Source organism: Zalophus californianus, chromosome 4 (assembly GCF_009762305.2).
Source record: "Zalophus californianus isolate mZalCal1 chromosome 4, mZalCal1.pri.v2, whole genome shotgun sequence".
Lineage (NCBI taxonomy): Eukaryota > Metazoa > Chordata > Mammalia > Carnivora > Otariidae > Zalophus > Zalophus californianus.
Window position 1 is genome coordinate 162,060,184 of NC_045598.1, and position 516,200 is coordinate 162,576,383.

Sequence of the window (516,200 nt, forward strand, 5' to 3'; positions counted from 1 at the left end):
GTGAAGACACACAAAATGGAAAAGTCTGGGATTACAACTTGTGTAAGGCAGGTTTCTTGGCGACCGAATAAACTCAATTTTGTGGATTTAAGTGTGTACTGATTAATGTCAGGGGTCACAGGCACAGACACAGAGTTGATTACTTCCTACATGATTTCACTTTAATAGTATTATTGAAAGACTTCTTTGAAATTTACATTTTGACAAAAAAAAAAAGCCAATGGTGCTCTTGGTTTCCAGTGAAATTCAAATTGACTCAGCTTTTTTTTTTTTTTTTAAGATTTATTTTTTTATTGGGGGTGGGGGAGCGTGGGAAAGGGGCAGAGGGAGGGAAAGAATCCTGAAGCAGACTCCCTGCTGAGCACAGAGCCTGATGCAGGGGCCCATCCCAGGACCCTGAGATCATGACCTGAGCCAAAATCAAGAGTTGGCTGCTTAAACGACTGAGCCACCCAGGTGTGCCCAAGTTGACTCAGCTTCGGTGGGTGACATACCATGAAGTAGACACTGTACCAGATGCTAACTGTGTAGCACCTCATTTAATCTTCACAATAACTCCTTGGAGTAAAGACTATATTTTTCATTAGTCAAAAATGAAGCACAAATCCGAGGTCACTCACTTCGTAGGTGATGGTTATGAATTCTACCTTACGTAGCTCCATAAGCTTTGCTTTTTCTGATAGACCATTTTGTTTGCTTGCTTTCTTAATAATTCCTAAGCGCTTACACCAGCTGCAGTTTGCCCCAACTTAAATCTCACAACACAAGTCTGGTGAACATATGGTTTGCTTACATTTTATAAGTTAAGAAACTGAGATTCTAATGTTAAGTATGTTTCCAAGGTCATGCAATGGATATATGATAGATCCAATCAAGAATTTAAAACTCAGTATTTTAGATCCGACTTCAGTTCTACTTCTTCACAGCTTCCTTTCTCAAGATGTTCTGTCCTAAACGCATCAAAACTCATGCTGCTTAAAATAAAATTGGCTCCCTGTCACTTTTAAAACTTACCTGTCTATTGATCTCTTCCTCAAAACTATGCTCTCTCTACACTGGTTGAAAAATAATCTTATATATTAATTCAAGCCAGGACATTGACAGCAGATTAGTGAGTTTGTGTAGTATAGCTGATCCTTGCATGTTTCCTAGGAGACAGCAAAAGACAGAGTTTCAACCCACTGAAGTGACCCTCTCTTGTTGGAACATTAGATACTGAGGTACAGATGGCAAGGGAGATATACATTTGAACAAACAAATTTACAGCCTCTAAAATCATATGGTAAGTAAATAAACCCAAGACATGCATAGAGGGTAGGGTGGAAGATTCCTGTGCTGTATGCTCATATGCCTACATTAGTAATAAATATATAATTATGGATTAAAACAACACAACAAAGCAAGGTCTCATGAACCCCCAACAGATTTGGAACATTCTTTGGCTCTAAATTTCTTCTCTTTATCATAAGAGGGTGGAGACTCTGTGTTACAGTCAGGAAGATCTCACACACAGGTGATAACCTGAGAAAAAAGATACAAATATAATGTTGAGCAGGGTGGGAGTCCTCAATTGTGGTATTTTTCTATTTCACATATTTGAAAACATAACACTGAAGACTATTTATAAGAGGTGTAATGATTTCCCTATTAAATTAAAATGACTATAGACAATCAGCATTAAAAATTGAAAGCAAAAAAAAGCACTACAGTTCTTTGGTAGAACTATACCTACTCAATTTCTTAGTTTGCCTTTCTAATAAAGTTAATGATATTCTCTTCATGTCTACTAACTTAATAAAATATTGACTTACAAAAATGGGGATGGGGTGATATGGCTCAAGCTTAGCTGAAATGTGGCCCCAAATTATTTCCTTAAGTTTCTGCTCCCTCTGCATCTTCCCTCTCTGCTCTTCTGTATGTGAGGCTAATTCCGAGGTTGACCACATGGCATGGCTAAGATAATGAACAGAAGCTACCAGCTTACAAACACCAATTGGAAGAGTGCTGCTTTCCCTAGAAACTCAAGCAAATTCCTCAGATTTACACTGATTTGCTTGGCTTTTGTCATCTGCCTATCCCTGAGCCAGTCACTGTGGCTAACAGAAATCTGATGCCCTGATGGCCAAGCCGGGGGCAAAACTGCTGAGGGTGTTGTCAACCTGAGTAGAACCAAAGGGACTGAGAGAGGGAGAAAGTAGACAGATGGAAAGAAAAAATAAGCTACTGCTAGGGTTCTTTCAAAATAGTGGATAAATTGATTCATTGAAGAATCCTTTTAGTGCAAAGGAAAAATAAAAGATAAAGTGGATTCGAAAACGTTAAAGAAACATTGTATATCAAAGACATAGCTGTTTGTCTTTCTCTGACTGCCTTATTTCACTTAGCAGAATATCCTCTAGGTCCATCCATGTTGTCGCAAATGGTGAGAGCTCATTTTTTTTTATGCCTGAGTAATATTCCGTTGTGCATATATACAATATTATTTCACTTATATGTAGAATCTATAAAACAAAACAAATAAATAAAAAAAAGCAGAATCAGACCTGAAAATACAGAGAACAAACTGATGGTTGCCAAAGGAGGAGGGGGTGCGAGGGAGGGGCAAAATAGGTGAAAGGGAGTGGGAGATACAGGCTTTTACTTATGGAATGAGTCATGAGAATAAAAGATAACAGCATAGGGAATATAGTGAATGGATTTGTAATAGCATTGCATGGTGACAGATGTACCTACACTTGTGGTGAGCATAGCATAACATATAGAGTTGTTGAATCACTATGTTGTATACCTGAAACTAATATAATATTGTATGTCAATTATACTAAAAAATTCTATTTATAAATAATGCCAAAAAACCCCCAAAGACATAGCTGTTGATTGAAATATTAAGTTTTCTTTGATAGTGTGCAAAGAAAAATTAAGCAAGGAACACCTTTGTCTTTGAAGTACATTTGATAAGTGTCAGATTCCACTGGAACCAAGGTTGGCAGAAGAGTTGTTGATTAAGCAATTTTTAATTAATAATGTAGTCACAGCGTAGCCATGGGTAGGAAGGAATAAGCTGAGTGATATTCCCCAGGTCTGTGTGATCCCTGTGGTTCTTACTTCAGAGCCCATAGTGCCAGAAGAGAAGCATGTATCCAGAGACATTTTAAAACAGGAAAAAGATGATTCAACATATGGAACTCATCCAATAGGGTAAATCTTAAATCCAGAATGTGCCCCTATTCACTCCTAACTGACTAGCTCCTTCTTTTTCAGCTGTAATCTGTGCTAACAACCTATCTTGAAAAAGCAAGGGACTCGAGGATAGGCTAGCCTGGCTGATGCACTCGTCATTAACATTGACTTTTGGCTGTGGAGCATTGAGAAAATGCGAACCGCAGTCATATTGCGGATCAGAACAAGCTTACAAGGAGGACTATGAAGAGTTCAATGCACGAGGCAAGTAGAGAGCAGTGACTGGCCCTGAAGCAGTGGCTCACCAACAAAGGGCAGACAAGAAAGGCAGGCTGGATACAGGGAGAAGATCCTGACAAGGTCTCTGAGCCCATGGAACCTGGGGAGAGAAATCCTTTTATAGAGATCCTCTCACCCTATGCTGACCAGCTTTCAAGAACTGAGTCATTTGTCTTCTCCAGGAAGCCCCCAAACCTGATGGCAACATGGAGACACTGGAGTCCTTGATTGAAGTGTCACCCACACTGTAAGTAATCAGAAGAGAAAGATCACCAAAGCAAAATTACAGTGTTGTCCCCATAAGAAGAACACATACTGGGGGGAAAAAACCCCACAAGAACAGATGTCACTTACACTGTTTTGCTAACGACAAGCAGAAAATGAATTGCATTTTGAAAAAATGAAATTTCTCAGCATCTTGATATTCTAAATATTTAGGAAACCCCATATAATATGCAGTGGGTAGTGTGTAGTGATGGAACTTTTGTCATCTTACCCTTTGATGTACTGTTAAGCCATTTCCAAAAAAATTTACAGAAGCCTCAAGTGCCATCAAGAGATATTTTGCTTTGTTTCCCAAGCAACTCTCTCCCTTTGGGGGCACTACCTGTAAATCCAAGTATTAATGTCCAAATCAGAGGAATCTAAACTCAACCCACCAGGAACAGAGCCAGAAAATAAGGCAAGAATAGAAAACCAAAATAATTAGTGTGAGGGCATCTTAGCCAAATCAAGGGCAGTGGGAGGTGTAACAGTGAAGAGGGAAGCAGTGTCAATATCTTGGTTTTAAAAGAGAAAATTGAGAAAACATTAGGTGCTTTACTAAGTGCAACAAACCCAGCTAGTGATAGCAAACGCTGGTTTTTATGGCGCTCAAGGAGAGACTTGACAAGCTTTCTCTAAAATATATACAAGACATGGCCAAAGAGATGATAAGCAGGTATAAAACCAGCATCAATAGCGAGAAAAATGGTACACATGGAGAAGAGAACAAAAAATTAAAACCCAAAGGATTGTAAGACAGTGTGAGAAAGAACCTAGTTCTCTAGACCACTGAACAATGTAACTGCCCTGGGAGAAATAACCAGTGAATAAACTTGAACCCCCCAAAAATGTGTTTATTTTTAAAGGTCTTTGTAATTAAAGGTACATCTTTGAGTGAACAATAAATCTAAATGTTATGAGCATTTTGTCCATTTTGTTTTCCTCCTGTTATTCTTAACTGGATTATTTCCTTAGAAGTTCCAAATTAAGAACTGTGAGTTTGTATTCTCTGAGGCAGAAATACCTGACTGATGCAGGACCTGATTGTAGGTGAACCTTACTCTCTACCTGGTTATTATGTGGTCCTCAGGTAGGGAGAAACCGTAGCTTCCATTTAGTTCATTCACTCTTAACGTGCTGTAGAGAGAGAGAGAGGGAAAGGGGAACCACATTATATTATTACGGGATAACAGAGTGGGCTGAAGTTGTCAGACTGTGGACATAGGAGACTACCCAGACTGTTTTCTACTTAATTGAAAACTCATGCCAAGAAATCATTAGCAAATGGGTAACTCTCAAACTCTGTCACTATCTACAGATATCAGTCCTGATGTCTACAAATTCCCTTTCCAAATGGGTTTTGTCTCCCTTGCCAAAGGCAAATGGTATGAGTGTGAAGAAAAGAGTAAGCAGATCAATGAAGAACCATAGGGGAAAGAATGTTTCACTGTCCTAGAAACTTCTTCCTGGGACCCCGTGGTGTAAATTTTCTTGGCCTTTGTCTATGGAGAGGTTCCCACTGCTTAGCTGGTGTGGAAGGTAGGCAGATTGATAAGTGTAGAGGTGTGCTGTTTTACAAGGTAAATGCATCAGGAACACAAGCATCGTGCCCTGGAATTCCTCTTCTGCTTCCAAGGGAGATATGAAAACTCAATCACTCTACATTTCTCCTTTTACAAAAAAGGAGTATTTACCTCCCATCTACCTCAAAGGTGTCTTCTGAGCAATAGCCAATAAATCTCACATTTTGCCTTTCTCAAATTAAATGTGATAAAAACACAAACTTTTTCTTTTAAAAATGTTTTGCTGTGTTATTGAAAAACAGAGTAACAGCTAGTCCTACATCAAACTTAATTATTAAACTTTAAACAAGTTCCATCATCTAAATAAATGAATAAAGTTTAGTAACTTTAAAATATTTAAAATCTGACATTTAATATGCAATTCTACATGGTAAAGCATTTCATATTTTTGTGCTCCTTAGCCTTTTATTAATGTGAATTGTAGAAACAAACTGTAAGCAGCATACTGAAACTTATTTATTAGCTTAGGATAATAGCATTGCGTAATCATGAACAACATATTGTGGACCTAGTGAAAAGTGAATGATGACTACCAAGACAATTTATGTCCTGTGGTTAGCAGAGTGAAATCATAGGGTAATAAGAAAACACACACACACCATTTGCCTTCAGATGAAATTCACCACTTCTCCCCCCATCATAACGTCAATCCTAGCTACTAAAGTTTAAAATGGGGGCGCCTGGGTGGCTCAGTCGCTAAGTGTCTGCTCAGGTCACGATCCCGGGATCCTGGGATTGAGCCCTGCATCGGGCTCTCTGCTCAGTGGGAAGCCTGCTTCTCCCTCTCCCACTCCCCCTGCTTGTGTTCCCTCTCTCGCTGTGTCTCTCTCTGTCAAATAAATAAATAAAATCTTAAAAAAAATTAATGTTTAAAATGTATGCAAGTACTTTATGAAGAGCTTGTGACATATTTAGCTTTTAGAGAATATTTGCTATTTTCAACTCATGTATTTTCTAAACAAAAATAATCTCTTCACTCTTCAAAAATTAGAACTTGTTGGGGCTCCTGGGTGGCTCAGTCGGTCAATTGTCAGACTCTTGGTTTTGGCTCAGGTCGTTATCTCATGGGTCGTGGGATCCAGCCCCGCGAGACGGGCTCTGTGCTTAGCGAGGAGTCTGCTCGAAGATTCTCTCCCTCTGCCCCTCCCCGCACGCATGATCTCTCTCTCTGTCTCTCAAATAAGTAAATAAATCTCTAAAAAAAATTAGAACTTATTTTGTCTATCCACACTACCATGAGCAAAAGGAAGATACTTGCATTTTAACAAAATCTTGATTTCAAAGTACAGTATTAAAATAAAGAGGAACATGACATGTTGATGCTTTGTTTCCCTCAAAGCTTCTTTTTTGTACTTGTTTTCTGTATCTGCAAAATCAGTTTATACAAATAACACTGACAAAGTATGTTCTCAAAAACCAAATTATACCCTGCTAGTATCTGCAGTAGAATTTTAATCCTTAAATAAGATAAGCTTAATAAATCAATATATTTAAAGAAAATAATTATTGATATAAGTGGGTTTCTCTGCTGAGGGACAGTTTGAGACTCAGTGAGCAACTAATTATGTTAGATCTTAGTTGTAAGTCCTAAAAAAGAGAAATATGAAGCACATTGTTAATTTTTAATAACCTATTTTATGACTAAGGTTGTGTAGACAAACCTTTTGAGTTGGAACAGTGATACACATAGACACAGTATAAATCATACCTCAATCTTGGTTTCCTGAAAGTCTTCTAAAGTAATGGAACTTGCTGCAATAATAATGAATATTTGTATTTTCTACCATCTAGACTGGAACAAAAATGGCCAGATAACTATTGACACTTTCATATAGTTTATCATTTGCAATATATTTTATTGTTTTGTTGTTGAACAAAGTATAGACTTTGAAATATGGAATTATATTTTATGCTTTAACACTTACTTTGCACAAGGTCAAAATGGATTTATCACTGATGGGAGACATCTCAAACTCTATAGACCACTGGGACCAAGAAAAATAACTTTTAAAACAACTCGGCCAACTATGATATGCTCATAAAAATCAGACTGGGATCTGGGTAATGCCAGGCAGTTCTTTTTCCGTATTGATGGAGTCTTATTCTTTAAAAGACCAGAGTTACATTCAACAATAGTTAACAGATATCCAGACACAACTATTGTGATCCACAGTTTAAATTTTAGGTGATTATCCCAAATCACATCATCAGCTAGAAAATGAAAAGATAGTTAAGAAGCTTTTCTATGAGCGCTGGAACATTTCTACCAAAAAAGGAATATTTATGGTATATTTTCTCATAGTGTAAATCTGGTTTACAAAAGAGTTAATACAATAGTAGTCTTTCTCTCTCTCCCCCCCCGCCTCTTCCCTTCTGACATTTAGTTCATGGATTTTCTACTGGCATTTTAATAGCAGTCCACAAATCAATGAGCCAGCACTGATAAATGTGCCATGTCCCAGACTGTACCCAGGCCTGGGCTGGATTCCTCCATAATCCTACAAATGCAATGGACAATCTCCACCAAAGCTGCCACTCGAACTGCCCTGATGCAGCAGTAAGCCAGACATGCAGGATCCTACAGCAGGCAAGGAAAAACTCATGCTGTGAAATCAATGAGGGTTTTGCCCTGTTTTCAGGAATGCCTTATCATAGAACGAAGAGTAATGGAAGGAGACTAAAATTAGGAAGCCACTAGGGTGCAGTGCAGAAAGTGAACACCAAAATCCTGTATCTTATTGGACACATTCTGCAAAACAAGCACCTGCCACTCTCCTCCCTACAACTCTGAGCCTGTTAGGCTGTTTTTCAATTTAAAACATTTGACAGTCAAAAGTCAAACAATTTCCTGACAAACAGAGATTCTCAGATATTCTACTCACTCTTCCTGTTAAATTGTGTGTGTTTTTTTTTAAATTTCTGTTTTAGAAGCTTAATTACTGCACAACTAAGACCTTAATGAATAAGCACACAATAAAGGTTTACCACAAATGGTTGTTGGAAATGACTAGATTTTTAAGGGTTTTGATAGAAAATGTGGTGCTCTTGATTTCAGCATCTCTAGCAGAGAGCCCTCTATTCTTACTGTACGTTTTTAAAAAAAAGTTACTATACTATTAAAACAAAATTTAAGATAGAACAATTAAGTGAAAATTTCCCAGTACCACATTATTTTAAAGAAAATGCATGTAACAGATCTCTATGAGTTCAAATATGTTTTTTTAAGATTTTATTTATTTATTTGACAGAGAGAGACAGCGAGAGAGGGAACACAAGCTGGGGGAGTGGGAGAGGGAGAAGCAGGCTTCCTGCCGAGCAGGGAGTCTGATGCGGGACTTGATCTCAGGACCCTGAGATCATGACCTGAGCCAAAGGCAGACGCTTAACCGACTGAGCCACCCAGGCACCCCGAGTTCAAATATTTTGAAGCTAGCAAAAGCTTTGCTTCTTCTGCAAACTGGATTGAGAAGTCCTAGAATAAGCAAAATACTATGAGATTTTAGGGGTAAGGAATCGCAACAATACAAAGAGGTTCCTGGGGCACCTGGGTGGCTCAGTCGGTTAAGCGTCTGCCTTCAGCTCAGGTCATGATCCCAGGGTCCTGGGATCGAGCCCCACGTCATGGAGCCCCGTGTTGGGCTCCTTGCTCAGCGGGGAGTCTTGCTTCTCCCTCTCCCTCCATCTGCTGCTTCCCCTGCTTGTGCTCGCTCTCTCTCTTTCTCCCTCTCTGTCTGTCAAATAAATAAAAGTTTAAAAAAAATACAAAGAAGTTCCTGAAGGTTCAATTCAAATTCTATCTAACTGAAAGAGAAGAAAGGAAGCATCAATTTGAATCTAAGTGTATATGTTCCTTGATCTTTCCATTTTTCCTCATTCAAGCCTTCTTGGTTCTTTTTTGTTTTGTTTCATTGATCCCTTTGGGTAAAGCTTATGTTCTCCTCAGAATAATATTTCTAGAAAAATAAAATAAAATACATAGGGTTTATAACAAAAAAATCATATATAAAAATATATATAATACATATTTGTTATATATTATAACAAAAATTATATATCTAATTGTATATTTAATATATATTGTATATCTTACATATTGTCATATATAATTGTATATCATATATATGTATGTGTACACACACACACACACACATCTATAAAAGATCCATGGCAAGAGGCCACATACACATCCCACTTTAAGTGAGATAAAATTCCCAATTCCCAATAAAACAAAATTTCCAAAGGACTTACTAGCAACAAAGTGGCCCCTGGAAGCAGGGGCAGATAGAGCCTCTACTGTATAGGTTCCCTTAGCAGCTAACGACGTCAGCCCAGAGTCAGGCGTTGCTGAAACTGAGAAACTCAGTTCTTGATGTGCCACAACCCTTTTATATGAGTGACTTTCACTACAATTTAAGGAGAATGTAAACAACCTATACCCTTAATGGAAAACATTTACAGACATCTGTGTCCCTCTTGATTCTAAAACCAAACTCAGGTTCAGCAAAATGACACCTTATTTTTAAAATATCAATATCAGAGACTCTGAACAATATCTCCACCTTCAGCATCCTTGAAAGGCCATTTCTCACAAGTGTACTTGAGAAGTGTTGTTCTGATCTTCAAGGAAAGAGTTCATTGTCAGGGAGTCAACTATGGTTTTTCTTTAAGCATCCCATCACACAGCAGGGGGAACAAACCTGACCTCTGTGAGGACACTGCTAGCAGTCCAGTCCACCAAAATCTAATCTTCTTACCTTCCACAGGAATATGGTCAGGCCCGGCCAAGGGCTGCCCAGCTATATGACATTTCCCAGCCTCACTTATGGTTAGGTAGAGTCTCCAACATAAGCAAAAGTGGTGAGTGCGATTTCCTGGCTATTTCCCTCAATGTGTGAGTGTATATCCCACATGCTGTATTTGCCCTTCACATTGTCTGAAACCCAAATGTATCAGTGACTCTATTCTGACTATACATGCAATGAATACCCTAGAAGATGGTGAAAGAAACTGTTTCCTGAATGATTGGGTGGTGCTTGGTCACCTGTGGATACCCTATCCCACTCTAGCTGCATGACAGGAAGATAAACTAATAACTTGTCGGAACCACTGAATATGGAGGTCTCTCTGTTGTAACGGTTTGGCCCCCTCTAATCGGTATACCCCCTGTATATATTATACCTCATCTCGACGCACCATTCTGGGCCATACACCAGAATTGTATAGTGGACAAAGTTGATTTAATTCTATTGCTGGAACAGCAGATAGCACTTACCCAGCACCACTCAAGATAGGCAGGGCCTTAAAATATGGGACAATCTTATACTTACATGATGATTATGACACTAATTCTATGTGTATGATAGAACAGGAAGATAGGATGAGCCTAATTCATTGCTAAATATCCTCCAGGCATGGCAGCATTCCTGAGGCACTGTTTCTATATTTCATGTTACACAAAATAAGCTCTTTGGGGTGCCTGAGTGGCTCAGTTGGTTAAGCATCCGACTCTTGATTCTGCTCAGGTCATGATCTCAGGGTTGTGAGATCAAGCCCCACATTGGGCTCCACAGTGGTCAGGGAGGCTGCGTAGGATTCTCTCTCTCTCTCTCTCTCTCTCTCTGTCCCTCCCTCCTAAAAAAAAAAAAAAAAAAAGAATCTCCTAACTTATTTTTTCTCTAGAAGCTTAAACTTGCATCTGAACACATTTCTAACTCATCCAGGCAGTCACTTTGAAGAGATTATTGATTGTGTAAAAAGCAACAAACATGTTACAATTTTTCGGTATTTGAACTCAGCTCAGCCTCTTTCCAGTTGTGAGAACCTCGTTTTTCATTAGTTTATCTGTTAAATGAGAATAATGATATCATCTTACAGGGTAAATATGAGTATTAAAAGCCAACAACTGTAAAGATTTTAGCTCATGGTCTGATATAGTAGTTGCTCAATGAAACAAGAAATTTCACTGCCTTCTGAGAAAAAAAAATGTATACAGGATTTATAGCCAAATAGAGCTTCTACCAATTATCTACTCTGTAAGTCCATTAGACTTTTTGGAGCCTCAGTGTCATGGTTGTAAAATGAGGAGAATGTTATCTACCCTAGAGAGATTTATGAGGATTAGAGATAAAACATTTAAAGTAATAGATATTTAATGAGTGGCAGTTACCATTTAATAGAAATGCACAATAATGTATCATCCTAGACTATAGCAACTAGATTAACATATTTGAATCTACACAGCACCTTTTCCATAACAAATTTTTTTAAAGATTTTTTATTTATTTATTTGAGAGAGAGAGAATGAGAGATAGTGCGAGAGGGAAGAGGGTCAGAGGGAGAAGCAGACTCCCTGCTGAGCAGGGAGCCCGATGCGGGACTCGATCCCGGGACTCCAGGATCATGACCTGAGCCGAAGGCAGTCGCTTAACCAACTGAGCCACCCAGGCGCCCCTCCATAACAAATTTTTTAAAAATTGATAACGTATTTAGTTTTCCTCAATAGCATTAATTCTCCATTGGAGGTTAGAGAGGAGGCCACAGGCCCCTTTGAAAGTTTCAAGAACTCTATGGACCTTATCTACAGAAAAACACATATACAGAAACTCTTTCATTCAATTTTAGGGAATTATGGATTTTCTTAAGTTCTATGGGTCTCAAGATTGCATTACACACCCTAATCAAGAGTTCATGGAATTCCAAGGGGCCATCCTCATATGATAATTACATATATATAGCTGTCCTGTGGAATAAACTCTAGGACATTTATCTTTATCTCATTGTTTTATCTGCATATCTACTCCAATACATAGTAATCACATTATTTGAGAAGGAGCCCTTTCAGCAAATTTGCATTTAGAAGTTTGCTTTGTACAGATTTATGCTTGGAAGTGTTAAGTTTCATTTAAACTTTATTAAAGGGGAAAAGAACAGAAGACATCTAGACCACAAGGGAAACTAAAAATCAATAAGCTATAATGCAGCTATCTACAACGTGATCCAGTGTTCCACTCAGAAAAAGGACAAATAAAACTCTGAGTGATATCTCCTCAAGAAAGAATTGTATTTCTGCCAAAATATTGCCGAGATTACACATGGGACTGCCAGTAGTTGTAGTTTATAAAGAATCTAGTGTTACTTTGTGGTTAGGGCACAAGGTAGTGCTGGACAAAAAAAATGTTATTTTGGATTCTGCAAGGCACAGAATTTCACTATGACCTTGACCAAGTTATACAACCTTTGCTTCTTCCCCCCCCACCAAAAAATGAAATGTTTTTAATCTGCTCTATTCTGACCTAATACTTAATAGACAATAAATATGTGATGCTTCAGATATATGTTAAGCATTCCTTAGGTTTCAAAAAACAGTTGTACTGCATGAACTCACTATGGTAGTAAAGTCCTGGGAAGGAGGCAAGATTCAGATGAGTCATCTGGTTTAATTCAATAGGCTTGTCCTATCTAGATGGTGTCAAGTCCCAGCCCTGCACAACTATGTCAGTCTCCCTGAGCTGTCTTTCCATCTTCTCTTTATCTTTGCCTTGTGGATGATGTTTATGATGACTTACACGGTCACCAGAACTAAGAAAAGACAAATGGCTTCTTTGTCATAGTCCTGTGTGTCTCAGCCTTTCCTACCTGTTTCGATGTATTTTTGCATTCACTCAATATGTAGGAATCATTCAGCTAGTTTCTCTCAATAGCAATAGCAGGATTTAGTAAAGGGCATAAATACTCTAAGGAAAAGCAAACCTATCCTTTTGCGATTCAAGCTTTCTAGGAAAGCTTTGTTCAATCATGAGTTAAAAGTGAGTTGAGAGACATAAAAGACAATGGAAATTCCTCCTATGTATACTGGTAAAAATATTAGAACAAATTTAATAGGAACACATAAGAAAAAAATAATAGAAGAAAACTCTCCTAAGCTGAAGAAAGACCTGAATTTGAAAAATATAAATTATTTTTGTAAAATCCACTCTCAGTTATACACTAGAGATCACAATGAAAGTTTAAAAATGCAAAATGTGGTGTTCTGTGAAAAAAGCAAAGTAAATAAAAGTGTATATAGAGTACCATTATCTAAGCAAGGTGGTGGGGAGACACTCCAGACATGCACTTGCATGTACACACATATAAATGTATGTTATATACACATATATGTTATACACACACACTTGATTTTATTTTTAAAAATGGAAGAATAATAATCTTTTAATGTTTATCTATTGTAGGAGAAAGCAACTAATTTCAACAAGGAGATAAACTAACCTGTTTTGTTGATTTTAGCAATTAACACCGTTTAACATCATTTTAAAAAATTAAATATCTTTTTAAATACCTAAAAATAAAATGGAAATTAAACAAATGAACCTAATTGTCTTAACCATTTGGTGGCATAACTGCACAGAGATGAACAATTACAAATGACTTTGTAGTTTACACACTGGATTGTGTATCCCTAGTAGGATATAAACAAAGGACAAAAACAATTGAGAAAAGTATTCAAGCTTTTCTTCAGTGGTCATATTCTTGGGGGTTATGTTGTTATTGTTATTCTGAGATTTTTGCTTGTGTATTTTGGGGTAAATCAAGTGAATAATTATATTGTCACAAATTTTTGGCATTGGACAAAGAAGATAGATGACATTGTTACCAAAACTGATGAGATTAAAGAAAAACCTTCTGGTCCTGAATTTGAATAGAAAGTGTCACTATAAGCTGAAAATGATTTTTAAAAATTTCTTGATTTATTTTAAAAATTTGTGAATAGCTTTATTTAGCTAGAATTGATATACAAAGAACTGCAATGTGTACAATTTGATGAGTATAAACATATACAAACACCTGTGATACCATCACACAATCAAGGGACTAGACGTATCCAATACCTCCCAAAGTTTCTTTGTGTGATTTTGGTTTTTGTTTTTCTTTGTTTATTTGTTTTGTGGTAAGACCACTTAATGCGATCTACCTATTGGTACAAAGTTTCCCTTATGCTAGATGAATAAATTCTACAGAACTGTTTTAAAACATAGTGCCTCTAGTTAACAATATGATATTGTATGCTTCAAAAGATTATTTTCTTTTAATGATATGAACGTATTTCCTAGATCAGTTTACCAAAAAGGCCTAGAAGACGTAACTGGTATAATAGCAATGGCATCCTAGCATCAAATTGCAATCTTGAAATGACGATTTCTAGTTAAAAGAAACCAGGGTTCCTTCAAAAAATGACTGACACCAAGTCTCATACAAAAAGTACATATGAGAAGCCTGCAATTTCTTGTCATACTACGTATCAGTGATGCTGTCAACCCCTACAAGGGTCATATGTCAAAAAGACACGGGAGCCAACTTGAAGAGATTCCTGCTAGCCATATAAGAGATAATTGAGCATCAATAAAAAAATAAATGCAATCCATTAAAAACATCAAACATGTTTAAATCTATGGGTTCCCATTATCTCTCTCTCTCACACACACACACACACACACACACACACGCATGCACACACACAGTCTCACACTTGTCACTTTTGAAGGATGTTAAGATACCAAGTGTACAACTACCTTGATGCCCCACCTCACACTCCCACGGACACACCTCTGATGTACTGAAAGGACAATCCCATGTGGGGTTATGTCTCACATTATGTTGACAGCAGCTTGCCTCAAGCTTGCAATGTGTCATTGCTTTCTGCCTCTTGTTCATGCACAACTCAGAAACTTGAGGGAGTTCACATTCCTTAGGACACCACCAATGGGGGAATGAGAACTAATAGATTAATGCTAAGTACTACTGCCTTCTGTTTTTCTGACACAACTCTGAGAAGTGGTCTGCATTTTCCAGTTGTCCTCAACAGTGACTTTGATAGGGGACCTTGCTTGTCTGTTGTCTTTCCTCCTTTCTTCATTTCCACATTCCATTCACACCTGCTCCAAGGGATTAATTCCGAAATAAACCACCTCTACAAAAGTCTTGGCCCCAAATTTGAATACCGCAATTTTACAAGTACTAATGATGACCGGATTGGAATGAGCACCGATGGCTGATAGCAAAAAGAAGGAGAAACAAGAAGATGCTAAAATGATGGAGGTGTACAGCACCACAGTAAGGATGATGGAAGTGTACAGCACCACAGTAAGGATGATGGAAGTGTACAGCACCACAGTAAGGATGATGGAAGTGTAAGCACCACAGTAAGGATGACGGAAGTGTTCAGCACCACAGTAAGGATGATGGAAGGTGTACAGCACCACAGTAAGGATGATGGAGGTGTATAGCACCACAGTAAGGATGATGCAGGTGTACAGCACCACAGTAAGATGATGGAAGGTGTACAGCACCACAGTAAGGATGATGGAAGTGTACAAAACTACAGTAAGGATGATGGAGGTGTACAGCACCACAGTAAGGATGATGGAAGTATACAGCACCACAGTAACATGATTGAGGTGTACAGCACCACAGTAAGGATGATGGACGTGTACAGCACCACAGTAAGGATGATTGAGGTGTACAGCACCACAGTAAGGATGATGGAAGGTGTACAGCACCACAGTAAGGATGATGCAGGTGTACAGCACCACAGTAAGGATGATGGAGGTGTACAGCACCACAGTAAGGATGATGGAAGTGTACAGCACCACAGTAAGGGGGTCTTGTCACTCAAACAACTCAGTCCAACCGTGGTCTCTAGGTCTAATTACCAATTTGCGAAAATATAAAGGACAGAGGAATATATTTAAGTACAGTGTGACACCACAAGTGCAATCCACAAAACCTAAAATGTAGGAAACTCTACAGAACTGATGACCTATTTTGCTTAATAAAAATGTGTAAGAAAGGGGTGCCTGGGTGGCTCAGTCGTTAAGCGTCTGCCTTCGGCTCAGATCATGATCCCAGGGTCCTGGGATCAAGCCCCGCATTGGGCTCCCTGCTCAGCGGGAAGCCTGCTTCTCCCTCTCCCTCTCCCCCTGCTTGTGTTCCCTCTCTCGCTGTGTCTTTCTCTGTCAAATAAATAAAATCTTTAAAAAAATGTGTAAGAAAATGATAGAAATTAATAGCTCAAGAGATTTAGTAGACACATTAAGTCAATAAATGCACCTTACTTAGATACTAAACATTAAAACTGCATGAATATGTGTGTGAATATATATACATATCAACACCTATTTAAAAGATAAGGAGAAATTTTTATGACACACAAGTGTTAAATTTCATATTATTTCTTAGGCTTTAACCAATTAAGTAGACAACTAACTATTGATAGATGAATATAATAAATACTGTGAATAATATTAACTTAACTAATATCTAACTTTGACCACATAAAGACTGTATTTTCTTTTTTTTTTTTTAAGATTTATTTATTTGAGAGAGCGAGAATGAGAGAGAGTACATGAGAGGGGAGAGGGTCAGAGGGAGAAGCAGGCTCCTTGCCGAGCAGGGAGCCCAATGCGGGACTCGATCCTGGGACTCCAGGATCATGACCTGAGCCGAAGGCAGTCGCTTAACCAACTGAGCCACCCAGGCACCCAAGACTGTATTTTCTTTCCTAACAAAAGGATGATAGTTACAATAATTAACCATACACTAGGCCATAAAGGTAACCTTAATTTCAGAAGTAAAATATGTACAAAGCACATCCTATAATCACAAAGCAATAAAATTTAATGTATTATAAAATGTTGCATAAAAAATTTAAAACACTATTCCAAATTATTCTTGGCTCAATCTATCATAAATCACTTAGACTATGTCACTAATGGACACTTCATAAAAAAATAGTATGGAATGTGGTCAAAGCAACAATGTTTAAGATGGAACCTATGCCCTTAAATTCACAGATTGTTGAAGAAGAAGAAACTATGTGAACTTAGACTTTCTTTTCCTCTTTTTGTGAATAATATAATATATCCTTAATTTAAAAAATTTCACTAGGCAACCTTACATATGAATAAAGGTTAAGCCAGAATCTTAAAATTAGATCTAGCAGAACAATATAATGAAAATGATAAATCAAGAAATTAATGCTAATTTAAATCTGAGAAATTTATTGATGTAATTTATTACAGAAATAGGTAAGTGAGAATCATGAGAGCATTGATATAATTTCAATAGAGACTAAAATGTCACTTTGTAAAATTGAATATCTCAAAAACAATTCAGTAATGTTATAGTCCAATGATAGTCCCATAATAGAATTTTTTAAAAAATCCTCTTTCAAGCAAATAGACAAAATCAGGTTGTAATGGTAAAGCATTTTAAATACCTTATTAAGATTATAAATCATAGCAAAGATGCTATCAGTACTATCTTATGAATATTTACCAATTTAATATGTAATTTAAAAAGACAAAATTATCTATCAATTCAAGATAGATTGTAGATCTTAGTGTAAACTTTTCTCAAGAAAGCAGAGGAGACCATCTTCATGACTTTTTCTTAATTTTTTTTTAATTTTATTTATTTATCTGACAGAGAGAGACAGCGAGAGAGGGAACACAAGCAGGGGGAGTGGGAGAGGGAGAAGCAGACTCCCCGCCAAGCAGGGAGCCCGATGTGGGGCTCGATCCCAGGACCCTGGGACCATTACCTGAGCTGAAGGCAGACGCTTAACGACTGAGCCACCCAGGTGCCCCCTTCATGACTTTTAGTATGTGTAGTAGTCACGGTTCTCCAGAGAAACAGAACCAGCAGGAGATATATAGATATATTTATGTATATGTTTATAGATATACACATATATGTAAAACATAAAATCATGGTAAATGAGAAAAAACAAAAGGAAATTTTATGTCTGATCTCTGGAGAAAAACTTTGGTTAAGCATAAAAATAAGTAAGTTCTAAAAGAACTTTGATATGTCTACACAAAAAAAGTGTTCTGTAAAAATTCTATAAAACTTCAATATCAAAGGCAACATAAAAGAAAACAGCAGAATCACTGAGAGAAAATATTTGCAATATATATGGAACAAATAGTGAATCTTCTGCTCTATATAGAGCTCCAACATTAAATGAGAAAGTGGGCATAACATATGAACATAATTCAAAGAAGGAGAAATGTAAACAGATGTTAAACTTGAAACCATGTTCAACTTTACTAATAATCAAAAAGTGCTAAGTTTAAAACTCTGTCTAGAAAAATGTTGCTAAGGCCAATGTCAGAGAAGTTACTGCCTGTGTTCTCTTCTAGGATTTTTATGGTTTCAAAAAAGGTCTCACTTTTGGTCTTCAATCCATTTTGAGTTTATTTTTTGTGTATGGTGTTAGAAAGTGGTCTAGTTTCACTCTTTTACATGTGGCCGTCCAATTTTTCCAGTGCCAGTTACTAAAGAGACTGTCTTTTCCCCCATTGCATTCTTGCTTCCTTTGTGATAGTTTAACTGACCAAGTAATTGTAGACTTACGTCTGGAGTCTCTATTCTGCCCCATCGTTCTATGTGCCTACTTTTGCGGCAGTTACCATATTGTTTTGCAGTATACTATAGAGCTTTGTAGTATATCTTAAAATCTGTCTTTGTACTTCTTTCTCAAGATTGCTTTGGCTATTTGAGGTCTTCTGTGGTTCCTTAAAAGTTTTAGGATTGTTTGTTCTAGTCCTGTAAAAAATGCTGTTGGTATTTTTCTAGGTATGTCTCCTCAGGCAAGAAAAAAGCAAAATTAAATTATTGGGACTACATCAAAATAAAAAGCTTTTGCACAGTGAAGGAAACCATCAACAGAACAAAAAGACACCCTACTGAATGGGAGAAGGTATTTGCAAATGACATATCCAATAAGGGGTTAATATCCAAATATATAAAGAATTTATACAACTCAACACCAAAAAGAAACAATTGAATTAAAGCAATGCACAGAGGACCTGAAGAGACATTTTTCCAAAGAAGACATACAGAGGGCCAATAGACACATGAAAAGATGCTCAACATCACTAATCATCTGGGAAATGTAAATCAAAACCACAATGAGATATCACCTTACACATGTCAAGAATGGCTAAAGTCAAAATGACAAGAAATAACAAGTGTTGGTGAGGATGTAAAGAAAAAGGAACTCTCGTGCACTGTTGGTGGGAATGTAAATTGGTACAGCCGCTATAGAAAAAAAAATATGGAGGTTCCTCAAAAAATAAAAAATAGGTCCAGTAATTCCACTACTGAGTATTTACCCAAAGAAAATTAAAACATTAATTTTTTAAAGATATATGCACTCCTATGTTTATTGCAGCATTATTTATAATAGCTGAGATATGGAAGTAGCCAAAGTGTCCATCAATATATAAGGAAGATTTCAATGGATGGATAAGGAAGATGTGGTATATACATATATGGGAATATTATGCAACCATAAAAAAGGATGAGGTCCTGCCATTTCAAACAACATGGACAGATCTGGAGACCATTATGTTAAGTGAAATAAGTCATACTGAGAAAGACAAATATAATATGACTCCACTCATAAGTGGAATCTAAAAAACAAAACAAAACAAATGAATAAATAAAAAGCAGAATGAGACCTATACATACAGAGAACAAACTGATGATTGTTGGTAGGGTCAGGGGAAGGGGAGTGTGGGGCAAAATGGGTGAAAGGGAATGGGAGATACAGGCCTTCAGTTATGGAATGAATAAGTCATAGGAATAAAAGTCACAGCACAAGGAATACAGTGAATGATATTATAATAGAGATATAATGGGACAGATGGTTAGGTACACTTATGATGAACATAGCATAATGTATAAACTTATTAAATCACAAACTTGTACACCTGAAACTAATGTAACATTGTGTTTCAACTATACTCAGATAAAAAATTATAACTAGTTTTTTTAAAAAGATTTGATTTATTCATTTGAGACACAGAGATACAAAGAGAGAGAGAGAAAAAGCATGAGCAGGGAGAGAGGCAGAGGAGGAGGGAGAAGCAGGCTCCCGGCTAAGCCAGGAGCCTGATGTGGGGCTCGATCCCAGGACCCTGGGATCATGCCCTGAGCCAAAGGCAGGTGCTTAACCATCTGAGCTACCCAGGCATCCCATAACTAAATAGTTTTAAAAGATAAGGGTGCCTGGCTGGCTTAGGTGGTAGACTCTTGATTTACGGATTTTGAGTTTGAGCCCCATGTTAGGTGTAGAGATTACTTTAAAAATTAAAAAAAAAAAAAAAGGCCTTCAGAAAATGGCCTTTTCTGAATTTTATAAAAAATTAAAACAAAACAAAAACAAAAAGATATTGACACATACAGAGAGAAAAAAATATTGAAAGGATATACACTAAAATGTTAAGTTTCATTGTTGGAAGTACATAATGTTAACCTTCTTTGTCTTTAATTTTATATGACAGCTATTTTTAATTTTGGAAATAGAAACAAGTTAAAAATTTTAGAAAAGTGAGTGAAAATTGTGGTCATTCGAAAATTAAGAAATAGAATACAAATTTATAAAGCAAGAATATGGAAATCCTAAAAATAAAATATGAATAAATGAATATAAAAGCAGATGAAGCAAAATTCCCCCAGATTAATAAGTCCAAGAACTAAGTCCTAGAAATATTGAAAAAAATAGGATGTGTAATCAAGTACAACTGAAAGAAACGCAATGAGAAGAGGAAAAGTCTAGATACAGATATTTTAAATTAGAATAGTACCTGGAACATAAAATCCTCTAAGTGTTTGATGAATGTGTTGAATGAGAACTATATACAGCACATGCTTACATACTTGAATATCTCTATTTAAATGGACATTTTTGAAAGAAAAACATAAATGTCAAATTTGACCCACAATGAAATTGAAAAACAGAAGAAAATAACAATAACACAAATTGTGAAACATTTCTAAAATTACTTCCAAAAAGTACTCAGTCCAGATATTTGAATCAATTACTTCTTTCAAAGTTCCAAAAAGCAAATACTTTTCACGGTAAAATTCGTATGTTACTCAAGTTCCTAGAAAAGCATGAAAGCTTTCTAATGCATTTTTATTAAATTAGCCATAACCTTGACACCAAAACCTGACAGATAAAGCACCCTACACAGCTGTGTCTTCTATTTCTGTTAAGAATGTTCTCTGTCTACCCCACCCCATGACACTAACTCCCTGCCCGATTCCACTGCATCATTTGGGGTCCCAGCAGGTAACAGACAGCACAGCTGAGAACCTGGATCTTGAAGGAGGCTTTCTAATGAAGGAGCTGTTTACTGAGGTGTGGCAGGGGTAAGGGAAGAACACGTGATTTTGAGGCACATAGGAACTAGCAATATTTGGAAGCATTTATGGCTCACAGGCCTGGGAAGGGGCAGATGAGGAAAAAGTGTTCGAGCTCTTTTAAGAGCTGAGGTCATGGAATAGGGGCCGATTGACAGAAACTAGAATTTTGGGGAGATGGAGGCACGAACGGAGCTCCAGCAACACAAAGGAGGAAATGGAGGAGGGAATCTACTACACGAAATTCTTTGCCCTCTCCTGTCTTCCAGACTTCAGTGAGTGCTCCTCACTGGCTGGCTCCACAAGAAGGCTGAAGGCCAAGGAGCCCAGGTGATGTGCTGGGCACAGAGCAGAGCGGATGAGGGCCAAGAAGCAATGAGGGAGCGCTTCAAAGAGAACAACGGGACCTTCCCCCTGACCACTCCCACCACTGGCTTTAAGAGCTGGGGCAAGGAGAAATCATCCAGGGACCTGGCATGGGAAGTTTACGGTCAAAGCCTGAACACCTTCCTTGCTCTGAGACATTCTCAGAAATGTTCCCCAAACTCTTTTTTCACCCACCCTGAGCCACTTACCCGGACCTTCTTGCCTCCAGCAACTGTGCCACCTCGGAAAGACTGATTTCAAGCATGACTTGCATTTATAATATATCATCTCTACCCAAAGATGACACAACCAAACAATTCTTCCAACAAATGAAGCTCTGCCACACATAGCCCCCTCCGCACCCCCCGGCACACACACACACATGCTCCCTCGCAAACAGATTTACTATTCACCACTGTTTCTCTGTCCTCACTTGCCTATTTTTTCGGGTTAGAGTCTATGATCCCAGATTTTAATCCCTCTCTTAAAAACACCTTCAACTCTGGCTTCTTGCTTCCTTTGGAGCTCATTGGCAAGAACCGTAAAGGGTCTAACTCTGTTCACTACTTGCAAGTTAACCAGTTAAGCTGCCACGATTTTATGGATACTGGCAGAAGACACAGCCTCCTGGATCAGAGGTAAAGAAGAGTTTTATTCCTCAGCAATAGTGGTAGCCAGATTCTCAGCATTTTTCCTCTGGTTCCCTGAGCCCCAGTTCACACAGGGCGACACCAAGAAGGTTGAATGACACCTGCACATTCAGTGGGCTGCGTTACAGGAGAGGAGCCCTAATCTCAGGGAACCTGAATTGGGTGTAATGAGCAGGAAACATGCCCATTATATTCAAGACATTATCTTTATTATGCTGGAGAGTAAGCACGCCAGCCTTTTACTCTGGAGGGAGAAAGTCTATTATTTCTATTTTCTGAGCCCTTTTACTACACAAGCATCCCTGGAAAGATAGTCCAGGATGAATTATAGTCAGTGCTGCCACTCACAATCTGTGTAGAAATGCGATAGTGGTATGGAGAATTTCCCCCCAAAACACATCTGTCCCTGTATCCAAGCAGTCAGAGAAACTGCTAGAGAAGTCAGCCAGTTAAATTGAGAGGTCTCTTTCTCTTGCATTACCACTGCCTCCCTTTTTACTGGATTCTGACCATCAGCCTACAAACTCTTCCATTTTTCACTTTAAAAATAAAAACCCAACTTCCCCTCCGTCGATCACTTAATCTCTCTGCTTTTCTTCAGAGCAAAACTTCCTCAAACAGATTGATTATACTCATTCTTCCTGCTTCTTTACCTTTGCTTTATTCTATTGGTCTCTCTACCCAATATTCTTTTTTTTCTTTAAGATTATTTATTTATTTATTTATTTATCTGAGAGCGAGCAAGCGAGGGTGGGGGCTAATTTAATTTAATTTAATTTCTCTGAATGTTCCCTTTCAATATTCTTTACTGGAACTTCCTTCTTTGTGTACAGGGCTGGGGAGTCACATAGGGCTGCCTGCCCCCGCTTAGATGGGCCTCAAACTTGGTTTAATGCTCTGTTGTCACCATATTGAAATTTTTAATAATTTTTGAACAAAGGGCTCTGCATTTCTATTTTGCACTGAACCCCATAAATGACAGGGCAGGTCCTATGTATCTACTCTGAAATATGGCAGGGCTTCAAAGCTGTCTTCTCCCTCCACATTCACTTCCGAGGTAATTTTATCCAGTTCGATGGTTTTAAATACCATCTTTATTTTGGCCACCCCCATAAGTTTCATTCCAGCACAAAATTCTCCCCCGAGTTGCTCATGTATGTCACATATCTCCACTTGGATGACTAATGCCCATCTCAAATTTTTATGTCCAAGTAAAAGTTCTCGATTTCCCCTTCTCTGCAAAATTTCCCTCTTCAGGTTCTCCTCCCTGTGAGTGACACTACTATTCATCGAATTACTGAAGCCGCAAACCCCGGAGTCCTCCTTTAAGCATCGCTTTTCTCAGCCCTTATAGACCCCATAGCCAAGTCCAGTCAGTTCTACCTCTACTTTGTATCTTGAGTCTGTTCACAACCCAATATATCTACTGCTCCCACTGCCTGGTCCATGTCATGGCCATTTGTCCTCAGACAAGTGTAATAGCTTCCTTTCTTGGATTCTTTTCTCCATTTTTCTTTCCAGACGATTTATTCTCCCTAGAAAGGCATGATCTTTTTGTTTGTTTGCTTGCTTATTTTCTTAAATTTTGTATTTTAACACAATTCAGAATTATAGACAAATAGCAAACGCAGTATAAAAAATTCCATATATCCAAGATTTCCCAAATGGTAACATTTGGCCACATTTATTTTATCGATCTCCCTCACGGGAGAGATGTGTTACAAATACGTTACATATATACAAAAACATGCATATATACATATATATATATAATTGTCTATTGTTAGTTTTTCCAAAATATCATTTGAGAGGTCGCAGATACGATACCCATTTACCCCTAAACACAGTAGTGTGGATTTCCCTAAAACAAGAATATGCTCTCAGTTAAAATCAAGAAATTCACTTTGATACAATACTATTATCTAATCTACAGGCCTAACCAAACCTGGCCAATTGTTCTAGTAATAACTTACAGAAAAACATTATTTTCTGGTCCAGGAACTAGGCCAGAATTCATTTTGCATTCAGTTGTCATGTTTCTTCGTTTTCTTTAATCCAGAACACTTTGTTCTGCCAAAAGAATAAGAAAGTGCTCAAAGAATAATGGAGACATGTCAAAGGACATGGATGCCAGCTTAAAGAGGCTACTCTCGGTCAAATCTGGGACAACTAGAGCATTAAAATAACTCATTTTAAGATATGCTTGTGTAAAACTTTGTCTCAGAAACAAGCAATGGAAGCCATAGGTGAGGTTCTAAATATTTGTTCTCATGGCTTAAGTGGCAGGAGAGGCAGTAAGGATATGGGGTGGGTTGTAGCAATAGTCCCTGTACCAAGCAAGTACTGTGGTATCCTGAGACGTGACCATTAGCCTAATTACTGCTCCTCCTACTGTCCCAGTGACTCCGAGATTTTCTGCTTCCCTTAATAAATCTCTCTTTCAGCCAGTTGGAGTGGATTCTGTTGTCTGCAACAGGGAAAGAACATATATCATGAAAGAGGACTATTATGTATAAAACGTTTGTTTAGATGAGCAGAGGGTACACCTGATTTTGTCCTAAATGGTGAGTAGTATTTGAGTTTGATAAAATGCAGAAAAAGCAGTCCAGGTGAAGCAAGGACACATAAGTGGGAACATGCAAAACGCACGTGGGAATAATGAGTAGTTTCATTCGTCCAGAGTAGCACAGAGGAGAAAAAGCTGGAGAAGAAAATTAAAAGATGGTTTTGGACCAGATTTGTAAGGTATCGAGTGGCAGAATAAGAACTTCATTCTGAAATAAATTAATCAATTAGTTCACTGTGTGTTAACTGGAAGCCAGCTATTTCTCAGTTGCTTAGGATTACTCTGTTTCCATATCACGTAAAGGAGGATGTAAAGCTTAGCCATTCCTGGTTTCTGCTATAAATATCTCTCTACCTGACCATATAACAGAGAACCATAAACTCAGAACCACCAGGCCAAATGCAGCCTGCCACCATCTTTTATTTGAGAAGTTCAGTTTATTTCTTTTTTCTTTTTTTTTTTTCCTCAGTTCAAGTTTAATAGAAACAACAAAAGACAAAAAGGGATGCCCTGCTACTGTACATAACAGCTGGCCTGCCCCACAACAGCTCAGGCCCTTCTCTCCAGAGGAAGGAAGGCTGGCCTCCCCCTCCCCTGCAGGAAAGGCCTGTTGTGTCCCCATACCACAACTGCACAGAGTCTAAAGTCTTATGTTCTAAGCATGACAGTAGTACAAAAGAGATTTTATTTTCATGGCTACCCACTGCAGCCCAGCCCTAAAATGACCCAGCGCTCACTTCTGCTCAGAGAAATATTCTTTGCTCTTCTGATGGTATCACTGCCAGGCTTCCAGCCAGCTGGGCACACTTCCCCATGCTTGTCAGTAAACTGGAAGGCCTGAACCAGTCTCAGCGTCTCATCCACAGAGCGGCCGACAGGAAGGTCTTTTACTGTGATCTGCCTGAGGATACCTTTATCATCCATGATAAAGAGGCCCCTGAACGAGATGCCTTCATCAAGCCTTTAAGACTCCATAGTCCTGAGCAATGGTGCGCTTGGGGTCTGATACCAAGGGAATGTTCATGGGTCCCAGTCCTCCTTGGTTCTTGGGTGTGTTGCTCCACGCCAGGTGACAGAAATGAGAATCCACAGAAGCACCAATCACTTGACAGTTGAGTTTCTTAAATTCTTCTGCCCTGTCACTGAAAGCAATGATCTCCGTGGGGCACACAAAGGTGAAGTCAAGAGGGTAAAAGAACACAGTGTGTTTTCCTTTGTAGTCAGATAGGCTGAGGTCATCTGGCATAACAGCCGTGGCTTTGAAGTTGGGGGCAGGATGCCCAATTTTGGCATTTCCTGAAGACATCTTGCTATCGGCAGCTCTGAGAACAAAAACGCCGAAGCCAAGGCAGGAAGAAGACGCCAGTTTGGTTTATTTCTAATGAATCTGAATTTGTCTTTAGGAGGGATTTGGGCTCTCCAGTGTAGCATTCCCGACATTCCCGTTTGACTATTGAGTAGCCTTTGGGTCTGGATGAACTTCCTTTGAGGCAGCCAGATTTGCACAGGAGAACCTGGTCTGCTGATGGTTAAGATGCTCCTAATATGTTTGATGGATATTCCATCCGGACATCCTGATCTTTGAAACTTACACTGTATCTTTTATATTGAAGAAACCTCCTGTGTAATGAGGACAATAACATGTAATGTGTCCAAATGTTCACTCTTGGTCTGAAAATTTGTATTACATATTATCTTACTGAATTTTAGCAAAAACCCTGTTTAGTATGTATTAATGCATCCATTTTATACTGGAAGAAATTGAAGTTCAGGGATACTGAACTGATTTTCTCAGCTCACATAATCACTAAGCAGCCAAAATCGGGCTTCAAACACAATTCTTTTGTTTTACCCCCAAGGATAGTTTTGCTCCTCTCGTTTTCTGATTAATTAGGATAGATGTATTCAGCCGTTTACAAGAGGATGCATCCAAAGTGTGACCTGACCTGTTGAGATGGACTTGAGCATATAAGGAAAACTAGATCTATCCAGCCATTCACCCTCCAACTTACCCTTCTCTGTGTCTACCACACGAACAAGATAGCTGAGAATCCCTCTCTGAACTTCTACTTCTCTCAGCCTTCATGTCTTCTGACTTCTTTTCCTATTTTCAGATTCCAAAGATATTTCTAAGCACTTCCTACTGTCCCAGACAAGTTTATATGCCAAATATTATGTGGAGGGGCGGGAGAGGGAGCAGAGTAGTTTCTTCTAGGCTCTGTCTCTTCTAGGACTATCTCTGGGCCTCTCATAGAAGAGAGCTAATGTAAAAAGAAAATACAAAAAAAAAAAAAAACCCCACAGAAATGTCTTCCCTACTTGGTTTTAAATACCCTACGGGGATTAGTATTCAACCATATTCTAGAACAAGCCAGTGTTGCAATAGTCACCCAAAAACCTGAATCACATACATGAATGTGAATGTAAATGTAAAATGTGAATTCAGTCCCATAGTTGTCCGCATCATTAGGGTTTCGTTTTTAGAACACTGATGTTGCCCATTAAGAAAATCCCGTTCATCAACAGGAATGCAGGAACTCAAAATATGTCTGTTTAAAAAAATATTTTGGACCAATATTACTATGTTAATGCTTTTGTCATGATTACAATAATATACATTAAGTTGAACTCAGCATTTCCACTCTCAAAGAATTGACTTGAATCCATCGGCCTGTTCTAATCTTTTAGCCGTATAATTTCTCCTGAATTGGGTCACAGGTGGGTGCCTAAATACTTCTTCAGGTCTAATGAATGTTCTTTTAGACCATTCTTAAATGCAACTGGTTTCCATATATTTAAACTACTACCTCAAAAAACAGAGCGTAAAAACACTAAATGCTGGGAACTGGATTCTTAAAAGAACTTGAAAGTCCATGCTGGGTTACTTTAGATATACCTGCTGAAAATAGAGGAGAGGGTACAGAGAGGCTTGTTGGGCAAGGTGGCTCTCCTAAAATGGAGCTTATTAAACCACATTCATGACTATTAAAGTTAAGGTTACAGGTTTTATAGATGGAGCCTTTTCAGAAATACTATCTGTGAAACTTGGCAGAATATTTAGCAAAATCTCATAGAATATTCTTGAAGATGAGATGAAGACTGAATCTGAAGAAAAAAATTCATAGTTGGTAGAACAACTGTGCTCGAAATGTGAACACTGGAGCTTTCTTCTATCTCTTAACTCAGAAATATCTCACACAGGCCATGTTTTACCAGGATAATTTCCTACTCAATCCCAAAGGGCAGATTTATACTTAGTTATCATTGTTTCACTTTATCATATATAAAGAGACAAGATTTGATCCTTCAAAAACTAAATATATATAAAGCAGACTGATCTGTCAAAATATCTCTGGTTTATTTTGCCTTTTCACCAAAACATTCTATGTGGGCCATGCATATGTCAATGGGACCTTGCTTCCGCCCTGCTACAGAAGGGTGCTCTTGAACCAAAACCTCAAGTACGCAGAATGAACCCTGCTTTACTTCTCCCCAGAGCTTCACAAAAAGTCTTCCTTCAAACAGGCTGATCCATCTCACAAAGACAACTTCTTTTATCTTTTTTTTTTTTTTAAGTAAACCCTATGCCCACTGTGGGGCTTGACCTCATCACCCTGAGATTAAGTCATATGTGCTTCTGACTGAGCCAGCCAGGTGTCCCAAAGACAACTCTTTTAAGCCACCCTTTACCAAGTGCCTCCTATAGACCGGGTACTGGGGTCAGTACTGCACAAATGGGCTTTCATTTAATCTTTACACAATCCGGTGAGTTAAGTATTATGTCTTCAAAAATACTGAAAGCGTGGCACAGAGAGATTTAAATTGTTTATATTAGATAACTCAGGAACTGAGTGGCGGAGTTTATTAGCCGAACACAGTGAACCATGAAGCTGTAATGACTTCCCAGGAGAAGAAATGGAGCCTGGGCTCAAGAAGCCATCGGCCACCTTGAGGATTCCCCCAGGGAAATGCAAGAGCAGCAGCTAATGCTGTGGCAGCACGGACAGGTGCTTTAGAGAGGCTGCGAGTTGGGTCACCTGATGTTAGATAGGACTCTTTTGGTGATTTGCAATGTTGGTCAAGCTCCAAAGGCCATAAGCAGTCAGCTCCAGACCATCTATGCGGAACCGGGCAAGAAACCCTGACTCCAGTTTTGTGATGCTCAGTGCATTGCTTGTGTCCAGGCTACATGAAGCAGATGAGTCTGATGAGGTTGAGGTGAAGCTCTATAGGGACGATTCTTTAGAGGACAGCTGCGAGATTGTTGCCAGACTTCGCTGCCACTGCGCTGTTCAAGCCCTGTGAAGGTGACTTCAAAGGAACCAGTTTAAAATTTTGTCATGGTTCTTAGAAAAATCAAAGCCTAAAGGTCAGACGCTGGCCAGGGATACCCAGTCCACAGTGAAATGGGCTTTCTGGAGCTGTCTACACTCTCCCCACAGTGGGGCTGCTGTGGACTTGAACTCCTGGGAACTCCCTGAGGAGTGTGCTGATCCCAGCCAAGGCGCAGAGCCATCAACCTGCGGAGCAATTGCCTACATCAAGGGAACTGCTGGGGGGAGGTCTTGAGGGGGGAGAAGGCCACCTCCAAATACCCACAAAAGCACAAACCAATAAAGAATGATTAGGTGTTGGGGCGCCTGGGGGCTTAGTTGGTTAAGCATCCAACTCTTGGTTTCAGCTCAGGTATGATCTCAGCGTCATGAGATCCAGCCCCTCCTCTGTGCTCAGTGGGGAGTCTGCCCCCCCTCTCCGTCTGCCTCCCCCCTCCCATGCACCCATGCACACTCTTTCTAAAATCAATCAATAAATCTTAAAAAAAAAAAAAAAGAATGATTAGATGCCTGACATCCCAGAGGGCAAAGAGATGGGTGAAACTGTACCCATCACATATCCCCTCCCCCGCCATGCCAGAGCCCTTCCCCTTCCCTTCTAGCCTCTGATGCAGATTTATAAATGGGGAGAAAAAGCAGCCGGGCGGTTTGGGGTAAAGGAGGAGAAGCAGCTAATCATGCCCTTTCCTCCATTGCAGGTTGCTAGCCTGGCTTGAGCCCAAGGAGTGGGATGGGGTGGAGTATAGAAGTTTTAAATGGAAGGAGGGTTTGGAGTTCTAACATTAGTTTAGACTGGATAGTTTATTGTCCTAAAAATTAAGACTTTTTGTGTTACTATTTAGAGTGTGCACAGAAGCTCTGGGATCTAGGTAAAACTTCATGCAAGAACAGAGTAGAAACAAGCCAACAGAGTAGGTTGGCAGATGCAGTGGTGTGGAAAAAGGAAATAATGATAAAATGCACCCCTAAAAATTATAACTTATTTTAGAAACTGGCTAGAATTGGAACAAACCCTTGATCAATTCTTCACATACCAAGACCCCAGTTCTGCTCTGAGTTATCTGACCAGTCCGCATATCCACTAGATTTAACTCTGCCTTACTCCATTCCTTGTATTTTATATTCTCTTACATTTTCTTGATTTCCACCTTTGGTTTTCTGGCTCTTTCTCTGACCCTGCTGCTTCAGTTATCTGATTCTATTCATCTCAGAGTTCACGGTGGAATCCAAAACCAAATCCATTGTTCTCATTATTGACCCATACGTGGGGGTGAATCTAGTTCCTGGTCTTAACTCCTTCAGTTTCTTCCCCCAAAATTTGTTAATTGGATTAGTCTCAGACATGATCAGGGAAATGGCATTCAAGTGATAAAATATAAGCTGGCCAAACCAGCACAATGACCTGTTCAACCTCCCATCAATGAGGGATGTGAGTAATTCCTGAAGAATCATTTTCTATATATTTTCCCACTTGGTTTTTCTTTTTACTAATGCGTTATTGCATTTTTACCATGAAAAGAGTTACCTCTGTGCCTTCAAATAAACAAATGTTTACCATTTACTTAGCTTCTGTGATCGGCTGATACTTTCATGTAATCATTTCTAACCTCACAATACCATCTGTTCAAGCAGGCATGATTTTGCTTGTCATACAGATAAGGAAATTGACTCAGAGGGTTTTCATGACTGGCCTAGTTCATGACAGAACTAGATTCCAATTCCATATTTTACTGATCCAGAAGGAACTAGAATTTGATAAAATGTTGATTTAGAAGTAATACATAACAGAGGTTGGGAGGATCGTGGTGAAATTCCAAAAGGCATATTTTGGGATTCATGAAGAATACTTCAAAATATTAACTGAGAAATGAGTTGGATAAAGACAGAGGGAGAGAACTTGTCTTTGGCTAAGATCCCAGCCATAGAAACTGCCAGACACTATAAATTAAAGCCAGCACTTGGACTCATCCCTGGTTATAGACAAATACCCGTTGTGGAGCACCACCAGAGGGACGGACCCCCCTTAACTTTCTGCCTGTGTTGCTCCGGCTGGCACCAGTTGGAATTTCAAGATTCATTCTCTAACTGAACATGGCAGGGTACACAGTCAAAGGCTCCCTCTCCAAACTCAAACTGAGTGCTTGTAGCTGATAACTGAAGGGAGCTTTGAAGGCAGATAAGAGGCAGGGTTTTGCTTTCTTGTCACAGAGTGCTTGCTGTTTCAACTGTGTGACTGCACTCCACTTCAGGGCCTGGCTGGGGGAACCATGATGGCCATTTTGTGTTAACAGAGAATTTCATGGGATACACAAGCCTTCTCACTGTTACATGTGATGTTTCTCTGTGACACCCATAGTGGGAGTTCACTGAAGAGTAGCATTTTCTCCTCCGGCTCTGATTATGGTATAGTGTGTGTGGTGTGGGTGGGAAAGGACATTCAGGAGTCCAGTGATAAATCTGCAAGTTGTTTCCCTGGCTACCAAACTTTTGTGATCCTGGATATAAATCCTGCAGCAACAAATCTGTTTACCCATGATCTTTATAATCAATGACACTTTTAACTCAATACTATATTTCAGATATTAATTCAGGAAGTATTTACAAGGCACATAACATGAGCCAAGAACCAGGCTCTGAGAGTACAGAGGTGAGCAGAATAGACACAATTCCTGAACCTCACAGTCACCTTTCTGACTCTTGAATAGAATTTAGCAGAATACTAGTCCACTGTGGATTCTGCCTGGTAAGGTTATTAATAGTAAAATTAATAATTACATTTGAGTAACAAAATAAAATAGTACTGGATCATAGCCCAAAGTATAAAATAAATATCTATAGTCCATACGGATATGAATAAATGATTGAATAGCTAAACAGGTGGGGAGAATTGACAAATATCCCATGAAGAAGAATTCCAAATAAATTATGTAGTTACTCCACCCCCAAGGAGATGGAACATAACACCCCCTCTACTTAAGTATGGACTGCTCATAGTGACTTCCTTCCGAAGAATACCGTATGGAAAGGGGGTAAAAAAGAGAAAAAAGTAACTTTACAGGGATGAATCCTGACAAACACTACATTAGCCAGGTGATCAAGGATAACACCAACAAGGATAAGTCATATTGATCGTGTGTACCTTTGATATGATGTGAGGAAGATGGTACTTTATCTCTGTGGTCTTCCTCCCCCAACCATATAACCCCAATCTAATCACAAAAAATGCCCAAATTCCAATGGAGAGACAGTCTACAAAATACTCAGTACTGCCTAAAACTGTTTCGAGGTCATCAAAAACAAGCAAAGTCTGAGAAATTGTCACTGTCAAAAGGAACCTAAAGACTCTTGATGGCTCAGTGTTATGTGGAACTATGGATGAGATCCTAGAACAAGGAACAAGAAAAAGGGCATTATATAAAGACCAGAAAATATGAATGAAGTATGGACTTTATGAATTAATAATAATGTATTGATACTGGTTCATTAATTGTAACAAATGTACCATACTGACGTAAAATGTTAGTAATAGGAGAAACTGGGAACTCTTATGTATTACCTTCACAATTTTTAAATCTAAAACTGTTCTAAAATAAAATGTTTATTTTTTTAAGAAAAATAATTAGTTCAGTTCCTTTTATAGTTTCCAAGTTACTTTCCTATCCATCAGCATATTTTAACTTCATCAGTTGAATAAAGAATGGACCCTCTGTTGTGCTAAGTACTCTTCAAGACACACAGAAATTGGCCCGAATCCAAAGAGTATATAACCTAGCATTGAACATGGATAGGAGTTTTGGTCTGGCTAGTAGTATAATGCCCATTTTATAGGTAACTGGGCAGTAGCTTAGAGAGATTGAGATTTGCCAAATCTACGTAACTTTAGAGAGTCAGAGCAGGAACTCAATAGTATGTTTATAAATACAGATTTATTTCTTTTTCCATTAAATTAAATTTACAACTGGAAGTAATACTATTTTACCTGAGAGACTCCATCATAACATGGATTTCCAAGACCATGTTAGCATGGGTGCCAGTTTATAAAGATAAGAAAATGTCCTTTATTTCATGCCCTTGTCCCCTAGGAACTGAGCATGCTCTGCAGGTTCAGATCTCCTAGAGTTCTTATCCCTGAAACTCCTTAATTGATATAAAACAAAACAACTTGATTTTAGTACTCTACTCTATGGTCTGTATATCCAAATCCTTTAATCAAATGACATTCTACCAAGTTGAATTCAGATAGCATAATATATGCTCTGGAATTCCTTTGTTTCAAAAGTACATATGTTTAAATTCCAAGTGCTTACTTACAATGATAGCAAAGCAGAGTAACACAATGGAAATATCACTGGTTTGGTTTTAGAAGACATAGATTCAAATTCTAGCTTGGACACAGTCTAGTTTCATTATTTTGATCAAGTTATATTCATATCCTTTCTGAGTAATAATTTCTTCATCTGTAAAATGGGAATAATGTCACTTACTTAGGGGTGTTTGAAGCATTAAATAAATGTGTGTGTGAGCACCAAGTACAAAACCTGATGCAGAGTAGGGGTTCAATAAACATTATTGCTGGAAATTTGCTAGGGGATGAGGTACATGGGGGAGAGCAGAGAAAGAACAGCAATGAGATAAAGATGAGAAAGTTCTTATTATAGAATTGTCCAGAGAAATGGTCATCAGACATATAGAATATAAACAAATTTTCACAAAAAGGGAATAGTAGGGTAATTTGAATTGATGTGGATCTCTTGACCCATTGGGTCAAGAGGGGTTGAGATTCTCTGAACATTTGAGTCCTGAAAGGTAATCCTAAGTGCTTGAGCATATTTCTGTCAAAACAAGAGCAAATAATTTCTTCTTCATGTCTGACAACTTGGAAAATCACATAATCCAATGTGCTAATCTAGAGGATGAGCCTTTTTATTAATAGCTCTTGTTCACATGCCAGCTCATTATTCACAACTATGCCCAAAAGTAGCGCCAGAAGGTTGTACAAGCTCTTTCATTAAATTAAATGTAATTAAATCCCAGACTTTTTACGTTATAAATGGTGTCTCCTTGTGTTCCTTAAAACTAAAGTGTACAAAGAGGATAAAATCCCACGTATCTGGTCCTGTAGCGAAGGTCCTCTAAACATTGGCTCTGCAGCCTCCTGCTGGATCCTGCGTGTGAGGGAGATGGTGAGCAATGACACATGACTTGTAGGGCATCCTTCTCCTTGCAGAGGATGGAAGAGAAAGCTTCCAAAGGCTGTTTCCTCACCTCTGATTCCCCAGTACTTTTCCCTCTAAAACATTCTTCTGACCTTCAGCATTTACAGCATAATGTTTGGAATATGAAATTCACCACCCATTTTTCTGTTTGGAAGTTGCTGTTTTTCATTTAAATGTTGAATTTATTTTCTGTATGCAAGTTTTAGAGCCCTAGGCCATGAACATTTTCAAAATAAATCAGCTCAATAATAAACATGCATAATTCCCATTATAGGTAATGATCTGTATGGCTTAGGGTCGCCAAGTTGAGCCCCAGATCAACCCCCAGAACTGTTTTGAAGGCCTAATATGTATAGAGGCATTACTGGTGCTGATCCCAGCCGTATGAGGTCAGTGTTTCAATTTCCCTGACAGCAGCTTCATTGGCAGGACAAAGTGTACAAGGGTTGCCAAAGCTAACACATCAGGTAGCTGGGCCTTCAAACAGATGTGTTCCCATTTCCTGTTTTTCTCCTTCTGTCTTTCATTGGCAATTTCTATATGTGTACCAAGCCAAATTGTGATGCTGGCTTGGATGTGCTCAAAGCCCCTTATAGTCCTTGGCCATACGTGGCTGAACTTGAGAGTGGAATCTGACCCATAGTTTGAAGTAGTTGGAAATGTTTAAGGCTCCTTATTCAATACATGGCTGAATTATCAGTTTAATCTTGTCTAGTGTTATCAGAGGAGCTGAGAGTTGGGGTGGGGAGTAGTGGAAATGAACATTACCTGTCATTTGCCTCTCCTTAACTCGATTTTTGCCAAGTCCTAGACTGAGATTTTAGTCAGTTCATGCACCAGCTAACTGGCTACATCAAAATTACCTGAGATATATGCTAACAATACTGATTTCCTGACCCTACAGCAAACCTACAAAATCAGACTTTCCAGTAGTGGGATCCTGGAATCTACATATTTTTAATCTTCAGATCAGCAATCAGGTTTGGGGATTCCCCAAGAAGGTTCTCTTTTACCCAACACGTTCTTAGGGTGTCTGAACTTGGCTCAGGTTATCATTGATCTGGCTCTTTCCCACGGCTCAGTTTTGATCTACAGCACAGTTATAGTACCACAGTACTTTAAATCTTTCCAGTTTACCCCGGAACTAATATCGACTCCTGGAGAAGGCACAGGGCTAAATGGGAAATGGAGGAACCCAGCATCGAACCCCTGTTACACAGTAGTTTATTTGTGATTTAAAATTCTCTTCTACCGTCTAAAGAAGATATACCCCAGTGACTGGAGGGTCTCTTGTGAACTGAAAAGAATGATATGTGGGGAATGACTTTTGGAAGGGATGGATAAAAGTTAAATTGAGCTGCACAAGAAGGGGAACAAGAGGGAGTGAATGGAGACATTAGGTGCAGGAAGGGGGAGACTAGCCTGGAAAAGCAGGCCCTGGGGACAAGGAGGAAAAAGATCTGAAACTGAGAACTGGTCTGTGCATGATGAGAGTGCAGATCATGCTGCTCTAACAAAAACATCTCACTATGTAGTGGCTTAAATGAGATCGCTTATTTTGCTAGCACTTAACAGTTCAAGGATGACTAGCTGGGAACTCTAAACTTCTAATGTTGTTCGTCAGTATTCATTAGACCACAGTAAATGGAAAAGAGTGCAAGATGAGCAGCTTTAGCTCTGAGAAGATGACGGGACAATTGCACACATCACTGTTCATTACCATGGGCCTGACTTGGTTCCTTGGTCACACCTGGATGCAAGAGAAGCTGGAATATGTCATCTCTAGCTGTGCAGCCATGTTCTCAGCTAAAACTTGGAGGCTTCTGTTGCTAAAAGGAAGAAAGGCCAAATGGATATAGTGACACACTTAGCAGTCTCTGCCTACTTGGCAAGAGATAGCTAGTTGCAAGTCTGGGCGGGGAAATGCTATATCCTATGCTGTGTGAATGACTGCCTCTAACATTCCCCCAATATATTTAGTAAAATACACATTGTTCACCAGTGTTTTGGAGTAGTTTCTTTCTACTAAAGGTAAGCAGCCAAGTTCTGCTTCGAAGTTGGCACACTGGTGAACACAAAATCTCCGTCCAGGGATAGCGACAAATGGGTTGCATTATGTGTTGTCTTGTTTTGTCTTCACAATAGCTCCATTAAGGAGTTATCACCATCTCCTTATTAAAAGAGAAAATGGAGGCTCAAAATGTAAACAACAACTGGTAGCCACACATCTAGGAACTGAAAAAGTTGGGATTCCAGCCAAAGAGTGCCTGTTTCCAAAGCCCTTGCCCTATAGCCTGGTGCCCACTTCATGTGCTCCCTACTGGAACCTCCTGTCCTAAGGAAAGGAGCCTCACTGGGCCCGAGGATGTGGGTTATTTCACTCTATCCTGTTGTACATCTATTCTCCCCTTTTTTTCTCAAGTGACCAAACCTTCTACAAAGCAAACCCAAAACCACCTTAAGCAAATGGTTTTAGATAGGATAAAGACTCATTATTTAGTTTGGAAACTCAACCTTTTGAAAGCTCCTCCCACCCATAGATTTGACAGTTAACCTTTAAAACATTTTAATTTAGAAAAGTTACAGGGAAATTTGGTAGAAATTTTTCAAGTATCTTTTCAGAGACGTTCAAATGTGATGAATCATGACACAGTTATGTGTCGAATTTATTTCCATAGATAATTAAGAGACACACATACCATGTCCCGGAGGTAAGAAAAATCTAAGTTTTCCATGACTTGCTGTTTCCATTAGTTAAAGAACTACTTTTAAAATAATGAGCATGCTTCCTAGCATGAATAACTTTGTTTCCGGGTTAACAGCCTACCCAAAAGGGTATAACATTTCTCTTGACAAATCCAGGGTTCTCCTGCCCATTAAAAACTAGCCATTCCATAAGAAGGCAGACTTGTCTTTCCACTGATGTACAAGAATCCTCTATGCACTATTTCCTCTGGTGGAGAAACGTGGGTATTTAATCAAAAGCTGGACACCAAAAGGCATAAGACTCGGACTATAGGGATTTAGAATTATACTCAGTGCCCTGATTCTCAACACAGAATTCTGAAAAAATCTACTCTCACAATGCCTTGCTAAAAAACAGGAAACAATCTCACTAGGGTCAGGAATTAAGGTCGCAGAAGAAATTATGAGGCACTCTGATAGCTTCCTTCTCAGCTCTGAAAGTGTTTATGTTTCTCAAAAGACAGATGAGGGCGCCTGGGTGGCTCAGTCATTAGGCGGCTGCCTTTGGCTCAGGTCATGATCCCGGAGTCCTGGGATCCAGTCCCACATCGGGCTCCCTGCTCAGCGGGAAGCCTGCTTCCCCCTCTCCCACTCCCCCTGCCTGTGTCTCTGCTCTCGCTGTCTCTGCCTCTATCAAATAAATAAATAAAATCTTTAAAAAAAATGATTTATTTAGGTGGTGTTGGCATCAGCAATACCCTCCATGAGGTCTGTGAACACTAATCTCTGAAGAGGGTCCCTAAAAATAATGTTTTCGTGGTGAAAGTTGGGAATTCCATATTCCATCACACTGTTTGAGATACACAAGATATATCAACATATTAAGGCTCTACAAAAAAAAAAATCCCTTAATACTTACCTTTGTTTAATAAAGTGTTTCCAAAACTTGTTTGACCATAGAATCCTAAGGAAAAAAATACTGTAATATCCTACCTCCCCTCCCAACCTGCCACACATTTTTCCACTTAGCAATCAAAATGATCTTTTGTAAAGCACAAATCAAATAGGTCACCCTCCTTTTGCTCAGCAATGTCCAATGGCTTCACATCAACTCAGCATGGAAATCGCAGTTCTGACCAAGGTCCATAAAGTCCTACATGATCTGGTCTCTCACTTCTATCAATATCCGCGTCACATATGCCTCCCTGGGCCACACTGACTGCCTTGCCATGTCTGGAATATGCCAAGCACTCTTTTGCTCTTTCAGGTTCTTCCCACTGCTATTGTTTTGCCTGGACCATTTTTCCCCCAGATATCTCTCTGCCTTTCTCACTGACCCTGTTCTGATCTCTGTTCAGATATCACACTATCAGGATGTTTTTACCATTTTATGTAACACAACATTTCTAAAATAGTACTTTCCTCTATTCTTTAGCCCTTTACCTTACCTTATTTTTCTTCAGAGTACTATTTACTACATGATATTACAGAATTAGCAGTTTATTAGCTCATTTCTCCTCTCCTTCACTAGAATGTAAACTGTGTGAGCAGAGATCTTGTCTGTTTTATTTGCCTCTTTATCCCCAACAACTATCTCTGACATATAGCAGGTACTCAATAAATAAGCCCTGAATGAATGAATGAATGAATGAATATCTCACAGGACCAGCATCATCCCATGAAATACATTCAGGAATTATTGATTCTCAAAATACCAAAACAAAAGGTAGATTTGATTAATTCAAACAATCAGCTAAATTTAAATAAGCAGGAAAAGAAAAAACATAAAACAAACAAAAAAATTATTTGGTTGATAAAACCAATCCAGAAAAAAAAATGTTTGGGCTAAACGTTTTTACTACATGAAGTTCCAGAACCATTCCACAAAAATAGCTTTTAATCTCTTTTTGCTGAAATATATGAGGTTCTAATTCCTTGGAGGAGCTTTCCTACTTTTTTTATAGATGGGAATTTTTCTGCTCACAAAACTGACCTAAAGTTGTGTGAATTATAACCTGGCTTGATCTCCACTGGAATATTCAAAAATTCCATGACCTTCAGTGAGAAAAACTGCAAAGTACTTTTCTGGCACCCAAATTCTACTAAGTAGGTAAAATACTGAATTTGGTTACTTTGCAATTCCAGAGGTCTTGCATCAAGAAATCAAGAAATCTTGCATCAAGTGGTCCAGTTTCACATTGTTTGAATTATGATTTTAATGATCTTATTGTGAACTTAGAGTTCAACTATTATAACCCTTGAAAAATCAGAGAAAAGCAATGAAATAGAGGTGTGTTTCCTCGAATATGTCACAAATTGAGACTGGGATATTATTTCCAACCATCATTAACATCATAAAAAATTACTGCCTTAACTTCTTTAAAAGAGTCACTCACTCTTACTGAAGAATTACCTGCTTGAAAGACAAAATAAAGAAACCAGCGTTGAAAGTTACCACTAAATTCCTTCTACAGAAAGCTCTAATTTCTAGCTGCCACTAAAAAAAGAAAAATGATTACTATACCTCTCTTCCTTGCTTGGTAATAGCTTAGAAGTTGCTTTTTCAAAAACAAGCTTAGGAAAATTTGATGAAGTGGCTCATTTTTCATAATTATGTAAACTGTACATAGTGAACAGGAAAGAGAAAAAACCTCTTATGTGGGAGGATGTCATCACCAGCAGAAGCCTAGGTATGAGTGAGTGCCTTGGATGGACTTGAATCCCAATCATTCTAAGGACAGAAAGATAAAAGAGGTTAAAAGGAAACAGAATAAAGCAATAGGATACTGATTTAGAAGTTTCAACCGAGGCACAGAAAAAGGCTACAAAATAACAATGGCTTACAATGGTCCAAGCCTTACTCTAAGAGCTGTTCATACTTTGACTGTCATGATAAAGACATGAGGCAGGACCTTCTGTAAACCTCATTCTATAAATGAGGACACCGACGCACAGACAGGTTAAGTAACTTGTCCAGTGTCTCACAGCTCTTGTCATGGGTCTCAGATTCCAATTTCAGCCCAGGCATTCTGATTGAGAGCGCAGGCTGAAAATACTGCATTCAAGACAGAGGTAGCTCAAAGGACTGACTACATGCAGAAATGGAAAAATTGCAGCTGAGAGGTGATTTTATAACACTAAGAACAAGATCTTGTCCACAAAGGGGCGATGAGGGAGAGTGCCAAAGAGGAGGAGAACAAAGGCAAGAGAAATGTAGATAAAATTAAATTTCCTTACAATTTGCTGCCCATTGATAAATACCCAAGACAGGCAGAATGGGACATTCCTTGAGGAACTCACAGCTGCCTTCTTCATGTTACTGCTCTGCTAGAGACCTAAAGCACCCTTCTCTTGACAATAGGCAGACCTCCAGGCTCCTGTAAGTCATCTTTAACATACAGAAATCGCCTTAGAGATTTCCGTTATCTCTACCCCTCCACTCCCCCCGCCAACTGATTCATACAAATATATCAACAGTCGCACCTCACAGTAACAAGTGCAACTCTTTCTGCCCATGGGTCATGTCCGTGTACTATAACAAAAGCAACTTTTTGTAGCATAAAACATCTCAAGAATTCTTTCTTGACCACTGCCCTCAATGACCCTGCATCACCAAGTGAATGCCAGTGAGGAAGAGGATTTTGTGAGGAAGTTTCTTTGGCAAAATTCTACCCTTTGCACCCCAAGCCCTCTTCCTTGAGAAGGGGTGACAGTCCCTTCAAAACAAGTGACTCCAGTCCCTTCAAAACAATTCTAATGATTGAGAGGGCTGGAGAGGGGGGTTTCCACAAGACCACTCAGAGAACCTTCGTTATTAGGGACACAGCAGACTGGGGTCTGACTTTTGTCCCTGGAAATCTGGAAGGCAGCAGACAGGAGCGCAGGAGCTGCTTTGATGCTGGGCTGAGGCAGGTTTCCACAGCTTGCCCAAAGTGACTACACTCCCCTCTTAATTAAGGCAAGTCAAAGAATATGTGATTTTTTTTTTCTGTGAAACAGGATGGAAAGAGAATTGATTTGGAAAATACAGATATTTGTGTCTCTTTTACTCATGTTGTTTTCCTAGTACTTAAAGCAGTGCTTGGTCTAGTTGCGAGAACAGATGTTCAATGAATATTTAGCCATATTTTGTACATTACTATGTTATTATAAGCTATTTATTAGAAAATATTATTGTTTTGTAAATCATTAATATTTGATATAAATATATTAAATAAGCAACACATTTAATATTTAGTTAATATTTAATAAACAAATATTTATTACTGTAGTTAATTAGTTAACTAGTTAATCAGTTAATTGTTAACTAGTGAGAAAACACTGAGGAAGGAGTGATCAGCCAAAGGAGAGCCATTGCTACATCACAGGAGATCCAGCCGGAGATCCAGCAAGACCCTTCCAAAATACCCACTCAATATCTTGTGCAGAGAAAACCCCAGCATTTTAATATAATTTACCTTGAAGTCTCCTTATAGATGAAGACATTTGTGGGTGTCATGTGATCCACTAATTCCACTCCCTGTCCTCCCATTTTATCCTGGATGAGTGACCCCACTCCCACAGTCACCCTTGCAGGTAAGAGGTCTGAGGAGGGAGGCCAAGATGCACAGGTCATTTTCCCAGCACACATGGCAGGCTGGGAGAGCAGTGTGAGGAGAGGTTGGACGTCAAATCATCATCCAGGGTTTGATTACCCTTAGAGCCCCTGACTCCAATTTCTGAGGCATCAAGACCGCCTTTGCACTCAGAGTGACTGCAGGGCAAAAGCAGAAATTATGGGTCATGCTGGAGCCTTGCAAGAGCCATCTCCAGCCTTTTTCAGTGATGTCACACTGATATCAGTAGCTTGAAATCAGTCATGGTGGGAGAATTTACACCAAGGAAATCGTCAGGCACAACAGATTAGCCACTCTGCCTCTCACCCCAACCAACAACCAAAAGCTAAATACTAAACATTTAGCAGCATTCTCCCTGTACCACTAGGCACATAGAGTTTCACAGGCAAGTACGGTTAATTTTTTCTAAGACACTGATCAACTCCATCTCCTTCAAACATTTTAGAGGATAGAAAGAGGAAGTATTCTTAAATTCATTCTGTGAAGGCAGCAACTGAGAGAGCCAAGCCAGACAAAGGAGGAAAAGCAAGCCCATTTCTCTCCTGATCATCAATGCAAACTATCCTAAACCAAATACTAATAGTTTTAATTCAGTAATACATAAAAGTGATAATATTCAATGAATAACTTGGGTACATCCCAAGAATGTACAGCTGGTTCAGGGTTATAAAATCTGCCAATGTAATTCACCATGTTAACAGATTAAAGGAGAAAAGCCAAAGGACCTTTTTCATAGACGCAGAAAAAGAGTTAATGAAACCCTCAGTAAATTACAATAATAAAGTGTATCTAAAGAATAGCAACATACCATACCTTGAACACCACACTAAATTGGGAAAAACAGAAAACAGATGAAGATGCCCTTTATCCCCACTTCTACTATCAAAATAAGACAAGAAATAGAAACTAAGACTATAAGAACTGAGAATAAAAAAATAAATATTATTTGAAGGCAATATTATCATTAACATAGAAAGCCCAAAAGAATCTACAGACAATTTATTAGAAATAATGAAAGAAGTTACCAAGGAGGATACTCATTCTTATACACCAGGAACAGTTTAGGAAATTTAATGAAAAAGAGGCTTCTCTTTGAAATAGCAACAACAACAAAAATCAAAGATACAGAATTAAGCCTGACAAAAGATGTGAGAGACATCTTGGGAAATCTATAGACATCACTGAAATGCATTATAAAACTAAATAGATAAAGAGATATACATGTTCATGAGAGGAAGAGCAGATTCTAAAATTATTATGGAAGGCCAAAGTGTCCAAGATATGTCAGACACTACCAAATATCCAAGCTTGCTTTAAAGCTATAGCAATTATATCTTGGTGGAGGGACAGAAAAATCGATCAGTGAAATACAGATTGCAAGAAACACCCACAAATATGTGGAACTTTGATATATAAAAGAGGTAGCACACCAAATCATTTGGGGAAAAAAGGCTTTTAAACAAATGGAGTTAGACAAAGGCTGTACATAAGGAAACAGATGAAAAACTGAGCACCTCCTTATACCATACCAAAAATCGACTGCAAATGCCTCTGTGTTTTGGAAATCAGTTTGGTTTTATCTTGTAAAGTGGAACATATGCATAGACTACCACCCAACAATCCTTCTAGGTATGTGCCTAAGAGAATGTCCTATATACCTCCACCTGGAAACCTGTACAAAGATGTTTAGAGCTGCCCTGTTGCATAGCAGCAAAAACTTGGAAATAATGAAATTGAAAGAAGAAACAGAAAATAAATTGTGTTATTTTGGTATGCTCCTATAATAAAGTATTCTGCACCAGTCAAAACAAACGAACGATATCTAGACACAAAAATACAGATGAATCTCAGCAATATAATTTTAGGTGAAAAAAAAAACAAGTCACAGAAGTTTATATACAGTTCTGGTATTTTCATTTTATAAATTTAAAAGTAACTAAAACTTTTTGGTGAAGAGATATAATAGAAGTGTGCTGCCAGGATGAGGGACAATGGTAAGCACCACATCTGGGATAGTAGCTGCCATAGACAAGAGACAAAGAAAGAGGTAGGAGATAGAATCAGCTATTATCAGTGTCCTAGTTTTCATAAGGGTCACCCTAGAGAGATGGTTAAAAAAATCACCTTGAATGGAGCAATAATGAGAGTTGGTCATAAATCAACAACCATATTCATCCAGTTTTATGATTCTGAGACCCAGTTAAAATAAGAACCCTATTAAAATAATAATCCCATTAAATTTGTTACAGGAGGGGGCCACTGAGGCACAGAATGGTCTCATAGCTTGATAACAAGTGGTGGAGCCAAGATTTTTAATCCAGATGGTCTGACCCAAGAGCCCAAGAGCCCAAAAGCCCATGATCTAGTCATATGCTCCAAAATGGGTGGAATTGCTTCCTGTTCACAGTAGTATCAGCACCATGTGGAATGTGCAGATATAAAAGAGAAAGTTAGAGAAATAAAATAGAGAGTATGAATAGTAGCAGTAATAGGTGGGAGCATATATTATCTTTCCATTAACTTAGAAAGCCCTTGTACCATAATTACTAGACTCCAGCTAAACACAGAGGGCAACAAAGAATCTCTGCAGCTTACAAGACAGCGGGAGGCTTAAGGGAGCCTGGGTGGCTCAGTCGGTTAAGCATCTGCCTTCGGCTCAGGTCATGATCCCATGGTCCTGGGATGGAGCCCAGCATAGGGGCATAGGGCTCCCTGCTCAGCGGGGAGCCTGCTTCTTCCACATCCTTTGCCCCTCCCCACTGCTCATGTTCTCTCTCTCTCTCTCTCTCTCAAATAAATAAGAGAGAGACAAGATTTGAGCAACACAAGATTTGTGATGAAAAGAATGACACAAGAGAAGACACTGGGAACAAGGAACAGGACTGAGACAGAGTCAGCCACTGCTGACAACCGAGACATTAACAATCCTTAGAAAGAACTTGTGGTTGATATAAAAGATACAACTGCATAATATAAATTATCCATCTAGGTCATATTTACGATTCAAATGTCAACTGGAGTCACCCTGTACTCTGATATTTAATTAAATTTTTATAAAATGCTAGATCCCCCCTCCCACCATACACACGAAATTCAAAGGGATTCTTCACAGCTCACACTTCCTATGGTGCCCACGTTCTGTATTTCTGCATCCATGAGTTCTCAAACTCACTCACACCCCACTTCCCATGACTGTTCTCTTCCCTCCTGTCTGTACTGACCCACATGCAGAACATACCTCCTTTTCTATGATTTCATACCAAACTACCTCATAAGGCATTTGTATGCCACTTTAGCACAAAAACCAATTTAAATTTTAATATTAAACATTATCATTTGAAAGTCCTTTAGCTACCATGCCTCCAGGCCTTCCTCAATGACCATCCTTCGCAGACCCCAGCCAGGGGCTGTGAGCATCCTCACATTGCTGCTTCTTCATCTACTCTCCAGTTTCTTCCTTGGCACAGATTCAACTTCATGTTAACTTCTCACAGAATATTTTAGGGTTCTCTTCCTCCATTATTTCATAGCAGCACCCAAACTCTGTCAAAACGCCCCATCAAGGAATTTGCTAAACAAAGACAATCACTTTCCTGTGCCATCTAATACTGTATATTGAGCAATAAACAGCTGCTAACAAGAGCACCTAGTGCCTCTCCAGCACTTTCTTGAATCCTCCACTGGGACCACAGACCTCCTGCCCACAATCCAGCCACTGAACAGATAACATGCAGCACAGAAAAGAACCTGGATCCAGACTTATCAACATTAAAAAATATTTTTAGTATCACCCTATTAAGTGTGTATGTAGAAAGACAATAATGAACCCATATATACGGATGACTGAGAGATACAGAGAATGATCCATTTTGACATCCTCACATTCCTTACCTTTTCCTGTGGTTGAAGACCCCAATTTTCTTTCAGAAGTCTATCTCTCTGCATTACTCACAGTGTTCCTAGATGGTTCATTCAGGGGACTAAGGATAGACGTGTGGCCCAAATTAAGGAACTCAGACTCTGACTCCTAGTAATTAGAATAGTTAAAATAAAAGTTGCATGGGGCATACTTATACTAAAAAAATTATTGGTTGTTTATCTGAAGTTCAAATTTAACTGTGTGTCCAGTATTGTGACTTGCTACCTCTGGCAACCATACCAGCAATGAAAGTCATAGCTGCTTGACACAGACGGAAGCCTGCTGGAATCTAGCTATTCCTCTGTCCATGACTTCCGGTCTCCAAGATTCACTATCACTCCCCAGGCTCTGACCTGCTTCAAACCTGGTTATTCAGCTATTTCTCCAATTCTTTGACTATCCCTCGTCCTGTATCCTTCCACTATATTTCTTTTTCTTTTCTTCTGTTTGCTGTCTTGTTGTTTTGTCTCAGATATCGAGGGTTGTTTCTTGTAGCTCATAGCAAAAAAAAAAAAAAAAAAAAAAAAAAATCCCTTGTTGAAATATCACAGCAGAGACACCACTGGCACACCCCTGCTGGAAACAGCCAGGTTTTCTTGGCCCAAAGAGAATCTTTAAAACTGGATGTATTGCCACTAACATCTAAGATAGAAATATTTACTTAAAACATTGACCCTTCTGACTTCTCCAAAACCTCAGCTCTGGCAATATGGGGCTGCAATCCCACTCAGTAACAAACATCTGGATTAGAGTAGCTGTTCTCCTTATACAGAACATGCCCTTGTTTACTTATACTACCTGTCAGGCCTGGCAGGTTAACTCAATACATCTTTTCTTAGCACCTAAAGTAGTTGGCACTGAGGAGAATGAAGTAAGGTACGGTTTACACCATCAAAGAACCTCTTAGTCTAATGAGTGTGGCAGACACTTCAAAGGAGAATTTCATATGTAATATGATGAAAGAAATAATGGAGGTAGTTCCAGGATAGTATGAGAACCAATAAAGATCCTTTCATTCAATCTGGGTTACAGGGGAATGTTCTGGAGAAGATGAAGCCTCACTGAGTTTAGAAGGGTAAGGGAGAGAAGAATTGTTGACAGGCGAGCAGGTTGAATAAAGGGAAGAAAGCATGAAACAGTAGATGGAGCGTGAATAAGTACAAGGTTGTTTTTTGGTTTTTTGTTTTTAACAATCAGGCAATTTCGGACACCACCGTTCTATTGTAACCTTCGACAATCTAGATTTTTGCCCCAAGTTCTGTTTTCACTCTGCTTTATAGCTGTTCCCTCAATCTTGGCCCACTCCAGGATGTACCTGTTTGACCAGTGTTAATTTTCCATTCTCTGTCTCTCTTGTCACCGTCCACAGAAGTGGGAGCCCTCCACTTAAAGAAAAACTTAATGGTACCACCTCCAGGCCAATGACATCTCAGGGATCCAAGCCCACAGTTGAGTCATATTCGTCTTCTCTTTGATCTACCTGCCCCTGGATCTTCAAATTCAGATGAGGATTTTATGATTTCTAGGTAGGTAACACATCCCTTAAAAAGTATCATACACTTTCAGCATTAAGCCTCACAGATCAGAATCAATAAGATAACATTACTATAAATTTGTTCCATGTTTCTCAACTCTTAGAACCCCCTACTGTGACCTAGCTATTCTTAAAAAGTATCATGAGGGAAGAGTTTTGTCTTGTTCAGTGCTATATCCTCAGTTCTGCAAACATATTTGAAATATAGACATTGCTCAACAAATACCTACTTGGTTTAATTAATGATACATGATTTGTCATGTATTAAATATATATATACTTTTTATAGTTCCACTTGCATAGCCTTTTAAAATGCAACCAATTCCAATAATCTTTATCAAGCAAATAAAATTAGTGTGACTGGACAGTTTGAGTATAGACCATAAGCATTCCTTCTTTTGATATTTCAATGAAAATTTGGTATTTAAATCACAGGCTTACCTTAGAAAAGACAGTGGGTTTGTTGCAGCCAAAATTATTTCAATCTCTTTGTATGGTATAAGGAGCCAAATGACTAGTGTAACTAAATATTTCTCTTTATTTATTTACTTATTTATTTTTGCCTCACACTACTTTTCATTTGCAACATAATTCACACAATTCTTCTAAACAATGGCATAAAAGAGACTTCCTTGTGTATAAATAACTTACCTTCCATAAAGGAAATGCTCAAAGATGCTAGAACTGATCTCGTGCTGCTGCAGTGTTCTCATATCCCACAGAATTGATGCACAATATATAAATACTCAAGTCCAATATTAAAAACTCAAGCACTTGACTAACTTTAATGAAGTTTCTCAAACTATAACAATATATTTAAAGTGCATATATATTTTTTTAAGAAAGATTATTGTTGATAACTTCTCTATAAAAATAAGTTTGATGGTTTGGTCCATCTAACTTTACTACTATGAGTATGAACATTTAGCTTTTAATATGTGGTCAGTCTTGTTCTACCTTCTCTCAACACTGACACCAACAGAGAAGCAAAAGGAGCTAGCAGAGTGTTAATATGTGAGGATCAGCCGGTGATTCTGGACACAATGCATTCCAGGAGGAGGTACCCATGTAACCAGATCTGGGTGATATGGTTTATTCTTCCTTCCCTGATTTGGACAACCAGGAATAGGAGGAGAGTAGTGGTTCTGATGGGCATTCCCTCAGAACATTCCTGGCTTCTTTCTGGGCAAAGGGTGCCACCTTGGAGGAGGCGGGAATATCAATTCTGAAATCTGGTACACAGAGCTTGGGGCTGCCCTCACCCAACTGGGTTTCACTTCTACTTCCTTACTTGTTTCTTCGTCTGAAGAAGAGGATCCTGAATGAACATCAGAGGTAACTAACTTTCATGGAGATTTCCTCCTGGTTCTCATCCTCATTTTCTTTTTTAAAGATTTTATTTATTTATCTGACAGAGAGAAAGAGAGAGCACAAGCAGTGGGAGCAGCAGAGGGAGAGGGAGAAGCAGGCTCCCCGCTGAGCGGGGAGCCCGACTTGGGGCTCGATCCCAAGATCCTGGAATCATGATCTGAGCCAAAGGCAGATGCTTAACCGACTGAGCCACCCAGGCGCCCCTCTCATCGTCATTTTCAAAGCTGACACCAGTGAACGCATTGTTTTTCTCTCCGTCCCCACCCCACACCCGACAGCCCACCTCCCACGGCGCCCCACACAGAGTGAGCTCCTTTGGCAAACCTAGGTCCATGTACAAGGTGCCCCTGTTCGCACAGGCTTCCAGGACGCCGGGATCAACTGTGAAACTTACAGGAATGCATCTGTAGGCCTGTCCTTCTGACGGTTTTTCTGTATACCACTGATTTTTCTATTTTTCTGGAAGTATGAGTGAATTTCTCAACAAATCTCTCAACGGCCTCTTTTTTCAAGTTACCATGTTTTCGAACTCGCCTTGTGAGAAAGAAGGCAACAGCATCAATTTCCTTCTTCACCTTTCCCTCCGCCGGGGCTCCGGGGGGCGGGGGGGGGGGGGGGGCGCTGGGGCTGCACACTTGGCAGCCGCCTCCGCACAGTCCGGGGTAGGAACCCCAGCGCCGCCTCTGCGCAGTGAGCCTGATCCCAGCCTGGGGCTCCCGCCTCGTCTAAATACTTCTCTTTAAATTATAAGATTTATCAAGTGGTAAGCTGGGAGTTATTTTGTTGTGTTATTCATAAAGTATTTCAAGGAGAGAACCAAAAGACATAGTAGCACTTTACTGGAAATTACCTATCCACTTCCCTATTGCCTATTTATACCCCATCTTATTCCAGAAAAGATTGAATGTGGCTTGCAAAATGACATAAAATACTTAGATAGCATAAATAAAAGCAGAGCAAAAGAAAGAAACAAAGGACATAAAACGGAACTAGGAACGATGGTAAAATGTACATCATAAAGATCCATATAGTTGCTACAACGGAGTCATAAATTTGGCCCTGAGCATTCTACCAAGTTCACTGGCAAAGGGAAACCTGATCAGTTCCTCAACGCACAGGGTTTATAACACAGAAACAGCAATTTATCAGGATGAACATGATTATTGTCCTAAGATCAGACAGGATGTGCTTACTAATGTTCTTATATTTTACCTCAGTAAAGGCTGATGATCACAGTAGAGAGCAATTTAATAAAAGCAGTTCTGCAAGGAGGAAATAGCTCCTGGTAACTTGCCCCTCCTTATTTACCTACTTGCTGTATTCAGCATGACTAGCTAAGAATTACAGTATACACAGCATGCAGTTGCCAGAACAGTCCCTTATGCAGAATACCCATGTTTCTTTCCAAATTATCATTTTATTTTCCATGCAATATATTTCTAATAAAACACTGAAGCAAAAAATAATCCTGTATCTTTAACAATGTCATTCAAGAAAAAACAACCAATAATCTTGACTTCTATTATAGGCTTTTTTGTTTGCTGCTGTATAAAGAAAATTATGACCTTTAGCCTTTAAAAACTCAGAAATATTCTCTCTCATTTCTATTTGCATAAAGTCTGTGGAGTTCAGCACTGCATCAGCTACATTATTTCAACTCTCCTCTCGTTATTTTAATTATCACAAAGATGTATAAAGATTATATTGTTTGACAAAGTCATGAGGACAAGCAAATAACAGTGTTTTTAAAAAGGAAAAGGTGAAATTTTACTCTTTGACACATAATTGTCTCACCTTCTAAACATAAGGTTAAAAAGAAAATAGTTTTAAATCAACCACTGGGTGGTGGGTGGGAATTTTAGATTCCAACTGAACAAGCATTACTTTCACAATGGCTATATGTTAAGCACCGTACCAAAGGTTTTCACACGAATATCCCAAAGTAAGTGTCCTGGCAACAGCCGAGTGGGGGCTATCATTCCTATTTTACAGAAAAAGAAGCTGGGGCAGTAACGCTATGGTCAGGAAAATTTTTCTATAAAGGGACAGAGAATAATTATTTTAGATTGTGGAGCATTAAGTCTTTGTCACAACCACTCAGCTCTGTGGCTGTCATGGGAAAAGCATAAACCATACTTAAAGGAATGGGTGTGGCTCTGTTCCAATAAATTCTTAATCTCAGGAAACAAACTGAGGGTTGCTGGAGTGGTGGGGGGTGGGAGGGATGGGGCAGCTGGGGAAGGTATGTGCTATGGTGAGCGCTGGGAATTGTGCAAGACTGTTGAATCACAGATCTGTACTTCTGAAACAAATAATACATTATATGTTAAAAAAAGAAGAAGAAGAAGAAGATAGCAGGAGGGGAAGAATGAAGGGGGGGAAATCAGAGGGGGAGACGAACCATGAGAGACGATGGACTCTGAGAAACAAACTGAGGGTTCTAGAGGGGAGGGGGTTGGGGGGATGGGTTAGCCTGGTGATGGGTATTAAGGAAGGCACGTACTGCATGGAGCACTGGGTGTTATATGCAAACAATGAATCATGGAACACTACATCAAAAACTAATGATGTAATGTATGGTGATTAACATAACAATAAAGAAAAAAAAAGAAAAGGGGGGATAAAAAACTATCCACAAAAGAGATGGCAGATCCACAAAACTGATCCTTGGGCCATAATTTGCACACCTCTGAATCTCAATGTTTTTTCCAGTCCCTCATAATTTCTTTAGTACCTAGACTCCCATTTTAAAATAATGAGTTATTGGGGCACCTGGGTGGCTCAGTTGTTAAGCATCTGCCTTTGGCTCAGGTCATGATCCCAGGGTCCTGGGATTGAGCTCCGTGTCTGGCTCCCTGCTCAGCAGGAAGCCTGCTTCTTCCTCTCCCACTCCTCTGCTTGTGTTCCTTCTTTTGCTGTGTCTCTCTCTATCAAATAAATAAGTAAATCTAAAATAATGAGTTATTTGTTGACAAATTTTGGCTAGTTATTTTTAATCTAGCCAAAATAATATCCCAGCAAACTTGTTAGAAAAATGTTTTAAAATATTCAATCAATTATCTACTAACGGTTTTATGCGTATGTTGACAGATACACTTCAAAAATGTTTTTGTTGAGTTCAAAGGTACCCTCTTCTTTTTATTACTGAGAAGAAGAATGGTCTAAAGCCAATGATCTATTTCTACATTTAAAAAAAATAGAAAAAGAAGAGCAAATCAAACCCAAATCACACATAAGGAAGGAGATCATAAAGATAAGAGTAGGGGCGCCTGGGTGGCTCAATCGGTTAAATGTCTTGACTTCAACTCGGGTCATGATCGCAAGGTCCTGGGATTGGGCCCAGTAGGAGTCTGCTTCTCCCTCTACCCCTCTCCCTACTCATGCTCTCTCTCTCTCAAATAAATAAATAAAATCTTTAAATGGGAAAGAAAGATAAGAGTAGAAATCAATGAAATAGAAAACAGAAAAATCATTGCAGAATATCAGTAAAACCAAAATCTGAATGTAGAGAACAATAAAGTGGATAGACCTCTAGAGGGCAAGGAGGAGAGCTAGATATTTTTACCCTGGTATCACAAATGAAGACACTGAGACTCAGAAATGACAGGATCTTAACTCAAACCCATGACTGTTGTGTCTAAATTCCATTTTATTTTCAATATGCCAGCAGTGAATAGACTATACTGTATATTGTGGGGTGTTATGCACAATCAAGTTTTCCCATCTATTTTCCCTCAGCCTTAAATGTATGACCAAGCGCCAAAAATGGAATTGGAATACTTTGAGCACCTGAAGTTAGACACACTACTGTATTACCATTTATCAGACAGTAACATTATAGTTTATTTCCAGAGTCACAGCCTATGCCTGTACAACAGAGAACTCTCATCAATACTATTCACACGATGGTGTGAGTGAGTGGTTCCCCTGAAGGTCACTTTCACTACCATAGCTGGTGGTTGTTCTGGTTCATTCGTTCATTAAACAAATATCTACTGAGTGTCTGCTATGTACTAAGCTCTGGGATAGACTCTGAGGACACAAAGATTAGGGGGGATCTTAGAGTTTAGTGGGGAAAATGAGCAAAGGGACAGGTAATTATAATAGATTATAGTGAGAGCAGAATGACCTGGTAACTCTTACGAGAGACTTCTTAGAGAACAAATGAATATCGGGATTTGCCTCTATTCTCTTATCATACGGGCTTTTTACTCCTTTGCCACTAGGATTCCTAGGATTCCTGCTCCACAGAGGTAGTGCTGCCCTGAAGGTCAAAGCAGGAATGGCTGGTTCCTGGCTCCTTTATGGGAAGATTATGGTGGATTCTTGGTGTTGGTTCATTATAGATCTCTTAGGTAAGTTCATCTATAAAGTAAACAAACTCGTGTCTGTGACAATTGATTGTCTTTCTTTTTAATGTCAAAGTTATTAGGCTAACAGACTCTCCCCATCAGTGACAAAACTGAGATGAAACATGGGAAGGGAAGGAAATGGACAAACCTCCTTCTGCCAGAGCTACAAATCCCTCAAGCAGAGAATCCATGAGTGTCTTGCTCATGATGAAATTCCTCTCCCACCCGACCCTGCATGTGAACTATCCACTGCTGGATTGCACTTGACCATCCAATGTATAAATGGATGACTGAATGATAGATGCATGGAAGTACTAGCCAGGGAATGTGGACGTTTCAGTGGATAGGAAAGAATGTTCTAAGCAGAGTGAACAGCATATGCCAAAAAAAAAAAAAAAATCCAGGGACAGTATCAGAAGTTCCAGCAACGGAAAATGGACCAGACTAGCAAGAGTTGAGTATAAAGTGGTTTATAAGATATGAAAGCTAGAAATGTAATTCTGAGTCCAATCATTGCTCAATTCAATCATTTGGCATCATGACCTTGTTCAATAAACTGTTTCCCTGTCTATAGACTGGGCAAACATTCCCAAGGATATCGTAATATCTAGTTAATAAAACATCAAATCACCTTCTCTGTGTCCATCTGCTTTTATGGGGGTATCAATAAACAATCTATCATTGTGAGTATAAGCACATGTAAGATTTAAAACACGTAATGCTTTTATAATTTTCCCCAATTCTAGTAACTTTATCTGCGTTTTCATGGTTGGGACATTTGGAAAATCATTCTATAATTTAAAAATACTATTAATCAATCTGAAAATTAACACTTTCTTTCTTGTGCTTGCAGCAATAGCTTCTGAGAACTTTATCTCAATTAGAAATGTCCAATTATAATAAATGCCTCTAATGAAGATGTAAAAGGACAAGAATAAAAGTGGAGAAATGGGAACACTGAAGAGATAGGTTCTAAAGGGCAACCATTATTTAGTTTCTTCTAATTGCCTTCAGAACTCACTATCTCCCGTAAAAGGAGGAGATCTGAATTATATATAATGTATTAGTAACAACTGTACTCTGGGAGTTTCTCCAGGCAGTTCACATAAATGGGAAACAAATGCATGTGAGGTCCTGCATATCCATCTGAGTACTTAAAGGATAATAATACTAATTTTAAAGTATACTAGGAAATAAAAGGTTAATCCTTACCTATTGTTCTTAGATCCCTATTGTCTTGTTCAGATCCACTTGTGAAAAAGGTAGGAGAAAATAAATTGTCAAGTGCCAACATCTATTCATTTTAACCTATGAGCTCATATTTTAACTGTAAGAAATTTTTAAATGCCTCAGCCTTATTTCTTAATTACTAGAACATTAATTCTACCAGCTCTGGGTTCATGTGGCACACATGTGGGAATAATTCTTGACCAGCTCGTAAGAAGCGATTAAAATTTGAGGGTTCTGGCTAGACTTGCAGTCACACTTAATGTAGCATTAGAATCAAAGCCTATTTGAATGAAATCGATAAGCACAACATTGTCTTTTGCAAATCAGCATCTGTCTAAGGATGGAACAGCACATTCAAATTGATGTCTGTGTAAGCAGATAGATTTAAGTCCAGAGATGGGGGAAACTCTGACAAACTTGTCCCTACTACTAATAATCAATTTTTGCTCTATTTTTGCCCATAAGGAAGCCTAAAGCTTTTAGGAAACTACACAGGAGGTCTACATAATAAATATATGTCTATTATTTATCTATCGTCTATTAAGGTTATAGCTCCATGATTTAGTTTAATTCTCACATTCCTATGAGTTAGAGAAGTTGGTTTTAGCACCTCTGTTTTCCTGATATGGAAAGTGAGGATGACAAACTTGACCCATGACACAGCTCAGAAGAGGAGCAACCAGGATTTGAATCGAAGTCTAACGCCAAAGCCTCTGTTTTTTCTTCACTACCCACAAAGTGCCAATCCTACATAAGCCTTTTGAAACATGCAAATAGGGACTTGGGATATGTAGCAACTTTACTTTTAGTGCTCATACATCAGTACTTGTCTTTCCTTCAGAATAAAGGGGATGCTTCATAGTCATGGGGGAAAGTATGAAATAACCTATCCCTGTAGAAAAGCTCATGTAAAGTACGCTAAACAGAAGAGACCCAAAATGAATATATTCTGTTTACTATGGTTCACATTTAAATATTATTCTATAGACAAAATAATGACATCTATGGCTGTTAATATAATCACAGAGGCAGAGAACATTCTCTCACCTCCACCTTGAATGTGAAATATTTCTACAAGAAACATTCTCCAAGAATATTGCTATTGCTATAACAAATTAACCATAACCCCCTCCCAGATTCCAATTATGGAAAATCTGCCTCAACAAAATTCCACTTAAAAAAGAAATAAGGTACAGAATGAACCACAGATTTCCTCAGGGAAACTGGGGTAAGGGCAGGACCAGTGATGAGATTGTTTCCTGGATTTCCTTTTCTGATAGTCTTGGTTAGGTAGTTGAACAACATAAGAGCTAAGGCCACTGAAGGGAAGTCCGCTTGATGAGAACACGAGGAGAAAGGGAGAATGGGGCCTCCAAGACTCCTGTTCGTAATGCATCTGTCGGTAATTCCTCCCAGCTATACCCTAATCCTCCAATAGCTCCTCTTCCTCCTATGACCCTTCCCAGATACTTTACCTCTCAGACATTCAGAAATGATTTCAAAGTGAGAGCTCTAAGTAAACAGAAGTATCACTTCCTGTCATGCCCTTAACTAGATGCAGCATAGATGTTAGAAACATGGACTCCGGAGCCATTCGGCTTGGATTTGTATCATAGCTTTGCCATAGACTTGGGCATGTTGAATATGCTTCACTTCTCCATATATATAATAGGGTAATAACAGTGTCTCCTTCACAGAGTTGGGATAAGGATTAAATGTGGAACACCAGTGCCTGGAACAGAGTAGGTTTTCAATAAATGTTAGCTACTGTTAATATTTTGAAGAAGTTGAGTTCTCCACTTCCATACCCTTATACAGTTGATCCTTAAACAACATGGATTTGAACTGCATGGGTCCACTTACACACAGATTTTTTTTACAGTACAGTTCTATAAATGGATTTTCCTTATGGCTTTCTTATTAGCATTTTCTTTTCTCCAGCTTGCTTTATGGTAAGAATACCGTGTTTAATAGATATGACATACAAAATAGGTATTAACTGCCTGATTGTGTTATTAGCAAGGCTTCTGGTCAACAATACAGTATTGGTAGTTAAGTTTGGGGGGAGTCAAAAGTTATACATGGATTCTTCCAGTGAAGGGCTCAAGGGTTGGCACCCCTAACTCCCATGTTGTTCAAGAGTCAACTATAATTATAAAAATTCCATTGACAATTTCAATTTAATTGTGAAAAACAGGGGTTTTTTTTCCAGCCTTCATCAGATTCTCATAAAATACTCAGAGAAAAATGTCCCATCTGTCCATAAGTAATATTTCAAACATCACTGGTCACTAACTTCCCTCCACTCAATGCTTTTCCTTGTTCCTACACTTTATGATTACAAGTTTTTAATGAGTTCAAAGAGGAGAATTCACACTTTGCCGTGTTTATTTCCTTCAGCTTTTAATGTGAGTAATACATATTTTCATTTATTTTTTAATTCACTCTTGGTGACAATCCACCCAATGGCATACTGATATTCTCATGTATTTTCCCCCTATATAAATACATAGCCATTAAAACCAACAACTGTTGTTTTGCTTTCTTTTAAATCATATAAGCGATTAGAATTACAGATGGTGACCCACTAGTCCCAATTTTCTGGGAACTTTCTAGATTTAAGCACTGAAAGTCCTAGGTCCAGAGATCTCCTTTGATCCTGGACAAACCAGGACACTTGATTCATATTGGACAAATATATTGCAGTTGTCTTTAAAATATCCCAAACCATGGGGTTCTTGGGTGGCTCAGTCAGTTTAACGTCCAACTCTTGATTTCGGCTCAGGTCATGATCTCAGGGTCCTGGGATCGAGTCCAGTGTTGGGCTTCGCACTCAGCAGGGAGTCTGCTTGAGCATTTTCTCCCTCTCCCTCTCCCTCTGCCCCTCCCCGCAGCTCATGTTCTCTCTCTCTGTCTCTCAAAAATAAAAATAAATAAATCTTTAAAAAAAATTATCCCAAATCATTATATAACAAAGCATAGTGAAAATAGCAATGGACTTGGGACTCAGAATTGCTGGCATCAAGTAAGTCCTGGTTTTGCCTTCCACTCTCTCTGTGACTTCAGCAAGGCAGTCCAACATTCAAGGTTCTCATTAATAAAATGAAATTGGAATATTGGTCTTTGTTACACTCTGTTGTCAAGGCTATCATAATAATGATCAAGCACACAGAGTCTTGATGAAGAAAAACATGTTTTCTCATCTGATCTTAAAATTTAGTACAAAAGTTGCTAAATGGTATTCTTTTCTGTTCATGGTGGTTACTAAAATTTAGAAGTTAAAGCGAAGTATTATACCTGAAGTTTTAGTTCTTTTGCATAGACATTTCATGTTCAAACATATCCATAAGTAACTTAATTTTATGTTTAATCAATAATAAAAATTCATATCTCTTCTGGTATTCCAATATTTTCTGTCGTTAAGAGAGTTTCCAAACCCTCCCTTTAATTTTTGTAGTTCAAATGTCTTCTTAGTTCAAAAAGAGTTAGTAAGAAAGATCATTTTAAGTACTGCTTTCGTCAGTGAGCATTTTCACATCTAGGTCTACAGATCCTGTTTTTCTAGGATAACCCATTTCTTCATAACTACATAATATGCTTGTGTACACCTAGCTTCAGAAAATAGACTTCTGCTCATCCTTTTACAAGCTTTGTGACCTTGAGCCAGTTTTGTGGCCTCACTGTGCCTATATTTGTGAATTTGTAGAATGCAAATAATAACAGCATCTACCATATTGGATACTTGTTGTTGTTTTAAAGATTTTATTTATTTGTGAGTGAGAGAGAAAGAGCAGGAGAGTGGGGACTGGGGGAATGAGGGGCAGAGGGAGAGAGAATCTTAAGCAGGCTCTGCACTGAGGGCTTGAGCTCACGACCCTGAGATCATGACCTGAGCCAAAACCAAGAGTTGGATGCTTAACGGATTGAACCACCCAGGTGCCCCACCACATTGGCTTGTTATGAGGACTACGTGAAGGGATATAGGATAAAAGTCTAGAACAATACCTGACACAATCCAAGTATTCTAAAAAGTATTTTATCATGTTATTACTTTGGACCAATCACTGCCCTCAGTGAGAGGAGAAGATATTGACTAAATTTGACTACGGCCCTCAAGGAGCATTATAAATGCTTTGGGGGAAGAGATCCTGGGTCATGGGTCAAGCAAGGCTTGTTCTCTGCCTTTGATTTAGGAAGGGGGCCTAACCTTTCTACACGTTCATTTCCTTATAAGCTTCATAGAATCTACTGTTGAAAACCTTAATCCCAAATCATTTCCAGGTTTCAGTATGTTTAGTCTTCAATAACTTCTCTTCCCAAATAGGACATCAGGACTTTTAATGTTTCAGGCACATACCAGGGTCAACAAAAATAGCCTTTGTCTCTGTCTCAGTGCCTTCTACTTTGAATATTTGTGTTAATAATGTGCTTCCGGTGCTCTAACCAAAAGATTATTTTTATCCTAACCTTTTCATAGGTTGTCTTCAAAGAAATGTTGCCAAAACATCAATATTTTTTCCACTAGAAAACTGAAGAATTGTTTCCCACGTAATTCAGTAAAAATGTGGGTATAATTGAGGATATCTCACTCAACCAGCTAAGGTGAGTCAGGTGAGGTCACGGCGATCATTTGGCACAGACTCCCCCCCTCCCCAACCCCACCCTGTCCCACTGCCCCTGCTTTCCCACCCTCTCTTTGGTCCCTCCCTAATTCTGTAGTGTGAGTCACCTTTCACCCACAGGGGAGATGATTAGTGATGTGCTGCTGGGTACAATTATTAAAAGTGTAATTGTTATTTACACTCCTTCTGCTGAAACGAAGCCCATCATATCTCATTTGGTTTTATTAATTGCCAAACTGTTCCTTTAACTCTCTCAACAACATGGTACCTACTACTCAGTGTTCTTCATTGGAGAAACAGAAGTGTCTTAAAGAAGGTAACGAGATCTTTTCACTTTCTTCTACCTTATGTACTTAATCATCAAGGGCAGATGGGGATGGCGTCTAAGGAGTGAGCAGTGGCTGCAGGGAAGCTGGCAAGGCATTTGCCAGGCTTGGAACCCAGCAGATATACCATTAGCCACAGTGGCCCATGATTCAGTGAGTCCCATCACAATCCAGGCTACCTTCCTGATCTCCTTCATAGTCCAGTCCAGGAACCCAAAGAAACATCATCCTGGAATCAGAAGATTATGAAGTTATACAGGCTTGGAGTTGAGTCCCTCCAAACAGAAGTGACCCAATCAGTCAATTTTCACCTGTTTAAATTTCCCGTTGGGGCTCTTCAGAGATTCAAGTTCAGCAGTGTACCCAGGGCTTTGTTTTATGGACAGAATTAGTGTCTGTTTAATATGAGAGCACGTGAGCCTGAACTACCCACCATTCCTTGCAGGTATTACTTTAAAGGTAGTTATTCAGTCACCTGATTGTACTATTGTTGAAACACTTTCCTGTCTTCGTCATTAAGAGTGGTATGCCAGGCAAAGTGTCTTTGCTTGTACTGCCTTCCCCCTTAGTATTAAAAAAAAAAAAAAAAAAAAGCATTTGGTTTGTCAAAATTTGCTTGTCACTTAGCCATGTTGATTTTATGTATGAAATACGACCGCAGTCTAATGAGACTACTATCTTACAAATGCAGTGGCATTTATGCATCCTAGTGAATGCCAATTACTTCAGAGTTATGGGGGAAGAAAACACAGTTACAGTGGCTTCTATAGTTGCAAACATTTTGGGAGCTCCCGTGCTAGAATTCAGCAGACAGTGTGGCATTTTTGGGGTGGGGGGCACTCTCATGTATGCTTCTTATTTTCCATCCTGCTTGGGTAAACGAGGACCCAAAGAATGGGTCTGTTCAAATGGTAGGCACTGCAGAGGCCCAGAGCATGTGGTTAAGGGCACAGGCTCCAGGGACAGAGCACCCAAGTTCAAATCCTAGCTCTGCTCCACATGAGCTGGGCAACCCTGGGTGAGTTTCTTACCACCTTTCTATCTCTGTTTCTCACCTGCAAAGTGGGGATACTAAAATTAGTTCTACATCAAAGCGTCTGGGGCAGACCTGGGGCTTCAGGTCAAGTTCAAATTATTTTAGCTGTGAGGATAAGGTCCCTGGGAAAAATCAGAAGAGGAATATGGTTTTGCTGAACAAATAAGTATGAACATTAAACTTCTATTTTTTCCTCAACAAAATATCCTTAAGCAATTAAGTTAAATATGAACAGCCAAGTACCTGCTGTTTAAAAAAAAAATGGAGCACTTTTTATAATGTCTTAAATCTTTAAAAAATAACAGATTCTCCAGAATGTAAAGAAAGAGCAGAACAAGGCGTTTCTAAATTAGCATTCCTGTTTTGAAGACAAATTAGAAGGTACTGAGAAATGAAAGGGCAGACTCTATTTCCTCATTTAGCTTGCCTTCAAGAATGTGGAGTCTAAGCTCTAGGCTCTGGAACGATTTTACCGCCTCCCCTCAGTAATCCATGTACCTGGAGTTGGGTCAGCTTGACAGGTCAAATTTAGTTTGAGGGAACAAATTGGAAAAGTAAAATCAGTTATTGGTTAGTTTTAAAGACCTTCAAGTTGCTTAATTACAGTCTTTACTGAATTTTTCAAATCTATTTTTATTCCTCATTAAGAACTGAGTGGCTGGAACCACACACAGAAAGGGGGCTGCCATCTGTGTAGTTAGAAGGCCCTAGTGCAGATGGACCCACTGAGCTCCATGACTCGCTCAGAGCGCAGGACAGCAGAACAATCAAGCATGCCTGCCAGCATTGAGTGGGTCTTGCCGTGAAACTGTTCACATGCTCTAGAAATCTTCATGTGCATTTGGGGTTTTGCATGAGTATGTAAATTCAGACGTGTGGATGACTATGGAAACAACAGTTTTGGCCAAAAGTTTGTTTCTTTTTTCCCAGATAGACCCAGACTTGAAGAAGTCACATGCGTACTTGATTGTGTGTTTAGGTACTTTGCAACTCATGGCCATGGGTAGAATATTCTAGTTCTTGGCCATAGCTGTTTCCTTCATTCATCTTCAAAGGGATACATTTATTTTCAGGCAGTGTATCCCTATTAATGCAACATGTATAGGCTTTCTTTCTGGTTGTGAACATTGTACAAGCAGTACCTGAAAGTAATTTATACAGTGAGCTTGAATCAGATGGAGGGGAAAACTTTATTAATGCACAAAAGAGAATTCTTTCAAATCGAGATGAAAGACTGTTTTCGGAGTACACATTTGCAATGGATTTCAACTATCACTCTTCCTCTTTTCCTATTATTTGCTTCCCTCCCCCTCATTTCAAAGAGTTAATCTGATGCTTTGAGAAAGTTTCCTTTAAAAACATTTTAAGATGCTCATTATGAACTCACTGTAAGCCCTTCAAAGGAAAAATCTCTAGGACTCCTATAAGTTTCAGGAGACGTGAAGAACACTGTTGTGTCTGGCATAATATTATATTTTGACCTTCAGAACACCAGCAAGAATGTCAGTAGGAGGCAGCAGACATATATGAGTGTTATATGGGTGTATAAAAAATGAGTTCTGCTGGACTTGGGCATGAAATACACACACACACACACACACACACACGGCAGGGGAGAGGGGAGAAGAGGGAATTCCACTGGGGAAATCCTACACGCTCCATCCCTTCTTAGAGACATCCAATACACTTTCTTATCTTAAAAGGTATGAAGTGCTCTGTAGAGAAGAAATCTGTTTAACCTAGAATTTCTCTACATGTTTGAACCACAGAATCCTTATCACTTGGGATTAGCAGGACTTGAATTTTCGGGAAAACACTTTGGGAATCATTCTCTCAATAATCACTAGTTAAGGCCTGTATTAACAATTAGCCAATGCATTCATTTTTAAATAATTCTCCTGGAAAATTTTAATCGTATTTTTCCAGTGAGCTAAATTATTTTATCTCTACAACAGTCATTTGTGTTGTTTGAACCTCTATGCGTTCAGAACACTGGAATGTTGAAGTTTTGTCTGTAGAAGTCAAGAGATGAGGCCTTATTTAAATCAAAAGATAATTACTTTTCTAACCTGAATACTAGTTTGGTGATGGTCTTGTCCTCTTCCGCTCCCAGCTAATAATTACAGTAGTTTCCATATGACTCCCACGGGCCCAATGGGGAGCAAAATAATACTTCCCAGGAAGCAGACAGGTAGGTAAGATCAGCCCCATTTCACAAAGAAGAAAATGGAGCTTCTCAGATGCTGAGGAACTTCACTTGGAAGAGCAAGGAGAAAGCCCAAACCCAGGTCTGTTGGGCTCCATCAGTCTCCTCCCGAGCACACAGCCTGCCCCCACTGTGAGTTTACCTGCCTTCCTGAGAGCTGTTACTTTTTTTTTTTATGTTATGTTAATCACCATACATTACATCATCAGTTTTTGATGTAGTGTTCCATGATTCATTGTTTGTGCATAACACCCAGTACTCCATGCAGAATGTGCCTTCCTTAATACGCATCACCAGGCTAACCCATCCCCCCACCCCCTTCCCCTTCAGAACCCTCAGTTTGTTTCTCAGAGTCCATAGTCTCTCATGGTTCGTCTCCCCCTCTGATTTCCCCCCCCTTCATTTCTCCCTTCCTACTATCTTCTTCTTTTTTTTTTTTTTTTTTTACATATAATGTATTATTTGTTTCAGAGGTACAGGTCTGTGAGGGCTGTTGCCTTAAGCTAAACACCACCGCCTAGGCACACCTCTGCGGTCACCACTGTCACACCGTGTCACAAGCAATGGCTTACTCATTCCCTTTACCAGTCTGTGGGCCCGCTGTGCTGCCTCCTAGCGACAGTGTCTTTTGTCTCAAAACACCCAGAATTTACCACAGGAACTTGGCAAATTACAGAAGTATAATAATAGCTAACACTGATTACGTAGTTACTTCGTGTCAGGACTTGATTTAGATGCTTTGAATGTATTAACTCATCTTCTCAAGAACTGTTAGGAACTTTGTGTTACAGATGAGAAACCTGAGCTTCAGACATGGGAAGCAACGTGCCCAAGGAAACAGACCTAGTAAACGAAAGGGCCCCAGGTCTGAGCACAGGAGGGACGAACGAACTCCCTGCTGAATAATAAATGAATAATAATAATAAAAAAAGCTATAGCATCTTTTGAATTCTTATTCTGTGCTAGGCACCATTCTAAAAGCTTTATATGAATTATGACTTTTATTCCTTACAATTCCACAATTCTTTTACAAGGTGGGTGATTATTAGGCCCTCTATTTTTTTTTTTTCTACAGAGAAGGAAATTGAGCAGAGAGAGCTTAAATAACTTATTCAAAGCCACAAAGCCACAAAGCCTACTAAGTGATGGGATCGGGATTAGAACTGACTCCAGAACCAAGGTTTTATGAATGAATAATTAAGTTTTAAACACTGCGCTAATTACAACACAAGTCAATAGAGAATCACATGCCTAAAAATTTTTCATTTTTAAGAAACAATAAAAAGTGTTGTCAGTGGCTTCCACTATGAAATTCTCCAAAATGACACCTGGCCTCCCCTAAGTGAGAGGGATATTTTAGTACAGCATTCCTTCTTGTGGCTCGTACTTTAAAACAAAATTAATTAAGATTCTGATTTGGCATCTCTTAAGAGAAAGATTTTAAACCAATTATTGAGAAAGAAGGCAAATCATCAGGAGGATAGCCTTTAGATATTTCCAAAATTCATTCACATACACATGCCTGTTCTCTATCCTTTATGCTCTCCCTCAAAACAAGTATTCCTCAGCTCTAAGCTGCCCTAAAGGACCAGGACCCAGAAATAAATGGAAACAGTTAAATGAGGAGAGAAAAGAAGCATCATAAAAAAAACTTTGTATTTTCATATACAGCTCTGGGAGGGCAGTTGTCGGCTGCCCAACAGCTGTGTAATGTTCAGCAAAAATTTGCCTCTCTGGATTTATGAAATATAAAAAACAGCCATCATAAGATTTGAAAATGATGAGACCAGTCCTGAAATCACCGTGTCAACATTTAGAAAGTACAGTGGAAGGGAAATAAAAATGATAAATAATGGGTGGCAGAAGGTGCAGGCTCGCCGCAGCCCTTTCCACAGGGAAACAGTCTTCATAAGTGGGCTGGAGGTGGCCAGGAGGACGTGGCCAGGAGGTGGTGGCCAGGGGCAGGCGGCCAGGGGCAGGTGGCCAGGGCAGGTGGACGAAAGGAGGCCTCTAATACTTTGGTGACTGCTGAAGAAAGTCAGGAATGGTCACATTCTCTTTCTAAGTCACCTGGCTCTTTGGTGACATCAGATCTGGCTACTTCAGTCCCGTCCCAATGATGACAGAGCCACTCCCACAGTGCCCTGAGCCTCTCGGTGAGATGATAATGACTCCTATTAGTGAGCACTTCTTATGTTAAAAACACTCTTTATCTGTCCTCTTATTGATTTTTGTTGTTTGTTTATTTACTTATTTATTTGGCTTAAAGGACATTTATTGTCTCATGGTTCTGGTGGCTGGAAGTGTGAAATCAAGGTGTTGGCGGATTGGCTTCTTCTGGTTTGTTTCTTTCCTTTATGTAAACCTTAAAAAAAAAAAACAACAACCCATGAGTGGGTACCATCACCAACTTTGCTCTACACATGACTAAACCAAACCATGGAGAAATTAATTGTCCAAGGAAAAAAGGGGTAAAAAGGAAGAGTGCAGAATTCAAAGAGCGACGATCTCACCCAAGATTCCATCTTCTTAACATTCTGTGCGGGGGTTCAGCAAACAGAGCCTGCTGGCCGAACAGGCCCCCTGCCTGTTATTTCAGTGGCCCATGAGCTAAGAAGAGTTTTTCCATTTTTAAATGGTTCGGTTAAAAAAAAAAATCTAAAGAAGAATAGTACTGTTGAAAATCACAAGAGATTCAAATGTCATTGATCATCAAGCTTGACTGGAACACAGCCACAGGTATTCGGGTATGTATCACCTATGCCTGCTTTTGTACCTACAGCGGCAGAAGTGAGCAGTGACAGCAGAGGTGGTGCGGACTGCAAGGCCAAAACTATTTATCCTCCGGCCTAGTACAGAAAGTTTCCCACTCAAAAAACAAACAAACAAACAAACAACAAACGTTTAAAAAAGTTCCCAGTGCCTGGTCTATGCAATGCTGCTCCCAAGTGATGATCTGCCCCACTGCGGGACTAGCCCACCTCCCATTCCATCCACCCCCCATCTCTTCATTCTCACATCTTTGCTCCTGTGTGTGAACGTGACAACACAGTGCCAAATTTCTGACCTACCACCAATAGGCTAGCTTATCGTGTCTCAAAGTGGATGCAGGGAAATATAAGCCTAGCCCACCAGCAAAACCCGATGACGGCATTCGACAAAACGTAGCCAGACACAAAACCAAGTTTCCAGAGTACAGTTACTGTGAGCTTAAAAATATTGGCGCCAGCGTTCAAGTGGGTGGGGAAAGAAACATTTAAAATCTCTTTTTAAGCAGAATCAGACCTAGAACTATAAAGAACAAACTGATGGTGGCCGGAGAACAGGGGTGTGGGGAAGATGGGCAAAATCGGCGAAGTGCGGTGGGAGCTACGGGCTTCCGGTTATGGAGTGAGCAGGTCCCGGGGAAGAAAGGTCCGGCACGGGGACTACAGTCGAGGGTACCGTGGTAGCTGCTTGGTGACAAATGGTAGCTATGCTTGTGGCGAGCACAGCATAACGTATGGAGTTGCTGAATCACTGTGTTGTACGCCTGAAAGTAATGTAACAGTGTGTGTCTACTATACTCAAATGAAAAAACAAAATATAGCCTTTTTTAAATTAGAAGGCTCCCATCAAAGAATAGGTTAACCTGTTGCCAGTCCCTCAGCTGCCTTCATGGTGGCTCAGCAGTTCTCACCTGAGAACAGGAACCGGCCAGTGCGGCGCTCGCTTTAGCCCAAGGTGCCTCTGCGCATAAGGCAGCAATCAGGGGCGCCTGGGTGGCTCCGTCGTTAAGCGTCTGCCTTCAGCTCGGGTCGAGATCCCAGGGTCCTAGGATTGAGCCCCGCATCAGGAGCAGCGTCAGGCTCTCCGCTCCGCAGGCAGCCTGCTTCTCCCACTCCCCCTGCTTGTGTTCCCTCGCTCACTGTGTCTTACTCTGTCAAATAAATAAAATCTTAAAAAAAAAAAAAGACAGCAGTCAGAGGAAGTGGCAAAGATAATTGGAAGAGTAGTGCTTCAGCCTTCCTGATCACTGGATATCAAATGTTTTAATAAATAAAATCCACGTTTAATTTAAACAGTAGTTGGGTAAAAATTTCACCTGAATACTTCATGCCTGGCTTCTCTTTCTCAAGAATCACTATAGCAACAGCAGGGGAGCAGGATTTGGCATTTCCTTAACCACAGTTAAGGGAGTAACCCATAAAAGAGCTGAACTTACCACATAACAACCACAAAATATGCATCGTTAGACCAGTAGAGCTCTGGGTTTCTCTTGCATTAATATGCATTCCATAAGAACAAAAAGCAGGAAGGTAAATAACAGTATTATCTCCAAAGAGGAGATCGCACCCTGTATTCTTCAGGGGCCTTATCTGCATATGTACAGTGGGTTTAAAAGTCCCCAAGGGCCTGATTCTTTGACATCATGTGTGTTTTCTGCTCTGTTCCCTTATGCAGCTCTCAGTCTCCGCAGACGCTAGAAGCCAATGGCATTAAATCTATGATGCAGAAGAGCTTTGGGCCGTTTCCACCCTGGAGGTAAACCAATACAGGAGAGCCAAAGCAGGCAGTGCGGTTTTAGAGATGGGATGAAATTCCAGAGGCACAACCAGAGGGTTCAGCTTCCCCGGGCTCGGTTCAGAAGGCAGCTTTGTTCAACTTCAGAGAGGAAACGGACTTCTTGCACTTTGGTTCCCTTGAGCCGATGGGGTAAGGGAGATGCGATAGTCGGACTCTGAGCTACCTGAACTGTAAACATCTCTTGGTTCTCAAGAATAGCCTAAAATACTCTTAAAATCAGACACTTAAAATCAGAATATGTCAATTATTCGACACCCTTAATTTTTTAAAGATTTTATTATTTATTTATTTATTTATTTGCGAGAGAAAGAGAGAGAGAGAGCAGGAGGGAGATTCTGAAACATGCAGGGCTTGATCCCACTTGAGATCGTGATCTGAGCCAAAACCAAGAGTCGGAGGCTTAACTGACTGAGCCACCCAGGCGCCCCTCCAACACCCTTATTTTATAGGCCAGGAAATTGAGGCTCAGAGAAGTGAAGCAAATTGCTGAAGGTCATCCAGCTGATTTATGGGATACTCAAATCCTTTAAGGGACACTCAAGGCTTTCATTTCCATGGCACATACCACCCTGCCTCCTTGTTCTTCCAACGATGGACTGATTCTTTTTAAAAATGGCACTGGATCACTACATAGTATACTGAACTCTGGGTTGCCAAAAGCTCATGTTGCCTGTTGAAACATGTTGTTAGAAGCATGTGTCTAGAATGAGGAGAAAATATTCTCATGGCTTGTTGTGCCCTGGAGAGGTGGTGAACACTTGCCATCATCTAACTGACACAATAAGCAAGGAGAGTTTAAAGTTGCTGCCTGCAGCATCTCCCTTGAAAGGCAGACAATCAATCAACAAAGTGTTTTGACCTTTGAAGTACACTCAACCCTTAGGTAAGCCAATTCAGCCAGAATTTATCAGGGACAGGCATAATATTGTAGAAACCAGCTGCACTAGTATTCAATTACACATACTCAGTAGAACCAGGAGAATGCCACTCTCTGGGCAAGGTCTGGCATTTCTTCAGTTATTAGGATGTTGTAGAAAAATATAAATGTTTCTCTCCAAAGACATTCTCGTGGTAGTGAGTCAGATGAAACAACCCCTCATTCTATAGACATGCTCCACCCATCATTCCTCTGCTTTATTACACACCTTCTCCCCGCAACCCGAAATACCCCCCTCTTTCTACTCTCAAGAATCAGGACAGTGATTAGTTCCTCCTGGAGTTTTTTGGATCCTCTAGGCCAGGTTGGTGGCCACTCTTCCATACAACTGAAGAGCTCACTGCATTTCTTCACATTCTCTTCTTGAACTTACAAGGTAATATTGTAACTCATATTTTGTGTTTGTTTGTCTCCCGCATTGGACATTGGACCATAACCTACTTGAGAACAAGGGACCTTGTTTTATTTATCTTTGCTCCCCACAGTACTTGGAATAGGTTGGTGCACAGTAAGCGTTTATTTTCTGAAACACAATTTCATGAATGATACTAACTGAATTTTTTATGACCTGCCCAATCTACTAGTTCATCATTTTCTCTCTCTGAAACTATGCCCTTGAAGATTTGGACATCTTACTCGTTTGCATACACTTCCGTTCCTCTTTCAATCTTAAGTTGATTAAATCATCAGAAGTCACATGAGCATTAACATGACTTTCAAGCCAGTGGAAGTTCTGAGAAGACGGCACTTGCCTAGGGCTGTTGGGAGGTGGAAGGTGCGCATCTCTTCATCATACTGGCTTCGAGACTCTTTTGGGCCAGACCCACAGTTAAGATGTACATTTTATATTATACTCATGTACCTCATAGCTTCTAGAGCCAGACTTCCAGGTCTGCCCCCTAGCTCTGGAATATATCAGCTCTGTCCTTATAAAGTTGTTTAACCCCTTGGTTTCCTCATCTGCAAAATGGAGTTGATAGTAAGATCTATCTGATAGGATTGTTATGAAAGTTAACTGAGTAGACTTCAAGTTCTTACTATCATATATATAGTGTTCTATGTCGGGTGTCAACCATGATGTTATTACTTATATGAATAAGAAGTTTATGAAATAATACTTATCCATATTATCTGTAACCTAAAAAAATTTTTTCAAGAAACTTTAAATTGATTTCACAACCAAATATTGGGTCTCAACTGCAGTTTGAAAATAACAATGCTTAGCAATTTCATTTTCTTTTTAGATATTCATTTGCTGGAGTTTGGTAAACACCAGTTGCTTTTAAAAAATCCCTTGAGGGTGCCTGGGTGGCTCAGTTGGTTAAGCAGCTGCCTCCGGTTCAGGTCATGATCCCAGGGTCCTGGGATTGAGCCCCACATTGGGGTCCCTGCTCAGAGAGGAGTCTGCTTCTCGCTCTCCCTCTGCCTGCCAATCCCCCTGCTTGTGTGCATGCTCTCCCTCTCTGTCAAATAAATAAATAAAATCTTTAAAAAAATAAAAATAATAAAAATCCCTTGAGAACAGGCAGAAAAACCATAAACCATCTGTCAGGAGTCATAAGAATGGACACTCCAGCCTCCCTGACTTATTTCAACATTTTATTCCGCACAGAAGGACCTACACTCTCCATTCCGTTCATCATTAAGTAGAGTTGAGTCCTGTTTTTTTCTGTCATTACTCTGCATATATAGATAAACATTCAGCTTCATAGCTGGTTCTGCCACTTCTTGAAACCGATAAGCAGTTAGCGGGGTACAACTTCAGAAGCCCGTGCCCCAAAATCAGCAGAATTAGAAGACAATCTTTTTCTTCTACTTTAAGTATACGATCTGTTAACGTTTACTCAGTACACTCTTTGTGTGGGCATAATTCTAATAATGTTAACTCCTATTATTTCATGTAATCCTTAAAAAGAACACAAGACCCTATGAGAGAGCTACTATTGTTATCCCTACTTGACAAAGGAAAATATTGAGACACAGAAAAGTTCAAGGATTTGCCAAAGTCACACAGACAGTAAGTGAGCTGGGACTGAAGACCAGTTGGTCTGAGTAAAGAACCCTGGGCTCAGCATTTGCCTTTGCAATAGGGCTCCACGTTCAAGGGTGGGGGAGTCAGGCACTGCGTGTTAACGGGGTAGCTTTTCACTGTGGGACATCCTCAGAGACCAGGTACTTGCTGCTCTCCAACTGAGAATTTTCTATGCTTCCTACCTTCTCCATTCCCCAGGTGGCTGGCCAGGGGCTATTTGTCCAACTCTTTATTGCTTGTTGTTGTTTTTTTTTTTCTCCTGGCCCTGAGTCCTTTTGATCTTCTCCCTGGTCTTTGAAATTGCTCCATACCTTTTCACATGGAATTAGTCTCTCCTAACCCTGTACATCTTTAAAAATGTGTACACACCTCGATTATAGCAGCTAACACACTGCAATATAATTAGCAGTTTATGGAAGTCATCCCTGCCAGGCTGGGAGCTGCTCTGTTCTTTTCATATTTATATTTCTATCTACAGTGTCTGGCACAGAGCCTGTCAAACAGTTGGCACATACTAAGTACACATTTAACAAGTATGAATGGAAGAACAGGTGGACAGACAAATGAAACTTTCCTCCTGAAGGTGAGAAATGGCTCTGTAATGTCATGTCCTGACTCATCCACCATACTGCTTCCCTGCTATACTTCTTTGCAAACGATTTCCCCATGGACTGGAAAGTTTAAAAAAATATATAATAAAATATTTCAGAAATATCTTGCCCTAGTAGAGATTACTCTGATGATTTCACAAACTGAAAATTTGTTCCACATTAATGCCTCTTTTTAATTTTTTTGGTTTTTAATCATTTCCAATATTACAGTGGCCTTTGATTCTCAAAGATGCTATACTTCTAATTTTGGCAGATCTTTCTTAACTCCTTCAAACAAACCTGCATTCCTATTCTATTCTATTCTATTCTATTAACTCCACCCACCTTCCTATAGCTTCAGCCACCGTGGGACTGTCACAAATCTTTTCTTCATGAAGACCCCTTCTGCACCTCAGTGCTAAGATGATCTTGTCAGTGACATCAAATATCCCGCTGCAACTAACAACCTGATAATTAAGTGACCCAATCATTAAATAATAACTATTATATACAACTTCAATAATCTGTGCTCTTCTTTCTGTCTTAGAAAACTCTTTAAGCCAACAATTCCTAACAATGAAAACAAATCACGTTTTCAGAGTTTTCTATATTACCATCCTAATTTCAAAGGTATCAGTAAGAATTTCAATTCTACAAATTCCCTAACTTGCTATGAATGTAATTATGATGAATGAACAAATGCTTGCATTTTTGTTGATTAGTTAATAAAATTACTGAGGCATAAAAACATTCAATGTTATATTTTACATTAACTCAGTTTTAAAGAATAAAAATAATATGGCACTAGGATCTCCACAGAGACATAAGTTAGTTAAACCGCTAAAACAACCCCATTGGATACAGCAAGACACACTTTATAACTTAGATATTATAAAGGTGCTATGTGGTGTTTTATCGAGTTTAATACTAGTTTTATATTCTACAAACAAGTTTCTACTTGTTTTATATTCTACTACAAGTTCAGTGTAGTAAATACACTAAACTTTAACTCTGTGCCAAGGGCTGGAGTGAGTGTTTGATAGGTATCATGTCATTTACTCAATCCCATCTATTCTATGAATTGTATTTTAAGTCAATAATTTGAGAAAATTAACTCACTCATGTATACACGAATTTGTCTTGTACACAAACTGCCTTCTCTGTGGACTCTGTATGTTCTGTCCGCTGCATGCTGCCAGGCACATAAATGCATAAAACAGAGTTCACCCTTAACGTGTATGGTTACTTTCTGCTTTGAATTCTTTACATCTAGCCATTATGTAGATTTGTATGAAAACAAAATATTATGTAGCTTTGTGTGAAATGGTGCAATCATTTTGGAAAACATTTTGGCAGTTTCTTAGAAAACATAAACATATACTAAATTTATGTCCCAACAATTTCACTCTTGGGGAATTTGGTTACTCTTATCTAAGAAAAATGACAAAATATGTCCACAAACATTGTATTTGCATGGATATTAATAAAAGTTTTATTCATAATGACCCAAACCTAAAAACAATCAAATTGTCCACAGATAGGTGAATGTATAAACAAAATATGATATCTCCATATATCCGTACAATGAAATAGGATGCATCAATAAAAGGGAATAAACTACTGATTCATGCAACAAATGGATATTTATTTAAAAAAATTATGCTGATTTAAAGAAGCCAGACACAAAAGAGTACATATCGTATAATTCCACTTACATGAAATTCTTCAAAAGATGAATATAATCTTGACATAGAAAGCTGAGCAACATTTGCCTGAACACAGAATTGTTCAGGGAATACAGAATTGGCTGGGTGATTTTAGGTTGAGTTCTACTGTATTTTGTTTTTAAATCTAAGGTCCTATTTTCTCCCCAAATGTGGACATTAGGTAATATAAAGTATATATAATAGAGAAACAAAAAGGAAGGGCAGTTTGTGCCCAAAAGACCCATTACCATCTAGCCTACTTTATTTACTGTTTAGGGCACAAAGATTCCATGCCTTTTCCAATTAGCACAAACACAACTTCATAAATCCATTACGTAAAGTATTTTCTTTTGTTGATCAACAGCCAACAATTTTCTTTAGCTAATATTTAAATTTCAGTGAAAATGGATTTTGACATTTTTCTGGAGTTTGCCAAATGCCTTCTCCTACTCCAGGCTCTTTGCTGAAGCTTATACTGCACAGAGGAAACCAGAGGATTCTTAGTTCAGTATTTAGGTGGACTCAGCATCAAATCCTCTTTTGACTTTGTTTTCTACTTCCAGAACCCAGACCTTATATCTCAGTTCCAGTGAGTAAGTCTTTGCCTTGGTTTTGTGTCTGAATCTTAACTTGATAGACTGTAACAGGTTCAGCAACTCTAAACCTAGAAACCCGCATAGTTCTATAATTTCCCTCAGGAACTCGAGTCCTTTGTTCTGTTGCCAAAATGTTCTGATGCTGTCACCTTTCTGAATCATTGCACATTCTCTGCATCCCGTTTATTTCATCCTCCAACAGCCTGGACCACCAAGGACCACCAATCCTTCATCCCCAGAGACCAATGTCTGTTGGTCTAGCTCAGTGATTCTTGACCAGTGTTTAACTAACCAAGCTTAGGCTTTGCTTCCTGACTGATTAAATAAGAATATCTGGGAGAGAGACCTAAGTATCTGCATTTTTAAAAGCCCTCCAGATGGTTCTGAAATTCAGACAGGGAAGAGAAGGCTGAGAATGGGGTGAGGCAAGGGAGAGTGCAAAATTTAAGGGGGCTCCAAAAAACAGGAATCAAGATATAACTTTAATGTACTATTTTTAAAAATTAAAAGGAGGGGCTTCTGGGTGGCTCAGTCGCTTAAGCATTCTACTCTTGATTTTGGTTCAGGTCAGGATCACGGGGTCATGAGATTGAGCCCCCCATCAGCTCCGGGCTTGGGGCTCCATGCAGAGTCTGCTTGTCCCTCTCCCTCTGCTCCTCCCCCTGCTTGCACTCTCTCTCTCTCTCAAATAAATAAACAAATACACAAATAAATAAATAAAATCTTTTAAAAAATAAATGCAAAGTAATCCATAATAAGCAAAATATTAAAATTTTTAAAAAGGCTCAGTACTTGGAGCCTGAGGTGGAAGGGAAAAATTCGTAATATTGATAGTGTTCTTTATTTAAAATTTTGATATGTTATTCATCATAGACTTGTTTGCAATTATCTTAATTTAAAAAATAGTCCATGAAAATATTGATTCTATTAATCACTGAGGTTTTGGGTACTCCTTGAAATGTTGCCTTCTCCTCACCCTGGTCTGCGTCCTACAAACCACTGACCTAGTCACATGCTCTGCATTACCTCTGACCCTAGTGCCAGTTGACTGAAGTGAGCACAGATATTCTCTTTCCCAACAATTTTCCACCTGCCAAGCCAAGCTCCAGTTATGACAGTATAAGATAGAGAAACATATATAATATACACATATATATGGCATATAATATATACATAATATATAACATATATAACATATACATATATATTGCATATAATATATACATAATATATAACATATATAATATATACATATATATTATATATAATGTGCACATTATATATATAATATATATCTATATATACAAGTCAATGGCTTTTGTTCAAAGTTCCAATCTCTTTCTCAAGCCTGAGTCCAATTGTAGGAATACACCTATACCCAAAACACATAGGAGGACTAAGCTAGTATGTACATTTTTAAAATTCTGTCTAGGTGACTTTGATTCATCATTGCTCCCCACCTCCCACATTAGAACAACTGAGCTAGGTCAGTGTTGCTCCAAGTTTGGTCCACAGACCAACAGCATGTGCATCACCTGGAAGTTTATAAGAAATGTTTATAAGGGGGGAGCAGAGCAAGATGGCGGAGGAGTAGGAGACCTGGATTTCGTCTCGTCTCAGGAATTCAGCTGGATAGGGATCAAACCATTCTGAACACATATGAACTCAACAGGAGATCGAAGAGAAGAATAGCAACAACTAAACTCTCTGAACAGAAAAGCGACCACTTACTGGAAAGTAGGACGTGCGGAGAAGTGAATCTGAGGCGATATTTGGGAGGACAGATGGCGGGGGAGGGGGTCTCTGTCGGCCGCTTCTGGCAAGTGATAGAGCCGCGGAGCACAAAACCGAAAATTTTAGAAGCTGGCTCCGCTGAGGGACGTCGCTCCAGTGGCTAAGCGGAGGGTGGAACCCTCGTGGGACACTGTGGTCTCAGGACCCTCGGGGTCACAGAAAGACCGGGGGTGCCTGAATGCGGCAGAGCTCCCGGGTATCGGAGCGGGGAAGCCGGCTGCAGAGACGGAGCCGAGGCGCGGGCTCTCAGCTCGGGGTTGCCATAAACTGTGATCTGCGACACAGTCGGGCCACTGCTCCTCCAGCAGGGACCCAACAAGCAGCAGATTCGGGGAGACTCCCCTTCCTCCCCCAGGAGGAGCGGCGTGGGAGCACACTGCAGGGATCTGCTGGGTTTGGAGACTCCACACCAAGTCGGGTGCCAGAGATAGAAATGCTCCTCACAGGCCGGGTGAGCACGGAGTGCGGTCAGAGACCAGGGAGATGGGAATGACTGCTTTTCTCTGGGGGCGTACTGAGGAGCGGGGCCCCAAGTTCTCGGCTCCTCTGGGCAGAGATTGGGAGGCCACCATTTTCACTCTCGTCCTCCAAAGCTGTACCGAGAGCTTGCAGGGAACAAAAGCTCCCGAGAGCAAACCCGAGCAGATTCCTTACCCCGGACCGACAAGGGCGGGGCAATTCCGCCTCCGGCAAAGACCTTTGGGAACCATGGCAACAGGCCCCTCCCCCAGAAGATCAGCACGAACAGCCAGCCAAGACCAAGTTTACCCATCAAGGAGAATGGGAGAACTCCAGCGCTAGGGGAATACTGCAAACAGAATTCATGGCTTTTTTACCATGATTCATTAGTTTTTCAAAGTTAATTTTTTTAACTGTTTTTTTTTTTTAATTTTTCTTTTTCCCCTTTTCAACCAACATCTTATCAATCCCTTTTTGAAAAAAAAAATTTTTATTTTTCATTTTTAGAGTCATATTCTATCCCTTCATAGTAGATATCCTTCTTTTTGGCATATATATATATAAGTTCTTCCCTCTTTAAAATTTTGAGATGCAGTTTCTTCTAACAGATCAAAATATACCCTAAATCACTAGTGTATGGCTTTGTTCTAGTCTCCTGCCTGATCACATTCTCTCCCTTTTTTTTCTTTTTTTTTTTAAATCTTCTTCTTTCTTTTTTCAAACAACTTCTTATCTCATCAATTCCTTTTATAAAATCTTTTATAATTATCATCTTTACAGTCATCTTCCATCCCTTCATTTTATCAACCTTTATTTTGTACATATATAAGTCTTTCTTTCTTTAAAATTTTAGGAGGCACTTTCTTCTCACAGACCAAAATACACCCAAAATCTTGTGTGTGGCACTGATCACTAGCCTGATCATATTTGATCATATTCTTTTTGTTTTGTTTTGTTCTGTTTTTGTTTGCTTTTATCTTTTTCTTTTTCTTTTTCTTTTTTTCTCTCTTTCTTTTTTCATTCTTTCCCTTTCTTTTCCCCTGGTTTCAGGTCTTTTCTGATTTGTTTAGAGTATATTTGCAGGGGACGTTGTTAACCTGTTAGCATTTTGTTCTCTCATTCATCTGTTCTCCTCTGGACAAAATGACAAGACGGAAAAAATCACCACAGCAAAAAGAACAAGAGGTAGTACCATCTGCCAGGGACCTACTCAATATGGACATTAGTACAATGTCGGACCTAGAGTTCAGAATCATGATCTTAAAGATACTAGCTGGGCTTGAAAAAAGCATGGAAGTTATTAGAGAAACCCTTCCTGGAGAAATAAAAGAACTAAAATCTAAACAAATCGAAATCAAAAAGGCTATTAATGAAGGGCAATCAAAAATGGGGGAACTAACTGCTAGGATAAATGAGGCAGAAGAGAGAATCAGCGATATAGAAGACCAAATGATGGAAAATAAAGAAGCTGAGAAAAAGAGAGATAAACAACTACTGGATCACAAGGGCAGAATTTGAGAGATGAGCGATACGATAAGACGAAACAACATTAGAATAATTGGGATCCCAGAAGAAGAAGAAAGAGAGAGAGGGGCAGAAGGTATATTGGAGCAAATTATAGCAGAGAACTGCCCTAATGTGGGGAAGGAAACAGGCATCAAAATCCAGGAGGCACAGAGAACCCCTCTCAAAATCAATAAAAATATGTCAACACCCCGACATCTAATAGTAAAACTTACAAGTCTCAAAGACAAAGAGAAAATCTTGAAAGCAGCTCAGGAGAAGAGATATGTAACCTACAATGGTAGAAACATTAGATTGGCAACAGACCTATCCACAGAGACCTGGCAGGCCAGAAAGGACTGGCATGATCTCTTCAGAGCACTAAACGAGAAAAATATGCAGCCAAGAATACCATATCCAGCTAGGCTGTCATTGAAAATTGAAGGAGAGATAAAAAGCTTCCAGGATAAACAAAAACTAAAGGAATTTGCAAACACGAAACCAGCCCTCCAAGAAATCGTGAAAGGGGTCCTCTAAGCAAAGAGAGAGCCTAAAAGCAGCATAGACCAGAAAGGAATACAGACAATATACAGTAACAGTCACCTTACAGGCAATACAATGGCACTAAATTCATACCTTTCAATAGTTACCCTGAATGTAAATGGGCTAAATGCCCCAATCAAGACACAGGCTATCAGATTGGATTGAAAAACAAGACCCATCGATATGCTGTCTACAAGAGACTCATTTTAGACCCAGAGTCACCCCAAGATTGAATGTGAGGGGGTGGGAAACCATTTACCATACTAATGGACACCAAAAGAAAGCTGGGGTGGCAATCCTTCTATCAGACAAATTAGATTTTAAAACAAAGACTGTAATAAGAGATGAGGAAGGACACTATATCCTACTTAAAGGGTCTATCCAACAAGAAGATCTAACAATTGTAAATATCTATGCCCCTAACATGGGAGCAGCCAATTATATAAGGCAATTAATAACAAAAGTGAAGAAACACATTGACAACAGTACAAAATAGTGGGGGACTTTAACACCCCCCTGACTGAAATGGACAGATCATCTAAGCAAAAGATCAACAAGGAAATAAAGACTTTAAATGACACAGTGGACCAAATGGACTTCACAGACATATTCAGAACATTCCATCCCAAAGCAACGGAACACACATTCTTCTCTAGTGCCCATGGAACATTCTCCAGAATTGATCACATCCTAGGTCACAAATCAGGTCTCAACTGGTACCAAAAGATTGGGATTATTTCCTGGATATTTTCAGACCACAATGCTTTGAAACTAGAACTCAATCACAAGAGGAAAGTCGGAAAGAACTCAAATACATGGAGGCTAAAGAGCATCCTACTAAAGAATGAATGGGTCAACCAGGAAATTAAAGAAGAATTAAAAAAATTCATGGAAACCAATGAAAATGAAAACACAACTGTTCAAAATCTTTGGGATACAGCAAAGGCAGTCCTGAGAGGAAAGTATATAGCAATACAAGCCTTTCTCAAGAAACAAGAAAGGTCTCAAATACACAAACTAACCCTACACCTAAAGGAGCTAGAGAAAAAACAGCAAATAAAGCCTAAACCCAGCAGGAGAAGAGAAATCATAAAGATCAGAGCAGAAATCAATGAAATAGAAACCAAAAGAACAGTAGAACAGATCCACGAAACTAGGAGCTGGTTCTTTGAAGGAATTAACAAGATTGATAAACCCCTGGCCAGACTTATCAAAAAGAAAAGAGAAATGACCCAAATCAACAAAATCATGAATGAAAGAGGAGAGATCACAACCAACACCAAAGACATACAAACAATTATAAGAACATATTCTGAGCACCTCTATGCCAGCAAATTAGATAACCTGGTGCATTCCTAGAGATCTATCAACTACCAAAATTGAACCAGGAAGAAATAGAAAACCTGAACAGACCTATAACCAATAAGGAAATTGAAGCAGTCATCAAAAATCTCCCAACAAACAAAAGCCCAGGGCCAGGTGGCTTCCCAGGGGAATTCTACCAAACATTTCAAGAAGAATTAATACCTATTCTCCTGAAACTGTTCCAAAATAGCAATGGAAGGAAAACTTCCAAACTCATTTTATGAGGCCACCATTACCTTGATCCCAAAACCAGACAAAGACCCCATCAAAAAGGAGAATTACAGACCAATATCCTTGATGAACATGGATGCAAAAATTCTCACCAAAATACTAGCCAATAGGATCCAACAGTACATTAAAAGGATTATTCACCATAACCAAGTGGGATTTATCCCTGGGCTGCAAGGTTGGTTCAACATCCCCAAATCAATCAACGTGATAAATATATTAACAAAAGAAAGAACAAGAATCATATGATCCTCTCAATAGATACAGAAGAAGCATTCGACAAAGTACAGCATCCCTTCTTGATCAAAACTCTTCAGAGTATAGGGATAGAGGGTACATACCTCGATATCATAAAAGCCATCTATGAAAAACCTACAGCAAATATCATTCTCAATGGACAAAAGCTGAGAGCTTTCCCCCTAAGGTCAGGAACGTGGCAGGGATGTCCACTATCACCACTGCTATTCAACACAGTATTAGAATTCCTAGCCACAGCAATCAGACAACAAAAAGAAATCAAAGGCATCCAAATCGGTAAAGAGGAAGTCAAACTCTCACTCTTTGCAGATAATATGATACTTTATGTGGAAAACCCAAGAGACTCCACCCCAAAACTGCTAGAACTCATACAGGAATTCAGTCAAGTGGCAGGATATAAAATCAATGCACAGAAATCAGTGGCATTCCTATACACCAACAACAAGACAGAAGAGAGACAAATTAAGGAGACGATCCCATTTACAATTGCACCCAAAACCATAAGATACCTAGGAATAAATCTAACCAAAGAGGCAAAGGATCTGTACCCAGAAAACTATAAAATACTCATGAAAGAAATTGAGGAAGACACAAAGAAATGGAAAAACGTTCCATGCTCATGGATTGGAAGAATAAACATTGTGAAGATGTCAATGCTACCTAGAGCAATCTACACATTCAAAGCAATCCCCATCAAAATACCATCCACTTTTTTCAACGAAATGGAACAAATAATCCGTAAATTTGTATGGAACCAAAAGAGACCCCGAATAGCCAGAGGAATGTTGAAAAAGAAAAGCAAAGCTGGCGGCATCACAATTCCGGACTTCCAGCTCTATTACAAAGCTGTCATCATCAAGACAGTATGGTACTGGCACAAAAACAGACACATAGATCAATGGAACAGAATCGAGAGCCCAAAAATGGGCCCTCAACTCTATGGTCAACTCATCTTCGACAAAGCAGGAAAGAATGTCCAACGGAAAAAAGACAGCCTCTCCAACAAATGGTGTCGGGAAAATTGGACAGCCACATGCAGAAGAATGAAACTGGACCATTTCCTTATACCACACACAAAAATAGACTCCAAATGGTTGAAAGACCTAAACGTGAGACAGGAGTCCATCAAAATCCTAAAGGAGAACACAGGCAGCAACCTCTTCGACCTCAGCCGCAGCAACTTCTTCCTAGAAACATCGCCAAAGGCAAGGGAAGCAAGGGCAAAAATGAACTATTGGGATTTCATCAAGATAAAAAGCTTTTGCACAGCGAAAGAAACAGTCCACAAAACCAAAAGACAACCGACAGAATGGGAGAAAATATTTGCAAATGACATATCAGATAAAGTAGCCAAAATCTATAAAGAACTTACAAAACTCAACACCCAAAGAACAAATAATCCAATCAAGAAATGGGCAGAAGACATGAACAGACATTTTTCCAAAGAAGACATCCAAATGGCCAACAGACGCATGAAAAAGTGCTCAACATTGCTCAGCATCAGGGAAATCCAAATCAAAACCTCAATGAGATACCACCTCATACCAATCAGAATGGCTAAAATTAACAAGCCAGGAAAGGACAGATGTTGCTGGGGATGCCGAGAAAGGGGAACCCTCCTACACTCTTGGTGGGAATGCAAGCTGGTGCAGCCACTCTGGAAAACAGTATGGAGGTTCCTCAAAAAGTTGAAAATAGAGCTACCATACAATCCAGCAATTGCACTACTGGGTATTTATCACAAAGATACAAATGTAGGGATCCGAAGGGGTACGTGCACCCCAATGTTTATAGCAGCAATGTCCACAATAGCCAAACTGTGGAAAGAGCCAAGATGTCCACTGACAGATGAATGGATAAAGAAGAAAAGGGGAGGGGGTGGGGGGATGGGTTAGCCTGGTGATGGGTATTAAAGAGGGCACGTTCTGCATGGAGCACTGGGTGTTATGCACAAACAATGAATCATAGAACACTATATCCAAAACTAATGATGTAATGTAGGGTGATTAACATAACAATAAAAAATTTAAAAAAAGAATGAAGAGAGACAGGGCAAGAGGAAAGGCAAGAAGGAAAAAATAAAACAGAAATGTGAGCTGCAAAAAAAAAAAAATATTTATAAGAAAGGCTCAGGTCCCATCCTTGAGCTACTAAACAGCAATTCGGGAATGGAACCAGGAATCTAGATTTTAATAAGCTCTCCAGGAGATTCAGATGCATGCTAAAGTTTAAGAAAGGCTGATGGTATAAATAATCATCTATCTACTCGTGGATTCATGACAGACAACCTGTGGACAGCCACTTCCTCCCTAGATAGCTAAGATCACCTCCAGAAATAAGGGTGGGGCTTGCCCTAATTCTTCCTGCGTAGACACAGGCAGGCCCGGCAGGTGTGATATCACGTCAGCCAATGTGTCCCAGGAATGGAGACTTGCCAAGCGAATGGTTTCCTGGGGTACCCAGGAAAGGGCAAGCCAGATTCTGAGAATAAGCTGTTTGACTGGAAATGCCAGAGGTCAGAAGCAGAAGTGCTAGATCTCTCCTCAAGCTCAAGGGGCAAGTCTGAGTCCAGACCAAAAACAAAGTCCCAGCTAGAAGTCCAGGGACATTCTTACGAAGGAAGCTGTGAAGTTTCATGCTCGTTGTTACTGATGCTGAGTGGCACGTGAGTGAGAAGGCCTAACAGCATAAGGTCAGAGAAAACGGACTGAAATGGCCATGAGCAATGTGTGTGGTGTGTGGGTTTGCCATCTACATGGCTGTACTCAGGACTCACCAGTCTTTTCCAAACAGATGCCACTAGACTGTTTTCAAACTTCTCTCTAGTCAGAAGTACTCAAAAGATATAAAAGCCATGGTTGGTTATAATGTGGCCTCTACCACCGACAGATGCCTTTCCCTTCACACCTGAACCCTCTCAACATAAGCTATTAGTGCATTTCTCCCTGTAACTGTTTATAAGTCTGCTTCTCCCAATAGACCATGACCTATGCAAAGATAAAAACAAAATTTTACATACTAGGTGCCTGGTACATAGTCGGAGTGTAACAATTATGTGCTCAAAAATGAGGGGCGCCTGGGTGGCTCAGTCGGTTAAGCATCTGCCCTAGGCTCAGGTCATGATCCCAGGGTCCTGGGATTGAGCCCCGCATCAGGCTCCCTGCTCAGCGGGGGGTCTGCTTCTCCTTCTCCCTCCACCCCACTCGTGTTCTCTCTCTCGCTCTCTCTCTGATAAATAAATAAATAAAATCTTTAAAAAAATGAATAGAGATACAAAATAGAGACTCAAAATGATGACATCATATAGAAACAGTGAGGAATATGGTAAGATTTGGCATGGAGTTGGAGTTGCCAGAGCTGAGACCATTATGGCTGCTCTCTCCCCTCACCTACACTACCCAAGAGTAAGATTTGCAGTCAAGTCTTCCCAGGAGTCCTGAAAGCTCAAATCTTGGGGAGGAGTGGGAAGATGGGCTATATGAATTCTGACTTTTCAAAAGATATTCTGGGTTGGAGTGGTGGGTTGGGGTGGAAAAGGAAGGCAATGCCTTCTCTCGGTAAGGCATTTTTTATTCCAAAATGTAAAGGGCTAAGCAAGTAATGGGGTGTTCAGAGTAACCTCTGTCCTCTGGTCCAGAGAGAGAGGCAGGAAGGGGATCTGCCACCCAGTGTGCTAAGGCAGTTGGGGAAGGAAAGTAGAGTGCCAGCAGAAATCCTACTCGGGGTGAGAGACTGCGCATTTAGCTGGTACCCTCCACTGTCTCTGAGGAACTTGCATGCGTTACGGAACCAAGCTTCAAATGGCTACAGAGGCCAGGAATGTGTGATGACTGAGTGAAGTTAGCACGCGTGACAGAGAAAAAGGGAGGAAGTGAGGGGTGAGGAAAATCCCAGAAGGCGCATCCTGTATGAAGGACCCCCCACACACTGCTGCTCACCGCCACAACTCAACTTCAACTGATTATTTCTATTCAGGAATAGAGGCCCAGGATTGCCCGATCTTTCTAATTTTATGAGAGGCAGAAATTCAGAGTTAGTATACAATCTCCCAATTTTGAAAAGGAGACAACAGTCAAATCCTTTTAAATCACACTTGAGCCTGCACTGTACACACCAAACAATAAATGTCTCAAAGCTGAATCTGGGTTGTGGGTCATTCATTTGTGATATGATGCTTTGAAAAGAGAAGTAGATAGTCAAGGAGCCCTCGGTGGTTCAGAGGGTGGGATTACCCAATAGGACCCAGAGCTTTACCTTCATCTTGTTGGTACCTAGCCTTGCACATGGTTTTGGTATCCCCATGGTTCTGTATACTCTAAATCTACACTTCCATCGACATCTAGAAGGAAGAACAACTAAACTTCTTAAAATGGAGAATCAAACTATTCGCCATATAGGGAATTTGGTTCAGGGCTGGTTTTTGGTGTCAGTTCATAAAATAAAAGTGGACAAACATTAACATTCAGTATATTCGGTTGGTGCCTGTGGAAGGGAGACACGTTTTCTGAGCCTCTATAAAAAACGGTAAGGATTTGCCCATGGGTTACTTCAGAGCAATAAAAATCAAGCTGAAGTACACTTTTCTAAAAAAGAAGCATCTATGAAGTTTCCTTTCGGAGCTGTTTTGTGTACACACAAAACATTGCTGGGTGGGACCCTGGCGGGTATACCAGAGGGGGGTGAAGAGGGGAGAGGCAGCTGGAACAGGTAGAGAGATTCTAATAAGTGATGCAGAGCCAGAGTTGAAAAACAAACTGAACAGATAATATGTAGGTTTAAGTCCGTGTTCTTAGCTCAAAGAGTTTTTAGAAAAATAATTTTATAAGCCTCGGCAGAGTGCAGCTGAAATGGTTTAAAATCAATTTCAACTCATCTTCCATTCATATAACATGAGAGGAGGGGGCCATCATCACTGGCTCACTGGAGAAACGGTTTAAGGGTTTCCATCGTAGAGAAAGCAGCTGATTTCAGTTCAGACAGATATTTCAAGCTTCAAGGGCTGTGTCTGGACTGAGAAGAATTTGCTCTCCCCAAAGTCCTATCACACAGGGTGTGTAAATATATTTCAGGGCTGCTCGGGTCCTGGAGTTCCTGCAGGACTTAGACTAGAAGCAAGTGCAGTCCCCGCTGCTCCTGGACCCGTTGCTTAGGATTTCAGCCTTCCAGATGGAGGACGGTGTCATCAGCACATTTAAAAGGAGATTCTTCAAGGGGAGAAGATAATGAATCAGTGAGAACGGACGGGCAGTTGCGGGGGACCGGGGGTAGGGGGAGGGAGATAGGGCGAGGGAGAGCGGGCGGGAGAGAGGCAGAGAGCGTGTGTGCTCATTAGGGGACGCTCTCTGATTTGACAGGCTCGCCGCGCGGCTCTCCAGGCAGCTCCGGCAGCTGCGGCCGTGGTCGGGCCACGCTCGCAAAGGGCCCAGAGGGTTCAGAGGAACTGCGATGCTGAGGACTGAGCGCTGCAAAGCGGTCTGCCAGTCCGCAAAGTAGACCAGACCTCCTGCGGGATTGGAAACTTGCACTTACTACTTACTGCTTCATCCACCCGGAAAAAAGGCAGGCAGCGCTCCAGAGGGAAAGGTAAGGGAAGAAATTGGTCGCTCTGGGGAAGGTAGGGCGGGGAGCGGGGGGAAATGCAGGCTCAAAGACTTGGGGTTTTGTAGCCCAGCGATCCCACCCTCTGAGAGCCAAGTAGGCAAACGCTAAATTCCTACCAAGCTTCATCATTGAGCCTCTCGGCTTTCCCCCCACGCCTGGCCCCTTTTTCCTCTTTACACTTTTCCCAAGCACCTGAGAGGTTTCTTTGTATTTCTTTTTCAGCTAGCAGATACCACTTAGCTTTTCCTTCTGGGCACCCTTTCAAAGTAGGGAGCTTCCTCTGTTTCTCTTCCGCATTTTTTCTCCATTAAGAGGAAACAGGTGCCTCTTATTAAGCTGGTTAAAGACAGTTCCTCCATCCTACACTGGAGTTGCGATAAAGGGAGTTTTCAGAAATACATGTGAGCCCTGTTACTGGAGAAACCCGGGAGGTGAAAGCAGAGGGAGAGAGAGCTACCTGCCCGTGACTGGCTCCATTCCAAACGGGGAAGCTGTGAATGAATTTGGACTCTAACTCTTCACAGGGGGAGAGAACCACGGAGATAAAGGAAGGCCACTTGGCAGAGGATGTTTTGAGAAGTGTTTCAGAGAAACTTCAAACCTGTGAAGATGGAAAACGAGACAGTAAGTGAACTGAACCAAACACAGCTTCAGCCAAGAGCGGCGGTGGCCCTAGAGTACCAAGTGGTCACCATCTTACTTGTGCTCATAATCTGTGGTTTGGGCATCGTGGGCAACATCATGGTAGTGCTGGTGGTCATGAGAACCAAGCACATGAGGACCCCCACAAACTGCTACCTGGTGAGTCTGGCAGTAGCCGATCTCATGGTCTTGGTGGCTGCAGGCCTCCCCAACATAACAGACAGTATCTATGGTTCCTGGGTCTATGGCTACGTTGGATGCCTCTGCATCACTTACCTCCAGTACTTGGGCATTAATGCATCCTCTTGTTCGATCACAGCCTTTACCATCGAGAGGTACATAGCGATCTGTCACCCCATCAAAGCCCAGTTTCTCTGCACATTTTCCAGAGCCAAAAAGATCATCATCTTTGTCTGGGCCTTCACATCCATTTACTGTATGCTCTGGTTCTTCTTGCTGGATCTCAATATTAGCACCTACAAAGATGCTATTGTGGTGTCCTGTGGCTACAAGATCTCCAGGAATTACTACTCACCTATTTACCTAATGGACTTCGGTATCTTTTATGTTGTGCCAATGATACTGGCCACCGTCCTCTATGGATTCATAGCTAGGATCCTCTTCTTAAATCCCATTCCTTCAGATCCTAAAGAAAACTCTAAGGCATGGAAAAATGACTCAACCCATCAGAACAAGAATTTGAATTCAAAGACCTCTAATAGATGTTTCAACAGCACAGTATCTTCGAGGAAGCAGGTAAGCAAACCTGAGCCAGCAAGTCCACGGAAACAATGTGGGATAGAGTTCCTTGCAGGATGGGATCAACTTTGCCCTCCTTAGCTGACGGCAAAATCAAAATACAATCATGCCAATGTTTCACAGTGTAAGCATCTGCTTTACATGTGAAATCCATCTCTAAAGCAACCGAAGATCTAAAAATGGGTGGGGAAAATGTGATAGCACACCAGCAGGTATCAGTGTAGGTGCTGGGAAGATATAAGGAAATATAAACAGCAACTCTAGAAATCCACTTTGCGATTCTCTGGGAAATGTAATCGAAATACCTGCACCATTTGTGGCTTCTCTGGCGAGCAGCTGGGTAGCTTTAAGAATTCTATGGCATGACAGGGATTTGATAAGATAGTTGGAGAAAAGATGAGTCAGAGCAAAAATGAAACTTTCCTACCGTTCTACAGCTTCTCACTGAGATATAATAACTGAGAGGGCTTCCCGGTCCTGGACTTACTAGTTTTAGTGGGGCAAGAGCCTATCACCTTCTCCCCCAGCTCCCTACAAAGGGTCCTAGCACGCAAAAAAGGAAAATGCACTCTGCTCAGGAAATGTTCTGGTAAAAAGGCTAACGCCAAGCTCAATTCATTGGTTAGAAAGAATGATTACATTTTTTTAAATGTGTTTCTCCTGGTAAGCGTAACTAAAAATCCCTTTATGCTTTCAGATCACCAAATGTGGATGTGGTTACAGCTAAATAGTGGTTTTACTAGTGGATGAAGTGCAACTTTGTTATAGTAGATACAGTTTATAAGACAATATAAGAATAAAATACTTGTATGTCATATACATTTTCAGCTATATTTACACAATTGTTCTAAGTTACTTAATGAACTTAGCTTTCAGTTCCTTTTTCTTCTTTGCTGAACAGAATAAACACATAGAAAACATTTATTCTCATAGCTGAAAAAGAAAACTTGAAATCAGCAATACCGGCTCTTTCTCTCTCTTTTTTCCCCCTGCAGGGAATACAGTTCTTCCTGTGTGCATAGATAGAAACAGCATACTTTTTAAAGTACGCATATGGATTATATACATGCTATTACTTCCAAAACTTGAGATTAGCTGATATATGAAAAATTTTAATTGGACATATGGGCACACACTGAAATGAGCTGCTAATAAATGTGGGTGTTGTAGATATGCATGAAATGAATAAGGAACTATAACTTAAAGGGAGTATATACACCATTTTAAATGATACTGTGAGATCTAATAGAACGTTTTTTGTTAAGGATACCAGATAGGGAGGACCTGAGAACTTTTGCTGGCTCTTAGATTCCTATTGCTTTGGGTCTAGCAATGCTACCTAATACAAGGCATGTTTGGCCATCAGTTACCCAAAACCTGATTAAGGGAAACTTAGAGAGGGCTGTTGACCATCTGCCAAGACAAACATTAACAAATACAGTAAGAAAGTAAAGAATATGTACATCTCAATTAGAGATCAAACATGGGTTAATGTCTGTAGCAAAGAAGGTCAGTGAGTAAATTTGTTCATTAGACTCCAATCTATATTGTTATAAATTCTAAAAAAAATTGGTCTAACGTCCTTCTTCTCAATTATAGTCATTAGTACCTATTAGCATTAATAATGTGCTTTCAATTGCTAATTATGTTACATGTTCACACTCCCATTTCAAAGCTGTTACAGATAGGCTGCCTTTATAGAGGCTGGTGGTAGAAGAAAAAGTCAAAGATTTGGCTCCAAACAATCCTGGGCTTACATGCCAGGGTTCCAATCGAATAGTATGACCTTGAATAGGCAGAACTCTCTGAGCCTCAGTTTCCTAATCTAGAAAAGGAGGATCCGTAGCAGCATCCGGGGTTGCTATGAGGGTTCAGTGGAACATCTTATGAAATGGAGTGGTGATTAACACCTGACAATTAGCCTCCTTCCTAGTTTTATAGTGTGTTGGCAACTGTAAGAGAAATACAGATTCATTCTTTAAAATACTATATACATTCACCATTTAAACAGATTAGCTATTGAACAGATGTGTGTATGTTCTAGTAACTTCTCTAAGGGACTTTTTATTTATTAAGGCATTTGGAAATGTATTTGGAGCATTTGGGTTTTTCACAATCGCATCACTGTCAGCCTTCAAGAGGGAGGGGCGCCAAGTGTCCCAAAATGTGCCAGTCAGTCCTGCCCTTTGAAGAAGTGCCCTGGTACAAATGGCAATAACACCCCCGCTGAGAGACACAGGACGGCATATGAATCCATAGATGTGCGTTGAAGTAATATGTCATGAAATTCAGTCTTGATGACAGATGAGATGGGTGTTCAGAGAAGAGAAAGAAAACTATGGGGCTAAAGTGATCAGGGAAGGCTCCCTGGAAGAGGTGGCATTTGAGAAGGCTCCATTAGGATGGAGCTAATTTGGAAAGTAAAAGTCAAGAGGGACAGCACGCCACACACAAAGGACCTGGCTGGGATGAGAATGTTATGGGTTTGGAGAGGAGGCAAGGAAGGGCCCACGGGTGGGATTTTTATGGTGTCAAGTGATCTGGTTGACTAAAATGAGTGACGTATTTGGGGGAGCAGGAAAAAGGAAGATTGGATTAATTAGGAGTGTGTGTGTGGTGTGTGTGTTTAAGAGACAGCAAAGGGGTTGTGAAGGATCCCAACTATCAGGCAGAGAAAGGAGTTTTAACTTGGTATAGGGGCAACCAGCAAGGAGGGTGGTGAGCAGGAAGCAACAGGAGCAAACTGGTTTGGAGGGGATGATCAATATGGGGATGAGATGGATTTGGAGGGCAGGAGACAGGTGACAGAAAGGCCGCTTTGGAAATTGTTGGTGGTGATTCAGGCATGAGGTAGTGAGATTCTCCATCAGCAGAAAATTAAGGGAAGGTGTGAACCAGAGACATGTTTCAAAGAAAGAATGGGTGGGGTGTGAACAAAACAGAAGCACCAGCTGAAGATAGCCCTGCACCAGGGCTCAGAGCCTAGGAGACACGAGTGCCCTGACTGATGAGTGGGGGTGAGAGCCATGCCAGGGAACCAGTTTTGTCCAAAATCAATGGGCCTTTCCTTTGGCCTTTTTCTCTTCTAAAATTTTTCTTTTCTCAAATCTGCAAAAGGTTCAAGCCTCCACCTCCTGTAACCGAGAGTCTTTTGTTTCAGTATTTTCTCTGCATTTTTTTTCTTTCAGGCAAGTTTAATTTACATTTTAATAAATATTCTGTCTGGGACAGGTCTCTCTAACCAATTTATTAAAGTCAAATGTGCATAGCCCAAGAGAACTCCATTTAAAAAGGAAATAAAAGAGCATTTATACGTAAGGGACAAATGTGCATTCTTATTTGTTTTTAACTTTTATCTCCCATGCAGAAAATCCAGATCAGAGATTTTTTTCCCCTATTATTTAGAGATTTGATTATATTTTAGCAAACTGGCTAAATATTTGGTAAATTGAATCAAAGGAATTACTCAAAACAATGGCTTGGAACTTGGAACTTAGACAAAGGATTATCTGATTGACTAAATCTTTGGCTTTACCATTGGTTGTTTTGATATTGAGGAGATACAGTTTAAATGAACCCATTTGTCATATTTCAGCTCTATCCACACAGTACCAGAAGAGCCTGTCAGTTTGGTCAATTCTGGTGTGGAGCATTGGGTAGATAAAATATCTGAATTACTGACTGTATATTCCAAAGGAATTGATTGGTTCCTTTGGTATTTTGGAGGCACAAGTAATCTTGGTAACGGACTATACTACGGATGCAAATATTTGCTTTCCACGGGATGCAGGGGTGTGCAGAATATCATATGGAGCAGACTACCAGTTTTCTTTTGCACTGAGTCTCCCTAATTAGTTCTTTTCTTCTCTGGTGGGGGAACTGTGGGACAGAGTCCAAATACAAACTCCACGAGTTTATGGCAAATTTTTCATTATAGGTTTTATTTGACTAAAGAAGCCTTTAAAATACCGGTCTTTGTTTCCATATATTTCTTACAAGACTTCTACCTTACCAGAGGAACATTGCTCACCCAAGAAGCAAAAGATGCTATCCTTTTTAAAGCAATCCATGCCTTTTGTTGCTGTTGCTATTGTTATTGCTGATGATGATATAAAAGCAATCATGCATATTATGGAAAACCACAGAAAACGAGGGATAAGAAAAAAGGCATCCTTTACCCCACCTCCCAAAAGCACAGTTTATTAGCATTTGCTTATATTCTTTTTCTTATGTTTTCGCTTGGTCCTTTTAATATAATTACAGTAATATATATGTGTGTGTGTATATATACATATATATAAAATATATAATTTATACCCTGCCTTTACATAAAATGTTGAAATTAATATTCTCAAGGAAAATAGCAGGGTAAAAGAACATGGGTAAGATTGAGTCAGTTTTTCTTAGCCCTGATTTTCTCATTAATAAAAGAGGAATAACAATTACTCATAGACTTTTTGTTCAAATCCAGTGAGATGCATGGGACCAAATTCATGTTTGCTCTCCTCCCGCCAGCCCCCTCTGCTACCCTCCCCTCTGGCCTGTCCTTCTCACTGCTCTGCGGCCCCCTCGGCACGCTCCACTAGTGCAATAGGCTCCTGGAAAATGAAGAACCGAGATAAAGAAAGGGCTTAAATATGTCTTTTCTCTTCTTCCCCGCCTCCCTCCAACTCCTGCCTCCAGTGCTACTTGCTTTTTCAAGAAATCTTGAACAAGGAAAACCCTCCAAGACAGGAGGGAAAGGAGGTCTAAGAGTGTAATAGCAGGCAGTAGGGCTGGTATTTGGGAGGATAAAGTCCCTTAGGGTGTGTGGGGAGATTCATCAGTGGTTCATCTTACCAGGCAAATTAATGATACTAAACTCTTCAGCATCAGGCCTAAATCAGAGGTTTCTCAAGTTTACCGAGACTGTTTTCACAAATCCATTTCTCATTTCTAATTGTTTTATTTGTCGCATTTGTCTGGGTTCAACTGTATCCTTCATAGTATAAAGGTCACTAAGATATGAAAAAAAAGTGTGATTTTTTTCACTTAGCACACAGGTATCTAAGTGAGCCATCTTATTTTTATCATCAACGAATAGATTTCCATTTTCGCATTCCCATCCTGTATAAGGAAAGACTTTGTACATACCCCATAAACTGCCTCAGTGAAAATCCCCTGCAGTTATGTGCATTGTGTCCCTTGGTTAGATGAACATTGTTTATTCCCAGTTTTATATTTGTAGCTTTGAGACATAATTTCACCAGGAGAGAAAAATACATTTTCCTCTATGCCTACAAAAAAGGAGAAACCTGTACTCCTGCAGCATTCTTAATTTGGACGGACGGACACACACACACACACACACACACACACACACACACACACACACACACACACACACACACACACACACACACACACACACACACACACACACACACACACACACACACACACACACACACACACACACACACACACACACACACACACACCCCTTTTAAAATCAGCTAACCATGAGGTGCACCTGGATGGCTCAGTAAGCTAAGCCTCAGGCTTTTGGTCATGATCTCAGGATTGTGAGATCGAGCCCTTTGTCGGGCTCTGCACTCAGCAGGGAATCTGCTTGAGATTCTTTCCCTCTCCCTCTGCCCCCCACCCTGCTCAAGCTGTCTCTCAAATAAACAAATAAAACTTTTTTAAAAATCAGCTAACCTTGAAAATGACAAACTATATTTCTTTACATAGCCTTTTGTGCATTCTTCAAACAACAAGCAGATATCCCAAGTTCCAGACAGAAGACGGCTCGGTTGGTGCCCTGTCTTTAGGCTCCTTTATGAGTTGGGGGAAGGGTGAGAAATATAAAGCTAGAGTGAGGTCAACATTAAGCAAAATTGTGGAGTAGGCACGTTATATTCAGTATCCTCTTCAGTTTAATGAAATGTCCTCTCACAATCCAAAAAAAGCACCTAGCACTGGCCTAAGTGTGGAGGACACAGGGACATGTAGAGATGAGCTCTTCATCTTCCAAGGAGCTCACTGTTGGCAACGTGCACAAATAATCCTGAGCAGCCCACTGTGTTCTGGATAGAGGACACGGCATCCGGAAGGGAGGAGCAAAATGGGGGAGAAAGGAAGGAGGCTTTGTGGGGTCCATGACGCTGAGTTGGGCCTGTAAAGATCGACAGAACATCTCAAAGCAGCACTGAAAAGACAGGGAGAGAAGGAAGAAGCAGAGCTCCACAGAGGAGAGGCCGGGAGATGACCAGGCAGGTTCAGGGACAGAGCAGTCTGGTATCATTGCAGTGGGCCCACAAAAGACGGCTGTCCAGTGAAGGAGGTCTGCGCCTGCAGCATCTGACCCCCTTCCTGCTTCTACAGCCTCGCCCTTTGTCATTCCACCTGCTCTCGTCCCTACCCGCTTGAGTCTCTAGCACAGAGCTCTAGCAAACACCTCATTGCTTTTTGGACATCATGTGAGTGCATCAAATCCAATGTGTCTAAAACTAAATCCATTATTTTTCTTCATAAGTCCCGACTTTCCTCTTTCTTATCTGATAGTCCCAAGCCAGAAATCTGGGAGTCCTTCTAAGGTGCCTTCCACCCTATATAGCCATGTCTGCATGATTCTAGCTCATAACTCTCCTGTTTGTGGTACCCCATGCACACCACCATTGTCCTCGCTCCCTGCTTCTCCCATGCTCTCATCCAGCACATACCTCAGCACCCTCTTGGGCTCCAATTCCAATCTCCCCCAGATCATTCTGTACATTGCTCACTAGGGGATCTCGCTAACAGAGATATGTTAGCCAAGTGATTTGTATAGTTCCCTGAGGCCTACAGTTTAAGCATCTTAGCATTAACAATTAAGATCCTGGCTTCCTTCTTCCTATGTGTTCAGCTTATTTTCTTGTGGCTCTCCTAACTTACACTTTAGCTGCAGTGATCCTGAATTATTTGTAGTTCTCTGAACTTGTTGTGTTCTCTCAGTCAGAATGCCCTTCATCTGGCCAACGACCCATGATCTTCCAAGTCTCAGATCAAATGATGCCCCATGCACCCCACCAAGCCTTCCCTGAATTTCTCAGGCAGACTTATATAACTAAATGCCTAGCTGTAACTATGTATGTTAGGTGTTCTACCTATGTTTCCATAATACCTTGCATGTACTGCTAGTTTAGTAATTCTTAAGTATCATCATTGTTAGTCTGTTCACCTTCCTACTGCCATTAATATCTTTAAGAGTAGGGCTTTGTATTCTCAGTGACCTCAGCACTCTGTCTTGTGTATAGCAGGCTTCCAAAAATGTGTATACACAGTTATGTTGAAACCCAAAAGCATAGGCTTTGGAAGAGCAGGTTGTTAGCATCTCTTCCCAATTCCATGTTCAGTGATGTCACACTAGTTGCTTAAAATGGGCCATGGGTGGAGTTTTGTAATCTACAGAAATCAGCAAGTATGACAATTCAGTGTCTTTTTTTTTTGTGGAGATCCAATGGTTAAATATTTATCAGCACACTTCTGTGTGTATGTGTGTGTGTGTATGATATAATTTTACATATATAATGAATGAAAGTATAAGAGAGTACATGCATGCTTACTTTGGGGCTCAGTCAATTCCAACACTATTTTGCTCCATGGAGAATTGCTGTTGATTTATGACACATACTTCTCTGATTCTAACTGAAATTCTCTTGTCTTTTATTGAATCCCTTTTAAAAAAAATATTTTAAGTAATCTCCACACAGCGTAGGGTTTGAACCCACAACCCCGAGATCAAGAGTCACATGCTCCACTGACTGAGCCAGCCAGGTGCCCCTATTGAATCCCTTTTTTATTCCAAAGTAGCCAAACTAGCAACTATCTAGTATAATGGTGACTATGTGAGTAGAAAAGACTTTTTATGGAGATTTCCCCCTCCCAGACAGGACAGGCTAACTTAGAAATATGGCAGACTCAAATAATAATTTACTTTTTATACAAAATCCTATTGTCTTTCCAGTGAGCCTTTAAAATACACTCTGTAATGAGAGAGCTACACTGGACAGGATGGGGAGAGAGGGAGAGCGATAGCAACTCAGAGAAGGAAAACAATGTGAGCAGAGGTATAAAAATGAGAATAAATCTGAGTACCTTTATGTGACTCATTTTCCTAAAACAATTTGCACACATCATCTTCTTTCAAAAAGAATATCCCCAATCTCCTCTGACTAGCTTTTAAAACTCTCTAACATCTGACCATTTCATTGTTATTTTTGCCTTTGTTTATCCATTGTTTCTTTAATACAATAAACATTTATTGAGCGCCAATTTCAAGCCAGGCATTGCTCTGGAAAACCAGTGATAGTCACTTTCTTAAGGAACTTTCAGTGCAATATGAAAGATTGCCATTAAAAACAATTGGAGGGGAGCCCGGGTGGCTCAGTCAGTGGAGCTGACTGGTTAAGCGTCTGCCTTCACTCAGGTCATGATCTCAGGGTCCTGGGATCAAGCCCCACATCATGCTCCCTGCTCAGTGGAGAGCCTGCTTCTCCCTCTGCCTCTGCCCCTACCCCCACTTGTGTGCTCTTTCTCTCTCTTTCTCAAATAAATAAAATCTTAAAAAAAAAAAATTGAAAAAAAGGTTGGGCCGTACAGTGTGTAGAAGAGGCAACAGAGAGGGGCAAACACTGTACTTAAAGCCCCCAACAGAATAAGAGTCACTTCCACTCTAGAATGATGAGGGGGCATTCACCAGGCCACCATGAAGAACAAGAAGACCTTAAGACCAGCAGAAACAGTCATTTATGTAACCAAGCTGAGCCCAGGACGAGACCACAGAAGGCCCTGTGTGTCATCTGAAGGTGTCTGAACTTGATTCTGTGGCACTGGGGAACCACTAAAGGCCTTGACTTTTGGGAACTTTGCTCATAAAATTGTACAACCGAGCCATCCGAGGTAAGGGAGAGAGAGATGAAGCTTTTGCCATCCAGACAAGAATAAAAGAAGGCTTCGGTTAGGGGGTAACAGTAGGGATGGGTGGGAAGAAATGTATATGAGAAATATTTAGGAGGTAAAGTCAGTAGGATTTAACAACCAGTTCAGTAGATGAAGGAGAGAGAAGCTCCTAAGTGGAGTTCCAGATCCTCAGCTGGGGTGACTGGACAGGAAGCGGTGTTATTAAGCATGGCACAGAGCAAAGAGGAAGAGAGGACTTATCTGTATTTATTCCTTCCCCATAGATTCAGACGTGTCACACCAGATTCTCACACACCTACCAGGCTCATTCATATTTTGCGACCTTGGTCATGTAATTTTTTTCCCCACCTGCAAAGCCCTCCCCACTCCCGTGCTTCCATACCTATCTGTGAATCTGAAGTTCCCAGCTCAGGCTACAGCTGGATCAAGAGGTCCCATATATTGGACATGTATCAGAAGGCAGGTGAGCTCCATCCCCCTTGGCGTTCCCATTCCAGCGGGCCTTGGTGACCTCTGTCTGTCCCGTTACAGGACTGTAAGCAGTTCCCACTTTTTGTGCTTTAAATGCTTATTTCAAAGCTCCCAGCTCTCCTCAAGCCTTTATACTGGGAATGTTTTGCAGTGAAAGTTCTCCCGTGTCCGACCTCTCCTTTCCAGCCCTCCTTCCTCAGCGCCTGTGTCCCCTCGACCCACCCGCCCCTCTGCACTGCAGACCGGCCGGCCCCTGCTTTGCCCACCTATTGCCCAGCCTTTTCGGGGCCCTTAATCGCCCTCCTCCCGTTCACCCCCCAAAGTGCTGCCAGGATCCTCTAAAATGCACACTTGACAACAGGGTTAAGATGTCTGGAATCGCCAATATCCATCTGTCTTCCAGGCATAAACACAACACCATGATCATGGCATACTGGGCCGTCTCCGATCTGCTCCCTGCTTGTTCCCCCAAACGCATCTTCTCCCTGTCCCCGGCCCACCGTTCCACAAACAGTTTCCTAAACTGACCCCGCTGTGTACTGCGTCCAGCCTGCCGGCATTCTGCTGCCGCTCCTTGGACCTGTTACTTACAACCGGCCCGTCCAGGTTCACGCCTGCTGCGCGGGCTTTCCTGAGCCCACGGGCAGCGGCGGCTGGGGCTTCCCCTCCCCTGGGCAGCACCTTGCCCTGCATCCGTGCAGCACACTGTGTTGCTGTAATACTTTGTCCAAGTGTCTCTCCCACCACATCGTGCATCCCCCAGCGGCCAGCAACGTCACCCCGCTTGTTTCTGCGTCCACAGCGCCTGCCAAGGTGCCTAGGGGCATATTGATAAATGACTAGTAAAGACTGGGTGTAAGGAATGAGGAGGATGGAAGGGTCAAATAATGACCTGGCAGTTCTTCCGAGGAGACCGCAAGTGGTGGAATTGCTGAGAGAAATGTGGAGGGAGAGAAGTTAAAAGCACCATCAGAAACCTTCAGTTTAAGAAGAGGATTTGGACATTTTAGATTATAAGTCTTTAGGATTTGGAAAAATTTACATTGTAAGTTGAGTGGTCAAGCTCAAATATGGGACTTTGGGGCTCATCAAAATAATGGAAAGGAGATATAATTAGGGTTGAATCTAAAGAGAGGAAAGGAGAGGCTGACAAAAATTGAGCTCTGGAGGAATCTTTATAATTAGGGGGCTGGAAGAGGACTGCAGTCTTTGCCGGAAACAGAAAGACCTATTTTTCCCTCTTGGAACACGGCCAGCGGGCCAAAGACAGAGTTTTAGTGGATGCTTTCCCTCCAGTTGGGAGGGAAAATAAAGAAGGAAGAATGAGCCAAGGAGAGAGAGAAGGTTCAAGGAGAGAGAAGTTTCAGTTAAAAGAGCAAGTGGATTTATCTAAAACTGGGAAGTCATGGCCTCACGAACTAGAATTAAACACAGCTCTTCATAGATGCATGCAAGGTGCACGAGAAGAACTTAAACTACAAATTAAATTTGCTCTGAAAATTAAACAAGGCTAAATGTGCACACGAAATAGAATGAATAATGCAAAAACACCTGATGGCCCTATTTCGTTGCAATAAAAATAGATACAGTCATTTTGGAAAAGAAAATCCTGCCAACCTTTCATAAACAGCCCTGGTGACTTTTGGCTGTCCCTCTAGGATAGCTTGCCTGGGCATAATCATCTAGTACTTGCAAGTAGCTAAAGCGCCCTGTGCCTCTCCATCCTGGGCCTTCATCGTTGTGAGTTTTCACGGGATTTATGGCTCTGGGAGAACTCAGCAGATTTTCTGCAGGCAGCAGCTCTTCGCTTAGAGAAGGAGGCCGTGACTCTAAGAGAGGCGGCCCATTGTGAGGGTGAGAGGGAACAGAGGCAGGGTAAACACAGAACACCCCATGAATTTTTAAAGATCATTTGTAAAGTCAAGTAACGGGAGCCTCCAGCAATGTGCGGGACTGATACCCTGCCACACTTCTCTGACAGGAGTTCGGCTTGGTGACTGATTCTACTTGGCAAATATTTGAAAGATTAGGCATATAGAAAATGAGGGTGGGGGAGAGCAGGAGAAAAAAATGTGCACTGATATATTTTCTGCTCTACAAAGAAAGCTAGGAATAGGCTCTGCTTCAGGGTGAATTTACAGGAGAAATATTTAACTAGAGAGTATCAAGTGCTAGGATGGATCTCCAGCTATTTCTCTATTAATCAATTAGGAGCAATCAAGTCAATACTTTTGTATAAACCAACTGTAGTGCACAGTGGAGGTATTATCCTTGTTAAATTATTACAATCCCTTCCAGTGTGTTATTAAATAGAATGGGAAAATAGTGCAGGTAAGGACAAATTTGCACCCACTCATCTATGATTTAATTGAAAACCTACTATGTATCAGGCACTGTGTTAGGTATGAGGATACAAACATGAGCAAGTTAGAATTCCTGCTCACAAAAGGTTCACAGTCTAATAGGGAACACAGGAAAGTAAACTGACAATTCCAGCCATAAAGGATTGTTATCAGAAAAAGCACAGAGTGGTGTACTTACAGTTCTCCTGACCTAGATGGCTCGGGGGCAGATGGGCATCAGAAAGTCTTTCTGGAAGAGGACTCCTGAGCTGCACCTTGCAAATTAATTGGTGGAGGAGCACAGTTCAGGGCAGTGAGCATATTAAGTTCAGCTTTGCCCATGTTGCATTTGAAGTGTCTGGAGAATACAGTTTATAAGGTTACAGTTTGAAATACAGAGTTAGAGCTCGGAAGAGACACCTGGCCTGGAGATAGAGATTTGCAGCAGTCAGTGTCCAGATGGTTCGTTGGGGACTCTGGGGTAGATACAATTATTGGGGGAAATTTCGTGGAATAGAAAAGAAACCCTGGAGTAGCCATAATTCTGGGGAGAATGGGATGAAGAGCCCATGAAATAAACAAATAAAAGGAATAAATAAATAAAACAAATAAAAGGAATTACCAGAGAGGGAGGAAGACAGCCAGGAGAATGTAGAGTCACAAAAACGAAAGGAGGAGACTTTCCATGGAGGTCAACAAAAAGAGGTAAAGATAACCAAAAAAGCACTCCAGACAGGCACTGGCAGCCTTTGTGAGTCATTCCCATAAAGTGTTAGGGGAACTACACTAGCTTTCATGAAGTTGTAAATGAATGGATTGGGGCAGGCAGCAGGAAACTGGACAGGGAGTTAAGAGTAGACAAGTTTTAACACATTTGTGAGAGAGAGGGGCAGCTGGGGAGTGCACAGTAATGACAGGGAGAAAAAAGGCAGAGTATTTTTGTTTCCTTTGTTTTGTTTCCTGCCTAAGACAGGAGAAACCTGAAGCCTTTATTTATTTATTTTGAAAGATTTTATTTATTTACTTGAGAGAGAGTGAGGGAGAGCACGAGCAGGGGGAGGGGCAGAGGGAGAAGCAGACTCCCAGCTGAGCAGGGAGCCTGACGTGGGACTTGATCTCTGGACCCCGGGATCATGACCTGAGCTGAAGGCAGATGCTTAACCGACTGAGCCACCTGTGCGCCCCAGCCTGAAGCCTTTAAATCCTGATGGGAAAGAGCTAAGCAGGGTGGGAGGAACTGCTGGCAGAGACATGAGCCAGACTCACTGTTGATAGGGCTTGGTCCCTGCAGAGGCACAAAGGGGTACCAGCAAGGGCACAGGCAAATCCATAACCTTGGAGAGGGCAAGGTAATGGTAACCCTGTCAGCAGGATTGCATCCGACTCCCTGGCCCGTCTGTGGCACCTGGCACAGCATGTGGCACGTAGAAGTATCAATGAGTGTCAAACAAATGGATAAATGTGTGACTTAAAGAGAATGAATGATACAGGAAAAGAGATCGGGATGACCATGGTTGCAGATTATTTTTAGGTTAGGGGGTAGGATGTGGCTTATTCTCATAGTCTGGTCTCTCTTTCCTTGGTGACATGGAATGGAAACTCATGGACTAATAAGCATGGAGATACAGTGGTGGAGCGAGGGGCCTTGAGCAGAGGCATGGCAGTCCATTGTGGGAAGTGGGAGAGGGAGACGACAGCGGGAATGATGGCAGGATGAAGTCACATTCACATTTAGAAACAAGGAGCTGGTGTGATAGTAAATGACAGGCAATCTGAATTTCTTAGTGACGGCTAAACACTTTGCAGTGGGCCTGTTCTGGGACTCATTCCCAATAAATATCTTAAGCAAATTAGGAAAACCCATCCCTTTGTTTGGGCAACCAAAGGCACTAATCCTGAAGGTTTTTAGGTGTGTGGTGCCATATTTAGATGAGCCATTTCATTGTCCTCAAGGTTGTTTCCTTTTCTGTGACAAAGAATGACACCCCCACGACCAGTACAATGTACACTTAGCACTTCCTTCCCTTTCACTGGGGCAAGGATCTTACCATAAAGATAGATAGGATTTGATGCAACACCGAGGGCAGAGATTTCTACATTTGCCACAAAGTTCCATCTAAAGCCCTGCCTCCAAACTGATGGAAGTCAGGTGCCTCAATAAATCCCTTCCTCAAAAATATTGTGAACAGGACCAGTTCATGGGCTATACCTCCTTCCTCGCAATCTTGAGCCGGGTCTCTGCTTTATGAGCATCCTCAGCTGACTTGTCTGGTGTTCACAGTCTTTTGCCTTCTCCTCAAACATCCCGGCTATTTCCAATTTATCAGTGAAGGACACCGGGAACATACTTAAAAGCAATTAGCCTTTTGATAAAAGGAACACTACTCCATTTGCAGACAGTTCTTGACTTTACTTTGCTAGTGACTTTATCTCCTAGGAAGAGGGCAATATGAAGTGCAAATACTCTTAATAAAAACAGGGATGGGCGGAATCGACGGTGCTTGACCCTTCTCCTGTGGATGCGAGCACACTGAGTCTCTGTGCCTCGCAAGACCCTTGAGATACTAAAGGCAAAAGCCAGAGAGGGTTTCCACATAATAACCCTTTCCGTATCGGTTCTCCACATCACACATGATGTTTGTTTATTCCTGAGGGGAGCTCTCCCAACTCAAGGAGTCAGTGCCAGCCACTCAAAATCCAGTGCAGGCCCAAACTTAGACAGGTAGGAAACTGCCGTTATGGACTGTGGCTTTTAAGCTAAAGAACGGTTTCTGTTACTGGCTCCTTCCCAACTCTGCTCATTTCCTCAGAATAATTAAGAATGGTTATTAAATTGCATCAGGCTCATTGTACCCATCCTAAACATGTTTTGATATAGACAGTTATCCATGCATATACCACAGGTAGAAAATGCCGTCTTGGATTTGTTTTTTAATCACAAACATTGAGGTACTGAAAGAAAACTCAGGTTCCCATGATACCCAGTGAGTCAAAAGACAGAAAATTCTGGGCTGGGACAGTGCGAATTATCTTCTCAAATAATTTTTAATGGTCATTAAGAAGTTCTTGGTAGCACTGAAGAAAGGTACTCTAATTTTTGCAAACGGATATCTAAATTTGAGTGCACTTTCAGACAATCCTGCTATCTTTCATAAAGAGTGAAAGTAAAGCTATTGTAATTAGAATTCTATTTATTCAAGGTTATCTTTCTGCCTCAGCTAAACTGACCCAATACAATCTCAGTATTAAGGATAGAGTCAAGTTCTTTAGAAACACTGGAGAATATAAAGAATTCTTTCAAAAACAATAATTTATCATAAAGATGACTTGAATTGCGATAATTCGCAATGGTAAAATTCACGAAACCATTTTCCCCTAAAGAGCAATAGAAATGTCTTCATTCAGAAGGAAAACATCTCGGGAAGCTGTTACACAGTCATGCTAGGGAAATGCTGTGCACGAAAGCCTCTGTGGTGAGCAATGATTCATTCCCTTGTGTACTAACTAGCCAATATTTCATACATATGCCATTTTTGCAGTCATCAGAAAGATTTGAACATATTATACCTTAGTAATGTACTGTAAATTGCTATCCACTTTTATTTTACTCCCAAACCCCTGAAGAATAGGGCATGTTCCCTTCAGTCCAGAAGCACATCCCCACACAAATTGTAAAGGGAGGCTGTGTTGCCAACTCCCTGGAAGCAGGGAGAGTTTTGAAAATTTCCCCCAAGTGATCCTCAAAACCTCTGCATCCCAGTTTGAGTCACTGCCTAAATATTCTAGGTTAGATTCTTTGGTTAATGTCATGCACCAGGTTACTTGTCTGCTCCCCCTCCCACCAATGTAACCTGGAAAAGGTGTGTCCCACTTACATGGCAGTCAGTCATTTACTTGCCTTTCAGATGGCCAGTATTCCTGAGCTCGGACCGTATGGTGCTCGGGGATGGTGCTCGGGGTATGGTGCTCGGGGGTGCCTGCACAGCATCACATCTGCACCTAAGACATAGGTATAATTCATCATGTCAGTTTTAAAGATGAGGAGTCTGAGATTCAGCAACATTAACCTCAAGGTCATCCAATCAAGAGATGGAAGAACCAGGTGCCTAAGAAAAAGGGCACTTCTTATATAGGTGACAATTGCATTGATTCACGTGTTCCACAAAATGTGCTGAACACCTTCTTGAGTGTTCCTGGCACTGTGTGAGACCTTGGGAACACAGCAGTGAACAAATAAGACAAAAACCCTTGTCCTCTGGAACTTACAGCCTAAGGAGGATGGGGGAAACAGTATATAAACATATATACAGTATATAAATATATACACATAGTGTATAAGATATTGGAGAAAATGAAGCAGATGAGGAGGATATGAAATGCTGAAGTAGGAGGGAGACGATTTTCAATAAGGTAGTCAGAGATATAAAGTAAATAGTCCATTTTCAGAGTGCAGTGTTATTTTGACTCTATATGCAGACACGAGCAAATGTCGCTTACAAATCAATGCCTGAAACAACAGGATTTTTCCCATTAATGAAATGTTAAAATACCATGCTGTCCTACATAAGTCATTTAGCTTTTATGCACAGGAAGTATAGCATGATACTCTTCAGTTGTCTTTCATAAGCTTTTAAAACACTTATTCTAGAAGAAAAGGCATTCTCCATTCTAATTCAGACCGAAACATTTTTCCACCAGTGGGGATGGAGACCTCTAGGTAGGTCAGAGATTGAGAGAGGTTTGTGATCAGCATTCCTTTACCCACACACAGCGCTAGTTCTCTTCATTCTTGTAAGACGAAATATGTCTACCTAGTTCCACCTGAGCAATAAGAAACAGTTGCCTTTTTAGGGACAGATAGTTCAAGAGGCCTTCTTGGCGGCAGCCAGAGTGGTTCCAGCACAGACAGGGGCAAACTGTTTGGATCAAATCCCAGCTTTGCCACTTGTAAGTATAGATGGGTTCCCTCGCTGGTAACATGGAAGTCATGGTAGCACCTTCCTCACGATGCTATTGTGGAGACTCGATGAGCTGATTTGTAAATGAAACACTCAGAATGGTGTCTGATGCACAGTAAGTAATGAGTGATTTCTAACGTTAGTTTTAAAATTAGCTTTGCTTTTCTAGCATTTACTATGTTCCAAACACTACATAAGCCCTTGATCAACATCATCTCATTTATCCACACAACCTGGGAGATAGGTAAAATTTCTCTCACTTTTACTGAAGAGAAAATGGAGACTCAGAAATTAGAGATGGGCGCCAAGTCCAACAACTGGTGAGTGCTGGAGCCAGGATTCCGGCACAGATGAGGAGAGTCTGATAGCAGAACCAACGGACTGGCTTGCTCTGGGCCAGCACGGCCCACGGCCATCAGTCTGGAAGTGCATCCCCTCCAGCTGATTCTGGTACTGGTTTCTACACGAACTCCTGAATCCAGCGTCTGTAGGAGCACACATCTTCTGGGAAAATATCTCCCAGGATTATTAAAAGTACTGTATCAGCAGGATATTTTTTTAGGTGACATTTGTTTCGAGTAGTAATGCTCATGATGATTCTGTCATAGAGAAGTCAAATTTTCAATCAAAACTTTGGTCCCCACGCTGACAGCCAGCATTATTCGGTCTGTATTTTTCATAGGATCTGTTGATAATTAGATGAATAATTAGAAAAATTTCACCGAAAATCACAAGAGTGGTTTGAAATAAGTTATGCGCCATTTACCTTGCTTTACCAGAAGCATTGGACTATTCCATTGGTTGGCAAACTACAGTCATGGGCCAAATCCAGCTCTATGGCTTGTTTTTCTAAATAACACTCACAGCCACGCCCATTCACCCATGTGTCTTTCGTGGCTTCTCTCACAGGGGCAGAGCTGAATAGTTATGACAGGGACTCAAAAAGGCTAAAATACTTACTGTCTGGCTCCTTATAATAAAGGCTTGCTGACCCTTGAACGATTCCTATTTAAAAGTTTATTTGTGAAAATGTTATATACTTTGTACAGGTATGTGAAGGGTGCTCAAGAAATAAATTATAAATACATATTAAACAAATATTATCCAAACAAGAATTACCACAAAATTGCCCAAAACAAGAAAGTTCAAGCTTATCGCAGGCAGCCTAAGTTAGCAGCTAGTGTATCCCCTACCGTCATCTTGACTCTGTATCCCCTAAATATTATATTTTTTGCTTTGCCCATTATATGGGAGAATCCTTGAGTTCAATGGGCTCTAAAGTACAAATTTAAGATGCAGAGTGACATCCCGAGAAATAGTTGTCTACAGCTTCATGAGGGACAGAAAAACCACGGATGATTAGATGTGACAGCAGACAGAGAAGACAGTACAAGAATGACTGTCAAATGACTGGGGTTTGTATCTTTTGTAGGCAAACCCCACCCTGGTATATATTAATACAGTATCAGTCAACGTTGATAATGGGAAGTGACCTCAGCGTAAATCATATTGACTTAGCATCTCTTTTGTTGTTCACATTTCCTGAGTTCTTTGTAACATTATATCCAACAATTGTTTATTTCTACAGAATAACAGGTTGTTCCCTGAAAATTTTCTTCACCATAATTCCAGTCTGATCTATCATGGCCCCTTTTTGAGACTGAATCTTTACACATTGATTTTAATTGTTGACTCTAAGCATTTTTTAATACCAAACCTTGATTCAAGGGCAAGAGATAAAAATACGCAGTATACCCTATTCTTGCCCTCGAGATCTTACATATTAGAAAAGAAATCAGACCCCAAATAATAATGACATTTGTGATTAGGGCTGGAAGTACCAAACAACCACATGGAACTCCATGGAAGAAGCAATACTTAGAGTAGCATTAGTGAATTGTTCATTCATTCATTTCTTGAATATTTTTGGCACCTACTAGGTGTCAGACCTTCATGTTGCTCCTTGCGTGTAGGGTAGGTAGAAGCCATCATTCTAGAGACGAAAAAAAGACAAGAAACAAATAAACAAATGAAGAAACAGGATCCTCTCAGAATGGGACTGTTAGTACACAGAAATAAGCGGGGAGAGGGGCACCTGGGTGGCTCAGTCAGTTAAGCATCTGCCTTCAGCTCAGGTCATGATCCCAGGGTCCTGGGATCGAGCCCCACATCAGGCTCCCTGCTCCGCCGGAAGCCTGCTTCTCCCTCTCCCACTCCCCCCGCTTGTGTTCCCTCTCTCACTGTGTCTCTCTGTGTCAAATAAATAAATAAAATCTTTTTTAAAAAAAAGAAGTAAGCAGGGAGATAAGAGAGAAAGCAACCTAGGAAAAGGTTAGTACCTGCCACTGTCTCTAGAAAGTTAATATTCTCTTCTCTGGATCTCTTTCTCTTCATCTATAAAATGAAAAGAATACCTACTTCATAAATACTGCAACAATTAAGTAATTCAATAAAATCCCTGGTGTTATGTTTAAGATATATTGAGTATAGTAAGGAATTATTATTGTGGTGGTGGTGGTTGTCAGTCTTCTCGGCTCTTTAGTTAAATCCTCCACATTTTCCCAGAGATAGTTTAAATGATGTGTTGTTTATGGAAGCCCATACTCTATGTGGATGCTTTACATAAATTACATCATGTATTCTTTACACTTACTCCTATTTCACAGATGAGTATACTGAGGCTTACAGGCGTGAGATATCCTGCCCAACTTTATACAGCTAGAGAGAGGCAGAACTAGAATTAGAATCCAGCCTGTTCCCTCAACCACTATATTAGTACCACCTGGACAATACCATTGCAAAGAAACTCTAATGACTTAATAATCTGTGGTAAAAGCTTGGACTTCATAGCACAGGCCCAGCATGCTGTGGTTTGCATCAGACACCTTATAGACTCATGGAGGTTTTTGAGTCAAACCGCTAAAAGCAGATAAATGCAAAGTAGCTCCATTCAATCTGTTAGGCGAACAAGGGGTGATAAAGCTGGCACCCCTTGCCAAGGACGCAGATTTCAAGACAGGATAAGGAATATAACAGCACCTCATATTAGAAAGTTATACTATATGCTTCAATGTGTTTTCACATCCTCCTTGGAATTAATCCTCAATTATATTGTATTCACATTTTAACTGGGGTAGCAAGGTTCAGAAAGCTTTGAGGGGTAATGATTGGCAAAGCTGACATTTCAAACCAAGTCTTCTGATTCTGAGTCCCATGGTTAGCCATCAGAGAGCTAAAAATCAGTGAAAAGTGCTGAGTTTATGACTTGCTGAAGGAAAGAAACATACTTTCCCCATTTGGCTGTTGTTGTGAGTTCTTTGGGGACAGCTAGAACATTCTCTCTGTAACTCCAGATAGGCCCAAGCATGGTGCAGGTAGTCTCTCCTGGGATAGACCCAGATAGAGAAGGAGTTGGCTGCCTTCCAGGTGCTCTTGGCCACCATGATAAGGTACTTTGTCCAAGATCTTTAGGAGCAAGACCACTAAATGCCCACTAAAACTTTGGCAGCCCTGAGAGCTTTACTTCTATTTAGAGATTACCTCTCTTCCCCTCCATCATTCACATTTTACATTTTAAAATATTCTCATTGATTTCCCATCCCCTGCTGGGTGAGCTGAGGGATTGTGTGTCTAGATCACTGTCTACAGTGTTACCCTCACCAGGCTGTAGGGCCAGAGAAGCACAAGGGAGAGATGAGATCTGGAAATATCTCCCTCAGAAAGGATCAATATCTTCAGAGAAGTGTTAGAGCCAGCAACTGGATGCCCAGCTCACAGCCAGCCAAGATGCCTCATTCAGAAGTTTTAAGGTGTGGTTCCAAAGAGAAAAATGATCAGGAGAAGTAAACACATCCTAGAGAACAGGGGTAAGAAAACCCACGCAAGGTGGTAGGGCAGGGTTTTCTGCATGCTTAGTCATTCACTAGTGATTTACCTGGAAGAGAACATTTAGAAAAGGCTAAGTAGCACACTCAACCCACAGCAGACGCACTGTAGCCTTGTTCCAGGGCGGCTCATGAAAGAATTTAGAATGACATTTTATTTTCTACAGCTGAGATGTTATTATAATTTGGATCCCAATTCTACTGGCTGAGTTTTCTCCTTCCCAGCATGTTTCCAAACGTTGGCATCCTGTGAACAAGAAAACATCAAAGCAACAGGAAGGGAGACAGCCTTTCATCTCCCACAACTATCAGACTGTAACCAACCCTCAAACCCCCACACTGCAATAGCTGCTAGTGTTGCAGGAAGTCTGGTAGCGAATCCGAAAGTCCAGCTGCAAACTTTATCTTTAGTTCTCCACTGTTAACAGGAAGGCCCACAAAATGGAAACGTTCAAAAAACATGTTCCCTCAGAACTTAGTGGAGGGAACAGGATAGCTCTGGTAGGTGCTGAGGTGTAACCCTTGGGCGAACTAGGAATTCATTTTTCATTCTCCTGTTCCACTCTGGCAGTCTTTACCACATCTAAACTTTCAATCCACCTGTTTTTTGGTTTTGCAAACTTCAAAAGAAATTTTTTTTTGCCCCCAATTCAAGGTATTATGGTGAAGAGAAGAGGGAGACTTTGCAGTGAAATACCCATGCCCTTAAATTGTGGCTTTCATTCATCAGCATAGGACTTCCTTGGCATCGGTTTTATCCTCGGTAGAATGCAGATAAAGTAGGGGCTGATATGAAGAAAATGCCAAGCGCACTGCCCAGCACGCAGGAGACATTGCGTATATCTGAACGCTCTTACTCCCTCTCATCTGCTAATTTCTATTGCTAGATTAGACTGTCTTCCATTTTCATCCCGTTTTCCTCATTCTATACTGAAACATTTTAAGAAATACTGCACAGTCTGTCCTCTAACACAGACTCAGATATTCTCAGAAAGTGAGGCTCACAGCCACTCAGGCTCTCTCTCACCCTGAGAGGTTTGGGTATAATTTAGCCCTGAACTCTAGTTCCACAAACCAGAATAGCTCAGGGTCCCATCACTTTTTCCACTCTTTGTGTGTTTGTACCTCGCTCTAACTTGGCTTTTGAAAGAAAGAATGGGCTTTGAGGGTTCATCCCGTATCAGACCTGGGTGCAGAGCTCTCTCTGTTTCCCATAAGCATCCTTACACTTGGTATTTGGTGATGCTCAGTAAAGCATCTGGGGGTGTCACAGAGGACGGGTCACATGGTGTTCTATATGAAAACATGTCCTTCTGCAGCTCCACCTCTCAACTATGCTCATGTGTCCTACCAAGGGCAGGGCCAGCGCATGGCCCCCCGGGAGATAGAGCTCAATTTCCTGTCCCCACAAATGTCTCACTCAGAGAACAGCTCTGCTTGACAAGTCTGCTTTCTCAGCACACTTACAATTGTGGAGACATTTTTTTTTTCAATTTCACTGGATGCACCACACTTACAAATTTATATTTAAAAAGCTTGTATCACTATTTATTTCTGTAATCCCTACTTCTCCCTTAATCCCCACTTCTTCCCCAAGCATCACCAAATACTACCAAAATTTCTCTACTGTGAATCTCTTCTACTATTTTCATGGACATCTTTAATCAGAATAGAGTCCAGAAAATACTCTATAATTCTATCCAGAATGGCTCTAAGTTCTTAATGGAATATTTAGATATAGTACTTGACAGGTGGAGTCAAGAACCGAACCCATGCATTAGCATCCATAAGTGGCTCCTTGCCAAGAAATTTGTAAGTAATCCACAAGGCAGGATTTGACAGTCCATGATCTCCCCACCATAAATCACCACTCTGACCTTATTCACTTTTATTATACTTTAACTGACTAATTATACTTTAACTGAGTTGATTCTAAGCCCGTTGGTGGTCCCATCATTCAATTTTTAAACCCCACCAATTATCTCACTCCATAGTACAAAGCACCCCACATTGATTACAACTGTCTTTTACAAACCACATTGCCAGACTCTAAGTCAAAACAAAGCAGAACACCTCTGGAAGAGGAAAATCCCAGAACTCACAATCAGTGTAGAAGCTTACCTAAATTCAGATTTATATAACTGTCTCAAGTTTATTCTTCAACTGGCTCAATTTATGTAACAAAATGCAAAGGGTCATTGATCACTTTGCTGAAGGCCATCTGAGAGCAAAATATTCCCAGTAACAGAACACTTTGTTAAAATGTAGCAATACAGGAGAACATGGACAGGAGCCAAACATAAAACGTATTGTTACTCTTCAAAGAATGGCATTAGAATATTAAAGCTAACTGTTTTGTATTCATTAACCAAGAGAATGTTTCCAGAAGGAAATACACTTTTGAAATTGGGTATATTCCAGCCAGAAGTACAAGAACTAGAACACTTTGCTAATTTAAAGAGTCCTAAACCTACACATACCTCCACAATTATATTTTAACATTTGTGAAAAATAAATATTTACTCAGGAATAATTCAACTGTGCATTGAGCACTTATTATGTGGCAGGCATATTTACTAAGGACTTCTCCCAAACTTTTGTGTACTAGGGATCCAATAAAAGTTTGTTGTTGATTTACTCTGGTCATGAAGCCAAAAACAGAACTTTGGTGTTATAGAATGTGGGAGATTCAAAACAAATAAAGAGACAATGATCCACAAATTAGAGTTACCTGTTCTGACGCTCTTGAAGATCATTCATTATAAGAGTGGTAGTCTTCCAACACCAGTTATTGATATGGTTGTCATCTCCTCTTACATAGCTTTGCCTTTTTAGTTTTAAGAAAGCTTTTCCACAGTATTTAATATTGCCCTGAAATCTTTATATTCTGCCACTGAATTTCAACCAAATGTTTGAATGGACCCTGGTACCTGTTATTAAATAATTTTTATTTCAGCATTCCTTTTATAACTTCTACAGATTCAGTCTTTAAATTGACAGTATTCCTAAAAGAGGATTCAATTATTTGCTTTCTTCTCAAGGTGATGCTCCAATACATCTCAATGACTCAAGTTCTTCAACCATATTTCAGTTATAATAAACTTTAAAAGGGAAAATAATAGAAGGCTAGGAAGCCAGGGTTCTGGGTCTAGAGATGCACCATGTTCTTAATTAGCTACAGGAAGTTAAAATGAATTCTAGTAATTTTTTCAGCACTTCAGGGAACTGCATCTTCCTGTGAACACAGCAATTAAGATGATTACTGACAATCTCTATTATTAGGAATTGAATTTATTCCTATAGTTTATCAGTACCTTGAGGAATATTTATGCTCCAGGTACTATTTCCCTTTGCCTGGCCTTACAACCCCCAAATAACAAAACCCAATTATGTGAAAATGATCACAAGCATGTCTAAATATTTTGTTACCATGAGTAACATAAGTTAGATTTTCTTAGAATGTTGGAACTGGAGAGACTTTTGGGAGAAATATAGATTTTACATTTACTGACTCTGGAAAATGAGGTTCAAACATAAGTCGTGTGATCTGCCCAATCTCTTCAGGGTCAGAGAGGGATTGTGCAACCAAGGTGTTACACGCCAATTCCAACTCTTTCTTCCATACCCACTAGACTTGGCCATTCACTGACATACAGCAGTATGCCGCAGCTTTTCTCTCCTAAGGAAGAATGTCTAGATGATAGCAAGACCCATGATCATGCACAGAATCTTTTCTGAATCATACATAAAATCAAAAGTCAGAATTTTTTTCTGAATCAATGCAAGAATTCCAACTAAATCTTCCAGAGAACTGAGATGTCAATCAACTCCCTATAACTTCCTGGACAGATTAATAAACTAATTGCTGATAATTAAAGTGTCCCCAAATCCCATGTAATCAGATCCTCACAAATAACATGCTACTAATTGGACTGTGGCCCCAGAAATAAAAGTTCCCATTTTATTTTTGATTCCATTTTATTACTTTTGCATTTTAAATTTTACTGTTTATTTTTTTTTCCCTAGGAGATAGATTGGTGTGAAGGATCCTTATTCTGCCTTGTTATGACAACTTTCTTCTCTCTAATCAGTACTTTCTAAATGTAGCAAAAAAACACATGTAATCCCAGGACTACTGATGATTCCTGCCAACAATATTGGCCTTTCCAAGTATTTCATAAACATTATTTACAACAATTGGAAGTCTTCAGCTCTGTATATATGTTGATTTCTGTAATTATCTAGAAAAAAATCTAGGGGTAGTATCAAAAGACTATCTGATAACTAGCTTTGCTACTTATATGTATATATGAGTTGTATGACCTTTCTCTGCTTCTCTGAGCTCAGTTTCCATCCCTCATCAATAAAATGCAAACAATAACACCTGCCCTACAGATTTCATAGGGATATAAACACAAAATGGCTTGATGACAATGAAAGTACTTTTTTAATACAAGGAATTAAACAATTAGCTGCTGTTAGGACTCCATTCAGGATTCAGGGTATTGACAAGAAAGGTAGAATTTTCTCCTGCATTATCTTGATATCTTAGATCAAGTGTGGCTAAGAAAAAGGGGAAGATATTGAAAAAGTGTTTTTTTTTGTGTATATGACTGAGAGGAGGCCAACCTCACCACTTGTGCACCCCATTCTGTTCCCTATTCAAGAGCACAGTTCTTCCAGTTGTCTTTCTTTCTCTCTCTCCTGGATCACAAATTTTCCCCTCTCTGTGGGATTGCTCCCCAAGAAAACAAAGATATAATATCTTCCATTTTTGAGAAAAATAAATCGACTCTGCATCTCCCTCTTGCAACCCTTCTTTTTTACCAGTCCCTTTTCCAACAAATAGTAAAATATTATACAGCAATAAAAAGAAATGAAGTACTAATACATACTCCAACATGGATGAACCTTAAAACATTATGCCAAGTGAAAGAAGCCAGTCATACCACAAAAGATTAATTCCATTCAAATGAGATGTTCAGTATAGGCAAATCTATGGGGCCATGAATATATTAGCAGTTGCCTAGGGCAATCTAGAGCTGGGGAAGGTGGGAGTGACCTATAATGGGTATGGGGTTTCTTTTCAGGATGATGAAGATGTTCTAAAATTAGAGTGTGGTAATGGTTGTACAACTCTGGGAATATACTAAAAACTCTTGAATTACACACTTTAAGTGGGTGAATTTAATTATATGTATATTATATCTCAATAAAGCAAGATATGAGGTTAACATTAGTCATAAGTCAAGTTGATAACATGCACTCAAATATTGTGTTGAGAATGGCAGTTCGCCTCTGTGGCCTTCCTCCCCCAAATCTCTAACTTCATTCTAAGTGTGAGAAAACATCAGCCAAGCTCAAATTGATGGATATTCTATAAAACACCTAACTGGTACTCCTCAAAATTATCAAGACCATCAAAATTATGGAAAGTTAGAGAAACTGCCACTTCCCAGAAGAACCTAAGGAGATGAGATGACTAAATATAACACAGTATGCTGGATGAGATCCTGGAACAGAAAAAGTGCACCAGGAAAAAACTAATGAAATTTAAATAAAGTATGAAGTTAACTAACTCCATAGAAAAAGTATCAATATTGGTTTGTTAATTGTGACAAATGCACCATACCTATAAAAGGTGTTAATAATAGGGGGACTTTGATGTAAAATAGATGGAAACTCTGTATTATCTTTGCAACTTTCCCATAAATCTAACACTTTTTTTTAAAAGCAATATACAAACATTAGTTAATAGTTTTAGAACTTGTAGTAAAAGTCATAGTACTAGTAATAGGGATAGTAGTTAGTAATACAAGGATCCTTAGCAGGCTGAAATAGAGAACTTAATTAGCCTGGTTTTTCATATGCAGCACATATATGCCAAGTTGAACTAGTGTCCCCTGAAGGAACCATAATCTCAACCTTAAAAATCAGAAGCTAGAAATCTGTCCAGTTCACATTAAAAAAAGAGAGAGAGAGAGAAAGGGAAGAGGAAGAGGAAGGAGAAGGAGAAGAAGAAAGAAGAAGAAGAAGGAAGAAAAGAAGAAAAAGAAGGAGGAGGAGGAGGAGGAGGAGAAAGGAGAAAGAAGAAAGAAGAAAGAAGAAGAAGAAAGAAGAAGAAGAAGAAAAGAAATCCCTAGTAGGATCATTATCTAGAGGTTTTATAAAGATTACTAAAGGATGTGTTGAGAAGGACTGAATCCAAACTCTTTTATGAGAGCTATATGCCACTATTCCACATAATTAAATATAATGAAAAGTAAAATATATATAGTAGGGCTTGACTTAAAATTTTCAAGCTGATCCTCGTGAGAAAGATAACCCTTCACCATGGTGGCCAAGGACAAAGGCCCTTACTTAGCAACTCCTGTTCCCTCCCTGCTCTTCTCCTCAACCATCAATGTCTGCAATCTCTCTCTCTCTCTCAATACTATGTTTTAATCAATCGATTAAATTTAATCAACTTAATCAGCCTCCTTTCTTGTCCTCACTATACTGTGCAAAAGTGGCTGCCTCCCTCCTCATTACTAAAAGGCTTCATGGAGCTGACATTTTCAGAACTCGACACTGTATCTCCTTTGACAGCTGCATCTCTCCTTCTTGTCGTAGCAATGGAAGGCCAAGCACCCCACAGAGTGTGACATCACCTCATCAGGTAAAAATGATGACTTTTGTAATGGCTTCCACAAGCTTCCTAGAGAAAGATGGAGTTCCACTTATTCACATGACCTGCAATTGGAACTTGCATACTAAAATTTTTTTTAAAGATTTATTTATGAGAGAGAGAGAGAGAGAGAGAGAGAGGGTATGAACAGGAGGGGCAGAGGGTGAGAGAATCTGAAGCAGACTCAGTGCTGAGCACGGAGCCCAACATAGGGTTCCATCTCATGACCCTGAGATCAGACCCAAGCTGAAACCAAGAGTTGTTCACTCAATGGACTGTGCCACTCAGGCACCCCAGAACTTGCATACTAAATTACTTCTGGTCCCCATGATAGACCTCACTATCTCATGCCTCCAGACTGCTACACACATCCAGTCTCTGCAGAAACACTCTTCCTGCCTCTCTTTACCTCCAGATTTTGGCTTAGATGTCACTGAGACCAGAGAGCCCTTACAAACCACCCGTTGACCTCAACTCCAGATCAGGTGCTCTCATAGAACCCAAAATTTCTCTGTCTTTGGATTCGTCACAATGTATTATAACTACTCATCAGATTATAAGTTACATGAAGCCATTAGCAATGTCTCTCTGGATCGTTATCAAATCAAGAGCCAGGACATTGACTGGAACATAGGACAGATGCAAATGAATCTCCTAAATGAATGGATAAATTCTTTCCCCATCCAAATATATTGTAAAATCATTTTCCCCTGAAGATTGTGTCATACTGTTTCTCAAGGAATTTTACATACTGGTACAGAGGTTTGTAAAGAAGCAATCTTTCATCTCATCACATATCTCATGCATTGTCCTAGCAAAATTGTCAAGGCTTAAAACAATGGTCCAAAGATATTTTCAGATTTGCATCTTTGCCCCTTTATTTGGGATAAGGAATAGCAATAGAAATAAAACTCCAACAACAGTGTATGAAAACTGATCTCCAGAACATTTTTTTCTAGGTGTTTACATCTGTAATGAATAAGAGCTGTTAAAATCCAAGCTATGGATACACTAAAAACTTGTGAATATTTTAGAAAGTGATTAGGGTCAATCAAAGGTATTGGGAATTAACTAAAAATAATTATGAGTGGGATTAAATGTATTCTCTATTATCCCACTGGAGATGTATTTTCCATTTGATTAATTTTAGAAACATCATTATATTTATTTTACTCCACACTTACTTAAAATTTTTAAATATATTTATTTCAACAAAAAGCTGAAATGTATTAAGGACTCATTTTATTAATTAGCCAATCTCCACTTAAAAGAGATTTTTTAATATTAAAAAATAAAATGTTTGCAAAAATCCTCCAACAAAATTTTGGAGTATTAAAATCCAATAAAGGATCATGTCTACAATTCTGAAATAATTCTTTCCATGCCTGAATTTATTCAACATTTACTGGGGGCTTTCTTATGTCACACACTGTACTAAATCCCTGAGGACAAAGAAATTAATAAACTTACCCAGTCCCTGAAGAAGCTTACCATGTATTAGAGAGGTGGACAAATATAGATCATTGCAATAAAAAGTTTTGGTAGTGTTGTCAAAGTTTGCCCGGGGGGGCTATGGAAGCACGTGGCAGAGATATTAACCTTGAAACTGTGGCTTTTCTTAAAGACAATGCTCCCTCACTGACATTAAGTGAAAAGGGGTAGGTAGATATTAAATGTGGGTTCAATGTTTCACCTGACAATTGGAGAGAAAAACACAAAGACAGATGAAATTCAAACTTTAAGTTTGGAAATCTAGCAGCAATATGTATGTTGGATTTATGCTTAGAAGAAGTTAAGTGTTTAAGTGACCACAACGGGGATAACACAGTAGAAATCTCATCATTGGAAATGCAAAAGACTTTCAAAGAGAGAAAGAGCAAACTATAAAGGAAAGAGCATGGGCTTTGGCTTAAGTAGACTTAGGTTGAATCACAGCTTTGTCACTTACTACTCATGTGTCTTTAGACAAATCACATACATTCTGTAAACCCCAATTTCCCCATATGCAAAATAGAGCTAATACTAGCTTACACATAGAGTTATTTTAAGCATTAAATAAGATAATGTTTACATATCTTTACCATGAGCCATCATAAAGAACTCAAATGTGATAGTAGCAACCTCATTGTGTAGCAAGCAGAGATTCAAATACAGGATGCTTAGTCCTTGGCAAGGAGTGGGAGGATTTTGGCAGGTATGAAGTAGTGACCTGATGTCAGAGAACCTGGAGTACTAGACAGGAGACAAAGACAGGGATGTGAGTGATGATGATGATAAAGATGATAATTACTATAGCTTCTTCTAAAGCTCAGAATATTTATCACTGAATTAAGTCTGATTTCCTAGGACCAATTAAAGTACTTACTCATAATCTTAAAAGTCTGCTCAGAAAAAAATTAGGCTTCAGTTAACCTCTTGACTGAGTAAATCCTTCTTAATCTCTGAAAGAAGTCAGAATCTCTGGAATAATATTTTATCTGGTATTATATGAACCGATGTGAAAATTACACCTTCTCACACAGAACAACTTCTCTACCCCCCAGTGAGCAAAATATGAAGTGTAACTACCCTCCATGCACTGAGTCTGAAGAGAAGCTCAGGGAACAGTGAGCGAGGCAGAACAGGGGACTTGGGGCACATTCTTGGAGGTCAGGGAGAGCTTCAGGAAAGTGACAAAATGGCCCTAGAAGGGAGGGAAACAGTAACTTGAGAGCAAGAACAGTTCTTTGCTCAGGACAAGATGATAGAGAATAAGCAGTATAGAGATAGGTTTAATTTAACACTTTACACACAGCAGATGTTCCAAATGTTGGCTGTTGAGTGAATGAATTGAAATATTTTAAATAGATGTGGTTTTGACATGAAGATCAAGAGTTAAACACAACTTTCAACTTCATTTATCTTATATAGAGGAAATATAAATGTAAAAGAATGACCTCAATAGTCTGAAGGACATGGACTCAAATCCTGAGAATATCACTAGTATTTTTCAAGTTTCCTCAATCATAAAATAAATTTTATAATCTACAAGAAGTTTGTGAAGATCAAATCAGATATTTATAAAGAGCTATTCCTAGGGCACCTGAGTGGCTCAGTCAGTTAAGCGACTGCCTTTGACTCAGGTCATGATCCCTGAGTCCCAGGATCGAGTCCCACATCAGGCTTCCTGCTCAGCGGGAAGTCTGCTTCTCTTTCTGACTCTTCCCCCTTCTTGCTCTCTCTCTCTCTCTCAAATAAATAAATAAAATCTTTAAAAAAAGAGTTATACCTAACTCATAGTAGGTGCTCAATAAGTATTGGTTCTCTCTCCCCAGTTCTTTTAACCCTCTTCTTTTTTTTTTTTAAAGATTTTATTTATTTATTTGAGAGAGAGAATGAGATAGAGAGAGAGCATGAGAGGGGAGAGGGTCAGAGGGAGAAGCAGACTCCCTGCCGAGCAGGGAGCCCGATGAGGGACTCGATCCCAGGACTCCAGGATCATGACCTGAGCCGAAGGCAGTCGCTTAACCAACTGAGCCACCCAGGCGCCCTTTAACCCTCTTCTTAAACATGACTTTAATTCCAGTCTTAAATGCTTAGCATGCAAAGGAATAAAAGGAAAATTCTAAGATATATCTTTTGGAGATTCAATTCTAGTGATCTCCATATTTATCTTCTATGATTATGTCACTGGATGGATTATACAGCAATGAGCAATGCATTCAGAGGAGTACTGGCAATAATTGATCAATTTATGGTGATTAGTATACTTTATAAAGATTTTAGCTAGTTCATCAAAACACATGGGATATTTATGTGGTATTACAAGATCTACCTATGAAGTTTTTTTGGGAAAATAATTGCACAATGGGATTGATCTTATTCCATGAAAGGAATTCCAGAGAACTAATGTTATGGCTAACCCAAGAAACTATAGCATTTGGAGAATTCACCAGTCTACCTAAAAATCCTATGAAGCTGTCTCTGTTATCCTCAAACACAAATCAAAGTAAGCCTCTTCTGTCATACTCAGTACCTATCTCTTAGAATCAGTGGACACTAGGAGTACTTAATATCTACTGGAAATACTAGTTCCTGCCTTGAGAGTAGATGGATAGCTCATAGGTGGCACTGCAAGGAAGTAGTAGGAGTTGTTCAAAAAGAGATAGTAATGGTTAAAAAAGAAAAAAAAAAAAAAAGACAAAGTCTATTTGTGCCCATAGATGAAAAGTCTTACAGCAAATATTTGGATAGCCAAGGAAAGAGGCAATTACTACAGATCCAGGAAGAATAACAGCAAGAGAGTAGCCTCACTCCCACAATGTAGGATACAAGGGGTTTCCTAGCTAAGGTAGAAGAGATATGGCTAAGAGTAAAACAGAGCCCCAGGATCAGAAGACTAAATGTGCTAGGGAGACAAGGGAGATTTGCCAACACAGATCAAGATGGATTCTATTACCAGGATTAAGTACAAGGTTGGGAGATGAATTTATAGTAGATACTGATGACAGAGTACGTGTCTAGATGTAGAATCTTTATTTCTAAAGACCTTTAAAAAGCCCTCTCTCAAAACAGGATCCCCCTCAATGCCAGAACAAGATAGAGGCTGCTAGTACTAGCTTTAGTAAAACAGCCGGAAGGTCAAAAGGGATGGGGGGGGGGGGGGGGATGAATCTGTTCCTTCCATTTTGGGTAGTTTCCAAGTTCAGAACATCTAGAAAGTCTGGGCTGAGGAAGCTGGAATTTCTCAAAGTCTGTGAGAGACTAAAGGTAACTGAAAATTTTATTTATTTATTTAAAAAAAATTTTATTATATGTTAATCACCATACATTACATCATTAGTTTTTTGAAGTAATCTCCACACTCCACGTGGGGCTCGTCATTAGTTTTTGATGTAGTGTTCCCTGATTCATTGTTTGTGTATAACACCCAAGTGCTCCATGCAGTACGTGTCCTCTTTAATACCCATCACTAGACTAACCCATCCCCCCACCCCCTCCCCTCTAGAACCCTCAGGTTGTTTCTCAGAGTCCATAGTCTCTCATGGTTCGTCTCCCCCTCCAATATCCCCCCCTTCATTTTTCCCTTTCTGCTATTTTCTTTTTTTTTAACATATAATGTATTATTTGTTTCAGAGGTAAAAGATTTTTTTATTTTTAAAGTAATCTCTACACCCAACATGGGGCTTGAATTTATGACCCCAAGATCAAGCGTTGCATGCTTCACTGACTAAGCCAGCCAGGTGCCACTGAAAACTTATTTTAAAATGTATAAAGTGTTGCTTTTGAAGAAAAGCAATCAATTATTATCTTCTCTACCCAAAGGTAACCCCTGCTACAATTTTAATATGTCCTCCATAGAACTGAAATATTATGGTCTCTTTATATTGTCATTAATCAAAGGTAATATTTCCATAGTGCTTTAGAGTTTCAAAGCCCTTATCACGTTCATTATTTTTAAATTTTACTTTCTCAGTATCTCTATGAAGTAAATGAACAATATAATCAGGCATATTTTCAGATGTAGACATGGAAGTACAGGTGAATGACTTCATTAAGGTCTTAAAACCACTTAACTTAACATGGACAAAACCAAATGATTTATCTCAGTCCAGGTCAGTCTCCAGAATCTGCTAAATTATGCTCTTTGATAATCTTGTCCCTGGGCAATCTTGGATATTAATATCATCCTACCTACTGTCCTAGCTCCTGTGCATGGCTTATTCTTAGGAGTAGGGTCAACTCTATGTAAAATTTCAAAGTTTGTTTACTCTGTCCTGCATCTCCCTTTACCCTGAAGGAGAGCTGTATGGTGGGAAGGGCAAAACTTTGGATCCAGGCTGACTTGGCTTCCAATCCCGGCTCTAAGACTCCACCACTTCCGCCAAAGTACTTACCAGCACCTGCACTTCATTTTCTAATTTGAAAAATGGAAGATGCAATACCTATTTTGGAGGATTTTCAGCCTTTGAAATGTGATAACATATGTAAAGCAGCTAGTCTAGCATCTGGAGCATAGTAGACATTCAACAACCATTGGCTTTTTTAAAAGATATTTTATCCTTTTCAAACTATTATGTTACCTCATTTGATTTAGGGGAGCAATATTGGCTCCATTTTACAGATGAGCTATAACGTTAAGATCATTTCTCAGGGCCACATATAAGGTAAGTAAAGACGGGATTAGATCTAGGTCTCCTAACACTTGTCGTAGACATTTTTGGTGGCCTGAGTCACATTCTCTTAGCTGGCCCCTGATTGCAGCCATTGCTACAGTGGATGGTTCCTGCTTGCAGAAAACATCCTGATTCTGGGATCCATTGTCCCCTGTCTATCTTCTCTGCCTCAAGTTTCTCTTTAAAGCCCCCATAAGCTTCCATGCAGGAGAATCAAGGAAGTGTGGGCCAGTTAAAGCCCCCAAGGGCACTCCTCAACAAAGCAGAGATTGGCAGCCAGTGGATAAATGCCCCAGCCTCTCTTTCCCTGGACAGATAATCCTGAAATGCATTACTTGATCCACAGTTGCCCACAAGGAGAGTCATTGCAATAATACATCCTGTTTTAGCTTTTCTTCTTCTATCACACTCTCTCTTTTACCCTTAATCCTGCTTCCTGGGATGATCTCACAAATAAACTGCCTGCATTTAAGCCCTTGTCTCAGACTACCTCTTGGGAACTAATGGTTGGCGGGGGTTGGGAGGGGAAGGGAGGTGTTTTATTTTAATTTGTTTGTTTTGTTTTCATTTGTGTTTGCACTGCATTTCTCTTTATTTCTCCATAGGTCACCAAGATGCTGGCAGTGGTTGTAATTCTGTTTGCCCTTTTATGGATGCCCTACAGGACTCTTGTGGTTGTCAACTCATTTCTCTCCAGCCCTTTCCAAGAAAATTGGTTCTTGCTCTTTTGCAGAATTTGCATTTATCTCAACAGTGCCATCAACCCGGTGATTTACAATCTCATGTCCCAGAAATTCCGTGCAGCCTTCAGCAAGCTCTGCAAATGCAAGCAGAAACCAGTGGAGAAACCCACTAACTACAGTGTGGCCCTAAATTACAGTGTCATCAAGGAGTCAGATCCCTTCAGCACAGAGCTTGATGATATCACTGTCACTGACACTTATTTATCTGCCACAAAAGTATCTTTTGATGATACCTGCTTGGCTTCTGAAATAACCTTTAGCCAAAGCTGATTCATGAATGAGAAGAAAATGGACCAGAGAGTAAATGAGAATCTGTGCCGTTATCAGCCCAAGAGGAAACAGCCAATACTTGTACATGAAGAGAGAGCAGATAAAGTCTTGGCCAAGGCTCTAATAAATCCTGGCCCAAGATACTTTAACCCATAAGAATGATTCATATTTTCCTTCTAGTATCACAAAAATGTTTCCCCCAAAATGGAGATTTGTGAAAAAGCCAAATGATAGAGACAAAGTGTAGCTCTTTCCATTGAATCTGAGAAATTCACTGCATTTTCTGGGGCTGTGAAGTTTAGATAAAATCTAGACATTGATTTAACATTATTCATAATAAATGTAACTTCTCAAACTCCCCCAAATTATTGGTACAATTAGGAATTGGGCAACGTGTAAATGTTTAAATGTTTGCATTTAGCATTTCATTTTAACACAGTATAGTGCTATTTCATGAATATCTGAAACTACAGGGAAAAATGGAAAAAAATTATTTATTGAGTGAAAATGAGATTTCAAATAGAGTCCCTGTAAGAAAAACAAAAACACATGCCATAATCCTTATAAAATTCTGAGATGATTTTTTTTTAATTCCAGCGTGTTTGGCACACAGTGTTACATCAGTTTCAGGTGTACGACACGGTGAGCTGACAGCTGTATACATTATGCTGCGCTCACTGCAAGTAGAGCTGCCATCTGTCACTGTGCAACGCTGCTACCCTATCAGAGACTATATTTTCTCAGCGGCACCTTTCATCCCCTGAGATAATCTTTATGTCTTATAAAGTAGATGTCACCATTCCACTCTACTGTAAAATAAACCTTAAAATAGCCAGAATTACAAGTTGAGAAGACATGTAGCTGTGATTTTTAGGTGAATCCAGTTCTTAACCAGCTCTTTGAGCCTCCAAAATGATGCGTGAGACAAAAGAATAGAGCAGCTTAAAGAACTTGATGATTCAAACTAACAATGTAAGTAATTATTGAAAAGTGGAACCAAGACAAGACCCAGTATTTAAGATAAGGCTTTACTTTTTCTCTGAAATTTTTAAGAAAGAAAATCCTTTCTGAGCATTCTTGCGTAAAAAGTACTGAGCCATGTCAAGTGAATCCTTCAAGTGAATCTAGCTTTAAAAGTCTGAAACATTCTCAAAAGCTTAGTTGCTATTCTCAGTCAGCCAAAGTCTATCACACTTCCAAATGAAGACTCCCCACGGAGCATTGTAGTCTATGGATTTTTAACTTGTCTGCAATCGTCTTTTCTTCCTGCCTGCTTGTCATTTGTAGGTTTCTGGTTTGTTTTGTTTTTTTTTTTTTTATACTAGTGATAGTTTGTTTACAGATTCTAAGTCAAAGCAATGCAGAATTCTGTTGGCTTTACTTTTAATAGAGCTAAAACTGATTTCATCTCATCATTAATATCTTTATTATGTATGACTTATACCTGCTATTCTATTGCAGTGATTATGAGAAGGGTGTGAATGTGAATTTGCCCAAGACATAGGGTCAGGGTCCAATTTAATCCCTTCCAGATGGCTCACCTACTAGGATTTGGCCAATCAGTATCTCCAAGTGTATCTCCTTGGTGATGGTTCAATAATAGCTCATTTTTAATGGTGAAGTCAGAAAGTACTGGGTACTGGCAATTGCCCTTTCCAGCCTATATTCCTGTTTCATGGATTTTTTGTAAACCTAATCACTAATGACAATTACCCCTCCCCACCTTCTTTATGAAGAATATACATCATTTCTATTTTGGAAACTTCGGTTTTAAAATTCTGCTATGTGGAGACTCTGCCATCCAGAATATCAGACCAGAATATGCTTTTGAGAAAATTGCCTCATCTACTCCAGGAAGACACTCTTATCCTGTCACTGTATTAGTCAACAAATGCAAGCAAATGTTTATGGGAAATACACTAAAAGTCTATCTGCATGACACCAAGAAATCTATTTTAACTGACTTTTCATCTTGGATTAAATATTAACATTGGAATCATATGGATAGAAGCACCAGAGTGACCCCACCCCAAATCACACAGGCACGTGTGCAGCTGCATACAAACATACACACACCTGTGCCTAAGTTGTTTAACAGATGGTGTTGGAATATATTCGCTTTTTTGTTAGGGAAAGGAGCTGATATCATAACAAGCTATGTCTCAGGCTTGCTGGTAGGTACTTAAACCACGGTATCTTCATCACAGTCTCACTACAGCTGTGGTCTCTCTGATGATAAAACCAGGGATCAGGGATCAGGGATCAATGCAGCTTCTCTAAATTGTATAGATACCGAAGAGAGAAAATTCGTCTTTCTTGTTTGTTCTGATGACAGCTTGTGACCCGATGGGCTAAATAACTAAAAAACATAAATATTTTGCTGAGTGGTAATATTAGCTGTTGAAAGAAATTATAATTAGTTTTACATGTTACACACAGAACACAATGTACTCTTCTCACCATTGGAAATTTAATTTAGGGGCTCAGTTTTTCCATTTCCACTTTTAAAGAATTATTTGCTAATAACCTGTTAGTTTTAGACCACATGGGAAGTTCAAGAGAACATAGTTCATAGTGTTTCAACTCTAAAGCAAATGCCACTATGAAATTAAATGTTCCCATGCGATGTCCAACAGGTTGGGTTTACACAGAAGAGTTAGGACTTTCTAAAGTATTCTTTATCACAGTGTACTAAATCATCAAAAAGTATTCCCTTAAATCATCAAAACTTAAATACACCATCAAATGAAAAATAAAGAACTTGAAAAACACTGCTGATGGAGTAGAGCAATATTATTAAAGGCCTCCCTTAATAAAACCCCTTGGGTTACTTTATTACTTCCAATTTCACTAATTGCTGAGTGTCTTTGGTTAGATCTTGCACCTGAAGTAATTAGCTAAAGGTCACAGATCACAAATAAAACAAGTAAACGTAAATTACCTCTTAAGACTTCTTCCATCAGTATTGTGAGTATATTTCTAGAGCTTCACTCCAACGCAAATATGCTGAAGAGAAAAGAGAAAAGTCCAAACCATGTTCATTCTTAAACAAGCGAAGTGCACAAAACAATACACTTTGAAAAGATTTCAAAACAAATGGCTGGTTTGAGCTAAACAACTAGTAAAGTAAAAGGAAAACTTTAACCATAAGGTTTAGCGTAACTGAATCTTAAACTTGAATTGTCTCATTTTCAGAAGAATGTGTTAGAATACCAGGGACAGTATGTCTTAGTAAAAGTGGGTCCATACAATTTTGGTCTGCTCTTAAAGATTAAAAGAGTTACATCATTCTAAACTATGTTAAATCTGTAAACTTGGTAGAAGAGAGACAATATTAACTTTTGGAGGAAAAGGAGGTTTTAGACAGTCTACCCATGATTCTGTGAATTGTATAAATACTATATTTACCATTATTTTGCCTCTCAACTAAAACTCACGAAGGAGTTGGAATATTGGTACATAGAGTAAGGAAACCAGGTGTGAAAGAGCAACCAGAAACAACTGGTCAGTCCCAGATTCAAAGAAAACTTTTTCAAATGTTTGGAATCACTCATTTCTCTTGGAAGAAGCAGAAGATGAAAAGCTCTAGCCATTTGTTTTCTGTTTATCTTTAGTTGTCTACAGTAAATAGCCATCAAAACCAAGATTTGGCTGAGGGAATGTACGTGTTCAGAATAATACTCATGAAGAAGTCTTACAGAGCTCTATAATAACAAATACATTCTCTCCTCCCTCCTCCCCTCCCCCCCCTTCCTCCCAATCAAACTCCTATCTCTCCTAAAACATGGTTTTCCTTAGAGCAGGCAATTTCATCTGACTTCATTCAAGATTAAACCTGGACATGAACTAGCTTAAGGAAAAGTGCAAATATTCTTTCAAATATATTTATATGTAAGAGAATATTTTGTTGTTCTGAATACTTTCATGTTTTCATAAAATCATGTTCCAAGTATGGAAAAACGGATGCTTTTGACATTTCTATTTAACTTAAGTCCCCATTTTCATGGTGGGGCTCAGGTGTAGCGTTGAGCAGCTCGATGTGGCTTCTTCCTCACAGAACCAAGCAGAGGTTTTGCATCTCAGAGCTTCAGTGAGAAGCCAATGGAAGAACACTTGATATGTGAAAAGCCACTGCAGAAACGTGTTTAAGGGAACAAAAGGCTCTGCCCATTCTTAAGGATCTCATAGTCCAATGAGGAAAAACAAAACCAACGTGATACCATTTCAAGATATAACAGCTGGCAATATTTAGAATACAAATAGAGGTGTCAGAAATGTTTTAAAGAAGCAATTGTTAAGATAATTTATGTATTGTGATTCTTTTTTGTGAACTATAATTAGAAATATCAATTTAATTGTTAATTTCATTGATTATACAGGGGAAAAAAGGTCAGATAAGGCCCTGTAATATTTTTGTTTATATGTTCGGTCTGTAAGTATAATCTCAAATCACTTAACAGAAAATCTCATTTACAAATTTGCACACTAGGGAATAGTTTTGTTGCTGAGATGGTTAGCACCAAATGGGCTCTCCTGACGTAAATAAATCTTGGTGGTTCTAATTTTGATATTCAAATAATCTCTCTTGAAAAGAGTTGCCATGAATGTTTGTATACAATATTGTTAGGCCTGTTTACATTCTTCTACACCAAACACATTCATGGAAAATCCAACCTGGGGTGATTGATTTATGCTGTGAAAATCCGGTCTGGAAAATTAAAGGGGCTCAGGGAAATGGTACAGCTGGAACAGCACATTGTTGGAACTGTCAAATCTGGATTCAGCAAGAAAACAAAAGACAGTTTTGTGGCCAATAAAAAGCCAATTCGCGTAATGTTCACCTGTATGTCCTCATGGAGGAGCATCTGGGTCAAGTCCATACTGCAGGCTCTCTACTAGAATAATGGAAATGAAAGCACTTTGAAAATTATAAAAGAAGGATGGGATAAGCGGTGGAGTTGGCTAGAGCTCCTGCAGCTCATTTGAGCCCCGAAGCAACACTCTTAAGTGATTATTTTGTTCCTCTCGGAATAATGGACTTAACTTTTGTGCATGTGACTGTTCTTTGACTTGCAACAAAGAGGAAGTATGAACTTTCTCAAGAATGTTATGGACTGTTACTGATAAAGATGGAAACTTTCCAAAAAAGAGAAAGAGATACAACATGGTATCAGAATAAGAATCCACCTAACCAGAGGTCTGAATTCAGAAGTCAATAAGCATATTCTCTAGATTCCTGGAATGGCATTAGATGCTCCAGTAAAGAGGCCAAGTGTTCACTCCTTAGCTAGCAATAATAAACCACTCCCACTTTGATACATATAAGAATGACCTGGAAGCTTATCTTAAAACGCACTTTATTTGGCCCTTCCCTCCAAGAGATTCTCCCTTTTTAGGTGATTTTGATGCCTGTAGTCCCCTGACCACACCTTGAAAACTACTGAGTCCTGGTCCCTCACGTAGAGCCTTTAAGGCTCTTATTTATTGCACAATTCTTGATAAGCAACTACACGGAAAACCTCTCGTGAGTAAGCGTATTTCATCTTTGTATTCCACAAATTATTTAAACTTGGATGATGTCCCTAAGTATCTGTTAAATTAATGAACAAATCAATCCCAAACTAAAGCATATATTCTAAAATTTTCTGGTGATGCCCAATTTGCCGGTAGATTTAGCCTCACAATAAGATAGCTAGTTCTATTTGGGGTTTTGTTTGTTTGTTTTTAAACAGTTTTCAGCTCAGGGAAAGGCACTGTATTAAGTGTACTGGATCATGGTCAGAACTATCCCTTATATATACATAATGCTTTAAATTTCAGTAACACTTTCGTGTCCTAATTAATAATTCTCCTAATTTAATAATGAAAAATAAAATAGACTAACACATTGTTTCAGGAGATTATAATTTAGTGACAACATATTAACAGAGAAACATATAAGAAATGCAGAATACATAATTGGAAGCCAAGTTGTATGATTTCAGACTACAAAAAACTGAGTGCTTCAGAGCAAAAGGGGCATTAGTGGGACATGGAGTAATTAAGGAAGACTTTGCAGAGAAGGTAGAACTTCTTTCAAGGATACATTCGATTTAATATTTAAAGGAAAAACAATACATGTGGGAGAAATAAGATGAGTGGAGACAGACGCAACAGATCTTAGGGAAGGCCTCTGGACATTAAGGATAGATATCCAAGTCATGTCCATATCATGAGGGATTAATTAAGGAAGGCAGCTAGTCCTTTAATATTTGCCACTACCAATAAAGCTCCAACTAAGGGAAAAGTGAATGAAGTCCACTTATATTTGGTGAGAAAATATTCCACCCATACGCTATGAGTATGAATATGAAGGGGAATAAAAGCTTCTAGGTCAGCATGTTTGTTTTCTAAACTTTGCGAATCTCATTTATTATTTATAGAAAATACAGTACCCGATTTGTCTTATAGGTGTTATAATTCTAAAAGTGTTCTTATAGTCTTGATTTTCCAAGGGAAAATATATACTTGTATACATATATATATATCTTTGTTTCTATATTATATTATTACAATATATTTAAAAGTATTTATACCTGTGTATATTATTCAGGGGTCCTTAACAACTCTGGACTTATCAAGTTATCCTAACCATAGAAATCAGAGCTAGCTCAGGGACCTAGGCCCTTCATGAGCTTAAGCTTCAAGATTAAATATAAAATTGAAAAGCATGTTAGTGCTCAGCTTCAGATTACTTCTGACAACATCATAGACTCGCATGTTGCTTATGATGTGCTTCTGAATGTATTGGCTTCCTTCTATCAGTTTTAGAAAGTTGTATGCTGACTCGCTTCATTACTTGGGAATTAACTGTTGTGTCCTTCTATAGTCAAAGTCTCTTCTATAAGAAAGGGCAGTATTACGTGTGCTGCTGTGGGAAACTGTGTGTCTGTCCCAATATGTGTACTGTGAGCAATAAAGAATCAAACTGAGAGATCCGGCTCTTCAGCTTTCTTTTTCTTCACGATTACTTAATTGTTGGTGTTACTTAACCCTAAACCACTTGCCTAGAAGACTTCATTTTAATCCAGTGGCACTCAACATGATCCACTTTAGGTTTGTTTGTTGGTTGGTTGAGATGATTATAAGTAATACACAGATAGACATTTCCCTTTTTAATAATAAATTTAATGTGTACTGGATGGAACAAATATAACTACCTCATCAAATTCATGATGTCATTGCTATTAATGAATTCACTTAATGTTGACATTAGGTAAGACAAAAACCATGAGGGTTAAATAAGCTGAAGTTTGGGCAAGACTGAAGTAAGTCTTTCAAATGTCTCTAGCTGTCCCTTTTTTAACAATAGTAAAGTAAACTCAAATACTTGTGTGTTATTGTAAAGCAGATTGCTCCATTACCTTTGTAATTCCAAGTAATCTTCAATATACCCAGAATAAACAGGCAAAAATATACAGACTATAAAGTTCGGCTCTGTGTGAAACTGGATTTAGTTAGTCCCTGGGGCCACCGCTCTAGTAAACAGATGCCATTTGATAAAGTTCATTTTGGCATGTAAAAGGGAGTGCTCGCTTAAGCAAATCTCAAGCTTTGCTTGAATGACATCATTCTTTCATACTTGGAAAACATGGGGGAAATAAAATAAAAAATATACTTGAAGCACTGTAACTTTCAGTGAACAAGAGAGGATTCTTTGAATTCTTTTTATTCAAGAATAAAGCAACCTTGCCACCACTAACACTATCTACCTTTCAAACTATTCTTATATTATGATGTATAACACTGCCAGCCTATGTAAATTTTTTGCAATTCCCCCAGGTAATTAGTTTAGTGTGATTATACCAAATAGCATATTCCTCAGTCCCAGAACTCCTGAAAATGCTGTAAAAATCAATGAGGACATGTTTTTTGCTCACTGTGGTTAGCAAAGCACAGTGACTAGCACAGTGCCTGGCATAAAATGGATCCTCCACAAATATCTATTAATGGATGTAAATGAATGTGTTTATTAAAGGATTAAATTTAATGAAAAGAAAGAATTTCATACCACAGATAATAACTATTAAGAGTATAAATTGCATATAGACACTGAAAAGTCCTAGACCTCCTAAATCTCAAAAACCATCTACCTTTTCATATTAACCTTAAAATATGTTCAGCCTCATGATTAAATACTGTTCCCTCTGACCTGAAAATCCACTCAGTGCTCAATCTGCCCACTCCATCCACTCCACAAACCTGCCAACTCTGCTGCTAGATTTGTCATAAAAGCTGAGGTAATGTAGATGAATCTGTGCAAATAGATTTGCATGGTGGTAGCAAGCCACTTGTGGAGCCTCATGCTCCATCTGCTCTTTAGCCCCCAAGATTTCAGCACAGCTGTGGTGGACAGTTCCTCACCCACAGCCACTCTCCCATCTCCAGGAAAACCAAAGTGACTGCTTTCTTCCTCACACCTTTCTCCAGAGCTGTGGAAACTACTCAGCTTGAGCATAGGTAGCCAAGAATTAGATAGGGGTTAAGCACCCCTTCGGTGAGAGACAGGAACTGAGGAGGGAAAAGGGAGGGAAACAGTGAGGGACAAATACTCCACCCTCTCTTTTGGTGGAATATTTCTGAATCATCTTCAAAATGGTTCTTTAGGTTCAGCATGATTGAGACGCCATTCTCCACATTGGTAGCCAACTCAAAAACATACTCTTCATTCACTTTTCTTCCTTCTTTGTCCCACTCTCCCAGCTTTCTCACTTCTGTTTCCTGAATTTACCTCCAACATGTAATATGTCCACCCAAATCCTTGTCTGAGGCTTTGCTTTAGGTACCATTCTGTGCTACAATTTTTCTAATGAGTGGTGAATTAGATGCCATCATCAGATAATGACACCAAGAATAGATCTCATTGTATTTCTAATCAGATTGCCTTCTAAAATCTCAAAAAGCTGACATTGTATGCATTTATATATTTATATATATATATATATATCAGTTATTACACCCCTCATATGGTACAGTTTTATGATTCACCAAAAAGTTGCTTCTCTATACTAGTGAACCATAATGGATCTTGTCAATTCATTTTTGTCTCCTCATTCTCTCTTATGTAATTCATAAGTACTTAACATATAATCATTGCATCTGTAAAACAGAGATAGAAACACCTAATTTATGCATGCACTGTGGAGATTAAATTAAATGATATATAAAAGTAGTTATAAGATACACGGCCAAGGATATGTTCTCAACATTAACGATTACTAATCAGACTCAAAACTAATCAGAATTCCAACCATATCAAGTTACAAATATTCATTGAGAAATGTTGTGTGCAAAGCGCTTTCCTACAAGCTAGGATAAGACAAAAAGGCAATAATAATCGTCCTCAATAATTTATGATCTTACTAAAAAATACAAATGCAAACCTTAAGATTTAGGTAACAGCACAATATTTAACTAGCAGTTCAAGATGCCAAGAGAAGCAAAAAGGAAGTACGTGGTAAATCCCCCAATTATTAACATAGAGAATAGTTGCCAAGAAAATTGAGAAGAGAGAGAAATCCTTCCAGGCTAAGCCAGCAAGAGGAGGCAGTGGAATTTCAGTTGAATGTTCATAGTAAGATATGAAAGAGCAGAGAAGGTATCAGTTGGAATAGACAGGAAGGGAGGCATTTGAAGCACACCTCAGCAACTGAGAAGGCATAAGATGGTGTGGAGACAGAGGAATGTGATAAGAACTATGGAAAATTAACTTGCTTACAATAGGATATCAAGAGCCGAATAACAGTCTAAATCAGGTAGTGCTCATCTGAAAAAGGAATTTTGCTGGGCTGTTTTCTTTCAAACTAAGACATTCTGAAAATATCAGGCATGAAAATAATAACACTATTATGGACCAAATATTTGTGTCCCCCTGAAATTCATATGTTGAAATTCTACCATGAGAGGTGATGGTATTTGGGGGTAGGGCTTTTGGAAGTGATTAGGTCATGAGAATAGAGCCTTCATGAATGGGATTGGCACCCTAATAAAAGGACCACAGAAGCTCCCTTGATCCTTCTGCCATGTTAGGTAGGACACAGCAAGGCTACCATCTATTTATGAGACACCAAATCTATCAGTGCCTTGATCTTGGACTTCCCAGACTCCAGAATTATGAGAAATTTCTCTTGTTTATAAGCCGTCTAGTCTATAGTATTCTGTGATAGCAGCCCAAATGAGCTAAGACAAATACTATCTTGCTTAACTTGTCTCTGGTTTAGAATAAATAGAAAGTAAACAGAATGATAGTACTATCTTTGAACCTGTCTATAAATCTAAATTATTCCAAAATAATATGTTTACTAAAACAAAATTTAAATGTTGATCATGGAAGTCAAGGAGGAAAGCAGTTTGATCTAGAATGTTTTCCTGATGAGTCCCAAAATTATTTTGACATTTACAGTTTTTTAAAATTAGTCAAATGGCAAAATTAGGACAATCCTCTTATCAGAATCACTAACACAATTTATAACTGTCAAACTATAATTCAAGTGCAACAGGGATTTTTTTTTTTAGAGAGCTTTTTAAATGGCTCTCACCTGAGTCAGTTAGCTTCACATTTTGTTATATAGCAGTGTAAGCCAGAAAAGCTCCCACTTAACCCCAAACACGCACACACACACACTCCCAGATAACAGAGTTTATAGAAGTATAAAATAATAGGAAACTCAGAATAACCATAGACATATTTTTTCTTCACTTTATCCACACGTTTATTCATCACCTAAAATATATTATGTATCTAGTACGACTTTGGTCATTCTCAGGTATTAGAGAACAGACTCTGGTTGGGGCGCCTGGGTGGCTCAGTCGTTAAGCATCTGCCTTCGGCTCAGGTCACGATCTCAGGGTCCTGGGATGGAGCCCCGCATCGGGCTCCCTGCTTGGCAGGAAGCCTGCTTCTCCATCTCCCACTCCCCCTGCTTGTGTTCCCTCTCTCGCTGTCTCTCTCTCTCTGTCAAATAAATAAATAAAATCTTAAAACAAAACAAAACAAAACAGACTCTGTTTGACTCCAGCTTGTTTCTAATGACCGCCTTTACCAACTTATTCTCAGAGAAACTCCAGCATTGATGATTAAAATGACGTTTCAACTTTTACCTCACACTAAATCTTGAATGTCACATGTCTTATTATGGTAGGTGACATCGTTGTGTCAACTTCCAAGTTCTGAGAAAGACTAAGTCTTGAATTGAAAAAAAAAATTGGTGACAATAATAACAATTAGAATATTTGTTTGTTTGTTTAGCTTCTTAGTCCTATCAGCTGTGACTGGATAGAGGTTTACAGAAATATCTTGAGACACCGCCCCAACAGTCAGATGAAGGCAAGAAACGCAAGAACAACAACAACAAAAAATTCAGGATCAATGAAGATAATTCTTCCAAATAACGTACTCTGTGTTAGATCTATTGGAGAAAGAGTTCTTTTAGTGTTTAATAGTCAATATTTAATGTAAGCACCCTTATTTCATACACAATCAGTCATTTTCTCTGGGAAGAATGTAATTAGTTACCAGAAGGACTTGAGACAGCTGAAAGAATCAGTGCCCTGGCTTGGAACATTGAACACATTCTTTTTAATGCCAAGATGTGAAGGATGTGGAAACACTGATTTTTACAGCTAAATGGTGAACTGCAGCTTATTTCAAATCAGACATTTGCTAAGTTTACCCACATCACACACTGTTCATCTAGGCTATAATTCACACTGTCCTGCTTGCTGATAAGAGAGTGATGGACATTATTAGTATGAATTAGTATGAATTGCTACCCTTTAATTTCTTTTTTAAGACTTTATTTTTTTTAAGATTATATTTACTTATTTGAAAGAGAGAACATGAGTGGTGGGGGGTGGGCAGGAGGGCAGAGGGAGAGGGAGAAGCAGACTCCCTGTTGAGCAGGGAACTGCTGTGGGGCTCCATCCCAGGACCCTGAGATCAAGACCTGAACCGAAGGCAGACGCTTAACCCATCAAGCCACCTAGGCTCCCCTCTTTTTTTTATTTTAAGATTTATTTATTTCAGAGAGAGAGTGAATGCATGCTCTCGAGTGAGGGCAGGGGCAGAGGGAGAGGAAGAGAAGCCGACTGCCCATCTGAGTGTGGAGGCTGAGGCAGGGCTCCATCCAAGGACCCTGAGACACTGACCTGAGCTGAAACCAAGAGCCAGTGGCCCAACCAACAGAACCATCCACGTGTCCCTCTGTCCTTTAATTTCATATGTCAGTTACATATATTTGGATTTTTATAAAAATGAATATTGTTGTATCTTATGACTGGAATGATATAGTCAAATAGAGTGATACTTAGAAAATCCAGAGGGATTGAGACCCAGCATCAAAACTGCTACTTCCATGAAGCAAGCATGAGAGGGAAGTTGAGGTGAAGGCCATCTATCTACAGAATCAGAGAGGGAATCCGGTCCATTAGGAAAAATGGCATCCACATAATTCAAGACAACAAGTGGGGACTGAGCATCTACAATGCGCCAACACTATGACTGGTGGTATACAAAATGCACTATGTATACTAGATGGGCAGCTATGGGAATACTTAAGTTGCTAAAGGGTAACAGATTCTTTCTTTAAATATTTGAAGGGTTACTCTTAGTACCTCCTCTTCTTACTGTTCACATTCTAGAAGTCTCAATGAAACTCCCTTCCTACACCAGCATCCTCCATTCTCACCCCTCTGTCAAAGGACAGTGAACACAGCCCACAAACCACCCAGACTGCCGAAAGGCAGCTTTTACATTTGTCGGTGTCACTCCAGGGAGGATACCACAGGATACTGCATTCTATAGTCTCCTATTGTTGAAATGACACAAAGCAAATAAAAAAACCTTTCTTATCAGATTTTAGAAAAAGATATCAAATGCAAATATACCAAAATAATGGAAATGCAACAAAAAGGGTGATGTTCTCTGCTAATAATTTGACATTAACTCAAACTGCCCCAAGGCAAGAGTGCAATGTCTCTATTTCCAAGTGAATTGAAATCTGGGGTCCCAAATAGGTGTTTGTACTATCTAAAATAGAAGCAAATATATTCTGAATTTTCCTGGGTGTCACCAGTCCACAAACACAAATGAAGTCACATTAATACTCAATTTCACTGGCTGGTCAACCCGCCTGCCTAACCAGGGGGCATCAGCATCCTGTTCAGTTATTAGGTGCGGACCTGAGGGTGTATCACATGGCTCAGATCCTGTGTCATCTTGTTCTTCAACCTCAGCCTCCTCATTCATCCAAACCACCAACGGTTATCATCATCGCCCAGCTGCCATACTGCCATTTCTCACCATGATAATGTAGTTTTGCGTACAGAACCATCACTTTTGACTTCAAAAGATACAAAGCCTCTGAGTTGCCAGGAAGGACTGCACTTCTTTTCTGCTCCACATAAAATGCTTCTCTCCCCTACTTCATATCGTCTTTTGTAATAAACCTGGTTCTGTATACCACTGTTTATGTTCTGTGTATAACAATGATTCCTATGAAAATGGGCTGCAAATGTTCTCTTGCTAGAAGATCAAATCCAACCTAGGTGCAAGGCTGAGGAAAAACACCACATTGTCCTTTGCCTCCCTCCAATCTCTGCTTGACTCAGATACTTTTCAGAAGACTTCTGCCTCAGGTCTTTTTCTCCTTTAATATAAATCAACTCACTAATGTAAATGATGAAGCTCCCTGGCCCAGCAGAGCAGCAGACTGAATCCCAGTTTCAATTCAGCGAAAATTAGTTTTACTGAAGACAGATTAAGTACGAGGGACAAAGTAGGTGTTGCTGGTTTACTACTTCTTTTGGGGACTTGAAAGAGCAACTATTAAAGGAAAGAAAAATTCAAGGGTTCCTTGGCTTGCTGCAAATCTGAGGTCAGCCCTACCCGAACAAGAAGGGTTTTTTTGTTTGTTTGTTTGTTTGTTTTTCTTTTCAAACAAGAACTTTTGATACCAACTTTAGACCTGATCATTCATGACCTCAGACTGTCTCTGCATAAGCAGGTCCCTCAAGTATTCAGGTGGCATGAATGAGGAAGGGCCAGAATGAGACATATTTGGCTCTCATTAGCCTATAAGTGAACAGAAAGAAAAAAAAACCTGCAAACTGCTTAGTTTAACCAAAACTGACATCTGATAAAAATGGAATTTTGAAACCCCACAGGGAAATGTAGCTGTTAAGATGCTAAAAGCAAATATATTCAGTGGTATTCATTCTGCTCTCCAGCCGTTCCTCTGAAATCCCACAGGCCAGACTGAGAGGACAGCATTCCAACCAACAACCTAGACCCGCTGATTTTATTCAGTGCATTTGGAGGGAGGCCACAGAATCTGCTACACTCTACTTTCTCTACAATCTGTAACCGTTTAGTGATGGCTTCACAAAATTCAATTTTATGGTGAAAAGCTGCAGCATTTCTCTCTCCACGTGCTAGAGACTATCCAATTGTTCATTCCTTCCATTCACAGCGGTCTCAGGAGAGAGAGGTCTACATCTTCAGTTGCTGGTAAATACAGAACAGAATTCTGTTAGCAAATGAAGGATGCAAATCAGAAGCTTAATTTGGGTTTGTACATGCCAATCACAAAGCAGCAGCTCAGCCAGGCCCCCTGAACCCTGTAGGACCGGAGTCAAAGAAGCATTCTTTAAATGGAATCCTGTTTCTCTTCTTGCATATTCCCTCTCCTGGAGCACGTTGCCCAGCAATTAAAGATGTTGAATTCAGGCAGAGTGCCTGTTACACAGATGAAACCACACACAGAAAATTGGGAGACACACTGCAGCATCAAGTACTGTAATTAAGAAAATTGTCTTTATGCTTTTCTATGAATATGAATGACTGCATAAATGGCAGAGCAACGCGGCCTCTTCATTAGGAAGAGAACCTGATGCAGGAAAGGCGCCCGGTCTCCAGGAGATCCAAGAAGGCTTAGGAGAAATAGAGTCAGAAGCCAGTGCATCTCAGTAAAATGTAGGAGCCCAGGTACTTGCAAATAGAAAAATAAAAATGGATGAAACTTGCAACTCGGGTGCAGGTGCTGACACATTAGCCTGGGTCAGAAAGAGGACAGAAAGCACCAGGGCAGAATGTCATGGCTGAAAGACCCCTGGGGAAAGTGCCAAATTGTGCTCTAAAAGTGGGTTTTCCTGAATTTTTGACTACCTGGCTTCAGCACTGCTCTTTATACTTTCCATAACTCCTGCCCAACCCAGAACACACGTGTTCGCCCCATTGTGCTTCGCCTGACAGTGGGGCTGGTACAAGCTGTCAGTTATAAAAAGAGCTGAGGACAAGTGCAGAGAGGCATTGGTCTGGGCTTGCAGAAGCACCCCGTGCCTGGCTGGGAAAATGGAGCAAGGCCTTGGTCAAGGGTGATGGGAGAAAAACTCTCTCTCTAAAGGGTTGATATGTAAGGGAAGCCATTTTAGATTGATTTCAAAGTCAGCATGACTGTACATAAACTTTGTTTAAACCCAAAGCCTCATTTATGGCCCACCAAGCATGCATTGTGCACCTGCTGTATGAGTGAGTAGCCTCAAGGAAAACCATCTTGTCCATCAAAGTTCCTCCTACCTGCATTCCTTGACGTTAAAAACTGGTAACTCCTGCCTATATGTTTTTCTATAATCTTTTGAGCTTTTACAAGAAGTAAAAAAGTCTATAACTGTAAAAACCATTCATCCTCCATAGTACTCTGTTGTTTGTGAAGATTGGGTTTCTTGGGCAGCTGTTCTCACTTGGGCTCAAAGATAATTCTTTCTTTCAGAGATTTAAAAGATTTGTTCATTTGCATCAGGAAGGGTCACCTTGAGGAAAGCAATGAGGTGACACTGAAGACTGGGGAAGTAGATCTGAGGGACAAATGGAGTCCAACATGACAGGGGCAAAGGAACAGTCAAGAACAAGGAAATAAGGGCCCATTGCTTGGACAGTGTTTGCACTGAAAAGGAACAGTTATGTGGTTCTAGCTCAATCTCTCTAGTAGACTTAGTGACATATTCTAAAGCAGTCCCCAAATTCATTTTACAATGATCTTGGATTTCCTTGAGTTCAGTCTTTCAGTTTGGGAAAAGGCTTTTTAAAATATTACAGAAATGGGACACCTGGGTGGCTCACTCAGTTGGGCATCTGACTCTTGATCTCAGCTCAGGTCTTGATTTCAGGGTCATGAGTTTGAGCCCTGTGAGTTTGAGCCCTTACCTCGTGCTGGACATGGAGCCTACTTTTTAAAAATGTTACAGGAGCATTTAAACTCATGCATCTGTTGTTCATTGCAAAGAAATATTTATAATAGAGAAAAATTAGAAACAATTTAAAAACTCAACATTAGAAGATTAAGTAAATTATGGTATTCTTGTAGATGGAATTTCATGGGACCATTAAAAAGATACAGCATTTGTGTAATCTGATTTTCCATGCTTATTTATGTTTATAATTTGAATATGTGATTTTTATGTAAGTGTTTAAAATCCTTTACCCAAGGAAGAATTACTTGGACAGCCCCCTTATTTTTGTTTGTTTGTTTGTTTTTTTTCCTAGTATAAGAAAGTGAGCACTCTCAGATTCGTGTAGCTGGATCAGGTCCATGATCTCAGAAGAGTTACCTAGGAATCCAGAGAGCTTCTGGGAGACAATGGGTCACAGCCCCAGCACTCCCCACCCTGAGACAAGAACTCAGGGAGGCCTGATGGAGCTTTCTGGGATTGTGCTGACCAGGTTTCATTGGCAAGACTAGCAAGGGGGCACCTGAAATAAATTTACCTGAATGAAAAGAGTCGCTATCTAGGCTTTCGGCTGAGCCTTAACACTGGAGCCTAACAGTTTGTGTGGCAGAGCTGATTCGAATACTTCACATGGCTGGTGCTGGACATTCCTCTGGAGCTAGGCCCTTGGAGCATAGTAGTTGGGCACTGGAAACAGTGACTTTGCTAAGAGAACAGTCACCTTGGGAATCCAAGCGTGGAATGTGGATGAAGCAGAGGGAAGATACGCAGCCCCTCTGTTCTTTCGATTCAAAACTGGCCCGCTCGGGCACACATGCCCATGGAACGAGTTCTACAGGACTCCATATCCACTGCTCTTCATGCCTGCTTGAATCCAACTGTGTAAAAAGCACCCAGGACAGTGCCCGGCTTCCGGGAAGTACTCGATAAACAGCAGGCCCTTTCCAGTTGGGAGCTGATCACAAATTTATGAGCAGCTTCTTTTCTTAGAAATTAGCAGAATAGAAGATTTCTACCCACAATTCTGAATAAGGTATGCTTTGTATTGTTCCACAGCACCTTCCCTGGAAAATTAGTCCTTCATGTGCATTATTTATAATTTATATCTAATTGTTATGTGGTATGATAACAATTATGCAAATCACTAAATGAGTCAGGCGAACTTTAAGTTTTGTTTGAGTCTAACACAAAATTTGGGGTTCTCAGTCTTCATAATTAGATGTTTCTATAATATATTGTTTGGTATGGTTTCAACTGCAGTAACAGAAGCCATGACTCATCTAGGCTTAAACAATAAGGAACTTTATTCAAATAGCAGGAATTACAGTAGTCAACTGCAGAGTGATTTGATTCAGTGGCTGAAGCTATCACGTCAGGCATCCAGATTTTTCTAACTTTCTGCTCTGCTGTCTAGACTGTTTGCTCTAACCTAAGGGTCCTTCTTGTTTTGTCATCAGATGCTTGTCAGCAGCAACTATAACAACATGGTTTCTTGTTGACATCTAGAAAGAAAGAGCGAGAGAGAGAAGAATCCCTGCCCAAGGATGGAATATGTCTTTAGTCTGAGCCAAAAACATCAGAAGGCCACTTCTGCATCAGAAACAGTTGTGGAGGGAATGCCACGTGCTGGTTGCGTTAGGTTAATTACCCACCTTGGCTCAGGGGGTTGTGTCAGTTTCCTCTTAATTAGCTGCGAGGGGCAGGAATGGATACCTGGGCAAAATCAGGATTTCGGTAGGAAAGAGGAAAGGGCGATGGATGTCAGATAGCTAGCCAGCCGTCCCTGGCTTAGTAGCTGTGTGGGATGATTATTTTTCTGAGGAAATGATTGTAGGAAAAAGAGGAGCTATGACCAAAAATCTCCTGGGAATAGCTTATGCAGAAAATTGCAAGCACACCTCTATATTTTGAGCAACTTGAGAGAGCAATTTTCTAAAAGTATTTCTGTCATCAGTTTGCGAGTAGTGTGAAAACGAAAAATGGTTATGGTCATTTTCCTTCAATGATGCCAGTAGTGTTGTGTTAGAAGTCATACTCTTGCTAAATTCAAAATGCCCCATTGTTTTCACACAAGATTTCATTCCTTAACTCTTCCTTCACTGGGGATGAGCTTCTTACAATGAGGCTTTTTGATCACCTCCAGGAAATCGATTGCTGGTGACTTCACCCTGTCAGCCATTCAGACACAGCTGGATATGCTTGAACCTGAACCCCCCTGTGGGTACTCAGCCTGGCTTTCCATCTGGTAGCCCTAGCATTCTCTCGCATTAAAAATAGAACTAAACCAGAATGATCAAATAGCCTGCATATATTCAAATCTAAGCTGTGCTCTGCAGAAATTGAATAAATGATTTTGTTCAAGCTAAAATCCATTGATGATGAATTGATGTGATCTGATTAAAGCTTAGTCTGTTGGACTCTAAAAACCAGCTTTTTTTTTTAATCAGACTTTGTGATCTAAGGCAGTTATTTGAATTCATGAATCCTTCAGAGATCAGCTGCCTATAAGAATTAGCTTCTGAGAGTTTGCTTAGATTATACCTTCTTCAATTCATAAACCCATGCCAACTGGAGGTAAAATCTTGAGATAGAGAAAAGAGCTGAAAAACGCATTTTGAGAAAAAGGTAATTTTATGGGCAAAAGCACAAGACATGAATAAGCATGACAATGTCAAAGAATGTTAATGTGCTGAAAAACGTTGCAGATGATTTCAGGAAAAGAATAGATAGGTTGAAAAGGAATTTATAAATAACAAGATTGAGATTCTAGAGACACAGGTTTTAATCTTTTTTCTGCCACTTTATATTCTAGCTCTCTTTCTTCATCTGTCGATTACCGACGTTAATCTCCCCTAAATGCTTCGTGCGATGAACTCCGGCCATACTGTGGCAGGTACAGGCGCTGCCCCAGACCTGTTCCATTTCTACCAGCCCCAGCCTCCCCTCCATCACCTCTGAGGGGGATCCTGGCCTCTGTTACCGTGTTACTAGCACCAATACACAGCAGATAGAGGGCAGAACTATTTTTTGAACAGTTAATTAACTACTGAGAATAAAATAGATAAAGGTAATGCTTGCTTGAATCCTAGACTGTGGTAGAAAATAGCTGTGAAGGAAACTTTGAGGTCAAATGAAAAATTTGAGTATGGACTCTGGATTCCGTAATGATACTGTATCAGTGGTAACTTTTCTGATTTTTGACCAGTGCATTGTGGCTATTTAAGATGACATCTCTTTTGTTATAAATAGAATTATAAATGAATTATTTAGAGGCAAAGTGGTATGATGTCTCCAATTTACTCTCAAATGAGTTGGAAAAATTATAAATAAATGTAAATATAAATGTGTATACAGGAGTTCCTTATTGCAATTTTTTACTAAAGTATAGTTGACATACAATATTATATTAGTTTCAGGTGTACAACATAGTGATTCAACAATTCTACACATCATGCCATGCTCACCACTGTAAGTGTAGTTACCATCTGTCATCCTACAACATTATTACAATATTATTGACTATCTCCCTTATGCTCTACTTTTCATCCCTATAACTTGACTTTTTAACTGGAAGATTATACCTCTCAATCTTCTTCACCTGTTTTGCCCATCCACCTAACCACCTCTCCTCTGGCAACCATGTTTGTTCTCTGTATTTATGATTCTGATTTGTTTTTTATTTATTTGCTTTGTTTTTTAGATAAATTTAACATAAAATATATGTTTTTCTTTTTCTTTTTTCTTTTCCTTTTTTTTTTTTTTTTTTTTTTAGAGAGAGAGAGAGGTGGGAAAGGACAGAGGGAGAGGAAAAGAATTTTAAGCAGGCTCCATGCCCAGTGAGGAGCCTGACATGGGGCTTGATCTCACAATCCTGAAATTATGACCTGAGTTGAAATCAAGAGTCGGACACTTAATGGACTGAGTCACCCAGGTGCCCCTAAAATATATATTTGAGATGTCTAAATATAGATAAATAATATAACTATGTATACAGGAGTTCTTGCTTGCAATTTTTATGTAAGTTTTGAATCAGAGAAAAATAAAATATCATTTTATAAAGGACATTAAGGCACCATACCATCCAATGAGCTATGAATTCATTCCCCCCTCCCATCATAGCACGTTGATAGCCACCCACCCCATCACTACCAGCGCTAACCCCACCTGCCCTGAAAAATTGATGAAATTCTTATTACCTAATTCCTACTATGTGAATTGTTATTCACTTAACTTGACCTTAATTTTTTTCAGAGCAGCATTCTTCTTCAGAACATTTCACTCCGTCCCCTGATTCCTAGTGTTTTGGTAAAAGTCTTATAACCAGTAAGAAACCATAAATGAATATGCTATTTGGCAGGAGAAGCTACTAAGACTTTTCATTCACTGCAGTCCTCTAAATTTCGGTTTCGTATGCAAAGTGGAGATATTAATTCCTGCCCTCCAAGTTAGGAATTTACATATTTTAATTTTTACAGCTGAACAAAAGATAGGCTTGCATGGTATCAGCCTTCTTGTCTTCTCTGACTTGTTCCTTAGCCCTAAACTGTAGTGAGGCTCGAGGTCCCTTGGCTCATACTATTGTACTCTCTCCTGGAGCACTTTTCATACATAGCAAAATGAATGCTGAACTTTGTCTGCAGCACTCTATGGAATGAAGCAGATAACGGAATACTTCAGAGCAAGCTAGAGTGACAAATGATACTTCAAAAAGCTAACAAAGAATGTTTGACTTTCTTACACATCTCATGATTTGAGTACTTGGTTTCAGAGATCACTAATGAAAAATTCATTTTACAATGATGTATTTGAAGGAAGTGTGGCTCAGTTTGCTTCTGAAATCTCATAACTCCCATCCCAGAGTGAATTTTTTAAGATTAAAAGAAATCCTAGAAAAATAGTTTTTGTTTCCTTTTTCTAAAATTATTATTTTTTAGATTTTTTTAAAATTATTTTTATTTTTAAAAATTCAATAAGGAACACAATTTTGTTGAAACATAAATTTCAAAAAGCAGACTCATAGAGAGTAAAAAAAGAGAGAGAGAAAGTACATTTCCTCATCTCAGTTCAAGCCCTAAAGGTAACCACTAATAACACTTTAATATGATTTTTAGTCTTTTCTGTGCATTCAGAGAGAGAAAGAGAATAGATAGCTTGAGTTTGTTGTCTTAAAAAGTATTGCATTGGGGCGCCTGGGTGGCTCAGTTGGTTAAGCGACTGCCTTCGGCTCAGGTCATGATCCCGGGGTCCTGGGATCGAGCCCAGCATCGAGCCCCACATCAGGCTCCCTGCTCGGCGGGAAGCCTGCTTCTCCCTTTCCCACTCCCCCTGCTTGTGTTCCCTCTCTCGCTGTCTCTCCCTCTCTCTGTCAATTAAATAAATAAATAAAAAATCTTAAAAAAAAAAAAAGTATTGCATTAAGCACGTAGTTTTGTAAACTTATTTTTTTCATTTAAGATAACTTTCTATCTTTAAAGTCTGTTCTTGTAGATATTCCTCCATGCTACCTTGGGAATTAGCTTAAAAATCTCTTTAGAAAAGATCCATACATTATTCAAGTTGGAGGACACTGATTAACCACATACTATTCCACTGGATGGCTGTACTGTGATCTAATTTCATTTCTCTCCCAATGACTTCTGGCTTGTTCCTAGCAATTTAATGTCACAAACAATGCTTCAGTGAGCATCATTATGAAGATGTTTTTACATACATTTCCCAGCAATTTTATAGGATATCTGCTTAAAGATGAATTACTGAGTCAAAGGGGAAACACATTATAAATTTTGGTACATACTGCTGAATTGACCTCCAAAAAGACTATACCTATTCACACTCCAACCAGCAATATATGAGAGTGATCATGACACACTTTCCCCCACACCGAATATATCAGTCTTTTAAGGTTTTCCTAAACTGATGGACCAAAACAAAACAAAACAAAAACACATTATTTTAAATTGTAATTTCCTTATTACTAATATAGGTGAGCATTCTGGCTGTCTCTGTATTTCTCTCTCCCCCCTCCACCAAATTATCTTTTTTTCTGTAAGTTGCTTTTTCACGGTCTTTGTCCATTTTTTTGGACTGAACTTTCTCACTGATCTATAGAAGTTCTTTATGTACTTTGAATATTCTTTGTTATATTTATAGCAAAAATTTTCTCCCATTTGGTCATTTTTTTTCCCTTTTAGTCATTTGTGCTTTATGGTATCTTTTACTATACAAATTTAATTCTTTAGTTGCAAAACTTGTTAATCTTTTCCTTTATAATTTCTGTGCTTTCTACCTTGCGTGGGAAAGTCTTGCCCATGTCAAAGCACTAAAAATTTCACTAGTGTTTTTTACTAGTGCTATTTTTTTATATTTTGAAATATCTAAAATATGAGAAATAAAATTTAATAATCTTTCCAACAGAAAGTCAACAGTTGTAACACATTAATTAAAGAATTTATTTCCTCGAGGATTGAAAGTGCCCATTTGTCATATGCACTATTCATACTCTTGGTCACATCTCCTAGGTGAGGTCATCTGGAATCAGCCTTCAGAAAATCAGACAACTCCTCTTCTTCAGTTGTTTGGTGGAGAATTCATTCAGGCTGACACCCTAATATTTAATATATATATAATTTTTTCTGATTCTGGATTCCTCAACTAAATTAACCAATTCATCTCTTTCTTGCCCAGTACCACTTTTATCTTAATTAACTTAGCTTTATGCCTTAATTTGAAATTTGAGGGTGCCAGTTCCCTCTTATTTTTCTTCTACCAAATTCGTGTGTATGTTTCTCCTAGAGATATCAAATTCCATGAAAACTTCTGTTATGATTTTAGTTCAAAACAAATCAAATTATGAATTTGTGAATTTTTGCCACACTGAATCTTCCCATGCAGAAATATGGCATTTATCTACTTATTCAAGTCTCCCTTTTTGTCTCTCATTAAAGTAGTAGTTTTCTTTTCCTTTTCCTTTTTTTTTTTTTTTTTAAGAGAGAGAGAACATGGCAGAGAGGCAGAGGGAGGGGGGAGAGAAAATCTTAAAACAGGCTCCACACCCAACACAGAGCCCAACGCAGGGCTCTATCTCACAACCCTGAGATCACGACCTGAGCCAAAATCAAGACTCGGATGCTTACACAACTGAGCCACCCAGGTGCCCCTAATTTTCTGCAGATAGGAGTTGAACACCTACTGTTTGGTTTTTTTCCTGAGAGCTTTATAGATTTTTGGTGTTAGTATAAATGGGATCCTTTTCTACTGACTTCTTAAATTGGTTATTCTGGATGTATAGAAAATTATGCCAATTTTGTATGTTGACTTTGAATTTAGACAACTAACATCTTTTTTTTTTTTTGCTTTTACAATCTTATCATCTTCAAGTAAATACACAGTTGTGTCTTCTGTGTTGTGGTCTAACAGCCTTTAGATGTATATGTGTATATGCCCATGTGTTGTTCTTACCTGATTTTGGTATCAGTGTTCAAATCATGTTCTCATTTTTGTTTGTTTATAGTATAAATTTTAATTTTTCTTGATTTCCTTTTCAACCCACAATTTATTTAGAAATGATTAAATGTCTAAGTGATTAGATTTTTTGCTATAAATTTATTTTTTAATTTCTTTATTAATTTGATTGCATTATGATCAAATAACATACTCCTTATTACATACATTTTTTAAATAATTTTTATATTTTGTGGACTAATATGTAGAGTCTTTTCTTAGTGAGACTTTCCTTATCCATATACATGTAAAAAATGGCTGCATATTTTCAGTTCATGGATACAAAGTTCTCTATATGTTTATTAGATATAGTTTGGTAAGTATATTATTTAAATCTGCCCATATCCTTTTTATGCTTTATCAATTAATTTCTGAGAAAGGTGTGTTAAATTTTTCTGCAACAATTGTGTGTACATTTCTTCTTGTATTTCTAATATTTTTGCCTTACATATTTTATAGCTGTGCATTTAGATTTATATAGGCCATATCTCCTAGTTTGATATAAAATCTTTGTCCTCTAACATTTGCAACATCTCTTTGTCTCATTTAATACTCTCATCCCAGAAAAATACATTATAGTAATTCATAGAAATGCACTTTTCCTCTATTAAGATTGCCACACTCTCTTTTATTTTGTTAATATCTTCCTAACATTTTGTCATCTTACTATTTCCAGTCTTTCTGTGTCCTGATTTTCTTTCCCTTGGGTGGGTCTCTTGGAAACAGGAAATTGTTGCATATTGTTGTGGGGTTTTTTTGGTTTATTTGTTATTCTATTCATGTGTACTTTGATAGTATTTCCCAACCCAAAACTTGAGACATGTGCCATAACATGTATGTGGCATCTGATATGGTAGCAGGAGATATCAAAATAAGGACTGTTTTTGAAATATGAGGCATATAACTATGGCATATATGTCATGGTGCTTGAGGATTTTACTCTGGTAATATATGTGACCTCCATCATTTTTAGGTTAAGTTGGTTCTACCAACTAAAGCATCATCCTTAACATATACCTATCCTTTATTATGCATATTCTTTAATATATTCTTTCAGGTATATACTTTTGTAGCATACATATTCTTTAGCAGGTATTTTTAGGATTTCAGCAGCATAAAGGAGCTCAAATGTGATTGATTATTCTCCATAACCTCATTAAATTATTACATAGGTGATATTTTTGTGAATGAAGGATGTCTAACCAAATGCAAATAAAAAATCAGAGGCCTTGGAAACAGTAACCCAGCTAAATCACTTTAGGCAGACATTTTCACAGAAAAAAGCAAGAGAAAATTTCTTTTAACTAATATCTTAATTTTATAAAGTTTTTCTATAAAAGTTCACTTAATTATTTATCATGTAAGGGGTTATTTTCCTTTTTTCTAAAAGCAGTTCAAAACCAGATCACAAATATCCATGGGAATGTGTTTTTACTGAAATTCATTTCATTTCACTTTATTGCAGTTCATTTGTATATATGTTGACCCTCATTCTTTCCCATTCTGCAATTCTCTCTACCTTTGTGCCTTTTCTAGTGATTTAAACCAGGGTATTTCCAACTCCTCGTGTGGTGTATCATGAATAAACACTAAAAACTCTAGTTAAATGGCTAATGAAATGTTTCCAAATAGAAGAAAATTATATAAAATCTGCGTCTACAGAAGGAAAAGGAGTAAAAAGTCAACTTGTTAAATATTGTTTCATTCATTTAGGGATTGTTCATCTAAAATTAGAAGGGCTTTGGACTCTTGGCCTGGACCAGACATGTCCCAACCATGGAGAAAACATGGAAGAAGTGTTAGTCCAGGCTGCCGTAGTTCTGAGATGCATGACTATATATTACAAGGTGAGTGGTACCCTAGCAAGAGCTAATAGCAGACACAACTGGGAAGGAGCCACACCTGTCTCAGCATTATTTCTTGACTGGATATGGAGTTCTTTGATACATTTCTTTTTTTTTTTTTTTTTTAGATCTTATTTATTTATTTATTTATTTAGGAAAGAGAGGGAAAGAGCAAACAAGTTGGGGGGGAGCAGAGGGAGAGGGAGAAGCAGACTCCCCACTAAGAGAGGAGCCTGATGTGGGGCTCGATCCCAGGACCCTGAGATCAGGACCTGAGCCAAAGGCAGATGCTTAACCTACTGAGCCACCCAGGCACCCCATTTGATACATTTCTATATGTGCATATGTATACATTTATATGTAATATTTAATGGTCTGGAATGACCAAATGCAGGAAAGGAGAAGGGAGAAGGCAAGGAGAGTGGTGGGGATGGAAGGAGGAATACAATTTAGAAGGAGGAGTTTGGATTATTTGGACATCAAGTTGGAATCAAAATTTTAAAGTAATAAAAGGCAACGTGGAGGTGTTAGAACGATCATAGAAGGGAGCGAAGGAAAGCAACTTTTTTTTTAAGATTTTATTTATTTATTTGACAGAGAGAGATAGCGAGAGCAGGAACACAAGCAGGGGAAGTGGGAGAGGGAGAAGCAGGCTTCCCGCTGAGCAGGGAGCCCGATGTGGGGCTCGATCCCAGGACCCTGGGACGATGACCTGAGCTGAAGGCAGACGCTTAACGACTGAGCCCCCCAGGCGTCCCAGAAAGCAACTTCCTAAAATCATAGTAAGAATATACTGATTAGGGCTGTTACATAATCCTGTAGCCTCCAAACACAGCTTTCAGAAGGCATGATATGGGAAGGCAGAGTGCTGAAGCAAAAGTGCCCAGCTTTAGATTCAGACAGGCCTGGGTTTAAACACTGGATCTGCCACTGACTTTCAGTAAGCAAAACTGCATCTCAGGGTTTCCCTCTGTATGCGAGCAGTGATAAAAATGCAAGCTACATCTGGTGGTTTTGAGGCTTAAATGAAATATTGTATAAAACATACCTGAATCATAGAAGTCAGTCAATAAATAATTGGCGTATTTGTGCCTAATTATTATTTGTATGCAAAATCAAATCTCAAACAAAAATCTAATAAACTTTGTTCTTCTAAGCTGATCATCAAGTACGCTAGATCCCTTCTGAACACCATTTATCAGAAAACAAAATTTGACAGTGACTACCTACAGGGTCCAAGGACCCTGCAAGATGCATTTCCATCCGTAACACCTCTTGTCCCTGTCCCGCCTTCCCAGGAGCCAGTGTTAGAGTTGGCCTGGAGTTTGTGAAGCCACAAGAGAAAACATTTAGAGCTACTCTGTAATAAGCACATCAAATACTCACTTATCCTTTACAACAAATCTATGAGGTAGATACTATGTTTCCCCTGTTATATGTGGCAACTCCATTTGATGAAAGGGAAATAATCCCAAATTCCCACATCTTATCAGTGGCAGAGACAAAAATTCACACTAGACTTGACTGCAAAGCCTACTATCTTTTCATCACCTTATCATGCTACTGAGAGTCTATTTTGGAAAAGGTGGTCTTCTAATTTTCAGTGTAATCACTGTTCAGAAAAACAAATGCACATGCATGCTGAGTAGAGAGAACAGAGTTTTGGGTGACCTTGACATTCAGAATTCCATTCTGATTATTTCTCTTGGGAATTTTCAAGATCGGAGCTCATAATAGAACAAAAACAGTAAAATTGGCATGATGCAACAGAACATTGGTAACCATGAGAGCTAAATCTAATACTCTTTATTTTAGTCTTAGAAACTATTTGTGAAACTGCCTGTGACATAGGTTCAAATTCTCTGTTTGCCAGTGAATGTTTTTGCTCCCAATAGCCCATTTCTAGATGCAACAGATGTTCCTTCTAAATGACTCATTACTTGAAACTTTGAGAGAAAGCCTTTTGGGAAGTCAAAAGAAGGGAGCTTCTTTGCTCTCTCTCTCTCTCTTGCTGCGCTCCAGAAAATTCAATACACATTTTCTGTGGACAGTTGTGGAGGTTTTTTTCCAGTTTTCTCAATAGGGTTTTGTCCAGCTCTTTCCAATTTTCTCAAAATGTTCCAGTTTTCAGCCATCAGTCATACACAGTACATTCACCAGTCATCCCTAAACACTCATCTTCTGTAGTAGTGTCCAAAGATACCCACCTGACCCTCCCACCCCAACACAAGTTTTAATCTGTAACTTACATTAAAATAACTACAACTCACACCATAAAACACCCAGTATTGAAAATTTAAAGACTATCTCCATTAGAAACATCTCCATAGAGGTTCTCTAGTTCTCTTTCCAGAATATTTTGATATCTTTGTATTTTGTTGGCTAGGAATATTGTAGATAAGCAAAGCCTAGACTAGAATAAGGCCACAGGATTAGAGAGAAACGTATATATTTCATAGATAGAAATAGATACAGTCTACAGGGACTGATACGTGATTTGATGTACAAGGTGAAGAATAAGGAGAAGTCAAGATTGACTCCCAGGTTTATGGTTGGGCTGGAGGGTGGGAGAGGGTTCGGTTTTGCCCATTCGTTCAACAGATACATGTTGAATACAGGCTATACCCCTTCACTAACTTGGGTGCTGAAGAGAAATTGGTGAACAAGACAATAGAGTCCCTGCTCTGCTGTGACTTATAATCTGTTAACATGCTAAGACATTCAGGCGGAAATGTCAGACAGCTGTCCTTAGCATTCCAGAGAGAAATCTCTGCTAAGAGGTGCCATCTGAAAGATCCCTCCACACATGTTCTGAAACTTTACTGGAGACCGATGTAGATTTAATAATCACTGATCTAGGTACTGGAAAATCAGCCACAGGAAACATAAAGCCTCTGCTGTAATATAGGTTGCGTCCTAGTGGGAGAAAACAGACAATAAACCAAGGACTTTATGATGTGTCAGGCAGGGTCAGCTTGTCTCTCCCATAAGGAAGGGGGAAGAGCCTGGCAGACCCAGGAAATGGCAGTTAAAACTGAGGTGTGTGGTGTGTCCCAGAAACCACCCAGAGGCCAAAGCTTGTGAAGCTCAGTGGGCAGCAAGAGCCAGAGATGCGGTGTCCATGGCCTGCTGATCCCACAGAGATTCGCGGGCCCTGATAAGAACTTTGGACTTTCTTCTTAGTGAGTTAAAAGACGACTGGAGATTTCTAAGAAGAGGGGTGACATGATCTGACTTATATAAGTAAGGATCGCTGGCTCATAAGTGAAGAAGAGACTTCCCACAGGGTTAATCCAGATAATTTGTATTGCAGCTCAGTCTAAGTGGTTATTAACTAATTAAATGCTTTCTGCTTCTGTCCTTTTCTCTTCCCGCTCTCTCTTTATAGAGTTGCTTCCTGTATACAGTTGGCCTAGGAGAACTGCCTGAGTAGTTTAGGGGGCTATTTTGTTTCATAATCTAACAGGGGCCAGGAAGGCACACCTAGGGGAAGCAAGCAAATTCTAGACTGATGTGAGCTTTTAGGACTTAGAGTAAAGGAGACATTTGCAATTCTTCTACACGGTACAGGCAGTTCTGTAAAGGTAGAGGTTCAAGGCAGACGTCTCTTCCAGAAACAGACATTCATTTCTGTGGGGGCAATACTGGGTCCCTCAGGAACCTGAAGGCAGCAGTGAGTAGGGGGTGGGTTGCATTGCAGAGACAATAGTGAAGAAAAACTCCCCATATTCAGCTGGAAATGAAGGAAGGCTAATGTGGCTGCCTCTCAGGGGAACTCAGGTCTGACAGAGGTGCGCAAGGGGAACTCCAAACAGCTGAACTGAGTGGGGAAAGCCTAAAAGAGAGACAACTGGGGAAAAGAACCCACCCTGTGTTTTGCATTGAACTTGCTCATGCCCAGGGAGCTAGGAGCTTTGAAGTTGTTTTTAGCATGAGAAAGTTCTACCAACAAATAGTTTACTTGTGGCTACATGGTTGAAGGTATGTTTGTGTGTACTTTTTAAACCAAGCATCAACATTATTGTTTGCCTATACAGTTCAACCAGAATCAAATAGGGCTTTAAAAAAAAAAACTGCTTTTGCATTTTCTCAAACCCTTAAAGCATGTAGCCCTTGAGAGTTCTACAAGGATCCCTCTCATTTCTAGCAGGGGCTCTGTGTTCTCAACCGTGCTACATGTTAGAATCATCTGGGGAAATTTATCATTATTATTATTATTATTATTATTATTTGATGCCCCATCACAAGAAAGAGAAGACAAGCCACAGACTGGGAGAAAATATTTGCAAAAGACATATCTGATAAAAGATTGTTATCTAAAATATACAAAAAAATCTTAACAACCCAACAATAAAAAAGATGAACAACTGGTTAAAAAATAGGCAGAAGACTTGAATGGACACATCACCAGAAAAAGATACGCAAATGGAAAATAAGTATACGGACAGATGCTCCACATCATATGTCACCAGGGAAATGCAAATGAAAACAATAATGAGATACCATTACACACCTGTTAGAATGGCCAAAATCTAGAACAGTGACAATGCCAAATGTTGGTGTGGAGAACCAGGTGCCCTCATTCATTGCTGGAAGACGGTCTGGCAGGTTCTTTCAAAACTCAACATATTCTGTTATTGAACACTACATCTGAAATGAATGATGTACTATGTGTTGGCTAATTGAATTTAAATTAAAAAAAAAACTAAACATATTCTTACATATGATCCAGCAATTGTGCTCCTTGGTATTTACCCAAATGAGTTGAAAACTCACATCCACACAAAAACCCGCACGTGGGTATTTACAGCAGTTTTATTTGTAATTGCCAAAACCTGGAAGCATTCAAAATGTCCTTCAATAGATGAATGGATAAATAAACTGTGGCACTTCCAGACAATGGCATATTATTTGGTGCTAAAAGGAAAAAAGCTATCAAAACATGAAAAGACATGAAGGAATCTCAAATACAAATTACTAAATGAAAGAAGCCAATCTGAGAAGACCACACACTGTATGAGTCTTAACAATATGACATTTGGAAAAGGCAAATCTATGGAGATAGTAAAAAGATCAGTGGTTACCGGGGGTTAATAGGGAGAGAGGTATGAACAGGCAGAGCCCAGAGGACCTTTAGGGCAGTGAAAATGTATGATCCTACATTGTTGGAGACTTGTCATTGTACATCTGTGCAAATCATAGAATGTGCACCAAGCATGATCTGTCATGTACACCGCAGACTTTGAGTGATAATTATGTGTTCATTCCAGTTCATCAAGTGTAACAAATATACTACTCTGGTGATGGATGTTGAGAGTAGCGGAGGCTGTAAGCATGTCAAGGCAGGAGGTATGGGAACTCTGTATGGTTGACCCTTAAACAGCTCATGGATTAAGGGCACCAAGGCATTGTGTAGTCAAAAATCTGCATATAACTTTTGAGTCCCCAAAAACTTACCTACTACCATCTAGACCTACTGTTGACCAGAAGCCTTACAGATAACATAAATAGTTGACTAGCACATAGTTTGTGTGTCACATGTATTATAGACTGTATTCTTGCAATAAAGTAAACTAGAGAAAAGATATTAGTCAAAAAATCATAAAGAAAAGAAAATTCATTTATAGAACTGTACTATATTTATCCAAAAAAAAGACCATGTATAAGTGGACCTGTGCTGTTCAAATCTATGGTTATTCAAGGGTTGACTGTACTTTCTGTTCAATTTTTCTGTGAACCTGAAACTTCTCTTAAAAAGTGTTTAACTCAAAGGGGAAAAAAATGAAGTCCCAGGTCCCAACCCCAAAGATTCTAATTCAACCAGCCAACGGTAGGGCCAAGGCTTCAGTGCGATTTGCTTTAAGCTCACCGAGAGATCCTGAAGTGCTTCCAGGTTAAGAACCACCATGCCAAGGAAACATGATAACCAGGTGTCAGGCAGATAAATGATTTCTGGCTTTTGGCTTTCTTGCTGAATTCTAATTAAATTAGTATTTACACAGTTTGTAATTCTCTACCAAAGGGCATTCATAACTTTTTCCCACTGTGGTACTAGCAAAATGCCAAACGATCTCTTTAATGGAGGAAAATAGGAAATTAAAAATTTTAAATGAAGGCTGTAACTTTATGGTTTGTTGACGCCTTTAAACAACTTCTATCGTTCTCTTTGTCCTCATTCCTAAGGCTTAAAACCTATCTTTCTGCATCATTGCAGCATTTGAGGCTCTAAATACAGTGAACTGTGGTTTCCATTCTGTCATTTTACTATGAAAAATGCCGGACATCAGAATAAACAAATAATGATCATGGAACAAACCTAAGTACATCAACTGACGATGGCGGGACTGTGTTGGCCGGGGTAGTGACTAGGAGGAGAGCAGTGACAGATGGCACCTTCTGATGTGCACAGAACATGAGTACTGAGTACAGATTTCCCTTCCAATTAGCCACGTCTTCCTTAAAAGAGGAGGGTCTGAAAAACCTGGTCAGATGCTGCTTTGGAAAATCCCAATAATTTGAAAGCTTGGCTGTATGAGTAAATTATCCACAACTTGCTTCTTGTGATGGGGCTTGCCTCAAGCCACTGTACTTCTTCCTCTGACTAAATGCCTTCTATCCTTCTTTCTCTAAAGAAGAGATAATTATGCACTTTGAAATGAGTACCTTGCTGTTCCTGTGATAGGAGTCATTTAAGTCATCAAAGGATCCCATCACTAATCAAACCAAAAACAACCTGTAGAAATTATAACATTAATAATAGTTTGCATTTACTGAACACTTGTTATGTGTCAGGCTTTCTGTTAAGCATCTAATATAAATGATCTCATTTATGTCTAACAACAACCATATGATGTAGGTGTTATTTTAAGCCCCATTTTACAGATTAAAGAGAGTAAGTTCCTATGGTCTGACTGCAGGGCCAGTCATCGTGCAGTCGGATTGGCAGACATCCCAGCGTGTGCAGCCTAGTTCTAGACCTGACTCAAAGTTGGAGAATCTATGTTAATTCTCCTGCAATAGAAATTCATACCTAAAAACAAGGTTGCCTCACCAAGGTCATATAGACCACTGATGCAAAAAAAACTCCCTAGACTGCTAGCATCAACCAGAAAACCAAGGCCCTGGTTCTTAACTTTGTTACCTATAAGACTCATCTATGGAACTTATAAAAAGAAAAAGAATCTCTGGTCCCAGCCTCAGAGATTCTGATGGAGTTGATATAGGTTGAAACTTAGGCACTGGGATTTTTAAATACTCCCCAGGCAGGATCAGCTACATAATTTGCAGGGCTCATTTTTCAAAATAAAAATACACAACTATTATTTAAAAATTAAGAGGGTGGGGCACCTGGGTGGCTCAGTCGTTAAGCGTCTGCCTTCGGCTCCGGTCATGATCCCAGGACCCTGGGATAGAGCCCCGCTTTGGGCTCCCTGCTCAGTGGGAAGCCTGCTTCTCCCTCTCCCACTCCCCCTGCTTGTGATCCCTCTTTTGCTGTGTCTCTCTCTGTCAAATTAAAAAAAAATGCTTAACAGAAAGCCTGACACATAACAATCTTTAAAAAAAAATAAAAATTAAGAAGGTTAAGATGGCAACAGTGGAACATGAAACCAAGTGTGAAGCCCTTCTTTGGATGAGGCCCCATTTGACTACACGGGTCACACACCCATGAAACTGGCCCTGCGCCACGTGATGCTAATATGCTAACAATTTGAAAGCCACTGGATCAAGGGGTTCCCCAGCTAGGCCTCAGTCCTGTAGCTTGGGTGGCTCTTCATCATCATCACTGTCCTCACACACATTAAGCTGTTTGTGAGCATTGCGTAACCCTTGCATTAAATAACATTATGAAGGGAAAATTGCAAATATGTTCCCATTTTTCAGATAAGCAAACTAAGCCTTTACTAAATTAAGTATTGTTCTGGTATCTTTGAGGGATAGGCAGTCGCCCTACCTAGATTGAGACCTGCCACCCAGATTCTGGATCCTACACTGCTCATCATTGCCCTAACTACAGCTCCATGAGTAAGTAGTCTTTTTTTTTTTTTTTTTTAATTCTCTGTGTAACCCCAGCACTAAACAAAAAGGAAGATACTATGTATGGAAACAGACTCATGTCCAAAACTTCATGTGATTTTATTTATTCTTTTGATACATCTTATTGTACCTTCATTTCTTGTTTTTGCTTTGCTTATCTTTTTATTTTGCCGTTATATTGCATATACACCGGCTAGAATATACATAGATGGGAATATAATTTGTATAAAATTCCACTTTTAAAGCTCAGAAAGGGATTCAGAAGCCCCTAGACCTATGTCTTCTGCAGCCACTCCCCTTCCCAAAGTCTCTGGGTGGATGGTGTCTACAGAGCACGCAGGACCACTCCGAGGAAGACGATGGCTTCTTAACCTCCACTCAGGATTGTGCAATAGCTTTGTTCACTGACTCGGTGCAGTTCCCCTGTGCACCCCACTCCAAAGATGAAGATGGTAGAAATAAGCAGAGGTTTACCCCTCGTTTCATTCGGTCCTCAGGGACACTCTTGAGTGTGGCTCTGTTTCATCACTTCATAGTGCACACTTAAACATATTTGTTGAGAGGAAGCTCAAGAGTTCATGCAGCTCTTTCAAATAAAAAGGTAATATACTTCCCTCCCCACCCTCCTTCCTGGGCTGTGTATGTCACGGCTATTTCTTATCAGAACCTTGAGCTCACAGTCTTACAATCATGTGTAACATGAAGGCCTTACCTTGGACCATGAACTCTGGAAATGTAGGGAACGAGTTCTATTCAGTTTTGTATCTTTGGCTTTTGACTCAGCCACATACTTGGCTTTCAGTGTTTATTAAGTGAAACAATGCAAGCGTGAATGAATTAACAGCTTTCAAAAAGAGTGAACTGTGAAATTCATACATTCAGCTGCAATATGAAAATCCTTCAAAGACTTTATTCTTCTCCCCACCCTTTTAGTGACTTATTTCTGCAGCTACCTTCTATAATTTTTGACAGCATTTCACTTATTTTCGTTTCTGTTCCTCTGTGGGTTTTAAATACCTCCTTACTTCTCCAGTCATCATTTGTATTTTATGGAAATTCTTCAAAGGGTTTGCTTGTACAGCCTCAGAGAGCTGTCTCGGGAGCTACTATTTATCTTAGCTTTTGGAAGGATTTTGATTCCTAGCAAAAGGCTGCAGCATGGAAAGTACAAATTCATTATTATCCAAGCTCTTGACAGTGACTGGGGACTAGAATTATTAGGTTAGTCTTAGCTCACCTTTCCAATTTTCATTTCCTCCTACTTATATTCTCTCATATCTTCTAGTTCCTATACTTGCCAATATAATTTCAAAAGCAATGACTATCCTATAAGACAGAAATTTGAATATATATTCATAATCAATCCCATAGCATTTTTATTTTATGTGGATTGCCTGCATACTTAGGCAGTCCTACTTTTTTTTGCAAAGAGATTTGCATATAAGGATAATCTCTAGTATACGTCTTCTGCTTTTAACAGCATTTTTCAGTTTGTGAGTATTGTCTAACATGGAGTCACGTGCCCCAAACTTAGTCTTTCTGCCCAGTGGTCATGGATACCTTCAATTCTGGGTTAAAACGACTTTTTAGCCCCAGGGTAGCATCAGCTTCCATGTCTGTGTTCATCTCTTTCTGTGATCTCAGCATTCTCCTGTTTTCTGGCCCTTCAAGATTTCCCATACTTTCTTGTGAGCCAAACACATCATTTTGAAAGTATTTTGTTATGGCAGAGAGCAAATAGTCCCTAAGTCCACAGTACTGCGGGAAGTAGAAGATCTCATTCTGTGGTTTTATTTATGAACAGGAGCCTGATCTTAACTCCTTCTCCTGCCCCTGAATCTTCCCTTTGTTTAGACAACTCTTCTTCATTCTTCAAAACCCCATTTGGAAATAACTTCATATTGAAGCTTTTCTGTATAGAGAATTAATGACTTCTGTGGCGCCTGGGTGCCTTAGTCGTTAAGCATCTGCCTTCAGCTCAAGTCATGATCCCAGGGTCCTGGGAGCCCCACATTGGGCTCCCTGCTCAATGGGAAGCCCGCTTCTCCCTCTCCCACTCCCCCTGCTTGTGTTCCCTCTCTCACTGTCTCTCTCTCTCTGTCAAATAAATAAATAAAATCTTTAAAAAAATAAATAAATATTAAAAAAGAATTAATAACTTCTGCTGTTTATATAATTATACAACATTCCCTTTTTGTACCTATCACACTGTAATCTGTTTATAAGCCTGTTTTTCTCACTAAAGTATAAGTTCCTTGAGGACAGAGGTCAGATCATACCCATCTCTTCCCCACCAGGTTCCTAGTACAGTATCTAGCAGAAAAGAAAGAAAGAAAAATATTACAGAAAGGATTTAAGTCCTGTTGCTTTCTTTTTTTTTTTTAAGATTTATTTATTTATTTTGAGAGAGTGAGAATGAGAGAGAGAGAGTACATGAGAGGGGGGAGGGTTAGAGGGAGAAGCAGGCTCCTCGCTGAGCAGGGAGCCCGATGCGGGACTCAATCCCGGGACTCCAGGATCATGACCTGAGCCGAAGGCAGTCGCTTAACCAACTGAGCCACCCAGGCGCCCATGTCCTGTTGCTTTCTTAACGTACATTGCAACTCAACTGATTGGTCCTTCCGCTGCTGACTGGTCAGCTTACACTAGGAAGACAGCAGAAGGGTCTTCACTGTGACAAGAAGAGCAGCTCTTCTTGTACTTGATCAACCCCATTCTGGTGCCGGAAATATCAAAGATGGGACAAGAACAGCTAGCAGAATCAAGAACAGTGCTTAGTCCTCTATTTTCTCTCTCTCTCTCACACACACATACACACCCAACACAATATAACATCTATGAAGCTGCTTTTCCAACTGACCAGAGGAAAATTATTTGCTGCTGACACAGAGGCAACACTTCTTTTCTTTGAGACATAAACTCCCTCTTTTAAATAAGAGTTATTAAGATACAAAATCATAGAATTACCCCTGATTGCTGACATCATCCAAGTAAGATCAAAATCCGGCTTCCTTAAACCCTCCCCAAATCACTTAACACAGCCCAAATCCTATAAGTTTTCCCAACACCCTTTTACTGCGACATCCCCATGGAGCATGCTCTCCATCATGTCGTAAGTCATAAATCCACCTTGATGAACTACAGGTGTGTTCTTGGTGGCATTTGGCTCTCTGACCCCCACTCTTTCCTGGCTCAGTTTGATCTTCATACTTCAAGTCCCCCATCTTCCAGTCTTAGAATTGCCTTGTTTTAGTTTTACTACTGCCCTCATGGTGCTTAAAACTTGTAAGAGCTCTACCCCACTCTGTAGTTAAGATTTCATACTATTATTTAAATGATTCATGCCATATACATCAAGTCACATGCATATTTTAGAACACACCCAGCAATATTACCCTACTTTCATTTTCTATCCTGGACAAATGGCATTTCTTCAGAGTCTAAGACAGTGCTTCTCAAACTTTCATGTATATGAGAATCACCTGAGAATCAAAAACACAGATTTCTAGGCTCCACTTCCAAAACTGCTGATTCAGTAAGTTCAGGATGAGGCCCATGAATTGCATTTCTGACAATTTCTCAGGTGATGCAGAAGCTAATTGTTCTGGGGACAAACTTTGAGAGTTACTGGTCTAAGAATTCAAGGGGGAGCCTATGATTTCTCAAACTACTATATGCAATCTCTGGAGACCAAAAAACAATCTCAAGGGTCCAGGAGCTCTCCATAAAATTTTTAAATTTTGTGTATCTATTTAATAGGTATCTGAAAAAAATTAAACATCTGGATGACTGCCTCCTTGCTGATTATTGCCATATAATTTCAGTGCCCATATTTGCATTTATTTTTATTTTCTATTTTTTTAAGATTTTATTTATATGTCAGAGAGAGACTGAGAAAGAGAGAGAGCACAAGCAGAGGGAGAAGCAGGCTCCCTGCTGAGCAAGGAGCTTGATGAGGGCTGGACTCAATCCCAGGACCCCGGGATCATGACCTGAGCCAAAGGCAGACACTTAACCTCCTGAGCCACCCAGGCGCCCCCATATTTGCATTTATGATTATAATTATGCTGACACCAAGAGTAGAAGTTCAGTTCCCACTAATAAGACTGGCTAATGGGATGAGAACAGAGGTGGACTGAACATATAAATGATGTGTTTTTAGTGAAGACCAAATGAGATTATAAGTGCTATTTGGATAGACTTAGCAGTAATTTGAATAGAGAAATGTGCAGGAGAAAAAGGACTGGCACCATGGACAATTCCATGGCACAAGAAAGCATGAGCATGTCAAATTCAAAAGAACTCCTGTAATAGCAATCAGAACCATCTTCTCTTCATGAAGGGTGCTTTAGTTTCAGAAAAATGTCATCTGTCACATAAACTCAATATTATTATTATGAATTGTATTAGAGTGAGGTATGGTTTGAACCCAGATAAATAAGTGAATAGATCTCTTTTCATTGAGATGTTTTGGCATAATTTAGAAAGAGCAGAGCCCATAATCCTTTCAGTCTTATCAGTCTTCTCATAATCTAATCTGTCAACTTCATGGATAAACTGAAGGTCAGCCATATGGAACAAAGGTAGATCTAAACCAGCAGTTACAGAAACAAGAACCTGGCTATTTCAATCTGAAATTCAAATGCCCGGGGGATGGGCTAGATGGGTGATGGGTATTGAGGAGGGCACTTGTTATGATGAGCACTGGGTGTTGTATGTTAGTAATGAATCACCGAATTCTACTCCTGAAACCAATATTGCACTGTATGTTTATTACCTAAAATTAAAAAAAAAAAAAATGCCAGGGAAATCTAATTTTTAAAATCTTCTCCACAAAGTGACAAAAACTAAGGAAAGGGAATGGATTTTAAAGAAACACATAAAGGAAATGTAAAACGCAAAAAGACGTAGGTGGAAAATAGGACAGAAATGGAGAAGACTGAGAAAATGACCCCCAACCCCCAAAAAGACAATGAAATAAAGAAAGTCAATGGAAATATGTCTGGGAATCAAAGATCTCTGGAAAGGTCAAAGGCATATTATGCCTTATATTCGATGAGAATATGAAATCTAATTATTATGACAAGGTTTATACAAGAAACCCATGAATCTTTTTCTTCTTGCTGTGCTAGAATCATTCATCAAAGTTAACTATATATAAACTTGATTCAAACAAGCTGAAAAACCAGCAATGTCATACCGACTAAACAAATGACTTTATTTTAAAGGAGTAGATAGATTTGAGCAATTCAACAATTCACAGATATTGAGTCCTTACTATGCCCCAGGAATGGTGCTAGGCATCAGACATACAATGGTAAATAAAATATATATAATCCCCATCTTAATGGCATTTGTACAAGATTGAAGGGGCTATAGGATACAACCAAGAAGTTCTAGAACATCAAAAATCACTCAGAGGGAAGAAACGTGAAACTATGAAAATATTAACAGAGACACCTGAACCGGGTTTAGAAGGTCAGAAATGTTTACACTGAGGAAGTTGGAAATGAAAGGATGAGCAACGAATCTGAACTCTATTTTCTTCCTCTGGGGGATGCTTAGAAAGAGATGCCACAGTTAAATCCCTTCATAAACATGAGACCTAATGGTATATTTTCGGGGGGCAGAAGGGGAGTCCTTTTTATGAAACTGTCTGAGGTCTACCTAGTTTGCTTAGGATAACTAAACTTGGAATTTACAGCTCACTAGAGAATGCCGTGTAAGCTCTGCGATTTATGTGGTGTGTAAAGGAGATGCTCTATAACTGAAATAGCTCCTTCGTACATCTCATTCAAGCTTCGTTTACAACCTCACATCTTCTAATATACATCCCAATATGGGAAAAACAGACTTTTGGTAACTTTGTCAATGGGTCAGACATTTCCATGTTTCACTTGAGTGTTGCAATTGCCCACATGCTCTGAATTTGACAATTCCACCTTCAGTGTCATCTCTGAAATGACAAACTGTGACCTAAGAAGTAAGCAGGAGTTAGCCAGATAAAATCATGGTGAGGGGCGGAAAGGGAGATGCACAAGGAGTGACAGAAAACTGAGTTAATAGCAGAAGAAACAGTTTGTGAAAGAGCACACTTCAGAGGGGTGAAAGAATGAAAAATGCAGCAAGCAGAAGCCAATCATGCAAGGCTCTGGGGCCCCTGTAAAAAGTTTGCAATTCATTCCCAAGAGGATTAGAACACAATTAAAATGGTTGAAGAATAGAAATGATCTGGTTTGAATTTTAGAAAGAGTGTTCTAGAGTGTAGAAAAAGGCATTTGAGAAAAGCAGGAAGACAAGATAGGAAGCTATTAAAAATACCAATAGTGTATCTACACTGAACACTGCAATTAAAAGATGGAGATTGTCACTTGAAAGAATTTCCCCAATGGAAATGCATACTGTATGTGCCAAATGAAATTTACAAGTGTAATTTTAGGAGTATTGTGTACAATAGCCCCAAACTGGAAACAACCTAAATGTCTATCAACAATGAAATGGGTAAAAAAATATATTGTGGAATATTCATGAAATGGAATATACAGCAAGGGAACTGAAGAAACTTCTGCTATTCACAACAACAGGAGTGACTCACAAATGTAATATTGAGCTAAACAAGTCAGACACAGATAATGCATCTTCCATGATTTCATTTATATAAAATATTAAAAACAGGCAGAATTAATGATAGTATTAGAAGTTAGATCAGTGGTTAACTTTGAAGGTGGAACAGTCCCTGGGAGGGGGCTGAGGAGCTCCTGGGGTGCTGGCAATGTTCTCTTTCTGGTGGTGGCCTCACTGGTGTTCACTTTGTAGTAAGCAGATCAGTTGTAGGCTTTTTCTTCTGTATGTATGTTATGTTTCAATGTCAAAATTACTTAGAAACAGACCAGAAAGCTGAGGTTTATTGCCCTAGAAGAGAGAGTATAAAGCAATTCAGTAAGAAAAAAATAAAGGTGTCAAATTTTGTGAAATTTGTTCCAAAATAGTCTTGAAAGCAGTGGGTTTTCCATTACAAGAGCCAGACATTTGAAGGAGAAAATAATTTGTATGTGGCTTGGTTTTTCTGTGGGAAGCTTCTGATGGACTTAGGGGAATTCTAAAAGCTTGGCTTTATTGATTGAGCGCAAAGCCTAGGGAAGCCTGGGTGGTTAAGCCTCTGCCTTCCGCTCAGGTCATGATCCCAGGGTCCTGTGACTAGAATCCAATCCGGTACCCCAGGCTCCTCAGGAAGCCTGCTTCTCCCTCTCCCTTTCCCCTGTCCCTCCCCTATCCCTCCCCCCAGCTCGTGCTCTCGCGCTCTCTCTCTCAAATAAATAAATAAATAAATAAATAAATAAATAAATAAAATCTTTTAAAAAATAATAAAAATAAAAAAATAAAAGCAAAGCCTAGAAGACCCAAAACATAGAGCAGGGAAGAGCACGTCATGGCACAAGAGTAGCTTTGTTAACACCCAGACAGGTGATCAAAACCTCTTATGGGCTGTGGGGGAAGAGGGAATTCGGCAAGAACTCAAAAAGAAAAGCAAAAGTACGTGTGGAGTGCCCGAGCCTCTGCCCCGCCCCCTCTCCCTGTTAGAATCCCAGGGGGCGGATCAGTGCGGAGGAAGCCTGGGGCACCGGAGGCGAGGGCCTTTCTTCCCAGGCATTAGCCCAGAGAAACCGCAAAGCCCTGGGAGAAGCCCTGCATCCGCACAACACCAGAGAGTGGAGGAGCAATGGGCGTGGAACAGGCAGAGAGAGAAGGTGGGCCTGATGCATCCCGCCAGGTCTTCTCCAGATGTTAAGCCTGTGGGCAGAGCATCTGCCGGCTCTTAGGTCCCAAGAGAGGCATAGAAATTAACAGTAGACCAAAAGAAAGCTGATGGATGACAAAAGGTGAATTGAGACCCTGGTGCCCAGAAAACTGGAGAATATGGTGGAAATGTCGGTGGGCCGAGTAGCAGACGCTGACCCCATGGGACTGCCTAGGGCCAGGCACCCATCTGGACAGGCGAGCAAGGTCAGAGATGACCATGGAATCCCCACATCACCTACCCCCAACACTGGATGCCGCCCAAGGAGAGAAGGGGAAGAAAAGGGAGGATGGGCACAGTGACTGAGCTCTAAGTGGAAATGCCTGAATTTCCTTAGCTTAGCCAAAATCTGCTTTTCACCACCAAGCAGAAATGAGGAATAAAGTTTTACTTTTGCAGACCCCTCAGTCTGTGACTGTAAACCATTTAACTGCTGCACATAAAAAGATTTACAAGCAATTTGGAGGCCCCAGTTGGTATTCCCTTCACATCCAAAAAGATGCGTCTTCCAAGGTTTGGGGAAAGAAATGAAGGAAAAGACGTGTCTGTTATGGATAAAGCAGGAATAATTATCCAAGCTCCTAGGGTTACTGTGAGGGTTCTGGAAAATGATGAAAGCGTGACAGAGAGATGGAAAAGGAAAGAAGCCTCTGTTCCTTTGGCGGCCACAGTAAAGAATTACAGGAAGCAAAATGGAAGTAAGGCCCGCAAAATAGTCCTCAAAGCATCACTTCCTCTTCTTTTTATATAAGCTAAATAACTTCAACTCATTTAACCTTTCCTCACTGGTCCTGTTGAAGATCATATTATTTTCGATTCTTAGCACTAAAATTTTTCTTTTTTAAATGTGAAGATCAAAAAACAATGGATCGTGGATCACCACATCAAAAACTAATGATTTATTGTATGGTGACTAACATAACATAATAAAATTAAAAAAAAGAAATACAATAAATGTTTTAAAAAATCATAAAAAAAGTGAAGATCAAAATAGAACATGATGTTTTTGTGAGCAGGAAAATTACTTCTCAGTTTTTATGACGTAAATGCTATTTGTTGAAACAATACTCAAACATTGCGTATTTGTAGAAATTTATTTTTTAGAATTTATAGGAAATTGTAGAATTTTCTACAAATGTAGACAATCTACAAACTTGATTTGTAGAAAAATATTATTAAAGAGATAACTATGCATTGGATTTTGCCCTGATTGTCACATCTTTAACAAGAGAGGAAATTAAGAGGCAGGAAGGTCAAAGACTTTCTCGTGTTCGAATTGCTAGTCAGAGCTAGTTAGCCTTAGAGCTGGAATTCTAACTCCCTCTCCTCTCTAACCTGTTCCCCATGTCTGGGCTCACCATCACCTCTCACCTGGACTCTTGTATTTGCCCCCCAACTGTTCTGGCCCACATGCATTCTTGCCCCCTTTAATCTACACTGTATACTTTACCTAGAGATCTTTTCAAAAAGACGATGTCAATGCCTTGGTTAAAATACTTCATTGATTTTCCAGTGTATGTTTGTGAGGTGGAGAGGACTGTTTCTGTTTTTGTTTATTTTTGGCACTCTTCTTTCATGCACTACAAGGTGCTTGATGCTTATGTGTATTTCCTGCCCAGTCCTAGAATCAGCCATTTCTCCAAGGAGCTCTACTTCCTTTTATTGGAAAATGGTATTAGACAACAAGATCTGGATGCTAGGTGTGCTTATCGCCATTTGGGTATCGTCACTTCTGGGCCCTCTTAACTGACAGAATAAGAAAATATGTGTGTCTCCTAGCCTATGTGCATGCACACATGTACCGATACATATACATAGCCGTCTGTGTCTACATTCAACTAACCAGAGTTCACACTGGTGTCTCTAGCTCTAACCCATTACCATGTAGGTATCTCTGGTTTCCTCCCCTCGCTTATCTATAATCTCCCACTCCAACAGTGAGAAACCTTGATCCTACCATCTGCCATTCATTTATGTAATTGTTTGATTCTAGTATATACATAGAGTGGTATCAGAATTATTAATTCATACCCTGGTAAGATATAACTGTCAACTACAGTACTGTACTTTTGTATGGCTCTTTTTCGCTTTGACTCTTGCAGGTTCCAATTATTTCCAGTGCTCCTTAGGCCAACATCCCCCCCACCCCCGCAATCCCTTCAGTGAGGTTGTTTTATACATTTGTCATACAGTTACAGTTTGCATTTATCCTATGATCCACTGACCTCCTAGATGATTTCTTGAAGATTTATAAGTGTTAAGGTTATCAAAATCACCATTTAAATGTTGCTGCCAGTTTAACTTCTGCATCTGGCAAGCAGGTTTCAGCAGCAGCTCTCCGGATTCACCCATCTCTCCAGGTTTCGGCATGACACCAAGCCCCGTGACCTCTGCTCTCTGATGAGTCCAAGAAAAGTCATTGATGTTCAAGTTGTTTCGCTTTTTCTTGTTGTAAGGATGGGAGTGAAGTCTTCCAAGCTCATTACATGTTGGAGCTAAAAACATATTTACTTTTTATTGTCCATTTTCTCCCTAATTCTAAGCCCTGTGAGGACAAGATCATGACAGTTTTGCTCACCATTATATTCAAGCACCTAGTTGAAGTTCTAGCACATAGTAAATCCTGAATAAATATTTGTTAAATGGATGGAAAAATGAATAACTCAAGTCCAAATGCAAATCTAGTGATTGATTTTTTTTCCTATGACACAAGTTTGTCTGGTATTATTCTATCTTTAGACAATCATTTTACCAATCCATATTTTGTGTTTCATAATCCTCCTTTCAGTCATACTTATAGCTGTGGAAGAAAATAACTCTGCATTAATGACAATTCTTCATTCAATTCCTTTTAAAGAAAAGAAATGTCACAACCTCTCTCAATACGCCATTTCTATCATCAATGCTAGACTTTTTTTTAAGATTTTATTTATTTATTTGTCAGAGAGAGAGAGCACAAGCAGGGGGAGCAGCAGGCAGAGGGAGAAGCAGGCTCCCCACTAAGCAAGGAGCCCGATGTGGGGCTCGATCCCAGGACCCTGGGATCATGACCTGAGCTGAAGGCAGATGCTTAACCAACTGAGCCATCCAGGCATCCCAATACTAGACATTTTTTAAAGCAATAACTATTTATTGGACTCCCTGGGAACACTTTTCATGCTGTAATGATTTTAAATAAAGAATAGAAAACCAGTTTTTCCTCCACATTTTGTAAGTATTTAGTCCCTCTAACTCTGACTTTGTTGCTTCCTGAAATTCAAGTTAACAAACTTAGTTCAAATGAGAGTAAGCCAAACTTCAGGGTCCTGCAGGTTAGGTAGCTAATCAAAGCTTCAAACTATCTAGATGCTGAGAGCAAGACATGCTTTTCTATGTGCCAGAATAATTATCTTGCCTGGTTTGCCTCAAATCTGTAGATATTTAAAGATCTATTTATAAAGCTTATAAATACAGGCACCATGAAGAGATTAAGCAAGGCAGAAAATCCAAAGGTTTCTATAATTTTTCATCTTGAAAAAGATTATTTGCATGAACATGAATCAGTATATAATTTACACATTCTCTTACCTCTAACACACACTCCTTACCAAAGCTAGGTTTGTTAACTTTCCTCAAGTGAAGTGCATAATCTCCTAAGGAGATTCTCATACGTTGCTTGTGGGAGTGTACATTGATACGATCTTTCTGGAGATTATATATCAAAAACTTAAATATTGACACAAAATTCTCTCTTCCAGATATAATTTCCAAGGAAATAACTAAGGGAATATGAGAAGATTTAGCTACAAAGATGTTAATCACATAGTGTTTGAAGTTGTAAAAAAATTAAAACAACTTAAATATCCAACTATACTGGATTGATTGATTAAATTGTGATTCAATCATACAGTGGAACATTCTGCAGCCATTAAAGATTATATTATAAAGGTGCATTTATTAAAAAATATGTACTTGAGCTGGAGAGTTAAAGCTTTAACTTCAAAACAGTTTGCATTGTATAATTTCAGAGATAGATTTACTGATGTAGATAGATGATAGATGGTAGATAGGTGGGTAGATAGGCATAGAGCTAAAGATATGCTTCAAAATATTCACAGCAGTTGTTTCTGGGTGGCAATATTTCTCTTCTTGCTTACTATATTTTCTAATATGTGCATGTATTTTAGGACTTCTTAAAAAACAAGATGTACTCAGTCCATAGTTATTATCTTAGCACTCTGATTTGGTCATATTGTAATTTCCAGTTGCTACGAGAGTGCCCTTGAAGAGCCAGGGTTGACACAACTAGAAAGAATAACCATGTTGCTAGAGACCCTGGATATAAGATCATGGGCTTTATCTGTTGAGGAAAGATATGACTGGAACGGGCTTTTTTGTTGTTCCCTGTTTTTCAAAGATAGAGCTGAAATATACAAAGCAGGAAATAGAACAGGGTTAGAATATCATGCTTAACCATGTCAAGATAACACAATTTCTGTGGCAGTAACAAAGCTGGGATTCGAACAGGATAGATATAAGATGTAGTCTTCATATTGGGGTGTAATTTTAAGGGAATCCATTTCATATCCTCAATTTTCATAGGCACTCTTTCATATCATCAGAGAGATTCCCTCCCCGCCCGTCCCCTTTTAAAGTTGGTCTTCTCCCATTTTATTGAAGAAAGACATCTTCGTGACTCATCCTGAATCTAACTATGTCATTGTTCTAGGGTGTAAAAACATCTAGGACACCAGCGAAAGACTAGTTTGTATGCAGGAGAGTCTCTTGGTTGATTAATCAAGATTCTGTCTTCCTATCTTCCTTACACAGATTTCTGATAACAGTGAAGTACATGGCATTAGAAATGTGGTATGTTGGTCCTTGTAAGAATATTCCAAAATTACATGTATTACAGAGAGGGCAGTCACCACCTCTTGCCTTTCTCAGACTCTTTTCAAAAAATAAATTGCTCCCTGTGAGAGAAACTAAGGAGAACAAAATGAAGAGAGCATTGTTAAGAAACACTGAAAGCTATAAAAATTGCTCTTATAAAATGAGAAACTTTTTTGGATTCATAATATTCATAAAAGGAAAGCACCTTTTTGCCAAGTAGTAAAGTTTGGTGATGGTGAGGCTTTTAAGAATATTTTCTAAGACTATTCAATTTTTTTTTTTTAGTTATAATGGGAAGTACATTCACAGATAAAAATTTTATGATTTCTTTTAGATTCATGTGCATTTAGTGAGGTTATTAAAGTGTAGCTTATCAAATTAGACTATAAAATACTTGTATTCTAATGATATATTAGTTCCTCTTATTAAGTGGTCAATATTTTCTATCCCCTATTAAGTAATATACAATTATAGGCTAGTTGCCGGCTAAGTATAACAATAAGAATATTGTTCTTTTGGAAAGTACATAGAAAAACGTTATCATTATATGAAAAAATTAAGGGTTCTGAATATTTATATGTGATTATTTAACATTTCCCAGAAACTGATATTAGAGATCAATACATATTTAAAAACCCATTTAAGAAAGGCACACTGTGTTTGATTTATTATGCTTTTCACCACTACTTGTTTTACCTATCCATCACATTACATTAACACAAATTAGATAATAAAACATAACACATAGCTTTCAGTTTCTAGTTCTACATGTAAGGAGCTTGCAGGTCGCATGCCTTCCTAACAAGTAAAAATCACAGGGCAAGCTAGTGCCTGCGAAACCAGAGAAAATGACAGAAGAACACAGAGAATCACAACTCACCAGAGCAGAAACACATGTGCTAAAACCTCCACGGCGGAGCCAGTGCCGGAGCAGGAAAACCTGAACTGCAATTGACAAACTGGTAGAATTTCAGAGTAGACACATCTGAGAGTTAAAGTCTCCAAGTCCTAGAGGGGGGTCTCCCAAACTTTTGCCAGTTTTACCTGAAAGAGCTTGACCAGGTTCTCACAGTAAATACGGAGAAAAATCTCCTTCATACTGCTGTCGTGGTGAGAGGAAAATGAACCATTTTGAAGTAAAGCAGAGTACTCTGTTCTTCATAAAATGTCTGCCCTCAGGACAAGCTATTTAACCAGATCCTAATTTAAGGTTGTTTCAGAGCTAATTGACTAGGGGAAGGAAATAGCCAATGCTAGTTGGCTCTAGCCATCGTGTCTGATCCACCTAAGGGGGTGGGAGAAGCATTTGTGAAATTCACAGTCCAGAGGCATAAGGTCACTAAAAGACTGAGGTCTAATCATAAGACCATAGAACATTTCCCTTCCCCCACACCACCACATCACTAACGGCCTATTCACAGCAGTTGCTTTTCCCCAGTTCATCATGTACAGCTATCAAGAAAAATTGACAAGACATTCTACAAGGCAAAAGCACAATTTGAAAACACAGAGCAAGCATCAGAACCAGACATAGCAGGGATGTTGGACTTATCAGACTAGGAATTCCAAATAACTATGATTAATATGCTGAGGTCTCTAATGGATGAAGTTGACAACATGCAAGAACAGAGGAACAATGTAAGAAGAGAGAGGGAAATCCCAAGAAGAGAAACAGAAAGAAAGGCTGGAAATCAAAAACTGTAACAGAAATGAAGAATGCCTTTGATGGACTTATTAGTAGAAAGGAAGCAACTGAAGAAAGAATTTCTGAGCTTGAGGATATCAAAATAGAAATCTCCAAAATTAAAAAAGCAATGAGAACAAAACCTGAAAAAAGAAAAAACAAAAAACAAAAACAAAAAACACAGAACAGTATATCCAAGAACTGTGGGACAACTACAAAAAGTGTAACAAGTGCATAAGAATAACAGGAGAAGAAAGAAAGGAAATATCTGGAAGAATAATGACTGAGAATTTCCTCCAAATTAATGTCAGACACCAAACCACAGATTTAAGAAACTCAGGGAACACCAACCAAGAAGATGCCAGAGAAAAAAAATATATCTAGGCATATCATATTCAAACTACAGAACATCAAAGATAAAGAAAAAAATCCTTAGAGACAGAGAAATAAAAAACACCTCATTTATAGAAGAGAAAAAAATTACATCCAACTTCTCTTCAGAAACCAAGGAAGAAGAGAGTGGAATGAAATATGGTGTTGAGAAAAGAAAACCACCAGCCTAGAATTCTGTGCCCTGTGAAATTATCCTTCAAAAATGAAGGAGAAATAAAGACTTCCTCAAACAAACAAAAATTGAGAGAATTTGTTGCCAGGAGACGTGACTTAAAAGAAATGTTAAAAAAAGTTTTTTTGAGGGGTGCCTGAGTGGCTCAGTCTGTTAAATGTCTGCCTTTGGCTCAAGTCATGATCTCATCCTGGGATTGAGCCCCACATTGGACTTCCTGCTCAGTGGGGAGTCTGCTTTTCCCTCTCCCTCTGCTGTTCTCCCTGCTTGTTCTCTCTTTCTCTCTCAAATAAATAAATAAAATCTTTAAAAAAAGAAGTCTTTTAGAGAGAAGGAAAATAAAATAGATCAGAAATTCAGACCTATATATCATATATATGTGTATATATATATGTTTTTGTATGCTTATATATAAGTGAATTGAATGACAGCAATGATACAAGGGATGGGAGGAAAGAACTAGAATTATTTTATTATAAGTTACTCTCACCACCTGTAAAGTAGTATAGTATTATTTGAAACAATCTTGGATTAGTTGTGAGTATATATTATAAACTCTAGAGCAACCACTAAATAATAATAATAACAATAATAATGAAAATGATAACTGATGTACTAAGAACGGAAATGTTCAATTAAAACTAAAAAAAAAAGGCAGAAAGAGTGGAAGGCAAATTAGGAGCAAAGAACAATGGCTAGAAGGAGAAAACAATGACAATTATGGCAGATATTAATCCATCCATATCAACAACAAATTTGAACATCACTGGTCTAAATATACCAGTCAAAAGACACAAGTTGTCAGAGTGGATCAAGAAACAAAAACAAAAACAGAAACCTATATGTTGTCTACAAGAAACTCACTTTAAATGTAGTGACCATATAGATTAAAAGTAATTGAATGGAGAAAGATATACCGCACTAATACTAATCAAAAGAAAGCCAAAGTAGCTATATTAATTTCAGACACAGCAGACTTCAAAACAAGGAAAGTTATCAAGGATAAAGAGTGGCATTACATAATAATAAAGGAGTCATGTCTCCAAGAAGATCTAACAGTCCTTAACATGTATGTTTATAACAATGGTGTCAAAATACATAAGGCAAAAACTGATAGAACCGCCAAGAGAAATGGAAGAATCCACTATTATATTTGGAGGCTTCAACATGCCTCTATCAGAAATGGAAAGATCCAGTAGGCGGAAAATCAGTAAGAACATAGCTGAATTCAAGAACATTAATCAACTGGATATCAAGGACATATATAGACTACTTCGTCCAACAGCAGAATACGCATTCTTCTCAAGCTCACATGGAACATGCACCAAAATAGACCATTCTAGGCCATAAAGCACATCTTTTTTTTTATGTTATGTTAATCACCATACATTACATCATTAGTTTTTGATGTAGTGTTCCATGATTCATTGTTTATGCATAACACCCAGTGCTCCATGCAGAGCATGCCCTCTTTAATACCCAACACCAGGCTAACCCATCCCCCCACCCCCCTCCCCTCTAGAACCCTCAGTTTGTTTCTCAGAGTCCATAGTCTCTCATGGTTTGTCTCCCCCTCCAATTTCCCCCCTTCATTCTTCCCCTCCTGCTATCTTCTTGTTCTTTTTTTTTTTTAACATATAATATATTATTTGTTTCAGAGATACAGATCTGTGATTCAACAGTCTTACACAATTCACAGTGCTCAACATAGCACATACCCTCCCCAGTGTCTATCACCCACATAAAGCACATCTTAACAAATTTAAAAGAATAGGAATCGCATGATGTTTGCTTTTAGACCACAGTGGAATTAAAGTAAAAATCCATAATAGAAAAACAACTGGAAAATCCTAAAGTACATGGAGAGTAAATAACACACATTTAAATAACTCATGTGTCAGAGGAGAAACTTCAAGACAAATTGAAAATATTTTGAACTAGATAAAAATGAAAATATGACTTATGTAAATATGTGAAATACAGTGAAAGTGCTTAGAGGAAATTTATAGCAGTGATTGAATATATTAAAGCAGACAAAGATCTAAAATGAATCATCTAAACTTCCATCTTAGGAAACTAGAAAAAGAAAAGCAAATTAAATCAAAAGTAAGCAAAAAATAATAAATATTAAAGCAGAAATTAATGCAATTGGGGGCACCCAGGTGGTTCAGTCAGTTAAAGTCAGACTCTTGATTTGGCTCAGGTCATGATCTCAGGATTGTGAGATTGAGCCCCATGTCAGGCTCTGTGCTGAGCATGGAGCCTGCTTGGGATTCTCTCTCTCCCTCTGCCCTTTCCCCCTCCCAACCCCCACCCCCGCTTGCAGTCTCTCTCTAAAAAAAAAAAAAAGAAAGAAAAGAAAAGAAATTAATGCATTTGAAAACAAAATCAATAAAGAAAATCAACACAACAAAATGCTGGACCATTGAAAAGATCAGCAAAATTGATAAGCCTCTAGCCAGACTAACTTAGCAAAAGAGAAAGAGAGAAAACACAAATTACTAATAGTAAAAATGACAGAGGGCACATCACTGCAGATCCCATGAATGTTAAAAGGATAATAAAGGAATACTGTGAACAACTCTATGCCCACAAGTTTGAAAACCTTGATGAAAAGGACCAAGTCCCTGAAAGACACAATCTGCTAAAACTCACACAAAATGAAATCGACCATTTGAGTAGGCCTATAACTATTAAAGAAATTTAATCAACAATTAATAAGCTTCCAAAACAGAAAGCACCAAACCCAGATGGTCTCACTGGTGAATTCTATCAAATATTTAAGGAAGAAATCATACATATAGAATTCTCTATAATCTCTTTCAGAAAATAGAAATATAGAGAATAATTATTAATGTATTCTGTGAGGCCAGTATTACCCTAGTACCAAAAGCAGATAAAGACATTACAAGAAAAAAGAACTAGAGACCAATCCCTCTCGTGAAAATAAATGCAAAAATTCTCAATAAAATATTAGCAAATAAAACCCAAAAAATGTATTAAAAGAATTATACACCATGACCAAGTGGAATTTATTCCAGGTATGCAAGGCTAGTTCAACATTCAAAACTCAGTTAGTGAAACACATCACATAAACAAGCTAAAGAAGAAAAAAAAAATCACATGATTGCATTAACAGATGCAGAAAAATCATTTGACAAAATCCAGCACCCATTCATGATAAAAACTCTCAGTTAACTAAGAACAGAGGGCTATTTCCTCAACTTGAAAGAGGATATCTATAAAAAACCCACAGTTACCATCATACTTAATGGTGAAAACCTAGGAGCTTTTGGGCACCTGGGTGGCTTAGTCGGTTAAGCATCTGCCTTCGGCTCAGGTCATGATCTCAGGGTCCTGGGATCAAGCCCTGCAATAGGCTCCCTGCTCAGTGGGGTGTCTGCTTCTCCCTCTCCCTCTGCTCATTCTCCCCCCCACCACCCCTCACTCATGCTCTTTCTCTTAAATAAATAAAATCTTTAAAAAAGAAAAGAAAAGAAAAATTAGGAGCTTTCCCACTAAGATATGGAAAAAAATCAAGGATGTCCCTTCTCACCACTCCCAAAATCACACTATAAGTTCTACCTAATGTAATAAGACAAGAAAAGGAAATAAAATGTATATGTACTAGGAGGGAAGAAATGAAACTGTTTTTGTTCACAAATGGCCTGATTATCTATGTAGAAAATCCAAAAGAATTGACAAAAAAAAATTTCTTGGAATTAATAAGCAGTAAAGCAAGGGTTCAGGATACAGGGTTAGTATGCAACACAAAAGTCAATCACTTTCCTATATACTAGCAATGAACAAGCAGAATTTGAAATTACAAAACACAATACCATTTACATTAACACCCTAAACATATTAAATATTTGGGTATAAACCTAACAAAATATGTACAAGATACATATGAGGAAAACTATAAAAGTGATAAAAGGATTTAAAGAGGAAATAAATAAAAAAGAAGATATTCCATGTTCATGAGTAGGAAGACACAATACTTCCAAGATGTTAGTTCTTCCCAAAATGATCTAGAGATTCAATTCAATCCCAATCAAAATCCCAGCAAGTTATTTTGTGGATATTGACAAATATTGTGGATATCCTGAAGTTCGTATAAGAAGCTAAAGATTCAGAATAGAGATCACAACCTCGAAGAAGACACAAAGTTGAAAGACTGATACTACCTGACTTCAAGACTTACTATAAATCTACCCAGTTTTATAAATATTATAAATAATTACTAGTGAAAGAATAGACAAGTATATCAATAGCCTAGGAATAGATGCACATAAATATAGTCCCCAGTCCTCGACAATGGAGCAAAGACAATGATGAAAAGGTAATCTTTTAACAAATGGTGCTGGAACAGTTGGATGCCCGTGTGCAAAGAAATGAATCAAGACATAGACCTCACAGCCTTCAGAAAAATTAACTCAAAATGTATCAAAGACCTAAATGTAAAGTGCAAAACTATAAAGCTCCTGGAAGATAACATAGGAGAAAATCTAGACGACCTTGTGTTTGGCAATAAATTTTTAAATACAACACCCAAGACATGATCCATGAAAGAAAGATTGGACTTCATTAAAATTAAAAATGTTGTTCTACAAAAGACACTGCCAAGAGAATAAGAGAACTAACCACAAACTGGGAGAAAATATTTGCAAAAGAAATATCTGATAAGGGACTGTTATCCAAAGCATACAAACTCAACATTAAGAAAACAAACAACTCTATTAAAAAATGGGCCAAAGGCCTTAACAAACATCTCCCTACAGAGGATGTACAGTTAGCGAATAAGCATATGAAAAGATGTTCCACATCATATCTCATCAGAGAAATGCAAATTGAAAGAACAATAAGATATCGGTACACATCTATTAGAATAGCCAAAATCCAGAATATTGACAACACAAATGTTTGTGAGGTTGTGGAGCAACAGGAACTCTCATTCACTGCTGGTGGGAATGCAAAATAGTACAGCCGTTTTGGAAGACAATTGAAAACATATTCTTACTGTGCCATTCAGCTATTGTAATTCTTTGTATTTACCCAAAGGGGTTGAAAACATTTCCACACAAAAACCTATACATGTATGTTTCTAGCAGCTTTATTCATAATTGCCAAAACTTGGAAGCAAACAAGATATCCTTCAAAAGGTAAATAGATAAACTGTGGTACACCAAGATAATGGAATATTATTCAGCACTGAAAAGAAAAGAGCTCTCAAGCCACAAAAAGACATGGAGGAAACTGAAAGTTTATTATTAAGTGAAAGAAGCCAATATGAAAAGGCTATCTAGTGTATGAGTCCAACTATATGACATTTTGAAAAGGCAAAACTGTGGAGCCAGTAAACTGATCAGTGGTTGACCGGGGTTAATAGGGAGGGAAGGATGAATAGGCACAGAGGATATTTTTTTAGGGCAGTGAGGTATGATACTACAATAATGGATACACATCATTATACATTTGTAAAATGTATACACCAAGAATGAACCCAAATGTAAACTATGGACTTTGGGTGATGATGTGTTGATGTAGGTTCATCAATTATAACTAATGCACCACTATGGTGGAGAATATTGATAATGGGGGAGGCTCTGTGTACAAAGGGGAAGGGATTATATGGGAAATCTCTGCACCTTCTTCTTAATTTTGCAAAACTGCTCTAAAAATAAAATCTATTAAAAAACAATAACATATAGGTGTATTTTATTTTATGATTTGTAAAAATGTGTTATATTAAATCCTGCATAATTTTAAATAAGACTTGACTATTTTTGGTGATCTATCTTATAAGATGCATTCCATAATTTATTTTTCAGTGTTTTTATAATAGTTGTTGAAGCACATATATTGACCCAATTAGTTGAATTAAAAAATAAAGCCATACATTTTCTAACAATGAGTGAGCTTAATTTGATTAATTGGTTTGTCAATGAGGACAGGATTTGCTAATTAGTTTACGGAGTAGAAATTTTCAATTAATTGAATGAACTAAACTTGAAGCTTCAAGGTTTTAACAAATTATATTTAAAGCATATGGAATATGAAAGATACAAGCATTTTATGGAACTATTATATTGACAGGGCACCTGGGTGGCTCAGTCGTTATGCATCTGCCTTCAGCTCAGGTCATGATCCCAGGGTCCTGGGATGGAGCCCTGCATCAGGCTGCCTGCTCAACGGGAAGTCTGCTTCTCCCTCTCCCACTCCCCCTGCTTGTGTTCCCTCTCTCGCTGTCTCTTTCTCTGTCAAATAAATAAATAAAATCTAAAAAAAAAAAAACTATTATATTGACAACATATATTGAAATTATTATTTCATGGCTCAGTTCTTCCTGAGTATATTGAGTTAAACTATATGCCTCTATGGGCAAAAGTAACAGATGTAATAAATAGCCATTTGAAAGGTATTGGTAAAGCATTTTTGGTACAGTTCCTGGAAACCGAGAAAATGAATGACTCCAACAATTGGGTAACAAATCTTGGCAAGTAAACTGATTTTCAATTATTTGCTCTCAACAAAATTGAAGGCAGACTTAACAGAATTTTCAGCTAATATATCATTCAGAATGATTTTTGATGCTAGACAGTTCAAGATGTTTGGCATGTTACTCAGAAAGTGTTCAAAAAATTAAAGGACATCACTATAACAAAATCCTTTCCCTTCTCATCTACTTATCTATGTGAATTGATGCTGAACTCTCCCAATGACACTCAGACAAAACAATTCATCTAGGGGTACATTAATTGGTGAGAAAAAGTACAATTTATCACATAAGTGCTTAATTAAATTATCTGTTAAATATCAAAATTATAATAAGCATATATTAGATCAAATTGCATACTCATAATTCAGTGATAACATGATCCAGATCATATGTTTTAATACAATAAAACATTTTAATTTAACTGTATAAACATACTTTTGTTAAAAATAAATGTGATAATGGGTGAATAAAAGAATGTTAAGCATAAAAATATGTTTTCTTAACATAAAACTCTGGGGGAAGTGGAATAAAATTTAGGCTAAGGGAGAAAATGATGTTCAATTTCCTACAATTAAAAAAGAGCTTCTTGTATTTTTAAACTGAATGATGATGGCTATGACATTGCCAGGGTATTTAGATTATATTGGGTACATTTAGAAGAGCACTTTCAGTTTTGTTTAAAATATGAACATTGAAATATTTCAGAAATTACATCCTTTATATTTCTTTAATGATCAAAAATTAAATTAAAATGATTAAAAATTAATTACTTCCAGTCTAATCCTGACAACAGACATATCCCAATAGAGGACCATCCTGCAAGATACCTGACCAGTCTAGTCAAAACTGTGAAGGTCATCAAAAACAAGGAAAGTCTAAGAAACTATCACAACCGAGGGGAGATATGATGTCTAAATGTGATGTGGTATCCATAATGGGATCACCCAAACAGAAAAAGGACATTAGGTAAAAATTAAGGAAATCTGAATAAACTACTTTAGTTTATAATACTGCAACAATATTTGTTCATTAATTGTAAAAATATATATATATATATACCCTAATAATGGAAAGCTTTTAATAATAAGAGAAACTAGCTGCAGGAGTAGGGGAATTCTCTGTATGATCTTTGTAAGTTTCCTGTATATACAAAATCATTCTTAAAAATAATCTTTGTTTAGGGGTGCCTGGGTGGCTCAGTCCATTAAGCGTCTGCCTTTGGCTTAGGTCATGATCTCAGGGTCCTGGGATCGGGCCCCGCATCAGGCTCCCTGCTCAGCGGGAAGCCTGCTTCTCCCTCTCCTGCTCCCCCTGCTTGTGTTCCCTCTCTCTCTGTAAAATAAATAAATAAGATCTTAAAAAAATAAATAATCTTTGTTTAAAAATTAATTGCTAAATTAAAAACAGATGTAAACCTAACAACGTACAAGAAGGTACATAGTTTTTCAACAACGACTTAGCAAGTATCCATGAGAAAACATTTTAAAGCACTCAAGTTCTTGTTTCTGCTACTTTCTAACTGTATGACCTGGGACAAATGACTTAATTTTTCTCTGCCTTGGTTTTCCCATCTAAAAAATTACTTCTTTATAGCATTTTTGGGAGGATTAAAATAATATATATAAACTACCAGGCTTGTAGTAAGCACATAGAAGAGGTTGCAATTGCTGTTATTTTTGTCATAAACAGACACGTCAAATCCAGGAGTTGCAAGTAAAAGTTTATGAGTAAATTTGCGATTATAGCTGAAAGTTACAAGTTGGTAAGAGCAACAACCCAAAGTGAAATGTTAATAATGCAGAAGCATCATGCATACAAATGTTCTCAAGTTCTGAGCACCACCTTTGCAATATTCTTCTGCTGTTCGTGGATCTCCTCTCTGGATCTCCTCTCCTGACAAGCCTTGGAGGGTCCCCAGATGGGAGATAAAAGTCCAACCTCACCGAGGGCCACGATGTCAACCTCTAACAACCTTTCCTTCTTAAAACCATCCACTAAGAACTGAAAATTAAATTGATAATGCCAAAGAAACAAGTAATCAAAATATTGAGAAAAAAGGCATAGTGAGGGCAGGGCAAATTTGCCCAGACATTCACAGTGCTGAAAGAGGCTTGCAGAAACTTTTGAAACACTGAAATTTCATCTGCAAGACTCCACGTCCGCCTCCCTTTCCAGAATGTAAACCCTTCGAGGGTAGAAACTGTGGCTTCTTAAGCTCTTTCTCTGCAACAAGCACAATGCCTGGTTGGCATTTAGCAAATATTTGTTTAGTGAACAACTTTTCACCAAAATAATATTTATCCCAATATAGTTTATGAAGATAATGAAATGATATTTATATTCTCTTTATGATAAAAACTGATGGTGATAACTGACAGCTCTTATGCTGGACACTAAAGTTTTCAATTCACAGTTGCATCTGATATCTCATTTTTATCTTTGCAAATCCTCTGTAGAACATGTATCATTTATTTTCATTTGTTGAAATCATTTTTTCCATTTTATGCAGAAGAATGAAAACCTTTAAACATCCGCCCGCTTACAGGAGGTCAAGGAATTGTTGGCTGTGTGAGAAAAGGAATTGAAATTCCATCCTGCTTTCACTTCACCATCTTTTTAGTACTTTGGACGATAACTTTGAACCATAGTTTCATTCAATCCTTAATTCATTCATCAATTCAATAAATGTGTATCAAACATCTAGTTTGAACTAGAGTCCGTCAGTAAACAAGGCAGAGTTCTGTCTATTGGCAATCACCAAAAGATTTTGTGCCAATAGATGAGATGTTACGTGCAAAAAGCTCTGAGTTTCTAAGGAATAAAAACGATGTGCTTGGAAACAGGGCTACTACTATTTTATTAAGTGCCTAGAGCAGCAAGCGCTCTAGGCCCTTTATGTGCACCATCACATGGACTGTTCGCTATAAATGTACAAGGTAGATATTATCCTTAGGCTGTTATGGTTTGCATTTTAAGGGGCTAGTATACCCATTTTATAGAAGGGGAAACTGATCCAAGAGAGGTAAAGTTAGCTCAGGTCCCATTTGGTGAAGGGACATCTGTTAAATACTCAAACGCATTTTCTTTTTCCCATCTTATCTGTGACTTAGATGCAGTGATGACACTTTGAAAATTCAGAATAGGAGAGAGCTTCAGATGTGCATCTCAGCTTTGCCTGTCCCGGCCAAGAGAACCTATAAAGGTTTCCTGTGAGTGCACCACCATACTGCCTCTCTGCAACCATCTACCACTCCCCGTGCGTTGAGGTCCTTGAGCCTATTCTTTTTTCAGGGTAGGACACTTGCCTTGAATCCCAGACCGACTCTTTACTACTGTCTTCCCTTCTATCCTCTCGCTGGGCCCAAATGGTGCTTTTAAAAAGGGCAGAAGACATCTGAGCCAAAATATTGGGGAAGTAGGCATCAAGAATGGTGATGGAAGTCTTGGGAGGCAGCTGTAGCAAGGAGGCCAGAGGGAAGGAGAAACAGTGTCAAGGGCAAAGTTCTCAGAGCATAACAACACACAATTTGGTTTTGGTGGGAGTGGAAGACTTTACAAATTTACAAAAAGGGTTTTCCTTGAGCAACTTCCCTTGACGATCATCCTCCAAAATAATAATAATAACAATAATAATCTATTGAATTAGTTTTTGCTGTATAACAACACAAAAATTTAGTGGTTTAAAACAATAACCATTTATTTAGTTCACCAGTCTGTGGAATGGCGAATTTAGGTGAGATTCAGTTGAGTGGCTCTTCTCGTCACAGAGACGCTTGTTCATGTGTCAGCTGCAGAGTTGACTGGGGGCCAGTGTGAGGGGCTTCAACTTCAACTCCCTCTCTCTGCTCCAGAGGCTCGCATTCCCATGGCAGTGGGGCAGGCTTCCAAGGGAGCATGTGGAGGTACTCAAGGCCTCTGGAGAATGGGTACGACATCATTTCAGCTACATCCTATTAGTATATACAAGGCATGAAGCCAGCCCAGATTTAAGGTGGGAACAGAGAGAGTCTGCTTCCTGATGGGAAGACCCTCAAAATCATGTTGCAAAAGAATGTGGCTATGATACAGATAAAGTTTACATTGTTACACCAAGCAGAGAAGCTGATTCCAAAGAAAGTGTGTCTTATACAAAGAATTTTCCATTTCCAGGGATTCCATTAGAACTTAGAAATAATACCAAGGTTTTAAACTTAATTTTAACCTTAAACATTCTTCTTTGTTCATTAAAACAACGGCAGTAATTGTTTATTGAACACTCATAATATGCCAGAAGTTTTACATTTAATCCTCTATATAAACTGCAAGATAAGGTTTATGATCTCTGTTTTATAGATGGGAAAAGTCGGGGAGATTCAATGGCTTGCCCTGGGTCACAAAGATAATGAGTCTCGGGGCGGTCTTATTCCAAGGCGCATGCATTTCCCTCTCTATTACACTCTAAATTGCCATCTGAACACCTCTTTGGAAATTTATTTTGCATCCTGTGTGTAATAACATCTGCACCAAATAGGAAGACCAGAAATTGAAATACTATGGTGGATATAGTGATTGGTTTTACCTATCATCACAGCCTCCTGTTCACATACCTGCCTTTGTTTCCTACAGAAGCTGGAAAGCTAAAGTCTGCACTTCCCACAATCCCTTGAGTGTAGGATTCTAAAGGTGATTTAGTTGTTTTGTTGGCTTAGTTTGTTTTAATAGCAACTGTAAGATTTTATTTGGTTGACTTTTGAATTTTTATTTTTAAATAAAAATTGTATATATTAAAGGTGTACAACATGATTTGAGATATATATATACAGAGTGAAATGATTACTACCATCAAGCTAATTAGAATATCATCTCCTCACATATTTACCGTGTGTGTGTGTGTGTGTGTGTGTGTGTGTGTGTGTGTGTGTGGTGAGAGCACCTGAAATGTACTCTCTTGGCAAATTTCCAGTATTCGATATAATATTATTTATTGGAGTCATCATGCTGTACATTAGATCTCTAGAATTTTTCATCCTCTGTAACTGCTCTTTTTTTAAATCTTTTTCTTTTTCTTTTTCTTTTTAATATATTTTTTTAAAGATTTTATTTATTTATTTGAGAGAGAGAGAATGAGAGATAGAGAGCACGAGAGGGAAGAGGGTCAGAGGGAGAAGCAGACTCCCTGCTGAGCAGAGAGCCCGATGTGGGACTCGATCCCGGGACTCCAGGATCATGACCTGAGCCGAAGGCAGTCGCTTAACCAACTGAGCCACCCAGGCACCCTTAAATCTTTTTCTACTAGACAGTAAGAATCCTGCAAGGGCTGGTAGCATATTTTTGTTTTCGTTTGTTTTCCCTTTGGTTATCTATCACCTAGCACACTGTACTTAGCACATAGAATATGTTTAATAAATGTATTTTTTATTGTGGTAAAAAATGCATAAGATCTGATCAATTCTCTTGATAAATTTTTAAATGAACAGTACAGTATTGTTAAGATAGTATAATCACAGTGTATGAACAATGTTGTAAAGCAGATCTCTAGAAATTTTTCACTCGGCATGACTGAAACTTTATAACCATTGAACAGCAACTCCTTATTTCCCTCTCCCTCTAGTCTCTAGTAGCCACCAGTCTACTTTCTGCTTCAACTGAACTAAGTAGTTAATTCAATTACTTTAGATCCCTCATGCAAGGGGAGATCATGGATTAGTTGTCCTTGTGTGACAGGCTTATTTCACTTAGCATGATGTCCTCAAGATTCATCAGTGTTGTAGCAAATGACAAGATTTCCTTCTTTTTATGGCTGAGAAATATTCCATTGTATATAGAATCATATTTTCTTTATCCACTCATCCTTGAAGGATATCTAGGTGGTTTCCACCTTGTGACTATTGTGAATAATGCTGCAGTGAACACAGGAATGCAAATACCTCTTTGAGCACCTGATTTCAATTCTCTGGGATAAATAACCAGAAGTGGGATTGCAAGGTCATATTTTTAACTTTTAATTATTTTTAATTTCTTGAGGAACCTCTATACTATTTTATATAGCAGCTACACCATTTTACATTCTCATCCACAGTGTTACAAGGGTTCCAGTGTCTACACATCCGACCCTTACTATTTTCTGGGTTGTTTATTTTTTTTATAATGGTCATCTTAACAGATGTGTGAGGTAATATCTGGCTGTGGTTTTAATTTGCCCATTTCTCTGATGATTCGTGATATTGATTACTTTTTGACATACCTGTTGGCCATTTGTATGTCTTCTTTGGAGAAATATCCATTCAAGTCCTTTGTCCATTTTTTAACTGGGTTATTTGAAGGGTTTTGTTTGGGTTTTTTGTTTTGTTTTGCTTTGCTTTGCTTTTTTGTTACTGAGTTGTAGAAGTTCCTTATATATTTTGAATATTAACCCCTTATCATATACATGGTTTGAAATCAATCTCCCACTCTGTAGATTGCCTTTTTACTCTATTGATTGTTTTCTTAACTACGCAGCAGCTTTCTGGTTTGATGTAATTCCACTTGTCTATTTTTGCTTTTGTTATCTGTGCTTTTCATGTCCTATCAGAGAAATTACTGCCAAGACCTAACAGTGACTGAGTTCTGGAAGTGAGATTAACTTGCCTAAAATTAAGAGCCCAACGTGAGGAATATGCCACTCTTCTTCTCTGTTTCTGCTGTTGCTTTCGTTCTTGCTGTCAACCAAAATGGTGGAGAAGTTAGTTTTCCATTGTCTATATTAGCAAAGATCCCAATTTCTAGTCATTACCCACATGAGTGCTGCATCCTGGGCATCCATTTTACAGGTACAGGTACACATTGTAAGAGGTGGTGTGGTTCTAGCTCTGGGAGCAGTAGCAAGAGCTTCCAAACTGTAGACTATCCCAACTGTGGCAATGTTGGTTTGAGCTGAAACCAACAGCTTCCTGATCACAGGAAAGGCAGCAACCATCTTTAAAAGTCCACTTTTGCATGTGGCTTTAGGATTCATTCCTGAAAGCACAACATAGAATTTGTTGCTTCATCTCACCCCCCAATTCTTTGAGCCATTTGATACACTAGAATAAACTCTTTTCTACATAAATTCACTAGAGTGGATTCCAAATATATAGCTAAAGTCATTTTTATTCATAGCTGATTGCTGAGCAATGCAGCCATTAACATTGTTACCTGGATTGTAAATATCCTTTTGCTTTAATTTTCTATGGGGGAAAAAAGAGGGAGAAGGGGAAAAAATATCCCTCCCTGGTCCATAGGAGTTCAAGTTATAGATGACTTTCATACCTGCATGATTTTCTACTCCCATATTTACCGAATATACTTCTCCACAGGGTGCCCAGGGGAGACAGCTGGTAGCATGGACTCATGGAGACAAACCTACACTTAATAACTTAGAAGCTATGGAACAGATATGCTGACTATATTTAGACCTTACAAAGCACAGCAGGAGCATTTAAATTGAAGCTATGAAACCAAAATTGAAAGGCTATTAGTTCTAACTTAGTCATTTCATCTAGCTATACCACCTGAGTGCACCCAAGAGTTTCTTGTTCCGTTAAGGATTTCATGTGTTTGTGGGATGGGTTTGAATGTAATCCAACATCTAATATCTGGTTCTCTTCTCTTCTGCTTCATTTTTATATCTAAAAAATGACCCAAATGAAAGTTAAAAAAAACATAAATAAGGCAAAGTAGTATTTAAATGCTCTCTACTACTTGCCATAATAACTGAATAAGAATACTTGTATTATTATTATTATTATTATTATTATTATTATTATTATTCAAAGTCAACTTAGGACCATTTAGCAAGCACTTATTCCATTCCTACTCTATGTTCACCCTTACTGTGGGTTAAGAACTGGATAAAACATGATAAATAAGATTCAGTTCCTACCCTCAATCAGCTAGTAGGAGAAATATATTCATGCAATTATGAAAAAATGTGATCAGTTAGTACTCCAGTTTGGGCCAGAAATCTCAGCATCATCTTTAATACTTCTCTGGAAGGAGCTGGACCACCCTGCTTTACCACATGGGCTAACACACCTCCTAATAAATTGTTATTGGATGTTTCATGCCTCCAACCCTAGCATGCCCAATCTAACAACCACCCCCCCCCCCCTGCCCCGAGAGCCTGTTTGCTATGGGATGTCTAGGGAGCATATTTCAGATCTTAGCTTACTCAGAATCTTCCCTAGCTACTCTTATTCATGTTTCATAGTAAAACAGTGTTGATTAAACATAGTTGCCTCCCCCTGAGGATGCCTTTGTTCTCTCAGCTCAAGGGTAGGAGACCCAAGTTAGTTGTGATGGAGCAGCTAAGGTTCCTGGTGGTGGTGTCCAGCAGCAGTGGGAGGCAACAATGTATGATGTCATGGATAAAACACTGGTTTTGGACTTTGTTATAGCCCTGGCTGAGGATTTAATCTAGAAAGGTCAGCTTCTTAAGATGTAGAGCAGAGGGTAGGCAGTGTAGATTCAGAAGAACAAATAGATGCTACCCATCAAAGTCTACTGGTTTTGCTCGTCAGCATCTACTCTTGCCCTTCATCCAGTTGAAAAGTTCATACCTTCAACCTAGGGGACTAAACTTCTATCATAAGCTGATAATTTCACTGCACTACCACATTTCAAAAATTAGATATCACCAGTATTTTCCATACCAGGTTTAGTAAGACAAAAAGAGGGATCACAAAGTTATCAATTAATGTAAGACATAGCTGCTTCAGTCCCCACTCCTGTAGCTGGTTAAGAGGCTTAAATTGCCTTCTTCTCCTACACAGTTCATGTTTCTTTTACCCTCTGCAAGCACCTTGGCTGCAAAAGGATTTTTATGTGGAAGGGTGACCTATGGGATCTAAGCATTTGGTGGTCTTATCATTTTGGGGTTGTTGTTGTTTTCCATTAAGCAGAACTATTAGACAAGGTAGTGTAAAGAGAAGCCCCTGAGTTCTAAACACAGTCCTTCTGAAAGATGAGGAATCATGTGAATGGATGACTGGGTAGCTCAGTCATTAAGCGTCTGCCTCCGGCTCAGGTCATGATCCTGGGGTTCTGGGATCAAGCCCCACATCAGGCTCCCTGCTCAGTGGGGAGTCTGCTTCTCCCTCTCCTACTCCCACCTGCTTGTGTTCCCTCTCTCACTGTCTCTCTCTCTGTGTCAAATAAACAAAATCTTAAAAAAAAAAAGTCATGTGAAGTTCATGGGGAAGAATATTCCTGAAAGAGGAAGAAACCCTTCTAAGGGGTCCATAAACATATCTTCTCTTATCTTCAATTTTCCATTTATGTCTCCAAATGCCTGATCACCTGGCCAGCCCACTAGTCTCTGCCCACAAATCAGTTTTGGTCTATAACTAAGGCTCTCTTTTTCCATACAGAGTAAGGAACCAGTCTCACCTAAAGTTCTGCCTGCTGAGATTATATAAGGGTGCCTGGGTGGACTGGTTAAATATCTGCCTTCTACTCAGGTCACAATCCCAGGGTCCTAGGATTGAGCCCCATATCCTGGGATCGAGCTTGCTTCTCCCTCTCCCTCTGCCCCTCCCCCCTGTTTGTGCATGTTCTCTCTCTCTCTCTCTCTCTCTCTCTCTCTCTCTCGTGCTCTCTCTCAAATAAATAAAATCTTTAAAAAGAAAAGAAATTATATATATCCGCTTTCACCACTGTCTTTTGGAACCTCCATTAAGTAAGGCTTTGGTGCAAGAGCATCTACTCCTGCCTGGTGCCAGTATACCATACAGATACACCAGTAAGCCAAGCCCACATTTTTTTCCCTCCTCCAGAAATCAGTCACAGGAATTTTCTGTGAGGCTAAAGGTGTGAGTTGAGAGAGAGGCAGCAAAGCAATGGAAGCCAATAACATGAATCTGAACCACCTGCTTATGCAGTTTCCTTATGCCTCTGGACCTCCTCAGACCCAATATCCATTAGCCATTCCCATTTTAAAGATTTATTTTATTTTATTTGAGAGAGAGAGAGAACAAGTAGTAGGAGGAGCAGAGGGAGAGAACCCCCAAGCAGACTCCCCACTGAGGGTTGAGCCAGACATGGGCTTGATCTCAGGACCCATGAGATTCATGACCTGAACTGAAACCAAGAGTCGGATGCTCAACTGAGGCACCCCTAGCCATTCCCTTTTTATAACAGAATGTTGCTGATCCTGTCCAATTTATGATTCAGCAGCTCAAAACTCAACAACATGCAGTTTGAACAACACAGTCACATCACGTTTCATAGTCAGATGTTAGCCTCTATGGGAGCCTAGTAACAACCTCATGAAGAATGAAGGTTGTTATTACCATTTGCAGAGGTGAGGAAATTTGCACAAAATTACATGGCTAGTTTAAGTGGCAAAGCTAGGAAACAAATCCAGAACCCACACCCTTAATCAGCACAGTATGTTATCTCATTGTATTTGATTTGGACTTTGAAAGATGAATGAGTTTGGGGCAATACTATCAACTTAACATTTTATTACTTACATTATCACTAAGTCTCAGGAAGTGTAATAAATGCTTTTCATTTGTTATCTCATTTAATCCATATAAAATCCTTATGAAGTAGGTACCATTATCATTATTTTCTTACACAGGAGGAAATTACAACCTAGACAGGTTAAGTAATTTTCCTCACATCACAAAGCTAGTTAATGGTAAAGGGAAAATTTCATCCCATGCAGTCTGACTCCAGATCACCATGATAAAGCTTGAACAACAGTGTCGAGTAGAAAAGCATTTAGACAGAAATAGTAGATGATAGCAGGATAGAGAATTAGGTTGGATTCAGTTTCTGAAGAGCCTTGAATACCAAGATAAAGAGTTTGAACTTCATCTGGTTGATGATAGGCAACTACTAAAAGGTGTTAATTAGGAATTACCACTTATAGGGGGGTACCTTCTAGGTAAAAGTAGGAGAGTTAATCTTTTTAAGGGTAAAAACATGCCCAATCCTATTACTGCTTCTGGTTATGGTTGTCAACCAACAGGTCCAGGGTAATCTAGAAGCAGTGGAAAGAAGTAAACAGAGCTGAGACCAAAACCTGCTATGGGGTAACAGCCCCATGGATTAAGAGAGGACAGTGCCAAGATCTTTAGCAAATAGTTCCAGCCTGGAGGGAGCTAACCACCTATTTGGGATGCAATAGCTCATCTTCCTGGTCACTTATACTATTTCTGACCCTGAGGCTCCAGATTCTCCTTGTCTAGAACTTTAACCGTGCCTGACCATCTGATCCTTTCTGACTCAACAGAATCTTTTGAGCTTCTACTTCTTCCCTGCTTAGCCTATAATAACCACTGCTCTGTCCATCCAGTCTGTGCCACTTTGAATTTGACCTCTCATCTGGCTGTCCTATAGCATTGATCAGCTAGATTCTTTCTGGTCCTGTTTTCTCGTGGTTGGTCTCAAACTGTCTGTATTCCCTCTAATTATTTGAAAATATTAATTATGGGGGCACCTGGGTGGCTCAGTCGATTAAGCATCTGCCTTTGACTCAGGTCATGATCTCGGGGTCCTGGGATCAAGCCCCACATCGGGCTCCCTGCTCAGTGTGGAGTCTGCTTCTCCCTCTCCCTATACCTCTCCCCTCCACTCATGTTCTCTCTCTCTCTTAACTAAATAAAAATCTTTAAGAAAATAAAAATATATATTAATTATGGTGGAAGAATCAGAGGATCATGAGAATGTAAGTATCCTGAGAAACTGCGGAAATGTACAGCAAGCTAGGAAACTTTCCACAGGGCCTGTGATGGGCATGCAAACTAATCTTCCTAGAGCTTAATGGGAAGAACAGTATTCTCTGAAATATGGATGACATGGAGGTTAGGTTTGCTGTAGGCCTTCCATAACTCAATTAGCTTGAACACAAACTCGTTCACAGAATTTCTGTTTCAGTCCCTTTCATTCAGAAGGTCCTACCTTTGGGCCCCACTCCCAGCGTAATTACACCTTCCTATTGGTTCTCTCTACTTCCAAGCCCAAATTAAACTCTCTCTCAGCAAGCTAAGTCTTTCGGGAAGTAGGGCTCTTCCTTTTCTGAGCTCCAGACCTAGTGCTTGAATTTAGATCAACTGTTCCCTCACAGTCAATTGACCCACTACTTAGCCCTATTTCCTGAACTCCAGGATCTGAAATTCCATGACTAGCCTTTCTTCAGGTCTACAGTCACTGTGCCTGAGTCTTACTTGATCTGCTTCGATTTCTCTGATGTAAAGCTCTCACTTCTAAATCCACAGATATTTTAAAAGTTCCTCATTTTTTAGAACCCTGCTCCACAGCGTTACTGTCATGGTACATAACTCTCATTCCCTAAGCATAACATAAAAAACCCTCCAGGTGGAGGCAGGACACCAGAGGACGATGTCTGCTGGGAACAGGAATCCAAAGACCAGAAAAGGACAAATGTCTATCAAAGCTATGGGATATTCACGCCTCGAGATCTTTCAAATATGCCTAGAGTTCGTATTCACCAGGCACAATAGGGAAGTCATGGTGAATGGAGAAAAGACCTAGATGTTAATAAATAGGATCTGTTATAATGGGCCCTTGTCCTTCAAAAGCTGGAAGAGACTTCTTGTATGGAACTAACTAGGTAGACTCTACTGCTTTCTGATGAATAAGGTTACATCTTTGTGATGGGGTGACTAATTGTCCTTAGAGTTACTTGAAGTACTAATAGAGGGTGGCCTCATACTCATTCCAATGTTAGGAACACAAAGGGGAAGAAATATTTGTCTATAAGTTGGAAGGAATGAAGCAAGGCTAAATATGTATTAATAAACTAGTATTCATTCATATTAGGCTAGGGGAATGTTTGATCATTTAGCTTAGACAATTGGTTTGTCTATTTTCAGATATGATTACAGAGTTGTGTTTTTTTCTTGATCCAACCTGGTCACAAAATGGCCTTGTAACACCTGCTATTCCTCCTCAGTAATGGATATACCAGTGTCCCGGTTTTTACTCCTCCCCATCCTACGAAGGCTTCAGCTCACTAGTGGCTTCAGCTCACTTGTGGCAAACTGGAAGTCTGTGGGCCAAATCAGATCTGAAAATATGTTTTGTCTGGGCTGCCCAGAATTTTCATTTTTTCATTTTATTTTTTATTTTTATTTTTATTTATTTTTTAGAGAGAGAGTGTGTGTGTGCATGCATAGGGGTGGGGAGAAGGGGGCAGAAGGAGAGGGAGAGAGAGAATCCCAAGCAGGCTCCACACTGGGTGGATCTCAGGATCTCAAGACCCTGAGATCCTGACCTGAGCTGAAACCAAGAGTTGGATGTTTTAACCAACTGAGCTACCTAGGCACCACTGGGCTGCCCAGAATTTTTAATTAAATGAATTGCCAACAATTAAAATTGGGAAAATTTACATGAATTAAATCTAAATGTGTGGCTTGTCTGGAAAAAATCATAATCTCTGGCAATATTGAGTCCATATTCCTGCCTGGCAACATTCAGCTGGAGCTGAGGAACATGTGGCCTGTTTCCTCATTTATGTGGGTGTGATAGATACTTAAGTCTGAGGTTCTGGTTCCCTTCCTCCTCTTCTACTTCTGCCCCTATCATCCTTGCCAGTGGTTTCAGTAGCCTCTGGGTGACCCATCTAACACCTTGGGGCCAAGTTTCCTGACTTTCTCATAAAATGATCTCTGCTCCCCTTTATCTCAGTTTCACACTTCCATATTGCCCCCTAGCACCTTATCACCAGCAAATGCACCACCTTCAAAATCTTCAAGTAGTCCTTTGTGACTACGATCTCCATTCCTCCAACTGCCTCACTCTATAACTCCTCCTGAAACTCTTCACTTACCTCATCTAAACTGAACTTTTGAATCTCATCATTTTTCCCTGTCCAATACCCTCTCTTATTTTCACTGCTGCCTATCAAGCTTGGATTCCATGACTCATCATATCATTCATGTGCATGTCATCTGTTCAAAATCCAACCAAACCCTGTTTGAACTCAGCCATTACCTTCTCTGTGTCTGCACCAGGCAGCTGAATGCTGCTAGAGAAATCATACAACTGGACTACATTAGTTATACTTTAAATTCATTTAACACTCATATATTCAACATAACGTCAGAAATTTATTTTATTTCCCTAGAGTGTTCTGGGTGGTTTTTTTCCATTTTTTACTCTCTCATCAAGGCTTTCCCATCTCCTCCCTCACCCATCTACCTCATTAACAGCTTCATTTCAAACTCTCTAGCAGAGACTCCAAGAGAGTAGAGATTTTGTATGGTTGGGTGCTGTTGTTTAGGCCAGGAGGGGTAATTTAATGCCTGGCACACAGTAAGAACGTAATAAATATTTGCTGAAAGGTTATTTCAAGGTGAATACTTTCCCACCATCAAACCTACTTATCTATATATGTACCCATTCTTCTCTGCATTCCCTACTGTTCAATGGAAGAAGTACCCCTACTAACATTTGTGTGTTCTGCAATTTAGCACTTCCTCATTATTTTGAGATGCTTAATAAGTTTGATTTAATTTAAAAATTCATCCATGTTTTCACTAGATACTTCAACATTACAGTTGTCAAAGAGTGGTTATGGACAAGCCTTATATGGAACATTTTATTATGCTAATTATAATCATCGCAAACAATCGCTAACAATTATGGAGCACCCAAATTTGCTAAGTACTGTTCCAACAGCCCTTTATATACCAACACATGTAACCTTCACAATAACATGAGATAGAGATAGACACTATTTTTTTCATCCTCATTTAACAGAAGTACAGAGAGACCAAGTAGCATGCCCACATTCTTGCCACCTAAAAAAACAGCAGAACATCACTCTAATCTGCCATGCTCTACTGCCCTGTTTTAAAAAATAAAATTAAAAAGGTGAAAAATTGGTCCAAACTTACACAGAGAATGGAAAGTAGGGGGAGAAGGAAGGAGGGGGACCTTGATGCTTCTCCCTCTAAAGTCATCCCAAATCTATCTTCTTCTTTTCCTCTCCATAGCCACTAACCTACCCCAAGCCACCACCATTTTTCACCTGGGCAATTAGCAGTAGCCACCCAACTGTTCTCCAAGAGGCTTTCCTCTCCTCAGAGCAGCCACAGTCACCTGTTTAAAACATGAACCAAATCATCAAAGGAGTTCCACTGCATTTAGCATAAAACCCAGACTTGTCACCATGGTCCATCAAATGCTACACATTCTGGCCCCTGCCCGACTTTCCATCTACATCTTATCTAAATATCCCAAATGCCACACTGAGGAAGGAGCCTGCTTTCAGTTCCTGGAGCACATCACATTCTTTCCTGAGTCAGGACCTTGGCCTGGAATATTCTTCCTCTTGGCTGGTTTTTTTGGCTCTCAGCCGAAAATGTCACATACGCCAAGAGACATTCCCCAAGCATCCTATACATATACTCCCTCAAGTTACTGCTTGTCATGTGACTCTTTATTAACTCCATAATATTTAGAGTTACCTGTTTTTCTGTCTCTGTATTCTAGGCATCCAGAACAGTGTCTAGAGTGTGATTGGTGCTCAGTAAATATATACTGAATAATAAATGAAATGAGATATTTTATGTATAACTCAGCACTCTAAGGTTCTTACATGTGTGACACTGGCCAACAATCGACCAATTATTGATGTCCTAAAATAAGCCAAACTAATTTCTCGGTATATCTTTTATTTGTAAATAGCTCTCATTAAACCCAAATCTTCAAGTCTTATTGCTCTTAATTTTTTGGTGGTTTATGAAAGGAAGTTGCCCAATTCCCTTAATCATGAGCCTTGTCTTCTCCAGCTACCCATTTCTTTTATTATTGTTCTTGCTGTTTATAATTTACAGCAATCTACTCTCAGGAGATGGAGTTTTCCTGTGACCATCTCTGCAAATACCTAGAAATGATGGTGAGGAATAGATCTCTTAATTGGTCATTTCCAAAACATTTGCTTCAATTCAGGAGCAGTTCACATGGCAATATCCTTTCTTTCAAAATGCTTTTATATTTGAGAAATAAAACCAGAAATAATCATTTCCATTCTGAATAATTTTGGTTTTCCATAAATGGGTACTTGGGCACTGAGAGAGTATCTGTAGAGAATGAGTAATGTTTTACTTGAAGTCCCTTCATTAACTAGTACATTTTTTTTTAAGATTTTATTTATTTGACAGAGAGAGACACAGTGAGAGAGGGAACACAAGCAGAGGGAGTGGGAAAGGGAGAAGCAGGCTTCCCATGGAGCAGGGAGCCCGATGCGGGGCTCAATCCCAGGACTCTGGGATCATGACCTGAGCCGAAGGCAGACGCTTAACGACTGAGCCACCCAGGCGCCCCAGTAACTAGTACATTTTAAAAAATGAAATTATAATCTCCTTCAGTTTAGGGTTAAAGTAAACAACAGAGTTCCCCTAATTGTCCAAGATTGTATACCCTGAGTCTTTATTCATTCCCCCAATTCTTATTTACCCAAATGTTTTATGATTTGAGGGAAACACCATCAGTTTTTCAAGTGTTATATCTATGAACTCAAAGTTTACATAAAATTTACACTATAAAGTAGATAGGATGCTTTAGTGGTCTATTTCATCAAGTATATTGGTTTTTATGTGCAGGATAATTAAGTATGTAGGAATTTGTCCCACATGTTAAATTCATGAAAGTTAAGTGATTACACCGACTTTCTTTGGGGTCATCACCATTCAGCTTGTAGCTAATAGGAACTTCGGGAAGAGCTCATCATCTTGCACAAAGTCACTTTTTTATATGTCTGTTATACAGATTAAATAACCTAAATCCTTTTCTCATTCACTCAGTTTTTTAATCACCCAATTATTACCCTGGGTCCCTTTTAGGCTTTTGAGTAATGCCGAGCTACACAATACCAAAATTATCCTTCCTGTACTTTCTATTCAAGGATGATGTCTCTGATGGTGTAAGCTAAATCCAGATTCAGTTCTTTCCCTTCTTGTTTCCTTTATAGACACTTGTTGGCTTTGGAGCAATAATCAATATTGGAAATACTTTGTCACCCACTACCATGCTAAGTCAAGAAGTAAATAAACTTTTATTGTTAAAACAAAAGAATGAGACAGAGAGAAAATAGAAAAAAAAATTTGTTTTTGGCTTTCATAGGTTGGATGTATCGCTCTGGAGAAAAAAATGTCCGATGATGCTTGTAGCGTCTCTAAAACTAGAAAAAGTATGGCATGAAAGAATTCTCTGCATTGGAACACAGTTTCTTGCAGAATTGGAGTTGTGTTGCTGCATTTCTGTTTTTGATAATCAGAGTATCCTTAGCAAATCAGCTTCCTCCTAGAAGGGTCGAGGAAACTAATGGAACCCACACTATAAACAACACTGAGAAGAGCAGAAGAAAGAAACAAGAAGAACATGCACAATGTGCAGTTGCTATTATTAAGAGGTGTTGGGAGAAAGAAAGTCTCTGCCTGGTTGTAGGTCTGTTTGGTGTTCTAAAGAGTGTAATGACCACCAGGCACTTGGCAGGGGGTGAGAGTAGCCGCCCACTTTTGATTAATGAGCTCAGACAGGGAAGCGGTTTTTACCCATGTCCTGCAGTGTGTACGGGGGGACATTCAAGGGGTTACCTTTAATTTTCAAAGCCTTAACTACCTCTTGTTCTATTTGTGTGGTAACAGCAGATCAAAATTAATGGAGAATTTTTGTTTTCAAGCAACAGCTCTGGGGATTTGGGCTTCTCAAAGACCTATTTGTGGCCTTACACAACTAGGACATTAGTTGTCTAGATATTTGCAGTCCATTCTGATTTTCCAAGATGAAACTCTAGTCATGAGAGGAAACAAATACAAATGGTTATTTGGAAATGTATTTTTGACAAAGTCTAGAAATCACATGCTTTTCAAATGATACGCTTCTTCACCAGATGCTTCATTCATTTCTTCCCTTCTAATAAGCCAAGATTCAAGAAACTGTGGACCTCACTTATTAACTTCATTGCCTTGCTTTTTTGCTTCCTTCATTCCATAATCCATTAATTTTTTTCTGCTTTCACCAAGACACTGAAACTGGCAAATGTCACCAGTGACATTTCAGTCATTATCTCGCTAGGCGGCTATTTTGCTGCTTTTGCTCATGTGCATTTTTCCCCTCTTAAAACTCTCTACTCCTTAGACTTCTCTCACCCATTCTGGATTTCCTCCTACCTTTTTAACTATTCCTTTCTAATCTCTGTTAGTTTCCCATTTCTGTCTAGCCTCTGAAATACTTCTGTTCTTCTTAACTTCTTTAGTCAATCACTCTAGACCATTTTTACTGCTTTAAACACCACTTCTGCAAAACAATTCACAGGTTGCATTTCGAGGTCTGTCCCTTTCTCTGAGCTCAGACCTTAATACCCAATTGCTTTATGGTTTGAAGATACCCCTACAAGGTTGTGCTTGTCCCACAGGCCTCTCATCCTCTGCAGATGAAAAAACAAGTCCATCACTTTCTGTCCTCTTTTATATCCAATTTCAATAAATGATACCAAAATTGACCCAGTTATTCAAGCCAGAGGCCTTGGAATTTTGTTGAGGCTATGTGTTATTTCTTTCCTCACCCTCTCCGTCCTTGCTTCATGCATACCTCTGATGAAGTACAAACAAAACCATCAAGACTTGCTGATTTTACCTGCAAAACAGTTCTACTCTCCCCTACATCCCGTGAGGAAAAGACAATCAATAAATAGATGCCAATGACAGGTAACACAGATGTTGGAATTATTTGAAAAAGATTTCAAAGCAACTGTTATAAAAATACTTCAATGAGCAATCATTACTAAATTTTTTTGTGATCTATCAATTACTGAAAGATACGTGTCAAAATCTGTTATGAATGGAGATTTGTTAACACTTTGAAAAATGCCAGTATAAAAAACTGTAAAGCTATAAAATCTGTGACAGTTCCTCAGTCTTCTCTTGTTTGTTATGACCTTGACAGTTCTGAAGAGCACTGGTCGGTTATTCTATACTTTATTCCTTAAGTTTTTCTGATGTTTTCTCATTTGTTTCTCATTTGTTTGAAGTTGTACATTTTTGGCAAGAATACCACCAAAATAGTGTACCTTTATTTTTCCCTTTGTAATTAATATCTTGGGGGGGGGGTGGTAAATGCTGTGCAAATACCCTGTTTCTCCTCAAACATTAAACCACAAATTTTAGCATTGATGGATGGTTCTTGGCTGCAATAATTATTACTGTGGTGTTCTCCTGGTTTTTTTTCTTCCCATTTCTTCAACATTTATTCATTGGAATTCTGTAAAGAAGAGCTGCCCCTTCTCCCTTATTTATTTATTGAATAATGTATTTATAGCAGTATCAACTCATGCATTTTAATTTTATTCTAGAGTTATAACCTAATACTGTTATTATTTTGTTGTTGTTCAAAGTATTTCAGCTTTGGCCAGTAGGGGCTCTTTCAGACTGACTCCATTGTTTTTCAACATGACTTTCCCCTCCATCCTTTTTTGAGTATTTCTTTACTGTCTGTCATCCTAAGATACTCCAGGATCATCTTGCACTTTCCATGCCTCGGGCCTGGAATCAAGCACTACTTCCAGGAGCCCTGCTTCCTTCTATTGGAGAATGACATATAGAAACCAAGATCTGGGTGCTAGGTGCAATTATTAGTATTGGGGTGTCATTGGTCATAGACCTTCTCAGCAGACAAGGCTTAGTTACATGTACAAACATACACACACACACACACACACACACACACACACACACACACACACACGAACCTATGGATACACACAGAGCAAATTTATTTCTGTATCTATGTATTTGAATGCATATATTAAAAAACAATGAGTTCATACCAATGCCTCAAATTTCAAAGTATTTATTCCAGCCTGCCTCCTTTCCTTATTTGTACCTTTATTCCCCAGCAGTGAGAAATCTGGCTCACATTAGTTAAAATATATTTACTTATTTAATGAACCTCATCATATAAAGTAGATTTGCTAATCCACACTCTGAGAGAAACATTTACTAACTACAATATTGGACTTTTGTACAATTCTTCTTGTCTTTACCCAGTCAAAACACTGTCTTACAAAATAACTGAAGGTTGATTCTTTACTCTTCCACCTCTCTCAGTGTGACCATGTTCATTTGCAATTCAGTTAGGTTTATTTGTTATAGTTTGTATTTCCCTTTGAGTTCTTTTCACATTCTGGTGGGGTTTTTTTGTGTTTGTGTTTGTTCACTTTTTGGGATTTTATTTTGTTTTAGCTTACATACAGGAAAATTTACTCTTTATACAGTTTCTGGGTTTGTTTGAGAGAGAGAAAGCACCCAAGGCGGGGGGCGGGGGGCGGCGGCGGGGGAGGGGACAGAGAGAGAATCTTAAGCAGGCTCCACACTCAGCAGTACCGAACCATGAGCCTAAGGTCGTGACCTGGGCCAAAATCAAGAGTTGGATGCTTAACTGACTAAGCCACCCAGGGGCCCCATTTTCGGGGCTTTGACAAGATACAGGCTTTTGAGTTCACCACTACAGTCATGATACAAAAGTTTATCACCCCAAAAATTCCCTCAAAGAAAGCAGTTTTAAAAGCATCAAATTTTATTATTTTTTATTTTTTTTAAGATTTTATTTATTTCTTTGAGAGAGCGAGAGAGAGTGCAAAAGCAGGGGGAGGGGCAGGAGAGGGAGAAGCCGACTCCCCGCCAAGTACCAGGACCCTGGGAACATGATCCGAGCTGAAGGTAGACGCTTAACCGACTAAGCCACCAAGGCGCCCCTAATTTTAGCATCAAATTTTAAAAAGTAAAAAGACTAACCATAAATAAGACCCATTGAAAATTTGACTTCCTAAATATTTTTTCAAGTACTTGAATTTTTTTTATTGGTTTATTTTGTTTTCTTACTGTGTTCCTCAAATATCATATTTAGTCTTACAGTTTCATAAGATTTTACTGAGATGAATTTTAAATTAGCTTTTTTGAGGTATCATTTATTTAAAAAATAAGCTACACCTATTTATTTACTTTTTAATTTTTTATTTGAGTATAGCTGACACACAATGTTACATTAGTTTTAGGTGTACAATATAGTGATTTGACAAGTTTATACATCATGTTCTGCTCAACACAGGGGTAGCTACGACCTGTCACCATACAACACTGTTATAGTATCATTGACTATGTTCCTTATACTATGCCTTTTATTCCCATGACTTATTTATTCCTATAACTGGAAGCCTGGGTCTCCCACACCCCTTCACATTTTGCCCATGTCTGCATCCCCATCCCCTCTGGCAACCGTCAGTTTGTTCTCTGTAGATCTGATTCAGTTTCTTGTTTGTTTATTCATTCATTTTTAGATTCCACATATAAATGAGATCATACAGTATTTGTCTTTCTCTGTCTGACTTATTTCATTTAGGTAATACCCTCTAGATCCATCCATGTTGTCACAAATGGCACAATCTTCTCTTTTTTATGACTGTGTAATATTGTATCACTCACTCACACACACACGTTTATGCACACATATATCTTCCTTATCGTATCTTCTTCCATCTATTGATGGACTCTTAAGTAGCTTCCATATCTTGGCAATCGTAAATAATGCTGCAGTAAACCTAGCGGTATATATATCCTTGTGAATTAGTGTTTTCATTTTTGGGGGGGTAAATACCCAGTAGTAGAATTATTGGATCATATGATATTTCTATTTTTAATTCTTTGAGGAACCTTCATAGTGTTGTCCATAGTGGCTAAACTGATTTTCATTCCCACCAACAGTTCCTTTCTTTCCACAGCCTCACCAACACTTGTTATTCGTTGTCTTTTTTATTTTAGCCATTCTGACAGGTGTATAGTGATATCTCATTGTGGTTTTGATTTGCATTTCCCTGATGATTAGTGATGTTGAACATTTTTTCATGTGTTTGTTGGCCATCTGTACATCTTCTTTGGAAAAATGTCTATTCAAGTCCTCTGCCCATATTTTAATCAGATTGGCTTTTTTGGTGTTGCGTTGTAAGTGCTTTATATATTTTGGATATTAACCCCTTATCAGATGTATCATTTGCATATATCTTTTCCAATTCAGTGGGATGCCTTATTTTGTCAGTGGTTTCCTTCACTATGCAAAAGGTTTTTAGTTTGATGTGGTCCCAATAGTTTATATTTACTTTTGTTTCCCTCGCCTCAGGAGGCATATCTAGAAAAATGTTTCTATAGCCAATGGCAAAGAAATTACTGCCTATGTTCTCTTCTAGAACTTTTATGGTTTCAGGTTTCACATTAAGGTCTTTAATCCATTTTGAGTTTATTTTTGAACATAGTGTAAGAAAGTGGTCCAGTTAGATTCTCTTGCATGTGGCTGTCATCCAGTTCTCCCAGCATCATTTATTGAAGAGACTATCTTTTCCTCATTTTATATTCTTGCCTCCTTTGTCATAGATTAATTGGCCATATAATTGTGGGTTTATTTCTGGAGTCTCTATTCTGTTCTATTGATCTATGTGTCTATTTTTGTGCCAGTACCATTCTGTTTTGATTCCTATAGCTTTGTAGTAAATCTTGAAACCTGGAATTGTGATACTTCCAGCTTTGTTTTTCTTTCTCAAAATGGCTTTGGCTATTCAGGGTCTCTTGTGGTTCCATGCAAATTTTAGTATTATTTGTTCTAGTTTGGTGAAAAATGCTGTTGGTATTCTGATAGGGATTGCATTGAATCTGTAGATTGCTTTAGGTAGTATGGACATTTTACCAATACTCATTCTTCCAATCCTTAAGTATGGAATATCTTTCCATTTGTTTGTGTTACCTTCAATATCTTTCATTAGTGTTTTATAGTTTTCACAGTACAGGTATTTCACCTCTTTGATTAAGTTTATTCCTAGGTATATTATTCTTTTTGGAACTGCTCCTATTTAAAGTATAAAATTCTATAAGGAATAGGCAGAAGAGATGAGGCAGAAAGGGAGATCAGAGAGATCTGAAGTGAGAGAAGGATTCAACCAGGCATGGCTAGGCTTGAATATGGAGAAATGGGCTACAGCTCAGGAATGCAAGTGTCCTCTAGGAACTGAAAATGACCCCTGGGCAACAACCAGCAAGGAATGAGGCTGAGGAAATCCTTTCTCAAATGTAAAGAATTAAGTATACATCACATAAAGGTAATGTATGTTTTCTTTCCCTTTTCTGTCCTTTTAAAATGTTTATACACTGTTACTGGTTTATAATAAAAAGTAAACAAGTAATTGCAAAATAAGTGGACAATGTGACTTAAGTCACTGCCTACTTAAATTCTCTAAGTTTGGCTATTTCACAGTCTCAGAAAGTTTCATTGAATTTGTTCTGTGTTTTTATTTTTTTTCTATATTTACATTTTTTAAGGAAAACTTTAAAAAACTCTTAGGATAAGCAACTCTAGCCCAGTATTTTTTTTAGTTATAACCAAGACATAGAAATAAAATAAATGATAATTTCCAAAGCCAGATCACATATGCATACATATTCCTCCAGTGAGCTAAATCAATTATACAAACAGTTGTCAGAATGAAGCAAAGCAGGATTATGAGAGTGTGTCTCTTGAAGATCTGTTTTAATGTTGTGAGTCCCACCTTTACCCCTGAGGGATAGCTGGGTTGCAGGGGTGGGGGGGCAGGTATTATAAGGGTATCTCCTCCCTCATCTTAAGTCTAGTGAGAAGTTAGTTTTTAGTGTCAACAGGCAGAAACTTTTCCAATTACCCTTTATCCTAGCTTTTTCCCCCTGGGAATTTTATCTGGAGGTTAGGGAAGAGAAATTGTTTTTTTTTTTTTTTTTTTCACTTCATCAAGATGACAGTTGGAAAAGAAAAATGATATTGAACAGAAATGATAATGAAAGGGTATCAGAATGAAACCAGCCACCTCAGGAGTGACAGCCTGTGAGCCGAAGGCTCATAAAATCACTCCCAGGAATTAAAGAGCAGAAGAGTATTGACATCCAATCATAGAGGTGTTACCAATTGCTGTTCTGGGGGTGCTTATATATTGCTTAGAGTCCAAGGGGTGAAAGTTGTCATTGGTGATTCAGAGAACCTCACTGAAGAGAACATAAGAGCCTGGGCAGAGGACTTCCTGAACTAGCAGAACAATGTGACGAGGACAGGGAGATGTTATTCTCTTACTCTTGTCTGAGGGAATAATATTCATCGTTATTGCAAAGTTTGATAATTAGATGTCAGTCATGCCATTCCAACTGAAAGATACTTCTCCACATGTCCCTCTCAAGTGAAGGCTTTAATCAATTAACACGTATTTAATGAACACCAAGTGATGGGCTAGATTCCCTGAGAGACTATAAGAAAAAGATAATGCATGGTTCAGTTGCAAATGGAGGAAATAAAAGGCCAGGGAGGGATTCTATGATTTACCCAAAGTGTCGAAGGGCCAGGACTAAAGTCCTACAGCCTGCTCTTCAGTTTAGGTCCTTTCATGTCTGCTGATGATCTGCTAGAGATGACCTCAGGGCCTCCACATTACCAGGCCCCAACTCATTGGTGGAGGTGTTTTATTATTGAGGTTGAGGAAGCCCTTTTCTCCTACAAAGACTGGAATACATTCAGAGAGAGCCCACTAATCTGAGCTTACATGAAGACCCCAAACAGTGCCCGTCAGCCCATGCTTCAGGATGGCCAAGCATCTCTCCTTGGATTGGACTTAGCCCTACATTTTTAACAGATCCCTTGCATATACCTCAAATAGTCCTAAAAAGACCAAGACAAAAAATTTGATACATATTTCTATAAATTTAAATCATTCAAAATGATTATTTTAAATTTCTTCAGATATTCATTTGTTTTCCTGATAGTAAGCACAAAAATCAGCATCTGAAATGAATATAAAAGATTCTTCAAATCTGTTTCCTATAAATCCTCTAATAAAGAAGCTTTCTTCCCTCATTCACTTTACTTCTCTGGGCCTTGGTTTTCTTATTATAAAATGGTAGAGATTAGATTAACAAGTTTCCAGTGATTTTTTTTAGCAATAAAAATGTAATGATTATAAAATGAAATATTTCTTCATCCCACTTGATCCTCATGTTTTCATACATTTTCTATCTTGGCTTACTTAGAAACCTCTGTTGTTGTTATTTTTCTCTTATTTAAGTCACGGGCGCGATAGATACTCCTTTATCATGATCTTTTCCCCAGTTGAGCTCATTAAGATCAAAGAATCTCACATTTTTAAAAAAGCTGTAAGTATTATCCGTTTGCCAGATTAAAGAAACAAAAAAACCTGCAGCCAAAAAATGAAGTAATCTTTTCAAGATTGTACAACTAAAATTGGAGGGACAGATCTAGAATTTGAACATAACACTTGGGATTCAGGACACTTTCCACTCATACCAAATTTTCCCTCTTTCTTGAAGAAAACCCCATTCCTCCTTTCTCAAAATATTTATTTGGCGTATGCTTTTCTCCCAGGATGGCAACAACAACAACCACCACTGCATATGTTCTTTGTGATATCATCCTGACACCCCTCCTAACCCATCTTGAGGTGGAATCACTCTCTGCTTGAGGCAGGCAAGCTTGTGACCGCCTCAACCAACAGAATACAGAGAAGTGATGCTGTGTGCTACAGGGCTCGGTCATAACAGTGATATAACTTCTTCTGGGCTCACAGGAACACTTGAGCTTCAAGACTTACACCACCATTTATAAAGGTTGACCACCCTGAGAACACCATACTCAGAGGAAGCCAGGCCACATGGAGAGACCATATGTGGTACGTGGTGGTCTGGTCAGCTGCCCTAGTCTTCCATCAACCCAGCGCATGGATGTAAGTAAGGGAGCCTCCTGGTGATGCCAGCCTCCAGCCATCAAGTCTTCCCAGCTAAGGTCCAGATATCATGTCATCCCACTGTGTCTGAACTAAAGTTCTAACCCTCAGAATCTATAAGGTTATAAAATGTCATTGTTTTAAGCCACTGTGTTTGGGAGAAGTTTATTAAACAGCAATAGGAACCAGAAAACCGGGAATAACAGAGTCACAGAACTCTTTGGCTATGGGATCTAACATCTTTAGAGTGCTGACCAAGATGTTAACCTCGTCATCTCCCTGGATCAGCAATAACAATGGCCTCTCCTTATACATCGGCTATAGCTTTACAGAGGATGTCTGCTTTTCACCTTGAGGAGCCCCCACAAGGATTCAAAGTGAATTGCATGTACACCACTTAAGCTATTTTTCAAGTCAGATCATATCAAATATATCCTTCATGTTTTAACCACTATGCCATGTAACTAAACACTGGGAAAATCTCAAACCATTTATATTTGCTTTTTAAAATTAATCACATTTCTTCTCTTTTCCCACACATTTTATTTGATTCATGGACATTCACACCCTCTCTGTATTCAGGAATGAGATTTTCCCAGGCAGATGATTATGCCAATCATTTATTTATTGTCTCTGAGATCTAAATCTACTCTTTAATGCTCCACTCTGATATTGTGGGTCTGGGACTCTGCAAAATTCACTTCCAAACTGACTTCTCATCTGCCTTCATTTGGGTTATGCTAAAGTAAGTTTTCTTAACTTCAGCAATATTGACATTTTAGTTTGAATGATTCTTTTTTCCAGTTTTATTGAGATGTAATTGATATACAGTCTCATATAAGTTTAAGGTGTACAGCATAATGAGTTGACTTACTTATATTGTGAAATGATTACCAAAATAGAATTTAGTTAATATCCATCATCTCTATATATAGACACAAAAAGGAAAAAAATGTTTTTTTTCTTGTGATGAGAGCTTAGGACCTACTATCTTAATGATTTTTAAATATACCATACAATGGTGTTAACTGTAGTCATCCTGTTGTAAATTACATTCCTAGTACTTATTTATTTTATTTATCTTATTTACAACCCTAATACTTATTTATCTTACTTATTTGGAAGTTTGTAGCATTCTCCCATCCCACCCCCACCTCTGGTCTCTTTTTGTATGAGTTTGGGGTTTTTTTTTTTGTTTTTGTTTGATTATTTGTCTGTTTAGATTCCACATGTAAGTGAAATAGTACAGTATTTGTCTTTGACTATTTAGCATAATGTCCTCAAAGTCCATCTATCTTGTCACAAAGATAGGATTTCCTTCTTTTTTATAGTGAATAATATTCCATTTTTTTTTGTGTGTGTGTGTGTATATATATATATATATATATATATATATATATATATATATATATATACCACAACTTCTTTATTCATTGATACCTCAGTGGACATTTAGGTTGTTTTCAGGTCTTGGCTATTAAAAATAATACTTGCTATAAACATGGGGGTGCAGATATCTCTTCAACATAGTATTTTCATTTTCTTCAGATATACTCCTAGAAGTAGACTTGGTAGGTCTTACGGTATTTCTAATTTTAATTTTTTTGAGGAATGTTCATACTGTTTTCCATAGTGGCTGTAACAATTTACACTTCCTCCAACAGTGGACAAGGGTTCCCTTTTCTCCACATCCTCACCAGGATTTGTTATCTATTATCTTATTGATGATGGCCATTCTAAGAGATGTGAAGTGATATCTCATTGTGGTTTAATTTGCATTTCTCTGGAAATTAATGATGTTGAGCACCTTTTCATGTACCTGTTGGTAATTCATAAATCTCCTTTTGACAAATGCCTATTCAGGTCATTAGCCCATTTTAATTGGATTATTATTATTATTGCTATTGAGTAGTATAATTTCTTTATATATTTTGGATATCAAATATACAATTTATAAATGTTTTTTCCATTCCATTAATTGTAATTTCATTTGGTTGTTTTGCTGTACAGACGCTTTTAAGTTTAACGTAGTCCCACTTATTGATTTTCAGTGTTGTTGCTTGTGCTTTAGGTGTCATACCTAAAAAATCATTGCCATCACCCATGTCAAGGAGATTTTTCTTATGTTTTATGATTTCCAGTCTTACATTGAAGTCTTAATCCATTTTGAGTTAATTTTTGTGAGTGGTATAGAGGTTTAGTTTCCTTATTTTACATAACAATATCCAATTTTTCCAGTACCATTTAGACTGCCCTTCTCCATTGAGTATTCTTGGCTTCCTTGTGAAATATTAGCTAACCATATCTTCATGGGCTTATTTCTGGGCTCTCAATTCTGTTCCATTGGTCTGTGTGTCAATTTTTATGCCAGTACCACAGTATTAGATTAGCATAGCTTTATGATATCACTTGAAATCAGGAAGTGATACCTCCCACTTTGTTCTTCTTTCTCAGGATTGCCTTAGCTATTTGTATCTTTTGTGATTCCACATAAGTTTTAGGGGTTTTTTTTCTTCTATTAAAAATACCATTGGACCTTTGATAGGAACTGCATTGAATCTATAGATGGCTTTTGGTAGTATGGATATTTGAACAATATTAATTCTTCCAATCCATGAAAATAGGATGTCTTTCCATTTATTTATGTCTTCTTTGATTTCTTTTACCAATGTCTTATAGTTTTCAATGTAGAGATTTTCACCTCTTCGGTTAAGTTTATTCCTAAGGATTTTACTATTTTTGGTGCTATTGTAAATGAGATCATTTTCTTTATTCTTTTTCAGATGATTCATTGTTAGTTATAGAAACACTACCGATTTTTGTCTGTTAGTTTTGTATCCTGCAACTTAACTGAATTTATTGATTAGATCTAACAGGTTTTTGGTGGAGTCCAGGATTTCCTATATGTAGTATCATGTCATCTGCAAATAGTGACAGTTTTATTTCTTCCTTTCCAATTCTGATGCCTTTTATTTCTTTTTCTTGCCTGATTGCTCTAGCTAGCACTTCAGGTGCTATGTTAAATAGGAGCGGTGAGAGTGGACATGCTTGTCTTGTTCCTGATCTTAGAGAAAAAGCTTTCAACCTTTCACTACTGACTATAGTGTTAGCTGTGGACTCATCATATATCGCCTTTATTATGTCAGTGTACATTCCCTCTATACCTAATTTGTTAAGAGTTTTTATCATGAACAGATGTTGAATTTTGTCAAATGCTTTTTCTGTGTTTAGTGAGCTGATCATGATTTTTTCTTTCATTCTATTAATGTGATATATCATATTTATTGATTTATTTAAGTTGACCATCCTTGCATCCCAGGGATAAATCCACTTGACTATAGTGAATGACTCTTTTAAATGCACTGCTGAATTCAGTTTGTTAGTATTTTATTGAGAATTTTTGCATCTATACTAATCAGGGGTATTGGCCTGTAGTTTTCTTTTCTTGTAGTATCCTTTTCTGGCTTTAGTATCAAAGTAATGCTGGCCTGGTAATGTGAGCTTGGGAGTATTCCTTCCTCTTTGATTTTTTTGAGACTTTTGAGAAGAATTGTTGTTAATTCTTCTTTAAATGTTTGGTGAATTTCACTACTGGAATCATCTGGTCCTGAGTTTTTCTTCTTTGAGAGATTTTTGATTACTGATTCAATCAGTAATTGGTCTGGTCATATTTTCTATTTCTTCCCAATTCAGTCTTGATAGGTTGTAGGTTTTTAAGAATTTTTCTGTGTCTTCTAGCTTGTCCAATCTGATGGCATATAGTGATTCATAGTAGCTCCTATGATCCTTTGTTTTTATGTGATATCAGTTGTAATGTCTTCTTTTTCATTTATAATTTTGCTGATTTGTGTCCTCTTTTTTTTCCTTGGTTAGTCTAGCTAAAAGTTTGTCAATTTTAAGAAATCTTTTCAAAAAGCCAACTCTTTAGTTTTGTTAATATTTTCTATTATTTTCCTATTCTTTCAGTTATTTCTGCTCTAATCTTTATTACTTCTTTCCTTCTGCTAATTTTGGGCCCAGTTTGTTCTTTTGCTAGTTCCTTTAGTCATAGAGTTAGGTTGTTTATTCAAGATTTTTTGGTTCTTTTTTTTAAAGATTTTATTTATTTATTTGACACAGAGAGGGAGGGAGAGCGAGAGCACAAGCAGGGGGAGTAGCAGGCGGAGGGTGAGGGAGAAGCAGGCTCCCTGCTGAGCACGGATTCCCGCCGACGTGGGGCTCAATCCCAGGACTCTGGGATCATGACCTGAGCTGAAGGCAGACGATTAACTGATTGAGCCACCCGGGTGCCCCAAGATTTTTTTGATTCTTAATGTAGATGTTTATTGCTATGAACCTCCCTCTTAAAACTGCTTTTGCTGCATTCCATAAGTTTTGGTATGTTGTGTTTTCATTTTTGTTTGTTTCAAAATACTTTTTTATTTCCCCATCCAGCTGTCCAGGCCAGACTTTCTGGTCAGGAGCTATACTGGGGGGTGGGTGTGGCTATTAATGAACTCTTCTGCCTGAGCAGAATGGAAGGGCCAGCCCCAGCAGCCTCTCAGAGGTTCTCAATCAAGTTTTCTGGTTAAAGGAGCCCAGGAGCTGCATGCTGCAGTGTGGGACTATGAATTAGCTCTCTTAACTGAGTGAAATATGATCAGCTTCAAACAGCCTCCCAGGTACTCCTAATCAGGCTTTCTGGTTTGGAGGGCCTAGGAGCTGCACTCAGCAGAGCGTGGGGCTAAGAATTAACTTTTCTGCCTGGGTAGAACATGAGGGCCAATTCCAAGCACCTTCCTGAATGCTTCTAATCAGGCGTTCTGGCTGGGAATGGCCAGGAGCTGCACTCAGTAGTGGGTAGGGCTATAAATTAGTCCTTCTGCCTGGACAGAGCAGGATTGCTGATTCAAAGTTTCGAAAGGTTGTTTGTGGTCTTAACTCAAGCCAACCTGCTCCTTAAGTTCCTTAAGTGTGACTGGCTCTGCTCTGGGGACCATCAGCTCTACTTGTCCAACTCTCTACCCAAGTGTTGCTGGGCCGTGCAGCTTCTAGGTGTTCCTACCAGGCTTTCTGGTCAGATAGGTCTGGGGCTTATACTCAGCAGCAGGCCCGACTGTGACTCTGCAGTTGGCTCTACAGCTACCCGCAGCTGTGTGCCTAGGATGCTTACTCAGCTCCCCTACTTGGGCAGCAACAGTCCAAGCTCCAGGGCTATCAAGACTATTCATTCCAAGATCCAAATCAGGCAGACCTGCACCCACCAAGTTTCCTAGTTGGACTACACCACCATCTTGTCTCTGCTGAAAAACAAAACTACTGATTGGGACAACTACTTGAACATTGCAGGTAGGAACTCTGTCTGCCATGATCCAAGTGCTGGTTGTTGCAAACCCCTCTCCCAGTCTCCATCACAGTGAAATTCCCAGTGGTCAAGCCCTACAGATTCCCCCACAACCCCTGTCTGGCAGGACCAGAGTTGGGGCTCCTAAGAAGTGACCCATAATGCTGAGGAAGCTGGATGTCCACACTGGACTCTTTTTTTTCCCACTGGAGGAACATAGGCTCAGGGGAGACTTATTCTACTGAGGGAGGGGCAATGTCTCTTATCCTTATAATTCAGTTTGTCTTTGCCTCTGTGGTGCTGCGAGTGTGTGTGTGTGTGTGTGTATATGTGTGCATGGGGGCGAGGTTCCTCAGCCTCACCCCTGTGTTCTAGGATTTTCTGTGGTGTCTTGTTCATTTTTTTTAATGAGGTGGAGCAAAGTCAGGAATGATCTATGTCACCATCTTGGGGACGTTACTCTCATGGGCTGGGTAATTCTTTGTTGTGGGGGACTTCCACTGTCTGGCCAGAGCAGGGGAATTGTAGGATGCTTACCAGGATCCCTGGACTCTACCCCTAGATGCCAATAATTTTTCTACCCCAGTGTAACAGCCAAAAATGTCTCCAGACATTGCAAATGTCTCCTAGGAAACAAAATTATCCCTAATTGAGAAACACAATGCTCTACAGAAACTTGGAAGGAGGGCAAATGGGGAACTCCTGTTAGCATTGCTTTAGTGGTAGCAGTTGCCCTCATTTCTAGCTTCCTTTAGAACTACCTGAGTCAGAGACATTAGTGGCTGCTGCATGGGGTAGTACCCCTCTTCAGTCTCTTCTGGTCATCAGCTCCTCAGGGACTCTGCTCTGAGCTACAAGGTAACCCCAACTGTGCCCACTATTTCCTCAGCTCAAGGGGGCAATGGTGAAGTGGTCACTTCCTGAAAGTGGTTTCTTCCTCCAGCTTACCTCGGTAACCCCTTGCTGTGCTTTCACCTTCCGTCACTCATGTAACTATTCCTCTGTATTAAAACCTCTGTTTGAAATGCCTAATGTAGTTTCTGTTTTCTGAACTGGCCTCTGACTAATAGAATGATAATGACTGTAACTTTGACATAGACCAAAAGTATAGGTTCAGGAACCTAGAATGTTTTTCTTCAACAGACATTTATTAAACATCTATGAATAGACAGGCACTGTACTAGCCTTTGAGAATAAAAGGTAAACAATATGTAGTCTCTGCTCTCTGCACAATAAATAAAAGGCCTATCAAGAGCCAACTATAGATGAACTAAGTACCTGCAAAATTGTTTTTTAATCCAATACCTCATTTGGCAACCCACAGATCAGTGTCAAGAGGAGCATTGTATTTTCTTTTCTTTACTAGTTTTAATTATTTTGAGTACATGTCCTATTTCTTTAGTGTGGCTTTTCAATTGAAAATAAACTCCTGAAACATGCATGTTTATCTTTACTAAAGATGAAAGTAATTCAAATATTTTATAGTTACCAAATCATCCACAAAAGTGGGAGGAGGTTAAAAAATATGTATTCTTTGTTCAAACATCTTTGTTGCAACTTGGCGAAATTGGCCAGATTTATTTAGAAAAATGAAGAGTAAAAGATACAAGCTGGAAACCAGTAATGTTAAATGTTTAAAATTTTACAAACTCCTCCAAGATTGATTTGAGACTTCATATGTTGAATAGTGAAGAATTTGAAAAAACAAATTTAAGACTCCTAATTTTATAAGGATGAGTATCTGAAGGAAAATTTCAAATTCTCTCCTTTGCCTGAATATGCCCAGTGAGACAAGAAAAGGACCTTATTTAGACACTGTCTTAAATTCTGATCTTGATGATTGTTTTGAGACCAGTAACAAATGGTCTTTTTTTCCTTCTGTGATGGAGTAGGCCTGCCAGTGTCTTAAATAGGACACTTGCTAGCAAGTGATAGAAGCTGAACTCAAGCTAACAAAAGCCTAAAGGAGAACGTAAGGATGTTGGGGGATCTCACCACCATGTTGGTTTTCAAGAATATTGGAACCAGGGTCCTGAATTTCATTAGGACTTGATATTTTCTCTCTTTCCTTTCTTCTTTACCATTTTTTTTCTCTCCTTGTAGGTCAGTTTTCTAACAAAAATTTCCAAGTTGTGTAGGGTCCAGCCTCAGCCACCAGAGAGAAACTTAATATGATGTGTTCCATTCCCAAGTCCAAAACTATGAGGGAAGAATCTCTCAGGTTTTAACCCAGCTTGTGACCCATCAAATGTCACCTGAACTGAGGGTTATTTAAGAATAATTATTTTTAAAAAGAACAGTTATAGAGTTCAGTTAATAGAGACAGTAATTGTACCTAAGGACATCAGGAAATGGTAACAGAGCATTTCACCCAAGCATTTAGGGATGAGCAGGAGTTTTCCAAAAGAAAGATACACCATGTATACCTGACTGAAGGAACCACCTCTGCAAAAATGTTGAGGCCTAGAAGAATCTGGAGTATTGATAGAGCAGTTTTTAGTGTGATTGGAGCATAAGATGCCTGGTATATAGGAGCAGGAGATTAAGCTGCAGAGAGCTAGGAGCTAGTTCGCAACAGGTTTTATATGCTGTCAAATTCCTCATATGCTATTGCAGAAATTAAACGAGATCATACAAACAAAAAGGAGATAAGAGAGGTCTCAGATAAAAGGCTACCATAATAGTCTTCAGGCTCTAGTCTAAGACAGTGACTCTTAACTGGGGACAACATTGCCCTCCCCCCAACCCCCCCAGACGTTTTGTAACCTAACTAACATGAGTTTGCACCTTGGTGAGTTACAGGTAGAGACTACGCCAGGTGGAGTTGTCGCACAAAGGAAACTTTATTTTCAGCAAGTAAGACGATCATAGGGAATAACTTCCAAAGCTGCAAGTACCCCAGTAGGGGTGAGTGGGTTCCTTTTATTTAGGGTTACAATGAATATTCAGAAAGGGAGGTTTTGTCATCATATGTGGAAGTGGGTATAAGATCATGCATGTGTGCTTAGGAAACATGCCTATACATGCATCATATGTTAATGAGGCTTGTGCTCCTTCTTGGGCAGAGATTTTAACATTATAATGAGGTAGAGGTAACTGTTGGACACTCCATGGTCCAACCTGTGCAGGTCCATACCTGTGCAGGTATGAGTTGGTGGTGGAGCTCAAACTGGCCGGGTGGAGCTTTTTCTGTTATTTGCCTCTAAAAGATAAGGTTAACATACTTGTGAAGAAGAAGAGGGTTCAGGGGTGGGAGTCGTGCTGGTGACAAAATGGCAATATCCAGAAACACTGATTTACACAATGTGGGGAGTGATACTGACATCCAGTGGGTAGAGACCAGGGATGCTTTAATGCACGGGACAGCCCCCACAACAAAGAACCATCCAGTCCAGAATGTCAATAGTGTAGAGGTTGAGATCATGTCTATGGAGACTCAATGGCTTTTGTAGAGATGCTTCAAAAATGGGTTGAATGTGGGAGTAAAATAATGAGAAAAGTCCACAGTGACTCTGCAGTAGCTGTCTGAGGAGCTTGGGTGGTCATTGATGCCATTAATCGAGAACAAGTTAAGTGGGCTTTTGTGGGATGATAATGAAGCATTCTGACAGGTTTCTGTCCCATTGCTATGATACTGCTACCAGGAAGGTGGAGATGGATAATTAGCCGAAGGGGAAATTGGGTGTTATTTGATCATATATCCTCTCTGCTACAGTAATCCAGGGCATAGTTTTTCAGCCTCTACATCAGCATACTAGCAGTGAATGAAGCCCATAGTGTATTGGTCATTTTATGGCCAAATGAAATACTCTTATTGTTGCATTCAGGGAGATGATATTTAATGGCACTAATGTATATTAAAAGAAATAGTGTTTATGCTGTTTTTGCTCATCTGGTTATTATTCCTTGGTTTCCAGACATTTTGAATAAAGGTATAATAAGCAGGAATTTGAAATTATTTTATTAACAAGCTACCATGTCCTTTATAACATCATACATATTACTTCTTTCTATTGATTAGCAAAATACATTTAGATATTGACAAAGACTCTCTTCCTGACTAACTTTAGGCTCCTCTAAGCCCTGTAGGCCTTGCTCTTGATGTCCATCTTTGTCACACCTGCATCACCCAGTTGTAGCAAGCATCTTGCTAAGGCAGTTTAGAGAGCCCCTCCCCCATTCTTGATATCTGATCAAATTCCTCACCCCTGACCCTTGATGTCTGATTACCCTGAAATCCTATGAAACAGAATTTCAGCAAAAATCCTATTACAGCTCCCTCTCTCACCCCTCTTAATAACTTCCCATCCACTCATGCCCACCCTGCTCCTTGGCTATAAATCCTCACTTGTCCAGGCTGTATTTGGAACTGACCCCAGTTTTATGCTGAGGTCTCTTTTCCCCTATTGCAGTAGTCCCTGAATGGAATCTGTTTTTACTGTTTGACCTACTGTCCACCCCTGGGTTTCTTTAACAATCTCATCCTTAAGTAGGAGTTTAAGAAATTTCAACAAAGCCAAACAAATACCTACTAGGTACCATTACTATGCTAGGGGGTCATATCAGTTAGGGACTAAGCAGGAAACAGAGCCACTTGAACTTATAGAACATTTAACACAGGGAATCGGTCACATGGGTGATGAAAGAGCTGAGAAGCTAAACAAGGCACGCTAAGGCAGGGCAGAGGTTCCTAAAGCAGGAACCTAGGATTAATATTCCTGGGGTGGGGCATGAGGGGGGATGGCAGGGAGGTAGAATTACCCAATCCCAGGGAACAGGGTTACATGGCAGAAGTTAACACCATGGTGCACCTAACCAACAGGAACGGGGGCCATGAAGAAGACAGGCTGCGCCAGAAACCTCACCCAAGGCAGAAAAGACAGGGGAGGGGAAAGACTTTGGCTACTCTCACTCCTACATGTCTAATGAGCAATCAGTGTTCCCCATTGGCCAACTCCCACTGGAACCCCAGAAATGTAGTCTGCAGAGGTCCCCTCACTTGCAATGCAGAGCAAAGCAGGGGAAAGGCAAGAAATGGATCTGAGGCTGGAGACACTACAGCTGGCAGAGTGGTTCATTTAGTATTTATTTAATGTGTGCAACACTCAGTAAGGTACCGTTACCCACTTTACAGTTGAGGAAACCTTAGTTCATCAAGTAACCCAAAGTCACAAGGCCCATAAGGGTGGAGCTGGAAGTTTTACAAGGTCTCTCCTGATCCAAAGCCCCTACAGCTTCCTCAGCAAAGACTTGAAGATCACTGCTGGGCTTTCCATGCTTCTTATCCTGAAGAACAGTTCCCAGGAGGACTCATATGCTTCTGGAAAACAAAATAGGGAGATCTTCTAAGTCACAGAGAGACACTCCTGTAATGCAAGGCTACAGGACCTAAGAACCCAGTTACAGACCTTGAACCTTTTTATTAAACAAAACAAAGATTCTGGCTTAACTGCTTACATAAATCATTATTGTTCTGCTTAATGGGGCTGCCATAAACCTAATAACCTGAAGGATTTGAAAGCATTTTAATGAAAAATACTCTGGCATTTTAGAGGAAAGTAATTTGGCCCTGGGGGACAGTTTGGATACAAGAGAGATTTAGCCTTTGTAGTCAACAATAAGCTCCGTTTCCTGGGCAATGTAACACATTAGCACAGATGAGTTTATCTGATAAGGTGCTGCCAGCAAAGAGCAAAACCTGAAGACAAGAAGAAGGGCACAGAAGAAGTGGTTTTTATAGTCTCACAAGAGGTAAGGGGCGGGGGGGAAGATGAGCTATCTTACAGAGATATAAAGGCATCAAGAATAATGGAATTGCTAGGGAAGTTTATTTGGTTTATTTGTTTTTTTGTTTGTTTAGCAGATTTTCTATGTTCTTATTAAGTGTGTTACATGATCCTGTGGTTGTCAGGCCATATTAGAAAGTGATCTTATATAGATTTAAAGATTAAGTAATGTGGAAAACTCTTCTTGGATGCTTGTACAACAGGTGTCCACATATTCTGATCTCTATAGCCTGATGGGTTCACAGGCCTCAGATAATCCATGGTTATAGCTATTTCCCTTGGAGCCATGTGGCAGTGTTTAAAATTCCTGATTTACAATTTTTTGAACTTGGATGTTTTATGGCTTGCTTGATGTGTTGTAGAGACAAGCTAGGCTCAGAATCTTCCCCTGGGCTCTGTGTGGCCTCCTGTAATCCAGTATCAAGCCTAATCCCCACTCTGCAATTGAGCCATTAGAGAAACTTCCTCATTTGGCCCCAGTGATGAAAAAGAGATGAGCACACAAAGTCAAACCCATTTGAGGCCATTGCTGGTTTTTTCCAAATGAAGCTAATCATAAAGCTGTTAGGATATAATACTCTAAGATGTTGCCAGTCACATTATAGCAGGTAAAAAAATCTTTGAGCATCAGGAGATAATGAAGCTGATAAACAAACGAGAGAGAACCGAGAGGATGTGTGTCAGTAGTGTTTAAGTTCTAGTTCCAACCCCCTGGTTCATGCAGCTCAAACCCTTCCAAGTGCTTCTGTCACTTGCAAAGTCCTTGCTTAAAATAGTTTTTAATGTAGGTATAATGCTGGTGATTCAAATATAAGTGAAACTTCCTGAAGCCCCACTTCTGAACCCATCACTTGTGGAAATCAAAACTATACACAACCCCTCCAAAGACATTAGCTAATTCCTGGGAAATTTACATTATTCCCACCACTCTTGCGATGGGGACCCAGCATCCTTGCATATTACCTGTACCATACCATGAACAAAGCACACAACAGGACAGGCTCTTCTATGAACAGCCTCCATAAAAATCACATTCGTGAGTTTAGAGGACTGCACTAAAGATTTAATGGAGGCTAGGTCCTGACGCACAGCCATGTTGCATACTTCATGGCCTTTTACCATCATTTCATTCTCTCCCATCTCCTACCCCTTTTGTTCTCTCTTCTCTTCTCAGTAGCAGTACCAAAAAAAATTAAATGCATTTTCCCCATACATGGAGATTTATTCATCATAATCTGTTGCCTTTACATCTCAATTATTCAACTTCACTCCAAATGTCTTATTACGATAATTTCCTAATAAAATTCTTTCACAGTCTGATGCCAGCTAGAATTTTACCATATTACATAACATTTTCTGTGAATTTCTTTTGTCTTTTTTAAAAAGTAAAGTTTTAGATATTTGAAGTAGTAAATCGTATCTAATTTTATATTCTGCCTTCTTCATCTCACTTGAGACCATAAGCATCTTTCCGTGTAAATAAAAGCTCTTCAAAAATCATGATGTTTAATGTCTTCATAGTATTTTTATTATATAAATGTATGCTAATGTACTTATAATTCTCCTAATCTTGAGTATTTTTTTTTAGTTTTCACTACTGTAAATAACAATTCAATGAACATCTTTATGGGTAAATGTTTGCATTTTTTATTCCTCTTCTAGAATTGTTTCCCAAAAAATGAAATTATAGAAGGTATGAGAAATATTAAGTCTCTTAACCAAATCTCTAAATTGGTTTTTCAGGATGCTTATGTAAGTTTACAATCTCTCTGGCAGTGTATGAAAATGTGCTTATTTCACTTCATCTTTGTTATCTTGTGCGTGTTTCACTTCACCTTCTATAAAAAAGTGCTTATTTCACTTCACTCTTGTTACCTATGTAAACCTGGTTGTCAAGTTTTTAAATTTCCTAATTGGTAAGTGAAAAAAGATTCATCATTATATCTCTTTAATTACTAGGGAGGCTGAGAAAGTTTTATACAAGTTTAGCCTTTTATAAATAGTCTGTTCATGTCCTTTGCCACTTACATAATAAAAGCAAGTCTGACATCCCACCTAACCCTCCATCGGAAACAAACTCTTAATATTTCTGTTTGAATTTGTTTTGGTGGTTTTCACCGTAATCCAATAGCACGTTCAAACTGCCATTTCTCATTTTACCAAATTTAGACAATATAAATTAATTCCTCGGTGTGGGGTGATAAAAAAAGATTTGACTCACATTTTATAGCTTAGATTCCCACCAAAAACAGACCCTGAGACAAGGATTTATGTACAAGTAGTTTATTTGGGAAGGCAGTTCTGGGAAGCACAGTGAGGGAGGGAGGAAGTATAACACAGAAGAGAGAAAAGCCAATGAATAGCAGGTTAATGAGTGAATTATCTCCGTGGGCAACTGGGCTAAATGTTTCTGGGGACCCTGTAAAAAGACAACTCAAAGTTGTCTGCCTGATTGCAAACACTCATCCTTATTGTTTGAAGGTTATTTCTAAACCATCTTCTTAGCACTTATGGCCTGTCCACCTTACAGGTCAAGCCCATTCTAGCAGAGAGAAAAAGACACAGGAGGCCATCAGGCCAATCAGTGCAGGAATTGGCTCTGGTGGTCTCTGGGGTAGGCTGTAGGGATATGGGTAGTAAACCAACAACCTCTGTTACACTCTTCCTCCCTAAGTGTGATATTCTTGTTTTTATTATTTTTTATTGTTCTCTTGGTTGCCTTGATAATGTAAATAGCATACTCTAGATACTTTTTTTTTTTAAAGATTTTATTTATTTATTTGACAGAGAGAGAGACAGCGAGAGAGGGAACACAAGCAGGGGGAGTGGGAGAGGGAGAAGCAGGCTTCCCGCTGAGCAGGGAGCCCGATGCAGGGCTCGATCCTAGGACCCTGGGATCATGACCTGAGCCAAAGGCAGATGCTTAACTACTGAGCCATCCAGGTGCCCCTAGATACTTTTAACATTCTCTCTTTTTGAATCCCACTTTGTGAGACAAGAAGATTGACACTCATGCTCTTTCTCAGCTCTTGCCTTCTATATGTCACCCTCTGCAGCTACAAATATTTACATTATTTCTGGCTATCATTGCAGGGCTTCTTTGTTGTGTCTTTAGGTTGACTCTAAAAACTGAGACCCAATACAAAACATTTCCATATTTATGATTATATAAGCAGTGCTCATTAAAGACCCAAGTAATCTGTTTGGATTGCATTTCCTCCTCTGTGTGTACAATAGCTTGACGCAATGCCACCTGAAGAGAAAATTAAGGTTAACACGCTTAACTTCATGCCATGTATCACTTAGCATCATATTCAAACCGTGACTTCTCCAACTTTTTATTTTCCTCAGGGATTCTATTTGCAATTTTTCTCTTGGTTTATTTGTATTTAGCATACTCTGAGTTTTTTCTAAGCTCAAAAACTGGTTTTATTCTATAGAGCTCTCCCTCTCAGAGCCGTCTGTCCTTTTCTTCCTAACTGGATGAGGTACTAACTGCTCAAGAGCTAACTGTTTTTTAAGTCCTCATGCGTCCCTTCTTATCATTTTATTTGTTTGATCCCACTGTTTTTAGTATTTCATATTCTTGGTTTATTCTCTCATTTTATTGGACTATATCCTTAATAAGAACACTTTCAACTTTCCTAGAACTTACATACAGGAAAAATATATATATTCTGCCCTCACACTAAATTGATAATTTGTTAGATACAAATTTCTGGATTGAAAATAACTTTGTGACAGAATTTTAAATTTATTGTGCCATTATTTTCTACTCTCCAGGACAGTTGGAAAAAAAAAAAGAATCTGATGTCAGCATGATTCCTTGTGATTTGGTTTTTTGTATTTGAAGATTTTAAGATCATCGATTAATTTCAGTATTGTGAAAGTTCATGATACTGTCTAGGTGTGTCCTTCTACAGTTGTTTTCCTGGACAGGAGGTGGGTCCTTTTAGCCTGAAAACTTTTTTCTTTAGTTCTGGAAAATCCTATAAATGGTGAAACCCCACCGTAGGTTATCAGTTGTTGTTTAAAACAAATGGGCAGATTGCCACTGTGGATATTCTGTGATACTGAGTATCTTGCCCTCTTTCCTGAATAGGTCCCTCTCCAGTATAAAAAAATTTGAGAACTCTAGTGAGGAAATTCAGGGTATGCCAATAAATATAATATACTTCACTGTGAGCTAACAGAACTATTTGTGAGGCTACACATCTGCCCAAATTCTAAAATAAGAAAAACTTTTTTGGAAGCTCCAAAATCTTCACCAGAAGTCTTAATTATTTCTAAATAATCAGATTTGTGTTTTGTTTTTCCTTTAAAAAAAAGTTGGGGGGGGCAATTGCAGGGAGGACAACAAATGTTTTGCCTTGGAAAATGCCATCTGCTTCTCCATGAGCAGGGCAGAAGAGACTAAACCTACAGGTACAGTTGGCCCATACAGAGTCATTTAATTAATCTCTCTGATTTCAGCCTCATTCACTTTCCCACCTGATCAAATCTGAGGCCAGAACCTCCATGGGGTTCTATTTTGGTAAGCTGCTAGATTCTCACTAACCCCTCCTCGTAGTGTTATAGGTATCATTTTCTCTACCTGCTGAAACAATCCACTAATTTCTTTCTTCCAGAAATTGTTTTAAAATGTGCTTAATCTATCTTCCTATTTAAGCATAACCTTAGGTTTTTATTACTCATTTGTATGAGCATTTCACATATGAATTTATGTGTTTATATATTTTCTTATTTCAAACAGGACTTAAGATAGAGATTGCTTTCAGGATATATATACAAGGATGTGTGTGTGTGTGTGTGTGTGTGTGTGTGTGTGTGTGTGTGTGTATGTATATATATATATAGTAATAAACCCTTTTAGGCCTAATAGATATATATGCATATGTATCTTGATAACAACAATATATAATAAAATAAAAATTAAGGCTTCAAACTATATTGATATAAAAATCTATATGTTCTAGATAACAAGCTATTAGATAGCTATAGTAGGTAGAAAAATGCCCCCCCCACAGGATGTCCTACCTCCTAATCCCCAGAATCTGAATATGTTACATTACAAGGCAAAGAAATGTTGTGGTTGCAGATAGAAATAAGGTTATTAATTAACTGACTTTAAGATAGGGAGATTATTCTGTATTATCTGGGTGGATCCAATATAATCAAAAATATCCCCAAAATAGAAGGAGACACAAATATAATAGTGTCAGAGTAATGCAACTTGAGAAATTAGACCACCATTGCTGGCTTTGAAGATGGAAAAGGACCATATGCCAAGGGAAGCAGGCAGCTTCTAGAAGCTGGAAGCCAAGGAAACAAATCTTCCCATACACATTGGTTTTAGCCCAGTGAGACAAGTTTGGGACTTGTGATTTCCAGAACTGCTAAGATAAATTTGGGTTGTTTTAAGCCACCAAATTTGTGATAGTTTAGTAATTTGTTATATTAGGATACTAATCTACCAAGTTAATCTCTCTAGGATTCCTATTGTAATTAAGATTCTGGACTCCAGAATGGGCAAAAGCAGCTTAGCAGCACTATCTAGAAAATGCTATCATTTAGCACATGATTTCCATCTGGGTGAAGGTGAAAGCAGAATAATGATATTAATATATAATAGTTTTTTAATGTGGTTTTAAATATAATTCTTGGACAAAATTAAGGAGTACAATTGCAAAAGCTTCTCTTTGAATTGCTTAAAATGCATATGGCAATGTTGAATTTCCTTATTTATTAAAAGCAACATTTCCAACTCAACCCAATATATTTAGTTTTTGATGACTGTGAGTTGACTGCAGTTTCTAATTTCACATCAGTTTGAAAAGTTGGTACTACTTGCCTTCAGATCTAGGATCAATACTGGTTAACAGCAAAGTGAGAATATTTGCTAAGGGACAGATGGCTTGTATCACTCCTTTAACTCTACAATGAGTCAATTCTTATGAGTCATCATTCCAGAGTCCTACCAGGAATGCAGTAGAAACCACTAGTTAATTTCCTACAAAGAAGTTCACTCCTTTCAAAAATCTGTCATTGTATCTGATTCCACAGTGGACAGACTTGGCAAATAGGTCAACAGGCTTTCCTGCTTTGTTATAATGATTCATGGACACTGGGTAAATCAGGAAGCTTAGCCAGCTGCTATCTTTGTAAAACATGGTCTCTGGGCAAGTAAACAAATACGTTTAGCCCAGGATTCAGCACAGGTTGAAATGATCCCTTGAGAACTAAACACTCAAGGAAGTTTAAAAAAGGGAGAGGGGGAGAGCCAAAACTTGGAAAAAAGAGTCAAAAAGACTGTGCAAGAAGCATTGCTTAAGGAAGGTTGTTCAGAAACAGTTGAATAGTAGTTTTTCTTCTCATCATACTAAACTGTAATAAAACCTTTTATGCCTAATTAGGAATTATTATACAGCTGGGGTCAGCCATTTGATAGATCACTGGGGAAACCATTAAAAAGCATGCACTTGGAAGAAATTCAAAAGCAGTGCTATGGAAACCACAACTGAAATTATCTAGACCCACCCCAACAAGCATGGGGTGAAATCATGAGTTTCTAAAATCATAAACCAAATTTTTCCATTGACTTAAATATTTTTAATTACTTTCCCAAAGCCTCTGTCTCTGAAGATAAAAAATACTGACAACCACAGGAAAAGTTAGCCAAGCAGTAAAATAAAAGCAATGATTGAGAAATATAATTGTGCCCAAAACTCCATCTGCTTAAAATCTTAGAGACTTGGGACCTATATGACAAGAAATTGCTACCACAATCATCAAGGAGTATGTGGACAAGTCACTACCTACATATGCAAAGCAGATTTTTAAAAGTGGTTAAGAACTCCCTAGAGTCCATACTGTCTTGGTTCAAATCCAGGCTCTGACATTGTTGTATAACTAAGGCAGGTTACTTAAATTCTGTGTCCTGGTTTCCTCTTCAGTAGAAAAAATAATAGAATTGTTATGAGAAAGTTAATATGTAAAGTACTAGAACAGTGGCCGGTACATAGGAGTGCTATTTACATATCAGCTGTAATATTGTTGTTACCTTTAAGAAATAGGATTTTGAAATGCCTGTGGTTTCTATGTACTTTAAGGCAAAGATTCCAACCTGTCATTTAGATAAATGTATAAATTTAAGACAGTGTTGTTAGTCTGTTTTCTATTTCAGGATCCCAAGGGGTTTTGTTTGTTGTTTTTCAAAGAATTTCCTGTCCTTGCACAAAGTTTTCAAAGAAAAGTAAAAGGTTGGACTTTTAACACAGGATTTCCCAAATTAAAGACCATGTATTCCTTCCACAACTTGCCCCTAATCCTGAATATATGCATCTAAGCAGTCTGGTTGTAGTAGCCAGATGCTGAACCACCATATCACAGTCTACTGCTATTATTAACCTGCCAATGTCTAGCCAACTTCATTCTGCCTCCCCTCACCCCTGAGACTTTCAGAATTAAGCTTTCTGGTTTTAACTGTTAACCCTGTGAGACCCAGTTACATAGTCTACTTTACTTCCATATAGTTGCACCCACTTTGCAGCTGCCCTCAGACATAATGCTTCATTGTCACAGACTGTGTCTGTCCTTGGAGAATCTCTGGCTTCCAATCTTGTTGATTCCCTTCACTCCTAACACTGGTACCTGCAGCCATCCCTGTACGTTTCAGGCATCAGGAACTCTGTTCAGGTTCCTTGTACCTTTCCCTTGCTGGTATCCCTCTACCAAACCACCTGTCCACACTGTTCTTCACCCTACTCCAATACCAAAGGGCAGGTGGAAAAGCCTGCTAGCTAAGCAGAAATTTGACTTTGATTTGTCCTTCTTTGACACCTACATGCTTTAGAAGAAATTTTCAGCATCTCTTTGGGGAGGAAAACTAGTCAGGCGCTCCATCTCTCTCCATCCCAGCCCTCTAAAATTACCTGAAGGTAGTAGAACTGTGAATGCTGGCAGTAAAAGTTCTGTGAACACTGGCCTCTCAGCATGCCCTGGTGCCCTCCACAACAGCTGGTTCTCCAAGCCTAGAAGTAGCATGCTTAGCAACCTTCGTTCTCTTTCTGCAAGCTTTAGAAGCCAATTATGGGGGGGGGGGGGCGGACTCATTTAACACCTAATATCATGCTGTTACAATTCTTATTTATCAGTTGTGTATTCTTTAAGACACTATAAAGCCTTTTGAGGAAATTAGCATGTATGGATAATTAGGCACTCTCTATACCTATAACCCTTACAACTCTGTGGGGAATGTATTATTTTCCCCATTTACAGAGTAGGTATTGAGGAAAATCTGACTCCCTAAATCATGCTCATTTTACTAAATGAAACTTGAAGATCTGTGTTTACATTTTGATTAATCTTGGCACTTAGCAAAGTTACATAGAAACCTAGCATATTTTCAAAGTTCATACATGCTGTAGTATGTATTAGTTCTTCATTCTTTATTGACAAATAATATCCCATTGGGCTATAGCACATATTTATCTACCCATCCATTTCTTTATACTTTTGGCTATTGTGAGTAACGCTACTATGAAAATTCATGTACTAGTGTTTCTTTCTCTTGCGTACATACCCAAGCTTGGGATTAGTGGGTCCTATGGTAATTCTATGTTTAACCTTTTGAGGAACTGCCAGGCTGTTTTCCAAAGCAGCTTTCCATTTTGTTTGACATTCTTGATTTCTCAGTTGTTTTTCCTCCTATCTGATTCCAGCTGGGTTTCTGAAGTGCCAGTAACAAACCCCCAACAGAATTGATTATACCAACATTAGAGAATACACTTCATACTGTTATTACCCTGTACTTCCATTAAGATAGCCTCATCCTTCTCTTTTTTCCTCTAGTAAGGTATGTATTTACAGACAAAGAAAAACCCTGAATACACACATGCTATTGAGGTAAAAGACCGCAGAAGAACAGTATTTCTTTGAGAGTTCTTCATTTCATAATTTCAGTGACTGGATTAATGTTGCATGTCAAACCATCTTTTTCCTGGGGTAAATACACATGGCAGGCAAGGGAGCAATATTTGTTTAATGTCAAGAATATACTCAGTCTTCTTCAACATTCCCCTGGTACCATTTTTCCAGAAATAAGAGAAGTAAATATCTGTGTTGGATATTTTAGCAAGCATTAAAATGAATCTCAAACTTAAAAAAATTAATTATAGAAGTAGAAAAAATGTAAATGGCTTAAAAATACAATATGCTACAGGTTTTCCCCCCATTTTTAGTAGAATATCTACAGCATGGGCACATGGAAAAATGACAAAATCAGAAAATAGAGTTTCAGAATTGAAACATCTCCTAAATCTTTTATCTTCCCTCCATGGCACCAAAGAAGTTGTTTTCTGAATTTATTTTCATAAATACACATTTTTGAGGAGGGTAGCAAAACTATTTTGAAATGGAAAAAATTACCCCTTCTAAAAGGCACTGTACTTTATTTATAAACCCCTATTTACTGCTGCTCTTGATAAAAACATAATTTAACTATCATCTATAAACTCAGGTGTAAATGTCTAACATAAAGTCTCAATGTGAAGAGCATAGTTATGCATTAAAAGAATTTTTCATCACGGAATCAGGCTTCTCTTGACCAAAAGGCTCAGGCAAAAAGATAATGACTCACGTTACCCAAACATACAAGAATAGATCTAACTTTAAGCACTGCGAGGTAGACTAGATGATATAATGAAGATCTGTTTTCTCTCTTACAGCCTCTTAGCTCCATCCCTCCATTGGGTCCATATTTTGAGAGGTTCTCACCTTACTACAGTCACAAATTTGGTTTTGTTTATATTCCTTCATTCTCACATCCAGTAGCATGTCTTTGTCCCAGAAATCACAGCAAATACTCATTGTGAATCATTAGTTCTAAATGGGTCAGGTTCCCATTTATAAACCAATCACCATAACCAGAGCAATGCAAAGTGCTGACTGGCTTAGTTTTAAGTGATGGTCCCAAGGATGGAGTCAGTAAAACACAAATATATGGTTTCAGAAAGAATTTATGGTATAGCTACCAAAATAAAGGGGAATGGAGGCTCATGCCCAAAATATATAGGAAATGTGTACTAAAATGCTTAATATGTTATTAATAAAAGAAATATAGTAAAAAAATGATTACACAATAGAAAAAAATTGATAAAATTCAAAACTTAATCCTTAGATAAAAATTTTAATAGCATTATGGAGTGATCATTGACATAAACTGCACATTTAAAGCATACTGTTGAATAGTTTGACTTATGTATACACTCATAAAACGATCACAGTTAAGACAATGAACACAACCATTACCTCAAAATGTTTCCTTATGCCCCTTTATAATCACCCTTCAACCCCTCCCACTCAGCAACCACTGATCTGTTTCCTATCAATATAAATTTGTTGACACTTTCTAGAATTTTATCTGAATTAAATAGTTTAGTTCACACTTCGGCTTGTTTCACTCAGCATAATTATTTTGTGATTCATCCATGTTGATTATATCAATAGCTTATTTTTTATTGTCCTGTCCATTGCATAGATATCTCCCAGTGGATGTTTTCATCTGTGATGGACATTTGGCTTGTTCTCAGGTTAACTTACAAATAATGTGGCTATGTATAAGTCTTTGCATGGGCATATATTTTCATTTCTCTTGGGTAAGTGAAATGTTTTGATCATAAGGTAGATCTATATCTAACATTCTAGAAATTTGCCTATTTTCCAAAGAAGTTTCTAAATTCTACCATTTCATAATTCTAATCAGCAGTGCATGAGAGTTCCAGTTTTCTAGATCCTTGCCAACACTAGGTATGGTCAGTCTTAAATTTGAAGCATTTCAATACCTTATTGTCATATCTTATGCTTTCATTTTTTGATATCCTAATGACTAATAATGTTGAGCATCTTTTCCATGTGCTTACTTACCACTCATTATCTCCTTTGATGTGATGTCTGTTTAATACTTTGGCTCATTTAAAGACATTTTATTCATTTGATTATTTTCTTGCTGAGTTTTGATGAGTTTGAGTTCTTTATATATATATTTTGGATACTAATCCTTTATCAGATAAGTGATTTGCAAAAGTTTCTTCCAGTCTGTGGCTTGTCTTTAATTCTAAGACTGTCTTACCAAGAACATAATTTCTTGAAGTTCAGTTCATCAATTTTCTCTTCAATGGATCTTGCTTTTGCTTTTTGGTGTCCTAAACAAGAAATCTTTGCCTAGTCCCGGGTTACAAAGATTTTCTTTTAGGTTATCTTCTAGAAGTTTCAAGGTTTCTTTTCATTTCCATTTGCATGATAAATACTTTTTCATCCCTTCACTTTCAATCTGCATGTGTCTTTAGGCCTGAAATGAGTCTCTTATAGGCAGCATATAGATAGACGGGTCTTGGTTTTTAATCCATTCCATCACCCTATGTCTTTTGATTGGAGCATTTCATCCATTTACATACAAAGTGATTTTCAATAGGTAGGTACTTACTGTCATTTTGTTATTTTACTATTGTTTTGTACTTCTTCTGTTTCATCTCTTGCTCCCCTCTCTCACAGTTTGTTGGCTTTCTTTAGTGATCTACTTGGATTCCTTTCTGTTTATTTTTTGCATATCTATTACTGGTTTTTGATTTGTGGTTACCATTATGTTTATATATAACATCTTATGCACATAACGGTCTATAAGTTGATGGTCACTTAAGTTTAAGCCATTCTAAAAGCACTAAATTTTTACTCTTCTCACCAACCCCCCACCCTCAGTATATGGTGTTATACTCTACATCCTTTTATTTTGTGAATCACTTGACATTTTTATAGATATAATTTTACTGCTTTTGTGCTTCCTAATTTTCTTTCTCCTGCTTATGGTCTTTCCTTTCCACTCAGAGTCCCATTTAAATTTTTCTTGTAAGACTGCTTTACTGGTGATGAATTACTTCAACTTCTGTCTGTCTGAGAAACCTCTCCTATTTTGAATGATAGCCTTGCTGGATAGAGTATTCTTGGTTGCAGTTTTTTCTTTCAGCACTTGAAATATATCATGCCACTCTCTTCTGGCCTGCAAAGTTTCTGCTGAAAAATCAGCTGGTAGCCTTAGGGGGTTTCCCTTGTATATAACTGTTCTTGCTGCTTTTAAAATTCTCTCTTTATCACTACTTTTTGCCATTTTTAATTACTATGTGTCTTGGTATGGACCTCCTTCAGTTGATTTTGTTGGGGGCTTTCTGTGCCTTCAGGATCTGGATTTCTGTTTCCTTCCCCCAATTCGGGAAATTTTCAGCTAGTACTTCTTCAAATAAATTTTCTACCCCTCTTTTCTCTTTCTTCTGCTTCTAGAATCTCTATATGGCTAAAGTTATTAAACTTAATGATGTCACTGAATTCCCTTAATATATTTTCATTTTTTTATTCTTGTTTTCTCTCTCCTATTCAGCTTGATAGCTTTCTATTACTCTGTTCTCCAGGTTGCTGATCTTTCTGCTTCCTCTAGTATTCAATGAGTTCTTCATCTCTAATTGGTTCTTTATTTTCTATCTCCTTGTTGAGGGTCTCACTGAGGTCCTCCACTCTTTTTCCCAGTCCAGTGAATATCTGTAATCATTACTTTAAATTCTCTATCAGTTATATTACTTATATCCATTTCATTTAGCTCTCTTGCTATGATTTTTTTTTTCCTATTCCTTCATTTGGGACATATTCCTCTAATTTTGTCTTACTTTGTGTCTGTTTCTATGTGTTAGAAAAGTCATCTATGTCTCCCGCTCTTGAAAGTAGTGGCCTTATAAAGAAGAGGTCCTGGAGTGCCCTACAGTGCAATTGCTCCTGTTCACCAGAACCTGGAAGCTCAGGGGTGTCTCCTGTGTGTTGAATGCACCCTACTATTGTGGCTGAGCTTCATTTGCTTTCAGTCCAGTCATCTGCAATGGTTCTCTTTGCCTTTTGTGGCAGGGTTTGGTCCCTGTGTTAGGGGTCCAGTCTGGGGCTGCCTTGGGCTTGAATTGGGTCAGACCAGGTGTTTGCCAGAGCTGCAGTAGCACAACTGTAGGGAACTTCCCTGTGTTGTCCCAAGAAGTTTTCATTGTTGGGTGAGGCCTGCAGTCAGACCAGATGTCTGCCCCTACCCTACTGCTGGGACTGCTGTGTGTGGTGGTTTTCTCCCCCTCTCCCTGGGCAGGAGTCACTTAGGGGTGGTGCTGACCCAACACGGCTGCTTGCACACTGCCATGTTTGTGGCACCTGTTTGGTGTGTTGCAAATAGGTTACAGGTTTCCCAGATACTTAATTCCTTGGTCCTTGGATGGCCAAGGTCACTTCTGGCCAAGAGCAGCCCTGGTGTGCCATAAGTATAATTTTCTGTGTGTCATGAAGTGGGGGGTGGGGGAAGGGTTAGAAGTCTATATTGGTTGGACATAGTATAGGTACATGTGATAGATTTCAAAAATGGTTCCAATTCTTCACCCTCCCCATAGCCATGTCCTCTGCCATGGAACTTTGCAGGGCACTCTATTCTAACTCTGGGAAAAGCTATATGATTTGCTTTGGCCAATATGATATGAGAAAATGTGACACAAATGGAGTCTTGAAAAATGGTTGTACAATTGATCTTGCCCTGTCACATTCTGACACATAGTCATAATACATGCCTGGGTTAGTCTGCTGCTGGAAAAGACAGATGGAACAGAATCTCAAGATGGATGTGGCTGGTAATGGATGAATACAAGTTACCTCTCTTGAACATGGCTTACCTGCTTTTAAACCCAAAATACTTCTTCAAAGCAAAGACAAGGGGTTGGCTCTTTTTATTTCCTTCCCATGGCAGAAACTTAGGAACCAGGGAAACACACAATCTTAATTTTCTTATTTCCTCTGAGGCACTAAGGGGGTATTTCCCGCCTTAATATATACATTAAATATTAGAAAAATACATTTTTTATTAACAAGAGTTTTCACAGCTGTATCTCTTCTCTTGGAAAAGACACAAATCCTATTGTAAACTGCCCATGTGTTATAATTTAACTGCATCTTTCTCTTATGAGAAAGAGGGAAAATATTACTTACATAATGAGTGTCAGGGAGTTTTCGGGCCCATAAAGAGGGATTTAACTTAAAGCTTCTTATAAACACTAATAATACATATATTATTCTAATATAAAAACACTACAATTTAGTTATTCCCCTAATGACGGACAGATTCCTCCAAACTTTTATTATAAACATCACTACAATGTATATTCTTATATATATATTGCTCTGTGCACATGCTGAGTGTTTTCTAGTATTTCTGGAATTCTAGAAAATGCACTGTTTATATGTATTCAAATAATATTTAATCCTTTGGTACCAACTGACACTCCCATCAACAGTATAGGCGAGTTTCCATTTTCCCTACCTTGGCCAATATGAAATGTTATAAAACTTTACATTTTTTGCCAATTTCCCTGATTACCTGGGAGACAGCATCTTTTATAAAAGTATTGGCCATCTTTATTTATTTTTCTATTACTTGACTGTTAATATCTTTTGTTTCCTTCTCTTCTGTATAATTTCTTTGCTTTTTATTATGAAATAATCTTTTGACATTCTAGATTTTGCACTGACAAATATCTTCTCTCAGCCTGTTGTTTTTACAACTATTAATAGAATCAGGTCATAAAGAAATTTTACATTTTGTAATAAATCTATTAATCTTTTATATTCTTGCTTTCTGGGTCTTCAGAAGCCCTCTCAATCTTGATTATACACATTTTCGTCTAGTAAGTAAATAAAAAATGTCTCTACTGATCCAATTATACCATCTCATTTAATTACCACTTCATAAATATCTTGATATCTGATTGGTTACCTTTTATCTTGGCTGTTTTTGCTCATTAAAATGGTATATGAAATAAACAATTTTCCAGGTAAATGCAAGCCTAAAAAATCCAAGGAAATAGTAAGAAACTAAAATTCATGACACAAAATATTTAATGTATTAAGCAGGGTTTTTTTTTTTTTTAATGTAGAAGTTCAAGAAGAACTACAAGGATAAATCATAATTTGTGTGTGATAGATTTACATTAATGGCTCCTAAGAATTGTACCTCCTGTTATCTGTGTTCTGTGCAGTCTCCTCTCACTCTGACTTTAAACTTGGCCAAGTGACTTGCTTTGTTCAATGCAAGAAGAGCAAAATGATGCAAACACAGGCTTGACAAGCTCTTGTATACCAAGGCTTGCCCTCTTGCAAGGTTTTCTCTATCACAGGAATAAGACGAGTCTAGCCTGCTGGAGAATGAGATGCCATGTAGAAAGAAGAGAAATGGCCCAATCAGTGAATCATAGATTTTCAAATGTCCTTGTTTTAAATCACTGAGTTTTGAGGTGGTCTGTTGTATAGCAATACATAAGAGCTACACTTTGTGGAATCTTATCATCTCTCTATGTGGAAGAACAAATGGATAAAAATTAAATGGAAAAGATTAAATAATTTGAAAAGAAATCTTAGTCTTTCAGCAAACTGTAAGAATACTGGACCTGTTGTACTTCTGTTGTATTCCCCCTCTACCTCATCTATTTTGTCCACTTAAGTATTTACAAGAATCAACAGTTTATCTGTTATCCAAAAATTCTATAGGTACAGAATGAGGAAACTATATCAATGAACAAAGAGTACATGATAAATATTTTTATTTTTAAACACTGAATTGTACATCTTTCATATAAAAGATGAAATTCCAGCCTGTCTTTTAAAAATAATTATACTTACTAGTACTTTTACATTTTTTTAATAGAAGCCAATTTCCTCTAAATTTTCAGCTTCCTTCCATAACTTTTACAGAATCATAATCTCTTGAATATATTTCCAATATCCTTTAAAAAATAAAAAATTCATACAAGATAATTTTATTAACATAGTAAAACTTAATAGGTTACAGTATAACTACCAACCTTCTGGCTATCACTGAATCCTTTTCCACTACAGAAAAGCCAACACGTTGGAGTAATCAATTCTCTGTATTTACTTTTATTAAAAAGAGATTTTTGGTAGTGAGAACAAATAATCTCTCATTTGTTGCTTGAAAGCCTAAAATAGGATCATTGGTTTCCAGGCTTGCTACTTGCTGCTTAGCAACCTGTCCTACTTGCCTGCCTTCCTTTCTGTTGTAAAGTACAGTGGACACGGGAGTAGGCTGACGGTAGATGAATACTCGACGAAGGCATTCGCACAGGGCTGCATAGGAGTAATTGGGAGCACAGGCAAAAAATTTTTTGTCTCTCTTTGATGCTTGGACGTAGCCTGACAAGAAATAAGAGACAAATAAAAACCCCGTATTTTAAAAAGAAGAAAAATGTGATTAAACATTTAATATTTTATAGTTTTTATTACAAATTAAAATGCCTCAGTAAAATATACACCATAAGTATTCAACAGTGGTTGAATTCTGAACCATTAATGATTAGCCATAACCAGTTTCTCCCAACTGGTGCAAAAATAGCTTTAATTCCTAAGGAACAAAATAGGTAGGGTTTTATCTCTTTAAGAAAAACAAAACATGGTTCCTTATTATTTCCATGAACAATTAAAACACTAAAAATCTAAAATTAGTAAAACTGAAAACATGTCGAACTATCTTTAAATGCCAATTTAATAATCAGTTAAGCATCAGACTCCTGATTTCAGCTGAGGTCATGATCTCAGCATTGTGGGATCAAGCTGAGTGACTGGCTCTGAGCTGGGTGTGGAGCCTGCTTGAGATTCTCTCCCCCCTTTCCCTCTGCCCCTCCCCCTGCTTGTGCTTGCTCGCACGCATGCTCTCTCTCTCAAATAAATCTTCAAAAAAAAAAAATTAGGCTCATCAATCACAGATGTAGCATTACAGAATCTTTTTTATCAAATAAATGAGAAAAAATTATAGAATACTACTGTAGAGTTATTTCAGGAGTGTGTCCATAATATAGGCCCCAAGTCTGAAAATGCTAATATGACAATGCATTCTCATTATTTCTGTAATGTTAGTGGTGTTTTTATACACCAATACCAACAATGTAATAGGATTTTGTTGTACTTCAGCTTCCAGAAGTAGAACCTTGAGATCACTACAAGCTGGAATGAAAATTCAAGTGTCTAATTTTAAAAACTCAATTAGGACATCCCTTGAAAACTAATTAAACTTTGAAAAATTCTTGTCTTTTAAAAAATTTTTACAGGTTAAAAGGGCATTTATGTTCTGAAATATAAATTAGGATTTTCAGATTGGACATGGTTACAAATGTCATAACATGTAAAAGAAAAAATAGGACACTAATTTAAATTGAGATCTTACCAAATAATGAGCAAAGGAAGGACTGAGCACAGGAAGGCCACTACTTTTTTTTTTAAGATTTTATTTATTTGAGAGAGAGAGCGTGTCGTGCAAGTGGGGGAAGGGGCAGAGCAAAAGGGAGAGAATCTCAAGCAGACTCTGCGCTGAGCCCCACATGGGGCTCGATCCCATGACTCTGAGATCATGACTTGAGCTGAAATCGAGTTGGACACTTAACCAACTGAGCCACCCAGGTGCATTTCAATACTGGTTTTCAATATTAAGCAGTTTGAGGAGGAAAAAGTGAAGGGGATGGAGGTAGATACCTATTTGAGTATTTTAGAATTAGCTCTCCAGGCTAACCTTGAGAAAATTAATAATGTATATAATATCTCAAGACTAAATATCTAACACAATGTTGAGTTAACTTAAATTCAAGTGTAGTAGAATTTGTCTATGATAACGGATTTAGGGATACAAATGAAGAATCTGAGCATATAAAAATTATGATAGCACTTTCTTTACTGAAAAAAGATTCAGAATTGTGAATTCTAGTACAGAGGCTAGAAATTGTGTTTAAATTTTTCAACAAAACTTTGTATTCCACATCAGAAAAATCCCATTTGGTGTCTGAATTAACCAATTTAAGCTGCCTATATTATTAACTATAAAGGATAACTGACAAATGTCTATAATTAAGGTTGTATTCAGAATGTATGATTTTACTTCCTGTTGTCAGTTTAAAATCACTCAATAAAGCAGTAACTGTGCCTAATCTACATAGAAAACTTCTCCCACACAATATTATTTAGACATAAAATCAATTATTGCATAAGTCTACAATTATGTAGATTAATATTTTGAGACATAATTTTAAAACCATTTTCCCTTTTATCCTACAGAATAAATTTGATTTCTGCTTAGCACCATTTCCCTGTTTTCATTACAATGGCTCTTTTGCACAGAAGTTCCATGAAAGATGTCTCCTCATATGCATTATCTTAGAGCAATTTTATCATGTTTTTAAAGATTACTCTAAAGAAACCTGAATACAAGTTCCATGTAGGGTATTATGAAACCCACTGTTCATGTTCTAATTCAGTATAGTTTACTTGGAATAAACAAATGACTGATTAAAATGATTCAAGGGGTTAGATAACCACTTTGATTTCTAGTCTGTGTTAACCTTCTGTACAAGCATAAAAACAGATTAATTCTACTGTTCCAAAGGTACTAACGTTTATCAGCTATAGTAAAAGCAACCAAATTATAGTACAAATCAATCCAAATATAATTAGGACAGCTCAAATTAAAAAAAAAAAATGACCATAATTTTTGACATAATGGAAAATGCTTGCAAAGAGTTTGCTTTATACCTAAAGCATTGAAAGTTGCAATATGTTCCCACATATCATCTTGTTTGCTGGAGTGTGGTTGCCAGAGTAGGGCATCAACATCATGGCGCAAACAGAAGCAGGGCATTTCTTTAGGATCCACTATGACAGAGAAAAGGTACTGGTTGCTTCCAAGATTCACCTAAAATAAAAAGTGACAAAGAATAATTAACAAATAACCATGATGCCAATAACTGATACACAGTGCTATGTCAGCAGCTTTTCTAAACTTTCTAAATGCATAATCTGATTACCTCTTCAGAAATGCGCCTGGGAGAAATGTGTTAGTGCCATGTCTATTTTATAGTTGAGGAAAATGGTACACAGGGCCTTTAAGTTACTTGCCCAGGGGCAGCCTGGTAATAGTGGAGCTGAGATTTGAACCCAGAATCTATGTTCTGTTCTTTTTTTAAGATTTTATCCATTTATTTGACAGAGAGAGCACACCCACAGGAGCGGCAGAGGGAGCAGGAGAAGCAGGCTCCCTGTGGGAGCCTGACGCAGGGCTCAATCCCAGGACCCTGGGATCATGACCTGAGCCAAAGGCAGACACTTAACCGACTGAGCCACCCAGGTGCCCCTGGAATCTATGTTCTTAACCACTATACTATACTGACTCTCAACTATTAGTAACTTAGTTTAAAACATGATATAAAGCATTAATTTATAGACACAATATTTTTTAAACCATAGAATACAAATATGAAGTTTACAAATGGTTAACTTCTAATAGTTACCAAGAACAATTATAGCTACTAGGATTTATGAGCATGTGCTTATATGCCAGGCATGTTATAAATATTAATCTCAACCTATAAGGCTATTATTACTTTCATTTAACAGATAAAAGAACATACTTGGAAAGTTTGAGAACTTGTTTTAGGCTACAAAGAAAAACCACAATGCTGGGATTCAAGTTCAAATCTGTCTTTACAAATTGACTCTGATGTACTATTTAATTATAGTATCAGTGTTAAGAATGTTTATTATGTTAATTTTTATTGCAATACTGATGACTAAAGGAATTCATTTTAATACAAAACCATCAGGCTGAGACTCATATTTGGATTCTACTTACAAGAATACTTCTTTTAATGAAAATAAGTTGAAATGATATTCTTTATAGAAATATTATTAGAGTTAAAAATGTCTAAATACCATACCAACAAAATCACATCAAATTCGGAGAAAACATAAAATATGCACAGTACTTGATAAATACTGAATTGCTCTCTTGAGTTTCAGGGTTAAAATGAGAGGTAGAGACTTGACCTGTATTCAATAGGGAAAACTGTGAAGTGGCTCTCCAGCAAGAGGGTTTGTTGGTACAGCGGTGCCAGCAGAGGCTCCTGGTCACAGGAGAATCCTGTGACAGAGCAACCCAATTTCTGTTGCCCCAGCAATGCCTGGGGATAGGGCTTTTGTTTGTTCTCTACAGAGGGGAGAGAGGCTGGCAGACAGTGTTCATAGATTATACCTGTGTATATGTATACATACTTACAAGGATGTTTACTGCAGCTTTGTTTATATAACAGTGAAACACTTAAAACTGGTACATTTATTCTTGGAAAAAAAAAAAAGGGCCCCTTATTCTGACTTAGATGTTCCTTCTCTTCCACTCTCACTTTATATGTATCTCCATTACAGTGGAATCAAAGTACTATTAATTACAAAAACAGCAATTTCACATGGTTTCGTTTTGCTCTGGCTAATCACTGGCTAAGTGAGGTTCATTTTCAAAACCACCAACTGCCTGGCCTTTTATAGTAAGTTTGATGGATCCAACACTGCTTCAAGCTCTCTTCTCTGCATGTCCTTCTAATATTCTCATTTATTTATTTACCAAGGGCTTTCACAGAAGAAAAAAATAGTTGAAATACAAATAGGGGTTATTTTCATAAAAATGCATTTACTTTTAACCAACTGAGCCACCCAGGCGCCCCTTTTTTTTAAAGATTTTATTTATTAATTTGAGAGAGAGAGAGAATGAGAGATCGAAAGCACGATAGGGAAGAGGGTCAGAGGGAGAAGCAGACTCCCTGCTGAGCAGGAAGTCCAATGTGGGACTCGATCCCGGGACTCCAGGATCATGACCTGAGCCGAAGGCAGTCGCTTAACCAACTGAGCCACCCAAAAATGCATTTACTTTTATGAGCCAAGTGCCTTAAGAATGTATTGGGTATTAACAATGAAAATGATGTACCTCTGATCCTCGCATATACGAATGGACAACACTAAGAGAACAGAGGACCCTGAATCATCAAGTAATAAGGCTAACCACTGAGGGAGATCAGTCATGAAATAAGGGGATGGGGGTGTAGGTCTCTTGCTATGTGCTCCTTTTTCCAACTTAGATGTTCCTTTTCTTCCACTCCCACTTTATACATAGCTCCATTACAGTGAAGTCCAAGTACTCCTAATTACAGAAACCGCAATCTCACATGGTTTGCTTTTGCCATATCTTTCATACTGCATTCTGCCTAGACTCTTGCCCTTTCTTGCCTGATGGATTCCTTCTCAACCTCCAAGATTCCATTCAACATCAGTTGCTCTGAAAACTTCCTCTATTCCCATGGTTATATGAGCTGCTTGAACTCTTGAGAACCCTCAGCATCAAGTCTATCATTCCAAACGAATTTTCATATTTGTGTGAGATTCTTAATATGCATGTATACCATCCATGGTACACTGACTAATGTACCCCCCCCAATGTCCACATCTTAATCCCATGGAACCTATGAATATGTTACCTTTCAAGGCAAAAGGGGCTTTGTAGATATGACTAAGTTAAGGATCCTGAACTGGAAAGCTAATCCTGGATTACCTGGATGGGCCCAATGTATTAACAAGTTTTTTTTTTTTTTTTTAGATTTTATTTATTTATTTGTCAGAAAGAGAGCAGGCACAGGCAGGGGGAGAAGGAGAAGAAGGAGAAGCAGACTCCCCGCTGAGCAAGAAGCCCAGTGTGAGGCCTGATCCCAGACCCTGGGATTATGACCTGAGCAGAAGGCAGACGCTTAATCGACTGAGCCACCCAGGGGACCCTGAGTTATAATCTTTTTGATGGTGGAGGGTCTTGCCTTGATGTGAATGACCGCTGAGTCATCAGGGTGGTTATTGCTGAGGATAGGGGTGGCTGTGGCAATTTCTTAGAATAAAACAACATGGAGTTTTCTACATTGATTGAGTCTTCCTTTCATGAATGACTTTTCTATAGTATGTGATTCTGTCTGAAACATTTTACCCATAGCAGAGCTTCTTTGAAAATTGAGAGTCCTTTCAAACCCTGCCTCTGCTTTATCAACTAAGTTCATGTAATATTCTAAATCCTCTGTTGTCAATTTCAATAATCTTCATAGCATCTTCACCAGGAGTAGATTCCAATTCAAGAAACCACTTTCTTTGTTCATTTCGTAGGAAGCAACTGTTCACAGTTCAAGTTTTATCATGAGATTGCAGGAATTCAATCACATCTTCAGACTCTCCTAATTCTAGTTCTCTTGCTATTTCCATATCTGCAGTTATTTCTCCACTGAAGTCTTGAACCCCTCAAAATCATCAACAACTTCCAAACTCCTATTAATATTGGTATTTGGACCTCTTCCCAAGAATCAAGAATGTTCTCACTGGTACCTTAAATGGCAAATTTTTCCAGAAGGTTTTCAACTGATTTTGCCCAGATCCATCAGAGGAATCACAATCTATGGCGGCTATAGCCTTATAAAATGTGTTTCTTAAATAAGACTTAAAAGTTGAAATTATTGCTTGATTCATGAACTGTAGAATGGATGTTGTATTACCAGGGATGAAAACATTAATCTCATTGTACATCTCCATCAGAGCTCTTGGATGATGAGATGCATTGTCAATGAACAGTAATATTTTGAAAGGAATCCTTTTGCTAAGCAGCAGGTCTTAATAGTGGGCTTCAAATATTTAGTAAAGCATGTTGTTAAAAAAAAATGCTGTCAACCAGCTTTGTTGTTCCATTTATATAGCAAAAGCAGGTAGATTTAGCATAATTTTATTTTTAAGATTTTATTTATTGGGCGCCTGGGTAGCTCAGTTGGTTAAGTGACTGCCTTCAGCTCAGGTCATGATCCTGGAGTCCCTGGATCAAGTCCTGCGTCAGGCTCCCTGCTCAGTAGGGGGTCTGCTTCTCCCTCTGACCCTCCCCCCTCTCATGTGCTCGCTCTCTCTCTCAAATAAATAAAATCTTTTAAAAAAGAAGATTTTATTTATTTATTTGACAGAGAGAGACACAATCAGAGAGGGAATGCAAGCAGGGGGAGTGGGAGAGGGAGAAGCAGGCTTCCCGCCAAGCAGGGAGTGTGGGGCTCCATCCCAGGACCCTGGGATCATGACCTGAGCCGAAGGCAGATGCTTAACGACTGAGCCATCCAGGCGCCCCTAGTATAATTTTTAAGGGCTCTAGGATTTTCAGAATGGTAAATGAGCACTGGCTTCAACTTAAAAACACCAGTTGAATTCACCCCCAACAAAATAGTCAAGCCTGTCCTTTGCAGCTTTGAAACCAGGCACTGACTTTTCCTTTCCAGCTATGAAAAGTCCTAGGTGGCATCTTCTTCCAATATAAAGCTGTTTTGTCTACATTGAAAATCTGTTGCTTAGTGTAGCCACCATCATTAATGATCTTAGCTAGACTTTCTGGATAACTTGCTGTGCCTCACCTTGCACTTTCATGTTTTGGAGATGGCTTCTTTCCTTAAACCTCATGAACCAAGCTCTGCTACCTTCAAACTTTTCTTCCACAGCTCTTTACCTCTTCCAGGCCTTCACAAAATTGAAGAGAATTGGGGTCTTGCCCTGGGTTCTTCTTTGGCTTCAGAGAATGTTGTGCTTGGTTTTATCTTCTATCCAGACCACTAAAACTTTCTCTGTATCAGCTAAGGCTGTTTTGCTTTCTTATCACTGGTGTGTTCACTGGAGTAGCACTTTTAATTTCTTTCAAGAACTTTTCTGGAGCACCTGGGTGGCTCAGTCATTAAGCGTCTGCCTTTGGCTCAGGTCATGATCCCAGGGTCCAGGGATGGAGCCCCGCATTGGGCTCCCTGCTCTGCGGGAAGCCTGCTTCTCCCTCTCCCTCTGCCCCTGCTTGTGTTCCCTCGCTCGCTGTGTCTCTCTCTGTCAAATAAATAAATACAATCTTAAAAAAAAAAAAAAAAAAGAACTTTTCCTTTGCATTCACAATATGGCTAACCATTTGGGGCAAGAAGCCTAACTTTTGATTTTAAAATGACAGACATGTGACGTTTCCTTTCACTTTAATGCTTAGAAGCCACTGTAGGGTTATTAATTGGACTAATTTCAATATTGATGTGTCTTAGGGAATAGGGAGGGTTGGAGAGGGAGAGAAGGGAATGGCAAGGTTGGTCAAGCAGTCAGAATACATACATTTATAGATTAAGTTTGCCATCTTATATGAGCAAGGTTTGTGGCACCCCAAAACAATTACAATAGTTAACATTAAAGATCACTGATCATAGATGACTGTAACAAATACAATTTTTCAAACTTTTTTTATTATAAGAATTACCAAAATGTGGCAAGGAGACACAGTGAGCAAATGCTGTTGGAAAAATGGCTCACTAGACTTGCTCAGCACAGGGTTGCCAGAAACCTTTAATTGTGAAAAACCAAACCAAACCAAACCAAACCAAAACCAAAACAACAAATTAAAACACTGCATCTATGAAGCACAATAAAAGGAGGTATGCCTGAACTTTATGCCATACTCAAATAGTACCTTCTCTTCTGAGTTTTCTCCAACGTTAAAAGAAATAAGGCAACGATAGTTCATACCTTTCCTATAAAACTTATCTCATTTCCTTTATATGCTCTAGGACTATGATTCTAGGTGGGCTACTTAGCCCCTATTTCATTCTCCTGTAAATATATGATAATAATAGTACTTATTTCACAATTGTTATAATCAGTAAAATATATTTCAAGCACCTGCATAGTGCTTGGCACTTAGAAAGACCTTAGTTAACCAAATATTCTTTACTGCCATTCTAGGCATCTTCTATAGATTCTTCCTTAAATATTATTGGCATTCCAAATTAAACAAAGGAGATGAACAACATTAATGGGGAAAGCATAGCAACTTAGCAATGATCTTCATGGAATCATATAGCACTTAATTTTATGCCTAAGAAATGTGTAAATAGCTATTAAAAAGAAAACCCTTACTCTGTGTTAATCAGCATATTTCATTTAGACAAATTTCTAAACTCTTGCACCATTTCAAAACTAAGAAACGCAAAATTCATTATTCTGCTTGTCATTTTATTGTCAAATAAATTCTATTTTATCTACAGTTCCACCTGTATGCCCATCAGTTTTAATTTTATACCTTCCTATAATGCATAAGTTTCAGTAGTTTGCAGATCTGCCCAGAAAAAAGTGAACAAATTATTCTTGAAATAAGATTTGGATGCTTTAAATATACTCTCAAAACCAAGTCAATCAGAGAAAGACATGTATCATATGACCTCACTGATAGGAGGAATTCTTAATCTCAGGAAACAAACTGAGAGTTGCTGGAGTGGCGGGGGGTGGGAGGGATTGGGTGGCTGGGTGATAGACACTGGGGGGGGGGTATGTGCTATGGTAAGCGCTGTGAATTGTACAAGACTGCTGAATCACAGATCTGTACTTCTGAAACAAATAATGCAATATATGTTAAGAAAAAAAAGAAGATAGCAGGAGGGGAAGAATGAAGGGGAGTAAGTCGGAGGGGGAAACGAACCATTAGAGACAATGGACTCTGAAAAACAAACTGAGGGTTCTAGAGGGGAGGGGGGTGGGGGGATGGGTTAGCCTGGTGATGGGTATTAAAGAGGGCACATTCTGTGTGGAGCACTGGGTGTTATGCACAAACAATGAATCATGGAACACTACATCAAAAACTAATGATGTATGGTGATTAACATAACAATAAAAAAATAAAAAAAACAAGTTTCTGGAAGTTTAAATAAAACAAATTAACTAGTCTGATGATACTAACTGCAAATAATTTAATGTGAGAAAAAACATATGGTTTAATGAGGTAAACAATTTAGAATTCTTCTATGTGTAGTAAGAGACTGTGTAATATTCATTTTACCTAATAAATTCCAGCCTTCCTTGTCTTCATTTTAAACCAAGTATTCTACACAGCTAAATAAACAAGATTATGTCTTGTTTTATTTATATTTATATAATAAATATATAGCTTCAATTCCTAGTTTGCCAAGCATTTTTATCATAAATGGCATAAATGTGGCTAAAATATTTTTAGTCTGTTGATAATGCTGAATTTCACTGATATTTGAATGCTGAATCAGCCTGGAAATTCCCAAGATAAACTATAATTGGTCATGATGTATTATCATTTTACTTATTACTGGATTTCATTTACTAATATTTTACTGAGAACTTTTACAACATTTTATTCATGACAATATTGGCTTCCCCTTTTTCATACGTTTCTTTTTTTTTGTCATATCTTTGGCTATCAGAGTACTGTGGCCTCCTAAAGTAAGTTTAGAGGTATTCCTTTTATTTCCTGGGACAGTTTGTAGATGAATGATACTGTTTCTTTGTTTGGTAAAACACCAGTGAAGCAACCTAAGTCTGGAGATTTGTTAGAAGGTTTTTAACGATAAATTCAATCTTGTTAACAGATAAAGGACTACTAAGGTTATCTATTTCTTCTTGAGTGAACTGTGCTTGTCTTTTAAGGAATTTGCTGCACTTAAATTGTCAAATATATGAAAAGAGAGTTGCTCATAATATTCCATTACTACACCTTAGTGTCTTTGGACCTTTATGCACCTTTTTATTCCCAATATTGGTAATTTGTGTCTTCTTTTTCCTTGGTTATTCTGGCTAGAGACTTACCAAGTTTGATCTTTTCAAAGGATGAGCTTTTGGTTTCATTGCTTTTATTATTTTCCACTGATTTCTGCTCTTACCTTTATTAAGTTCCTTTCTCCTCTTTGCTTTAGATTTGGTTTGCTCTTTTCCTAAATTTAAGGTGCAAGCTTAAACTATTAAGTTGATACATTTTTCTTATATAACCTGTAATGCTATAAAAATTCCCTCTAAGCATTGCTTTAGGGGCATCCTACATGTACTATGCTTCATTTTCATTCAATACAAAATTTCTTAACTTCCTTTGTGAGGTCCACTATGGCTCATGGATTATTTAGAAATGTGTTTCTTAATTTCCAAATTATTTGCGGGTTTTCCAGATTTTTCTGTTTTACTTATATCTAATTTAATTGTTATGGTCAGAAAACATTCCATTTGTGATTATTTTTAAAAAATTGTTGAGGATTATTTTATGGGCCAGAATATGGTCTATTTTGGTGAATATTCTGTCTCTTCTGGGCTTCCAATCAGATGTAAATGCTCCTAAATGCTGTTTTTTGTTTTTAATCCCTACCCCACCCCCCACTTTGGTTTAGGTTCTACTAATTTTTAATAACCTATTTTCAAGGTCGCTAATTCTTTTTCCACAGATGTACTGAATATACTGATGAGTTTGTTAAGGCATTGTTGTTGTGATTTTTTTTTCTAGAATATTCATTTTATTCTCTTACAGTCTCTCTCTGCTATAATTCTGCATTTATTTATGTATGTATGTAATTCATCTTTTCTACTAAACTCTTTAACATCACACAGTTATTTTAAGTTCCTTGTCTGGTAGTTCCAAAATACATAACATTTGAGTCTGGTTACCTGGTCTGCTTTGTCTCTTGACAGTGGGATGTTTTTCTTTCTTCTTTTTGTGTGCCTTGTATTATTGTTTTTTTTTTTTTTTGCCTTGTAATTTTTGATTAAATACAGGATGTGAAAAACATCCTTCAACTTCCCCTGGTGTTAAGTTATTTCAGGGTTTGGGCCTTTTCAGTGACATGGTCCTTCCTCCAGCGGTAGAAAACGTCTAATAGTCTGGGCTTCGGATGATCTGATTTCTCTCCCAGGCCCAGAGATGGTGTTTTTTAAAGTTTTTATTTTTATTCCCCTTAGCAGCAATAGGTCTTCTTCTGAGCCCTTGGGATGCTAAGATTTGATGCTCTTCTCCCAGCAGCTTAAGACTTCTGTTACTTATGGAAAATAATCTAAGAAGGATATCATACACTGCACTGAAGTATAGAGCAAGGGACATTTGGTTCTCAAGAGATAGATTACCTGTTCATCAAAACTATGTGCTGTTTTCTAAACACTATTCCGCTTCTCCGTTAAACCTGACTTGCCAATGCATTTGTTTATAGGATGACCTTCTAGTTCTTCATGAGATCTGAAAGAGATTGTTTCTACCGCTCCCTATAATCTCCACATATGTTCACACTAAACATCCATCTCAAGATAATTCCAAAGGTTTTTCTCTCATCCCTGCAAACTCTAAAAATCCACACAACATAATCTTGTCCAAAAGAAAAATCAAAATTAAGATTACAAATGAAGTAACTAGTTTGCTAAGTGAATTAAGTAAATGAAAATGAAGTGTGGTAATTAAATAGAATTAAAATTAATTAAAATTAATTAATTAAAATTAAAAGATGCTCCTCCTGGTCTTACCATTTAGGAAATTACAAGGGTTTCAGGAACTCGGTGCCAGGAACTGGAGGCAGAGTATATATACATATTTTCTATTATTTTACAACTACCTTATTTAATCTTCACTACTTGAGAATTAAGAACATGATGCCACTTTGTAAAAGAGGAAACTCAAAAACAAGATGTTAAGAGACTTAAGAAGCTAATAAATGGCAACTGGATTTCAGTTCAGATATGCTTCCAAACCCATGTTCTTAATTATCACCACTGCATGCTCTCCAAAGCCCATTTTATAGTAACTATTGTTTTTAATTGAAGCATAGCTGACATGTAATACAGCATTAGTTGGCGTATGACCTAGTGATCCAACAATCATATACGTAACAAAATGCTCACCATGACAAGTATAGTTACCATAAGTCACCAAGGTTGTTAAATTACTGACTATATTCTCTATGCTATACTTTTGATCCCTGACTTTATATAACTCCAAATATGTACTTTTTAATCCCCTTCACCTATTTTGTCTGTCTTCTTACCCCCTTCCCTCTGGCAACCACCAGTTCTCTGTATTTATGGGTGTTTTTGTTGTTTGTTCACTTGCTTTGTTTTTAGAGATTCCACATATAAGTGAGATCATATATTTGTCTTTGACTTATTTCACTTGGCATAATGCCATCAAAGTGCATCCATGTTGTCACAAGTGGCAAAATTACATTCTTTTTTATAGCTAAAAAATATTATATTGTGTGTATACACACATTTTCTTTACCCATTAATCAATGGACACATACTGTTTCCCTGTGTTGGTTCTTGGCTATCATAAACAATGCTACCATAAACAATGGGGATTAGTGCTTTTTTGAGTTAGTTTTTATTTCCTTTCAATAAATACCCAGGAGTGGAATTACTGGATCATGTGGTTATTTCTAATTTTTTGAGGAAACTCCATGTTTTCCATAATGGTTGCACCAATGTACATTCCCACCAAAAGTGCACAAGGGTTCCCTTTTCTCTCATCCTCACCATTTGTTACTTCTTATCTTTTTTGATACTAGCCATTCTCACTGGTGTGAGATGGTGATTCACTGTGGTTTTGATTTGCATTTCCCTGATGATTAGTAATGTGGAGCATATTTTCACAGGTAACTTGGTCATCTGTTGTGTCTTCTTTGGAAAAATGTCTATTCAGGTCCTTTGCCCATTTTTAAAACTTTTTTTTTTTTTGGTGTTGAGTTGTAGGAGTTCTTTATATATTTTGGATATTAATCCCTTATTGGATATGTCATTTGCAAATCTCTTCTCCAAATTGGTAAGTGACCTTTCATTTTGTTAATGGTTTCCTTTGCCCCGCAAAAAGATTTTTAGCTTGATGTAATCCAAATTGTTTATTTTTGCTATTGTTTCCCTTGCCTGAGGAAAGAGATTTAGAAAAATACTGCTAAGGCTGAGGTATAAGCCTTTACTGCCTATGTGTTCTATTGGGAGTTACATGGCTTTCCAGGTCTTACATTCAGGTTTTTCATCCATTTTGAAATTATTTTTGTGTATGGTGTAAAGAAATGGTCCAGTTTCATTCTTTTCCCAGCATTATTTGTTGAAGAAACTATCTCTTCCCCATTGTATATTCTTTAAAGAAAAAAAAAAGATGTATTTGAGAGAGAGCAGGGTGGAAGGGGCAGAGAGGGGCAGAAGGAGAGGGAAAGAATCCCAAGCAGAGTCCCTGCTGAATGCGGAGCCCTACATGAGGCTCGATCCCACGTCCCTGATGTCATGACGTGAGCCAAAACCAAGAGTTGGACCCTCAACTGATTGATCTACCCAGGTGCCCCATCCCCATCATATATTCTTGCCTCTTTTGTCATATATTAATTGACCATATCAGCATCGGTTTATTTCTGGGCTCTCTCTTGTGTTTCACTAATTTATGGGTCTGTTTTTGTGTATCATTCTGTTTTAATTACTACGGCTTGTAGTATAGTTTCAAATCTGGGACTGTGACACTTCTAGCTTTGTTCATTCTCAAGAATACCTTGGATATTAGTGGTCTTTTGTGGTTCATACAAATTTCAGGATGTTTTGTTCTAGTTCTGTGAAAAATGTTATTGGTATTTTGATAGGCATTTCACTGAATATCTAGATTGCTTTGAGTGTTATGGACATTTTAACAATATAAGTTCTTCCAATCCATAAGCATGGTATATATTTCCATTTCTTGTGTTTTGTTTGATTTCTTTCATCAAATATAGTTTTCAGAGTACAGATTTTTCACCTCCTTGGTTAAATTTATTGCTAGGTATTTTAATTGCTTTTGATGCAACTGTCAATGAAATGTCCTTAATTCCTCTTTATGATAGTAATTAGTGTACAGAAACACAACAGATTTCTGTATGTTGATTTTCTATCCTGCAACATTAGTAAATACATTTATTAGTTCCAACAAATTTGGGGTCTTTAGGATTTTCTATATACAGCATTACATTATCTGCAAACAATTTTACTTTTTTTAATTAATTGAAATACAGTTTAACATCTAATGTTCTGTTAGTTTCAAATGAACAACATAGTGATTTGGTAAATCTCTATGTCATGCTATGCTAATCAGAAGTGTGGCTACCAAGAGTCACTATACAGTGTTATTACAATACCACGGACTATATTCCTTATACTTGTATCCTCCATCCCCATGACTTATAACTACAGGCCTGTTTCTTCCACTCCCCCTCACCTGCTTTGGCCATTCCCTCCCCTTTGGCAACAGTTGTTCTCTGTATTTATGGGTCTGTTTCTGCTTTTTGTCTGTTTTATTAGATTCTACATATAAATGAAATCATATGGTATTTGTCTTTCTCTGACTTATTTCACTTAGTGTAATACTTTCTTTCTATGTCCATCCATACTGTCACAAATGGCAAGATTACATCCTTTTTTATAGCTGAGTAATATTCCTGTGTGTGTGTGTGTGTGTGTGTGTGTGTGTGTGTGTGTAAACACATACCACATCATCTTTATCCATTCTTCTATTGATGGACACTTGGGTTGCTTCCACATCTTGGCTATTGTAAATAATACTGCAATGAACATAGGGGTGCATACACCTTTTGGGCTTCCCCCCCCCCCCGTTTTTAGAGAGGAAGAGAGAGGGAAGGGGAGGGGTAGAGGGGGAGAGAGAATCTTGAGCAGCCTTCACACCCAGGTGGAGCCCGACAAGGGGCTCAATCTCACGCCCCGGAGATCATGACCTGAGCCTAAATCAAGAGTGGGATGCTTAACCGACTGCACAACCCAGCGCCCCATGTTTATCTTTTTGAATTGTTTTTGTTTTCTTTGGGTAAATACCCAGTGGTGGAACTACTCAGTTTTACTTCTTCCCTACTAATTTGGATGCCTTTTTCTTTTTCTTGTCTGCTGCAGCTAGGACTCCCAGTACTGTGTTAAATAAAAGTGGCAAGAGTAGGCATCCTTGTCTTGTTCCTGATCTTAAGAGGAAAATTTTCAGTTTGAGTATAATGTTAGCTGTGGCCCTGTCATATATGGCATTTACTATGTTGAGGTATGTTCCCTCTATACCTGACTTTATTCAAAGTTTTTATCATAAATCGATGTTAAATTTTGTCAAATGCTGTTTCTGCATGTATTAAGATGATCTTATGATTTTTATTCATTTTGTTGATGTGGTTTATCATGCTGGTAGATTTGTGGATAATGAACCCATTATCCATTTTTACATTTCTGGAATAAATCCCACTTGGTTATGGTGAATGATCCTTTTAATGTATTGTTGAATTTGGTTTGCTTATATTTTGTTGAGGAGTTTTACATCCATATTCATCAGAAATATTGGTCTGTAGTTTTTTTTTTAAAGTGTCTTTGCCTGGTTTTGGTATCAGGGTAATGCTAGCCTTGTAGAATAAATCTGTAAGCATTCTATTATTTGGAACAGTTTGAGAAGAATAGGTATTACTTTTTCTTTAAATTTTAGAATTCACCTTTGAAGCCATCTGTTCCTGGACTTTGTTTTTTGGGAGTTTTTTGATTAATGATTCAGTTTCACTACTAGTTATCAGTCTGTTCAGATTTTTTCTTTCTTTCTGATTCAATCTTGGAAGACTGTATATTTCTAGGAATTTACCCATTTTCTAGGTTATTCAATTTGTTGGCATATAATTTTTTACCATAGTCTCTTATAATCCTTTGTATTTCTGTGGTATCAGTTTTAACTTCTTTCATTTCTGATTCTATTTGAGTTTTTTTCTTGATGAAAGGTTTATCAATTTTGTTTATCTTTGCAAAGAACCAACTTTCAGTTTCACTGGTCTTTTCTATTGTTTGTTTAGTCTCTATTTCCCTTACTACTGTTTTCTTCTTTATTACCTTCCTTATACTAACTTTGGGCTTTTTTCTTTTTCTCATTCCTTTAGTTAAAAAGTAAGACTGATATTTTTCTTCTTTCTTAAGATAGGCCCATTTGGGGGGGCGCCTGGGTGGCTCAGTCGTTAAGCATCTGTCTTTGGCTCAGGTCATGATCCCGGGGTCCTGGGATTGAGCACCGCATCGGGCTCCCTGCTTGGCGGGAAGCCTGCTTCTCCTTCTCCCACTCCCCCTGCTTGCATTCCCTCTCTCGCTGTGTCTCTCTCTGTCAAATAAATAAATAAAATCTTAAAAAAAAAAAAAAGGAAATACTCCACCCATTTAAAAAAAAAAAAAGGCCCATTTGGCTATAAATGTCCTTCTCAGAACTGCTTTTGCTGCATCCCAAAGATTTTGAACCATTGTGTTTCTATTTTCATTTGTCTCCAGGTAATTTCTGATTTCCTCATTGACCCACTGGTTGTTGAGCAGAATATTGTTTAGCCTCTATGTGTCTGTGTTTTATCCAGTTTTGTTCTTGTAATTGATTTCCAGTTTCATACACTATGATTGGAAAATATGCTTGATATGATTCCAAACTTTCTGAATTTGTTGAGACTTGTTTTGCGGCCTAATGTGATCTACCCTGGAGAATGTTCCATGTGCACTTGAATGTGTATTCTGCTATTTGGGGATGGAATGATCTATATCTACCTATGTGTGTGTGTGTGTGTGTGTCTGTGTGTATGTATTAAGTTCATCTAGTCTAATGTATTATTCAAAGCTACTGTTTCCTTACTAATCTAATTTTCTGTCTTTTTTTTTTTAAGATTTTTATTTATTTATTTGAGAAAGAGAGAATGAGAGACAGAGAGCATGAGAGGGAAGAGGGCCAGAGGGAGAAGCAGACTCCCGGCTGAGCAGGGAGCCCGATGTGGGACTCGATCCCAGGACTCCAGGATCATGACCTGAGCTGAAGGCAGTCGCTTAACCAACTGAGCCACCCAGGCGCCCCTCTAATTTTCTGTCTTGATGGTCTATCCACTGATGTAAGTGGGTTGATAGTCTCTTACTGTATTACTGTCAATTTCTCCCTTTGTCTTTTAATATTTGCTTTTACATATGTAGGTGCTCCTGTGTTGGTTGCATAAATATTTACAATTGGTATATACTCTTGTTGTATTGATCCCTTTAGCATTATTTGAATGTATCATTATACATTCTTTGTCTCTAGTTATAGTCTTTGTTTTAAAGTCTATTTTATCTGATTTTTTTTTCCACTTCCATTTGCATGGGATCATTTTCCATTTCTGCACTTTCAGTCTCTGTATCTTCAGGTCTGAAATGAGTCTCACATAGGCTGAATACATATGGGGTTTTTTTTGTTTTTTTGTTTTTTTAATCCATTCAGTCACCCTATATCTTTTGTTTGGAGTATTTAGTACATTTACATTTGAAGTAATCAATAGGTATGTACTTATTGCCATTTGTTGTTTTCTGGTTATTTTGGTAGTTTTCTGTTCCATTCTTCTCTTGCTCTCTTTGTGACTTAACTTTCTTTAGTGTTATATTCCTTTCTCTTTATTATTATCTACTGAAGGCTTAGTTTGTGGTTACCATCAGGTTCATATATAATATCCCATGTGTACAGCAGTCTACATTGTTGATGGTCACTTAAGTTAGAACACAACCTAAAAGGACCACATATATACATATATACTTCCTCTTCCATGTTTATGTATGTCTTTTTTTTTTTTTTAAGATTTTTTCATTTATTTGACAGAGAGACACAGCGAGAGAGGGAACACAAGCAGGACGAGTGGGGGAGGGAGAAGCACGCTTCCCGCAGAGTGGGGAGCCCGATGTGGGGCTTGATCCCAGGACTCTGGGATCATGACCTGAGCCGAAGGCAGACGCCTAATGACTGAGCCACCCAGGTGCCCCTGTCTTTACATCTTTTATTTTGTGTATCTCTTAATTTTTAAAGATATATTTGATTTTACTGCTTTTGTCTTTCAACATACATACTAGCTTTATAAGTGACTGACCTTCTACTTTTACCTGTATATTTCCTTTTTTTCCTTCACAATTTTCTCAATTTTAGTCATGGCCTTTTCTCTTCCAGTTAAGGAAGTCTCTTTAACATTTGTTGTGTAAGGCCAGTTTAGTGGTGATGAACTCCTTTAACTTTTGTCTGGTAAACTCTTTATCTCTCCTTCAATTGTGAATGATAATCTTGCCAGGTAGAGTATTCTTGGTTATAGGTTTCTTCCTTTTAGCACTTTGAATATATCATGCCACTCCCTTCTGGCCTGCAAAGTTTCTGCTGAAAAATCAGTCATTAGCCTTATGGAGTTTCCCTTGTATGTAACTGTTTCCTTTTCTCTTATGGCTTTTAAGAGTCCCTCTGTATCTTTAATTTTTGCCAACTTAATTGTGTCTTCGTATGGACCTCTTTGAGTTCATCTTGTTTGAGGCTTTTAAATATGTATGTGTGTTTCCTTCCCCAGGACAGGAAAATTTTCAGCTGTTATTTCTTCAAATAGGTTTTCTCTTGCTTTCTCTTTCTTCTCCTAAAAACACTGTAACACAAATGTTATTACACTTGATGTTTCAGAGGTCTCTTAACGTATCCTCATTTAAAAAAAATTCTTTTTCCTGTTCAGCTTGGTTGCTTTCCACTACCCTGTCTTCTAGATTCCTAATCCATTCTTCTACATTCTCTAATCTATTAATTCCTTGTAGTGTATTTTTCAATTATTGTATTCTTCAGCCTGATGGGTTCTTTTTATATTTTCTTTCCCTTTGTTGAAGTTCTGTTATCCACTCTTCTCCCAAGCCCAAACATTACTTTGAACTCTATCAGGTAGATTGCTTATCTCCATTTGGTTTAGCTTACTAAGTTTTGTCGTGTTCTTTTGTTTGGAGCATATTCCTCTGTCTCATTTTGTCTGTTTGTTTCTATGTATTAGGTAGGTCAGCTGTGTCTTCTGGTCTTGAAAGTAGTGGCCTGATGTAGAAGGCATCCTGTGATGCCTAGAAGTGCAACTGCCCCCAGAACACTAGAACCAGGTGCTCCAGGGATGTCCTTTGTGTGGGTTGCATGCACCCTCCTGCTGTGTCTGGGGTTGCCTGTGGTCAGGGTTGGCCCTCCAGCCGTCAACAATGAACTGCCATGACTACTGTGGGCACATTGGTGGGAAGAAATTGCCACCAGCATGACCAGCTAGAGGCCCAGCTGGAGCAGCTTTGGATATACTGGTGGGCAGAACTGGCCCTTACCCTGGCTGTCTGTAATGAATGGCTATGACTGCTGCAGGTACACTGGTGGGCAGGGCTTGCCCCTGGTGCAACTGGCTGAGAGGCCTGGCTGTAGCTACAGTGGGGATACTGGTAGGGGGGCTAGCTCCCCCTTTCTTGGGCAGTTGTTGTTTTAGAGGGGCACTAGTCCTGGCCAGGGCTGCCCACCAGATGGTCCAGGCTATAGCCACTTTGGAGGAGCATGTGCTGGGGTGGACAGATTGGGAGTGATGGTGGATGAAGGGCAAGAAAAATGGTACTTGCCAGCACCTCTGTTCCCAGTGAAAGTTCCTACAGACCCCTGCCCCTCTGGCATATGTCCTGAAATTAAGCAATACATTTCCATGTATAACCTATGTGCTTTTCAAATTGCTGCTTCTGTGCTGGGTCTCAGACCAAGTAATATAGCACATTCGCCTTTAAGAGCATACACTTGCTTTCCTCTTGTCTTCTGGCTCCCCCAGTTAAGCCCCACTGATTTTCAAAGACAGACGTTATGGGGACTCACCTTCCTTGTACACTTCCCCAGGGCCGGAGTATCCAGTGTGGGGATTGATCCCCTAACTCATTTAAGCCCATGATATCCCTCTTGCTTATGGGTCACCAAGCTGGGGGTTTGGTTCAGTTCATGACCATGTGTTTCTGCCCTTCCTACTCTTCTCAATGTGGCCTTCTCTTTATGCTTTTAGCTGTGGAAGATCTGTTTTGACAGTCTTTAGGTCGTTTTCAGACTGAGTTTCCTTACATGAAATTGTTGGCTCAGTGTATCCATGGGAAAGGTGAGCTCAGTGTCCTCTTCACTATCTTCCCCCATTCTTTTTTTATAGTAATTATTAAGCAACAAGCGAGGATGTCCCTGGCTGAGCACTATTTCAGATATGGTAACCCACATACTGTAAAATATGTGTGTATTCTGCTTGGACAGTTAAATTTTGTTGATAAGTTGTGCATGTGTGGCATATCCAAAACTGATGTTTGAAAACAACAGAAAAGAAGCCTTACAAAATCCCGAGTTGCATTTTTTGTTTGAACATCCATTTGTAAGTTAATTATGTAATGATGTTTTAACATTGACTAGACATTGGAACATAGGAAGATGCCAGATCTTAGCTTAAGTGGCATAAAATACAATCAGGGGAAATACACTTAAGTTTTTAATTGACTAAAACCTGTAGACAACAGCCATTTTTTAAGAAGTATAAGAAAAAACTTTTTTTCACTTTTGAAAATTATCAGATTGGATCTTCAGCTGTATCATAATGTATCAAACAACATAAATATGTAAATATATCAAGAAACAGAAAAGTGCCATGAGAAAAAAAAGCAGGTGAATAGAAATGCAGTTTTGTTTAATACAGGTTATTAAGAGATGGAAGGTAACATGTGAAGAGAGGTCTCAATAAAGGGACAAATGAGACAAGGCAGAACACTTCAGGTATAAAAAGTATTAACAGAAACATGTTTTTAGTATGAGGAATGGTATGAAGGCCACCATGGCTAAAGAAAAGTGAGCTAGGAAAAAATGGTAGAGTATGAGAGACAATCAGCACTGGAGGGCAGTGTTTTCTAAACTATGGGTCTCAACATTTTTGGTAAAATTAACTAAGTAGATCAAAAAAGAACTTATTATATAAGACATTCTTCATTCCATACTATTTTTAATGAGATAAAACAGTAAGGATAGTACTGTTTTGTGAAATTTTTGTTTCACATGTGCATGCTGAGTCTCGATTTTAAAATACATACAGTGAGTTACAGAAGAGGGCTTATAGATCATGGTAAAAATCCCAGACATTATTCTAAATGTGACAGATAGGAAGCCACTAGAGGGAGGGAAGCAGAAGGAAATGACAAAACCTACCAAACCCTTCACAGAGATTACTTTGACCTTCACACGAAGTACTTATTAATTCAAAGGGGAAGATTGTAACTTAGGAGCAGAGAAACCTGGTGAATACCATCCAATTAAATTTCATACCACAATGGTAAGGAAAACTGCCATGAAGCTCTTCTTCATGGGATACACTAAAAAAGAAGTATTCCTGGCAAAAATGCATCAATTGAATCTGATCTTGAGGAAATATTGGATACAGTTCATAAAAGGTACAAAATAAAGTCAAGGTCATAAAAGCTGGGTAACTGGGTGTTCCAAATTAAAGAAGACTAAAGAGACATCACAACTAATTGCAGTATGTTTCCAAATCAGGAAAAAAAAATTGCCATTTAGTACATTATTTGAGCAATTGGTAGAATTTGATATGAACTATATTAGATAAAAGTATTGTATCGATGTTAAACTTCCTGACTTGTATTGTGGTTATCTAGGAAAATGCCTTCATTTTTAGTGTGTATGTGAGGTACTGGGGGTAAAGGGACATGCTTGTGCAACTCATTCCTCAATGTTTTAGCAAATAGGAGTAAGAAAAAAAATGTGGCAAAATGTTAGTAACTGCTAGAATCTAAGGGAAGGATATTGTTATGGGCTAAGCTGTAGCCCTCCCAAAGTCATCTGTTTAAGTCATCCTAACCTCACAGTACCTTAGAATGTGACCTTATTTGGACAGAGAACCTTTAAAAGGGTGGTTAAGTTAAATTGAGGTCATTAGGGTGGGTCCTAATCCAATACAACTGGTGTCCTTATAAAAGATTAGGAAACAAACACAAGTAGAAGAAAGACCATGTGATTACTAAAAAGAGAAGACAGCCATCTATCTACATGCCAAGGGGAGAGGCTTCAGAAGAATCTAACCATGCTAACACCTAGATCTTTGACTTCTAGCCTCTAAAACTGTGAGAAAACAAATTTCCATTGTTTAAGTCACCTAGTCTGTGGTACTTTGTTATGGAGGCCATATTAGGGAAATTATTATATAGCTTAATTTATTTTTAAAAAAAAAGGTTTATTTATTTATATTAGGGTGCACGTGCATGGGGGTGCGTGGAGAGGGAGACTCTCAAGCAGACTCCTTGCTGAGCCCAGAGCCTGATGTGGGGCTTGATCCCATGACCCTGAGATCATGACCTGAGCCAAAATCGAGTTGGATGCTTAACCAACTGAACCATCCAGACGCCCCAATATAAGATTAATTTCTAATACTTGGTCAAATTTGATACTCCAAGGAATATAAGAATGTAAAGGGTCCTGAGACTAAAAAGCTTGAGGACCACTGGTTTAGATCCTTTCTAAACATATTTCCTTCCTCTATAACTTCTGATCTTATCCTTAATATCTTCTTAAAACAATCAGTATATTGGACACATGACTTTTCTACTAGCTTTCATAATGACATTAACCTAAAAGAATTATTTCTTCTTTGTAACTCCTCTGCTTCTTGTCTTGATGGCTTTATTTATAAGTTGCAAGTACTTTTTTCAGGTATTTCAGTCTCATGTTTTAAGCAGTATATGATGAATATCATTTGCTCTTGGGGCACCTGGGTGGCTCAGTTGGTTAAGTGTCTGCCTTCAGCTCAGGTCATGATCTCAGGGTCCTGGGAGCAAGCCCCATGCTGGGCTCCCTCCTCAGCGGAGAGGCTGCCTCTCCCTCTCCCTGCTGCTTCCTCTGCTTGTGCTCTCTCTCCCTGTCAAATGAATACATAAAAATCTTAAAAAAAAAAAAAAAATTCTGATCTGAAACTCACTGTAATTTTTAAAAATATCCTATCACCTTTTGATTGTTCAAGTCTATATTTAATTTGATCACTACAGATTGGTGTTATTCAACAGAAACTGCAAACCACATATATAATTTTGAATTTTCTAGTAGTCACATTAAAAGGTAATAAAAACAGGAAAAAACAGTAATATATTTAACCAAACATATCTAAACTATTATCTCAACATAAAAATTCAAATAAAAGTTATTAATGTATTTTATATTCTTTTTTATTCTAAGATTTCAAAAGGTGGTTATTTCACACTTATGTGAAAGCTACATTTCAAATAGTCATTAACTACTATGTGGCCAGTGGCTACTATTTTGTAAAGTACAGCTCTAGACAGAAACAAAAATAATTCCTCTTTATTTGTATTTGAATTCTGATTTGTGCTTTATATCCCAGTGACCACATCTTATTACCTTTCTTTCCCAGATATACTATTTAATATTTCTTTTACTGTGCTGCTGCATATATTCATTTAACATTTTATTTTCCAAATGTCAAATTCTAACCCTGATTTCCATTTCTTTCAAGGAATTTTATATTTTGAAAAATCTGTCATTTATAATATAGAATTCTGACCTTTTTGTTATAGTATTTTCTTAAAACCGTAAGGACATATACTGACCTTTCCATGTACAGGTAATTTCAAATTGTCCAAAGTCATGACAAATGAAATCAAGAAGAGAGAACTTGAAGAGAACACTGAAGAAGTACAGATTGTCAATGAAGTACTATTTCATTCCTAAAGTGGATGTAGCAGTGAACATCTAAAATAACATAGCTTTCTTTGTTCTCTTCCTCCAATGACAAGCCAACTGGTACCCTCTTGGGTATATCAAGAAACTACACCATTTGACGAAGTAGACCTTGACTTTCACACAGTACACTGACAAGCCAATTCTGCCTCTGGAAAGAAGATGTACTTACTACTTATTTGTTGGAGCTGTTCCATTTATACCCATTCTACTTATACCCAAACAGTAATGGTTATGCATTTTTACTTCACAGAATCTTTTCTTATTTATATAAAATGTCTAATAATAGAAAAATCAAAGTGCTCAATTATAAAAAAGAAACTCTGGTCTCAAATTTAACCCAACTGAAACAAAGACAAGATATTTAGGAGATTCAGTTCAAGATGGCAACATAGAAAGATCCTGAACTTACCTCCTCACATGGACACACTGAACCTACAGCTACATATGGGGGAAAAAAAAAACCATATCCAAGCAGGTAGAGGGGCTGAGATATAATCTCACCATAAACTGCACATGAACTCTGGTACAGTCACCTATAATCAAGAGGAACTTGAAAAACCGAGCTACTCCCTGCAGAATGATGGGTTTAACACCATATCAGGCACCCCACCTTTTATGACCTGCACTTGAGAGATGAGTCTCCAAAACATCTATGTCTGAAAGCCAAGGGAGCTTGAACTGAGAAACTGTTATTAAAGAGCCATGGGACACAGACTTGACAGTCGTAGAGGCAGCTGACTGCAAAGTACTCAGACTTTCCGTGAAAGATGTTCATCTGCTTATCTTATTATAAAGCATCTAATTTACCACTCTCTTAAGAGACAGAGACAGCAGGTGTCAACTTTGCATTCTCCCTCTGCCTCACTCCAGAGCACTGGTACCTCTCAGAAAGGAGTCTGTACCCTCAAACGGTGCCCCAGTTTTTGTGGCTGCCACCCAAGAGGGGCCTCTAGATCACCTGGCTCTGGTAGCCAGAGGGGTTTAGGACTGCAGGTCCCACAAGCCTATATAAGACAGAGAAAGCATTCTTAACCAGCTACCACCCCTAGGGCAAAGCACAGAGGCAAAAATCTGAAGTACGCAGTCTTTCTTTCCATAAAAGGGGACTATTAGCTTATTTTCATAGCTGCAGCCTGAGGGAGAGACCCTCTCCAGAGACCTCAGATGGTTGGCACTACCTTTGCACTCTCCCTCTGCTATGCTCCAGGGCACAGCATCTCCAGAGGGAAGCTTGTTGTATACACATCAAGAACCCCAGGTTTTAATCTGGTAGTCTGTTTTTATGGCTGCTACCCAGCGGATGTCCCCTAACTGCCTATCTCTGGGGGCCAGGGGGTTTTTATTCCTGGGTCCATGGGACAGTAACAACTAGAGATGCAGTTCTTGGCCAGCTACCACCACCAGGGCACAGCACTAGCATAATGAAACATATCCCAAGATTTCTGTGAAAAAGGCCTATTTACTTGGCCTGGAACTTCAGCCCGAGGGACAGGCTTCTTTTGGTTTGACACACATACAGAGACTTCTGCGATACTTTCCAGGGATGGAGACCATCAGGTACTATTATTGTGCTATCCCTCTGCCTTGTTCCAGAATGCCAGTAACTCCTAGAAAGGAGCTTGTACACTTCTCTGGCATCCTGACTTTTGTGGCTGCCATCCAGGGACACCTCTAGTTTACCTGGTTCTGGTAGACAGTGGGACTTCTGTTTATGGTCCCACATGACTATATGTTTTGCATACTTTAAAAGCCATTGCCTGAGGGACAGGATTCCAATCAGCCTGAATGTAGCTGCTGACTGGGATCGTCCACTTAGGGACACTGACAGGTGTTGGTACACCCTCAAATACTGGGAGCTACTAAGAGTAAAAATAGGCTGCTTGGGCAATCAAAAAAGTTTGAGACAACCAAGAGCTAGGGTAGAGCTGAACAATAAGGTTCATCTCCTGTAAGAGACCATTCCTGCAAGACTGGGAGAGTTGGTGGTTTTATCTAATGCATAGAAACCAACACAGAAAGTCAGGAAAATTAAGAAACAGAATACGTTCCAAAGAAAGGACAAGACAAGACCTCAGAAAGATATCTTAATGAAATGGAGGTAAGTGGTTTGTTTACCCAATGGAGAATTCAAAATAAGTCATAAAGATACTCACCAAGCATGGAAGAATGGATAAACAAAGTGAAAACTTCAAAAAAGAGATAGAAAATAAAAGTATCAAATAGAAGTCACAGAGCTGAAGAATACAATCACTGAAAAATATACTAGAAGGGTTCAACAGCAGACTAGATGAAGCAGAGAAAAGGATCAGTGAACTCAAATACAAGGCAGTAGAACTTACCAAATCAGAGCAGCAAAAAGAAAAAAAAAAAAAAAAAACCAGCGAAGATAGCTTAAGGACCTTATGTAACAACATCAAGCAGAACATTTGCATTATAGGGGTCCCAGAATAAAGAGAAAGGGGCAGAAAATTTCCCTAACCTAGGGCAGGAAAGACACTGAGATTCAGGAAGCCCAGAAAGTTTCAAGTAAGATGAACTCAGAGACCCACATCAAAACATACCACATTTAAAGTGTCAAAAGTTAAAGATGAGAGAACTTTTTTTTTTTTTGAGAGAGAGAGTACACGGGGGAGGGAGAGAATCCCAAGCAGATTCCACGCTCAGCATGGAGCCCAACATGAAGTTCAATCTCACTACCGTGAGATCATGACCTGAGCTGAAATCAAGAGTCCAATGCTTAACCAACTGAGCCACCCAGATGCCCTGACAAAGAGAGAATCTCAAAAGCAGGAAAAGAAAAACAACTTGTTTTATTCAAGGGACCACCACCATCCCACCAAGACTCATGACAGTTTTTTCAGCAGAAATTTTGCAGGCCAGAAGGTTGCAGTATGATACACTCAGAGTGTTGAAAGAAAAAGATCTTCCAACCAAGAATACTGTACCTGGCAAGGAAATCATTCAGAATGGCAAGAGAAACAGTTTTCTAGACAAGCAAAAGCTGAAGGAGTTGACCACCACTAGACTGGCCTTGTAAGAAATGTTAAAGGGACTTCTTTAAGCTGAACAAAAAGGATGCCAAATAGTAACAGTAAAACACATGAAAATATAAATCTCACTGGTAAAGGTAAATACATACTCTAATGTAAAGATGGTGGGTTAATCACTTACAATGTTATAGGAAGGTTAAAAGACAAAAGTAGTAAAAATAAAGTATGTTAAGGGATACACAAGATTAGAAAAATGTTAATTGTGACATCAAAAACATAAAATGTTGCAGGGAGTAAAAATGTAGAGCTTTAAAATGCATTCAGACTTAAGCTGTTACCAATATAAAACAAATTTAGCTGTTAAATGTAAACCTCATGGTAACCATTAAGCAAAAACCTACAGTAGATATACAAAAGAGAAAGGAATCTAAGCATACCACTATGGAAAATCATCAAATCACAAAGGAAGACAAAAAGAGAAGAACAGAGAAACTGCAAAATAGCAATAAGTACATACCTATCAATAACTAGTTTAAATGTAAATAAACTCTCCAATAAAAATACAGAGTGGCTGAAAGAAAAAAACAACACCCATCTATATGCTGCCTAGAAGAGACTCACTTCAGATGTAAGGACACATGTAGACTGAAAGTGAAGGGCTGGAAAAAATACTTCATTCAGTGGAAACCAAAAAAAAGTTGGGGTAGTTATACTTATATCAGACAAAACAGACTTTAAGACAAGAAAAATCACAACCAACCAACCTAATGTTATACTTCAAGGAGCTAGAAAAAGAACAAAGCCCTAAGTTAGTAAAAAGAAGGAAATAAAGATCAGAGCGGAAATAAATGACAGTGTCACTGATCTTTTCTATTGTCTTTTTAGTCTCTAAGAGCTGGTTCTTTAGAAAAGATAAACAAAATTGACAAACCCAGCTAGACTTAGACTTGCTAGGGAAAAAAGAATGAACTCAAAAAATCAGAAATGAAAAAGTTACACCTGATACCATAGACATACAAAGGATCATGAGACTACCATGAACAAATAGGACAACTTAAAGAAATGGATAAAGTGATCATTTATCAAAAACCTCCCTACAAAGTCCAGGACAAGACAGCTTCACTGGTGAATTCTATCATACATTTAGATTAATACCAATCTTTTTCAAAGTCTTCCAAAAATAGAAGAGGAGGGTATACTTCCAAACTCATTTTACAAGGCCAGCATTACCCTGATAACCAAAACCAGACAAAAAATGCCACAAGAAAAGAAAATTACAGGCCAATACTGATGATAAAAACAGATGTTAAAATCCTCAATAAAATATTAGCAAAATGAATTAAACACAATACATAAAAAGGGTCATACAATATGACCAAGTGAGGTTTATTCCAGAAATGTGAGAAGAGTTCAATATCTGTAAATTAGCATGATACTCCACATTAATAAAATGAAGAATAAAAATCATATGATCATAATATACATGGAGAAAAAGCATCTGACAAAATTCAACATTTATAAAAACTCTCAAAAAATGGGTATAGAGGGAACATACCTCAACATAAAAGGCCACATATGATAAGCCCACAGCTAATATCAAATCCAACAGTGGAAAGCTAAAAGCTTTTCTTCAAAGATCAGGAACAAGAAAAGGATACCCACTCTTACCACCTTTATTCAACATAGTATTAGAAGTCCTAGGCAGGGCAATTAGGCAAGAAAAGAAAAGGCATCCAAGTCAGAAAGGAATAAGTAAAGCCATCACTATTTGCAGATGACGTGATATTACACAGAAAATCCTAAAGACTCTAGCAAAAACTATTAAAACTAATAAATTTAGTAAAGTTGCAGGATACAAAGTCAAAATACAAAAAGCTGTTGTTTCTATATGCCAGTTACATACTGCTGGAAAGAGAAATTAAGAAAATAATCTCACTAACAATTGCATTGAAAAGAGTAAATTACGAATAAATTTAACCAAGGAGGTCAACAACCTGTACACTGAAAACTATAAGACACCAAGGAAAGAAACTGAAGAAAACAAAAATAAATGGAAAGATATTCCATGCTCAGGGATTGGAAAAATTGTTAAAATGTCTATATTAAGCAATCTACAGATTCAATAAAATTCCTATCAAAATTCCCAATGGCATTTTTCCCAGAAATAGGACAAAATCCAAAAATTCGTATGGAACCACAAAGATCCCAAATAGCCAATGTAATCTTAAAAAATGCTTCCTGATTTCAAACTATATTACAAAGCTGTAGTAATTAAAACAGTACGGTATTGGCGTAAAAATAGAGTCCAATGGAACAGAGTCCAGAAGTAAAACCACCCATATATGGTCAATTTATGATAAAGGAGCCAAGAATACACAATGGAGAAAGGAGAGTCTCTTCAACAGTGTTGGGAAACTGAATAGCCACATGCAAAAGAACAAAACTGGACCACTATCTTCACATCATATACAAAAACTAACTCAAATGGATTAAAAAGGTTAACATAAGACCTGAAATCATAAAACTCCTAAAAGAAAACAGAAGCAGTAAGCTTCTTGACATTGGTCCTGACAATGATTTTTTGAAGCAAAGACAACAAAAGCAAAAATAACAGGTGGGACTATTTTGAACCAAAAAGCTTCTGAACAGCAAAGGAAATGATCAACAAAATGAAAAGGCAACCTCCTGAATAGGAAAAATAATTTGTAAATCATATCTGATAAGGGGTTAACATCCAAAATTTATAAAGAACTTCTATAATTACATAGCAAAAATAAACAATGCAATTAAAATATGATTGAAAGAACTAGACATTTTTTCCAAAGAAGATCTACAGGTGGCCAACTTGTACATAAAAAGGTGCTCAACATTAAGCATCAAGAAATGTAAATCAAAATCACCATGAGATATGCCCTCACACCTCACACCTGATGGTGGCTGGGGGATGGATTAAGGGTGTCAATGGGTATAAACTTCCAGTTATAAATAAGTATTGGGTATTGTGAGGTATAGCACAGTGACTACAGTTAATAATACTGTAATTCATATTTGAAATTATTAACAGAGCAGACCTTAAAAGTTCTCATTATAAGAGAAAAATTTCTAACTATGGTGACAAATGTTTAACTAGACTTATTGGGGTGATCATTTTGCAATATACACAAATAGCATATCATTGGAGTTAAACCAGCAATTAACACTAAACTGTGATTAAACAGTTTTAGAGTATGTGCAAATGCTGAAAATGTTTTATCAAATATCATCTCTAAAGAGGAATCATATGTACATTTCTTAACTTTCTGAAGAAGAACTTACTTATAATGGAAGTCTATCATACATGCTCTTTAAGAACACATTTTATAAAAAAGGTCACACAAGTCAGTCAGAAACACCAAAACAAGTGAAAAAATTTTTCACAAGAGTCAAAAGTAGTATTATGAAACAGTCAACAGTAAAAAAATCAGACTAAAAATCCTGTATCTTGCAAACCAAATAGTAAAGATCAAACAAAAACTGAAGGGGGCGGTAAAGATGCAATGAAATAGGTAATAACTGCTAATATTATTAATGAGACTATCGAGTGGAAATCAATTTGTCAGTCAGAGCCTTAGTCTATGACTTATTAATTTGACTTCTGTAACTGTTTAAGATAAAATACCTGAATACAGAAAAAGGCTTCATGTAAAGAAGGGATTTTAAAAAAAATAGCATCATCATAAATAATGCAATTGAAAAAAATGTATTAAAGATGTATACTATAATCTGTAGGACAATCACTACGTACACACATGAACTCCAACAGTAACATTATATAGTGTCACCCAGCCATTATGCCAGATTGAAATGAGAACATGAAGAAATATTTGTCATAATTTCAAATGAAAAAAAATATGAGGTTATTATAGATTAGTTGTAACTATATATAAAAACCTGAACAGAAAAAACCCAATCACAAGATATCAAATATGCAATAGTACCAAAACAACAAAACATTGTTTTATTAGGGATGGTGGTATAAAACTGCCACTTCATGGAGTGATGAGTTTCAAATCATAGCCAGTAACTGCCAATCAAGCCAGCTTTGCAAATTATACATTTGGTCAATTAATTATCATCTCACGGTAACTTGTATTTATTCATAAATTTTTAGAAATACAATGATCAAGAACTTACCACATGAGTAGTTTTTAATGTACTGCCATCAAATCTGCATAAACTGGAGCTCTCTTCAAAGAAAATGTCACATTCTTCTAACTCTTGAGCATTACAAGGAGGTTTTTCTTTTTCTGGATTTGGATTCTTAGACCAGAAAATAAAATAAATAAACTTTCAACAATAAGAGAATGGATTTCTTCATTCTTAAAAAGATCAAAATTGTAGCAGTAATGAAAAACTGAATTTCAGACCCATGACCAATAAATCCTAATCAACAAAAACAGAAATAACAGAATGATGAAATCACCAGAAAAAGATATTAAAACAGGTATTATAAACATGTTCTATATACTCAAAGAGGTAAAGAAAAAGATGTATATGTTGACAGAGGTATGGAAGACATAAAAAAATAACCAAATTGAACTTCTAAATATGAAAATATAGTATCTGAGATGGAAAGTAAAAAAGATAGGACTGGCAACTAATCAGACATGGCAGACCTGTGAGCTTAAAACAAAGCAATACAGAGAGGAAAAAAAAAAAAAACAACACAGAACTGCAGTGACCTGTGGAATAATATCAAATGGTCTAACACATGAGTAACCAGAAGAGGGCAGGAAGAATGAAAAAAAAATGAGAAGAAATGGTCAATAAATGATGAAAACTATCATCCTACAGATTCAAAAAGGTCAAAGAAACATTAAAAAACTCACTGCAAATTACATTATAATCAACTTGTTGAAAAGTCGTAATAAAGAGAGTATCTTAAAAGTAGTCAGAAGAGAACAAAAAAACACATTATGAACAGAGGAACAAAGATACAAATGACAGCCAACTTCTCATCTGAAACTATGCAAGCCAGAAGACAATGGAGTATAACTCAAGTGATGGGGAAAACCCCTATCAACATTGACTCATGTACTTAACAAAGATACTTAAAAAGGAAGACAACCTAAGTACTTTTGCAGCAAACAGAAACAGAGAATTTACCCAGCAAACCTACACTATAAAAAATGCTAAAGGAAGTTCTTCAGCCAGGAGAAAAATGACAACAGATGGAAATGTGAATCAACACAAAGAAATGTAGAACAGAGAAAATGACAGGTATGAGGGTCAATGTAAGATTTCCCCTCTAATCTCTTTAAAAGAGAACTGAATAAAATTAAAACAATAATGTATTATTGATATGATAATACAGAGGATGAAGAAATGGAAATATATTATGAACTTCTTATGAGTGAACTATATTTTGACAGTAGATGGTGATGAGTTAAAGATGCTGTGTAAACTCCAGAACAACCACTAAGCACACACACATGCACATACACACACAAATGCACACAAATATCCACCCAAACAAAAACACAGAGGTATAGCTAATAATAAGCCAAAAGGGAAGATAAATGGAATCATTAATTTTAATATGTTCCATTGCTTAAATGCAAGAATCACTGCCTGGTCTTATATCCCTCATAGAGTAAAAATCACAATGTTCAAGTGATAAATTTTACACACACACACACACACACACACACACACACAAACAGAAATGTAATTCAAGTGATAAATTTTACACACACACACACACACACACACACACACACACACACACACACACACACACACAAACAGAAATGTAATTCTACAACTGACCAAATGTCCACACACTCAGTTTGCCAAAATGCTGTCATGTTATTGAGAACTTAATGAAATGGCTTGAGAAAGCCTCTGAAAGTAAATGGTTGGGAGTTATAGATCTATATTATCAAACCTGCCCATGTCCCACCTGGGATATGGAGCCACCTAGTTGTGGTTGTCTGCTCCAGCCTATATATCAATGCAAACAATTCTGGTTGCTATACTTGGCTGGGAAGGCAATATCCACAATTAGCTGGGACCATTTTTTCAGTGATTCAACAACATATATATGCCCAACAGCACACAGAATACCCTCTGCACTTCTCCTTCCTTTCCCTTTTCCATTACCTGTATGTTGAAGAGGGCAAAATTATAAGGTCAGGACTATCAACGCAGCCAGACTTTAACAGGACAAGACTACAGAGAACGGGGAATAACAGAGAAGAGAACCCAAGACTCTGATGCTTTGCTATAGCCATTTACTGATTTTCAAGCTGAGCTGAAAAAGACAAGTGGAAAGAAGAAGCAGGCAAGGGGCTCAAAAGCTGAGTGCCAATACTATTAAAGTGTTTGGGAGACAAAAATTAGAGGACAGGGCCCACACAGGAGAAGCCCTGGTAAATATCCTGGACTTTCACTTGAGATTCATGAAAAGTTCTGCCTTAGGAGTAAGAACAAACAAGGAATAAATATCAGCCATGTAAAAAAACATGGAGATACAGCACAAAATCAAATCAATCCTTAATGGGGTTAAGAAGATAGGATGAAATTTTGCAGGATGCAGGTCAAATATTGTTTAGAATGAAGTATATAGCTTTTCAATAGAAAAGTAGGTTAAAAAGTCATCTAAACTTTCACTTTTAAAAATAGATCAAAATAAATCCAAAGTAAGCAAAAAGAAGAAAATAATGTAATAACAGAAATGAAATTGGAAACTGAAACAACAAAAGACAATGGAAATAGATAACCCCAAATAATCCTTATATAATAAAGAAATTAAATTCATGGCTAAAAACTTCAAAACACAAAACTCCAATCTAGATGGTCTCACTGGTAAATTCTATATTTAAAGAAATAATGTCAATTCTACACAATCTCTTCCAGAAATAGAACAAGCAGGAAACACTTCCCCACTCATTTTATGACATCAGCATTACCTATGTATCAAAACTGGATAGCAACAGTAAAAAGACAAAACAAAAACTACAGACCAATATTCCTCCTAAATATAGATGCAAAAACTCCTCAATAACATTTAGGAAACCCAAATCAGTAATATGCAAATAGGATAATACATCATGACCAAGTGGGTTTTATCCCACAAATGAAGAAAATGTATTTGACAGAATTCTATAGTCTTTCATGATTCAAAACACTGTTTAACAGAAATAGAAGAAAATTTCCAGAACATGACAAAAATAATCCATAATACTTAACAGTAAAATATTCAATTATTTCTCCAAGATTACAAATGAGGCAAGAATGTCTGCTTTCACTATTCACCATTTCTATTTTACAGTGGATTAAAGGTTCTAACCAATACAGAAAAGCAAGAAAAAGTATAAAGATTTGAAACACATAAGACAGCCTTCAGTTGCAGATAACAAGATTCTATGTTTTTTTTTTCCAAAATGTAACAAACACATTGGTGTTCAGCCATAAATAACTTACTCATACAGACCCAATATTCATTTGAAATAATCAAGTTTAAAAGGCAATTAACAGCAATAAAATATAATATCAAAACAAACCTCCACTATTATAACTACTATTATATCCCAGAGCACACCACAATAAATAGATGCTGAATGAAGGAACATAATAGGACAATGCAGTCTACATGGCTTGTTTTAACACTAGGACTATGAAATCAAAGTTTCATGCTCTTACATATGAATTGTAGTGATTTCTGAAATTTTTAATTATTGCTGACAGACATGAAACTTGGTTTCTCCATTTTGGCCATGCTTTCTTTTGACGGAGACACTTATTTTCAATATTCTAATTTCCTTCCTACTTTAAGATGCAATTAACCGTATAGTATAACTACAACTTTATACAGTGTTTTCCTCATCGTTCTAACTCCAGGTGGCAATAAGTCAGACATTTTACATGTGCTAATTTTTGGTGAATAAACATATAAATGAAATTCTGGTATGCTTTATTCAAATTTTTAACATTATCTTAAAAGTTATCAGATTAGAACATTTCAACAAAACCTCATAGTTGAACGAGTACTGTATTACTGTACTCACTATACAATGAATTACTTTGTCAATCAAAATTAATTATAGTATGTATGTATACCCCTAGTGATATTCTAAGATAACCTAGAAAATTTCAATGATGACAAGTAGATTATTAGCATAGACAGAGAGTAAAATCTTAATTTTTTTGTCCCTACCAGTATTGGTCTATTGATTCTTCTAAAGGAGAATATATATATTTATGTGCATATATGTGTGAATATGTGTGTATACAGACATATGTATACATATATATGTACATACATAGATACGTACATATGTGAACACCCATCTTATACAACAATCCCACACACATATATGTATTCATGTGGTGTAAAGAATATTAGAATTTTAAGCTATATTCGAACACCAGTCTGTAGTGCCTAATCTGTGTCTCTAACATTAGCAAATGTAAAATAATGTTTGAAAAACATTGCATAATCCTCACATAACATACTTCTGGGCCTTTGGAAAATGACCCTACTACTGCAATTGCTTACCAGTTCTTCAGAGGTCAAATGCATTAAGCGTTCAGCTATTGCAGCACACTGGGCTGAGTCTCTTATAAACTCTCCTTGCTTATCACCGACCACTAGCTCTGGCCATGTTAGTCCTTCATTCTTTTTAATCAAGAAAATCTCCAAGCTAGAAGTTAAACAAGAAAAGTAATGTTACATTAAGCAACTATATAAATTATATAATCAACACCAAACAGAAGAATCTTCCATTGAATTTATCCCTCCCTTGGTGTCCAGCCAGAGATGTGTTTTACCAAAACTTGTGTTAATTTTAGTACTGCATACTGGAATACAGATGGATGGAAAATCTGTAATCCAAGAGTAAATAATTTATACTTAATAAACAAAAAAATAACGCTGGAAATAGTATGTCAAATGGCCTGATGAGAAGAGTGACTGGCAAGAGTAAGACCACCTAGAAAGTACTGTTGTAGTCCAGGTACGCAGTGTGTTACTGAACTTAAGTGACAAATGCAAGCAGCGTGGATCCATGAGATCTTTTACCAGGTAATGGTGGTGGTGGTGAGGGTGGTGACTGGGGTGGGCACATAAAGTTAACTGGACAGGAACTATAACTAAAGGTGCCTCTTTGTGCATGGAACCAAAAAGTAGCTTCATTTCCCTAACGTAAACAACAGGCAATTAGATCAATACAAATGTTAATTTTTAAAATATATATTTTAAAGAATTGAAAATAAAGTAGAAATTAGAAAATAATTAACTCTGGTAACTCCTTAGGGGGAAAAAAGTTGTTATGTGGCCTCTATCAACTGAAAATCTAATTCCGTACATTTAAGCCATTAAACACAAATTCCAAATACACTAAAAAGGGCCTATCAATGTAATCCTGAGATTAAGGTTTGATGCAGCAGGAAGGGGAAAGAGAGCTGAGTCAGGGCAGACTGTGGACACAGCAGTTACCCAAGTGCCTCTTGAACAGGAAGGGAAATTCACGTAAGCTGCTTTAGGAGTAGTTGGTACTGTAACACAGAGAAAAGTGGGGGTGGTGGTAGCTGTTCCATAGGAAAGCAACCTTTCCCATGTGCCATCTCTGGTACACGTGTGCCACTAACCTGTGCCCTGGAACACAACTGCAAGGAAAAATTGCAAGGACACAATAATTATCATAATTATCAAATAAAACATGTAAACCCATCAGTTATTCTTTTTCAAGGTTGTTATTATCACCACCTCACGAATTAATTACAGCATTTTAAATTTTTCTGAAACTACTTCTTTTAAGAGACTATACAAAATATCTTTTCTATGTAATGAGTTCCTATCATTAGCATTAAAAATTACTACCATAATATATTCTCTAAGAGAAAGGTCATCTTGAAAATGATGATGATGAAGAATCATGACAGCAACTCATACTTAATCTTCCCATATGTCAGGTGCTGTCAAGCATTTTATGTGTTTTTAACTCATTGATTGCTCATGACAACCAAATAAAGTAAGTAATATTTTGTCTTCATTTTGCAAGTAAGAAAAAAAAAAAAGCACCGAGAGGTTAAGTAACTTGCCAAAGTCACAAGCTAGGAAAGCAGTCTGGCTCCAAGTCCATGTTCCTTACTACTTTACTATTCTGCCTCTTTGAACAAATATATGTAAATGACTACTAAAGAAAGTTTACTGTGACCAGAATGTATAAGTACTGTTTTTCATCAGTTGCTACCTAGAGTTCATACAATCTCATCTATTAAGAATTTCTGAACCATCATTAAATTTGCACACCTAGTCAATGCAATCCTTTTAGTACAACTACATTTCTACTTTTTTTTTTTAAGTTTTTTTTTTTATTCATTCAAGATACAGAGATAGAGAGAGAGAGAGCAGGGGGAGAAGCAGAGGAAGGGGAAGAAGCAGGCCCCCCGCTGAGCAGGGAGCCCGACGCGGGGCTCGATTCCAGGACCCTGGGATCATGACCCAAGCCGAAGGCAGACGCTTAACCATCTGAGCCACCCAGGTGCCCCTGCACTTCTACATTTTAAAGCTATTATCAGATCCTATCATCCAAGCAAAAAAGAACATATAACATAATAACCTAGACTAGTTAACAAATCCTTCCAAAGTGAGAGGGAACATGAACTATTAAAAAATGAGAGATATGAATAATTTAACCAGGTACAGAAAATCATGTTTTAAACCAATGACACCACCAACAGTCACTGTGATTAATCTTTGTAACATAAAATTGTAATCAAGTACCTCAAATTTAATGGGAAAACAATACCGGTTTATGCTCATGTATTAAATGCTGAAGCTATCTGTGTGAGGTCCAGCCATTCTAGAGCTTTGCTGGGTTACTGCTTCATGACTTATATTAACAATATGTTATAGCTGGTTTGCCAATTTATAAATGCTACCTTCAAATCTCTCTCATAAAATATGTTAAAACAGAATGTGCAGATATATTTCCTTAAAGAACCTTTTAGATAATTAAGTTTTTAAAATATGTTAAAAAGTATAAAGGAATTAAGGGTATACTTCTCATGATAACCACTAAGTACAGAATTGTTGAATCATTATGTTATAAAACTGAAACTAATATAACACTATATATTAAATAAAATTAGGAAAGAGTAATTTTATGAGATTCTGTTAGGAATTCAGTGAGTTAGCATGTCAAAGTTCACAAAGAACGAGGCAAAAAGCCAATGTGCTTGATTGTGGTGACCTAACCATAGTCAGATGGGTGATTACCAGAAACATTAGATTCCAGGGTTCTTTTCATCTTAGTGTCCTTTTCTACATCTTTATTATCCAGGTAAATGAGGTATCTATTCAATTGGTGTAATTGGATGTGTTAGTAAGTATGATATTCCTAAAGAAAGAAGTAGTAAGACTGTTGGTCAGGACTCTAAATGACTTTTATCACCTTGAAGGTGGGATTTTTGCAAACTATCATGTCCATGAGATTGAGTTTAATCTAGCTCAGATCAACTTTTCACTCTCCCTCTAAAAGAGTAATACTTTTCTGAGAATTACAATAAAAGTACTTTCATAAACTTTTGCAGGAGTAATTATGAAAGATGTTGGAAGAACTACACTGATTACTTAAATATACCATGATTAAAACTGGTTAGCAAGAATTACTACAACAGTTAAAAAAAAAAAAAAAATCCATGTCCCAAAACAGAAAGACAAGGGATCAGATTCACAGAAATCATTCTTTTTTGTTGAACTCACTGAATACTGAACACTGAATAGTTCAATAATTCTCAATAAATTATAAATGACATCATTTACTTATGAATCTATTTTTCTTACTGCATTAAAAAAGAAAGTATAAGCAAGTCACTAAATTTCCACTTTAATAAAATGAATTCAGGATCTAAAAGCATAAAGCCTAAAATTTTTTTGAAGTAGATAACTATTTCTTAGACTCTCAGGATTTAGACTCATATCAAAGACTCATCTGGGTCTTTTATTACAAATTGAAAATTATATTTAAGGTAAAAATATCTAATTTTAACCCACTTCTGACCAAATTTGACCCTTTTTATCACAGAATGCAGTAATTACTGACAATCTATAATGAAAGAGTAATTTTATTAATCAAAATAACTGGGGAGTAAGTAAAGTATCTGGGACAACAGATTTGCAAAGGGGAATAAAAGCAGAAGCAAAGGTTATAGTTTTATAAGACACTTGACCTTTACCTATTTGTTTTACATATTCCTTTTACTGAGGTTTTTATAGATAAAATTCAGATTTTAAATGTAGAATTCATTGACTTTGACACCTGTGTCACTCAGTGAAGCTACTGACTCATCCAGAAAGTCATTCACTGTAGCAAAAGATGCAGTCAAAATATCCAATAAAGGACCATTTTTTAAAAATGATTGTGAAAATAAATAAATAAATAAATAAATAAATAAAATGTGCAGTTAGTTGATAGAGTAAAATACCATAAATAAAGGAGAATAAAATAAATCATTATGTATACATTATCCAAGATTTATTGTTGAAAGTCAACAAAAGCAAACTATAAAAAACTGTATAGTTGTGTTGAAATCTTTTTTGTTAAAAAAAAATATTTATCTGCTTGGATATGCATAAAATGCCTGTAAGAGAAAACTAATAATAGTGGTTATGGAGAGGGGAAGGGTGACTGGAGGGCCTGGGCTAGAGGAAGACTTCATACAGCTTAAAATCTAAAGAACAGTAATTAGGGGCGCCTGGGTGGCTCAGTCGTTAAGCGTCTGCCTTCGGCTCAGGTCATGATCCCAGCGTCCTGGGATCGAGCCCCACTCATCAGGCTCCCTGCTCCACAGGAGGCCTGCTTCTCCCTCTGCCACTCCCCCTGCTTGTGTTCCCTCTCTCGCTGTGTCTCTCTCGGTCAAATAAATAAAATCTTTAAAAAAAAAAATAAAGAACAGGAATTATTATCTAGTTGGCAAACTGAAATTAATAAGAGAAAATTAGTTAAAAAATTTTTAAAGTACTAAAATAAATAACCATTTTTCGGGGCACCTGGGCAGCTCAGTTGGTTAAGCGACTGCCACTGGCTCAGGTCATGATCCTGGGATCCTGGATTTGAGCCCTGCATAGGGTTCCCTGCTCAGTGGGTGGTTGGCTTCTCCCTCTCCCTCTGCCCTACCCCAACTTTTGTGTAGGCTCTCTCATTAAAAAACAAAAACATTTTTATCTATTAATTATTACTGTTAATATTGTTACGATTTTATTCAGAGATGGTAATGAAAAGCTCTACCACAGAATGCAAACAATGACTATAGTAGCATCTTTAATCTTAACGATAATTATACTTTTTGATACAGTAACTCCATTTTTAATCTATATTAAGAAAAAGAATCAGCAATACAGACAGACCTATTGTAGTATTCAACTTTGGTGTAACCACTGTGGAAAGGATAAAAAAAAAAAGAAAAAGAAAAAAATTTAAATATAAATACAACTGTCTATATATACCAATTATTCTCTTTAATTATCCATGTACTGCTTTCTTGATCAATAGACGAATAGAGATTTCCTTCCAGAAACTTCTGATCCTTCAGCACAATGTTGATGTGATCAGGCACAAACTGTACTTGAATGTCCTCCTTAGAACTGCCTTCTGGAAGCCGTATTGTTACTGTCAAATCATCTTCAGTCTGCTGCCAGTAATACAGAGGTTCTGTTGGGAAAAGAAAAATACTTTATGTAATAAAAAAGTGCAAACAGAATACACAAAATCAGAGACTAGAGCATACAAAAGAACACCTATCTAAAAGAATCTTAGCATAATTTCTAGTGATCTTACAAAAAAAAAGTAATTATAAACAAACACATTCAGATCTCTTTGGGGAATTTTCAGAGTTATAACAATTTCACCTAACATTCCTCTTCTGGGCTTACCTAATACTCCAGGACATAAACACTCATAAAATACTAATGACAGCAATCCTTTATCCCCATTCTCTTCCTGATTCCCAGTTACCCTCTCTTTTCCTCCTTCTTGCTCTTCTCTTTACACACATACACACACAGAGCAGATTTCTAGTTCAAAAGAATGACAAGTATGTCATAAACTACTGTCTGAAACTTTCACCATTGCCTTGATTTGTCCCAACAATGTAACTCTGTGATATAGGAGGCCACTATTATTTGGTGAGATACACATCCACACAAAAATAAAAGATTTATTTGTTTACAAAGGAACTAGCTTTTCTCCCCCACAACTTTGTTGCATGAAAGCAATTTCATAGGAAATTCAAGGGCTGTCAGTGTATTTTGTTAAGTTTCCAATGAAAGAATCCTCCCTTCACCTCATCTCCCTGGTTTGTCTTCTAAAAAGCCAGCTACTGAAGAAATACCTTAAAACCCATCATACTACATACAACCATGAAATAAAATAGGGCTTACGTACAAAAATAAACATTTGCTTAATGATATCCATAAATATTAATCTGTCCACGTGCTCATTAGAAAGGAATATGATATAGTGGTTAGAACTAGTACTCCAGAGTTTACTAGTCATAGGTCTGAATCTTGGCTCAACCATTTATTAATTTTGGTATACAACTTCATCTCTGACCCTCTTTTTTCTAATTAGTAAAAGAAGATAACAAAATATTACATACCTCACAGAACTATTAAAATTAAATGAGTTAATACATATAGAATATTTAATATCAATCCTGTTATTAAATATACCATAAATCCTCACTAAATGTGGGTTATTATTCTTGTTTGGGGGTTATTATTCTTTTTATTTTTGCGCAGTTTTGTGTAAACGCTTTGTGAGTACTAGATATGCTTGAAGATTTAACACTAAGTATGATGTATCTTCTTCAAGGGTCACTTCTACTTGATGTTAAATAAAATTTAACAAGCATATTATAGAAATACAAAAATGAATAAATTTTCAATATAAAATTGTTACTTTGGATTAATTTCTAACTTGTATCACATTCCTTTAAGCAGGCACTCAGAGCCTCTCTTATCTTTTTAGAAGTACTTTTAATATAAACTCACTGAAAAAGTTTCAACTGTAGCTTAAAAGATTGATAACTATAAGCTCCATAAGGCAAGTAATTTGTTTCACTCAATTTTCTGTCTACCACAAAAGTTAACAAGGCAATTAATATGTAACAATGACTCAATGGATAACTTCTGGCAGATATGGAAAGGGGAAGAGTCTACAAAATCACAGGAGCTTTTAGTAAAAATTAAAGGCCATAGAAGTAGAATAAAAGGAAAGCCAGAATTTTTTAAACCCCTCTCCACTAAAAATTATACAAACAACTAAATAATTTCCTCAACTGCTGGTTGCCTAATGCCTTTCTATGTTTTTGGAAATCATGTTTTAAGTCTTTTTTTTTTTTTAAGATTTTATTTATTTATTTGACAGAGAGATAGAGAGAGCCAGAGCGTACAAATGGGGGGAAAAGAAGAGGGCGAAGGAGACCAGGCTCCCCGCTGAGCAGGGAGCCCGACATGGGGCTCGACCCCAGGACCCTGAGATCATAACCTGAGCTGAAGGCAGATGCTTAACTGACTGAGCCAGCCAGGCGCCCCACGTTTTAAGTCTTTCAAAGAAAATGCTATTACGTATGTCATTATGACAACACCAAATAGGCAACAGACAGTATCAGTCTTCTTGAGATTTACAGAAAATGAAACCAGTACATATACTCAGAAGATTATTTACAAGAAAGCATGCTATAATTAACAAATTATCCATAATTTTTTTAAAAATTAATTTTTCCTTTACAAGTAAAGGCTGTTTATTAGAAGGAAAACAAAAATACAGGGGATCTGAGGTTCACACTAAAAGGGAAGAAATGACATAATGATGTATTCAGGAGGAATTCAGTATTAGTGAGATGTCAACAAGAAAAACACCTGGACTGGTAGTTAGTGATTTAAAAAAGATGTGTCTCTCCCAGACTATGATCTGTCTTGGAACCACATGGGTCTCAACTACTAGGCAGAATGGTTCCAAAGATTAGGGCATTCTTTCACTCCTTTGCAATTGCTCACCAAGAGTTCTAAAGGGCATGTGGTCTAGAGACATGAATAACTGTTTTGGCTAAGCTCTAGAAAACTTTAACATTATAATTTAGGCAGAATTTATTTGGAAAGGGATCTTAGAGATAATCTAACAAAAAACGCATTACGTATGAGGAAACCAATTTTTTGAGAGGCTAAATAAAAGGCCATTAAGCACAATTCTCATATTCAAAGGTGCATATGTCTATAAACCCGGGAAAAATATTTTTAAAACATTTATTACATTATTATTTTCAAAGGATTTTTGTTTAGAAAGCTCTAACTAGATAAAAATAGTGAAACTAATTTTTATTTCATATAATCAAGTAACAAAAAGGTACAAAGACTAATATGTATAATTGTTAAATGTTGTGAAAATCTCTGTTAAGTAAAATATACTATTCTCTGGCTATAAACATCAGAAATATGAACAGTACTGATTACAGAGTGATGTTCTCTTGAATATAAGAGTACATATTCTTTGTATGGAAATATAATTTATTTATGTGAGAGAGAGCGAGAGAATGCACACACCAGCAGGGGGAAGGGGAGAGGGAGAGAACCCTCAACCAAACTTCCTGATGAGTGCAGAGCCAAAGCAGGGCTCGATCCCAGCACCCTGAGATCATGACCTGAGCGAAAACCAAGAGTTGACACTCAACTGACTGAGCCACCCAGGTGCTCCAGTAAATATAAATTTCTTTTGGAAGACCTTATTACTGTCTTTGTTCTAAAACATTATCTTCATCCATTTATTCATTTAACATTGGGAAAACTTGGTGATTTTGCCCTCAAGAACTTTTTTTCAGGTTAGCACTAAAAGTTAAGTAAAAGTACATTAGTATACACCTATAATCAACAGAGTTTAGTTTATTTTAAAAGATTAATATCTTCAATACTAATGTGCTAGCTTCTCGAACACCAATAACAGAGACATCATTTATTCATTTAATAGGTATTTATTAAACATCTAATCAGGTAAGCTAATGTACAGATTTTTTTTTTAAAGATTTTATTTATTTTTATTTATTTGACACAGAAACAGAGATAGAGAGAGAGAGCATAAGCAGGGGGAGTGGCAGGCAGAGGGAGAGGGAGAAGCAGGCTCTCTACTGAGCAAGGAGCCCGATGTGGGGCTTGATCCCAGGACCATGGCCTGAGCCGAAGGCAGACGCTTAACCGACTGAGCCACCCAGGCGCCCCTAATGTACAGATTTTTTAAAACATTTTGGTAATTACTAATTAAAACAGTTCATACTATTTAGGTAGTACATTTTACAAAAGACCATCCTGACGAATATAAAGGGAAATAAAGAAAAATTAAAAACCCGTCTGGTCCTAGTAGAAGCCAAAACCTAACCAAGACAAACCAGCCATAAATGTGTGTGTGCATAAATACACATGAGCTCTGTGAAGGTGAATAGTAAAATTACCTTTGATTTTCTCTGACATGTTCTCATTCTTATTTTCAAGATCTTGACCGACATGAACAAATGTGAAGGACTTGTAGGAGACAATCATCAGACCCTTCCCATCAGGTTCAATAGCAGCATAATGTGGCACTGACTTTCCACGGAGAATATCACATTTAATAATTTCATATTTGTCATTATCTGTAAGAAAACAAAGTATTTTAGAACAAAAAAATTACAAATAAAACACTATATTATAAAAATATCCTGAAAATATTTGTATATTGGTTTTAATTTAAATTAAGTATTTTAAGTGCAGTGCTCACTTCGGCAGCACATAAACTAAGTATTTTAAGTGTACTGTTAAAAGGCATGCTACTAAGAGTCTTTTCATAGGGATAAAAAGATTTATAACCTAATTTTCTGTAAATACACTCCTACTTTAAAATACTAGGTCTAGGGGTGCCTGGGTGGCTCAGTTGGTTAAGCAACTGCCTTCGGCTCAGGTCATGATCCTGGAGTCCTGGGATCGAGTCCCGCATCGGGCTCCCTGCTCAGCAGGGAGTCTGCTTCTCCCTCTGACCCTCTTCCCTCTTGTGCTCTCTATCTCTCATTCTCTCTCTCTCAAATAAATAAATAAAATCTTTAAAAAAAAAATACTAGGTCTGATGAAATTTGCTCTAAGTTATGCTTTCCAGTGTGGAAAGTAGCACACTACTGGCCATAGGGGCTATTTAATCAAAATTAAGCAAAATTTAAAATTCAATTCTTCAGGCACCTAGTCACATTTCCAATGCTCAGTAGCCACACATGGCTAGCTGCTATTGTATTGGCACACAAATAAATGACACACATAAATGGCATACATATAAACATGTCCACTTGGCAGAAATTTTCATCAGACAGCAGTGCTCTAGACTTTGAAAGTCACTAACTTATCTGAAATATCAGCTTCTGATCGATCTACCTTTTCCTTTACTGTAGCCTGTCTACTTTCCCCGCAGGTACATGATAGGCATCTTCTGAAAAGAGCCACACTAAGGATAAAGGAAAGGTATGGTGTGGACTATTTTTCTGCCTATTCTAGCTATTGATAAGGGGTTTCCATAAAATGAAATGTTTATGGTAGAAATGATTTTTATACAGATACAGATCTACATGCCAACTGTAATCAAGCAAAAAAATGAAGGGGAGGAATCGGAGGGGGAGACGAACCATGAGAGACTATGGACTCTGAGAAACAAACTGCGGGTTCTAGAGGGGAGGGGTGTGGGGGGATGGGCTAGCCTGGTGATGGGTATTAAAAGAGGGCACGTATTGAATAGAGCACTGGGTGTTATATGCAAACAATGAATCATGGAACACTACGTCAAAAACTAATGATGTAATGTATGGTGATTAACACAATAAAATTAAATTAAAAAAGACAATTTTAAGACATAAATTTTACGAATGAAATATAAAAAAACTGAATTTTTTCTTGAAAATAGGTGGGCTTTTTTTTTTTTTTTTTTTGCTTTAAAACATACTCAAACATTACAGTTGAGTCCATACCTTTACTTACACTGTTACTCTATTAAAATGGGTTGTACTTTAACAAGTAAGCTTCACAATGATTGCAACTCAATGTCACATATTCTACATAATGATACAATCTGTTCTAAAGTATGTCATTTTTTCCCCTCTAAATCTTCACCTACATTCACATTCATTTCATACATATTTAAGAAGAGACTTGTAAACTTATGAATGAGCTAATATACTTCCTGCACAGTACATGCAAGGCAGAGTTCTACCTGACTCCAAAGACTCAGACTTAGATACTTCATATTTTATAGGATTGCTTTTCCCAATATGTGTGCAAGAGAAAATAACAGGTGAATTTCAAGTGAACTCCATGATTAAATAAGTTGGGAAATGCTTGATTAAAATTAAATTGTCCTTTTTCTAGAACTTTTAACATGTTTAATGTGTAACAGGGATATTATACACCCACATTTTCAAATTTATTTGACCACAAAACATAATTTATCAGATGTTCCACTTAACACAGTTTAGAAAAGCACTGTTATGTTCATTAAAAAAGAAAAAGGAAAAAAGTAACAATTATATTAATAATACTTGGGAGGGCTGAAAGGAATGAGACATTAAGAAGAGTAATGAGAAAAAAAGTGAACCATGGGGAGAATTAATATTCCTAAATTACAACCTTGGGAGATAAAAAGAAAAGTGAGTCTAATTCTATCTGTCCAGTAGAGGCAAAGGCACAAAGCGAAGGAAATGCAGCTGGTGAAGCTTGAGCAGAGTGCCACTACATTCTGATAAGTTATCGTGAACTGAGCCACAGCTGTCACAGAACCAGAGAACAGTAGGAAAAATATGCATCATGATTTCTCTGTAAGTTGTCAAGTTACGTACCTTAATAAAAAAATTAAAGTTTCTCTTATCTAAAGTACAGACGGGCAAAGTATGGCCAGTGGAGACAAAGCTGAGTTTATGCATATTTTCATACTGTCTGTGGGCTAAGAATGAATTTTATACTTCTTTAAATGACTAAAAATAATCAAAATAATATTTAAATACATGTTAAAGTTATATAAAATTCAAATGTCCATAAACAAGATATTATTGGAATACAGCTATACTCATCTATTTATGTATCATCTATGGCTGCTTTTGGACCACAGTGGCATAACTGAGTAGTTGTGATATACACTGTATGGTTATCATCTAGTCCTATACAGAAAGTTTTCCAATACCTGAAGTTTTAAGTTACTGTGTGTCTCCAGAGATGAAACTACAACACTGGGAAAAACAACAAATTATATTAAACAGTTCACAGAACAAATCTAGGAAATTTACTCAGCTTACTTACAAACTATTCTGTTACATATATATGTATATACACACACTCATACATGTACATATACACATATTCATTTTAAAATAAAAAAACCCTCTTAGAAATCAAACACTCATAGCCTTTATCAGATTATAAATTTAACAGTTAACTCTTGAACAACATGAAGGTTAGGGACACCAATCCCCTGTGCAGTCAAAAATCTGTGTATAACTTTTGACTCCCTCAAAAAACTTAACTACTGATAGCCTACTATTGATTGGAAGCTTTACTGATAACAAAAACAGTCGATTAACATATTTTGTATATGTATTAAATACTATATTCTTATAATAAAATAAGGTAGAGAAAAGAAAGTGTTATTCAGGATATCACAAATACATTTACAGTACTGTCCTGTATTTATCAAAAAATATTCGTGGACCTGCACAGTTCAAACCTGTGTTGTTCAAGGGTCAGCTATAATTTAAGGCTCATAAGTTAAATGAGTAAGTTAATAAAAACTGAGAAAAAGGGCAGAAAGTCAAAATGGAAACAAGCTCCCTCAGTTCTCAACTACAGAAAAATCCACTTAGTTCTCAATTAAAGTAAGAATAAGAACTGGCGAAGAACAAGGACACACCATTAAAGGAATCCTAATTAATAAATGAAAAAATAACTTCTAATGTCCAAGTTAGAAGCCTGACAGATTCGAATAGACCAAAGATTGAGACTTTTCTACACATGGAAGCATTCTAGGTAAGAAAAACCAGCAGTTTTCCTGAAGGTAGAAACAAACAGCAAAGTTCAATTAGATTCAAAAGAAATCACAGTTATGATTTAAGGAAATAAAGGTATTTGTTTCCATCTAGGTATTTATATTTAACTGATACTTAAATTACACTGTAATTTATAATTTACATTCAACAATATATATATTACACACACACAAGAATATATGTATGTAGTCTTGTATATACTGAAAATATACACTTAAAATTCTTCTAAAATTATGTAAGAATGTCTTCTTTTATACAAAAAGGCATAATGGACTGTGGAAGCACATTGTTATTTTTTCAATAATCCATACCTGAAGAGAAACTATCTATAGGAATTCATTCCACTAGGTGTTGGGTATTAGATCACAGCAACACCACCCAAGAAAAAGTCAACAGCATTTACAGGAACAGCTCTGCATTTCACAATCTACCAAATGGTGCCAACCACTATGGATTCACAATGTTGTTATATTTTACCTTTGTTTTTTCTGATAGTGACCCACTCCAAAGAAACATAGAATCCACTTCCTTTCATATCCAATTCCTCTTTCTCTATTCGAAGAAGTAAGGTAGTTACTGAATGTTTTTCAGCATTCAGCAGTGAGACACTATGAATTATGATAAAAGGATTCCCAAGCTCTTCATTAAACATAATCTACCAAAAAAAAAAGATTACACATATAAAAATGTACATATTACACAAATGCAGGTAGCACAGAGGGAATGCACAGAATTCTGACAATACAACAACTAATTTGTATACTCTTTATTACAAGGAATAGAAAAATGAAAAAAGCCTTTAAATAAAGGTTACAAGGTCAAATAACATTCTTTGAATAAATAACTTTTTAAAAATGCCTATTTGATAGAGAAAAGCGATCAGTACTCTTGGCTTAAAAACAAGGAAAACAATATAGCATCCAAGCAGCATAAAAAGAAAACAGAGAACTAGAAGCAACCTCCTAGAGAAGAATTATATAAAAGAGGGCATGGGTCAGTCCACGTTGACTCCTTATCTCTTCTCCTATCTTGTATAGGATTTATTTCTGCTTTTTCCCTCTTAGTTTCTGAATATTGTTCATGCTTATGCACATGTGTGAGCATGTGTGTACATATGGTTTTTCCTGTTGTTTTTGTTTTGTTCTCTATTTGTTTCTTAGAAGTCTGCAAAGGTCAGAGTCAAAGGAATTGGAGACACCACTAAAACTTCCTTATTTCTCAAAAATAAAAGAGCCCCTTTATATTTAAAAGTTATAATTCAACAAACTATTTAAATATACTACTGAAGTGTCTTTTTAAAAAGCAAATCTAAGCACTATACAGAAACACAAAATCTTAAATTCTTTTTTCTATCACAAACACAAAATCTAAAGGACTATTATACTTATTTAAGAGTAAATAATAAAGAACAGATATTTTAAGACTGTTCACTAAACAAGATATTTGAATAAAAAAATAAATGGTTGAAGAAAATATACAAATGACAAAAGTTAGCTTTAAAAAAACAAAAACAAAAAACCCTTTATCTGGAATCCCATCCTATCTGCTCCTACTTGAAAGCCTTATAAAGAAAAGTGTGCTTTAATGTCAATTTCCCTAAGTGTTTGAGCCCTCTGTCAAAATTATTCAAATAGTAGACCTTTGGAATCCATTCTGTGGCGTTCCACAAAGAGAAAATAGCAAGAACAGCAAAAAATACCTCGAATACTCAAAACTGAGATGACAGACAGGTTCTAGTTGTTTGACTGGGTTTTGCTTTCATTTGGGGGACAACAGGAGACCAAAGGGAGAAAAGAAAGATAGTAAATTTTGTCAGGTACAAGTAGCTAGTTTATTGCTTCCTTCCTCTTCTTTCTATTTCGTGTGAGTGAAAGGGACTGGAATGAGACCAGGGAGTAGATGTCTAAACTTTTATAAACCGCTGGGCTGAAGTTTCCTGTCTCCCGAACAAGCCCAGCAACTCAAGTGTGATACGGCTGATAGCAACACCCCCATCATATTAGAGGCAACACACTTGCAAAGCAGGCAGTCTTCCTGTCTCCCTTTATTTCTCTTTCTACACTGCAGTCATCACCACCCTTACTTGGCCCCCTTATGCCCTCCTGTATCCTCCAACCATTCCCACCTTCAGCTCCCTCTCTGTTCTCCACCAACTGGAGAAATCTTAGAGAAATCTAAGCTGTTTCTCTTAAAGAGACCAGTATTCCACAGTATCCCTCCCACCTCAGTTAATGCCCAAGTCCCACCCCTGTCCCATTCCCCCTCCCCCCAATCAAAACTATTATTAATTGCAAACATCTCTGAGGGTGATTTCATTACAGCAGTGTACACTGAAGAGGGCATGAAGTAAATTTAAATTTAAAAGAACTTTTAAATGATTTAAAAAATATTACTAAAGGCTTAATATGCACCAAGGGGATATAGATAGCACAAACCAAATGATTTATAAATCTGTATGAATTTCCTTATGGCAGAGTATGCAGTGTTATTTTTAAGCTGAAGGTGAGCCGGGTCAGTGTGTCTCTTTCTGCTCAAAACCAAGAGAATCCATAGCTTGATAATACATAAATTCTCATTCTCCTGCCCCTCACTCTCCAAGCTCCTTCCAAATGTTTCAGATAGCTATGCTAGTTATGTATCACATTGCCTCAGTAATACAAAAAGAAAAAAGATAAAAATTATTACTGGAGGCCACAGCAGAAAAATGTCACAATGTCCAATGAATATTTAAATCTGTGACTACAAAGGCCTGCAAAGGCCCCCTACAAACAGGCTACAGTTGTTTTGGTTATTTATCGTTTTTTTTGTTTAGTTTTTTGAATTACTATAATTTGGTAGTATACCATTTAATATAACTTAGTAAAAAAGGCAAGCCATGGGCGCCTGAGTGGCTCAGTTGGTTAAGCGACTGCCTTCGGCTCAGGTCATGATCCTGGAGACCCCGGATCGAGTCCCGCATCGGGCTCCCTGCTCAGCAGGGAGTCTGCCTCTCCCTCTGACCTTCTTCCCTCTCATGCTCTCTCTCTACCATTCTCTCTCTCTCAATAAATAAATAAAAAATCTTTAAAAAAAAAAAAAGGCAAGCCATTTGGTTCTAAGGCCTTCTTAATTTTTCTCAAAGAATTAAAGCCTGATCTTTGTTAGGCATTTGATGGTCTGATAAAAATAGTTTATAAGATCTAAATAAATTAAGTTCACATTTCTTTATCTACACAGAACTAAAAGGCCACCTGCTGAGATTTAGACAATAGCAGTATCACAATATACTTATTAGTATTAACTCAGTGTCATTCTTTCCCACCTTCAAAAATTGTGGCTCTAGAGAAATTAATTCCTTATTTATTATTATTAAAATCCTAATCTGCCCCTCAGATTTAAAAATGTTACTCTGTTTTAAGAAAACAAATAAAAATAGCATCTTAGAGATTGGCACATTACTATATTTATGTTATAGTGTATTCTTCTAAGTAGGGAATACTCTGGTAAACTCAGCATTTGAATAATGGCAACTTACCAGATAGCTAGCAGAGTGGTGCCTCAGAAGTGTGCTGGGTCCATAAAGATACCAGCAAATATAACATGAGTAGAGGAGAAAAGATATCCCAATGTAATTCTTGGCTAACTCTTCATCAAGAAGGAGGCGATGTTAATACTTTAGTGTACTGCTTTACATATAATATAAAGCATTCAATAAACATTTGCTGAACAAATGAATGCAATTCTTGACAACTGCAATAACCCCAAATCAAACCAGAAATGGTTAAGATACCAGTTTTGTAAAAGGTATATATTTTATAATTTAATTAAAAATTTCCAAAACATTATATATTATAAAAATGAAGAGGTCACACATAAACCATGCCCAGAAAGAGTTATTTCAAAATCACTAAGGTCTAATTTATACATACTTTCCAGACTTTACTTAAATCTAAAAAACAAAAAACAAAATCGCACCTCCCATTTTTCAGAAGCACTATTTCCACGTTCACCTGTACCAATGAGATATAATCGTCCAGTTCCATCTGACAAGGTAACCCAGGTCGAAGATGTGAAATGGATAGATGCACAAAGACGACTGTCGTATGCTGTCAAATCTGTGGGAAGTCGAAACACTTCTCGTGGTTTTCCTAAAGCAGTGTCCTAAAAAGAGGCGAAACATTATAAATTAATCTTTCCCTCTCCTTGATCCATATGCACACAGAATAAATATCTGCAGTGTAGTGGTTACTCTCTTATTCAAGAGAAGATGCCTAATTCCCCTCCCTTTGAGTATGAGCTGTACAACTCACTTCTAACAAAAAAGTATGGCAGAAGTGACAGTTTGTGACTTCTCAAACTCAGTCATAGTTTCTGTTACATCTTCTATCTTGCTCTCTCTTGGACTGCACATGATAGACCCACATGGGGAGGACATAGGGGCTCCTCACAATAACCAGCACCCTGTGAGCTATCTGAAAGCCCTAGTTGAGCCTTCAGATCACTGCTCTCTGGGCTGACATCTTGGCTACAACTTCATGAGAAACCTTGACACAGAAACCACCTCGCTAAGTCACTTTGATTTCTGAACCACAAACACTGAGATGACAAATATTTATTGTTTCAAGTCATTAAGCGTTGAAGTAGGATATTACACAGCAAGAGATAACTAATACCCTGCAGTAATCTGGTCTTCATTCTTAAGTTTAGAGTTAATGATCAGTATTTTTAACTAATTGGAAATACTACATCATGTCCTAAATGCCTCCAAAGACATCAGCCTGTGGTATGAAAACACTACACTTAGACTATTAACAATTTAGGTTTCTATTAGCACATTTTTATTGTATCGATGTCCTTAAAATTTAAAGCTGTAAGACGGATTGCAACATTAAACTGTTTTATAAGAAAATATATAAAAAGGTCTATATTTCAGGAAATAAACATCTTATACATCAGATGTACTCAATTCAATAATTTGTTGTTGTTGCTAAAGTTTTAGGTTTCAGTTAAGAGATTTTCCTGCAGGCCAAAAGTAATTCTTGATTCATGTATTTCATTCTCTGTTCCTAGAATTACTTAGATAAATGCATATATTAACAAAATTTAAGTAAGCAAAATGTCCTTACCAGCCACAAGTTTTTTAGTGACCCACATCTCTTTCTAAAGCATCCAGTTTAGTTTTCTTTGAAATGGCACCTTTCCTTCTTTTTGTATTCATATTTTAATGATTTACATAATACTGACTAAATAATGAAAATACAATGACAAGCCCAGCTGGCATAAAGTTTTTAGAATGCCCATATCTGAGTAAAACTCAACTAGCAGAAACAGAATTGTTATCAGCATAGTACTGAGTAGCCTACTAGCAGTAAACATTAAGCTTACTGTGGTCTCCAGTCAGTATATTATATGAAGGGAAGAGAGAACACCAGTTATTCCAGTCACTCAATTAAATGGAGGTCAATTAAGAGATATTTTACTGCAGGATGATGTCTATGTAGGCGTTTAGAACATGATGTGGTATTTCCAATTAGTGAGAAATAAATAGGAATGGTCAACAAATGCTATTGGGATACTAGAGATCTGGAAAAAATTGCTCTTTCCCTCACAGCACACACAAAAATCCCACATTCCAGAGAGATTAATAATCTAAATGTTTTAAAGGAAAAGTAAAATAAATTTGTTAGAAGATTAATCACATTTTAATCTCAGGGTGGAGAAAGTCTTCCTGTGAAAAATAAAAAGACATGTATGAGACAGGGAGAAAAATATTTGCCACAAGAATAACACAGGACCAGCACTCACAGCATATAAAGAACCCTAGCAACTCAACAAGAAATACATGACTATCCAAAATGTTTAAATGGGTAAAGACATGTATAGGAAAACTATGGTTAAAAAAAAATTAACCAGAAAAAAAAATCACCTAATACAAGCCCAATCCTGTAATAAATCTTTTCCAACATCCTCTTACTGAAACACTTGGTTCCCCACGGTGTAGACTCTCCTCTGCTGTAAAACGTAATAAATACAACTTGTTCAACTCTAGATGAGTACCTGGCATCTTTGTCTGAAGAGCACTGGTGGAGGAATGGTTAATTGTGAAATATCCATCCTTTGAAATACCAAATAATTGTTAAATATGCAGAAGTGGATTTATAATACTGACATAAGATCTCCAAAATAATAACTGAAAAAAAAAGTTGCAGAATATATACAGTGTGAATCCATATATATTGAAACAACAAAATGTTGCAATAGTAAGGTGTTCACAGACACATGCTGGTCTGTTAAGTGTTTACTACTAGAAAGGAAAAAAAGATCGTAGTGCAACTGGCACTAGCGAAGACTGAGGTAAGGGGAAACTTTCCATTTTTGCTTCAATACTTTGCTTGACTTTTTTTTTTTTTTACACCAAGCAATTTATGTGTAATATACATAGTTTAAAAGATATTAATAGGATAAAATAAAATGGGACTCCTTCCTCACAACAGTTGTTTCAAAGTAAAGGTTTCTAGTGGTCTCCCCCACTACATGCCCTTCACTGCATCTGATCTAGTGAACCACTTGTTAGGACAAATGCACGGCTTAAACCTGTTAAATCACTACTTCATCGCATCATTTCATATACAGTTACTAAGGTTGTTTTAAGCTATTTTCTTTTAAATACAAGGTTACACATAACTGAGATTGCTGGAAGTCTAATTATTAGATAGATGATTTTGATATCCAATGGAATGATTAAAATATTCAAGTACATAGATGTAAAGCTAAAAATTAAATTAAAATACAAAAGAAAATAGTGTCTCTATTACATAAGTCAAATGATAGTTTAAGTGAAAGCAACCTGAATGTTCCTAATTTTTGAAATCTAATTCTCAAAGGGTACATTCAATTTTAAATGGACTGTGTGTAATAAAATATTTTCTTCTGTAAATCTTAAATTAGAGTATTGAATTATTTCTGAATAACCTCCACTGACAGTTTTATGGTGTCCTCATAATAATGCTTTATGATATTGGCATCTATAATGTCTTTGTCCCACCCAATCATTTTCTTCCAGACAAAAAAAAAGGTTAATGTAACTATGTTCAAAGCTGTTGAAAATAATTCTGCAGTAACATTTCACAGCTGAATTGCAAAAGAAGTAAAATTTCAATGATGAATGGAACATTTACTGAATAACTACAATGTATAAGCATTATATTAAATAAGTGCTTTGATTTTTTGCCATCTCATTTAATGATTACAAAATCCTATGAAGTTGAAATTATGCACACTTTGAGAGATAAAGAGCTCTGTTCAAAAAGATTAAATCATTTGCCTAGAACTCCAATGATAAGAAAATGGCAGGGCTAAGATTCAAATCCTGATTGACCCCACTCCAAAAGTTGATGGTCTCTCGTGGATTCCACACTTCGAGAGGAAACCACTACCCAAGTTTTTCTAAACAAATGATACCTCAGATCTCATTGCAATTTCTAGAATACTCCCTGCAAAAACAGTAAGAATTGTGAATGCATCTACCATATTGTTTTTCTTTAGACTAACACCTTATATAAAATTAAGTAATTAAATTCCTGGGTCAACAAAATGTAATACAAAAATTATAATGTCAATATATTGTATATATGCGACACAGTAAATAATATATGAACTATATTTATGAAAAATAACTCTAAATGGGAGTTTGAGGGCCTCTTGTCACAGCTACAAGAAGACAAGGTTTGAACTGACAAGGCATTTTTCTAATACATATATGTTTATAGAAAGCACTATACCCAAGTTTAAAGAAAAATGGCCAAGAAAAATTAAGTAAGGATGCCATTTACTAGTATTATTACACATTGACATTTAAAATTTTGTCCTTTTAAAAGGAAGTGATCTTTTACTGGAGAAAGACTTTCATCACTAATAACTGTTAAGTTTATTTGAAAGAAAAGAAAACTTCCTTTTTCCTTTCTCTTTTTTTGCTAAAGCTATAAGAAATGATATTTTATTAAGTGGAATTTGAGTAATGTTTCTATATAACATAAAACTTTTAATAATTCATTAATAACATACAGTTCAAAGAACTTACTCCTCTATTTTTTTTTTCTTTAACTAGGTAAATAATTGGCTCCTTATTAATAAATGCAACTATAGAAAATAAGGTAAGATTCAGGTCTAGAGATGCTACTTTTGAGATACTGGCATGCAACTGAGCTAGACTAATAAGCAGTTACAGTGTTACTCCAAGACAAAGCCTCGCAAATGTGGGCTTCACATGGAATCCAGTAACTCTCCTCCGATCTTTAAGTGCAATTTAAAGAGGCACCACAAGATGACACACTTCTTTAGGAGAAACAAACTAGTTTTTCAGCTAAATGGAAAAATAAGTTATAAAAGAATTCCCTAAATATTAAGAAACAAAACATACTACTTTAAAAAGAAGCCCTAATACCCTAATAAAATGACAACATAAGAATTAAATTTTAAAAACACTTTTTTTTTTTGCTTTCCTAAGGCATTTTCTACTTTCTAAAAGCACTTCCTCCCAACTGATGTTTCTCTAAAATTAAGGATTGTAAACTGATAAAATAAACTGACTTGGAAGTATAATGCCTCTATAAACCTGTGTGTTGAACTGCTGCCATCTGCTGGCTCCTGACAAAACCTCAAGGTCAGACAATTGTGTGGATTTCCTTTCTTGGGCCCTACAGCCTTCTCTTTGACCACAATAGTGTTTAGCATGGATTTAACAGGGTGGAAGTATTTGTAAACCAGCCACTCCAAAAGAATCTCTCTGAGATTTGTTCATGTGTGCCTCCGACGGAAAAAAAAAAAAAAAAAAAATATATATATATATATATATCAGACAATAAAATGGGTATTAGAACAACTTTTCTGCTTAAATAAAAAGCCAACGTGTAACCAGTGGCCAACAATCTTCACCTGCCCCCAACACAGAAGTTCAAACAACAGGTCAGTTTCCTTTTTTGCTGATCAGAAAAATAGTAAGAAATAAGTGTGGCATTCTTCTGCACCGCAGGTGAAGAGTTTCTCAAAACTTGGTCACTGGACCACAAGCAAAATCATATGAGGTCCTTGATAAAATGCAGATTCCCAGACCACAAACAAGCCTGACATACTGAATCTGAATTTTTAAGAACCATAACCTGAAATTAGCTATCAATTACTCCAAGTGATTCTGATGTGCAATACAGTTTGAAAACCAAAGACAAAAGCTGAATTAAACAGAAAACAAACTAAAATAACCCCAGATATGGTTCTTTAAAAATAAAATAAAAATACCCTTCTAAAATTTGATTAAGGAAAAAGAGAAAAAATAGAGAAAGGAAAAACTTGAAAGAAGATAATCTTAAGAGCATAAAACATGCAAATTTACAGCAACAAATCTGAAAAGAATAAGAAGAAATGAACAATTTTCACTAGCAAAAAAGTACATTATTAAATTACCAAAGAAACAGTTTGACTAAACCAGTTACCACAGAATCAACTGGTAAGGTAATTAGAAGACTATCACTGAAAAGGAAAAAAGGATATATAATAAAATAGGTCCAAAGAGGATCTTTATTTAACATAAGGAAAGGGTCATTCCAGTCCTAAACTGTTCCAATTCCAGAAAGCTCTCCAATTCCTTTAAGTGAGCAAAACGTTAATGAAAATCTGACAGATATCACAAAAACAAAATTTAAGAAACTATTAATTTGTGAAAATAAATACAAAAATACTATACATATATAAAGTATGTGTTAATCAACTTTATGTTATCAGTAAGGCTTCTGGTCAACAGTAAGCTATTAGTTAGGTTTTGGGGAATCCAAAGTTGTACTTTTCTACTGCAAATTTTTGATTGTGCAATGGGGGGGAGGGGTTTAGCACTAAAATTCCCAGTATTGTTCAAGGGTCAACTGTCAATTCATAGTCTGCTGTGAATTAATAAACTAGAAGAAACTTTATTTTGTATGCTGCAGCATTCCCAGTGCCTACGACAATGTGTAACATATAGTAGGTATTCAATAAATATTTTGAAGGTCAAGTGAAGAGTATAAATTAGATTATGTGACTTAGTTAGGCTCTGTAAGTCAGTATTAAGAGAATTTCCAGATTTTAGATTTGTCTTCCCAAACAAAACATAAAAGAATCTAAAAAATATAAGTCCTTAAATTTAAAAGACACAGTAAAATACAAATTATGCATATGCAGAGTATGGACATGTATAATCATGTATAGATAATACACTGCCTATGTATGCATACAGGGCATTTCTTTTGAATGTACACACTACCCAAGTAGATAGGGCATATAGAGTGTATGTATATATTGTGTCTTTAATGAGTCCATAGGTAAAGAGACTAAACTAAATAAGGAACTCTAACTAGTTATTCTAAGATGTCCATAGAAGCCAGAGAATAGGTCAGAAAAAAGGAATCAAAAACATTAGTCTTTGCCCTGATTCCACATCAAGTAAGTTATCTTAATAAAATTACGGTATTTGATTTCCTGTGAAATCTTCCCAATGGGAGAAGAAAACTATATTGACCAGTCCACACTGCTTATAGTATTTCAAATGCTATCATTAAACTTTCATTCCACATTTCCAATCAATTTTGTGACTTAAAATGGTTTTAGTATTCTAAATCATGATTACCAATGAGTGAATTGATAAAACCAAGTTTCTGGCCCAAAACTGTGACCCTATCCACACCCGTCTCCCGGCCAAGCATAGTTAGAACTAAAATGAATCAATCTTTCTTTTTAACATTTCTCTTTGCTTACCACAGAATAACATGACTGTTCCTCCCTCCCTTCAAAACCTGGCCTCTGCCCACCTTGCCATCCTCCTCTCCAACCATAGCCCGCATACTATTTAGGTCCTTCTATACATACTCTTGTGTTTCAGCAAATCAAGCTAGAGTACCTATAGTGCACACACATGCCTGTGGAAGTTTGCTGAATGTGCCTCTTAAGTCAGGTGCAGACACAGCTGCCTCAATCTGCATGGCAAATTAACTGATCCTTCAAAATTCTGTTAAGGGGCGTGACATCTCTTCTGAAACTTCTCTGAACGCTTCATCTTTCGACATTTTCTCATTTCCTTCTCCATACTATGTCTGCATCTTATCCCTACTTCCACTGTTACATGTTATCAATTTATTTGTATATGTGGTTACAAAGCACATAACAGCATTCAATAAATGTTTGCTGAAGAAAAATAAATACTTATTATTCACTAAAATTATTTATCTCAGTAAACCAAAGACTCATACCTGAGCCTGAAGAAGAAATAAGAGAAAAATCCTATCAAGAAACCAAGCCTGGGTAGCTCAGTTGGTTAAGTGGCCAGCTCTTGATTTCTACTAAGGTCATGATCTCAGGGTCCTGGGATCAGGCCCTGTATAGGGCTCTGTGCTCAGCAGGGAGTCCGCTTGAGGATTCTTTCTCCCTCTGCCCCTCCCCCCCACACGTGCTCGCTCTCTTTCAAATAAATAAATAAATCTAAAAAAAAGAGAAAGAATGCGAAAAAGAATGCAAAGCCAACTCCAAAGGATAAGAACAAGCTTTAAACAGCTGTTATTATTTCAACAAACATATTGACTAAGCCTCCTGCTGGGTGGCAGGATTATAGAAATATAAGAAAAACCCAGGGCCTAGACTAAGGGTTGGCAAGCTATAGTCAATGACCTAAATCTGGGCAATGTCATTTTTAAAAATAAAGTTTTATTGGAATTCAGTCACATTCATTTTCATAGTCTAATGCTGTTTTCATACCACTATAGCAAAACTGAGTAGTTGTGACATAAGATTGTCTAGCCTACAAACCCTAAAATATTAATTATCTGGCCCTGTGCAGGAAAGGTCTGCCAACCCCTGGTCTAGAAGGAATTCAAAGTCCACACAGAGCTGAGGGCCAATTGTTTGAATATTCCCAGAGGTGCAAAGGGAGGATGTCAGGGAAAGCTTAATAGATGAGATGGTTTGCTGGGACTTAAGTAAAGATTGGGAAGCAACCTGACACAGAACTAAGGAAGAATGTTCCAGGTGGAGTTAATCACATGGGAAATGGGCTGAAGGCAACAGGATACAGAGCATATCTCGGGAACTGCAAGAGTTTGGTATTGTTAGGGTATAGTGAACAAAATGGTAAAACACAAGGTTGGAGAGAAGGGCACCATAAACTGCATATACCAAGATGAAGAGTTTGTATTTTAAAAATATATATCACGGGGCACCTGGGTGACTCAGTTGGTTAGGTGTCCAACTCTTGGTTTCAGCTCAGGTCATGGTCTCAAGGTTGTGAGATCAAGCCCCACCTCTCTCTCTCTCTCTAAAATAAATAAATAAAATCTTTAAAATACATATATATGTGTGTGTGTGTGTATATGTATACACACATTTTGTGCTTACACTTGCCAAAAAAATCAAAAACAAACAGAAAAAACAAACCACTTCTGAAAGGACACACAGGAAACGAAAAGAATTTACAAGAAAACACAAATAAATGGGAAAATATTCCATTCTCATGGATTGGAAGAATTGATATTGTTAAAATGTCCATACTACCCAAAGCAATCTACAGATTCAATTCAATCCCTATTAAAACTCCAATGGCATTTTCACAGAAATACAACCATCCTCAAATTTGTATGGAACCACAAAAGACCCCAAAAAGCTAAATCCCAGTCTTGAGAAAGAACAAAGCTGGAGGCATCATGCTCCCTGATTTCAAACTATTTTACAAAACTATGGTCATCAAAACAGTATGAAATTCAAGACAATGGAACAAAATAGAATCAGAAATCAAATCACACATATATGATCAACTGATTTCCAAAAGGAGCCAAGAATATACAATAGGAAAAGGACAGTCTCTTCAATAAACAGTATTGGGAAAACCTGACAGTCACATGAAAAAGAGTGAAACTAGACTACTATATATAAATACACACACACACACAAATACAATATTTTATTTAGCCATAAAAAGGAATGAAATCCTGCCATTTGCAACAACATGGATGCACCTTGAGGGCATTATGCTATGTGAAGTAAGTCAGAGAAAAACAAATAGCATATGATCTCACTTATATATCAAATCTTAAAAAAAAATCAGATTGATGATTCTGTAGATGCAATGTAGAACTATGCTAGAAGGAGGGAGTAGTCAGGAAGCTATTACTATTCTACTGACTGTTTAAAGCAAATACACTAATAACACATGAAGTAAAATATAGGACGAAAATAGCTTGAAGGATATAAGAGAAGTAAAAGGAAATATATTATTGTAAAATATTAAGTAGAGGAAGACTATGATAAGTTAAGGATGAATACTATAAACTCTATATTAACCATTAAAAAAATGATAATACAAATGGGTTTAGATAAAAGCGAAAAGAGAAAATTAAACGGAATTTTAAGAAAATTTGCTTAATCCAAAAACAGGTAGGAACAGAGAGATAAAGAAAAAAAGAACAGACAAGACAAACTGAAAAGAGCAAAATGGGAACATAAACCAACCATATCACTAATTACATTAAATATAAATGTACTAAGCCCTTCAAATTAAAGGACAGATTGTCATGCTAGATACAAAACAAGACCCAACTACATGCTCTTTACAAGAGATGTACTTTAAAAATAACAACACTGTCATGTCAGGATGGCTGAGTGGTCTAAGATGTCAGTCAGACTAAAAACAACACTGATAAACTGAAAGAAAAAGGATAGAAAAAGATGAATATTACTAATAAAAAAAGCCAGCACAACTGTATTAATATCAGAAGATTTCAAGACAAAAATCACTCCCAGAGTCTAGATATGAAGAGGGGCATTTCATAATGCTAAAAGGACAAATCCATAGCAGACAAAATGTTTGTGCCCCAATTAACACAATTAAAAATACAAAAAGCAAGAATTAAAAGGAAAAATAGACAAATCGACTGTTATAGTCAGGGTTAACACTTCACGTTAGAAAAAGCAGACATGAACAGTTACATCAATATTGATCTATAAAACCCATTAGAGTAGTTGCTCATTGGTGGGAGTGGAGGAGGATACTTAAGTGTAACAGGAACAAAGGGAAAATTTAAAACTGAATTAAACAGATTAAAGCCTTATATAGACTAATGATAGGAATGATTCCATATATTAAAGATATGTGTACCTCAATTATCTGGACATCAGATTAAAAAGGAAAATTAAGAATCAAATTTATTGGAAAATGCTAGTATTACAGATATTTTTCTTACCAGCATCACCGTTAAATTCATAACTCTTCCAAGGTTATCAATGTAGTAGACACTGTCTTGATACCATGAATCACAGTGTAGGTAATTATACATTCCAAAAGCATGCATGTGTTCCAGTGTATATTGATCATCTCGAAGTTTTACTTCTGCCACGGCTGAAATATAAGAAAAATAAACATACACATCACAAATTTGTCTCAGATTATTTCTTTCTGCAGAATGCTTACAGGGTGAAGAAACTGCAGAAAGCTAATCACAAAGGTCTTTGGGACAAATTCACTATATTATTTATTCTAAAACAATTTCTAGGCACTGTGTATAGAGGATAAACAGTAAGTAAAACTGAAAAATCCCTGACAGTAGTCATAAGAGAGGGCCTTTCATGCCATTACCATCTTTTCTTTTAGGCACCTCTTCCTTGTAATTCTGAATAAAAAGAACAGGGAAATTCTAAAATTGAAGATCTTCTGTCTTTTGGGCAAATATTAAGTATTTTATAGGGAATTTTTGTAGTTTTTAAAATGCTTTTACCTCTATTATATCTCATTCCTTTTTTTTAACACATTAAGAAATAATGTTTTTATTATTTCATTATACAATTATGGAAACAAATGTAAGCACAAATGGTGATTTCTCCAATGTTTTATCACATCTTTCAAGAGTACAGAACAAAATATTCTACCTGTAATAGAAACAAGGTTTCCTAGTTAAAGAACAGTGTTTTCCACTAGGGCATTAGCGATTTCATAATTTTATTTTTACTTTTTTCCACCTTTATTGTGATGTAATTGACATATAACATTGTATAAGTTTAAGGTGTACAATATAATGACTTGATATATGAACATATTGTGAAATGGTTACCACAGTAAGTTACTGAACATATCCATCACCTCACAGTTATTTTTTTTGTGATGAGAACTTTTAAGATCTACTCTCTTAGCTACTTCCATAATTTTTTTTAAAGATTTCATTTATTTATTTGACAGAAAGAGCACGTGAGCACATGCACAAGTAGGCAGAGCAGCAGGCAGAGGGAAAGGGAGAAGCAGGCTCCCCGCTGAGCAGGGAGCCCGATGTGGGACTGGATCCCAGGACCCTGGGATCACGACCTGAGCCGAAGGCAGCCACTCAACTGACTGAGCCACACAGGCGCACCTACTTCCATAATTTTAATCTATTAAATGTGATCTCTGCTTCCTCTCTTTCTTCCCTCATATGCAGATAAGAACACTTACAGCTCAGGGCTGGCCATGACTTAGAATTAATTTCTGCTCTGACAGGAAATATTTAAGTAAACTATGCTGGGCCTATACCTTACCTTAATATAAAACTCAACTTACTGTAAATAAAAAATTTAAAAAACAAAAACTCAACTTACTGTATTCTAATTGCAATTTTTTTTCCATAATGTTCATCAGTTCCTATTTCTATTACCTGCCTTGAGTCCTTCCTGACTTATATTCATTCACTGATTTATTCAGCAATATTTTAATAAGCACCATTGATACAATGATGAGCAAAAAGCAGAGAATCTGGGCGCCTGGGTGGCTCAGTTGTTAAGCGTCTGCCTTCGGCTCAGGTCATGATCCCAGGGTCCTGGGATTGAGTCCCACATCAGGCTCCCTGCTCAGCGGAAAGCCTGCTTCTCCCTCTCCCACTCCGCCTGCCTGTGTTCCTGCTCTCTCTCTGTCTCTCTGTCAAATAAATAAATAAAATCTTTAAAAAAAAAAAAAGCAGAGAATCTACCTTCTTAGCACTTATGATTCAGTGAGGAAATGGACATTAGTTAAATAATCACATAGGTAAATATATAATGAAAACTGTAACAAATGTTGGGAAGAAAAATTACCGGGTACCATGAGAACAAATAACACTGCACACTGATCTATGGAGGAGGGGAACTGATGAAAGCTTTCAGAAATACAAGCCAAGCTAGAAAGAATAAAGTTAATTTATGAAGAAATATATCTCTATGCACACGCGCACACACACACACACATGCAGAAGGAAAAGCAGGCAAAGCCGGAGGTAAAACTTGCGTTCAAAGAACCAAAAGAAGGCCAAACTGGCTGAAATACAAAGCACAATGGAGATCTGTACAAGAAAAGGCTACAGATAAACAAAGCTAGAGAACTGGGCAGGAGTTGGGTCATGAAAGGCCTTGTCTTTATCAATAAAGTTAATGTAGTTCATTTAAGTTTTTAAGCAGGAGAGTAAAGTTCAGATTTGAATTTATAAAAGATTACTTATAACTACAATATGTAAAACGGACTGAAGGAAAGCAAGGTAAAATCCAGTGTAAATATTAATAAACTGAAACCTCACTAAAAATACAGTGGAGAAGCTAGCAGGGGGAACCCAACCATTCAACATCAATTACAGGAAGTATTGTTAATTACAGACCCCAACAGCAGAATATTCAATAGGAAAGAATCACCAATTACAGGCCCCAAAAGGGAAAAGATGTACACTGCATCTCCTACAAGAAATGGCACTACCCCTGCAACTCAATTAATGAGAAATCAACATTACCCTGTACTCTAGCTTTTCAGTGGACTTTCATTCAAAACAGCCCCTCTCAACTTCCTCCTTCTTCTCCATAAAATAACTTCCCTCTTCTTTGTTTGCTGAGCTTGCCTATGGTTTTGCTGTAGCTTGCATGTGCCAAATTGCAATTCTCTAATATTCCCAAATAAATCCATTGTTGACAAAATAACTTGGCTGTTTTATTTTTATGGTTAACACCAGGAAGATCCATTAGAAAGTTATTGCAGTCATCTTGGTAAACGATGAGTGACTAAAGTTTGGAGGCATTTCAAGGGTAAAATCGTAACTTTATTATGGATCTGATGTAGGTTGAGGAAACTGCTATTTATAATTCAAGGAAATACTTATTTTATAAGGAACACTTAGAAATATATATTCCACTGATTAGGAGGGAAACAACCAATTCTTGGTTTTCTAGCACCACAGTGTGGATGAAACTCAATACTGCAAGAAATGTGCAAGGTAATATAATAGCCCAAATAATAATGATATGACAAATACATTTTCTTCATATTTGTACCAAAGACCCTGAGCAATCCCAAACAAGCCAGAGACTTCTTAGCCCTCTGCCTTATTATAATATCCCATCTGTGAACATTAGGGTTCTGGAAAACCATTATTGGGTGACTATAATACAGCCTAAGTCTTCTGTTATTGCATTTGGACAAAATAATTTACTAAGTTATTAGGACACAGAAATGAGCATAGGGTATATTACATACTTAATAATTTGTAAAAGCTTATTAGTGTATAGAAAAAGCCGCATCTCTGGCCTCAAATGAGAAAGGAAAAGTTATCATTGCATTTTTCATGTAAACCATCTTGAGTTTATAAAAGGAGAGGCAGAACACCTGAAAGGAAAAAGCAGTGTCCACAATGTAACGAACTTAATCACTGGCAGCTCTCTTTCATAGAACCTCCTAAGAAAGGAGGAGGAGAGTATGGAGTCTCAAATCTCTGCTGGGATCTTGGAAATGGTGGAAGAAGGTGAACCTCTTTAACAGAAGGCTAAGAGGCCAGAGTAGTAAATATTTTATTATTTAATATTATCTTGCATCAGAAATAAAAGAGCTTTGCTAAAAAAAATCCTTCTCTTTTTAGTCTTTTAAAAAGAACTTAGGGCCCGACAAGAAGAAAATCTCCTTAATCTTTACCTAGATTTCTCATAAAACATGTATGAAACCTCAAAAACCTATAGTTTCTCATTCACAAATTATTTATTGAATGTCTACTACATGTACTGTGCCTGGCACGGGGCATACACTGGTAAGTATAAAACAGACATGATCCTTGTAATAGTGTCAAAAATGGTTACAATTACTGCTTCTTGGCCTTTCAAAATATACTGTTATGTTGAACCATGTGCAATTGCCAATATTCAACTCTTCTGACACCAATTAAATATGATTCATTCTAAAACCTATATAAGCAGAGTAGTTTTTAAAAAAAGTGGGCAGAGAAACAAAGAACATTAAAACGTTGACTTACAAAGCCTACTTCTTAGGCTATTTATCTTCTAATCATACCCAATAAATTAAGTCTTTTCGCCTAGTTACTCAGTTTGCTATTTGTGTATAAAGATGTAAAAAAAAGTACAGTAACCTCCTGCCCCATTATCTGCAAGGGATATGTCCTAAGATCCCCAGCGGATGCCTGAAAGCACAGATAGTACTAACCCCTATATATACTTTTTTTCTTATACATACATACATACATACCAATAATAAGTTTAATTTAGAAATTACGCCTCGTAAGAAATTAACAATAACTAATAATAAAATAGAACAATTATGGCAATAACCTGTCATAAAAGTTACATGAATGTGGACTCTCTCTCAAATATTGTATTCACCCTACTTCTGGTGATGCTGTGAGATGATAAAATGCCTATGTGTGAGCTAAAGTGAGGGGAATGACATAGGCATTGTGATGTAGTGTTAGTTACTACCGATCTTCTGACATAAATACATCAGGAGGAGGATCACCAGCTTCTGCACCACAGGTGACATGGGTAACTAAAACTGCAGACAGTGAAACTAAAACTGTGGGTAAGATGTAACTACTATGTGCAAGTCCATGTTATGAATTCTGAAGTAAGATTTATGGAATATAACAGAACTAGAACTCGGAGCATTGCTCCCACTAACCTATTTTATATAATGCTTCTGCACAAATTAACATAATCATCTACCCCTCTTCCCCATATTTTCTACCCCAAGAGCAGATATGAATTTTACAGTAAACTCTACATAAATTCAATGGGTACCTAGCTCTCTTCTCCCTTTACTCCAATTATAGCCTAAATCTTCACCAGCTTTTACTCTCCCTCCACTGAAGAAGAGTCCAGAGACCACACACATTAGAAAAAAGCATGAGCTTTGACACTGTCAAGTAGTTTAAGTTACTAGCCTTTCTACCCTATCTCCTCATCTGTAATGAAATTTAATTAATACTTGTCCTATAAAATTACTGACAAGCTTAGCCTTAAACCATGTAAAGTATTTGCTATATGACACGTAAGAAGAAAAAGAAGTGTTGATTTCCCTGTTTCTCTTCTCCGGTCCATGGTTAATTGTCACATAGTTCTTTATTATTCCATTCTCTTCTACCTCTTCTAGAGTAAGAGGGAAGTATTAGGCACTCACACAAGGCTGGGAACTATGACTGTTCCCAAAAGGCAGAATGGAGAAAACGCCTAATTCACGGGATAATGGGTAGAGTACACAGAAAACTTTTGTCTCAGTAGTGTGCAATATTAGCCCTAAACTGAACACTGCTCCAGACCAGTCTAACAAATCATAAAACACTAAATGAAATTAGTCTGTTTCCAGTAACTCAGTTGCATCCCAGAATAAAGTTGACCAAGTTTGTAAGAATACAAATCTATCCTCCAGCCAACAATGTAAAATTCACCATTTCTAGCATCCAGTCAAATATTACTACACATGCAAACAGGGAAAAAAACCAAAACCCATAATGAAGAGAATAATCAATCTACAGCTCAACATAACTGACAGAGAAGTTATAATTAGCAGAACAGAACACTGGAAGTTATTAAAGTACATCCCTATGTTCAAAACAATAGACACGAAAAATGTAAAAAAGACGAAAACTGTATCTATGACGAAAAATACAAATAATGGGATTAACAACAGGTTAGACATTGCAAAAGAAAAGATTAGTGAATGTAAAGGCATGAAAATAGAAATTATCCAAAATGAAACACAGGAAAAAAGAACAGAAAAACACACACAAATCAAGAGCACTGATGAGCTGGGATCAATTTCCAGCAATCTAAAAATGGGCAACTGGATTCCTCAAAAAAAAAAAAAAAAAAAGGAAAGAAATAATGGCTGAACACTTTCCAAATTTGAAAACTATAAACCCAAGGATCTAGATAGACCAACAAAGCACAAAACTCATGAAGAAAACCACCGCAAGGCACAACATAATCAAACTGCTCAAAACCAATGTAAAAGAGAAAAAAGACATGTCATGTATAAAAGAATAAAGATTGGAAAACACCACATTTCCATCAGAAACAAAAGCGAGAAGACAGTGGGGTAACATCTTTAAAATACAGCTGACCTTAGAACAACACAATGGTTAGGAGCACTGACTGGCACACATTCAAAGATTCACCTATATCTTTTGACTCTCCATAAACTAAACTACTAATAGCCTACTGTTGACCAGAAATTTCACCAATAACAAAGTCAATTAACACATATTCTGTATATGTATTATATAGTGTTTTCTTAAAATAAGATAGAAAAAAGAAAGTGCTATTAAGATAATCATAAAGAAGAGAAAACACATTTATGGTCTGCACTATATTTATTGAAAAAATCCAAGTATAAGTGGACCTGCATATTTCAAACCCACATTATTCAAGGATCAAATGTATTGAAAACGAAAAGGTATCAATCTAGAATTCTACATATGACAAAAGTGTTTTTTGAAAACACAAATACAACAGCGTAAAGGCCAGGAGGAAAGAAACAGAAGTATACTATTGTAGGGTCTTATATTACAAGTTAAGTAGTGTAACATTATTTGAACGTATCATGTAATAAGTTAAAGATGTATACTCCAAAGCAACTAGTAAAATAACAAAGAGCTATAGCTAATAAACCAAAAAATGTGATAAAAATGATTTCATAAGAAAATACTCAATCCAAAAGAATATAAGAAAAATGGAAATGGAAAAATGGAAAAATGAAAAAAAGAAGAAAATTTTGTCTTCCCAAAGACTAGAGAGGACAAACAAGATCAAAGACCCAAACTAACAAAATCAATAATCACATCAAATGGAAACAGTCTAATTAAAAGGTAGAGATTTGGGGGTGCCTGGGTGGCTCAGTCGTTGGGCGTCTGCCTTCGGCTCAGGTCTTGATCCCAGAGTCTTGGGATGGAGCCCCACGTCAGGCTCCCTGCTCTGCGGGAAGCCTGCTTCTCCCTCTCCCACTCCCCCTGCTTGTGTTCCCTCTCTCACTGTGTCTCTCTCTGTCAAATAAATAAAAATCTTTAAAAAAAAAAAAGGTAGATTGTCAACTTGAATAAAAAAGCAAGACTCAACTACTTCTGCCAATAAGAAATACATGTTAAATACTAAAACACAAACAGGTTAAAGGTTAAAAGATAGAAATAAATACACACACTATGGTAACATTTAGCAAAAGAAAGCTTGAGTGACTATTTTAGTATCAGACAGGTTTCAGAGCAGAGTATCACCAAGAATAAAGGCTATTTTTTAATGACAAAGGTGGCAATTTATTAAGAGGACATAATAATAGTATTTATGCAACATAACAGAGCTTTATTTTTTTAAAGATTTTATTTATTTATTTATTTATTTGAAAGACAGAGAGAGAGAGCACATGCGAGAGAACAAGTGGGGTGAGGGGCAGGGGAGAAGCAGGCTCTCTGCTGAGCAAGGAGCCTGATGTGGGGTTAGATCCTGGAACTCGGGGATCATGACCTGAGCCGAAGGCAGACGCTTAACCGACTGAGCCACCTAGGCGCCCCCATAACAGAGCTTTAAAATATATGAAGCAAAAACTGACAGAACTGCAAGGAAAAAGGGAAAAATCCACAATGGAAGAGATTTCAATATCCTCCTCCCACACAAGCATGAACTAAAAGTAATTATGCTGAGTAAAAGCAAGACAAAAAAGAGTACATACTGTATAATTCCATGTATATAAAACTCCAGGAAATGCAAACTAATTTATCGTGACAGAAAGCACAGCAGTAGTTGCTTAGGGACTGAAGGGGGTACGTGGAGGAACAGAGGGCTAATTACAAAGGGCACAGGAAGTTTTGAGGATGATAGTTAAGTTTAATATCTTGATTATGGTGAGAATTTCATGAGTGTGCATATATGTCAAAATTTGCCAACCTGTACACTTAAATACGTGCAGTTTATTGTCAATTATCCCAATAAACCTATTTAATGTGCGTATGTGATATAAAATCATGTTATTCACCAGGCACACTCTGGCCTAGAAGTAAAGCACTGAAAGATGGACACTGGAACCACTGATAACCAAACCAATAGTCTTAAAAGAGAAACCAGACACCAAATGCTACAAAGTACGATAAAGTCTATGACCAGGTACAGTAGGAGAGCAGATTACAGATTCTAATTTGTACAGATTCTGTAGTATAGATTCTAACTAGGTAGTCAAGAAAGGAATCTCTGAGTAACTAACATGTAAACCAAGATGAACAAATGGAGTATGAGTTAGCTAGGTGAAATATAGGGGAAAACATATACAAAGACAGTTACACAATGAGGAGTTTAGGAAAAAAATATGTACAGACTGTCCCCAACTTAAAATGGTTCAACTTGGGATTTTTCGACTTTGCAATGATGCAAAAGCAATATATTCAGTAGAAACTGCACTGTGAATTTTGATTTTTTTTCCCAGGCTAGTGATATGCAGCAGGATATTACTGGTGATGCTGGGCCATGGCAGCAAGGTACAGCTCTCAGTAAGGCACGTGACTGATCATGAAGGTAAACAACACTTACAACCATTCTGTACCCACATAACCATTCTGTTTTTTACTTTGTATTCAATAAGTTACATGAGACTCAACAATTTATTATAAACTAAACTTTGTGTTAGATGATTTTGCCCAACTCTAGGCTACTGCAAGTATTCTGAGCACACTTAAGGTAGGCTATGTTAAGCTATGGTGTTAGGTAGATTAGGTGTATTGAATGCATTTTTAATTTAACATGTGTTTGTCTGGACATAACCCCATCGTAAGTCAAGGAAGACCTGTATAAGGTAAATGCCCAGAAATGGAATTGCTGGGTCAAAGGGCAATCACAGTTTTATAAAAAAGGGAGTTTTTTGCTTAATTCTTTGGAATACATAACCTGACAGTTATTGTTTATGCAGCAAAGGGAACTTTAGAACAATTTACTAACATTATTTAAAACAAGAGAATAAAAATAAACCAGTATTCCAAGCTCTTTGAAACCAGAGCACATCTTCACCCTCACATCCTAAATGCAGTTTCACACACCATCCACTAACATTTTGCTGAATTAATGTATACTCCTTGGGTAGCAAAGAAGAAATCAAGTTGCCAAGAGGAACTCCTCAATCATACCTCACTATCTCTAGAAATGACAGTTTTTAAAAGAATTAACCTCTCCATCCTCCTCCTCACGTAGCAATTCTTAATGAAAACCCCTCACATGAACTATTGCAAAAGCCTCCAAACTGGTCTCCCTGTCTCTATTCCTCCAATCTTCCAAATTCAACCTCAACAGAACCTAAGATTAAACCACTCAATCTCTAAATCTGTTTCTTCTCTATACCTAAAACCCTAAATGGCATCTCATCACCTCCAACTGTGTATCCCAAACACAGTCTCCAAAACCAACAATGGTGAAAAGAGGAGAAAACAATGACAACTTAGCGAATTATTAATAAAGTTAACGTATTTGATTTAGAGGACTATTGGGAAAGTTTGCTTCCTGCTTTTTTGATGTTAAAATATCCTTTTGCTTATGAAAGAATGGGTGAGGACATCAGTTTTTAAGAAACATCTCCCATAAGGAGCTAGAGTTTATCAAGCTAAGCCAAACAAGTCAGTCATAGCAAGACAAATACCGTTTGATTTCAGTCATACGTGGAATTGAAAAACCAAAACAGATGCACATGGGGAAGGGGGAAAAAAGAGGGAGGCAAACCATAAGAGACTCTTAACCATAAAGAACAAACTGAGGGTTACTGGAGGGGAGGTGGGCAGGGCATGGCTAAATGGGTGATGGACTTTAAGGAGGGCACTTGTGATGAGCAATGGGTGTGACACGTTAAGTGAAGAATCCCTAAATTCTACTCCTGAAACCGATATTACACTATATGTTAGCTAACTAGAATTTAAATATAAACTTGAAACAACAACAAAAAAAGAAACATCTCCATTTAGCAAATTAAAAAGTTGGCAAATCTTTGACAGCTGAGCTTTATTTTTCATTTTAAGGGCTGGAGAAAATGTCTGGGAAACACTGACTTACACACACCAGAGGTGTGGATAAAGTCCACAAGGCAAACAGTGCCCTCACCTATTTTTCTAAGTTGTCTCTATTTCCCCAGGAGAGTTTTTGCTCCAGCTATAGGAGGACTGCATCATTGTCCTACACACAACCTACTCACTCTCTCCCATTGCTCAGGCTTCTTCAGGATTGGAATGGCCTCAATACCAATTCCTCCTTTTCTTCATGCACTCTATTTATTGAGCACCTACAATGCTAAGCACTAGGGACAGAGTAGTGAACAAAAGAAAACATTACTGTCTCCATGGAGCTCACAGTCTAGTGGAGGAAACAGGATATCAATATAAAATTAAAAACTAAGATGATACTGCTTTACAGAGAATGGAAGGAAGGAGACTGGAATGGCGGGAAAGCTAGTCAATAAACTACTACAGTTCAGGTAAGAGATAACTGTGATTTGGAGAAGGGTGGAGGCAAAGAGAAGTCAAATTTTGAGCTGACTGTGTTGCTGACAGACTGAACAGAGGGACTAAAAGAAGAAATACTCCATGACTCCAACATAGAAACTATATAGACTTGCACAATAGTCCCAATTTTTTATGCCTCCCTGGATCTATGCCCTTTGCTATGAGCTTGCTACACTGACCTTAAGGCTTGTTTATACGTCTTGTTTGGACCAATGGGACAAGAGCAAACTTATTCCAGGCAGTAGCCTGAAAAAAGTGCCTGTGCACTGCTACTTTTCTCTTGGATTAAGCCTGGGCTAGCCTGCTAAAAATGAGAGACCACATGGAGTAGAGCTAAGCAAAGACCATTTGAAATAATCTTATACCAGTCTATAGCCAGAGAATCCCCAAACATATGGGGAAGTCCAGCCAAGATGAGCAGAGCCACCAAACCACCATAACTGAACAAAGATGCAGGAATGAGTCCAACCACTACTAGAAGAACCACCTACCTAACTTGTCGACTTGTGAGCAACAATTAATTGCTTACTCTTCTGGCCACTGAGTTTAATGCACAAGCTAAACACAGGGATACCAATTACTGATATGGGGTAGAAGAAGGAAAGGAAGGGAATTAAAAGAAAAGCTAAGCTCATTTTATCTTACCCCAGTCAATGCTTACCTCTCCTTCAAAACTCAACTTAGATATCAACTCCTCCAGGAAGCCTTCCCAGATCCCCAGGCTGGTTTGGAAAGATATTTAAGTACTTCCATTACGTTCTGTGCATAACCCAATCACTGCCTTACCACACTGTTTTGTAATTATGTTTATACTTTTCTTCCCAAGAAGCCAACTACACTTTTATGTTACAGACTGTATCATATTCATCCTGATACCAGCTTGTAACATAAAACAGGCTCTCTCAATAAATATTTCCAAATTTTATAAATCAATTAATAAACACTTATTTGACAACAGTCCTTTAACTCTAGATCAGTATTTCTCAATGTGTGACCCACTGACAACATGCACCAGAACCAGTAGAGGTATGTACTAAAAATGCAAATCTCTGTGCTCTTTAATGAAAATGCCATTCATTACCTCGTAAGAAAGAACAAGGATGAATTTTTTGGCCAGCCTCAGATACACAAAACAAATAGCAGAAGTGTAGGTACTAAATCAACTTTTACTCAAAATTTTCTAGAGATGTTCCCTAAGATAATGTCCTTAGTCTGACAACACCTCTGTTAACTGAAAACGCTCTGAACCGCAACGGAGTCTCTTCTACGAAACGGGTCTCCGCCAGAGGAAACAGGAACTGGGGGTCCTCTCAGGAGGTGTGGCTTCCCAATGCACAAGGTTACACACGGTTACAGGGGATGCTCGAAAGCGAAACAAGTCCTGAGTTTTCTCCGCAGCAGGGCCCAGCCAGAGACGGACAGGCGACCGAAGCCCAGGCAGCAGCCGCGTGCCGCTTGACGAACCTCGGAGCCCGGGCGCCTGAGCCAGCGCCGGCCCAGGGTCTCGCTAATTAAGAGCCGCGCCAAAGAGGCTCCCACTGGGTTCCGGGATGGGCGTCCGTCTCCAGGGCGGCCACCCTCGGTCCACCCCAGCCCGACGGGCCGTGCAGAAGGCCCCGGTCGCCTGCCCAAGTCAGAATGGAAGAAAATGAGGGAAGGGTCCGGCCGCTGGCAGCCGACAGGGGAAAGGACTAGAGTGCCAGGGGGCGCCGCCGCTTCCCACCTGCGTCAAGCTCCAGCTGGTAACAGGGCAGCGGCTCGAGGGAGAGCTTGTAACCCTCGAAACGCGGGTCCAACAGAGGTCTCTTCACGCGCAGAGAGCAATTAGCAGCCACCTCCATAGCCTTCCTGGGCCGTAGCGTGAGAATTAATAAAGCTCTTGTTGAAAGGTCCGCGCTTCGCTCGTAGCGCCGAGGATCCCAGGCGGCGTGGTTCCCATCCCAGAAAACGCTGCGGTGCAGGATGCCTTCTGGGAAATGTAGTGTCCATGAGAAAGTTGCATGACGGGCTGGGTAGTTTTTCGGAGACTTAACGCCCGCACGACAGCATGGTCTGGACTCTCTTACCCAGAAGGCTGAGCTACCAGGAGGCGGCCCGCGCTGGTTAAATTCTCACATTTATAGGCAGGGTGGCGAGACCCCGCCCCGGAAATGCGTGTTTTAGCTTTCTGTGTGCTTAGGTGCCCGAGCTACTGAGGGTCTAGGTCCGGGCAGCCGAAGAGTGTGGTAGGTAACGGTCGTCAGCGCAAGGGTCATTTCGTCGCTGGGAAGGGACGGCCCTCGCCCGCGGTGATGGTGGTGAGCTATGCCCGTGGTCCTCAGGGCCGGGACCCGGGCCCAGCCCAGGCTCCTTTCGATGTGCTGTCTTTCGTTAGCTTTCCCGACCCGCGCTCGCGGGCCTGTAGGGCTCTCCGACAGGGCGTGCAACCGGAGTTGGCCTGAAGCCAGTCCACGCTTTGTTTTCTGGCTCCTCCCCTCCCGCCTCTCCCGCTGTCTCCGCCCTATTCTATTTTCCCAAAGAATGTCTGAACTGGGAGGGATCCCCTAGCGCCCTCGTTTTACCAGTGAGAAAACTGAGGCCTTTAAGAATTGACTTGTCCAAGGTCACTATCCGTATTTTAGGGGCCAAGGCGAGATCAAGTTCAATATTCTAGGAATGGTACCGACTATACCTTAGAATTATTTTGGAAAATATTAGCCTCCAACTACACAAGCAAACATTTCCTTGTCTTTTCTCAGCCCTTCCTTCTTCCTGTTCCACTCAAAAAATTTTTTTTTCCCAACTCGAAACTCAGTTGCCAGCCTTACTTTTCATATAGGCTAGATGGGACACAGGAAAAGTGGTCCCAAGTTAGTGACAGATTATGTGCAGTAATGTTAGCTTTTCCCAAGTGTTACATTCTAACCTCCCTCTCCTTTCTAAATCACTTTGGTTTGGGTTGTCTTTTTTCACTGAAAATTGAGAATTTTCTAAGTTAGGAATTAGTTTGAGATTTGTTTTTCCCTTATCCTACCAGCAAGCTTTGATGAAGACCACACACAAACACATACTTGGAGCTAGTTTGGCAGTTGTAATTCTGGGTACATTCTACTGAAAAGTAAAGCACTTAGAGCCTAATCTGTAACTTTGATTTTTCACCAACAGTGCTTAATCTTTTATTAGTATTTAGGTTATGTGGCTTCCCCGAAATTTTGAATGCGGTTAAGGTGCAGAAATGATTAGCAGTCAGTTATCATGTGCTGTTAAAGTGTTTTGGGGGCTGCTGGGCTCAAAGTGCATGAGTTCAAATCCTGCCTTCACCACTTTCTATCCTGGTGCCTCAGTTTTCTCAACTGTAAAATACAAATTATGTTACTAATTCTTACATAAAAGAATAAGTTTTGGGAATTAAATGAGGTTAAAGAAAATCAATGTGTTAACCCAGTACTTAGCACACAAGTGTTGCATAAAAGTTAAAATAACTATTATTATCCAAAGATTGATTAATAAAGAGTATATGGGGGAAGAAAAATTGTAAAGTGCATTAATCAATATGACCTCTTGGGATGCAGTAAATAATATTAAGAGTAATGACATTGTTAACACATTGTTGAAATTTATCACCCCTTCAGGTGATAGAATGTTAAGTGTGTTGGGATGCTTACCTAGAGGATTTAGAAGAAAATGCTTTGTGTGTGTTCTGTATCTGAAAATACATGTTGATGTTCAGGTTAGCAAGATGAACAAAGATGCGCAGATGAGAGCAGCGATTAACCAAAAGTTGATAGAAACTGGAGAAAGAGAACGGTAAGCAATAGATTGTGTTAGTAAATTACATTTAACGTCTTTAAATTATAATTACGTTATATGTAAAAATCTAAATATCAAGGAACAAAGCTGATGTCAGTGGAATGAATAACAGAAAATTGAGATTATCAAAAGTTTCGATTCCTAACATCTGTAAAAAATAGGTGTGTTCAGTATTGCATGCTTAAGGGAAAGTGAGTCATCTAGAAAGATGAATAAGAAATGACTCAAAGTATGTATAATCTAATGGAAAAAAAAATCCCAAATAACTACAATTAAAAACATAATGTTACCCAATTTTTAACAGGGAGATAATGTGGTAGAACCAGTTTTCAGTTTCTACACTCTCAACTTCAGAGCAGCATGTGCTGTTCCTACTCTGAAATATTCTTCTTCCCCTGATCTTTAATTCTAGCTCATCTTTCAGGTCTTAATTTAAACATCACCTCTTATTGTTAAGTCCCAGATCCCTTGTTCTAGCCTAGCATTTAATCACATATTATAACCACCTGCTTTGATTGTTTGTGTCCTCCAATATAATCTAAGTTCCTTGACAGTAGAAATACCATTGTATCCCTAGCATCATCCCTAGCACATAATTGGCCAAGGTAAATATTTGAAGAATGAACAGGTTTGGAAGTACTAAACAGAGACTCAGGAATCAAGAAAGGCTTCCAGAAACAGGGTGAAAAGTTGCATAAGAGAAATATATAAGGAACAGGAGGGATCTTTCAACTCTACCTGGGGGTTAAGGTAATCAGTTACAAAATAGTAAAAGAGTTCCTTCAACTCGGGAAAAAGATTAGCCATTCTTCCAGCCAATAAAGAGCAGAAGACATTCTAGGCAGATAGAACAGAATGTGCAAAGTCACAGGGATTTGTTACAACATGATCATGTTCTGAGGAGCTACAAAATTAAAGCTAGCAGGTAAAGTGTGAAAGTGATGTTGCTGTAACAGTGGACAAGAGGAGTGGATTTTGTATAAGTCAGAATTCCTTATTTGTAAATGTTAGAACTCAGAAACCGGCTTAACAGTGAAATATATAAGCTCATCTAAGTACAAAGGTTAGAGCTCGAAGTTGCTTCAGTCTCCACTGGGTCCAAGCATTCAAAAATTGTTACCAAGAATGTCTTTCTTTTTCTTTCTCAGCTCTGTTTTCCTCTGTGTTCGCTTTATTCTCAAGCAGACTCTACCCACAAGGTGGCAGAGATTAGCAGTTCAGAGTTCATACCCTCTGGCTCAGACTACCTTTCTCCTAGTAGTTCCAGCAAAGTACCTGGCGTGATTACCGTCTTACTTAGGTACATAGGCCAGTTATGGTCAACCTTGCTTAGGTCTCATTTCCAATGTTGGAACCCTATTTAGATTTCTTACACTAAGAGTGGTGTCAAAGAAAGGTCAGGAAAATGGGTGATGGGTGTGCAGAAACAACTGTTGTTGACTTTATCCTTGGGTGGTGGAAGTCATTAAAAGATCCTAAGAAGGGGCATGACTACACCACATTTGCTCTTTAGGAATATTAGCCTGGCAATGTAGAGGATAGACTTGAAGGGCTAGACATAGATTACAGAATAACATGTTAGCAGATTATATCAGATTAAAAATGAAAAAACAGCAAAAATAGAAAGAAGAACTTCTAATTTTTTAAAGTAAAAGCAGCCCTCAATATGAAAAATGAGGAAGAAGACATCCAGAACAATGCCTTGGGGAACTGAGAGGATAGTATTAGCAGTAATGAGGCAAGGGGGTTATTTATGTTTGTTTGTTTTAGGATAGTATTAGCAGGATGAGGAAAGGAGGTTATTTATGTTTGTTTTTTTTCATTCATGCAGCTTAAAATTATTGAGTTTTTACCATATGCTATGTCCTCTTAAGGTGCCGAAGATACAGTAGTGAACAAAATAAAGTCTGTTCTTCCATGGAGCTTACATGGGAGAAGACAGAAAATAAGTCTATATTATGTAGATGGTGATAAGTTCTAGAGGAAAAATAAAACTGAGAATAATGAGGTGTGTATTTGAGACAAAAAGATAAAGAAGGCTTCACTGATAAGAGGTCAGAAGGATATGAAGGAATGAGGGGACTCCCAAGAGCCAAGGACCCAATACAGGAGCTTGCCTGGTATTTTGATCACCACATGGAAGCTCATGAGCCTGAATAAATTGGATGAGGAGAAGAAGAGATTAAGTCAGAGGCATAGCTGGGGAGGGGGGCAAGATCATGGACGATTATTTAGGTTGTAGCATAGATTTGGAATTTTAAGTAAATTGGGAAGCCACTGGACCCCTTTGAGCAGAGGAAGGAGAGCAAAGTATATAAGGGAGGAAGCAGGGGAACAAGTTAGGGGCTTTGGTAACAGTCCAGTCAAGAAAAGAAGATGGCTTGGACTAGGGGAGTAATGGCAAAGATGGTGAAAAACATTTGAATTGAAGTATTTACTTAAAACCGGAACCAATAGGAATTGCTCCTCTGGATTATATGTATAGTGTTAACAGAGTTGCTGAGTGAAGGATGCCAAGTTTTCTAGCCTGGGGAACCAGGATGGACAATGGCATTCTGACAGAATCGGGAGTGGGAGAGAAGCAGGAGTTGGGTTTTGGCCCTATTAAGATGGAAAGACCTAATTAAATACCAAGATGGAAATGTCACATAGTGAATGGTTAGAAATATTGAAAGAGAAGTGGTTTGGTTTGGGACATGACATGTTCAAGCTCTGAGAAATTATTTAGGTTGAAGATTGAAGATTTGTAAGAGTGGGTATGGCAGAAGGATAAATAAATATTGGTAAGAAAATATTTTATTACACCCATGATGCCATTAGTTGCTATATATACCATTATTATTATTATTTTTTTTACCAGTAGGGTAAAAGAAGATACTGCCAATTAAATTATGATATGCATACCAATTACTGAATTGTTGAAATGTGGGGAAAAAACAGTCTTAGAATCAATGAAATACCACACTTAGTATATAATTTAGAAGGTTATTGGAAAAAATTGAGAGGAAAGTTTTTGAGGTTAGAGAGGGATATGATGGGGAAGTAAGAGAGCTCAAGGATAAGAGTCTGTGGTCAGAGAATAGATTTTGGAGTTTTAAGATTTTGAGGTGCAGCAGCTTCAAGCTCAAGTAATACCATTTAGAAGTTGTACAAGATCCACAATATTCCTGTTGGTGGAGATAAGTAGAAAGTGTATGAGAAGGGCAGAGAGTAGAGTTTCTTGAGAATTAATTTTACTGATGATGAAAATGAAGTCCAGAGTTCAAATGACTTGCATAAGGTCAAAGAATTATTTAGTAATAAAACCAAGATTAGGTCACAGTTAAGGTAAAGTTTTGGGGTTAAAAGGCAGGGAATTTTTCATTGAACATTTGAACTTTTGCTTCAAACATTCCTACCTCAAATATTGTACCTTGTTATAATTTAATAGGAAAAATTTTCTTTCTCAACAGCCTCAAAGAGTTGCTGAGAGCTAAATTAATTGAATGTGGCTGGAAGGACCAGTTGAAGGCACACTGTAAAGGTAATCAGTTTCATTTACAAGATAAGCTAATTTCATTCTTCTTGTTGGCTTGGGGTTCACTAGAAAAATAGTAGGCAGTATTTTAAGATCTGTCGAGTGCTGAACATAATTTTAAACAAATAGAAAATTGAATCTTCTAGTAGTGATTTCCCCCTGTCTCCTATTGGTAGAAATAATTCCTGAATCTTAAGAAATTTTCATTTTTCTTTCTTAAAACAAGTGAGGCAAGATTTTTTCTGGCATCAAAGTATGCATTCCATCCTTTTTCAGTGTGCCTACTCAATGTGAAACATTAATTATTCCTATGTTTTAACTTTGTAACAAATTGAACACTTTATGATTGTCAGACTCCATAGGAATTATATCGCCTGGCTTTAACAGTGTTATTTTTGAAAATTTACCTATAAAAGATCTTAGGTAATTACACTTATTTTTTTAAAATGTAGAGTGGAAGCTTATAAAATTGCTAGGTATTGATGATAATGATGCCACTAGATAGATGATACATGTCATGAAGATGAGCCTCTTCTGGCTCAGCTTTGGTATACTGGAATCCTGGATATTTTCAGTGAACTCCTATTATATTGTAATGGTTTCTACAATTAATAATAGAGACTATTTGTATTACTAACCCTAGGAAGGCAATGTGGCACATTAGAAAAAGCATAGTTTTGGGGGTCATACGGACCTTCACTGGAAGAGACGAGCTGGATTTCACCTCATGTTTGGATGAGTTATTTAATCTTTAAGCCTCAGTTGGGTCACTTGTAAGTGGAAAAATGTCCAGCCCATTAGATTGTTATGAATATCAAATGCCATAAATCATCCAGCATATAAGAGTGTTCCAGTAAATATTAACTCCTTGCCCTCTTCTCTTTCCTTTGGCCCAGCCTAGAGAAGAGAAAGGAACAAAGGAGTTGTTCTATTCTTTAAATTTGGGCAATGAAATTACAAGTTAGACTCAAATAATAGCTTTTGACCCCTTCCATACGTTCAAGAGCTGGTATGATTTTGGCGAAATAAGATCTGTACAGTTATATGTTTCCAGCTTTTTACACATAATTAGATTTGACTTTATAGTTCAAATTCATTCTAAGTATTATAATAATTGTTAAGTTACAGGTTATTTAGCTGAGAGATGAACAGGCTTTTAAGATTTTGATCTGGTGAATACTTAATGTGTTTAAGGTTGAACTAAATCTTCATTAGAAAAGAAAAAAAAGTGTCCTCTTTTTTTTTTTAAAGACCAGTCTGCACTCTAAAAACATGATCTTAACCCTTCCTCTATGAAAATCTTTCTTACAGATAATGATTTTAAATGATATGATTTGTTTTTTGCTTTTGCATAAGAGGTAATTAAAGAAAAAGGACTAGAACACGTTACTGTTGATGACTTGGTGGCTGAAATCACACCAAAAGGCAGAGGTAAGGAATACAAATTGTGTGAAAGGAAAGGTGTGCTGAAGACATGATTTCTCTCTCTCTCTCTCTCTCTCGCTGGTTCAGCTTTTCTTTCTTTTTATAGGGAAAAACAACCTTTCCAGAATTATTTGGGCACTTGCATTTCCTCATTGGGAAAGATTATAATTGCCTTCCTGCCTCTCTAGCATAGTCTTGAGTAATAGATGAGACGGGAGGTATAAAATGTTTTTGCACTCTAAAACAGTATACAGATATAAGTTGATAATGGTTGTTAAGACAGATAATTTTTAAAATGTGGGGTTTTTGTAGAGGCAAGTATTAGCTGAAGCTAATTTTATAAATTATAAATTTTTTTATTTATAAATTTTATATATTTATAAATTTTATTAGATATGGCCCAATTTCACTTAAATATTTAATAATTCAAAGTTTTACTCCAGCCCCAGAGTCAATGCTCTTCTCTTGTTTTTCTTCTTTTAAAAATAAGTAAAGCTCTGTCTTCTTAAGTGTCTAAATTAAGAATTTGGTAGCTCTAAAACTTTGTGTTCTGGGTAATCTGTATTTAAAATTCATACTACCATCATCTTCATTTCCTTACAGAAGGCAAAGGAAAGAGAGGAAATAGTATATTAACATTTATGATACATAATAAATATTAAGAACTACATTACATTGTTAGCTCAGAAGTGGCTACATTATTTTCATTTATTTTGTGAAAGTGTTTCTTTTGGTAATTTTAAGTGAAAGCAGATAAATTAGATAATCCATTATCTATTTTGTCACACAGAAGTAGTAAAAAGAATTTAAGTGTAAAAAGTAAAAAAGTTTGAAAATTATTACTAGAGAATACTAATTCTCTTGACTACCTGCTGGGACAGAGCTACAGAATCCTATAGCCCTTTCCAGCCATCTGTAGGCCTGTTTACAGCCAAAAAAAAAAAAAACTTTTTCATCAAGTATGTCTCAGGGAAAGAAAAACAAAACATATTTATTGTTTTTTTATTTCTTTATTTATTGTTCCCCGCATGGATTTACATTTTAAATATTCTCCAATTTCTTTTTCTATTTTCCTTCTGTAATTTATGCTTAAGCTATTAACATTTTGGAGCTGGTTTTACAGGGTAGAAATTTTCTTTGCTTCTCCTTCAACACTTGTATCTCAGACATTTCAATCCCTTATAGCTCCACTGCTAGAAAATGAGCAAATACAGAACAGAGAAATAAAAATAAATCTTTTGTTTTATGTTCTTAGTCTTCTTCATAGCCAAGAGAAGTATTTTCTTTTTTTAACTAAAATACAGTAGAATTGACCAGTTTTTAGTGTGTGGTTCCATGAATTTTATACACATGTACAGATTCATGTAACTACCTACCCTCCTCCCTGCAAAAAAACTCTCTCAAGCTATCCTTTTATAGTCATACCTTATCCGTAACTCCAAGGCAACTGATCTATACTCCCATCACCATAATTTTTATTATAAGTGTGTTTAATATATGTACTGATCATGTTTCCAGTGGTCTTGAATTAATTATGTAGCTTATATTTCTAGCAGGCTTAAACTAAACAATCTGTAACGAGGAGTATGTGTCCTATTTAGTTTGTATACTTATTTTTGGACTACTGAACTGTATTTGAAATATTTCATTTCCTTTGGATACAAGCAAGTAGCATTAGAAATTTTAGTTAATTCACTATTGTCCGTATTTATTGGTAGCCAAGAAAAGAAAAAAAAAATATTGTAGATTCATTTGTTGACATTTAATAGTAATTTAAAATTACTAAGAGCAGGGCTCTAATTAAAATTTCAAAGAGCAGGGCCTTTTTTTTTAGTGTGTTACCCTGAGTAGATAATAGTCACATGGTTCAAAATTGAAGAAGTAAAAATACCACAAATGTAACTCCTGTTGCAATTTTTGCATCTTTGCTGAGTTAGAGAGTATGTGCACTTATTTCAATACAGTTATTGCCAAATTACCTTCCCAAAACTATGGTACCAATTTATATTCTCCACCCCCTAATACAAGAGAGCCAATTTTCCCTCAGTCTTGCCAACACAAGATATTACTGACCTTTGGTTTTTAACCAATATAATTGGCAAAACACGCTGTTTGTGGTTTTAATTTACATTTCAGTTACTAAGTTACACCCCTTTTATGTTCAAGAACTGTGTTTTGCCTTTTCATCTCTTTTGCTTGTTTTTCTGTCTGATCTTTTATCAATTTGGAGAAATGCAGTGAGAGATCAGCCCATTTCTGTAAGAGTGTTTTCCCACTTTTTGTCTTTTGCCTTTCTTTATGCTGATTTCGACCAACTTACTAAATTGCCATTGTTGATTTATATCAAATTTATCAATTTGTTATAACCCTCTGTTTCAAAAAGGTCTTTTCCATTCCTAGTTTAAAGAATTTTCCCATGTTTTATTCTTGTCAGTATGCAGTGTATTTAGGTATTGGATAGTTCACTCAAATAATGAATTGCAAATATACTTTATTTTTTCAGGTATCTTTACCTCTTTCTTTTTTGAGGCATATGGGTTATTCATGAAATTATTTTGTTAATTCTGAATAAAATATCAAATACCAAATTGACATATATTAATTGGAATCTTCTTACTCTTATATTTTTATTTTTGTATTTCAGCCCTGGTACCTGACAGTGTAAAGAAGGAGCTCCTACAAAGAATAAGAACATTCCTTGCTCAGCATGCCAGCCTTTAAGATTGGATGAGATTGTGTTGTTTTGTGGTTTTATTTCTGAAAGTAAAACTTGCCATAAATTAGGAATCAATTTCCCAAAATAAAATCCTTTTTTGTATGATGGTATACAGTTTTCAGTAATGATGTATACATTGTATTGATTTTTTCCCTAAATGTGTTATTTTAATAAATATCTCATGAATGAGTTTGAAGTTTCCTTGGATTTTGGAATAAAAGGGACTTTATTAATAATATACCAGATTTGTTCAGAGGAAAATTCAGCAACTGATACAGTTTAAGTGTTAAGTATGTGCATATCTCTGTGCTAACAACTGAGGAGGAGTAAGCAGGCTCTTCTTAATGTCTGGATGTGGTGTATCCCTCTTTTGAATCTCTGCTATTTTATAATACATGTCCCATCTTGTACTACAGATGTCTTATTTCTGATTTGTTATAAATGCTGAGGGTTGGGACTGGGTCTTACTCATCTTTATGTGCCTTCCTTATTCCTCAAAGAATTTACCATCCTATTGGAAGAGAGAACGTTTGCAAACTGGCTCCATACCAAGCTCCTCTTTCATACTCTACTCATCTGAACTTTGAGAGCAGAAACTCTAAATTGCATCCCCACATACTAAGGTCAAGAAAGAACTTAATGGGAAATAATCTCCACCTGTAGCTTTACTCTGACATCAAGATTGCCAAATCCAATGGACTTTTGTCTGTTCTTATGTGACCTCTGCTGGAATGAGAATGTTGACCATCCTGCCACTTGGAACTTTCTTCCCACTACTCACATTGTGTATTCCTACCACTGGAAGTTCCTTCTGTGTCTTGTGGATACCTTTTGCTGTATGGGACTTCAAATAATGGTGTTTCTTAGTGTTCCCTCCTGGGCCCTCTGCTTGACTAATGATATACTTTCCCTGGGCAAATCCCAGGAAACTTGGGTTGGACCATGGATTCAAATACAAACTTGTTGATAAATGGTAAATTGTTTCTCTAAACCAGACTTCAACCCAGCCTCCTGACCTGTATACCTAACTGCTACGGATCACCTTGCTTGGATGTTCCATAAACACCTTAAACTGACCACACCTAGGATAGTGACGTCTTTTCCTCCAGTAACTGCCCCTATTGTGTTCTTTATCTCTGTGAGTGGTACCTCCCAGACCTACAGATTACCAGAGCTTGTTAAAATACTGAGAACGTAAGAGAGAAGGCACAACATTCTCTATTTCTGACAAGCTCCCAGTCAATGCTTGTGCAGCTAATGGAGGACCACTTCGTAGCAAGGTTGTCAACCGTCCACTTCTGCAGCAGGCTCCTAATGTTTCCTGCTGTAGTTTACTGCTTCCTCCAATGACTCTTCCACACTATTACCTAAGTGACCTTAACTAAAAGTCAAGCCTTGTCATTTTAGTCTACCTGAAATTTCTCAGTGGCTCTTAGTTTACAACGTAAAATTCAAGCTCGACCGTAGCAACCAGGTCCGACATTTACTTCTAGTTACTCTAAAGAGTCCTCAAAAGTATCAAGTTAATTCATCCCTAAATACAAAACTCCATCAACCTAGAAAGCCCTTTTACTTCTCTCATTCCTACTTTACCTTCACAATTCAGCTTGAGTTGTTGCAAAAACATTCTAACATTCCTTTGTCTGGTTTAGATTCGCAACCACTTTTTTTCTATAAGAAGCACCTGTGCATAATTTCAACACATTGGTTCTTGAACGTCGCATACATCTGGAGGAAAGGAAACGACTTTTTGACTTTGCATGATACGTATTTGTAGATGGATGGACAAGGGAATGAACATTATGGGAGCACAAAATAAGGTAACAATACAATTGGGTATCATTGAGAAAAGACTTCGTGTTAATTTTTGGTTTACTGTTCCAGAGATAGTATTTTATATTTTTGATGAATTTATATTTTAAATGTAGTCTTTGAATTAACTGAACTTACGTAAAGTGACCTCTCTCTTTCACACACACACAAAATCACAAAACCTACACAAGAGTTTGTTTCATCTCATAAAGCAATGATAGTTATATTCATTGTTCTGTTGCTCATAATCAAAAAGGAAACAATCTTAAATGGTACATCAGAAATGTTAAGAACAATAGATCTTATTTGTATGTGAAAACAAACCAAAAATTGCTCATGAAGATATTTTAGTAGCTTAAAAGGAAAACGAGAAAATGAAAACAAAATATTTTGAAATGGAACAAAAGAAAGCCGAATTGAAAATAGCAACTGAAAGTACAAAAGAACATAATTTTAAAGTGGTAGTGCCAAAAAGTTCCCACCTCTACGTCCACTACCTCTAGGTTTTTTTGACTTCTTAGGAATGTCTTGTTTGCATCTAGAACCATTGCTATTTTTCAAATAAACCAACTTCTGACTCCCATCATTGATTTATGTAAACTAGGAATACCTTCTTTAAAGATCTTGCACCATTCCATGCTCAAAGTCAGGAATTCAATAGGAGAATACTGTTACACAACTGCATTGGGTGAGTAAAATACTAATTAAGATTACTATAAGCTTCTCTTGTATAGGATTAAAGAAGACCTAACTAAATTATTTATGTAATCACTTTGCTTTAGCATTAAGAGTATCATTTGGTTGAGCAGTGCCAAGCCAGGGCCTGGGTGATGCTGGGGATTGGTAATTGGATATGGGACTTTTAAATAACTTGATAAAACTCAAGAGAATTGTGACAGTTGCTCAGTAGCTGACGTTGGAAATGATCCAGTGTGTGTGTGTGTGTGTGTGTGTGTGTGTGTGTGTGTGTGTGTGTGTGGTGTGTGTTTTAACCGTTCTTGTAAATGGCTGTCTCATATTACTCAGTGACTTCATAAGACCCTTTATATTACCATTAGAAACCACACAAAAGTCACTGGATGAATCCACCAAGAAAACTAACAGGTGCAGTCAGGCAATTTGAATTCCAGTTCCATCTATGACACTGAATTATCAGGTAAGACCAACTCTGCTGCATAATAGGTCTGATAATGTTATCTGGCAAGAATGAAAATAATTACAAAACTGCTAATACTATTAATAAGGTAATCATAAAAGCAATATGGATTACAGTTACTCCTAGGAAAAACTCTAGAAATATGTAATTATTTACTATGTGTTTTCTAGATTTATAAAATAGATGAATTACACCCTATGTGGAAAACAGCTGCTTTTATTTTTCAGGAATTTCTATATAATATTAATTACCATGATAATACCTACAAGAATGAAAATAACCAACATATCTCGGTTGGAATAGAATAAGTCTCTCTGTAACAGCACTCAGCAGGGAGGGAGGGTTGAAATTATCTGTAGTCAGTTTTACCCTTATTCTACTATTAACTCCTCTATTACACAGACTGTATACCATTTATCTTTTGATCCTAAGTGCCTAACGGAATAAATTCTTGATAAGTTCTTTTAAAGAAATGAATAAATAAATGCAACAGAGAATGAAATTTGGCATGTGCCTCTTTATTCCCGACTCCCAAATTGTATTTGGTTGTTCTGTCTGTCATCCACTAGGGGGCACTTGAAGCCCGTATTTTTCTACCTGGGGCTCTCTAAGTGTGTTATTTGGACAGGCTTAATTTCAATGCAAGCCAATCAGATTTTTCAAGATGGAAGTGTATTGAATTAAAACTTAATGTGAGGACCTCAGAATGTGCTTCTGGTATAAATTAAGATGAAGCTACTGTGAGAAGTATTATTTTACCACTATCGTTTTCTGAAGCCAATTCAGTATTTCAGGCAGAAATTTGATTAAAATAGCATATGCCATGACTGAAATAGTTCTATTTCAGCCATTTGATCAAAAAAAGAAGCATAGTAAATTTTTAATAAAAAGTGAAAGAAAATTTCCAGTGTCATTTCCCTGTCATCATGCTCCTCTTTTATAGCCCTTTTAGAAGGGAATAATACTCATATTTCCCTTTTTCATACTTATGTCAGTGTTTAAAAAAAGAAAGTATAAATAGAACATTATATAGTGCTAAATCCCTGTAGACGCTCATTGAATATTGGCTTATGATAACAATGGTAAAGAATGTCAACTTAATGAAGGCAGATTCTGCACTCAGGGTGCAGTGTTTTTCATAAAATAATTTTAAGTACAGGACCTGGTGCCAGTACTCACCACATCCATAAATGCTTTGGCTTTGTGCCTGGGATCACCAGAATTGAGTACTAATAAATGGCTTTCAGTTACTGCATACCTCCTTAATCTAAAATTATTTGTTGAGGGCACATCTTTGAGAATTTATCCTTTCTAGGCAGCTACTTATATCAATATTGGCCTTTGACAAAGTAAGAGGCGTAATGTAGAGTAATTGAAATAGAGACGTCCATTAAACCCCAGCCTGGCAGGTGTGCAGGCGATCTGGGTAGTGATAGACATTGTGTAATCTGAGGAGCATTCAGTTCGGCTAAGACGACATGTGAGTGCGCACTCTGGTTCTCTTCTTGGAGCTATTATCGATGGACTTATGATTTCATTAGTCACTTACAAGTTCTACCTGACAGTTGCCTATCAACAGCACGATTCCTTTCTGCTAGGGATGCTGAGAAGATAATAAAGTATGAGAATCACGAGTGCTCTTCTTAGGAGGCGTAACATAAATTCTAAGTTATGGTAAAGGACTTTACAAGTTCTTATGTATGTAATATATGCTGTACTTCTAGCAATGGTGCTCATAAAACAGTTCTGTGTATAGCATCTATCTCCTGCATCTTAGGTGTAAACACAGGGCTTTCAGCAGACCCATATAGTGAAAAAGCACAGATGTATTCACTGATCAGCTGCCTTTCCTATGTTCCTGACCCAGTTCTTTCATGTTACAGAGACTTTGTAGAGATCTCCAGTCATCTAATCACCCCTTTATCATTACCCTCACTCCATTCATGCGCTCGTTCCTTCTTACCCACTTAGAGTTGATGGTTTATCATTCGAACTCCCTTACAATTACCCTTCACTTCCCTTACCCTTTTGTTCCCAATCACACACAGTCCTGCTTAACTATAACTACCCTGAGAGCTTACTCCCTGCATGCATCTGATCACCTGAACTTTGTTGAAGAAAATTACACAACCTTCTGGTAAGTCCCATTCTAAAATAACAACTACAGCATTCTGAAAGACAGTTAACCTGGACTTATCAAAAATGTTAATGTCATAAAAGAATGAAAGATCAACATATTGAAAAGGGAAAAAAGGTCAAGAACTGTTTTATGTTAAAAAGAGAACAAAGATACATTTGTCTTTAAAGGAATATGTCAGTCTTGATGAATAAAATTATAAAGAATATTATTAGGGGACTCAGAAAATTTTAAATATTGGCTGTAGTATCAGTGTTTTAAATTTGCTGAGTGTTACCTTTGTATTCATGAAGAATGACTTTGTTCATGTTGAAGTGTTTAGGGCTGAAGTGTTCCATTGTAACTAACTTTCAAATGGTTCAATAAGAGCAGCAAGTGTTTATACTTGATATGGAGAGAGAGAATGATAGAAAATGTGAATCTAAGGAAGGAAGGGTATACTTATCACAAACAGGCTTGAAATTTTTCAAAATAAAAATTTTAGAGGAAATAATGGTCACAAATCTCAAATGAATATTTTTCACTGCCCTGGAACTCCACTACACTTCCCTAGTATACACTTCCCAATCCCCAAAATGCTTGTTTCACATTCCTCTCCCAGCTAACAACACTGCTTCATGCTTTACCAGGGAACAGCGACAATGAGACAAGAACCCAGCATCAGCCCATGACCAAACCTAACAGCCTTCCTGAATGTGGACCCAGACTTCCAGGCTTTCTTCCACTTTTGCTCTGAATCCCAACACTCTCTCTTTCTCAGTAATTTCTCTCCTGAGGTTATTCCTCTCTAGACTTTTCCATCAGAAGTTTCTCCCTGTATTGCATCAGCCCTAACAGCAGTAATGTGGCCTGGTATCTTGCATCTTTTATAAAAAACCATGTCTTGGTCACAGATCTCCCTCAAGGAAGAGCCCCATTTCTTTGTTCCCATTCAAAGCAAGGAAAGCTGCTTAACTGAGTTGTCTATAGGTACTGTCTCCACTTCTCTCCTACTCACTCACTCACTCAGTTTGGGGTTATGGAAATTGCCATTCCACTGAAGATATTCATGTCAAGGTCAAGAGAAAGCACTACCTTAATAACCTCTTGGCAGCACTGATAACAAATGACCACTCCTTCCTCAGACACATTCTTCTCTTGATTTTCATGTTGCAAAAGTATCCTACTTTTAACTCACTGCTGCTGTCTCTGAGTCTGCTAAGTTCTCTTCTAGACCTTGGCTTTCTCAAACCCCAAACATGTGACCTAAGTTCTTCTCTGTCTCAGGGGTTCTTGACTGTTTTGTGTTATTTGGCACTCAAGTGAAGCCTATCAGTTCTTTCTAATAATAATATATTTAAGTGCACAAAATAAAATTCTTAGAGTTACACAGGAAACTATATTAAAATATAATTATAAATATATTTCCAAATAAATGCATGATATTCATCTTTATTAACACAAAAATAAGGCAATGCATTTCAAATATAGGTAGGCTTAAAATCATATCTTATTTTTAAAATATCAATCTAAAAGCTACTTAAGTTATATCTTAACATGTATAAGAAGGTGTTCTACCAGACAACATATATATATTATGTATACATAATATATATGTTATGTTGGACATTCCATCAATTTCAAATTTTTGCTTTAATGTTTTTAAGTACTGAAAATATTGATTAGTTAAGATACATATTTTTTTGCAAATGGAATTAAAGCTTCTTTAGCTCACATTGCAAGGCCAGGAAAGCTTGTTTCAAAGAACACCAAGATTCTCAAAGGCTTTTTGAGTTAAATTTCAACTATAATAAGATTTGGTCCTAAGATCAAAGAACATGGTCTAGGACAATACCTTCAATAGAGTTTATATCAGAAGGAAAAGGATTGTGGATCTGTGGTTCAGCTTTAATACTATCAAGATAAAAGTAACTTCTGAAAGAATCCTCAATAGTTTCCAATTGTCCATAGATTTCCCTTTTCGAAGAAATCAACAGTCATCTGAGGATGAAGCACCTACTGCAGCATTTCAAAGTTTGGCATTCCTGACTAGTTGCTAATCCTAGAAACTATATATATATTTTAAAGTGGAAACCACTTGGACTTGAAATGAAAGCTTTATCTATTCATATGGTTAAAAATAACTGCCAGGTGAGCCAACTCATAGATAAATCATTTTTTTTCAAAGTGCTCCAAACGTGGAGTTTCTTTCCTTTTAGAGAAGTTAAAGCCAACTGTCCTTAATTCAGACATGCATTTAAGGCATGTTCTCTGGGAAATTCAATGAACTATTTGGTAAAGATGTACTTCATATTCTGATCCTGTTTCTTGACAAATTTATAAATTCAATTATTCAGAGTAATTATCAGAGGATAATGTTGATAACTTTTATGCTTGTTGGCAAAGCTTCTCTCAGGATTGTAAGAATAGTCTTAATTCCTAGCACATGTCTGTGTTGAAAAACAGAAAGTGATGACATTATGAGGTGCTTCTTTTCCCATGAAGGTAAGAATACTGGGTATATTACCAAGTATTACTGCAATCATGGGAGGACTGTAGTGCTTTTTTTCCAATTGAAGTTTTGTTTGGAGAAATAATCCTTATAAGAAAACAGAACAATAAAACAACTTTTCACATTTTTGAACCTGTCAATGGTCTTGGTCAGTTCCAACAGAGACTCACAGAATAAGAATTCTTCCAGCCACATACTCCAGGGGAATAGTAAGGCGGTCAGTTCCTCCATTGCTTGTTTCAAAATTTTATGATATTTTTATAATTCTTCTCTGAATGAAAACATTTGACATGAGAACCTCTCCTAGATTTCTGTTGGTTTGCAACCTTGGGAGCTTCCAGGTAAAATCTGAAATTAGCCTCTCTACAATGGAGGGCAAGGAGAGACAGAAGAAAGGGGCAGGCCACTCCAGATTAGTGGGCAGAAGTTTGAATAAGCAAAGGAACTTAACACATGAGGCTTGTCTTGGGCAGCAGCAGAACAAGTAGATTTCTGTACTACCTGCCAGAATCTTAAAAGTTTATATAGCGATCTTAACTGGGTTCAGTCATATATACATTGCAGATGGTCTCATCAATGTCTTGTTCTTTTGAGAACAGTGTTCCCACTGTTCGCACTGTTTCAGGGACACAGAAATGGTGGGCAGAGTGTGCATTCCAAGGTTAGGGGAGTGGGTCAACTGGTGGTCACATCCTCTCCATCACCTGCTGCAACAATTTCATCTGTTCCAGTTCAAAAACCAACTTGAACATTTTCAGTGAATATGGCTGACTTAGAGTCTCTCCCATTTTATAGGAGAAAAAAATGATTTTGTTAATGGAAATTCCATTTTGGAAGTATCCTAGCTTTCCATCTTGAGATTTTCTTGCATGAAGAAAGTGCTATTTGTAAGAATTTTTACAAATAAAAACACTGTGGTGGCACAATCCATGAAAGAACTAATTGATGAATATGACTTCATTCAAATTTAAAATTTCTGCTCTGCAAAAGACATTGTCAAGAAATTGAAAAGACAGGGCGCCTGGGTGGCTCAGTCATTGTCTGCCTTCGGCTCGGGTCATGATCCCAGGGTCCTGGGATCGAGTCCCACATCGGGCTCCCTGCTCAGCGGGAAGCCTGCTTCTCCCTCTCCCACTCCCCCTGCTTGTGTTCCTGCTCTCGCTGTCTCTCTCTGTCAAATAAATAAATAAAATCTTAAAAAAAAAAAAAAGAAAGAAATTGAAAAGACAATCTACAGACCAGGAGAAGATATTTGCAAAAGGCATATCTAATTAAGGACTGTTATGCAAAAATTTATACAAAGAATTTCTTAAACTCAACAATAAGAAAACAAACAACCCAATTAAAACATGGGCCAAAGATCCTACCGAAGAAGATATACAGATGGCAAATAGGCACATGAAAATTTGCTCCACATCATTATTTCATCAGGGATATGCAAATAAATGAGATGCCATGATACACCTATTAGAATGGCCAAAATCCAGAACACGTCAAATGCTGGGATAGATGTGGAGCAGGGGGACCCCTCCTCAGTCATTCCTGGTAGGAATGCAAAATGGTACAGCTACTTTGGAAGACCGTTTGATGGTTTCTTATAAAACTAAACATACAGTAAACCATGTAATCCAGCAATTATACTCCTTGGTATTTACTCAAATGAGCTGAAAAGTATATCCACATAATAAATGCACATGAATATTAATAGCAACTTTATTCACAATTGCCAAAACTTAGAAGGAACCAAGATGTCCTTCAGTAGGTGGATGGATAAATAACCTGGGGTACATCCAGACAATGGAATATTATTCAACACTAGAAAGAAATGAGCTATTTAGTTCATTAGAACTTAAAGGGATACTACTAAGTGAAACTTAAATGCATATTACTAAGTAAAAGAAACCAATCCAGAAAAGCTACATATTGTATGATTCCAAATATGTAATATTCTGGAAAAGGCAAAAGTATGGAAACAGTAAGAAGATCAGGGTTGCCAGAGATTATGGGGAAGGAGGGATGAATAGGAGGAGCACAGAGGATTTTTTGGACAGCAAAACTAGTCTTTTTAAAAAAATTTTTTTTTAAATTCAATTTAATTAACATATAGTGTATTACTACTTTCAGGGGTAGAATTTAGTGATTCATCAGTTGCATATAACACCCAGTGCTCATCACATCAAGTGCTCTCCTTAATGCCCATCACCCAATTACCCCATCCCCCACCCAACCCACCTCCTCTCCAGCAACCCTCAGTCTGTTTCCTAGAGTTAAGAGTCTCTTATGGTTTGCCTCCCTCTTTGTTTTTATTTTATTTTTCCTTCCCTTCCCCTATGTTCATCTGTTTTGTTTCTTAAATTCCACATATGAGTGAAATCATATGGTATTTGTCTTTCTCTTAGCATAATACCCCCTAGTTCCACCCACGTCATTGCAAATGGCAAGATTTCATTCTTTTTGATGGCTGAGTAATATTCCATTGTGTGTGCATTTTGTGTGTGTGTGTATTTTTTTTTTACAATTTTATTTATCTATTTATTTGAGAGACAGAGCATGAGCAGGAGGAGAAGCAGAGGGAGAGGGAGAGGCAGACTCCTTGCTGAGTGGGGATCCTGACATGGGGCTCAATCCCAGGACCCCGAGATCATAATCTGAGCTAAAGTCAGATGCTTAACTGACTGAACCACCCAGGCACCCCATGACAGTGATGGCAGGGGGTATATGGGAAGTCTTTGTACCTTCTGCTCTACTTTGTGAACCTAAAACTGCTCTGAAAAATAGTCTATTAAAAAATGACTATACTGTAGCCTTTGTGTCTCATCACATTTAGTACACAACTAATGCACTAGCATCTGAGGCAGGAAGAGTATAGTTATGTTGTTGTGGGTCTAATAATTCCTTTAAGTAGTGATGAACATAAATGATATTTCAAGATCTATCCAACAATTATAATATTATATGAAAATACCTATGATTTCCATTGATATCATGGATCCAACCAACAACACTACTGTGGTTTGTTGTCTATATTACTAATTGAAGGGAATGCAAAATGCAGCTGTAATTTTTTCCCCATCCAAGTTGATAAGCATCTGCCCCCCTGAGATCTTAGCCACTCTTATGGCTTCAATTCCATCTATACGCTGCTGAATAATTCCACATTTTATTTGTTTACTTAACTTGATGTTTACACTCGGTCTCTAAGAATAGTTAGCGTTTGTTGAGGGCTTACACTATGCTAGGCACTGTTATAAGCATTTTACATTTACTAAGTTATTTACTTCCCAAAAACAACACTATCAGGTAATGTTCTATTCTCATTTTATGTAAAAGGAAACCTGAGGCACAAAGATGTTAAGTAGGGCGCCTGGGTGGCTCAGTTGGTTGGGCGACTGCCTTCGCCTCAGGTCATGATCCTGGAGTCCCGGGATCGAGTCCCACATCGGGCTCCCTGCTCAGCGGGGAGTCTGCTTCTCCCTCTGACCCTCTTCCCTCTCATGCTCTCTATCTCTCATTCTCTCTCTCTCAAATAAATAAATAAAATCTTAAAAAAAAAAAAAAACAAAGATGTTAAGTAGTTGGTCCAAGGTTTCCCCCTTACTGAGTGGCAGAGTGAAGCATGGAGCCCTGGAAGTCTGCCTCCAAAGCTCGTGCTCTTAGCCTGTAAGCAACCCTTCTAATCAGCACCTCAGACTCAAGTTGGACAAATCAGGCATCTGGATCACCTACCTCAAACTGTACCTCCTCCACGTGTTTGCATATCATAGTAAATGATGCACCATCCACCTAGGCATTAACACCCCAAACCTAAGATATCCTAGATTTCCCTTGCCCCACCACTAACCTATATCCAGGCATCTGCCCATTTCTTAACAATTCCAATACTTCCTTTCTAATTCCATCCTCATCACCTCTAGTCGAGACCACCACAATAGCATCCTAATAAGTCTTGTGTCCATTCCTGTCCCCAATTTAATCCCTTACCAAGAGTGCACTCTTGATGCACTCTTCCAAATCTACTCTTTCCAAGATTCTTCACCAGCACTTAATGGCCTCCACATTTCTAGATGTTGAGGACCAAACTCTTGCAGTTATATTTTACCCCCTCCTTTTTCCTCTTACCCTACATACTCCTTGTCAGCAAATCCTATCAACTTTGTTCTCAAATATACACACAACCTGACCTCTTTGCACTATCAACACTGTTACCATCTGGGTCCAAGATGCCATTATTCTTGCCTGGATTATTTTCATTTATCTCTGAATTGATCTCCCTTCATCTGCTCTTGCCCTAGTGCAACAAAACAGCATCTGGGTGTTTCTTTGAAAACATAAATTTTAGCTTAATATTCTACAGTGGATTCCCATCTCACTCAGAGTCAAATTCATGATCCTGCATGATCGGCCCCTCCTCCCATTACTTCTCTGACTTTGTGTCTTATACCACTCTGGCTTCCCTGCTCCTTACACATCAAATACACTCCCTTATGGCATTGACATTTGTTCTAAAATGCCTGGAATGCTCTTCTCCTAGACGTCCACGTGGCTAAGTAATTCCCTTTGGACCTTTAGATCTTTACTGAAAATTCACCTTCTCTGTGACAACTTCCTGGTCCTCCTATTTAAAACTGCGTCACACTCAGTCCCACCTCCCACCCCCACACATATATGATATTCTTCCTTGCTTATTTGTCTCTCTCCAGCATGTATCACTTTCTAACATACTATATATTTCACTCACCTATCTTGTTTACTGACTCTCTCCACTAAGAATGTATGTTCTGTGAGGAAACAGATTAAAAAAGAATTACTGCCCAATTTCTACTGCCTACCATATTGAATACTTGTTGAAGGCATACTAAGAGAACAAACCTATTCCTATAGGTACCTCAATTTGTTCATCATCTCTCACAATTAGGTCTAGATTCAAAATCAGTCTCCCATGCACAGCTCATTTTCCAAGTTAAGTGAATTCACAAGTGAACCCTTTATGCCTTCTAGCTCTGCAAGAGTTCTTACTCTTTATCACTTTCTAATTGCTTTTATTTATTTTTTTAATAAATCGATTCCTTTTTTTAAGATGTTATTTTTTTATTTGAGAGAGAGGGAGAGAAGGAGAACATGTGCCCACCGGGGGTGGGCAGAGGCAGACTCCCCACCGAGCAGGGAGCCTGACATGGGGCTAGATCCCAGGACCCTGGGATCATGACCAGAGCCAAAGGCAGATGCTTTACCAACTGAGCCACCCAGGTGCCCTTCTAATTGCTTTTAAATTGAAGGATTGACAAATTTATAATCTCTCTCTTTTTTCATCACCAAGGCAAGCAGGACCAGGCAAAATAAAAATGGGGATTCCCTCATTCAAAAATTATTAAGGATTTCACGATGGTGCCAGCAGAGCATTAAACAAAGCATGGGGTCTATGAGACCACACATGTCCATGATGCTGGCCCTAATAGCGGGGTTTTGTTAGAGCTGGACTTTTTTTTTTTAAACTTACAAAAGCATGGAGTTTAGTGATCAGGAGTTGCCTTTTCATGTCCATGGTCCATGATGAATTTGTATTATAAAGGTTTAAATATTCTAAAAACTAATATTATTTAAATCATTAGTTATGTAAACTACATAATCACTTTTTCTGGTTCCAAGTTGACTTTTTGGTTATACAAATTTCTATCTAGTCATAATTATTTATTGTCACATTCTCCCATCCACTTATGTTAATAATTTAAGGTAAAAAACACCACTGGTGGGATCTTTTGCTAGACATTGACTTATATAAATAAGCACTTGTATTTATTTTTATTTTTTTTTAAAGATTTTATTTCTTTATTTGAGAGAGAGAGAGAGAGACAGATAGTGACAGAGATAGTAAGAGAGAGCACAAGTGGGGAGGAGAGGGAGAAGCAGGCTCCCACCGAGCAGGGAGCCTGACATGGGGCCCACAAGCCGAAGGCAGACGCCCAACCGAATGAGCCACCCAGGTGCTCCAAATAAGCACTTTTAAAGGGAGAAATGTTAAAGATGCTCAGTCATTCAAGAGTTGAGTAAAAATCTATATATGCAAATTATAGTGTTTGGCTTTTTAAGAAATTTAGGCATTATATGACAGGAAAGCCGGCTTTTTGCTGAAATATCAACTTTTTTAAAGCTAATTAGCCAAATGGTCAATTTGCTGAATGATCAATTTGACCAATTTGTCAAATTAAATGAATGTAATTTAACATAACAGCTTGAATGAGTTGGTGAAATATATGGAAAAATTATACACACATTTTTAATATTGACTATCACAATTGGATTATGAATTATATATGGATATGTGTATATTTTATTTTATTTTATTTTTTTAAAGATTTTATTTATTTATTTGACAGAGAGAGACACAGCGAGAGAGGGAACACAAGCAGGGGGAGAGGGAGAGGGAGAAGCAGGCTCCCCTCCAAGCAGGGACCCCGATGTGGGGCTCGATCCTAGGACCCTGGGATCATGACCTCAGCCGAAGGCAGACGCTTAACGACTGAGCCACCCAGGCGCCCCGATATGTGTATATTTTATATGTATACTTGTTTCATACTTACATATATACATTTATTCATACATATAGAATTAACTAGTTATATATGCATATTATATGAAACATATAAGTTACACATATAGTTAACTGGTTATAGGAAGACTAGCTATAAAGGAAGTAAAGATATATGAAAGGGACTACTATAATCTGGAAGGGACCATATCGTTAGTATGAATTAAGTAGAAAGATGAGATAGGACAGAGTGCGAATAACCATATTATATACTAAATATTGTATGACATTTTCTGGTTGATATACTCTGAGGATTTGGTAAAAGAATCTTAAAAATATTAAAGGTTTGGCAAAACAGTAATCAACATAAAAAGGTTCCTAATCACTTATTAATATATGCAAAATGTAGAACAGTTTTCCTCTTTGTTATAAATAACATGGATTCCTTCGACAGCAAAGTCTGTCTATTTCAATGGTTCCTGATTAGAAACCACTCCGGTATATGACATGGAACAAAGTTTTTCACCTACTTCTGATTTATTTCATAATACTTTTGAATGACATTTCCTACCTTTTTAATACTAAAACCATTTAAAATGTTTTAGTATTATCTCACCTATTCTTCATACTGTTTTAATTTATAAATTCAAAAGCATCTGAAAAAATCAGAATTTTGAATTAAATTGCACTTAAATTACGTTTTTTATTTTATTTTATTTATTTTACAGAGAGAGAGGGAGGGAGAGAGCAAGTACAAGCAGGGGGAATGGAAGGCAGGGGAGAAGCAGGTTCCCTGTTGAGCAAGGAGCCAGATGTGGGGCTCGATGCCAGGACCCTGGGATCATGACCTGAGCCCAAGGCAGACGCTTAACCGACTGAGCCACCCAGGCACCCCGCACTTAAATTACTTTTTAATGAAATCATCCAAAATTTAATTTAGGCCAACTTAATTTAATCCTAATTTGAAAGCATCAGAAAGAAATAAAAATTAACCAAATAATTCCAATTTTTATTCCCACATTACATTTTATTTTGGTTTTTGATACTGAAATATATACTTCTACACATTTCACAACTAATAACTTGAAGTGAATATTTTTGTTAATGCTGCTAAATAATTCTTTATAAAGTTGCTAATTATTGCAATACAACATTGCAGTCTTTAAATTTAGTAAATTTAGCAAATAGTTAATCAGCAAATTGGCATTCAACTAGCTGATTTTCTGCTAATTGACCTACTTCCAGATAGAGGAAGGAAGGGTGAGTAGAACCTGCAGGAATACCAATTTTCAGGAAGAAGATGTAAGAGAAAAAAATGAGATAGAAGTGATTGGAGAGGTAGGAAGAAACCCAAGCCTCTTCAGAGGAATGGAGTTTCAAGAAGGATATTAACAGGGCACCTGGGTGGCTCACTCGGTTAAGCGTCTGCCTTCCTCTCAGGTCATGATCCCAGGGTCCTGGGATTGAGTCCCATATCGGGCTCCCTGCTCTGTGGGGAGCCTGCTTCTCCCTCTCCTCCCCACTTGTGCTCTCTCTCTCACTATCTCTGTCTCTCTCTCAAATGCTAAAAAAAAAAAAAAAGAAGGATGTTAACAGTGTCACATGCTGCAGAGTTCCAAGAATAAGAAGGTCAGTGGTACCTTGCAGGCACTATTTTCGGTAGGGTGGTGACATGGGCAGTCAATTTGCAGAAAATTATGAGATGAATGAAATTAACCAAATCTAACAACAACAAAAATTAACCCCCAATGAGATAGATATCAACTCTAGAAGAGCAAGGACCTAATTTTATTATTTTAGAGTTCCCTCTTCTATTTCTTGTCCCTTCCCTCCCAACTAGAGTAATCCGATTTGGTAAATACAAGATGCTGAGTTAAATGTGAATTTCAAATAGCGAATAATTTTTAGTATAAGGATGTCCTAAGCATTGCAAACCCTCACTAGAAGTGTGCTAAATTGGGGACAATGGAGGGGATAAGAGCACTGTCTCTGGAGTCACTGCTTTAGTCCTCACTCTGCACTTAGTTATACGGCCGTGGGTAAGTTAACTCGAACATTCTGTGCCTCAGGCGAACAACTGGGATAATAAGAGTAACCGTAATAGTCCTTTGGGGATTATTGTGAGTTGAAGTTTCTAAAGCATTGGGCGTGGTGTTTGGGACAGGCAGAGAAATCAATACCTATAAGTAGGGTTGTCAATTAAGGGAACAGCACTAATTTATATGAATGTGAAGGGGGAAAATGTGTGGGGTTTGTGTATTGGATGGACTTGCAGGTCCACCTGGGGACAGTTAATAGCCAAAGTATGCAGGCAAATGAAAGTATGTAGCCTAGAATTTTCAAAAAAGGGAGGGGACGGGATCCACGGAAAACCTGCCCACTGATCCCTCTTACCAAAAGGAGTGGAGTCATTACACTTATGGGGACAGCCTTGAGACGTCAGCACCCAGGTTTGAGCGTAGAGGTCTCAGGACCATCTGATGACCACAGACCGGTCGGGGCCGGTTCGGTTCTCCAGGGCTGGGGAGTGTATCTGCGTGCAAATCCCAGAGGTGCAGCGGGACTGCCCGGGGCGGGGCGGGCGTCGGGTGGCGGAGTTCGCCCGCGAGCGTGGGAAGAGGCAGGTGCGCGCGCCAGTCGCGGTCCGCGAGCAGAGCCGGGCACTGGCGGAGGCTGCGAGCGAGCGGCACGCGCGCACTCTGCGCGACTGACGCGGCGATGGGACACCTGTGGCTCTTGGGAACCTGGGGCCTCTGGGGGCTGCTCCTGTGCGCCGCAGACCCCCGCGCAGGTAACTTATCCGGGGCGCCAGGGAGGCGAGCAGAAGTCTGTGCAGACGCAACCCCTGCTCCCGGGGTCGCGGGAGAGGAGGGACTGACTGCCTGGCACCAGCCCTGCGCCAAGGCGGAGGGTGCGGCTGCATGGCGATCCTGGGGACCTACCTGGGACCCGGGACCTGCAAGGCAGGCCTAACAGACAGACAGAAGAGAAGAGGGATTGCTCTTAAGACGTAAGAGTTACTGCTTGAATTATGGAACTTCACTGCCCCCACCCACAAGTGACTCAATTGAAAAAGACACTGAAACTTGGCTGGGGGTGGAGGTAGGGGACAAAATCTGAGTCCTCTCTCTTCTCTTCTTGGGTGCCTTTCCCCCAAGGAGGGAGGACAGTGTCCCCCAGTAGGACAGGAATGGTGTCTGTGGCGGGTGTCAGTCCCTTTAAGGGGCAGCTGCCCTCTGCCTTCAAAGTAATACCCAGGAGAGGGTTGGAAGAGACTGATAAGATAGAAACTGGAGTTGTCCGTGGAGATAAGGGAGGATGAACCTGAGATAGGTGGAGAGCAGCACGGTCTTGGAGATAGGATCCAGAGTCCTCGCTGGAGTTTCCTCCTCTTGGCTGTGGGCTGCTCGAAGTTATAAATGTGCCTGAAGCAGGATAAGCCTTGGAACTCTTGGCAAAGTCAGACCCGTAGTACAGAGACATTTGAAGTCCATGCTAAGCTTTTTGCGGGCAGGAATGAACTATATGATTATAATTTTTTAACCTTTTCTCATACATCTATTTCAAACAGTCATTTCTGTAGCGCTTCTTTTTGCGTCCACTTCAATTTTTCCTACTTTGAGAATTGTTACTGTTTCTAACAGTTACCAAATTTGTACAGCTGAAGCAGAAAACGAACCCTTTTAGCCACTGTGTATCTTTGAGTTGTCAGAGAAGCAGCTTGCTCACTCCTGTGTTTTGGATAGGCTCCTCCCTCTTTCTAGAACTCTCTCTCTCCCATAGTTGGTCCAATCCAGCTATTCATATTTGCCCTCCAAGATGCAGCAGGGACACCCCTTCTTTCAAGAAGCTAGTAGTACCCGGGCAGTGTGGATGAAATGCCCTTTCTTGGTCACCCATGACCCCTGTGCTCTCTTGTCACTCCATACTGTCTAAGCTAAGCTTTTGGAAAGTTGAGACTGTTAACACATTTTTATATCCCCAGGACCCATACACCGTTCGTTGAATGAATTAGTGACCATTAGAGTAAGAACTTACTCAGGAGGCTAAAAAGATCCCAGAAATTATCTTTCCTGAAGTCTTACCCTGTCACAGAAAACAATTTCTTCTTAAAACACACCATTAGCTTTTGTACCTGGACTATTCTTTTCCTTTTCATTTATTCTTTGCATTTCTTATGTGCTTTTATAATGAATGACTTATTTCTCCAGCATTGTCTGCTGCTGTGTGGGCTGCTAACTGTAGTTACAGATCTGCAGGAGGCCCACATCGGGCTCCCTGCTCAGCGGGAAGCCTGCTTCAAGCTTGCTTCTCCCTCTCCCACTCCCCCTGCTTGTGTTCCTGCTCTTGCTGTGTCTCTCTGTCAAATAAATAAATAAAATCTTTATAAAAAAAAAAGAAAATGATCATGGATTATTCCTGCCCTTTGTGGCACCTGAGGTAGTGCTTTGCCTAAAGCCAATGAGCATTAATTAAGTTAATGATTTATTTCCCTGTCAAGTCACTGGTTAGTAGTAGAACCACAAATAAAATACGGTGTATTTACTTTCAGTCCTATAACCTTCATGATGTTTTTCTTACAACATGGTAAGATGTGGTACCAAATTTGTTGCTTGAATTGAAGTACTTGATGCTTTTACCTTTACTGTGTTTTAATATCTTACAGATGGCTCTAAAATAATTCCCCAAGTCACAGAAATAATACCTAAATATGGCAGCATAAATGGAGCGACAAGGCTGACTATCAAAGGAGAAGGTACGGTTGCCTTTTTTTTTTGGCCAACGTTGAGGTATCTTAAAGACTATTTCACATTTAGACATTTATGGTTTAAAAAAAATCCACAAGAGTTATTTCTCCGTCTGGCCAGAGTAGTAATGCTTTGTTTTGTATTTATAACTAAAGGCCATCTGGGTCTATGTACTTACCCCTTTGACAGCTAACAAAGTCCTCAAGAGTCTCTACCATCTGAATTCTTATTATAATTACTTGCTTAATTTAACTCCCAAGATCTGGATTATAATGACTGAACTGAAAGAAATGTCTTTAACCCAACTTTGCAATTATTTGCTTTGTTCTTCATGGGTCTAATAACATTTAATTTATCTTTATATGAAATATAACATTTGGGGGGCCTTGGAGGTAGAATGTTTAATAAGAGGAAGTGATGGAGAAATAGAATGTTAATGAAGGCAGAAAGGCAATTGAAAACAAAACTTTGGATCCCTTCTCCTGCCACACAGTCCTTATCAAATGCTTCATCAAAGCATGGGTTATGTATGACTCTTTCTCCTTGCCTGGTCTTGGGAGGAAACATAGTAGGCAAGCAGTGAATTTATTTAATGAGCAGCTCTTCCTAAGATTAAATAGAAATATGTGGTTCTTTTAGCCCGAAGGTCTTCACAATCTAAATAATAGTATTCAGCTTACGAATTTTTGAAGGATAGGAAAGAAAAAAAATTTAAATACAAAAACTATTATTTAGTCTATAAAATCAAAAGAGAAATGAGGTTTTTGGAGTTAGAATTGACAGAGCAAGATATTTACATATTCTGTCAGATATATAGAAATGTTACTTCCAAGTAACATTTCTGCTGAATGCAATCTCTCAGTGATACACTTAAAATGGTTTATGCCTCTAAATTGTGAAGAATATATTTTGGATTAAAGTTTGGTTCTTTTTGTTGTTGTTTAGAGTTAAACACCCAAAGGCAATGTATTTGTTAAAGACTATTTTAAAAGTGTCTTTATCCATAGTTTCCTTGTATTGTAAATTGCTGTTAAGATAGTGTGCTTGAAAGCTATTAGGTTTTTAACAGAGATTTAAAAGCCTTGAGGAAAAGGCCCAGATTAAAAGAAAGCAAAACAATACAACCACTCAGCTGTTTCTTTCTGCCTGGAGACCTTAACTCTTTCTGATCCAGGAGCCAAGGAGTTTAAGTACATAGACCCAGATGGCCCTTAGTTATAAATACGAAACAAAGCATTCTATTCTCAAGGCATTTTGGAAGAACATCTTTATGAATTTAGCTCTAACCTTTGCTCTTTCATGGACTTTCTGAGTCACAATATATCCTTGTCACTGGTGTCATGGTGAATTTCTAGTGTTCTCATCTGTCTCAATTTCTGAAGGCTCTTGACAGAGAATCATACAACAGTTAAATCCTATTGGAATGGCAGATACGTGCATATCCCCAGCCTGATTTGTCTTACCACTTCTTGCCTTAGCCACACATTGTAGGTGACTAAAAATGTGTTAGTATGTGTCTTTCTCAGAGGCTGAGTCTAAATACTATTTTATATAGGTTTTCAGGGCCCATGATATTTACAGAATGTGTATAGAACAATGTAATTAATTTACAAAACACACTAGACCTCCAAAGCTGCATGAATGTGCTACTTGAACAAAATTTATTTGGAGGAACTACATTCATATAATACATCAGTGCTGTCTCGGACCCACACCTCATGTTTAGAATTGCATGCAGAGCTAATTTATTAATCACACAAGAAAATTTTCTAAATGGAATTGTAACTACCAGATGATTACTTAAATAATGGTCCCATACAACTATAAAAAATGTTTTATTTTTGTAAAAGTCATGATGTAAAAATTAAATGTTCTAGAAATGTTTGACTTAGAAAGTGAGTTCTCTGAGATTCCACCCTCTGGAAAGATCTTTTAATATTTTGGTGTATCCACGTGACTTTTGGCCATTTCCACACATCATATTCACTTTTACAGGCAAAAATTTGCTACTGTGTCACTTTGTTTTAAAGGCTGTGCTTCAGGAGCCAAAGCCATAATTTTACAGTTATGATCCCCAAGTTAAAGTGTTTTGAGCACTTTATTTCCACAATCGTGGAAATGATTGTGTCTCCATCTAAGAGGATTGATTTAATGAGGAGTGTTATATCATTTTGATTATTAGTTCTGGAGTGTTTCTTACTTTATACCTGTATTTCTCAATTGTCTTTCTAATAGTTCCCTTTACTTAAAAAAAAATAAGATGGAAGGAGTAGTATTTTACTTTTAGCTTTTTTTTCCTAGATATTTCCCTATTGCATATGTTTTTGTCTAACTGAAGTGTTGAATGATATATTTTTTTATAATGTTATGGAAAACACAGGGACTTTGGTCCAGTCTGACTGGGTTTCAGTTCCATCTTTGCCCTTCCCACTCTGTGACTGGGGCAGGTGACTCCCCTAAGCCTCGGCTTCCTCATCAGTGAAGAGGGATATTAATTCCTACCTGTTGGGGCTATTGTGACTCTTGAAAAGGGTGATGTATCTAAGGTACCCATAGATATTATCTGTTCCATAAATTAGAGCTATTTTATTTTTATTATTTTGCTTTATTATTATCATTTTTTTGTATTTATGTTATAGGTTTTGTTTCATTCTTTAGGAATCACCCTTCATCACACTGTACTTTTCTTTCTCATTGTTTTTAATGTTACAACTTTTTGAGTAGGTTTATACTCTCTCACCCTGCATTTTTTTAACTAGAGAAATTCAAACAGCCTGCATGGTACATGGCAACTGCTGGCTTCAATGACACCGCATTTTCCATGATAGCAGCACAGGCTGCTATCAGGAGAACCAGGTTTGTGTGCCTGGCAAGTCTTGTCTCCAGTTTTTATGCAAAAGAAAAAAATACATCAACATGCCAGGAATTTCCATCTGAAGCCTCAACCTTTTCTGTATCCAGGGTACACCCAACCCTTCCTGTAATCTTTGTGCTTTGGAGTACTTCCAGAGGTATCTTCTTTATACCCAATTTTTAATTTAGAATTATACGGTTTTTTTGGAATTCTTTTTAGAGATGATTCCTTTGTATTGCTTTTTAACTCTTTGGAATTAGCTAAAAAATTGGAAGTATTTCTATAGTTTTTTAAGCAATATTTGTAATGAGAATATTTACAAATCTTATTGATTTGGCTCATGTTTTTACTTCTGGGAGATAGGTCTATATATATATATGACATAAATATGTAAAAAATATATATGACATACATATATGGCATTAAATATATGTATGTGACATTTAAGTATATATATGACATTAAAACAACTCCTAAGCAAAAAACAATATCATCTTTTGTTGGTTTTGTTTTTTACAATTGTATTTGTCTCAGGAATGCTGAAGAACAGATCTGTGTTGCCGTACCAATTTTGTGACATGTGCCTAAGAGGAAAATAAATACATGTATCACATCCTGAGCCATCCCACAAGTAAAACTTTCCATACTTTAGTTAGTTGCCAACAGCCCTTCTGTGTATTTCAAACTCAACGTGAACGCCAAAGATAAGCAGAAGTTGGCAAAAGGAAAGAACAGGTTTACAAGTAACTTGCTTTTCTGTGTTTTCCTGTATCTTTTCGAAATTCCATTTTAGCAGTAACTGCTGTCCTAGAACCAAAACTTCAGATTCAATGCAAATATCTTTCACATGTTAAATTTGATGCTTATATTTGTACTTTAGCCTATATTGGATGAGTTCTGTTTGGTTATGGTTTGAGCTTAGAGGAAGAAGTGGTGTTTATTAAAATCCCTACCTTTTGTTGAGTTTCTGCTTACTTCTTCTACCTATAAAGGATAGGAGAAGAGCTAAGAACCTAGGATCTGGAGGAAGTTACATATGGTAATGGCTAATAGCTTTATAATGTATGTTTTTGAATATTGTTTTTCTCCGAATTATCACAGGTGCCAGGTTGACATCTACAACCCAGATTTGAATCCTAGCCACCCACTTATTTCTGTTATTTATCAAAAGGGATATTAACACTGAACTTAAATGTCAGGATTTTTGTGACCAATAAAAAAGCAAATATCAACCGAGCTCTTAACATATGAGCCAAGCACCATGTTATGCAATATAATAATCCTCATTCGTCTTCCTAACAATCCAATAAGTAGGTGATTATGGTCATTTTCTTTTTTTTAAATATTTTATTTATTTATTTGAGAGAGAGAGAGTGAGAGAGAGCACAAGCAGGGGGAGTGCCAGAGAAAGAAGCAGACTTTCTGCTGAGCAAGGACTCTTTCCCAGGACCCTGGAATCATGACCTGAGCTGAAGGCAGATGCTCAACCGACTGAGCCACCCAGGTGCCCCTACTCATTTTTCTGATGAGAAGACTAGGAATGAGAGAGTTCATATCTAAAATTTGAAGGCCCAAAGTCATACAATAAGGACATGCCGGAGTGGGATTCGAATCCAGGACGTTAGGGTTCCTTTAAAGAGCACCATCCCAAACAAGCAGCTTTACTAGAGCTAGAGTTTTAGGGGCTTTGGCATTTGATGAACATCTGGCACAGTGAAGTCCTTAAACTAGGCAATATTTATGTTTTTAATGGACCTTTTTAGAATGCTGAAAATGTTCAATAATTAAAAAGCAATCACACCACAATTCAGCCACTTCAACTATTAAAGGTTATTTAATGTGAACACATAAGGTAGTAGTGATTTTTTTCTGAAACATACTGCAAAACTTCTTGACAATTGAAAGTCAATACCTAATATTATTTATTTTTTCTAACATAAGTAAAAGAAATATATATATATATGTATATATATATATATCTATACACATAGAATTTAGAGTTAAAGCTACATCTTTCCTGGCTTACTAATTTTATTATTGTACTGTGGAACAATATGCACTGTAGGTAATTAAGTTCTGAAATTCAAATAGCTTATAAATTTACATTAATGACATGGATGCAAAGGGAAAAAGTTTTCATAATTTCAAAAGTATTGTTAGTCATCAGTTTGGCAATAGTGGTGTTTTAATGTTAAGCACTTGCAATATTTAGAGAAAAGTAATATTTAAAAATACACATACTTTTAGAACTCAGAATTTAGGAATTTTAGATTTTGAAGTGATCAAGGCAAAAATGTTTATTTACTAACTTAACTTTATTCCAGAAAATATTATAACGTTGACAACTTCATAGATTTACTCTGCATATTAGAATATTATTAAGTATCTTTTAAACATTTTTATTAGGAGAATATTTAATTATAGGATTTACTCAATAGAACAGTATCCAATTAATCTTAACCATAGGTTTTAGTTCTTGGGTTTATTTTGAAATTGAATGTTGTTCTAGCAATATAAAATACTTTTATGTGGCATAAAATTACTTAATGGATATTTAACTACTTCCAAATCTAGTTTTGAATTTTCATGTATTCATAGTAAGATTAAAATAATCTTCATCAATTAAAAAATAATTTTCTCCTCTGTTTCACATCATCCATTTCTCTGGTTCTGTTGAATCACACACACCCGTTAGCATGCAAACATAAGGCTATTTCACCAACCTGAAAGAAGGCGAGAGCAAAATCATCAGGCTTCCTCTTGCTCCACACCCCCTTCTAACTACCATCCATGTCTCTGCTTCCCTTGATAGTAAAACTCCCCCAAAAGGTACCAGTATTTGTTCTCTTCACTGATTATCCTCCAGTCCTCTCTTGACCCCATGCCAATCACTGAACAGCATCTTCTCTGCTGCCCCTCGTCTATATTCTCAGAACAGCAGCTAGTGAATCTTGGAAAGTGTAAGTCACATCATGCCATGCCTCTGTTGTGAAGCCTCCAGTACTTCCTCACTCATAAAAATAATCTGAATGCCTCAATTTCTGGTCTCATCTCCTGCCACTCTCCTCACACATATTTCTTCAACCATGCTTGCTAATTCTTGAATCCAGAAACATGCTCCCACCACAGGGCCCAGTGAACAGCATGTTCCCTCTCTCTAAAATGCACTTGCCATAGGTATTCTCCTGGCTTACTCCTTCCAGGAGGTTTCCTTGACCATTTATGTCACATGCCTCCTATATTCCAGGAATAGGGTTGGGAGATCAGAAACAAGAAAGTCCTGGAAAGAGGCATGTGAAGGTTGTATGAGCACAAAACATGCAGATCTATGTCTCAGGTTAATTCCTACAAGAGAGGATCCCCCACAGAGGAAACAGAAAAACCAGGTTGACTGAATGACTCATCCAGGAGCTTCTCTCTTTGGCTCCCTCAATGCTTGTACAGTGGGCCCAGGAGCAGAGGGGCCACGGGGTGAAGGCTGTGCATGGGTTAACACCATGGACTTTCTTTCACCAAGGCTAAGCTACCCGCTGCAGTTGCTGAATAGCTGGCCTGGCCAGCACTGACCAGCACTGAGCCCTCAATAGGGGCCATCCCTCAAGAAGTCCACCACTTACTTAGGGACAAGTTGACTGCATGACTCACTCCCCTTCTCTCATTGAAAGAACAGAGATACATCATTGCTGGAACAGATACTGACTCCAGATACAGCTTTTGCCTTCTCCATCCGTAGTGCCTCTGCCAGGCCCATCTTCTGAGAGCTTCCAGAGTCTGAGTTACTGCCAGGAGACTCCATAAAATAGTGCCTCAGAACAAGGAACACATTTTATAGTGAAAAAGTTGTGATTATGGGCCCATGACCGCAAAACCTGTGTCACTCTGAAACATGTGGCCTAGTAGAATGATGGAATGGTCTATAAAAGGGAAGCCTAAGATCCCAGCTTGGGCACAACATCTTGTGGGATAGGATACTGGCCTCCATCATATGCCATATGCCCTGATCCCATGGCAGATACATGCTACTCCTTTCTGATAGACAGAACGCATGGAGCTGGAAGTGAATGGTTACTCTCAGTCATTATCACTCCCAGTGATCTGGAAACTGCATCTGTTTTTCTGTCTTTGCAGTTTTAGATTCTGCTGGCTTTGGGTCTGAGTTTCCAGTGAGAGAATGCTTTTGGCTTTGGGTCTGAGTTTCCAGTGAGAGAATGCTTTTGCCAGGGATCCCTATATGGGCTCCCACTGAACTGAAACTACCATCACTAACTGATCAGTTTGAATTCATCTAACATAATTAGTAGCCTACCAGAGATAATCAGTTCTGATGATCATGAAGAGGTAGGGTAGCTTTACCTAATGGAGATAGGGAAGAATATATCTGGAATTCAGGGTATTCATGGGGGTATCTCTTGGCTTCCATGTCCAGATGACTGTGAATAGGCAATTATAGCAACCATAACCTAACAAGGGTAAAGCAGCTGAGGACTCAGACCCTTAGGTTGAAGGCTTGTGTTGCTCCATCAGCTTAAGTGCTGGTTAAGGGTAAGGAAATCTACAATGGGTGGTAAAGAGGGGGTACGGTGAATATTCATTATAGCCTCAGGACCAGTTGTATCTTGGTCCACTAACCCTCTTGTATTAAATCGTTAGCAGAGCTTTTGGCTGGTTACCACCTTGGAGACTTGATACTGGATTATATTTAAAATGTGGGGCATGAGCGTGTCCATATGGTGTGAAAAGTCAACTGTAAGAGATGCCTTTTATATTCAGCTTCACAGTCTCTTGTTCTCACCTTTAATTCTAGTCACAGCCATGGCAGACAGTCCCCCATAGACTGTGACTCAGTCTATGCTTGCAGCTCTTGCCTTCTGTTCCCATAGCACGTCTTTGTCTACTGTCCCAGGGCTTCACCTATGCAGTGACTTGGGACATTGGAACCCCTATGGCATATGGGCATATGTGCAGCCTGAAAGTACAGGAGAAGCTATTTCCCCTGGAGAGCCCCCAACTAATGGGGACAGGATTTGATGAAGAAATGTTTGATTCTTTGATTCCGAGAGGCAGTCCATATTTTCCTTGGAAGTTCCCAGCAAGACTGTGCTCCAGCTGTGCTCACAGCCCAGGTTTTCTTTCTTTAGGTCTTATTCTCTTTTCTCCCAAAGGGGTCACTACTCAAATAAATCATATGCTTACAAGTCCTCACCTCAGATTTTCCTTTATAGGAACTCAAGGTAAAGATCCCATCCCTTATAAAATACTGTTCCCCTCATCTACTCTTTCTATGCCATTGGGCCTCCTTTTTTTCATAGTAGTTATCCTCAGCAGACATAGCATCTGATGGGGAGGGTGGGGAGAGTCTATTTTCTCCAGCCTCCACACCCTACCACTGGAATATAAGCTACTCAGTCTGCGCCTGGCAAATAATAGGTTCTCAAGCATTACTTTTGTGAAGAAATGAATTGAAGGTGAATTTTTATGCTTCCAAAAAGGATTACAATCATAAGGATAAATATAAAATAGGTTAACTGCTTATTTCAGTACTATTCCTTATTATTTATTGATGATTCAATACTGAATGACAATTGTTAGATCTTTGAAAACAGAATTCTAATAATAATTCAGTGTTTTTACTTTTCCAGGTTTTGCTCAAGCAAACCAGTTTAACTATGGAGTTGATAATGCTGAGATGGGAAACAGTGTGCAATTAGTTTCTTCTTTCCGATCAATTTCTTGTGATGTAGAAAAAGATTCAAGTCATTCAACTCAAATTACGTGCTATACTAGGTTTGTTTTATAGTATGTTTATTAAGAGCATTTTTATGATACACATATTAGTATTATATAGTTTTTTATATACTCTGGCTATTATAATATTTTCTGAAGATCAGCTATTTTTTATTTCATGATGTTTAGACTATTTTATAGCTTTATTATATTCAGTTGTAATGTTCTTTCCACATATTGGCACAATAAAATAAACTCTATATCCTCTCCCAGGTTATTAGAGCTGTTATCTTATAATTATTGATCTATTTCAGAAGATAAATGGCTACTATTAAATTGTAATGATGCTCCTCAAAATATCAAAATTATGCTTTCCTGTCCAGTTTGATTAATTTCATTCAAAATCTTTACATAGTCATTAAGATTAAAGATGATCATTTTGTATAGTGACATTTCAAGTTCTTTACCATCAGTCCAAAATGATGTTTGTTAACTAACAACTTATGGGAAAAATTAATCATTTTAAATGGCAACTTTTAATAATAAAACAGGTAGCCCATTTTCCAGAAGATTTCATCTTTATCAAGCTTGTTGGCTGTTTTTCAGCAGCAAAATCTTTCTTAGAGAGAAATTTGATCAGAACTTTTTAAAAAAAAAAGCGTAACATAACGGTACCAAGGTGATGTATTACTGTTTTAAATGGTTATTCCTACATTTGTTACTGCATTCATTGTCCTTTTCAGTAAGCACCAGTGCACTTAGAATAAGCATTTGCCTGAGGTCCATGATGTTAGAATCTGCAGTACAGAGTTCAGGATGGAGATCATCCATAATTTAGAATGGAATTCTAATAATTTAGAATTCTAATAATATAGAATGGAATTTAGCTGTACATCAATTAGAATTTTAGACACTTTTTTTTTTTCAAAAATGACTTGTAGTCTGGAACAGTATTTTTCCTTAATAGTATACATTGAATAAAAGGGTCATTGCATTCCTTACATGTTCTTCATTTGCTTTGCAGAGCAATGCCAGAAGATTCCTACACTGTGAGAGTCAGTGTGGATGGGGTTCCTATTACAGAAAGTAATACCTGCAGAGGTCTCATCAACAGCTGGGAATGCACCTTCAATGTATATGGGAATCTCCTCTTTTACTTTTGGATGATCAATCTTGTGCTTGCTTTCTTGCTGAACTGGGCTTTTATTTTTTAATTTTATAGATTGTTGTCTATTTCCATACTAAAAATACACTAGCATGTAGTGAATAACTTCACTCAGTTTTAATTATCTTCTATGATAGTGGAATCTCTTTTATCATTTCTTGTTTCCCTCTTTAGATTAATTTTATTAATGAATTAAACTTTTATACATTAAATTTTTTTCTTGTTCACACTGTTTTTTTCTCTTTCTCCATTTCTACTCTGAGTTTGATTTTCCTTTTCTTCATTTTAAATAAGATCATAACTATTTTTCCTTTTTTTATAATTTCTAATGCAATGAGATAAAATATGATTGCACATAGCGTAGAAGTCATTCAAAATTTAGTTACCCTATATGTAGATATTTACAATAATACATTTCTTCTAAGGACCATCCCATATATTTTTTAAAATTATGTCTGTCTATCAAAGGTATTAGAGTTTCCATCACCCTTGTGGGCTCCCTGAGATTCTCCTCTCTCCCCATTCCCATTTGGTGTCACAATTCTTAAGAATTTACTTGCATTGCTCTAGAAAATTATCATTAGCTTCCTTACTAAAGCTTACTTTGATGGACTTTTTCCAGGTTTTGCTTCTGTTTTGCAATGTGCTTTGTTATTTCTTCTTCATAGGCTTAAATAAAGGAAGACTTTCTATAATTTTATTCCCCCAAATTCCTAAAAGTTGTTAAGAGAGAGCCTTATTACTAGGGTTTGACTTACACTGGTAACAAAGGAAGATTAAATATTAAAATTCCAAACTAAAAACGTTGAAATGAAAGAGAATTTTTAGTGGATAAGGAAAAGATCTTGAATAAGCAGAATAATAATATTCTAAACTTTATTTTTTATATTTAAAAAGAGGTATTTTGACAGTCATATTGTAGAATTATTTAAATGTAAATAATGTTAGAGGCAGAGATACTAGCTTATTGACAGTATTATTTTACAGGCAAAAAGTTTCAGAACCCCAACGATAAAGAGCATCACACCTTTATCTGGGACTCCAGGTCTGTTATATGACAGCTGATACAATATCTTTTTTGGTTTCTGGTCATTCATTTAATTTTTAGTATATAAAATTATTATATCTGATAATTTATAAATAATATATTTCTGATTATGCAATAACTCCCAATATTATTTTAAAAAATGATTTTCAGTGGTCATATCTGAATCTGCTATGAAGTATTTTACTATCCCCTTATTGGACATTCAGCTGGCTTCCACTCATTACAATTATAATTATACCAGTTTATAATCCCAAAAGGAATATGTGAGAATGCCCTTTTCTATAACCTTGACAATTTTAGGAACTAATTTTTTCAAGTATTTATATGAAAAATATAGTAGCTTATTTCTAATTTTTCCAATTCTTGATTTATGCAATTAAATTTACTTATTTATGTATATTTATTGACCCTTTGTATTTCTTCTTTTATAAATTACTTGTTCATCTCCCTGGTTTAATTTAATGCTAGTCAATTTTTTCCATATTAAGTTAGAAGAATTCTTTATATTTTAAGGATATTAACTATTTATATATCATATATGTGGGAAATATTTTTTAATTTACCATTTGCTTTTAAATTTTATTAATGGTTTTTCCTGTCATTCGGACATTTTTAATTTTTTAAATTCGATCTATAGATTTTAATTATTATTTCTTCCTTCATTTTTATGCTGTAGAAGGCCATACCACCCCAATTATATAAGTATTATATAAATTTATACTTATTTTCAAGAGTTTTTATGGTTTTATTTTTATATTTAATTTTTATTTCTCCTAGGATTTATTCACTTTTTTGGTATAAAGTAAAGTGGGAGCTTATTTATTTTTTCAAATAGATCATTCATGACCCAGGCAATATTTATTGAATAATTCATTGTTTTCCATGAAAAACTTCTTTAATTTACAAATACTTATAAATATTGATTTAATACTATACATACTCACTCATGTTTTATTGTATTTGTTAGAACTTTCAGAACAGTGTTAAACAATAGTCATGAACATGGGATATAAGTGTCCAGATCCTGGTTTCATTAGGAATACCTCTAATGTTTTGGTATTAAGTGTATGGGTGTGTGGGTAGGTAATCTTACACAGAATTGTTTGTTTGTTGTAGGCACATTAATAACTATCCAAGGCAGAATCTTCACTGATGTCTATGGAAGTAATACTGCATTAAGCTCAAATGGGAAAAATGTTAGGATTTTGAGGTAAATTTTCGATGTGGAAACATATTCTTATCACTCAGGTGGGATATGGTATTCCAAAAATAATGGGCTCAATGATATTAAAAATCACTACAGTGTGAGGGGATTAACCAGCATATTTTCAGCCATATTATAGGAAGAAAAGGAGACTGTTGGATGATTCATTGACATGAAAGAAGTGGCCAATATGCCTTTCTTTTTTGGTCTGACATTCTTTCATTTTCTGTGATAGATTTTATTTTATTACTATTATTTTTTAAGATTTTATTTATTTATTTGACAGAGAGAGACACAGCAAGAGAGGGAACACAAGTAGGGGGAGTGGGAGAAGCAGACTCCCTGCTGAGCAGGGAGCCCGATGCGGGCCTCAATCCCAGGACCTTGGGATCATGACCTGAGTCCAAAGGCAGACGCTTAACAACTGAGCCACCCAGGAGCCTCTTATGATAGATTTTATTAATAGAAGGCACATGGAGGCAAGCCCAATAGTAATTGAGTTAGTCATAGAACTTTATATTCTTCAGTAATAATATATATATATGCCTCATTTTGCATATATATGTAACTGTGTAGCCTGGAGGTCCATAGCTTAGTCAAGATCCGAGAACTGGAGTCTCCTGACATGCAGTTTGGCCTTTTTTCTTCTACTGTAGTTGTGTATGGGAGAGTGCTGAAACTAAAAAAATGGTCAATAACTTATTAACAGCCTTGGGTTTGAACACTGGTTCCTCCATTTACCAGCTATGGACCAGATGATAACATTGGCTAGTTACCTAATATCAAAAAATAATTGTCCACATTTTGGATTGGAAGCTAACTTTATCACTAATCTTTCTGTAGCATGGGTGTGGTTTTCTTAGTGCTGCCTTGACTGGCAGCCCTGTTCATTCCCCATAGAAGGAAGTTCAGAATCAGCTTTCAAAAGGCTCCATGCTTATTAAATACCGGTGTAAAATGGATAAATAGATAAATTAGATAACAACTCATACAACAATTAGAGAATTTTTTTAAATATTAAAAAGGTGATATATATGTATACACACATACGTGTATATAGTTTTGTAAAACAAGTAATTTGAAAGGTTTTACTAAATGAAATAAAGGTAATTTAGGTGCATTCTATGAGGTAGAACTCAATTAAATCACATTTGTATACGTCTATAATATTCTGGAAATGTTCATATTGGTTCCTTACATGTAGTAAGTACTAAATAGAGAAACAAATGTTAGCATAAATATTTTGTTTGTTTCCATATAGTTGAATGTTATGAATGGTTTATATTCCAATTCTTAGATGGGGTTTCCTAAATCATCCTTTGCTATAATAATGCTAGGAAATAGAAAGCTTAAATTTAAGGAGATTCCTTCCCCCCCCCCCCCGACTGTAACTGAAATTTACTACTGTTCAATACAAAGGAATGGATAGAAATTATTTCATGGAATCACAGAATTGTGGTCAGCAGGGACCTCAGAGATCACGCTACCCAGCCCATGTACTCTGAAACCCTGAGATATCATATATAGACACAGAAAAACTTTCACACACCTATTAATGTGAGAGGCGAAAGCCTTAGAACTGTGTCTATCCCATTTCTGCTGTCTTAATTTGGGACACTAGGCGTTTCAGGCATTTCACTGTGCCTGAATCCCGTTAGCAGGGAGCAATGGGCCATGTACTGGGCAGGAAATTAGGACCCCAGAGTGTTCAAGCTGCTTCTGTTTCTCACAAATCTTGTCAATTCAGCCTAATCTCCAAACTCAGACTAGGTACAAATTATAGAGGATATGCAAATAAACAAAGGGCTTGGTGCCCACTAAGAAGATTTTGGTCTAAAAAATGAGATGAGAAAAACTTAAAAAAAATACATATATATATATGGCCAAATAGTGTAGTATTGCCCTTGATAGGCAAACCCAGACCACTGTGGGGATTACAGAGTGTGGGTAAGAGCACCTGCTGGAGTCCAACTGTCTGGGTTTGAATTCCTGCTCTATTCCTTACTGGCTGTAGGCTTAAGCAAGCTACTTAACCTTCCTGCCTCAGTTTTTTCATCTATAAAATGGAAGGGTAAGATGGTTGTGAGGATTAAACATAGTAAGTGCCATTGTTAGCTGCTAAATTTATTATTTAGACACAAGAAAGTGTGAGTTTAGAAGGAGAATATGAATCCATAAATCTCTACAATGGATACAGTAATTCAGTGTACTTGTATTACAAACCTAATGTAATGATAAATGAAAGAATTTGTGTGTACACGTTTATTAAAAAGTTTAAAGTTCTCTGCAAATAAATGGAAGTCCTTACTTTTTAAGAGTTCAGGTTTGTATCTTCAGTTACTTTGAATCTGGGATTTGTTGACACAGAAGCTGGGTGGTTTATTATCTTGGTGGCCAAGAATACAGTACCTGTGGGTCCCACCTGCAAGCCTCCAATAGCATCAGGTTCTAACATCCTTAAAGCAGTAGTCAACCTGGTCAGCTGGGAAAATGCAAAGGCCAAGGTTTCCCTGCAGCTGGACCCTGCCTCTTCTCAGCTTGGGATTTCCATTTCAATGGCACTGAGGATATTAGTTCTCTTCATCCTAATTACTGGGGGGGGGGGGGCTTCTGCTGTGGCCCTCCTTTAATTCCTACCTATAGTTTGAAACTTACTGTATGTTACAAAACATAAAATTCTGTTTTGTATTTGAATTAATTGAACTGCAGGTGGAAGGGTCCCCATTATCTGTTTCCACATTTTCTATTCCTGTGGTATTATCACTTTCTAACACACCAAATATCCTATGATTATCATGTCTATTATCAGGTCTCCCCCAGTTAGAATGTCAGTCCCACAAGGGCAGGATTTTTGTTTTGTTCCCTGATGTGTGCCAGTATCTATAGCAAAGACTGCAACATAATAGGTAATAAAACAGGTGTTTGTTGAACGAATGCGTGATGGATAATAATAAGTGATTGAGAGAAAAATATAAGGTGTTAGTGAGCTTGGTGGGAGGAGAGCATTTTGAAATGATTTACTAAATATAACTTGATCTTTTCCAATAAAATATTTATACAGAGTTTATATTGGAGGAATGCCCTGTGAGCTTCTCATACCACAATCTGATAATTTGTAAGTCATTCAAATAATTTTCTTTGGAAAATAAACAGTAGATATAAACATACCAGTTTAAGTAATAATGTCTAGCAATACTGTATAGCTGAATCCTTTAAAATACAGTATAAATTATAATGTTTTATACAGTAAATTAACAATCATTTATATAGTTAGATGTAACCTGATAACCCCTATTGTCTCCAGTCGAGATGATATGAACTATTGATATGAACAATATGAACTATTGTTTAGATTGTTATGTTTTAAGATGTTTTGAGAAATATCTTTATCAAATAATTGTTTCACTTGGTAGTATTTAAAAATATTTAAGAGGAATATCAATGGGGATAGCCAAATTAACTACAAAATATTTAATTGTAAAAGGAAGCTTTATGCAAGTATCTTCAACCCAGGCCAGGAAATATTTTCATTTCACAGAAATTTTTGTTGTAGAGATAGTTTCTAGCCTGATACATATTCAAAGTCCATAAGGTGCTTTTAAGGGAAATACATTTATTACATTTATTTATTTATTTATCTGACAATAAGTGCATCTTTATTATAGAGATACTTAAGAAGGGGAAACATATTATTTTAAAACTTTAATGTCAATATAAACTTTGAAATTAACATATATATTTTATTAGGTATGGTCTAAAATTAGATCATCCAAACGGAGACATGGGTTCTATGATTTGTAAGACGACTGGAACTTACATTGGTAAATGATGATCACCATTCTTCATAATTCTCAGAAATGCCTGACTCTATTTCCTTTTTTTGCATTCTCTTAGACCTCCCCTCAGCTTCATCCCTTTTTTTTAAAAGTAATATTTCCTCTTTACCTTGGCTCCTTTTCAGTTTCATGTGAGCATGTATGAATTACCTTTTTCCTAAGGTTTACATTTAAGGTAAGCTGCTTCAAATTTCTTTCTTTCTTTTTTTTTTTATTCTTCTGTCATCCAGAAAATTCCATTACTAATTTAGCTGTTTTCCCTGTAGCCTTAACTTTATGTCGTTTTCTTCCCCCTTGCTGCATGTACTCCAGGCACATAGATCTTATAGTTCTTTTTTCCAGTTTTATATTGACATACATCACTGTATGAGTTTAAGTCCTATAACATGATGGCTTGATTTACATATATTGTGAAATGATTACCGCAGTAGGTTCAGCTAGCACCCATCATAATCTTTTAGTTCTAGAATGGGCTTCACTTTATTCTGTCTCAGAGCCTTTGCAAGCCTCCCATCCTTTAGAAATCAGATAAAATGTCGTGTCATCAAAAAACCTTTCCCTGATGCCCTGCCTTCCACTCTCCAAGTTCATTCTCCTTTTCTTTGATAGCTTTATCACAGTTTTTAGTTCTCTTTGTCACTGGTCTTGACCAACTGAATCCCTCCCTGCACAATATGCTCTGTTAGGAGAAGAGCAAACTGAGTGCTCACCCTGCATGGCCAACCCTCTGCAGAGTGTCTCATCCAATTAAGTAGCTGTTGAATGAATGAAAGAAATTTGAGGGCAGATGATTATGTATATGTTGTTTTTATCATTCTTCATTCATTATTATATTTTGTCAAGTTTTTCTAGTTATAACCTCGAGACATCTTAGTATGTATATTTTAAAATACTAGATACTCCTTTCAGATAGTTCATTGTCATGTCTTGAGGATTAATAAATGGTTGCATAATTACAGTTTTAATTTTAAATTTCTTTGCTTTGCTTTTAAATCAGAATTATAATATATAGTTCTTATTCTCCTGTGATTGGAAATTTAATTAATTGTGTATTTTAATTGATTCCAGGTCATCACAATGTCAGCTTCATCTTGGATAGTGATTACGGAAGGTAGGTCATTTTGTAAATAATAATTTTCATAATTGATTCAACTGGGTAAATAAAATAAAAGTATATATTTACTTTGTGCTATAGATCCAGAGATTAAAAAATTTATCACTTTTTTTCTCCAAATTAACATTTAAGGGGTCTATCACTCCCTTGCTCTACTTTGTGCCTCAGACACAGTCTTTCAACTGTTGGGAAATTTAGCATTACCTAAAACAACAAATAAATCTTTGATTGTGACATTGAAAGTGTTCTTTTATGTCTTACAGCTCTTCTGACTTAATTGTAATTTTTTTGATAACTGAATAGTTCAGTTTTGATTTGAACTAATGTAAGAATAGATAAAATCCCATGGTAAATATTACCTGATAAAGGTGTTCATTTAAAGTATCAAGACATACAGAGTGATGAAAGATAACAAATGTCTGTCTTAGCGCCATATGTTAATAACTTTTATTCATGATTTTTAATAAAGCTAGAAATCAGTTCCAGATATCCTACATCCTAATTTCACTAAGAAAGATTACCATATATTTATAGAAATATCAGAATATGCAAATCTCAACACACATTGCAACCCTCATATCATAGATAATCATAATACAGAACATTTAGTGGCAGGCATGGTACTAAGCACTTTACATATATTGTCTGGTTGAAGACTGCCAAAGAACCTATAAAACTGAGTGTTATCATCCCCTCTGTGTTGCACACTGGGAAAAATGAGATTCAGGAAAGTTGAATAATTTGCCCATGTATATTCACCTAGTTGGAAGCAGCGTTGGTGTGTGAACACACACAGCCCAGCTCCAGACCCTGAGCTTTTCATTCCAGGGCTCTGCCAAGAGTGGTGGAGGCTTTCAGCCATAGAACCACATCTCCTCATTACTTAACATCCTGACACAAGATTCTTTAACCATGGCAGGATTACCTCACTTCTCTGTGCATTTGCAAATGTGTGGGGAGCATTTGTTGGCTGTCATAGTAACTGGGACATGCTAATGGCCTTTTGTGGGCAGGACCGAGATGCTCCAAACCTAAATGAATTATTCTCCCCAAAATGTCATAGTGTCTCCCAATGTGAAAATGAGCTGGTTAATAGAAATTCAAATAAATCACAGTATTTAGCCATCCAATACTAATATAGCTGTAGTAGATCAATAATAGGATATGTCTGTTGATTTTTTTTTTATTTCTGAAGAGAGATGATTAGAAAAGATTGAAAAAGATTAAAAAGATTGAGAAGAAAGGCAATATTACAGTCAAAGTAGATGTTATTCCTGGTTAATGCTCACAGATGCAAGAGAAGGGTGATATTTTGTCCCTGCATGCATGCAGCTGCAATTGAGGTGGTGAGCCCCAATCCATTATCATTGTATTTAAAGATCTTCTGGTTCCAGACACCTAGAGGCAATAGATTTATAACAAAATGATGACTGGATTGCATACTTTCTTATAGACCAATATAGACTGACCAAAACCATGAAGGATATTATGATTCAAGGGCAAACCATTTTGGATGGTATGTAAATGGTACTAAGATTCACCTTTGTGATTTACATGGGGCAAATAACTTAGAGCCCCATGATTTACCAATTATTTTCTGCAAGGACATGACCTACATACATATAATGATACAGATAGGGCAATAGGATTTTATTGAAAATAGTAGAAAATCATGTTAGAAGCAATAATTATTGAGTTTTAAATGATTTCCTGAGCTACATATACATTTTTTTTCAATGCTCTCATTGTCATTCTTCTTCAGGTGAAAAAGATGAATTCTTAATTCTGAGTCTGTATGAAAGGTATTAATTACCAAATCCATCATATATTTCTCAAAGAAATAATTATCCAAAAATAGATTTGAGTGATCAAGCTTGAATGTGATTAATAAGTATATATAAATCAATGTGTTGCATTAACATGCCCTGAAACTTTCCATTTTAAAAAGCCAGAAAATTTGCACATAATATAGGCAAAAATACGGCTTAAAATAGTTGATTCTGTGATCTTGACTTATAATTCTTTTTTTAAAGCCAGTGGCTGTTCTTTTGTATTAATGTCTCAGAATTGAGGAAACTGTTTCTATATAAAACAATCTTAGGAATTTAAGATAACTGTTAAAAATATGGCATTTACTACTTAAAAGCCTAGTTTCATGATCACATGGCATTTAAAAAAATGTTAAATTATCCTTTAAATTAAAAAATCCATATTTTACAAATTTCAGGAGCATTCCTGAATATCAAATGAACCAATTAAAGATCATTGTGACTCCCATTCTGTATTTCTTTTAATAGCTAACCTTCTCTCCTCTATTACAAGTTCAAACAACAGCTGTTCCAAACTGATAAGGTTCAGATGAGGCTGCCTTAATTGAGAAATGCCTAGTCATTATCAATGAATTAGTGAAAATCACCTCAGTGTCATACCAAATAAATTACATTCAAATTTTATTTCAGGAGGCAATTTTCCCACCAACTTAAGAAGCAGGGTTAATTTTTCAGATCCAGAATCTGATCACAGACAATATTGTTGAAGCTGGCATCATTTCAGATCTTTGAGAATTCAACTGAAAGGCTTATAGCATATAAATATAAATCCAGTATGAACTTCTTAAGTAACTAATTTAGCATACAGAATTTCCAGAGACTCTTTAGTCTTGCAAATGCCCATTATAATGCTTGGGTTAGATTTATAGGAGTTTACTGTTGGTCTCAACCACAAGATTTGCATTATCCTTTTAGATTCCGTTCAGTGTGTTATAAATATAATGAATGGGTTTTGAGTCTTAACATTTGAATTTCTTAACTTCTCTATTATGAATTTCATTGAGGTAATTAAGGAAACAGCATTTAATTTCTAGAATCAGATTCCCTCCCTTCCTTGCTCTCCAGGCTATGAAGTGCAAGTCTATATCCACCAAAAAATATGAATAGGTTCTGTGTTTATTAAGGGTGATTTAACTCTGGATTATTGGATTATTGTTAACCTGCTTTCATGCACTGTGCTCTTACATGGATTAGTGGCAGGAGAAAACTGTGTAAGACACAGGTGAGGAGCCAGGGCTCAGGACTCAAACTGCCAGGCTTCAAATTCTGTTTCTGCTACTTACTCCCTTTGTGATCTTGAGTAAGATAAATAGATTCTGTGAGCTGAACCTATCTCATGGGGTTAATGTAAGGATAAAATGGCATAATAAATTAAAAGCTTAAAAAAATCTTAGGTTAAAAGCTTAAAAACTTTAGCATGATATCTGATAAGTGTTCAGTCATGTTAGTTATTCTGATGCTAAATGGGTTATAAGAGAGGAGAGAGGAGGGTGGTTAACACAAAAGCCTTCATGAAGACTTCATGTTTTTTTCTGTTAGTATGAATTCTTTATTGAGGTATAATTTGCATAAAATAAAATGTGTATAATTTAAATGTGCAGTTCAGTAAGGTCTGACCAAGGAATATTTGAGTATTTGTGTGCTTGTATATTTGTGTAATCAGTAACTGTATCAAAAGGTAGAACATTTTTATCTCCCCAAAATGTCTTGTCCAGCTCCTTATCTCCGCAAATTATGACACGATTTATATCACTAAAAAAATAACATTTTTCCTAAAATAAAGTTCATTTTTAAAGTAAGGATTTTTACCTTTTTTTTTTTTTGCACAGGAGTTTCCCACAAAAAATGGCATATTTTGTTTCTTCTCTAAATAAAATTTCAATGTTTCAAACATATGCAGGTATGTAAGCCCTCTCACTCTGTGTGTGTGTGTGTGTGTGTGTGTGTGTGTGTGTGTGTGTGTGTGTGTGTATGACGGAGAGAGAGAAAGAATGAGAGAGACAGAGAGATGTGTGTACTTCATTTCATCAAATCAATAACAATAAGGACTTAAGGGATACTGTATTATTTTATGTACTGCTAGGAAAGGAAAAACACCCAAGATGGGGAGTCTAATAGGAAGCTCTGACATTAAGCTAGGACCCAGAAAACTATGTTTTTAATATAAGGTTGATTGAGAAACCAGCTCATCACTCTAAAAGAGACAGAAGGGTAGCTTGCACGTCTCCACTTGGGCTGTTGGTCAAGGGAGAGAAAAAAAATCTCCACTGTCAATTTAAACTATAAGCCAGGACTCTCTCAGATTTATGGTCTCAGTGTAGTCCAAAAGAATACTCAAGCAGATTATTATTTATTTTAACTTACAGAGATCTAAGGTTGGTAGACTCCTAGGAGAGTGTGGGAAGCAAACAGAAATCCTCCTGGAAGAATTACACTTCATTCTAGGTCAAGAGTGATGGAGTGGCACATTCAGATTTCAAAGATGTTCAAATGTGAAAAAAAGTGTCTTGGAATCAATCAAATATGATATATCCTGGCTTTTTCTATTTAATGTGAAACTCATATGTAAAAATACATAGAACTTTGATAGATAGAACTAATAAGAATAAATTTGAATAAGAATCTACCATGTATCATGCACTGGGCTATTTTACTAATATACCTGAAACTTTTATATATGAAACCAGAAGAATTCCAGTCATAGTTAATATATTACTATATGAGAAAAGTATAAGATATTGACTCAGAAATAGAAGAAGGATTTATTCTTTAAAAGCACAGAGGAGAAGAGGCTGTTCTGCCTTCCTGTGTTTTCTTTTGGAATCAAACATCTATCCTCAGTCCAGATTTTCCTTAATTCCTGCATCCTCCATTACCAGTGTCTCTTTAGAAGCAGTCACCACTAAAACCTGGTCCCCATGAGATGTAGGGCTCTGTGAAAGCCATGCTAACTGTCCTCTTTGCAGGACAAAATTGAAACACCCAATTCATTCATTTGGTCAGTTCACTACCTATGCTGTGCTATGTGTTAAGGCTAGGTAATTTGGAAAATTTATAAAAATCAAGCTTTTGTGTTGATGTGTAATATTCAGGACATTTTCTTTAATGTGCTTCTCCTCCCTCTCTCCAGAGGTCACTATGATTTCCCCTTCACAAGGAAGCATTCAAGGTGGCACCGTGCTAACGATAAATGGACGATTCTTTGATCAGACAGATTTCCCTATCAGGGTTCTCGTTGGAGGTATTTTTTGTGACTTTTAATATATTACATTATAAGAACAAGTTCTGGCTTTCATTTAATAATTTGTAAGAAGAATAATAGTCCTTTTTCAATTAATGTCTTAAATTTAAAGCTGGATATTTTCACATGGGCATTTGGTTCCGGGGTGTGATACTTTTCCCACTGGGACCTTCCAGGAAGGGCCTTACATGACCATGACTTGGGCTCTTAGGTCATCATCAAAAGGCATTGTACGGTAGCAACATGGCTACCTTCCACAAATTCCTCACCACACTTTGAGACACACATACCCTTTATTTAACAAACTTTTTAAATGCCCTTCTTGAACTGTTGTTAATTCTCAATGGGTTGGTTAGTTGTGAGAAAATTAAAAGTATTTGGGGATACTCTTTTCATCCCCTTTTCATTTATTGTGACTTATCTGGACATCATCAGGAATTACTGATGATATTGGCCTTGGAAAGAACATTAATTGATGTGTTGTATTTTTACAAACGTGAGTAGAGCTTGGTTCTCTGGTTATGCATCGTTTTTAGGTATCTAGTTTAGGTCTGTTCAAGGTAGGGAGCTGTGCAGCTAAAAAAGGAGATGGGGGATGAATATAATAGCGGGGATCTTCCCACTCAGTCATAATGACCTTCCCTACCTTGAGCAAGGGGTGCACGTCTGGCCGTGCAACTGGACACGTACTTTTTCTGATACATCCCTCTGCTTAGGTACTTTCTACTTTTAAAGAATCTGCCCATGAGCCTGCCAAAATGTGATTTCAAGAGAAGAAATTAATATAAAGTAGCCTCATCTAACATCTATACAATATCTTTCTTATCCCTGTGAATCCTTGCTGGTCACCTGCATAAATATTAAAACCTAGGCAATAAGATTTTTAAATATCATATATGTTTTCTGAAATTTTAAATATAAATGTTTCCAATATTAAAATCAGGAGCACAAAATATCTTTAATTTATATACTGTGTTTTATGATATTGTGATATAGTTGATATGCAAATATAACATGTTAATTTTTTATTTTTCATTGCCATCAATGTGACAAGGTTTGAGATTTTGAATCCTCAGTAATTTCTTTTTTAAAATTACATAACTTTTTAAAGTTTTTTTTAAATTTTAAATTCTAACTAATTTATTGGAGTATAATTACATATAGTAAACTGGATGTATTTTATTTTTTCTTCCAAGTTTTATTTAAACTCCAGTTAATATACAGTGTATGCAGTGTAAGATTAGTTGCAGGTATACAGTGTAACGATTCAGCACTTCCGTACAACACCCAGTGCTCATCACAACAAGTGCACTCCTTAATTCCCATCACTTATTTAACATGTCCCTCCACCTCCTCTCTGGTAACCATCAGTTTATTTTCTATAGGTAAGAGTCTGTTTCAAGGTTTGCCTCTTTTTTCCCCCCCTTTGCTCATTTGTTTCTTAAATTCCACATGTGAGTAAAATCATACGGTATTTTTCTTTCTCTAACTGACTTACTTTGCATAGCATAATACTCTCTAGCTCCATCCATGTCATCACAAATGGCAAGATTTCATTCTTTTTTGTGGCTTTTATATATACTAGACCTTCTTTATCCATTCATCACTTAACGGACACTTGGGCTCTTTACACAATTTGGCTATTGTTAATAATGCTGTGGGGATGAAACCTTGGGGTGCATGTATCCCTTTGAATTAGTATTTTTGTTTTCTTTGGGTAAATACCTAATAGCGTAATTGCTGGATAATAGGATAATTCTATTTTCAACTTTTTGAGGAACCTCCATACTGTCTTCCATAGTGGATGTACCAGTTTGCATTCCTACCAACAATGTAAGAATGTTCCCCTTTCTGCACGTCCTTACCAACACCTGTTGTTTCTTGTGTTGTTGATTTTAGCCATTCTGACAGGTATGAGGTGATATCTCATTGTAGTTTTGATTTGTCTTTATTAGTGATGTTGAACATCTTTCCATGTGTCTGTTGGCCATCTGTCTTCTTTGGAAAAATGTCTACTCATTTGCCCATTTTTTAATTGTCTGTTTTGGTTCAGTCTGCCTCTGAAAATACCATTTATACATTATTATCTCTGTTGTTTTCATTTGACTACAATGAACTTGTACTAAATGAACTTGTACCTTGGACTAAACCACCATCTTATGTATTTATTTATTTTACCTAAGAGAGCTGAGATTATCTGCTTTTGCAAATTCTGAACATCATGGATTTATTCAGCAACTTTTCTGTAGGGAACAGAATATATGGCTTCACTCTGGACTCAGAAGTGAAATCTTTTACAGTGACATAATTTTATCAAATTTTTTATTTTGTTTCTCAGAAATCACAAAATTTCCTAACTCAGACTTGTGATGTGTTGCCAGGAAAACATTGCCATGTAAAAGTATGGCAATTAAGGAGTGATCATCTTTAGTGGAGAACATCTAAAGGAAACGAAGAGCCCTGGCTTTGCTTCTTGCTTGTGCAACTTGGTTTTCATCAGAAAGTACTTCCAGATAAGCTAATTGTGATCTGCATTCTGGAGCTCTGTGGTAATAGCTCTGCACCTTGCTTCTCTCTAGGTCAAGTCTGTGATATTTTGAATGTCACAGAAAATAGCATATGCTGCAAGACACCCCCTAAGCCTGAAGTTCTCAGAACTGTCTATCCAGGTAAGCTGTCAGAAGAGAGAATGGCCATTTATACATTTACGTAAGAAGACATATCCCATTAGTCTTTTAATTCATTCAGGCTGCTGAAACAGAACACCACAGACTGGGTAGCTTATAAGCAACAAACATGTATATCTTACAGTTCTGGAGCCTGGGAAGTCCCAGATCACGATACCAGCAGATTGGGTGTTTGGTGAGAACCTGCTTCCTCATAGATCGGCTAGAGAGCTAGAGCGTTCAGTAGAGCCTTTTTTGGGGCTAGAGAGCTCAGTGGAGCCTCTTTTATAAGCCCTCATGAATGGGGGCCCTCGTACCTCTCGTGACCTAAGCACCTCCAAAGGGCCCCACCTGCTAATAATGTCACATTGGGCATTAGGTTTCAACATCTGAGTTTTGGAGGGGTTACAAACATTCAGCCCATAACAATTAATAACAAAAAATATTTGAACATTTTAGAATTTGTAGTGAGAATTATAATACATTTCTTCCTAGTTTTTCTCCTTAACACTTTCTGGATCAGGGAATATTTGTGTTAAAATAGCTGCCTCAAAACTGCAGCATGGAAATAAATTCAGCCTGAATTCCTGAAACACCCTACTGAAAACAGCACATCTCTATTGAATGAGTTTGATGGGGACTTTATTTCAGATTAAATGAGATTACTGAATGTTGGTGCAGGCTACATGGACATTTTATAAATGCCTTTTTGTGGTTAAAAATAAATGGCAGAGGTTAAATCCTTACTTTTCTAGAATGTTTTAAGAGTGATAACAAGGGATGAGAGAAATAGAACTCAGAATTCTTTCCAGACTTGGGCCCGTGGCCTACAGTAAGCGCTTGACATCTGCAGTGATACCACTCACTGAGAGGCTGTGCATGATTTTGAGGGTGTGTATCTCATATCTTGTGCAGACACTGAAATTGGTTTATGATTGTACTACTGGTTGGTATTTGAAGCCAAGTAAATTATGTTTCTCAACCTCTTAAGTTTCCTTGTTTTGAATGACATTAGAAAAAAAATGCCCAGTTTAGCAGAGTATTTTGATAATCACAATTGGTAACTTTCATGAAAGTTGTATTTATCAGAGAACACCGCTGCTGCTGAAGTTTGAGGTGTTCAAGCTGTTCTCCATACAAACTCAGCTGAACAGGAGGAGCCATCATTTCCTAGATCCAACCACTCCAGACCAGCTTAAGGATCCTGGAAGAAGACACCAGTCTGATTGCTGTAGTTTAGGGAAGAAAAAAAAAAGTGAGATGACTACCTGAAGATTAGGAAAAAACTTAATCAGAGTTTATGTTGGCAAGTGTAGGTTCAAGTTAATGAGAATAGTCTCTCTGATTCTGTCCAAGAAAGAGATGAGATCATAAAGCAGAAGTAATGTTAAGGGGAAGAACAACAACAAATACTGACAAAAATCTTAAGCCAACACTGTCCATTCTTTGATTAGTTGCAAACCATCAATTGGGTAACTTTTGTTAGAGAGAGTAATCAGGCAAAGGTTTTGAAATCAAATGGCCTGAATCATGAAGTTTTGAGATTTAACTATATAAAGCAACATCAGTCATATCAGAAGTAGTAGTTATCATATTATTTTAAGTAAAGCACTTAGTAATATCAAATCCCCATTGCAACCATGCAAATAATAATATTACTCCCATTTTACATATGTAGAATCTGCGGTGCAAATATATGCATTAATAATAAATAAATTGTAGGCTCTCTTAACAGCACTCTTTCCTATAAGTACAGGTACATGTATGGGTATGTGTAATTGTTTTGTTTGCAAGCGTGCCCTAAAAATGTGAATAGCAATAGAATATCTATAACCACCACCCACATAGAGGGCCATTGAGACAATGCATCAAAATTCTGATGAGAATATTTTTTTATTTTGTTACATTCAGGTGGGAGAGGCCTAAAGCTTGAGGTATGGAATAATAGTCGGCCAGTGCATCTTGAAGAGATACTTGAATACAATGAAAAAACGCCAGGGTACATGGGGGCCAGTTGGGTAGATTCGACTTCCTATATTTGGCCCATGGAGCAGGACACATTTGTTGCACGCTTTAGTGGATTTTTGGTGGCACCAGACTCTGACGTCTATAGATTCTACATCAAAGGTGATGACCGTTATGCTATTTATTTCAGCCAAACTGGACATCCAGAAGATAAGGTAAGGAAGCTACGGAATATTATTTAATATTATAAAAGCAATATGGCAACCTTTATATGTATCTCATTTATGAGATATATTTTCATACAGTTACATTCTTGTTTTTTTTAACATGTGTAATGGGAACTATAAAGTCACCATAGAAAACCCATGGCCTAAAAAAGAATGCTTTCCTGTATCTACATTTTCTCTAGGAAAGAAAAAAATATATATTTCCTTTAAAGATTATTTTAATTATGGAAGAATTATAACCGTACATAGGAAATTTGGGAAAGAGTAAAAATAGTTCACTATTCTACTAGATCTCTTTCACTATTATGTGGCTAGGGGATTGAAGTCTATCATTTCTTTTTGTGTCTTTTTTGCTTTTATATAAATAAGATCATACATCCAATTTCATAGTCATTTTGGTCACATATTAGTATTTCCACATTTTATTAAATAATTTTCACAACACAGTTTTTGATGACTGAATAGTGTTTAAATTGCTGCCTGTAATATATGAATTCTAATTTTACTGTAGCTTTTCAGCATTTTTCCTCCAAGGATGATATAGTCATTCCTGATGGGGAGCCCAGAGTTTTCTCATTCTAGCAGGCAGACCCATTTAGTGATCTGTAGCATCTTTCAGACCTAGTTTTAGTGACCTCATTTGGATTAAATCCCAAAAACTCTCCATAGAGCAAAAGGATATTTTATTTAACAATCACAACCTTCCTCCTGGTATGTATCTTTCTACTTTCCATCGCAGTTTTTTTTTTTTAAGATTTTATTTATTTATGTGACAGAGAGATAGAGAGCACAAGTAGGCAGAGCAGCAGGCAGAGTGAGAGGGAGAAGCAGAGCAGGGAGCCCGATGCAGGGCTCGATCCCAGGACCCTGAGATCATGACCTGAGCCGAAGGCAGCCGCTTAACCGACTGAGCCACCCAGGCGCCCCGTCCATTGCAGTTCTAATTACAGTTCTAATTGTGGAATAGCTACAGTTTGTGTGTATTCATGGTATAGTGGTGCTGATGTTAGATAAGGATGGAAGGTATGAAGTGAGCTTTGATAATTTTTAAAAACTTCATTTCACCATGGATAATAGATCATAGGAGAAAAATATGGTAGTTTCATATTTTTCTATCTATAAAAGTTCTAGGATTGACAAATAATAAATGAAAAATAAAGGTTGAAAAGATCTATTAATAAGTTCTCCTCTCTCTCTCTTTCTCTTTCCTTGTCTTTCTTTTTGGGATAAGGTGAGGATTGCATATCATTCTTCCAATGCCAATGGTTATTTTTCCAGTCCAACACAAAGATCAGATGACATTCATCTTCAGAAAGGAAAAGAGTAAGGTTTTGTTTTTTTAATTTTCATTAAACTGTTGTGTGGTATTTAAAAACTGTAAGTTTATATCTAAAAATATTTTCAATTTGCTTTATTGGTAGAAGTGACATTAGTTTATTGGCTTAATTTATAATTCATCATTCTTTATAATTTTATTAAATATGATGTCTATATTTTTAAGAATACTGACATTCAGCCAGCCTGGGAAATTTGATATCTAAATTATCCCTCTTGCAAAAATTATAAATTTGTGAAATTTACTTAATCCTGTTCTTAGTTTCCTAGTAGGACCTTTCCGTCAATCCAGCCATCTAATTTCCCTGCTCAAGCACCTGAGCTCTTGAATATTTCTAGAGAAAAATCAAAACCACATGCATTGGTACTACAGCTAATACATATTTAATATTCATTGATTTATTTTAGACCCTGAGCTAGGAAATTTAGTACAAAAAATATTAAAATATACTACCTGCCCTTAAGGAGTACATCACTTTGTGCTGAAAGGCCAAAACCAGGGAGAAAATGAGAGTAACATTCAAATAGCAGATAATCCCATTCAAAAAGTCATTCAGGATTGCTAGAAAGCAGGGAGGTAAAAGACACGGTATATTCAAAGTAGCTAAGTTTCACGGAGGTCAATAGATTCAGTGAGATCATCTCCCATTTACCATTTGTATCTGTTAGGTTTTGCTGCATAAGAAACTACTCCCCAAAATTTAGTAGCTTAAAGCAACCCAATTTTGTGATTGGCTGGGCAGTTCTTTTGGTCCTGGCTAATTTAGTTGGTGATTGATGGCCTAGGATGGCCTCGCTCATATTTTGGGAACTTCAGTTTGCATGATTGGATCTTAGATATTTGGGATGTCCCACTCAACATGGTCTCACCTCCCAGGGGGCTAACCCAGGTTGGTCACATTGGTGAATGGGGTTCTGGCAGTAAAGAGAGCAATTGCTATGGCACTTATACTTTTTAAGACTCTGCTTGTGTCTCTTTACTAATATCCTTTTGGCCAAAGCAAATGGCCAAATCTAGATTCAAGGGGTGAAGAAACAGACTTCACTTCTAGATGGTAGGAGGTTTTTGTTTTGTTTTGTTTTGTTTTTCATTCTACCACGCTATCCTTCCAGAAACTGAGATTATGCACACAGACAGCACCACGAAGATCTGACGGAGCTAGACAGAGAGGGTGGGATCAAAGGTCCCTGAGAGCAATCATACTCCACGTTCTCACTGAAGTCTTAGTACTAATGACATGGGGAAAGCATCCCATTCTCTTTCTCCTCCTCCTCCTATCACTTCTTTATATACTTAAACATTTGCTTTTTTAACCAGGATCACCAGGCTAATCTAGGGTAAGTGGGGTACCTAATTAATCCCTAGTGCTATTAGGTGTTAATACACCTTCAGGTTTTGCCTTGGCCTTGGAAAATGCATTCAGTTTACCTGCTTGGCAGGAGCACAGAGCTTACATGAAAGTGACTCGTAATACATCTGCAGTCTGATATCTGTCCTCCTGCAAGGTAGCTTGGAATTTATACACCGACACTTATGATGGTGGCTGTGGATTCTGAAATTGAGGCCACTCTAGCTGCCTTATTACACAGTGGTCCCTGGGACCTTTCCACAGGTAGCTCATTTGCCAAATTCATCCTACTCAGATAATATAGCCCCATCTTTGAGTGCATATCTTTTTGGTCACCCTGTTCTACTTTGAATCATACCTCAGTTGCTAATTTTTAAATAACCTTTCAATCTTTAAAACTCTTTTAGTGTCTGTTATTCATACGAACAAAGAGAATAATAATATAGGTTTTATAGGATTTTGTGAAGATTAAATATAATAACGTCTGCAAAGTGTTCAGTTTAGTGTCTCGTACATAGAAAGTACCTAATGATTATTTTTAAGCTGCTATCAAGGATACAGAATTTAATGGTTCTTTGAGGTCTGCTTCTTAGTGTTGCCTATATTGATTTGGCAGAGCTGGCAAACAGGATCTCATGGCAGCCAGGAGCCTGATGTAATCCTCCAATATCAGTTCTATGAGGGGGATGACCCAGAGCCCCATCATCCTAGAAAGATGAGAGGTGATACATGTCCCTCATTCAGAGGCTTTCATGAATTGTGAATACATACTCTTCACATACAAGAGGGTATCTGTTGAATGATGTGAGGCAGTTTAGAGGAACTCCCAGATGACCTCTCCAAAGATGGGAGCGGTGGTGACATTGATAGGGATTTAGGTGGGTAAGGCTTTTCAGTAGCTTTTCATCACCTGTATTGGCTGGTCGGTGAATGCTTTAGCCTGGATAAGCAGTTGGATGATACAGCTTGTTGGAGGGCCATAATCAATCTAATCAGTAACAGTTTCCAGAAACCATGTTTTATTTCCCAAGTTAAAAGTGGAACCATTATTTAAGGAACTAGAGAGAAACTTCCATCCCTGATACATTTAACCACTCCAACACAAAATATGTGATACGTCTAAGTCTGCCTGTTATTTTCTTATACATATTAAAGTATTTAAACTCCATATGCCCTCTGTGTTTTATGCCAGGGAGTTTGCATTACAATGTAAATGTAATTTTGTTTTAAGCTTCTTGAGGATAAGGGGTAGTATCTTTTTCAATAAATATTTACTGACAAAACTGAATGAATTAGTCATGAATGGGGACAACTCTGTATCTCTCTAGTATAGATATCCTACATAATTCATTTTATTTTAACAAACCACTATGAAACTTTAATATTTAAAATCAGGAATACTATAAAAATAAATAAAATAAAATCAGGGATACTACAATATAAATCATTGTATAGGCCAGTGTTTTATATAGTGTTGAAATTTTATTCATTGGGAAAAAATTCATATTTTCCAGATATTACCTTGAAATCTTGGTGCAGGAGTATAGGCTGAGTGCCTTCATTGATGTTGGTCTGTACCAGTATAGAAATGTCTATACAGAACAACAGACAGAAGATGCAGTGAATGAAGAACAAGTTATCAGATCCCAGTCGACAATTGTCCAGGAAGTACAGGTTTGCTGTGATGATAGATCTGCTTCATAGAAAGTATATGTTCAAAGATAGGAACTCTATTTGGTTATTAATTTTACTTGGGAAGATACTGTTTGAGGGCAAGGCAGTCATGGAAGATTATTGACTTTGTGGCTTGGAGTTTCTATTAAAACTCAAGAGGCTGTTATTTGATAAGAGTGAAACTTTAAAATATTTTATCATTTACAGTAAAATAGAGCAATCAAGAGGCATTGAGTGAAAATAAAAGAGGCATTGAGTGGTTAACTATCATGCTTTTAAAATGTATTTTTCTATACAGTAAAGATATTTTTTTTTTAATTGGGAAATAGGTTATAACATTGGAAAACTGGGAAACATCTAGTGCAACTAATGAAGTTCAGAGGATCACGGTAACCAGCCCCTGCGTGGAAGCTAATTCGTGTTCACGCTACCAATATAGATTAATCTATAACATGGAAAAAACTGGTAAGTTGTAAATAACAAAGGAGATTTTATTTCTCTTCATTTATAAATGAAACGAGTCACTTTCATGTAAGCTCTAGTCAAATTCTACTGTCTGGAAAATATCATTTTAATAGTATGCTAGACAAAAAAGCTAAAAATACATTGTGAAGAAAAACCTTTAGACTTCTAGGGATAAAAAATGGCATCAGTAAAAACAACTTCCTGGTATATGATATCATTTTCTTATATAAGGATCATGATAAATGTATATTTAAGTGCACATAAGGAATTTATATATCTGTGACTCACAGGTGTAAGTTAAGATAGTAAGAATTAAATTCACCATTACAGAGAAGTAAACATTTCTTCCAATTTCTTCTGCAAATTAAGTGATAAAGCTATGAGACACTAATTTATCTGTTAACAAAGACATTGCATCTCTATATTTTATAATAAACCTAAAATATAATTTTTGCTATTTCCATTAATTGTTTCAATAAGTCAATATTGATAGGTGCTTACTGTTTTCCAAACACAGTACTTATTACTATGGTAATAAAAAAAATAAAATATAATCTTGCTCTTCAAGAGATCACAATCCAATTAAGTAGTCATTATTATTGAACTTGAATTAGTTTCAAAACAGTTTCATTAAGTGATAACATATGATACAGACTATGGGTACCTTAAAAAATTCAAATATAAAACATCAGTGCTGGCTATGGTAGTGCAAAAAGATTTTAACTCTTTTTTTTTTTTAATTAAAGCCTCTAATCATTTGACTTTTTTTTTTTTTAATCCAAAAGTCTTGCTCCCTGGAGATGCTTCTGACTTCATATTGCAATCAGCTTTAAATGACCTCTGGTCTATAAAACCAGATACAGTTCAAGTAATAAGAACACAAAACCCCCAAAGCTATGTTTACATGGTAACTTTTATGTCAACTCGAGGTAAGCATGTATATCATTTTGTACTTCTGTTAGGATTTTTCTAAGAAACAAACTTGTATCCTGTACAACTCCACTGAAAAAGGTAAAAACTCCATAAAAATGACAGGGGAAAAGAAGTGGTTTCATAGCCTCGATTAGTTTTAGGAGAAATAAAAATCGAATGGTTAATTTTTTCTATCATAATTAAAACTTGAATTGTATTTTAAGTATTGTACAACTCCAGTGTGGGGGAAATATACTCTGTGTACTACAGATGTATTATCTGTATGATAGCCTACTTTAATTTAGCAAAAATTAGTGAAGATGTGAATTCTGGAACTAAAGTTTAAGTTGTCGGTATTCCTCAGGAGACACTAGTCTGGCCAGATCTTGCCTGATGAAAGGATTCTGTGGTTACATCTACATGGGAAGCTGCATACGCCATCTTCTTCTTTAAGATTGACAGAGCTCCTTAATATTAAAATCTATGGACTCTGAGAAACAAACTGAGGGTTCTAGAGGGGAGAGGATTGGGGGGAGGGGTCAGCCTGGTGATGGGTATTAAAGAGGGCACGTTCTGCATGGGGCACTGGGTGTTATACGCAAACAATGAATCATGGAACACTACATCAAAAACTAATGATGTAATGTATGGTGATTAACATAACATCATAAAACTAAAAAAAAATCCCAGAGGATTCCTACAGTGAGAAAACAAACATACAAAAACAAAAACTGACAGAAAACATTTCACCTGTGTTTAATACAGCATTTTCCAAAATTATTTGACCACTCTCCTTTTCAAGTGATAGCTATTAACTTCCTGTTAATGTTTTGCATTTTCAGGTCTTAAAGCCAAGTGTCGCAACCAAGTTTAGTTGTTTGGTCTATCTAGCTCAAAAATAGGTCCCTCAATATGTATTTTTTTTTTACTTTTCTTTGAACAATCAATATTTTCCAATTCATATAAGTAAAATATTACTTCATTGTTTATGTCTCATTTTATACAATTGTTAATTTGATTGTTGAGTGGAGGGCAAAGAATTTTATATAACATGAATTGAAGTTCTAAAAATTTCCCAAAGGTTAGATTTTCAGAATGCTGCATAAATGAAAATATGATTATCCAGTTCTCCCAGAAACATATCTACAGTTTAGAGAGAAATTTTAAGGCTTCAGCAGCGACCTTAAGAAATATGGTACTGGAGCGTCTGGGTGGCTCAGTCGTTAAGCGTCTGCCTTCAGCTTAGGTCATGATCCCAGGGTCCTGGGATTGAGCCCCGCATCAGGCTCCCAGCTCCGCGGGAAGCCTGCTTCTCCTTCTCCCACTCCCCCTGCTTGTGTTCCCTCTCTCGCTGTGTCTCTCTCTGTCAAATAAAAAAAAAAGAAATATGGTACTAAAATCGTAACTGGGCAAATTCTAGGACATTATCCAACAGAGAAGGTCAGTGGGATTCCACTGGCAAAGCATCTTCCCAAAGCAGAGATACATCTGAGGACAAGCCCTTACTATTTTCAAAGTGAGATTGTATAAACAGGCCACATAGGCCTGGGACTATGTCCTGGAATTTACCTTTGTGCTGTATTCATGTTTAAAGAAAATAGCAATATCCCAGCCTAGCCCTTTAGACTACAATAATGGTACTGGAACAAAACTAAAAGAATTATTGGAATATCCCACTGCCTGCCCCTCGATCTTTACCTCATGGTCCCAATACCTCCTTCTGTTTATCTCATAATCCTTTCTTTTAAGCCATGGAAACTGAACCTTAAATGAATAGCACTTTATTTACTATTTTGCTATTTCTGCTACAGTTAAATCTGCTCAAATTCAAAGCTCCATGTCTTCCCCATTCATCCTTTTTTTTGGTGATACTACAACTAAATAAAACTAATTTTGTTTACTTTAAATGTCTGTTATGGATAAGTGGGTATTTTTATTAATTAACATCTTGAAATTCTGTTTGGTACTTCATTTCAGGAGACTTTGATCTGCTTGGTTATGAAGTGTTTGAAGGGGACGATGTCACACTGAGTATTACAGAACAAATCAAAGGAAAACCCAGTTTGGACACATTCACACTGAACTGGGATGGGATCACTTCTAAGCCTCTGACCGCATGGTCATCAGAAGCTGAAGTATGCTCTTTGTTAACAATTTCTTAAATAGAAAGCTATTTAAACATCACCTTTCTATTAAAAAAAAAAAAACCCAAACTCCCATACTTTAGGGAATGGTAATATGCTCTTTCACTTGGCATGGTGGGTTGGAGTCAACCCATAAAGAGCAGAGAAGGGAGGAAATAGAGGGTTTGGAAGGGAGTTCTTAGAACTGTGTCAACAGGATCCAGTATATCTTTGTAGGGGGCAGCTGTTCTTGGAGAAAGAATGTTTGCTTGGGAGTTCTGGATTTTGACAACTACCTGCACAATGAGTTTAAGTTAATATTTGTTTGATGATTAAAGATCTTATATTATCTCCTTAATTCTAAACATTATATCTGTGCTTTGCCAGGGAAGTAGATGTGGAAATTACAGGAGAACTTGTGAATGTGTACCAATTCCTGAATAATTCAAAATGATTAATTATTTTTTAAATAAGCATAAATACACAGCATAAACAAAGGTGTAAACCGAACAGACTGCAATAGGATCTGAATTTCTTCTTTTGAAAAACAGAATGCATTAGAGTGTATAGTTCTTTCCAGTTAATTTTGAGTTAATTAAGAAAACTATTCATTTGGAACCTGTTTAATTGGGTGCTAATTCATTTAGGTGTGCCTCATTGCCTTCTTTAAAAAAACTGCTAAACAAATATGTCTACCTTATGTAACAACTGTGTAAGTTAATATTACCCAATTGGATGTAACAATTGTCATTCTAAAATAAAACTCTTGATAAAAGTCATTGGACACTAAAATTATTACAAATGAACTTAAAAATATTTAGGAAATGATCTCATAATGATGGCTAAAGTATGAGAATTATATTATGCAAATGTTCTATTATAATTAATGAGTGAAATTAGTGGTAGAATTATGAATGTTCTAACTCTTCATGAAAAAGAAGTTACTAAAGCTCATATTGTTAATTTAGTTTCAGGCGGCCGTGGAAGAAATGGTTACTGCCAAGTGTCCACCGCAAATTGCAAATTTTGAAGAAGGATTTGTTGTGAAATACTTTAGAGATTATGAGACTGATTTTAACCTGGTATGGAATGTTAAATGAACTGTGAAACTGACCCAATAAGAATTCACATAAATGCTTGTAATTTTGTGATTTTCTTTGTACTAGCACTAATTCCTGTTGTCAAATTGCAAAAATAATTTTGTTATACATTTATTGATAAGGTCTGTTTTAGCATGGCCCTGCATCATAATGTGATTCATTTGTGAAAGCAGCACTTCCACCACATATGAATTTTCTTGATCAAGGGAAAGTAGACAAGAGGGACAAATGTAAGATCTATAGGGTATTTTATTTGTTTTCTTTACTTGGATGCGGAGTATATCCTGTTTTCTCATTGGCTTCAGAGAATGCAATTTGTAGTAGGGCATTATATAATAAATTGCTTCCCTTGAAACTTGAAGATTAAACAAACAGACAAACAAAAACCTGGCAGACAGTGACCACTGAGTAAATATTTGTGGAAGGAATGAATAAATATTCTTAAGAGTTCATAATATAAGGAGAAAGATAAGATTTAGGAAATAGTCAAATACAGGTACAAGGGATTATATGATTATGGAGCCAAAGGAGTGATACAGAATGAGAGCTTTAGAGTTTCAAAGAAGAGAGAGAATGTTTCAAGTTAAAGTAGCTTGGGAAGCAATGGATCCTAGTTGGAACTTGAACAACTTAGGTGGAAATGTGGGCGAATAAAGCAGAACCGTAAAGCATATTTTCATTTGAAATATTATTGTTTCTGTAGAAACATGTTAACAGAGGGGAGAAGACAGCTGAAACTGATGCTTACTGTGGTCGGTATTCCCTGAAAAACCCGGCTGTTCTTTTTGATTCAGCAGATGTTAAACCAAACAGACTACCATATGGAGACATTTTATTATTTCCTTGTAATCAGGTAAACTCAACAAAATGATATGCTAATTTAATCTGTAAAATACCTTGGTAATAAAATTTCATGAAATTTTAAGACAGGGAAAAGTGCTTGTCATGTGAAATCATGTCACATTGGACAGGTACTATGGTTCACATTCTAGTACTTGTGATTTCCTCTTCTGTTTGTTCTCAAGAAAAGAAATTTAAAAAATATATAGTATCATGCACATGTATTCTGCTTTATCTTATAATTTCAGAGAAAATTATTTGCACATAAATTTGAATACTAAGATCATTACAAATGTATTCTCTCTTCAATATTCCTTCATTTATTAAGAAGAAACAAAAATGGATAGCCATCATAGAGTGATCTTGGGTATCCAATCAAGGAAACATGAAGGAAAAGCATGAGCAGAGATGGTAGCTTTAGGATAGGTATTTAAGACTGGAAACCATAGTCTTGCTTACCCTTTTTCTTGTTTTAAAATTCTCAAATTGTGGTGCACGTTCTCAAGTTCTAAGTTCTTTTGTTTTGTTTTCACATTGCAAAAATTTTATTTGGAAAAGATCTTTAAAACTCAAGTTCTAAGTTCTGAGTATATTTGGTATGCTTAAGATGTTATAGACCATTAAAATTGGTATTTAATTACTATTTTACAGTGACATCTCCACCTCTAAATGCTCAGCTACCATTCACATCCCAATTAATCTACTTGAGGGTTTATCTTCTCTCTATGGGTGATGAGCTTTTAAATTCACTGGAGATAGAGTTCAGTTAGAGCTGGATTTAGATTTTACATTGCTCCATGACTATAGGGAGTGGATTATTTCCATTTTTAAGGAAACCATATCTAAGAAAACATTAACGAATTAATCATTAATTGTAAGGTCACTTCAACGCCACTTCCTCTTCTAGAAAATCTTCCCCGATTCTTCTGTACCTAATTGTCTAAAATTATTCTTTCTCTGTGTTCTGAAACATTTGGTACAGAAAATTCTCAATATATATTTATTGGATTAGGTTGAATTAATTTGAATTGCTATAAAACAACTTAAAGTAAGATATTATTATTGATTTCTTTTTAAATTTCCTGTGTAGTTGTGTTTGGCATACAAAGGATTCCTGGCAAATTATATTGCTCTGAAATTCCAATACCAAGACAGAAGCAAGGTTACTAGAAGCAATGATACACAATTTACATATAACTTTACTAATGGAAACAAGTAAGTTATGCTATCAATTTAAAACTTTACTAATGGAAACAAGTAAGTTATGCTATCAATTTAAAACTTAACTTACACTATAGTATATAAGCTGAACGTAAAACAAACCCATTTTTGTTTGGTTTTTTTTCACTTTTTTGTTAGTTTTTGAAAAATCACGCGCACTGTAGATCTGACTGAAGTTTTCCTGTCTTCTACAGAAGCATCCTAACAGAAATAGTGCCAAAAATAAATCTATAGATTGTGAAAATAAAAGCTGGTCTAGTGTTATCACCCGTAACCATTTAAAAGATAAAACGATGGCAAATTTTATAATTTAAATCATGTATTATTAAATCTGATAATGTTCCTACTTACTGAAGGAAGGTAGAAAGAGACTGCCTTATCACAGTATTGTCATTAGACTTTGATCCCTGCAAAGAAGGTGCTTTCTAAGTGAGAGTGGAGAAAATACAATATTTCAATGAATATTCCAAAATTAAGGGAGAAAAGACACTTTTTAATGCTTGGTTTGCCAAAAGTTAGACACATAGAAATGCAAGTACAAACTATAAGGGGAGAAACTAAATAATCCTAGAGAAAGCTACTTAATGATTATAATTGCCATAGCCTCAAGCACAATTTAGTTCTGCATAATTATGTTTTGATTTTTATTAATTGTTATATCTTCTGAAATATATGTCAATCCACTTTTGCATTTCCACATAAATACACACAAAAATTTCACATACAGTAAAAGTAATAACGAAGACACATTCACACACATATACACTTTTTTATTTTAAAAAGTATTGCCCAGGTACATATTGCTATAACCATTCCCTGCATACCTGATTTGAACAGTAGAATCACAATTTGAGTTTTGATGAGCACCACCTTCGTGCATTTTGCTCCTCCACTGTAACAAGATTTGGGAACATTTTCCAGACCTCGGTTCTTCCATGTTAGTTAAACCATCACTTTACCATATTGCTAAATAGGTTTTTCCTTTTAACTTGTAATGTATCTGCTGTGAGGTAATTTGAAGATGCACTACATTTGATAGAACTGATGGGCTTCCTTTACTCTAAATGCTATGAGATTTGTAAGCAATAATAGCATTATTTTTAAAGGAATAGGGTTCACTGGTTAAAACTATTGCCAGTCAAGGCAAAATAAAGTCTCCTGCTCCTATTGGGTATTTCTAGATCTGCTTTTATTTAGGTCAGACGGGTCACCTAGATCAAATAGATGTGTTAGCATTAGATTATTTTCAGGACAGTCTTAGTGTTAGAAGTACCATTTTCTCCCAAGAATCATTCTATAATCTTCCAAAAGCAGTGATGTTTGTAACTGTAAATCAAGTTTCAAAATCTGAAAAGTTAAATCTTATTTTCTTTTAGAAAACATTATTATCTATCCACAAAGGCCATGTGCTATTGAGTTTTGGTACCATTGTATCAAATATATGTATCTGATGTATTTTGATACCATTTGTAGTCTCCTTTTGTCTGATAAAGGGTTCTGTTCAGTAAACCAAATTTTCTAAGTAGTAGTGTTTTAAACTTCAGAATTATATAATTAGAGTAGAATTCTGTTGAGACCCTAAGTAGTTTTTTCATATTTATTTAAAGAGCACTTTAACTTACTGTAGTTTTGTGTCTAATTTTCTGAAAATGATACATCAGCTTATGCTAAGCTTTGATGCACTGAGGTGGATCCCATGATGAGTTTATAAACCATGAAGGAAATTAGAATAGAAGGTGCCCAAGCCAACTAGTCAGTTAGTAACTACAGTAATAGCTGAGTGAAGATTATTGTTAAATTGTATTTAGTTATTTCCATGGCAATATTTATCTCTTTGTTGGAAATTCTCATAGCTGAATTGCTTAATTGTAATTTATGGAATTCAAACGCAGTTAAAATTTAGTGCAAAATCTGAATCTAAATTACCCATTTAAGAGGTATTATATTATAAATCATGTAGCACTTTTTTGTCACTTAGAACAGTAGACAGTGCAACTCCAGTGAGCTCTTTTGGGAGTAATAACAAGTTCCAGTTTTGCTTCTTAGTACTGAACTGAACTTACCGCTCTATCCCTCACATATTTTACTGAAATAGTTTACTTCATTCTTGTGTCTTGTTTTTATTTACATGCTCTACACCAAGGTGCATACTGCTTAGTTTCCTTACCTATTGCAACAGAATATTTTATGTCCCTATAGCTACTGCCAAGTCTACAAATAAAAGAAAACCTGTACTTGCGTGCAGCATTAAATCTTTTACTACCAATTTAAGTTTCTGTCTGCTGTTTGTTGTTATGGCTGCTTTTCTGTGCTAATGAAGTACATTTGATGGTCTTCTTGTGGGAAAAAACACTTTTACTCTTGAGATTTTAATGCTTTTTATAGTGAATTGGTTTACATTAAACATAACAACTGACCTATGCACCTAATTAAGCGACCATATTTCAGCTGGATCTATACGTGCATAGACCTTCTGGACCTCATACAAACCAAATACACTGGGACAAATTTTTCTCTTCAGAGAATTGGTTTACAGAAAGCGTCAGAATCACAGTCCTTCTATGTAGATGCAGTATACATTGGACAGACATCTACAGTCTCAGCATTGGATGGTATGTTGTATCATTTCATATCTAGTTAAGCCTTCTAAATCTCTTGTAGTAAAATCTTACCATGGAAATGATTTATATCCCCTAATTCAGATAGAAACAGTCTCTAAATATTTATAACTCATTCTTTTATCTCAAATTATTTCAATCATATTATTTTTTATTCTAAGGATAAATGTACCCTTAATTTAAACTTTGTCATTATAGCAAGAATTAGTCTTAATGGTCCTGGATTCTGTTTACAGATATACAAATGGTGGCAAACATTTTCATTTTGCTGTTTGATTTTTGAGAAACTAGCTATGAAGATATCTGTTCCTAAAAGGCAACTGTTGACTTTGACAAAAATTCAGCTGAATATTTCCATGGACTTCATGGTGATAATTAATAATATTTAAATGAAGTATTCTGGTAGCCTAAGCATTGTTTTTTTAGTCATGTCAGTAGACCCAAATATATAAGCTGTGATAATAAAATAATTAAAATTAAACTGTGATCTTTAAAAAAGAAACTGAGTGTTACTGGAGTGGTTGGGGGTGGGAGGGATGGGGTGGCTGGGTGATAGATATTGGGGAGGGTATGTGCTACGGTGAGCGCTGTGAATTGTGCAAGACTGTTGAATCACAGATCTGTACTTCTGAAACAAATAATGCAACATATTTTAAGAAAAAAGAAAAAGAAGAAGATAACAGGAGAGGAAGAAAAGGGGAGTATGTCAGAGGGGGAGACGAACCATGAGAGATGATGGACTCTGAAAAACAAACTGAGGGTTCTAGAGGGGAGGGGGGTAGGGGGATGGGTTAGCCTGGTGATGGGTATTGAGGAGGGCACGTTCTGCATGGAGCACTGGGTGTTATGAACAAACAATGAATCATGGAACACTGCACCAAAAACTAATGATGTAATATATGGTGATTAACATAACAATAAAAAAATTAAAAAAAAAAAAACAATCTAATTCCAAACAGTCACCTTGAAAAGTGACTACTACCATTTTTCAGTGGAATTTTGGAATCCTTTCCTTTGGAACTATTTTCAAGTGCAAGGTCATGAGTCAACTGGTAACAAATTAAATGTTAACTATTTTAGAGTCCCTTCTTTTGAATCTGCTCTCGCCAGACCTACATTATGATTGGTGGAGAACATATATAAGCTAGCTCACTTGTGCCCAGATAAATGTAGTTCACTAAATAACATGCATTTAGCACCTATCATGTGGCAGGCACTGTGCTGTGTACTAAAGAAATTGCTGTGAAAAAGACTGTCCTCCTGGGGCTGTCCTCATGGAGCACACATCCTAGTGAGCACCACTTTCAGGAACCTAGAGCAGAGCAGAACTAACAGGTCCACAGAAGGCTACATGGAACCCAGGGTTTGGTGACTTTTTAAATATTTTCTTTTATCTGATGAGGCTTATATGTTGACAGAATTTAGAGCTTTATATTCTAGAAATAAAAGTTTACCAAGCTCCAAAAGCTACTTGCCTTAAGATCTTTCTAAAATTTGATTCTACACAGCTTATTCCATGACTAGGATATGATTTGAGGATTTTCTTCTTAGCAGCAAAGTCCATGCAATTTTATTTCCCACTTATTCTATGTTCTTTAGAAATGCCAAAGAGAAGACTTCCAGCATTAGCAAATAAAGGGATATTTTTAAAGCACTTTCAGGTGAATCACACCAAAATTAATGGATCAAGTATGACCAACCAGTATTCTATCACCATGACTTCATATAATTGCGGTTATAATATACCCATGATGACTGTGAGCTTTGGGCAGGTAAGCCTAGAATTTTACAAGTTACTATTTTCAATTTATGGGAAATTAGCTTTGATCTAGTTTCTTACTTTTTTACATTTTTCTTGTACTTTTTACCCATTTGTCCCCAACAATAACATCTCGTATAACTCGTATAACTATAGCATAATAGCACAACCAGGAAATTGATACTGATACAATCTACTGATCTTCATCAGATTTTACCAGTCCTACAGGTTTTCATTTGGGTGTATGTGTATATAGTGAATATATGTGTAGTTCTGTACAGTTTTATCACATGTGTACACTCATCTGACAACCACAGAACAGTTCCATTCCAAGGATCCCTGGTGCTGCTACCCTTTTATAGCCACAGCCAGCTTCCTCCCTCCTGTTCCCCCTTATCTGGCAAACACTACATCTCTATAATCTTGTCATTTCAACAATGTTCTGTAAAATGGAATCAGATCTTACATAATCATACCAGTATATAGCCTTTTGAGATTGGCATTTTTACTCAGCATATTTCCTTTGAGATTCTTCCAAGTTGTTGTGCTTGTAATTAATACTTTGTTCATTTTGATTACTGAGTAATGGTATGGATGGTAAATGGTATGGATGTACCACAGTTGGTTTAACCACTTACTCATTGAAGGACATTTGAGTTGTTTCCAGGTTTTGGCTATTGTGAATAAAGCTGCTGTGAATGTTTATCTACAGGTTTTTGTGTGGCATAAAATTTTCATTTTTCCAGATTAATTGCCCAATGGTGCAAATATGGGGTCATGTGGTAAGGACATGTTTAGTTTTGTAAGAAACTACCATATTCTTTTCCAAAGTGGCTGTACCATTTTACAATCCCACTGATGTTTGAGTGATCAGTTTCTGCACAAACTTGCCAGCATTGACATGATCACTACTTTTTTAATGTTAGCCATTCTGGAAGGCAGCTATGCTCACCACTATACCACCAACGCTAATGTTAGCCATTCTGATGGGTATGTACTGTAGCTCATTTTGGTGTTAGTTTGCTTTCCCTAATGGCTAATGATGTTGAACACCCACATAACCTCTTCTGTGAAATGTTTCTTCATGTCTTTTGCACATTTTCCACTTGGGTTATTTACTTACTGTTTTTAAAGCTCTTTTATATTCCAGATATGAGTCCTTTCTCAGATATGTGGTTTTGCCAATATTTTCTCTCAATGTGTACCCGGCCTTTTTGTCTTCTTTATAAGGTCTTTCACAGAACGAAAGTTTTTAATTTTGATAAGATCCAGTTTATCAAGTTTTTCTTCTATGAATGGTGCTTTTTGTTTTCAAGTTTAAGAACTTTTTGCTTAGCCCGAAGTCCTAAATATTTTTCTATTTTTCTCTGAAAGTTTTATAGCTGTGCATTTTATATTTAAGGCCACGATCCATTTTGAGTTAATTTTTGTATAAGATGTGAAGTTTTAGGTCGATGTTCCCTTGTTTGCCTGTGGCTCCAATTGATCCAGCACCATTTATTGAAAAGGCTGTTCTTTCTCAATTGAATTACTTTTGCACCTTTGTCAAAAATCAGTTGGGCATATTTGTGGAGGCATATTTCTGTATTCTGTATTCTGTTCCATTGCTCTGTGTGTTGATTCTCCCCCCAGTCTCCTTCTGTAGCTATATGGTAAGACAGCGCTGGATAGAGTGATTCCTCTTACTTTATTCTTGTGAAAAATTGAGCTATTCTAGGTGCTGTGTCTTTTCATGTAAAGTTTGGAATAAACTTGTGTATGTCTACAAAAATCTTGCTGGCAGGGGCGCCTGGGTGTCTCAGTTGGTTAAGCGACTGCCTTCGGCTCAGGTCATGATCCTGGAGTCCCGGGATCGAGTCCCGCATCGGGCTCCCTGCTCAGCGGGGAGCCTGCTTCTCCCCCTAACCCTCCCCCCTCTTATGTACTCTCTCTCTCTCTCATTCTCACTCTCTCAAATAAATAAATAAATCTTTAAAAAAATCTTGCTGGCATTTTGATAAGAATTGCATTAAACCTATACATTGTTTTGGAGAGAATTGACACTTTTATTGGTCTTGCAATTCATGAACAGGGTATGTCTCCATTTATTAGATCTTCTTTGCTCTCTTTCATCAGCATATTTAGGTCTTCTTTGATTACTTCTACCAACATTTTCCAATTTTCAGGTCAGATCCTGTACCTGTTTTGTTAGATTTATATGTATTTCATTTTCTTTGAAGTAATTGTAAATGGCCTGTGTTGCTAATTTGGGTTTCTACATACTTGCTTTTGTATATAGGAATGTGATTGGTTTTTGTGTTGATCTTATATCCTGCAGCCTTGCTGAATTCCATGAATTTTTACAAAGTAAATGCCCTCACATAACCACTACTCAGATCAAGATAAAATCATTACCTCCCCAAGAGCCTTCCTTGTGCCTTCCCTTAGTCATTAGATTACTCGCTCTTTACCCCTGGATAACCACTGTTTTGACTTCTACCACCAGTAAATAGTTTTGCTTGTTTTTAATCTTCGTATCAGTAAATAATACAGTATGTGCTCTTTTGCATCTAGCTCCTTTTATTTTCTATTGTGAGATTTATGTGTTACAGGTAGCGGCAGTTCATTCTTTGTCATTGCTTTACTATATTCCATGGTGTGAGTATACCACAATTTAACCATCCTATCAGTGGGGTTTTGCCTTATTTCCAGTTTGATACTATTATGAATAAAGCTGCAATGAACATTCTTGCATATGTCTTTCAGCAATTATGTTTATTCACTTCAGTGGGCAACTGAGGCTTACAGTTTTAAATTCCACAAGATACACAAACAACTGTGAAGGATCAGAAGGAGGAGACTATCATTTTCACTATTAGAGTTATAATCTATGAATTTTTAGAGCACGTGTTACTTTTTCCAATTGATTGGCACTCAACCTTAGGCTTTTCCAGAGTCTGGATCAGTCTCTGTGCCAATTATATACTATTGTATATTGTTAGTTTTATAGTCCCCATATGTTATTTCTCCAAAAAGAACTTTAGTTTTTTGATAGCTAAGGCTTCATCTTGTGTTTCCCTGCCTCCCCACAGTGATTAGCACTCTACCTTGAATGGAATGACTGTTCAATAAATATTTGTTCGTTGAGTGATGGAGGGTACACTCTGAATTAATGAGGTATTACTGTGGTTCCAGCTTATTGCTGCCCAGATGACTGAGTTGACTTTGGCCTCATTATTGCAGCTATGTAGGTATGGTCCGTGTTGATTTATGTGACTCTCCTTAATGTTCTGAAGAATCCTGAATACATGAGCCTCATTTATGTCATGTCACAGGATTGTACAATAGGGAAATAGAAATCATGTTAGCCGTTCTTATGTTTAATCATTTTATCAATATTTATTTTGGAAATTAGATAATCACAAATGAGACAGAGAATGAGTCTGTTTACAGAGGAAATAATTGGCCAGGGGAGTCAAAGATTCGTATTCAAAGAATTCAAGCCGCGTCTCCACCTCTAAGTGGCAGTTTTGACATTCAAGCTTATGGACACATCCTCAAAGGTATATGACAAAAGTTCAGAACATTGGTGTGTGTATACATCAGTTAGTTGGATAGTGCTGATCTAGGCAACCATAATAAATATTTTGGTGTATTTCTTTCTAATATAATTTCTCTACATGATTTATATAGTTGAGATAATGTTAGTAATGTAAAACTAAAATATCCAGAACAAATTATATTTTCACTTTTTCTTCATCGCCTCTCCATACATAATAGGTTATATTTCCAAAAGTTTGTTTTTCTTTTATATCCCTTGGCTTATAGGTTATCTATAACGTTAATCAGTATTCACAATAAAAATATTTGAGCCAAGGCTATAATCTGAGGTATATTACTCATGTAATTTTTGCTTCCAAGAGATACATAAATTCTTGGCATAAAGGAGATACAAATTTCATTTTTACTATATTGAAGGAGGACAGTTGGCTTATAAGTGGTAATATACAGTACACATTTCCTGTATTTTAAGGGTGAAATTTTTTTGTAAATTTTTCACTCTTCCTTTTCCTGTCCTTCTGTGAGTGCAGGCCTTCCTGCCATGGTGTCAGCTATGGATTTACAATTTGCACTCCAGAGTGTGGAAGAAGTGGGCCGTGTCTCAGTGACACGTGAAGGAACCTGCGCTGGATACTCATGGAACATCAAGTGGAGAAGCACATGTGGGAAGCAGAATCTTCTACAGGTTCCCTCAGCTGGCTTGGTTTTTGTTCTCTTCTGGGTGTTGCTTGCTTATTTGCACCCTGCCTCATTTTTTTTTTCACCCTGCCTCATTTTTATAAGAATTTGAGCCTGCCTATATTTTTAAAAATGCAGACTATAGACTAAACATTAAAAAAAGGAAATTGAGGGTAAGATTGTTCTCAATTAAGTTGATGAGATGTTCTGTTTTGTGGAGAATTGCTCTTGGTACTTTATTTGCTGTCCTCTCTGGAGAGAGTCCAGGAATATGTGTTAGAAGACCCTTGACAGGCAGGAAGAGGCCAGGCAATGCCAGTCTCAGAGCTAAATCTGGGTCTACTTTATGGGGGGACCAAGTATAATCACCCTTGCTGTCTATAATTCTACCACCATCCACTAGAACTGTATTCTGGGGACTTGGATACTTTTCTGGTTATGAACTTTAAGTTCATAAGGGAGTCACATGTTAAGCTGCCATCTAATAACCTTTGCTTAGTTAGAGTGTGAAGGGGGCAGGGAACAGGGGTCAGGCCCCGAGTATGTGAAGGAGAGGTGTCCAGAGGCGTCTGGGGGCTCAGATTGTCAAACATTAAAAAGATGATGCTTTCCAGTGACAGAGAGTGTGAGGAAACAGTCTCTCTCATGCACCATTGGTGAGAAAGTCAATTCGTATGACCTTTTTAGGGGATTATGTAGTAGAGTCTGAATATAGATACCTTCTGATTTAGCAATCTCAGCTATTTAACTCTATACTACTGAAATAATAACACAAATATGAAATGATATAGGCACAGAGGTAGTCACTGCAGCAGTATTTGTAATAGTAAAAACCTAGGAACCTATCCCCGTCAGTAGAAGAATACTTGCTAAAATGCCACAGCCTTAACATGACTGCCATGCAGCCACAGGGAAACCTGCATAGTCACCTGGAAAGATGTTCATGACATAAGGTGGAAAAAATACAGCTGTCTACTTGTGAAACCATTATGGGGGAAAAAAAAAGAGGAGAGAAGGGAAAGAGGAGGAAAAAAGGTATGTCAGTGTAGCATATAATGTACACACATAGGCTCTGGATTTGGAAAATAGTGAGTCATAAAGATATGGAAGTTATTTAAGAAAATGCATGGCCTAGAATGAGAATTAGAAGATTCTGTAACTGAGCAGCTCTAGTGATTGGTCTTCTTCTTGGTATCTCTGCTGGTGTCTGTGAACTTACCCCCCTGCCTCTTTTCTGATCAGTGTCCTCAGCTTGCTCATCATTTCTGCTTCTCATCACGACTTCGGCACACACAAGGCCCAGCATGGAGACTTCTATCTCTTTGTTAGCCACTGTATATATCAGAAGCCTGCCATCTTGGCAGAGGGATTTTTGGAATGACCAAGTTGTACACACTGATTTGATTTGATTCATTTTTATTATTGGCCAAAAAATATAATTCCACGAGAGAATGAAAAACCAGGATAATCAGGGGTGAAAAATGCTGAAGGAGAAAAGTTGACTTTCAGGTGGAAAGAGGAATAAATTATTCAACTATTCAACAATCATTTGTCAAAGCAGTCATATTCAGAAAAAGCATAGAATGTATGGGAAAATAAAATTTATTAAATTCATTTTCCTGAGACACATTTTATTCTAAAAATTTAGGTTAATTTTAGGCATTGAATTCAACTTGTAATTGATGCAATATATGGTAAGACAATAATCTTAGCATTTTATTGGGGGTAGATTAGGCTCATTTGTGAAGAGGCTCCTTTTTCAAAAAATGTGACTAAAGTGTTTTCAAATGCTTTTTTTTTTTAAATCCTTGGCTTTTATTCACTTTCAACCTTGCTTAATTTTAAAAGAAAAACTAGTGTGGTCATATTTATCATAGCCTTTCTAGTAAAATAATTTTGTATAACAATAGATTAATGATTCCAATATTATTGGAGAAAAGGCTAATATGACAGTTACGAAGATCAAGGAAGGTGGCTTATTCAGACAACGCATACTTGGAGACCTACTTCGTACACCCAGCCAACAGCCACAGGTATTCTTGACACTTTCCTCATAACATTTAACATAACTTTAAATGTGTAACTACTTTGTAATACATTAAAGACCAGTTAAACAGCAGGGATGATGTCTTTATTTTCATGTGAATATTTGTGTCAACAGTTGATCAACTCAATAATATTATTTAATGACTTTTGGAAAAATTATCATCCTTATGATAAAAGAGTGGATTTTTAAGCTTTATTACTGCCTCTTAGAATTTGAAAATATATTCTTTCATTTAATCTTTACAGTCATTCTGTGAAGTAATTATTACTACTTTAATAATGAGAAAATTAATATGTAAGGAGTTTAAATGACTTCCTCAAGAGCAACCTTTATTTTCCTTCATAACACCACTCACCACTAGGGCATAATATGTATTTACTTTTAAAGAAATTTATAGTCTTGGGGTGCCTGGGTGGCTCAGTCAGTTGAGCGTCTGACTTTGGCTTAGATCATGATCTTGGGGTCCTGGGATTGAGCCCCGCATTGAGCTCCCTCCTCAGCGGGGAGTCTGCTTGTCCCTCTCCCCCTCCCTTTGCCCCACTCATGTTCTCTCTCATGAGCTCTCTCTCTCAAATAAATAAATAAAATCTTAAAAAAAAATTCTATAGTCTTGTGCAACTGTCTCTTCCCAATCAGAAAATAAATTGAGTGACAGCAGGGATGTCATCGGTTGTGTTTAATGTTGTATTACTGAATTTTAACATTTATAACTGTGCCTTTGCATAGTGGGCACATTTGCTGAATGAATGAATGGTCAAGCAGAAGAAATATAAATGAATAGATTAATTTTTATAAACACACAAACAAACAAAATTCCATCATTTGTTTATTTTTTTTTTTTAAGATTTTTTATTTATTTGAGAGAGAGAATGAGATAGAGAGAGAGCATGAGAGGGGAGAGGGCCAGAGGGAGAAGCAGACTCCCTGCTGAGCAGGGAGCCCGATGTGGGACTTGATCCCAGGACTCCAGAATCATGACCCGAGCCGAAGGCAGTCACTTAACCAACTGAGCCACCCAGGCGCCCTTCCATCATTTGTTTAAATCCTATGCATATTCTCCTTAGCCATGCTACCCCTCTTCTCTTTATTTGAAGGTTGAAGTCTATGTCAATGGAATTCCAGCTAAATGTTCGGGTGACTGTGGGTTTACATGGGATCCCATAGCCACTCCATTAGTCTGGGCCATAAACCCGTCTCAAGGTAATCTGCTTTTTAACTTGGGAGTAGAGGGTGGAGGACAACTAACAAAACTGTATACTAATAATGATTTTTTAATATACTAGTTTCACCAACTCAGGCAAGCAAACATTTCTGCTTAGTTAAAAAAAAATCGATCAGATCAGAAAGCTGTGAACAGAGCATTTATTACTTATTTTTGAAAAAAAAATCATATTTGAAGTTGGACTCCCCAGTCTTCTACTTCTCCAGTTTCACCACGTTGAGTCAGTCTCTAAAATTTCACTCTGATGAGGCATTTTCATGAAATTCTGCTTGCTGGGGTATTAACAGGAATCTTTCATCATATGAGACAACTTCTAGGAGATTTAGTACTACAATGCTGGTCATGAGACAGCTGCTGTTTAGTAAAAGAAAATAAGTAGGTCCTAGACCTGAAATTTGGAGAGAAAAAATATTGCCAAGATCTCAGTCTTGACGACACATGGTATCATATCTTCATAATACATACATAATTACATTATTACTTTAAAAAAAACGTGATTATGCTTTGTGTCTGAACTCCCAAGTACTGAAGTAAACAGCAGGACTAAGGATTGTTAGGAGTGGCCTTTTGTTTCAGTCAGAAAGATAAGCTCAGGCGCCACCATCTCAGATTTAATCCTGGTGGCTAGTAGGAAAATTCATCTGCTAATTATGTATCAGGAAAAAAAGGGAAATTTTAAAAACAGCACATCTTTGTGTCGAAAGAGTATGGTCTTCAGACTTTTTTTATAGTAATGATATTACTTTGGGACAATTCATGTCACAGGGGGTTAAAACCATCAAGGATAAGAATTTGATTAACTTTCATTTGGTTGTGGTCCTTTGGTGTTTATATTTTTACATCTATCCTTGTATTTTTCATTCATTAATTCATTAAGTAATGAATTTATTAAGTAATGAATTACTTTTTTAATTAAGTAATTAAGTAAAACTTAAATTAAATTAAAAAAATTTAATTAAGTAAAGAATTAAGTACTTAAATTCATTAAGTATGAATTTCCATTTTTATATGCATTTCCTGAAAAAAATTGTTTCTTAATTCAAAATAATTAATAATCTGAATTGCCTTTTGCCCTGTTTTGATAAATTTAAAAATAAAGTATAAATATGCTGTAAAAAACACCTATATTCTCTTCATTGAAAATTAGCACTGTTAGCATTTTGTCATATATACTTCCAATCATCAGTTTAAGAAAGGAAATTTTATAGGAATAGCTAAAGTCCTCTCTAGGCATAGTCTCTGGTTCTAGTCCCTACAAATCTCCCTAGAGGCAGTCACAGTAATTAATTTTGTGTGTATTCTTCCATGCCATTTTTAATACCTTTTGTATATAACATGCATATATGGTAATTTTAAGTCAGTTTTTTTAAGCTTATGAAAGAGATGTTGAAATGTAAATATCAGAGCTATTACACTGTAAATATCATTTGCATCTGATTTTTGTCATTCAGCATTCATCTTGAGAAATATTTATATGGTTTTATGCATGTCCAATTCATCATTTTAAAATACTTCATGAATATACCGATTTATTTTTGTCTCTATTGATGGACATTTAGATTGTTTACAGTTTTTTGCTTTTACACATAACTGTATTGAACTTTGCTGCACAAATCTCCTATTGCATACATGCTAGAGCTTTTTTAGGGTATATGCCCAGAGACAGACTTGCTGGATAATAAACAAGTTTATGTGTATTCAGTTTATTAGATAACCAAATTGCTCTCCAGAGTGCCCGTACTTGTCGCAGGCATGAGAATGCCATATTCCACACATCCTTGTCAATACTTGGTATCATCAGCTTCCCAAGTTTTGTCAATTTGTTGGGTGAAAGGGGTTATCTCATCATCACCTTAATTTGTCTATTCCCTGAGGAGTAATGCATGTGAGCATCTTCTCATATGTTTCTTGGACATTTGGGTTATTTCTTCTGCAAATTGCTTGTTAACATCCTTTATTCATTTATCAGATTGTCTTTTTTCTATTGACTTATAGCTGTGTATTATATATTATGTTTACCAATACTTTGCACATGTCTTCTCCCAGTTATGTCACCTGCAGTTTGTTTTAGTATCTTGCTTATGGAGCCATTTCAATCACTGATTTATTCCAATTTATTTATCTTTTCCTTTATGGTTAACCATGGCTTTTTAATCTTATTTAAGAAACCCATCTCTGCATTAAAGTTAATTGATTATGTTTTCTTCTAAAATTCTAGAGTTTCGCATTTTTCATTCTTAACTATTTAAATCCATGTGGAATCCATGTTGTATGTGATGTCATATAGGTAGGGTGACCATATCATTGATCAATTAAATTTGGACACCAGAGTGAATGGAAAAACATTAAATATAAGGTGCAGAGACAGTGGGTGTACCCTGGTAATATTTCTGGCACTTTAGGATGTGTGTCACCCTAGATAGAGGAATCTTATTTTATCACAAGTGGAAAGTGCCCACAACACATATTGTGCATGCAGTTCATCCTTTTTTCATGAATTTGTACTAGCACTTCTGTCATAGTAAAAGTTACCATATAGAGGTGACTGTTTAATTTGTTTGTCATAACAGTAATTTTCCTTTCCTTATGTCATTCTATACTTCAGTCAGATGATTCTTCTGCTAATCCCTATCAACATAGATTTAAAACATGAAACAATGTAAAGCAATTCAATGGAAAAAATTTACTATTGGGAAATTGTCTTTTTTCCCTGCTTGCTTATAGGCTTATTGCTTATAGCCTTTAGAAGATAGGTTTATTTTTCTCTGCAAAGCATTTGATTTTATAAAACAGATTCTGTGGTTTTTTTCATTTTAATGTTGTTGTTTAAAATCATCATTTTCAGGGTCCTATGAAGAAAGCACAATTCTAACCATATTAGGCTCTGGATTTTCTCCCAATTCAGCTGTATCGGTCTCAGTTGGACCAATGGATTGCTCTCTTCTTTCTGTGGTTGGTAGGTTCTTTGTAAAATTATTATTATTACAGTTAATTGTTTTTCTCTAAGAGAAAGTAGACTCAAAGAGCAGTATTAGAATAATACTCCTCCTATAGAGTACGCTATGGGGGCATGAAATTGGCAAACTTCTCTGGATAAATGCACTATCTTTTTAATCTTTGCTTATGACCACAAACTAATTCTTTCAGTACTGTACAGTGTCTTTATCCCATAACAGTTAATTTTTGTTCCTTTTCCCTCATGAAGTAATAATATAAAAGCTTTCCTTCTTTGGTATGTTTCTGGGACACAAAAATATATAAGCTGCCACTCTGGTATTCCATGGTCCTTTCTGCCCATGCTTTGACAATGTCACATTAGTAATGCAGAAAAAGGACATGGCCATCTTCCCTGACTTCTAGTCCAACAAAATCTCTATCCATTAACACAGAATTTCAAGATTATTCACATTTTCTACTCTTGAAAAAGTGAAAACCATGATTATTTATTTCCCTAAAAATTATCTTTCATAATACTAGGTATTTTCTTTAACTTTAATAGGTTGGAATTACATAAGCAAATTCACCTTCCATATAGTTAAGTTGTTTTTAATTTAGATACTCTGTGCATTCTTGAGATCTAAGTCAATAATGCACCTGTAATATAAATGTACATATACTGTTCTAAATAAAGTGTGAAGGGTAGGTTTTCATTTAGGTTTTGATCACCTTTCTTGATGAAACCTGATATTTTACTTAATTTTGGACATAAATCATGTATTGAACCAACATTTTTAGAATTATTGATATAAATGATTTTACAGATTAGGACTTTTAAATTATTATTACAATAACCTTTTTTTTTTTTTTTTTTGGCCACAGTAGAAGTCAGGAGCAAATCATTCACTTTGCTTTTATTATTTTTTCACCTAGCTTTTTTCTAACAGTGTCTGATTCATAACATCAGGTAGCTTGTAAAGACTTTCATCCCATTAAGGGACGTATTCCTTAGATATATTTCTTGGGGTATAAAAATGAAGGCCAATGTTTATATTTACAAATATAAAATTTCAGTAATTTTATCTTACAAACATATTTAATTTGTCATGCTTTTCTTTTTTAATCACCAGAAAATGAGATCAAGTGCCAGATTCTGAATGGAAGTTCTGGCCATTTCCCAGTTGCTGTGTCCATAGCTGATGTTGGACTAGCACGGAATGTAGAGGGTCAGACATCCCATTTCACATATCAAAATCGGATCTCACACATCTGGCCTGCTTCTGGCAGCCTGGCAGGTAATAGTTAATTCTTCTAAACAAAGAAAATTGCATCCATTTCTGTCATCTCATTGTACTGTTTCTAGAACAGGTGGAGGGAGAAGAACCCCAAGCTCCCTCAGAGAGAACAAAGGAGACTCCCCTTTTGGAAGGCACAGTGATTAAATGGCTGACTAATTCTTTTGTTTCTTATGATGCACAAGTGAGGGTGACTGCTTATACTTATATCTTAAGTTATTGAATTAATATCATCAATTATTACATGTTTCTATAACAAGCTCATCAATTATGTCAAGATAAGATTTATTAGTTATTATTCTGCTTACAAGCTGCTCCATTTGTAACCACGGTCTCAGTGGAGCTACTTGACCCAGAAAAAGTTCCAGGAACAAATCAGAGAAAGGAAGGCTGACGCAGAGGATGGAGAGAAAATAACACATTTTTCCCGTCTTGCTTCATTTCCTTTGCCTTGGTTTGACCATGCTCGGTTTTGGATTTTTGCTTTGGTCTTGATCTTTTTGGTGTGTTTTGTGTTTTTATTTTACTTTATTTTATTTTTGTTTTGTTGGGATTTTTTCTTAGTTCCTTTTACTTAGAGATAGTAAAATTTGAGATTTGGGAAGAGTCTTCATTCACTTTCATTCCCACCCACAGAATGGTTGAGCATATAGAAACAGCATAATTTTTCTTTAGGATGAAGAGGACTATATGGAAAATAGCAGTTGCTGCTAGTGATGCCCCAAAGCAAAGGGTGGTTCCAAATCTGTTATTTCATGAAATCACTTAGCCCAGTGGCTTTATGGTTCCAGACTTCAGAGCTCTGGTTCCCAGATGGGGTGGTGATTATATGCATCTCAGATCTGGTCCTTGATTATTTGCCAGCCCATCTCTTTGCCAGCCTAACTCTTGAATGATGAGTTAGATTCTCGCCAAAGTTTCCTTTCGTTATTGTCGATCTATTATTGTTATTGTTATTATTCACTTTGAAGGTGGTACTCTTCTGAGTGTATCTGGATTTGGCTTTAATGAAAATTCAAAGGTATTAGTTGGAAATGAAACCTGCAATGTGATTGAAGGGGATTTGAATAAGATAACCTGCAGAACACCAAAAGTAAGGCATCTGATTTCAGTCATTTTTTTTTCCTAAAAACTTATGAACATCTCAGTAGGTTAAACAAGTGACATTTTTACCTAGGAATGTGGCATTACAGTGTTGTTCTGTACAATTATTTCTCCAACATCTCTCTGCTAAGATCCAAATATGAAGCATTATATCCACATTCTAGATACCTACCATTAAGAAAGACAGACACATAAATCAGTGTTAAACAGTGTGTTCCACTTGAAATAATAGAAATAGATACAAAGTAAAAATAAAATATAGTGAGGAAAGGCTGAGAAAGAGTTTCACAGAAAAATTGATGGCCTATCAGAACTTGAAGGATGAATGAGAGTTGACCAGGTAAATGCAAGGATGAAAACATTCAGTACTAACAGTCTAAAAAAAATTCAGAGAAGCAAATCTAGACATTTTTTATTTATAAAAAAAGAATATATGTCTTAAATGTGTTAAACTTTCAGTTTGTTGACAATAAATAAATAAAGCAAATACAAAAAAAACCCATGTGAAATTCCTCATGCAATATTGTATCTTAGCACCAATTATTGTTCTTTATCTTAAAAAATAGTGTCTAAATTTAAACCAAGACTTTTGTTTGCTTATTATATGCAAAAGGATGCTGAATCCAGTAAGTAACATTAAAAAATTTGAGCAGACTCAGTGTGGGTATTATGTAGTTGAAATCTGTAGGAAAAGTTAATTTGAACATGTATTGGAACAAATGATGATGAAAATCTGGAGAATATGGTAAACAAAAACTTTGTTTAAATTATGTCATTCACTTAAGTGCTGAGTGCACATTAAGCAAATACTACATTCTGGAAAAGCATTTTTTCCTAATTGGGAAGTGTATAGATATTCTATCAGCGAAAGCGCCAAACATTTTTCTTAGGGTTCCAAGTGTCTTAGTCTCCAATTCTGAAACTAGGTCAGCAAAAAGATATAATAATGTGATTTGTCAGGGAAGAGGAATAAAAAATTACATTTGAGTGTGTTTTAAGAACAAAATGTCAAAACTTTTAGCACCTTTGCTTTATCAATTTAAAAGAGTCACTTATCCAGGGTCGGGCATCTGGGTGGCTCAGTTGGTTAAGTGTCTGCCTTCAGCTCAGGTCATGATCCCAGGGTCCTGGGATTGAGCCCCCTGCTTGGGGCTCCCTGCTCAGTGGGAAGCCTGCTTCTCCCTCTCCCTCTGCCCCTCCCCCTGCTCCTGCTCTCTCTCAAATAAATAAATAAAATCTTTTAAAAATTTTTAAAAAATAAGAGTCACTTGTCCAGAGCATCTTAACTATATTGCAGAGTCCTTAGGAGTCCAGTAATTAATATGCATTTAAATTGGCCATAAACACCCTCAAAACTACTATCTAAAAAATTAAAACATGTAGCCTACATTGGATACCACAACTTTCTAAATATCTGAAAAACGATTCTGATTCATGACTTTGAAACCAAACATCTTCAGCAGTTTATTTTGAATAATCCTATATGTTTTTAGCCATTGGATTTCCTCATCTCAACATTTAATATTTTCTAATTGTTTTATTTTTTTCTTCTTATTTCAGAGAATTGAGGGTACAGTTGATATTTCAGTTATTACCAATGGATTTCAAGCCACAGCAAAGGATGCTTATAGTTATAATTGTTTACAGACTCCAGTTATAACTGATTTTAGTCCAAAAGTACGAACAATACAAGGTAAGAAAAATTTCAGTAAGATCAGTCGTTTGACAGGGCGCCTGAGTGGCTCAGTTGGTTAAGTGACTGCCTTCGGCTCAGGTCATGATTTCTGGAGTCCCGGGATCAAGTCCCGCATCGGACTCCCTGCTCAGCAGGGAGTCTGCTTCTCCCTCGGACCCTCCCCCCTCTCATGCTCTCTCTCTATCTCATTCTCTCTCTCAAATAAATAAATAAAATCTTAAAAAGATCAGTCGTTTGACATATATATATATATGTAAGTTATATATACGTAAGATAAACATGTATATGTAAGATATACATCACATATACATATACATATGTATACATATATACATATATATAGTATATATACATGTATATACATACATATACATATATACATATATATACGTATATATACATGTATATACATACATATACATATATACATATATGTATACATATATATACATCACAGAGATAAATGTGAACTATTTGTGGAAAGGTTTTTGAAGCATAGTTTCTTCTGCAGTTGTTTCTTAAAGCAAAACCAGCCACAAGTTTTTTTTTTAAGCATACATTAGTCTATTTATTATTTCACTTTGAACATGTGTGATAAGGAGAAAAATGTTAAGTTTTTTAGAAAGCACTTTGCCATCTTTTTTTTCCTGTGAAACAATTAAAAATGAATTTTATCTCTACATGGCAGCTATCAATTCTTTCACTGATTTCTCTTTTGGCTCTGCAAGCATTAGGATTTCCTAAATCCAACAAAAGCTAAGAAATGAGTTGGTTTATTTAATATGCAAATTTTATGCCATATAATAAGTTGAATCTGCTTGTAAAAGTTTTATTCTCTTTTAAAATAATAGGAGAAGTTAATTTAACAATTAAGGGTTATAACTTTGGAAATGAAATCGCACAAAACGTGGAGGTATATGTTGGAGGAAAACCCTGTCAGATTTTTCAGTGGAACTTCACAGATATTAGATGTCTTTTGCCCAAGTTGTCTCCTGGAAAGCATGATATCTATGTAGAAGTCAGAAACTGGGGCTTTGCATCAACAAGGTATAGTAATGACCATAGACTTGAGGAGTTGTGGAATACATGGGGCCAATGGTTTGGGGATCAGAAAAGAAATAACCATTAACTTTGTAACATTTCAGTTGCTTTTTTTCACCTGTCTACATCTCCTTTTGCAAAGTGTTTTGAGAATATCTCATACAGTGCAATCTGTGCTTAGTTTTGAGGCCAATACCATTCAGGTTAGGTTGTAAGATTTTTCTGTGGAACTAGGTTTGTGTATATATCACATGCTTTTCATTCATTCTGGAAATACTTATCAAGCAGTTAGTAAGGGGCAGGCACTTGCTCAGTGCTGGATTCACTGTGGAGAATAAGAGGGACATGTCCTCCACTATTAGTAGTGCCCACAGTTTTGTCGGGGAGGCAGATTTCAAACAGAAGATTACATCAGTAACTTAATTATAAGTGTGAAAAAAGGCTATGAGTAAGAGGTAGCAGGTCTGTAAGAGCATATGTAGAGAGCACTAACTTTTCCTGAGGGACAGGAAAGTGTTCCCTAAAAGGTGACAATTAAGCCAAGAAATGGGTAGGAGCTGCCCATAAAGGAGAGGAGGACAGAATCTTTCTCCAGCTATTTCCCTTAGGTAACTGTTCAGTATTTCCTTCCCGGAAGCTGTTTGTTAAAATTTTAGTAAAATTTTAGTTCTGGCATAAGAAAAGTACTCGTTTAGAATACTTAGAAAAAGAGGAAACTGAAATAGAGGGATTAAAAAAAAAAGGCAGGTACACCTGATGTCAGAATAGGAGAGATTATTGCAGCAGAATTTTGAGGTGAAGGAAGATGAGCAACAGTAAATATGAACCCCAGAACTACATCCCCTGTTCGATTCACAGGACAGAGTTCACATAGCTTCCAGAAGAGCTGCTGGTTTGTGCTTTGGCCTGAGGGAGATAATGAGCAGAATTGACAGCCTACAAAACTGGTTATTTCAGTGACAGTTCAAGAAATACGAATTCAGTTATGCTGAGGAAGTGAACTAAAAGTTAACACAAAGACTCATTTTCCTCATGGTGAGAGCTGGGATGTAGGAGTCTCCTCTAAATATCAGGTCATAAAATCACTGTACATTTCGATGATCTCCTAGCAGACACATTGTCTGTAACAAAGCAAAATAAGTTTAAAACTCTCTCATTGAAATACTGGGAAGGCAGATCATGACAGGTGTCCAACATACATAGAATAATAAATTCAAATTAGTTGCACAAAACTTTTATTTCTTATATAAAATGTATGGAATTTCATCTCTATTCTCTTATAGATAATACAGCCTTTATGTTTTACTCTAATGAATATATAAAATATTTTAAAGGACATCATATATTTCTTGTGACCTCAGTTCTCATAACCATATCTTTCTCATCTTATTTTAAGATTCCCCATCTCAAATTATTCTTGCCATGGAATTTTCAGAAATTGAATTTTCCTTGTTAGGGAAAAACTATTATTATATATTATTATTTTATATAGTACATTACTACATATACTATGTATGTTATTATTATACACGCACACACACAGACCATCCAGCCAAATTAAGGTCATGATGTTATCAGATTATTTAGTTTGAAAAAGTAATCTCTAATTAAATATTCAACTACTTCCTCTTCCTAAATGACTCATATCCTAACAAGAGTTTAGCAATAGGATCTCATGGAAAACTCCTCAAAACATCTATTAATTTTTCTTTTGCAGAGACAAATTGAATGCTTCTATACAGTATATTTTGGAAGTGACTGCCATGTTTCCACAGAGGGGCTCTTTATATGGTGGAACTGAAATCACTATAATGGGTTTGGGGTTCAGCACAATACCAGCTGAGAATACCGTGCTCTTAGGTAAGAGCACCCTCACAAAAGGGTGTTATCATTTTTTTTACTTTAAAAGATGTGCTTAGGGCGCCTAAGTTGGTTAAGCATCTGCCTTTGGCTCAGGTCATGATCCAGGGTCCTGGGATTGAGTCCCAAATCAGATCCCTGCTCAGCGGGAAGTCTGCTGCTCCCTCTGCCCCCGCCCCCACCCACCCTGCTCATGCTCACTCTCTCTCTCAGAAAAATAAATAAATAAAATATTTTAAAAAAATAAAAAATAAATTAGAAGATGTGCTTTTAGGTGCTGAGTTATTACACAGTACTCTCAATCATGGAAACTTTATTTTGCTATTAACATATAAAAGGCTAAGTGTGTTTGGTTAAGGTGGTAAAGAGGAATTGAATAATTGCTTTTGATTTCAATAAATATTTTATATTTAATATGTATAAAACACTTTAAAAAGTGAAAGCCTCTGTTCTAAAATTAATCAATACTCAAACATGATAACTCTCAGAAAAGTATCAGAGATTTTACTAAATGTGGAGCTTTTGCAGGGCCTTAATTGTTTACTAATTATACTTCATCTCTATGTTTTACAAAAAATATTTGAGAAAATGTTTTTTTCCCCCATCTTTTTTCTTTTCTTTCTAGGGTCCTTCCCTTGTGATGTGATTTCATCATCAGAAAATGTCATAAAATGTATTCTTCATTCAACAGGGAATACATTCAGGATTACCAATATTGGAGAAGATTCAGGTATCAGCCAACATTTATATGTTGTAAATAATGAAAGCTCTCTACCCTGAAGTTGATCTGATTTTTATTTATTTAATACTTCAAAGTATTCAGAGGAAAAATATTGCTATTTCTTTCTATAATTCATCAATAGTTTGTCTCTAATTTATCCCCTGACCTAGGGGGGCACATATAGAATGAATCAGTGGTAGACTTGAGTTTACAAGCCTAGACTGCAATTTGCAAGCTGAGGAATTGCCATTAGGTTTTACTTCAGTACAGAACCTCCCAAGTTATGGTAGTTTGTTATTGGCCATGGGTTTCTAAATAAATATTCAAATTGAAATTATATAGACTTTGGCATGCCTTTATGCCTGAGAAAATTCTTATGTTTAAAGAATTGAACACAGCTTTGAAAAATATTCCGTGGGATATTTCTGAACAACTTGTTTATTGACTTTCTGATTTTTTTTTCAAATTGTCTCTTGATTATCAGTTTTGGAAGTGTGCGGTTTATTTTTATCCCTCACTTCTCATTATCTTCTCATTATGCACATAAAAATTTAAAAATGTAATACTTCAAAGATAATTATTAAGAATTTTTATTACTTTTCCTTTTTAAAAAAAAATGTGTCTCAATTCTTGCTTCCAGTACATGGATTAGGTTATGCCTGGTCACCATCAGTCTTAAATATATCTGTGGGAGACACAGTGACGTGGCATTGGCAAGCACATCCATTTCTTAGGGGAATGGGATACAGGGTTTTCTCTGTATCCAGTCCTGGAAGTGTAATTTATGATGGCAAAGGATTTACGAATGGAAGAGAAAAATCTGCATCAGGTATGCTTAGACTTTGTTGCATTTTGTGTCATGCTTCTCTTTCCTAGATATAATAAAAAGATGTATAGATTTAAAATACTTTTGCATAAATTATATGTGTAAATAGTTGGCATTTTATTGCTGTAGTAAAAATGTTGCACATTTATAAAAATATTATAAATGAATGTAAGCAAGGTATTTTATATATCAGAGATGAGTTCTGATTCAGAAATATCTTTATTCTGGAATAATCAATTCAAAAAATATCAAAATAAGCAAAATACAAAGAAAATTGGAGTATGTGTTTTAATCATACCAACTTGGTAGCAAGTAACAAACTTCAGTTGATTGGAATCAGCAAATGAGTATTTCTCTTAAGACAACTCAGTGAAAGTGTGCCTTTTAAACTGTATGTTCTGTTCTATACATATAGCAGTTTGAACTTTTTCTCATGAATACAAAGTATTGTTTGTTTTGCACTGAATGGTGAAGTTTTCTTTAAAATGTGGTAAATTATGCCAGACTGGACATGATTTTCTAGAAAAATTAATGCCGGATCTTGTCTTCCTGGAATGTAATTTCATTATAGAAGATAGTTCTTGTATAGCCAGTGAGTCCTTTCTTTACTACTTCCTGTTGAAATATCACATGCATAAAAAGTAAGAATCCTGTCATCTGCATGTGTGTATGAATGATCATTTGAAATTTCTTTTGGAGGATGCATTAATTACTTCTTTATTACGTATAATCTTATTTTATGGCAGGTTCATTTTCTTACCAATTTACTTCACCTGGAATCCATTATTACAGCAGCGGGTATGTTGATGAGGCTTGCTCCATTTTTCTCCAAGGAGTCATTAATGTTTTACCAGCTGAAACCAGGCACATTCCCCTGCACCTGTTTGTGGGTAGCACCGAAGCCACATATGCTCAGGGTAAGAGGGTTAGAGATGGAAACCATCTTTACTGTTTACTCCAGTGACCTAGGGTGCATGTGACCCTTTTGGAGTAGGAAGCAGATGACTGGGTATAACCCTGCTTCTGTCTCTGACCAGCTACATGACCTTGGATAGATCTGAACAGTTCTGAGGCTGGAATCTATTCTATAAAATGAGGCCCGTGTTAATGTTGTCCTGCCATTCTCCCAGAATCCTTCTGTGCCTCAAATGAGATGTAGCATGAAGAAATTTTGACACTCTGTATGCCCCCCAAAATATATCAAAATGAGAGATGATGTTATTGTTTTGTTTTCATCATAGGACCTAGCCTTAGACAAATTGAAAAATAAATTAATTTTTATATTCACTCTTCTCTCTTTACTACACCACCTTTGTCCAGGTCTTTATTTTAACTTTGTACTGCCTGAGCCCCTCTTGTCATTAAAACAAAACCCAAAACAATTTTTAACAGGATATAAACCACCACCATTAAAATAAAGAGTAATGCAGTCTGAAAACAGTTCTTGTTTTAGAATATTATCCGTGACTTATAGGCAGTTTCTTTTGCCTAAAGGACCTGTGAATTTGCACTTGGGGAGCTCTGTGGCAGGCTGCCTAGCAACAGATCCCTCGTGTGGCCCCAACAATACCAGGGTTAAAAATTCAGATGGATTGGTCTTTGAGCTTTCAAGCTGTTTTTCACCATCTATAAACAACATTAGTCCATCTGCTGGAACACGAAATGAATTGATAACAATTACTGGACATGGCTTCAGTAATCTCACATGTGCTAATAAGGTAAGAATATAAAGATCTCCCGTATACTCAATAAAAGGAAAATGTTTCATCCACAACCTCATAATTTAGTTTCTAACAGCTTTGTTACAATATAATTAATATACCATATGATTCACCCATTTAAGGTGCATAGTTCAGTAGCCTTTAGTATATTCAGAGTTGTGTATCCATCACCACATTCAATTTTAGAACATTTTTATTACCCCAGAAAGGAACCCTTCACCCTTAGATATTACCATCAATCTCTTAAACCCTCCCAGCCCTAAATAACCACTAATTTACTTTCTGTCTTTATGGATTTGCCTATTCTGGACCTTTCTTATAAATAGAATAATATACATGGTCATTTGTGACCAGCTTTATTCACAAAACATAATGTTTTCAAGGTTCAACCATGTTGTTCCATGTTTATCAGTACTTCGTTTCTTTTTTTTTTGATGCATTCAACAGCTCCTGAAATAATGAAGAATAATTTCCCATAATGCCTAAGTATTTATTATTATTATTATTATGTTCAGTTAGCCAATATATAGTACATCATTAGTTTTTGATGTAGTGTTCAACAATTCATTAGTTGCATATAACACCCAGTGCTCATCACAACACGTGCCCTTCTTAATACCCATCACCTGGTTACCCCATCCCCCCCACCCCCCTCCCTTCTGTACTTAATTTCTTTTTATGGCTAAATAATATTCCATTATATAATATACACAACGTATTCATCCATTTACCAGTCATGGGCATTTAGATTATTTTCATCTTTTTGACTGTTATGAATAATGTAGCTATGAACATTCATGTGTGGTCATAATTTAGTTTTAAGATTAATCCAAGAGATGTCTTAATCAGCTCCCAAAATTATTTTTATGAATAAAAAAGTTCGCACAAGATTAAATTTTTTAAAATTTTGTTGTTGTTAATATAAAATTTAAGTTCACACTAGAGTAATGTATTGACTTGTTTCCATATTCCTTTTACATTCAGGTTACAATTGGCAGCTACCCCTGTATTGTAGAAGAAAGTAGTGACAGTTCGATTATATGTCATATTGACCCTCAAAACTCAATGGATGTTGGCATCAGGGAAATTGTCATGTTAACTGTCTACAACCTGGGCATGGCTATCAATATGCTGTCCAACGAATTTGACAGGCGATTTGTACTTTTGCCAAGCATAGACATGGTGTTGCCAAATGCAGGATCAACTACGGGAATGACAAGAGTGACCATAAAAGGCTCTGGATTTGCAGTTTCTTCTGCAGGTGTAGAAGTCTTCATGGGTAATTTTCCCTGTAAAATTCTATCAGTAAATTATACAGTCATCAAGTGTGAAACATCTCCTGCTCCCCAACAGCTTGTGAAAGTGGATCTTCTGGTACATGGAGTGCCTGCCCAGTGTCAGGGGAACTGCAGCTTTTCATACTTAGAAAGCATCACTGCTGTTGTAACAAGAATCTTTCCATACTCTATCGAAGGACCTGTAAAAGTTCTTATTGAAGGAGAAGGTTTTGACACTACCTTGGAGGACATTGTTGTTTTCATTGGAAACCAACAGTTCAGAGCAGTAGATGTTAATGAAAATAACATCACTGTTCTTGTGAGTCCTCTCCCAGCTGGACTTCATTCTCTTAGTGTTGTGGTGGGAAGGAAAGGCTTGGCTCTGGGAAACCTTACTGTTAGCAGCCCCGCGGTAGCATCTGTCACACCAGCTTCTGGAAGCATTGCTGGTGGAACTATATTGGTGACCACGGGAAACGGCTTCTTCCCAGGCAACACCACAGTCACTGTTGGGGATGAACCTTGTGAAATTATTTCTGTCAACTCCAGTGAAGTCCACTGCTACACCCCAGCAGGGACAGCTGGAAGGGTCAGTGTGAAGATCTTTGTTAATGCAGTTGCCTATCCACCTCTGTCATTTACGTATGCCTTGGAAGATACTCCACTTCTCAGAGAACTTGTCCCAAATACAGGTACTTCAGTACTTTCCTTTTGTTGTCTTGATACGTTATTATCAGTAATATTTATTAGTGTAGAATTGGAATAATGTTTATAAATGATTATTAAGATGTGTTTTTAGACAATCCACTTAACCCAATAAATACATGGGATTTTTCTGTGTAGTTTCCATTTTGTGATTATTTTTTGCATAATTTTATCTTGGGATAAAATTTTTAGTCAAATTCCAACTTCTGGGGTGCCTGGGTGGCTCAGTTGTTAGGCGTCTGCCTTTGGCTCAGGTCATGATCCCAGGGTCCTGGGATTGAGCCCCGCATCAGGTTATCAGGCTCCCTGCTCAGCAGGAAGCCTGCTTCTCCCTCTCCTATTCTCCCTGCTTCTGTTCCCTCTCTCACTGTCTCTCTCTCTTTGTCAAATAAATAAATAAAATCTTAAAAAAAAACCAACAAATTCCAACTTCTATTTTGAAACAAAATCCCCATTAACTTGACCTAAATCTCAAAATGAGGAAGAAATAGATGGATATCTATGAATTAAAACTGATAATTTATGTCATTAATGTTGATATGGCATAGGAAACAACTGTAAAATTCAGAAGTAGGTTACTAAACATTGAGAGTTTTTCTGTATATCTTATTTCCATGAAACTACAATTGGATACTAACTTATTAACTCAACAGAGTTCTTTTTAAGGAGGTAATTGACCCATTCAGATAGAAATAAAATATTATGAAATAAGATTTACTTAATGATTTAACAGAACTCATTTTTCCAAGCTAAGGATAGATTAAGATGTCTTCTTAATTTTTTGTCATTATTCTATGCTGTTTCTGAACATCTTTAAGCTCTTAGAATGCTTATCATCTACATAATGAATTCTAGAGAGACCACTATAGTGTAATGATGAAACATGACCTTGATGCCTAGGTTCAAATCTCGGTTCTTCTACTTCACAGTGATGCAACTTTGGACAAAGCTTTTTAAATATTAGTTTCCTTATACATGCAAGTACCTAAGGTTAAAGAAATTCATTTGTATAATGTAACTTCGAATGGCAACTTTAATAAAGAACTAATTAAATGTTAGCTTTTTAAAAATAGTCTTTTTTTAGTTTATATTACCAGAAAATGTGGTCAGGTTTGGGTAAGATGTATTCTCTCCCTTCGAGAAGTTTGCTATTGAAATTTTCTTTGGTACATCAAGTTTTCTCATTTAGAAAATTTTAAAAGAGGCAAACATGAGGGTGCCTGGGTGGCTCAGTTGGTTAAGCAACTGCCTTCGGCTCAGGTCATGATCCTGGAGTCCCGGGATCGAGTCCCGCATTGGGCTCCCTGCTCAGCAGGGAGTCTGCTTCTCCCTCTGACCCTCTTCCCTCTCATGCTCTCTCTCATGCTCTCTCTCTCTCAAATAAATAAATAAAATCTTAAAAAAAGAGGCAAACATGAATAATAGTAATGCCATAGTTTCCCCCATATATTTGTAATCATTGCAAATGATGAACTGGATATTGGCATATGTTTTTATTTCCATGAACCATTTCTGTCCCATCTCTTTCTTTGAATGTGTCTTTCAAACAATGTATTTGAAGATAGAAGACTTGCAGACAAGTGAGAACTGAGCTGTTTTATTTACTAAGGAAACAAAGTAATAGATCACACTTAGTTAGAACAACGCTTCCATTTGAAAGGTGAAAATGCTAGACAAAATTAAAAATTTAAGGCCTAAAAAACATTTTTTTGGCTCATATCTTAAAACTATTCCTAACATGAAAGTCTCATAAATATCTGTGGTCTTTAAAATGACAATTTAAATATCAGTGATCTTTACTATGGTCAGTTATATGGTTCTTTTTACTATTGCTACTTGAATTAAAATCAGCCTACTACTTGGTGACTCTGTATGTATAACAAGTTACATTGATTTGTACCTATTCACTTATTATTTAGGTATGTAGGTATTCATTTGGATGACCTATGACAAATTCTTTGTGTTTAATGCCCTCAATACATTTTTGTCAAAAGGAGGAAGGAAGGGAACAGAAAAATTGAAGTACTTTGTTCTATGTACATTTATTCAAGGCATCAATATCAACATTCATTTATAATTCTTTTTTTTAATGTTATGTTATGTTAGTCAGCATACAGTACATCATTAGTTTTCAATGTAGTGTTCCATGATTCACTGTTTGCGTATAACACCCAATGCTCCATGCAATACATGCCCTCCTCAATACCTACCACCGGGCTAACCCACCCCACCAACCTCCTCCCCTCTAGAACCCTCTGTTTCTCAGAGTCCGTAGTCTCTCATGGTTCGTCTCTCCCTCTGATCCACCCCCTTCCTTTTTCCCTTCCTTCTCCTAGTGTCCTCCATGGTAGTCCTTATGTTCCACAAATAAGTGAAACCATATGATGATTGACTTTCTCTACTTGACTTATTTCACTTAGCATAATCTCCTCCATTTATAATTCTTTAAATTAATTCCTTATTTCTGTGTATACTATCTTACAACTAATTATTTACCTATCATAATTTATCAAGCTTATATATTGAAAATATTTAAATTAAGAAAACTAATCCATCCTCAAAAGAGTTGCCAATAGCAGGGAAGTACCAAAAATAAAAAATAGTAAGCCCCATCCCTAAAATATACTCCAGCCCACAACTCCTGCTGAGACATTCATAGTTCCTGATTCGAAATCATCTCTCTTCCCTTGTTTCCTCTTCTCCACTAGCCTGAACTAACATTAACAATAGCAGTAGAATAAGAATGCAGTGGAATGGATAGAAGGGCTGGGAAAGAATGAATGTTGAGATAAGTTATTGTAAATATGCTGTAGATTGTAACATATGGTATAGCCTTTGTGTTTTGTTAATATATATTTATAATATTTATAAAATTTATATTTTTATTTATATAAATATAATTTATATATAAGCTTTGAAATACTGGATATTATTTTGTTTATGGGAGTAATTAGGTGTATCTTTAAATGCATGTATAAGTACTGGAATTTAGATATATTTTTTGCTTTTTTTTTTTTTAAAGGTCCACCAGGAACCAAAATTCAAATCACTGGATCTAATTTTGGTATTGATATCTTGGACATTTTGGTGATGATAGACAACATTCCGTGTAACGTAACCATGGTCAATGATAGCATATTGCAGTGCATAATTGGAGATCATGTTGGTGGCACTTTTCCTGTTACAATGCATCATAAGACAAAAGGCTTTGCTGTGTCCGCAGTTGTATTTGAGTACCCACTTACTATTCAAAATATTCATCCAAGCCAAGGTAGTCATGAATGTGCAGGAACCTACAGATACTTTGTATTGTTTCAGTAAACACTTACCTTATTTAGAAAAAAAATATTCTTCAAACAATGCTAAAATTTGTAGTCCCTATAACACATTTAAAATATTTTTGTTTATGCATTGAATATGCATGCATGTGTATCAGCTAATCATCTCTAAATATTCATTTATGGCCTATATTTCTCTTAGTGTTATATAATTAACTTCAAGTTTAATCCTACTTAAAATGTCCAGATTATATGTGAAAATTTTTTATAAAATCATGTTTAGACATCACTGACCTGTAATTATTAATACATAAATATTTTTTTCTATTTGAAAATTATTTTAGTGGTTAAAAACCTTAAGAAAGTATAAGCAATGTACTCCTAATTAAAATAGTAATTTTACATTTATCTTTTGACTACTCTGAAATTCTTTTGACATCTCTCTTAAATAAAGTTTTAGTTCCTAGAAGTAGTTTAAATAAATGATGGGATGTAACACTTATTCAGTAAAGGTTTTGTTGCATTAATATAATACAGTATAATACAATATATAACTTCAGTTCTAAGAATTGTTTCATTTAGTGTAACTTCCATTTCAGGTTTTAAAATAAATAGAGGAGGTTTTCTTTTCATGAACTGTTTTTCCCTCTTGTATGTCTTCACTAGGAAGCTTTGGTGGTGGTCAGACCATGACTGTGACCGGCACTGGGTTTAATCCACAGACCTCAACTGTATTGGTGTGTGGCTCAGAATGTGCAGTTGACAGGCTTAAATCTGATCGCACAACACTATTATGTAAAATTCCACGTAACGATGGTGAGTAGTCAGGAAAAAGAATGGCAGTCTTTGAGCAGTTATTAATGTTAAAGAAATCAGAGTCTGAATTTCTTCTTCCAAGTTTTTGTGTTTTGAGGGGACATTGAATCACCTTTATGACTACCTTGATTTTATTTTATTTTTTTAAGTTTTTATTTAAGTTTTCCCTTGAAAAAAGGAGCCATAGGTATTTTTCTATTACACTATATATCAAAAATTAAAGAGAGAAATTAAAAATTTTATTTATTAAAGCCTGAAGAGTTTTTTTTTATGTTATGTTATGTTTTTAACAATTTCTTCAGAACTCTGTTTTCTGGGTTTATGTGTTTTTCAAGATTCATAACATTTGGCTAGGTTGAATTGTTTATAATAAATTGCAGTTTTTCAGTTTATTACATAAACGGAGCATGCCAAATGGAGAACACATTTTTAATTCCTATTGAACAATTAGTTTCCATTAAAGATAGGCTAGTATAATGATCATGAGTGTAAACCCTGCTAATGCATGGCCAAGATTCAGACCCAAGCTGTGTCTTTGGACAGGTTATTCAACGTCTCTGTGCCTCAGTGTTTCCTCATCTGGGAAGTGAGATAACTTTTGCCTACCTTATAGGATTATTGTGACATTTAATAAGTTAATGTATGTAAAGTGGATGGAATGCTATCTGAAATAGGATATGTGATTTGCTGTTATTACTATTACTCTTATTATTTAGTGGATAAAGAGCCCAGCCTCTCAGGAGCTACTGAATTTCATTTTGCACTTGCTATGTCATCTCAGCTAAGTAACTAAACTCCTCTGTTTCAGTTTGTCCACCTATTAAATGGAGATATTATTTTTTTTATTTTTTATTGTTATGATAATCACCATACATTACATCATTAGTTTTTGATGTAGTGTTCCATGATTCATTGTTTGCATATAACACCCACTGCTCCACGCAGAACATGCCCTCTTTAATACCCATCACCAGGCTAACCCATCCCCCCACCCCCTCCCCTCTAGAACCCTCAGTTTGTTTTCCAGAGTCCTAAATGGAGATATTATTAACCCTAATTCTTGGGTTATTGTGAAGTTTAACTACCTGACATTTTAAGTATACAACAAATTTTAATTACCTAATGAAATTTAAGAAGAACCAAAAGGAATGCTCTAGGTAAATAAAAGATATGGTTTATATGCATTTTTAAACAAAATTTGATGAAACTTTTCTAAACATTTTTACTTCTTTTCTGACTTTTTAAAAAAAGATTCCATTTATTCATTGGAGGGAGAGAGATAGCATGGGCAGTGGGTGGGGGGCAGGAGGAGAGGGGGAGGGAGAAGCAGGCTCCCCAGTGAGCAGGGAACCCCTTGCGGGATCGATCCCAGGACCTCAAGATCTGAAGGCAGGTGCTTAATCAACTGAGCCACCCAGGCACCCCTCTCTTCTGGCTTCTTAAACAAAGAATATTGAAGAAAATATAACATTTTTGTCAATGAGCTTATTTATCATTTGGACATCAGTTTACATGCTGATTTTTTAAAGAAAGGCAGCAGTGCTGTCAAGATTTGTCAAGGTTTTTGAGATGTCTTAACACCAGCTTTGCTTCTTCTTTGGACACTTTTGTACTGGGTGTCTGTGTTTTTTCTGTCTCTTACCTTGCTTCCAGCTGTCACACCTTGCCGCAATCCATGCGCGTGCCTTAGCATTTCTTCCTCCTTCCCTGCTCTGATGTGCAATGTTGGATCCTCTGGGGCTGGAACCCTACGCAGGGAAGTTTGCAGAAGTGTCTGCAGTAAGAGGTTCCTAGGAAGGTTCTAAGGGTTTTTTCCCTTTGATCATGTGCATGAACTTTGTGATGTTTTTGGCTATTGCTAGAGATCCTTATTACTTGACATACAGCCTGTGTATATTGGAAGTGATTTCAGGAAAAGGAAGATGTTGTGGAAAATGTTTGGGGGTTTGGGGAATGAATAAGGGCCTGAACGGCAGAACTGTCCTCAGTTTGATCCTCTTCTTCTAGGCAGAGGACCTGAGCAAGCCTGTGAAGTGAGCGTGGTCAATGGGAAGGATTTGTCACAGTCCACGACTCCTTTTACATATACTATGTTCCTGACTCCACTCATCGCCGAAATATATCCCAAGAGAGGCAGTACAGCAGGGGGCACCAGACTTACGATCACGGGATCAGGCTTCAGGTGCTGTCTTCACACACACATACATCAATGCATATATGCAGGCTCACGCCATTACTCCTGGCTTTCTCATGTGCAAGAACAGTGCTTAAATATAGTCATGTGATGTGTACTCATCTGCTCAAAAGTCATGCTTGAGGCACATCGTAGTACTAATAGCTAACATTTATCAAAGATTTACTCTGTGTCAGGCACCTTCTTACCCCATGGAAACTTCCTGCCTTACCCTCTTGGATATTTTTATCCCATTTTATGGTTAGGAGACTAAAATTAGAGAGGTTAAATAACTTGCCCCAAATCCTAGTCAAATCCCAAGAATAAATCACATTCTTGTTATGCTTCCCTCACCATCTCATCACCAACCATGATCTGCTTCATTGGGTCAATGAAACATGTCTTCATACATCACATCCATTTCATTGTAACTGGCCAGATTCCTTCTTCCTAAACATATTCATTATTTGGCTCAAATTTATGTACTGCACTGTCATCATTCTTCAAGTGGATAAGGCTGACTTCAAAACCCCAGATCATTTAAATCATAGGAGGCAATTTTAATTCCACAAGTACATAATTTCTCAAGACCTTGGACTTGCATTTTTACATGGATATTAAATTCTAAAAAAAAAAAATTCTAAAGTCTTTGAATGTGGTGAGAATATCACATAAACAAAAGGATCCCTGAAAGTCGCTTACAAAAGTAGCTGTTTAGAGAGTAACAAAAAATCTCTCAATAAATTGAACCTAGGCTGTTTTCCTTCAACACTGGAATGCCTGCTAATTTGTACAGTTTTATTTCCTGGCTTCTTAATCTTTGCTTATTTTTTCTCAACAAATATTTTGAAGTCTTAGTACTGACTGAAAAAGTATCAGTCTGCCTTTGATGGATCATAGAATAAGGTTATTATTTTTGCAATAAGGCATATCAGTAATAGTGTTTGACAACGTGACGTAGAAATCTGAGAAAAAAAATCAGTGTTTTGTTTTCCCCCTTTTTTCTTCACAGTGAAAATATGCAAGATGTTCTCATCACCATAGCCGAAGCCAAATGTGATGTTGAGTATTCTAACAAGACATATATCATCTGTATGACAAATGCCCACACCTCTTCAGGGTGGGCTCCAGTGTGTGTCAACATCAGAAGCATTGGCATGGCCAGACTGGTAAAAGTGCTGTTGGGTATAATAATAATAGCAATAGAAAATGGGGGGGGGAGGAAAAATAGAAAAGCATTATGGGAGATGAAGTAATTGGTAATGGACTTTTTACTTTGTTAATGTCTCCAAAAAATAACTGAGATGTAACTATACTAAATTTAAAGTCACATGTTTTTGTTGCTTATTAGTAACATTTTAAGATTTCAGGTTTTGAATTATTCTGGATTGTTGTGTAATTGGTAATTGATTTTTCACTTTATTATTATTGTGAAATAAACCAACAGGCAGCTATAACGTTTAAAGTAGATTATACTTTATCACTAATGAAAATGTTTACTTGTTTAGATTTCTTCATTTTGAGAAATTGAATGAAGAATTCTGATAAAAACTCTCAATTTATAAGTCTCTCATGTTTTGTTGCAGGATGATTCTGACTTCCTGTATGTTGATGTTTGGTCCTCCGACTTCTCATGGGGAGGAAAATCTCCCCCAGAGGAAGGGTCTTTAGTTGTTATTACAAAAGGACAGACAATTTTGCTGGATCAAAATACACCTATTCTGAAAATGTTGCTTATTCAGGGTAAATTTCTGAAAGTCTGCTTGTTATATTCTGTCTATGGTATATTTTTGTGAAGTAAATTTAACTAAATGTTCATGATTATGAACATCCATAGTGGCATGAGGTTTTGAATGCAATGTATAGTACTGTGTTCTTTAAATTGAGCATTAGAATCTGTTTGTGGTATACAATTATTCAGCGTGTTGTAAGCAGAATCTTTTAAGGAAATAGAAAAGAAAATATCAGAGTGTCTTGGATTTTCATGGGTAAGCATCTTTTAAAGTTAAATGTTTTATGAAACTTTTGTTTTAATAATAATGTGTATATGTGTATGCACACATGTCTATGCACTTGCGGTGGATCATAACAGTGAAAAGTATTTCCCATTTAGAAAAAGACTGGTATAGTGGGTCCCAGGGGTTATAAAAATCATAGAGATTTGCTAAATTCTATACTAAATGACCCTCTGACTCCCATTGGATGCCAATTGTGCTTCTCACCTTTGCCTTTGAACATACTTTCATTGTATTTGGGATCCTCTCTGCTTCTTGATATTCTGTTATTACTGTAGAAGACTAAATAAGCAGAACTCTTATAATTGCATGTAAAAGCAATAATGATTGGCAAGAGTAAAATGCTTTGGGCTTTCATGTATGAACTTTGCCATAATGGTTTTAGCTGCTCAAAGACCTTTATATTTTGTTTTTGTCTTAACTTCTGGGATAACAGTAGTGTTTCAGTTGTTTGAAGTTATTATCTGTTGGACTTTTGGACAAGTAAAGTTTTACTGTTCACAAATTTATATCAGTCTTATAAGAATATATCTTAGCACATTCTTTAAAAATGCCAATCAAGCTCTAGGTGTTGCTAGTGCAGATTTAGTGGATGAAAGTTCAGTGGTAATGTCAGCATTATAACAATTTGTATAAAAGTGCTTTTCTTTCATTTTAATTGTTTTTGTTCTTAATTTATATATGGAGGCCCTGTGTTTACAGAACTTTAATTCTATGTAAGCTGTACTCTTTAAAAGCATTGAAAATAACAATGATCAAGGGAAAAGAATGTGCCTAGGCATTTAATTTTCTATTAACTCCTGGGTCCTGTCTGAAGTTTTTATACTTTATGTTGCCAATGAGCTGAAGTTAAGTGACATACAAAATGATTATCAGATAAGAATAAGAATTTAAATTTGCATGTGTAATTTAACAAATAGCATTTCCCTTGTGTTGTATTTCAAAATTGTATGGTTGGTTCATAGGTGGGACTCTAATATTTGATGAAGCTGACATTGAACTGCAAGCAGAAAATATTCTAATTACGGATGGAGGCATTCTTCAGGTATACAAGAGAACCTAATACATAATCATCGCTAATGTCTCTCCATTTCTTTGTAAAATATCATGTGTAAAATGGTTAGTTAATTATAACAGACTCTCATAAGTTCATCTTTATGTAGGTCTCTGTTATCAGTCTAAAATCCTTTTTTCTGGGGAAAATTTCCCAGAGTATTCTTGTGCTTTTAATGGAAAGATGATAGTGTATTATCATAGAGCAGAATTTTAAATAGCACAGAAAAAAAAATTGCTCAGAGATATGGCTAAAGTCAATCAGTATTGTTTCCAAAGATCTGACAGAGTGTACTTGGCTGCCTAGAAAATTTAAGGTTTATCTTTCATAAGAAAGATACTGATAACTGAACAATGGGTTTCTCAAAAGAAAGGATGACTTTTGAGTGTTTAGAATTGTGGATATTGAGTTTTAACTTTTGAATGATGCTTGTGAAATGCCTTGCAGATTGGGACAGAGGCATCCCCATTTCAACACAGGGCAGTCATTACTTTGCATGGACACCTGCGATCTCCGGAGCTCCCAGTATATGGCACCAAAACTCTGGCCGTGCGAGAGGGAATCCTGGATCTGCATGGTAGGGCAGCCAGAAGGGCTCAGGGAACTGGTCCAGGAGACACTAGCCAGAAAACCAGAGATAATTCTCCTGATTATCCTCTCTAAATGAAACCTTGCCAGGCCTCTCCTGTCTTTATGTATGCCCTCTTTATCTCTGGCCTCCATTTATCCCAGGCGGGTCAGCCCCTCAGAGTACCAAGACTCACAACCGAGGGCGCCTGGGTGGCTCAGTTGGTTAAGCGACTGCCTTCGGCTCAGGTCATGATCCTGGAGTCCCGGGATCGAGTCCCGCATCGGGCTCCCTGCTCGGCAGGGAGTCTGCTTCTCCCTCTGACCCTCTCCCCTCTCATGCTCTCTCTCTCTCTCTCGCATTCTCTCTCTCAAATAAATAAATAAAATCTTTAAAAAAAAGACTCACAACCGAGGTCACTCCTGGCGAAGCCCTTCTGGGTCTTCTCTACACCCTTCTGCTTATTCCTTTCCATGTGTTCCCATAACACCTTTTGCCTATTTTAGCACTTTGTACATAGTGATCGTTTACAGCATTCGTTTATCTATATAAAAGGGCATTAAGTCTGGAAGCAGAAGACTGTAACTTCTTATATTTGTATTTTAAAATAGGCTCTTTCTAAAGTATAACTATAAGTTTATAGTTGTACTTTTATATAACTATATTCTGGAAATGTATCAGCAAATAAAAACGACTGTTTGAGGTATCAGGATTACTTATTTAAAGGAAGCATGGTGTGAATCCTTTTTATATCGAAGTCTTCTGTATTGCAATAATCTGTTTCTTTTATAAATTTAGAATGTATAAACATCCCTATTATGATGATAACTGTTGCCCTGCATTATGCTAAATAAATATCCTAATATAATTTTCAGAAATTTACACATTTCATTTGTCTCCAGATTACCAATTTAAGTGATTTCTATCAACAGTGGCAAAGATAATAGGCCTCTGCCCTTTGTAGCAACAGTATCACCACCACATTTATATTGTGATCCTATAAAGAAGATTGTTTTGGGCGCCTGGGTGGCTCAGTCGTTAAACGTCTGCCTCCGGCTGAGGTCATGATCCCAGGGTCTTGAGATTGAGTCCCACATCAGGTTCTCTGCTCCACGGGAAGCCTGCTTCTCCCTCTCCTACCCCCGCTGCTTGTGTTCTTGCTCTCACTATCTCTGCCTCTGTCAGATAAATAAATAAGATCTTAAAAAAAAAAAAAGAAGAAGATTGTTTTAAGCGGAGTATATCATTGTAGGCAGATGATTTTTAGTTTTGTAGACCCACACATGTTATCATAAACCTAACTGTTACTTTTATAAAGCAAACATTCTGAATATTCCTTTTTCTTTTTTGAGGAAGGTATAAAATGCTAAGGTAAAATGAGCCTTCCCAATATTTATTCAATCCAGGCAAATATTAAAAATGCATAAAGCTCTCACTATGCAAGAAAATGCATCTTTAGAAATACTCAGTGTGTATGTTGGCTCCAGGTCTGCCTGTTTCTGTGATCTGGACTCGTCTGGCTCATACTGCAAAGGCAGGAGAAAGAACTTTGATTTTACAAGAAGCGGTAACTTGGAAACCAGGAGATAAGATTGTAATTGCAAGCACAGGTCACAGGTATGATGTCTTCTGGGCATGATCATTTTAATTTAGGACAGAGATTTTTTAAGCTATGTGAAAGAGGGATGATTCAGAAGATCCACAACTATTTGATTTAAATTTGAAAGTTCTAATAAAGAAATATGAACAATCAAGTACCTACTTGCCAAATGTTAACGTTGGGTTGAATACCAGTGTGTTGTTTTCATTGATTAATTTACAATAAGGAAAAGTATAAATTTGAACCTATAAAATGTATACTAAGAAATGTTTTTCATGGTCAGATTCTCATGTAAGATTTAGCTTGAAAAAAGCATTTTGCTATTAACAGTCATTTAGAAACCTCTTAGAGCTTCAGCTAAATACATTAATGAATGCAGAAATGTAAATGAACTGCTTTATTTGGGGTTGCCAAAGAACATGGTTGAAAGCAGCTAGTGAACTCTTTCATATCTTACAGTCTTGACAGTGGTTCCCATGGAGTAAGACTGTTAGTAATGATTGAATCAAAGAGAAGAAATTATTATAGAATGAGTGATGATTAACATGACCTTTTACATGTCTGGCATTTTACAATTGAAACAGCTTATGACCTTTAATTTCTGTTTAATTATATGTATTAATAGGCAAGAAATAAAAGGAACAAGAGTAATATAGCTACACCAAGAATATTGGTGGAGAAAGAGAGCAAGAGGAGTTTTATTTTTGCTTTATTATTCAAATTATGGGTAATAGCAAAATTGGATATGGTTATGCTTATCAGGTAACAAATAGTAATTTATGGTAAGAAACAGCTAAATTATGTTAAGGTTGTGACTCAATTTAGAATTAAAATTCAAGATGGCATTTTGAGTTTGCCATTTTCCAAGTTAAAAATAGACTTGCAGATGTTAGGAAAAGTTAAATATATACTCAGCTTTATAAGTGCCCTTTTTATTTCTGGCTTTGGAAGAAATTTTAATTACATAGTGGCAGAATAAAAAGCAACAAAATGACAGGGCTTACTAATAGAATAGAAAGTTCTCATTTGTAGCTTTTCTATATGAAATAAGAGGGTAAGTTTAGAGTTTAGCTGAGGGATATTTAGTTTTAAGAAACAAAAATTAAGAAATTTCCCACCAAATTTAACTCACTGTTCACTGTTTCATTTGTAAGTTGTATTTGAGAATTTGTAAAGCAAGTGGTCGAGACTACTACTTCTAAAATTAGTCAGCCTGGGTCCACCTCCCAGCAATACCACTTACGAGCCCTGCAGCCATATTGTTTCATCTCTTTGTGCTTCGTTAAAACTGGAATGCTCTTTGTATCTATTTCAGAATTATTGTAAGAATTAAATGAGTTAGTATGCATAAGCACTTAGAGTGGAACTGGCTCAAAGTAAGTGCTATGTAAATGTTAGGTTAAAAAAATAAATGTTAGATACTATTATAAAGGAACGAAAAGTGTTTTTAGGTGCACATAACATAAAAGATGCTTTGCAGAACTTTCTTCTCTAAAGAAATCTCTGTATAATCTGAATCCAAGAGAATTTAGGGGAGGCCAGCCTAAACCCCTTTTCTATACCACCGATAGGATCTTATACTATTGATATATCCTTAGCTCGAGCACCCTTCATCCTCAACTCCCCCTGGCTTCCTTTCCCCACAGTTCCTTCCCTGAGTCTTTTGGATTTGTAGGATTCTCCATCCACACTATCATGAAAAATAACTTTATTCTCCTATCCTTTCTAGCCACTTTCATTTTATCTTTTTATTTTTTAAATTTTTAAAAAAGATTTATTTATTTATTTTTTTTAACAGAGAGAGGGGGCTGGCAGTGGGAAGGGTAGAGGGAGGAGAGAGAGTCACAAGCAGTCTCTGTGCTGAGTGCAGAGCCCAACTCGGGGCTTGATCTCACAACCCTGAGATCACGACCTGAGCCAAAACCAAGAGTCAGACGCATAACCAACTGTGCCACCCAGGCGCCCCCAATTTGTCTTTAAAAAAATTATTGGGGCGCCTGGGTGGCTAAGTTGGTTAAGCGACTGCCTTCGGCTCAGGTCATGATCCTGGAGTCCCGGGATCGAGTCCCACATCAGGCTCCCTGCTCGGCGGGGAGTCTGCTTCTCCCTCTGACCCTCTTCCCTCTCGTGCTTTCTATCTCTCATTCTCTCTCTCTCTCAAATAAATACATAAAATCTTTAAAAAAATAAAATAAAAAATAAAAAAATAAAAAATTATTGAATTGCCTAAATATTATGCCCATTTTTTTTAAAGATTTTATTTATTTGACAGAGAGAGACACAGGGAGAGAGGGAACACAAGCAGGGGGAGTGGGAGAGGGAGAAGCAGGCTTCCCGCTGAGCAGGGAGCCCGATGCGGGGCTTGATTCCAGGACCCTGGGATCATGACCTGAGCTGAAGGCAGACACTCAACGACTGAGCCACCCAGGCACCCCTATGCCCATTTTTGCATTGCATTTTTGTTACCCATTTTTTCCCTTAAGCCCCTATAGTCTAATTTCTGTCTTCACAAAAACTTTCCCAGTGACTTTCTGACTAACCAGCATCCTTCATTTGACCTGCACATCACTAGGTTCTTTGGATTCTTGTCCTTGCAATGTCTCTTCCATTGTCTTTCCCTGCTCTCAGTTTAATTTAGACTCTGTCCCTCACACCTGGAATATGACATCACCTTCCTACTTGGGCTCCATTCCTCTAGTTTTCTCCCCCTCACAAATTCATTCTACATTAATTTGTCGAATCCGTCAGTGTTAGCAAGTGGTGCCAGGTACTGTACGAAGTGCTCAGTGTACAAAATGACTGAATCTCTACATACGTTACCCAGAGGGGCAGCCAGGTAACGGAAAGGACAGGGCAGCAGATAGGCCGGCAGCAGCAGACATGAGGGGACCGCAGTGTGGTTACAGTGAGCACCTTCAGGGCATTAGGAAGAATGTACTGGGAATCCAGAAGAAGGTCTGGGAAAGTCGGGAGAGGTGACTTTTTACCTGGTTCCCTTGTGACATTGTCATTTGAACTGGTATTTAAAAGAGGAAAAAGATTTGTTAAGGGAGAGAAGAGTCAAAAGGGAATGTCAGGAAGACACAGAAATAACTACCCTAAGCTTACTTCTGTTGACTGCACCACCCATACCTTAGCAGATAATATACCACCGGGCACTGACACACGTCTCCTGAAAGTCACGGGCACTTTCTACTTAGCATCCTTAGCTCTGTGCCTAGAAAACAGGCGGGACATTCAGTAAATGTTTGCTGAACAACCAAATACATGAATGAGTGTTATAGAATTGATAAGTCCTTTGGCTGTGGCTAGACTTGGAGGTGTACTGAAGAAGTGGTAGAGATGAGACCTCTGAAACTTCACCTCAGTCATTTCTTTTCCCTACTCAGGAACCTCCAGAGGTTTCCCTCTGTAAGGGCTTCTCAACTTCAGTGCTGCTGACACTTTGGACCTGACAAGTCCTTATTGTGTGGGGTTGCCCTTTGTATTAGAGGATGTTTCTAAAATTCTTGGCCACTCCCCACAAGATGCCAGTAGCACCCCCTGATTTGTGACAACCAAAAATGTGTCCAGGCATCGCCAGATGTCTCATGGGGAATATAATCACTCAGTTGAGAACCATTGGGTGTGATCTTCGAAGTTATAAATGAATAGTTCTTTTGAATACTTTATAGGAATTAGTACAGTTCTCTGAATAACTGTAGCACTTGGAAAATATTTATATAATTGAAATGCTTTTATAAAATTTATTCAGTTACTCTAAGAAAGACTTAGAAACCATCTTCAAATTCCTCTTCAGAATATTATATGACATTTAAAAATTTCCTATTTTACAGATGAAGTGTTCAAAGACTGTAAGACAAATGCACTAAGACAAGATTATGTCGATTTAGATTAATTTTGGAAGTTTTTTTGTTAAAATTTTTACAGACACAGTCAACAAGAGAATGAAAAAAGGACCATCGCATCTGTATCTGCTGATGGCATGAAGATAATGCTAACTGAGCCACTGAGTTATACACACTTAGGAATCACTGTCAGTCTCCCCGATGGAACTCTGTTTGATGCGAGAGCCGAAGTCGGAATTCTTACAAGAAATATTTTAATAAGAGGATCTGATAATGTGGAGTGGAATATCAAAATTCCAGCATGTCCGGATGGATTTGACACTGGTAATTTTAGCAGCCAGAGCGAGTCAACTTAATTGTTTCCAGGCATTGCAAAAAAATGGTCCCTGGGAACAAAATCACCCCCAGTTGCAAACTGCCAGGCGAGGTTATGCTGTAGTAATAAATAAGCCCCCAATGGCAGTGATTCAATTGAGAAAGATATATTTCTCATTCATGCTGCATGTGTCCGAAATGCTCTTTCTAAAGATTCCAGGATCTGGGCTGCAGGAGGCTCTACTTCAACAGAGGCCTCTGTGATCTCTGGGACAGAAGAAGTCATGTGATGGCGGGGAGTCAAGCAAAAGCACTCACTTTGGTCCGGAAGTGACATGTGTCTCTTCCACTCAGGTGTCATTAGACAGAACTGATAACATAGCTATGCTTAACTTACCATAGTACTTATATGTGTGCCTGTGTGTGTAACAGATAGATAGATGGAAGATAGATAGATAGATAGATAGATAGATAGATAGATAGATAGATAGATAGATGATAGATAGATAGATAGATAGATACTTTTATGTAATAACTAATACCAATACAGTCCGATATGTAGTTAAATACTAACAAACAGAGCTTAAGTATAGCCTTTCCTTCAATGGGATAATTGAGACAAGGCTCCCTGGATCCAGTGTCAGATAACCTACATTCTGATTCCAGTTCATGAAACTTAATTTCATCCTGTTTAAAATAAGAATATGTCCTGTTCTGTCCACATATTGTAGTTATAGGAATTAAGTGACAAAGTGCGTATTCTAGTGCTACACAAATATAAGATTGCATTATGTTACTTCCCAAATCTTAGGGCAAAGCTTCAGAGATAATAAGCCAAAAGTACCTTTATCAGTATTCATTCAACCATTCAAATATTTATTTAGTGTCTTTGAAAAATTCTGTAATAGGTACTTTAAGAAACACAAAGGTGAACAAGACAAGGCACTCACCTCGCTTGCTATTTAGAGGAGGAAATGATATGAATGCAAATAATTATGTCACAGGATGAGATTAAAATTATATATGAATAAAAAGACATAATTAGGTATGGGAGGAAATCTTAATATAACTAGAGGATTTTGCCATGGTTTTTCTTTATGTTGTCTTAAAAAATATTTTTAAAGGTGAATTTGCTACACAGACATGCTTCCAAGGAAAGTTTGGAGAAGAAATAGGAAGTGACCAGTTTGGAGGCTGCATTATGTTTCATGCTCCCATACCTGGTGCTAACATGGTAACTGGAAGAATAGAATATGTAGAGGTAAGAAGCATTATTGTTAAATCACAATGGTTTGCTGAAGGTTATCCATACAACAAATAAGCACTGAATTCCTGCTTTTTGCCAGATGCTGCTTATAATCTGGTAGAGGAGACAGATAAGTAAACACACAGTTTTGACATACCCAATTATTCACCCATTTAATCATGCCAAAATTTTATTCTCTATTTTTCTCGCATCCCACATCAAATTCATCATCAAGTTCTATCCATACTGCCTACAAAATACAGTGAACCGCATCCACTCTCTCTCCACCACTGCTACCTGATCCCTCAACCACGCCACTGTCCCCTCTAACCTAGAGTACTATGATTTTCTTCTAACTCAACACCCTGTGTCCACCCTTTCTCCAATAGAATCTCCACACCACAGCCAAATACAAATTTTTAAGTATAAATTAGATCTTGTTGCAGTGTTTAATGGCTTCATGTTACACCTAAAACAAAAAGCCCAAGTCCTTCCCATAGGACCCACAGGATCTGTCCTCCAGCTGGCCTCTGACTTTACCTCCTGTGATTCTCTCCCTGGCTCATGCCAAGCTAGCTACATGGGCCTCCTTGTATCCATTGACCATGTCAGGCATAGTTTTGTCTCGGGTTCTTTGTGCTTGCTCTTCATCATTCTCGGAATGCTCCTCTACCAAATGCTTTAGTTCACATTCATTTCAGTCAGGTGTCCCCTCAAGTGTTCTCTCTTAAGAGAGGCCTTTCCTCACCATCTTTATTTGAAATAACTGCCCAAACCTGTTTCCCTTTATTTACTCATAACTGCTGACATATAGCTATTTTCAATCTCTCCCTCCAGCACATAAATTCAGTTAGTTCAGAGATTTTGTCTTTCTGTTTTTCTGGTGATTCTCATGTGGCTGGAACAGTGCTTGGCATATAACAGATTCCCAACTGGTTGTTAATTGAACCAAAATATAAATAAATGAACAAATAGGCAAGTTATCCTCAAGAGATTAGGAGCCCCTCTGTATCTTACTCATATTCAGTCTATATAATCAGAGTTTAGCCTAGTTTTTGTCAAGTATTCAGTAAATGGGAGGAAGGAAGGAAGAAAGGAAAATGGGGAGGGGAGAGGGAGTGTGTGTGAGAGAGAGGGATAGTAAAACCTATAAATCTATTACATTGGGAACACCTAGACTACAAACAATGTATTGAGGGTGATAGAGTCCACATCTGTATTTTATGAAACTTCCCTCCTCCTAGAGTATGTTACACATATGTGACATCTAAGATATAGACTGAGTGACGTTGCCAGGGTCAATCTGTGTATTAATTATTAATAGTAGTTAATTTTTAATTTTTAGTTGAAGAATGAAAATAAATAGGTGCCCTAACATCTTACTTCCTAACCTTCTGGGATCATATGACACACACAGATACACACACACACATACATACACACACTTGTACACATACACACTGGCATCCTCTGTATTAAATTACTAGATTGTAGACCTATTGAAAGAAAGCACAGCACAGTAGTTAATAACAGCACCAAATGTAGAATCAGACCACCTTGGATTTAAATGGAGTTTTATAACCATGAACAAGATACTTAGCCTTCGTGAACTTCAATTTCTTCATCTGTAAAATGAAGTTGATGGTCACTGGCTACTTCATAGGACTGTGGTAAAGATTGTGATCATGTATATACGACACAGCACAATATCTGGCACATGGCAAAGATTCAAGCAATGTTTCTTATTATTATATAAGAATCAAAGTGAAGGACAAAAACAAGTCTTTGAGAGGTTTTATTTTGCTAAACATGGAAGTTTACTGATAGACTGAAGTGAAAAGCAGAAGATTCAAAGATGGCTTTTGTTCATTCATTCATTTGGTAACAAGTATGGGCTGTTATATATTGAATAAAACAATGTAGGTTGAAGGTCACTTAACATTTTTGAATGATAAATGTGAATAATATGGAAGATATAAATATTAATAATTATTATTATAAAATTAGAGATTATTTTGAAACAAGAAGGTAGAAACCAGACAAATTATGAGTGTATGTGTATCACTAAATAGCTATCATTTCTGGGCTTGACAGATATTCCATGCTGGCCAGGCTTTCCGGTTGGGGCGTTATCCAATACATTGGCACCTGCTTGGAGATTTACAGTTTAAATCTTATGTAAGAGGCTGTGCAATTCACCAGGCCTATAACAGAGCCGTTACCATCCATAACACACATCACCTGCTGGTGGAGTGGAATATTATATATGATATCAAGGGAGGAGCATTTTTTATAGAAGATGGTATTGAACATGGCAATATCTTGCAGTATAACTTGGCAGTATTTGTGCAGCAAAGTACTAGTCTTCTGAATGATGATGTGACCCCGGCTGCGTTTTGGGTAACGAACCCAAACAACACCATACGACACAATGCAGCTGCTGGTGGCACTCACTTTGGCTTTTGGTACCGAATGAACAACCACCCTGATGGGCCATCCTATGACCGAAACATTTGCCAAAAAAGGGTTCCTCTTGGAGAATTCTTTAACAACACTGTTCATTCTCAAGGTTGGTTTGGAATGTGGATATTTGAAGAATATTTCCCCATGCAGACAGGATCTTGTACTTCTACAGTGCCAGAACCTGCGATATTTAATTCGCTGACTACTTGGAATTGTGAAAAAGGAGCTGAATGGGTCAATGGAGGTGCCCTTCAGTTCCATAACTTTGTGATGGTAAATAATTTTGAGGCTGGAATTGAGACCAAGAGGATTCTGGCTCCTTATGTTGGAGGATGGGGTGAAACCAATGGAGCAGTGATTAAAAATGCCAAAATAGTTGGGCATCTTGATGAACTGGGAATGGGGTCTGCATTTTGCACAAGGAAAGGCCTGGTTCTCCCATTTAGTGAAGGCTTGACTGTATCATCTGTACACTTTATGAACTTTGACCGTCCCAACTGTGTAGCTTTGGGAGTGACATCCATCACTGGAGTTTGTAATGAGAGATGTGGAGGCTGGAGTGCAAAATTTGTTGACATCCAGTATTTTCACACACCAAACAAGGCTGGCTTTCGATGGGAACATGAAGTGGTACTGATTGATGTTGATGGTTCACTTACAGGTAAATGTTATGTTCTAATTTCTGATAATATACATTGGAAATATATTTGTGTTAACACAGAGAGTTGAATTGTCAAAGCAGACTCACATGAATCACAGATCTTACCCAACACCAAACTTTGGAAGTGATTTAAGGATATAGGTCAACAATAGGCTCAGATTAGACATTCTTTTCTGGAAGAGACCCAAATTGTCAAATGTAGCCTCCCCAAATATCCTTTATTCTTGCATTTGCACTTTGGTTTGGAATTAACAGCAAATTCTGAGCAATATTTATGGAAACATTGACTACAAAAGGAAATCATTTCAGTTTTAGATCTTCTTCATTTTATGTATATTCAGTTAATTATACAGATAAGAAACTGTTCACATGACTACCCAAATTCTCCAGCCAGTCATGCCCCATAAATATATATATTCCAGTTTTATTTACATAAGCAATGTAGGCAGAGTGGATATATCCTACTAAAATACTTGAAAGGAAAGGAATAAGTTACAGGCCTGCTGTTAACCCTTTTCTTTCCAATCTAAATTCTGAATTTGAAATTAATTAAAAGAATATGTTAACTGTAATATAAAATTCAACATAATTTATAGGTTAAAATTTTTTACCATTTCAAGTTTAGAGTATGCCACATTTTCTATAAATATTCCTAATTTCTAGAATTTAGTGTCTTTACACATTTTTAATAATAAAGACTTATCTAAGATAGCAAGGATGTATGTGTGTGATTCTACATAATACTTTAAGAGATAAATGACAAATAAATCTACAGATATTGGCAATTTACTTTTGAAAGACTTTGTAAGATGGAATAAGATTCATCTCAAATTCAAACAGGCTGAGTTCTCAACTACAGCTGTTGACTTTTGTCTCCTCTTCTAATTGTGGATTTAAGAGGGAGAACATTTGGGTGGTTCTAATATACACAACTTTGTGTAATTTTTTTCAGTTTATCTAATTCAGCTTAGATATTTAATGCTAGTTGGCAGTCCATTGGTTAAGAGTATGGACTCTATGGTCAGACTGCCTGGATTTGAATCCTTCTGTGTGCCCTTGAGCAGGTTACTTATCCTACTTCCCATCCCATATTTGGCTCTCATGGGTGCTTCAGATCCTGTGTTTCAGCTACACCTACAATAAGCTCCCTGACTGAAGAGTCCACTGCAAAGCCTTCGCATGAGGTCCTCTTGCCCCATGCCACCCCCCCAAAAAAAATGTACCAAGACTTTTAGAATTTGTTACTGGGACTATGGGTCACAGTAGCTATATGTTGTAGACAGTTTGGGATTTTGTTTTCTTTTGTTTTTTAGTTTTCTTACATGATAAAGGAAACATGCTGTTTATGTCCATCTCCTAGGTCACAGAGGACACACCATCATTCCCCACAGCTCACTGCTGGACCCTTCTCATTGCACTCAAGAAGCCGAGTGGAGCATTGGGTTCCCGGGGGCTGTCTGTGACACCTCAGTCAGCTTCCACCGTTTGGCATTCAACAAACCTTCTCCAGTATCTCTGCTTGAAAAGGATGTGGTTCTCTCAGACTCTTTTGGTAAGTGGAATATAATAGTTTAAGCCACTAACTTAAGTTTGTTTTTCTGTTTTCATCATCATCTTTTTAAGTTGTTACTCACTGTTTGGAACATGGAAAAAGTATATTTGTATCAGTCAATAACCAAGCAGGAAAAAAATAACACACCCAAAATGGGCATGTGAGGAGTATTGAATAAATACATGGACCAGCATGATGTTCTGCTTGCTCAAGGAGCACCCAGACAATATTACAACAGAGAGTAGGAAAGTTGACATAGTCCTTGGAGCAAGACAATAAAATATACCATCTTCCCTGCCAGTGAAGGCAGACCCTTTTGATTATCTTTGTTGATTGAAATGGGACGAGGGAGAATTTCTTAGGTCAGTAGCTGTACACCAGGTGCCAAGGATTGTTGATTTGCTGATTTGTTTCAGTAAAGATACCATACTTGGAATACCAGATGAGCTTGACATCATTACTGGAACAGGTTGCATTAATTTGCTGTCATTATTCATGATCCATTTGGCATTTGCACCAGCCAAACAAGCAGGTTAAATGGGGATAGCCCTTTGGTTGAGAGATGCAGGAGCCCACCAAGAACCCCCTACTTCCTCACAGGGAGAGAGTCAGGGGAATAAGTAGCTCATTTCACATTCCTCCCTGCCTAGCTTCTCCTTCTCTTTCTTGTGTTTCCCATTGTCCAAACTCATGGAGAATGGCGAACCATGGATCTGCAGGAGAAACAGTAAGTATACAATGCCTTTTTTTGTTTATTATGATGTTATCAGTTATTATAGTTAACTTTAAAATATTCTCACTAGAGTTTCTTCCTCCTGTGAATTGAAAGGGCCATACACCTACTCTCTGGGTAATGGTTATACCCATTGTCTCACTGACTTAATGACATGAACCTGGCAGCCATTTATTTTCTTCTGATAACCAGATGTCCAGAATGGAGCAACATTACTTAAACTTTGAGAGATTATGGTACAATAAACAGTATTTTAAGCAGAGTATCTGTGAAAGTTTTCTGACAGGCTGAAACTAAAAGGAACCAAAACATCAAAAGCAAATAATGTTATTTTATTTTAATGTGAGGTAATATGTTAGTATTTCCCATTACTATGTCATAAAATAGTTACTTATGATAAAACTTATAATCATATCTCCAAATACTTTATGACATACCTATGAATAGACTGAACATTAGCTTTTTATAAAACACAGTCTAAGATAATTTTACAGAGGACTCAGAGATGTAAAACCACCCTAGATAAATTATTTTAAATATACAGAATGATAAAAAAGATATATACCTTACACTATTAATTTTTAAGCAGTAATATTTAAACATTTTAAATATTTTGGGTTTTTTTGTTGTTATTAATGGTGGTGGTAGTGATGATTTTAGAGAGAAGTTTTTGTGTTTTTATTTTTGATTCGAGAAGTCTAATACTTCTGAATTTATGAGATTGTAGCTTTCTTGTGAAGTCTCTCTGTGCCTTTTTGCCTGATCCTTTCAGGAATGAAGATTTTTATTTAATTACTAAACTGAACACCTTGGTAGCAAGATCTATAAATTTATCTTTCTGTCACCCACATAACTCAACACAAGACATTGCAAATAGTAGGAACTCAGTAATTATTGAATTACAATGGAATTAGTTGTAGTCCTCAGACCAAATTATGAGTGGAGAAAACATCACTCCAGGTACTTTTCTTTTTAATGTGACATAAAGAATAAAACAACTTTCAGAATCAAGAATATTTTACTCTTTTTATTTTATCTCCATTAAAGCCAAATAAAATGATTTAGTACTAAAAATTAAAAACAAAAAAGAGATCACTTGTTTTCATTTTATATATATATATATATATATATATATATACATATATACACACACACACTAAATGAATCAAAAGTTCAACAAATATACTAGAACAGTGGGAAATAAGATTTGGTATAAATTTACATATATCTATTAAAGTGTCTCATGCATGATGATGTGTGTAGCTCTATGTATATATGTGTGAATATATGTATCTTTATGAATATATATGTAAAGTTAGACCAGATGGCAAATTAATTTGAGATACTTACTATTAGTGATACTATGACCAGATGGCAAATTAATTTGAGACATTTACTCTTAGTAATATTATTTTTTAAATATCAACTTCAAATTTCAGTCCAAGATGCTTAAAATCAACATACTGAAAATGAGTGCATCTGAAAAAAATTAAGGAAACACAAACAACTATGAAAAATGACAATTAGTTTTTTTTTAAGATTTATTTTTCCATTTTAGAGAGAAAGAAAGAGCATAAGCGGGGAGGGACAGAAGAACAGAGAGAATTCCAAGCAGGTGCCATGCCCAACAAGTGTGGAGCCTGATGTGGGGCTTGGTATCAGGACCCTGAGATCATGACCTGAGCCAAAATCAAGAGTCGGTTGCTTAACTGACTGAGCCACCCAGGTGCCCCACAATTAGTTTTATTTACAAAAAGAGAATTAGCAAGCAAGTTCAGGTTAAAGTATAATTCCATGCATCAGAAAATTTTAGTGGAGGTTGGTTCTGCCAAACATAGAGCAAATTCCGGAGGTTTGGGATGATTTTCATGAACTCTTACATAAGTCAGCTATTGCTTCATGACAGAGTATCCCCAAACTTAATCCCCAAAAGGGGATTATCCCCAAATCTTAAACCTACAATCATTGTTTTCACTCTCATGTCTGAGGACTGGGTTGGTTGATCTTGGACGTGCTCAGCTAGGATGCTCTGCTTGAAGGTGAGGATCCAATGGGCTTTGTTCCTCCCCAAAAGTTGAATTCAGGTTTCCACGTGTGTTTATGCCAGAGTGTAGGCTGAAGGGAGAGCCAACTACCTGGGGCAGACTCTTTGCATTGTAATGGTAGAGGTTCAAGATGGCAAGCTTCATCCAGCAAACACAAATGTTTATGAATGTCACATCACTCAACATCAACAGGTCAGGGAAGTCTACTCAGCACTCAAGGAGGGGAAAGGAATGAATATTTGCTGAGTAATTCAAATCATCATAGTTCTTCTTATACACTGCAGGTCTTTTGGAACTGTATGTTTTTAGAGTCTCTGCTCATGGCTTTTTTTAAATGTAATGCTAAATCACAAGCCTAAAAATTAATAAATTTGTTCCTCCTTGATATTGGAACTTTTTTGCCTTATTCTCCAAAGAAAAAGGATGACAGTTTATTTTATAATCTTTCATCTAGCTTTCTCCCCCTAAATTTGTAGGGGAAGAGTTTGCAAATTTAACATAAAATTCAATCAGAGATGAAAAGAGAGAGGGGATGGAGAGGAAAAAAATAGAATATGGGCAATTAATCATGTCTTTTTATATTCTAAAAAATCTTTTCAAATCTTTAGCTAAAGTTGTCAGGTACTCTTTCATGAACAAAGCATTACCAAATAAGTTTTTTTTCCCATAACAAGTAATTTATGTTCCAAGTTTGTCATTCAGAACCCTTAGGGTCCCATGGCCAGTGTTCGTGGTAAGTCTGGTGGTAGCCTAGATTCTTAAGAGCTTTAAATCAAAACTTTACATTAGTACTTGTTACGCAGATTTTGATTAACTCAACAAATACAGGAGAATCTAATAAAGAATTAGAACTTGTATTTGCATATCCTGTAAATCAAGGATCCTGAATTAAGTTCTGAGTTAATTTAAGTTCTTAGAAGAATAACAACAGAATTTTATTTTAGATCAATATTTAAAGAATTATATTAATATATTTAAACACTTTTGTCATAGTAGTCATTAATCATCATCATGTTTGATTTTTTTCTTTCCCTAAGGAATAAAGACTTCATCTCAATTCAGAATTCCAAGTGAGAAGGCATTTTTATGTTTCAGTTAAGTGTAATATGAAACATTGGGGCCTTCAGTTAACAAAGACATTTAGAACATAAGTAATGAAATGCTATTCTGACCTCTTCAGAGACTTCCATAGACTAGGCTAATATTTCACTTGTTTGTAAAAAAAGGAATTTTCTAGAGGCAGAGAAGACTGTTATTTGTTTGTTTTGTATTCTGCTCTAGGCACAAGCATTGTTCCCTTTCAGAAGAAGCGACTGACTCATATGTCTGGATGGATGGCTCTGATTCCAAATGCAAAGCACATTAACTGGTATTTTAAAGATGTAGATCACATAACCAACATATCTTATACATCAACGTTCTATGGATTTAAGGTAAACAAAGAGCTATTGAATTCATCATCTTTTTTTTAAAAGATTTTTATTTATTTATTTAACAGAGAGAGCACAAGTAGGCAGAGTGGCAGACAGAGGGAGAGGGAAAAGCAGGCTCTCTGCCGAGCAGGGAGCCCGATGTGGGGCTCGATCCCAGGACACTGGGATCATGACCTGAGCCGAAGGCAGCCGCTTAACCGACTGAGCCACCCAGGCGCCCCTTAAATTCATCTTCTAATAATGACGATTGTATATTATGTGAATGCAACCTATGTCCTGTCCTTATACCAGTTGTTAGGCCCAGAATGTGCTTGCCTCACATACTGACCTGGTGAAGTCCTGCACACACTTCATGACCCACCCTAAGTCTAAAAAGTAAGCTAAAAAAAGAAACCTTGTGTAGGAATCAGAAGTAGGCAACATCTTTGCCATATTCCCATAATACTAAGCTTGTGTCCTGTTATTATTATCATGATCATAACTAACATTTATTGAGTGCTTATAATATTCCAGGTACCAGTTAAGGGCTTTAGAAATTGTATTTTAAAATATACCAAACATAGACAATGACGGGCCAAGTCCTGTGTGCCCACCACCTAGCTCCATCTGGATCTAACCTTCTGTGAATCTTTACTTTGGATTTTTTTTTTTTAAGAAATAAACATTTTTGATGAAATGGAAGTCCCCTGTATGGCTTACTCTCATCATTCCCCACCCTCCACCTCTTGTGGTAACCAATATCCTGAATTGGGTGTTTTCATCCCCATTCATGTTCTTCTGATTATACTACATATGTGTAGCCATAAACAATACCTAGCATTGTTTTAAATGTTTTAAAATAGTACAGAAATAAAATATTCTCTAAATACGTGTGTGTGTGTGTGTGTGTGTGTGTGTGTGTACAGAGAGAGATTTTCATTGCCTTCGGATAGAGTTCGCATTATTGTCATAGACATATAAAATGTTACTAAACAAAATATGAATGCAAGATGACAAACTAAAACCAAAACTTAAGTCTAAATATAAGGGCTAATTGTATCTCATCAAAATTAATGTATATTATGCAGGATATTAACATATAAAATCATATTTGGGGCAAACACTTACAGGAAGAAGACTATGTAATCATATCTCATAACTTCACTCAAAATCCTGATATGTTTAATGTTATTGACATGAGGAATGGTTCTTCAAATCCATTGAGTTGGAATACTAGCAAGAATGGAGACTGGCACCTTGAAGCAAACACAAGTACTCTATATTACTTGGGTATGTATTCATTAGGCAAAAGTGATTATTTTATCTAATGCTTTGTCTAAAGAAAGAGAAAAATTGCTTAATGGGCAAATATGTTATACAGTGTCCTCTGTATAGTAGGATTCAATAAATGTTTGCTGAGTAAAAGGATTGGAGACTAAATTTATGTCGAAAAAGGCCTTGAGTTAAATCAAGGACTTACATTTTATGTTTGGAGATAATGCCAACACTCTTACAGATGGCCCTAACATTTATTTCACAAAATTAGAGGCAATGATTACAAAGGAAACTGTCAAATATTTTGTTTCCATTTCTATTATTTTATTACTTGGGGGAAATAAAAATATTTAAGAATAAATTTTGAGTTCCAAAATACTGTCAAGACATTTTGACTGTGTGCTTCTCAATAAGACATGTGCATTTCATCAGAATTTTTCCATATGAAAGGGGAACCCTCCTACACTGTTGGTGGGAATGCAAGCTGGTGCAGATGCTTTGGAAAACAGTATGGAGGTTCCTCAAAAAGTTGAAAATAGAGCTACCCTACGACCCAGCAATTGCACTACTGGGTATTTACCCCAAAAATACAAATGTAGTGATCGAAAGGGGTACGTGCACCCCGATGTTTATAGCAGCAATGTCCACAATAGCCAAACTATGGAAAGAGCCAAGATGTCCATCAACAGAAGAATGGATAAAGAAGATGTGGTGTATATATACAATGGAATATTATGCAGCCATCAAAAGGAATGAAATCTTCCAAAACAAATGATGTAATATATGGTGATTAACATAACAATAAAAAATTTAAAAAAAAGGAATGAAATCTTGCCATTTGCAATGACGTGGATGGAACTGGAGGGTATTATGCTGAGCGAAATAAGTCAATCAGAGAAAGACATGTATCATATGATCTCACTGATATGAGGAATTCTTAATCTCAGGAAACAAACAAACTGAGGGCTGCTGGAGTGGTGGGGGGTGAGAGGGATGGGGTGGCTGGGTGATAGACATTGGGAAGGGTATGTGCTATGGTGAGCGCTGTGAATTCTGTAAGGCTGATGAATCACAGACCTGTACCTCTGAAACATTATATGTTTAAAAAAAGCAGAAGATAGTAGGAAGGGAAAAATGAAGGAGGGGAAATCGGAGGGGGAGATGAACCATGAGAGACTATGGACTCTGAGAAACAAACTGAGGGTTCTAGAGGGGAGGGGGGTGGGGGGATGGGTTAGCCTGGTGATGGGTATTAAAGAGGGCACATATTGAATGGAGCACTGGGTGTTATACGCAAACAATGAATCATGGAACACTACATCAAAAACTAATGATGTAATGTATGGTGACTAACATAACATAATAAAATAAAATTAAAAAAAAGAATTTTTTCCATATGTATTCCATGCATTTGAACTCTACCGAGTTACCATCTAAAGAATATTTTGAAATTGCCATTTTCTTTGTCTACATTTGATCATCATATTAATTTAAACTACTTCACTTTCAGTGTCAGGAAGGAATGACCTTCAGCAGAGCCAGCCCATTTCTGGAACCCTGGATCCTGATGTGAAAGATGTTATTATTAATTTCCAAGCTTACTGCTGCATTCTCCAGGACTGCTTTCCTGTACATCCCCCATCAAGAAAACCAATTCCCAGGAAGCGACCAGCCACATATAAGTATATAGGCCTTTTGTTTATTAATACCTTCAATAGCACTTGATAGAATTATTTTCACATGTCACTCTTGGGTGAGAAAATAATACCCTCATCCTGCACAATGCCTTGTAAGTCACGAAGCACTTCCATACTCATTACTTCACTTGGGCCTTATAACCACCCTGATGAGAAAATGGAAAAATCTCACAAAAAATTTTGTGTGAATGTTACTGGTAATCTTAGACTTGCAGAATGTTGGATATGGACTATTAGACCAACTCCTTATTATAAGATGAGAAAGCTGAAGCCAGTGACCTTTAGTGAATTACCCAAGATCACAAAACTTCTTGATGACACTTCCAGAATAGCACCAGAAACAAAGTCTCCTCATTAATCCAATGCTTTCTTAGTGGGTGGTGTCTCTTTGTCTAGAATAACTGACATGGTCAAATCTTGTAATACAACTTATTTAATTTTGTTTCAAATGTTTGATCCCCTAATATATGTTAATTCTTACAGTTAAAAATGATTTTTCTATCTTTGAAACTTACATAGCCCTTTACCCTTTATTTCTCATGTGGAACATTACTCTCTACCTTGCGTTGTAGTAATAACCATACATCATAGTACTAGCATGTGATGGGTGGTACTTGTCTTTAAGGCCCTTTAAGGCCATAGTACTAGCATGTGATGGTGGGTACTAGTCTTTAAGGCCCTTATTATCCTGATTTGATGTATATTTGTGTCCTTTATGGACAAATGATAATCATAAAAATAATGATAATGATGATAAAAGCTAACATTTAGTGGGCACTTAAGAGCCCCCTACTATGCATCAAGCACAACTCAGTGTTTTTTATTACATGAATTACATTTCAGATTATACAGATATAGTAGTAACTATTGTACAAAAGAATAAAAATTGAATTTTTTGATATATTAATTTGATCATTAAAAAATATTTGAGCACCTGCTATGGCCCAGGTACTGTGCTAAGCACTGGGGAGTCAATTGTAAACAACACAGATGTGGTCCTGGCCCTCATTACACTCACATTCTATCCAAAGAGACAGATCCAACACAAGCAAGCAAAGATACAAAAGAGTAAACGGTGTGAGTGAGTGATAAAGGTTATAAGAGGAATGGGCAGGTGTCTGGGACAGAGAGCAGTATGGCAGGGACCTCCTTTGGGTAGGGGGTTAGGAATAGCCTCTCACAGAAGGTGACATTCCAGCTGAGACCCAAAGGGTGAGGAAGAGCTAACCATGTGAAGGGTGGGAGAGGAGTGTTCTAGGCCCAGGAAGCATCTTGGGCAGAGGCCCTGATGTGGGAAAGAGTGTGGCATATCTAAGAACAGAGAGAAAACAGCATGGCTAGACCCCGGTGAGCAGAGGAGAGTGGCCTGGAAATGGTGTTGGAAACAGGTAGAAATCAGACCATTCAGGTCATGCAGGCAGTTAGTATTAAGAAATAGAAGAAGCTTTTAAATGATTTTCAGCTGAGAAGTAATGTACTCCAAATTACATTTTGGAAAGACCACTTTTGCTACTCTGTCAGTATTATAGAGGGTCAGTGGAGAAAGCAGGAAGGCTCATGAAGAGACTCTAGGGAGCTGTAGTAGAGGCATGCACCATCAAGGTTATTGACCAAAAAGTCCTTATATAGTCTAAGGTAGATAGAATTACTGAAATTTAATTAATATTTATCATTTACTCACATAATAGATTTAGATTGGTCTAGACCAGGATGTGATAGAGGAATATGTTGGTATGCTACATGTATGTCTTAGCATAGGTTGTTTCCCCCCATGGTATGAGTTCTGCTCACTAGAAATAGCTATAATTGGATTTATCAATTTATATTATACAGAGAGCTATCAGTGAAAACAAGCAGAATTTTGATCCAGGATGGGTACCTCAAGATTAGGATATAAAACTCTAGTATGCAACATACATATGTTTGTTTAAGAGGTGTTAGGCTTTATTGATCATAACAGTGCACAATAAGAAGAACAATATATAACGTGCATAGTACAGTGCTGTTGGAGATAAGAATGAAAGGCTATTAATCTTGAGAAAAACTAGATAAAGTCAGTGATCGAATCCATACAATGCTGGTCAGATTTTTTACTTAGAAAGATACAACCATTAAACGTAACTTTCTCTGAAATTGCTTCATGAAAAATAATGTATTATTTTAAGTCTAAATTAACTGCTAACCTTTCTTTTAAATGCAGTAAAACAAATTTTTATAACAGAATTTTTAACACATTTCTTAGTAATATAACTTAATAATTCAAATGTATAATACAAGTATACTTTAACCAAACTATATATTGACTGTTTTAAAGAATTCCAGAATTTGTATCATGGAATTTTAAAATTTTTTACTAGTTCAGGAAACAACCTCTGATTGTGAACATTTTCCAGTGGGAAAAATACCATCAACTTTATAATAATATTCTTTACAACAATTTGCATTGGGGTGGTTTCTGGAAAGTATAGCAATGAAAAGTAGAGACTGTCTCTCCTCTAAAGCATTTTTTATATCTCTTTCAGTTTAACATAACCTTCACTCTGGTTGCAGACCTGCCACCCCTGGTCCCATCCCAGGGGCTTAACCTCCTTGACTCATCCTTACCAATTCAGAGACCATCTTTCCATCCCTCCCTTCACAGAATCTAGTGACCATATCCTCTTGCCTCCTTCCCCCATGCAGTAGCACCATATGTAAGGGTCTTTAAATGGACAAAGGATGAATTTCTTGTCAGTTTCTACCATGTGAAATCTTTTTTTTTTTAATATTTATTTATTTTAGAGAGAGAGAGTGCAAGCCAGGGGAGGGGCAGAGAGAGAGGGAGAGAGAGAATCTCAAGCAGACTCCCTGCTGAGCATAGAGCCCAAAGAGGGGCTCCATCTCACAACCCCTGAGATCATGCCCTGAGCCAAAATCAAGAATTGGACGCTTAACCCACTGAGCCACCCAGGTGCCCTTCTACCATGTGAAATCTTGTAAGGAAATTAAATAATTTACATTTTAGCCAAAATTAGGGTATCACAATGAGGATTTAGTGGGAGAAAACATGATTCAGATTGTAGATGGAAAGGCAGTTTTCTTTAGAAAAAAAAAAAGCCATATGTGTAGTCGTATGTGTTGAGTATTCTAATTGCACATATTAGCTTGCCTACTTAGCAAAATTATAAATTCTCTAATTTGCATTCTGTCATCCCAAAACAGCTAGTATAAGGAGATGGTCATTAAGTATATAAAGATAATACTTAATGGAACTATTTCTCTTCTCTTTTAGCTTATGGTCAAATGATTCTTTCTGGCAATCATCTCGCGAAAATAATTATACCATACCTCACCCAGGAGCAAATGTGGTTATTCCTGAAGGTAAGTACATAAACATAAACAAAATGCCTGTGTTTATGTGACATTGATAGATAGCACAAAGTTAGAATTCTATCTTTATGCAACGTACCTTGGGGAAAGAGCAAATGTGAAGAGATGGATTCTAGTCTTGTGTCCTGGATACCAGACCTAGCCTTCTGGGTTTTATATGGATTTAAACGTGAATATTAAGGATAATAGATTTTTCTGGGAGAGTCAAGAATAAGTCATTGTGTGGGAAAAGAGTTGTAGACTTCGAAAGCAGGACTCACTGGTAAGGGTGTCCATGTTTTTATCTATAAGCTATAGTATGAATTATGTTATATTTCTTATATTAAAGCATTGTTTTTATAGGAACATGGGTTGTAGCAGACACAGATATTCCACCAATGGAAAGTCTCATTATTTGGGGAGTTCTAGAACTGGAAGATAAACACAGTGTGGGAGCTGCAGAGTCTTCTTACAGAAAAGTTGTTCTGAATGCTACCTACATATCACTTCAGGTAAGAGGGAGTGTCTTATAATTTATACCTTTATTAGTCAAATTCTAAGATGTTGGAGATTTGCTGAAAAAAAATGTAAGAAAGCATATTCAATTGATGTGAGTAAAAAACACAACTGGCTCTAACCCATGAGATGCAAGCCTCATGTAAGTCCAGCATATTTCCACTGTCCTTTCAACTGGTGGCTACATATTCCTTAAGGAGTAATTGTGCTACTTTTTACTGTGAAGTTTGCCCACTTTTAATCCTACGTAGAATATTTGTATACTGTTAGGTAAAGCTAAACCCACAACTTGCTCTAAGAACCAGAAAATCCCCAGGAGTTCTGGAAAAAAATAAAAGGTTTTAAGTCTTTTCTTTTGTTTAGAAAACAGTGTTTCTTAAAATGAATGGACATAGATGGAATGAGGAAAACAGAAGATTCATAAAAATATTTCAACTGCTTGGAACAATCACCTCATTCTCTCATAAACCTCAGATGGTCTTGAACATGTAACAGTATAATTAGTTCTTTCAGTCTATTATTATTGTTAATTAAAAAGAATGGCCTAACCAAGAGCTATGAAGTTAGCTTGAAAAGTAAAAGTGTATAGGGTTGCCTGGGTGGTTCAGTCAGTTAAGTGCCTTCTGCTCAGGTCATGATCCCAGCATTCTGGGATCCAGCCTGCATTGGGCTCCCAGCTCAAGGGAGAGCTACCTTCTCCCTCTCACTTTACCCCTCCCCCTGCTCATGCTTACTCTCTCTCTCTCTCTCTCTCTGTATCTCAGCTAAATTTTTAAAAAAGTAAAAGTGTATAGTAGCTTTTCTTTGATAAAAATAGACCTTTACTGCTTTAAAGATATGCAATATTTTGGTATTTAGATGCATGAGCTTTGAGGTAAATTAAAGCAACGACTGAGTCCTTAAGCCTCACTGTCAGTTGGGAATTTGGGTAAGATATTTGACCACTTTTAGCATCAGTTTTCTCACCTATTAAATGAGAATAATAACAGCAATTCATGGGTTTCATGTAAAGGTCAAATGATATAATATACATAAAGCCTCACACATTATGGCTGGCATGGAATAAGCAAGCATTTAGTAATAGCTGTTATTATTCACAGTGGGGGCTCCTACTTGGCCATAGCTTGGATGTAAGTGTGAACAGTGTATTTCATATATGTCACACGGTGCTAAAGTAAAATGTGATCTGTCCAAATGGTACAAGTTTAGATGTAAGCAGGTCTCAGTTTTAGGTATAGCACTGACAATAAGTACCTACTGAGTCTGACCTTAGAAAAGTCATTTAAGCTACCCATCCCAAAGTGACAGGGTTAAATCAGGTCACTTCCAGATACAATACTGTTCTTTGTATAACAGATTTCATTCATTTTTGTTAGAGGCTGCCAGTATCTTCCTAATTCCTTTTTTATGGGTGAATTTTTTTTCTGCTCAATTTTTAAGTATTAACAATTTTCTGCTTCACTGCAGGGAGGTAGATTGATTGGTGGCTGGGAAGATTACCCTTTTAAAGGAGAATTACAGATTGTTCTTAGAGGAAATCATTCTACTCCAGAGTGGACTCTTTCAGAAGGACCAAATCAAGGATCAAAGGTCTTAGGTATGTGTTTCCAGATACTGATAGTATCATATCCATTTTGAAAATCTATTTTAAAACATATAGCACTAAGATACCTGTTATCAGTTCAAGATGTTATGGTATCAGAAACTTTTACAGACATTTATTTACAATAAAGGATTATAAAAATAAATTAAAAATTTTTAAATTAAATCGTGTCACACTAAAATAGATATTTGTGGGTGTATTTGAAGCCAGAATGTAATCCACTGCAAAACTAACATACATCTCTCTATATGTGTATTATTTCTCCAATCTGGTTTTCTTTAGAGTTTTCCCTTTATATAAACAAGGATACTTATTCATATTTTGGTGCCTTTTCCTTAAAAGGTAACTTTTTTGCACATTATTCCACTTACAGTATTAATAATGTGAGGATCAACTGACTCTGTTATCCGTTATCTAGTCATACCTGTTGCTGAACTTTCTGTTTTCCAGTTGGATTTGTATGGCTGCATGTATTCCTATCTAAGCCTGGAAAGTAAAGAAACTAAGAGGGTTTATTTGGTCATAATTACTAACTGCATTTATTAAAGCTGTTGGATATTCATTGAAAAGATACATACAAGCATGTGCTGTAGTTGCCTTCCCACTAGAACAGCGACAGTCAGGAAAGAGGAGCATTAGAAAAGGGCATCAGAATTGAATTAGTCAGCTCTCCACTGGTAAATGCCCCAAGGTAGACAAATTCAATCTGGAAAAAATATTGGCTTTGGGGAATTTACTTATTTATTTTTTGTTTCAAAAGTAACATTCCAAACAACACAAACAATACCAAGAAAAACTATTAAGAAAAAAATACGTCTTTCCAATTCTACCCTGTCATGAGGAAGCAAGTGTCGATAGTTAACAGTGTTTACATGTCAAACTAAAGAGATTAAGTTTTATTTCTCAGTTAACATATTATATATATCTTTCCAGATCAATATTTACAGATAACAGTCTCCCTTTTTAAACTATATTACCCTACTGTATTAGTTTCCATCATTCTCTTATTGATGTACACTAGATTTATTCCAGTTTTCCAATATTTTCAAATATTACAGTAGTAGGCATCCTCATTCACATATCTTTGTGCACTGGCTTTAATTTCTAGGGACCAGATTCCTAGAAGTGGGTCCAAGGGTCAAAGTTTTCTTGTATCACCCTGAGCAGATAATCCAAATTCATTCTATTCATTCTAAAATGTCCAATCACTTATTAAAATATATCCGTGTATTGTTTCATTTTATACTAGCACCTAAGTCGGTACTATGTGCTAAATAAATAGAAGTTTTTCTCCTTCAGGGGTCTTTGGTGAACTGGATCTTCATGGAATTCCACGTTCAATATATAAAACTAAGCTCTCAGAAACTGCAGAGGCAGGTTCCAAAGTCCTATCTCTAATGGATGCTGTGGATTGGCAGGTACAGGAGATAGTATCTGGTGGGAACTGAATACACATAGTGGGTCAGCTTAAAAAGGTTTCTTTCTTATTCTCATGGACATTTACTTTCTCATAGGATTAATCAGATGAGAAATGTATATTTTGTATTAGCTTGTACTCAAAAGCTTACCTGATAGCAGGTGTTAAAAAATTGGGATCTTTAAAGGGCCTTCAGAATATATAAAGAGTATTATTTATATATTAGTTATGAAAGGAAAATAGGGAAGTTTTTGAGTAAAAAACGTTTTTTATGTGTGTCTTTCCCACATTTCAGGAATACCAAGTAGTAAGTAATTGTGTAAAAAGAAAAAGTCTGGGGAAATATTTTTAAGTCTTAAGAATATTGCACTGACCAGTTTTTAATAAAAATATGAATATATTTGCTTTGATCTATTTAATTTTTAAAAAGTATATTGCCTATGATTTTATTTAATGACGGAATTAAATTTGAGGAAATGCTGAGATAAATCAAAATTTAGAATTCTTAAGATCAAATAATACATTATATGTTAAAAAAAAAAAGAAGATAGCAGGAAGGCAAAAATGAAGCGGGGGAAATCGGAGGGGGAGATGAACCATGAGAGACTATGGACTCTGAGAAACAGTGGGGGGATGGGTTAGCCTGGTGTTGGGTATTAAAGAAGGCACATACTCAATGGAGCACTGGGTGTTATATGCAAACAATGAATCATTGAACACTTCATCAAAAACTAATGATGTAATGTATGGTGACTAACATAACATAATAAAAAAAAGAGATCAAACCCAAGCATATTTATTTTTAGAGACCTCAACGTATAGTTTGTTCCTTCTGATAATACCATGTTGCTAATCAGATATGAACTAAATTAGAATTTTTTAACAGTTATTATTAAGAAATAGAAACCTATTTTAAAAATTGTTCTTGAATTTGTCACTTGAATTTTTCTAAGGAGGGAGAAGAGATTGTGATAACAACCACAAGCTATGATTTCCACCAGACGGAAACTAGAAGTATCATTAAAATCCTGCATGACCAGAAAATTCTCATTCTCAATGATACACTTTCCTACACTCACCTTGGTAAGTGGCTGTTTTTTAACTAAATAGATATGCAATTAAAATGTCTTGAAATATTCACATTTTTAATGCTCTCCTTTGTAATTATTCAGCAAATATTCAGCAAAGACTATTGTATAACATCCTGTGGGGCAAGACTAGCACTTTCTGCTTTAAGCAAGCTTCTAGGTGATTTTTTAAAAAAGATTTATTTATTTATTTATTTATTTATTTGAGAGAGAGAGAGAGAGAGAGTGAGCACAGGTGTGGGGTGGGGTGGTGGGGGGAGGGGCAGAGGGAGAGGGATGGAGAGAATCAGCGAATTTCACGCAGACTCCCCGCTAAATGGGGAGCCCCACACAGGGCTTGATCTCATGACCCTGAGATCATGACCTAAGCCAAAATCAAGAGTCAGATGCTTAACTGACTGAGCCACCCAGACACCCCCTAGGTGATTCTTATGCACAGTGAATTTTGAGAACCTTTGATTCAAGAGCATCTTTGTCCTAAATTAAAAAGTATCATGGGGGGATCTAAGGTAGTTATTATAAGATTGCAGATTATAATAATTTTTTGGTGTAAATAGAAGAAGTGCTTTTAATTGCATTTCATGTTATAAATTAAAAAGTATCATGAGGGGATCTAAGATGGCAATGTAGTACGAGAACCCTAGACTCATCTCGTCCCTCAAACACAACTAGATAATTATCAAGTCATTCTAAATACCCAAGAAATCATTCTGAAGTCTGACAGAACAAAGTTCACAACTAGGAGAGAAGAGGCCACATTGAGGAAGGTAGGAGGTGCAGAAACTTGGTTTGGGGGAGAAACAGATCACAGGTGTTGCATAGGGGAGGAAGCCCTGATCGCAGAGAAAGGCAGGAGAGTGCATAGCACACAGGGGAGAGTACATGGTGAACATTTCCCCAAAACCATTGGCTAGGAAAGCAGAGGGGCTGATTTTCATGTGTTTTTGCAAGCAGTGGGCCTTGAAGACTGGAGTTTTAAAGGTTGCAGGATTGGCTGGGATAGAGCCTTGAGGGCGCTGCCCTGTTCCTGGAGAGAAGACAGGCAGGCAAGCAAGGGGGGTGGGGCAGAGATGGCAGGATCTGAGGAATGCCTAAAACACAAAGAGACTGTTCTCTCTTCTTGGAGCATTTTTGTGAGAGGTAGCTTTCTAGGACATACCTCTCCATGGACAAAAGAGCAGCAGGCGCCATTTCCCTCACCGGCCTCTCAGCATAGGTTCAGAGGTACCTGCAGAATATGGCTCAGCCCCAACACCCCACTGCCTAGCCTGCCTGGTCCATGTCCCACAGCCCTGTGCTCTGGCATGACTACCCTTCTGGGTCAAGCCTGCCTCAGTCCCAGTGCAGTGAGACCTCCCCGGAAGGCCAGCACAGGCCCCTGCCCACACCACGTCCACAAGCCTGGAGTTTTGAAATTCAGCAGTCTTGGCTAGGATAGAGCCAGGTGGACACTGCACTGCTCCTAGAGAGAAAAGCAGGCATACAACCAGGGGGTAGATGGTGTGGAAACAGTGATGTGAAAAATGCCTGGGACACACAGTGCAGAGATTATTTGCCCTTCTGGGAGTGCTTCCCTGAGAGGCAGTATGCACGATGATTCCTCTGTGGGGACAAAAGAGCTGCCTGGTGCTACTTCCCACTCCCACCCCTCATCATAAATGCAGAGCTACCTGTAGTAAACAGCACAGCACTGACGCTTGGCTGCCTGACCTGCTTACACCGAGTTCCACAGCCCTGTGCTCTGCCAGTATGGCCCTTCTTGGTCAAGTGTGCCTCACTCCCAATACAGTAGGCCTTTCCCCAGAAGACCATCAGAAACCCCTGCCCACACCATGTCTTCTGACTAGAGAGGTCTGCAGGGTTTCAGTTCTAGTGGAAGTAGCATCAGGTCTCATTTAACAAGCAGACCAGAGCACACCTAGTTAAAAATTCGCCACACTCTGGCCAAGGACCAAACACTGCCCACTGCATACAAGGAGAAACTCTACAGATGACGGACCTGAAGGATAGAGCAGCCAAAACACAACAGTAGAGTGTACACAGCACACACTAGAGACACTGTTTTAAGTGCCAGAGCCTGGACACTATATGACCTCTTCTTCATAAAGCCATTGCTCTAAGGAGCAGGACATATAACAGGCTTTTCTAACACACTGAAGAAGACAGAGATTTAGACAAAATGGCAAGATGGAGGAATTCATCCCACATGAAAGAATAATATAAGGACATGGCCAGAGATCTAAGGGAAACATACATAAGTGATGTGCCTGATGGAGAATTTAAAGCAACAATCATAAGGATACTCGCTGGGCTTGAGAAAAGAATGGAAGACTTCAGGGAGATCCTTAAAAGATAAAATAGTAAAAAACAGATAAAATAGTTTTAAAATGATCAGAAATGAAAAATGCAATAACTGAGATTCGAAACAGATTGGATGCAACGAACACGAGGATGGAAGAAACAGAGGAACAAATAAGTGATATAGTAGAGAGAATAATGGAAAATAATGAAGCAGAACAAAAGAGAGAGAGAAGAATTATGGTTCATGAGAATAGACTTAGGAAACTCAGTAACTCCATCAAATGTACTAACATTTGTATCATAAGAGTCCCAGAAGAAGAGAGAGAGAGAAAAGCGGGCAGAAAATTTATTTGGGGAAGTCATAGCAGAAAATTTCCTTAAGCTAGAGAAGGAAACAGACATCCAGACCCAGGAGGCACAGAGAACTCCCATCAAAATCAACAAAAGCAAGCCAACACCAAGACATATTTTAGTTAAATTTGCAAAATATAGTGATAAAGAAAAAAATTCTAAAAGCAGCAAGACAAAAGAAGTCCCTAACTTACAAGGAAGGACCCATTAAGCTAGCTGCAGATCTCTCAACAGAAACTTAGCAAGCCAGAGAGAGTGGCATGATATATTCAATGTGCTGAATGGGAAAAACCTACAGCCAAGCATACTCTCTCCAGCAAGGCTGTCATCCAGAATAGAAGGAGAGAGAAAGAGTTTCCCAGACAAACAAAAACTAAAGGAGTTTGTGACTACTAAACCAGACCCACAAGAAATATTAAAGGGGAATCTTTGAGTGGAAAGGAAAGACCAAAAGTCACACAGACAAGAAAGGAATGTAAAAATCTCCAGAAACGATGACAAAACAAGTAGTAAAATGGCACTAGATGCATATCTATCAATACTTACTCTGAATGTAAATGGACTAAATGCTCCAATCAAAAGACATAGGTTGTCAAAATGGATAAAAAAACAAGATGCATCTAAATGCTGCCGACAAGAGTCTCATTTTAGACCTAAAGACACCTGCAGATTGAAAGTGAGGGCCTGGAGAAATATTTATCATGCAAATGGATGTCAAAAGGAAGCTGGAGTAGTGATACTTATATAGACAAACTAGATTTTTAAAACAAAGACTGTAACAAGAGATGAAGAAGGGCACTATATCATAATAAAAGGGACTATCCAATAAGAAGATCTAACAACTATAAATTTTTATGCCCTGAACATGGGAGCACACAAATATATAAAACAATCAATAACAAACATAAAAGAACTCATTGATAATAATACAAGAATAGTAGGGGACTTTAACACCCACTTACAGCAACGGACAGATCATCTAAGCAGAAAATCAACAAGGAAACAATGGCTTTTAATGACACACTGGACCAGTTGGACTTAACAGACATATTCAGAGCATTTCATCCTAAAGCGGCAGAATACACATTCTTTTCAAGTGCACATGGGACATTCACAAGAATAGATCACATACTGGGTTACAAATCAGGCCTCAACAAGTACAAAAAGATTGAGATCATACCATGCATATTTTCTGACCACAACACTATGAAACTTGAAGTCAGTGACAAAAAAAGTTTGGAAAGACCACAAACACATGGAGGTTGAGCAACATGCTACTAAACAATGAATGGTGAACTAGGAAATCAAAGAAGAAATTAAAAAATACATAGAAACAAATGAAAATAAAAATACAATGGTCCAAAACCTTTAGAATGTAGCAAAAGCAGTCATAAGAAGGAAGTATATAGCAATACAGGCCTATGTCAAGGAGCAAGAAAAATCTCAAACAACCTAACCTTACACCTAATGGAGGTAGAAAAAGAATAAGAAACAGCCTAAACCCAGGAGAGGTAGAGATTAGATTAATATTAGAGCAGAAATAGGGGCACCTGCGTGGCTCATTCGTTAAGCATCTGCCTTCGGCTCAGGTCATGATCCCAGGGTCCTGGGATTGAGCCCCACATCGGGCTCTCTGCTCAGTGGGAAGCCTGCTTCTCCCTCTCCCACTCCCCCTGCTCGTGTTCCCTCTCTCGTTGTGTCTCTCTCTGTAAAAAAAAAAAAAAAAAAAACAGAAATAATAAAGATTAGAGCAGAAATAAATGATACAGGAATTAAAAAAAATAGAACAGATCATTGAAACCAGGAGCTAGTGCTTTGAAAAAATTAATATAATTGATAAACCCCTAGCCAGACTTACCAAAAAGAAATGAGAAAGGACCAAAATAAATAAAATCACAAATGAGAGAAGAGAAATAACAACCAATACTACAGAAATACAAACAGTTAGAATATTATGAAAAACTATGCCAAAAAATTTGACAACCTAGAAGAAATGGATGAATTCCTAGAAACTTATAAACTACCAAAACTGAAACAGGAGGAAAAAGAAAACGTGAATAGACCAATAACCAGCAAAAAAATTGAATCAGTAATCACAAATCCCCCAAAAAACAAAAGTTCAGGGGCAGATGGCTTCACAGGTGAATTCTACCAAACATCTAAAGAAGAATTAATACCTATTCTCAAACTATACCAAAAAATACAAATGGAAGGAAAACTTCTGAATTCATTCTATGAGGCCAGCATTATCTTGATACCAAAACCAGACAGACTTCCCTAAAAAGAAAACTACAGGCCAATATTCCTGATGAGCATGGATGTAAAAATTCTCAAAAAATACTAGCAAATTGAATCCAACAGTGCATTAAAAGAATCATTCACCACGGTCAAGTAGTATTTATTCCTGGGCTGCAAGAGTAATTCAATATTCATAAATAAACCAATGTGATACACCACATTTATGAAAGAAAGGATAAGAATCATATGATCCTCTCAATAGATGCAGAAAAAGCATATGACAAAGAACAACATCCATTCATGATAAAAACAGAGGAAACAACATAATAAAGGACATATATGAAAAACAGCTAATATCACCTCAATGTGGAAGAATGGAGAGCTTTTTCTCTACACTCAAGGGATGTCCACTCTCACCACTCTTTAACATAGCACTAGAAGTCATAGCCACAGCAATTAGAAAACATAAAGGAATGGAAGGCATCCAAATTGGCAAGGAAGAAGTCGAATTCTCACTATTTGCAGATGACACAATAATCTATATAGAAGAAACAAAAGACTCTGCCAAAAAAATGCGAGAACTAATACACAAATTCAGTAAAGTCCCAGGATACAAAATCAATATAAAGAAATCAGTCTAGGAATAAACCTAACCAAAGAGGTAAGAGATTTGTACTCTGAAAACTATAAAGCACTGGTGAAAGAAATTGAAGATGACACAAAGAAATGGAAAAACATTCCATCCTCATGGAATGGAAAAACAAATATTGTTAAATGTCTATACTACCTGAAGCAATCTATACATTTAATGCAGTCCCTATCAAAGTACTACCAGCATTGTTCACAGAGCTAGAACAAACAGTGCTAGATTTTGTATGGAACCACAAAAGACCCCGAATAGCCAAAGCAGTGTTAAAAAAAAAAAAACAAAGCTGTAGGCATCACAATTCCAGACTTCATGCTATAATTACAAAGCTGTAGTCATTAAGACAGTATGGTTCTGGCACAAAAACAGACACATAGATCAATGGAATAGAACAGAGAACCCAGAAATAGACCCTCAACTCTATGGTCAACTAATCTTCAGCAAAGCAGGAAAGGATATCCAATGGAAAAAAGTCTCTTCAACAAATAATGTTGGGAAAATTGGACAGCCACACGCAGAAGAATGAAACTGGATCACTTTCTTACACCATACACTAAAATAAACTCAAAATCGATGAAAGACCTAAATGTGAGACAGGAATCTATCAAAATCCTAGAGGAGAACACAGGCAGCAACCTCTTTGACCCTGGGTACAGCAAGTTCTTGCTAGACACTGTCTTCAAAGGCAAGGGAAACAAAAGCAAAAGTGAACTATTGGGACTTCATCAACATAAAAAGCTTTTGTACAGCAAAGGAAACAGTCAACAAAACTAAAAGGCAACCTACAGAATGGGAGAAGATATTTGCAAATGTCTTATCAGATAAAGGGCTATTATCCAAAATCTATAAAGAATTTATCAAACTCAACACCCAAAGAACAAAGAATCCAGTCAAGAAATGCACAGAAGACATGAACAAACATTTCTCCAAAGAAGACATACAAATGGCCAACAGACAGATGAAAAAATGCTCCACATCACTTGGCATCAGGGAAATACAAATCAAAACCATAATGAGATACCACCTCATACTGGTCAGAATGGCTAAAATAAACAGGTCAGGAAAAAACAGATGTTGGCAAGGATGTGGAAAAAGGGGAACACTCTCACACTGTTGGTAGGAATGCAAGCTGGTGCACCCACTCTGGAAGACAACATGGAGGTTCCTCAAAAAGTTAAAAATAGAGCTACCTTATGACCCAGCAATTGCACTATTAAGTATTTATCCAAAGGATAGAAACATAGTGATTCAAAGGGACACATGCATCCCAATGTTTATAGCAGCAATGTCCACAGTAGCCAAACTATGGAAAGAGGCCAGATGTCCATCAATATATGAATGGTTAAAAAAGAGTTGGCATATATACACAATGGAATATTACTCAGCCATCAAAAAGAATGAAATTTTGCCATTTGCAACAATGTGGATGGAACTAGAGGGTATTATGCTAAGCAAAATAAGTTGTCAGAGAAAGATAAATATCATATTATTTCACTCATATGTGGAATTTAAGAAAAAAAACAGAGGAATGGAGGGGGAGGGAATGAAAATTAAGATGAAAACAGAGAGGGAGACAAGCCATAAGAGACTCTTAACTATAGGAAACAAACTGAGTGTTGCTGGAGGGTAGGTGGGTGGGAGAATGGGGTAACTGGGTGATGGGCCTTAAGGAGGGCACTTGATATAATGAGTACTGCATGTTAATGCAACTGATGAATCACTAAATTACCTCTGAAACTAATAATACAGTATATGTTAATTACATTTAATTATTTAATTAAAATTAAAAAAATAGTCCCTTCAAAAAATGGTGTTGGGAAAACTGGACAGCAAGATGCAAAAGAATGAAACTGGACCACTTTCTTACACCATACACAAAAATAAATTCAAAACCCAGGGGCACCTGGGTGGCTCAGCTGGTTGAGCATCTGAATCTTGATTTCAGCCCAGGTCATGATCTCAGGGTCATGAGATTGAGCCTCAGGTCAGGCTCCACGCTCAGTGGGGAGTCTGCTTCTTTCTCTTCCTTCCTCTCCTTCTTCCCCCCCTCAAATAAATAAATCTTTAAAAACAAAAACAAAATCAGTGAAAGACCTAAATGTGAGACAGGAAACCATTAAAATCTTAGAGGAGAACACAGGCAACAACCTCTTTGACATCAGCCATAGCAACTTCTTACTAAATATGTCTCTAGAGGCAAGGAAAGAAAAGCAAAAATGAACTATTGGGACTTCATCAAGATAAAAACCTTCTGCACAGTGAAGGAAACAATCAACAAAACTAAAAGGCAGCCTTTGGAATGGGAGAAGATATTTGCAAATGGCATATCTGATAAAGGGTTAGTATTCAAAATCTATAAAGAATTTATTAAACTTAACACCCAAAGAGGACATACAAATGGCCAACAGACACATGAAAAGATGCTCAACATCATTCATCATCAGGGAAATACAAATAAAAACTACAGTGAAATATCACCTCACACTTGTCAGAGTGGCTAAAATTAACAACACAGGGAACAACAGGTGTTGGTGAGGATGTAGAGAAAGGGGAACATTCTTGCACTGTTGGTGGGAATGCAAACTGGTATAGCCACTCTGGAGAACAGTATAGAGGTTCCTCAAAAAGTTAAAAACAGAACTACCCTATGATCCTGTAATTACTCTACTAGGTATTTACCCAAAGGATACAAAAATACTAATTCAAAGGTACACATGCACCCTGATGTTTATAGCAGCATTATCAACAATAGCCAAATTATGGAAAGAACCCAAATCAAATGTTCATCAACTGATGGATGGATAAAGAAGAGGTAATACACACACACACACACACACACACACACACACACACACACACACGGTGGATTGTTACTCAGCCATCAAAAAGAATGAAATCTTGCCATTTGCAATGACGTGGATGGAGCTAGAGAGTATTATGCTAAACGAAATAAGTCAATCAGAGAAAGACAGATACCATATGATTTCACTCATACATGGAATTTAAGAAACAAAACAAATGAACATAGTGGTGGAAAAAAGACAGGAAAAAGAAATAAAAAGAAAAAACTCAGCTATAGAGAACAACCTGATGGTTACCAGAGGGGAGTTGGGTGTGGGGATGGCTTAAATGGGTGATGGGAATTAAGAAGGGCACTTGTGATGAGCACTGGGTGTTGTATATAAGTGTTGAATCACTAAATTATATACCCAAAACTAATATTACACTGTATGTTTACTAACTGAAATTTAAGTGAAAACTTAGAGCAAAAATAAAAAGATATCATAATTTCAGTCTGCCATCTTTGTATGTTTAAGCTTGCAAATCTAATTAATTCATGCATATTAGAAAGTTATGTGGCCTGTGAATTACAAAGGAACTAATAAACACAGGTATTTTTCAGCATTGGTAATAATCTAGCTGTCCTTCTGTTGCAGCTGAAAGATACCATGTTCCTGGAACAGGTCAGAGCTATACATTAGCAACTGATGTTGGAATACTGAGTAGGAACATCAAAATACTTGGTGAAGATTATCCAGGTTGGTTCCAGGAATCTTTTGGCGCACGTGTCCTGGTCGGCTCATTCACTCAGAATATGATGACGTTTAAAGGTTGGTACAAATTTGAAATATAGCATGGTCTCTTCTATGTTCAGTCAATTCTTAATTTAATCACACTTCTTTTTAGGATCTCATGTGTTAAAAAAATTCAATGAGTGCATTTTAAAGATCATACTGGCTTTATTCAGTGATTCATGCATCAAGCAGTATCTGATCTAGCAGATAAAAAGGAGCTCCAAAGAGCTGTGCAAAATGAAAGACTTTTAGGCAGAAGAGAACAGGAACAGGGGAGGAATACTAGGCAAAAAAAAACAAACTCGTTATTGAAAGGTTACTTTCCCTTAGGGGATCGCAGGGGCTAATCAGGCACATTACCTAACTAGTGCTGATCAGGTGATTCCTGATGGACTGGTTTAAGATTCCATTTCTGGGAGAGGAACTGTAAATTCAGTCTTGGTTTGTTGACGTGGGTTGAGCATAATCAACTCTTCAATTTGTGCCAGTTGTCTTGTTTTTAATACAGAAAAATATTTCTTGAGAGGGATTATGTAAGCTAACATGCTACCCTCCAAAAGCAAATTTTTTCTACTCATTTTATCTTCATAGACAATAAAAATGATCAAACTAACAAAACCTTAGGTAACAGCTGGCCCAGCCTCTCACCCAAATAGAAGTTTATGAAAAGCACGATAGATCTGTTATTTTTGTGCGAAGGAAAATTAAAACATAGACAAAATTTTCAAACATAGAGAAATGTATAATGAATCCCAGTGTACCCATCCCTAGTTACCACAGTGATCAACTTTGGTCAATCTTATTTCAACTGTATGACCACCCACTCTCTTTAAGCCCTGGGTTATTTTGACACAACTACATATATATTTTTATTGATACATAGCATTGTGTAAGTTTAAGGTATACACTGTATTTATTTTGATACATTTATATATCACAATATGATTACCACTGTAGTGTCAGCTAACACCTCTATCATGTCACATAATTATTACATCTTTTTTGTGGCAAGAACAATTAAGGTCTGGTCTCTTAGCAACTTTGAAGGTTATAATACAGTATTGTTGACTGTAATCACTATGTTGTACATTAGATCTCCAAGTCTTATTTATCACTAGATGCAAGTTTATGCCCTTAAACAGTATCTTCCGAATTCCCCGCCCCCACCACCACTAACTTAGCTCCTGGTAACCACCATTCTACTCTCTGCTTTAATGCATTTGACCTTTTTAGATTCCACATAAAAGCATCATACAATATTTGTCTTTCTCTGACTTACCTCACTTAGCATAATACCCTCAAGGTGCATCTGTGTTGTAGCAAATGGTAAGAGTTCCTTCTTTTTATGGCTGAATAATATTCCATTGTTCATATATGCCTTGTTTTCTTCATTGATTCATCCATTAGTGGATCCTTAGGTTGTTTCCATATCTTGGGTATTGTGAATGAAGCAATCACATATTATTTCATCTAAAAATATTTCAATATGTAACTTTAAAACACTTCTTTAAAAATATCGATAAGTATCAGGAATAAAAATGTTAATAATATTTCCTTATCATCAAGTGATTATTCACATTCCCCCAGGTCATTCTTTCTCCTTCCTTCCTACCTCCTTCCATCTTTCCTTCCTGTCGCTTGTATTCTTTTTGTTCAAATCAAGATCAAAATAAGACCATGCTGCAATTGGTTGTGAATCTTAAATCTCTGATTCATTTATCTCCCCTTACAGTTTATTTAGAAAAGAAGCTAGATCATCTCTTTTATAGTATTTCTAACAGTCTGGAATTTAGTGGTTCATCTTTAGAATGTAAGTTGTTCCTGTCTCCTTTGTATTTTCTATCATAGGTAGTGTAGAGCTAAAAAATTGATCATACTCAAACTCCATTTTTAGGCAAGAATTCTTTTGATGGTGTATTTTTCCATTAGTAGACACAATGTTTGATTATGTCTCTGTGAAGTTAGCAGCCATTAATGATCATTGCCTGGATCTATTAAATCATGGAGGTTTAAAATGGTGATATTTTAATTCTATCATTCCCTCCTAATTAATAATCTAGAATATTTCTGTAAAGAGAAGCTTCCCCAGTCAACTATTTGATTACCCTGAGAAATAGTTTAAATAGGAAATGTAGGGGAAATGCTTGATTCTTTCCTATTATTAGCTAGGTTTTGAAATAGTGAGTTGATTCCCAGTCATTCTCCAAAAGTGACAGGCATTTTTATTTTTTTGTTTGTTATTAGCGTCATTATAAGCTCTATGGATTTAAATATACTGTATGGTCTAATCCATATGTGGATTGTGATTGTTAATCTTGTTGATACTGGAAATGTCCAATTGCCATTGACAAATGAAAATGCCCCACCACTGACCTTCAGAACATTTTCATGTTGATGCCTCTGTCCTGTGCAGAAACCTTTTTTGACTTAGGTTTCATTAGGTTCTTCACTTTCTGATATGACAAACCCATGATTTTTTGCTTTTTGTTTTGTTTTTCTGAGCCTGGAAATAAGTTATCCCTCCAAATAATGCTGGTTCTTTTTATTGGAAACTGGTATTTGGATCCCACAATCTGGGTACCAGACGCCGGTCATTTATTCTTGACTTGAATGTTTTAGCAGGTCCTCGTTCATAATTCTGCCTATTGCATTTTGTAACAGCTCTAATTTCAGAAAACCTTTATACTGAGCAAGCAGCCATCCCACTATAGCTTCTACCTATTGGTCATAATTTGTCAACAGGAGCTTAACTAATGATAACAGTAATGATCATCCTGATACGATATTCCAGGCACTGTACCAAGCATTTAACACATATTATCTCATTTAATCTTCATAGTGCTCTGCATAGATATTGTCCCCTTATAAAGATAGATAAATAGATTATTAGACGAATCAAATTGCTCTGACCTTGGATACTAATCCACACCTTGGAGACTAATCCACTTCAAATCCCATGATGGACTTGTTCCTATGACAACCTTTCCTTGCTTCTGTAAATTGTTTTGTGATGTTAGTAAACATCTATGGCTTTTGTAGGCCAGATGGTCTGTAGTAACTATTTTTTCTCTGTATGATATTATTATTATTTTTTCCACCGTATATTCAATTGCTGGCTCATGGATTTTGAGACAGGCTTTTCCTTCTAGTACAAAGTAACTCTTCTCTAATGCATTTTATTAAATATCAGTTTTTGAAACAAGGAATATCCCCTGCTGTTTTTTACCAGCCATGAATCTCTGTGCCTCCATTTTCTTATATCAAATATAAGAATAGTAAAAGTTCCTAACCCACAGGACGTTGTATGAGAATTAAACCACAAATTGCCTTTTAAGCACTTAGTGCAGCACTTGGCACAGAGTACTCTCTCATGGATTGCTGTTGCTATTATTACTAATCTGTGAAATTGCTTCTTGTCACCTCAGTGGTACTTATGACACACTGATGAGCAGATACTTGGTAATGCATATTCTGGAAAGGATTATGTAAAGATAATGCCCTTCAAATCTCTTTAGATTGTCAAAACTGAACTGTCAGGTAAATTATATCTTGTGCTTTATGTCATGCGTTCTCAACAGGAACAGTCACACTACCAAGGGGATGAAAACTTATTCTTGCAGGATAAAAAATGTAATTTTTAAAAAGATTTTATTTATTTATTTGAGAGAGAGAGTGAGCAAGAGAGAGAGAGAGAGAGAGAGTGCAAGCGCACATGTGTTTGAGAAGGGGGAGGGGCAGAGGAAGAGAAGCCGACTCTCTGTTGAGCCAAGAGCCCGAAGCAGGCTCCATCCCAGGACGTGAGCTGAAGGCAGATGCTCAACCAACTGAGCCACCCAGGTGCCCCAGGACAGGAAAATTTAGATGAGCAATAATTTATGGCCCTCCAAAGAGCCACCGTACATTAACAGATATATGGTATATCTGAGGTATTGAAATTCCATGGGGAGGGGAGGCTATTAGGAAAAAAAAAAAGTCTAAAAAGGCTCTCGGGGACAGTGAAAAAAAATTCAGAAACACTGCCTGATTTGGATTAAAGGAGCAAAGAAAAATGAATGAGATTTCCATGAAAAAGTTGAAAGCAAATTTGCAATTTGGAAAATTACAACTCGTGTAGCTTTTCAAAAATTTTTATTCTATTTCAAGAAAAAAATGTTGTCACTCTTCCCTCCCTGCCCTGCCAGGAAATGCAAGGATAAGTAACGTGGAATTTTATCACAGTGGTCAAGAAGGCTTCAGGGATAGCACAGATCCAAGATACGCCGTAACATTTCTTAACTTAGGACAGGTTTGTACTTGAATTTTCGCATATATTCAAAATAAAATATTTTGATTTTGATTTTATTTTCATTTAACTTTACTAAAAAGTCACATCTTAGAATTGCTAAGGTGATGATCTAATATAACTTTCTTAGGTACATTTTCCATCAACTTTTTTAGACTCATAGCAGCATCTGATTTTCCCATCATCTCACACATTTATTTAAGGTCAGTAAAAAAAAAAAACAAGCAAACAGAAAAAGGAGCACAGAGGTGAAAAGAATTAAAGATCTATTATATTATTTCATAACTCCACTTTATTTTGCAGTGATCAAAACTATTTACAAATAGTTTCTATTGAACAAAGTGAGTATTGCTTACATTTCTCAAATGAAAAGCATGTCTGTATATCCATGCTTCTGTCAAAAGTGGGAAAAGAGATGTGCTTAGAAGGCTGGTGATTGAAGAAAAATGAGAGAGAACGTATTTTTTAATGAAAATAAAAAATAATCTTGCAGGTTTGAGGTTACAATCCCAAACTTACTCGTTGGCTGGTTCCTATAGACCTTTGAATTGTAACCCCCTGCCTAGAGTATCAACTTTTGTTAATTAAAGTCCCTGCTCATCATATAATAAACTACTCTGAAAAATAATTTTTAGCTCCATAGTATTTTATAGGTAATGATAGAAATACAAATGCATAGAAAAGTACTTCAGAATTTTTTATCTGCATTTAAATCTGCATTTTGCTTTATTTAATCATAAATTGAAGATATGGAAATTTCCCAGGATTAAAAGATCTACAGGGAAATCATCTTCTTTCATGGAATGTGAATTGAGTATTTTATTTATCAAGATTTGTTTCCTGAAAATCACCTACTTCAAATTTTTTCTTTAAATGTATTTTAAAACGTTCACTGAATCCTGATGTTTTATAGATTCAAGAACGTGGCTTCTCTTATATTCGAGGCTGTGCCTTTCACAATGGCTTTTCCCCAGCAATTGGTGTGTTTGGGACAGATGGATTGGACATAGATGACAACGTCATTCACTTTACAGTGGGGGAAGGTAGTATGATAATATTTTTGTCCAAATAATATGCCTTCTGAGACAATCTTATCTGAAGACACTAGAGCCATGCTGTCCAACTGATCTTTTTCAGAGAATGGAAATGCCCTCTATCTGTGCTAATATGGTAATTACTAAACTGTATGTGGCCAACGAATACTTAAAATGTTGCTACTATGATTGAAGAACTGGATTTTTAATTTTAATTGTACTTAATTTAATTGTACTTACTTTATATTTAAGTGGTTACATGTGGCTATGGTTATCATATCGGACAGTACAACTCTAGAAGAGTTATTTACCAGACCATGATCTTGTGTGAATTATCTAATCATCAATAGTTTAAATTACTATGACTTTTTTACTATGACATTTAAAATACTACTTACCTATCAGTCTAAAAGATTACTCACAAATAAATGTTACTATCTTATAAAAATTGGGCTTGATTTTAGGAGGTAATCCTTTCTTGAATATCTCTATAAAGCATAAAACAAACTCATTTAATGTATACAAAATTGATGTTTGTTAAAATCTGAGGTGGATCCTCATATGTGGAACCCACATATTTAACAGGCACCCCAGAAGAGTCTAAAGCAGTTAGATTATTAAAGAGGTAGAGTTCAAATGGCATACTCTAAAATTTAAGAGATTGATTGGTCAGGCTCGAACTAGAAAAACTAATTTCATGGAAACATGAAATACATTCCCCATAGTACTCATTACAAATCTGTATGTATTTTGGGGGATTTTATTCATTTTTTTGCAGGTATAAGAATATGGGGGGATGCCAACAGAGTTCGAGGAAACTTGGTTGCACTTTCAGTTTGGCCAGGAACCTACCAAAACAGAAAAGATTTAAGTTCAACTCTCTGGCATGCAGCAATTGAGGTAGGGTGATTTATAATTATATAAAATAATGACATAACTTTACAAGAGTATCCTAAATTATGATTTGTAATTTCTTTACAGATTATATACTACAGATTATAAATTCTTTAGAAACTCTCAAAATATTATTGAAAACTGTTCCTCCTTAGATAAAGATTGATGAATTAACAAAATGAGCTAATGAAAGGAGTGAATAAATTTTCTTGAGAGATGTGAGCTCCCACAGCCATTGAATTTTTCTTTGTGTTGATGTCCAGTGGTTTAAATAGTTCTCTTACTTCCTTGCTTCTCCAGCATTAATTATCACTTCCAAGTCCTGGTACAGGGTCTCTCTGCTGCTCATTGACTGAGTGCCTTGCACATATTACTACTTAACTCTGAATTTAGTTTCCTTCATCATATGGAAAGTTAGAATGATAGACTACAGAATCTCTAAAATTCCTTTCTCATCTAAAATTCTTATGATTATGTGAGGTTATTTACTCTTATCTAGTATTACTAATTGGACCCTTCTTGGTCCCCATGAAGTTTCTTCAATCACTGTAGGCCATCAGGTGTAGGATGAGATTGCAAGCGAGCAAACAGAAAGTACAGAAAAAAGGTTTAGAGGACGTATGGCTCCATCTTGTTGTTTTTTTTTAAATTTTTTATTGTTATGTTAATCACCATACATTACATCATTAGTTTTTTATGTAGTGTTCCATGATTCATTGTTTGTGCATAACACCCAGTGCTCCACGCAGAACGTGCCCTCTTTAATACCCATCACCAGGCTAACCCATCCCCCACCCCCCTCCCCTCTAGAACCCTCAGTTTGTTTTTCAGAGTCCATCGTCTCTCATGGTTCATCTCCCCTCTGATTTACTCCCCTTCATTCTTCCCCTCCTGCTATCTTCTTTTTTTTTTTCTTAACATATATTGCATTATTTGTTTCAGAGGTACAGATCTGTGATTCATCAGTCTTGCACAATTCACCGCGCTCACCATAGCACATACCCTCCCCAATGTCTATCACCCAGCCACCCCATCCCTCCCACCCCCCCATATGCCGTAGGAGCCAAAAGGAATTTAAAAAATAGCTCTTTTGGAAGATGGGATAAGGAGTGAGGTTTGTTTTTGTGCAACTAGTAATAATCACCTTAAGTAAAACCTGAAGACCTGGAACTTGGTATACATTTATGAGAATGTTCTCTTTTCATCCTATTTATAGATGTGAGAATGTAATCCAATGTCAATTCCAAATCTTTAATGTTTTCTGTATCTTTTGAAAGAAAAGGAACTTATTTTACTTTCATGAATTTCATTTAACTCTGTTCTCTTATCATAATATATCAAAATCAAAAAAGGTGCTTACCCTCAGAGCTGCGCTCCACCCAGGATCCTGCACACAGGCCATCTTTAAATTTCCTGCAGAGGGAGGGGCTTGCCAAAAAGCGCAGTAGCAGTTTGCACGTGGCCCTGCACAAGGAGCAGGAACCAGTCAGGCCCCAGGTTCAGAAACATCTCTTCCTTTGTCCTGCGGGGGTCAGTAAATGCAATAAATTATCTATCAGTCTGTGAGCAAAGAACATGTCCAGAAAATACAAATAATGTCCAGCCTCACTTGTCATCTAGGAGAGGCAAATTAAGATTAATCTGGATATTACTTAGTGAAGAACATGTTAAATTTTTAAAGAATGATAAAATAAAATGCTGGCAAGGTTGCTGTTAAAAAAATAAATAAATAAATAAATAAAGGTGCTTAATACTTTAAATAGTTGAGATTTTGACTGTTTTGCTGATACCAGAGGCAAGAATTAAATCTACTTTGCTCTATACTTTTCATTTTTTTGCCCCCTTGACTGGGCTCATAAAGTAAAATTGTTTAGTGACTACCTAACACTTGTGTTCAACCTGTTTTTAATATAGCAGATTTTATTTAAACTAGTAAGTGCTTCTACTGAGTCTTATGATCCACTATAATTGCCTTAGTTTTCTCTTAATAAATCAAAGCGGTAACATAATATAACCAAAGAGTGATAAAATCCTACTAACCTTGCTCTAATATTGGAATTTGGTCTATGGCTTATAATTTAAAATGAAACCCAGTGGATTTTGTGACTGAAGTAAAAAAAAAATCTCTTTAATGCTGTTTTCTAAAGAAATCTAAGGCATAGTGTCTAGTGATGATTTTACACCAAGAACTTAAGGTAATTTCAATACTTCATTTGTAATGTAAATGTGAATGGGTTGAATAATGAAATTAATTTTTCCTCCTACGGGGTAGTCATAATTAGTTTTCCTATGTATGTCGCAGACTTGCTGTCATTTGTACAGTTGTGTAAGAGCCTGACCCATAGCCTTTCCTTTCTCACTGTACTAGATAAACAGAGGGACCAATACAGTCTTACAAAATAACGTCGTGGCTGGATTTGGAAGGGTGGGATACCGCATTGATGGTGAACCTTGCTCGAGTAAGTCTTTTGGCAGAGTCACTAAAACTAAGAAATACCTTGTCCAAATTTGTTAGAAATAATTATTATTTGTTAGTTCAGTATGTAATATCTCCTCCTCCAGGATACTGAAAGAACTCAACAAGCATTGAGTCTATGGGAAAAAAATGAATAGGCTTTTTTAAAAAAGATTTTATTTATTAAAAAATAAAGAATTTATTTATTTATTTATTTATTTATTTGAGAGGGTGGGGAAGAGCACAAGTGGGGCGGGGGGAGGGGGGGAAGGGGGAGGGGCAGAAGGAGAAGCAGACTCCCTGCTGAGCCAGGACTTGGGATCATGACCTGAGCTGAAGGCAGACGCTTAACCGACTGAGCCACCCAGGCGCCCCTGAATAGGCTTTTAAAGATAATTTTACATGTTTATGATCCAGAAACTCTAGCAGCCACTTCAGTTCTTGATGTGGCTGGTGTTGGAACAGTGAGTACCTCATCCCACTACCACTTTCATAAAAGCAACACTTTAGAGATACATGTCTACAGGGATATGACACTATTGCGTGTTTCCTCTTGACAGGAATAAATGCTCACTATTTGTGCATTTAAACTTGCAAGCATGGAATAAGCCAAAGGACATGAACAAATAGTTCTCAGCTATATTTCTCTCTATTAGAGGAGTAAAACTCAAAAATTAACTGAACAACTACTCTTTTGGCAAGGTTAGGGAAACTAGAACATTACACGCTGGCTGGTTGAATGACAAAACAATATAACTCCTACAGAGGGGAACAGGGCAATAGCTGCCAAAAGTATAGGAGCATTTGCTTTTGCCTTAATATTTCCACTTCTGGCAGTCTAAGTAATATTTGCCTCTGTAACACTTACAAAATGATTTGTGAACAAGGTGATTCATCACAACATTGTGTGTGCTAGCAGGAAACTAAACTGCAAGCTGCCTTGTGTCCAATACAGTGGAGTAGTTATATAAAGCCAGATATTGGAACACTAGGCCCCTCTCAAAATGCGGGAAGAAGATATATATCGATGTATTGATATGGAGAAAGAAATTTGCAGGATATTCTTAAGTGATAAATGGAGATTGCAGAATATATATATATATATAACAATATATCACTATGTATATAACTCTACATATAACTCTCTATATATACTGTTTTGTTTATGGTATGTTTTGTGGAAGAAAGGAAAGAGAATAGGAGTATGTATGGTTATTTGTGTTTATATAAAGCGACACAAAGTATAAAAGCAAAAAACCAAAACAGGTGAGTAGCAACAGGGTGACTGGTGACTTAATATTGTATAACTTTTTATAACCTCTTGGTTTTCCAACTAGGTAAATGAATTATCAGATCAAAATAAAATAAGTAATAGAGCTGCAGACTTTTCCTCTTAAGAAACTCAGAGGAAATGGGGTTTTCTCTGAAAACTTTAAATCCCTTGTACAGCTGATTTTTTTTATCTCAGTATAGTTATTTTTAAGATTCTTTGAATCAGCGTTTTGTAAATCAGCATTTTTCTGGAAACTCAAAAATTATTGGGCTTAAGCTAATTTTATTCTTGTGTAAATACATTTTGAAGGAATAAAACAACTGCCAACAGATTTAACTGATTCCTTGATATATGCTGTTATTAAATATTTTAGTTCTCAACAGCTTAAAGGTTTTCTTTGACTAAAATTTTAAAATATGTCATTTTTCTGCAACTTCTTTGAAGTGTTGTCCTGGATTTTTTTAAGTCAAAATATGATCCATAAATATGAATATTTACTAATATGTATATTTCACTGACTATATTGATATTCCTAAATAATTGAGAGTGTTTACAAGGAAGTTTGGGATTTAGAGAAATTGAAATAAGAGACATCACTGAGGAATTGAGGGTTTAAGTTCCTGGAACGGGGACACCAGCCTATCTAGTGAATCTCCCAGGCAAGTGGGAGACTGGGAGCCGGAGTCTGGGAGGCCGGCAAGGGAACCATGACTCACACTGGGTCCCAGGGGCAACACTATATGGAACCAAGGGAGAGACATGTGAACAGCTTCTTATGGAGAAAACAAAACAGAATCCAGGCAGTTGACAAGTAAAATTTCAACCCCAAAGTATTAGGAAAAAGGAAAATCAATAGAGGATGGGAGGAATTCAGATACCAAGAGACTTGGTCAAGAGAGCTTGTACTAAGTAAACTGTAGGGGGTGATGCTGCTCTTTATAGTGAAGCCTCCAATGTGTGCATGGTTAGGAGGGAATTATTAAGATTGCTGATCTGATTTGGACGTGAGTAAAGTTTCATAAAAAATCTACTTCAGGTTTCCTATATATTAATAATGAGTATAGCTTCCGTTTATTGAGGCACTTTATGTGGGTTATTTCATTTCATTCTGAGACTACTCTAAATTAGGCATTAAAACTTTTTATATTTGAGGAAACTGAGGTCCAAAAGGTTAAACAATGTTCTAAGGTCATACATACATCAATTCAACAGATAGTTAAATGAACACCTATGTCTGCATGACCTTCTAGGCCCTAGGAATATGGTGGTGAATGAGATAGACACCGTGTCTTCTCTCATGAAGCTTACATTTCTAATAGGAGAGAGGAGATGGATAAATCATGAACAAGTAATAAAATTTCAAGTGAAAATAATGTTAGTGGCCTTGTGAAGGAACTGAGATGCTACTTTGAATCAGGTAGTCAGAGAAGGCCTTGGAAGGGGGTGACACCTAACTTGAAAATGGGATGACTGGGAGGCACCAACAACAAAAAGGTGTGCAGGGGAAGCATTTTATAAACAGCAAGTGGTATCATTGTGTTTCAGGGTTAGCCTTCTTTGAATCCAAACATCGTGCACTTTCTCATGAAATTCGTGTTTAATCAGAGATAGTAAGTTAAATGTGCTAACAACTAAACCAAACTTCTGCAGTCATACTAATGGTGAAGGGACAAATTAGGTAAGATTAAATCCTGAGTAGAGTAAGCCATAAATGGCCAAGCCATAACAATATTTAATTATCATGTTAAAATTTACATAAGATTTATATATTTAATTAAAAAATTTTTAACTTTAACTGATACTTCTTATAAAGTTCTAGGACATGACTTGTAATGTTAATTCTCTGTTTTCATATTTCTTTACAAGGTCAGTCTAATCCCATGGAAAAGTGGTTTGACAATGAAGCCCATGGAGGTTTGTATGGTATTTATATGAACCAAGATGGCCTTCCTGGGTGTTCTCTTATACAGGGATTTACCATTTGGACATGCTGGGATTATGGAATTTATTTTCAGGTAAATGTGATCCAGGGTGGTGATTATTTATCTTGTTTTATGATTGTATTTTGTACTATGTAACCTACAAGTTGTTTTACAGACCACAGAGAGTGTGCATATCTATAATGTGACTCTGGTTGACAATGGGATGGCCATTTCTTCAATGATTTACATGCCAGCCGCTGTATCTCACAAAATTTCCAGTAAAACAGTGCAGATTAAGGTAAGGAACGAATACAGCCACAATAAGGAGAAAGAGCAAAATTACTGAAGTTCCGGTAAAAATGATCTCCTTGACTTCTAAGCCCAGCGAGTCCAAACCTCCTTGCCTTTGTTCTCATTGTCTTCCTCCAGGAAGTGCTCTACCCTTCCCTCTCCTCCCTGGTCTCCTCACCTCTTCTTGCGTACCACCTGCTAATCTTGCCACAGTTAATGAAATTTTCCTTCCCTCTCTGACATCTTTCCTGAACTAGCTCAGATAGTATTGATACTCTCTCCTCTTTTTGTTCCTGCTCTTCCCTGGGCATATTTCTGTCACAGAAACATAACATGTCATTATAATAATTTACCCACCTGTCTTCCCCTTCCCAGTTTGACTGTCATTCCACTCAGGGCATAAAGTCATATCCTTTTCATCTTGGCTTTCTGAATGATCCCTTCCTCAAACTTCAAGGTTGTGTTTTGCTATGGTGGAATTCAGTATTACCCATTATCATATTTTTCCTGAGGAAAAGCTATTATTTAAGCTGTACTGTTTGAATTTTTTTTTTAATAGAGCTCATTAATTGTTGGAAGTAGCCCTGGATTTAATTGCTCTGATGTCCTAACTAATGATGATCCCAATATTGAACTTTCTGCCACCCATCGGAGTGTTAGACCTCCATCAGGTGAAAATTTTAGAAGTTTAATTTTGGTGTTCATGTGAGTGCATATTTGAATCTTATTAACTTCTTTCTTTCATAAAAGGCGGGAGAAGTGGGATTTGCTGGCCTACCTTTGCTTCAGCACATAACATGGCACCCCGGAAACCCCATGCAGGGCTCATGAGCTACAATGCCATTAGTGGCCTTCTGGATATCTCAGGCAAGTTTAAACATAGTCTTGACAAATCTACTCCATTAAGTTCTATAAAGAATATGTAGAATATATCTAATAATGTTTCACTATTAGTAAAAAAAAAATAATGATTTAAATGAATTTGTATATGAATCTGCTCAGTGTGAGAAGCCAAGAAATCAAACATCAGTCAATTTCAAGAATGGTTCTCTGGCAAAATTTGTATATGTTAAAGAAGTGACATTTAATTTTCCTTCTAAAACAACAGAGGAAACACTGATACAGTGATTTAATGTTCATTTCTATAAATTGTAAAAACCCTTTTATATAAGTAGGGTTATATATTATTATCTCTTTTTACAACTGAAGAAATTTAAACTCATATAACCTAAGAGCTTAATAACATCCATTGGCTCTATCATCCTGTTCATTTATTTCTTTAGTGCTTCTTCCATAGTTGATACACTTTGGTGATCACTAACATGCCCTCTGTGCTTACTCCCAGAGACCCATGAACATGTTTTTCCCTCGGGCTTCATTTTACCCAGTCATTGAGTCTTGTTCCTTCCAGGCCCCTGACTAATTAGCTAAGTCATTTTTTATGTTTATCCTTACCTCACACCACTTCTCTCTTCGCACAAAGTGGGTCACCCTGGGTACTACCCAAATTTCTATCCTATAGTAGAATCTGCCCACACCACACTCTTTCAAGGCCATTCCCAGGTGGGGCTGAAATGCACTGGCCTTATCTAACAGACTCATTCCAATATTTCATTTTTCAGAGACTTTTGACCCCTTCTCCTACAGTTTGCCATTTCTTATCATCCACTTCATTTAAAGTGGAACATGACATTTTCCAAACTTAGAAAAGCCATGACAGCAGCATGGGAGTATACCCCAGTTCATAGTGACACTCTCCCTTACCCAGCTTTATATTCTTCCCCCCACCTTGATCTAACACCATCACAATTTATTCTCAGATATATATATACTCCTGATTCCTGCCAGTACATGTTACTCAGTTCCTGCAGTTCCTTTGGTCTATAATTCCTCTCATCCCATAGCAGGCTTAGCACTGCCCCAGTCAGACCATGTTGAAACTTGACTAGAATTACTGCTCTGTTTGCCAGAAGGAGAGATGGGGAAGGACCTGAGAAAGGAAAGATTTGCCTTTTCTTTTGAGGTCTTGTCATGATTTCAACAAATGGGGCAGGGGAGCTATCCTCTAATAAGGGAGAAACAGACCACTTATTCAGATCTGGAACATTCAAGGGGAACCCAGGGTTTCAAGGCTCAAATTCATCTTCCCTATATTCCTATCCTAACTCAGAGTTCCATTCCTTTTCTATTAGAACCCTGTCTTTGATGTAGGAGACTTACCAGGGCTAAGAATTCAACCTTCTGTGAATGCTGTGCTGGTTTTGTGATCAGATCCTGAGGTTTGCCTTGAATTTGTGATTGATTACCACAGCTTACTGGTTTTTTCTTCAAAGCACCAATGATGGTCAACAGTCACCTACTTCTAGTTTCCTTGTAACCACTGTTTCCCCTTTACCACTCCAATGCCAAAGTTACTGTACAATCGAGAGCATTTCCTTCCACCTAGATATTATACCAGTTCACCATGAGTGAAATCTTAACAATTGCACTGCTAGAGCATTCTAGGGACTACCGGTACTCCACCTGTCACCAGTAAGGGCATCCTCTTTCTCATCCAGACAGCAAGTTCATTATTGCATCATTACAGTGTGTATCCTAGGACCACTTCTGGTACTCACTGTCTAAATCAGGTGGTCTAAAAGCTGGAGTCTAGCTCCTTCTTGATACCTTAGGGAGTTGTATAGTTTAATTTCCCCCTCTTGAGGCAAAGGGACCTTCTATATCAGTTGCCAATTAGACATGGTAGCCCTTTGGTGGTGGTATTAAGGAGTGCATAATCTCTTAGGAGAGGGAGTTGTCATCTGGCCAAGGGCAATTCTCTGGAGAAAGGGGCAGGTGTGAGTAGTTGGCAGCCAATACTTATAGGAGCTGAGGACAAGTGCACTGGGCCAGTAAAGCAGATCTGTACAGGTTATAAACAGTGTCTGCTACTATGGTATTTTATTAGTATTCATCTACAAGCTCATATTCATGTATATACAATATCATCTTAGGAAAAAATATCAGGAAGAATAGTAGTAGTACATAACTGATTTACGAATTTTGGAGTCACCTTTTCCTTTTTTTCTATTTTTGAGCTATTGGATTTTAAGTACAATGGAGATTAAGTTTGAATTCGATAAATTTTATCTTCTGGTCATACAATATATGAAATAAGGCCAAAAGAACAATGTTTCAGTTAGTCTTTGCTGTATAACAAAATACCTCCAAAATTTAGAGTCTTTAAAAAACCATTTATTAGCTCATGATTCTGCGGATTGACAATTTGGGCTTTGTTCAATTGGATAGTTCTTCTGCTGGTCTCACCTGGGATTATTCCTTAGGCTGCCCACAGTACAGGATGGATAGGGGCTAGTTGGTCTAGGTAATCTCACTTCCATGTCTGGTGGTTGGTACTTGCCAATCGTTGGGTTGGCCATTAGCTAGAGTAATGGGGGTGACTGGGCCATACGTCTCCTAAGGTTATTCACATGCTAGAAGTCACAGAATTCCCCAAGAGCACCAAAAGAGAGTGAGCCCTAATATGCAAGCACTTTTCAGATCTACTTATATCACAATTGCTCTTGTCCCATTGGTTAAAGCAAATCACATAACTAAGCTCAGAGAAAATATGAGAAGACTATTCAATGGTATTAACATAGGGAGGCAACAATCTAACACAAATAGTGGTGGACTATCTACCACATAAGCTAAGAGCTCCATATTCAGAGTGGTGTTATATGATGTGTTTGCTGGAATGTACCTGAAATGAAACTGATTTTATCACTTTCTCCTTAGAAAATAATTATTTTTCTGTTATTTATATTTTAGGTTCAACATTTGTTGGATTTAAGAGTGTTTGTTCAGGTGAAACTAATGTGATATTCATTACTAACCCTTTAAATGAAGACTTACAGCATCCAATCCATGTGAAGAACATAGAGCTGGTTGATACTACTGAACAATCAAAAATATTCATACATAGGCCTGATATAAGGTACAATGTATCAAAGTCCATTTTTTTCTTTCCTGTATTTGTAGTTTTCCATTGTCTTTTTTCCCTGCCATAGATCTGAGAAAGTTGTTGTATTAAAGTAACTATTAATTTCTATAAAATTTTAATCAGGATCATGAAAATTAAGACTAATGCATTCGTGTTTTCAGGTAAATTGAAGAAGCTAGGCTTTAATATGTATATTTTCTCATACTGTTTTTCCCATGCATCCCATCATAAAAGAAAAGAGACCAAGTTAGAAGTGTGTTGTACATTAGTATCTCTCCATTCATGGTCATTAGGAATGAGAGACATCTCTATCATTTCTGCCCTTTGCCTTACTTCTTTTGTTTCCAGTTGCTTTCCAAATATCTTACCACGTTCACGCCAAAATGCCCTTTGAAATTTAATGTTAATCATTATAATCACTGTGACTGAGAAGATGCAGAAACTCAGAAGAGTGACATTGTCAGTTGGAGTCAGAATATTTCTAGAAACTGAGCCACTTAGACCCTAAATCTTAAAAGAAGATAGCCAGTAACCTCTACACTTTTCTAAGAGAAGCAGACCAGGAATTCAGATGTAAGACAAGATTGGAGGAAAGAAATTTTTTATAGAGATCTTTGACCATTTTCAGTATAGGAAGAAGACAAGGAATAATGCTGTCTAATTAGACAGACATCTCTTCAGACAAATGCAATGTTTCATAAATAGTTTCACTTCATCTGATTTTGTTTTTGTGACAACTGCACATCTCCTCATTTAGTAATTACTGAACTGCAGTAATTTTTGGCTCAATAGAGCCTCTCCTCACTAGATTATTAGCTTCTGTTTAATTATCATTGAATCTTTCAGATGTAATATATAATTTTAATACCTAGGTCATGAAGAAAATACTACTTTTTTTTTTGAGAGAGAGAGCACGCAAGCGGGAGGGGAGAGGGGCAGAGGGAGAGGGCAAGAGAGAGTCTTAAGCAGGCCCCATGGCCAGCGCAGAGCCCCACGTGGGGCTTGATCTTACAGCCCTGATCATGACCTGAGCCGAAATCAAGAGTTGGATGCTTAACCGACTGAGCCACCCACATGCCCCAGAAAAGAACACATTTTAAAATATAATGTCTTTGGCTCTGTGCTTTTGTTAAGATGCTATTGGCATTTTCCCAGATCCCTTTTACAAGACAATTCACCCAGTCCCCCAGTGATCTAAGTGTTGGCCGATAAGAACCTACAGTTGCCCTCTTTTCCAGAAAATTGCTCTTAGCCAAACAGGAATAGCCTTGGGGTGCTAAAACCCTCCCTAACACCACCTCCTTGCAGTCCATGGAAAATGACTGGTTTATACAGGAGTATAAAAAGCCAACCCCCTTGTCTCAAGGTGGGAGCAACCCCGGGTGCAATTGATGATCCAGTGGTACTCTTGGGATCAGAATGAAGCTAGTCTGCAGACCATAGAAATCTCATTTTCTTTCCTTTGCCCTATGTGGCTTCTCTCCTTCTTTCTTGAGAGAATTCCTTCAATAAATCACTTGAACAAAAACCTGTATTTTTAGGCTCTGTTTCTTTGTAACATGAAGTAAAGATAGAGCCCTAAGTCATAATATAAAAGTGCCACTGGGTACTCTACCTACAGACTTGCTCACAGTAGCATCTTCACATACTTGAACACAAAGAACCCATGAGCTACAGAAATATTTATTCAAGTCATCTCCAAAGCTATTATTGTACAGTAAAGGGCAACTTACCCCTTCATGTTTCTCTTACAGCAAAAAGGGAAAGAGATGCTAAACACTACCTATAGTTCTGAGCTTTCCACTATTATTTTGTTGTTATAACTTTGGAATAAGTTGTATTTCCCCATAGTATATATCATGACATAGTATAACTGTACTGTATACCATGTATACTACGTAATGTGCAGTATATTGCAAATTAAGCATCTATTTTATTATTATTACCAGTTAACAATCAACACTCAAGGTAGCTCAAGATGGAGGCGGAATGCTATCTATGGTTGAACTACATAATAAGTATATAGTATTTCATCTCTTACAGTTTGGATATTTACAGAATAGTTACTAAAATATGTAACATAGCAATAATAATCCAAGTATATCTGTTTGTATATACATAAACAAAAGTCTATATAATATTATACACTAATATGCAATTGATGATGACCTAAAAGCTTGAGATAGGGGGACTGAACTTTAAGTATTTAAATTATTTTATAGTAAGCATACAATACTTTTATAAATTTTAAAGACCCATGAAAAAAAGAAGGGAGAGACTTCCAACACAGGGATTTTGTATGTCCTACACAACAGACTAACTGTTGGCCTGCTCAATGGGGCAATGTTGGTATACTGCGACCAATGCACAAGGTTGAAATCTATCATTTAACAAAATATGGAATAAAAAAATAGAACTCTAATTTTATATCTCACAGGTATAACTTGTCCCTTTGATGTTAATGAATTAATAATAATAATATAACAAACCAACAGAATGGAAAATCAGACCTTATTTCAATACTAATTACATATGTGACTTCGTCCCATTTTTAATCCTTTCTGAAATGATAAGATTCAATCAATCAAAAAAACTTTGGATACTCTCTTATCAAACACTCAACTGAACTGCTCTCTAGAAACAGGAGAAGGATACTAAATATAAATATTGATGTGTTTTGCCTTTTCCCCACAGTAAGGTGAATCCAGCTGATTGTGTAGACATGGTTTGTGATGCCAAAAGGAAATCTTTTCTTAGAGATATGGATGGCTCTTTTCTGGGAAATTCTGGTTCAGTGATACCTCAAGCAGAATATGAATGGAATGGAAATAGTCAATTTGGAATTGGAGACTACAGGATTCCTAAAGTGATGCTCACATTCCCAAATGGAAGTAGAATTCCTGTCACTGAGAAAGCACCTTACAAAGGTTCATTGGATATTTTCCTGTCAGTCCTCAAGTTTGTGAAACAAAATATATCTTTTATTTTTAGTAATTGGGGTAATCAACCAATAACATATTTTCTACTTACTAATCTTACACAAAAGAAAAAGTACATTGATGTTTTTGGAGAGATTGCTTTTCCTTTCTAAAATGTATATACCTGTTTCTAGGAATTATTAGAGATTCGACCTGTAAATATATTCCACAATGGCAGAGCTATCAGTGTTTTGGGATGGAATATGCAATGATGGTTATTGAAAGCCTAGATTCTGACACAGAAACTCGAAGACTCTCACCAGTGGCTGTAGTGAGCAATGGTTATGTTGATCTCATTAATGGTATGTGTTCAGTGTAAACAAACTAGTAGTTACTCAAAGCATTCACTATTTATTACATGCATGGAGATATCTCACAAATTATTTGTCACATTAAACTAGCAAACATCAGGACTGCTTTTCCTTCTGTTTGTAAGAAAAGATCTATGTGCAGGAGGGCTGTTTAATGCTTCAGTAGATTCCCATATTAGAAAGCCAGGATAGTTATTCCAAATTGACCATTAGAAGAAGAAGAGGAGAGTTATTCCTTGACTGATTTTCATACCTATATTAATTAGGTGGCATAAATATTTTAAGGAAAAATTGGCCTGATTGTCTCCAAAAAGACAATTTGCCTTATATAAATTAAAACGCAGATAATTTATTATTTGGAGTACTTGAGAAGGTATGTTCAGCCTACTTGGTTTTTATTTTCATGAATCCTTCTAAGACTTATTCTGAAATCAATGTGTTTTGGGGTTTGTTTTTTTGTTTTCATTCCTGATTCCTTTGACTGTCAAGAACATCTTGGCAAGCTTCAGAGTCTAGGCTCCTTACATTCTGGCCATGGGTGGCTCTAGTAGAGAGGGAAGGCAGTGGTCTCCATGAGAATTCAGATCAACTTAGGAGTCCAGGACTTTTTGAATAAATAAGATGAATTTCTAAGAGTTGCAGAAAATAGAGGGCAGGGACTTACTGTATTACACTGAAATAGTGTGGGGAGCTCAAAAGTAAGTCCCTAAGAAGGCTTAAGAGTTTTTCCAGTGCTGAAGGGGCATGTAACCTGGATCAGAAAGATTTCTGTGCCCTGGCAGTGTCAAAACATGGACTGAAATATCCTGAGATTCAACAAAATAGCCAGTACCCCACAAAAATATTCATTTTTTAAAATGTGTTAGCAGGGATCAAAAACTAATGATGTAATGTATGGTGATTAACATAACATAATAATAAAAAAATGGCAAAAAAATAAAATGTGTTAGCAGGGAAATTAAAGAACATCCAAAGAAATGGTGATATGCAAAAAAAAAAAAAAATGTTTTAAAGAGAATAGAATGAGCTAAATCAGGGGTGTCCCAAAGTTACATGATTTCAAGTCTCTCCTCACTTCTGTTGCCTGCAACATGCAATTTGCCTGGTTCCTCTGGCCTGCAGTCAACCCAGTTTCAAGTGCTGCCTTTCAGATCTTACAAAGCAGAGTGCTTGTGGGAAGAACTTTAGACCAGTCAGTGTGAATAATGGAGATGTTTTCAAATTGCTCTGTTTTATATGCTGGAGAAAGATTTTATTCTATTTATTTTTACATTTTTCTTTTCTGAAAAGCAATACAAGCTTACCACTTACAATAGTGACATGACATTTCTCTTAAAAATAAATTTAAATTTTTAAAAGTGACTGTCAATTTAAAGAAAAGTCTTAAGTAAATGATAGCAGGATCGCAAAAATGAAGATGTTGAAAGAATCACTGAAGCATAAGATGCAACTGCATTAGATTGTGAAAAAAATTCCTAATGTATGGGGCGCCTAGGTGGCTCAGTCATTAAGCATCTGCCTTCGGCTTGAGTCATGGTCCCGGGGTCCTGGGATTGAGCCCCACATCGAGCTCCACATTGAGCCCCACATCTGGCTCCCTGCTCCACAGGAAGCCTGCTTCTCCCTCTCCCACTCCCCCGACCCTGTTTGTGTTCCTGCTCTGCTGTGTCTCTCTCTGTCAAATAAATAAATAAATAAAATCTTAAAAAAAAAATTCCTGAGGTAAAAGTTATTGAATACCACTAAAGTTTCCTTTAAAATTTTAATACTCAATTTCATTTATTCTTAAAAAATGGCTTTGCTACTCTAAATTTTTCATTTTATATGTAGAAATTTCTTTCTCTTTTCAAAACTCACAAAGAAGGTTTATTTAAAGGTAGATTTTACATTTTGGATGCTAAGAGAAAGGTGATATTCTACTTGAGCTTCAGAAGTTTATATTGATTTAAAATTTGATTGAAGTTCAGTTATAAATATTTATGAGAGTTCCAAGTAAGCCAGGAAATTGAGCAAAGCTAATGAATAAATACATCAAGAAAATGTATCATTCCATATCTCACTCAATGTTTTGTAATCCCAGCCACTTTAGAGATTTTATTTATTTATTTCACAGAGAGATAGCAAGAGCAGGAACACAAGCAGGGGGAGTGGGAGAGGGAGAAGCAGGCTTCCCGCCGAGCAGGGAGCCCGATGTGGGCCTCGATACCAGGACCCTGGGATCATGACCGGAGCCTAAGGCAGATGCTTAACGACTGAGCCTCCCAGGTGCCCCTCCCAGCCACTCTAAAACTGAAATGAAATAGAGAAGTTTGCTACAACAGTCATGTTATGCCTGTTCTGGGGAAATGTCTGGATTCGGGTAGAAAAGCATCGACTGTCTTTGGCTTTTTAGAGGGTTTATTGGAGTATTATTTCTCTGATTGCCTCAGCTCCTTAATGATGTTGACCCTCCAATGTTGCCTATAATCACAGTCTTAAACAAAAATATATTAAAATAACAATGGAGGAAGATTAAAGACTTCATATAAAGCAAACTTAAGAGTTTGTCGAATTTACAAATTAACTGATGAAGAAATGAGTGAGTGAAAAAAGAATGAATCCATGGTTTAGCCATACAAATGTCCGTATTTCCAAGTACAGCCTCTGTTTTTAAATAAATTAACTCTGTAACCTCATATTTCTCACTAAAGAGTCCGAGAAAGTTGGCTCCCCACCTAAACTCACATTTGATAGGTAGGAGAAAGGATCAAAGCGTTTTCTTTCTTGCCGTGGGGCCTGGGCTTAAATATGATTGTTGAAGTAGAGAATCATATAAACCTACCGTTTCCTTCAAGGACCCTTCAGTGCAAACTCAATACATTTACTTACCTTTTTTACCCTACGCAGTATAAAAGTAAGGGCCGTAGGGAGGAGTTGCTTCCCTGCCTTCTTTTTAAGCTAAGGATAGATGGGTGGATGGATAATGGATGTAAATGCTGAACTTGACCCTGCAATTTATTTTTTTTTAATTTTATTCTTTTTATTATTATGTTATGTTAATCACCATACATCATTAATGTTTGATGTAGTGTTCTGTGATTCATTATTTGTGTATAACACCCAGTGCTCCATGCAGAATGTGCCCTCTTTAATACCCATCACCAGGCTAACCCATCCTCCCACCCCCCTCCCCTCTAGAACCCTCAGTTTGTGCAATTTATTTTTAATACAGTTAGTCTTCAGACTTTGTGCTAAATAATATTCATAATATGGAATGTGAACTTTCATATATGTGGCTTTAGGCCCACAGGATCATGGCTGGTGTGCTGGATACACATGCCAGAGAAGGCTGTCCCTGTTTCATAGCATTGTGGCGCTGAACAAATCTTACGAAATTTACTTCACTGGCACCAGTCCTCAGAATCTTCGACTGATGTTGCTTAACGTTGACCATAAAAAGGTAACACAAGATCGAAATAATTTCTTGAGTTATAGGTGTTGGTTATTGACATCTATTTCTATATGCTAAGGATTTATCTCCTCCCCTGTTCTCTTGAACATCATCATGAGGATCATCAGAGTATGACTAAAAATACCATTAGTCCAGAAAGTTTTCATCAGCCTGAGAACATATATGCATACCTTTCCCCCATCATGACAGTGAGGCCTATGATTTGTGTGATTGGCAGCAAACCTGAACTTTTATATAAAAATAGTGCACATCCAGAATTGGTTACTGGAATTACGTATTTATTTTTCCATGCTGCTATTTATGTATTTCAGGAATACACCTTTGGAATTTACTTCAGAGATCACAGCACATTATTTTAAATATCTTCAATAATATCAACTCTTTGCCATGAACTGAATTCAGCTGGGACAGTTAAGTTTATATATACTGTGTCAGTGGGAAAAGAGTATGAGGTTAAACGATAGTCTCATAATTGAGATTTTTTTTTTTCCAAGAGTATGAGACTCAAAAGTCCCAGAGTATTATGAATGTGAAGAAAGGGTGTGGATAAGATGAAGGAGAGAGAATAGTAGCAAAGAGAGACTCCTGCCCCTTCTCAGATGATAGCAATCTCAGCCCTTCAGTTTCTAGAGATAAAACCTTGGACCCGTTCTTGATTCCTCCTTTTGGGTCATATTCCTCATCCAGTCCATCTGCAAATCCTGTTGGGTGTCCTTTCAAAATATCCAGAATCTGACCACTTCTTACCACTGTCACTACTACCACCCACTTGGAGCCAACATTATTTCTTCCCTGGATTAAGGCAATTGGCTCCCAACTCCTCCCACTGCTCTGCTTCTGCCTGCTCTATTTTCTATTCTCATCTCAGGAGCCACAGAGAGACCTTCAAAATCTAAGTCACACCAGGTCACTCCTTGCCCCAAATGCTGCAGTAATTTCCCCACTGGGCTTTGTACAAGAGCCAGAGTCCTCACATCCTTAGTTCTCTGACTTAGACTCCTCCAGCTACACCAGGCTCCTTGCTGTTCCAGACCACCCCCCACACCTGTTACCACCTAGGCCTGTGTTCCAGATGTTGAGTCTGCCTGGAACATTCTACACTAGGTGGCTAACTGCCCCTTCCAGGAGCTCCCCCATTCCCCCAACAGGCCTAGCCTGTTCACTCCACCTCAGTTGGCTCTCCCAATTATTCATACTCTGATCTACCTTTCCTTTTTTCCATAGCACTTACCACCTTCTAACATGCTTCATATTTTGCTTATTATTGCTACTATTTATTTGTCTCCCTCCTCACACTAGAATATGGCTCAAAGAGAGCAGGGGCTTATGATAGCTCCTAGAATAGGGCCTGGTTTAGATAGGCCCTCAGTTTTTGAATGGAAGAGAATATTCTTAATTTTAAAAATAACTACAAAGTAATGTGACTGTTAATGTCCTGGGCCACCGAAGACAATCTCAAAAGAAGATTCCAAAACTATAGCTTATTAGATTTCTTATTAATTTCTCTCTGCCCTTGTAAAGGTTAGTCTCCTTACTTTATGATTATACCTGTAGCATGAGATGTGAGGAGTATAAACATGGAAAATGAACAAAATTGAATCAGAGAGGATAGTTATTTTGACTAATTTTTATCAGTCTTACTACCAAATTTGTCTCAGAGGTAAGCATTTTTTTTCAACATTAACTAATTTTGTGTGGTCGCATTATAGAGCACTGCTAAATTCCCTGTTTCCTCCTGCCCCTGGAGTTGAAAGCCTATATTGGAACTTTGTTATCTTTTAAAAGAAATGTTTCTTTTAGAGATACTCCTTTAATAATTCTTTCTTACATTATGCTTTTCTACTAAGAATCATCAATTAAGAGTTAAGTTATAACATCTGTATGAATTGTTGAATGTAAGGCCATTTACAAATTTTAACTCAGTATTTATCATCAATCCATAAAACTTAGTTTTACTATTTTACAGAAGGTATATATAGTTGAAGGACATTTTTAAGTGCCAAATTCTAAATATTCTGTTTCATTGTTCTCATAAGAAACAAAAATGTTGTTTATTTTTTAACAGGCTGTGGTGGTAGGAATTTTTTTTCCCACACTTCAGCGTTTGGATGTCTATGTGAACAATGCATTGGTTTGCCCCAAAAATACAGTATGGAACCCTCAACAGAAATACTGTGAACTTAATAGACATCTGTACACAGGTATTTCCTCAGAAAAATAAAGTATACACATTACATATGGACTTAATTATGTATAAAATTATTTGTAATGTTTCATTATTAATATTTTTAGTTCCTTAGCCATTGATGAGCACAAGAGAAGATATTGTTAGCCACAGTCCACCAAATTCTAAGATGTGTTCGTTTATGACATATGTGTCCTGAAAGATTATTCCTGATGGAACTCTTATGTACCTCCGCACATGCAGATAGAAGCTTTTGTGTATCATGCACATTCCTTCCCCCCCTGAGAACATTTACGTTCTACATGTAGTTCAGTTATTCCTAAATACAGAAGAGATTTGGTTTAGAATTTTTACCCTATCTCTGCTTTACTTCTGTTTCATAGAGGTCAGAGCCAAAATTAATTGGCAGTTACCAGAAGTATTGCCCAGCTAGTATAACATCAACTGAACATAATGAAGTCAATGTAACAAATTCTGGATTTAAATGAAATACATGGAAAAGGCTAAACTCACTCACATACAGATATTTACAAGACCGGGATTTATATCTGCTCATGGAAGTCCTTTTCTTAAACAGGGTACTAATAAGGCCAGTACATTCCATTACACATGTGCTCTTATCCTTTTTAGATGTGCCCCATAATCTAAGTTAACGATTATATGAATGTGTGCTGTAGGTCATGACATCAGCTAGACATGAGAGTATGAAGGGATAACCCACATCCTTTACTGTCCATGGAGCCAGTCCTATCTCTACTGTAAATAGTCTGAGTAGCTAGTGCTTCCAGAAATGTTACTATGTGCCAGGCACTGTTCTAAGTGCTTTGTATATCGTAATTCATTGTTACTATATTCTAATAATAACCCTAGGAGCAAGGCACAGATGAGTAAACTGAGACACAAGGAGGTGAATCAATTTGCTACAGTCTCTGCCTTAGCTCTGAGAGCTGCCATAACAAAATACCATGAAGTGGGTGGCTTAAAAGCAGAAATTTATTTTCTGACAGTCCTGGAGGCTAGAAGTATGAGGTCAGGGTGCTAGTGGTGTCAGGTTCTGGTGAAAGCTCTCCTCCTGGCTTGCAGATGGCTGCCTTCTCACTGTTTCTTCGCATGGCAGGGAGAGCTACAGCAGGTGGTCGCTATCTCTTTTTATGAGAGCACTAATCCATCGTGAAGTCCCCACCCTCATCTAAGGCCAATGACTTGTCAAAGGCCCCATCTCTGAATACCCTTACATTGGGCGTTAGGACTCTAACATGTGAATCTGGGGGAGGGGGGCACAGTTCAGTCCATAGTAATACACAGATGGTGAGGGCAGAACAAGGACTTGAACCCAGAGAGTCTAACTCTAGAAGCCATGCACTTGATCATTATGTCATATTGCCTCCTTATAAGCTACGAGAGTCCGTGTTATCACTTTTTATATACAAATAACTACCCATATTTACAGCCTAATTTTCATACATTTTTTTTAATTTTAATTCTTTTTAAAAACAACACTTTTGGTACCAAGTACTCTATCATTCAAATCGGCGAAATAGAAGTTGTCTCAGCAAACAGTAGTTAATACAGGGAATTGGTTACCTAAGTGTTGAAGGGCTGAAAAACACTATTACTACCACCTTCTTATAAATATTTTTTCTGATAGAGCCTTGCTTTTAAATGAACATTTTGCTTTGGCACTTAGAATGCAAAATTACTTCCCTGTATTATGAATCTATACATATTATTTTATTTAAAGATTTCATTTATTCATTTGGCAGAGAGAGATAGCGAGAGCAGGAACACAAGCAGGGGGAGTGGGAGAGGGAGAAGCAGGCTTCCCGCTGAGCAGGGAGCCCGATGCGGGGCTCGATCCCAGGACCCTGGGATCATGACCTGAGCCGAAGGCAGCCGCTTAATAACTGAGCCACCCAGGTGCCCCTATGCATATTATTTTAGATTCCCCAAAATGTATTATTATGTATGTCTCTGCTTCCTTCCATTACTGTGAAGACATGAGGAAGTTACCTAGGATAAATGGTGCATGCCCCCTCTAAATGTGGTTTGAGAGCAACTTCAATTCATAATATAGAAGCACATTCTTCAGATTCACAGAATGTTTAAACCAAATTGCATCTAGACCTTATACTAGTAGATATGAAAGAAATACATGGTAATAATGAAATGGCTTCTTAATACCAACTGCTATGAATGCCTATTACATTCATAAGAAGTATCTTCTTCCTAAAATTTAAATTTATTTCTCTTAGTAAGCCTCACTATGAAATGTGGTAAGAAGCTACATGTCCCATTCCAGTACTATTATATGATTCAGCCTTTGTCTGCATTCAGTATGTGTTAGTAGATTTATTAGCTCTTAGACATTTTTGATACTCTGCCATAAAATCATATATATATTCATTCATTTTATATATATAAAAATCTCAGTCACTTTTACAAAATCAGTTCCCTAGTAGAATTTGTTTTGCATTAACCAAAGATTCTTTAGGCTGAAATGTAAACCTGCTTCATTGGTATAAAATCCCTCTGAGATATTTTAGTGTATACTTCATTTGTATTACATATTTTTATTCTTGGTAAAAATAGAAACACTGAATTGTAAATGCTCCTTAAGAGTTGATATATAGCACTGCATAAACTAGATGGCTATTAAAGCTAAATTTACATTTTTAAATTACCAAATGCCTTTGGTAAAGGCTTTAAAATTCTGAACATGTAAACAGTGTTACCAGTACAATATAGGCTTCTGGGTTCATAATTTGATTTTATTTCTCATTTATACTGTATCTATAGCTAATTGTTTTTAAAATAAATATAATGTATAATGATGATCAATGGTATTGACTTTAATTTTGCATGCCAGTTCTGTAAGTGTTTTTGTTTTTAATATGCATACTTCCCTATGGAAGAATAATGTTGAATTTTTTCAGAATCTCCTACATTTAAACAAATATTAAATACTACATGGTCATTGTGATAACATAGATATTTTTAACAGTGCTGTTTTGGCTTTTTTTCCTTCATAGCGCAATTCCTTCCTAACCCGAATTCCACTGTCCTTGGTGAAAACTACTTTGATAGAACCTACCAGATGCTTTACCTTTTGGTTAAAGGAACTATACCTGTTGAAATCCACACCACTGCAGTCATATTTGTTTCTTTCCAATTACCTGCTGTAACAGAAGATGACTTCTATGGCTCTCATAATCTGCTTAGAAATCTTGCCTTGTTCCTAAAGATACCAAGTGACAAAATCCGTGTCAGCAAAATAATACAAGGGGAGAGTCTGCGGAGGAAGAGATCCATAGGACTCACGGTGGAAGTGGAGATTGGAGACCCTCCTCCTCAGGTCATAAGCAATGACACCGCAGGTATGAAGAGTAGACGTTTGAGTTGGGAGAATGTAATACCAGATCCGCAGTCACAAATGACCCTATCAGGGCCTGGTAAACCTGGCCTCAGGAAGTCCCGCCAACCCCATGTCCTGAACCCTGTAAGGGCCTAGAGACCCCTTTCCCTACTCTACTCCTGGAATCCCAAACTATTGTGGAATTATGAAGGAATTTTAGCCCCTATTTTGTTATTGTAGCAATTAGTAAATTCAACAAGAGGATTTGACCTAATATAGAAGATTTGAGAGGTGAGCTAAGTAATTGAGATTATAGCTGTGAGATTAAGCATAAAGCGTCAGTCAATGAAAAGAGGAAGGTGAGAATGTTCAAGTCTAAGGAAATAGTTGGTAGAAGCGGGACCTGAGCAGAACTGCAGGAGGTCTGACTGGTCTGTTGTGGCAGGAGCCAGGAAGGGCAAGCTACTGGAGGTGAAGCTGAGAGGTAGGCAGGTCCTACCTAGACCATGGGAAACCAAAAGAAGCTCTTTTCTCCTGAGCTAAAAGGACTGTGGATATTTTTCCTAAGGAAAAGAGTAGACCTTTGGAGATTCTGAGTTGTGGTAAAGTCACAGATTTACCCTAACAAATGCAGATGTGCAGGAATATCTTCTGTCTCATTCCTGTGACTGATCCAATCAGTGTCGCCAGCTGTCCCATTTTTCTCTGTCCCTCACTCTCCATATCCCCATTTTCTAGTTATCAGAGACAAAAATAAGCTTGCCTGTCCCATTAGAGGTATCTTTGCCTCTTTAAAGTATTTCCTTAGAGTGACTCAGTTGGGGCATTTAGGTAAATGCTCAGCCCTTCAGATTTCTTCCTTTCTACCTGCTTAAGTTGGTATCGGAATACCAAGACCCCCACATTGCCTCTTGTTTTCGTAGTCTCTGCTACAGGGTAGGGCATCTCCTCTGCTCTTCTCTGTTCTGCACAAGCCTGTCTTGAGGTGCAGCTGAACTTTCCTGGCCTCTTGGCATCCCTCCCCAGCATGCACTCCCAGCCATGCCTCCAGTAGTCAAGCACAAGTCTCAACTAGGCACACCCATCTCCAAAAAAATGAGACCTAGATCCATGCCAGAGGAAGATTACCATCCAGCTAATGAAGCTTAAGCTTCAAGGCCTTTCACTTATACAAGTCATGGGAGGGGCCTGGGAGAAGGGTCCATTTAATAATATGACCCAATCATTGTTACTATAAAAGTTGCAGAAGTAAGGCTTTTCCTCATTCTTTTTCTTAAAGAGAGCCTCCAAACTATAAATTTCAGATTCAGAAAAATCTAGATCTGCCTTATCTCTCTTCAGCATCTTTTTCCTTAACCCCTGGGGCTCTCTTACATGTCAGCCTGGATACTGGGTGAAGTTCTCGCCTTCTGCTTTTAGGGGTCATCACCCATGACCCCAGGAGGTTTGCTTCCAAGAATTGATGCAGTGCACCTGCTACATACTGTTCTGGAATTCTACCAGCTAGGCAGAGAGAGGTTCTTCCCTTATAGAGGTAAACCTGTGGAAAGGCTTTGTGGAGTGGAGGGAGGTGCTGATCAACTGTCTTTGTTGAAGGAAACCGGAAGTATAGGCTTACGTTGTAATGAAATCTCCCATGATGTTCTCTACCCATTCATAGGTTACTTTCCTTCATCAGCTCCATACTTCCTAGTACTTAAAGGGTCAGGGCTTTTGACTCAACACAGTCAGTTCATTTATTCTAGGAGTTGTAATGGTTCTGTGGTACCTATATAGATGGTTCACCAACTCCTAGAAATTCCTAGTAAGCCCTTACATGTGGTGGGGTCATGTAAGGCCATGTAGCCACTCAGATGTCCAAAGAAACTGACTTATTTCCTGTATGTGATCTAAATTTCTTCACGCACAATCTCTTCTATCTCCTTATCCCCTTTAAGCAGTTATATTTTGTTAGATTTATCCAGACTGGTATAAGACAGTCTAAGAACATGGAGATGGGGGCAGTCAGAGGGACAGGCTAATGGCATGTTTCTCAGACATGTTCTGGGATAGGGTTTCAAGTCTCAAGAATGTCCTACAACTTGGCATAGAGGGATTTCACAGCAAAATATTGGACATTGGCAAGGAAGGTGTGCATGTGGTAATACTGCTTGCTGGCTCTCCACAGCCTTCTCGTGGGTCAGGGTATCCCGGAGTTCCCAGATTCATAGAAAGGGGTTACTGAAGTACTGAGGGGACCTCTGGCTAAAGAGAGATTGGTCAGGAGTAAAAACTCTTCAGGTTAAGGACTTTGGTTTCTTAAGGTGGCAGTCAGCAGAAATGGATGCCTTCACATGTCAGGTGGTGGGAGAAAATCTGTTAACAGGGCAGGCAGGTCAGATATGCCACCAAAAACCAGTGAGGACAAGTGGTAGGAGCGGTGGCTATGTCGGTGGGATGGTGGATATGAAGCCCCTTTGTACCTGCTGCTGCTAGGTCACATGAGCCCTCATACCTGGGAAGCCATTTGGAGAAGAGTATATGGAAGGGGGTGGGGAGGTAGGGAGAAGAAGAAATCTGAAAGATTAATCATTTGTCCAGAGGGTCTGAGTCAATCAAAAGAGATGTGTTAAACTGACAGGACTGAAATTCCCTAAGACCATGATTTTCAAAGTGTTATGTGAGATCAGCTGCCTCCTTCTTCCTGAGCACACTGAGCTTCATGGTTTAGCCTTAATGGAGGAAATGCAATGTGCATGGTCCTCAAGGCAGGCCTCTGGATATAGAAGGTGCTGGATAACTAGGTAGGAACTGTTGTCAAGGCTTATAGTACACCAAAAAGATCCTGGATACAGTTGTTTTTTAAAAGATCACTCGGACTACAATGTATAGAATGGAGTGGAAGAAGGGCAGAATGGATGCAAGAAAACCAGTACAAAAGTTGTTTTAGTAAATGATGGCTTTGGCTAGGATTTAGACAGTGGGGACAGAGAGATCTAGAAACTGTAACTGATTGTTTGGTGTGGAGGAGAGATGAAGTAGAAGGGATCAGGCAAAAGTACCAGGCTCTGACAAATGAGTATGATGAATAGAGTTGCCACTTCTTAGGTATGGAGCACAGTGAGGCCAGTAAGTGTAAGAGGGCCTGCCAAGCTAGACAAAGACAATAGAAACTGCCTGTAGTATTAAAATTAACTTTGAAATTCATCAGTGTCTAGAGCAAGCAACAATTTGTGAGTAATGTAGTATTAACTTCAGAACTTACTAATATACATTGTGTAAATTCAATGATGCTAATTATTCTTACATTCCAAAATTAAAACTCTCTTTTTAAAAAACGGTACGTGATGATACACTTGCGTGATGGTGTTTCACTCCTCAATAAAGAATGGCATGGGAAAGGATTAAATTAAAAGACATATATTTTTCCACTAGGCTTTCATTCACTTTATTTTATCTACCTTTGGTTTTTCTTTAATTACAGCTTAAAAACATATTCTACTGAGTTCTCCATTTTCCTAAGCTCATTCATATGACTTTGTCATATTGAGCTCATGGTTGGTGAAAAAGCTACAGAATTCCAGAATGTGGATGGAGCCATGCAAAAAAAAAAAATAATAATAATAATAAAAATGAAAAACTCTCACAATCCTATATTCTTATTTTTTTTAAGATTTTATTTATTTATTTGAGAGAGAGAGACAGAGCATGAGCATGAGCAGAGAGGAGAAGACAGAGGGAGAAGCAGACTCCCCTCTGAACAGGAAGCCCGATGGGGGACTTGATCCCAGGACCCTGGGATCACGACTCGAGCTGAAGGCAAATGCTTAATGGACTGAGCCACCCGGGTGCCCCACAATCCTATACTCTTATAACCCATATGTGATATTACTGTTTCCCCATAGGTCAGATGCAGTTATCTGAGCTCCAAAAAATCGCTGGCTCTCTTGGACAAGCTGTAATTTCAGGAAAAACCAGTAGTATCTTTGGGTTTAATATCTCTTCCATGTCTATTACCAATCCTATCCCCAGCCCAAGTGATTCTGCCTGGATTAAGGTAAGAAAAGGCAACTAGAAAAATGCATCTTAGCTATTTAAAACATTGCTGCTTATTTCTTCTTTTAACTCTTTATAGTTCAATACAATAATCAATACAATACAATTCCTAATTAATGTTGGCTCTTTATTTAATGGTATAACTAAAATGATAAAATAGTTGAAAAAGGAGCATATCTGCTAAAAAATTATTTATTGGTATAAAATGTGCTTTGCTTTGAGTATTTATAACAATGCTTCATGAATTTGGTCCAGAGGAAATATTGTAATAAAATTAATTTCATATATTGGACATATTTTTACACTTTTTATTACATATTACACTTAGCCTAGCTAAGATGAATTTGCTCCTGACTAATTTATCATGTGAAAACCACTTCATCACTCATGACCATTGATTTACAGGTGGCTGCTCAACCAGTTGAAAGGTTTGCATTTCCTGTTCATCATGTGGCCTCTGTGTCCTCACTGTCAGTGATCACTCAGCCGGTGGCCGCTCAGCCAGGACAGCCATTTTCTCAGCAGCCTTCAGTAAAGGCAGTAGATTCTGATGTAAGTTCTAACTCAAAGCTTTAGTTGAGTGAAGAAATTAAGCTATAAATCTTGGAGAGTGGGCCAACTTCAGTAATCCTGGTCCACTGGCAACCTGAGGATGACACTGCCCCTTAAAAGCTGGACTGATACCTATGGATATTAATCTTTCCCTGTTTTGAAAATGTTCCTTTTCAATGAACTTATTCCAGTGCCCACCCGTATTTGTGAACTCCTTGGGTAGGGAAAGAAGCTCCTGCAGATTTTAAATTTGTCATGAGGCATTTTAAAAAATGAAGTTTCACACATCTTAAAAAAACAAACAAGACTGTTGAATCAGACTTCTGTACTTCTGAAACAAATAACGCAACATATTTTAAGAAAAAAGAAAAAGAAGAAGATAACAGGAGAGGAAGAAAAGGGGAGTATGTCAGAGGGGGAGACGAACCATGAGAGATGATGGACTCTGAAAAACAAACTGAGGGTTCTAGAGGGGAGGGGGGTAGGGGGATGGGTTAGCCTGGTGATGGGTATTGAGGAGGGCACGTTCTGCATGGAGCACTGGGTGTTATGAACAAACAATGAATCATGGAACACTGCACCAAAAACTAATGATGTAATATATGGTGATTAACATAACAATAAAAAAATTAAAAAAAAAAAAAACAAACAAACATGGGAACAGGACAATTAAAATTCTCTACTACTTTTTTCTTTAGGGTAATTGTGTATCAGTTGGGATTACTTCACTGACTTTGAAGGCCATACTAAAGGACTCCAATAATAACCAAATCAGTGGTCTGAGTGGAAATACAACAATTCCATTTAGCAGCTGTTGGGCCAACTACACAGACCTTACTCTACTTAGAACAGGTGAGAATACTATTTTGGACCTTCACATATGTATCCATAAACAGGGACAATTGTAACTGAACAAAGCATTCTATAATACTCTGGTTAATAAATTAGACAAATTGGAACACTATAGGGGCGCCTGGGTGGTGCAGTCGGTTAAGCCTCTGACTCTTGGTTTTGGCTCAGGTTGTGATCTTACGGCCGTGAGATCGAGCCCTGCGTCGGGCTCTGTGCTCAGCACAGAGTCGGCTTGAGACTGTCTCCCTCTCCCTCTGCCCCTCCTGCTCATGCTCTCTCTCTTTCTTTCTCTAAAATGAATAAGTAAATCTTTACAAAAAAATCGGAACTCTCTATCTTGTTTCAGAAAACATGTCAGATAACATCTAGCTTACAAAGAATATTTAATATGCAAAACAAAATAGAATTAAAACAAGCAGTTAAGGAAAATAAACATAATCTGAGGCTATGCATTAAAATTACATCATGATTTATATTTTTATCCATTTGTGTACTTTTGTATATTTTCACTAAATATGCATTACATTTATAATAAAAACAGTTAACATATAGATTTTCAAATTAAAGAAAAGGGAGGATAAGATAGGCTCATATAACTTGAATGCCCCATGCAAGAGTTCAGAGTTGGAATGAAAAGTGGGTTCTAGTCTTTCTGAAAGACAATGCAAAGGAGAAAACATAAGCATTATCATGATTCCACAGTGCCCATCAGGTAAACAAACCAGTTGTTGTGGAGACTTACAACTTGCTCTGAGATCAGAACAAATGTCTCCTATGAGTTCTCATAAAGTATACCCAATGAATCTGTATGAAGTGATATCTTCAACATTACAGTAAATAGTCATAACTTCCATTGTGATGTTTCTTATATTGTCTTCATACGGGTTGATAGCATAACTTCTATTGGTAAAAGCCTTTCTACTGAGCCCAAGACAGTTTGACAGATAGAATATCTATTGGTGATAGATTGTAGAGTATCTAAAAGAGAGAAATGGATAAACTGCTTATAACTGAGACAGACTTCCATTAATCTGTTTACCATTCATCTGGGCTCATTTAAGACCTTTATAGGACCTAACTTCTGAAAAGTTATATTGGTACTTACTCCCCACTTCTTACCACTGTTCTCTCATATATATATATATATATATATGTATATATATATACTAAAAGTCAAAATAAAAGTAAAAAGAGTAAAATAAGTAAAAGAAATTCCAACAATAGCCTGATTTTTTTCATATTAAACACATATCAAAAGCTCAAATCATTCCCCTAAATATTTTCCTTATTTTTTGTTTTTTCTTGCTTTGATGATCCCCTAAACCACACGTTTGGTCTGCCTGCTATGAGTCCATAGTTGTGCTCCTAGACAAGTACTTAGAGTGTACTATACACTGGCTGGTTAAGGGCAGAGCCAAATTCTTTGAGAGTCAGCCTAAATGGTAGGAGAACTGGGATCCTTTTCTGGGAAATGAGGCACTTAACAAGAACCCTAGGTGAGAAGAAAGTTGTCCACTTCCCCATGAAGGTGGACCCAAAAGGTACCCAGTGGCAAAGATCCAACCCGGAGACCATGTTCTTCAAACTGCTGCTTCCAAGTAGCAATGTTCCAAAATAACCAAGATCACTGGAGTGCTGAAATAACTATATAGGCTTTGGTGTTTTATTGTGATAACAAAATATCATTCTCCTTTTATAGAGTAAATTTTCCTTCATAAGCTTCCCTTAGTGTGTCTATCTGACCTGCTATGGCGAACCACCATTGCTTCTAATCTCTTGCTTGCTTGCTTGCTTGCTTGCCCACTGTCTTACTTTCTCACTGCCATCAAGTGTAGGGTCTCAGTTTCCTGGTTGTGTATAGTAAGGAAGACAAATATAGTCTTCTCTTCATTATCTTTAGATCAGTTAGCCAGTTTGTAGATTAACCACTATAAAATTGTAATAACAACAAAGTACATGAGAAAAAATTAACAAAGCATCATTTTTGTAACTCTTTCTAGTAGGTAGCCCCCCACCCCCAGTTACTGCATATGGGAAATCCCCTTGTGGATTAGACTGGAGCCTGACAGTGTGGTCCCACACCCTCTTCTACTAAGAGCTCAATAAAAAGCAAAGCAGGAGTCACCCAGATAGAGGAGGTATGGGTTGTGGTTTCTAACACAGAAAATGGGGATGTGAGAATGAGGTGAGAAAAGGGTAGAAGAAGAAGAAAGTAGTAAACAGCTGAGGCTGCATCTTTGGTCAACCTGAATAAAAATAGTATTACTACTGGATAATCATATTTAGGACATGTTTACCTAGCAATCTATATGATATACAGTGCTTGTTTCTGTTCTTATTGATACATAACAAACCAGCCCCAAATCTCATGACTCAAACAACAGCCATTTCACTTGCTCATAATTGTATGGGTCAGGAATTTGGGCAGGAATGGCTCCTGTCTGCTTAATGATGTCTGGATTTTTAACTGGATTAGCTTGATTGAAGTCATATCCCCAAGGTTTTGTTTCTGGATTTCTCCTTCATGGAGTGCATCTCTGAGACAAGGTTCTCTTGAGCTTCCTCATAGTACTGCAGGAGAAAAAAAAAAAAAAAAAAACCTAAATTTTTTACACAGAAAAATCATTAAGAAAAATGCTGCAAAAATTCACTTTTTTTCAAACTGAAAAAAGGAAAGACTTAAATATGCCATTGTCACGGATTGTAATGGTGGCAGAAAATTCTATAGAACAATGACCATCCATCTTGAAAGTTATAGAATGCATTGCTGTTGTTTGTGAAAGCACAATGTGGACAAGATCTAATTATATTCTCTGAGAGAGAGAGAAAGAAAGAAAGAGGGAGGGAAAAAAGAAAACAAATGATTTTTTAAGGTAATAGAGAGAGGAATGAAAACCTCAGCGTTGTGACAAGGATTGCAAACTCTATGTGGTAACCACTATTGATGATAGCAATTAGTCCTAGAAGAAATCATATCAAGGAAAAATGTATTGCTTATCTCATGTTCAAAACTGTGGGAAGATTTGACTTATGGATTAAAAAGTATTTAGATGAGCTTTTTATGTTTCACACTCTAAAAATATCTAACAAGTTTCCTCAAACTTGTCTACCTGAGGTAAGAAGAAAGGGTCACAATCGTGCAACACAAAAAAAGCATCTGACTTAAAGGAAACGTGGAATGCAGTAAAATTGCTGAAACAAAGTGGAGGGCATATGGGTGTTTGTTGTAGTATTCTTTCAACTCTTCTGTATGTTTGAAACTTTTCAAAATAAAAAGTTCAGTATCCATCCTCATCTCCCCCAACTGAGGCTGAGGCTTCTCTACTCCTAGGTCAAGTATCCAGGGATGGAACAAAGGCTCAGCATCTTCATTTCCCTTCCCTGCTGTCCCTCCTTTCAAGCAACCTCTCTCTAGTCCTGGGAACTAAGAAGGCATCCCTAAGGAGCAAGTACTGATGCTACAGAAAGAAAATCTACCCAGATTCCGCCTGCCCATAGTGGATGGGCAAATGGAACTCTAACCCTGAGGTCTTCTTTACACTTGTTTATACTTAAACTAATCTACTTGGGCTCAATTTACAAAAATACTTCATGAGGAATTATATAGGATTTTTAAGTCAATGAAAACCCAACTGGGACTGTGTGAAAACAAATCATAAAAGGAAGTTAAATTCTCTGATGGTTTTCCTTCCTAGGAAAAAATTATAAGATTGAATTTATACTGGATGATGTTGTCCGGGTGGAATCCGGGACTCTGAGCCTCCCAGAACAGTCTGTGTCTAGTGGCGGTGGTACCAGTGCTGACCGGGCATCAGCTGTGGCCACAACTGCCCAGATAATGGCTCCAGTAATTGGCTGTCTGATGGGAAGACTGTTGCTCTTGGAAGCATTTATGGCCACCGTTTTGATTTTGAACATAAATCTAGGTAAGTGCAGTTCATCTTTTATGTAATGTATGTCTCCACATACTGAGGTTCCAGTAAATGTTTACTGAAGAGAGACCGAGGGCACGACCACCATGCATGGCACCACTGGGAACACAGAGACAAGGTCTTGGCCATTGAGAAAGTAATTGCTTCAGTGGTAGGGAGGAGATGACCCTACAGGAAATGCCAATTCACATTACACAGTGGCATGGGAATGTGGGGAATGGGAAGGGAATGTTGGACTCTTTCAGTTACAAGGGGCAGAAGCTCAGCTCGAATTGGTTTAGGCAGTGAAGTAAATCTCACTTAACTGAGAAGTCCAGCCGTAGTGTGATTTCTGCTGTAGCTAGACCTAAGGACTCACATGATATGATCCAAAACTTGTGTCTCTCCATCTCTTGGCTCCATGATCCTTGGTGGTCGATTCACTCACAGGCAGACTCTCTACTAACCACCCCCCACCCCAGATTCATGTCAAGGGTACCACCTGTGTCTTCATGTACATTCTACCAGCCCAGCAGCTGAATGCAGAAAGAGCAAACCTCTTTCTCAACTCTTTCAGCAAAACCCCGAAGCAGTATCATTGACCTAGCTTGGTCACATGTCCATTCTTGGGCCAATCACTGGGGCCACCAGATCCTCTGTTCTAATTAGCCTGGTCTGGCCCACATGGAGGGAGATTCTGGGGATGGTGGAGATGTGGTTCCACAAAGGGAATCCAAATGCTAGTACCAGCACTGGCAGGCAGGCAAAGATGGTGACTATTAGGGAGGTTCAGAGGACAGAGACATCCCTGTGGGCTTGGGATGGGGATGACTGTTGGTGTCACCCCATCAGCAGCAGGACTTTACAGACAGGATTATAAAAGATGAATGAAATGTAGAAATGGAGGGAAAGGTACTCCAGAACAGGGACATGATAGGAGCAAAGCAAAAAGTGGGGGTGAAAAAGGACATCTTTGACTATCCATGTTCAGCATGAATCCTTCATCTCTTCCTTCCAAAGGTGCTTCTTCCTGCTGCCCCATCCCAGTTAGTGCCAATGTCATCCTTCTCATCTCTCAGGCTGATACTTCTTACACTTCTCTCTTTCCTTCAAGCTCCACATCCCTTCAAGGTGCTCTGGGGCATCAATCTCCACCCATAATGTCATGTATCTGTTCCTCCTTTAAAGTCTTGCTGCTCCACTTATAAATTTTTCCTTTTTTACTTACTTGACCTATTACCATAGCCTCCTGGATTCCCTGCTTCTAAACTTCTCACTTTCAGCCTAGCTTCCATATTGCTGTCTTACTTATCTTCCTAAAGCACAGGGCCATGCAGTAGTATGTCGTGTCAAATCCTCGAAGATTCCTTACTACATGCAAATTACAGTCAACCCCAGAGTCCCCGAAACCAGTCTTGAAGACTGCCTCCTGTGCCAAATCATTCCTAGAGAAGATGCTTGCTGTCCCACATATTCGCTCCATCTGGGCTTTCCTCTACTCACCAGATCTGCTTTTCATGGCATGCTGCCTGGCCCTGCTCAAAATCTCCCTCCTCCATCAGGTTTCCCTTCTTCCATCCCTCTCTCTGATACATGTAATGCTCCTTTCCCTTGTTCTCCAGTTGTGCTTTGTTTATACCATTATTTTGGCCTTTCCAGTGGTATACATTTATTAGACTTAGACATCTTCAAATCTATCTTCCTTACTAAATTGTGAGCACTCAGAAGATAAGACTACAAGCCATATTTATTATAGGTGCTAAAAATGAGATTTAATTGATTTTTAATTCTCAAAAGGGGAATAAGGCCTCCTTGCTACTGAGGGGGAAATGATGAGTTAGGGGTATTATAGGCAAATTGTAAAAAGCTTTGATTGGCAGATACTAATCAATTTGCATTTGATCTAATGGGGGGAATGATGGAGAGTTTCTGATAGATTATTGAAATGAAAGCATCACATTAAAAATACTGATAAGATTTAAGAAGTTGAAAACAGTTCTGGAGATTGGTTGCATAGCAGTGTGAACATATTTAACACTACTGAGCTGTCCACTTTAAAAATGATTAAAATTTTATGTTCTATGGATTTCACCCCAATTAAAAATAAAATTAAAAAAATCATTATTGATCTATATAGAACCAATACAGATCTCCAAATATCAAAAGATAAATGTCTGAAATTATGAGATACCTAGTTAGATTCTTATATTTGAGTAAAAATCAAAGTTAAAAGAGAAGGATGTAAGAAGAATTTGAGATGGGGTAGTACTTTAAAAGGATACTGAAGAATTTTGAGGAATAAAAGCTAAGACTAGATTTTAAATTTAAATATAGGTAAGGTCAGGATGAAGGGATACGTCAAGGCTGGTTCAAGAGTGGCAGAAAAAACTGGAGGTTGTGGGTTTCAAGAACAGTGATCAAACAGAAAGGAATAATCCTTTCTTTCCTCCCAATGGCAGAAGTTAATTAGGAGCCAGCTGTTGAGGGAGAAGTATGGTTTGAAGAGACTCAGTCCTGGTCTCTTATAGCTGAACATGGAAGGGTGGGTTTGGAGCTAAGGGACCATAGGTAAATGACCAGCACACAAGTTATTTTATTTTTATGCAAGTTTTCTTATCTTCAGAATTCTAATAAAAGTAAAACCAGTTGTCCATTTTATAATAGCATTAGAGGCATTGCTTAAATTTGTTTCTTTTCAGAAGCATTAAAATATAAAGTGTAAGGGCTGCTTACTTTATCTTCGTGCTTTTTCTATTTCCTTGTTAAATGCATTGTTTTCTAATTGTCGTCACTGACTTTCAGCCTGCTTGCTCCTGATTAACTTCGGGATTTTGTAAAATTCAGAAAATTCCATTTTCAAATCATTAGTAAATGATATTGTTCCTGGCGTTTTCTTTAGGGCTTTTTTCGCCAGACAGAAAAGTCAATAAGGGTCTTCTCCTTGGCTCCTAAATAATCTGTCATTCTTCCATTAAAGCATAAGGTGTTTTAAAAAACATAAGGTGATTTAAACACCATTGTCCTAATCCATTTGGGCCACTGTAATAAAATACCACAGCCTGAGTGGCTTATCAACAACAGAAATTTATTTCTCACAGTTCTGAAGGCTGGAAGTGTGAGATCAGGGTGCCATCACAGTCAGGTGAGGGCCGACTTCTAGGTCACAGACTGTGTCCTCACCAGTGGAAAGGCCTAGGGACCTCTGTGGGTCTCTTCCGTAAGAGCACTAATCCCATCATGATGGCTTCACCCTCAGGACCTAAGCCCCTCCCAAAGGCCCCACCTCCAAATACCATCTCACTGGGTATTAGGTTTTCAACATAGGAATTTGAAGGGCATGCATTCACACCATACTAACTATTAATGAAATGCAACGCTGGGATTTTTATAACTTTGCATTCTGAATTGACACTATTTTATTTGTAAGATGGTCACAGAGTTCCACTAAATGATAACGTGAGTGTGAAAACTACAAAGTTTAAGCACCACTATTCTCTCTCCCCAGTTCTACAAAAAGAGTGCATTACTGATTCTAAAAGTACACTGGTAAACTTTGAAATACTTTTTTTTAAATACTACCTTTGCCCGATTAACCATACCATGAAATACTAGAAATGTTGAATGAATGAAACATATTTTAAACCACACTGGTTGTTACTACTACTTAAAAAAGATATTTGTATTTTTTTCACTTTTCAGGATACAACTAAAGTGCTGTACTGAAGAACAGGCTGAAAACAAAAATGCTTTTTATGAGCTATTTTGTTGTAGAAGATAAAGTCTATAGCATTTTCAAGAAAATAAGCTGAACATATTTTTATAGTATATAAAATGTACTAATTAGCTTTAATCACAAAAATCAGATTTCTTCAAAATATAAATTTTCTTTTGATTCCTTATATTTGTATGTTCTTATTTCATTAAAAAAAAACTTTAAGAAGTCTTTGGTGTGGAAGCAGATATGTCACCTCTAAGTTGCTGTACCTACAACTCTTAGAATCCTTTATATTGTTGAAAGAGCTTGTCCAGTTTTGACTTACCCACCCTTGGATCAGATTGGAAGCATTTTGAATTTGTGTACGTACTGGGAGATCTGACTTCTCCTATCCATTCATGAAACTCTGGTTTCCAATGATGTAAGTGATTCTAATTTATAAGGATTTTGGAGAAATGAGATTGTTTTAGACCTTTTTCAGACAAGTTGCTGATTTTCAGATCCATAGTAATCCCAGAAATTCTAGATTGTCCTGGATTTCTGGGCCTGCCAAACCCTGGCCACTATTCTAAGAAGAGTTTTTGTTGTTGCCTCTGGGAACAACCTTTGGAACGAGGCCAAACTTTCTCTGCATACCCTCCTTCCCACTCAAAACTGCCTCTACTAAGACTGTGACTTCCCTCAACTCCATGCTATAACACAAGAGATACTTATTTGCAAGAGAATACTAAGGGAATGCAAGAAAATAAATTAAGGGAATAAAATAAGGGAATGCAAGAAAAGTCACAATTCCTGTAGATAAATTAACCAAAGCTCTCATACTGTAAAAATTGCACTTTTTACTCAGAAAATCCTAAAAGAACTGCTTAATTTTGAGGAAGAACTCTCAATAAAGGCATTGTAGCCATGTCCAGAGCAAGAAGAGCTGGTACTCAGAAAGTACCTGGTACCTTCCAGCAAGTGACACTAAGGAAGCATTTGGGAACAGCTGAGAAAATCCAACAAAGCCCAGACCTTTCTCTTCTGTATGCCATTTCCTAGTATATTTACTCCACATCATTGTTAATCACGCTTAAGAAAAATTATAAACATTTACTGGGTAGCAAATCCAAATATCTGTGTATATATTTGGCATTTTGTTCAAAGAAACATCTATTTAGCATTTACTAGCTACCAGGCATTCTAGTGAGAAGACTGCAACAGGGAATAAGATGCTGTCTCTACCTTCTAACAGTTCCTAAGGCAATTGGGGAAATGGTGGACAAAGATCACGTTGATACCATATGGTATGTGTGGGCCATAGACAGAGGGTGCTCCAGGGGCACTTGGCTGGGGAGAGGGGCCATCCTGTGAGGATGGAGATCCATGACGCCCAGCTTTCAAAGATGATACCTAAGATGAGTGTTGGGGAATCAAGCATGAGATGAGCCAAGGAAGAGAGTCCTGGCAGAAGGTGTGGTGGCAGGAATGAAGACTGGAACACCAGTAGATAGTGAGTTCCTTGAAGGCAGGGCACTCCCTTTTTCAGCATTTCTTCCTGCCATGTAACAAAACATCTAGTACTAGTAGATCCTGATACACTGTTTGGTGGACAAATAAAGCATGGAGGGTGGAGAAATCAGCAATTGTCTGATGTTCCTGGAGCACCAATGTGACATGAGGAAAGGCACGAGGCAGGCTGGAAGCAGAGACAACAGTCTTCCGTGCCATGCCATCAGAAGGGCTTGGACTTATTCTGCAGGTCCCAGGGATACGGTTTTAACTAAATGATGTATCTCCTCATTTCATAAGATGCTTAAAGTAAGCAAAATTTGAAAGGAACAAGAGAACAGGGAATTAATCTTTCCCATCCAGGGAGACGAGTGGGGACAATACCAGGGCAAGAACATAGTGTCAAATACCACATACATCTTTGAAGTTATTTTACCTGTATCCTTCAAAACAGGAATGCTTAAACCTTGATCTGAATCCATTATGTATTTGGTTTGGGAAACCTATCTGAAACAGGTGAAGGGTCACACCTTTCTTCCATGCTCATCAGTGGGCATTTTCAGCTTCCTCAGGCTGGCACCAGCTGCCAAGCAGGGTTCAACCTCCAGTGAAAGAAACACTTCTCCGGAGAGTAGCTACAGACACAATGTGTAAGACTTAAAAAAAAGGACATGCCATAGGGGTTACAGTAGGTGCTTGAATACCTGGGGGCACTCTGACCAGCTGTAAGCCTCTTGCCGTCTTACTTACAGGTACTAATATGCTAGTTATTATGATCAGATTATTCTAAAATTAGAAGACTCCCTATGAAAAACCTACTCTTTCAGGAATTCTGTTCACCCATAACAAGCTGATTTTATTAGGGAAGTTCCTTCAGGTTAAGGGTTATATATGCTTTTGACTTCTCTTAACATGCTTCGCATAGTGTGCCCACGGTAAATGTTGAAGAAACCGTTTCATTAAACAAATGAATAAGCTACACGATGAAGCTTTTCCTCTACCAGATTTCTGAGATAAAGTAGTCCTTCCAAAATATTATAGAAATTGCACTTTATCCTGACTTACTGCCTTAACATTTCAAATAACAAGTGTATAAAATTCACATCCAGTTAGACAACACTAGTTATGGTTGCTATGGTAATGGGCTCAGAGCCTATAAGCAGAAAAAAAATAATTCCTTTTGGGCATGATATTTATGAATGTGTCTGGTTACATGGCAAGAGTATTTTCCTTTGGCTTTTCTTTAGAGTAATTTATATATTCAGACAGATGATCCTTTATGCATATAAGTTCTCCCTAGGAAGAGAGAAAGTAAATATGTGAAGTTTTTTATACTGAAAATATCTAGTATGGTTATAACATGGATTTAATTCTCACTTATAAAGAACTTAATTTCAGATAAAAACCACAGGAAGAAATGTATATTTCATGGTGAGGAGGTGAGTAATGAAATGTACAGTAATGTACATTTGTTTTTAACCAGAGTTGTGGGCATGTCTGATATTTTAAAGGGCCAGAGGTGGTCACCGGGGGATCCAGGAGCAGCAGTTTGATTAAGAGATTAAGAGATTAAAAAGCAACAATTGAGACACACGTGCACCCAAGTGAATTTGAATTGATGGACAACAGTAAATCTCTATTTTGAACAGGACATTTATCATGAAGAAGCTTTAAAAATACTTACATTAATCATACAGGAAAGAACCAAGCTGACTTAGAGGAAGGAAAAAATAAAATACAAAAGATTAGTTAGGAGATCCTTATGAGAATTCTGGTGTGCTAAAATGATAGACACTGAAAAGAAAGAAAGGAATGAACTTGGCAACAGACACCGTTATGAGCAAAATATCCCATAAGTAGTGAGAAAAAGCACAGAGAGGGTAGGATTGTGGGTGCTTTCCTTTAACAACTGTTTTTTCACCCTCTGTCTTTAAAATCAAAGGGGGCAAAGGAGGTAGGTGATGTGCTCAGAATGAAACTTTAAAAGCTTCTTTCCCCTTTTTTATGTGTAACTAACAAACATGTCTATTTCTGGTTGCTGATGAGAGAAAATTCACTCCTGTTTTCCTGGAAGCTCTATTCCCTGCTGTGAGCTGAAAGAAGATTCTACTGGACTTGAAAATGATAAAACTTTCATTGATCTGCTTTGTTTCCAACACATACATTTTGCAAAATAATCCTATAAGGCAGGAATTATTAATCTGATTTTGCAGATGAGAAAACCAAGGCTCAAATGTGTTCAAGCCATAGCTATAGTTCATGTTATAGCTGAATGAATTAGGCTTTGTTGGTTCAGTGTTGTTTCATTTTTAAGTTTTCATGTACAAGGCAGATTGTATTGTACATATGACAAGCTGTTACTTGAGTGAATCTTAACACATTTACCCTTAGAAATAATAAATGGCCTTACATTGCCAGATCTACTCAGATCAAGTCTACTTAACTCATAATAGAGCTGAACTGTATTATAGCTCTAATAACAATGTGGCCAAGAGGTATTACATGGTTGTACCTCACTACTGAAACACAGAAGTGTTTTCATTTGAATCCATTTCTTTTTTTTTAAAGATTTTATTTATTTATTGATAGAGAGATGACAGAGGGAACACAAGCAGGGGGAGCAGCAGAGGGAGAGGGAGAAGCAGGCTTCCCGCCGAGCAGGGAGCCTGATGTGGGACTCAATCCCAGGACCCTGGGATCATGACCTGAGCCGAAGGCAGACACTTAACGACTGAGCCACCCAGGCGCCCCCAATTGAATCCATTTCTAATAAAGGACATGGATTATTTTTCTCTATTCCTATCTAGGCATCTTCCGAAGGTTAATTTGGTTAACTCTAAATTGTTCTTAAACCTTGGGTCTTCCTGTATTTAGCAATAAAAATCACTATAGAGATACATTATAGTAATATTTATGATGGAAAATATTTAGATGCTTCACAGAGAGTCAATTTTATTTTAATAGAAAGGAAATTTAAAAAGCTGCCTCAGATTTGTCGGTCTCTCTATTAAACATCTGATCCTAACTATTAAATGGTGATGTGGAGATTAAAAAATAAGTTATAATTTTTCAGAATATTAAAATGTATGATTTTGAAAGCGAGCACAAGTCTCTAGAATAGAAAGACAATAAAACAATCCATTAAAATTATCATCAGAATATCCTTTGCTCTCAAACGTATCTATTCAAAACCGTCACTGTGAGCTCCAAGGCTTTGTTTTGCTTGCTCAAGAAATGAATGTGACTTTATAATCTGTATTCAACCGTGGACAGCTGCTCATTAATAAAAAGCCATTAAAGACCAAGTCAGAACAGCAGGTCTAAAATTATGCTTGAGGAAAAAATCATCCCTTTAGTGAAAAGCCAGAGAATTGGGTTAGGGAGATTGGGAAGCACTGGGCTGTGTTTGCAAGGTCTGCCTGAACTACTACTGGGCAGGGATGGGAGGTCAGTTGACAAAACACTACTCAGACCAACGGGGAGAACTCGGAACAACAAAACCTATAAAGCTTTGACTTGGGAGATTAAATGGTGAGCTGGAAGCTGTTAAAAGTGAATAAATCAAGCTGGTGATTAGGGATTGGGCAGAGGCAAATCAGAGACCTTAAAGTGGGCAAAATGGTCTGAATAAAGAGCAGGTAGAATTAACTGTTAACATATGGAATACAGGCAATTCAGAAAGAAATCTTTGATATACCAAGTCTATCCCTTATGCTCCTCCCACTTGACATTTGGTGGTCCCTATCCCTACTCCACCCAAGCCTTGGTCAGAGGACTGGACTTCAAATTGCACACTCCCAAGAGGTGGTCCCCATGAAAGATCCCAAATTATTGGCACCTATGATCCCCAATTATGGAATTATTACTCAGTGACTAAAGATGATTTTAAACTATTATTTCATAGATATTTTTAAAGTAAACTAAGTTTGCAATCTTTGACAAGTTTTGTTTTTTAGTGTGTTGGAAACAAATATTCACTACTAGTTGTTTCTAGAAAAATATATCTTTTATTTCACTTGGAAATGGCAAATTTAATAAAGAAAACTGAAGAATGAAGAATGAAGAAAAATATCATAGGGATATAATAATTTGAAGCAAAGACATACCTTTGAAAACGTTTATGTCAAGATGTAGCCTATTTTGGATTATTGATTAGAGGAATCAAAAAAAATTTGGAGACTTTTAATTCTTCGAATTTAGGCATTTGAAGAGATTAAGGTTAGAACAGGTGTTTAAAAGACTGCAGAGGATTTAGTGGATTTAGGGAGGCGTAGTAACTGGGAATGATGATGCAATAGTGCGGTGGTGGTAGTAGTAGTAGTACTAGTACTAGTACTACTACTACTACTACCCCTACTACTATCACTACTACTACTAGTAGTACTACTAGTAGTGAGCAGTTAGCAGCAGCTGCGGTAACAGCTATTAATCTGTGTATGTTTGCTATGTGCCAGGCTCTGCCCTAAGAGCTTTGAAAGGGTTAGCCATCCTATGAAGTAGGCGCTATTATGGTCATTTTACTGATAAGGAAGCTGAGCTTTAGAGATGAAATAATGTATCCAAAGTTACATAGAATCATTCTAGAGCAAGAGTTATAAACATTCTCTTCCTTCCCCTCTTGGGGATAAACAAGGTCAATGACTAGAAATGTGGTACAGATTTGGAGTGCACGGGTGGGTGGATACTAGAACGTAAGCGGGTAGATGGAGGCTGGTCAGGGTGACAGGACAAGACAGTTGTAGCGAAAAAGGTAGAAAAACATGAACTGCTTTCAGCCTCTCACCATGCAACAGTGGAGCCGATAGTTTAAGAGCCCCTCGCCCATAAGCAAAGAACCTTGGCCTTTTCATAGCATACGGGATAAAAAGAAGACAAAAAGTAAGAGACTTCAAAGGGAGAACCATAGAAAAAGAAAACCTTAGTTTGAGAGAATGGCTAGCCTGCGAGGCAAGGGAGGAACAAATGCAGGGACAAGGTTAAGTTCCGTTTTTTAACCTCTAAAGGAAATTCAATCAAAGTTACTTGGAGGAGGCAAAGTCCTGAATTAAACTCAACGTTTCGCACCCCTAAAGTGGAGAAATGATTGAGATCTGGCCTCCCGACAGCCAAATCACCCTGAGAAAGCCGCAGCTCCCTCAATTTGGCAACCTAAACACTGCTTTCCCTTGGTCCCATCAGGCAGGGGGAGTCTGTGGGTCAAACGAAAAGGGGCATGGTTGGCGCGGAGGTACTCTGCACTGAAAGTAGGGCAACACGTAAGGAGCCCATGCACTGTGCAGCAGAACAGCCTGTACAGCCCGCAACGGTCATAAAACACCAACCCCTGACCGAGCCTCCGCCACAGCCACGCCGGCCGCCGCTCGGCCCGCCCCCCAGGCGCTCATTGGCTTAGCCCAGTCGCCGGACCCTCAGACTCTCGTCTATTGGGCCAGACAGGATCTGGGCGGGGTGCGGAAGTGAGGGCCTGGAGACCACCGAGAACCGCCTTCCAGGAGGGCGAAGTGGGAGGGGTTGGGGGAGGGTTTCCCGAGGAGGGGGCGGCCATGGCAGCTGCGCGGAGGCAACGGCGGCTGCGACGGAGCGCGCGCCCGGCTTTGAATGAGCGGGGCTGGGACTGAACGGGCGGAGCGCGAGTTCGAGGAAGCGACCGGCAGTGCGCGTGCGCGCGCCTTGTGTGCGCGCGCGGCCCGCGGCAGTCGGAGCCTCCGCCGGGCGGGCGGGGAGGGGGAGGGGCAGGTGAGTGTGTGCGACTCGCGCGTGCCCGCGAGGGGCTTTCCTCCCCCCTTGCCCCCCAAACCCAACCTGGTCCTTGGGTGGGGTGGGGGTCTTCTGCTTTTGCCTGGTTAGCCCTCCTCTTCGCCTCGCACTTCCCGCCCTCCCACCTTTTCGCCTCTCCACCGGGTTTCTCCCTTCCACGGCCGCCTGCCACTCTGGGGTACTGTTTCCGGGTCGGAGTGACCTCTGGGGTGAAGGAACTGCGACTGGGAGCGGGCCCCGAGCGCGCAGCCCTCACCATGCCGCGCTCACGCGTGGGAGACACGCCTGCGGGACGCGGGCGCAGAAACCATCCAGTCCCGGAATGGGCCTCCAGCAGGGAAATTTGCTCGTCCTTCCTGCCCCCCCCCACAGGCCTTGTTGCTTCCCAGATTTTTCCAAAATCCAAATCCCAACCTACCCTGCACCCACCTCCAGCGGTTTAGAGCGTTTCACAGAGCGCCGAGTGTATGGCGTCGGATTGTGCAACCTGAAAATGCTCTTGTCTTTTTTTCTCATCTGTACAGTGGGTATGATTTTTTTTATCATCCAATTTCAGGTGGGTAATCAGAAGTTAAAGCATTTTAGTTATGGAACTCTTGCCTTTTGAGTCATTCAGGAGACCTTAACTCTGCCCTCGTAAGAGTTGGTGTCACATATTTGAGGGCCTGACTTTGAGTGGCCAGAGATGGTGCAGTCCACTTTACAACCCGCTCCCACATTGTACATTTAGTTCCCTTTCTCCTTGGTTTTTCACGTAAGTGAGTTCAGGTAAATTTTATTTTTGGAGACTTGCGATAGTCCTTAATCAGCTTGAGAGTTACAAACAATTTGAGGCTGTTCTGTATTGTACTAAGTCACATGGTTTTTAAAATTTTGGTACTGAAAAATTTCAGACATATTTTTAGAATTACAGCAATTGAAGACTTACTTACTCTAGTGTGTACTAAAAGATTTTGGCGTGGCTTGTTTAACAAATTGTGATACAGTGACTACTGAAAGGGTCTCGCCCGCAGTTTACGGGGAATTTCAAGAAAGAAAGATATACTTAATCTTGCAGCTTCTAACGCAGTGTATTTTAAAATTGTAGGTGAATCTTCCTCACTTGACCTAGCTGAGTTCTCATTCCTGTTGATTTCCTAGAGAGGTCATTTCTCCAAAAGCCTTGAGAATAGGTTGCTTCATAATTCTGATCCTTTTCCTGCTATATCTCAAGTTTTTGTATTTTCCACCTAATTTTAAAGGAAATTTTAATTTGAAAATTAGGTTATATTAGCAATTCTCAGTTTTAGAAAGTATTTTTAAGTAACCAAAGTGCAAAGTAGCCTAAGATGCCCATTTAAATTGGCTACCTAGAGAGCATTTCAAAAATCAAACTGAGGGGGCGCTTGGGTGGCTCAGTTGTTAAGCGTCTGCCTTCAGCTCCAGTCATGGTCCCGGGATCCAGTCCCGCATCGGATTCCCTGCTGGGCGGGAAGCCTGCTTCTCCCTCTCCCACTCCTCCTGCATGTGTTCCTTCTCTCGCTGTGTCTCTCTGTCAAATAAATAAATAAAATCTTAAAAAAAAATGAGGCAATGAGTATAAAATTAAAAGGTTTATCAAACGGGATATGGTGTGAGGAGAGCCTAGGCTTGGGGTCAGTCTCTTTAAATCGTGGGTGAGTAAATCCTCTGGAGCCTGTCAGCCACATGTGTTAAATGGGTATAGTGGAATTTACCTCCTTTGTCCTTAGAGGATTCCAGTGATATGATAGAAGATACATTGTCTAGAACTATGTTTTGAACATACTGAGTGCTCAAGGAACATTAATTTCCCTTCAACAAATAGTTGAGTACCTGCTGTGTGCTTGGCATTGGCTAAGACCTAGAAATACCAAACTGAGCAAGACTGATTGGGGCCCTGTCTCCTCAGTCCTTTGCATTGTCACTAGCCTGTGACAACTGAGCAACAAACACTTGGTTTCTCTGTATTGGGTTAGTAGTTTTTCCCATTACCCAGGGTAGCATCTGTTAGATAGTAGGTGCTAAATATATATGTTTGTTGAATTGAATTGGAACATTAAGTAACTGTGGCTCCTAAAGAATATTCCAGCCTGCAAATCAATGTAATTGATAAAATAAAAAGTTCTGATAGTTAACTTGATTGCATTTTCCCCATTTCATTGCAACCGGCTGGAAAATTTAGTCTGGAAATTATAATATCATCACTGAATTAGTAAGAATGTTTATTGTTAGTGAGATGTTCTTGGCTTTTGAATTAAATAGACCTAGGTTTAAATCTGAGTCATTGGTTGTAGGAGCATGGAAACGTGTGCTTACTCTCTGTGCTTCAGTTCTATGAAATGAGAGCAGTAGTATCTATGTCATAAGATGGTTTTATGGGTTAAGAGACATAATTTTTAGATCATGCTTAGCATATAGGAGTTGGTCAACGAATATTAGATCCTTTTGATAATTACAAAAGCAAATTTTCTGAAGAATGAGGATATTCTTAATTGCTACGAAGAGAATTCTATTCTCTTGTCAATAATAGTCCCATTTTCTGTTTTTCTGTTGGACAAAATTTTAAATTTTGTTTCCGGTTACCATTGAAGTCATTCAAGTTGACAAATACTGAACAATGACATACAATAATATTTGTGGCAAGGTGGTGACAGTGGTTACCAAGGCTCTATATGAAATTTATTTTCAACTCTGCATTCATGTATGTATCCTGAGACCCACTCCTCTCCCCAGTCCTTAAATATTAAATGTCTTCTCCCTTCAAAACTTACTGATTGAGTATTTCCTCAGTTCTGTCCCCTTTCCCCCCAAGTGCCACATTCCATACAATCTCTTTTCTAGCTATCTTATTTTGTTTATAATTTTTATAAAAATTTAGCCTGAATTTTCATATAGGGAAGTTTGCCTTCTTTTGGTTAAGAGTTTTATTCTTGACAAATCAGCTTTAAAATGGAACTTTTATTCATCATCTTAACTGTCAGGTCGTTCTAGTCATAATGAAGTAGTTAAACCTTTCAGGTGTTACTTTGCAACTGATAACTGGAGGTACGAGATACACAAGATCCTCTGGGGAAGGATTGTACGGGGCAGATAAGGTATATAGAAATAACTATAGTACGAAGTAGAGAATGTAAGTGTGGTAAGAGAAAAATACTGGAATTAAGAAGACTTTATAATAGGGGCACGGGCACCTGGGTGACTTAGTCGATTAAGCGTCTGACTCTTAGTTCCGGCTCAGGTCAAGATCTCACGCATGGGTTCTGGGATCAAGCCCTGCACAGGGCTCTGTGGTCAGTGGGGGCTCTGCTTGAAGATTCTCTCCCTCTGCCCCTCCCCACACTCATTCTCTCTCTCTTTCTCAAATAAATCAATCTTAAAAAAAAAGGTTTTATAATACCCCAGCAAGAAGTAATAAAGGCTTATGCTAGGGAGATTGCAGTGGAAATAGGGAAGACTATAGGCAGTATTAGGAAATGGAGTAAGGCCTTTTGGCAGTTTGGACATACAGGGCTAAGAGAAAGGAGAAGTCAAAATTGTTGCATTTTTTTAAACCTAGTAAACCACTAATTGGTTTCTTTTTTTTTTTGTCAGAAGTATTTAAGTTACTTGAATAGTGAAATTCTTAAAATTTTTTTGGTTCATACTCTTAGAGTCACTGTTCTTTCCATCCTTGCAATTAGTATGTCAACTCCAAATATAGGCATTCAGTAAATCATTGAGCTCATGTGGAGATACAACCTCAATGTATGGGCATTGCTAAGGGAGCCTTTTGGAACTTTTGTTACTGTGAAGAGTCTGCTTGGCCTTTCTACATTTGTAATTCTAGAAATAAAAAGAGCTAGCTGTGTGTTTTGCCCTTCTTTGAAGGGAATGGCAGTAGTGGCTCTACAGAATAATTAGGATCAGGTATCACAAGAGTTAACTGTGTTTCCTTGCTTTCTGTTTTTGTTTTGTTTTTATATTTTTGTTTTGAACTTTTATATAAGGCATAACCTACAAACAGTATATGTAGTATACTGGTGTTGCTATTACTCAGACTGAAGCATAGAACTATATGCCTATAGATATAGGCATAAAGTTGTTTGTAATACTTTCTCAATACCCTTTTAATATCTGCAGACTCTGGTAATGTCACCTCTTATTTATGATATTGGCATAATTCTGTTATTAGGGACTTACATATTTTGGATTATTATGTGCTTTTGATTTACTGACCCTTTTATCATTATGAAAGGACCATTTTTATGCCTGCTAATAATATTTTCTCTGAAATCTATTCTTTGACATTGAAATAGTCACTTCAACTTCTTTTTGATTAGTGTTAGCATGGTGTATTTTCCCTATTCTTGTCCCATCTGTTTTTTGTTCCCCTTTACCTTGTTTTCTGTTCTCCCCTGCTTTTTTCTGTTTTTTTTTTTTTTTTTTTTTTTGGCTCCCTTTTCTGTTGACTATATTTTGTCTCCTTTGTAGTCTTATTAGTTTAAGTGGAACTTGCCCCTTGGAGAATATGATTTAATTGATTTACTGGGGTTAGACCCAGGTATCATTTCTTTAAAGGATCCCCAGATATGTGAACCACTGGACTAGATGATCTCTATTGTTACTTTCAAGTTAGTAGCTGTGTGACTTTGGGCAAGTTATTTGACCTCTCTTAATTTAATTTCCTCATCTCTAAAATGAGCATAATAAAATGTATCTATCTAAAAGTTAAAAATGTTTAAAAATATTTTGAATAGTACTGTTATGTTCATGTGGTTCAAACTTCGAAAGGTACAAAAGATTCAATATATACTGTTTTATGCTTTTTTGATTTTTTAGTAGAAAATAATACATAAATAGGTAATTGAAATTCAGTTAAAAAATATTCTGAGAATATTTCAGAAAGACTTTTTTCCTCTCATCTATTGAAAACTTAAAAATCTTGTTTCTTGGGGGCACCTGGGTGGCTTAGTCATTAAGCATCTGCCTTCGGCTCAGGTCATGGTCCCAGGGTCCTGGGATCGAGCGCTGCATTGGGCTCCCTGCTCCATGGGAAGCCTGCTTCTCTCTCTCCCACTCCCCCTGCTTGTGTTCCCTCTCTCTCTGTGTCTCTCTCTGTCAAATAAATAAATAAAATCTTAAAAAAAAATCTTGTTTCTTGAATTGTCGGTATAATTTACATTTTAATTTTAAAATTTACTGTGTATGGGGCGCCTGGGTGACTCAGTTGGTTGAGTGCCTGACTCTTGATTTTGGCTCAGGTAGTGATGTCAGGGTTGTGAGATCAAGCCTTGCATTGGGCTCCATGCGTAGCACAGAGTCTGCTTGAGATTCTTTCTCTCCCTCTGCCTCTCCCTGCCCCCTTGTCGCATGTGCTCTCGCTCTCTCAAATAAACAAAAGCCTTAAAATAAAATAAAATAAAATTTACTGTGTTATATTTGTGGTTTCTGAAGAAAAGTAAAAAATGTCTGATTTTCAGAGCTCATAATAGGACCTTTCAGCTTGACTTGAGAATGGGAATATAGCTTATGAAATCAGCTAAGTGCATTTATTTTTATGCTTTTTCCACAGGTTTTGATTTCGACCATGGCTATCACACAGTTTCGGTTATTTAAAGTTTGCACCTGCCTCGCTACAGTATTCTCATTCCTAAAGAGATTAATATGCAGGTAAACAAATTTTATGTTCAAATTGACTTGTTTATCTTCTTGCTGGTTTTGGATGCCTTCATAATTACAAAAAGGCAGGGCAGACTATACTTAAGCTAAATAACTTGATTATAGTATTCATTCGTTACTGTCTGGTATTTTTTTTATTATTTTCTGTACTTCAGATCTAGAAAGTAGAGTTTTACTTCTTTTCATTCTTTCAAATTCTCACATCTTTAATTAAAATCATATTCTTATTCCTATAGAATTTCAGAAAAAAGCAGACCAATTTTCATTGTAATAAGACAGTTTTTATGTACATAATTATTTCATTACCAGAATGTTTTAAGATGGTTAGGTGGAATTAGGAATAAGTATTTCTTTATATACTATAATATGAATGTTGTTTTTGTATTTAAAAAAAAACTTAAACGGAAAAACCCCACACAAAATAGATTTTTGTTTTTGGTCTCTTAAATAATATTCCAGAATGTGGAATGTGGACTGTTTAGTCCTAGTCAGATAAATCATTCTACTTCAGTAAGTCATCCAAAGATTGGAATTCCTTCTATTTTGTCACACAGATATACCGTAGAGCTATAGTTCTGTAGTTCTATACTGTACCCTAGAACTATGTGCAGAGGCACTTCAGGGCTTCACATTAAACTCACAGGGGTATCATCAGTATTTTTTTAAATTTCTAGCAAAACACAGTGAATGGGATAGTCAATATCTGTTAAACGCTGCACAAACTACTAGCTCAAGGTAGTTCACATTTGTAACATTAGATAGTGCAGCATTACTTTTGCAGATATTCTCGAATGTTTGAGATAAGTTTTTGTTTACTTGTATTTTTAGTGACCTGTCTTTGCAAAGTTAAGATTTAGGTTGTAACTAAAGCAAGTACTGAACCTAAAATTAATATGGAACAGAAAGTGAGGACGGTAGTATCCAATCTGATTTTGAGTTTTGAGAAGCTGTGCAGTATCCAGTAGCCCCACACATATGTTTCATTAGTGATTGTGGTTCTTTAAGAATGAAATCAAAATACAATTTTTCTTTATATGTAGTATTTTTGCAAATGGCTGCTGTGTAGTTAGGACATAAATAAGTATTAAATTGTTTGGGTCTAACTATGTAATCAATGGAACTGTTAGGTATTTGTTTTGGCCAGGAGTACTGTGAAAAAAAAAAAAGTACTGACACACAGAGGAGGGTATAATAAAAGAGGAAGTAGAAAGCTGTCAGCTCTCTTTTTTAGCGGACTTGATTTAGAAGTTGCACACAACACTTCTATTCTCAAGCTTACTGTCTAGAGCTTAAACATATGCTAAGGATCATATGACCACCTAGCTTCAAAGGAGGCCAGGAAATATATTCTCTGGCTAAGTGGCCATTTATAACTATTAAAACTCTATCTCTCATTCTCTCTCTCTTAAATAAATAAAATCTTAAAAAAAAAAACCTCTGAGGATTAAGGACATTTATTGTTAGAAGTAGAGTGATTTGGGATTTTTTAAAAAATAGGTCCATAGTATGGCAAAGGAAATGAGTGGATGAAATAGAGTGCAGATGATCACTGGAGGAAGAAAGGTCAAGAAAGAAATGGAAAATTTTGGTGACTATAGAACTTACCCAGGAAGAAGACCGGGTTTGGGAAGTAGGGAAAATAGTGAACTAAGTGCTCAGATCATCAGAGCGTGAGGAGGAATGGCCAGAAATTCACCAAGTAAAGTAGGGTAAGACTAGGTATTAATTCCCAGAAGGTTAACAGCAGATAAATTATGGGTGTTTTTCTCTTTACATATGTATTTTCTAAAACTAAAATACTTTTAGTAAAAGAATGCATTTGATTTAAAAAATATTAAGGACAGTTGTTGCCACTATAAATTTCACAATAATTTATTTAGGATTGATTGTATGTTCACTTTTAAAGAAAACTGACTTGTTAGAATAAGCTTTTCTTACGTGTCAGAAGGAACCTAGATCCTGTGTTCTAAAAGTAGCAGGTCCACATCATAAATTTTGTAGTAGACTGTGTTTTCTATTTATCCTTTAAACAAAATATGATTTTTTTTTTTAAAGATTTTTTTTTTATTTATTTATTCATGAGAGACAGAGAGAGAGAGAGAGGCAGAGGGAGAAGCAGGCTCCCAAGGAACAGGGAGCCCGATGTGGGACTCGATCCCAGGACTCTGGGAGCGTGACCTGAGCCGAAGGCAGACGCCCAACCAGCTGAGCCACCCAGGCGCCCTAAACAAAATATGATTTCTAATCTTGTAGTAAAAATAACTAACTTTACCAGTTTGCTCTAAGTAGATGCTGTATAGATTATTTGAAATGAAGTAAGTGATTAATCATTTATAATAGCTACCATTTTTTTCTTTTTTAGTATATACTGGGCACTTAGTGTCTAGCTGCTTTAAATATGTTATTTAGTTAAATCTTTATAACAAACCTGCAAAAGTAGGTTTGAATACCTACATTTTGCAAATGAGGATATTGAAGCTGAGAGGCCTGTTGATTCTAACTAGACTCATAATTAATAGAAGTAACATTTAAAACTATGGTTTACATAGTTTCCATAGCCCATGCTTTTAGCAATTGAGTTATACCTATTTTGTTTAATATAGTGCTTCTCCGTTATGAACAATGAATTATGGAACACTACACCAAAACAAATGATGTAATATATGGTGATTAACATAACAATAAAAAATTTAAAAAAAATATAGTGCTTCTCCTACTAATCCTTATCAATTACAGTTTAGTTCAACCCAGTGATTTTCAAACTTTTAATAGTTTGATAGGTAATCTTACCAAAAAACCAAATCAGTAAAACAAACAAAAGCCAAGCCATCCTGGTTAAAACGGCATAGGTGGGGGCGCCTGGGTGGCTCAGTTGGCTGAGCATCCAACTCTTGGTTTGTCTCAGGTCATGACCTCATGGGTCATGGGACCGAGCTCCATGGGGAGTCTGCTTGAAGATTCTCCCCCTCTACTCCTCCCCCTGCTGTTGTGCATGGGTGTGTTCTCTCTCTCTCTCAAATAATCTTAAAAAAAAACCCCAAAAAACAAACAAAAAAAACCACACACACACACAAAAAGGGATAGGTGTCCCAGATCTTCACCAACAGAGCGTTCGAAGGAATATGGTTTGAAATTACTTTGCATTTTTGTTTTTGTTTTTGTCTTTATATGCCTCCTGAGTTTATCTATAATTGTGAGTCCTAAGCCAAAAGCAGTTTTGTTGTCCTGTCCAAGATTTTAAACACATTTAAAAGATACTTGATGCATGCCTTTTCTTTTCATATTTTGATGAGCAACTCTTAATTATTAAAAATAAATAATTGTAAAATTATACCTTTTTTTTAAAGATTTCATTTATTTGACAGCGAGAGAAGGAACACAAGCAGGGCGAGTGGGAAAGGGAGAAGCAGGCTTCTCACTGAGCAGGGAGCCTGATGTGGGGCTCGATCCCAGGACCCTGGGATCTTGACCTGAGCCGAAGGCAGACGTTTAATGACTGAGCTGCCCCGGTGCCCCATAAAAGACCTTTTTTATAAGCTTCCAGTTACTGTCCATAGTGCTTTTACCCAGGCTTGTTTTGGTAATTATTGAAATAAGCTATTTCATTTTTATTTTAGATCTGGCAGAGGACGGAAATTAAGTGGAGACCAGATAACTTTGCCAACTACAGTTGATTATTCATCAGTTCCTAAACAGGTAATTTTTGTTTAAGTTTGAATAAGTGCTCCAGAACCATGGTTTTCAAACTGGACTACAGACTATTAATTAGTATGTCAGGAAGTTAATTTGGTAGTCAGGTCAGGCTTTTGTTGTTGTTATATTTTTTAATTCTAAAATTTTTATTTGGTTCTTCACAGTATTTTCTGTTACTTTGCTGAAATTTTCTATTTTATTTTTCCATAGGTTTCAAGAGTGTTTGCTTTTGCTTGTTAAAGTATTTTTATAACCATTTTAAGTCTTAGATAATTATAACATTTGTGTTATCATTCCATGCAAGTTGAAATTTACTGATTGTTTACTGAATAATTTTGGGTTGTTTCATGGACATTTTGAATATTATATTTGAGACTCTGTCTTATATAAATCCTATCAAGAATTTTTTTTTTTTTTTTTTTCAATCAGGCAATCAGCCTGGTTAGGCTTAGAATGCAAGTTTCAATATTCTTTCTGTGGACTGTAGTTCTAAATGTCAGTTCACGTTTTAAAGCATTTGCTTTTGTTTCGTTTTTTGTTTTTTAATGGATAGAACCAGTTGTCTAACTTCTAGTAAAAGTAAGTGTTTTTTTAAACTTTTGATCTAGTTTTGGTATGTTTTATAAAATTTTTATTTTCCTGTTGGTCAAAAAGTTTGAAAACCAATGTTTTAGAAAGCCTGTTTTTCTAATAAATGATGAATGAGATGTTAAATTACCCCTTTGTGGCTGACACTGTTGATGGATTCAATGAAGACCGATGTTGAAGAGTGGACTTCCTGGGACGAAGACGCCCCCACAAGTGTAAAGATTGAAGGAGGCAGTGGGAATGTAGCAACACAACAAAATGCTTTGGAACAACTGGAACCTGACTATTTTAAGGACATGACACCAACTATAAGGAAAACTCAGAAAGTATGTAAAAGATTGGTTTGGGAGGTTAAATAATTAAACTGTTTTTCAGATTCCTATATTTAAATCAGACAGTATAATTAATATTTGTCAGAAAGCCTATTTCTAATGATCAATTTGTTGTGTTTTTTAACATATTAAACAAGCTTATATATTCAAGTGACCTAGACATAGATCTAGTAAGTTGCACCCCCAAGTCTTTTAAAGTTATATTTGCATTTGCTGAAATCCAACAGTAGACTAGATTCTAGACTGCAGTCTCTGCTATAGAGACTAAGCTGATTAAGATGAAGTTCTGACCTTAAAAGAGTTCACAGTTTAGTGATGACTACAGACTGATAGGTGTAGTTTCCATTGTTTGTAACCATTAATAAAACTGATGTAGGACTCTCAGAATAATTGTTGTGGGCTTATGTTAGTCGTCCACACTTTGCTTAATCCCTTTTGAATTGGATATGGAAGATCACTTAAAGGTGGAGGGAATTATTGGGAAAAGAACAGTAGCTAAATATTTTCCTTTCTTTTTATCAAAAATAGTACATGTACTTTTTAAAAAAAAAATTAAATCAAAGAATATAGAAGAGCTTATAATGAAAAGCAACAGCCAGTTCGACTTCTCAGAAGCAACCACTGATAACTTTCCCTGTTTGGGCTTATACTATTGTTGTTTTTTTCAAATCATATCTATATATAATATGCTTATGTTACTGTGCCTTGATTTACTAATCACAGACATTGTCCATTGACTTCATACTATGGTGGATGAGGGTTTATTTCATACTACCCTCACTGCTCTTCCCCCTCTTCCAAATATTATGATGCTGTTATTCCAGTCTACCTCACTAGTCACTCTGCTTTTTTTTCTAAAAAAAAAACAAAAAAAACAAAAAAACATGCTTAGAGTTCCATTTCTTGTTCAGGCATGCATAGAAAATATTTCTTAAAAACACACTTTATAAAATGAGGACATTATTTATTCCACCCTTTCCTAATAGGGCTTCTCACCCTCTTCTACCTCCCAACCATTTTCAGCTATAAATTTATTTTTACAATTTCAAGGCTGATAACATTTACATTCTGTAATCAGTTTTGTTTTTGTTAAGTTGTCCAAATGACTCCGTGCTGAACTCAAACTCAAGGAGTTTGCATGTCTTAGTAGATGAATACCTTATATTTTGGAAGTATATTGCTGCTCTTAAGAGGAACCTAGAATATTTCAATAGTACCTTAATAAACTAGTTAGACTGAAAATGTTTTTAAGCTACAAAGCTAACACTCCTGCCTTGAAAGAGCTAATGCATTCATAGATGACCATATGAAGAGAGATGGTTATACTTTAGTAGAATGTGACACGTGTTCTTATTTAATACGGTGACTAAAAGTGCCAACTTATATTTTGTGGGTCTCAAGAGAGAAGAGGAAAATTTGTTTTTTTAGGAAAAGTAAAATGGGGGGCACCTGAGTGGCTCAGTTGGTTAAGCGACTGCCTTCGGCTCAGGTCATGATCCTGGAGTCCCGGGATCGAGTCCCGCATCAGGCTCCCTGCTCAGCAGGGAGTCTGCTTCTCCCTCTGACCCTCCCCCCTCTCATGCTCTCTCTATCTCATTCTCTCTCTCAAATAAATAAAATAAAATAAAATCTTTAAAAAAAAAAGAATAAGTAAAATGGAATTTTTCTTAGTATGTAAGTGATTTGTGTGACAATTGCCTAGGAATTTTGATAGTCTTTACAGACTTAAAAAAAAAACCTTTACATTATAAATTTTAAAAGAAGAAAGGTAGGACATATTTGAAATAATTACAGAATACTTTGGTCACTTAATTAGCTTGTCTGTTTTTATAGATGCATAAAATATTCCCATAATTCTGTTTCAATTTTTCAGATCATTATTAAGAAGAGAGAACCATTAAATTTTGGCATCCCAGATGGTAGCACGGGTTTCTCTAGTAGATTAGCCGCTACACAGGATATGCCTTTTATTCATCAATCTGTAAGTATGTTAATAATATATAGGCAAGGGTTTTTGTTTTCTTGAAAAAAATCAAAATGAATTGAACATAATATTTGTATTTCTGTGCTTCAAAACAGGCTTAGCAGATGAGAGACGTTAATCTGGAGTTTTGCAGTCTTTTCCTTTTATGAGATTGTAAATTACATCGGCTACTAAGATCAGTGTCCCAATGTACACATAAAAGACAAATACAATATGTACTTACAAAATGTGACCTTTAGGGGTGCCTGGGTGGCTCAGTTGGTTGAGTGTCCAACTCTTGATGTCGGCTCAGGTCATGATCTCAGGGTTGTGAGATTGAGACCTGCCTTGGGCTCTGTGCCTAGCACAGAGCCTGCTGAAGATTCTCTCTCTCCCTCTCTCTCTCTGCCCCTCCCCTTTTCACACACATGTGCACACATTCGTGCTTTCTCACTTTCCTTCTCTAAAAAAACGTTTTAAAAAAATGTGACCTTTAAAGAGATTACCACTGAAATTTAAACTTAAAAGCGGGTTATTTTTAAGTGAGTCATGAATTGTTTCCCTAGTAGAGTATACTTACATTTAAAGTATAATTTGACTTGTAGTAGGTTTGACTTAAATGCATCACTTTGAAGGACAAAAAGTAGTGAGGAAAGTATATAACTGTGGTTCTCAGCCTTGAAAGTATCTGAGAATCAGTTTTGAATTTTCTTAAAAACACCAATGTCCAGGGGTATGTGGATGGCTCAGTTGGTTGAGTGTCTGCCTTTGGCTCAGGTCATGATCTCAGGGTCCTGGGGTGGAGCCCCGCATTGGGCTCACTGCTTGGTGGGGAATCTGCTTCTCCCCACTGTTCGTGCTCTCTCTCTCTCAAATAAATAAATAAATAAATAAATAAATAAAATCTTTTAAAAAAAATTTTCAGTCTGACGCTCTAGGTAGTCATCATCATCAAAGAACTCTCCATAACTTTAAAAAAAAAAAAAAATGTCCAGACTTCTCCCCAGATCTAAGCTTAAGCATGTTTTGATTGACTAATTATTGATTAGTAATTATTGACCAATTTATTATGTTATTATTATATAACAACCCCACATTTAGTGGCTTAAAACAGTAAATATTCTTTATCTCATATAGTATCTATGGATTGGGAATCCAGGAGTGACTCAACTGGGTGGTTCTCGCTCAGGGTTTCTGAGTTTCCAGGCAAATCATTAGTTGGGGTTGTAGTCATCTGAAGGCTTGACTGGAATTGGAGGATTCATTTCAAAGGGGCTCACTTTACATGCCTGGCAAATTAATGCTGGTTGGTTGCATGAAACCTCAGTTCCTTGCCATGGACCTCTCCATAGGGCTGCTTGAGTTTCCATACAACATAACCGTTGACAGTCCCAGAACAAGCAATCCCCGAGAAAGAGAAGGCAGGCAGAGGTGAAGCCACAATGCTTGTTTATGACTTAGTCTTAAGTCATTGTCACCTCCACATTATTTTATTCATTGGATGTTAGTCCCTAAATCTAGCCCACATGCAAGGGGAGAGGAATTAAGCTCTACCTCTGAAGGAAGAGTGCCAAAGAATTTGCAGACATAGTTTTAAACCACCACATCGGCCTATCTTATTTGTTTGTTGAAACTGCATGGGTGCTTCAGAGGCCCCGTCTCTCTAAGGGACCCATGTTTATGTATGTTTTTAATTCATTGGTCAGAAATTATTCCTACTAATGTGAGACAGGGTGCTTGGTGCTAGTACTATAGTGGAAAGTAAGAGTCCTTCCTTCAAAAGAATGCATTCTAGTAGGGAAGGTGTAGTATTAAATAAATGATTGCACATAAATTTTGATAACTCCTAGCGTTTACTTTTTTATTTTTATTTTATTTATTTATTTGAGAGAGACAGAAAGAGCATGAGTGGATAGAGGGAAAAGAGTCTACTCTGTGGCTCAATCCCAGGACCCTGAGATGACTTGAGCCAAAGGCAGACGCTTAACCATCTGAGCCACCCAGGTGCCCCTACTCCTGTGCATTTACATCATGCTATGAGAGCACAGTAGCACCATAGATATTTCTCTAAAGTAGCACAGCATGTTTAATTTTTTATTTTATATTTCTAAATTTTATACTTTATTCACATGTGTTTGATCCATATTGGTAAAGTGGTTCAGACTTATCCAGTGAATTTGTAAATGTTTGCCACTTGTAATTATAAGTTTTTATAACACTAATATAGCTCATTATGACGTTGTAAATATATAACTCCTCACAGAGTTGGAAAGGGTAAATAGGGTAGATGGAGAATGTCTCCAATGCTATTTCCACATATTTTCCTCCCAGCAGACGAAATAAGGGGGCATTGTTTAGGAGAGAATGGTAAATCTACTGCACTTTGTTCTCCACTCCAAAAATATCTTACCACCCATTCTACCAATTAGGTTCTTCTTTTAAATTCCACATTCTATTTTTTTTTTCTGGAGTTTAATCATTTGTATTGTTGTGATAGCTTTTTATACTAGGGATATTAACTTTTTTCTGTCATCTTACAATTTTTTGGTTTGTTGTTGCCTTTATAATTTGGTTTAGATGTTTTTGATGGGCAGATATGTTTAGGGTTTTTTGTTTTTTTGTCTTTTTAAGTAGGCTCCATGCCCTGTGTGGAGCCCAGTGCGGGGCTTAAACTCACAACCCTGAGATCAAGACCTGAGCTGAGATTAAGAGTTGGACACTTCACCAACTGAGCCACTCAGGTGCCCTATGTTTAGTTTTTATGTAGCAACTCTATCCATCTTATCCTTTAAAACTTTTTAACTTGGAAGGCCATCTCTACTAAAGGATCAGATATCACTCTTTTTGTGGTTTTAGTTCACTTTTTTTATGTCTAAATGTTTTATATACAGAAAGTCAAACACCTCAGTGGAAAAATGGATACACTTACAAATAAGAAATAGACATAGCCTGATAACATGAAGAAAAGTTTGATCTTATTAGTTCTCAAAGAAATCGAAAGTAAAATAACAAGACACCATTATCAAATCTTAACCAATTAGCAAAGATGAAAGAAGGCTATTACCAGTATTGACAAAGGTACAGGGGAACAAGACTTCCACCTGTTGCTGCCAGTAGGGTAAGTTGGGATAGTTTTTCAAGAGGGTCATTTGTATTTTGGTTCAGTGGCTTGAAAAAAAATTCATTTGATGTAGGTATTTTACTTTTAGAGACTTACATTAAACAGATAATCAGAAATACACTAAAAAGTTTTAACAGAGGATGGTATTATGTTTATGGTTAGGCGGAGAAAAACCGCACATTTTATTTCAATTTTAAGTGTAAGTGCTCAAAAGAAAGTGTAATAAATCTATTCATAGATTGGTGCCAGTTATTTTATGCTCATAGTCACTTCCGCACCTAACTAAACATTCCAGAATAAGCATTTTTATTGGTTTGTGGAAGAAAAAGTGGACTTTCAGAGGTCCAGCCTGGGGAATATTGGAAAGTGTAATGGAAGAAATAGTGGAAGGCCAGCCTACTGAGATCAGGTAAGTAGGACAGGCAACAAAAGTACAATGGGGAAGTACTCGGGGAAAGAGCAAATTTTGCCTGATCTGTTGTTTTTGCCTTGGACCCACCTAGTAAGAACCACTGAAAAATCTATAAATTACTTATGCTTAAATGAAAATGGCTGTGCCAATTTGGAAACTTCGGGTCCTCCGATTCATCTCAGCACAGAGTAGTTAGGCATCTCTAATTCCATCTCCAGTCAGTCTCTTCTCTTGCCCCCACCCTGTCCTTTCACTAAAAAGAGAGAAACAGAAAGAAGAAATGTTCTATTCTTGTCCATTCCAACTTAAAGTAGGCAGAAAAAAAAAAAGAATCAGTATAAAACATAAAATAGAAGAAAGCTGGACCTGCCCAGGACCGTTGAGTACTGAAAGTCAATGCATCACAAGAAACAGCTCCGTTCCAGGCAGACCAGGGGCCTGGTCACCTGGGCCTTACAGAGGACGTGAAGAAGGCACAGGGGAGTGACAGGGTCTGCGTCATGTTATAAAAGATACTCTTCTTGACTGCTAAGTGGAGAAAGAGGAGCTCTTTACTATCATAATTTTGTTTTGTACTTTGTTGTAGCCTGAATTAGGTGACTTAGATACCTGGCAGGAAAATACCAACGCGTGGGAAGAAGAAGAAGATGCGGCCTGGCAAGCAGAAGAAGTTCTGAGGTATTTTAGTTATACTTACGTTATAGTTTGAGTAGAAGAACTCAATTTGTTCATGTTGCATTTGAGGTCAAGAAAGCTGAAAAGTTGTGTTTTTCTTCATTCTTTCTCACTTGAGCTTAGGTAATATAGGATTTTTAAATTTCAGACTGCATATGCTATTTATATGATTAAAACCTCACAGAAACTTAGAATTTAAAGCATTATAGGAACAAAAGAGTAATAATGTTATTAATGGCAAATTAGATCTTCTATATATATATACATCATATTATACTATTTGCTTTGTATTCCATTCGCTGTAAAACATAGTTATCTCTTGAAACGTGAGCCACCATTATATATTCCTCCAGGTCAGAAATTATACCTTTATTTTTGTTTCCCCATGGTCTAGAATACTGCCCAGCACTGCACATTCGGATGGAAATAACTTATATAGCACTCTACATTTGTATATATAGCTCAGTTGATGTACTCAACTGATGCCCTGTGAGGTAAATAATTATGTCAGGTACTATCCATTCTACAGAGAAGAAAATACTATTCCTGAGGTCTTCAAGTTTGTGTTTTTTGGTGTTATATTCTTATTTCTTTGTTTTTGTGAGCAAATAAACTTAATTCTTGCTACTGCTGCATTAGGTCAAAGAGTAAACAAAATATTTACCCTAAAAAAGTTTGTGACCATCATCACTGGTGAAAAGCTCAGATATTTAAATGTATCTAAATTATTTTTTTATTTTTAAAGATGATATAGTAAAACACAGTGATGTAAGTTTTTTATCTTAAAAGATTGTTTTTATAATAGGGATAGAAAATAAATAACAAAACAACTGATTTCATTTTTGTGTTTTCCCTTCCTGTCTTCGTCAGTTAACTACAGTTACCTTAAACAGCCAGCAGAGGGTGCGGTTGAGTTATGGCTGACTTTTTTTGGTCTGGTCCTTCCTATTTTCAGCTTTTTTTTTAAATAGGGATGTATCACTTTTTAAAAGTCAGTAAAGTTGTGAGAGTTTTAAATATTTAGTTTTTATTTAATTATTATTCACTGTAAAAGGACTTTTTAAAATTGTAAATGGCAACATTTATTTTGCATGGATTATCAAAAAAAGATAAGTTATCTATTTCTTTTACTCTTTTTTGGATACATCATAGATATAGAAGTCCAAGTGTTTTAGAACATTTTCAGGGGTTCTAGTGCTTTTTAGTGTCATTAGCCACAGGATAAAGGAGAGGGGCCTGTTCATTCTGAATCCAGTAATCTTAACGACAGCACTATAGAGTTGATGAGTTCACAAGTATCTTAATACCCACTGTACCTTTTTTCCACGCTACCCTCTTGCACTCTGAACAAAACAAAACAAAACAAAAACAAAAAACAAAACCCTAAACCTAGTGTTTTATGTTATATGACAGCTTAGGAGAGGGAACCTATCAGTTGGTAATACGCATGCTTCCTGCTACCATTTGCATAAATTAAAGTCAAAGACACTTGGACGACTCCTGCGCTGTTACTGCCCCCGGAAGAACACTGCGAAGTTTTGAAGTGTGGTCACGCTGTGTGTCCTCTCAGTCTGTTTTCCATTGCCACTTTTAATACTGCCAGTACAGTAATCCGTAAAGTTAAGGAAGGAGATTCTGGTACTTCAGTAATTCCGGGTGTGTATCTGGAGAGGGAAAACAGATTTTGTCTGCATTCATCTCTAAATTGCCTCATTTTCCAGGAACATTAACTGTTGATGTTTATGCTTTAACTAATAACCTGGTGAAAGCTTGATGATCTTGTTTGTTTGTAAGCTAGCCAGCTCTTTATAATTCTTTTCCAGCTCCCTTTTTGCCATGGGCATTTTGACTTTTTTAGGGGGCACATTATCAGTTTTGCTAGGAAGTGATCAGAGCTAGTGAAAAGTAGATTTCTGTTAAACTGTTCTTCTGAAACTTTAGTTAATTGATGGTGAAGGTCAAAATATTGCCTAAAATAAGTGTCTCTACTTTCTTGAATTTTGGTCATACACAACTCTGCTCACTCCCACTTATAAATATGTTGAGAATGGTATATATGTTTCACTTGCCAGAGTCCCCTTTGAGCTATCCCAAACATAGGTAATCCACACTGGATTCTTCTGTTTTTTTTTTTTAAAGATTTTATTTATTTATTTGAGAGAGAGAATGAGAGATAGAAAGCACGAGAAGGAAGAGGGTCAGAGGGAGAAGCAGACTCCCTGCTGAGCAGGGAGCCCGATGCGGGACTCGATCCCGGGACTCCAGGATCATGACCTGAGCCGAAGGCAGTCGCTTAACCAACTGAGCCACCCAGGCGCCCCTGGATTCTTCTGTTTTATAACCTCCTGTTGCCCATCCCATGTGTAACTGTGACCTACAGCTTCCTCCCTCAACCTTGCGTGCTTCACTATTTTCTCGTGCCTTAAACCTTAGATCCGGGACCAGCTTCTGTTCTTTGTCCTATCTCGTCACCCCCCCTGCTACTTCCACTCTCCACACAAGTCAATCAGTAACAAAAGAGAGGCCAGTGGTTCTAGCTCAGTGGAGTCAAGGAGGGGCCAGGGAGGAGGGAAGTATCTCATAATGTATAATCAGCAAGTACCCACTATTCTGCCCCTTCCTCAGTAGAGCTGGCCAAATGCTAATCCTTAAATAGATTTCTAGCTTCCAGTTGGAAGGCTTGTGCTTCATTTGTTTTCTTTGTGCATTGTGTTCTGCACATCTGTGTTCTTGACTTCCTTCAGCAGAGTGTTTCTAACTATTATAATAACAGATTTAGTCCTCAACATCAGGCTTTTCAGAATGGTATCAAAAAGAAGGTGTGGTCCAATGGACGTAGTGTTTTAGTGAAAATAATCTGAAGAAGAGGGATTAGAAGATGTGGGTTCTTCTCCTTGTACTTAATCTTACGACTTTGGGTAAGTCACTTAGCCTCTGCCTCATTTTACTTATTTGTAACATAGAGACAACACTCTTTTATTTTGCAAGTTGTGTTCGGAGGATTAAAAGAAACACTGTTTTTGAAAATCTTTGAAATTTTCAAAGCAGTGAGAAGAAAGATTTTTCGAACTTACATTTGATGTTGGTAAAAAGGCACCGCTATTTCTTTCTGGAATTTATTTGCCATTTTACCTGTGTGGTATTTTCTAAAAGTAAAAATAGGAATATGTTCCTTTTTAGGCAGCAGAAGATAGCAGACAGAGAAAAGAGAGCAGCAGAACAACAAAGGAAGAAAATGGAGAAGGAGGCACAGCGGCTAATGAAAAAGGAACAGAACAAAATTGGCGTGAAGCTTTCATAATGGATGTCCGTCACGTGTCATAGTGCCAGTAAGAGAGAGATGAGCTCCACGACTCAAGCAACATTTATATGGATTTAAGAATATTTTCAGAATACAAACACATTGCTTGATTTTAATGCATTCATCAGACCATCTAGGAGACCAGGATTCTCTCAAAGTACCTTGAGCTCTTAGTGACTGAGACTCAAAAACAAAAAAAGACCTACGAGGCAATATTTTTTTTCAACATGCTCCAAGTGTAAGACAATTGTTTGCTGTAAAAAATTATTACAAATGGAATATACCAGTACCTCTTCTAGCTAGTGTTTCTAGCTAAATAAATGGATGTAAATAATTTTATGGTGGGAAAGAACTCTGCTCTCTATAATGCTTTCCTTCATTGTGCATAATGATAAAATAAATAATTTTAAATATTCCTTTGTTTCCATGATTATCTGACCTAACTCAGACAAACTGCAGGGCTTTTAACCTCTTTATTTTTGTTGTCAGAAGCTGGTATTGGCATACATTTCTTCTAGTTTGAACTGGTAATGTTTATGTTTAATATGACGTTAAGGAATTTGATGACTTTGGTTTTCAAGAAAATGACATTAAATGCAATAATTTTATTTATCATAAAGATTTTATACATCATTGTTTTCTTTTAGATGGTGTTGTAATGGTATATATATTTGTAATTTATACTGCATGTATAAACATTGAAAATCAGCAAAAATGACAAATTTGTTTTGCATTATTTTAACTTGTGAATTTTAAAAACTAGTATTAGTAATTTTTTTCCTTTTGTTGTAGATTTTAAGATGTTACAGTGTTTTAAGTACCTTAGTCCCTCCGCCACAAAAGCCATTAATTTACAAACGCAGAAAGCCTTCGGTTCTAATATTTCAAAGCTTTCAGATGATTTCTGTATCAACTTTATATATCTGACATAATGCAGTTTACTGTGTTGTTGGCTAAGATAATACTGATTTATTAGATTTTAAACTGAGATAGGAATAATATTTTTATTTGGGGGTGTTGACTGCCTCTAAAATAGTTTCAAGGAAATAGATACATACTGTGTTCACAGGAAAAAAATAGGTTTGATAGTTTAAATCCCATCAATTTTTTTCTCCAGGATTAAAATACATTCAAACTGATTTTCTATGGCTTTAGAATTTTTAAAGATTTTTACTTTCATAAAAGTTGTTGCCCAAAATTAACATTCTGTGGGGTTTTTTTAGTGTCCTAGATACTCTACAGGCTAACTACTGCTATGTTTGAATTAAAATGGTATTTCATGGTAAAATCATAGCCTGTACAGTGAGATCACCCTAAGTCCTTAGCCTAAGCTCCTAGACTAAATGTGATTGTAGAATCTAGTTGAAATTTAACTTTGGTAAAAATCTGCTTTTTATAATCCCAAGCCACATTTTCAGTTATCATTTTATTAGAACTTCTGCCAATAAACTTCCAATTAAATAGAATTAGATTCAAATTTTTAGTAATAAATGTATTCTCTTCTTTTATTTGTATTTATTTATTTTTAGTTATGGGAATGCTACATGATTTCTCTAAATTTGGGGTTCATAAAGGATAACCTCTCCTTTAGTACAATAAATTTTACTGCTTTTCCCCAGTAGTTGACAAGTATTGAAGTCTACTTTGGTCATGACTTTCATGATGTGGCATTTTGTGTTTTTTTGTTGGCTTTTTTATTTTTGTTTGATTAAGGGCCCCTGGGTGGCTCAGTTGTTAGGTGTCTGCCTTCGGCTCGGGTCGTGGTCCCGGGGTCCTGGGATCGAGCCCTGCATGGGGCTCCCTGCTCAGCGGGAAGCCTGCTTCTCCCTCTCCCACTCCCCCTGCTTGTGTTCCCTTTCTCGCTCTCTCTCAAATTAAAAAAAAAAAAAAAAAAAACCCTTAAAAATTTTTAAAAAAAGTAAAGACTGGTTAGAAATTGTATGATTAATTAGAAACAAAGATTTTTTTTAATGAAAAGAATAAATAGTAATTTTGGGATTTTTTTTTAACCTCTCTTGGTATATAAACTGAATTCCTGTGTTAAGTTGGGTGTAATGTCCCAAAAGAAGTTGTGAAGTGAGTTAAATACATATGATAAACACTTCATGGTAACAAACTTGACTTTTAGCTTTGAAATTTATAGTTTGTTTTTGTTTTAATTGAGAATTACCAGTCTTAGAAGCCGATTAGTAAAAGTAAAGAAGAAATATGGGTAGGCATAGATAGTGAAATGCTACCCATTATCTGAATTGTGCATTTCGTGTATTGAGATACCAAGTGATGTACAGAATGTGAAACTTTGTATTTTGTGTATTTCTATATATGTATGGTTTCCACTCTTATTAAGCTGTAGCTGAGGATATCTTCTAGTTGACTTTGGCTCCTTTTTATTTATTTATTTATTTTTAAAGATTTTATTTATTTGACAGAGAGAGACACAGCGAGAGAGAGAACACAAGCAGGGGGAGTGGGAGAGGGAGAAGCAGGCTTCCCGCCGAGCAGGGAGCCCCATGCAGGGCTCGATCCCAGGACCCCGGGACCACGACCCGAGCCGAAGGCAGACGCTTAATGACTGAGCCACCCAGGCGCCCCAACTTTGGCTCCTTTTTAGTAGCATATTTAATTGAGTCAACATTTTAGAAATTAGAATTTAAAATTCAGCATCTAAATTCCTGTTTTGAAATGTACTCGCCTCCGGCCAGGATGGCAACTATTCTGTTAGATGAAGATTGGTGGTTGGGAAGATGGTGATAGCTGTAGAAACCGGCATCTGGTTGGAGCTTCCAACAGCACTCTATACTCTACCGGTGCAGTGCAAACCTAACCATGGCCAGTGTTCCAAAAAGCCTGTTTTGTCACTAATGATGTAATTACTAAGGGGATGGTCTGGGCCAGATATAGCGAACACACGTCTTGTTTAATCCTATGTAGTTCAGCTTTAAACTAACCTACTGCAACAATTTTCACAGCCTTTAGCCCGTTGTTCAAAAGAAATCTTCATAAGGTGTGTAAGCAAACAACAGTACTGTGGTGAGTAGTTTTGGCTGAAGCCACTTTGGGGAGTAGGGGTGCACTAGGGCTTACAGATTGTTTATGGGAAGAAGTTTCTCCTCAGATGAATTGGAGGGATGAGGAAGATGGTGGGTTCATGAAGAGCTTATTTCATTAGTGAATAACTTAATGAACTTGTGTTTACTGTTTAAATAGTTTTTTAAAATTTGAGGTACTGTCTCCTGATATCAAAAGGGAGCTCTTTTTATCTTAATATAATTTACTCTACTTTAGTATAACCAATGGGGTTCCAAGGTTAATAGGATTAGCTTGTGGCTCCTTTTGTATTTAACTGTTTTTTTACTTTGCTTCCCAACTTTATTTTCCATGCCCCTTAGTTGTGGCCATTGGGCATGCTCATTAAGGAACCAGGGTAAGTTTTGAGAGTCATAGCTTCTTTTTACCAAAAGCCTTGATCTTCCAGAGCTGGAAACAGACACTATTCTAGGAACACCCTCTTGCGCACATACCTAGCACCCCCTCCACCCCATCCCCCCCCCCCCCCGGATTTCTACCCTGCATACCTGCTACTGACACCTGCTAATTCACCAAGCGGGATCTCTTGCGTAGAAACTTAGGCTAGAAGTGTGTGGCCAGCCAGGGTAATTGCAGTCTTCCCTTCTAGGAACTTCCACGGATATTAATTCAGGTGCTTTGCCTATATATTGATCTGATTGCATCAATTCTGAGAGCTCAGAGTTCTCAGAGCTGTAGAAATGATGCAGTATTAAATTGCCTGAGTTTGCAAATCTTTTAATGAAGATGATGGTTTTAAGGATTGACTGAGACTCAAGTTTGCAAATCTTTTAATGAAGATGATGGTTTTAAGGATTGACTGAGACTCAAGTGTTCATCATAGTGCCTGTGGCACATAAACAGCACATGGTAGTTGTTACGATTCCACATTTTGCTGTGCACTCTTGGCAGCCCCCTCCCTGTGGACAATGGGAGAGGCTGGCTGATCTTGCCGTATTAATCTTTACACACCTTTATGGTGAACTGCAGGTTTAATTAAGAGAGGGAAAGCATTATGTGTTCAGCAGTATCTGAGAGTCTGTATCAATGACTCTTCCCAATCCAGTGACATAGACATTACCCCATTGCACATATGAAGAAACCAAGGCTTAGAAAGGCAGTTGTGTGCTTAACAGGAAAACAAGATTTGAGGGCAGGTTACCTTAGTGGTTAATCAGCAACCAATGTGGACTATGATTTCAAAGGCCTCTTCACTAGAAACTGCCCCCTGCCAAAAGTTCACCATTAGAATTTCCTATCTAGTTCTTAGCTCAGTGAAAATGTTACAAATTATAGTACGTAACACCTATTTGTGTTTTCTAAGAACTTATTTAATAAATAAGGAAATTAGTTTGCTTTTTTATTATATAAATAACAACCATAGTTGAATGTCAATGCCATTATGACTGTATTCCCAGTTTACTTGGGTCAGATATTATAATCAAGGCAAAATGAAATGTGGTTTATATTCACACAGTTGCAAAAATAGGCCAATTAGCTCCCTTGATTGGATCATTGTTCCAGTGAGGCCAAGGTCACAGGTTTTGTGCATGTGCAAACCACAGCTGTACCCAGAGACCCTCCTGCCACAACCTGTGTCCCTGACCTTTGTCCGGTTATCTTGTGAACATGTGTCTTTAGGATCTGATTGGGAGTATAAATGACAGAAAAAATCAGTTCCAGGCATAGGAAATTCAAAGGACATACTCCAAGTTGGTGGTATGTTGAGGTAAATCATTATGGTTTCTTACTCTTATATCAATTTTGGCCCATTATAAGATATTAACTTCTGCCCCAAATCAGTTTCATTTGTTAAAATAGTCAATTCTTAATTTATACATCAAGGCAGTTTCCAAACCTGTTGATTATTCCTAAATAAAACCAGTGCTTACCTACTTTATGGAGAAAAATGTCATCATTAGATATATTGGCTTATGAA

The 516,200-nt window shown here is 37.5% G+C and overlaps 5 protein-coding genes and 2 pseudogenes across 10 annotated transcripts; 4 read left to right on the forward strand and 3 right to left on the reverse strand.

The window, feature by feature from the left end:
• Positions 1-25,790: 25,790 nt before the first annotated feature.
• Positions 25,791-26,400, reverse strand: LOC113939027 (annotated as a pseudogene).
• A 22,005-nt stretch (positions 26,401-48,405) lies between these two features.
• Positions 48,406-53,327, reverse strand: LOC113925512 (annotated as a pseudogene).
• Positions 53,328-85,328: 32,001 nt separating this feature from the next.
• On the forward strand, positions 85,329-120,553 carry TRHR (thyrotropin releasing hormone receptor). The gene is made up of 2 exons (XM_027577668.1): positions 85,329-86,117; positions 120,146-120,553. Exons 1-2 carry the CDS (start codon positions 85,329-85,331, stop codon positions 120,551-120,553), a joined length of 1,197 nt encoding a protein of 398 aa, XP_027433469.1.
• Positions 120,554-211,790: 91,237 nt separating this feature from the next.
• On the reverse strand, positions 211,791-303,604 carry NUDCD1 (NudC domain containing 1). 2 transcript variants are annotated; one of them, XM_027605821.2, is made up of 11 exons: positions 303,363-303,604; positions 291,104-291,258; positions 280,827-281,012; positions 277,350-277,527; positions 273,276-273,455; positions 269,281-269,485; positions 264,328-264,472; positions 259,962-260,087; positions 231,141-231,300; positions 228,608-228,758; positions 211,791-212,023 (listed from the first exon to the last, which is right to left on the reverse strand). In XM_027605821.2, exons 1-11 carry the CDS (start codon positions 303,478-303,480, stop codon positions 212,014-212,016), a joined length of 1,614 nt encoding a protein of 537 aa, XP_027461622.1. In that variant the 5' UTR covers positions 303,481-303,604; the 3' UTR covers positions 211,791-212,013. The 2 variants fall into 2 exon arrangements, with proteins under 2 accessions (XP_027461622.1, XP_027461616.1); XM_027605815.2 differs by lacking the exon at positions 211,791-212,023 and having other exon boundaries at positions 228,132-228,758.
• Positions 303,605-303,775: 171 nt separating this feature from the next.
• Positions 303,776-314,064, forward strand: ENY2 (ENY2 transcription and export complex 2 subunit). Of its 2 annotated transcripts, none has more exons than XM_027605840.1 (5): positions 303,776-303,864; positions 305,349-305,425; positions 308,881-308,951; positions 310,302-310,376; positions 313,015-314,064. In XM_027605840.1, the coding sequence occupies exons 2-5, from the start codon at positions 305,358-305,360 to the stop codon at positions 313,089-313,091; spliced, it is 291 nt and encodes a 96-aa protein (XP_027461641.1). In that variant the 5' UTR covers positions 303,776-303,864; positions 305,349-305,357; the 3' UTR covers positions 313,092-314,064. The 2 variants fall into 2 exon arrangements, with proteins under 2 accessions (XP_027461641.1, XP_027461631.1); XM_027605830.1 differs by having other exon boundaries at positions 303,780-303,936.
• Positions 314,065-329,863: 15,799 nt separating this feature from the next.
• PKHD1L1 (PKHD1 like 1) lies at positions 329,864-484,305 on the forward strand. Its single transcript, XM_027605801.2, has 78 exons — positions 329,864-329,999; positions 331,875-331,964; positions 340,450-340,594; positions 341,559-341,667; positions 342,687-342,744; positions 343,864-343,957; positions 347,013-347,066; positions 347,699-347,772; positions 348,856-348,898; positions 352,560-352,630; positions 353,861-353,971; positions 356,551-356,640; positions 358,549-358,817; positions 360,061-360,152; positions 363,028-363,187; positions 363,517-363,652; positions 364,438-364,581; positions 366,542-366,699; positions 367,656-367,769; positions 368,491-368,640; positions 369,718-369,842; positions 372,297-372,460; positions 374,066-374,238; positions 377,620-377,767; positions 378,296-378,450; positions 380,354-380,476; positions 381,585-381,690; positions 384,558-384,668; positions 385,780-385,944; positions 386,916-387,037; positions 388,609-388,741; positions 389,596-389,791; positions 391,503-391,645; positions 392,271-392,375; positions 393,007-393,195; positions 393,939-394,117; positions 394,671-394,910; positions 395,898-396,882; positions 399,918-400,166; positions 400,840-400,989; positions 402,997-403,171; positions 404,175-404,331; positions 404,749-404,905; positions 406,143-406,222; positions 406,679-406,808; positions 408,287-408,416; positions 412,330-412,571; positions 413,687-413,823; positions 415,903-416,932; positions 418,293-418,484; positions 422,544-422,695; positions 423,805-423,964; positions 425,460-425,631; positions 428,918-429,006; positions 429,358-429,506; positions 430,978-431,107; positions 432,413-432,531; positions 433,484-433,613; positions 442,592-442,765; positions 446,911-447,014; positions 447,925-448,054; positions 448,824-448,945; positions 451,308-451,398; positions 454,534-454,682; positions 454,765-454,887; positions 455,440-455,551; positions 455,631-455,747; positions 458,691-458,856; positions 461,557-461,789; positions 461,975-462,142; positions 465,433-465,590; positions 467,668-467,803; positions 470,817-471,161; positions 475,024-475,175; positions 475,580-475,726; positions 476,425-476,578; positions 480,274-480,504; positions 484,189-484,305. The coding sequence occupies exons 1-78, from the start codon at positions 329,927-329,929 to the stop codon at positions 484,197-484,199; spliced, it is 12,750 nt and encodes a 4,249-aa protein (XP_027461602.2). The 5' UTR covers positions 329,864-329,926; the 3' UTR covers positions 484,200-484,305.
• Positions 484,306-491,204: 6,899 nt separating this feature from the next.
• Positions 491,205-511,386, forward strand: EBAG9 (estrogen receptor binding site associated antigen 9). Of its 4 annotated transcripts, none has more exons than XM_027575062.1 (7): positions 491,205-491,431; positions 497,004-497,101; positions 500,728-500,806; positions 501,544-501,717; positions 503,597-503,704; positions 507,806-507,897; positions 511,075-511,386. In XM_027575062.1, the coding sequence occupies exons 1-7, from the start codon at positions 491,294-491,296 to the stop codon at positions 511,193-511,195; spliced, it is 810 nt and encodes a 269-aa protein (XP_027430863.1). In that variant the 5' UTR covers positions 491,205-491,293; the 3' UTR covers positions 511,196-511,386. The 4 variants fall into 4 exon arrangements, with proteins under 4 accessions (XP_027430863.1, XP_027430870.1, XP_027430849.2 ...); XM_027575069.2 differs by having other exon boundaries at positions 501,559-501,717; XM_027575048.2 differs by lacking the exon at positions 491,205-491,431 and adding an exon at positions 491,705-492,008.
• Positions 511,387-516,200: the final 4,814 nt, after the last annotated feature.

Bases quoted from the DNA above. Each gene is read 5' to 3' on its own strand.
- TRHR (XM_027577668.1), top strand. From the start codon at position 85,329: ATGGAAAACGAGACAGTAAGTGAACTGAACCAAACACAGCTTCAGCCA. The intron at 86,118-120,145 runs GTAAGCAAACCT...ATTTCTCCATAG, and splicing joins CAGTATCTTCGAGGAAGCAG to GTCACCAAGATGCTGGCAGT.
- NUDCD1 (XM_027605815.2), bottom strand. From the start codon at position 303,480: ATGGAGGTGGCTGCTAATTGCTCTCTGCGCGTGAAGAGACCTCTGTTG. The intron at 264,473-269,280 runs GTATATATAGAC...TTTAACTTCTAG, and splicing joins ATAATTAAAGAGAATAATTG to CTTGGAGATTTTCTTGATTA. The intron at 231,301-259,961 runs GTAAGTTCTTGA...TTTTTATTTTAG, and splicing joins CATTAAAAACTACTCATGTG to GTGAATCTTGGAAGCAACCA.
- ENY2 (XM_027605830.1), top strand. The intron at 305,426-308,880 runs GTAAGCAATAGA...CTTTCTCAACAG, and splicing joins GAAACTGGAGAAAGAGAACG to CCTCAAAGAGTTGCTGAGAG. The intron at 308,952-310,301 runs GTAATCAGTTTC...CTTTTGCATAAG, and splicing joins GTTGAAGGCACACTGTAAAG to AGGTAATTAAAGAAAAAGGA.
- PKHD1L1 (XM_027605801.2), top strand. From the start codon at position 329,927: ATGGGACACCTGTGGCTCTTGGGAACCTGGGGCCTCTGGGGGCTGCTC. The intron at 364,582-366,541 runs GTAAGCATGTAT...ACTTCATTTCAG, and splicing joins AACTTTTATGTCAACTCGAG to GAGACTTTGATCTGCTTGGT. The intron at 422,696-423,804 runs GTAAACAAAGAG...AAACACTTACAG, and splicing joins CAACGTTCTATGGATTTAAG to GAAGAAGACTATGTAATCAT.
- EBAG9 (XM_027575048.2), top strand. From the start codon at position 491,775: ATGGGCCTCCAGCAGGGAAATTTGCTCGTCCTTCCTGCCCCCCCCCAC. The intron at 497,102-500,727 runs GTAAACAAATTT...TTTTTATTTTAG, and splicing joins CTAAAGAGATTAATATGCAG to ATCTGGCAGAGGACGGAAAT. The intron at 507,898-511,074 runs GTATTTTAGTTA...GTTCCTTTTTAG, and splicing joins CAAGCAGAAGAAGTTCTGAG to GCAGCAGAAGATAGCAGACA.